This window comes from Pseudophryne corroboree, chromosome 4 (genome assembly GCF_028390025.1).
Source record: "Pseudophryne corroboree isolate aPseCor3 chromosome 4, aPseCor3.hap2, whole genome shotgun sequence".
In the NCBI taxonomy this organism is placed as follows: Eukaryota; Metazoa; Chordata; class Amphibia; order Anura; family Myobatrachidae; genus Pseudophryne; species Pseudophryne corroboree.
Genome location: NC_086447.1, coordinates 234,478,787 through 235,055,502, shown reverse-complemented (window position 1 = coordinate 235,055,502; position 576,716 = coordinate 234,478,787). Strand labels below are relative to the sequence as shown.

Here is a 576,716-nt window from a genome sequence, read left to right as displayed (position 1 = left end):
CAAATCACTGGAAGAAAATGACAAAATCACAGGAATTATTCGTTCTAATCAATGGTATTATTGGTCCAAATCACTGGAAGAAAATGACAAAATCACTGGAATCATTTGGCAAGATCACTGTAATTAGTAATTAATTATAAATCACTGATATTAATTGGTAAAATCTCGATATCGCCTGTCTAGTGAAGTGGAATCTAGAGGGGATTTTGTACCGGGGACACAATAACTTCATCAATTGTCTAAATCCCAATGCACTAATGGCGGAAACCGGGTGCACGTCTAACAGCGCACTGATTATACTGAGAACTGATTATACCGATCAATCACTGATTATACTGAGCACTGATTTTACTGAGCACTGATGGTACTACGGAGAACTGACACTGAGCAGCGAGAACAGCACTGGACTATTGTACTGTAGTATACTGGTCACCACAATGCTGCACTGTACTACTATATACTGCTCACAACAATGTAGCACAGATATGGATACTTGAAGTGACACGGAGCTGCAAGATACAGCAATGGCCTACTGTACTGTACAACTATATACTGTTGGTCACCAAAATGCTGCACTGTACTACTATATATACTGCTCACAAAAATGCAGCACAGATATGGAATGGATACTTGCAGTGACACTGAGCTGCAAGATACAGCAATGGCCTACTGTACTGTACAACTGTTGGTCACCAAAATGCAGCACACTGAGCACAGATATTTGCAGCTGTGAATGCCAAATTGCTTTATCACAAATATTTAATGCCCACTCTAATATATACTGCAGACGCCAGGCGCATCTTATTACCATATACAATAAAAGTGCGCTGTACATCGCAAAACACTGCATCCCATAAGAGAAAACAATACACCCACACATTATCTGAGTTCCAAAGCTTATTGATGTATATATTTGTTATAAAAAAGGATATGGATTCAATATATTACAATGTACAGTATACACATAATTACATGGTTACAGCTCACACAGTAAGCAGTTAAAACATACAGTTACAGTTACAGTTACATACAGTTACACGCCAGCATACAATACCATTATCCTTAAGTTATATAAATTCGTCTTTCCATATCACTCTCTATCTCTGTAAATAAATGCAGGAACTGGTCTGCCAGCAACTCCTTCATCCTCTGGTACCAAACAGCAACTGACTTCCTGTGTGATCAGCAATGTGTTATCTAGTTTTGGGGAGGGAACTTACTCATTCATGATGAGTCACTAGTCTCTTTGTATATGTTAAACAGGTTCAGCCTTGGGGACATCCAAAGGGGTTGGCCTGAGCTTCCTGTCCACTACCTGTTTGGAATATCTATTGTTCTAATAAAAGTGATTTTAGCTTTTATACATTTAATCATAATTCCTTGTTGCAATGTCCTACAACTTAATAACAAGTATCAAATGAATCTACACATTAATCTGGTTGCTTTAATAGTAAATATGACAGGTCTATCTTGCTTCGTTAAAATAATACACATACATGACATTACTTCATTATATAATTTTAAATCATCATGATGTCTGGCGCTTGATATTATTATAATTATGTACTGCATGAAATAAATGTTGAATCCATCTCTGTGGCATGTCCGTGTAAATGTGTGTGTTACCATATATTGCTGTGCTCGCTGCGTGTATTTGCAGGTATAGCGAGTTATAAGTGTGTAGTTTGTATGTTCTTTTTATGTAATATTTTTGACTTCGACACAGCACACTTAGCACAGATATGGAGCTTTTCAGGTAGGGAACGTAGATATTTGCAGCCCACTGAGCACAGATATTTGCAGCACACTGAGCACAGATATTTGCAGCACACTGAGCACAGATATGGAGCTTTTCAGGCAGAGAACGTAGCCACGTCCTCTCCATTCAATCTCCAATGCACGAGTGAAAATGGCGGCGACGCGCGGCTCTTCATATAGAATACGAATCTCGCGAGAATCCGACAGCGGGATGATGACGTTCGGCTGTGTTCGGGTTAACCGAGCAAGGCGGGAAGATGCGAGGCTGCCTCGGAACCGTGTAAAATAGGTGAAGTTCGGGGGGGGTTCGGATCTCGACGAACCGAAACCTCTCATCTCTAATGTAAAGTAATTACATTTCTGTTTAACAAGCATGTTATATACAGCAGAGTATAAAATACAAATTGAGTCTCCCATATCCAAAACGGTTGGGAGTGGGACCAGAAGTATTTTGGATTTTTCTGTATTTTGGAATACTTACACACCATAAACAGATATTTTGGGGATAGGACCTAAGTCTAAACACTAACCTTGCACTCACACAAATGATCATAAATAGCTTACGGAGGCACCAAGTGGTCTATGTACTAGGCCTTGAAGAAGGATAAAGTGGATGGAGATAAAGTACCAACCAACCAATTTTTTTCATTTTTCAAACACAGCCTATAACATGATAGTTAGGATCTGGTTGCCTGGTAATGTATCTCCATCACCTTTATCTCTCTCCTAGGCCTAGTACATAGATCTAAGTACCTCGGTGTAGCTAAGGGAACCTCAGTAACTGACATTCTGCATTATCATAAAGCTTGGTGTAGCCCACAGTGTGTACTATGGGGGTCATTTCGAGTTGATCGTAACTGTGCAAAATTTAGCACAGCTACGATCAACTTTCCTGACATGCGGGGGACGCCCAGCATGGGGCTAGTCCGCCCCGCATGTCAGTCCGACCCCCCTCGCAGAAGTGCATAGGCATCGCACAGCGGTGCTGCCCAAACTTGCTGTTATGATCAGGTCTGAATTAGACCCTAAGTGAATAACTTGATTCTGCCTACATAATTTGTATGTGCTACATGTTAACTTTTATGAATATATTGTTCCATTATGTTTAGTTCACTAAATAAGATACATCTGCTTTTAAAGCCACATCTGCTTTTAATGTGCATTAATTTCTGTATTCACTTGGCACTTGGGGGGCCATTCATACTTCACTGCAAACTAATTTTATTTATGACTCTTCTTTAATAAGCCACATCACAGTCTTTGATTGAAGTTTTCTTTGATGATTATTATTATTATTATTATTATTATTATTATTATTGAAGTTTTATTTAATCAATGAGATCACACTACTGTAAACTACCAATCCATTACACTCCATCACCTTTTGTTTAGTATATTTAACAATATAAAAAAGCTACAATGATAGGCAACATTATGAACATGTTGCAGAGAATATTCTCCTTGGGGCTAATGCAGTTAAGCTGGCCATACACCAGACCAACTTTTATCCAGCCATCCAACTAGTAATGTATGAGAGTAAACGACAATCAGTCATTTGCTCTCAAACACCGTAAAACAGACACAATTGGGTGAATTCAAATGTTTGAAAAGTCAGTTGGGAGTCTGTTTTTTCCTATCTAATAGACAGGACAAAACAGACACCCAACCGACTTTTCAAACATTTGAATCTCCCCCAGTCTGTCATTCAGACAAGTTCTTTATATCTGATTTAACCAGCTTGATTGAACAAACGTTTTTGTTCAGTTCAGTTGGAAAAAGTTTGATCCAGCTTATGCAGAAGACTTGTGCTTGCATAGGTGGAACAGGTGTAGAGATGGGTAGACAAGTAAAGGGGTATGCAGTCAGTATAGCGACAATCACTATGGGCCTGATTCAAAGATGTACGTTAACTCAAATTTAGTGCACATCTATGATGGTGTGAGATCTTCCCATACATGAGTGTTGCCCTGTACATGTGCAGATCTCATTCTGCAGCATTGCCCGCAGGGTCCTGGACACCGCAGTCTGGTTGGCAGACTTTGATGTTTGGGGGTGGGGGCAGCGATAGGGAGTGTTTGTCAAAACAGGCATATAACATTACTACTTCATAACTAGACTCACAGCTACTGTAGATTGCACATGATTGCATGAAAATAATCTTGATAACTAATCTGTGCACAAGGGAAACAAACAGCACAAAACGCCTCTTGTGGTTTCACCTCATCCAATTTCAACATTAGAAAAATGTAAAGGTAGAGGATTTCATATAGGTATTCCCATATATGTACTGTACAAACTTCTTCTGTCCGTATGTCTCTCAAGTTGGTAAGTTCAACTACTCCCAGTATTCAGTCTGGTGTCATAGTCTATGATTTATAAAGTCAAAATGAATAAATAAATACTTGTGTGTAGTAGTTCTTAAATTTCTGAAGATATTGGACGTTCTCTGTAGTTGTGTCTCAATCACATTTTCTCCTCGTCGTCCTTTTATGTCTTTCAATCCTCTTTGTCCTTAGAGAGTGTCACTGTGAAGATGCCTTTTCCCTTAATAACATGAAATATCCAAGGTGGATGATACGGGTTGACAGTGAGGGATCTGAAGGATACTTCTCTGTAAAAAGAAAATGTGGAACAGTAGCCCCGCCCATAGGAGTTAGCTTCACATTCCAGTTCTAGAAAAATGTCACAATTTAGTAGCCCCCATAGAAACCTTTGGGGACTGCTTCTGCTGTGGTCACCCATTCATACTTAGTGGGGATATTTAATTTTTACCAGTATCCCCAAAAAACAGCATTTTCCTGAAAAATGACTTTGATAAACTTGCCCCTTAATCACTAGAGCAGCTACCAGCACTGCTACCTTCACAAAAGAACTAATATGTGAAAATGGACATCAAATCTCACACCTGTTTTGCTTTCAATTACAAGTATGTTTGACGAGTGTCCTTGTTCTAGAGACAATAAAGTACTGGCTGCTTTTGCAGGTTGCCCACAAATGTTGGATAGGTTTATATTTCACTGCAATTTAGATCCATGGGGTAGATGTATTAAGCCTGAAGAAGTGATAAAGACGTGATAAGTGGAATGTGATTACACACCAGGGAATCAGCTCCTGTCATTTTTCAAACGCATAATGATTGGCTGGTGCGTTATAACCTTCCACTTATCACTTCATCGCTGCTTTATTACTTCTCCAGGCCTAATACATCTGCCCCTAATTTGGATGCGTCCCTCTCACATCTAATCTCTCTGCACATTTTAAATATCCCCTTCCCCACAGTGCAATATGTTTTAGCAAGGTACACTTGCTTTATTTGCTTTGAAGCCCCAATGCCCGTATTATCCGGACAATCAGCAATCTCATAGGACAAAAAGGACTCTCAATTTCTCTGAGATTTTGTTTTAAATTATCTTTCTTATTTTATAAATATATGCGGATGGGAATCCTGACACTGGAAACCTGATGGTGAGAATGCAGACAGATCCCCGAGGTGGGGATTTGGGGTAGGCTTAGGCTCTAGGAGGAGGTACGGGTTAGGCTGCCGGGGGGTGGATAGGGGTAAAATACTTACACCTAACCGGCAATCTGGTGTATTAGGATTTCATACCCAACCCGTTTTTATGTAGGTGATTGCAACAAATTAATTTCTTATTATATGTTTATTGTACCTTGTCACATTAAACTACTGTTACATTTGAATGCAGTATTGAGAGGAACTGTTTCTATATTCCACTGTGTGCTGGTTTGTTTTATTCCTTTCTATTATAAAACCCTGTGCATTAGAAATGGTCGAGCTGGTTTGGGGACATAAGCAGTTAAAAAAAAAAATCTGTAATCAGCTTCCCCATCACATGATGTGATATGTTCTAGAACAGTTTATATTTATTTTAACATTTTGAATTGGGTAATGGAGGAATTGGCAGCCTTGGGAGGCTGATTCAGAGGTGGACATTAACGGCATTGTACACAGTGGCTGTGATCTGTTGCTGGCATCCAAAGGCGCAGTATCGGATCCACTGCATGAACATCGGTCATCTGAGTGACTGTCAGGTAACCCAGGCTGTCGGCAAAATAATGCTGCTGGGGCTACTGGCTTGGGCAGCCCAGAAATTGGTCCGACCCCCCCACCCATTTTATGTAACACCACTGCCGTCAAATGCCAGCACCAGGTCAATCATGGGGCACTGCGACTTACGTTGCCGGACAAGATTTGCACATGCACAGTGTGGCTTCTGCGCATACGCAGATCATTAAACATCAGAGATTTATGAAAATATTGGATTTACTTAAATCTCTGAATCAGGCCCTTGATATAGACAGCTCTCAGTGTAGATACTTTTGTTTGTTCGCTATGTGCTAGCTGACGCCATCAAAAGGGAATTCTCATTTTGGGAGCCCTTGGACACTGCAGAAGTTGTTGACATTTTGGCAATGGTAAAAAGTTTCCTTTTTTGCCAAACAAAATTTGGACTGGAAACACTCCCGTTTCACAGATGGAACTCCTGCGGTGCTTGACAATACATCTGGTTTGCAAATGTAATGAAAAAGAAGCATCTGATGTTGTTGTCACTCATTACATCTTACACAGACAAGCACTGGCAGCAAAGACTCTTCCAACAACCCTGAGAGTAGTTTTTTCAACAGCCATATAAGTCATCAGTGTTATCAGAATCAGTTCTCTGAATCATTGCGTATTTAAAATTCGATTTGCTTCTCTACCAAGCAGAAGTTTGCTGACTGTCTTGAAGAATAAGTTTGAACTTAAGACAGAGGCTTCATTTATTCTGAAAGAAAAAGAAAACTAAGACTAGGAAGAAAGGGTTTTGTATCTGGCAGATATTTTTTTTAGTTTAAAGTCCCAAAGTCACCGTTATGAACACTGTTGAAAAATGAAAGGCTTTCTTGGCTAAGCTGCCAACACGAAAGAAGAGATTAGAGGATGATATTACTGTAAATTCTTAAAAGCTGGAAGAATTGCTTTACCACGATGAACTTATGATATAAACTGTCTGTCAATTTCTTTGGGATGAGAGATCCTGCTATAGCTGGAAATAGACAGGATTTCTTTCAAAACGTATTTCAATCTTGATGGCATTGAAACTGAAACAAGGATTTGCAATCCTTTTCTTTTGGATCAAAACAGCATAAAAACTGTTGACCTAGCCAAAGATGATCTTGTAACTTCTTGTTTGAAATTAAAAATCTTCAGACAAATAATAAATTATGGGTGGAACTCAAATGTTTGAAAAGTCGGTTGGGTGTCTATTTTTTCCTGTCTATTAGATAGGAAAAAACAGACCCCAACTGACTTTTCAAACATTTATCTCCCCCTATGAGTCTGATATTTTACTTTAATCACCTGCCTGACATGGTCGCATCAGATTAAACCACACCAGCAAGTGCTTTATCTTAGAGATGAGCGGGTTCGGTTCCTCTGAATCCGAACCCGCCCGAACTTCAGGTTTTTTACACGGGTCCGAGCAGGCTCGGATCTTCCCGCCTTGCTCGGCTAACCCGAGCGCGCCCGAACGTCATCATCACGCTGTCGGATTCTCGCGAGGCTCGGATTCTATCGCGAGACTCGGATTCTATACAAGGAGCCGCGCGTCGCCGCCATTTTCACACGTGCATTGAGAGTCATAGGGAGAGGACGTGGCTGGCGTCCTCTCCGTTTAGAGAAGAGAGAGACACAGTATTTTGGGGAGCATTATTAGGAGGAGTACTACTATACTGTATACTACTATACTACTTGCTGAAGTGATATTTATAGATTAGATAGTGTGACTGTAAGTGTATTATCTGACTTGTGGGGGAGACACTGACAGTGGGGAGCAGTTAGAGTCTGAGAGCAGGACTCAGGAGTACATATAACGTACAGTGCACACTTTTGCTGCCAGAGTCAGTGCCACACTGCCATTGTTGTGACCACACTGACCACCAGTATAATAATAATATATTTTGTGATTGTCTGCTTAGGCCTCGGAGTACTAGTTGCAAGTTGCAACGTGACCTGAAGTGACCACCAGTTTAATAATCAATCACCACCAGTTTAATATATATATATATATATATATATATATATATAATTGTATATAATATATATATATATATATAATATTGTATACCACCTACCCGTGTTTTTTTTTTTTTTCATTCTTCTTTATACATACTACTATAGTAGCTTAGGGTGCATACACACGGTGAGATTCGGACTTATCCGATTCTCACCGTGCGACAGGGGGCCGGGTCGGCACTTAGCCAGTATCGCAAGCACATAATAACTGTGCTTGCGATGCTGGCTATGTGCGATTTCAATCCTGACTATCTCTTCTATAGAGATAGTCAGGATTGACTTGCCTGCACAGCCTATTTTTTCTTCCGATGCCGACCGCGCGGGGCCGCGCATCGGCATCGGATCGGGATCGCAAGGTGACTGTCACCTTGCGATCTGCACTATATTTTCTTCCGATTCTGACTATATAGTCAGAATCGGAAGAAAATATCTTACCGTGTGTACACACCTTTACTGTAGCAGTCTGCGGTGCTGTGCTGACCTGACAGTGTCCAGCAGGTCCATCATCAGTCATTACATAATAAATATATATAGTACCTGTCCGGCTGCAGTACTAGTGATATTATATTGATTTCATCTCATTATCAATAATTTATCATCCAGTCTAGACTCTATATTAGCAGCAGACACAGTACGTTAGTCCACGGCTGTAGCTACCTCTGTGTCGGCACTCGGCAGTCCATCCATAATTGTATACCACCTACCCGTGGTTTTTTTTTTTCTTTCTTCTTTGTACATACTACTATAGAGTATAGTAGCTTACTGTAGCAGTCTGCGGTGCTGCTGAGCTGACAGTGTCCAGCAGGTCCGTCATCAGTCATCATTACCTAATAAATATATTATCTACCTGTCCGGCTGCAGTACTAGTGATATTATATATACATACATATATATATATTGATTTCATCTCATTATCAATCATCCAGTCTATATTAGCAGCAGACACAGTACGTTAGTCCACGGCTGTAGCTACCTCTGTGTCGGCACTCGGCAGTCCATCCATAATTGTATACCACCTACCCGTGTTTTTTTTTTTTTCTTTCTTCTTTGTACATACTACTATAGTATAGTAGCTTACTGTAGCAGTCTGCGGTGCTGCTGAGCTGACAGTGTCCAGCAGGTCCGTCATCAGTCATCATTACCTAATAAATATATTATCTACCTGTCCGGCTGCAGTACTAGTGATATTATATATACATACATATTAGTGATGAGCGGATTCGGTTTTACTCGGTTTTACTCGGTTTTACTCGGTTCTCAAAACGGCATCTTATTGGCTCACGGATGTCACGTGTTTTGGATAGCCAATAAGATGCCGTTTTGAGAACCGAGTAAAACCGAGTAAAACCGAACCTCGCTCATCACTAATACATATATATATTGATTTCATCTCATTATCAATCATCCAGTCTATATTAGCAGCAGACACAGTACGTTAGTCCATGGCTGTAGCTACCTCTGTGTCGGCACTCGGCAGTCCATCCATAATTGTATACCACCTACCCGTGGTTTTTTTCTTTTCTTTCTTCTTTGTACATACTACTATAGAGTATAGTAGCTTACTGTAGCAGTCTGCGGTGCTGCTGAGCTGACAGTGTCCAGCAGGTCCGTCATCAGTCATCATTACCTAATAAATATATTATCTACCTGTCCGGCTGCAGTACTAGTGATATTATATATACATACATATATATATTGATTTCATCTCATTATCAATCATCCAGTCTATATTAGCAGCAGACACAGTACGTTAGTCCACGGCTGTAGCTACCTCTGTGTCGGCACTCAGCAGTCCATCCATAATTGTATACCACCTACCCGTGGTTTTTTTTTTTTCTTTCTTCTTTGTACATACTACTATAGTATAGTAGCTTACTGTAGCAGTCTGCGGTGCTGCTGAGCTGACAGTGTCCAGCAGGTCCGTCATCAGTCATCATTACCTAATAAATATATTATCTACCTGTCCGGCTGCAGTACTAGTGATATTATATATACATACATATATATATTGATTTCATCTCATTATCAATCATCCAGTCTATATTAGCAGCAGACACAGTACGTTAGTCCACGGCTGTAGCTACCTCTGTGTCGGCACTCGGCAGTTCATCCATAATTGTATACCACCTACCCGTGGTTTTTTTTTCTTTTTTCTTCTTTGTACATACTACTATAGAGTATAGTAGCTTACTGTAGCAGTCTGCGGTGCTGCTGAGCTGACAGTGTCCAGCAGGTCCGTCATCAGTCATCATTACCTAATAAATATATTATCTACCTGTCCGGCTGCAGTACTAGTGATATTATATATACATACATATATATATATATTGATTTCATCTCATTATCATCCAGTCTATATTAGCAGCAGACACAGTACGGTAGTCCACGGCTGTAGCTACCTCTGTGTCGGCACTCGGCAGTCCATCCATAAGTATACTAGTATCCATCCATCTCCATTGTTTACCTGAGGTGCCTTTTAGTTGTGCCTATTAAAATATGGAGAACAAAAATGTTGAGGTTCCAAAATTAGGGAAAGATCAAGATCCACTTCCACCTCGTGCTGAAGCTGCTGCCACTAGTCATGGCCGAGACGATGAAATGCCAGCAACGTCGTCTGCCAAGGCCGATGCCCAATGTCATAGTACAGAGCATGTAAAATCCAAAACACCAAATATCAGTAAAAAAAGGACTCCAAAATCTAAAATCAAATTGTCGGAGGAGAAGCGTAAACTTGCCAATATGCCATTTACCACACGGAGTGGCAAGGAACGGCTGAGGCCCTGGCCTATGTTCATGGCTAGTGGTTCAGCTTCACATGAGGATGGAAGCACTCAGCCTCTCGCTAGAAAAATGAAAAGACTCAAGCTGGCAAAAGCACCGCAAAGAACTGTGCGTTCTTCGAAATCCCAAATCCACAAGGAGAGTCCGACTCCAATTGTGTCGGTTGCGATGCCTGACCTTCCCAACACTGGACGTGAAGAGCATGCGCCTTCCACCATTTGCACGCCCCCTGCAAGTGCTGGAAGGAGCACCCGCAGTCCAGTTCCTGATAGTCAGATTGAAGATGTCAGTGTTGAAGTACACCAGGATGAGGAGGATATGGGTGTTGCTGGCGCTGGGGAGGAAATTGACCAGGAGGATTCTGATGGTGAGGTGGTTTGTTTAAGTCAGGCACCCGGGGAGACACCTGTTGTCCGTGGGAGGAATATGGCCGTTGACATGCCTGGTGAAAATACCAAAAAAATCAGCTCTTCAGTGTGGAGGTATTTCAACAGAAAAGCGGACAACAGGTGTCAAGCCGTGTGTTGCCTTTGTCAAGCTGTAATAAGTAGGGGTAAGGACGTTAACCACCTCGGAACATCCTCCCTTATACGTCACCTGCAGCGCATTCATAATAAGTCAGTGACAAGTTCAAAAACTTTGGGTGACAGCGGAAGCAGTCCACTGACCAGTAAATCCCTTCCTCTTGTAACCAAGCTCACGCAAACCACCCCACCAACTACCTCAGTGTCAATTTCCTCCTTCCCCAGGAATGCCAATAGTCCTGCAGGCCATGTCACTGGCAATTCTGACGATTCCTCTCCTGCCTGGGATTCCTCCGATGCATCCTTGCGTGTAACGCCTACTGCTGCTGGCGCTGCTGTTGTTGCTGCTGGGAGTCGATCGTCATCCCAGAGGGGAAGTCGGAAGACCACTTGTACTACTTCCAGTAAGCAATTGACTGTCCAACAGTCCTTTGCGAGGAAGATGAAATATCACAGCAGTCATCCTGCTGCAAAGCGGATAACTGAGGCCTTGACAACTATGTTGGTGTTAGACGTGCGTCCGGTATCCGCCGTTAGTTCACAGGGAACTACACAATTTCTTGAGGTAGTGTGCCCCCGTTACCAAATACCATCTAGGTTCCACTTCTCTAGGCAGGCGATACCGAAAATGTACACAGACCTCAGAAAAAGACTCACCAGTGTCCTAAAAAATGCAGCTGTACCCAATGTCCACTTAACCACGGACATGTGGACAAGTGGAGCAGGGCAGGGTCAGGACTATATGACTGTGACAGCCCACTGGGTAGATGTATGGACTCCCGCCGCAAGAACAGCAGCGGCGGCACCAGTAGCAGCATCTCGCAAACGCCAACTCTTTCCTAGGCAGGCTACGCTTTGTATCACCGCTTTCCAGAATACGCACACAGCTGAAAACCTCTTACGGCAACTGAGGAAGATCATCGCGGAATGGCTTACCCCAATTGGACTCTCCTGTGGATTTGTGGCATCGGACAACGCCAGCAATATTGTGTGTGCATTAAATATGGGCAAATTCCAGCACGTCCCATGTTTTGCACATACCTTGAATTTGGTGGTGCAGAATTTTTTTAAAAACGACAGGGGCATGCAAGAGATGCTGTCGGTGGCCAGAAGAATTGCGGGACACTTTCGGCGTACAGGCACCACGTACAGAAGACTGGAGCACCACCAAAAACTACTGAACCTGCCCTGCCATCATCTGAAGCAAGAAGTGGTAACGAGGTGGAATTCAACCCTCTATATGCTTCAGAGGTTGGAGGAGCAGCAAAAGGCCATTCAAGCCTATACAATTGAGCACGATATAGGAGGTGGAATGCACCTGTCTCAAGCGCAGTGGAGAATGATTTCAACGTTGTGCAAGGTTCTGATGCCCTTTGAACTTGCCACACGTGAAGTCAGTTCAGACACTGCCAGCCTGAGTCAGGTCATTCCCCTCATCAGGCTTTTGCAGAAGAAGCTGGAGACATTGAAGGAGGAGCTAACACGGAGCGATTCCGCTAGGCATGTGGGACTTGTGGATGGAGCCCTTAATTCGCTTAACAAGGATTCACGGGTGGTCAATCTGTTGAAATCAGAGCACTACATTTTGGCCACCGTGCTCGATCCTAGATTTAAAGCCTACCTTGGATCTCTCTTTCCGGCAGACACAAGTCTGCTGGGGTTGAAAGACCTGCTGGTGAGAAAATTGTCAAGTCAAGCGGAACGCGACCTGTCAACATCTCCTCCTTCACATTCTCCCGCAACTGGGGGTGCGAGGAAAAGGCTCAGAATTCCGAGCCCACCCGCTGGCGGTGATGCAGGGCAGTCTGGAGCGACTGCTGATGCTGACATCTGGTCCGGACTGAAGGACCTGACAACGATTACGGACATGTCGTCTACTGTCACTGCATATGATTCTCTCACCATTGAAAGAATGGTGGAGGATTATATGAGTGACCGCATCCAAGTAGGCACGTCACACAGTCCGTACTTATACTGGCAGGAAAAAGAGGCAATTTGGAGGCCCTTGCACAAACTGGCTTTATTCTACCTAAGTTGCCCTCCCACAAGTGTGTACTCCGAAAGAGTGTCTAGTGCCGCCGCTCACCTTGTCAGCAATCGGCGTACGAGGTTACATCCAGAAAATGTGGAGAAGATGATGTTCATTAAAATGAATTATAATCAATTCCTCCGTGGAGACATTGACCAGCAGCAATTGCCTCCACAAAGTACACAGGGAGCTGAGATGGTGGATTCCAGTGGGGACGAATTGATAATCTGTGAGGAGGGGGATGTACACGGTGATATATCGGAGGATGATGATGAGGTGGACATCTTGCCTCTGTAGAGCCAGTTTGTGCAAGGAGAGATTAATTGCTTCTTTTTTGGTGGGGGTCCAAACCAACCCGTCATTTCAGTCACAGTCGTGTGGCAGACCCTGTCACTGAAATGATGGGTTGGTTAAAGTGTGCATGTCCTGTTTATACAACATAAGGGTGGGTGGGAGGGCCCAAGGACAATTCCATCTTGCACCTCTTTTTTCTTTAATTTTTCTTTGCGTCATGTGCTGTTTGGGGAGGGTTTTTTGGAAGGGACATCCTGCGTGACACTGCAGTGCCACTCCTAGATGGGCCCGGTGTTTGTGTCGGCCACTAGGGTCGCTTATCTTACTCACACAGCTACCTCATTGCGCCTCTTTTTTTCTTTGCGTCATGTGCTGTTTGGGGAGGGTTTTTTGGAAGGGACATCCTGCGTGACACTGCAGTGACACTCCTAGATGGGCCCGGTGTTTGTGTCGGCCACTAGGGTCGCTTATCTTACTCACACAGCTACCTCATTGCGCCTCTTTTTTTCTTTGCGTCATGTGCTGTTTGGGGAGGGTTTTTTGGAAGGGACATCCTGCGTGACACTGCAGTGACACTCCTAGATGGGCCCGGTGTTTGTGTCGGCCACTAGGGTCGCTTATCTTACTCACACAGCTACCTCATTGCGCCTCTTTTTTTCTTTGCGTCATGTGCTGTTTGGGGAGGGTTTTTTGGAAGGGACATCCTGCGTGACACTGCAGTGACACTCCTAGATGGGCCCGGTGTTTGTGTCGGCCACTAGGGTCGCTTATCTTACTCACACAGCTACCTCATTGCGCCTCTTTTTTTCTTTGCGTCATGTGCTGTTTGGGGAGGGTTTTTTGGAAGGGACATCCTGCGTGACACTGCAGTGACACTCCTAGATGGGCCCGGTGTTTGTGTCGGCCACTAGGGTCGCTTATCTTACTCACACAGCTACCTCATTGCGCCTCTTTTTTTCTTTGCATCATGTGCTGTTTGGGGAGGGTTTTTTGGAAGGGACATCCTGCGTGACACTGCAGTGACACTCCTAGATGGGCCCGGTGTTTGTGTCGGCCACTAGGGTCGCTTATCTTACTCACACAGCTACCTCATTGCGCCTCTTTTTTTCTTTGCGTCATGTGCTGTTTGGGGAGGGTTTTTTGGAAGGGACATCCTGCGTGACACTGCAGTGACACTCCTAGATGGGCCCGGTGTTTGTGTCGGCCACTAGGGTCGCTTAGCTTAGTCATCCAGCGACCTAGGTGCAAATTTTAGGACTAAAAATAATATTGTGAGGTGTGAGGTATTCAGAATAGACTGAAAATGAGTGTAAATTATGGTTTTTGAGGTTAACAATACTTTGGGATCAAAATGACCCCCAAATTCTATGATTTAAGCTGTTTTTTAGTGGTTTTTGAAAAAAACACCCGAATCCAAAACACACCCGAATCCGACAAAAAAAATTCGGTGAGGTTTTGCCAAAACGCGGTCGAACCCAAAACACGGCCGCGGAACCGAACCCAAAACCAAAACACAAAACCCGAAAAATTTCCGGCGCTCATCTCTACTTTATCTGACAGCTTGTGCATCTGCGGGGAAGGGAAACTTCCTGCCTTTCCGTACCCTCCCCCAGTGTATGCCATGCTGCCGATCACTGCAAGACCACCAAGTATGAAAATATGTACCGATTTGAACACAGTGCCTCCAACAAAGAGTGCAAGTAGCAGGGTGCATTCTGTGAAGTCTGTACAGAATCAGATACCACCTAGTATAAATTTTAAAAGCATTTTCCTTGACAGCAAAACTTATTGAGCAGTGGTCTCCAACCTTAATTGGGGTGTGAGCTACTTTTGGAAAATAAAACCTCTGAAGGAGCTCCCTGCTCCCCCCAATGTGCGTGCGTTCCTGTGAAAGTGGGTGTGGCCTCACAACTACAAGTAATGCTCCCCGTAGTGCCAGATACACAAATAATGCTCCTCAGCAGTGCCAGATACGCAAATAATGCCCCTCAGCAGTGCCAGATATTCAAATCATGCCTCCCAGCAGTGCCAGATACACAAATAATGCCCCACAGCAGTGCCAGATACAATGCCCCAACAGTGCCAGTGTTACGGTGTTTAATGGGTTAATGCTGGAGTTGCAGGCTACAGATGATGGGATGATGGTTACACAGATAAATACAGAAGTTACACAGATGACAGGTGATGATGGTTTAAAATAAAACTGTATTGAAGCATAATTCCTAATAAGGCATACAGGATAACTGAAGAAACTTGACACAAGCATACAGAATCAGGTTAACTTCACCTGAACACATGGATGCGAAGGAAAACAGTCACTGAAATTAGGTGCAGACAAGGTTTAAGACTTCGGCTACGGCAGGGATTCCGGCACTGGACCAAGCAAACAAGGACTTCAAAACTGTGACAAATAAACTGGCTAGGAACAGACTAGGATCAACATAAGTTAACATGAGCTGTAACAAAACTATAGCTGGCCCTGACTCTCAGAGCTAGCTCATACTTAACACAGGTCAGGGCCAATCACTAGAGCACACACAAATACACACAATGTGCTGCAGCTGGAAAAGGTAATCAGGAGAGAGCATGTTCCACCTGATTACCCCAGCTGGGACTGCTCTTCCAATAGCAGCAGCCCTTGCTGCTCAGAGGTAATGCAGGTGAGAGACATAACAGCAGCACCCCTGGCCGCCCAAAGGTACTGCACTCCAGAACATCAAAGATAGCAGCGTCGTAGCAGCCAGCTACAATTCCACCCTTGCTGGCTTCTTCTACTGCCGCCGGTGCTGCTCCTCCTGTATGAGGGATGGAAGGGGAGGAGAGTGCAGCGCGCGCCTCTCCTGTGAAGTCTGGAGAGCGGCTGCGGTGAGGGTGACAGAGTCTCCGGCGGCGGCGTGCATTTAAAATATGGTGCCGGTAAGTGAGCAAATCAAAACTCGCGGTCCGACAGCCAATCAGGTGGCGCCACTGCCAGTCCACGAGCTCTGATTGGCTGACGACCTGCACTATATTAAAAATGAAGGGAGGAGGAGTGCCAGTGACTGCCCAAGCCCGTGCACTCTGTGAGCTACCAAAAATACTACGGCGAGCTACCAGTAGCTCACGAGCTACGGGTTGGAGATCACTGTTATAGAGCATTTAGAGATATTACACCGAATTGTGTACAACATCTCAAGTCCTAAAGACTGTCCCATATCAGACTCCCAGGGAAGCTTATGTGCAAGTAGTGGTGGGGATTCTGATATTAGCATTGAGTGATAAGTAAAGGAAATACAACCCCTATCTTTAGGGTGGCACATACAATATCGTTCAAGAGATCACAGCTGTCTGTGTAGGGAGGAATAAAATCTGCTTATACTGCTAAAAAAAATAGCATGCAGGATCTGGAGCTGTTCTTGTATATCAGTGATAGCCTGAGCTGCAAATCTGCCAACCATATGGTGGAATTGGATGACACCTGCTGCATGCCAGGGAGATGATATGGAAGCACTTAGATCTGGTGGTAAGAGGTGAGAGTTGTACTCTGTTATATACAGTGCATCCAGAAGTATTCACAGCACTTCACTTTTTCCACTTTTTGTTAGGTTACAGCCTTATTCAATTAATTTTATCCCTCAAATTTCTACACACAATACCCCATAATGACAATGTGAAAAAAGATTTTTTTTTTTTAGATTTTTGCATATTTATTAAAAATAAAAAAAACTAAGAAATCACATATACATAAGTATTTACAGCCTTTGCCATGAAGTTCAAAGTTTAGCTCAGGTGCATCCTGTTTTCACTGATCATCCTTTAGATGTTTCTACAGCTTAATTGAAGTCCACCTCTGGTACATTCAGTTGATTGGACATGATTTGGAAAGGCACACACTTTTCTATATAAGGTCTCACACTTGACAGTGCATGTCTGAGCACAAAACAAGCATGAAGTCAAAGGAATTGTCTGTAGACCTCCGAGACAGGATTGTCTCGAGGCACAAATCTGGGAAAGGGTACAAAAAATATCTGCTGCTTTGAAGGTCCCAATGAGCACAGTGGCCTCCATCATCCATAAATGGAAGAAGTTAAGAACCACCAGGACTCTTCCTAGAGCTGCCGGACATCTAAACTGAGCAATCGGGGGAGAGAGGCCTTAGTCAGGGAGGTGACCAAGAACCCGATGGTCACTCTGTCAGAAGTACAGCATTACTCTGTGGAGAGAGGAGAACCTTCCAGAAGGACAACCATCTCTGCAGCAATCCACCAATCAGGCCTGTATGGTAGAGTGTTCAGAGGGAAGCCACTCCTTAGTAAAAAGCACATGGCAGCCCGCCTGGAGTTTGCAAAAATGTGCCTGAAGGACTCTTAAGGGGGGTACTCACGGAGCGATCGCTGCTTAAAATTTAAGCAAGCTGACTAGATTGCTTAGATTTTAAGCAGTGATCTCTCCGTGTGTACCCCTCACAGCGATAGTGATGCGCAGCCCCGCGCATCGCTATCGCTGGTGCTAGATTGGCCAATCTAGCGGGTCGCTCACTTCACCCGCTGGGTGAAATGAGCGCCTTTCCCTCTCCCCGCATGCTCAGCACACATTGCGCTGTGCTGAGCGGGGGGAGAGATGTGTGCTGAGCGGTTCGCTCAGCACACATCTCTCCCCAGATCTGCCAGTGAGTACTGGCCTTTAGACCATGAGAAACAAAATTCTCTGGTCTGATGAGACAAAGATTGAACTCTTTGGCGTGAGTGCCAGGCATCATGTTTGGAGGAAACCAGACACCGCTCATCACCAGGCCAATGCCATCCCTATAGTGAAGCATGGTGGTGGCAGCATCATGCTGTGGGGATGTTTTTCAGTGGCAAGAACTGGGAGACTAGTCAGGATAAAGGGAAAGATGAATGCAGCAATGTATAGAGACATCCTGGATGAAAACCTGCTCCAGAGCGCTCTTGACCTCAGACTGGGGAGACGGTTCATCTTTCAGCAGAACAACGACCCTAAGCACACAGCCAAAATATCAAAGGAGTGGCTTCAGGACAACTCTGTGTATGTCCTTGCATGGCCCAGCCAGAGCACAGACTCTAATCTGATCGACTCCTCCCCTTCATTCACTGAGCTGACCACACGTCCTCTCCATCGGATACAGCAGCGGGCGACATACGTCCTAAGAAAGGAATCGTTCGGTTACGGGATCCATGCGGCTGTAACAAGCCAGCCACTTATTATCAGCCTCTTTCCCTCTGATCATCAACGGATGACACACATCCAGGGAGAGCAGGAGGAGACCCACACATAGTGGGACCCTTGCGGCTGAACTCAGCCGGTCAGCCGCACACCTGCTTCTCTCCCGTGATTCTGCAGTGGGTGGTGCATGCCCAGGGAAATTGAGGAGACCATCGGCAGCGGGATCCCTGTGGCCACTCACGGGCACATAAGCTACACTCTCCAGCATCACATTAGATTGGGCACACGTTGGACTCAGCCCTTTTGGAGAGGTAAATAATCACTCTAACTGCTGTATACACACCGGCTCTTTGAACACTGAGGTTCTCTCATAACGGCTAACATCATATACAAGAGCCTGTGCACTTGCCATCAGCAACTATTATATGCAAAGTAACTGTGTTTATTACAACTGGAAACATTATTCCACAGCAGTTTTTGTTACAGTGATTCACGATTGTTAATTGTTGTAATTGTTAGCCCATTACATTTGGACTGTAATCAGTCATTTAGTCAACTTTACGGCCCTAACTGGTTATTTAATTATTATAAACCGTACTCATGTGAATTTTTTTATACCTATATATCGTGGCTTCTCAGTGAAAATAGGGATAGCACATTGTGCTTTATATATGAGCGATTTTTAAAGAAACTGCTTCTGTTATTGATTTTTTTTCTGAAAAATAAATATATTTGAAATTTTCTATTGACTCCTTGGTTGTAAAACTATTCAGGGTATTACAATGTTATGATGACATGAGCGCTTCTATTACCCCCCCCCCCCCCCCAACCCTCCTCTTGAATCTGATCGAACATCTCTGGAGAGATCTGAAAATGGCTGTGCACCGACGCTTCCCATCCAATTGATGGAGTTTGAGAGGTGCTGCAAAGAGGAATGGGTGAAACTGCCCAAAGATAGGTGTGCCAAGCTTGTGGCATCATATTCGAAAACACTTGAGGCTGTAATTGCTGCCAAAGGTGCATCAACAAAGTATTGAGCAAAGGCTGTGAATACTTATGTACATGTGATTTCTTATTTTTTTATTTTGAATAAATTTGCAAAAATCTCAACAAAACTTTTTTCACATTGTCATTATGGGGTATTGTATTTAGAATTTTGAGGGAAAATGTATTTATTTCATTTTGGAATAAGGCTGTAACATAACAAAATGTGGAAAAAGTGAAGTGCTGTGAATACTTTCTGGATGCACTGTATAACGACCAAATATGTCTGCTCCAGGAGTAGAGGGTGAGTATGACCATTGGAATCAGGTTGACATATAAGCAGGGACTTCTTAACAGCATTGTAGGTCCTGGGCAAAGCAATGTTTTGGGCCCCTACACACCCATTCACTGGACCCAATAAAAAACAATTATAACATGCCCCTCCTGGGGTCCTGCGCTATCTCTCCACATGCTTCCATATAGTGAATGGCTGCCAAACTCCAACCATCCACCAATCAGCATGCTGACAGCCATTCTCTCTCTTGTTGTGTGCTGGTAGGTGCCTGGCCGTTCTGATTGCAGGCCCAGAGTAGCTGCTCACTGTATATGTTTAGATGGTGCTGCTTATAAGCAGGTGTGCTAACAACTTTGGCGGGCCCCTGTACAGGGAGGGGGAATGGCCAATGCAGGGGATGCTCGGCCACACCCCATCCTTAAATAATATGAAAAATTATATATAAAGTGTGTCCACGAAGCCCAGGGGAGCGCCAGTGTCTGATCTGGTTGGTGGCGTGTTTGCTTCTCCATGCAGGGAGAGAGAGGACTGGCTGCTGCTGCCTCTCTCCCCAGCCCAGCACACGGCAGCGGAGAGAGGCTGAGGAGAGAGGCTGTTCCCAAAGTGTGGCTCTATGCAACAGGAGAGGGGGGGGGGGGGCAGCCTCCTTCCCCCCTCTCACCGCCACTCGCCACTGCATATAAGGCCTGTGTGAGTGTTTGAGGCAGGGCAAGTAAGATAGCGGCTCAACCTGTACTAATCCATGTTCTAAATCTACCTATCTCTTGACATTTGGTGGAGAGTGCCTAACTATTATCTGGCTTAGACAGACAGCATCAAAGTATCTTGTAACCATGGGCATATCCAGACCTTCTCTCATGGAACTTCTTGATAGAGTGTCTTTATGAATGCATAGTTTTCTGTTATCCCAAATAAACTTACTGCACAAGGAATGGAACAAGCAAAGAGTCCAGAAAGGAACAGCCACCGGGAGGGTCTGACCCAAATATAATTGATGTGAAATAATGTTTATCTTAATATTGATATGTCCAATCCTAGATATATGCTTACGCCAATGTATAATATCAAGTTCCGTTTGCTTAGTAAGGTTAATAATTAGCATTAAAGTAATGGTCTGATCCAGTCAAATCAATCCATAAATAATGCAGGAAGTGAGGAGGAAAGGGATCTAGGAGTTCATGGACGTGCGGTGACCTAAATGGCTCAAGAGGCACTAGTTGGCCCCAGAGCCAGATTTACACACAATATATGAGTCAAAGAGTACATCTGGGCATTATACACAGGTGCAGCAGTATATACTCCCGGAAATTTGGTGAGTTTTAATCAGAGATGAGCGGAAAAGATAGGTAGGTGAGGCACTGCCTCACCCCACCGCACGTCACTGTAGGAGTCACTGTTTCAGATGACTTAAAGGCAATTATTCAAGGCAACAAAGTAATAAGGAAGGCAAGTCAGATGCTTGGCTGCATTAGGAGAGGAATCAGTAGCAGAAAGGAAAAAGTAATAACGCCACAGCATACGTCATTGATATGGCCTCATCTAGAATACTGTGGTCAGATCTGCAGGCTCTATCTTCAGAAGGATATAAATACATTAGAGAGCTTACAAAGAATGGCAACTAAAATAGTGCAAAACATACCAGGAAAAACTAAAAGATCTTAATATGTATAGTTTGGAGCAGTGAAGAGAAAGGGGGGACATGATAGAAACTTTCACAGACTAGATGGATTAAGTCAGAGGCGTCACTTACATGTGTGACACCCGGTGCAGCTACTGCTCAAAAATGGGCATGGCTTCGCGTGTGCCGTCAGAAGGGGTGTGGCTTTGCCAGATGGGGGTGTGGTTTTGATGCACATGGGCGTAGCTACACTTCCCAATCCCCGTGTCGGTCACTAAGAGGGTGTGGGAGGTGCTGCCTGACCCCGGAGACTGCAGTGTCGGCTTCTTCACGTTGACAGAAGCCAGGCACTGCACGTAATGTTACAGTGCAGTACCCGGCTCCTGTCATTGAGCAGGAGTCGACACTTTGGTGACACCCCTCGGTGGGTGACACCCGGCTGTGGGCCGCACCCCTGCACCCCCATTGTGGGTAAAGTGATTCCTTTCTGCCATCAAATTCTATGGGCTGGATGTAATGAAGTCCGAGTTTGTGTGTTTGCTGTGGGGGATGGTGGCCAAACTCTGACTAAAGGGTCAATCCTGTACAAGGCATGGTTTAACCTTGTACAAGATTGCCCCTTTTAAAAAAAAGTCAGATTTTGTCCCACATCCAGCACGGCCACCTAACCCGGATTTCATTACATCCCGCCCTATGTTTCTATGTGTGCGCCACTGATAGGGAGATGGAGAGAGTGGGCTTCATATTTGTTGTTATTGATTTCATATTTGGACAAATGTAATAATTTCTGGAACACAATGGGGAGGGATGTGAGAGGAGCAGTAGAATAGATTTATCAATTGAAAGTGCAGTGGGTGTGAGAGAATTATCAACTATGGTGCAGTAGGCCAGGGACAACAGATGCAGGAGACACAGGGAATCCTACTAGTAGTTGTGACCACAAACTTGTATTACAGGTTGAGTATCCCATATCCAAATATCCGAAATACAGAATATTCAGAAATACTGACTTTTTTGAGCGAGAGTGAGATAGTGAAACGTTTGTTTTCTGATGGCTCAATGTACACAAACTTTGTTTAATACACAGTTATTAAAAATATTGTATTAAATGACCTTCAGACTGCGTATATAAGGTGTATATGAAACATAAATGAATTGTGTGAATGTAGACACACTTTGTTTAATGCACAAAGTTATAAAAAGTATTGGCTAAAATTACCTTCAGGCTGTGTGTATAAGGTGTATATGTAACATAAATGCATTATGTGCTTAGACTTAGGTCCCATCACCATGATATCTCATTATGGTATGCAATTATTCCAAAATACGGAAAAATCCCATATCCAAAATACCTCTGGTCCCAAGCATTTTGGATAAGGGATACTCAACCTCTATACAGTATTTGCAGTAATAACCATAATGGCAGTGATGGTTGAAAGCATATAAATTACAGTTTTCACAGTACGAGGCCGATTAGCAAAAAGCAGTCAATTAATGTAAAATGCAAAATGGTAATTAGTAGAGATGAGCGGGTTCGGTTCCTCGGAATCCGAACCCGCCCGAACTTCAGGTTTTTTTACACGGGGCCGAGCGACTCGGATCTTCCCGCCTTGCTCGGTTAACCCGAGCGCGCCCGAACGTCATCATCCCGCTGTCGGATTCTCGCGAGGCTCGTATTCTATCGCGAGACTCGGATTCTATATAAGGAGCCGCGCGTCGCCGCCATTTTCACACGTGCATTGAGATTGATAGGGAGAGGACGTGGCTGGCGTCCTCTCCGTTTAGACTAGAGTACTAGAGAGAGACACAAATTTTGGGGAGCATATTATTAGGAGGAGTACTACTTGCTGCTGATAGTGTGACCAGTGACCAGTGACCACCAGTTTAATTAATCCGTTCTCTGCCTGAAAAAAAACGATACACAGTGTGACACAGTCACATACCATATCTGTGCTCAGCCCAGTGTGCTGCATCATATGTAATACTGTATATCATTATCTGACTGTGCTGAGTGCTCACTGCTCACACAGCTTAATTGTGGGGGAGACTGGGGAGCAGTTATAGCAGGAGTACATATTTTAAGTACAGTGCACACTTTTGCTGCCAGAGTGCCACTGCCAGTGTGACTGTCCAGTGACCACTGACCACCAGTATTGTGATTGTCTGCTGACCAGTGACCACCAGTATATTGTGATTGTCTGCCTGAAAAAGTTAAACACTCGTCGTGTGGTGTTTTTATAAACGCACTCTGCAGACAGTGTCCAGCAGGTCTGTCATTACATAATATATACCTGTCCGGCTGCAGTACTAGTGTGATATATATATATTTTAATTTTATCTCATTATCATCCAGTCTATATTAGCAGCAGACACAGTACGGTAGTCCACGGCTGTAGCTACCTCTGTGTCGGCAGTCGCTCGTCCATCCATAATTGTATACCACCTACCCGTGGTTTTTTTTTTTTCTATCTTCTTGATACTAGTAGCTTACTTTAGGAGTCTGCAGTGCTGACAGACAGTGTCCAGCAGGTCCGTCATTACATAATATATACCTGTCCGGCTGCAGTACTAGTGTGATATATATATATATTTTAATTTTATCTCATTATCATCCAGTCTATATTAGCAGCAGACACAGTACGGTAGTCCACGGCTGTAGCTACCTCTGTGTCGGCAGTCGCTCGTCCATCCATAATTGTATACCACCTACCCGTGTTTTTTTTTTCTATCTTCTTGATACTAGTAGCTTACTTTAGGAGTCTGCAGTGCTGACAGACAGTGTCCAGCAGGTCCGTCATTACATAATATATACCTGTCCGGCTGCAGTACTAGTGTGATATATATATATATATTTTAATTTTATCTCATTATCATCCAGTCTATATTAGCAGCAGACACAGTACGGTAGTCCACGGCTGTAGCTACCTCTGTGTCGGCAGTCGCTCGTCCATCCATAATTGTATACCACCTACCCGTGGTTTTTTTTTTTTCTATCTTCTTGATACTAGTAGCTTACTTTAGGAGTCTGCAGTGCTGAGTCTGACAGACAGTGTCCAGCAGGTCCGTCATTACATAATATGTACCTGTCCGGCTGCAGTACTAGTGTGATATATATATATATTTTAAATTTTATCTCATTATCATCCAGTCTATATTAGCAGCAGACACAGTACGGTAGTCCACGGCTGTAGCTACCTCTGTGTCGGCAGTCGCTCGTCATCCATAAGTATACTAGTATCCATCCATCTCCATTGTTTACCTGAGGTGCCTTTTAGTTGTGCCTATTAAAATATGGAGAACAAAAATGTTGAGGTTCCAAAAATAGGGAAAGATCAAGATCGACTTCCACCTCGTGCTGAAGCTGCTGCCACTAGTCATGGCCGAGACGATGAAATGCCAGCAACGTCGTCTGCCAAGGCCGATGCCCAATGTCATAGTACAGAGCATGTAAAATCCAAAACACCAAATATCAGTAAAAAAAGGACTAAAAAATCTAAAATAAAATTGTCGTCGGAGAAGCGTAAACTTGCCAATATGCCATTTACCACACGGAGTGGCAAGGAACGGCTGAGGCCCTGGCCTATGTTCATGGCTAGTGGTTCAGCTTCACATGAGGATGGAAGCACTCAGCCTCTCGCTAGAAAAATGAAAAGACTCAAGCTGGCAAAAGCACAGCAAAGAACTGTGCGTTCTTCGAAATCCCAAATCCACAAGGAGAGTCCAATTGTGTCGGTTGCGATGCCTGACCTTCCCAACACTGGACGTGAAGAACATGCGCCTTCCACCATTTGCACGCCCCCTGCAAGTGCTGGAAGGAGCACCCGCAGTCCAGTTCCTGATAGTCAGATTGAAGATGTCAGTGTTGAAGTACACCAGGATGAGGAGGATATGGGTGTTGCTGGCGCTGGGGAGGAAATTGACAAGGAGGATTCTGATGGTGAGGTGGTTTGTTTAAGTCAGGCACCCGGGGAGACACCTGTTGTCCGTGGGAGGAATATGGCCATTGACATGCCTGGTGAAAATACCAAAAAAATCAGCTCTTCGGTGTGGAAGTATTTCAACAGAAATGCGGACAACATTTGTCAAGCCGTGTGTTGCCTTTGTCAAGCTGTAATAAGTAGGGGTAAGGATGTTAACCACCTCGGAACATCCTCCCTTATACGTCACCTGCAGCGCATTCATAATAAGTCAGTGACAAGTTCAAAAACTTTGGGCGACAGCGGAAGCAGTCCACTGACCAGTAAATCCCTTCCTCTTGTAACCAAGCTCACGCAAACCACCCCACCAACTACCTCAGTGTCAATTTCCTCCTTCCCCAGGAATGCCAATAGTCCTGCAGGCCATGTCACTGGCAATTCTGACGAGTCCTCTCCTGCCTGGGATTCCTCCGATGCATCCTTGCGTGTAACGCCTACTGCTGCTGGCGCTGCTGTTGTTGCTGCTGGGAGTCGATGGTCATCCCAGAGGGGAAGTCGGAAGCCCACTTTTACTACTTCCACCAAGCAATTGACTGTCCAACAGTCCTTTGCGAGGAAGATGAAATATCACAGCAGTCATCCTGCTGCAAAGCGGATAACTGAGGCCTTGGCATCCTGGGTGGTGAGAAACGTGGTTCCGGTATCCATCATTACTGCAGAGGCAACTAGAGACTTGTTGGAGGTACTGTGTCCCCGGTACCGAATACCATCTAGGTTCCATTTCTCTAGGCAGGCGATACCGAAAATGTACACAGACCTCAGAAAAAGAGTCACCAGTGTCCTAAAAAATGCAGCTGTACCCAATGTCCACTTAACCACGGACATGTGGACAAGTGGAGCAGGGCAGGGTCAGGACTATATGACTGTGACAGCCCACTGGGTAGATGTATGGACTCCCGCCGCAAGAACAGCAGCGGCGGCACCAGTAGCAGCATCTCGCAAACGCCAACTCTTTCCTAGGCAGGCTACGCTTTGTATCACCAGTTTCCAGAACACGCACACAGCTGAAAACCTCTTACGGCAACTGAGGAAGATCATCGCGGAATGGCTTACCCCAATTGGACTCTCCTGTGGATTTGTGGCATCGGACAACGCCAGCAATATTGTGTGTGCATTAAATATGGGCAAATTCCAGCACGTCCCATGTTTTGCACATACGTTGAATTTGGTGGTGCAGAATTATTTAAAAAACGAGAGGGGCGTGCAAGAGATGCTGTCGGTGGCCAGAAGAATTGCGGGACACTTTCGGCGTACAGGCACCACGTACAGAAGACTGGAGCACCACCAAAAACGCCTGAACCTGCCCTGCCATCATCTGAAGCAAGAAGTGGTAACGAGGTGGAATTCAACCCTCTATATGCTTCAGAGGTTGGAGGAGCAGCAAAAGGCCATTCAAGCCTATACAATTGAGCACGATATAGGAGGTGGAATGCACCTGTCTCAAGCGCAGTGGAGAATGATTTCAACGTTGTGCAAGGTTCTGCAACCTTTGAACTTGCCACACGTGAAGTCAGTTCAGACACTGCCAGCCTGAGTCAGGTCATTCCCCTCATCAGGCTTTTGCAGAAGAAGCTGGAGACATTGAAGGAGGAGCTAACACAGAGCGATTCCGCTAGGCATGTGGGACTTGTGGATGGAGCCCTTAATTCGCTTAACAAGGATTCACGGGTGGTCAATCTGTTGAAATCAGAGCACTACATTTTGGCCACCGTGCTCGATCCTAGATTTAAAACCTACCTTGGATCTCTCTTTCCGGCACACACAAGTCTGCTGGGGTTCAAAGACTTGCTGGTGAGAAAATTGTCAAGTCAAGCGGAACGCGACCTGTCAACATCTCCTCCTTCACATTCTCCCGCAACTGGGGGTGCGAGGAAAAGGCTCAGAATTCCGAGCCCACCCGCTGGCGGTGATGCAGGGCAGTCTGGAGCGACTGCTGATGCTGACATCTGGTCCGGACTGAAGGACCTGCCAACGATTACGGACATGTCGTCTACTGGCACTGCATATGATTCTCTCACCATTGAAAGAATGGTGGAGGATTATATGAGTGACCGCATCCAAGTAGGCACGTCACACAGTCCGTACTTATACTGGCAGGAAAAAGAGGCAATTTGGAGGCCCTTGCACAAACTGGCTTTATTCTACCTAAGTTGCCCTCCCACAAGTGTGTACTCCGAAAGAGTGTTTAGTGCCGCCGCTCACCTTGTCAGCAATCGGCGTACGAGTTTACTTCCAGAAAATGTGGAGAAGATGATGTTCATTAAAATGAATTATAATCAATTCCTCCGTGGAGACATTGACCAGCAGCAATTGCCTCCACAAAGTACACAGGGAGCTGAGATGGTGGATTCCAGTGGGGACGAATTGATAATCTGTGAGGAGGGGGATGTACACGGTGATATATCGGAGGATGATGATGAGGTGGACATCTTGCCTCTGTAGAGCCAGTTTGTGCAAGGAGAGATTAATTGCTTCTTTTTTGGTGGGGGTCCAAACCAACCCGTCATTTCAGTCACAGTCGTGTGGCAGACCCTGTCACTGAAATGATGGGTTGGTTAAAGTGTGCATGTCCTGTTTATACAACATAAGGGTGGGTGGGAGGGCCCAAGGACAATTCCATCTTGCACCTCTTTTTTCTTTAATTTTTCTTTGCATCATGTGCTGTTTGGGGAGTATTTTTTTGAAGGGCCATCCTGCGTGACACTGCAGTGCCACTCCTAGATGGGCCAGGTGTTTGTGTCGGCCACTAGGGTCGCTTATCTTACTCACACAGCTACCTCATTGCGCCTCTTTTTTTCTTTGCGTCATGTGCTGTTTGGGGAGTGTTTTTTGGAAGGGCCATCCTGCGTGACACTGCAGTGCCACTCCTAGATGGGCCAGGTGTTTGTGTCGGCCACTAGGGTCGCTTAGCTTACTCACACAGCTACCTCATTGCGCCTCTTTTTTTCTTTGCGTCATGTGCTGTTTGGGGAGTGTTTTTTGGAAGGGCCATCCTGCAGTGCCACTCCTAGATGGGCCAGGTGTTTGTGTCGGCCACTAGGGTCGCTTAGCTTACTCACACAGCTACCTCATTGCGCCTCTTTTTTTCTTTGCGTCATGTGCTGTTTGGGGAGTGTTTTTTGGAAGGGCCATCCTGCGTGACACTGCAGTGCCACTCCTAGATGGGCCAGGTGTTTGTGTCGGCCACTAGGGTCGCTTAGCTTACTCACACAGCTACCTCATTGCGCCTCTTTTTTTCTTTGCGTCATGTGCTGTTTGGGGAGTGTTTTTTGGAAGGGCCATCCTGCGTGACACTGCAGTGCCACTCCTAGATGGGCCAGGTGTTTGTGTCGGCCACTAGGGTTGCTTAGCTTAGTCATCCAGCGACCTCGGTGCAAATTTTAGGACTAAAAATAATATTGTGAGGTGTGAGGTGTTCAGAATAGACTGAAAATGAGTGGAAATTATGGTTTTTGAGGTTAATAATACTTTGGGATCAAAATGACCCCCAAATTCTATGATTTAAGCTGTTTTTTAGGGTTTTTTGAAAAAAACACCCGAATCCAAAACACACCCGAATCCGACAAAAAAAATTCGGTGAGGTTTTGCCAAAACGCGGTCGAACCCAAAACACGGCAGCGGAACCGAACCCAAAACCAAAACACAAAACCCGAAAAATTTCAAGTGCACATCTCTAGTAATTAGATGAATGTAACAGGACTGCAGTATCCAAGCAGAGAGTACAATAAGGAGAAGTGTGCTGAATGTAGTTCTCCTGTGGCAGTGAATTTGGGTACAATGTTCTCCTTCTGTTCACCTCCTGTAGAACTGCGTTATATGACCAACATTTTGGGTGAGTTCTTCTCTGGCTCTTACTCTCTGGCATTGGCAGTGTATGCTGTTGGCCCTTACTCTCTGACTTTGGCAGTGTATGCTGTTGGCCCTTACTCTCTGACTTTGGCTGACTTCTCCCCTGGCTCACTGTACTCACTGGATGCTGTCTGACTACCTCTCAGACTCCTATTTCCTGGCTAACAACTGTGCCCATTCTAGGTATACATCTCTGGCCCTCAGACAATGGAATTCATTTCAGTCCAATCTTGTTCCCAGTGTGTAATGACTATTATACTTTTCATGCCAGTCTTAAATATACTCCTTTGTCAAGTAGGTCAGTTCTTTATTATATATGTGTGTGTGTATATCTAGTGTATACTATTACTAAAATTGTTCTTTTTAGTAATAGTATACTATAAACTTGAGAACCGATTTTGGTTCTGACCGGCACAGAAGCTGCAAGATGGCCGCCACCCTCCAGAGGCAGCAGAATTGCAGTCAGGGACATGCAGGCGATGGGCAAACAGTATTAGTTCTGCCAGTGCACTGCACCCCATGTTATTGACTGGTACAACCTTGCCCACCCCCCATACACCATCGGTCAACCACGACTGTTTAGCTATAGAACTCGGTTATTTACAAAGAAAATTTTGTCCGTGATTCGTGAATCCCTGCCGTGAAAAAAATACAAATCGTAAAAAAACACGCCAAAAAAAAAGAACTGCTTTTGAAAAGCGTATTTTGATAGTCATGCATGGATCCGTGAGATCCGTGCATGCATATCTGTGCGAAAGGGTCTGTTAACATTAAAAGTGTTTTTAAAAATATGCGTGGGGTCCCCCCTCCTATGAATAACCAACCTCGGGCTCTTTGAGCCGATGCTGGTTGTTAAAATAAGGGTGAAAAAATTAATAGGGTTCCCCCATATTTCACCAACCAGCATCGGGCTCTGTGCCTGGTCCTGGTGCAAAAAATACGGGGGACAAAAAACATAGGGGTCCCCCATATTTTTAACACCAGCACCGGGCTCCACTAGTCAGAGAGATAATGCCACAGCCGGGGGACACTTTTATATTGGTCCCTGCGGCCCTGGCATTAAATCACCAACTAGTCACCCCTGGCCGGGTACCCTGGAGGAGTGGGGACCCCTTAAATCAAGGGGTCCCCCCCTCCAGCCACCCAAGGAACAGGGGTGAAGCCCGAGGCTGTCCCCCCATCTGTGGGCGGTGGATGGGAGGCTGATAGCCTTTTGTGTAAAAAAAGATTATTGTTTTTTGTAGCAGAACTACAAGTCCCAGCAAGGCACCCCAGCAAGCTGGTACTTGGAGAACCACAAGTACCAGCATGCAGGGGAAAACCGTGCCCGCTGGTACCTGTAGTTCTACTACAAAAAAATACCCAAATAAAAACAATACACACACACCATGAAAGTATAAGTTTATTAAACATACATACACACCAACATACATACATACTTACCTATGTTGACACGAAGCACACAAAAATCCAGTGATGATCGGTCCTCTTCTTAAAGTTATAATCCAGGGACTTGGCAAAAAAACAAACCGCTCACCCGACCCACGTACTGAAAGGGGATCCATGTTTACACATGTATCACCTTTCCCCGAATGTCGGGACCCCTCGTGACTGCTCGTGACTACTGTCAAAAAGGGTCCCAACCTCCAATCGGGGAGCGCCACGTTTGGCACTCTCCTGATTGGCTGCGCTGGCTTGGACTGTCAGTCAGGCGGCAGCACAGAGGAGAGAACGTAGATGATCGCAGCTACATTATAAGCAATGTCCTCTGTATTTTTTGCACCAGGACCAGGCGCAGATCCCGATGCTGGTTGTTGAAATATAGGGGAACCCTATTCATTTTTTCACCCATATTTTAACAACTCAAAGAGCCCGAGGCTGGTTATTCATAGGAGGGGGGACCCCACGCAAATTTTTAAAAACACTTTTAATGTTAACAGACCCTTTCCCACAGATATGCATGCACAGATCTCACGGATCCGTGAATTAATATTGCAACACTAATCTTCAAAATCTCAAATACTCCTAAAAAAAGTCTTGCACGCTGCTTATTTTAATTTACAAACCTTTGTCAGTCATCTAAATAAAGCCCATAACTTAGCTTATATTTAAATTTAGGATATCCTTATTGGAACATAGAATTACATCCATCAGAAAGTGCAGAATGTGTGACATGTGTGTGCACAACCAGCAAAAATTTAAAACACAACCAATTTGTGTACATGGACTACCCATGTTTGTTGCACACAAATAACTACTTTGCTAGTGAAACAAAATCCTTTATTGAAGGTTAGAACTGTAACCTCAAATGAAAATTTACAACATACATGTTTGAATATTCCAAAAATATGTGTTGATAAATGAATTTCAAATTAACACAAAAGACATAAATGTCAATAACTAGCTTAATAAACCCGATTGAGTAATACAAATAATCAACATTTTTGCCGGAAGCTTCAGGTGTCATTTTTGGTGTGGCTTTTTGGAAGAGGATGATCCCTGTCCAGCAACATTACTTCAGGTTCTCTGGGATCTCCGTACTGGGGAGGTAACTGGGGTGATGTTGGGTGTGGTGGTTGTGGAGCTTGCTGTTTGGGATTGTGGTGGAATAGTTAAAATGTTCTGGCTAAGATTGTTTATACTGGCGGACAGTTGAGTATTGGCATCCGAATTTTGCTCAATTGTTCTTGCTAAACTTTGCATTAGAAGCAGATTGTTTTGCATGATGTTGATGAACTGCTGTTGGTGTCTAAGCTGATCATCCATTACTCTGATAATGGCATGGTTGTTTTGCACATTGCACGTATTTGCTCAAGTGTATTAGCAATTCGGGTCATTTGGAGGTTCAGTCTGCTGCTATTTCTTAATATACGTGGGAGGTGATGTGACAGACTTGCCTGAAATTGGGTTTGGCGTTGGACATAGTCACCAAGGATGGTTTGCTGGTGTGACCACCTGTCCCAGAATTCGGATTCGCGGTTTTCCGCCTGTGGTGTTTGTGTTCTCAGTTGTGCAGTTGGTGGTGTATGTGTCGGTGTTGTCCTCATTGTGGGAGAGCTTGTTCTGGTTGGTGAAGGAGGCTGCTGTTGCTGCAGAGAATTGTCTTCACTAAATGTCTCCTGCTGTGTTTCCTGGGGCATGTTGTATTCTGTATGGGTTGAAATTAAGGTTAGAATAATTTTGAATAAGGTTTTTATAGTGTCGGTTTTTAAATAACACATTCAGCAACCCATGCCTGATCTAGGTCATATTGGCTGGGTAAATGTTCCATACAATTCCTAACAAAAATGAGGCACATAACATTATGTTTTTTAATTGTTTTAGGATTTTACTTTGTCAATAAGATGATTAGATACTCCTAGCCAAAGATTTAAAAAAAAAAATCCGAAAAAATACAAAAAAAATAATACCACAATAATCCAAACTTATAAACAATAAAAAATGTGGAATGCATTTAAAACACATGAGCTGAATCTATGCCTTTCATTTGCTACTATGGAAGCACCATTTAAGATGGCATGCTTAGCAACACAACACATTAAGTTAAGAAATTAATTAATCTAGCACCTTCTACAACATTGATGGGTAACCTTGACACTACAGCTGTTGTTGACATACACAGCCCAGCATAGCCTGCTTAAGTTTACAATAGTCCAAATGTCAAAAATGACGCAGCACATGCTGGGATGATAAGTTCAACAACAGCTGGAGTGGGAAGGTTAGCCATCAAAATTACAGAATATAATACCTGCAATCTGCTTGGTTGCTATGGGCAACATCAATGCTAAAAAAAACAACACACATCTATTGACATTGGCACAGATGTTGCCATATATCAATTATTAATGCCACAATTCTGGTGAACCATGCTATGTGGACAGTTCCGCTTGCACTTTTTTAACAAAATTAAAATATGCACAAGTGACGACACATATCTGTTTAACATACACAATTTTATGTGATAAACAATATCCTTTACTTGGCACTTCTTTACCTGGCACATTTCTGTGTGACATATTGACAGGGATGGATTGACACACAGGGTTAGCATGCAAACCACCGGTACACACCACTGCATGAGCGGCCACTACTTCCTCTAGTCAGCGGGATCAAGACTGTGCACTTGTCTTATACATGGAATTTATGTATCATTACACTGTAGTACATTATTTATTGTGTTTTGCACGCCTCTGTGTAGACTGCCAACACCACCTTTGTTGGCTTTGACAAGTCCAAAGTATGGGTCCCTAACAATAGTTGTCCCCGGTGTGCCCTTCATGTCCCAGTACGACACTGCAGGCTGACGATGTGTCTTAAAAGTAATTTTTAGTTTTTACACAAAAAATATGAATGATAATCACTGTCTAAGTCTTGTTAATGTGATTATGTGTATACTTACCAGGAAGATGATGAGAGTGTGGCTCATGTCTTGGAGGAGTCGCCAAAAGCTCTTCTGGAGGCTGTGGGGCCACAAGAGAAATGTGCCGTTGTTGCTGAGACGCGGGAATGATTGCATCGGTTCTCTCCGTGGCCTCTTGTGTGACATACTTTTGGCTTGGCGAGACCCGTGTCTATGTTGACTTTGTGGAGTTACGTGCAATGTGGCTGGGCCTATGTGGATATTTTAAAATTATTTTGTGTAGATTTTGTTTAATAAAAGGTTAAGTCTACTTTAAAAAATAATGTACCTGCTTCTCCTGTATCCGCAGCTTGGGCCCTTGAGGTGGCAGTCATGGTTGTTGTTTTTCTTTGTGGAACTATACACAAATTAGACAAATGATGAAAAACATATTAGGCATGTTTTTTATTTTTAGCATCATCTGTATAAAAATAATAGAGTAATCATTTATAATACATAAATTATATTGTGTGTGGCTAAGCCATGTTATGTAATAACTAAGAAAAAATAGTCCAAGGACATTAGGATACAATGACATTATGATGGAGCATGATATTACTGTTTGTAGTGAAATAATAAAACACCTAAGTCATTCTGGATAAAAACACATTTAAAACATCTTGCTTGACAAACATGAATCAGGACAAAAAGCCCGCAGGAGTTGGTCCAAAAACATATGATAATTTAATTAATTTTAATACAAATTTGTAAAGCATTAAAGTTTCAAAATTGAAGAACATATACCAAACCACAAAAACACGCTGGGAAAAGGATTAAATAATAGTATGCAAAATGACAACAGGTTACACTTCATCTGCTAATGTTAAAATGAAAACACTCACCAGCCTGTTTTCGGCGATCAGAATCACATACGAAAGTGGCCCCGACAACCTCAGCAGGAATCAAACTCCGTACAGGCTCCGCCCCCTATAAGTTGCACGAAAGACAGGTCTGCCCCAGTTTTCCATGCAGAGTTTGCCTCCTTTGCCATCTTGGCCTTCACGCGGTGTTTAATATCGTAGAAGCGTTTTCTACATGTGTCCTCCGTACAATTCAACATGCCCTCGCAGTTCACTGCCGCAACCACTTTGGCCCACAGTTGAGACTTGCGACGAGATAAGACCTTGGAGGCATGTTGGCCAAACAGCTGACGGTGATATTGCATGAGCACACGCACCAACGCCATATTTCATCATAGCTGAACTTCACATTCCTGCCGGTTTTGGTGGTAGTCCATGGCTGCGGAGTAGCAGCACCATCACTCTCTGAATCACTGGAGGACGAAGCAGCAACCTCACCCTCCACCTCACTCACCTCCTCCCTATCACTAACCTCCTCCACCTCACTCACCTCCACCCTCTCACTCACCTCCTCCACCTCACTCACCTCCTCCACTTCACTCACCTCCTCCACTTCACTCACCTGGGACATGGACATATTACAGACGTAAAAAAATGACACTGAGAAAAAAAACAAAAAACACAATCCTCCTCTTCCACTACACACCGCACAACAAACACAAACACACACACACACACACACACACACACACACACACACACACAAACAAACAAGCACAAGAGACTTCACACAAAAAATGACTTACAATAAAAAAGGCACAAACTGTAAAAATACACCACAACAATAAACACAAGACTACTTACACACAAAACAACACTCACCAATCGATCCCAAAACACCTAAATCAATCTCCAACTCGCCAACAACACAGACCTCTAACTCTCACCTCTCCACTAGCTAAACCCACGAGGTTCGGATGGTTTGGGGCAGTTTTATACTCCTGGGCACACACACACCTCCTTCAGGAACACAACCAATCAGGTTTGAGTAGAAAAAAAACGGAAGCTCAGCTAAAACACGTACGTGATTACATAAAAGGCCGCCGCGTAATAAAATTACGAATTCGTATAAAACCCCACAAAAATACGGCCGAAAATCAACATCGGCCACAAACCACACCAAAATATTACGAACTACATCGATATCGGAAAACACGAAATTTTAAAATACGGCAGAATAGTAAATAACAGGATATCGAATCAAAAAGTTGCACAAATACACTTTCGATGTCAGCTGTGATTTTTTACACTCCAAATCGCATGAAATACGAATAGTTAGTAAATATACCCCCAGGTATTTACATATTGAAGGAACTGGTAAATAATAAGAAAATAATCTACGTTTTCACTACAGAAGATAATAAGACAGACAAGTGAACTAACAAAAGGGAAAGAAAAAATAATTGAATACAATTAGTAATCACTCAGCAAAGATGAGTAAGCACTGCTAGTGTATATGTATATATATATATATATATATATACAGGCAGAGGGTCCGCACTCACGTTAGAGCATTATTTATGCTGGGGTGACATCCAATGAGGGGAAAAAAATCCAACTCCAATATAATTCCAAATAAGGGGAGCACTCACCAGTCTTCAAGCAGGCACAAGTTTTATTTAAGTCATCAATGACAAGCAGATTAGATCGACGTTTCGGTCATGTTTCTGACCTTTGTCAGGATACCAGTACAGTGAACTGATGCTACCTAAATACCCCTGTAAGTCCCACCCCCCAATTAATCTCAGCAACTCCCCCACACCCCATAGCAAAAACAATAACAATAGTTTATATTCTATCAAACAATTCAACATACATATAATAAAAACAAGGGATCATCATGTCAATGTCAGGCATTAATGATGTTGTACTAACCCCCTCATGTAGTAAGGAGCATGTAGTCACACATTGTAGGTATCGCGTGTGGCGTGCGTTCCACTGCGGCCCGCACTTCCGGTCCGTGGAACGCACATCCTACAATCCCGGGACGTAGGTCTCGGGGGGTGCATAGGTGTTGCCCGGCAACCGTGTAGTGAGGCGTCATCATGTGCCGCTAGAGCACTTCCTGTGCACGTGATGCGCTGAGGTATTCTGTGTCAAGGCATTCCGGTTGCTCAGCAACCGTTATTATCCAGGGTAAAACATGTACGGACTTTTGTAAAATGACTCACAGGTCATTGTATCGAACAAGGGCAACATATATCAATATAAATAAGGCTCCTTCACTATGATCAGTTGTATGGGGTCAGGCGAGGGCATCACATGTATATACATAAATATACATGAAAAGCGATACCCCAGTGGTCAATTCATAGGAGCAGTTATACATCATGAGTGCCCCATTCCAAGGTTATAGGGCATAAGACACATATCTGTGCTTGTGGGTATACTTTGGACCACTGGTAATAAATGTTAGGTTCTATGACACCCATGGTCATTCTGTTGGGGCACTAGTGAATGTGTGTGACAACAAGTAATGACTACAGAGGGAGTGAGTAGGTTGGTGGAAAATAGAAAGTTCAGGGTATCATTCCATATAAGTACAGATTCCAAAAGTGAATATCAATTACATACATAGGGGAACAGTCTGGTACCCTCCATGTATGTATTGGGTTCTTATATCCCATTAACAATTTGGTTTCAAGGATTGTATAGAAAAAATCAAAAATTTAAAAAACCGACGATAGGAACAAAAATATGAAAAATAAAAAAGAAGAAAAAAAATGAAGAAAAAAAAATATATATAAAGGAAAAAAATAAAAAGCTTTTGAAGAGTCTCACGTGAAGAGTTGGTGTAAGGTAAACCATCACGGAGTATCCTTTATTAAAAGATACTATAGTGTATTCCATCATTAAGGCCTCGTGGTCTTATTGTGTCCAATCTATGTATCCATGCGGCTTCTCGCTTCAATAACAATTTTGCTCGATCACCGCCTCTTCTTGGTGCCTCCACTCTGTCTATTACCATACTCCTTAAAGATGCCAGAGGGTGTTTTGCCTCGCAAAAGTGTCTACCAACAGGTTTGTCCGAGGTGCCACTTGATATGGCATTCCTGATAGAGAGTCGGTGGTTGGCCATCCTCTCACGGAATGGACGAACCGTCTTCCCCACATATACTAGGGAGCATGGACATGTCAGGGTGTATATCACATAGTCAGAGGTACATGTCAATCTATGACAAATGGATATTTTTTCTCCCGTATGTGGATGATGGAAAAATTGGCCCGTGGTCATGCTTCTGCATGTGGTGCAGTTGATACATTTGAAGCACCCAAATTTTTGGGGTATTTGCCACATATTGGATGTTTGCGGTACCATCCTGTCAGGCTGCATCAATATGTCTTTCAGATTATGTGCACGTCTGAAGCTGAGTAGTGGTTTATCAGGTAGTTTCTTCCTGAGTGCAGGGTCCGTTTTGACCACTGGCCATAGGTTTCTGACTGCTTTCCGGATGGCGGGACCAGCTGTGTTAAAGGTTGTGGAAATGACAAACGGGTTGTCCTCCTTACATTTTCTGTGTGAGGCTCCCCTATAGATGTTTTTGGCCTTGTGTAGGCATCTCGTGATGGTCTTTTTGTCATACCCCCTTGTTTCAAATCTCTTTTTCATCTCCTCTAGTTGTTTAGCGGCCACTTCTTCATCTGAGTTGTTTCTGAGGACCCTTAAAAATTGAGATATTGGTAGATTCTGCTTCAATGGTCCAGGGTGGTGACTGTCAAAAGACAGTAGGGTGTTCCTGTCAGTCGGTTTTCTATACAATTTGAAACCATAGCCATCATTGGTGGTGTAAATACTGACATCTAGAAAGTCGACAGTCTCAGCACTAGAGTGCATAGTAAACCTAATTGTGGAATCAAGGTCATTAAGATGTTCAACCATGTTCACTAGGGCTTCCTGGGTACCTACCCATACCAGAAAAATATCATCTATAAATCTTCGATAGAAGGCGATACTATCTCCAAACGGCGGTATGATGTTAGTGGTCTCATATGCATCCATAAAGAGATTTGCATACGACGGGGCTATATTACTCCCCATCGCTGTCCCAGCCGTTTGAAGATAGTATCGCCCCCCGTATGTAAAATAGTTGCAGTTTAGGATCAATTCCAACAGGTCCATCAGAAAATCTACCGGGGGTTGGCCTTTATGTGATGCTATCAGTGCTCGTTTGGTCATGGATAGACCTTGGTTGTGAGGGATCACTGTATATAATGAGACCACATCCATAGTGACCAGAATCCTCTGGCCAGTATGGGTCTGTAGATTCAATAATCTTAGGAAGTCTTCAGTGTCTCTTAGATAGCTGTTGGTCTTCTTAACACAGACTTGTAAAAAACTATCTACATATTGTGCTACTTTAGAAAAAAGTGAATTGCGCGCAGAAATGATCGGACGGCCAGGAGGTCTGTCCAAAGTCTTATGTATTTTAGGTATCACGTATAGAATAGGGGTAATAGGAAAGTCTGTTTTAAGAAAGCCAACTGTGTCTTCATCTATCCAGCCCTGGGAGAGTGCCATGTCTAGGACATTGTCCAGCCTTTTCTTGAAGGCCAAACCAGGATCCCCAGGTAGTAGTCTATAAGTCCCTGTATCAGCAAGTTGTCTCTGTACTTCAGCATCATAATCTGCGGTGTTCAATATTACAACAGCTCCCCCCTTGTCTGCGGGTCTCACAGTGATATTGGAGTTGTTCCTAATCTCATATAATGCTTTCCTCTCAATGGCCGAGAGATTATGTCTAATCATCTTTTGTTTAGTTAGGGATTTTTTGACATCTGAGTCAAGCATTCTAGTGAAGGTTTTTATGCTAGGGTTATAAGATATTGGATCATATGTGCTTTTATTTTTGAATGGGTTGACTGCCTCAGCCCTCGGTTTTTCATTGGCAAATTTTTCTGCTAATCTCAGTTTTCTACCGATCTTAAATCTATCGATTGACCAATCAAAGTCATCAAATCTGGGGGTGGGGATAAAGCTTAAACCCCTAGAGAGGACACTCATTTCCGCTGATGTAAGTTTGTGTGAGGATAGATTAATTACTGATTCTTCTGGGCTTTGGTCGTTTTTTTCTTTTCTTTTGTATTTGCCCCGCCGGAGGTGGGGCCTTCTGCGTTTAAATTTTGTTCACCAAACCGTGAGCGTGTATTAGCTCTTGGTAACGGAGGTTTTTTATATGTCTGAGTGTCAGAAGAATCCCTCTCAGAGGAGGAGTAACTATCAAACTGTGAGCGATCCTGTCTAAACCGATTGCCTCTATATCTAGAGGTAGAGTTGTCATTACCCACCAACCACCTATATACTCTGTGGTCTTTATAATCTCTATCCACTTTTTCTAGTTTAGCTCTCTTAAAGGTGATCAAATCCTTACGATGTTTGTCAATCTGTTGTTTAAGTTTGGTCAACCACTGTTGTGTGTTATCTTTCTGTAAGGTCTCAATGGCTATTGGTTTGAAATCAACGATTTCTGTTCTCAGTTTTTTTAGTTCGCTACCCACCTCCTCAATAACTAGTAGAAGCAAATCAAAGGAGCATTTGTTTAAAATGGAGCACCATTTGCTGCAAAAGGCTGGGTTACCTCTCCCAATTGTAGGGGTGTTGTTGAGACGAAAGCCTCTAGGTATCTGTTTTTTACGGAAATAGTCCGAGAGGAACTGCCCATGTAGCAAAAGGTCAATCTCTCGTTTCTCAAGGTTTAATAGTTTATGATATATATCTACAACACTCCCAGCAGGTATTTGTTCAAAATCATTGAATTCAGACAGTACCCTTTCCGCATCATCATCTGTAAATACTAGTACATCACGTTCTGCAGCCAATAGTAATTCTGTTGAAACAATCCCTTCCATAGAGATAATTTACACCACCAATTAGGCTCCAAAAAAGAATTTTACTTTACAAAGAGAAGGTCAGATGACCTCTTTTTTAAAAAAAGGAAAAATTAGAAAAAATTAAAAAAAGGAAAAAGGAAAAAAGAAAAAGAAAAAGAAAAACAAGGAAAAAAGTCCACTATCGTCAAAGTTCCTTAGAAGCCACCAGTACAATCCACTGGAAATTCAAAGATCATCTCAGTTTAATCCATCAATATTAATGTTCCATTTCAATGAGGGTATATAATCACTGGTGCAGGACCAGATTTGAAAACAAGTTGCAAATCATTACATACAGGCAGAGGGTCCGCACTCACGTTAGAGCATTATTTATGCTGGGGTGACATCCAATGAGGGGAAAAAAATCCAACTCCAATATAATTCCAAATAAGGGGAGAACTCACCAGTCTTCAAGCAGGCACAAGTTTTATTTAAGTCATCAATGACAAGCAGATTAGATCGACGTTTCGGTCATGTTTCTGACCTTTGTCAGGATACCAGTACAGTGAACTGATGCTACCTAAATACCCCTGTAAGTCCCACCCCCCAATTAATCTCAGCAACTCCCCCACACCCCATAGCAAAAACAATAACAATAGTTTATATTCTATCAAACAATTCAACATACATATAATAAAAACAAGGGATCATCATGTCAATGTCAGGCATTAATGATGTTGTACTAACCCCCTCATGTAGTAAGGAGCATGTAGTCACACATTGTAGGTATCGCGTGTGGCGTGCGTTCCACTGCGGCCCGCACTTCCGGTCCGTGGAACGCACATCCTACAATCCCGGGACGTAGGTCTCGGGGGGTGCATAGGTGTTGCCCGGCAACCGTGTAGTGAGGCGTCATCATGTGCCGCTAGAGCACTTCCTGTGCACGTGATGCGCTGAGGTATTCTGTGTCAAGGCATTCCGGTTGCTCAGCAACCGTTATTATCCAGGGTAAAACATGTACGGACTTTTGTAAAATGACTCACAGGTCATTGTATCGAACAAGGGCAACATATATCAATATAAATAAGGCTCCTTCACTATGATCAGTTGTATGGGGTCAGGCGAGGGCATCACATGTATATACATAAATATACATGAAAAGCGATACCCCAGTGGTCAATTCATAGGAGCAGTTATACATCATGAGTGCCCCATTCCAAGGTTATAGGGCATAAGACACATATCTGTGCTTGTGGGTATACTTTGGACCACTGGTAATAAATGTTAGGTTCTATGACACCCATGGTCATTCTGTTGGGGCACTAGTGAATGTGTGTGACAACAAGTAATGACTACAGAGGGAGTGAGTAGGTTGGTGGAAAATAGAAAGTTCAGGGTATCATTCCATATAAGTACAGATTCCAAAAGTGAATATCAATTACATACATAGGGGAACAGTCTGGTACCCTCCATGTATGTATTGGGTTCTTATATCCCATTAACAATTTGGTTTCAAGGATTGTATAGAAAAAATCAAAAATTTAAAAAACCGACGATAGGAACAAAAATATGAAAAATAAAAAAGAAGAAAAAAATGAAGAAAAAAAAATATATATAAAGGAAAAAAATAAAAAGCTTTTGAAGAGTCTCACGTGAAGAGTTGGTGTAAGGTAAACCATCACGGAGTATCCTTTATTAAAAGATACTATAGTGTATTCCATCATTAAGGCCTCGTGGTCTTATTGTGTCCAATCTATGTATCCATGCGGCTTCTCGCTTCAATAACAATTTTGCTCGATCACCGCCTCTTCTTGGTGCCTCCACTCTGTCTATTACCATACTCCTTAAAGATGCCAGAGGGTGTTTTGCCTCGCAAAAGTGTCTACCAACAGGTTTGTCCGAGGTGCCACTTGATATGGCATTCCTGATAGAGAGTCGGTGGTTGGCCATCCTCTCACGGAATGGACGAACCGTCTTCCCCACATATACTAGGGAGCATGGACATGTCAGGGTGTATAGCACATAGTCAGAGGTACATGTCAATCTATGACAAATGGATATTTTTTCTCCCGTATGTGGATGATGGAAAAATTGGCCCGTGGTCATGCTTCTGCATGTGGTGCAGTTGATACATTTGAAGCACCCAAATTTTTGGGGTATTTGCCACATATTGGATGTTTGCGGTACCATCCTGTCAGGCTGCATCAATATGTCTTTCAGATTATGTGCACGTCTGAAGCTGAGTAGTGGTTTATCAGGTAGTTTCTTCCTGAGTGCAGGGTCCGTTTTGACCACTGGCCATAGGTTTCTGACTGCTTTCCGGATGGCGGGACCAGCTGTGTTAAAGGTTGTGGAAATGACAAACGGGTTGTCCTCCTTACATTTTCTGTGTGAGGCTCCCCTATAGATGTTTTTGGCCTTGTGTAGGCATCTCGTGATGGTCTTTTTGTCATACCCCCTTGTTTCAAATCTCTTTTTCATCTCCTCTAGTTGTTTAGCGGCCACTTCTTCATCTGAGTTGTTTCTGAGGACCCTTAAAAATTGAGATATTGGTAGATTCTGCTTCAATGGTCCAGGGTGGTGACTGTCAAAAGACAGTAGGGTGTTCCTGTCAGTCGGTTTTCTATACAATTTGAAACCATAGCCATCATTGGTGGTGTAAATACTGACATCTAGAAAGTCGACAGTCTCAGCACTAGAGTGCATAGTAAACCTAATTGTGGAATCAAGGTCATTAAGATGTTCAACCATGTTCACTAGGGCTTCCTGGGTACCTACCCATACCAGAAAAATATCATCTATAAATCTTCGATAGAAGGCGATACTATCTCCAAACGGCGGTATGATGTTAGTGGTCTCATATGCATCCATAAAGAGATTTGCATACGACGGGGCTATATTACTCCCCATCGCTGTCCCAGCCGTTTGAAGATAGTATCGCCCCCCGTATGTAAAATAGTTGCAGTTTAGGATCAATTCCAACAGGTCCATCAGAAAATCTACCGGGGGTTGGCCTTTATGTGATGCTATCAGTGCTCGTTTGGTCATGGATAGACCTTGGTTGTGAGGGATCACTGTATATAATGAGACCACATCCATAGTGACCAGAATCCTCTGGCCAGTATGGGTCTGTAGATTCAATAATCTTAGGAAGTCTTCAGTGTCTCTTAGATACCTGATAAACCACTACTCAGCTTCAGACGTGCACATAATCTGAAAGACATATTGATGCAGCCTGACTGGATGGTACCGCAAACATCCAATATGTGGCAAATACCCAAAAAATTTGGGTGCTTCAAATGTCTTTTGACAGTCACCACCCTGGGCCATTGAAGCAGAATCTACCAATATCTCAATTTTTAAGGGTCCTCAGAAACAACTCAGATGAAGAAGTGGCCGCTAAACAACTAGAGGAGATGAAAAAGAGATTTGAAATAAGGGGGTATGACAAAAAGACCATCACGAGATGCCTACACAAGGCCAAAAACATCTATAGGGGAGCCTCACACAGAACATGTAAGGAGGACAACCCGTTTGTCATTTCCACAACCTTTAACACAGCTGGTCCCGCCATCCGGAAAGCAGTCAGAAACCTATGGCCAGTGGTCAAAACGGACCCTGCACTCAGGAAGAAACTACCTGATAAACCACTACTCAGCTTCAGACGTGCACATAATCTGAAAGACATATTGATGCAGCCTGACAGGATGGTACCGCAAACATCCAATATGTGGCAAATACCCAAAAAATTTGGGTGCTTCAAATGTATCAACTGCACCACATGCAGAAGCATGACCACGGGCCAATTTTTCCATCATCCACATACGGGAGAAAAAATATCCATTTGTCATAGATTGACATGTACCTCTGACTATGTGATATACACCCTGACATGTCCATGCTCCCTAGTATATGTGGGGAAGACGGTTCGTCCATTCCGTGAGAGGATGGCCAACCACCGACTCTCTATCAGGAATGCCATATCAAGTGGCACCTCGGACAAACCTGTTGGTAGACACTTTTGCGAGGCAAAACACCCTCTGGCATCTTTAAGGAGTATGGTAATAGACAGAGTGGAGGCACCAAGAAGAGGCGGTGATCGAGCAAAATTGTTATTGAAGCGAGAAGCCGCATGGATACATAGATTGGACACAATAAGACCACGAGGCCTTAATGATGGAATACACTATAGTATCTTTTTATAAAGGATACTCCGTGATGGTTTACCTTACACCAACTCTTCACGTGAGACTCTTCAAAAGCTTTTTATTTTTTTCCTTTATATATATATTTTTTTCTTCATTTTTTTCTTCTTTTTTATTTTTCATATTTTTGTTCCTATCGTCGGTTTTTTAAATTTTTGATTTTTTCTATACAATCCTTGAAACCAAATTGTTAATGGGATATAAGAACCCAATACATACATGGAGGGTACCAGACTGTTCCCCTATGTATGTAATTGATATTCACTTTTGGAATCTGTACTTATATGGAGTGATACCCTGAACTTTCTATTTTCCACCAACCTACTCACTCCCTCTGTAGTCATTACTTGTTGTCACACACATTCACTAGTGCCCCAACAGAATGACCATGGGTGTCATAGAACCTAACATTTATTACCAGTGGTCCAAAGTATACCCACAAGCACAGATATGTGTCTTATGCCCTATAACCTTGGAATGGGGCACTCATGATGTATAACTGCTCCTATGAATTGACCACTGGGGTATCGCTTTTCATGTATATTTATGTATATACATGTGATGCCCTCGCCTGACCCCATACAACTGATCATAGTTAAGGAGCCTTATTTATATTGATATATGTTGCCCTTGTTCGATACAATGACCTGTGAGTCATTTTACAAAAGTCCGTACATGTTTTACCCTGGATAATAACGGTTGCTGAGCAACCGGAATGCCTTGACACAGAATACCTCAGCGCATCACGTGCACAGGAAGTGCTCTAGCGGCACATGATGACGCCTCACTACACGGTTGCCGGGCAACACCTATGCACCCCCCGAGACCTACGTCCCGGGATTGTAGGATGTGCGTTCCACGGACCGGAAGTGCGGGCCGCAGTGGAACGCACGCCACACGCGATACCTACAATGTGTGACTACATGCTCCTTACTACATGAGGGGGTTAGTACAACATCATTAATGCCTGACATTGACATGATGATCCCTTGTTTTTATTATATGTATGTTGAATTGTTTGATAGAATATAAACTATTGTTATTGTTTTTGCTATGGGGTGTGGGGGAGTTGCTGAGATTAATTGGGGGGTGGGACTTACAGGGGTATTTAGGTAGCATCAGTTCACTGTACTGGTATCCTGACAAAGGTCAGAAACATGACCGAAACGTCGATCTAATCTGCTTGTCATTGATGACTTAAATAAAACTTGTGCCTGCTTGAAGACTGGTGAGTGCTCCCCTTATTTGGAATTATATATATATATATATATATATATATACATAAAGAGATACACACATCAGACTCATGCACAAGTCTTGAGAAAGTATCATTAAGCAAAAGTTTGCTAAATGTATGAGTTTCCCTGCACAACTTCCTTTGTCATTTGGCTTTCATGGACACTTGATGATGGGCATCTCTATATTGCATTGGGACTGTCCTGATTCTCCAGGGTGCATAAATTAACCTATGAATTTCAGAAGTGGGTGAATCAGTTCACCATTTTCAGTTATTACTAGAGACAGGAGAGGCATTCTAATGGATCTGGGACTAGACAGTGTCTAGGTCGACACACATTAGGTTGACACCTTTTGGTCAATATTGAGTATGTCGACACTGGAAATATGTCGCCACGGCAATTAGGTCGACATGAACAAGGCCGACATGAAAAAAAAGGGTGACATGAGTTTTTCATGTTTTTTGGGTGCCATTTTCATCATAAAGTGACCAGGAACCGCAATTAGTGCACGGTGTCCTGGAGAGGAAGGTCTTCCCTCTGCCTGCACTTGGAGATGACATCATCTGCAAGTGCTGGTGAGCCGCCTCTCCATAGGCTTTTAGTGTGACCGGGTCTCCCATTTATACCACATAATTTCCTATTATTTTTCAGAGAGCCTTTTACACCAAACATTGACCCAGATTGCCCCAGCAATAACCCAGATTATTTGCTTTAGTGTAAACAGTGTTTTACAAACATTGCACACCTACAGCAATTTTTGTTGATGAGGTGGCTATGGCTCCTATCAGATCACCCCAGTTCCACACCACTCAAGCTCTGAGAGAACAAATTCTATTTCTTCATTAGCTGTCTAATAAAACCCCAATTGGTGCCGTAGTTATTTATCTGTAACCATGAGATTTCAATGTGTTACTATTAGAGATGAGCGGGTTCGGTTCTCAGAGAACCGAACCCTACTGAAGTTCACTACCCGAGTCCGGATCCGAATCAGGCTTGGGTTTTCCCGCCTGACTCGGAAACCAGAACGAGGCAAAACGTCATCATCCCGCTGTCGAATTATCATGGGGTTTGGATACCATATAAGGAGCCACGCATCGCCGCCATTTTCACTCCAGTCCTGGAGAATGCAGTGAGAGGACGTGTCTCCGTCCTAAGTGTCTGTGTGGGCAGGAAAGTGGGGTGGCGATTATAGTGCTGTCTTGTGCTGCTCAGTCCAGTGTAGTGTCCAGTGACCAGTCACAGTGGTGGTGTCCTCTGCTGCCATATGTCCAGTGCTGCTTTATAATAAGTCCCTTATAGTGTTGCTGTGTTGTCCTGCATCAGACCAGTGGTAGTGTCCTGTGCATCAGTCAGTCCAGTGATCAGTTACAGTGGTGGTGTCCTCTGCTGCCATATGTCCAGTGCTGCTTTATAATAAGTCCCTTATAGTGTTGCTGTGTTGTCCTGCATCAGACCAGTGGTAGTGTCCTGTGCATCAGTCAGTCCATTGACTAGTCACAGTAGTGGTGTCCTCTGCTGCAATATATCCAGTGCCGCTGTATAAGTCAAGTCCAATGGTGCTGTGTTGTGCTGCATCAGTCCAGTAGTGGTGTCTTGTGCTGCGTCAGTCCAGTCACAGTAGTGGTGTCCTCTGCTGCCATATGTCCAGTGCTGCTGTATAATAAGTCCCTTACAGTGTCGCTGTGTTGTCCTGCATCCATACACGCACGCAGGGGGGTTTCCAAGTACCTGGAAACCCCCCTGCCCGCAGAGCCATCACGGAGCACACTTGTTTCTTTTTAACATTCTTTTGGGGCACGGGGAGAGATGGTGTAGAGCGCAGGCAGCTTTGTCAGTAACGCGGCAGCTGCCTGTTCTCCACACCGACAGGGACTGAGGCTGGTTGACTGTAAAGGGAGCTGCAGCGTCAGCGCGCAGCCCCTCTAAGACCTGTAGCCGAGAGTCGCTGCCGCTGGTGTTTCCAAGAGTCGGAGCCAGACTGGTGTGTGTCTTGGAGCGCGCGCGTGGGGTGTGATTTTAAATAAATAATGCGTACTAGATTTATTTTGTGTGTGTGCAATGTGTATGTGGTGTACTATGTGTGTGTGCAATGTTCATGGTGAGCATATGTGTATGCTGTGCTATTTATATGCGTGTACATTGTGTATGAGTGTGTGGTGTGCAATGTATGTGTAGTGTGCTGTGTGTGTGGTGTGCTGTATACATGAGTGTATCCAATGTGTATGTGTGTATGGTGTGTTATGTTTGTGTGTGTTGTATGCTGTGTGCCAATCCAGAGGAAGGCTTCCTTCCTCTGGATTGGCATGCCTCCCATTCACCCTCAGGTGTTTAAATTAGCTGGGTTCCTGCATTTCAGATCACACATTGATAAGGCCCTATTTAGAGGTATTCTCCCAGATGATTTTAGCAGATGTTCTCATGCTGCAGTACTCTGGGGATGATTCATTTTTTACATGCTAAACCCTACGACAGAGGAATTGTGAGGGAAGTATCATTTGCATATTGTTATCTGATCAGCACACCTCATCTGGTCTAACTTTCTGTATTGTGTGCAATGTGTATGTGCGGTGTACTATGTATGTGTGTGTGTATGCTGTGTTATTTATGTGTGTGGTCGGCTGTGTGTGTATGTGTGTGGTGGGCTGTATGTGTGTTGTATACTATGTATGTGTATAGTGTGCTATGTCTGTGTGTGCGCGCAGTGTGTATGGTATGCTATGTACAGTATCTGTGAGTATGGGGACAGCTAGAAAGTATAAGTAAGCTGTGCTATGTATGCGTGTGCAATGTGTATGTGTGTGTGCAATGTATGTGTCTGCAATGTGCATATGTGTGCAATATGGAATCCCCCCAGTAAATCTTGTGTTTGCCCCTGACATCAGACCAGTTGTAGTGTCCTGTGCATCAGTCAGTCCAGTGACCAGTCACAATGGTGGTGTCCTCTGCTGCCATATGTCCAGTGCTGCTGTATAATAAGTCCCTTACAGTGTTGCTGTGTTGTCCTGCATCAGACCAGTGGTAGTGTCCTGTGCATCAGCCAGTCCAGTGACCAGTCACAGTAGTGGTGTCTTTTGCTGCCATATGTCCAGTGCTGCTGTATAATAAGTCCCTTACAGTGTTGCTGTGTTGTCCTGCATCAGACCAGTGGTAGTGTCCGGTGCATCAGTCAGTCCAGTAACCAGTCAGAGTGGTGGTGTCTTCTGCTGCCATATGTCCAGTACTGCTGTATAACTCCAGTCCAGTGGTGCTGTTTTGTGCTGCATCAGTCCAGTCACATTGGTGGTGTCCTTTACTGCCATATGTCCAGTGCTGCTGTATAAGTCCAGTCCAGTGGTGCTGTTTTGTGATGCATCAGTCCAGTGGTGGTGTCTTCTGCTGCATCAGTTCAGTGGTGGTGTATTTGTGCTGCATCAGTCCAGTCACAGTGGTGGTGTCCTCTGCTGCCATATGTCAAGTGCTGCTGTATAATAATAAGTCCCTTACAGTGTCGCTGTGTTGTCCTGCATTAGACCAGTAGTGGTGTCCTGTGCTGTATATTATTTACTCCACATAACGGGGTTATTAACATTTAATCCAAATATAATTTTTACAGGGTTTGTCCTGTGTAGTGTAGGGGTACGCTCTCCTGTGCCGCATATTGTGTTATATCATTACAGAAAAATAATGGAGAACAAAAATTTGGAGGATAAAGTAGGGAAAGGTCAAGAACAACTTTCTCCTAGTGCTGAAGCTGCTGACACTAGTCATGACATAGACGATGAAATGCCATCAACGTCGTCTGCAAAGGCGATGCCCAATGTAATAGTAGAGGGCATGTCAAATCCAAAAAGCAAAAGTTCAGTAAAATGACCCAAAAATGTTTTTTCAAATGGTCTGAGGAGAAACGTAAACTTGCCAATATGCCATTTACGACACGTAGTGGCAAGGAACGTCTAAGGCCCTGGCTTATGTTCATGACTAGTGGTTCAGCTTCACATGACAAAGGAAACCATCATCCGCCCACTAGAAAAATTATAAGTCAAGCTGGCAAAAGCACAGCAAAGAACTGTTCGTTCTAAGAAGGTATCACAAATCCGCAAGGAGAATCCAAGTGTGTCGGTGGTTGCAATGTCTGACCTTCCCAACACTGGATGGGAAGAGGTGGCTCCTTCCACCATTTGCACGCCCTCTGCAAGTGCTGGAAGGAGCACCCACAGTCAGGGGCTTGCTGGCAACTTTCAGCCTGGGGGGCAGACTCAAGCAAGCGGCCCAGTTTTTCTCAGGGAATATGCAGTCATATGGCCCTGGAACACCTAAATTGCACTGGCCCAGCCAGCCCTGCCCACAGTCCAGTTTCTTATATTCAAATGGAAGATGTCACTGTTGAAGTACACCAGGATGAGGATATGGGTGTTGCTGGCACTGAGGAGGAAGATGACGATGAGGATTCTAATGGTGATGTGGTTTGTTTAAAACAGGCACCGGAGGATACACCTGTTGTCCGTGGGATGAATAAGCCCATTGTGATGCCTGGGCAAAATATCAAAAAAGCCACCTCTTTGGTGTAGAATTATTTCTCCACAAATCGGGACAACAGGTGTCAAGCCGTGGAATATCCTTTCTTATACATCACCTGCTGCGCATTCATCAGAAGTCAGTGTCAAGTTGTTAAACTTTGGGTAAGAGCGTAAGCAGTCCACTGACACCTAAATTCCTTCTTCCTCTTGTACCCAAGCTCCTTCAAGCCACACCACCAACTCCCTCAATGTCAACTTCCTCCTCAGTCAGGAACATCAGTAGTCTGGCAGGCCATGCCACTGGCAAGACTGAGGAGTCCTCTACTAAACGGGATTCCTCGGGAGGATCCTTGAGTGGTACGCCTACTGCTGCTGATGCTGCCACTGCTGTTGTTGCTGCTGGGAGTCGAATGTCATCCCAGAGGGGAAGTCAAAAGACCACTTGTACTAATTCCAGTAAGCAATTGACTGTCCAACAGTCATTTGTGAGGAAGACGAAATATGATAGCAGTCATCCTGTTGCAAAGTGGTTAACTGAGGCCTTGACAGCTATGTTGGTGTTAGACGTGCATCCAGTATCCGCCATTAGTTCAGTGGGACTTAGAGAATTGAAGGAGGTAGTGTCCCCCTGGTACCAAATCCCATCTAGGTTCCACTTCACTAGGCAGGCGATACCGAGACATCAGAAAAAGTGTCCTCAGTGTCCGAAAAAATGCAGTTGTACTCACTGTCCATCTAACCAGGGACCACTTAACCATGGACATGTGGACAAGTGGAACAGGGCAGACTAAGTACTATATGACTGTGACAGCCCGCTGGGTAGATGTATTGCTTCCCGCAGCAACAACAGCAGCGGCACCAGCAACAGCATCTCACAAATGCCAACTCGTTCCTAGGCAGGCTACGCTATGTATCACCGCTTTCCATAAGAGGCACACCGCTGACAACCTCTTACGGAAAAAGAGGGACATCATCGCAGAATGGCTTACCCCAATTAGATTCTCCTGGGGAATTGTGATATCGGACAATGCCACCAATATTGTGCGTGCATTACATCTGGGCAAATTCCAGCATGTCCCATGTTTTGCACACAAAATTAATTTGGTGGTGCATAATTTTTTTTTAAATGACAGGGGCGTGCAGGAGATGCTGTTGGTGGCCCAAAAAATTGCGGGCCACTTTCGGCATTCAGCCACCGCGTGCCGAAGACTGGAGCGCCAACAAACACTACTGAACCTGCCCTACCATCAACTGAAGCAAGAGGTGGTAAAGAGGTGGAATTCAACCCTCTATATGCTTCAGAGAATGGAGGATCAGCAAAAGGCCATTCAAGCCTATACATCTGCCTACGATATAGGGAAAGGAGGGGGAATGCACCTGACTCAAGCACAGGGGAGTATGATTTCCGTCTTGTGCAAGGTTCTCCAACCCTTCGAACTTGCCACATGTGAAGTCAGTTCAGACACTGCCAGCTTGAGTCAGGTCATTCCCCTCATCAGGCTTTTGCAGAAGCAGCTGGAGAAATTGAAGGAGGAGCTAAGAAGGAGTGATTCCACAAAGTATGTGGGACTTGTGGATGGAGCCCTTCATTCACTTTGCCAGGATTCAAGGGTGGTCAATCTGTTGAAATCAGAGCACTACATTTTGGTCACCGTGCTCGATCCTAGGTTTAAAGCCTACGTTGTATCTCTCTTTCGGGCAGACACAAGTGTGCAGAGGTTCAAAGACCTGCTGGTGAGAAAATTGTCAACTCAAGCGGAACGTGACCCATCAACAGCTCCTCCTTCATTTTGGGTCTGTGAGGAAAAGGATAATATTTCCTAGCCCACCTGCTGGCGGTGATGCAGGGCAGTCAGGAGCAAGTGCTGACTGAAGGACCTGCCAATGATTACTGACATGTCTACTGTCACTGCATATGATTCTGTCACCATTGAAAGAATGGTGGACGATTATATGAGTGACAGCATCCAAGTAGGCATGTCAGACAGTCCGTACGTATACTGGCAGGAAAAAGAGGCAATTTGGATGCCCATGCACAAACTGGCTTTATTTTACCTAAGTTGCCCACCCTCCAGTGTGCGTAGGAGGTTACTTCCACAAAAAGTGGAGAAGATGATGTTCATCAAAATGAATTATAAATTCCTCCGGGAAGACCTTTACCAGTAATTGCCTCCAGAAAGTACACAGGGACCTGTGAGGGTGGATTCCACTGGGGACGAATTAATACTCTGTGAGGAGGAGGATGTACACAGTGAAAGGTGTGAGGAATCGGAGGATGAGGTTGAGGTCGACATCTTGCCTCTGTAGAGCCAGTTTGTTCAAGAAGAGACTGATTGCTTCTTTTTTGGTGGGTGCCCAAACAAACCAGTCATTGCAGCCACAATCGTGTGGCAGACCCTGTCGCTGAAATGACTGGTTTGATAAAGTGTTCATGTCCTGTTTATACAACATAAGGGTGGGTGGGAGGGACCATGGACAATTCCATCTTGCACCTCTTTTTCTTCTTTGCATCATGTGCTGTTTGGGGACTAGTTTTTTACAGTGCCATCCTGTCTGACACTGCCGTATAAGTCCAGGGGTACTGGCAAATAAGTACAGTCCAGTGGTGCTGTCTTGTGCTACATCAGTCCAGTGGTGGTGTCTTGTGCTGCCATAAGTCCAGTGATGGTGTCCTGTGCTGTATATTATTTACTCCAAATAAAAGGGTTATATACATTACTTATATTTTTATCCAAATAATTTTTACAGGGTTTGCCATGTGTGGTGTAGGGGTACACTCACCTGTGCTGCATATTATTATAATAGCTCCAAATAAAAGTTTTATTATTATCTAAATTAATTTTACAGGCTTTGCCATATGTGTGTGTGGTTTAGGGGTACGCTCTCCTGTGCCACCAATATTTTCCTTGTATGACATCTGGGCAAATTCCAGTACATCCCATGTTGTTTGTGCCGGATACTTGTGTCGCTTAGCTTAGTCATACAGCTACCTCATTGCACCTCTTTTACTTCATTGCATGATATGCTGTTTGGGGACTAGTTTTTTTAAGTGCCATCCTGTCTGCAACTGCAGTGCCACTCCTAGATACGCAAGGTGTTTGTGCCGCACACTTGTGTTGCTTAGCTTAGTCATCCAGCTACCTCATTGCACCTATTTTTCTTCTTTGCATCATATGCTGTTTGGGGCCTATTTTTTAAATCTGCCATCCTGTCATCCACTGCAGTGCCACTCCTAGATGGGCCAGGTGTTTGTGCCGCACACTTGTGTCGCTTAGCTTAGTCATACAGCTACCTCGGTGCAACTTTTAGGCCTAAAAACAATATTGTGAGGTGCAGAGGCGGAACTACCGGCAGTGCAGGCAGTGCACTGCACTGGGGCCCGCCTCTGTCCAGGGGCCCAAGCATGTAATGAGTCAAACTGACTCATTACATGCCGCTGTGCGCTGCGGGCAACCGCTGCCCGCAGCGCACAGCCGCCCGGCGAAGAGAGGAGAGGAGAGGAGCAGCGGTACTACAGACGGGGGAAGGAGGAGGAGGGAGGCTGAGAAGGGAGCCGCAGCAGCGCTTTGTTACTGGTGGAGGCGCTGCTGCTGCTGCCCCTCTGCTTCCCTATAGGCTGTCTTCCGAGAACAGCCTATAGGGAAGCAGAGGGGCAGCAGCAGCAGCGCCTCCACCAGTAACACAGCGCTGCTGCGGCTCCCTTCTCAGCCTCCCTCCTCCTCCTTCTCTCCAGCCCGGGAATCGTCTCTGACGCTGCACCGAGGAGCCTGAGCCAGCGGAGAGGGTAAGTATAATTCTTCTTTCTTTCTTTCTTTCTTTCTTTCTTTCTTTCTTTCTTTCCTTCTTTCTTTCCTTCTTTCTTGTGCCTGCCTGCCGCAATGTGTAAAAATGGGGGACTACCTGCCGCACTGTGTAAAAATGGGGGACTACCTGCTGCACTGTGTAAAAAGGGGGGACTACATGCCGCAATGTGTAAAAAGGGGGGCATACCTGCCGCAATGTGTAAAAAGGGGGGACTGCCTGCAGCAATGTGTAAAAAGGGGGGACTGCCTGCAGCAATGTGTAAAAAGGGGGGATTGCCTGCCGCAATGTGTAAAAAGGGGGGACTGCCTGCCGCAATGTGTAAAAAGGGGGGACTGCCTGCCGCAATGTGTAAAAAGGGGGAATCAGCCTGCCGCAATGTGTAAAAATGGGGGACTGCCTGCCGCTATGTGTAAAAAGGGGTAATCTGCCCGACGCAATGTGTAAAAAGGGGAATCTGCCTGCCGTAATGTGTAAAAAAGGGGGACTGCCTGACGCTATGTGTAAAACAGGGGGACTGCCTGACGCTATGTGTAAAAATGGGGAATCTGCCTGCTGCTATGTGTAAAAATGGGGAATCTGCCTGCCGTAATGTGTAAAAATGGGGACGCTGTCTGCCGTAATGTGTAACAAGGGCACGCTGTCTGCCGTAATGTGTAACAAGGGCACGCGGTCTGCCGTAATGTGTAACAAGGGCACGCTGTCTGCCGTAATGTGTAAAAAGGGCACGCTGTCTGCCGCTATGTGTAACAAGGGCACGCTGTCTGCTGTAATGTGTAAAAAGGGCACGCTGTCTGCCGTAATGTGTAACAAGGGCACGCGGTCTGCCGTTATGTGTAAAAAGGGCACGCTGTCTGCTGTAATGTGTAAAAAGAGGAATCTGTTCGCTGTAAGGTGTAAAAGGGTCTCTACCTGGTGTAGTGGTGCTACTGTGCGGCGTAATTTGAATAATGGAGACTACTGTGTTGGTATTATTTTGTGGCCACACCCCTTCCCCACGAAGCCACGCCACTATGTATTTTTGCGCGCGCCTACGGCGCGCACTGCCCCTGGGGTGGACTTGGATGGGGGGGGGGGCCCAAAGCATTTTGTCGCACCTGGGCCCACCGCTTGCTTGTTCCGCCACTGGTGAGGTGTGAGGTGTTCAGAATCGTCTGGAAATGAGTAGAAATGAATGTTATTGAGGTTAATAATACCATAGGATCAAAATTGCCCCCAAATTCTGTGATTTTAGCTGTTTTTAGAAAAAATCATCCAGATCCAAAACCAAACCCAAAACCAAATCACGAAAAGGTTGGTTTTGGCAAAACCAATCCATATCCAAAATATGAGGATGGAACCAGAACCATAACACGAAAAGTGCCCGCCGCACATCTCTAGTTACTATTGGTTCATCTAGGGCTATGTTTTGAAAAGCAGTAAGATTGCAAGACAGTGATTCCAAATCATCCCAAACCTCAAACTCTCAATCCGCCTACACCCACCTTATCTTCCATCTGCTCATTTCTCATAACATTCTCACTCCACAATGCCCTCTTTCTTTACATTTCTCACAATGTTCCTTTGTTAACCTTTATTCATTTTTTTCAATTCAACTCCTAAAGTGCACTCCACTATTTTCCACCTTATCACGATGTGTAAAATGTATTCCTGTGTCCAAATTATTTTTAGTTAAATTTTTCTAATACAGCAAAGTAGCAGCGTAACAGCAATGTACCCTGCGCTGTCCCAGCTTTTTACACCCATGATGACATGTCTAGGGAACAGGTACACTTGCTCTGGGAACTAGGGCTCTGTCCGGAGCATCCTATGAGCATTCTGGGAAGCTGCACAGGGTGCCTGCCTGGCAGTTCAAGTCACTCTGCAGTGGTGCTACTAGTACTGACTGCAGGTTCTCTGGCCGGACAGTGCAATTGGCTCTGTAGTAGCGCTACTGGCTGCCTGTCTGTACAATGCAGGGGACTCTTCAGTAGCCCTACTGACGGGTGTAGTATGGCTGACCGGCGGTCTCCTGACCGCCGGTCAGCTTACCGACGCCGGGATCCCGGCAGCATACCGGGGCGAGTGCAGCAAGCCCCTTGCGGGCTCGGTGGCGACCTGCGGTCACCACGGGTTCTGTTCCCACTCTATGGGTGTCGTGGACACCCACGAGTGGAAATAGTCCCTGTTGGTCGGCATGCCGACCATCGGGATAGTGAGCCGTCGGGCTCACGGAGGAGGTCATGTGACTGTCGGTCAGCTGACCGGCGGTCACATGAATACCACCCCTACTGACAGGGCATCTCTAGAGAGGAGGGGACCTGTGTGCAGACTCCGTGTGTGGGCCCCCTCCTCACCCATAGCCGTCGCGCCCCTGCTAGCGCTCTCAGCACTGTAGACTCTGGCACAGTGCCAGAGTCTACAGCGCATGCGCAAGACCCTGAAAAATGGCTGCCGCGCCATTTTTTCAGAGTCCTGCGCATGCGCTGTAGACTCTGGCACTGTGCCAGAGTCTCTAGTGGTCAGTGCTCTAGCAGCGGCGCGACGGCTACGGGAGAGGAGTGGGCCCACACACGGTCAGCGATGGACTCCGGAAAGGTAAGTATAGGAGAAATGGGTGCAGTGTGTGCGGTGTGGGCCCCCCCTGTACTCTGGGGCTCATGTGCACCACACACACTGCACCCATTATAGAAACGCCAATGCCTACTGACTGCAGGCTGCCTGCCCGGACAGTGCATGTGGCTCTGCAATAGTGCTACTTTTTTAAAGAAAATTCCCAGATGTCCTGCTGCGCATGCGCCGCCCCCGCCGACATTGCCGCTGCCACCTCCGCCCGGTTGACCCCCCCTGTAGCGACTACCCCTGCGTGCCGCGGACACCCCCCCCCCAGCAGGATAATATACTCACCTGTCCAGGGAGCCGGTCTGCACTGCTTCAGGAGGCTGCCAGGCACCGGGTCCTTCTCCTGCGCTGTGACCCCCAGTGCTGTAAAGTGCGCTGCTGCTTTGCAGCATCACTTTACTGCACCGGGGTCACAGCACAGCATATGGGGGACCCTGTGCCCGGCAGCGCTCACCGGAGCCTCGGACACCGGCTCCCTGGACAGGTGAGTATGTTTTTTTTGCTTTGTTTTTACACTGTGATCAGCTTGTGTGTCCAGGGGCAGAGAAAGCTGGGCAAAAGGGTGCACATCGCAGTGCTGCCATGTGAACTCGCCAGACTGAGCCGGCGAGATTATCACAAGGCACACTGCGGTATTTTTTCACATTTTTTTTTTCCGTAAATTTGGCCACATCACATTTCCCATTATAAGTATGGGGAATGCGATGTGGGTTACTAAAAAAAAGTGAATTAATGGGTTTGGAGCAGTTTTACATGAAAACTGCTCCAAATGCCCTTTAATACATTCAGCTGATACTAAAAGAATGTGTTTAGAGTGTGAAAACACGCTTTTTCACATTATTATAGAAAAAATAATGTTAATAAATAGACCCCTTAGTCTTTTACTGAGATCTGTAATCAACATAATAGATGCTATATTCATACTTGCCTAGCTGACCCTCTCCATGAGGGAGAAAATGCTCTGTTCCTGGACTTTCCTGGTAATGTATGATTGCCATCACCTGTAGTGAAACACCTTTCTTATCAATTAACTAGCTCACCACAGGTGATGGCAATCATACATTACCAGGAAAGTCCAGGAACAGAGCATTTTCTCCCTCATGCAGAGGGTCAGGTAGGCAAGTATGGCTATATTTAGGTCATAATCATACCTCCCAACATGACCCTCTCCAGGAGGGACACAATGCTCTGCTCCTGGACTTCCCTCTTAATGTATGAGTGCCAACATGTTGGGAGGTATGGTCATAATTGTTTCATCATTTAAAGGATTACAACCTGCTAATTCTGAATCTCAAAAAAGTTTTGAGAGACGAAACAAAAGCAAAACAAAACTGATTCCATTAAGCACTTTATGCAATTTACTGTAACACAGTATACTCAGTAGCCCAGAAATTCCCAACCTTGGTCCTTAAGGCACCCTAGCATTCCAGGTTTTAGTGATATCCAGGCTTTAGCACAGATGGTTAACTCAAAATAACTGAGGTACTAAGTAAGTCACCTGTGCTGGATTTCAATTGTACCTGCTATTTTTTCTACATTTAAAACAGGACTTTACCACAATTTTTTAACACAATGTTTACGCATTTTTTTAAACCCCCCACCACCACCATTACCACCATTTTTACCCCATGAAAAATTTCCTGTTTTCAGTTGAAAGCACATAGGATCTATTCATTTCATACTTGCCTACCTGACCCTCTCCATGAGGGAGAAAATGCTCTGTTCCTGGACTTTCCTGGTAATGTATGATTGCCATCACCTGTGGTGAGCTAGTTAATTGCTAAGAAAGGTGTTTCACCACAGGTGATGGCAATCATACATTACCAGGAAAGTCCAGGAACAGAGCATTTTCTCCCTCATGGAGAGGGTCAGGTAGGCAAGTATGATTCATTCTCAGGATGCAGCTACTAAAAAACTGCACTACATCAACAATTTTGTTTCACCTGCCTCCTGACAGGTGAAAATAAAATCCTCTATAGTGCTGGCTTTCGAGGGCAACTGAATATCCCCTGGGGGTTCAATTAGTTGTGGTAATTTACTGTGGCTAATTAAATTCCCCCTTAGTGTGCTTTGAGGTTGGGAATACCTGCAGTCTCCTATACTAACATAAGGGGGCTGATTCATTGGTGGACGCTAAAGGCAGCAGCTGTGTGATATTCTGAAAAAGCTACCTCCTGTCTTAAGTAAAAACTCCCACTACCGACTTCACTGATCCACTTCTGCTCCCAAATATGCAGGATACTATCAACTGCTTGAACAACAGGCCAGGGGCGTATCTACCCATTGGCCAGGGGCGCCAGCCAATCAGAGGGTGCCGCTCGACGGTGCCACCCTCGGCCAATGGGTGGAATCCCTTAAGCCGTAGTGTCTGGCAATACCTGCTGCGGTATCCGGCACCACAATGCACTACAGGGAAGAAACTGAAAATAAACTACAACTCCCAGTAATCCTTGCTGTCCTTGCTGCCGGGAGCCCCCAGCATCAAGGGCTGCTGGGAGCTGTAGTTTATTTTTTGTTTCTTCACGTAGTTTGGTGCGGTGCCGGACACCTGCCTGCAGAGTGATCCTCCACCCTCCATCCCAGGCTCACAGACCAGCACCACAATCTGAGTTACAGGACGACGACGCAGGAGGAGACCGGACTGAGGGCAGGAGAGGCACGTGCTCCACTCTCTTCTCCCCAACAGCAGCAGCAGACAGTGCCAGCCCCAGGCAGCAGCAGCATCAACAATGGTGAGTTGCGCTGCTGGGGGCATATCTGGCACTGTGGGGCATGTGTATCTGGCAATGTAAGGGCATATCTGGCAATATGGGGGCATATCTGGCAACGTGGGGGAATATGCGTATCTGGCACTTTGGGGGCATATCTAGGACTGTGGGGGCCTGTGTATCTGGCAATATGGGGGCATATCTGGCACTGTGGGGGCATATGTATGTCTGGCACTGTGGGGGCATATCTAGCACCGTGAGGGCATATCTGGCACTGTGGGGGCATATGTGTATCTGGCACTGTGGGGGCATATGTGTATCAGGCACCAATGGGGGCAAATGTGTATCACACCCCCATTTTCACTGGCCACACCCCATGTGGCATGTGGACACACCCAGTTTTTTGGTATGAGCACGCTGAAGGCACACGCACACAGTGCCACCAATAATTTTTTTCTACTTGCACCACTGGGTAGTGCGCTGCACTGCACTTCTTTGCACTACTATTTGATTATACTACCTGGCCTTGGGTGGCATTGCATCCTCAGCCAGGCCAGGTACTGCTGATGTCTCCTTAGTGTTATAAGAATTACTGTGTGGGCATAATGTGTAAAGGGAACTGCTACTGTGTGGACATGATGTGTATAAGGGTTACTACTGTGTAGCGTAATTTGAATTGGGGGAACTATTGTATGGTCATGCCCCTTTCCCACAAGATCATGTCCCTTTTTTTGCACATGCACCTTCCCTATTTCAAATATGGGGGGAAGCCAGTCCCTTACTTTTCCAGAGGCGCCCGGACCCCTAGATACACCTCTGCAACAGGCATCTGAGTACCCCTCAGATGTTCTGTTTACAAATTATAAGGCACAAGCCTATATCTAAGTACAAATTTTCCAGTATGTGTTAATTTTTTCCCTAGAAATAACCCCCAAAAAAACAACAATTATATATATATATATATATATATATATATATATATATATATAGATATATAGATATATATATATAGTACAGATAACTTCAGGGGCGCCTATTGTACATGCAAATTTTGATTTTGTTGGTAAACTGATTGGCTTCAATACAAATGGTATCTTCATACGACCACTGACCTTGCAAACAATTTATTTAATACATGATCTTAAAACATTAAAACATTAAAAATAGCTTTTATATATATATATATATATATATATATATATATATATATATATATATATACTAAAGCTAAGTGCAAAATGTGTACATTTCATTTGGGTAGACTACATACTAATTGAAAAAATATTTAAAATGTTATTCTTACATCAAAGTCAGTATCTAATATTTCTCCAAAAACACAGTGCTGAGTTAGCTCTTCTACACTGCATATGTCGGCATATACAAAGATTTCTCATGCCTCATCACCTCTATGATACAGAAGGCTAAGATTTACCACATGTATAGAGTAACAAATTATTCAAATATCCATTGTGGGATGGAAACTTAGATATTTATCTCTGATTGTTTCCAGATGCTTTTTTTAAAGGAACATATTGCATTTTAGCTATACTTTCCATTTACCAGGGAACTTGACTCAGAGAATAGTTAATCTAGAAGTAAAAAAATATGATATTAATCCAGCAGCAGAGTTTATATGGAAACTACATTAGAGAGCATTTACAGTCATTCCTCAAATTGTCTGATGAGTCATTCTAATGCTTTTCTCCAGCCACCATTTAATTAGCCAGCAGGGCTGCTAGACACATTTATCTCATGTAAATTTAACTTAAAGCCAAGAAACATCTTATTTTAAAATAAATTCCTACACAACACACAGAAAAGAAGAAAAGCTGTCATGAGCCCATACTAGGAACATGAAAATAGTACTCAATAAAACAGAAGACTATTATTGTATGGTAAATCTTTGGATGCGCTGCTACCGCCATTTCTTACATTTCATAGTGCCTGTGTTGGTAATATTTAACAATAATAGGGTAAATTTACTAACATGCATGTTGCAGATGATTGCAGCAGAGATCAATATCGGCTGAGATTGCAAGTTTAAAAAAAAAAAGAAAAAAAAAAAAGGTAATTTACTGAACTACCGTGTTTTTTCAATTAGAGTTCAACGATGTCGATGTACAGTATTACGTATTATCGGGCAGTGTTTTACGGGAGAGATTAGTAGAACGCAGGGTAAATTGAGGTCTCTCAGATTCCCACGATAGGCGATAATGGGATTACTTTCACCATTACTGCCTATGCGCTCCGCTTGATTAGCAGGCCAGGAGTGCACAGCCAATCAGGAGAGCGCTATGATGTGGCGCTCCCTGATTGGCTGAAAGGAGTCACGAGAGGTCCCGTCGTTTGGGGAAAGGGGATCCATGTGTACATGTCTACACTAGATTAGGTGAGTATAACTTTTTTATTTACAGGTACCCCGTGGATTCTACTTGACAAGGGGACCGAGGGGCTCTGTGGGACACTAGATAAGTATATGTGAGTGTGTAAGTGTGCATGTATGTTTACATAAAATTTGACTTTCATGGTGTGTGTGTACTGTGTTTTTTTTATATCTGTTTTACTGTAGAACAACAGGTACCAGCAGGCCCTCTTGTGGTTCTCCAAGTACCAGCATGAGGGGAGGTTTGCTGGGACTTGTCGTTCCACAGCAAAAGACAATATTTTTTCTATTTTTACGCAAAAGCTATGAAGTCGCCACCCACAGCCCAGAGGTGGTGGCCATAGCCCAGGGCTTTATCCCTGGCCCTTGGGTGGCTTTATCCCTGGCCCTTTATCCGTGGGTTCCTAGTCACCCCAGCCAGGGGTGACTAGTTGAGTTGGTAATGCCCATATAAATGTGTCCCCCGGCTGTGGAATTATCTCCATGACTAGTGGAGCCTGGTGCTTGTTTCAAAATGTTTCAAAAATATGGAGGACCCTTAAGTCCTTTTCCCCCCATATTTTTTCAATCAGGACCAGTGCAAGAGCCCAGTGCTGTTTGTTAAAATACTGGGAACCCTACGCATTTCCCCCCTGGTATTTTAACAACCGGGATTGGTTATGCATAGGAGGGGGGACCCCCGGCAATTTTATTTTTAACTCTTAACTACATTTTTAAATAGAGAAGCATGCACGGATCTCACTGATCCGTGATTGATTCTCCAAACACGTGCATGATTCTCCAAACATACACACAGCAGTGGTTGCTGATCCCTGGGTAAGGCAGACAGCACATGTATTACATACAACATCACATGTATGTTTATATGTGCTGACCTACTCCCCCCAGCAATGTGTGGTCGGAGCTACAGCCCAGGGGCAGCAGCCGCCATTGTTTCTGATCAAAACCTGGAATACACAATACTGTCAACACGGTACAATAAGTGCAGAAAATAATTCATTTTTCACATTTTTGTTAAAGAAAACCTCTCAAAATGTTTGAAACAGCAATCAGCAGGTTCCCAGAATAAAATGGTACCCCATCAGTTTACTTAGATTGAAGGGTGCACAAAATGTAAATATACAAACACTTTTAAAACAGTGTGTTGTGCATGGTTGATTTCTACAAAGCCACAAAGGTGTTTTTATGAGTAGAATATTTATTTTCAGTGGCAAATAAGCAGTAGTTTGAGAAATGAGGTGGTGGGTGAGAGTGATGTTGTTCCACTGCAAAGTGTTTGACATTATACCTGGAAGAAACGAATACTTTGGACAGTATAGTAGAAGTTCAGTGTTTGTATTATTAAATTTCCTGCCAATGGGTAGACTTACAGTATGCCTTAAAAATGTCAACCCTTTGTCACGTTTTCCAGGTAGTAGAAATGGTAATGTAGACTCTTGGTTGGTACGGGTTGGATTCTTGAGAATAATGACTGTTCTTCAAGATATAAAATGTATAGGATTCAACAACAGATTTTCACACCTCATACGATTACACAGAGTGCAGAGTACAAAACATTTTTACCAGATTATCTTGGGGATTTTGTGTTCTGTATGTTACTTTCAAAGAAAACAAATAAAGGACGGCATGGTAAGTTTATTTCTGAGACTTTTCAGAATCAAAATTTTGTGGATTTGTCTTTTGGAAAGACAGCAATCACACGATTCACTTTTACGAATGTTCAGCACTGATCCTGTGATTTATTGGGTGTATTACTTAATCCTTTTTGGGATGTCACAGTTCTATGGAACTGGCACTTTTACATTAATGTACTTTCACTTGCTATCATCCCTTTAAGCATATGTCCCGACATTTGGTTGGGTGCAGTCGGGACCTCGGATGCGCACCTTTGGTGCACACATGAAAAGAAGGCATGTCTTTGTGATACGCAGAGCAGCTGGTAAGAGGAACCCCCAACCTTTTTCGCACACTGCCTGATGAAGCTGTCCGTTGTACCAATAAACGCGTTGCAGAGACACAAGCACTTTCTTTCATGTGAGAAATGAATTTAGATTTTTTAACTTTTTCCATTTTTTGATTTGTCAATATTTTTTATTGCCTTGTTTTAAAATATAGATTTTTTTTTTGTACTGTTATATATATTTTATTGGTTCAGAAGCATTTTAAAAACACCTGTTATTCATTTATGCACTGCGAGTGGGACCAATAATATAAATACAATCTGCTATATATCATTGTATACTATTAGTAAGTATCTGTGCTTTTATCATTGAATTTAATGAAAGTAATTTATTTTATTAACCCACTGATTTTTTTCTATACATACTGTACATTGTTCATTATAATATGAATGAGAGTTTTCAACTCCACTATATGGGAATAACTCTGACCACAACTAGAACCGACAAAATATACTTTTTTTTTTTATCAGGGCTTGCACAGTGTTGTTCTAACTATTTTTGGCCAACTAAGTTGTGTGGGCCCCCTCCAATATGATCCCCTGTCCTGCCCCACCCACAATATGGCCACAGTGCACCTATCCCCCCCCCCCCCCCCCCTCATTTCCACCTGGGCACTCACTGCCCCTGGCAGGGCAGAGCAGCTCCCAAGATCCCTATGTCCACTGATCGAAGAGGGTAGCTCGCCAAGCTCATTTCTCTGGGTAAGTATTCAGCAATGCAGTCTCTGGGCCTAATTCAGCATGGATTGCAAAAGCAAAATCTTTCCCTAATGGGCAAAACCATGTGCACTACTTGCGGTGCAAGTGTAACATGTGCAGAGAGTTGGGTGGGTTATTTTGTTTCTGTGCATGGTAAATACTGGCTGTTTTATTTTTACACTGCAATTTGGATTTCAGTTTGAACACACCCAACCTAAATCTAACTCTAACTGCACATGTTACATCTGCCCCACCTGCAGTGCACATGGTTTTTTCCCATTAGAGAAAGATTTTGTTTTGCAATCCATGCTGAATTAGGCCCTCTGTGTGGCTGGTTCATCTAATGTAGCTACTAGTGTAAGGTGCCCACAGTATTTAGCCTGCACTACTGTGGCAGTTATGGGGCAAAATAATTTGTGTTTCCAGCTCCTGTGGCTCGTGTGTGGCTGCAGCACAATAGTGCTTTGGGTGGAGAGCTACAAGGAAAGCTTATGGTTGGGTGTAATGGCCTTACAGCGCCTAAAAAATTGGGACTGTACAGCCCAAATCTGGTTGTTTGGTGTACTTTACAGTCACTTTGCTGTCACCTGCCTTTTTTCAGTGGTAAATGCTCCACAGTGTCCGTGGGCAGGGCCACATTATTCATGCAGCAGGGGTTAAAGTGGGCTAGAATGGGGCGGAACTGCATTCCAGCAGTTCAAATTGGACCAGTTCCGCCTCCACCCACCCACTTTAACTACAAACAGAGCATTCTACTCAGCGGCAAGTGGCAGCCAGTGTCAATAACACAGCAGCACCAGCCTATTTAGTGCTTGCGCTGCTGTTCCACAGCTCTACAGATGCTGTGGCAGCGGATCCACCTCCATTGCATGTAATGTGCAGCACCGCAAAGTACAAGATACTCAAACTGTGCTGGGGCAGGGGCTGGATGGCGGGACACCGCGCTGTGGATGGACTTACTTTGAGGAGACACAGACACGCCCACACACGCCTCCCCTTCTCCCAGCAGCTGAACAACAGACGGCAGACGGCACTGGATTCTGGATTTTAGAATGTGCACCTATTTTGTGAGTGCAAGGCAAAAATAAAATTGTTGAAAATTCAGGGCCGGCGCTACCACTAGGCAGCTTTAGGCAGCTGCCTATGGGCGGCGACCACTGGAGGGCGGCACTGCACACTGAATGAATCAGAGAACGCTATCTTTATCACCCTGCCCAGTGCCGGCGCTACCCGCTCAGCAAGGTCTGCAAAGCAGGGAGGCGCTGGTCCAGAGAGGCGCTCTCCCCGCTCTGCAGACTTGCTGATGCGCAGTGTTGTCACACTGACAGGCAGCAGCAGCGCCGGCAGCCGCTCTTCAGTGTGGAGATTTGCTGTGTCAGGACCCTTCCCTCTCCTCCTTGCTCCTCCCATTGCACGTCGAGCTGGAGACAGACAGCAGCGTCCCTATCCTCCCCTGTTCCCGCCCCCTGACTCTGAAGACACAGACAGCAGTCTTCAGACCCACCCCCTCTCCCCTCCGTGGATTCATTCACCAAAACACAGGAAGTCACGTGGTGCACTTTCCTGTGTGCACTGTGCAGTGGTGGAGGAGCCTGCACAAGAGTACGAGGAGCAGCCACACACCACAGGGCTGCACACAGAGGAGGCTCAGGTACAATTTGCTGCAGATGAGAGGTGGGGAGGGGAAGAAAAACTGTCAAGTTAATGTGTGCTGGCTGGAGAGGGGGGGTTTCATATTAATATGTGCTGGCTGGAGAGGGGGGGTTTCATATTAATTTCTCTGACGTCCTAAGTGGATGCTGGGGACTCCGTCAGGACCATGGGGATTAGCGGCTCCGAAGGAGACAGGGCACAAAAGTAAAAGCTTTAGGATCAGGTGGTGTGCACTGGCTCCTCCCCCTATGACCCTCCTCCAAGCCTCAGTTAGATTTTTGTGCCCGGCCGAGAAGGGTGCAATCTAGGTGGCTCTCCTAAAGAGCTGCTTAGAGTAAAAGTTTGCTAGGTTTTTTATTTTCAGTGAGTCCTGCTGGCAACAGGCTCACTGCTACGAGGGACTTAGGGGAGAGAAGTGAACTCACCTGCGTGCAGGATGGATTGGCTTCTTAGGCTACTGGACACCATTAGCTCCAGAGGGAGTCGGAACACAGGTCTCACCCTGGGGTTCGTCCCGGAGCCGCGCCGCCGACCTCCCTTGCAGATGCCGAAAAGTGAAGGTCCAGAAACGGCGGCAGAAGACTCTTCAGTCTTCATAAGGTAGCGCACAGCACTGCAGCTGTGCGCCATTGTTGTCAGCACACTTCATAGCAGCGGTCACTGAGGGTGCAGGGCGCTGGGGGGGGGCGCCCTGGGCAGCAATGATAGTACCTTATTCTGGCTAAAAATACATCACATATAGCCCCTGCGGGCTATATGGATGTATTTAACCCCTGCCAGGTCTCAGAAAAACGGGAGAAGAAGCCCGCTGAAAAGGGGGCGGGGCCTATTCTCCTCAGCACACAGCGCCATTTTCCCTCACAGAAATGCTGGTGGGAAGGCTCCCAGGCTCTCCCCTGCACTGCACTACAGAAACAGGGTTAAAACAGAGAGGGGGGGCACTTATTTGGCGATATGTATATATATATTAAAATGCTATAAGGGAAAAACACTTATATAAAGGTTGTCCCTGTATAATTATAGCGTTTTTGGTGTGTGCTGGCAAACTCTCCCTCTGTCTCCCCAAAGGGCTAGTGGGGTCCTGTCCTCTATCAGAGCATTCCCTGTGTGTGTGCTGTGTGTCGGTACGTGTGTGTCGACATGTATGAGGACGATGTTGGTGAGGAGGCGGAGCAATTGCCTGAAATGGTGATGTCACTCTCTAGGGAGTCGACACCGGAATGGATGGCTTATTTAAGGAATTACGTGATAATGTCAACACGCTGCAAGGTCGGTTGACGACATGAGACGGCCGGCAAACAAATTAGTACCTGTCCAGGCGTCTCAAACACCGTCAGGGGCTGTAAAACGCTCATTTACCGGACACTGACTTCAGTGTCGACGGTGAAGAAACAAACGTATTTTCCTTTAGGGCCACACGTTACATGTTAAGGGCAATGAAGGAGGTGTTACATATTTCTGATACTACAAGTACCACAAGAAGGGTATTATGTGGGGTGTGAAAAAACTACCTGTAGTTTTTCCTGAATCAGATAAATTAAATGAAGTGTGTGATGATGCGTGGGTTTCCCCCGATAGAAAATTATTGGCGGTATACCCTTTCCCGCCAAGGGCGCGTTGGGAAACACCCTTTAGGGTGGATAAGGCGCTCACACGCTTATCAAAACAAGTGGCGGTACCGTCTCCAGATAGGGCCGCCCTCAAGGAGCCAGCTGAGAGGCTGGAAAATATCCTAAAAAGGTATATACACACATACTGGTGTTATACTGCGACCAGCGATCGCCTCAGCCTGGATGTGCAGCGCTGGGGTGGCTTGGTCGGATTCCCTGACTGAAAATATTGATACCCTTGACAGGGACAGTATTTTATTGACTATAGAGCATTTAAAGGATGCATTTCTATATATGCGAGAAGTGCGATGTCCATATCTGCCAGAAGATGTTTATGGACACGACAGTGGTCAGGTGATGCAGATTCCAAACGGCACATGGAAGTATTGCCGTATAAAGGGGAGGAGTTATTTGGGGTCGGTCCATCGGACCTGGTGGCCTCGGCAACAGCTGGAAAATCCACCTTTTTTACCCCAAATCACATCTCCGCAGAAAAAGACACCGTCTTTTCAGCCTCAGTCCTTTCGTCCCCATAAGGGCAAGCGGGCAAAAGGCCAGCCATATCTGCCCAGGGATAGAGGAAAGGGAAGAAGACTGCAGCAGGCAGCCCATTCCCAGGAACAGAAGCCCTCCACAGCTTCTGCCAAGTCCTCAGCATGACGCTGGGGCCGTACAAGCGGACTCAAGTGCGGTGGGGGGTCGTCTCAAGAGTTTCAGCGCGTAGTGGGCTCACTCGCAAGTGGACCCCTGGATCCTACAAGTAGTATCCCAGGGGTACAGACTGGAGATTCGAGACGTCTCCCCCTCGCAGGCTCCTGATGTCTGCTTTACCAACGTCTTCCTCCGACAGGGAGGCAGTATTGGAAACAATTCACAAGCTGTATTCCCAGCAGGTGATAATCAAAGTACCCCTCCTACAACAAGGAAAGGGGTATTATTCCACACTATATTGTGGTACTGAAGCCAGACGGCTCGGTGAGACCTATTCTAAATGGGAAATCTTTGAACACTTACATACAAAGGTTCAAATCAAGATGGAGTCACTCAGAGCAGTGATAGCGAACCAGGAAGAAGGGGACTATATGGTGTCCCTGGACATCAAGGATGCTTACCTCCATGTCCCAAATTGCCCTTCTCACCAAGGGTACCTCAGGTTCGTGGTACGGAACTGTCACTATCAGTTTCAGACGCTGCCGTTTGGATTGTCCACGGCACCCCGGGTCTTTACCAAAGTAATGGCCGAAATGATGATTCTTCTTCAAAGAAAAGGCGTCTTAATTATCCCTTACTTGGACGATCTCCTGATAAGGGCAAGGTCCAGAGAACAGTTGGAAGTCGGAGTAGCACTATCTCAAGTAGTTCTACGACAGCACGGGTGGATTCTAAATATCCAAAATCGCAGCCGTTTCCGACGACACGTCTGCTGTTCCTAGGGATGGTTCTGGACACAGTCCAGAAAAAGGTGTTTCTCTATCGTCCTAAGTGGATGCTGGGGTTCCTGAAAGGACCATGGGGAATAGCGGCTCCGCAGGAGACAGGGCACAAAAAAGTAAAGCTTTACTAGGTCAGGTGGTGTGCACTGGCTCCTCCCCCTATGACCCTCCTCCAGACTCCAGTTAGATTTTGTGCCCGAACGAGAAGGGTGCAATCTAGGTGGCTCTCCTAAAGAGCTGCTTAGAGAAAGTTTAGTTTAGGTTTTTTTTCTTTACAGTGAGTCCTGCTGGCAACAGGATCACTGCAACGTGGGACTTAGGGGGAAAGTAGTAAACTCACCTGCATGCAGAGTGGATTTGCTGCTTGGCTACTGGACACCATTAGCTCCAGAGGGATCGAACACAGGCCCAGCCGTGGAGTCCGGTCCCGGAGCCGCGCCGCCGACCCCCTTGCAGATGCTGAAGCGTGAAGAGGTCCGGAAACCGGCGGCTGAAGACTCCTCAGTCTTCATAAGGTAGCGCACAGCACTGCAGCTGTGCGCCATTTTCCTCTCAGCACACTTCACTGGGCAGTCACTGAGGGTGCAGAGCGCTGGGGGGGGGCGCTCTGAGAGGCAAATATAAACCTTATACAAGGCTAAAAATACCTCACATATAGCCCATAGGGGCTATATGGAGATATTTAACCCCTGCCTGACTGGAAAAATAGCGGGAGAAGAACCCGCCGAAAAAGGGGCGGGGCCTATCTCCTCAGCACACGGCGCCATTTTCTGTCACAGCTCCGCTGGTCAGGACGGCTCCCAGGTCTCTCCCCTGCACTGCACTACAGAAACAGGGTAAAACAGAGAGGGGGGGCACATTAATGGCTATATATATATATATTATATATTAAAGCAGCTATAAGGGAGCACTTAATATAAGGATATCCCTTGTATATATAGCGCTTTGTGGTGTGTGCTGGCAGACTCTCCCTCTGTCTCCCCAAAAGGGCTAGTGGGTCCTGTCTTCATTAGAGCATTCCCTGTGAGTTTGCGGTGTGTGTCGGTACGGGGTGTCGACATGTATGAGGACGATATTGGTGTGGAGGCGGAGCAATTGCCAAATATGCAGATGTCACCCCCCAGGGGGTCGACACCAGAATGGATGCCTTTATTTGTGGAATTACGTGATGGTTTATCTTCCCTTAAACAGTCAGTTGAGGACATGAGGCGGCCGGACAATCAATTAATGCCTGTCCAGGCGCCTCAAACACCGTCAGGGGCTGTAAAACGCCCTTTGCCTCAGTCGGTCGACACAGACCCAGACACAGGCACTGACTCCAGTGACGACGGTAGAAATTCAAACGTATTTTCCAGTAGGGCCACACGTTATATGATTTTGGCAATGAAGGAGACGTTACATTTAGCTGATACTACAGATACCGTAAAACAGGGTATTATGTATGGTGTGAAAAAACTACAAACAGTTTTTCCTGAATCAGAAGAATTAAATGACGTGTGTGATGAAGCGTGGGTTGCTCCTGATAAAAAGTTGATAATTTCAAAAAAGTTATTGGCATTATACCCTTTCCCGCCAGAGGTTAGGGCGCGCTGGGAAACACCCCCTAAGGTGGACAAGGCGCTCACACGCTTATCTAAACAAGTGGCGTTACCCTCTCCTGAGACGGCCGCACTTAAGGATCCATCAGATAGAAAGATGGAAGTTATTCAAAAGAATATATACACACATGCAGGTGTTATACTACGACCAGCTATAGCAACTGCCTGGATGTGCAGTGCTGGAGTAGTTTGGTCAGAATCCCTGATTGAAAATATTGATACCCTAGATAGGGACAATGTTTTACTGTCGTTAGAACAAATAAAGGATGCATTTATCTATATGCGTGATGCACAGAGGGATATTTGCACACTGGCATCTCGGGTGAGTGCTATGTCCATTTCAGCCAGAAGAGCCTTATGGACACGACAGTGGACAGGCGATGCGGATTCAAAACGTCACATGGAGGTTTTGCCGTATAAAGGGGAGGAGTTATTTGGAGTTGGTCTATCAGACTTGGTGGCCACGGCTACTGCCGGGAAATCCACTTTTTTACCTCAAGTCACTCCCCAACAGAGAAAGGCACCGACCTTTCAACCGCAGCCTTTTCGCTCCTACAAAAATAAGAGAGCAAAGGGTTTGTCGTACCTGCCACGAGGCAGAGGAAGAGGGAAGAGACACCAACAGGCAGCTCCTTCCCAGGAACAGAAGCCCTCCCCGGCTCCTGCAAAAACCTCAGCATGACGCTGGGGCCTCTCAAGCGGACTCGGGGACAGTGGGCGGCCGTCTCAAAAATTACAGCGCGCAGTGGGCTCACTCGCAGGTAGACCCCTGGATCCTGCAGATAATATCTCAGGGGTACAGGTTGGAATTAGAGACGGATCCTCCTCATCGTTTCCTGAAGTCTGCTTTACCAACCGTCTCTTCCGAAAGGGAGAGGGTGTTGGAAGCCATTCACAAGCTGTACGCTCAGCAGGTGATAGTCAAAGTACCCCTATTACAACAAGGAAAGGGGTATTATTCCACTCTATTTGTGGTACCGAAGCCGGATGGCTCGGTAAGGCCTATTCTAAATCTGAAGTCCTTGAACCTCTACATAAAAAAGTTCAAGTTCAAGATGGAGTCACTCAGAGCAGTGATAGCGAACCTGGAAGAAGGGGACTTTATGGTATCCTTGGACATCAAGGATGCGTATCTACACGTTCCGATTTACCCCGCACACCAGGGGTACCTCAGGTTCATTGTTCAAAACTGTCACTATCAGTTTCAGACGCTGCCGTTCGGATTGTCCACGGCGCCTCGGGTCTTTACCAAGGTAATGGCCGAGATGATGATTCTTCTTCGAAGAAAAGGCGTATTAGTTATCCCATACTTGGACGATCTCCTAATAAGGGCAAGGTCCAGAGAACAGCTGGAGACAGCTTTAGCACTATCTCAAGAGGTGCTAAGACAACACGGGTGGATTCTGAATATTCCAAAATCCCATTTAATCCCGACAACTCGTCTGCTGTTCCTAGGAATGATTCTGGACACGGTTCAGAAAAAGGTTTTCCTTCCAGAGGAAAAAGCCAAGGAGTTATCCGATCTGGTCAGGAACCTCCTAAAACCAGGAAAGGTGTCAGTACATCAATGCACAAGAGTCCTGGGAAAAATGGTGGCTTCTTACGAAGCAATTCCATTCGGCAGATTCCATGCAAGAATATTCCAAAGGGATCTGTTGGACAAATGGTCAGGGTCGCATCTGCAGATGCACCTGCGAATAACCCTGTCACCAAAGACAAGGGGGTCACTTCTGTGGTGGTTGCAGAAGGCTCACCTATTAGAAGGCCGCAGATTCGGCATTCAGGATTGGATCCTGGTGACCACGGACGCCAGCCTGAGAGGCTGGGGAGCAGTCACACAAGGAAGAAACTTCCAGGGAGTATGGACGAGTCTGGAAAAGTCTCTTCACATAAACATTCTGGAACTAAGAGCAATCTACAATGCTCTAAGCCAGGCGGAACTTCTCCTGAAAGGAAAGCCGGTGTTGATTCAGTCGGACAACATCACGGCGGTCGCCCATGTAAACAGGCAGGGCGGCACAAGAAGCAGGAGTACAATGGCAGAAGCTGCCAAGATTCTTCGCTGGGCGGAGAATCACGTGATAGCACTGTCAGCAGTGTTCATCCCGGGCGTGGACAACTGGGAAGCAGACTTCCTCAGCAGACACGATCTTCATCCGGGAGAGTGGGGTCTACATCCAGAAGTCTTCAACATGTTAATAGACCGTTGGGAAAGACCAATTGTAGACATGATGGCGTCTCGCCTCAACAAGAAACTGGACAAATATTGCGCCAGGTCAAGAGATCCACAGGCAATAGCTGTGGACGCACTGGTAACTCTTTGGGTGTACCAGTCAGTGTATGTGTTTCCTCCTCTGCCGCTCATACCAAAGGTATTGAAGATCATACGGCAAAGAAGAGTAAGAACAATACTAGTGGTTCCGGATTGGCCAAGAAGGACTTGGTATCCGGAACTTCAAGAGATGCTCACGGACGAACCGTGGCCTCTACCTCTGAGAAGGGACCTGCTACAGCAGGGTCCCTGTCTTTTTCAAGACTTACCGCGGCTGCGTTTGACGGCATGGCGGTTGAACGCCAGATCCTAAAAGGGAAAGGCATTCCAGAAGAAGTCATTCCTACCTTGATTAAGGCACGGAAGGAAGTCACCGTGAAACATTATCACCGCATTTGGCGAAAATATGTAGCGTGGTGCGAGGATCGGAGTGTTCCGACGGAGGAATTCCAACTGGGTCGTTTCCTACATTTCCTGCAATCAGGATTATCTATGGGTCTCAAATTGGGATCCATTAAGGTTCAAATTTCGGCCCTGTCAATATTCTTCCAAAAAGAATTGGCCTCTGTCCCTGAGGTCCAGACTTTTGTCAAGGGAGTACTGCATATACAGCCTCCTGTGGTGCCTCCGGTGGCACCGTGGGATCTAAATGTAGTTTTAGATTTCCTCAAATCCCATTGGTTTGAACCATTGAAAAAGGTGGATTTGAAATATCTCACATTGAAAGTGACTATGTTACTAGCCCTGGCCTCTGCCAGGAGAGTATCTGAATTGGCGGCTTTATCTTATAAAAGTCCTTATCTAATCTTCCATTCGGATAGGGCAGAACTGCGGACTCGTCCGCATTTTCTCCCTAAAGTGGTATCAGCATTTCATCTGAACCAACCTATTGTGGTGCCTGCGGCCACTAGCGACTTGGAGGACTCCAAGTTGTTGGACGTTGTCAGAGCCTTAAAAATATACATTTCAAGGACGGCTGGAGTCAGAAAATCTGACTCGCTGTTTATATTGTATGCACCCAACAAGTTGGGCGCACCTGCTTCTAAGCAGTCGATTGCTCGTTGGATTTGTAACACAATTCAACTTGCACATTCTGTGGCAGGCCTGCCACAGCCTAAAACTGTAAAAGCCCACTCCACAAGGAAGGTGGGCTCATCTTGGGCGGCTGCCCGAGGGGTCTCGGCATTACAACTCTGCCGAGCAGCTACGTGGTCGGGGGAGAACACGTTTGTAAAATTTTACAAATTTGATACCCTGGCAAAGGAGGACCTGGAGTTCTCTCATTCGGTGCTGCAGAGTCATCCGCACTCTCCCGCCCGTTTGGGAGCTTTGGTATAATCCCCATGGTCCTTTCAGGAACCCCAGCATCCACTTAGGACGATAGAGAAAATAAGAATTTACTTACCGATAATTCTATTTCTCGGAGTCCGTAGTGGATGCTGGGCGCCCATCCCAAGTGCGGATTATCTGCAATACTTGTACATAGTTATTGTTAACTAATTCGGGTTATTGTTAAGGAGCCATCTTTAAGAGGCCCTTTCTGTTATCATACTGTTAACTGGGTTTAGATCACAAGTTGTACGGTGTGATTGGTGTGGCTGGTATGAGTCTTACCCGGGATTCAAAATGCCTCCCTTATTGTGTATGCTCGTCCGGGCACAGTACCTAACTGGAGTCTGGAGGAGGGTCATAGGGGGAGGAGCCAGTGCACACCACCTGACCTAGTAAAGCTTTACTTTTTTGTGCCCTGTCTCCTGCGGAGCCGCTATTCCCCATGGTCCTTTCAGGAACCCCAGCATCCACTACGGACTCCGAGAAATAGAATTATCGGTAAGTAAATTCTTATTTTCTCCCGGAGGAGAAAGCCAGGGAGTTATCCGAGCTAGTCAGGAACCTCCTAAAACCAGGAAAAGTGTCAGTGCATCATTGCACAAGAGTCCTGGGAAAAATGGTGGCTTATTACGAAGCGATTCCATTCGGCAGATTCCACGCAAGAACTTTTCAGTGGGATCTGCTGGACAAATGGTCCGGATCGCATTTTCAGATGCATCAGCGGATAACCCTATCTCCAAGGACAAGGGTGTCTCTCCTGTGGTGGTTACAGAGTGCTCATCTTCTAGAGGGCCGCAGATTCGGCATTCAGGATTGGATGCTGGTGACCACGGAGGCCAGCCTGAGAGGCTGGGGAGCAGTCACACAGGGAAAAAATTTCCAGGGAGTGTGATCAAGTCTGGAGATTTTTCTCCACATAAATATACTGGAGCTAAGAGCAATTTACAATGCTCTAAGCTTAGCAAGACCTCTGCTTCAAGGTCAGCCGGTATTGATCCAGTGGGACAACATCACGGCAGTCGCCCACGTAAACAGACAGGGCGGCACAAGAAGCAGGAGGGCAATGGCAGAAACTGCAAGGATTTTTCGCTGGGCGGAAAATCATGTGATAGCACTGTCAGCAGTGTTCATTCCGGGAGTGGACAACTGGGAAGCAGACTTCCTCAGCAGGCACAACCTCCACCCAGGAGAGTGGGGACTTCATCGGGAAGTCTTCCACATGATTGTGCACCGTTGGAAAAGACCAAAGGTGGACATGATGGCGTCCCGCCTGAACAGAAAACTGGACAAGTATTGCGCCAGGTCAAAAGACCCTCAGGCAATAGCTGTGGACGTTCTGGTAACACCGTGGGTGTACCAGTCGGTGTATGTCTTCCCTCCTCTGCTTCTCATACCCAAGGTTTTGAGAATTACAAGACGTAGAGGAGTAAGAACTATACTCGTGGCTCCGGATTGGCCAAGAAGGACTTGGTACCCGGAACTTCAAGAGATGCTCACAGAGGACTCATGGCCTCTGCCGCTAAGAAGGGACTTGCTTCAGCAAGTACCATGTCTGTTCCAAGACTTACCGCGGCTGCGTTTGACGGCATGGCGGTTGAACGCCGGATCCTAAGGGAAAAAGGCATTCCGGAAGAGGTCATTCCTACCCTGGTCAAAGCCAGGAAGGAGGTGACCGCACAACATTATCACCACATGTGGCGAAAATATGTTGCATGGTGTGAGGCCAGGAAGGCCCCATGAAGAAATTTCAACTCGGTCGTTTCCTGCTTTTCCTGCAAACAGGAGTGTCTATGGGCCTCAAATTGGGGTCCATTAAGGTTAAAATTTCGGCCCTGTCGATTTTCTTCCAGAAAGAATTGGATTCAGTTCCTGAAGTCCAGAAGTTTGTCAAGGGAGTACTGCATATACAACCCCCTTTTGTGCCTCCAGTGGCACTGTGGGATCTCAACGTAGTTCTGGGATTCCTAAAATCACATTGGTTTAAACCGCTCAAATCTGTGGATTTGAAATATCTCACAGGGAAAGTGACCATGCTGTTGGCCCTGGCCTCGGCCAGGCGAGTGTCAGAATTGGCGGCGTTTGTCTCAAAAAAGCCCATATCTGATTGTCCATTCGGACAGGGCAGAGCTGCGGACTCATCCCCAGTTTCTCCCTAAGGTGGTGTCAGTGTTTCACCCGAACCAGCTTATTGTGGTACCTGCGGCTACTAGGGACTTGGAGGACTCCAAGTTGCTAGATGTTGTCAGGGCCCTGAAAATATAGTTTCCAGGACGGCTGGAGTCAGGAAAACTGACTTGCTGTTATCCTGTATGCACCCAACAAACTGGGTGCTCTTGCTTCTAAGCAGACGATTGCTAGTTGGATGTGTAGTACAATTCAGCTTGCACATTCTGTGGCAGGCCTGCCACAGCCAAAATATGTAAATGCCCATTCCACAAGGAAGGTGGGCTCATCTTGGGCGGCTGCCCGAGGGTCTCGGCTTTACAACTTTGCCGAGCTGATACTTGGTCAGGGGCACACCCTGACTGAGGAGGACCTGGAGTTCTCTCATTCGGTGCTGCAGAGTCATCCGCACTCTCCCGCCCGTTTGGGAGCTTTGGTATAATCCCCATGGTCCTGACGGAGTCCCCAGCATCCACTTAGGACGTCAGAGAAAATAAGAATTTACTTACCGATAATTCTATTTCTCGTAGTCCGTAGTGGATGCTGGGCGCCCATCCCAAGTGCGGATTGTCTGCAATACTTGTACATAGTTATTGTTACAAAAATCGGGTTATTATTGTTGTGAGCCATCTTTTCAGATGCTCCGCTGTTATCATGCTGTTAACTGGGTTCAGATCACAGGTTGTACAGTGTGATTGGTGTGGCTGGTATGAGTCTTACCCGGGATTCAAAATCCTTCCTTATTGTGTACGCTCGTCCGGGCACAGTATCCTAACTGAGGCTTGGAGGAGGGTCATAGGGGGAGGAGCCAGTGCACACCACCTGATCCTAAAGCTTTTACTTTTGTGCCCGGTCTCCTGCGGAGCCGCTAATCCCCATGGTCCTGACGGAGTCCCCAGCATCCACTACGGACTACGAGAAATAGAATTATCGGTAAGTAAATTCTTATTATGTGCTGGCTGGGGAGGGGGGGTCATATTAATGTGTGCTGGCTGGGGAGGGGGGGGGGGGTCATATTAATGTGTGCTGGCTGGGGAGGGGGGGGGGTCATATTAATGTGTGCTGGCTGGGGAGGGGGGGGTCATATTAATGTGTGCTGGCTGGGGGGGTCATATTAATGCGTGCTGGCTGGGGAGGGGGGGTCATATTAATGTGTGCTGGCTGGGGGGGTCATATTAATGTGTGCTGGCTGGGGAGGGGGGGGGTCATATTAATGTGTGCTGGCTGGGGAGGGGGGTGGTCATATTAATGTGTGCTGGCTGGGGACGGGGGGGTCATATTAATGTGTGCTGGCTGGGGAGGGGGGCGGTCATATTAATGTGTGCTGGCTTGGGAGGGGGGCGGTCATAATGTGTGCTGGCTGGGGACGGGGGGGTCATATTAATGTGTGCTGGCTGGGGAGGGGGGCCATATTAATGTGTGCTGGGTGGGGGGGGGTTCATATTAATGTGTGCTGACTGGGGAGGAGGGTCATAGTAATGTGTGCTGGAGAGGGGGGACATGTCTGTTATGGGGAGGGGGGGGTGTCATTTTAATGTGCGCTGAGGAAGGGGGGGAAGTGTCATATTAATGTGTGCTGAGGAGGGGTGAAAGTGGCATATAAACAAGGTGTACTGGGGAGGGAGGGTACGTGGCATATATTAAAAATATGTTCTGCACGCTGGCTATTCTGCTTTGAAAACCCAGTGGTGCAAGCACAAAAAAATATAAAAGGGAATACTCACCTGCTCCGGTGGTCTGCTGTTATCTGTTCCCGGCTGCTGCATCCTCTGACCGTTGGTCCACCTCCTGCGTGAAGAAAGAAGCCAGCCAGAGAAGGGAAAGAAGCCAGCCAGAGAAGGCAAGTGTATTATAGTGTAGTTTGTGTAGGGAGAGAGGTGGAGGGTAGCGGCAATGTAGTGTGTGGGGTGCAGGGTAGCGGCGGTAGTGTAGTGTGTGGGGAGGGATCATCAGGGCAATGGGGGTAGGGGGTGCAGGGGTAGTATGTACCTGTCCTGTGCCCAGTCGGTCCCTGGAAGATCTCTCTGTGACGCTGTAGAAGAAAAATAGAATCGGAGGAGAGGCAGCACTGCGGAAGGTAAGTCATTAAAGACTAAGCTATTGGAACATTGCCTATCACCTGCTGCCTCTCCCTGGCCATCACCTCTCTCTCTGGTCACCCACTCACTCTCATACTCTCTTGTCACTCTCTCCCTGTCACCAGGGCCGTCCCGACGCATACCCGGGTTATGCAGCCGCATAGAGCGCCAGACAGTAGAGGACGCTGCTGCAGACAGTGAGTCATTGTGACTCACTCTCTATAACGCCGTGGACGCCCGCCCTTTCTGTACACGGTTCTCCATGCACCGCAGCCCTCTCCCGGCACCCAGCCCTCCCCTGATGCCCGGAAACAGGGAGATGGAACAGTGCATCATGTGGTGACAGCAGGGAGCTGTAGCAGCCCCATGACAGAGGTGAAAAGGTATGTGTCTCTGCATGGCTGCCAGCTGTCCCTGCACAATGTGTGTGTATGTGTGTGTCAGTGTGCCCCTGCTCCCTGTCAATATCTCCCTGTCACCCCTGCCTCAGTTACCCACTATCTTCCTGTCACCTCTGCCTCAGTCACACGCTATCTCCCTGTCACCCATGCCTCAGTCACCCGCTATCTCCCTGTAACCCGCTATCTCCCTGTCGACCCTGCCTCAGTCACCCGCTATCTCCTTGTCACCCGCTATCTCCCTGTCGACCCTGCCTCAGTCATCCGCTATATCCCTGTCACCCCTGCCTCAGTCACCCGTTATGTCCATGTCAACCCTGCCTCAGTCACTCGCTATTTCCCTGTCACCCCTGCCTCAGTCATACCCATCTCCCTGTCACCCCGGCCCTGTACCCCTGGGGGTACAATTGTGTAGCCACACCCCTTCTTGTAAGACCACACCCATTTTGTGGTGTGCGCCACCATCAAGAGGCACCAAAATTGATTTTTGCTTACCAAAAAAATAAGCTAGGTCCGGCCCTGCCTGTTACCCACTTCTCTCCCCATCACCTCTCTCTCCTGCCACCCTCTCCCTGTCACCCACCTCTCTCCCCATCACCTCTCCCTGTCACCCACTCCTCTCCCCATCACCTCTCTCTCCTGCCACCCTTCCCTGTCACCCACCATTCCATACAATTGCATGGTGTGTACACTCCCGCGAACTGGCCACAGCTAGTCATAAACGCGATGCGGTCACTTGCGGGTAGGATGAGATCGGCCACATCTGTGTTTGTAGAAAGGCTCAAAATGTATAGTTTGCAGGAGGGCGCCGAACACCCTAGCCCTGACCCTGCCTCACCTCGCCTCAGCTCAGCTCAGCCAAGCTCCTTCTCTTCTTTAAGAGACGAGGAGCAGCCATGGATATCGTGGGTGCCCAATTGCTGACAATTGTTCAACATTAGTTCAACGTGAGTGGGTCATCATCCCCCCGCCCCCCTCCCCCCCCGAATGTTACCTCCAGTGTTCGCAAATACGCGCTAGGGTGGTTGGGTCCCCTGGCACAGATATTGGTTTGTTTTAATGATTGATGTCCCCCTCGCCCGGCTGCAGAAGTGGAGGTGGAGCCAGCCTGCGAGGGGGACAGCAATCATTAAAATAAACCAATATCAGTGCCGCGCGTCCCAGGGGAGTTTGTACAGCCCTCCCTCCCTCTCTCTTCCTTCCTCCCCCGGAACTAAGGAACAACAGCGCCGACGTTTTTCACATCACCCTCCAACAGTGGTTACCTACGATACTGTTCCAGTACAGCACACAGAGGAAATGTGCAGTGCAGAACGATGTAAGGTAACTCACACTGGCTCTGTCTGTTCTGTTGTGACATACACATTCAGGCTGAAGCACCAGGCACTGCAGCGCTCTGTCTCCAGCTCCGGCTGACCGGTCACTGCTCCCTGCTGCACGTGCACAGAAACACTGACTGAAGCAATACATACACACTAGTGTCTGCCACAGCTTCTTGGAATGTGCTACACTGCCCCCCCACCCCTACATGGGAATCTGTGACTGTTAACTCCTTATCCCCCAGGACAATCTCAATTTGCAGAGAAACTTCAGCCATGTAGTTCTGGTTTCTGCTATTGGCTTAGAAAGGTTCAATCACAATACACAGAAAGTTCTCTTCAGGAGCATCATGCACAGAAGGTATAGGTGCGGTATATAGGGATGGTGTAGGTGCGGTATATAGGGATGGTGCAGATGCGGTATATAGAGAAGGTGTAGGTGCGGTATATAGAGATGGTGTAGGTGCGGTATATAGAGAAGGTGTAGGTGCGGTATATAGAGAAGGTGTAGGTGCGGTATATAGGGATGGTGTAGGTGCGGTATATAGGGATGGTGTAGGTGCGGTATATAGAGAAGGTGTAGGTGCGGTATATAGAGAAGGTATAGGTGCGGTATATAGGGATGGTGTAGGTGCGGTATATAGAGAAGGTGTAGGTGCGGTATATAGAGATGGTGTAGGTGCGGTATATAGAGAAGGTGTACGTGCGGTATATAGAGAAGGTGTACGTGCGGTATATAGAGATGGTGTAGGTGCGGTATATAGGGATGGTGTAGGTGCGGTATATAGAGAAGGTATAGGTGTGGTATATAGAGATGGTGTAGGTGCTGTATATAGAGAAGGTGTAGGTGCGGTATATAGAGAAGGTGTAGGTGCGGTATATAGGGATGGTGTAGGTGCGGTATATAGAGAAGGTGTAGGTGCGGTATATAGAGATGGTGTAGGAGCGGTATATAGAGAAGGTGTAGGTGCGGTACATAGGGATGGTGTAGGAGCGGTATATAGAGAAGGTGTAGGTGCGGTATATAGAGAAGGTGTAGGTGCGGTACATAGGGATGGTGTAGGAGCGGTATATAGAGAAGGTGTAGGTGCGGTATATAGAGATGGTGTAGGTGCGGTATATAGAGATGGTGTAGGTGCGGTATATAGGGATGGTGTAGGTGCGGTATATAGGGATGGTGTAGGTGCGGTATATAGGGATGGTGTAGGTGCAGTATATAGAGATGGTGTAGGTGCGGCATATTGAGATGGTGTAGGTGCGGTATATAGAGAAGGTGTAGGTGCGGTCAGGGCCGGCGCTACCACTAGGCAGCTTTAGGCAGCTGCCTATGGGCGGCGACCACTGGAGGGCGGCACTGCACACTGAATGAATCAGAGAACGCTATCTTTATCACCCTGCCCAGTGCCGGCGCTACCCGCTCAGCAAGGTCTGCAAAGCAGGGAGGCGCTGGTCCAGAGAGGCGCTCTCCCCGCTCTGCAGACTTGCTGATGCGCAGTGTTGTCACACTGACAGGCAGCAGCAGCGCCGGCAGCCGCTCTTCAGTGTGGAGATTTGCTGTGTCAGGACCCTTCCCTCTCCTCCTTGCTCCTCCCATTGCACGTCGAGCTGGAGACAGACAGCAGCGTCCCTATCCTCCCCTGTTCCCGCCCCCTGACTCTGAAGACACAGACAGCAGTCTTCAGACCCACCCCCTCTCCCCTCCGTGGATTCATTCACCAAAACACAGGAAGTCACGTGGTGCACTTTCCTGTGTGCACTGTGCAGTGGTGGAGGAGCCTGCACAAGAGTACGAGGAGCAGCCACACACCACAGGGCTGCACACAGAGGAGGCTCAGGTACAATTTGCTGCAGATGAGAGGTGGGGAGGGGAAGAAAAACTGTCATGTTAATGTGTGCTGGCTGGAGAGGGGGGGTTTCATATTAATATGTGCTGGCTGGAGAGGGGGGGTTTCATATTAATTTCTCTGACGTCCTAAGTGGATGCTGGGGACTCCGTCAGGACCATGGGGATTAGCGGCTCCGAAGGAGACAGGGCACAAAAGTAAAAGCTTTAGGATCAGGTGGTGTGCACTGGCTCCTCCCCCTATGACCCTCCTCCAAGCCTCAGTTAGATTTTTGTGCCCGGCCGAGAAGGGTGCAATCTAGGTGGCTCTCCTAAAGAGCTGCTTAGAGTAAAAGTTTGTTAGGTTTTTTATTTTCAGTGAGTCCTGCTGGCAACAGGCTCACTGCTACGAGGGACTTAGGGGAGAGAAGTGAACTCACCTGCGTGCAGGATGGATTGGCTTCTTAGGCTACTGGACACCATTAGCTCCAGAGGGAGTCGGAACACAGGTCTCACCCTGGGGTTCGTCCCGGAGCCGCGCCGCCGACCTCCCTTGCAGATGCCGAAAAGTGAAGGTCCAGAAACGGCGGCAGAAGACTCTTCAGTCTTCATAAGGTAGCGCACAGCACTGCAGCTGTGCGCCATTGTTGTCAGCACACTTCATAGCAGCGGTCACTGAGGGTGCAGGGCGCTGGGGGGGGGCGCCCTGGGCAGCAATGATAGTACCTTATTCTGGCTAAAAATACATCACATATAGCCCCTGCGGGCTATATGGATGTATTTAACCCCTGCCAGGTCTCAGAAAAACGGGAGAAGAAGCCCGCTGAAAAGGGGGCGGGGCCTATTCTCCTCAGCACACAGCGCCATTTTCCCTCACAGAAATGCTGGTGGGAAGGCTCCCAGGCTCTCCCCTGCACTGCACTACAGAAACAGGGTTAAAACAGAGAGGGGGGGCACTTATTTGGCGATATGTATATATATATTAAAATGCTATAAGGGAAAAACACTTATATAAAGGTTGTCCCTGTATAATTATAGCGTTTTTGGTGTGTGCTGGCAAACTCTCCCTCTGTCTCCCCAAAGGGCTAGTGGGGTCCTGTCCTCTATCAGAGCATTCCCTGTGTGTGTGCTGTGTGTCGGTACGTGTGTGTCGACATGTATGAGGACGATGTTGGTGAGGAGGCGGAGCAATTGCCTGAAATGGTGATGTCACTCTCTAGGGAGTCGACACCGGAATGGATGGCTTATTTAAGGAATTACGTGATAATGTCAACACGCTGCAAGGTCGGTTGACGACATGAGACGGCCGGCAAACAAATTAGTACCTGTCCAGGCGTCTCAAACACCGTCAGGGGCTGTAAAACGCTCATTTACCGGACACTGACTTCAGTGTCGACGGTGAAGAAACAAACGTATTTTCCTTTAGGGCCACACGTTACATGTTAAGGGCAATGAAGGAGGTGTTACATATTTCTGATACTACAAGTACCACAAGAAGGGTATTATGTGGGGTGTGAAAAAACTACCTGTAGTTTTTCCTGAATCAGATAAATTAAATGAAGTGTGTGATGATGCGTGGGTTTCCCCCGATAGAAAATTATTGGCGGTATACCCTTTCCCGCCAAGGGCGCGTTGGGAAACACCCTTTAGGGTGGATAAGGCGCTCACACGCTTATCAAAACAAGTGGCGGTACCGTCTCCAGATAGGGCCGCCCTCAAGGAGCCAGCTGAGAGGCTGGAAAATATCCTAAAAAGGTATATACACACATACTGGTGTTATACTGCGACCAGCGATCGCCTCAGCCTGGATGTGCAGCGCTGGGGTGGCTTGGTCGGATTCCCTGACTGAAAATATTGATACCCTTGACAGGGACAGTATTTTATTGACTATAGAGCATTTAAAGGATGCATTTCTATATATGCGAGAAGTGCGATGTCCATATCTGCCAGAAGATGTTTATGGACACGACAGTGGTCAGGTGATGCAGATTCCAAACGGCACATGGAAGTATTGCCGTATAAAGGGGAGGAGTTATTTGGGGTCGGTCCATCGGACCTGGTGGCCTCGGCAACAGCTGGAAAATCCACCTTTTTTACCCCAAATCACATCTCAGCAGAAAAAGACACCGTCTTTTCAGCCTCAGTCCTTTCGTCCCCATAAGGGCAAGCGGGCAAAAGGCCAGCCATATCTGCCCAGGGATAGAGGAAAGGGAAGAAGACTGCAGCAGGCAGCCCATTCCCAGGAACAGAAGCCCTCCACAGCTTCTGCCAAGTCCTCAGCATGACGCTGGGGCCGTACAAGCGGACTCAAGTGCGGTGGGGGGTCGTCTCAAGAGTTTCAGCGCGTAGTGGGCTCACTCGCAAGTGGACCCCTGGATCCTACAAGTAGTATCCCAGGGGTACAGACTGGAGATTCGAGACGTCTCCCCCTCGCAGGCTCCTGATGTCTGCTTTACCAACGTCTTCCTCCGACAGGGAGGCAGTATTGGAAACAATTCACAAGCTGTATTCCCAGCAGGTGATAATCAAAGTACCCCTCCTACAACAAGGAAAGGGGTATTATTCCACACTATATTGTGGTACTGAAGCCAGACGGCTCGGTGAGACCTATTCTAAATGGGAAATCTTTGAACACTTACATACAAAGGTTCAAATCAAGATGGAGTCACTCAGAGCAGTGATAGCGAACCAGGAAGAAGGGGACTATATGGTGTCCCTGGACATCAAGGATGCTTACCTCCATGTCCCAAATTGCCCTTCTCACCAAGGGTACCTCAGGTTCGTGGTACGGAACTGTCACTATCAGTTTCAGACGCTGCCGTTTGGATTGTCCACGGCACCCCGGGTCTTTACCAAAGTAATGGCCGAAATGATGATTCTTCTTCAAAGAAAAGGCGTCTTAATTATCCCTTACTTGGACGATCTCCTGATAAGGGCAAGGTCCAGAGAACAGTTGGAAGTCGGAGTAGCACTATCTCAAGTAGTTCTACGACAGCACGGGTGGATTCTAAATATCCAAAATCGCAGCCGTTTCCGACGACACGTCTGCTGTTCCTAGGGATGGTTCTGGACACAGTCCAGAAAAAGGTGTTTCTCCCGGAGGAGAAAGCCAGGGAGTTATCCGAGCTAGTCAGGAACCTCCTAAAACCAGGAAAAGTGTCAGTGCATCATTGCACAAGAGTCCTGGGAAAAATGGTGGCTTATTACGAAGCGATTCCATTCGGCAGATTCCACGCAAGAACTTTTCAGTGGGATCTGCTGGACAAATGGTCCGGATCGCATTTTCAGATGCATCAGCGGATAACCCTATCTCCAAGGACAAGGGTGTCTCTCCTGTGGTGGTTACAGAGTGCTCATCTTCTAGAGGGCCGCAGATTCGGCATTCAGGATTGGATGCTGGTGACCACGGAGGCCAGCCTGAGAGGCTGGGGAGCAGTCACACAGGGAAAAAATTTCCAGGGAGTGTGATCAAGTCTGGAGATTTTTCTCCACATAAATATACTGGAGCTAAGAGCAATTTACAATGCTCTAAGCTTAGCAAGACCTCTGCTTCAAGGTCAGCCGGTATTGATCCAGTGGGACAACATCACGGCAGTCGCCCACGTAAACAGACAGGGCGGCACAAGAAGCAGGAGGGCAATGGCAGAAACTGCAAGGATTTTTCGCTGGGCGGAAAATCATGTGATAGCACTGTCAGCAGTGTTCATTCCGGGAGTGGACAACTGGGAAGCAGACTTCCTCAGCAGGCACAACCTCCACCCGGGAGAGTGGGGACTTCATCGGGAAGTCTTCCACATGATTGTGCACCGTTGGAAAAGACCAAAGGTGGACATGATGGCGTCCCGCCTGAACAGAAAACTGGACAAGTATTGCGCCAGGTCAAAAGACCCTCAGGCAATAGCTGTGGACGTTCTGGTAACACCGTGGGTGTACCAGTCGGTGTATGTCTTCCCTCCTCTGCTTCTCATACCCAAGGTTTTGAGAATTACAAGACGTAGAGGAGTAAGAACTATACTCGTGGCTCCGGATTGGCCAAGAAGGACTTGGTACCCGGAACTTCAAGAGATGCTCACAGAGGACTCATGGCCTCTGCCGCTAAGAAGGGACTTGCTTCAGCAAGTACCATGTCTGTTCCAAGACTTACCGCGGCTGCGTTTGACGGCATGGCGGTTGAACGCCGGATCCTAAGGGAAAAAGGCATTCCGGAAGAGGTCATTCCTACCCTGGTCAAAGCCAGGAAGGAGGTGACCGCACAACATTATCACCACATGTGGCGAAAATATGTTGCGTGGTGTGAGGCCAGGAAGGCCCCATGAAGAAATTTCAACTCGGTCGTTTCCTGCTTTTCCTGCAAACAGGAGTGTCTATGGGCCTCAAATTGGGGTCCATTAAGGTTCAAATTTCGGCCGTCGATTTTCTTCCAGAAAGAATTGGATTCAGTTCCTGAAGTCCAGAAGTTTGTCAAGGGAGTACTGCATATACAACCCCCTTTTGTGCCTCCAGTGGCACTGTGGGATCTCAACGTAGTTCTGGGATTCCTAAAATCACATTGGTTTAAACCGCTCAAATCTGTGGATTTGAAATATCTCACAGGGAAAGTGACCATGCTGTTGGCCCTGGCCTCGGCCAGGCGAGTGTCAGAATTGGCGGCGTTTGTCTCAAAAAAGCCCATATCTGATTGTCCATTCGGACAGGGCAGAGCTGCGGACTCATCCCCAGTTTCTCCCTAAGGTGGTGTCAGTGTTTCACCCGAACCAGCTTATTGTGGTACCTGCGGCTACTAGGGACTTGGAGGACTCCAAGTTGCTAGATGTTGTCAGGGCCCTGAAAATATAGTTTCCAGGACGGCTGGAGTCAGGAAAACTGACTTGCTGTTATCCTGTATGCACCCAACAAACTGGGTGCTCTTGCTTCTAAGCAGACGATTGCTAGTTGGATGTGTAGTACATTTCAGCTTGCACATTCTGTGGCAGGCCTGCCACAGCCAAAATATGTAAATGCCCATTCCACAAGGAAGGTGGGCTCATCTTGGGCGGCTGCCCGAGGGTCTCGGCTTTACAACTTTGCCGAGCTGATACTTGGTCAGGGGCACACCCTGACTGAGGAGGACCTGGAGTTCTCTCATTCGGTGCTGCAGAGTCATCCGCACTCTCCCGCCCGTTTGGGAGCTTTGGTATAATCCCCATGGTCCTGACGGAGTCCCCAGCATCCACTTAGGACGTCAGAGAAAATAAGAATTTACTTACCGATAATTCTATTTCTCGTAGTCCGTAGTGGATGCTGGGCGCCCATCCCAAGTGCGGATTGTCTGCAATACTTGTACATAGTTATTGTTACAAAAATCGGGTTATTATTGTTGTGAGCCATCTTTTCAGATGCTCCGCTGTTATCATGCTGTTAACTGGGTTCAGATCACAGGTTGTACAGTGTGATTGGTGTGGCTGGTATGAGTCTTACCCGGGATTCAAAATCCTTCCTTATTGTGTACGCTCGTCCGGGCACAGTATCCTAACTGAGGCTTGGAGGAGGGTCATAGGGGGAGGAGCCAGTGCACACCACCTGATCCTAAAGCTTTTACTTTTGTGCCCTGTCTCCTGCGGAGCCGCTAATCCCCATGGTCCTGACGGAGTCCCCAGCATCCACTACGGACTACGAGAAATAGAATTATCGGTAAGTAAATTCTTATTATGTGCTGGCTGGGGAGGGGGGGTCATATTAATGTATGCTGGCTGGGGAGGGGGGGGGGGTCATATTAATGTGTGCTGGCTGGGGAGGGGGGGGTCATATTAATGTGTGCTGGCTGGGGAGGGGGGGTCATATTAATGTGTGCTGGCTGGGGGGGTCATATTAATGCGTGCTGGCTGGGGAGGGGGGGTCATATTAATGTGTGCTGGCTGGGGGGGTCATATTAATGCGTGCTGGCTGGGGAGGGGGGGGTCATATTAATGTGTGCTGGCTGGGGAGGGGGGTGGTCATATTAATGTGTGCTGGCTGGGGACGGGGGGGTCATATTAATGTGTGCTGGCTGGGGAGGGGGGCGGTCATATTAATGTGTGCTGGCTTGGGAGGGGGGCGGTCATATTAATGTGTGCTGGCTGGGGACGGGGGGGTCATATTAATGTGTGCTGGCTGGGGAGGGGGGCCATATTAATGTGTGCTGGGTGGGGGGGGGGTTCATATTAATGTGTGCTGACTGGGGAGGAGGGTCATAGTAATGTGTGCTGGAGAGGGGGGACATGTCTGTTATGGGGAGGGGGGGTGTCATTTTAATGTGCGCTGAGGAAGGGGGGGAAGTGTCATATTAATGTGTGCTGAGGAGGGGTGAAAGTGGCATATAAACAAGGTGTACTGGGGAGGGAGGGTACGTGGCATATATTAAAAATATGTTCTGCACGCTGGCTATTCTGCTTTGAAAACCCAGTGGTGCAAGCACAAAAAAATATAAAAGGGAATACTCACCTGCTCCGGTGGTCTGCTGTTATCTGTTCCCGGCTGCTGCATCCTCTGACCGTTGGTCCACCTCCTGCGTGAAGAAAGAAGCCAGCCAGAGAAGGGAAAGAAGCCAGCCAGAGAAGGCAAGTGTATTATAGTGTAGTTTGTGTAGGGAGAGAGGTGGAGGGTAGCGGCAATGTAGTGTGTGGGGTGCAGGGTAGCGGCGGTAGTGTAGTGTGTGGGGAGGGATCATCAGGGCAATGGGGGTAGGGGGTGCAGGGGTAGTATGTACCTGTCCTGTGCCCAGTCGGTCCCTGGAAGATCTCTCTGTGACGCTGTAGAAGAAAAATAGAATCGGAGGAGAGGCAGCACTGCGGAAGGTAAGTCATTAAAGACTAAGCTATTGGAACATTGCCTATCACCTGCTGCCTCTCCCTGGCCATCACCTCTCTCTCTGGTCACCCACTCACTCTCATACTCTCTTGTCACTCTCTCCCTGTCACCAGGGCCGTCCCGACGCATACCCGGGTTATGCAGCCGCATAGAGCGCCAGACAGTAGAGGACGCTGCTGCAGACAGTGAGTCATTGTGACTCACTCTCTATAACGCCGTGGACGCCCGCCCTTTCTGTACACGGTTCTCCATGCACCGCAGCCCTCTCCCGGCACCCAGCCCTCCCCTGATGCCCGGAAACAGGGAGATGGAACAGTGCATCATGTGGTGACAGCAGGGAGCTGTAGCAGCCCCATGACAGAGGTGAAAAGGTATGTGTCTCTGCATGGCTGCCAGCTGTCCCTGCACAATGTGTGTGTATGTGTGTGTCAGTGTGCCCCTGCTCCCTGTCAATATCTCCCTGTCACCCCTGCCTCAGTTACCCACTATCTTCCTGTCACCTCTGCCTCAGTCACACGCTATCTCCCTGTCACCCATGCCTCAGTCACCCGCTATCTCCCTGTAACCCGCTATCTCCCTGTCGACCCTGCCTCAGTCACCCGCTATCTCCTTGTCACCCGCTATCTCCCTGTCGACCCTGCCTCAGTCATCCGCTATATCCCTGTCACCCCTGCCTCAGTCACCCGTTATGTCCATGTCAACCCTGCCTCAGTCACTCGCTATTTCCCTGTCACCCCTGCCTCAGTCATACCCATCTCCCTGTCACCCCGGCCCTGTACCCCTGGGGGTACAATTGTGTAGCCACACCCCTTCTTGTAAGACCACACCCATTTTGTGGTGTGCGCCACCATCAAGAGGCACCAAAATTGATTTTTGCTTACCAAAAAAATAAGCTAGGTCCGGCCCTGCCTGTTACCCACTTCTCTCCCCATCACCTCTCTCTCCTGCCACCCTCTCCCTGTCACCCACCTCTCTCCCCATCACCTCTCCCTGTCACCCACTCCTCTCCCCATCACCTCTCTCTCCTGCCACCCTTCCCTGTCACCCACCATTCCATACAATTGCATGGTGTGTACGCTCCCGCGAACTGGCCACAGCTAGTCATAAACGCGATGCGGTCACTTGCGGGTAGGATGAGATCGGCCACATCTGTGTTTGTAGAAAGGCTCAAAATGTATAGTTTGCAGGAGGGCGCCGAACACCCTAGCCCTGACCCTGCCTCACCTCGCCTCAGCTCAGCTCAGCCAAGCTCCTTCTCTTCTTTAAGAGACGAGGAGCAGCCAGGGATATCGTGGGTGCCCAATTGCTGACAATTGTTCAACATTAGTTCAACGTGAGTGGGTCATCATCCCCCCGCCCCCCTCCCCCCCCGAATGTTACCTCCAGTGTTCGCAAATACGCGCTAGGATGGTTGGGTCCCCTGGCACAGATATTGGTTTGTTTTAATGATTGATGTCCCCCTCGCCCGGCTGCAGAAGTGGAGGTGGAGCCAGCCTGCGAGGGGGACAGCAATCATTAAAATAAACCAATATCAGTGCCGCGCGTCCCAGGGGAGTTTGTACAGCCCTCCCTCTCTCTTCCTTCCTCCCCCGGAACTAAGGAACAACAGCGCCGACGTTTTTCACATCACCCTCCAACAGTGGTTACCTACGATACTGTTCCAGTACAGCACACAGAGGAAATGTGCAGTGCAGAACGATGTAAGGTAACTCACACTGGCTCTGTCTGTTCTGTTGTGACATACACATTCAGGCTGAAGCACCAGGCACTGCAGCGCTCTGTCTCCAGCTCCGGCTGACCGGTCACTGCTCCCTGCTGCACGTGCACAGAAACACTGACTGAAGCAATACATACACACTAGTGTCTGCCACAGCTTCTTGGAATGTGCTACACTGCCCCCCCACCCCTACATGGGAATCTGTGACTGTTAACTCCTTATCCCCCAGGACAATCTCAATTTGCAGAGAAACTTCAGCCATGTAGTTCTGGTTTCTGCTATTGGTTTAGAAAGGTTCAATCACAATACACAGAAAGTTCTCTTCAGGAGCATCATGCACAGAAGGTATAGGTGCGGTATATAGGGATGGTGTAGGTGCGGTATATAGGGATGGTGTAGGTGCGGTATATAGAGAAGGTGTAGGTGCGGTATATAGAGATGGTGTAGGTGCGGTATATAGAGAAGGTGTAGGTGCGGTATATAGAGAAGGTGTAGGTGCGGTATATAGGGATGGTGTAGGTGCGGTATATAGGGATGGTGTAGGTGCAGTATATAGAGAAGGTGTAGGTGCGGTATATAGAGAAGGTATAGGTGCGGTATATAGGGATGGTGTAGGTGCGGTATATAGAGAAGGTGTAGGTGCGGTATATAGAGATGGTGTAGGTGCGGTATATAGAGAAGGTGTACGTACGGTATATAGAGAAGGTGTACGTGCGGTATATAGAGATGGTGTAGGTGCGGTATATAGGGATGGTGTAGGTGCGGTATATAGAGAAGGTATAGGTGTGGTATATAGAGATGGTGTAGGTGCTGTATATAGAGAAGGTGTAGGTGCGGTATATAGAGAAGGTGTAGGTGCGGTATATAGGGATGGTGTAGGTGCGGTATATAGAGAAGGTGTAGGTGCGGTATATAGAGATGGTGTAGGAGCGGTATATAGAGAAGGTGTAGGTGCGGTACATAGGGATGGTGTAGGAGCGGTATATAGAGAAGGTGTAGGTGCGGTATATAGAGAAGGTGTAGGTGCGGTACATAGGGATGGTGTAGGAGCGGTATATAGAGAAGGTGTAGGTGCGGTATATAGAGATGGTGTAGGTGCGGTATATAGAGAAGGTGTAGGTGCGGTACATAGGGATGGTGTAGGAGCGGTATATAGAGAAGGTGTAGGTGCGGTACATAGGGATGGTGTAGGAGCGGTATATAGAGAAGGTGTAGGTGCGGTATATAGAGAAGGTGTAGGTGCGGTACATAGGGATGGTGTAGGAGCGGTATATAGAGAAGGTGTAGGTGCGGTATATAGAGATGGTGTAGGTGCGGTATATAGGGATGGTGTAGGTGCGGTATATAGGGATGGTGTAGGTGCGGTATATAGGGATGGTGTAGGTGTAGTATATCGAGATGGTGTAGGTGCGGCATATCGAGATGGTGTAGGTGCGGTATATAGAGAAGGTGTAGGTGCGGTACATAGGGATGGTGTAGGAGCGGTATATAGAGATGGTGTAGGTGCGGTATATAGAGATGGTGTAGGTGCGGTATATAGAGAAGGTGTAGGTGCGGTATATAGAGAAGGTGTAGGTGCGGCATATAGAGAAGGTGTAGGAGCGGTATATAGGGATGGTGAAGGTGCGGTATATAGAGATGGTGAAGGTGCGGTATATAGAGATGGTGTAGGTGCGGTATATAGAGAAGGTGTAGGTGCGGTATATAGAGAAGGTGTAGGTGCGGCATATAGAGATGGTGTAGGTGCGGCATATAGAGATGGTGTAGGAGCGGTATATAGAGAAGGTGTAGGTGCGGTATATAGAGAAGGTGTAGGTGCGGTACATAGGGATGGTGTAGGAGCGGTATATAGAGAAGGTGTAGGTGCGGTATATAGAGATGGTGTAGGTGCGGTATATAGGGATGGTGTAGGTGCGGTATATAGGGATGGTGTAGGTGCGGTATATAGGGATGGTGTAGGTGTAGTATATCGAGATGGTGTAGGTGCGGCATATCGAGATGGTGTAGGTGCGGTATATAGAGAAGGTGTAGGTGCGGTACATAGGGATGGTGTAGGAGCGGTATATAGAGATGGTGTAGGTGCGGTATATAGAGATGGTGTAGGTGCGGTATATAGAGAAGGTGTAGGTGCGGTATATAGAGAAGGTGTAGGTGCGGCATATAGAGAAGGTGTAGGAGCGGTATATAGGGATGGTGAAGGTGCGGTATATAGAGATGGTGAAGGTGCGGTATATAGAGATGGTGTAGGTGCGGTATATAGAGAAGGTGTAGGTGCGGTATATAGAGAAGGTGTAGGTGCGGTATATAGAGAAGGTGTAGGTGCGGCATATAGAGATGGTGTAGGTGCGGTATATAGGGATGGTGTAGGTGTAGTATATCGAGATGGTGTAGGTGCGGCATATCGAGATGGTGTAGGTGCGGTATATAGAGAAGGTGTAGGTGCGGTACATAGGGATGGTGTAGGAGCGGTATATAGAGATGGTGTAGGTGCGGTATATAGAGATGGTGTAGGTGCGGTATATAGAGAAGGTGTAGGTGCGGTATATAGAGAAGGTGTAGGTGCGGCATATAGAGAAGGTGTAGGAGCGGTATATAGGGATGGTGAAGGTGCGGTATATAGAGATGGTGAAGGTGCGGTATATAGAGATGGTGTAGGTGCGGTATATAGAGAAGGTGTAGGTGCGGTATATAGAGAAGGTGTAGGTGCGGTATATAGAGAAGGTGTAGGTGCGGCATATAGAGATGGTGTAGGTGCGGCATATAGAGATGGTGTAGGTGTGGTATATAGAGATGGTGTAGGTGCAATGGGCCTAATTCAGACCCGATCGCTGCTACAACAGCGATCGCAGCCTGAAGCCCTTTTGATTGTGCGCACGCGCAGCGTACGCACCCAGTGAGGTTCGAAAACATCTCACTGGTGCGTTCGCCTCTGCCTGATTGACAGGGAGATGCGGTCACAGAGCAGGAGGGGGCGTACCAATGGCGTTAGAATGCAGTTGGTGGGGCACAGTCCGGACAACACAGGCGTGTCCGTACCGTTGCAGGGGCGGGACGTGGCAACTGCGTGACGTCACACGCAGCCACTGTGACCCACAACGCACTGGCTGCGCAGGTAGGGAGCTACTTGGCTGGTGCAAAAGCATTGCCGCCATACGATGCTTTTGTACCCGTGCGAGGGGGAACCTGACATGCGGGGAGGACTAGCCCTGCGCTGGGCGTCCCCCCGCATGTCAGAGAAACTGTGCTACCAAAGAGGAAGGGGCCCACACAGAGCATGCTTACGGACCCTCTCCTCTCTTAAACTACCCCTGCTTAAACTGTGTGACGTGTAGGCTGCACACACACACAGCGATGTACCAATACTAAAATGTGGTAAAAATAAGATTAGAGCGCATGGACTCAGGAACAGGGAGTGATTGGGGACAGGAGCAGGGAGTGATTGGGGACAGGAGCAGGGAGTGATTGGGGACAGGAGCAGGGAGTGATTGGGGACAGGATCAGGGAGTGATTGGGGACAGGAACAAACAGGAAGTGATTGGGGACAGGATCAGGGAGTGATTGGGGACAGGATCAGGGAGTGATTGGGGACAGGATCAGGGTGTGCTGCTGCGTGTGCTCACACTGCTCAGTGCTGCATGCTTACTCTGTGCACAGTGTGCCGGGATCCCTGCTGCCTCTTGTTAATGTGCTGCATACTGTGCTTGCGGCGGGTGTCGGTGGCGCTGGTCTGGTGGTCAGTGGAGTGCGTTAGGACAATCCAAGTTGTCTGTTACCCACTAAGTGCTATGATGGTGTTACACATAACATTCATTCCCCGTCACGTCACTATGTAGGCTGCCCCTCATTTGTACAGCTTTGTGCTGTTATAGTATGGCTACCTACCCTTTCCTCTTCCTTACCCCCAAGTACTGCCCCAGCTGCTACCCACCCTTGCCCCCCCTTACTCCTAGTACTGCCTGCCCCTAACCCCCTCCTTACACCCCAGTACTATCCCAACTATCTACCCTTAGCCACTCACTACCCCCAGCACTGCCTGCCTTTACCCCCTTCCTCCCCTCTCAGCACAATCCCAACTGCTGTCTACACTTACCCCCTTCCCTACCCCTAGTTCTGCCCCAACTGTTGTCTGCACTTACCCACTCCCACCCCAGCACTGTCTGTCCTTAGCCCCTCTACCTCCAGCTCTAACCAACTTCCTCCTGCCTCACCCCCTATAATGTGTGATGGGACCCAGAAACAGTGGAATAGGACCCCATTTTTTTTAAGTAATGGGTCCCTGGGACCCACAAGTTTTTTCGCTCACCGCGATCTCCCCCCCCCCCCCCCCGCGCAATTGTGCTCCTGAATGTTACTTGCTCCTCTCCGCATCATTACCAGCCCCCCCCCCCCCCCCTCCCGCGATTGTGCTCCCAAATGTTACCCGCTGCCTCCCCACCTCCTGCATCTTGTTACCATCCAGGGCTGCCAGGCTGAGGAGGGTCAAGACCTCCCCTTTGCACTAAAAACACAACAGCATTAGGACCCGGTACATTCTCAATGACCATGCGCCCTTCCTGTTGCTGCTGTGTGGCTGATCCTGACATTGGGGGTAATTCCAAGTTGATCGCAGCAGGATTTTTGTTAGCAATTGGGCAAAACCATGTGCACTGCAGGGGAGGCAGATATAACATGTGCAGAGAGAGTTAGATTTGGGTGGGGTGTATTCAATCTGCAATCTAATTTGCAGTGTAAAAATAAAGCAGCCAGTATTTACCCTGCACAGAAATAAAATAACCCACCCAAATCTAACTCTCTCTGCACATGTTATATCTGCCTCCCCTGCAGTGCACATGGTTTTGCCCAATTGCTATCAAAAATCCTGCTGCGATCAACTTGGAATTACCCACATTGAGCGGAGCTGAGCTGCCCTGAGCCGCTGAACAGCTGTCACACCAGCTGCAGCTACTGTACCACACTTTTCCAGTTATCTGGCTAAACACATAGCGGCTGCGGATGACAGCTGCCTCCCGGGCTCCTCCCAGCCAGCTGCGCAGTGCAAGGTGGCACTAGGTGAGCACTACTGGGTGCATTGTTTGTGTGTGGGTGACATTGTGGGTTACATTGAGTGAATGCTGTATATGGGTGCCAGTGAATGACTGCTGTGTGTGGGTGACATTGTGTGACTGCTGTGTGTGGGTGACATTGGGTGACTGCTGTGTGTGAATGTGTGCGACAGTGGGCGACTCCTGTGTGAGTGACTGTGCTAAGTTTAAATTGCCACCATATCTGCCGTGGTGCTCCTGATTTGAGATGTCTATGTTGGGAAAGGAGCTGCATTGGATGAGAAATCGCATTGGGGAGAGGGGCTAGGGGTTAAAGAAAAGAAAGCTAGTGAGAGGTGTGGGGCTGAGAGAAGGAATCAGGTAGGCAGTGGGGCAAGGATGCAGGCAGGGAGTGAAACAAGCAATGAAAGGTGCGGGGAATGAGGGGGGGAGGGGGGAGCAGGGGTTGAGAGGGAAGAAGGAGCCGAATGGGTAGCAGGCAAAATGCGAGGAGTAAGTAAAGGTGAGAGACACAGGCATTCAGACACCAAGGAGAGCAAATGTTTTGTGTTTTTTTTCGTGGGGGGGGTTAGGCTGAAGTTTTGCCTAGGGTGCCGAGATACCTTGCACCGGCCGTGCATACTGGTACTTTACTTTTCAGGAGTCTGTCAGCGCCGCTATCCTACACTCTCTCCTTGCGGCTTAGCGGCTCTTAGGTGTCCTGGGCGGCGTGCGGCGGCTCTGGGTCACGTGATATCTGCGACCCAGGCCAGAGCACACAGCAGCAGAGAGCACAGACAGGAGGAGGAGCGAGCGCCACTGATGCTAATAGGCGCTGCGCTCGTTCGTCCGTCGGCTGCTCCTCTAGCAGCTCCTGCTGCACTACGGAAATGTCCTGTGGGAACGGAGCGGGGGTCGGGGGACAACGGAGCAGCTGTTGCTGTAGGTGCCGTGCCCCCTTCATGGCCAGGAGCCCGGCGGCAACGGACTCCGCTGCCTCCGAGAGTTCCGCCCCTGGATAACCATATGAATATCCTCACAAAGAACTAGGGATCAGAAAGGGTTGAGATTACCTAAACTTTAAAGTATAAAAAAGGGGCAGACTAGATGGGCTAAGTTGTTCTTATTTGCCGTCAAATTCTATGTTCAGTACACAGACAAGCTCCAAAAACTTTCATTTTTTTGAAGCTTGTTGAAGTGGTGCTGTCCTTTAAAGTAAGTTTAATTAAAAACACATGTAGACTGCACTGCATTTATGCAATTAGATGCATTTACAAGTTTGTCTGTGTTTATTTAAACATGTGTCTATCATAAAAAAGAAAATTATCTCTACAAGTAAAACACATATGGAAATGAATATATAAACGCTTTTGTACCACATGTTTTACCGGGAAGCGGTTACCATACCGCTAGTCAGGATCCCGGACGTCACAATGCCGACGCCGGAATCCCGAATAGTGCTGAAATACCACCGCCAGAATCCCAGTGCCACAGGCGCCACGACACCCATAGAGGGAGAATAAATCCTGTGGTTAACGCAGTGAGCCCGCAAGGGCCTTGCTAGTGCTTCCCCGCTGCCAGCTTAGCAGAGGCCGGGATCCCGCTGCCAGCATACTAACGGCCGGGATCCTATCCACCGGTTTTACATACTGATCCCGTTTTACCTACTTTGCTCCTTATAATGGTTGTTTACAAATAATTTTGCAAAGGAAAAAAGTCATTATAATGGATATGTATTGCTCCCACTAAATGAAAAGGAATAACACTTATACCCCTTCCACACATACATCCCTGGAATATTCCTGCTTAGACCCGGGTTTTTCACCTCTGAAAAATCCCTGGTTTGTGCTGGAGAGATAGTTCATCAATGCAGCTCTCATGTAAGAGTGGACTGCAAATCTCTATTAAGTCAGTATACAGGAAAATACGGGTATGGGTCGTTGGGTCGACACAACTTAGGTTAACAGTCATAAGGTCGACCACTGAAGGTCAACATGGGCATTAGGTAGACATGTACTAGGTCAACAGGTGGAAAGGTCGACATGAGATTTTGGACTTTTTTTGGTGTCGTTTTCTTCGTAAAGTGACGGGGAACCCCAATTAGTGCACCGTGTCCCCTCGCATGGCTCGCTTCACTTGCCATGCTTTGGGCAAGGTGCCTCACTCCGCTACTGCTGCGCTCGGCACAGGTTACCATTCCGAATTGTAGTCCATGTGGACCGTAAAGTATGAAAAAGTCAAAAAAGTTAATTTTTTTTAAATAAAACCTCATGTCGACCTTTTGACCTGCCGACCTAGTACATGTCGACCTAATGAATGTCGACCTAAGTTGTGTCGACCTAACGACCGTATCCTTTAGTTTACATTTCTTTGTGGGTAGAGCATTCAGATACAGTAAATATCATGGTACAAGTGTAAGGATTCTGCGTCTGGTCTCCATAGCTCAGGAATGCTGACTGTAGACTGACCTTCTATCTGTCCTTGTACCTCCTGAGGGACAGAACTCTTTCCATTTTTACCAGTGAACATATGTAACTTGAAACCCTCATTTCCTCTAGAGATGATACTTGAGAAATAGGATTAGTGGGAATAGGTTTCTGTAACAATTTCACTGTTTTGGCACCCAAAAGGAAACAGCTGGTGACTATAATTAACGTAACCTTATTTGTGTAGCTTGGTTTCCAGGTTTTCTGTGTAAAATCTTATGGAAACCCTTACTTAGGGGTTCATTCTGACCCGTTAGCTCGCTGCTTTTTAACGCAGCAGAGCGAACAGGTCCCTACTGCGCATGCGCCGGCGCCGTAGTGCGCCAGCGCATGCCAGACGGCCGAAGGCCATAGCAGGGATGCGATCGCCTCTGCCTGATTGACAGGTAGAGGCGAACGCTGAGCGGGAGGCGCCATTTAGTTGGTGCAGTCCGGCCAACGCAGGTGTGGCCGGACCAAACGGGGGGCGGGCCACAGCGGCTGCGTGATGTCACACACAGCTTCTGTGGGCCGGGGAGCAATGAGTAGCTCCCGGCCAACACGCTAAATCTGCGCTGGTTGGGAGCTACTCTTGAAGTGCAAAGGCAACGCCGCTGTGCGATGCCTTTGCACTTCTGCGGGAGGGGGGCCGGACTGACATGCGGGGCGGATTACAGATATAAAAAAGATGAGAAGTGTTATTTGGCACAACTGCAGAAATATTGTATTTGGTTATAAAGTTAGTGAAAGTACACCAAATTAAAGCCTAAGAATACAACACGGAGCTGCACGGTATCCGTTCAGATGGTCGACAATGTTAAGGTCGACACTCATTAGGTCGACCACTATTGGTCGACACTGACATGGTCGATATGGACAAATGTTCAGAACATGCAAATGGTCGTCACGTGAAATGTCGATACATCAAAAGGTCGACATGAATTTAAAAAAAAAATTTCTTTTATGGAACTTTTTCATACTTTACGATCCACACAGACTACGATTGGGAACGGTAACCTGTGCCAAGCGCAGCGAGGCATCTTGCCCGAAGCATGGCGAGCAACAGTCATGTCGACCTTTTCGTGTGTCGACCATTTTCACGTGTCGATCATTTGTCCATATCGACCATGTCAATGTCGACCAATAGTGGTCAACCTAATGTGTGTCGACCTTAACATTGTCGACCATTCATACCAGAACCGAGCTGCACAGCACTGGGTTTTATGTTGTACATTTTGAGAAAACGTACAACACCGTAAAACATGTAATTTTTGCCTAAGTTGTATTGGCATGCCCACCAATGTTGCGGTGTGTGCAGTCCACACAGGCCCATGGATGGGTTAAGGAAGCACTACACCAACCCTTTCATTTGGGGGCTAAACCTGCACCCATGGTTATACTTAGCCATGTGGTTAGAGAACTTTGCTCGTGGTCCTCAGTGTTCGAGAGCTGGGTCTTTCCTATAGTTGTTGACAATATGGTCTTCTTGGCACCTGGCCCAACCCCAGGAAACAATGACATTATTAAATGTCTTGCTGCTTACTGCAGGGTTTTTTTCAGCTTGGAAATGTTGGAGGGTATGAGGCTCTGCAGAGCAGATGAGTGTGGTGATAGTGAGGTATACATAGAAGGTAGAAGGGGGTTATTAATGTAATGTGTTTCAGGAGTATGTAATAAGAAAATATGTGTGTGGTGATGATTTAATGTTATATATTGGAGTATTTAATGTAATGTGGGAATTGTAGGAACTAATAATGTGTGGTCTGTTAATGTAATGTGTGTGGCGGGATGGTATTATTGTACTGTGTGGGGATAAATAGGTTCAATAGTGGGGAATGAATGTGGGTTTACTAGGGATATTGATGTACAGTGGAGATTGATACTGTCATTTGTAAACTGGTAGAGTGTATTAATGTAATGTGAGGTGTACTCGTGGGGAAGGATAATTATTTATTACCGGTAATGCTATTGATTTAAGGTTGATGGTGTTTAATGCTATTGATTTAATGCTGGGGCTGTTTGGCGAGTGGAGGATGACTAGAGTTGCTACTCGGCTTTCCAAAAAATTTATAAAACATCTTTTTTCCAAAGGAAGCTACAACATTCCAAGATCCAGCAAGCGGTAACAGACCTTAAGGTAACAGACATTGGGGGTCATTCCGAGTTTTTCGCTCGTTCTTTTTCATCGAATCGCAGCTATTTTCCGCAAACTGCGCATGCGCAATGTTCGCACTGCGACTGCACCAAGTAAATTTGCTAAGAAGTTTGGTAATTTACTCACGGCATTACGAGGTTTTTTCTTCGTTCTGGTGATCGTAATGTGATTGACAGGAAGTGGGTGTTTCTGGGCGGAAACTGGCCGTTTTATGGGTGTGTGTGAAAAATTGCTGCCGTTTCTGGGAAAAACGCGGGAGTGGCTGGAGAAACAGGGGAGTGTCTGGCCGAACGCTGGGTGTGTTTGTGACGTCAAACCAGGAACGAAACTGACTGAACTGATCGCAGTGGCAGAGTAAGTCTCGAGCTACTCAGAAACTGCAAAGAAATTTCTATTCGCAATTTTAAGAACCTTTCGTTCACAATTTTGATAAGCTAAGATTCACTCCCAGTGTGCAATGCTGCTAAAAGCAGCTTGCGAGCGAACAACTCGGAATGAGGGCCATTATTAACCAAACTGCAAGAACAGGTAGACGAAAGCACAAAGGCTGCCAGCTGTACTGCATTGCGCAATTATTGTAATATGGCGGCTGGTTGTGAGCATTCATTTAATGTGGGCTTAAAGGGTTTATTAATATATTGTAGAGGCTAATATTGGGTCTCTATATAACATGCAAAGGCTGGTAGCTCTAAATTATGTCCAAAATGCATTGTAAAAAATTAGAGATGTGCGCCGGTCCATATCTTTTTTTGGGGGGTTGCTTTGGATCTGTATCTTTATTGAATTTGCGAAAACCGCCATTGTGGGTTTTGGTTTTGGATCTGTATTTTCTTTTCGAAAAAAATCATAAAAATTGTTTAAGAAAATATGAAACCAAAATCAGACCTGATCGTAGATTTATTATCAAAATCTTTAGGCATGCGGGGCAGGCACCTACCCGCCATGTTTTTGGCTGCAGCAGCTGCATGTGATGTCATGCAGCCGCCATGGCCCGTTCCGCAAGCGGTCTGGACAAGCCTGCATAGTCCGGACCGAGCCCCCCCAATGCCACCGCAACGCTGTCCCAACGTCGACCAATCAGGCAGAGGCGATTACAAATGAGATCTAGGCACAGGGCTTCCACCTGCGACCACTGCCGCTGCAGCTACCAGGTCTGAATTAGGTTGAGTATGTATGTAGTGGAAGGAAGGATTGATTAGTAATTTAATTTCATTTGTTTGATTTTAAAAATGTATAATAATTATTGGGGGCATTGGTGATGGTCTTTATTGCATAGACAATATTTATTGGTTATATGATTGCACTAATCTGACCTTTACTAATCCGACTTAAACTTTTTCTTTGATTTTACGTGCCCTGACTTAAACTGTCTATGCCTCTCCTCTCAATTGTTCATCCTCCATATCTATCAACAAACAAGAACCTAGTGGGGACAAGCACACACAACAATTTGTACAAAATATGTACCACCTACAGTATGACAATACGTATATGAGTATGAAATAATAATACACTGCGGTCTGACTGGCAGTGTCGCAGTACTTATGAAAATAAAAATTGTATAGTACACTGGGGTACAGCACAAACCAACAAAAAACATTTTTTTTTATAATTATATTTTTAGGCTTTTTGTTTTTAGCTTTTATTATTTGAATTTTACACTGGGGCGGAGCTCCTGGATGGATGGACAGATCACCCCTTTCAGATACAGCAGACAGAGCACCTCTGTCTGTACTGATACTGATAGGACACACCAGCCCCTGGATGTTACTGGGTTAATTTAATTAACACTGGGTCAGAGCCCCCTGAATGTATGGACAGAGCACCCCTTTCAGATACAGCAAACAGAGCACCTCTGTACTGATACTGATAATAGGACAAACCAGCCCATGAATGTTATAATGGGTTAATTTAATTAACACTGGGGCATAGCCCCCTGGATGTATGGACAGAGCACCCCTTTCAGATACATCAGAGAGAGCACCCCTGGACCGATACTGATAATAGGACACAGCAACCCCAGTATGTATACCTGGGTTAATTTAATTAACACTGGGGCAGAACCCCTGGATGTATGGACTTCTTTCAGATACAGCAGACAGAGCACCCCTGGACTGATACAGCAAACAAAGCACCCCCTTCAGATACAGCAGACAGAGGACCCCCTCACCCACCCATCTCGTCAATGTGCGTGCGATCCTGGGAATGTGGGCATGGCCTTGCAACTTTGTATTATGTTATCATACTGTACTACAAATATATATATATTATCACACCCCCTCTACACAAACACGCACACACACACAATTGTCAGCCTTACACATAATGCCCACAGTAGTGCTCCTTACACATAATGTCCCAGTATAGTGCCAGCTACACATAATGCCCGCAGTTTAGAGCCAGTTACACATAATGCCCCAGTATAATGCCAGGTACACAAAATGCCCCCTGTATAGTGCCAGATACACATAATGCCCCCCAGTATAGTGCCAGGTACACATAATGCCCCCAGTATAGTGCCAGATACACATAATGCCCCCAGTATAGTGCCAGATACACATAATGCCCCCAGTATAGTGCCAGATACACATAATGCCCTGAGTATATTGCCAGGTACACATAATGCCCCTAGTAGTGCCAGGTACACATAATGTCCCTAACAGTGCAGGATACACATACTGCCCCAATAGTGCCAGATACACATAATGCCCCTAGTAGTGCCAGGTACACATAATGTCCCTAACAGTGCAGGATACACATACTGCCCCAATAGTGCCAGATACACATAATGCCCCTAATCATGCCAAATACACATACTGCCCCAATGGTGCCAGATACACATAATACACCTAACAGTGCCAGATACACATACTGCCCCAATAATGCCAGATACACATAATACCCCTAACTGTGCCAGATATACATAATGCCTTAATAGAGCCAGATACACATACTGCCCCCAATCATGAGAGATACACATACTGCCCCAATAGTGGCAGATACACATAATGCCCCTAATAGTGCCTGATACACATAATGCCCCCAGTAGTTCCAAATACACATAATGCACCCAGTAGTGCCAGGTACACATAATGCCCCAGTATAGTGCCATGTACACATAATGCCCCCAATAGTGTCAGGTACACATAATACCCCCAATAGTGTCAGGTACACATACTGCCCCAATATTGGCAGATACACATACTGCCCCCAATAGTGCCAGATACACATAATGCCACCAATAGTGCCAAATATACATAATGCCACCAAAAGTGCCAGATATACATACTGTCCCAGTAGTGCTGCTTATACAAACGTTTCCCCAGTACTCCCCGCCACTGCTGCTGGGCTTGACTAGGCTTTGCTACTGGGCTCAGTTGCTGCTGCTGCTGGGCTGGGCTCTGATGCTGCTGGCCTTCATGTCTGAGGGAAGGAGAGAAGGAAAACATGCCAGGCTGCCTGTCTCTATAATCCCAGGACCAGAAGTGCAAGGACTGCTGTGCTGCCTGTCACTGTGATCCAAGGACCAGCAGTGCAGTGAGCGGGTTCCATGACATTATTGCTGGGCTGCCTGTCCTTGTAATCCCAGGAACAGCAGCGATGGTGAACTGGAGCTGGGAGCAGGGCAGCAGCAGGCATCTCAAATATGGCGCTGGTTTGTGAGCCAATCAAAGCTTGTGATCGGGCAGCCAATCAGGAGCTACCGGTCCGTGAGCTCTGTTTGGTTGATGGCTGGCTCCACATTTAAAATTGCCATGCTTCCTTAAAAACCCGGCACCTCGCATGGCCACTCCAGCCGAGCATCCCTGTGATCCAGCCTTGCCTTTTCAGCTCTGCAGGTCCATCATTGGTGGCAATACCTGTGGTATTTTCGCTGCTTGATAAATTTAGCAAGCTATGGGAATGCAGAAACCAACAATAATAGAGGCACCCCAAAAGAATCAGTAATTCCTCTGCGTTATCTGTCTTGTTAAATAGCAGCGATGAACCCTTTCCCTGCAAAAACCTGGTGAAAGGTGATATCACTACTGGATAAATAGTTATCAGCTGTTTGTATGTCAACACATAGGGGCATATTCAACTGTGTGCAGGATTTTGCTTGCAAAAACATTTTTGGATCTCGTGATCAATTCTTAATTAGCTCGGGCATACTCGCTCCCGATATTGGTGGTAATCAATTTTTAAAAAGTGGTCACAAAGCTTTTCGTTGAAAACCTCCAATTGCTTAATGAGTGATGGGGGGAGAACTGTATGGTCCTAGGAGTTACTTGAATAGGAAACCATGTGCCATTGGATTTTTCTATATTTCACCCCCAATTGAATATGCCCCATAGTGCACTGGAGCCTGAGGATGCTAGATTTTTCTTCTGATTGTTTTAACTGGGGTTTGATCAGCTACAGCGAGACACAAGCAACAGGGAAGTTCTCACTCCGTTGTAAACAACAGGTGTGTCTAGGTGCAGCCTGGGCCGGGTTTAGGGCCACAATGGCCTGGAGCTGAAAATGATCAAGATCCTATTTGAGAAGCACAGGAGCTGTGACAAGTGCTGTGTTGGTGTGGCCAGTGCCACTTGATCGTGTGCACCCCTTACACTGTCAGCCCCTGTGTCTCCCAAATTATGTAAAAGTAAAAAAACAAAAAAACATAATTGTACAATTGTAATGTTTATGATTTATTGGCAACTGTATGTCTAGTAGGTGGTTGGTTATCATCATGCTGTCATGATGACTGGCTTATTTATGTGGAGGCCTGGGGCTGTAGTCCCATTATCCCATTGTTATTCTTACACTAGGTAAGTTATTCGGTCAGCATCCCGACGGTAGGGATATACCGAATATATACCGAATATACCGAATATACCGAAGCTGGATCTCGACACTACTCGGACTGCCGGCACTGAAATTCTGAAAAGAGATCTCAATGCCAGGATCCTGATCAAGTATTTGCCATGCTTCCTGGTTAGGTTTTGGCACCACCAAGAAGGGTTAGGCTGTTAAGGGGGAGGGTTAGGGTTAGGCGGTAGTAATGGAAGGTTAAGGGGACAGGAATAGCATGCTTACCCAACCTTGTCGGAATTCTAAACATCGGTATGCTGCAGTCTGTATTCTGACAGACAGCATTTCAGCCCCAACCCCTAGGTACAGCTATACATGATCACCCTACAGTATTTTCTAAGCTGTTTTCTCATGTCTCATTCCAAACAAAAGCAACAAGATACTTTAAAGTACTCTTCTGAACCAGCTCGATGGTGGGAATTCAAATCCCGACATTGTGTTGTGTTTTTCCAGAACAGCACATTGTGTCCTGCTAGCATTGCAGGTGGCATCACAGGAACCTCTATGGGGTACAAAGGAAAAATACTTATGTATAAAATTCCAGAACCGCCCACATAACTTTCATAAACTTTCCTATCATATTGCATCCACTCTGCACAGTCCACGCATATCCTCACATGTCTTCTCATTCTTCACTTTCTTTTCCTCCCGACCCTGGTTCATTACTGCTATGTGACCATATCATAGAGCCCACCGAGAACCGTTGCAATCTGGTGGACAACTATGCAATAGATAGCACCTATCCTTGTGTATCCATGCCTATTTCCCTATAGATTGTAAGCTTGCGAGCAGGGCCTTCCTACTAGAGATGAGCGCCTGAAATTTTTCGGGTTTTGTGTTTTGGTTTTGGGTTCGGTTCCGCGGCCGTGTTTTGGGTTCGAACGCGTTTTGGCAAAACCTCACCGAATTTTTTTTGTCGGATTCGGGTGTGTTTTGGATTCGGGTGTTTTTTTCAAAAAACACTAAAAAACAGCTTAAATCATAGAATTTGGGGGTCATTTTGATCCCAAAGTATTATTAACCTCAAAAACCATAATTTACACTCATTTTCAGTCTATTCTGAATACCTCACACCTCACAATATTATTTTTAGTCCTAAAATTTGCACCGAGGTCGCTGTGTGAGTAAGATAAGCGACCCTAGTGGCCGACACAAACACCGGGCCCATCTAGGAGTGGCACTGCAGTGTCACGCAGGATGTCCCTTCCAAAAAACCCTCCCCAAACAGCACATGACGCAAAGAAAAAAAGAGGCGCAATGAGGTAGCTGTGTGAGTAAGATTAGCGACCCTAGTGGCCGACACAAACACCGGGCCCATCTAGGAGTGGCACTGCAGTGTCACGCAGGATGGCCCTTCCAAAAAACCCTCCCCAAACAGCACATGACGCAAAGAAAAAAAGAGGCGCAATGAGGTAGCTGTGTGAGTAAGATTAGCGACCCTAGTGGCCGACACAAACACCGGGCCCATCTATGAGTGGCACTGCAGTGTCACGCAGGATGTCCCTTCCAAAAAACCCTCCCCAAACAGCACATGACGCAAAGAAAAAAAGAGGCGCAATGAGGTAGCTGTGTGAGTAAGATTAGCGACCCTAGTGGCCGACACAAACACCGGGCCCATCTAGGAGTGGCACTGCAGTGTCACGCAGGATGTCCCTTCCAAAAAACCCTCCCCAAACAGCACATGACGCAAAGAAAAAAAGAGGCGCAATGAGGTAGCTGACTGTGTGAGTAAGATTAGCGACCCTAGTGGCCGACACAAACACCGGGCCCATTTAGGAGTGGCACTGCAGTGTCACGCAGGATGTCCCTTCCAAAAAACCCTCCCCAATCAGCACATGATGCAAAGAAAAAGAAAAGAAAAAAGAGGTGCAAGATGGAATTGTCCTTGGGCCCTCCCACCCACCCTTATGTTGTATAAACAAAACAGGACATGCACACTTTAACCAACCCATCATTTCAGTGACAGGGTCTGCCACACGACTGTGACTGATATGACGGGTTGGTTTGGACCCCCCCCCAAAAAAGAAGCAATTAATCTCTCCTTGCACAAACTGGCTCTACAGAGGCAAGATGTCCACCTCATCATCACCCTCCGATATATCACCGTGTACATCCCCCTCCTCACAGATTATCAATTCGTCCCCACTGGAATCCACCATCTCAGCTCCCTGTGTACTTTGTGGAGGCAATTGCTGCTGGTCAATGTCTCCGCGGAGGAATTGATTATAATTCATTTTAATGAACATCATCTTCTCCACATTTTCTGGATGTAACCTCGTACGCCGATTGCTGACAAGGTGAGCGGCGGCACTAAACACTCTTTCGGAGTACACACTTGTGGGAGGGCAACTTAGGTAGAATAAAGCCAGTTTGTGCAAGGGCCTCCAAATTGCCTCTTTTTCCTGCCAGTATAAGTACGGACTGTGTGACGTGCCTACTTGGATGCGGTCACTCATATAATCCTCCACCATTCTATCAATGTTGAGAGAATCATATGCAGTGACAGTAGACGACATGTCCGTAATCGTTGTCAGGTCCTTCAGTCCGGACCAGATGTCAGCATCAGCAGTCGCTCCAGACTGCCCTGCATCACCGCCAGCGGGTGGGCTCGGAATTCTGAGCCTTTTCCTCGCACCCCCAGTTGCGGGAGAATGTGAAGGAGGAGATGTTGACAGGTCGCGTTCCGCTTGACTTGACAATTTTGTCACCAGCAGGTCTTTCAACCCCAGCAGACTTGTGTCTGCCGGAAAGAGAGATCCAAGGTAGGCTTTAAATCTAGGATCGAGCACGGTGGCCAAAATGTAGTGCTCTGATTTCAACAGATTGACCACCCGTGAATCCTTGTTAAGCGAATTAAGGGCTCCATCCACAAGTCCCACATGCCTAGCGGAATCGCTCCGTGTTAGCTCCTCCTTCAATGTCTCCAGCTTCTTCTGCAAAAGCCTGATGAGGGGAATGACCTGACTCAGGCTGGCAGTGTCTGAACTGACTTCACGTGTGGCAAGTTCAAAGGGCATCAGAACCTTGCACAACGTTGAAATCATTCTCCACTGCGCTTGAGACAGGTGCATTCCACCTACTATATCGTGCTCAATTGTATAGGCTTGAATGGCCTTTTGCTGCTCCTCCAACCTCTGAAGCATATAGAGGGTTGAATTCCACCTCGTTACCACTTCTTGCTTCAGATGATGGCAGGGCAGGTTCAGTAGTTTTTGGTGGTGCTCCAGTCTTCTGTACGTGGTGCCTGTACGCCGAAAGTGTCCCGCAATTCTTCTGGCCACCGACAGCATCTCTTGCACGCCCCTGTCGTTTTTAAAAAAATTCTGCACCACCAAATTCAAGGTATGTGCAAAACATGGGACGTGCTGGAATTTGCCCATATTTAATGCACACACAATATTGCTGGCGTTGTCCGATGCCACAAATCCACAGGAGAGTCCAATTGGGGTAAGCCATTCCGCGATGATCTTCCTCAGTTGCCGTAAGAGGTTTTCAGCTGTGTGCGTATTCTGGAAAGCGGTGATACAAAGCGTAGCCTGCCTAGGAAAGAGTTGGCGTTTGCGAGATGCTGCTACTGGTGCCGCCGCTGCTGTTCTTGCGGCGGGAGTCCATACATCTACCCAGTGGGCTGTCACAGTCATATAGTCCTGACCCTGCCCTGCTCCACTTGTCCACATGTCCGTGGTTAAGTGGACATTGGGTACAGCTGCATTTTTTAGGACACTGGTGACTCTTTTTCAGAGGTCTGTGTACATTTTCGGTATCGCCTGCCTAGAGAAATGGAACCTAGATGGTATTTGGTACCGGGGACACAGTACCTCCAACAAGTCTCTAGTTGGCTCTGCAGTAATGATGGATACCGGAACCACGTTTCTCACCACCCAGGATGCCAAGGCCTCAGTTATCCGCTTTGCAGTAGGATGACTGCTGTGATATTTCATCTTCCTCGCAAAGGACTGTTGGACAGTCAATTGCTTGGTGGAAGTAGTAAAAGTGGTCTTACGACTTCCCCTCTGGGATGACCATCGACTCCCAGCAGCAACAACAGCAGCGCCAGCAGCAGTAGGCGTTACACGCAAGGATGCATCGGAGGAATCCCAGGCAGGAGAGGACTCGTCAGAATTGCCAGTGACATGGCCTGCAGGACTATTGGCATTCCTGGGGAAGGAGGAAATTGACACTGAGGGAGTTGGTGGGGTGGTTTGCGTGAGCTTGGTTACAAGAGGAAGGGATTTACTGGTCAGTGGACTGCTTCCGCTGTCACCCAAAGTTTTTGAACTTGTCACTGACTTATTATGAATGCGCTGCAGGTGACGTATAAGGGAGGATGTTCCGAGGTGGTTAACGTCCTTACCCCTACTTATTACAGCTTGACAAAGGGAACACACGGCTTGACACCTGTTGTCCGCATTTCTGGTGAAATACCTCCACACCGAAGAGCTGATTTTTTTGGTATTTTCACCTGGCATGTCAACGGCCATATTCCTCCCACGGACAACAGGTGTCTCCCCGGGTGCCTGACTTAAACAAACCACCTCACCATCAGAATCCTCCTGGTCAATTTCCTCCCCAGCGCCAGCAACACCCATATCCTCCTCATCCTGGTGTACTTCAACACTGACATCTTCAATCTGACTATCAGGAACTGGACTGCGGGTGCTCCTTCCAGCACTTGCAGGGGGCGTGCAAATGGTGGAAGGCGCATGCTCTTCACGTCCAGTGTTGGGAAGGTCAGGCATCGCAACCGACACAATTGGACTCTCCTTGTGGATTTGGGATTTCGAAGAATGCACAGTTCTTTGCTGTGCTGCTTTTGCCAGCTTGAGTCTTTTCATTTTTCTAGCGAGAGGCTGAGTGCTTCCATCCTCATGTGAAGCTGAACCACTAGCCATGAACATAGGCCAGGGCCTCAGCCGTTCCTTGCCACTCCGTGTCGTAAATGGCATATTGGCAAGTTTACGCTTCTCCTCCGACAATTTTATTTTAGGTTTTGGAGTCCTTTTTTTTCTGATATTTGGTGTTTTGGATTTGACATGCTCTGTACTATGACATTGGGCATCGGCCTTGGCAGACGACGTTGCTGGCATTTCATCGTCTCGGCCATGACTAGTGGCAGCAGCTTCAGCACGAGGTGGAAGTGGATCTTGATCTTTCCCTAATTTTGGAACCTCAACATTTTTGTTCTCCATATTTTAATAGGCACAACTAAAAGGCACCTCAGGTAAACAATGGAGATGGATACTAGTATACAATTATGGACTGCCTGCCGAGTGCAGACACAGAGGTAGCCACAGCCGTGAACTACCGTACTGTACTGTGTCTGCTGCTAATATAGACTGGTTGATAAAGAGATGTCTATGTAACTATGTATGTATAAAGAAGAAAGAAAAAAAAACCACGGTTAGGTGGTATACAATTATGGACTGACTGCCTGCCGAGTGCAGACACAGAGGTAGCCACAGCCGTGAACTACCGTACTGTACTGTGTCTGCTGCTAATAATATAGACTGGTTGATAAAGAGATGTCGTAGTAGTATGTATGTATAAAGAAGAAAGAAAAAAAAACCACGGTTAGGTGGTATTGAAATTATGGACGGACTGCCTGCCGAGTGCAGACACAGAGGTAGCCACAGCCGTGAACTACCGTACTGTACTGTGTCTGCTGCTAATATAGACTGGTTGATAAAGAGATGTCTATGTAACTATGTATGTATAAAGAAGAAAGAAAAAAAAAACACGGTTAGGTGGTATACAATTATGGACGGACTGCCTGCCGAGTGCAGACACAGAGGTAGCCACAGCCGTGAACTACCGTACTGTACTGTGTCTGCTGCTAATATAGACTGGTTGATAAAGAGATGTCTATGTAACTATGTATGTATAAAGAAGAAAGAAAAAAAAACCACGGTTAGGTGGTATACAATTATGGACGGACTGCCTGCCGAGTGCAGACACAGAGGTAGCCACAGCCGTGAACTACCGTACTGTACTGTGTCTGCTGCTAATATAGACTGGTTGATAAAGAGATGTCTATGTAACTATGTATGTATAAAGAAGAAAGAAAAAAAAACCACGGTTAGGTGGTATACAATTATGGACGGACTGCCTGCCGAGTGCAGACACAGAGGTAGCCACAGCCGTGAACTACCGTACTGTACTGTGTCTGCTGCTAATATAGACTGGTTGATAAAGAGATGTCTATGTAACTATGTATGTATAAAGAAGAAAGAAAAAAAAAACACGGTTAGGTGGTATACAATTATGGACGGACTGCCTGCCGAGTGCAGACACAGAGGTAGCCACAGCCGTGAACTACCGTACTGTACTGTGTCTGCTGCTAATATAGACTGGTTGATAAAGAGATGTCTATGTAACTATGTATGTATAAAGAAGAAAGAAAAAAAAACCACGGTTAGGTGGTATACAATTATGGACGGACTGCCTGCCGAGTGCAGACACAGAGGTAGCCACAGCCGTGAACTACCGTACTGTACTGTGTCTGCTGCTAATATAGACTGGTTGATAAAGAGATGTCTATGTAACTATGTATGTATAAAGAAGAAAGAAAAAAAAACCACGGTTAGGTGGTATACAATTATGGACGGACTGCCTGCCGAGTGCAGACACAGAGGTAGCCACAGCCGTGAACTACCGTACTGTACTGTGTCTGCTGCTAATATAGACTGGTTGATAAAGAGATGTCGTAGTAGTATGTATGTATAAAGAAGAAAAAAAAACCACGGTTAGGTGGTATACAATTATGGACGGACTGCCTGCCGAGTGCAGACACAGAGGTAGCCACAGCCGTGAACTACCGTACTGTGTCTGCTGCGACTGGATGATAAATGATATAAAAAATATATATATATCACTACTGCAGCCGGACAGGTATATATTATATATTATATAATGACGGACCTGCTGGACACTGTCTGTCAGCAGAATGAGTTTTATTTTTATAGAATAAAAAAAACAACAACACACAAGTGAAGTCACACGACGAGTGTTTAACTTTTTCAGGCAATCACAATATAAGTATACTACTAACTATACTGGTGGTCAGTGTGGTCAGGTCACTGGTCAGTCACACTGGCAGTGGCACTCCTGCAGCAAAAGTGTGCACTGTTTAATTTTAATATAATATTATGTACTCCTGGCTCCTGCTATAACCTATAACTGGCACTGCAGTGCTCCCCAGTCTCCCCCACAATTATAAGCTGTGTGAGCTGAGCAGTCAGACAGATATATAATATATATAGATGATGCAGCACACTGGGCTGAGCCTGAGCAGTGCACACAGATATGGTATGTGACTGAGTCACTGTGTGTATCGCTTTTTTCAGGCAGAGAACGGATATATTAAATAAACTGCACTGTCTGGTGGTCACTCACTATATAATATTATGTACTCCTGGCTCCTGCTATAACCTATAACTGGCACTGCAGTGCTCCCCAGTCTCCCCCACAATTATAAGCTGTGTGAGCTGAGCAGTCAGACAGATATATAATATATATAGATGATGCAGCACACTGGGCTGAGCCTGAGCAGGGCACACAGATATGGTATGTGACTGAGTCACTGTGTGTATCGCTTTTTTCAGGCAGAGAACGGATATATTAAATAAACTGCACTGTCTGGTGGTCACTCACTAGTAAACTCTCTGCACTCTCTACACTTCTACAGTACTCCTCCTAGTCCTAAGCTCCAGTAAATCTCTCTCTCTTATAATCTAAATGGAGAGGACGCCAGCCACATCCTCTCCCTATCAATCTCAATGCACGTGTGAAAATGGCGGCGACGCGCAGCTCCTTATATAGAATCCGAGTCTCGCGATAGAATCCGAGCCTCGCGAGAATCCGACAGCGTCATGATGACGTTCGGGCGCGCTCGGGTTAACCGAGCAAGGCGGGAAGATCCGAGTCGCTCGGATCCGTGTAAAAAAAGCTGAAGTTCGGGCGGGTTCGGATTCCGAGGAACCGAACCCGCTCATCTCTACTTCCTACCTCTATGAATGTTTATTACCCAATTTTGTTATATTATTGTTATTTCCAATTGTAAAGCTCAATGGAATTTGCTGCACTGTATAAGAAACTGTTAATAAATACATAAAATAAATATGTCGGCACTACCATAATTGGCTGATATGTGTGCAGCCAGGTATCACAGTAATGCCCAATGGCACTTCCCACAGAATGGAATTCCTCCCTAAGGGGCAGATTCAATTAGCTGCAAGCTGACATTTATCAACCTACTGTATCACGTTAGGCAGATATTTCTTCCATCTCCATAGGCTGCAAGCAGAAAATGTCTTCTGAACTTAGCTCAGGAACTCAGAAGCTGCTGAGACTCATGCTGGCAGCTTTCACAACTACTTGGATCTGCACTAAAGAGTATCCTTTGTGTTGTCTTGTTTCTACATTGGGGATTATTTACAGCAATGAAACTTTCCCAACAAAGGTGACCCATGCCATTTATTATAGGTCCTCAAAGTACATATATTGTATTAATAACTAATAAACAAATCAAAATAAATAAATAACAAGGATATAGGTGTGTGCACACTGTGAGATCCCATCTATGTTCTATTTTGACTATGAGATGTCCCTTGAACTCCCCCAGAGCCTACATAGCCCAGATAGCACAGATTTTGACTATCTGTGCTTGAGATTTTGTCTATGTACGATTTTGACTAAGTGCCAATTTTGACTATACTTTGTACTAGATAGTACACTAGATAGTCAAGATTGACTTGCCTGCACAGTCTATCTAGCCTTACGATACCGACCCCACAGGAGCGCGCATCGGGATCGAGTCTGTATCGCAAGCTGCCTAACACCTTGAGATATGCACTAACTTTTCATACGATTTTGACTATATAGTCAAAATCTTACAGATTTATTTCACCGTGTGTATACACCTTATTACAATTTTTGTCAACAGTAAAGCAAATAAAAGAACAATATATCGCTCATCCAAAACACTGAAATATGGTCTTTGAGCTGACCTCCAAAGTCAAACTGTGTTGCATATACTTAACTGTACTGTATAATGGTATTCCCTATATGGTTTATTGATAAAATGGATTGACTTGGTCAAAGCCAGAGACATAACTAGGCATTTTGGTGCCTTGTGTCAGAAAGATAATTGGTGCCCCCATACTTAAAATAGGGATATAGCACGCTGAAAGCGCATGTCAAAAATATAGGTGCGTGGCCACAGAATAGTACCAGTTCACATTACACCACACAGTAGTACCCCTTATAAACATTACACAAGGTAGAGCATCTTATACACATTACGCCAGGTAGAGCACCTTATACTCATTATGCCAGGTAGAGCACTTTATACACATTACACCAGGTAGAGCCCATTATACACATTATGCCAGGAAGAGCACCTTATACACATTATGCCAGATAGAGCACCTTATACGCATTATGCCATATAGAGCCTCTCATACACATAACACCAGGTAGAGCACCTTATACACATTACGCCAGGTAGAGCACTTATACACTTTAAGCCAGGTAGAGCCTTATACACATTATGCCAGGTAGAGCATCTTATACCCTTTATGCCAGCTAGAGCACTCATACACTTTACACCAGGTAGAGCCCTTTATCACATTACGCCAGCTAGAGCATCTTATACACTTTACGCTAGGTAGAGCATTTATACACATTATGCAAGGTAGAGCACCTTATACACTTTACGCCAGGTAGAGCATCTTATACACCTGATGCCAAGTAGAGCATCTTGTAGACATTATGCCAGGTACAGCATCTTATACACTTTACACCAGGTAGAGCCCTTATACACACTACACCAAGTAGAGAAACTTATACACATTATGCCAGGTAGAGCCCTTTTACACATTATGCAAGGTAGAACACGTTATACACATTACACCAGGTAAAGCACTTGTACACTTTATGCCAGGTAGAACACTTATACACATAACACCAGGTAAAGCACTTTTACACATTACAGCAGGTAGAGCATCTTATACACATTGCATCAGGTAGAGCACTTGCACGCTTTACGCCAGTTAGAACATTTATACACATTATGCCAGGTAAAGCCCATTATACACATAACGCCAGATAGAGCCAGAGACCCCTCGTTTTCCCCTTCATGAGACTGTGACTGAGGGCACTGAGCTGCATGGTGGGGATACAGACACTGTCCGGTGCACATGCACTATACTACAGTGCTGCACCTGCTGCTGGGGGCTGGGGTGGGCTATCCATCTGCATGGCTGCTGCCTGTTATGCGTCAGTTAAACAGATGCTCCACTTATGTGCTCTCCCTCCCACTGGAACACAATGCCGCAGCTCCGCGCAGGGCACTGTGGGTGTGTGCTGGGGCAGGCTGAGAAAGACGTTATGACGTCTCTCTCGAGTCTCAGGAGATGCTGCGGACTGAGGAAGGCAGAGGAGATTGTGGGCGGGTGGCTGCAGCACTGCCCAGCTACAAGTATTAACAGTGAGAGAAGGAGCCGGGTGCTCCCCTCCACAGGCAGCACTGCAGCTAGCTGGTGGCAATGGCAGGCGGGCAGTAGGGTGGTGTGGCCCTGCGGGTTCTGACAGAGTTTTTCCTCCCCACAGTGCATTGCATTGTGGGAAAAGCACCTCCTGCCCATACCTAGTTATGGCCCTGGTCAAAGCAATTATGTGCTGGTCTTATTTATTATTTGGAAGGCAGAGGGAGAGCTGGAAAGGTATTTGAGAGGTATTTAAGGGGCTTTATAAGTGTGTTTCAGTTTCTTGGCGTGATGTGTGCCACTGTGCATCAATGTGATCAAACCGAGAAGTGGAGTTCCAGGATATATAGATATAAAAAAAGGTAATACACTTAGCTAACAGCTTCAGGAAATAATTATAGGAAAAAGCAGCAAGTCAGAGTTTACAGCCATTCAACATTGTATAGTGTGTGTTTAAACACATTTAAAGAGCTGTTAGATCACGCAATGTACAAGTGTACTGTATGGCTAAAAGAGAGATATTTATTTAAAATTATTGGTATCAGAGGTCAAATTATTAAGTTGTAAACTAAAGTGGACATGTCATTGTATCTTTAAGCTAAACTGATTTATGCTCCTTACAACAATGTTATACAGTTTATTAGAAGTGACCTCAAATTTCTAATAGTAAACTTTATTGGGTTTTGCATTTTGTAACACTGTTTATTGCAGATCATATACAATGTAAGAGCATTACTAATATTGCCAGTGCACAGGCTGTTAATAACATCAGTTCAGTTAGAACATCTGGTACATTTGTATATACAACTGTGCAAATACTGAATACCATGTAAGACAATTACAAGTACAATTACTGATGTTTGGGCATTCAGAGAGATCTGTGTAAGCTAAGGGAGATCCTGCAGTTCAAAAGGTTATTAGGTTTTCTGAGTTTTTAAACAAATAGAAGAAGAGGATGTGGCTATATTTCATCTTGTCACTTTTATTACATCACTGTCTGAGGTTTATGAGTTCCAATCACACATTTAGTTTTTAGCAATATGAGAACATGAACCATGTTTTTCTTATATAATACATGAATACATACAGTAAACACATAACAGATTTGATTATGTTGTAGAATATAACTTTATAAAACGCCCTGTAAAGATCCCTAGTCTTCCCAATCGTCACAATATAACTGTTATAGTAAATGTGACTTATTTGCATACGTTTCATGTGTTTCCTGTTGCTGTCTTTTGTGAACATTTGATTTGCAGTTGTATACTCAGGTGTTATTGCCCCAATGCGTGATTGCCCCAATGTGTTGTTTAAACAGCTGCATGCTGTAATAGGAGATCTCAACACTTCAAGACGTCTTGTGTGCTGCTATCAGCTGCTATGCTGGCACGTTGTAAATGACAGTGCTACCCTGCACAAGAATGAATGGTGTGGTGGTTATGTTCCATCAGATCATGGAAACTATTGCTAAAGAAAAAGATCTGAAAGGGTACATGAGGCTGAAACCACCATAGAGGGGGGGTTAGGTTGTGCTGTGGCATGGTCATGTGATCGGGCTATGGGGGGTCAATCCTTCCTGTTCGCATGCAGCGGTTTGTCGCTGCGGTGCGAGTAGGTCCGGAATGCACATGCATTGCGGACGCACTGCGCATGCTCGATGTTGCCCGGCGTCAGGTGTCGCCAGGTTACGTCCAGAAGAACGAAGAAAGCGGTTGCAGAGCCGTCCGCAAAAAGATTGACAGGAAGAAGGCGGACCTGGGCGTCACCGAAGCGTTTCCCGCCGTTTTCGGGGAGTGGATTTGAAAAAGCAGACGTGTCCAGGAGAACGGAGGGCGGATGTCTGACGTCAAAGTCGGCTCAGCATCGCAGAGATCGTCGCACAGGGTAAGTATGTCCAGGGCTGGTCTTGTTTTACTTGACATTTTTTTAGCTTAGCAGGGCTGCACAAGCGATCGCATTCCTGCTAAGCTAAAATACACTCCCCCATAGGCGTGGACTAGTTGATCGCAGCAGCAGCAAAAAGTTGCTGGCTGCGATCAACTCGGAATGACCATCTATAGTAGCTGAGAGCTTGTGTCTAATCAGATATCTCTTCGGATGGGGGACAGCAGAGTATTCAGCACCAGTTAGTGCACCAGATTCACTGCTGCTCTCTTCTGTGCCACAGATACAGATGTGTTCTCATACACCTTATCTAATATGCCATGCTGGAAATACATCTTATTCGCTAGGCAAATAGGACGCACAAGCAGACTCTGCTGATTAAAATTCTATGCGGCATGCCTATTTTCTGCAGCTGTATCTGCATACGAAATGTGGCATTTCATATGCTGATACATCAACGGTCGCATACAGAATATAGGTATGCTACATATCATTTTAATCAGCATAAGCTGCTTATGCGTCTTATTTGCAATGTGATGCAAATAAGATGTATTTTAAGTAGAGATGAGCGGGTCCGGTTCTCAGAGAACTGAACCCTACCGGACTTTGCCTTCCGAGTTTGGTTCCGAGCCAGGCTCGGGTTTTCCCGCCTGACTCGGAAACCCGAACGCGGCAAAACGTCATCATCCCGCTGCCGGATTCTCACAGGATTTGGATTCCATATAAGGAGCCGCGCATCGCGGCCATTTTCACTCCAGTCTCGGAGAGTGTATTGAGAGGACGTGTCCTCAGTGTTCAGTGTCTGTGTGGGGGCGGGAAAGTGGGGTGGCGAGTCTTGTGCTGTGTTGTGCTTTCCAGTCCAGTATAGTCAGTGTATTGTGCTGCATCAGTCCAGCCAGTCACAGTGTTGGTGTCCTCTGCTGCCATATATCCAGTGTAGCTGTATAAAGTGGTGTTGTGTTATGCTGCATCAGATCAGTGGTAGTGTCCTGTCCATCAGTCATTCCAGTGACGATATACGCTGCTGCTATATGTCCATTGCTGCCGTATAATAATTCTAACAACAACCACAAGTCCCTTACAGTGTTGTTGTGTTGTGCTGCATCAGACCAGTGGGTGTGTCCTGTCCATCAGTTATTCCAGTGACGATATACACTGCTGCTATATGTCCACTGCTATCGTATGATAATTATAACAAACACAAGTCCCTTACAGTGTTATTGTGTTGTGCTGCATCAGACCAGTGGTAGTGTCCTGTCCATCAGTCATTCCAGTGACGATATACGCTGCTGCTATATGTCTACTGCTGCCGTATAATAATTCTAACAACAACCACAAGTCCCTTACAGTGTTGTTGTGTTCTGCTGCATCAGACCAGTGGTAGTGTCCTGTTCATCAGTCATTACAGTGACGAGGCAGTCACAGTGGTATACGCTGCTGCTATATGTCCACTGCTGCCATATAATAATAATAATAATAATTCTAACAACAACCACAAGTCCCTTACAGTGTTGTTGTGTTGTGCTGCATCAGACCAGTGGTAGTGTCCCGTCCATCAGTCATTCCAGTGACGAGGCAGTCACAGTGGTATACACTGCTGCTATATGTACACTGCTGCGGTATAATAATAATAATAACAACAACAAGTCCCTTACAGTGTTGCTGTGTTGTGCTGCATCAGACCAGTGGCAGTGTCCTGTCCATCAGTCATTCCAGTCATTCCTGTGCCGCATATTGTCTTATATAACTCCCAAAAAATAATGGAGAACAAACATTTGGAGGATAAAATAGGGAAAGATCAAGAACCACTTCCTCCTAGTGCTGAAGCTGCTGCCACTAGCCATGACATAGACGATGAAATGCCATCAACGTCGTCTGCCAAGGCCGATGCCCAATGTGATAGTAGAGGGCATGTAAAATCCAAAAAGCCAAAGTTCAGTAAAAAGAAATTGAAATGGTCTGAGGAGAAACGTAAACTTGCCAATATGCCATTTACGACACGGAGTGGCAAGGAACGGCTGAGGCCCTGGCCTATGTTCATGACTAGTGGTTCAGCTTCACATGATGATGGAAGCCCTCATAACTGAGGCCTTGACACTTATGTTGGTGTTAGACTTGTGCCCGGTATCCGCCATTAGTGCAGTGGGATTTAGACAATTGATGTAGGTATTGTCTCCCCGATACCAAATCCCATCTAGATTCCACTTCACTAGGCAGGCGATAGCGTGATTTTATAAATTTGGATGGAGGCTGCGCTCACAAGAGGAAAGGATGCTAACGAGTGCTGCTGAACCTGGAGGCGTCCTACTTCCTTTACTGGAATATATAACTTGGAATGGTCAGCGCGCTCATTAGGGGAAAAAGGGAGTGTTGCGGGATGGGATATGGCTATAGATATGTAGATATGTTAAACTGTTTGCGTATGAATGTGGGTTTGCAGCAATGATCAATCTAATGGTGGTTTCTAGTCATTCACTTTATTGTGGTATTTGAATATATCTTACAGGTCAGCAACCTCCTTGTAATGATATAATGGTTCCTTATCCCACCGTTCCTTCACCACTGTCAGGTGTGTCCTGCAGACTACCCTTTGCAAGGTATACCTTACTAATGGTATACAAAAATGAACCCTAGCTCAGGTAAATGTCAGGTGTACCCTGCGGGTCACCTTTACCATAGGTGTGGTGGGTGCCTATGTGCCCTCTGAAGCTGTGTCCTGATTGAATGTTTGGGGGGTATGACCAGTGCGGCGTCCCGCCTGTCAGTCCCCTCTCATGTGCGGCGCTGAGTTGTGGGGTCGTGGGCTGTGTATCACACACTTACCGCCGGGGGCAGGTCTCTGCCTGCCGCCGGTGACCGCGTCTCTTCCTTCCACAACCTCAGGCCTCGGTCCTCTTTGTCAGTGTCCTCCGTCTCCTTTGGTCCGCGCGCTTCTCCAGCAGCCGCCGGTCTCCTCCATCCACGGGTCCCGTTCTGCTACTTCCTGGTTCGCGCGTCACGTGCGATGTCACGTGAGCGCTCTGTCTGTAGTGAATACCGCTGTGTTCCCTTCTCCGGCCGGGGAAGGGGAGCTGTGAATGATTGTGGTGTGAATTAGCAAGTTACCAACGCAATTCAGCACGGATGCCTTTGTCAAGGATTGATAGCGTGATTTTGCCATTTAATTCCAGTGATTTGGACGTATAATTACAGTGATTTTGCCAATTAATTCCAGTTATTTGGATGTATAATTAATTATTAATTACAGTGACCTTGTCAATTAATTCCAGTGATTTGGACATATAATTCCAGTGATTTTGTCAATTAATTCCAGTGATTTATAATTATTAATTACAGTGATCTTGCCAGTTAATTCCAGTGATTTGGACGTTTAATTCCAGTGATTTGGATGTATAATTCCAGTTGGAATTGTTTGTGTCGCTTGGCTTAGTCATACAGCTACCTCATTGACATCTTTGCATGAGGTGCTATTTGGGGCCTAGTTTTTGAAAAGTGCCATCCTGTGTGACACTGCCGTATGAGTCCAGGGGTACTGCTGTATTAGTCCTGGGGTACTGCCGTATAAGTCCACCAATTGCAGAATATTTTAAAAGTTACTGGAGCATGCTGGAGATGCTGTCAGTGGATCGAACAATTGCGTCCCAATCTTGACATTCAGACACTGCGTGAAACTACTAGATGGGCCAGGTGGTTGTGTCGCTTAGCTTAGTCATACAGCAACCTCTGTGCACCTTTTTTTATTCTTTGCATCATGTGCTGTTAGGGGCCTTTTTTTTTATATCTGCCCTCCTGTCTGACACTGCAGTGCCACGCTTAGATGGGCCAATTGTTTGTGTCGCTTGGCTTAGTCATACAACTACCTCATTGCAATTCTTTTTCTTCTTTGCATGATGTGCTGTTTGGGGCCTTTTTTTTTTTTATATCTGCCCTCCTGTCTGACACTGCAGTGCCACTCCTAGATGGGCCAGGTGTTTGTGCCGCACACTTGTGTCACTTTGCTTAGTCATACAGCCATTTCGGTGCAACTTTTATGCCTAAAAACAATATTGTGAGGTGTGAGGTGTTCAGAATAGACTGGAAATGAGTGGAAATGATTGTTATTGAGGTTAATAATACTGTAGGAGCAAAATTACCCCCAAATTCTGTGATTTTTGCTGTTTTTATGTGTTTTTTTTTTAAATCATCCAGATCCAAAACCAAAACACGAAAGGGTGGTTTTGGCAAAACCAAACCTAAACCAAAACACGAAAGTGGAATTAGAACCAAAACCAAAACACAAAACACGAAAAGTGCCAGCCGCACATCTCTAATTTTAAGGGAAAAAGACACAAATAAGACATTCGGCTCTACCTAGTCATGCCACGGCATGGCGTGACTAGAAGGGCTGTTTAACATGCAAGGAGGCTAATTATAAATGGACACATCTGTAATAGTGTTCTGCAAATAATTATTATAAAGTAACACAAAGTCTTAAACATAGAAACATAGTATTTGACGGCAGATAAGAACCACTTGGCCCATCTAGTCTGCCCCGTTTTTTTATCCTTTAGGTAATCTCAACCCTTTTTGAACCTTAATTCTTTGTAAAGATATTCATATGCCTATCCCAAGCATGTTTAAATTGCTCTACAGTCTTAGTCTCTACCACCTCTGATGGGAGGCTATTCCACTTCAGAGGTGGTAGAGGCTAAGACTTTAGAGCAATTTAAACATGCTTGCAGTGTTATACCCCTTTTCCACTGAACAAAAAACCCAGGTTATTGCAAAGTCTACCCATATCACAGTTTAGCGTGAAAGGTTCTTAAAAAATATAACCCAGGTCAACTTATCCGGGAATTTGACCCTGGTAGGCACCAGGGTCAGACCAGGGATAGACCCAAAAAACAATACTGTGTAAATGGTGCAAGCCGTGTTATCCGCCTCCAGGGGACTGTCCTGGAACTCTTCCAAATCTGGGGTTGGACCTGGGACTTAAGTGGAAAAGGATATTAGTAACATTCAAATGTACTTTCACATCAACATGCCCTCTGGCTGTAATAAAACAGAAGCCTTGCACTGCACTGTTGTTATATGCAAGCACAAGGTATATTAGCATTTCTAAATATGTAAATAGCATTCAGCATATTCTTATTTTTGCACATAGAACAGCAGCCAGTGACTTTATTTTATTCACATTTGGAGGGGCTCCTCCAGGAACATCTCTGTTCCTTTCAGTAGACGGTAAACTTACACAGTTGAAGCAACATCAGCCACATTTCATCATGGAAAAGCTTGTCCGCAGTGAATTATCTGCTTGTTCTAAGAAAATAAATTAGACTGGAAAGGGTGGAGGGATAAATGAAAAATAAACAGAGAACAAAAAAAGATAGATAAACCCTTTAACAGTTGGTGCATGGGCTCCCTATGTTTAAATGTAAACGTAAAATGATACAGAGAGGATATTTGTGTCTTGTGGGCGGTCAGACATTAATAAAGTATTTGGATTGAGGTTCAAGACTTAGAGCACTATATATAAATCATGGTAGTTTTGATACTTAATACATTAACAATAACGATATCATAATAATTAACAGTTTTATCACACTGGGAAAGGCCATCACGATCATAGTAGAAAGTGACATCATTTAAGACACTTAAACAGAAGACGTACTAAAGCAGGCTTAATGTTGCCCCATCAGGGTCAGCTGGACTTAGGGCCTAATTCAGACCTGATTGCTGTGCTGCAAATATTCAGAGGCCTGCGATCAGATAGTCGCTGCCCAGGGAGAGTGAAAACCTGCCCCGTGCAAGTGTGCAAATGCATGCATACACCATGTGAAAACTTCGCCAGACAGCGGACAGCTGCAAATCCATTCGCAACTCACTCACCATCAAATGTTTTTTCCAGTCTGTGCTTAACCCAGGACTTACTTCTCCAGTGCGATAGAATCAGGCTGATCAGGGCCGAACCTGCGTCATACACCTACCCTAAAAACACTTAGGAGTGCCTGCGTTTTTCCTGACACTCCCAGAAAACGGCCAGTTACCACCCACAAACATCCGCTTCCTGTGAACCACCTTGCGTACGTCGTGCAATCAAAATTTTTGAACCACTCTGTCACCATTTAGGTTTGCGCCTGCGCATTGTGGTGCATACGCTATCAATTGATAATCGGCCGCTGTGTGATCAAGTCTGAATTAGGCCTTTACTCCACACACCACCTACCTCATGCTAGATAGATAGATAGATAGATAGATAGATAGATAGATAGATACATAGATATATCCATACACATACATTTATGTTAAAAACAGCATAAAGGACACTAGGGGTTACTGCAATGAGGGGGGAGTGGGAAAGGACAAAAGGGAAGCTGATAGGGAAGAAGAGAGGAACATATGAAGTGGGAGGTGAGAAATGCGCTTGGCTGGTTCCACAGTAACTAGTCACACACTGTAAGGGCTGGACCTGGTCCTCTTCCTATATCTCCTCTCGCTCATCTCTTCCTATTTCTGCTGTCTCTCATTTCCTATTACCTCTCTGTCTTTCATTTTCTCCTTTCCCCCCTCTCTCTCTCCCTCATCTCCTCCTATTCCTCCTCTCTCTTGTTCATCTTCTCCTATTCCTCATCTCTCTCTCATCTCTTCCTATTCCTCCTCTCACTTTCTTGTTCATCTCCTTCTATTTCCCCTCTCTTTTCATCATATCTTAGTATTCCTCCTCTCTCTTATCTCCTCCTATTCTTCCTCTCTCCCTCATATCCTCCTATTCTTCTCTCTCATCTCCTCCTATTCCTCCTCTCTCTATATATATCTCATCTCTTATTCCACCTGTCTCTGTCATCCTCTTTTCCTCTCTCTCATTTCCTCCTATCCCTCTTCTTTCGTCTCCTCCAGTTCTTCCTCTTTCATTCTCTCATCTCCTCCTATTCTTCCCTTCTCTTTCTCTCATTTCCTCCTATTCCTCCTCTCTCATCTCATAATCCTCCTTCTCTCTCATCTCCCCCTATTCCTCCTTTCTCTCATCTCCTCATATTCCTCCCTTCTGTCATTTGCTCCTATTACTAATCTGTCTCTTTCTCTCTCATCTCTTTTTCTTCTCTCACATGTATTCCTATTACTCATCTCCGTTTCCTTCTCTCCCTCTCATCTACTCATATTCCTCCTTTCTCTCTATCTCTCATCTCTTCATATTACTCCTGTCTCTCTCTATTTCAAATATAATATTCCTCTTCTCTGTCATCTCTATCATCTCCTCCTATGCCAGCTCTGTCTTATCTTCTATTCACCCTCTCTCATCTCCTCCTATTCCTCCTCTCTCTCATCTTCTCCTATTACTCTCTTTCTCTCTCTCTCTCTCTCTCTCTCTCTCTCTCTCTCTCTCTCTCTCTCTCTCTCTCTCTCTCCCTCCTATTCCTCCTCTCTCTCTATTTCTGTCCCCTCCACCTATTCCTCCTCTGTCATATCTCCTATTCATCCTCTGTCTCTTATCTCCTCCTATTCATCTGCTATCTCTTTCTCCCTCTCAACTCCATCTATTTCTCCTCCCTTTCCCTCATCTCCTCCTATTCCTCCTTTCACTTTTTTTATTCTTGTATAAAATGTTTTTATTAAAACCGGTTCAATAAAGAATAATCATATTACAATAATAAAATCTACATTTGACATTAAACCAAATCTGTGTAAATTTTTTGTTTCAGAATAGTAGAAAACGGTAATAGTAAGAATGGTAGAAAGAAAAGAATATACTGGAACGAGGTCCAGTATGGGAGAATGAAGAATGAACGAGGATAACGAGAAGGGAAAGTAAGGGGGCCTGAGAACTGGGGAGTCTGAAAGACCAATAAAACAGAATCAAGAATGATCAGCCATATTAGCATCAGCCGACTGGGTCGCATAGCAATTATAAGATCAACTACCAGATGGAGCAGAAGAGCGACCACCAGCAATATAATGCTGGCATAACAATGTACTTTTGAATTCCAGCCAAGGGGACCATAGTGCTGAAAATTCAGAGACATTGCCCTTTGTAAACTTAATAATATCCTCCATCTCCATATTGTAGTCGATCCTCTTAAACCAATCCCTCATTGAAGGGGCCATTGTAGATTTCCATAGTGTAGGTATGACTGCTTTAGCTGCATTGTTGGGATGCTTGAGTGTTGAGTGTTTATACGTCTTAGCGTCTGCTGTGGTAATATCTAGTAACCAGAATCCTGGATCTTTAGGTATATCGCCTTTCAATATTGCTTCAGTACATTTAAATATTTCAGCCCAGAAGATAGTGAGCGCCGGGTATTCCAACCATATATGTAGAAAGCTTCCTACATTTGACCTGCATCTCCAGCAAGTATTGGGTATTGTAGGGAACATTTTGTGCAATATCACTGGAATACTATACCATCGATATATAATCCTATAGAGAGTCTCTAGCATAGCCAAACACATAGAGCTAGCTTGGGCATTACGAAATATCGCCCCCCAATCTAGATCAGAAATCAGACCTTGTAGGTCCCTTTCCCAGGCCGCCTCAAACGGGGGAGGATTGGTAAAAAGACCCTCGATGAGGTTAGCATAGAGCTGTGAAATAACATGTGAAGGAGGTTTAGGGTCCACACATAATTGTTCGAAATGTGTGAGATTTCTTGAAAATTTGGAATTTTTACCAGTTGAGACCAGAAAATGACGTAGTTGCAAAAACTTCCAAAATTCAGAGTGTGGAAGAGGCCATAGTGATTGGATGTCAGAAAATGAGCGTAGGTCTCCTGAACTAATCATTTGGCCTACTCTAAAAATCCCTGCCTCCGCCCATAATTTAATCAAAGCAGTGTGAAGACCTGGGAGGAAGTCAGGGTTATAAAGGCAGGAAGTTAGGGGTGATAATTTGGAGGAAATGTGCTGAAGTAACTGCAGTTTCTTTCACATAGCAAGAGTAGGGGTGATAGTGGGATGGTCAATTCTTGGTAGGTTAGGTAGCCATGGAACTATCTCGATATAGTGGGTAAAGCTTTTTTCCTCTAAGGAGACCCATAGTTTGGTGTCTTTTGCACGAGTCCCGTCTAGAACTCAGTTTAGAAGTATGGCCTGATAATAACCGGGGATATGAGGGAGTTGCATGCCACCAATGTGTTTCAGCCTGAAAAGAATATCATGTTTGAATCTAGTGTGAGATCATCCTCAAACAAATTTACGTATAAGACTTTGAATTGCTTGGAGCCATGTAGTGGGGATGTGAATAGGAAGTGTCTGAAGAAAATATAGAATTTTTGGAAGGGAATTCATATTAACCACATTTATCCTACCGAACCAGGATAGGTGTACAGAACACCATTTTTGATAGTCTGATCATAAAGAATTTAACAATGGGGAATAGTTTAAGGAAAATAATTGGGAAATTTGTATTCCTAAATATTTTAATTTGGTGTTGTTCCAAGAAAAGGGAAATGAATGCTTCAGATTGTCAACCATAGGTATCGGGGTATTAAGATTCATGATGACCGATTAGGAATAGTTAATTATAAAATTGGAGAGTTCTCCGAATTTATGAAATTCTGCAACCAAATTTGGAAGGGAGAGAACAGGCTCAGAGATCAACGCTAGTAGATCATCTGTGAATAAGGCAAGTTTGTATTCGTGGTCATCCATCTTTATGCCTGAGATGTTTGGGTTCAATCGTATCGCTCTAGCCAGAGCTTCCATACATAATACGAATAGTAGGGGAGAAAGGGGGCAACCCTGCCTAGTGCCATTGGAAATTCCAAATCAGTCAGAAAGTGAACCGTTAACCTTGACCCTCGCTGTTGGGGAGTCATATAGGGCCATTGGATTGAAAAAAGAACTCAGCTGCGCAAAGAAATTGGAAACATGAATAAAAGCTGACGTATGCTGAGATAAATTATAAAGAAAAATTTAATATGACAATAAAAGAAATTTCATATAATAAAACATATAGTCTGGACTTAAACCTTATAAGGAAAATAGTAAAATACCCTGTTCTGGATATCAGATAAAACAAGCACTTGTGGTGTGAGCGGTAACAATATGCAACATTTGTATCCAACATGTAGAAACAGTATCGTATCCTGAATATGAATGAATTGTTAGAATGTGGAGTAATTCAAAAGTTTTAAACTGGTAACTGCAGTCCCATGAATGTATTAATGGAGCTCCTTTATGTAGAAATACTCCGATGTCAGATAAAGTCAAAATTACCTCTCTCGTGGGCTGGTTTCTAACTGAGCGTCCTCGGTTAGATTATCCTGCGTTGCCCACCACGTAGCTGTCACTGGGAGGGAGAGTGCAAAGCTTGCACCGGGCGGAGTCCTACACGGAGACACTGCTGGAGCTATGAAGGAGCCGCTATGGAGACTGAGTTGCCAATGCCGCTCGGCAGGCCGCGATGTCAGCTGCGGCGTGCAGAGAATAATATGCCGCTGCAGGGGCTGCAAGGCCAATATCGGTCTGTTAGTATAGATGAAAGTGCTTGTCATGCAAAATGCTTGTTAGGCAGAGTGTAGAAGTCCAGTAGGTGAAAAAGAATTGAGGAGCCCTAGCCGGTTTCGTCATGCTCCACGTGACTTTCTCAAAGGTATCATATAGGGCCATGATTCTATGGAGACAGGCATGACCAAGTCCCAGGTGACGTAGGATGACAGCCATAAATTCCCAATCAACCCTATCGAAAGCTTTTTCAGCATCTGTGGAAATCAATATTGAGGGTATTGTAGTGCATAATGTATCATATTTATGACTTTAGTAGGGTTATCTTTGGCTTCCCTCCCCAAGACGAAGCCGACCTGATCTCTATGAATCAGTGTTGGAAGGAATAATTTTAAGTGGTTAGAAATCAATTTGGTGAACAGTTTCAGATCAACATTCAATAATGAAATGGGTCGGTAGCTGGGACACAAACTTGGGTCTTTGCCGGCTTTGGGAAGAACTGTGATATGGGCTTCTAATGTAGATGTTGAAAAATGTGTTTTATCAGAAATGGAATTGAAAGCGCGTGTAAGAAGAGGGGCAAGTTTATCTTTAAACGATTTATAATACGCTGTGGTAAATCCATCGGGGTCTGGCCTCTTGCCCGTAGGGGAAGATTCAATAGCCTTTACCACTTCCTCAACAAGGACAGGCTCATCAAGAAATTCTGTCTCACCTGGTGCCAGAGTGGGATAGTCTATCGATTCTAAATAATTTGAGATCGACATCCTGGAAGATTCCAAGTTTAAAATGTCCAAACCACTGGAAAGGTTGTAAAATTTGTAGTAGTATGATTTGAATGTCTCGGCTATCGATGCAGTGTCACTATGAGTCTGACTAAGGTCATCTTTGATAAGAGTGTATGAATGTAGTGGCCCTCTGTTCACGAAGAGTCTTTGCCAAAAGTCTCCCGGCTTTGTTGCCCCATTGGTAAAAACGACTCCGGCATTTACTATAAGAGAGCTTAAGTTGATCTCGAAGAAGACTATTAAGGGAGGCACATGCTTCTTCATGCTCAATACAGTAAGTGGGGGATCCGGATTGTTTGTGAGTCGTTTCTAGCGATTTAATTTTGGCAAATAGGGCTGCTTTCTTCTGAGTGTTTTGCTTTTTCAATAAAGAACCCAATTGAATGTAAGTACCCCTTAGAACACATTTGTGAGCTTCCCACACAGATAATTTAGAAATATCCTCAAGATCATTAGTAGCAATGTATGTATCGATAGCTGAGTCTAGTTGGGTTTTACAGTAGGGGTCTTGTAGGAGAGTGTCATTAAAATGCCAATTCCATTGTTTCTTTGTGGGCTGAGGGAGTGAGAGTTGTAGAAAAACTGGGGCATGGTCGGACCAAGTTATTGATCCTATAGAAACATCAGATAAGAGATGTAGATAATGGTGATTCAGGAGCAGATAGTCTATCCTAGAATAGGTTTGATGTGCGTAGGAAAAAAAAGTGTAGTCTAAGTCAGTTGGGTGGGACAGTCTCCATACATCCATTAGCTGATGATCTAACAGGGTGCATCTCAACAGTCTGTATTCCTTCCCAGGTCTATGTGAAGATTTATTGGAGGTATCTTTTGTCGGACCTAGATGCCAATTCAGATAATCTCCCATTACCACTTTTAAGAGGGGTTCTGCAGATACAAGTATAGAAGAGATAAAGGACGGCTGTTTGGTATTAGGGACATAAATGTTTAGAAAGGAATAATGCTGGTTGTAGATCTGACACGTGACCAATAAGCCCCTCCCCTCCGCCAATTTGTGAGAAGCAATATCTGTAATAGGGAGATGTCTAGCTATTAAGATTGCCACTCCCAAAGTTTTCCTAGAAGAGTTGTTTGATGTAAAAATATGTGGGTAGTAGTGACATTTAAGTGAAGGGGAATTTCCAGATTTAAAATGTGTTTCTTGGATAAGGGCAATATCTACCCTACCCTATCCAGAGATATTTAAGCATTTTCGATCTTTTCTCAGGGATGTTTAGCCCTTTAACATTAAAAGTGGCAATCTTCAGATTATTTTGTCCCGCCATAGGTGGACGTCAATACGGTGAGGTATGTAGGAGTGAGTCAGCTCACTGGTTCCCAGGAAGAAAAAAGAAAAGGGGGAAAGAGGAATAGAGACAGCGGTAAAAACATAATACAACTAAAAATACAATTCAAAAAACAGAAAATTGAAAGCACAGAATTCAAAGAATTCCGGGGATTACACTGCAATTAGGCCAAAGGCAGTATCCAGCCAGCTCCTGGTCCAATAAACTTGGACATGCAGCGAACAGAGGGGTAAAAGGGGGCCAGTGACCCCGATGACAAATTATTATAACATGAACAATACAAGAAATAAACCTGAACATAGTTGGCTATATGTTATGATGAAACTCTCAACAAAATCAGTGGTAAAAAGAATAAACCTGAAAAATGTATAAACTGTGAAGAACCTATAACCTCCAAGCAAACATTAAATCTTGAAGTAGAAATATAATGAGCATTGATAACCAACTATTAATTTAAATGTGATGGATAGGAAAACGTATACGAGTCATGCTAGCAAGTGAGAATAAGTAATGTTACAGTGTCCTTCAAAACTGGCATAAAGGTTCAGGTCGCTTCCGCACCCTGAGATTGGAGTGGGGACTTGTGCCTTCTTCTCGAGGTAGAGGATTGCTTCCAAAGGTCATCCTTGGAAGGAAGCGGTGGAGGCTCTAATTGACCATGGAAGGCTACCCAATCTGAAAGCTCTAATGGCTGTAGGCCAATCGAGGACAAGAAGGTAGGCAATTCCGCTGGTTTTTGAAGAATAAAGTTTCTACCGTTGTGAGTGATTTGTAGTGAAAAAGGAAATCCCCAATGATATTTCAAGTCTGACTTGTGCAAGATATCAGTTAGTGACCTTAAAGCCCGGCGTTGTTGAAGGGTGGACCATGCCAGATCTGGAAATATCTGAATCTTGACCCCATTAAAGGCCACACCATCGAGCTGGCAAGTTTTCCGCAAAATGTCCTCCTTTTGTGTATAATAATAGAGTCTGCATATTACATCTCAAGGTTTATCTGTGGGTAGACCTTTGGGTCAGAGCGCACGATGGGATCTGTTGAAATGGATCCCTGAAGCAGGGCTCTAGACCCAACAGGTCACCGAAGATTTTAGTAAGAACGTCAACCAGATTAGATGATTGGATATCTTCAGGGAGACCTCTGATCCTGATATTGTTCCGTCTTCCATGATTATCCAGATCTTCGAGGTGGGATTTAAGACTATTAATTTCCGACATCTGATGGGAGATGACATCTCTAAAGCGAGAAAGAGTGTCAATCGTCGCAGATTCGTGTTCTTCCAGGGAGTCTGTCCGATCAGCTAAGTGAGCCATATCAGTTTGAATAGTGACAACTTCTTGTCTGATAGTTGTCAGTAATCGGTTCTCCAGAGGATGGAAGTTTTGCTTTGTAGGCAGCGACTTAATGTGTAGAAGTATCTCGCTAATCTCCTTGTTAGGAGATGAATCCTGTGCGGAAGGGGAGCCTCCAGAACTAGACATATTTCTTGGAGAGTTGGATGGGGTTGAAATATCAGGCGTCGGATGGCTGGAGGGGGGATCCGTCGCTGTAGGGGATTTTAGAAACTGGCGAAGGTCAGAAGTTGGTCCCTTTGGATGTAACGGTGTCCCTTCCGGCTTAGTTTTTTATTTTCTATTTCTCACCATAGTACTGGTAAAGGCAGTGCTGTGTCAACGGACCAATTCAAGAGTAGAGATTGTGCATGTATATATAATATCATATGAGGAAAGGAAGTCGTGAGTGTACACTGGCTCCCTTGTGGCTCAGGTCGCCACCATCAGTGAAGGTGGAGCATGATGGCAGACAGAGTAAGGATCATCACATAAGGAGAGGAATAATAACCTCACACAGAAATGATGCCTCCAGTCAGGGGCAGTGCAGCAGGGAGACTATACAGATGGTGTCTGCAATATACAGTATTGGTAACTAGTTGCATGGATCCGGAGGAAAAGAGCTTCGTCTCCTGATAATAGTGTGGGTTGCTTAACAAGACGTGATATATAAGGGAGGAGAGAGAGACGCCCCTTCAGCAGTTTAAGTCCCAGCCGTGGAGATATCCCTGTGGGTAGATTAAGTGTAATATTCAGCGCTGTGTCCGCAATCAGATGGTGGGGTAACTCCTTTAGCTAAAATCAATAAGAGCAGCCAGGGTGTTATTATAATGGTAGAGATGCCTCTCAGTAGCCTCTACAGCCAGAAATAAAAGAAAAAACAGGGCTGCACCACCTCCTGGGTCAGTAACATGTAATATGGGCGTGCTGCCCTTAATCAAAATGGCGCCTCCGGCCATCAAGTCAAGGCCTATGCAGCCTTGGTACCTGGAGCCCCAGAATACAGGCTGATGCGTTGATGGAAGTGATGAGTGCCTCCACATCCGTGGAGACAGCCTGCGGCAGGAGGGAAGAGCGCAGAGCCAAGTGCGCAGCATCTTCGGTCCCAGATGCACTGTCGTCCCGGCCACGCCACACAGCCGATCCCCACTTCGAGCACCACAGTCAAGGGGGGGCTCTCCAATCGAGTAAGCCAGGTGGGTGACAGGCGCAGGGCGGTAGAGAGAAGGAGGGAGCTCCGTCGCCGCCCGCGGTCCATGAGCGCCTCACTTCCAGTCCGGGATTGAAGGGAAATCGAGGCCCCTGCTCCAGTCAAGGAAGCAGGCCGCAACCCGCACAGGTGCAGGAGGCACCCGCCGGCTCCGCAGACCACTCCGCCCGACACAGGATCAATGTGGGGGTTTGAAGCAGGTCCTCTTGTGCAATATGCAGCACAAAACCAGCAGTTTAAGTATACCTCAGGCAGGAGCTCTAGCACTGCACGACTGCCTGGATCCGCTGCTAAGCCACGCCCCTCCTTTCACTTTCTCATCTTCTCCTATTCCTCTGTTCTCTCATCCCCTCCTATTCATCCTATATCGCTCTCTATTTTTCATCTACAATTCCTCTTCTCTCTCATCTCCTATTTCTCCTCTCTCATCTCCTCCTTTTCCTCCTCTGTCTCATTTCCTTTTAATCCTCTCTCATCTCCTCATTTTCCTCCTCTCTATCATCTCCTCCTATTACTCTCTCTCATCTCCTCCTAATCCTCATCTCTCTCTCTCTCATCTCCTTCTTTCGCTCTCTCTTTCTCTCATCTCCTCATATTCCTCATTTCTCTCATTATTTCCTATTCCCCCACTCTCATTTTTCTTATTCCTACTCTCTCTTTTCTCTCATCTCCTCCTATTCCTCCTCTCTCTTATCTCCTATTCCTTCTGTCTCTCTTCTCCTATTTCTCCTCTCTCTCTCTTTCTCTCTCTCTCTCTCTCTCTCTCTCTCTCTCTCTCTCTCTCTCACTCACTCTCATCTCCTCCTATTCCTCCTCTCTCTCTATTTCTGTCATCTCCTATTTCTCTGTCTGTGTCATCTCCTTTTCATCCTCTTTATTGACTCCTATTTTTCTCTCTCTCATCTCATCCTATTCCTCTATCTGTTTTATCTCATCCTAATCCTCCTCTCTCTCATCTCCTCCTAATCTTCCTCTCTCTCAACTCCTCCTATTCCTCCACTCTCTCTTCCTCCTCTCCTCTTATTCCACCTCGCTCTCTCATTTCCATCTCCTCCTCTCTCTTCCCCATTCCTCCTCTCTCTTTCCTATTTCCCACTATTCCTTCTCCCTTTCTCCCATTTCCACCTATTTCTCCTCTATCTCTGCATATTCCTCCTACCTCTATCTATTGCAAATCTACTATACCTCTTTTCTCTCATCTCCAATTCCTCCTCTCTCTCATCTCCTGTTTCTCCTCTCTCATCTCCTCCTTTTCCTCCTCGGTCTCATCCCCTTTTTATCCTCTCTAATCTCCTCCTTTTCCTTCTCTCTATCATCCCCTCCTATTACTCTCTCTCATCTCCTCCTAATCCTCATCTCTCTCTCTCTCATCTCCTTCTTTCGCTCTCTCTTTCTCTCATCTCCTCATATTCCTCATCTCTCTCATTTTTTCCTATTCCCACACTCTCATTTTTCTTATTCCAACTCTCTCTTTTCTCTCATCTCCTCCTATTCCTCCTCTCTCTTATCTCCTATTCCTCCTCTGTCTCTCTTCTTCTATCTCTCTCTCTCTCTCTCTCTCTCTCACTCTCATCTCCTCCTATTTCTCCTCTCTCTCTATTTCTGCCATCTCCTATTTCTATCTCTGTGTCATCTCCTTTTCATCCTCTTTATCAACTCCTATTTTTCTCTCTCTCATCTCATCCTATTCCTCTATCTGTTTTATCTCATCCTAATCCTCCTCTCTCTCATCTCCTCCTAATCTTCCTCTCTCTCAACTCCTCCTATTCCTCCACTCTCTCTTCCTCATCTCCTCTTATTCCACCTCGCTCTCTCATTTCCATCTCCTCCTCTCTCTCTCACCCCCCCATTCCTCCTCTCTCTTTCCCATTTCCCCCTATTTCTTCTCCCTTTCTCCCATTTCCACCTATTTCTCCTCTATCTCTTCATATTCCTCCTACCTCTATCTATTTCAAATCTACTATACCTCTTTTCTCTCATCTCCAATTCCTCCTCTCTCTCATCTCCTCCTATGCCTCCCCTGTCTTATCTTCTTTTCATCCTCTTATCTCCTCCTATTATTTATTCTCTGATTCTCTCATCTCCTCATAAGCCTCCCCTCTCTCTCTCTCTCTTCTACTACTCTTCCTCCTCTCTCCCTCATCTCCTTTTCCTCCTCCTCTCTCTTTCTCTCTTTTCCTCCTATTCCTCCTCTCTCTGTATTTCTGTCACCTCCTCCTATTCCTCCTCTTTCATTTCCTCCTATTCCTCCTCTCTCATATCTCCTTTTCCTTCTCTCTATCATCCCCTCCTATTTTTCTCTCTCTCTCTCTCTCTCTCTCATCTCATCCTAATCCACTCTCTATTTTCTCATCTACTATTGCTCTTCTCTCTCATATCCTATTTCTCCTCTCTCATCTCCTCCTTTTCCTCTTCTCTGTCATTCCCTCCTATTTCTCTCTCTCTCTCATCTCCTCCTAATCCTCATATCTCTCTCTCTCTCTCTCTCTCTCTCTCTCTCTCATTTTCTCATTTCCCTCTCTTTCTCTCATCTCCTCCTATTCCTCATCTCTCTCATTTTTTCCTATTTCTCCCCACTCTAATTTTTCTTATTCCTACTCTCTATTTTCTCCCATCTCCTCCTATTCCTGCTCTCTATCTCTTATTCCTCCTCGGTCTCACTTCTCCTCCTATTTCTCCTCTCTCTCTCTCTCTCACATTCTCATCTCCTCCTTTTCCTCCTCTCTCTCTATTTCTGTCATCTACTATTTCTCTCTCTGTGTCATTTCCTTTTCATCCTCTTTCTCATCAACATCTATTTTTCTTTCTCTCATCTCATCCTATTACTCTATCCATCTTATCTCGTCCTAATCCTTCTCTCTCTCAACTCCTCCTATTCCTCCACTCTCTCTTCCCCATCTCCTCTTATTCCACCTCTCTCTCTCATTTCCATTTTCTCCTCTCTCTCTCTCTCTCTTCCCCATTCCTCCTCTCTCTTTCCCATTTCCCCTATTCCTTCTCCTTTTCTCTCATTTCCACCTATTTCTCATCTATCTCTTCATATTCCTCCTACCTCTCTCTATTTCAAATCTACTGTTCCTTTTTTCTGTCATCTCCTATTTCTCCTCTCTCTCATCTCCTCCTATGCCTCCCCTGTCTTATCTTCTTTTCATCCTCTTATCTCCTCCTATTACTCACTCTCTCATTCTCTCATCTCCTCATAAGCCTCCTCTCTCTCTCTTCTACTACTCTTCCTCCTCTCCCCTCCTCTCCTTTTCCTCCTTCTCTCTTTTCCTCCTATTCCTGCTCTCTCTGTATTTCTGTCACCTCCTCCTATTCCTCCCCTTTCATTTCCTCCTATTCCTCCTCTCTCATATCTCCTTTTCCTTCCTCCTCTCTATCGTCCCCTCCTATTTCTCTCTCTCTCTCTCTCTCTCTTATCTCCTCCTAATCTGCTCTCTATTTCTCATCTACTATTCCTCTTCTCTCTCATATCCTATTTCTCCTCTCTCATCTCCTCCTATTCCTCCTCTCTCTGCCTCATCTCCTTTTTATCCTCTCTAATCTCCTCATTTTCCTCCTCTCTGTCATCCCCTCCTATTTCTCTCTCTGTCTCTCTCATCTCCTCCTGATACTCATCTCTCGCTCTCTCTCTTTCTCATCTTCTCCTTTCCCTCTCTTTCTCTCATCTCCTCCTATTCCTCATCTCTCTCATTTTTTCCTATTCCTCCCCACTCTCATTTTTCTTATTCCTACTCTCTCTTTTCTCTCATCTCCTCCTATTCCTCCTCTGTCTGTCTCTCTTCTCCTCCTATTTCTCCCCTCTCTCTCTCTCTCTCTCTCTCTCTCTCTCTCTCTCTCTCATCTCCTCCTATTCCTCCTCTCTCTCTATTTCTCTCATCTCCTATATCTCTCTCTCTCTGTCATCTCCTTTTCATCCTCTTTCTCATCTCCTATTTTTGCTCTCTCTCTCTCTCTCTCTCTCTCTCTCTCTCATTCTATTCCTCTATCTGTCTTATCTCATCCTAATCCTTATCTCTCTCATCTCCTCCTATTCCTCCTATTTCTTTTCTCTTCTTATTCCTCCACGCTCTCTTCCTTATCTCCTCTTATTCCATCTCTCTCATTCCCTTTTCCTCCTCTCTCTCTCTTCCCCTATTCCTCCTCTGTCTTTCCCATTTCCCCTATTCCACCTCCCTTTCTCCCATTTCCACCTATTTCTCCTCTATCTCCCTGTCAGGACCGACTGATTTTGTGGATCCGTTACCCTTGGATCAACCGAAGGTGTAGGTGCTGTAGTATGATGAAAATAGGGAGGACAAAGATAGTTCCGTTTCATATATTTATTAATAGACAACAGTTCCAATAAGGAGTTAGATGATGATCATTAGTCACCATAAATAAACTGACTTATTGTAATGAATGGCATAAAGATAAGCAGGATCAGCATTGAAAATGCATTGAAGAAATGTCCATATGAATAAAATAAAACGTGACTGTAGACAAGGCTTTCCCAGCCACGGTCCTCAAGGCACACTAACAATGCAGGTTTTAGTGATATCCAGGCTACAGCACAGATGGTTAAATCAAAATAACTGAGGTGCTTATTAAGTCACCTGTGCTCAAGCCTGGAAATCACTAAAACAAGCACTGTTAGTGTGCCTTAAGGACCGTGGTTGGGAATGCCTGCTGTAGACTAATGAAGAATTGTCCAGGATAAAGCAATGATTGGTGCCAAACTGTAGTATTTACTGGATATTGTAGACATAGATGAATAGCTGAAGACTTGTTACCAATGCTTAAAGGCTGAACTGAAGAACTGTATAGAGTTGTCTTTAAGGATGCAAAATGGAAAGGAATACTTGCAGACCTGTCTTGCTGTATAGAACTAGGGTGTGTGAGATTGCTCAATACATTCTGCGCTCACTGTTGCCCAGAACAGGCTTATACTTTAATGCAGCAAAACAAACAACACTTTTATGTCTCAATAGTAAATAATTTATTGTTCTTATAGTATTTTCATCAGGTATTAATACATAATCATAAATATAGGTATAATATCAAGAAACTACATCAATATCTTACCGAATATTGTAGCGTCACTTGAGCACTCTGGATCGGGGAATCTCAAGACGATCGTCTCAAGGGGAAATTCGGTATTCACACGCAGCACGTCTGCTAGCGTCTCAGGTGGATTCTGAAATTCCCCTAACATTCCCCGTCCTTTATACAAAACTAAAAACATGATCTATCCATATATGGGTACATTCCGGGGGTTCTGAAACATCTTATCTAACTGAAAATAACAACATGAGTCCTTGTCTAAACTGAAAATAACAACATGAGTCCTTGTCTATAACAACATGAGTCCTTGTCTATTCTAAGAATCCTTCTTCTAGAACATCTTGTTTCATGAGACAAACACCCTTGTTATTCTCTTGTCATTATGTGGCATAGTTACTGCGGCACAAAATGGAAGTCAGTCAGAAAACCCCACTCTCACCCTTTCATATCACACTCGTATCACAAACGGCCCTTGACTGATTCCAATTATAACGCATAACTTGCCATTACAACCTTTTGTCGTTTACAACATATGCGGTAAAATACCACACAGTTCTAAATAGATAAAATTTTTATTATTATACACAGTATGAGAACAGGATGTACCAGAAAATTTAGCATATTGGATGCAGACAGAGAATATCCAGTAAACAAGTCCCACCAATGATGAGAAGTTGCATCCTGGACATCAGAACCAATTTTCTGTAATTGATCAGCAATTATTGTTGTTGTCACTTGATGAGTTACAATAGATTGATTTAGATATTTGATATGATCTTCAATAACTTTGGATTGTTTCATAATTTTATATAGTTTATCTAACTTCAAATCCCATTGGGGAATACTTAAATTTTGTGGACTCCAATATTTTGTAACATGTTCTTCACGGTCAGCATACAATATAAATGTCTCATTTTCCCAGGTTAAGGAACTAACATTACTAATACATCCGGAAAATGGAACTACCATTCCAGGTATGACTGGTGTATCAGTTACCAAACATACTTCCTGTGGGGCTACCTCTATCATCATTGTATATGACAAAGGTAAAACTATCCATTTACATAAATTTACCCCATTCTCTAATAAGCAAGGATCATAAACTGCAGATTGTACTCTACATATCTTGCCTTGTACAAATACTCAAATCATGAGTTCTATTATTCTCATCTATATATTCTCCTTTCATAGTGGGGAACCAGTACCATTCTCCACCAGATGGTCCTAACAACAAAGGCATTACAATATATTTACACATTTGAATAACTTTGGTTACATTATACATAGTTAAAATACCTTGGCATACGGTGTCATTACAAATCATTTTAGCAGCTTCCAAGTGTATCCAAGCATCCCTGGACACACTTGTATTAAAAATTGTTCTCCATACTTGTTCATTTCCGGTCATTAGCATAGTTTGCATAACACCTTTTTGTTGTTGCTCATACATAGTCTGTAGTGTACAGACGGTCCAATTTATAAATTTAGTAATGTTGGTGTCAAATCCAACAGCAAAATCATTACTAGCATTAATTAGCTGGTTCATTAAAGTATCTATTCCAGCCGATATTTTGGCTGGCTCAAAAATAGTAGGCATCCATTTTGCTTGTAATGTAAGTCCGTCATTTAATTTACTACCGGCGCTATGCATCCTATTGGCTAATGTTTCAATATCTATTCCATTTAATACTCCTGTTAGAGTCCCATATCCTCCCAACAATGTATCATACCAGGCACGTCATTGCCGGGATATACATTGTCTATTATTGGGAGGGAAAACAACTTTTGTGACTAACACAGTCTTTTGAGCTTGTGTACCTACATTTTCACATGTAGATGGTAATCTTTTAACATGTCCAATATCGATTCGTGATGCATTGATATCAATAAACATTAAATCTTGTGCCCACCACGTTCGATTTTTTATTTCAGTAGCATTATGACATACCAAAATTAAAACGTCTTTTACAGCTAACCGAAATGTGGTTGCTGCTTGTTTAGAACAATTCTTATATTCTTTATTCTTCTCTTCTTTAGGGAGAAATCGGAACCTATAAGGTTTGGAGCAGCAACTTATATTTACTGCAGCAGTAATTGTGATATTGCCTTCTGACTGATGTAAGGCAAATGTAGGTCGATATCTGTTTCTTTGTGGATCAGGCGGTCCAGCCCACATCGTTCCTAGAAATGTTATATTTACTATATTAGTACAGCGCTGATTGGCCTGACAAGTGAAATTATCTTGGGTTCTTGGTTTGGTGGCATTGTTCCATCCCCACCGTACAGTATGCAACTCTCGTTTCTCTATCTTCAATCCAGGTGTCCATGTACTAGAGGGGACGACCAATAATACAATTCCAAGGATTCCAAGACTGAGCCTCACGACAATCTATAGGTACAAAATCAGTGTAAGTTACTCTCGCAAATAACATTTTTCTTGAGGTACATATTCCCATTTCTCTTGTCCTGGTTTCATTATTAAGAGTACTCTGTCTTTTCCCACAGCTATAACCTCAGCCGGTTCAGGCGGCCCTTGAGGCTTCTGTACCCAGATTTTTGCTCCTACATTCACAGTGTTAGATGAACGAAAACCTTTGTCTCCTCGAACAGTAAGTTCGGTTGGAGCTTCTCCCAATTGGATAGGCTCTATCAAAATGGGTATTATTAACAATTGTGCCACTCGGTCCCCTTCACAGATTACGCAGGGGTCTGGGCTCAAATTCATCACAACTATTTTAATTTCTCCTTGATAGTCGGGGTCAATTACTCCTCCTATCACTATTATTCCGTTCTTTGCCATACTAGAACGGGTTGACAACTGTCCATAATGATTAGAAGGCATTTTGCAACCTATCCCAGTAGATATAACCTTAATCCCATAAGGAACAATAACATCAGGGTTTATAGCATACATGTCCAACCCTGCCGACATGGGCGTAGCTCTGTACGATTCTATCGCCTTTTCGAGAATTTTCCAATAAATAAGGCTTTCTACTTTATGTGCTGCCTTGATTGATAAATTGGGGGTCAGCATCCTCATCAGAGGAGTTGTGGATTCTGTCAATGGTCGGTTATTTATTATCTGTAAAGCTTCTGAGATATTATCTCTCCATTGCCCAAACTTATCAGATCCATTAACCTTTTTCAGAGTGGATTTTAATAATCCATTCATTCTTTCTATTAACCCTGCCGCTTTCGGGTAATAAGGTATGTGGTACAACCACTCAATATTATGCTCAAGAGCATAATTTTTTTTGTAAAAAATGGCTACCATTGTCTGTTTGAATCTGTAAGGGCATACCATAATATATACCATAATATTGTACTATAATCTCAAGTGTCCTAATAGTACTCCATTGTGTAGCAGTCTTACAGGGGAAAGCTACCATTAATCCTGTGTATGTATCTACTGCTATACATGCAAATTTACACCCTCGACTTTCTGGCAGGGGTCCAATAAAGTCCATCTGCCAGATTTGTCCAGGTAACTTACCTCTTCCAATATGGCCTATTACAGTATGGGGCACTTCCCTCTTTTGGGAGTGTTGACACAAGGGACACCGTAAAATCACAGATTTCACAATGTCCAATGTGAGGGGAATACCCCTTTCTTGCGCCCACCTGTAAGTTGCCTTTTCTCCCAGATGTCCACTCTTTTGGTGTGCCCAAAGGGCTGTACCCTGCAACCATGATTCCAATTCCTTCGTCTCTCCTGCCACTGGCTCATGAGATGACTTAGCAATGGCGGCTTGTGCATCTGCTTGTGAATTAAACAAACGTTCAAGTGAGTCTAATGGTACATGTGCATCAACATGGAATACAGTTACTTTTGTTTGTTTAGTGATAACTTCAATGTCCTCCCAGACTTCCTTTCCCCATAACTCTTTCCCATGAATTTTCCAATCATGTTTCTTCCAGCTCATCATCCATGTGGCTAATCCATTGGATACTGACCATGAATCAGTATAAATATTACATTCTCCTCCAATTTCCTGTCTAAGGGCCAAATATACTGCAAATAATTCGGCATATTGGCTACTCTTTCCTTCCCCTTCTATTTCTAATGTCTTAGACATGCGGGGATTAAACGCAACTGATCTCCACTTTCTTCTTCCCGCAACATAACGTGCAGATCCATCTGTAAACCATGTGTGACATTGAGATTTGTCGCTTAACTCAGAATAAGGTTTACCCCCTTTTACTGGTGATTATTCCAGCTGTTCTTGAGGAGAAGCTGTACTCACTCCATCTACTGGAATATCTGCAATTTTTTCATGTAAGGATGCCACACCTCCATCTCCCTGTTTTGCCCTTTCTGAAATATACCATTTCCATTTTATAATACTCTGTTCTTGGGCATGCCCTATCCTATTTGACTTTGGATTAGACATTATCCATTGCATAATTGGTATGCGTGGTCTCATCAATACAGAGTGTCCTATTGTTAACTGTTCAGTATCCACTAATGCCCAATAGCAAGCTAGTAACTGTTGCTCCAAAGGAGTGTACTTCTCTCCTGCATCGGGGAAATTTTCTGTTCCAAAATCCTAGTGGCACTCTCTTGCCACTTTGCTTTTGCCACAGTGACCAAGTAGCATATTGCTCTTGTGCTGATACATGTAATTCTACCTCTCCATCTTCCATGGGCCACAAATCTACTGCTTGTTGAATTGCTTGCTTGGCATCTTCAAATGCCTGTTGCTGTTCCTCCCCCCAAGTAAATGCATATTTCTTGCGTGTTACCTTTCGCAAGGGGGAAAGTAACTGTCCTAAATGACGAATATGCTGCCTCCAAAAGCCAAACAGCCCAATATAAGATTGGGTATCTTGTTTGTTTTTGGGGGTAGGGAAATCTAGGATCTTCTGCCTGGCTTTAGGGAGGATTTCCCTATGTCCTTTATTCCACTGTATCCCCAAAAACTTCACCGCTTGTGCAGGTCCCTGCACCTTGGCGGGATTAATCTCCCACCCTTTATTTTTCATGTGTTCTATTAACAAGTCTAATTGTTCTTTGACCTGTTCTTCAGTATCTCCTTGAATCATTATATCATCTATATAATGTGATATCTGCATATTAGCTGGTAACTTAAATTAATCTAAATGTTCCCCTACTACTCTCTGGCAGATTGTGGGACTGTGTATCCATCCCTGCGGTAATCGGCAAAAAGTGTACTGCCTACCCATCCAAGAGAAGGCAAACTGGTCTTGTGCCCTCTCTTCTATAGGTATAGTAAAGAACGCATTGGCAAGATCTATTACGGCATACCAGGTCCCTGGATGCACCTGTATTTGTTCTATAATAGTTATTGTGTACGGTACCGTGGCAGTCAATGGGGGTGTATATTTATTCAGTTCTCTATAATCCACAGTCATGCGCCAGGAGCCATCGCTCTTTTTCACTGGCCATACCGGATTATTCCAAGCAGTAGTGGTATATCGTACCACTCCTGTATCCATTAATTCTTTAATGGTTTCGCTTATTTCTTGATGGCCCCCCGGTATACGATATTGTTTCATTGCAATTAATTTAGTTGCAGGTGGGACATGTACTGGGGGCATTTTTACTTTTCCCACCACAATAGGTCTAGCTTGAATACAATTACTTCTGACTCCAAAACTAAATTTTCCTGTATCTAAATAAAGGGTCAGTCCTTTTAAAACATCAATGCCTATAATATATTCTCTAATGGGTACTATTAGTACTCGGCATTTTTTAATAGGTAAATTTCCTATTTTTAGAGGTATTTCCACCTGTACCCCTTCAGTTACTCGACCCCCCAACCCTGCAATTTTAGTTTGGGGTCCTTTAAATCTATTGGGATTTCCATATATTAAGGTAGCCTCCGCCCCTGTGTCAATTAACGCGGGGACCTCTTGTACATTGCCCCGTGACCAATGGATTCCTAATTTGACATAAGGTCTCTCATCATGACGAATCCATACAGGGGCTTGGCTGGCTGCATCACCCTCTGAATCTTCCTGTTCCTCGGGAGGAGCAGTAGGCTTCAAACGTGTTGCTACTTTAGCGGCAATATCCTCCCAGGGATATAATTTTTCAAACATCTCCCAGTCAGGCAATTTTCCTCCCTTAATTGCTTTTTCTTGATCCCTAAATTCTTTTACCTTTTTCTCACTGGTATTCCTTGCAAAAGCAATTTTCTTGCCTGACAAAATTTGTTGCTTGTACAATTTCCATAAATAGGGAGTATCTTTCCCGTCTATGGTTTCTTTATCTATTCCCGCTTTCAAAAGAGCTTGGAACATTTCCCGTCTGGATACTCTATTATCTGCGTTGCCGGTTTGTCTGTATCCCTGTTCTTGTTAGGGTCTCCTGCCCTGTGCTGCCACGTCGTCATGGCAACCGGGAGACAAGTGCTAGTGGAGTAACCTTAGCGCAGCTGATACTCCGGTTCGGGTCTTTTGCTGTGCAGTGGTTATAGGCTCTGTGCACGGCAGGGGATCCGGTGCTGGTTTTTGTGCTCACAGTCTGTGAGGTCTGAGTGGGGCGTGGACAGCACCTGCTTTATAAGTCCTCTTTTCAGGGTAAGCAGATGCTGCTGAATCTTTGTTGGTTAGTCAGTTCATGAAAGTTAGCCAGTACTGTGTAGCTTTGTATTTGTTTGTTGCTTACTGCAAATAGGCCTGGGGATTTGGTATTACACTCTGCCAATCCAGACCTAGCAGTAAGACTGGAGTCAGTCGTTTAGCTTGCTGGGGTTCTGTTACTACTCTGTGAACTTAGCAAGTTTGCGGCTGTATTCTAAGACTTGCCTGTCTAATCCTGTCTCACTGTGCTAGGTGTCAGGGGTCAGTTTAGTGGCAGTAAGCTAAAACCTGTGCACTGCAAGTGAGAAATAGGATTGTGGAGACTCTCCTTGTGTCTATCATTCCATCTCTGACCAAGGAGTTTACTGCCACACCCGTTGGTAACCCTTTAGGGTTTTGCTGTTGCCCTTAGCAACAGCATTTCGGGTTCTCTATGTATTAAAACACAACATCTTGCTTTTTCCATCTGTGCAGTTCTAATACAAGGGAGATACCCAGTTCCTTAGCCTCTGGGCTTCTCTGTTCACTTTGTGTGTATTTTGTTACCCTATTACCTTCTGTGTACGTTATGTCATATTCCCCAGTTTGTCTGTGAGTCCATTTGTTTTGCATAACAGTTCAAACACCAGTACATTCCTGCAGACACTGGAGTGCATAACAGTTCTGACACCAGTACTTTCCTGCAGGCACTGGTGTGCATAACAGTTCTCCACTCCCTCCTCTAGTGTTTGACTCCGCTCTATCCCTATTCCATTCTCCCATGTCCTGTAATTCCCGCATCTTATCGATTACATCTTCCCATCTTTGATCTGTCATAGAAATTAATAATGTCAGAACCACTGGCTTATATGCAGGGGGAGCTGTCTTCACGAGCCTAGCCCGAGCTGCTACTGAAACCCTTCCTTGTAAATATTCAGCGGCTTCTTCTAAAAGCACAGCGGCTTTCATAGCCTCTTCCTTACATCGTTGAATACACTCTCTGAGGGTTGTCCATGGTTTGTCAGAGGTAGGTATCTCATCAGTGTACCGGGAATTTACCCCATATGCAACCACAGTTAAGAGATTAGTTTGTACTTGAGCATTACCCTCTCTGGCGAACCATAACTGTGCGTCCCTCATAATTGTCCTATCTTTGGATAGAGTTCCAAATTTTGCAACATCTTGTCTATCTACATCAACCCCTCCAGCGCCATCCTCTACCAAATGGACCAGCCAGGTAAGGACGCCTTCCCCGGGGCTTTGTGAAAGTTTGGTCAATAGTTCCATGACTTCATTTTGAGTGAAATCTTGCAGTATCATTTTCTCTTTGAGGACTGCCTGCCCTCCACCTTCTGCAACCTTAGTTAATTGCCTGCGCGAGACAGGACAAGCATTTGCCCCAGGAGGGTCAATGACAGGATTGGGAGGATCCCATCCCCCCTTGTCCTCTCCCTCCTCCTCACTACTACTATCCCATACATCACCATCCCATGTATCGGGATCCCATTGAAGATCGGCAGAAGCAATAATTGCTCGTACTTTTCGGGTGTTTACCCTTCCCTTTCTTTTTTTATATTTGTTCTGGGCTACTTTGACAGCAGCCTTCTCGGCAACAATCTGATATTTCTGGGCTTTTTCTGATAACATTTGATTGCTGCACTGTAACAATCCTATCTTTCCTTGTTGTTCAATTACTGTTTGTTCTATATCTAAATAACGTGATTGTAACTGCTCATATCTTTGGTGCATTTTACGGTATGCGGATACTAGTATCCAGCACTGTCTTCCCAGCGCCATTACATCACCTGCCTTGGCAGGGACCCCCTCAAGTACATATACAACATCGAGGGGTTCTGCATTCTTGAGTTTACCATCCCATGATTCTGCTAAACCTGACGTTAATAACTCCTGTGCTATAATATTATAGGGACTTTCAGTCCACCCTGGGACGGTGATTTGCTCCACTCCAGCCTTTTTCTTGCGAAACATCCTTACCGTGCTATGTTGTTATATATCGGCGAAAACTTGGCAACCTGCCAATTGACAAAACTTTGAACAGAGGTAAGTCTGGCCAGGACCCACCACTGTACAAAAGCGTTTTACACTATAAGTATCCTACACCGAGATATAAGAAAACATAGATCCTGACGACTACGCCAAAAATGTCTTGCTGTATAGAACTAGGGTGTGTGAGATTGCTCAATACATTCTGCACTCACTGTTGCCCAGAACAGGCTTGTACTTTAATGCAGCAAAACAAACAACACTTTTATGTCTCAATAGTAAATAATTTATTAGTTCTTATAGTATTTTCGTCAGGTATTAATTAGAGATGAGCGAGGTTCGGTTTTACTCGGTTTTACTCGGTTTTACTCGGTTCTCAAAACGGCATCTTATTGGCTATCCAAAACACGTGACATCCGTGAGCCAATAAGATGCCATTTTGAGAACCGAGTAAAACCGAGTAAAACCGAATCCGCTCATCACTAGTATTAATACATATTCATAAATATAGGTATAATATCAAGAAACTACATCAATATCTTACCGAATATTGTAGCGTCACTTGAGCACTCTGGATCGGGGAATCTCAAGACGATCGTCTCAAGGGGAAATTCGGTATTCACACGCAGCTCGTCTGCTAGCGTCTCAGGTGGATTCTGAAATTCCCCTAACATTCCCCATCCTTTATACAAAACTAAAAACATGATCTATCCATATATGGGTACATTCCGGGGGTTCTGAAACATCTTATCTAACTGAAAATAACAACATGAGTCCTTGTCTATAACAACATGAGTGTCACGATCCGGGTATCTGGACGCCATTTCTTACCCATCAGATGCCTCCTAAGGCTGGCTCAGCGCTCCAGGACCGGATCCCATCTGTTATCCTAATGTTCACATTCCTGCATCCTCTCCTGTCTCTCTGAGACGCTGTCACAGTAACGCCTTATTACATCTGGCATGGCGTCTCCCGCGGCCTCCGCCGCCGTCCCTGAGCTTCTGCATGCAGAGTGTCAGAGTGGCGATTACGTCAGCCGCGGCCTCCGCTGTGTCCGCGTGGTTGGATGTGCACTTGTCAGCCTGGCGTCTCCTGTCTCCAGTGGCCGGCGCCGCCATTACTGTTTTCATTACCACATGGATTACAAACCAAACTTCCCTCCAAGTGTCTGCATGGGCGCAGCCATCTTGGATTCTGTCTGCTGATCATTTCCTCCAATCTGTTGTCAGTATTGTTAATCTGCATAATTGCCTAGCCAATCCCTTCCTTGCTGCAGGTATAAATACACTGTGCCTGAGCAAGGAAGGCGTCAGTGCTTGGTTGTCAAACCTAGTTCCTGTTTGTCTCTCTCCTGTGATTGTCTTCCAGGTTCCAGCTCCTGTCTCAAGACTTCCACCATAGAGACCCGCACCAGCATTCCACCTGCGGTGTAGCCTGACTCTCCAATCCATTGTGGATTCATCTGTTTCCAGCTACAACATTACCTGCTTCCAGCTCAGCTTCCAGCAGAGTACAGCTTCCCTTAAAGGGCCGGTGTCCTTTCTACACTTTACCACTCTCCACCGGTATTATTATTTCTCCGCTCTCAAGTTCTACATTTCAGTTCATATTTCATCGCTCCCAAGTTCATTTATTATTTAACTGGTTCCAGCCAGTATCCACTCCGTGCTAACAACAGTCTGGTTCCAGCCAGTATCCACAGCAGCTGTTTTACCTTCAGCAACCCAGCTTTTCCTGGAACACCAGCTGGCACAATCCTGGGTTATCTCCATTGCTACAGTCGGGCCTGGTAAGGACTTTCCATCTAGAAGATCATAAGAACTATCTCACACTACCAGTGCCCTGTGGCTCCTGCCATCCTGTAGTACCCAGGAACTGTATTTATTATTTGCTGACTTTTACGTTTTCTTTTACTGCTGCTGTGTTGCGGAGTTGTCATAATAAACATCATTGACTTTTATCCAAGTTGTCGTGGTCACGCCTTCGGGCAGTTATTATTCATGTTACTTACATGTCCAGGGGTCTGATACAACCTCCCAGGTTCCGGTACATCTCAGCCCCTACAACTGAGGCTGCCTCCCGTCAGCTCAGGCCCTCAGTTGTGACAATGAGTCCTTGTCTATTCTAAGAATCCTTCTTCTAGAACATCTTGTTTCATGAGACAAACACCCTTGTTATTCTCTTGTCATTATGTGGCATAGTTACTGCGGCACAAAATGGAAGTCAGTCAGAAAACCCCACACTCACCCTTTCATATCACACTCGTATCACAAGACCTGCAGCAGATGACACTGGTGAAGAATGGGTTAAGCTGAGAGTTGATTAAACGAGCACCTGGATTAAGTAGAACCATCCAAAGGCTGATTGAAGCAAGCAGACTGGAAAACCTCTCATAGGACTCTGGAAATCCACTTGTTGCCACTTGGAGAGCGATTGACTGACAGCACAGCAGGGAGATTGTGGATCTTTTGCGGTGAAAGCTGCAGGCAGACCTCTGGGAGCTGAGGCAATATCTGGACCACTGGAATCACACAGAAAACCACGGAGAGAGCACATAGCTAGGGTACAGAGTAGCTACAACAAAGCACTGGCCAAGTGTGAAATAATCCCGGCCTACTTATAGGCAGCACAAGCACAGGATTGGCTAACACTTACCCACAGGTGCTCACAGGTGCTGCATTTGGTCTCCAACATGGTAGCCTCCTATACTGCAGACACACAGAGGCACCTCTGGCCATTCGGTCCCCGCACTCCCAGCTCCCAGAACCTGCGTTACCTCTGCCGCTGACCACGCCGCATCCCCACATGGCCGCACAGCACCGCGAGCAACCGCGGACCCCGGAACCCATAGCGGTTCATGACCAGTTTGTGACACTCTCTTCTCCCCTTATTACTCCTATCTCCTGTCAACTCATAGCCCTCCTTTTTCTTGACGGTCTCCCCATATTCCTCTTCTCTCTCTCTCTCTCTCTCTCTCTCTCTGATCTCCCACTATTCATCTCTCTATCTCACCTATTCCTTCTGTTTCTCTCTACCGTTTACCTCTATTTCTCATCTTTCTTTCTGTCACTCTTGCTCTCTCTCTCATCTCCTCCTATTCCTTGTCTCTTCCTCATATGCTCATATTGATCTTCTCTCTCTCATCTCCTATTCCTTCTGTCTCTCATCTCCTCCTAGTCCTCCTCTCATCTCATTTTCCTCCTCTCTCTCTCTCTCTCTCTCTCTCTCTCTCTCTCTCATCTATTCCTCCTCTCTCTTACTCTCATCTCTTCCTATTCCTCCTATCTCATCACCTCCTATTCGTATTCTCTCTCTGTCTCTCATCTCCTCCTAATCCTCCTCTCTCTCTCCTTCTCATCCTTTCTCTTTACTTCTCATCTCTTCCTATTCCTTCTCTTTCATCTCCTTTTCTTCTCCCTCTCATCTCCTCTTATTCCTCCTCTCATCTCTTCCTATTTCTCTTTCATGCTAATATTTCTCTCTTATATCCTCCTATTCCTCAAACCTTTCATCTCCTCCTATTCCTCCTCTCTCTCCCTCATCTCCAACTATTTGTACTCTCTCCTATTTCCCCCTATTCCTCCTCTCTCGTTCTCATTAACCCCCTATTCTTCCTCTGTGTCTTTCATGTCCCCCTATTTTTCATCTATCTGTCCGTCTCCTATTTCTCCTATCTCCTGTCACCTCATATCCCTCCTCTATGTCTCCTATTTCCCATTATTCTTCCCCTCTCTCGCTAATCTACCCATATTCCTCCTCTGTCTTTCTCTCTGACCTCCCCATATTCCCCCTTTCTCTCCCGCCTATTTCTTCTGTTTCTCTCTATCATTCATCTTCATTCCTCTTACCCCCATGTGAATCATGACAGGGCAAGGAGGGGATAGCGGGTGGTCCTGCTTATTTTTCTGTCATGGGCCCCTCTCTTTCTGATGGCATCCCTGATTCCATCTATGGGTCAGTATATGGTAAAGATAAGTTTCAATCTTCCTACACTATCCACCAAACATCTTCCTCCATTGCTGCATGTGGTAGAATTAAAAATTGGTTTGTCTTCTTATATAAACAGTTATACAGTAAATAGCATCACTATTAAACTCCAGGGTGGTTGTTTTAATCATATGCCTTTTTACAGGTTGGCTTGTAACTCCAAAGAATATGTGTGAAGCCCCATCTTCAGCTGTGTTGTGTGGTGTATACATCTGTCCTTAAAGGAGAATATGCATGTGACCCGGAGAAACAAGTGTCAGCCATTGAATGAGGTTCATAGATGTACAACCATGTAGCTCTTGTGACTACAGTATAGCAAATTGAAGATCAGATCAAGAAGAGACAGAGGGTTACCTATTATACATTAATTAAAGTTATCTACTGTGTGTGATGAGATGAGAAGTTGTCATCATGCTATTAGTTATTGCATTACATCTTATCTATCGGAATGACACAGACACTATACTTTTGTAGGCTTCCTTGCTCCATAGATCCTTTCCCCTACAGTAAAGTACTGAAGTATTGTTGAATAGTGGAAAATGGGGGATTTCTAGGGACCTGGGCTCCCCTGGAAAAGTGAAGGAATTGACACCCCCTCCATCATCCATATAATAACTTTTTTCTTAGAATTTGCCTATCTGTGCTTCATAGGGCATATAATTCAAGACTTTGCCAGTAAAATTTTAAAATGTAGGCATTGTAATATACATTAGGCAAGGCGTCGGACACTGGACTTTGTGGTCCATAAAGGAAACCGAGGAGGATAACATTGTGCAGTAACTGTGGCAGGAGGGTAAAGTTGTTGGGCAGGAAGGATAGGTAAGTGTTGAGGCAGTGGCAGTAGAGATGTAGTAGGATAGTGGTAAGAATAGGGGGGGAGACTGAGGGGCAAGATAAGTGCCCTTGTCTGATATATGCAAACATGGGGTAAATTATAGAGAACGCAAGGAGGGCATGAACTGAATTAGAGTGTAGAGAGGGGGCCATGACCTGAAGTACAATCAATAACAAGGATGCATTACTTTGTGGAGTACATCAGCCTCAACAACATGTTGGCAGTGTCGCACCAAGCAGTCCTATGCACAGTATTGCTTTGAAAGGAAATGGGATCTTCTAAAATACTAGTCATAGTCCTCTATCACTTGGTCATGCCAGGCCTCCTAGGGGTTGGCAGGCTAAGCCAGGTGGGCTCCCGCAAAGCAATGCTCCAGGCGAGTGCCATCCGCCCATCTCCTAGTTATGGTCCTAGTTGAATAACATGTATATACTTATAAGTTCCTTATTAAGTTACTGGAGAAGGTTAAATGATATAACAACTGTATATAATGAGTGTGTATGGCAATTAGGATATCCTGTATGTTGCCCTGCTAAAATGTTGTGTGACAGAATGTGTTCACCTGCCAGCTAAACATGCAGCCCTTTACACTTAGAATCCACTGAATAGATAGAACTGATGTACTCTTGAAGGCATTATTTGCATAATGGGCAAGGTATTGTTCTTTGGGATGATGTCATCAGACTTTATAGTACCTTTAACCCCAGCAGGGGTATCCTCACAATCGAAGAGGCGGACCTGAGAAGCTGGTAGTGGTTATCACAATACAAATCCCAGAGGCTGCAGCATATGGATGTCTTCCCAGATCACCTACATCTAAAAACACCACAGCGACAGTATTGAATCAGGCCATAAGAATCAGGTATTGAATCAGGCCTCTGAATCAGGCCATAAGAATCAGGTATTGAATCAGGCCTCTGAATCAGGCCATAAGAATCAGGTATTGAATCAGGCCTCTGAATCAGGCCATAAGAGTGAGGCCTTCTGTGAGCTAACTTATAGAATTGTATCTGCCACCTCCACGCCTTTCTGATCTTGCCACTTTCCCAACGCTGTATAACGCTTCTCTTAACTATATAACTTCTTCTTTACACCACCTCACCATATGTTTTGAGAGAAGATTATCACAAATCATTCAATTAATAGGAAAGATGAAGAGATACTGGCAAAAAAGGAAGTATACTAAATTGCTACCTGTAGCTCTGTAATGAAAGTTACTAGCACCTCTTAGAAACTGGTGTACTATGATATACGAAGAGAGTATTGACTGCATAGGAGAGGAAAGAGTTAAACATCTGGGGAGGGGTGGACCTAGCTGTGAGGAAAGTACAGCCTTCTTTAAGGGGAGGGCTTGATATATATAGGGAAGGTGAAGCCATTTTAAGTCTCTTGGTGATCTGGTTTGGTGAGTGCTGCAGTGCCAGCAGAAATTTGTTTATTAGGTATTCCTGCTGTCACCGAGATAGACTGTCCCCTCTATTTATACTCTCCTCTCCAGTAGCCCAGGGTGTCCCTTACTGTTTTTCATTAAAAGGCTGCTGATATGTCCGCTCGCCCCCAGCGCATGCTAAGGGCCCCGGCTCGGTTCCGTGGGTCGGACGGCCGAGCGGGCCCTGAGGCGGCGGCGGGCGGTGGGGGGGACGGGGCTCCATCCCCTAGGGCCTCATCAGATGCCCCCACAGGCAGCGATGGCGGGGCCCGGGCGGACTCGCCGCCGGGTGCCGAGTCGGACACTCCGGCCAGACGAGGGCGGCGTGGGGGACCAGGGGTCCCTGCAGGCCGCTCGAGTGTCGGCGGGCGGCGGCCGTCCCCGCCGGGAGCCGCCGAGCCCGGGTTCATGGCGGGCGCCCGCGGGCGCGCGCGTGCGCGCCGCGGGGGGCGCCAGTGTGCAGCAGAGGCAGTCTCTCCTTCCCCGCCGCGGTCGGCTGTTCGGGCCGAGCGGGGGGTGAGGAGGTTTCAGGGAGCTGGCGGTCGCCGCGCGGGGACTAGTCAGGAGCCTCGCGCGGCGGCCGAGCAAGAGGAGCAGGCCGGGAGGCAGTTGGCGGGTGGACGTGGGGCGCGCGCTCGAGGTGCGCGCGCCCCCACGCTCGCTCCGGGCGCCGCTTGCAGCGCACGTGCGCGCGCAGCGGCGCCAGCAGTACACGCAGCAACCTCTTCTTCTCCCCGGATGCCGGAGTTCGGCAGGGGGAGAGGCAGGTTGAGGGGGGTGCAGCGTGTGCCTCAGGGAGGCAGCGCTGGGAGCATGTTTAGAAATATAAATGAAGGGGACACAGCAGGACCAACAAGGGGTGGCCGCCAACATCATCCGGGTGCACCCTCCGCTGGTCAGGTGACACGCGGGGGAGCACGCGCGGGGGGGCAGCAGGTCCCTGTCACCGTTGCAGGACGCGGCGGGGCCCGCGGCAGGAGGGGTGACAGGGAATCGGTCAGCGGCCGCAGGGCCGCGGCCCGGGCAGCTGTGCGCGTCAGCAGGTCCTCCCCAGGATCAGGGGATTCTTCTCCTTCCCTGGATAGGGAAGGGGAAGGATCGGAGAGGGAGAGCCACTGGGCCGGCCGGGGGGCTCTTGCCTTCGGGTTGGAACATGAGGGGCGGGACCCCCGGGGCGCGTCGGGCGGTCAGGGGGCGCGGGCTCGCGCCCAACCAAGGACCGGTCGTCCTTTGGGCGGCGTTTCCGGGGGTCGTGCCGCATGGGATCCTCCTGGGGCCATAGCGTCGGCGCTGGCCACGGTGGTGCAGGCTCTTGGGCCATTAGCTGCAGTGGCCTCCCCCAGGGCAACGGCGGATTCCGGCCAAGCTGCGGGGCGCAGGGGGTCAGACAAGGTCAGGTCATCAGCGGCGCAGCGAGTGGCAAGAGCCTGCCGAGAGCTGGGGGCTGCCGCGGCGGAGCTGGAGCTAGGGTCAGAGCGCGAGCGGCAGGGAGGCTCGGGCCCTGCGCATTCCACACGGGGTGCCCGGCGTGCGCCGCATGCGCGGGCCGGGCCCTCTTTTGTTTTGTCTTCCACAGAGGACCAAGGTGAAAGGGACTCGGCAGACTTCGCGGTGGACGAGGATTGGAATGAAGACGACGAACAATCTGAGTCGGAGAGGTCGACGGCATCCGGTGAGTTGGTGCAGTCTTTTTCAAATTCCACCGCGAGCTCGAGTTCGCGTAGCTCTTCGTCCTCCTCCTCATCCTCCTCTTTGGCGTCGCAAGCGTCCGAAGCTGATAGTACTGCTAGGGCAAGGAAGGAGGCCGAGAAACTTGCCAAAAGAGCGGCTAAGCAACAGAAGAGGCGTAAGCGGCGCAGGCGAATTAGTGAAGAGGAGCGTAGGGCTAAGAAGAGGCGAGATCTGCCGGGGGTAGTGCGCTGTGAGTACACCGCAGTTATGCGGGGCCTGCGAGATAGCTGCCGCAAAAAGATACGTAGGGGTGACTTTGTGGACTTATTTGGTTTGACTAAGGCCATGAAGAAGGATTACAAGGCGGCGGCCGCTACGAAGGGCATGGGGGCAGAAGCTTTCAGGTCGTTTGATAACTGGCTGGCCGGATTTTGGGTGTTTGCGGCTTGCTATTTGGAGGACAGGCCGGAAGAGCACATGAATATCATCCGGTACCTTCATCTCGTGCACGACATGCAGCGCACATCCTCGGGTTCGGAATGGCGGCGTTATGACCAAGAGTTTCGGGAGAAGCAGGACGGGTTACGGGTCATGGACTTTGGGTTCAAAGACGTGGAGGTCTGGCTCAAAGTGACCCGGGCATCCCAGCGGGAGGATGAGACCCAGAAACAGGGAACGGGGGGGCGCCGCGGGGGGTCGTCAGCGCAGGGAACGGGCGCGGACGGGAGATTTGCCAAGACAGGCGGATTGGCCGTTCGCACGGGCGGGCGGTCTGCCCCTCGGGGAAAATGCTTCGCTTTTAACAGCGGAGCATGTTCATTTGGCAAACAGTGCCGTTTTCGCCACTCTTGCCAGCAGTGCGGTGGAACCCACCCAGCCTCCTCTTGTTTCAAAGGGGGACGACAGGGCAATCGGGGGAAACAACCCTACCCTAAGCAGGCCGCGAGCGGGACCGCTCAGCAGAGCACCAACGCCAGTTAAGTTGTAAACTATGGGTAAATGGTTGGGTCTTTATCCTAATAAAAGGGATGCAAAGTTTTTGTTAGACGGTTTTAAGTTCGGTTTTCGCTTGCCTGTTGCAAGCGAAGTGTTCGTGCGTGCGCACAGGAACCTTCAATCCGCCCGAGCCTTGCCGACTGTGTTACGGGAAAAAGTGGATAAGGAGGTCAGGTTGGGCAGGATGGAGGGGCCGTTTAGGTCACCCCCGGTGGATGACTTGGTCATCTCCCCGGTGGGGGTGGTACCAAAGAAGACTCCGGGCGCCTTCCGGCTCATTCAGCATCTTTCTTACCCGCCAGGGGCATCGGTCAACGACGCAATACCACCGGCTCATTGCTCGGTGGTGTATCAGTCGTTTGACGAGGCGCTAGGGATGGTCCGCAGCTACGGGAGCGGGGCCCTCATGGCTAAGATTGATGTTGAGTCAGCTTTTAGATTGCTGCCATTGCATCCGGACTCATTTCGTTTTATGGGTTTCCGGATTGGGGCGGAGTATTTCATCGGCAAATGTCTGCCGATGGGATGTTCCGTTTCATGCTCGTTTTTCGAGCGCTTTAGCACTTTTCTTCATTGGTGCGTGGAGTCTGCGTCAGGCGGTCACGGGGTTGCACATTACCTCGATGATTTCCTTTGCGCGGGGCCGGCTACTGGCACAAGATGCGGCGACTTGCTGTTTAGCACACGAGCCCTTTTTTACCACTTCGGTGTTCCGGTAGCCAGGGATAAAACGGAGGGTCCGGCCTCCTGTCTATCATTTTTGGGGATTGAAATTGACACCGTGGCGGGAGAATGTCGCCTACCCCAGGACAAGGTGTCAAAGCTCCGCGAAATTATTTGCCATTTCAACGGCTCGCGTAAAGTCACGCTGCGGCAAGCTCAGTCCTTGCTGGGCATGCTGAACTTTGCTTGTCGGGTGATACCGATGGGCAGGGTTTTCTGCCGGAAGCTCGAAAGGGCTACAGCGGGGTGTGCCAGGCCGCATCATTTCGTTCGATTGTCCTCTGAGTTAAAAAGGGATTTGGCCGTCTGGGCTTCATTCCTGGAGGATTTCAACGGGGTGAGCATATGGCAAGCGCCAGCCGTTGACAGCGAGAGTTTGCAGCTTTTTACCGATGCTGCAGGTTCCTCTGGATTCGGCTGTTTTCTGGAGGGATCGTGGTGTGCGGCATCTTGGCCGGCGAATTGGCATAGCGAAGGTCTTACAAGGGATCTGGTGCTGCTGGAGCTTTTTCCCATTATGGTAGCGCTGGAAGTTTGGGGCGATCGGTTGGCTAACCGCAGCATAGTGTTCAGGTGCGATAATCTGGGCGTGGTGCATGCGATTAATAACCAAAGGGCGAAATCGCTGGTTGTACTACGGGTTCTTGGGCAATTGCTTTTGACTTGCTTGCGCAGGAACCTATGGTTCCGGCCGCAGCACGTGCCCGGGTTGGAAAACGAAATCGCAGACGCGTTGTCGCGTGGACAGTGGGAGAGATTTTGGGGTTTGGCACCTGAGGCCAAAGAACAAGGTTTTCACTGTCCCGGTTATGTTTGGCAGGTGATCGGACCGGACTGGAGGGTTTAGCGTTGCGATCAATCGCGCTGGCCACGCTCAAGGCGTACGGACAAGCTTGGAGTGAATGGGAGGAGTTTGTCCGGGGGCGTCAGCATCAAGGTAAGAGCAGGCATCGGCTGATGCTTTCTTTTATGTGGCAGCTCTACGTCTCCGGTAGGTCACGAGCAGTGGTTTCTCGGTATTTGGCAGGCATTTCGTTTTTCTGCAAGCTGCGAGGTGTCCCTGACGTAACAAAAAGCGAAGTTCTGCGGAAGGCAATGAAAGGGTGGGCGCGAGTTGCGCCGTCGCCACCAGATAGGAGGCGGCCCATCGATGCGGCATTGTTGCCGGCCATAATCAAGGCGGTAGGGCGAGTTGCGTCGTCCAGGTTTGAGACGCTTTTGTTTAGTTTGGCGTTCTCAATGGCTTTCCACGGAGCCTTTCGAGTTTCTGAGTTGGTAGCGCCTTCCAAGAGAGCAGATTCGCGTATGCTGGTCGAGGACGTGGTAGTGGGTGAGAGGTCCTTGCTGTGCAGGTTACGACGCTCCAAAACGGATCAAGTGGGGAGAGGGCGCTGGGTTACAATGGTTACAGCGCAGGAGGAGAGCGTTTGCCCGGTGAGGCTGGCAATGCAATACGTGGGGGTGCGACCCGTTAAGGAGGGGTCTTGGCTGTTGCATTATGATGGGCTGCCAGTCACGAAATACCAGTTTCGATGGATGCTGAGTCGCTGTTTGGCGGGCCTGGGCCTCCCACCCACTGCTTTCGGTACCCACTCCTTTCGCATAGGCGCAGCGACGTCGGCTGCTGCGGCGGGTTACTCCAGAACGGAAATACAGGCGGTGGGGCGATGGAAATCATCAAGTTATAGACGATATATTCGCCCCGTCACATGAGAGGTCGGTTTGCGCTTGGTGCTTTGTGTAGATTGCAATGTATTATGTTGTTACAGTTCTGTGAATTTATGGTGTTGTGCGTCTGTTGGTGTTACCCCCTTTTTTTCTCCTACTCAGGGATTAGCTACTCGCCGTTGCTGGCATGAGCCGGCAGCGGGGGTCTGGAGTTATTTGCGATTTTTTGCCTGACTTGACGGACTGAATTCTAATCCATAATTCGGCTAATTTGGTCTAATCAGAGTCCCTCAGCAGGTCTTTACGTTTCATCTCCAGCTGAGTTATTACATGTGTTTCCCATTTTATACCCCCCCCCCCACCCTGTTTTTATTTTGTTTAATTTTATTTGATCTTCCCCCTTTGTGTCTTTAATTGCACTTCTAAATTGGCAACGAAACACGGTGCAGTCGGCTAGGCCGTGACTGCTGCAATAGCGAGTCCTAAAGTTTTCTTTTTTGGCAGATCCTTCAGTATAAACAATGAATAAGCCTCTTAGTAATCAATTCTACCCCTCTTTTTCCCTTCAGGATGGTTTGAAGACAATTTGACCATTTGGGTGGTTGGCCACTCTTACATTTACTGGGCGGCCAGGTTTGTGGCCTCAGAAGGGTCTCAGGCATTGTTTGGAATACAGGGTGTCAGATGGCTTGGCTGGCGCGGGATGATGTGGGGTGAGCTGAGGAGTAGGTTAGTGAGTCAGGCCAGCAAGCATGGAGTCCCTAAGGTTTTGGTTGTCCATCTAGGTGGCAACGACTTGGGGAAGAGGACATCCTTGGAGCTGCGGTGGGCCATGATACAGGATCTGGCAAGTGTGACCGCGCAATGGACCAATTGTGTGTTGGTTTTTTTCCATGATGGTGCCAAGGTTGTGTTGGAGGGGTGTGGCGGATGGTCGCCAGATTGATGAGGCCCGGAAAAAGGTGAACGGAGCGGTGGCAAAGTGGGTGCTGTCCCACGGTTGGAGGGTGGTTCGCCACCCGAGGATACGGTTCAGAGACAGCCACCTTTTCCGGCGCGATGGAGTACATCTATCCGATGAGGGGATGATGTTTTTTCTGGAGGATCTAGGTTTCGCTTTGCAGGAGTTAGGGTAGGTTTATGGTGGCGGTGCGAAAGACTGTGGGGATGAGTCTTTCGCTGTTGGCGGAAAAGAACGGCAGTTTCGTATTGTAGAGAAAACTGTAGTGTTTTACAGTTGGTTGTGGTTTAGGTGCACTCACCTCCATCGACTTATGGCCGCTTGACCACCCGTCCGGGAAGGCAGCGGCAGGGCACCCAGGAGCGGTGGGTAGTCACTGTGGGGGTTGAGATGTCACCTATTACCGGTTTATGGTAAGTTTTAGTAAATTTATAGGGTTGAGTTATTTAAGTTTAATTTAGATTAAGTGAGCCGTTCTTTTGGGCCGCCACCATATGCCAGCTGGAGCGGCATATTAAATTAATCTCTTTATTACAGGTTTCCTAATGGTTAGGGACAAATAAATAGCTAGCAATTTTCTGCCAAAATTCAAGTCTCAGTGTCGTTATTTCTGGTTATGGTTATGAATGCTTTACTTTCAAAGAAAGGGGTCCACCAAATATCACTAAGATGTTTAGAAGAGAGTATTGACTGCATAGGAGAGGAAAGAGTTAAACATCTGGGGAGGGGTGGACCTAGCTGTGAGGAAAGTACAGCCTTCTTTAAGGGGAGGGCTTAATATATATAGGGAAGGTGAAGCCATTTTAAGTCTCTTGGTGATCTGGTTTCCCACCCTCCCGCCCTGGTAGTTGGAAATTGTGGCACGTGGTGCTTTGGCTCTAAGTTGTTGGCTGTTTTCGTTGGCTATTTATTGGCGGAAAAGAACGGCAGTTTCGTATTGTAGAGAAAACTGTAGTGTTTTACAGTTGGTTGTGGTTTAGGTGCACTCACCTCCATCGACTTATGGCCGCTTGACCACCCGTCCGGGAAGGCAGCGGCAGGGCACCCAGGAGCGGTGGGTAGTCACTGTGGGGGTTGAGTTGTCACCTATTACCGGTTTATGGTAAGTTTTAGTAAATTTATAGGGTTGAGTTATTTAAGTTTAATTTAGATTAAGTGAGCCGTTCTTTTGGGCCGCCACCATATGCCAGCTGGAGCGGCATATTAAATTAATCTCTTTATTACAGGTTTCCTAATGGTTAGGGACAAATAAATAGCTAGCAATTTTCTGCCAAAATTCAAGTCTCAGTGTCGTTATTTCTGGTTATGGTTATGAATGCTTTACTTTCAAAGAAAGGGGTCCACCAAATATCACTAAGATGTTTATGGCATCAGGATCCTGATCGACGAAATGCAGGCAGCGGGGCGAACGCAAAAGAGCCCCTTGCGGTCTCGCTACGCTTGCCACTCTGCAGGCACGGTGGAGCTATTTATTCTCCCACCAGGGGTGCTGTGGACACCCCATAAGGGAGAATAGTTGTCGGTATCCCGGCGGACGGGATACCGGCGCCGGTATGCAGAGCTCCGGGATCCCGACAGCCGCGATATCGAGTGCCTCCCCCTAGAAACAAGGCTTTTGGCACTCATGTATGTCTATTTGGGTTTTCCTGAGCTGCACCCCCTTTCCAGCCTATCACAATAAATAAAACAGGTGCTGCTGAAAGAACCTGCTTACTTAGTAAAAGACATGGCTGCTACAAAAGACGCAGGTGCAGCCAGGTCTGCATCCAACTGACAATCAGCGCATAAGTGTCCTTACTTTTATTTAAAACACACATGGCATGAAGCAGTCTCTCTACAATCAACTATAGGTGCAAATGGAATAGCTCATGGGTTGTGTGAGCTGCAGGATTCCAGTGAGATAGCAAATTACAGGCTATTATATTTGGCGCTAAGGGAAAAATTTTATAGGCAGCTCACTCATTCATTATACAAAGAGACAACCTGGTATAAGATGACTTTTCACTCACGGTGACAGATTCAATTCATTCTATGGGCCTAATTCAGACTTGATCGTAGCAGCAAATTTGTTAGCAGATGGGCAAAACCAAGGGGGTCATTTCGAGTTGATAGCTCGCTAGCAGTTTTTAGCAGCCGTGCAAATGCTATGCCGCCGCCCACTGGGAGTGTATTTTAGCTTAGCAGAAGTGCGAACGTTTTTATCGCAGAGCGCCTGCAAAAAATTTTTGTGCAGTTTCAGAGTAGCTCAAAACCTACTCAGCACTTGCTATCACTTCAGACTATTCAGTTCCGGATTTGACGTCGCAAACACGCCCTGCATTCGCCCAGCCATGCCTGCGGATTTCCTGGCATGCCTGCGTTTTTCTGAACACTCCCTGAAAACGGTCAGATGACACCCAGAAACGCCCACTTCATGTCAATCACTCTGCAGCCAGCAGTGCGACTGAAAAGCTTTGCTAGACCCTGTGTGAAACTACATCATTCGTTGTAATAGTACAACGCGCGTGCGCATTGTGCCACAAACGCATGCACAGAAGTGACTTTTTTTTGCCTCATTACTGCACAGCGAACGAATGCAGCTAGCGATCAACTCGGAATGACCCCCATGGTTTTGCCCATCTGCTAACAAATTTGCTGCTGCAATCAACTATGAATTACCCCCTATGTCCCACTAGTAAGCCTTGCTTACTTTCGGGTATTATGGACTCTAACCCTATTTTTTATTTTCCATTGGTATTTTTTTAATAGAAATAGTAGGGGATGACTGCATAAAAATATTTGTGTTTTTAGACATATTTCTAGGTTGGTGCACTGCACTGCTTTCTCCACACAACCCCCCTCATGGAGTCTCTTATCTACCCTAAGTGTTCTGTTAAGTATCAATTAAATGAGGTGTGATAAGATCAAAAAAGTCCAGAATTTGCGATAGAGAGCAGACATAGAGGAGACAGACAGAGCAGTCTAGTTATCCAGCCCCATGGACCTAAAGGTTAATCGGAAACGTGATTTACTGTACAGTAGATATCAGAGCTAGAAATGATGAAGAAAAGCTTTTTTTGGGCTTGAGACTTCTCTGATCTCACAGATCCCCTTCTCTGCACTTTGAGATGGATCGCTAAGATGATGGTTTAAATACAAATCTGATGTTTGGGGGTCTGCGCAGGTGCAGAACGGATTTTATGGAACAAAAAGTGAGTGAAATCAATATGTGGCGCTCCTTAAGGTATCTATGCCAGTGCAGCAAACTATAGCATGTATCAAATAATAACAGGATTGTTATCAGCAGTATACATTCCTGAATTCCACTTGTGTTTTCAGCATATCTGAGATAGATTCCTCTGTTTTTTCAAGCGGACTCCTTCTCCTAATCAATTTCCTCTCCAAACGACCATAGAATAGAGGAAATGAAGGCAGGATAGTGCAAAAACGTTTTTTTAATGCAACAAGACAACACATAAAAACTCCATAAAATCCAATTCCATAGAAAATGACACACGGGCAACAAAGAGAACCCCAGCAGGTATGGGTGATGTAATTACCAGACGTTATGGGAACCTTGCGAGTCCCCAAAATCGCATAGATGTCACAATAGTCCAGGAAGTCTCCCGGGTTTAAGGCTCCCTGGATGCGGCAATTCCTTCCTCCAAATACCGTTTGGATGATCTCCCATGCCCCACCAACGCGTTTCAGGTCTGTTCCAGACCCTTTTTCAAGGTAAGTGTGTCAAACATTAAAAATCCCCACTATTTATTCAAACATCCACCAATAACACGTCCGTCAATAAATTCCTTCACCTGTGTGAAGATGGCTGCCTCAATATTGTTGTCGCGGTTGTCCTGGCAACCGCACCTCCCATCTAGTCACATGACCCTAAATGGGATTGTCCCGTACAAATTCCTTCACCTGTGTGAAGATGGCTGCCTCTATATTGTTATAGCGGTTGTCCTGGCAACCGCACCTCCCATCTAGTCACATGACCCTAAAAGGGATTGTCCCGTACATCGTCCCCTATGATGTTACCAGCGGTTGTCTTAGCAACCGCTCCTGCCGTCCGGTCACATGTCGTGAGGTGCAAATCTAACGCACGTCATCCCGCGAGAGGATCTTCTCTTGATGTCCCATTCTGTATGCGAGCGGCACTTCCGCCCTCGCCCGCTCGTGCAGTGTACATCACTTCCGCCCTCATCCGATCACCATAATTGTCATATCCGGCCCGAATGGAGTAACCCGGCAACCATAGCGTCCATAGCCCAATTCATAATACAACAATGTCCCGTTTCGAATCCATCATAGTTCATAAGATGGGCAGACTCAATTATTCATAGGACGGACGATCTTCATCATTATATAGTGTCACTGCCAAAGAAACAATGACACTTAAAACACTTATTAAAAAAGTGACCATAATCATCACATAAAAAGCTTAAAAAATATATATTGAATCATGCAAAATAGAAATTCTTTATATAAGAATACAGATAATCTCAAAAGACATATATATAAAAAATGCATAAAAATAAATATATATATATAGAAAAAATTATTAAATATAAAATTATGCATAAAAATTTTTATACATAAAAAAAGGAGGGGGGGGGGGGGAGAGGAGGAACCCCCATAGAGAAGAAAGGGGAGAACTACAAAAACCACTTGAGTTCGAAATCTAAGTTCAACCCACTTGGCTGCAATGTATTATACTTGTAAATGAGTTCCATCTCTGCTTTAACCAAACGTTTAGAAATATCTTTATGTCGTCGACCACATTCTATTTTCTTAATACCTACAAATCTAATAATGCATTTGGGGTCACAACTATGGTGTTTCTTAAAATGGCTAGATAATGCATGGGTGGCCAGCCCCTTTCTAATGTTTCTGAGGTGTTCGCTCACCCTTATTTTTAACTGCCTAGAAGTGCGTCCAATATAAAATAGATGACATGAACATTCAATGGCATAAACTACATTTTTAACATTGCAAGTTATAAAATCTCGTATATCGTGGGTTAACCCATTCATAGTGAGATTCTCCAATTTTTTTCCACGATATACGAGATTTTATAACTTGCAATGTTAAAAATGTGGTTTATGCCATTGAATGTTCATGTCATCTATTTTATATTGGACGCACTTCTAGGCAGTTAAAAATAAGGGTGAGCGAACACCTCAGAAACATTAGAAAGGGGCTTGCCACCCATGCATTATCTAGCCATTTTAAGAAACACCATAGTTGTGACCCCAAATGCATTATTAGATTTGTAGGTATTAAGAAAATAGAATGTGGTCGACGACATAAAGATATTTCTAAACGTTTGGCTAAAGCAGAGATGGAACTCATTTACCAGTATAATACATTGCAACCAAGTGGGTTGAACTTAGATTTCGAACTCAAGTGGTTTTTGTAGTTCTCCCCTAGGACAACCGCTGGTAACATCATAGGGGACGATGTACGGGACAATCCCTTTTAGGGTCATGTGACTAGATGGGAGGTGCGGTTGCCAGGACAACCGCTATAACAATATGGAGGCAGCCATCTTCACACAGGTGAAGGAATTTGTACGGGACAATCCCATTTAGGGTCATGTGACTAGATGGGAGGTGCGGTTGCCAGGACAACCGCGACAACAATATTGAGGCAGCCATCTTCACACAGGTGAAGGAATTTATTGACGGACGTGTTATTGGTGGATGTTTGAATAAATAGTGGGGATTTTTAATGTTTGACACACTTACCTTGAAAAAGGGTCTGGAACAGACCTGAAACGCGTTGGTGGGGCATGGGAGATCATCCAAACGGTATTTGGAGGAAGGAATTGCCGCATCCAGGGAGCCTTAAACCCGGGAGACTTCCTGGACTATTGTGACATCTATGCGATTTTGGGGACTCGCAAGGTTCCCATAACGTCTGGTAATTACATCACCCATACCTGCTGGGGTTCTCTTTGTTGCCCGTGTGTCATTTTCTATGGAATTGGATTTTATGGAGTTTTTATGTGTTGTCTTGTTACATTAAAAAACGTTTTTGCACTATCCTGCCTTCATTTCCTCTACTCTATGGTCGTTTGGAGAGGAAATTGATTAGGAGAAGGAGTCCGCTTGAAAAAACAGAGGAATCTATCTCAGATATGCTGAAAACACAAGTGGAATTCAGGAATGTATACTGCTGATAACAATCCTGTTATTATTTGATACATGCTATAGTTTGTTGCACTGGCATAGATACCTTAAGGAGCGCCACATATTGATTTCACTCACTTTTTGTTCCATATTGTTACTGTTCTGTGGGGGAGAGGGAGACGCCCACATTGTGTGATTTCTATTGAGGCTGCACCTTTCCATTTGCGCACCAGATAGATACCAGTTCCTTTTTTTGCAGAATGGATTTTGCAGTATTGATCGGAGCCCCCTCTTAGCTGGACTGTTGCCAAATTGCCCATTTTGTAGGTGTGCTGGGCCCATGATTTGCGTCATCGGACGCAGACTTGCTGGACCAGGCTATGCAGAGCCTACGCCCAGTCTGAGTAATCTTTAGCTGACCGTGGTCTTCTATCATCACCAATGGTCGCAATGGTGATCTGCGGCTATTTAAGAAACATTTGCATACCAAATGTAAAGAAGCGGGCAGAGGGCCTATGAAACATGTAACTAGTTTATGCTATTCTTCCACATACTTTATGCAAGACGTTTTCTCTGCCACCTCTGCAGTGTCTCAAGTTCTCAACCAACTGCAATGAACTCTTAAATTTGTAGCCATTTAGAAGTAGTATTGATTTTTTCTATTATTAGAACCTGCACCATTAATGAACCTTCCATATGTAAAAAAAAGAGCCTAATGCAGGAGATATATGAGATCTATATATACATGAGACACATACAGTACATGAGATGTCTTGTATTAGGCTACGTTATGATGCAGACTGCATTCTAATCTTCTGAATGGGGATTGCATCTGACCAGGGCCGTCTTTTCGTATGGGCTCAATGGGCTCTTGCCCAAGGGCCCCAAGTGTATAAGGGCCCTATCCTGATAGCTGAGGGTCCCCTCTTTCCAGGGGTACCAGATTTTTGAAAATCGGCACTGGGGAACCGGAGATATCCGACTTGAAAGCAGTGGTCCCCATCCAAGCCTGTTAATTGCTCCTCCCAGCCATATATCTCAAGTTCTGTCTAATATAGAGTTTTACTGAAGCTATATTCCAAAAGCTGTGACTCTCCTCTTTCAGTGGACACTGGCAGATTGTCTCTACTATGCCCAGAACCATAGATATCAGCCTTCAAGCAGCTGGTCCCTGCTCCAGCTCCACACGCCTAATATGCAGTTTTAGATTTTCATTGGTGAATTGCTCTGGCTCCTGAACTCTGATCCCCAAGTCCCTAGAACCTTCTGAAAGGTGGGACTCCCTAGTTTTTTTATCCATTTCAAAGCTAAGAAATATATCTTCAGGAACTTGAGATATCTGCAGTCAAGCAAGCTGCCCTCCCACTAGAAAATGATAACTATTAAGCCCACTCCACTATCCACCCCTCCCCTACGTATTAAACACCCCGAACCACCCTAGAAGTAATGTACCAGGGCTTCTTCATTCAGCCCAATGCCCCCTTCTACAGTTTAGTCCCATCTGTGCAGTAAAGGAGCAATTAGCAGAAATTACTGTTCCAGGTCCTACATGCTGAGCGGAAGATAGAACACCCCCTACCGCCCGCGGGACATCAAAGCTGCCGCTGATAGCAACCCCTACCGCTGGAGGATGGGTACGGGGCCCAGTACATTGCTGTGCCCAGGGGCCTACTCTGTTGTTAAGATGGCCCAGCATCTGACCCTGCAATATTTACCAAGTTCTGAAAAAGCTGCCATAGTCTATAGAACACATCTTTAGATTGTGTGCATACATGCAGAGGCTTATACTAGAGGGACGTCAGAGACTCAGGAAACCACTGTTTGGCAAATTTCTTCAATGGGGTTCTAAGAGAAACCCCATATTGATAAATAGGTGACATAAAACATTCCAACTGTATGTAGCAATACTGTATGAAATGTTAATTTTATAGAGGGGAGAATGACCATGCTAATAAATAGTGAGCATTTAGCCTCCACAGAGAAGTGTCACCAGAGATTCTAGAAGAGTAGACAAGTATGATCCTAATCAGTAGCGGAGCTTGCTACGGGCACACAGGATTTTTGCCCGGGGTGCCACCTTCCGGAGGGCGGCGCCGCCATCCGGAGGGCGCTGCCGCCATCTGGAGGGCGCCGCCGCCATGGCAAGGACCGCTACTGCTGGTCAGTGCCCCCCTGTGCTGTGCTGTGCGGTGCTGTGAAGGAAACTACGTCTCTCCCATAGATCCGAGGAGCGTCGCCAGCGGAGGTCAGCAGCGGACGAGAATCAGGAGCGGGGATAGTAAGTATTAATTATTATTATTTTTTTTTTCAAGCGGTGTGTCAAAGTCGAAAAATATCGTAATGCATATGCCTTGTACTAACCCCATGCACATGCCCGCTGCTCGTGCACTCAGTCCGCCGTGCGTGCACATATCCGCAATTTGCGTAGGATCGCTTCGGCGAACATGCGCGTGATATGGGTATTTACGGCGGAGTTTGTGAGCGCGTAGAGGGTTATTAGAACATTACATATTTATCCCAAATAGTGCATTTTGTACCCATAGTTCCCTTGCATCACATCAGCGAGTATTAAAAGTTTAAACAGTTCCTGGACTAAGAGATTTGCCTTTGCATGATAGGAAGGGTCAGATAAAGGTTGGAAGGTGATGTCTAGTATCCAGCTGTAGGGTATTTTGAGGGTAACATTCCGGTGTTGGTTAGAGAAAGATCGCATGTTCCTGCGTATAGTTATGTGCAAAAGTAGAATATGAACATTAACTGCATTTACTGTATTTTATGTATGCGGCTGGCATCCAGAGGATACCACCCACAAGAGCAGTTGGGGAAAGACATCGCCCACCTATTCAAATCCACCTATGACCTCTTCTGTAATGTAAAGACACATCCCTGTGTCCAATGGACAATGAGATTACAGTGACCATTGTATTGTGTATGCATGTTGTGTATAAAAAGCCCATTGTTGCCTGGCCGGTCAGAAGACTCTGAACGCTATCTGTATGACCAGCGGAGGACCGGCCGGGTTGCGCTTGCGAACATTCTCACGTATGTACATTCTCTGTAGCCATTATTCTGTTTAGACTTATCTTGTTAGCCTGTAGTGTATAAATTGTACTGTTTACCTTTTTGAATAATCCACTGTGGCCTTAGAAACCCTGTGGTTCAACTACAAAACTGTGCTGTGTCTTCATTTTCCTGCAAGGGTTTTAAAGTGTATTTATCTGTATAAGGTGTATAGGCATTGATAAGGTGTACGCACTGCGGGTACTTTATACCGTCAGCGCTACTTAAGGTTTAAGGTATAACATCGTTGCAGTACTTTGCTGCTAAGGGTTTAAAGTGTAATCATATAATTGCATTATATCATTAACAAGGTTTAAAGGTTATCAATTGTGTGTGCGCACGCTGTGTGTACTCTGTACACTCAGCGCGGCATGTGTACGCCAAGTACGTACCACGTGCGGGACTCTGTACGCAAATAGCGTACAAAGTGCGCAGCACGTGTATTCAGTCTAGCGGCCATAGCGGCTCCACGGTAATAGTGTATCTAGAGGTATAGCTTTACGGTCTAAGATAATAACTGACATTATCAGGCGCTACTCAACTGGGGGCACAACTCAACAGGGGGCACACATGGGGGCACAACTCTACAGGGGGCATAACTGACCACGCCCCTGTATGAAGCCACGCCCCTATTTTTGCCCGGGGCGCCACAAGGGCTAGAACCGGCCCTGATCCTAATACTATATATTACCAGCTAACGCAATCCCAATAATGCCACATCTGGGCCTGCATGCCAAATGGGCTCCCAGAATCTGTTTTTAGGGATCCAAAATAAAATAAAAAATGGTTTACCATTACTGCTCTGAGTTAAAGGCTTTGGGGGTCATTCCGAGTTGATCGTAGCCCTGCATAATTTGCAGGGCTACGACCAGGAACTCAGACATGCGGGGGGACGCCCAGCACAAGGCTAGTCCGCCTCGCATGTCAGTCTCGACCCCCCCCCCCATCCCCCGCTGTGCGATGCTTTTGCACTTCAGCAGTAGCTCCCGCCAAGCGCAGCTTTTGCGTGCTGGTAGGGAGCTACTCATCGCTACCCGGCTCGTAGCGGCTGCATGTGATGTCACGCAGCCGCCGTGGGCCGCCCCTCCGCACAGTCCCGCTACGCCTGCGTTAGAGGGACCGCGCCCACGAAACGGTGGCCAAATGCCGCTGTTTCACCCCCTCCCGCCCAGCGACCACCTCTGCCTGTCAGTCAGGCAGAGGCGATCGCTATGGAACGACAGTCTTCGCACTTGCCCTGTTCACTGCACTGCGATGAACAGCAGCGAGCGAACAGGTCAGAATCAACCCCTTTGTCCGTGAAATTGTGTGCAATCTCTAACGAGTCCTGGACACACTCCAGCATGTACATTTAACCCTCTGCCTTCCTGTGTATTTGACAGTTCAGGCCATTTGGGGGCGGGCGGGGCAGGCAACCAAGCGTTGCCTGGCTGGGCCACACAAAACAGGGGTGGGGCGGGACCATTTTTGGGGCGGCTGCGTGACATCACACACAGTCGCTTCAAAAAATATGTCCGCCGACCGCCTGACAGCACAGACAGGCTACGCTGCCAGGGGTCAATTCTAGATCCGATGCGTCCGCAATTAGATTGCAGACATATCGGGAGGTGGCCCCACACATGGTGGGCAGCTTTGCCCTTTGCAGGGCAGCCCTCAGCATGTGCAGAGATGAACACAGACCCGGCTGTATACGCATCGACCTGCGTTCATCTCTGAATAACACCCATTATTCTTCTTATTATTATTATTATTACTACTATTACTGGAGAGAACTAAGACATATTGGGGGGGAGTGCAACAATGGGTGGGGCAGCCGCAACGGGCGGTGTGAGCCCGGCTGCAGGAGTAGCAACAGCGATAAAAATAACAGAGTCAGAGATTTCTTTCAAGGTCTGCCACTGCATACGATAATTGATATATCCATGCAGTGTAATCAATTATCGCATTGCGGATTGGCCCGATTTTAACACATTACATAATAAATTTATTAAATACTCTGGTTTTTCCTTCTAAATTTATGAATGTGCTTTAAACCACTAGAGTTACGTGTCTTGCGTGTCTTACGTGTCTTGCTGGCTAAGTCTTCTGATATCTGGCAGGTTTCCAGAATTCCTGAAGGTAATGAAGCACAGACAAACACTGACATTATATGCCCTCGCCCACTGCTCTGTAAAAACAGCTAGTAGTCGCATAGAGCCAGCGCATCTGGCTGGCTGCTAGGCAATAATCAAAACATACATGAAGTAAAGGATTGAAGTTTGTTTGGGGCGAAAACTCGCACTTTATAAATAAAACGCATGAAAAGCTCAGCGAAGCCTGTTTGACAGCTTATACTGACAAGTTAGAGAAATATTACAGCATTATGCAAGATTAACAAATATCAAGCACAACTACAGCATCTGAACAAAGGAAAAAGATAGTTAAATGAAACAGAAGCAGACATCCTAATCTACTGTACATAGGAGAGATTACTCTACCATAGCTCCTGACAAAATTATTCATGGGAAAGGCCAGGCCTAGGGCACTAAAGTTGGAAGGGTGAGGGGCGTCCCTTATTTTATTATTTTACATGGAAAAAACAAACTTAAATGTTCTTTTGTCATTACAGGTACAATAAATGTATTTATTTTATTCACATAAGATGGCATTGTGATGGGGGAAGAAAGGTACAATGGCAAATCTGCATAGTTTGATAGCTTGCATCTATAATGACCTTTCTGATGCTTTACCTGCATGGCGCCAGCACAAGCACGCCTGTCTGGGTGCCAAGCAGTGGCTGCAGATGAATACAGCTATTGAAGAGCAGCAGTGTGAGGGGGGAGACCAGTGAAGGGTTACGCACCTATAAATGGCTGCCTGAGGCGAGCTGCTCACTTCAGTTGGCACAATCCTGCATGTTGAAGATATTGAAGACTGAAAGCTTCCCTTGCCCAACTAGTCCTTGGCTTCTACACAACATATTCCCTCTGTTTTTCAGCACCAGACTAGGCTGGGATGCACAGGACTGGTTATTGTTTTGGGGGGACCCCAGGCATTATTATAATTTTTTTTTAGCTAACCATTTCTTCTTTTTTACACATACTGATCTGTGCAGTGCTTTCAGCCTGCCCATAAAGACAGAGCTGCTTCAGAAAGGAAATAGAAGATAGGCATCGAGGGACTTCACGCCCAATTTTGGATTACCACAGATATGTGCGCTCCCGAAAGAGGTTGCAGGGTTTTCAGTGCTGAAAACCCTGAGGCGCATTAAATAAAGATATACTACTCACCTGTCTGGAGCTCCTGGTGGTCTCCCCTCCATCTTCCGACTAAGGGGAGGGGAGGGAACTGCTGGGAGTCCCGAGTGCTGGTGTGAGGCTTCAGGGTGCTGGGAGACGGAAGCGCTGCTGGGAGATTTAGTTCTCCCAGTGGCCGGTTACGGGAAGGGGGGGGGGGGTCGCACACACACACAGAGGGGTCACACACACATGCACACACAAACATACTTGCACACATTCGCAGACACTTATACATACTCCACAGCATACTCACCACCGCTGCAAAGGACCCAGTGCCCGCAGCTGGATGAAGTAGACAGTGCTTCGGAAGGTGAGTTATTACTGACTAATTAAGCTGCAGGTTTTTTTTTAAGTTTCCCGCCCACAATTGGATTCCCCGTTGAGATCCAACATCTGTGACATATAAAATACTAACAGCATATTAGTGACCTTTATGCAGCACAAATTCTAGTGACCTTCAATTAATAAAGAGCGTATTTTTGTGACAAAATACAATACAAGAAGCATCCTAATTGCTATATCTATCTATCTATATCTATATATATATAAATATATATATGGCAAAAAAAAGAGATTGACTCACTGATTGACTCATCACAAAAACTACAAGGCCTACAATCTTGAAACTTGGCAGGTAGATTCTCCTTAGGCCCCAGGTGCTTGCTAAGAACCAGTTTTACAAATGTCACTGCCCATCCACGGAAATCGCCAAAAATGTATGTGTGTATGTATGTATGTATGTATGTATGTATGTATGTATGTATGTTCCAGCATAACTCCGGAATGCCTGCAGCAATTTACACCAAACTTGGTACACATATGACTTATAATCTGGGAACAAACACTGTTAGACAACTCTAGCACCCCTAGGGGTGGGCCAGTAGCACAGACTATATCAGGACATGCATGATATCATACCTCCCAACTGTCCCGATTTTGGCGGGACAGTCCTGTTTTTCACGGTCTGTCTCGCTGTCCCACCCGCGGGTCGCAGTGTCCCGTGGGTGGGGGGGGCAGTTGGGAGATCCCCCATGTCAATCGCTGCTCTGTGGGGATCAGCGATGAATAGATGCTGTGCGCATGCGCACAGCGTCTATTCACGGCAGAGAGGGACAGGGGGCATGACCAGCAGCTCTCACAACGCTGTTCATGCCCCCTTAATGCCGAAAACGGGGGCTTGGCTTGCGATCGCGGCACTTGCCGTGAGGCCACGCCCCTTTCTGTTAGGTCACGCCCCCTAAAAGCGCGCGATGCTGTTCCTCCTCCAATCACATCAAAGTTGGGAGGTATGTGATATGTCAGTGACGACAGGGCTTCATGTGACAGTGGCAGTGACATGATGTGAGGAGGGGAATGGAGGTAGCAGGAAGCCACATGCTGAGAGTTATATAGGGGGAGGAGCAGGGTCCCCAGCAGCACAGAGAATATTAGGAGATGCATGATATGTCAGACAGGACAGGGCTGCATGTGACAGGGGCAGTGACATGATGTCAGGAGGGGAATGGAGGTAGCACGAACCCACACACTGAGAGTTATAGAGTGGAAGTAACAGGGTCCAGCAGCACAGAGTATATCAGGAGATACATAGTGTGCTGCGCTATATAAGACACTGTAAATAAATCGATCATTTCATAGGGGCACTGACATGATGTGAGGAGGGGAATAGAGGCAGCAAGAAGTCACAAACTGAGAGTTGTATAGTGGGAAGAGCAGGGTTCCTTGGGGAACCAAAAAGGGGGTCTGGCCACTACACAAAGTGGGTCAGGGAAGCAAGATGTGCCTATATACAAGATCTCCAACCAACATAAATTAACAAACAATGATCATTTTAATTTACCATCCTCATCCTGTAGCGAAGCACAGGTATTCATATACTAATATATATAAGAAGCATTTTTTGTGGCTACCATACAATATCATCTTTTAATTAACCCTCTTTATACACAAAAATTCCATTACGGCACAGTATGCAATTGCATGCATTATTATGCTATACAGCATATGTTTATATATCTAAGAATATTTTTTAATATTGTTATCGTGGAATATCCAGTATCACTATCCTCCAAACAAAATATAGGATTTTACCATATGTTGTTGGGCACAACTGATTATTGTATATTTTCTCAGAACCGTTGAATACTACTGCATACAGGGGGTAATTCCAAGTTGATCGCAGCAGGATTTTGGTTAGCAGTTGGGCAAAACCATGTGCACTGCAGGGGAGGCAGATATAACATGTGCAGAGAGAGTTAGATTTGGGTGGGGTGTGTTCAATCTGCAATCTAATTTGCAGCGTAACAATAAAGCAGCCAGTATTTACCCTGCACAGAAACAAAATAACCCACCCAACTCTAACTCTCTCTGCACATGTTATATCTGCCTCCCCTGCAGTGCACATGGTTTTGCCCAACTGCTAACCAAAATCCTGCTGCGATCAACTTGGAATTACCCCCTGTACAGGGCCTGATTCAGGTTTGTAAGCAATGCAAAAGAGCACACAAGTGGGCAAACCCATATTGCACTGCAGGTGGGGCAGATGTAACACGTGCAGAGAGATTTAGATTTGGGTGGGGTGTGTTCAAACTGAAATCTAAATTGCAGTGTAAAAGTAAAGCTATCTAACATGTGTGGGCTACATGCAAAGGCAGCCAGTATTTACCCTGCACAGAAACAATATAATCTACCCAAATATAAATCTTTCTGCTCATGTTACATCTGCCCCACCTGTAGTGTAACATGGTTTTGCCCAATTGTGTGCTTAGTTTTATTTTTTAGCGAAGATGTAGAGTCACATTTTCAAGTTCTGCCTTGAACGACAATATTTTGTGACTACAAAAGAGAAGTGTATAAAGTGATAAAATATTTTCTTAAGATAATTCATACAGTGCCTTGCTAAAGTATTCACCCCCTTGGCTTTTTACCTATTTTGTTACATTAAAACCTGTAATTTAATTTTTTTGTTTAATCTGAATTTTATCTGATGGATATGCACATGTGACCACAATAAGCCGTACACTCCCTAGAGCTGGGCTTTATGGAAGAAGGGGCAGAAAAAAGCTATTACATAGTAACATAGTAACATAGTATCGAAGGTTGAAAAAAGACAATTGTCCATCGGGTTCAACCTATTTGTGGTCTCCTATGCATGATTATTTTGTATAAAATTTTGACTGAAGTTGCTGAATGTTGTTTCCGATTTACCCCTCTTTTTTATAATAACCATAGTACGTGACTATGCCCCGTAACCCTGGATATCCTTATCCATTAGGAATTTATCTAACCCATTCTTAAAGGTGTTGACTGAGTTGGCCATTACAACTCCCTCAGGCAGGGAATTCCAAACACGTATCGTCCTTACCGTAAAAAAGCTTTTACGCCGTATTGTGTGGAATCTCCTCTCCTCTAACCTGAGCGAGTGTCCACGAGTTCTCTGTGTTGATCTAACCAAAAACAGGTCCTGCGCAAGATCTGTATATTGTCCCCTTATATATTTGTAAATGTTGATCATGTCCCCTCTTAATCTCATCTTTTCTCCCCTCTTAATCTCCTCTTTTCCAGTGTAAACATGCTTACTTAGTGCAACTTTCCAAATGTATGGAGGAAGGTGCTCTAGTCAGATGAGACTAAAATTGAACTATTCGGCCACCAAGGAAAACGCTATGTCTGGTGCAAACCCAACACATCCCAGTACCCCAAGAACACCATCCCCACAGTGAAACATGGTGGTGGCAGCATCATGCTGGGGGGATGCTTTTCAGCAGCAGGGACTGTGAAACTGTTTCGAGTCGAGGGAAAGATGGTTGGTGCTAAATACAGGGATATTCTTGATTAAAACCTGTTTCAGTCTGCCTGTGATTTGAGACTGGGACAGAGGTTCACTTTCCAGCAGGACAATGACCCGAAGCATACTGCTAAAGCAACACTCAAGTGGTTTAAGGGGAAACATTTAAATGTGTTGGAATGGCCTAGTCAAAGCCCAGATCTCAATCCAATTGATAATCTGTGGTCAGACCAGTGGCATAACTAGAAATGTTTCTCCCCCAAGTCAAAACATTCTCTGGCACCCCACCCCATAATTGCCACTAGAAAAGTGATGAATCTGCGCGCGCCACAGAAAAAGGGGCATGGCTTTGCTAAAATGGGTGTGGCTTTGCTGAAAGGGGCATGGCATTTCAGGAAAAGACTACCTTACACCCCAGTTTTGCAACCTGCACACCCAGATGTTGGCCACAACAGGGAAAAAAACAGGATTTTAATACCTACCGGTAAATCCTTTTCTCCTAGTCCGTAGAGGATGCTGGGGTCCACTTCATGACCATGGAGTAAAGACAGTTCCGCAGGAGCCATGGGCACTCTTAAGACTTTTCAATGGGTGTGAACTGGCTCCTCCCTCTATGCCCCTCCTCCAGACCTCAGTTATAGGAACTGTGCCCAGGGAGATGGACATTTCAAGGAAAGGATTTACTTTAAACTAGTGGTGAGTCACATACCAGCTCACACCTCAACCATGCCGCACAACATGGCATTCAACATAACACATGCCAACAGGCATGAACTAATTACAGCAACATGCTGAAACTTATATAATACAACTTGTGTACTCTAATAACAAAACTGCAGGTAAAGTACGCACTGGAACGGGAGCCAAGCATCCTCTACGGACTAGGAGAAAAAGATTTACTGGTAGGTATTAAAATCCTGTTTTCTCATATGTCCTAGAGGATACTGGGGTCCACTTCGTGGCCATGGGGTTTATACCAAAGCTCCAGTACGGGCGGGAGAGTGCGGATGTCTTCATCGGCCAAGGTGTTAAACTTGTAGAATTTTGCAAATGTGTTTGACCCCGACCAAGTAGCTGCTCGGCAAAGTTGCGATGCCTGGACCCCCCGGGCAGCCGCCCAGGATGAGCCCACCTTCCTAGTGGAATGGGCCTTCACCGACGTCGGTAACGGCAATCCAGCCGTAGTTTGAGCGTTCTGAATCGTACTTCTGATCCAACTCGCAATAGTATGCTTGGAAGCAGGACACCCAATCTTGTTGGGAGCATACAGGACAAACAAAAACTCTGTTTTCCGTATTCGAACTGTTATAGCGACATAAATCTTCAAAGCCCTAACCACATCTAGAGACTTTGACTCAGTGACCGTGTCAGTAACTACTGGCACTACAATAGGATGGTTTATGTGGAAAGATGAAACCACCTTCGGAAGAAAATGTTGACGAGTCCTCAACTCTGCCCTGTCTTCATGGAAGATCAGGTAAGGGCTCTTGTGAGATGAGCAGGGCCATTTCCGGGGCTTCTGGCGCCCCGGGCAGCATTAGGGGTCATGGCTTCATACAGGGGGGCGTGGTCAGTTACGCCCCCTGTACTGTTGTAGGATGTGCTGTGCGCGATGACGTCATCGCGCACCGCACAGCAAAGGTCCTCTCCACGAAGGTAAACTAGACGCTAAGCGTCTAGTTCCCTTCGTGGAGAGGACCTTTGCTGTGCGGTGCGCGATGACATCAACGCGCACCGCACATCATTACAGCGAAGGTCCTCTCCAGGAAGGGAAACTAGACGTGTAGCGTCTAGTTTCCCTTCACAGCGGGCAGCCCACGAAGGGAAACTAGACGCATAGCGTCTAGTTTCCCTTCACAGCGGACAGCGGGCCGCGGCAGCAGGGGGCACCACAGCAGCAGCGGATCTTGCCATGGTGCGGCGCCCTCCGGACGGCGCCGGCGCCCTCCGGAAGGCGGCGCCCCGGGCAAAAGTCCTGCTTGCCCGTGGCAAGATCCGCTACTGGAGACAAGGCCCCCAATTCAGACACCCGCCGTGCGGATGCCAATGCCAAAAGTATCACCACTTTCCAAGTGAGAAACTTCAACTCTATCTCTTGTAGAGGCTCAAACCAATCTGATTGAAGGAACTGCAACACAACGTTAAGGTCCCATGGTGCCACTGGAGGCACAATGGAGGCTGGATGTGCAGAACCCCTTACACGAAGTTCTGAACCTCTGGGAGTGGCCAATTGTTTTTGGAAGAACACAGACAAGGCCGAAATCTGGACCTTAATTGATCCCAATCGGAGGCCCGCCTCCTCACCAGCCTGCAGAAAATGGAGAAAACGTCCCAACTCAAACTCCTCCATAGGAGCCTTCTTGGATTCACACCAAGACACATATTTTCTCCAAATACGGTGGTAATGTTTCAACGTTACTCCTTTCCTTGCCTGAATAAGGGTGGGGATGACTTCCTTGGGAATACCCTTACGGGCTAGGATCCGGCGCTCAACAGCCATGCCGTCAAACGTAGCTAAATCTTGATACATGCATGGCCCCTGCTGCAGCAGGTCATCGCGAAGAGGAAGAGGCCGAGGATCTTTTATGAGCAACTCCTGAAGATCTGGGTACCAAGCCCTCCTTGGCCAGTCTGGGGCAATGAAGATTGCTCAAACTCTTGGTCTTCTTATGATCCTGAGCACTTTTGGGATCAGCGGAAGTGGAGGGAAGACATACACCGACCGATACACCCACTGGGCCACCAGCGCATCCACTGTTATTGCTTGAGGGTCTCTCGACCTGGAACAATATTTCTGAAGCTTCTTGTTGAGACGAGATGCCATCATGTCTACTTGAGGAACTCCCCGAAGACTCGTCACCTCTGTGAAGACTTCTTGTTGTGGGCCCCACTCTCCTGGATGGAGATCGTGTCTGCTGAGGAAGTCTGCTTCCTGTTACATTGTCTGACTGGATCTGCACGGGATGATCTTGAAGAAGATGTACCGCTTGTTGAAGGCCGTTGTAAATGGCTCTCAATTCCGGCACGTTAATGTGAAGGCAGGCTTCCTGACTTGACCATTTTCCCTGGAAGCTTTCTCCCTGAGTGACAGCTCCCCAGCCTCGGAGACTTGCATCCATAGTTATTAGGACCCAGTCGTGAATCCCAAACCTGCGTCCCTCTAGTAAGTGAGAACTGTGTAGCCACCACAGGAGCAAAATCCTGGCTTTTGATGACAGGATTATCTTCCGGTGCATGTGAAGGTGGGATCCCGACCAATTGTCCAACAGGTCCCACTGGAATACTCTGGCATGGAACCTGCCAAACTGTATGGCCTCATAGGCCGCCACCATCTTCCCCAACAACCAAATTCACTGATGGATCGACACACTTGATGGTTTCAATATTTGTTTTACCATTTTCTGGATTTCCAGAGCCTTTTCTACCAGAAGAAAAACTCTCTGAACTTCTGTGTCCAGAATCCTCCCGAGAAAAGACAATCTTGTCGTCGGTTCCAACTGTGACTTCGGATAATTTATGATCTAACCGTGTTGTTGGAGTATGAACAGGGAGAGTGTGATGTTCTGTAGCAACTGTTCCCTGGATCTCGCCTTTATCACGAGATCGTCTAGATAAGGAATTATATTGACTCCTTTTTGACACAGGAGAACCATCATCTCCGCCATCACCTTGGTGAATACCCTCGGCGCCGTGGAGAGACCGAAAGGTAACGTTTGGAATTGGTAATGGCAATCCTGAACCGCAAATCTCACATAAGCCTGGTGAAGAGGATAAATGGGAACATGCAGGTCAGCATCCTTTATGTCTACAGACACCATGTAGTCCCCCCCCTCCAGACTGGAAATCACTGCCCTTAGTGATTCCATTTTGAACTTGAATCGTTTCAATTAGAGATTCAGATTTTTTAGGTTTAGGATCGGTCTGACCAAGCCGTCCGGCTTCGGAACTACAAAAAAGCTTGAATAAAAACCTTTCTCCTTGTTGTGACAAAGGTACCAGGACTATGACCTGATCCTGGCATAATTTTCGGATTGCCGCTGTAACTGCTTCCCTTTCTGGAAGAGAAGCTGGCAAGGTCGAGTTGAAAAATCGGCATGGGGAAACGTCTTGAAACTCCAGCTTGTATCCCTGGGACACTATTTGCAACACCCAGGGATCCAGGCCAGACAGAATCCAACCTTGGCTGAACAGTTTGAGACGTGCCCCCACCCGAGCGGCCTCTCGCAAAGGAGCCCCAGGGTCATGCTGAAGATTTGGCAGAAGTAGGGGTAGACGTCTGCTCCTGGGAACCTGAAGTTGCTGTGGACTTCTTTCCCTTTCCCCTTCCCCTTCCTGCAAAGAAGGGGGAACCTTGCTTTTTTGTATTTATTGGGCCGAAAGGACTGCATGTGTGGGTGATATGTCTTTGTTGCCGGTGCAGGTGCAGAGGGCAAAAATGTCGACTTACCTGCGGTAGCCGCCGAGACTAACGCATCCAGTCCATCGCCAAATAAGGCCTCACCTTTATATGGGAGAGCCTCCATATTTCTTTTGGAAACTGCATCCGCGTTCCATTGGCGAATCCACAATGCCCGCCGAGCCGATACTGCCATGGTAGCAGCTTGTGAACTCAAGAGTCCAATATCTTTCATCGCTTCTAGCATGTATGCGGCAGCGTCTTTGATATTCCCTAACTTAAGGAGTATCTCATCTTTATCAATTGTGTCAATTTCTGATGACACGCTTTCTGACCATTTTTCAATAGCGCGACTCACCCACGCGCAAGCAATTGTTGGCCTGAGCAGCGTACCATTGGCAACATAAATGGATTTCAATGTAGTTTCCATCTTTCGGTCTGCCGGCTCTTTTAGTGAAGCCGTGCCAGGTGCAGGGAGAATTACCTTCTTTGTTAACCTGGACAGTGCACTGTCTAACACAGGGGGTGTCTACCATTTTTTCCTGTCCTCCACCGGGAAAGGATAAGCTATCTGATGGGAAGGAGGGAAGGTGACCTTGGATTTCTTTTCTTTACAGAAATAAGCCTTCTCCTGAGGTACAGGGGTGGCTTTCGTGAGTTACAACACTACCCTTATAGCTACAATCATATATTGTATATTTTTTGCCAATTTATGATCTATTTCTCTGGAGTCACTATCGTCGACACAAGGATCAGTGTCCGTGTCGGTATCAGTATTCACAATATTCGCAAATGGTCTCTTATGTGACCCAGAGGGGTCGCCTGCGGATGAAGGAACAGAGCCCTGAAAAATCACATCTTCCACAGATTTTCTCCAGCACTCAGCATGAGATTCAGAATTATCTAATCTCCTATTGATATGATGCATACTATCACGTATTTCTTTCACCCATGCAGGCTCTTGGTGTGCCAGCAGCGCCACCACATTACAACTCTGTGTCTCTAAAATGCCTTCCTCCGGGGAGGAAGTCCCTGCCTCAGACATGTCACCCACGTGTACAACACACTCTCACAGACACACTGGGACTTATAGGGGACAGACCCACAGTAAAATCTGTCAGTTTGGGAGCAGCCAGTTCACAACCCAGCGCCAAAGAAAAAATCCCTGTGCCTGCGTACTTTGTACACAGAGACAAAATCCCTGTGTTGCGTACTCCGCACACAGAAACCTTTAAGCGCTATTATTATTATGAACAATATGATTTAGCACCCAGGCCCCCCCTTTTGTCACCCTGATACTTGTTCAGAAGTGGAGGAGGACCAGCATCTTCTCAGCAGTCTATGAATGAGAGAAAATGGCGCTGAACAGTGTGCTGGCTGCCTGAGGAGGAAGCTCCACCCCCACAATGGCGCGTTTCTCCTCAGATTTTTCACATAATATTTATACTGGTGGGGGTAGGGCTGTGCCTTGGCATCTTATGCCCACTTTTATCCAGTTTACGAGGTTACTTGCTGCCCAGGTTTCCCCCCCCAGCGCCCTGCACCCTGCAGTGCCTGTGTATGTGTGGGCAGCAGTGGCGCGCTGCGCTCCCGCCAGCCGCGCTGCACCTCAGCTGTCACTTTGCTTGATTGAAGATCTAACTCCTTACACTCACCTGTCTTCTGACTTCTGGCTCTGTGAGTGGGGTGACGGCGTGCTGTGGGAGTGAGCATCTAGACACGGCTAGCGTTCAGTTCCCTTCAGGAACTACTGGTGTCCTGTCAGCCAGAAGCAGAGCCATGAAACTCTTCAGGAAGTTGGTTCCTACGTCTGCCCCCTCAGTCCCACGAAGCAGGGAGACTGTTGCCAGCAGTTCTCCCTGAAAATAAAAAACCTAACATAAGTCTTTTCAGAGAAACTCAGTAGAGCTCCTCAGAGTGCATCCAGTCTGCCTGGGCACATTTCTAAAACTGAGGTCTGGAGGAGGGGCATAGAGGAGCCAGTTCACACCCATTGAAAAGTCTTAAGAGTGCCCATGGCTCCTGTGGAACCGTCTATACCCCATGGTCATGAAGTGGACCCCAGCATCCTCTAGGACGTATGAGAAAATAATCCTGATTCATGCCCCTTACATTATTTGTCATTTTTCCTCCTTATAGTAATGCCCAGTATACACTATGCCACATACTGCAATGGCCCTTAGACATTCTGCCACACACCATAATGTCCATTACACAATATGCCACACACCGTAATGCCCCTGACACATTATGCCACACATCGTAATGCCTGTGATACATTATGCCATGATTCGCAATGCCTGTTATATATTATGCTACACACTGCAATTCCCCCGAGACATTATAGCACATACAATGCCTGTGATACAGTACTCCACATACTGTCATGCCTGTGACACATTATGCCACACATTGCAATGCCCGTTATACATTATGCCATACACTGCAATGCCCCTGAGACATTATACCACATGCCTATGTTATAGTATACCACACACCGTAATGCCTGTGACACATTATGACACACACCGCAATGTCCATGATACATTATGCCACACACCGCAATGCCCAGAGCCGGCCCTAGCCAATTTGATGCCCTAGGCAAAATTTTGTCTGGTGCCCCCTAGCTCCGCCGCTAGTTCTGCATCTGTACCTGCAACGCTCAGGTAGTGGGGCCCACCGGGGGGTTACCCTGTGGGCCAGTTCAACTCTGCACAATGCCACACAGTAATGACCATAATACATATAATTCCACACAGTAAAGGAACCTTACACATATGCCCCACATTAGTAATGCCCATAATACACATATACTGCCACAGATACTGCCACACTTGCTGGTTATACAAAAAGATCAGTATCAAACATGTAGAAACTGTCCATTCTCTTCACTATTCAGTGTGTTTGCTGGTGTCTGTTACTCCCGTTAACTGCATGCACTTTACTTTATACTGTGGGAGCTAAATGCTCTGCCCTCCAGTCTGATGTGTCCAAAAGTCACGCTGCACTGATGTTTCATATAGAAATAGCACAACGCAACTTACTGACCACGTTACAGTGCTAGATGGCAGGGGAATTTTACGGTATGGACTGACTAGGAAATAAAGTGTGGGGAGAACACTGCCCATGTTATGTCCCTGCAGACACCTGGGGTTTGCACAGGGATAAGGGACACACACAGGATGGCAGGGTCCCCCTCCCCCATGTGCACAAGCAGTATAGGTGATGTCAGGTTTCTGTGAAGCAGTCTTCCAAAATACACATGTGTTATCATAAGAAGCCATCCAGTAATAACCTTATATAGTCAGTAAAAATGTCACAGGTCCAGGAATTGCATTTACTGGGCTTCTGCTGTCTGTCTGAGGTCTCACAAGTCAGGGGCATTCAAGCATGTCAGAGGAAGTTTAAGGCACAGTGTGCATTTTTTTTGACAAATGTAAACAGCAGTGTATACAAGTACTGATTGAATACATTTGGAAAGTAACAGTTAGTTTGCGGACTGTCCCTCTCAGCATGAGATGCTGCAGGGACATGCTTGGATGCCCCTAGACATGCTTGAATGCCCTAGGCAAATGCCTAGCCTGCCTATAGCTAAGGCCGGCTCTGGCAATGCCCATTACACATTAAGCCTTACAGTAAGGCTTCTAATTACTTTTAAATTACCTGCTCGTTGCCAGGGGTTTCATGCTCTTGGTTCCATGCATGGTGCCAGGCAGTGTCGGACTGGGGCATGAAGGGCCCACCGGGGGGATGCAGTGGTAGGGGCCCATGTTTAGGAGGGTTGCCAGTCTCTAGTTGGGGTGCATGGTCTGGGCCTCATGATAAATATATATTGTAAATACTGCTGGTGCATGCATGATAATGTAGCAGATTAATACCCGAAATCTAATGTAGAAAATACACCATAGTCCTGTGCAGTTTAAGGTAACATATGTATAATGTATAATTCAAGTGTACAGTCTGGAACCTGATCCCTAAAGGAGGTGGTGGGCCCCCAGGCATTAGGGCCCATTGATGGTTTACCCTGTACCACTGTGGGCCAGTCCAACCCTGGTGTCAGGGGTTTTCATGCTCAGGGTGTCATGCTCGTTGCCAGGGGTTTCATGCACTGGGTGTTATGATTGTTGCCAGGGGTTTCATGTGCTGGGTGTCATGCTCGTTGTTAGCGGGTAATGCTTTTTGCGAGGGATTTCATGAGCTGGGTGTCGTGTTTGTTACCAGTCAGTAATGCTTGTTGCTAGGGGTGTGCCCCCAGTGCCACATATGACCCCAGTGCCAGATATTCCCCCACAGTGCCAGATAGAAATATGCCCCCATAGTGCCAGAAACACATATGCCCCCAGTGCCACATATGACCCCCCAGTGCCAGATACACATATGCCCCACAGCACCAGATACACATATTCCCCGATTGCCACAAATGCCCCCCCAATGCCAGCTACATATATGCCCCCAGTGCCAAATATGCCCCCCCAGTGCCAGATACACATATGCCCCAATTGCCACTAATGCCCCCCAAGTGCCAGCTCCACATATGCCCCACGTGCCAAATATGCCCTCCCAGTGCCAGATACACATATGCCCAGTGCCAAATATGCCCCCCAGTGCCAGATACACATATGTCCCCAATACCACATATGCCTCCATAGTACCAGATACACATATGACCAGTTTGCCACATATGCCCACCAAGTGCCAGCTACAAATATGCCCGCAGTGCCAAATAAACCCCCTCAGTGCCAGATACACATATGCCTCAGTGCCAAATATGCCCCCCCAGTGCCAGGTACAGATATATGCCCCCAGTGCCAGCTACACACCCTCCCGCTGCTGTGCTGCCTGCAGTGGCGTCGGGACGGGGGGCAAGGAGGCAGAATGCCCCCCAAACATGTAAGAGGCACAGCCACTGAGGAGGGGGGAACACTTACCTCTGGTTCCCCACTGAGAGACTCCTACTTTAAATCTGCCAACAGTGCCGCTGTGTGCTTCCCCATGTCCTATCCGGTTCTTCACTGATGCACTACTGGGAGGAGGAAGGGATGTCCTAGCAGGCCCAGCATGGCCACGCCTCCTCCCAGTAATGCATCCCTGAAGAGTGAACTAAATAACCGGCCAGGACACAGGACAGGGCAGCACGCTGCAGCGCCCCGGCGTCAGCCTTTTTAAAGTAGAAGTCTCCATGGAGATCGATCCGGAGGTAATCGCTCCCCGCACGTGGGGTGGAGTGGGGGTGGCAAATCGAGGGTGGGAGCGGCAAAAAATTTTTTTTACTATGCCCCCCCAACCACAAACCATTCCGGCGCCCATGGCTGCCTGTGTGTGAGTCCGGGAAGGTGGGCGCGGTGCATGCCTCTCCTGTGTCAGTCTGTGTCTCCGGCGCCGGTGTTTCTGTCAAATGAAGAGCCGTTTTGAAAGCCAATCAGAGTTCGTGGACCAGCAGCTGCGGCTCCTGATTGGCTTCCTGTCCACGAGCTCTGATTGGCTCACGGACCAGCGTTTCATTTGACAGAAACGCCGCCAGAGACACAGGAGAGGTGTGCGCTGCACCCTCCTTCCCGGCCTCACAGGCAGCACTATTTGGTGGCACCCCCGCAGCCCTGCGCCTCCAAGCCTCCGCAGTGGCTGCGGGGGTGGAAGTTACGCCAGTGAGTCAGACTTGAAAATTGCTGTTCACAAGCGGAAACCATCCAACATGAAGGAGCTGGAGCAGTTTTGCCTTGAGGAATGGGCAAAAATCCCAGTGGCAAGATGTAGCAAGCTCATAGAGACTTATCTAAAATGACTTGCAGCTTTAATTTCCGCAAAAGGTGGCTCTACAAAGTACTACCTTTAGGGGTGATAATGCTGATATTATCTTAAACCATAAAGCTATACCTTTAAACACACTTTCACCGTGGAGCCGCTGCGGCCGCTATACTTAATATACACGCTACGCACTTTGTACACTATTTGCGTAGAGTCCTGCACGTGGTACGTACTTGGCGTACACACGCCGCGCTCAGTGTACAGAGTACACACAGCGTGCGCACACACAATTGTTAACCTTTAAACCTTGTTAATGATACAATGTAATGATATGATCACACTTTAAACCCTTAACAGCAAAGTACTGCAACGATGTTATACCTTAAACCTTAAGTAGCGCTGACGGTATAAAGTATCCGCAGTGCGTACACCTTATCAATACTTATACACCTTATACAGATAAATACACTCTAAAAACCTTTCCAGGAAAGTGAAGACACAACACTGATTTGTAGTTGAAACCACAGGGTTCTAAGGCCACAGTGGATTCATTCCAAAAGGTAAACAGTACAAATCATACACTACAGGCTAACAAGATAAATCTAAACAGAATAATGGCTACAGAGAATGTACATACGTGAGAATGTTCGCAAGCACAACCCGGCCGGTCCTCCGCTGGTCATACAGATAGCGTTCAGAGTCTTCTGACCAGCCAGGCAGCAACAGGCTTTTTTTATACACTACTTCCATATACAATACAATGGTCACTGTAATCCCTTTGTCTATTGGACACAGAGATGTATCTTTACATTACAGGAGAAGTCATAGGTTGATTTGAAAAGGTGGGCTATGTCTTTCTCAACTGCTCTTGTGGGTGGTCTCCTCTGGATTCCCCCCGCATACATAATATACAGTAAATACAGTTTAAACCTATATTCTGCTTCAGCATCTAACTATCCTCAGGAACATGCGATCTTCCTCAAACCAACACCAGAATGTTTCCCTTAAAATACCCTACAGCTGGATACCAAACACCACCTTGTAACCTTGTTCTGTCCCCTCCTATCCTGTAAAGGTGAATCCCTTTGTTCTGTTACCATTTTAAACAGCTATTTCTTTCTGATGTGGTGCAGGGGGCTATGTGTACAATGCGCACTATTTGGGTTAAATATGTAATGTTCTAATAACCCTCTACGCGCTCACAAACTTCACCGTAAATACCCATATCACGCGCAAGATCGCCGGAGAGATCCTACGCAAATTGCGGATATGTGCACTCACGGAGGACTGAGTGCACGAGCAGCGGGCATGTGCATGGGGTTAGTACAAGGCATATGTATTACAATATTTTTCGACTTTGACAGTCCACCCTTTGGCAGTCAACAACAACTGCCACTATCTAAATATTAAACAGAAAAATATACAATACAATATCTACAGATGGTTGGATAAAAATATACAATACATTATCCATAAAATAATTGGATGGCAGGAGGAGAGGTGTAGGCGGGAAATGTATGACCTAGTGGGATAGTAAAAGCATGTATGTATGAAATCCATGTCTGAGGGGCATGTATCATCGTGCCAAATATGTTCTAGATAAGCTTCGAGGTATTGCGAAGTATACATTAAATCCTTCTCATCCCGTATTAAGGGTCTGTAAGTGGGCCAACAAACACTACCGAGCTCTTTTCAGCTTCTTGTTCCAACAAATGGGGTGCACATTTAGTTGATGATACATGGAGGGGGAACATATGTGAGTGCTAATATATATGGATATCACCTGTCGACTATGTGTGTCACTAACTGAAGGTTATAGAGATGAAGATGAGACACATATGTACAATACATTCACATAACATTTGTGCAATCGTTCTTGGGTGTTGGTTGAAGTCTTGTCCGGATGGGTGTATCTTTGCTGAAAGTGTTAATCAAAGTCTTTTCTGGATGGATGTATTGTTCATCAAAAGTCTTTTCCGAATGGGTATTGTTCATCAATGTCTTTTCCGAATGGATGTATTTTTGCTTGAGGGAAAACAAAGGAGAAACGGGTGAAAGAAACGGACCGTGGATTCACGTCTTATCACAACATTGTCTCTATTGATGGGTCATAAATTAAATCAGTTGTTGTAACAATGCCCCCGCTCCTCAAACTCATCACAATGGTACCGCGCTTGCGCCTCGTTAAAATTCGAACACATCTAAATATCAAGCCAATCATTATGTCAACTCCCAGGATACAAAGGAGAAACTTTCCTACACTCACGATAACATTTTGAGCCCATTCTCCTAAACCTGAGAACCAATTGCGTGGGTTCAACCATGAGACCCAGCCGGTCAGTTCATTACTCACAGCAGTAAGGGTAAGGTTGTGTCTCCTCCGGAACTCCCACTTCAATTGCAAGATATCGTCCATCTTTTGATCTATGACAACGGTTGGGTCATCAGTGCTGTTTGTGATGTACGTGCAACACTTCACACCATACTGAGTTGCCAAGGTGACACAGTAACCACCTGTCACTGCTGTGATATAATTTAAAACCATCCTGTGCTGGATCAGTTCCGTTTTTTAAGCTTGCAACTCCCTCCCTGTATACCTGAAGGTGTCATCATACATCTCGGTGATATTATCTATCAGGTTCGCTAGCGCATGAATATACCTATAATTTATAATTCCTCTGGCGGTACTGGTGATGTCTAACGCGAGTAGGAATTGAATCCCGGTGGATTCGTGGATCAAATCAGAGGCTGCGTGCTCTGTCCTATTTATAAGGTGTCTCTTAACGATGTGTTCATAGTGAGTATGAGTGTAAGGAGCTTGAGCATAACTTCTGGCAACACTCTTCCAATGTAACACAATCCCTCTGAGTTTGGGGCAAGCCACTTATACGCCTTCCTCCCGCATATGAAATATGCATCATCGGGGAGAACATATGGGACAGAATATGACATAACCATATTGCAAACCTTCCAAGTGAAAAATCCTATCCCTAACTCTCTCATCTGTTCAGTACACGTATCAGGCTGTATGATATGCGCACAGTACCCTGGTGATACTTCTCCAACCCGCATGGTCCTACTTCCTAGAGTGTACCTATACCGAAAATACCTTCCACTGTCGGCTATTTGGCGTATAAGTTCAGAGTCTACGGGTATTCTGTCGGCTCTGTGTGAAAATGCCATGGTTTGGTTATTCCATGTCACTTCCCAATTTCCCGGCTTTCGGGAATTGGAAATGTTGAAACATACTAAGGATCTATCCACATGATATTGGTGGAGCTTCAAACTAGGGGGCCTAGAAATATTACATTTCTTGTCCACCGGTCTCCCACCCCTTAATTCAAGTACCTCATCTATTGTTAAAGGATACGGTACTAGTCCTGACTTGCTCTGACCTTGAGGTACTTGTGAGCACACCCAGCATTCTGTTTGGTTTAAAACCTTACCCACTAATGAGTGATAATCACTCAATGGATGACGGTCCATGTTGATATTAAGGCTGGACTGACATCTCTGGATGCACCCGTCCTCAACTATGTTTTCACTGTTTCTACAAATACAATTTTCCTCAGCCAATAACCCTTCACAGTGCCTCCTAGTTTCTTAACTACTAGATCGTTTTCTGATACTTACCTTTGCTCGGTGGATGTGTTGCTCTTGGAATTCTATCAATCCGTCCTTGCCATCAGAACCCATTCCAGATCCTTTCTCGACCTCTCTGGTACTCTCACCGAAACAGACTGCTCTGGTCAACAACAGGGTCAACAGGAAAACCCGGAATGCAGTCTCTTGGGGTAAGTCCATCTTGTTAAGGGGAGAGAAAAAGGAGCAAGGAAGGGGGGAAAGGAGGGTAATGGGAGATGGAGAAAATAATAAAAAAGAAAAAGAAATCTGGTACGACAACCGCCTCTAGTCTTGTTGTTCTCCGTGCTCAGGTGCCGCCTCAACAGTGCTGCCTCTCAGTCTTCCCGGAACAGACACTCCAGTGATACGCTATTCTTTCCGAGTCAGTGACCTTTCTGTAGGGAACATAAATCCTGTATTACAATGTGTTTAACTGCTGTGTGAAATAAACCATCCGTAGAAAATGAAAAAAGAGAGAGAGAATAATAAAAAGAAAATTTGTCAGATTTGCGTTCACCATCAGGCTGTCACACCGTCATGTCTATCGGTATCTCTGCACAGTCTCCCTTCACCAGTATTTCCACTCTCCACCCTCTCTGCATGGCCAGGCACAATGATGCTGGTGAAATATACTGGGGTTGGGCAGACCTCTGAAAAGACCGAGTAGATATGTGACGTTTGAGCTGTAAATCTGTCGGTGAACGTCAGAGATGAAGAGGAAACTTTAAAGATAAATCACAGAGTTTACCTGGCCGCCCATGTATCTACAAGGAATGATCTACCAGCTACATCAACTGTGACCTCAGGTTTACTACCAAGGCTAACAATCAACTTCACTGGCTGCAGACTACAGGTGCGGCCCAAAATTTTTCCTATGTGATCCCTGATCCCAATTACGTGTATCATGCTGTGAGTCATGTTCTGGTCTAGGGGGTCGATATACGTTGCTTTTATAATTACAATTCCGTGCGTAATGTCCTTCTCTCTGACAATTATAACATTTCACTACATACGACTTACCATCAGGGGTCTGGGGTTTTGGCTGATGTGGCTTCGTTGTCAGGGCTTTGATACTTATGGTCATCAGCTTATCCCCCTGTGACTCCCTGTGCTTAATGATGTTCCGATCGTGCTCGATAGCGGACTCTCTTAATGCAGCCACCGAAATACCTCTCCAGTTAGGTTGAGTGGTTTGTACCCTTGTTCTCAACGTTTCTTTTAAGCCGTCCATTAATACGGACACAGCTACCTCTCTATGATGTACATTTTCCTTAATGTCCTCGACCCCAGTGTATCTAGCCATTTCCTGCAGTGCTCGATGGAAATATTCAGAAGCAGTTTCACCTTCTTTTTGTCTTATGGAAAAGATTTTATTCCACTTGACAACAGTAGGGAAATATACCCCTAACTGCAGATTGATCTGTTTTACATTCTCCTGAGTGTACTCATCAGTGAGAGGTACTTCTGCGTCTAATTTACAATCAGCAATGAATTTCACAGGGTCAATATTGGAGGGCAAACATGCCGGTAGCACTGTCCGCCAATCTTTGTTTGTGGGTTCGGTGGCATTACCTAGTTCTCTAATAAACCTCTGACATGCGGCTAGGTCCTTTCTGGGATCGGGAAATTCAGACATAATTGTTCTCAATTCTGTCCGGGACCAAGGACAATGCATAGCAATGTTCCTGACGGGAGTGATTCCCTGAGCGTCAGTCTTCCCATTGGGGACCGCGATCACCCTGACAGGATTTAGTTCAATTACATAATTCTGGGTTGCTTCTACAATGTGAGGTGCAATTGTCTCTGCATAATGTACTGTACCGTACTTACCTGTGGACACGACCTCACTTATTCCTCTGCTAGGGGGCTTTACTACTGCTCTTACCGGTTGGGCTGTGCCCACCTGGGTGTCCTGTATGGTGGCTGCTGGAGAAAGTGCCAATATCGTGCTGGGTTCATCTTCTTGCTCGTATTCCTGAGGGAAGTTTAAGATGGGATACAACTTGCACGGGTTAGCATTAATACATTTATTAAGTTCATTCTTATTATCGTTACTACATTTATCAATTTTACTCTTAGCATATATCAGTATGTCATTGTCTGTAGACACTTTCTCCCCTGTAATATACGGTGGTGGTGGTGGTGGTGGTGCAGTTGCAATCAGTTTCCTGCCAGGGTTGGAACCAGCTGCGTGAGCTAGATCCCTTTGCATATCACTCTCTCGTTGCCATAAATGTAAACAGTTTGATTGTCTGATCCTTTCTTTTCGGGATTTTAACAGACATATCCTAATCCTTAAATTCTGCAACACCTCTGTACTAAAACTGCCTACCTTAGGGAATGGTTCCCTATCTTCCGCAGTCATACGTTCCCATTCATTGCATAAAACCTCTGCGTGTGATCCATATTTCTCACACATTATGTACCTCGCCGACCCCTTGGGCCGCGGAAAATCAACCTGAACCCTGGTTGATCGTCCCTTACTTGAGCAACTGGCCCCCATCTTTTGCAGGTATTGCCTTCTCAGCTAATTCGTACAAAAAACCAAAATACTAAGTGAAAAGGCAACGGTGAAAGTTCAACGAGTGCTCTCACCCACTCACGCCCACGTTGGCCAATACACCTAAACACTGTCGTCAGCGCCGGTCGTACCCAACCTAGGGCCCCTGTGTAACCTCTATTTACTGGAAATGTGTGGGAGTGACTTACCCTAACCAGTAAATATTGGTCATTGGAGATTTCCTGAGTGACCAGCGAAACTCCCTTAAAACAAAAAAATTGTTACGCAAATCACGTTGCGTGTGCTACACCTAGCGCCAATGAGCCCGCGATTTTATGCAAAACGCATAAAAGGGTATCGCGGTGACCTAAGTATTGCACCCATGAACGCGTGGTACAATCGCACAGCGTATAGGTAACTGTTACTTATCCACTGTACGACCAATGGAATCGTTTTTCAGGCTGCGAAACCTCAGCCGGAGCGTATATCTGAACGGGCCTATATGGGTACTACGCCAACCCCCTGGGCTGCGCTCTCTACACAAAAACCTCGCTGACCTTTTAGGCCGCGGTATTCAGAGCTTCGCTTGACTTTGTCAGCGGTTTTCTGACTTCGCTGACCTCTTGGTCTGCTGTTATCTACTACTTCCTCCTTTGTACCTTAATCAATGTTAACGTGAGCAAGCCACTCTCACGCCACCAAGTGTCCACTCACCTGGTGTGGTCTCCTACGGGATCCCGAAGTACCTGGGTCCACAAAACCTTTATTGTTTGCACACTCACGCTCGTTCACTCATATACACTTTGGTTTTTCTGTACAGAAAATTAACTTTCATTCAGATAAAACAGTCTTAGTTCCAGAGGTGATACAGTAAAGAAGGTATTTAAACTAAATATTGGAAACTGATCAATTTGTGCTATTATCGCGTGGCTACCGTCTCGCGCCTAAACTAAAACAATGCTATTGTGTGATTTGTACATAGTGGGCGTACCTTTTACGCATGTTGCGTAAACACGCCACGTGCGTAGGCCTTTACGTAGCATACGCAGTCCCATACTTTGTCTGAGACACGTGTACAAATGCCGTACATCCGCAGTACTACAAATCCCACACTTCTATAAATGTAAGCGATATTAACTATAATCGCTCACTTAACACCACACAGTTTCTTCTGTATAAACCTTTACAACTAGGCCAGACTGTGTATGTGTCATACACTTACTTCATTAAATATTAACTCTATATTTTAACTAATTAGCAACAAATTTCTCCGTACAGGTCTAAATGAATCTAGCAATAATCAATAATTCCAATGGTATGATTCATATTGGATAGCTATCCTTGCAGAACATACATTGATATAAACACACACATAATTATAATATTATATATATGTACCATTCACTGGTCTCCTGAGACTCATTTACCCATTAAGTGCTTCTAATTTGCATATGAATGCTATGTGCTATTGGTTGCCTGTAATGGTGTTTTTTTTTTTTTTCACTGTTAGGAAAAAGCAGTTACACAGGTTAATTTGCATTTCAATGGCTATCTTACAGCAAGCAGAGTTAACTGAATCCTAGAGGTAGAAGGAAAAAAAACACTTTGTTTTTATCTGTGTGTACTTCTTACATCAAGTATCCATCTCACTATTAACTTTCACTAGGCCCCATCTGAAACTATTTGTAATTGACTATGGCATGGGTTAAATAAATGCATTGGTAACTCATAAATGGTGATTGATTGTGACCAAGAAAGCTGATTATTCTTGAGCAGACTGAAAATCAGCCATTTAGAAAAATGACCTTCCCAACATGGCCGCTGCTCCTCCCCCTTCCACATCCATGAGGGTTCCACAAAATGGAGGACAGACCATGCGGCTTCCTTTATCACAAAGAAATCACACACCATGCAAGCCCCTGAAGTTATTTTAGGCCTGAGTTAAAAAAAACACTATATCAAGGCTATTGCAGCAACTTTTAAATGTACTTTTACCCTACTTAACAGATAAGCAATCCAATCTGAATCAAACACAATATGACTCATTTGAACCTTGTTTTGCAACAATATGATCAGATATGCAGAGTACAGGTGTATGCTTGTATTGTGTGCGCATTTGGCGCCAAACAGAAATTCACAGACTTTTTTAATAGCTTTGTATATTTACCTTATGGATCCCACCAGCATCCCTACAAACCATGCAGAGCAGACACCATCTTATCAGCAATGAAATAGGGTTTACCAGTGTATTCTACAGCCACAAAAAGGCTTACGTAGGATACCTGTCCGCCCTTTTGCTGATAGATAGAGTCTGCTTTAACCTGCTAGGCTGTGGGTATGAGGAAAAACCGGACGTTGCCCCCAATTGATAATGCTGATATTATCTTAAACCATAAAGCTATACCTTTAAACACACTTTCACCGTGGAGCCGCTGCAGCCGCTATACTTAATATACACGCTACGCACTTTGTATGCTATTTGCGTACAGAGTCCTGCACGTGGTACGTACTTGGCGTACACACGCTGCGCTCAGTGTACAGAGTACACACAGCGTGCGCACACACAATTGTTAACCTTTAATCCTTGTTAATGATACAATGTAATGATATGATCACACTTTAAACCCTTAACAGCAAAGTACTGCAACGATGTTATACCTTAAACCTTAAGTAGCGCTGACGGTATAAAGTATCCGCAGTGCGTACACCTTATCAATACTTATACACCTTATACAGATAAATACACTCTAAAAACCCTTCCAGGAAAGTGAAGACACAACACTGATTTGTAGTTGAAACCACAGGGTTCTAAGGCCACAGTGGATTCATTCCAAAAGGTAAACAGTACAAATCATACACTACAGGCTAACAAGATAAATCTAAACAGAATAATGGCTACGGAGAATGTACATACGTGAGAATGTTTGCAAGCACAACCCGGCCGGTCCTCCGCTGGTCATACAGATAGCGTTCAGAGTCTTCTGACCAGCCAGGCAGCAACAGGCTTTTTTTATACACTACTTCCATATACAATACAATGGTCACTGTAATCCCTTTGTCTATTGGACACAGAGATGCATCTTTACATTACAGGAGAAGTCATAGGTTGATTTGAAAAGGTGGGCTATGTCTTTCTCAACTGCTCTTGTGGGTGGTCTCCTCTGGATTCCCCCCGCATACATAATATACAGTAAATACAGTTTAAACCTATATTCTGCTTCTGCATCTAACTATCCTCAGGAACATACGATCTTCCTCAAACCAACACCAGAATGTTTCCCTTAAAATACCCTACAGCTGGATACCAAACACCACCTTGTAACCTTGTTCTGTCCCCTCCTATCCTGTAAAGGTGAATCCCTTTGTTCTGTTACCATTTTAAACAGCTATTTCTTTCTGATGTGGTGCAGGGGGCTATGTGTACAATGCGCACTATTTGGGTTAAATATGTAATGTTCTAATAACCCTCTACGCACTCACAAACTCCGCCGTAAATACCCATATCACGCACATGATCGCCGGAGAGATCCTACGCAAATTGCGGATATGTGCACTCACGGAGGACTGAGTGCACGAGCAGCGGGCATGTGCATGGGGTTAGTACAAGGCATATGTATTACAATATTTTTTGACTTTGACGGGGGTGAATAGTTATGCACGCTGAAGTTTTCTGCTATATTGTCCTATTTGTTGTTTGCTTCACAATAATAATATTTAAAAAATCTTCAAAGTTGTAGACATGTTCTGTGAATGAAATGATGCAAACCTTCAAACAATCCATTTTAATTCCAGGTTGTGAGGCAACAAAACATGAAAAATGCAAAGGGGGTGAATACTTTAGCAAGGCACTGTACAAGAGTCAGTGGTAGGACCCTGGGAGTAGGTGTTTCCAGGTGCAGGTGCAGGAGACTGGGAGGAGCAAGCGGTTCCTGGTGCTTGTGTAGGAGCCTGGTGCTGATAGTGAGTTACCCACCCTTGATACAGTGGGAGGAGTCAGTAACAGTAGTAGCTGTCATTCTATGTCAATAAAGTTAGTGATGAAATAAAAGTTAGTGTAATCCACAGTTGTAATGAGAGCATGTGACCATTGGCAAGAGTGCAGCTTGCCCACTACCCCGATGGCAGCACATCACACTGTGTTTCCTTGTGGGATGCCTGAAAAGTCGCCCTGCTATGGCATTGATGAATTCAATTCTAGTTACAAGGTAGCAATATTTATTAACTGTTTACAGTATAGGCCTGATTTTTAAATTCATTTTTCAGCTACCATATTATATATGTGGTAAGTAGCAGATGCCAAGTAATTACTATGTCAAATGTGGTTATTCACTCTGTTCATGCCAAAATAAAAATTTTAACATAAAAGAATTTGTTTAAAGCATGAGTATAAGTGAAACGTATGTGCATGTGACATGTGTGTCTGGAGTGAACCAGACACACATGTATCAGCGTCACAGAGTTTGGAGACACCCAGTGTGCCGCAAAAACACCCTGTGTGCCCCTGAAAAGGGACATGACATCAGGGGAAGAAGCATGACCACAAGTGGGATGGGCTTGGTGGGACATTCTTTTTTCATCACTTTAGGGGTGTGCTCAGCATTCCTGAAGAACCCAATCTTCTAAACTAACACTAGCCCCCTAACCCAAACCCCTAAACTAACTCAAATACTATAAACACTAACCAGGGGCATTTTAATAGAAGAGGGGGCTCCTGTGCAGACTCCCGCCACTGCGCCATGCAGATCCTCATCTGCATGGCGCAGTAGTCTCCGACATCGTGCCGGAGTCTACTGTGCATGCGCCTATTTCTGGAAACATGGCACCTGCCATGTTCCAGAGACCAAATTCACTACTGCGTATACGCGGTGGCCATTTGGGTTGCAATTTTCACCGCGGCTGCAGCGCCCAATGCTGGACTCTGGAGAGGTAAGTCTTAAATAATGGGTGGAATGTGTGCTGTGTGGGCACCCCCCTGGACCCAGGGGCCCGTATGCACTGCACACATTGCACCCATTATAGAAATGGGTGCACTAACCTTAATAACCTTACCCTAAAGGGCAGACTGTGGTTCTTATCTGCCGTCAAATTCTGTGTTTCTATGTATGCTCGGCAGACTAAGGAGACTAAGCCTGCACTGCCGGCCCCTGCTCAGTGACAGGAACCAGGTGCTGCTCCATAATTTGTAGAGTGCAGCACCTGGCTCTGTCATTAAGAATGAGTAGACATTTTAGTGTCACCCCTGGAAGGATGACACCTGAGTGTGGACTACACCCTCCTAGTGACACCAGTGTATATATGCTAATGTTGCTGTCTGGTTAGCATCTTAGGATAGTTGCCGTCTAGAATATGGTCACAAATGGGGCTTTTTTTAGTGAATGCAATTTGCTCCTGTGACTTAGGATGCAATTATAGGTAATTCTTCATCACTAAATTGGCAGCAAGTTTTCAGCTATCCACTTTTATAACATAATTGTCAATGCATCTAATATAACTTTTCGAAGTGCAATGAAATTAAACCCCACAAAAAAACAAGTATCCCATTTCCTCATTTGTCGGCATTCCATTCAGCCCAGCTGTTTTATTATTCTTACATTGCTTAGTAACTAAATGTCTTTATATTGCTTAGGGATAGAACACTGGTCACGCAGCCATATTAGCTCAGAAGCATATCTCGTACTGTCTGCTGCACATGTGTAGGTTATAGTCACTGTGTGATTGTCCCTTAGTGGGGCTTACACAGGGGCTGGCTGGCAACTTTCAGCAAGGGGGGCAGACACAAGCAAGTGGCCCTGCTTTGCACAGGGAAAGCAATGCAAAAATGTGTGTGACAATAATGTTGAGGGTGTGGTTTGTGTAATGTGGGTGTGGTTTTAATAGCTAATATAATAATGGTTAGTACGCAGTGCCCTGCTAAAAGTACCTAGATAGATAGATAGATAGATAGATAGATAGATAGATACACATATACATACACACACACACATACACACACATAGAGACGTGATTGGGGGCATATTCAATTAGGTGCCAGTGTAACAGGATAGTACGGTGATTGTGTCTGTGCAGGTGCAGGTGTCGGTGGACGTACCTATATCCCTTGCCCAGGATCACCTCGGGAACCAGATCTCACTACTGGAACCCTAGGCAAAGTAACGAGGAACCCCAACGCCAGAGGACCCAACACAATAGTCACCACACATTAGGACGGTGACGTAAGGATTTATTAAACTGCTATTAGATGTTCACCTCCATAGGTATAATTAGGTTAAGCCTTTATTATAATGCATGAAAATGGTTACGTTTTTCAACAGCTTATACACTCACGTTAAATGACAGTTATAACATTTTCGTAACCAGATGTACATGGTAGAATGATCACAAAACAAAGAATCTAAATACAGTTTGAAAGAACTTGTACTTCCAGATAGGACAGTAATATCAGTACTGTCCACCAGGTGGCGGTGTAAAAAAATGGTTCCTATGGCTCAGTCTCTATACTGGGAGCCCTATTCTGTACTAGAAAGTCAATGTCCCCAAGAGGGAAGGTTCCTTTACTATTAAATAGCCATAAATGCAGTAATTCTCCCTCCACAATAGGTGACCTAAGCAACTAACATGAGGTGGTTTGTGGCAAGCAGGAGTCAATGATGCAGTTTCCTCAGTTAGCTAAGTAATCAAATGTGCGTGGCCTCTATAGCAATACACAGTACTTTAGTCCAATGAGGGGAGGAGTGAGGGGAGGAGTGAGTGACGTCGTATGACGCGATATCACGTGATCGCAAATGCAGCGGAGGTGGGAGAGCGCTGTGCTCAAGACGTGCATCGCGATTGGGGTTGCTAGGAAACTCTTGTGGTAGTGAGGGGTGGTCCTAGCGCACATGTCCAAGGACTGATAGATAAATTATGTATAAGGATCAGCTGCGCTGGGACCAATAGGAGTGAAGTAGTAGGGATTTAAGTAGAGGGACAGCACTTGTAAGACATCCACATCTGAGCTGACCTTGAGAAAGACCGGAGGAGGGTCGTAACGCGTAGGTGCTCATTGGACTGACCTCCTGAATGTGAACGACGAGTGTGGACTGAGCCGGTGTATGAAGGAGTCCTGGGACTGGGGAATCCCTTGCTGCAGCCTGGTGATATACTCTGTGTTACTCATGCTTTTAGATCTGACGTGAGCCTGTTCTTACTTCCAGCTGGTAATCAGCCATTTCTATTGTTGTTGCCCAGGGTGTCAGCCCTACCAGTGAATGTCTGTACCACTATCGTGTGGTTTTTGTATTTTAAGATTGTTTTTAATTGTCATATTGTTTTGTGTGATGTATTAAATTTTTAAACAGTATCACACTATGGTTGCCCATTATCTCTCTTTCCGGTAAAATTCCTGTGATCCACACTGAGAGTCTGTTCCTGTATAATACGTCTGAAGGATGTTATGGATCTGAGAGCCGGGCGTGATTAAAGCTCTACTGACGTAGAGTGAGGCGCTGGTCGAGCGGTATTCCATATATCTTTTTTTCATTGCATTTTGTATTGGAGCTGGGAAAAGCCTCTGGTGGTACACTGTATGACTAGCAGCCTTAATTGCGCACTGCCTGACACTCCAAAATTCTTTTGTTACACAGTACTTTAGTTCGGCTTTATAAGCATGAAGAAGCAGGTTTGAGTTCAGAAACAAGCAGAGGACAGTGAAGAATTCAACTCAGTCACTAGGTATGAAGCACGGAGTTAGCGGTAGACTAATAAACAGTGCATGTATGAATTTCCATGCAGTTACTTAGAGGCCATGCAGGGGAGAAAAAAAAGAAACACTGTGCAAGCAGTAGATGGGGAAGTTAGTCAGCTCCTTAGTTTTATTTATGTGACAGCGGGTAACAGGCTCCCTGTGAGTTAGATTGGCAATAGGACTCTCTCCCTCTCTCTCTCTCTCTCTCTCTCTCTCTCACCCTCCCTCTTGTTGAGGCGTTCTATTCTCCCTGGTTGTACAGAAGCAGATCACTCAGGGCTAGGAGCACTGATACCCAGTCTCCTCCTTCCAACTTTATGGAAACACACAGGCTGACACTGACTATAATGTACTGGCTACAGTCACAGGGGTTCAAGCTGCATAGATGATTACTTTAACTGGGGCCCTCTGAGGTATTCACTGTGAAGTGTGAGGTGGGAAAACAAGTGCTGTAATTACCTGACGATTTCAGACACACCCCGGCTGCAGTCTATCTGACATTCTCCTCAAAGAGTTCACGAGCGTCCGGTCCCAGGGCTCTGCGTCTCCCGCTCCTCTGATCTTTCCACAGCAGTGGCTCAGCTCCCCTCAATCTCTGACACCTCGCGGCTGAGACTTCACTGTAGCCGAGACGGCTGCCCCCTCACTGCTGGCTCTTCACCACGCTGCCTGTCCTGCTCCGTCTCCTCAGTCAAACACTGGATGGTCCCCTCTGTTCTGTCCAGGCGCTGACAGAACTCTGGGTGCATGGTCTCTCCTCCGGTCCCTTCAGTGGTGGCTCGGCTCTGCTCAGTGCTGTGGGCGATGGGCGGCTGGCGTCTCTCCTCAGAGCAGGCTCACGATAGCACAGTGCTCAACCTCCGGCGGACTCGCTCTCCACGGCGGCCATCCGTTCTCCTACAGCGCGTCCCTTCAGCGGCGGACTCTTCTACACTGCGGCTCCTAGCGACAATGGGCAATCAATGAATCCATTGATTGTTTGAGGCTAATTACTTGAATAAGATGTACCCCTGATGAAGTCTCTGTGAGAGACGAAACGCGTTGGCTTATCGACTTTGTTGTGATCTGACCTCCAATTTACAATCCTTGAAGGAGGAGTTCGCAAAATAAATATTTGCTCTTATGTGGACCACCACTGGATGCTAGTGGTGGTTGAAATGTTTTATGGACAGTTATATCAATACAGTATCAGGTGATCCTTTATAAATGTTAATAAATTTTGTGTATTGGAACATATTGTTTGTTATTCCTAAACAAGATTTTACTTGACATTAGGTCATTCTGTCACAGAAATAGGGGTGTTATATCAACCCCAAGGCGCCAATTACACTAATACTACATATATATATATATATATATATATATAACCCCCATACCACAGGTGTATGTTTCAGAGTGTCAGACGAGTGTACCAAAAATTCTGCACATGGAGGGCTGCTAACCTAGCACCTGCTCCCCGTACATACTACATTACCCCTAACCCTGGACCCGCTCCCCGCACACCCTATTGACCTCCTCAGAAAAAAAACACAACACATTGGTCCCAACAAGAAAAAAATAAAACACATTGGCATCCACAAGAAAAAAAACCACACACATTGACCTCCTCAGGAAAAAAACACAACACATTGATCCCGGCAAGAAAAAAATAAAACACATTGGCATCCACAAGAAAAAACACACACACATTGACCTCCTCAGAAAAAAAACACAACACATTGGTCCCAACAAGAAAAAAATAAAGCACAATGACACCCACAGGAAAAAACACATTGGCACCCGATAGGACAAAAAAGCAAACACATTGGTCACCACAGGGGAAAAATAAAACACATTCATTGTCCCAGCCCCCATAGAAGATTGATTTAACCTGCCAGTAGCAGAACAGAAAATAAAGAGGAGTTCACAATCTTCCTTGCTCTCATGCACCAGCAATGGCTGCATCCTGTGTCTGCGGGGACAAGTCTAGTGTTTGGCAGGCTGAGAGAGTCTGTGGGACAGGTGTGGTGGGTGACAGGCTGAGAAAGTTTGTGTGGGGACAGGTGTGGTGAATGACAAGGTGAGAAAGTCTGCATGGACAGGTGTGGTGGATTACAGGGTGAGAGTCTGCAGAGACAGGTGTGGTGAGTGACAGGGTGAGAGAGTCTGCAGGGACTGATGTGGTTTTTGACAGGGTGAAAATCTGCAGAGATTCGTGTGGTAAGTGAAAGGTGAGAGAGTCTGCAGTGCAGACGTGTTGGGTGATAGGGCAAGAGAGTTTGCGGCAAAAGGTGTGGTGGGTGAGAAAGATTGCCGGGACAGGTGTGGTGGGTGATAGGGTGAAAGAGTATGCTTTGGAATTGCTATTTATTTCGGGGACCACAATGAGGCCTGTGGATCATAGGGTGTTGAGGCTTCCAGAGCCTGCTGTGGGACTACAGCATGCCCTGCACAGATGCAGCAGACATATTTGAGCTCCTCACAGCCTCCTCATAGAATTACTTGTAATGTGCCCACTGTGGTTTGCAAAAACTCTTTCCCTTTTTGAAAAGTCAATGCAGCAAAGATGTGTACTGGTCTCCAGCTCCAAAGTAAATGTTACAAGTACACAGGGGTGGTCTTCCGTTTGCCGGCTGTCGGGATCCCAGCGCACAGTATACCGGCACTGGAATCCAGACAGCCGGCATACAGACATCTTTTCTCCCTCTTGGGGTCCACGACCCCCCTGGAGGGTGAATAGATAGCGTGGCGCGCATGGCACACGTAGCACGCCACCGTGCCCGCAGCGTGGCGAGCGCAGCAAGCCCGCGAGGGGCTCATTTGCGCTTGCCCAGCTATCGGTATGCCGGCGGTCGGGATTCCGGTGCTGGTATGCTAGCCGGCAGGAGCCTGGCCACCGGCATACCCTACTACACCCAGTACTCATCTTTGCTGCATTCATCCAGGAAAAGGGCCAGCAGGCTTTTTTAGAGATGTGCACCAGAAATATTTCAGGTTTTGTGTTTTGGTTTCGGTTCAGTGGCCGTGTTTTGGATTCGGACGCGTTTTGGGAAAACCTCCCTGAAATTTTTTTGTCGGATTCGGGTGTGTTTTGGATTCGGGTGGGGGTTTTTTTAAAAAAACCCTCAAAAACAGCTTAAATCATAGAATTTGGTGGTAATTTTGATCCCATAGTATTATTAACCTCAATAACCATAATTTCCACTCATTTCCAGTCTATTCTGAACACCTCACAATATTATTTTTAGTCCTAAAATTTGCTCTGAGGTCGCTGGATGACTAAGCTAAGCGACCCAAGTGGGCGGCACAAACACCTGGCCCATCTAGAAGTGGCACTGCAGTGTCAGACAGGATGGCACTTAAAAAAATTAGCCCCAAACATCACATGATGCAGAGATAAATAAAAATAAAAAAGAGGTGCAAGATGGAGTTGTCCTTGGGCCCTCCCACCCACCCTTATGTTGTATAAACAGGACATGCACACTTTAACAAACCCATCATTTCAGCTACAGGGTCTGCCACACGACTGTGGCTGAAATGACTGGTTGGTTTGGGCCCCCACCAAAAAAGAAGCAATCAATCTCTCCTTGCACAAACTGGCTCCACAGAGGCAAGATGTCCACCTCCTCCTCATCGTCCGAATCATCACCCCTTTCACTGTTTACATCCTCCTCCTCACAGAGTATTAATTCAATAGCAATGGCCTACTGTACTGTACTATATGTATACTGCTGGTCACCAAAATGCTGCACTGTCCTACTATATACTGCTCACAATAATGCAGCACAGAGATAGTATACTTGACACAGAGCTGCAAGATACAACAATGGCCTACTGTACTGTACTATATGTATACTGCTGGTCACCAAAATGCTGCACTGTCCTACTATAGATACAGCAATGGCCTACTGTACTGTACTACTATAATTATATCCTGGTGGTCACCAGTCCCCACAATGCAGCACACTGAGCACAGATATTTGCAGCACACTGAGCACAGATATGGAGCGTTTTCAGGCAGAGAACGTAGATATTTTCAGCACACTGAGCACAGATATTTGCAGCACACTGATCACAGATATTTGCAGCACATTGAGCACAGATACGGAGCTTTTCAGGGAGAGAACGCAGCCACGTCCTCTCCGTTCAATCTCCAATGCACGAGTGAAAATGGCGGCGACGTGCGGCTCTTTATATAGAATACGAATCTCGCCAGAATCCAACAGCGGGTTGATGACGTTCGGGCGCGTTCGGGTTAACCGAGCAAGGCGGGAAGATCCAAGGCTTCCTCGGAACCGTGTAAAATAGGTGAAGTTCGTGGGGGGTTCGGATCTCAGAGAACCGAACCCGCTCATCTCTAGTCTTTTTGAGGTCATTTGAGGGTTCCACTTCAATTATACTTACAGAGAAAGCCATTATAGGATAATCCTTATTTCCTGTATATCTGAGCTAAATGGAGTTTAAAAAAAGACAAATTTCACCCCTAAATGCTTCAATCGCTGGATATAGTGTTTTTTGGACAAAAACACTTGTCTCCTATAGCCAGTATTTTTCTATTTATTCTGATTTTATACCTTTGAAGACCTAAATCCATCTGTCGGACAAAGCGATATGTCCTTCGATACTTACCCCTGAAGAAGTCCTCAGGACGAAATACGTAGGGTTAAATGTCCATTGTCCAATTCAGTGAGGATTCTTCCCTGAGCTCACACCTGCATAAAACACTGTAGCATAGTGTTTCCAAAACTTTTTTGAAACACTGCGCCCTAGAGTATCAGAATTTTTTTTTTACGTCACCCCTAGACCCAAACTTTCTTATTGAGAAATTTAGAAAGAAATATTAAATTAATAGTACATTGTGTTTATATGTCATCCTTAGGTTCAGTTGTGTGGTGAGGGATAAGATTTGCTTCTATTTTTCCACATATTTTATGACTGGCAGCCACTAGAACTGGTTTTGCCTATTACATTGACCATAAATAATTATAATTGGTCCTGGACTACCAATCCAAGGCAACACCTGCAAGTGCCACGGCACACAGTTTGAGAACCACAGCTGTAGGATAACACTGTATATGAAAAAAACAGTCGCAATCACACACAGAAAATAGGCATGTTGCATATCATTTTAGTCAGCAGAAAAATAATCATAAAATAGACGCTTGACACTAGCGAGTCACAGAGCACTCACACGTTATGTGTAACGCGTCTTACAGCATACAGAGAAAAGATGAAGGAAGACACATCTGTATATATATACTGTATATTTTTAAAGCGTCACAAAAACCTGTAGTGCAGTGTTGGCAGTGTTGAAATTTCAGCCTATCCCATACATAAATTACATACAAAGTAGGGAGGTTTTTTTATAAAACATACACATACATACAACACATGAGGAAGAGCTTATAATTACATGTCAATGAGGAGAAATATAATGTTAGAGAATAGTTTGTACTAGGGAATGGACAGAATTTGTGTGCTAAATAAAGCAGCAGGTTGGTGTGTGGTTAAGTACTGAGGGACATGTGAAGGGTATGAAATAGAAGATGCTTATTCTGTTCCACAGAAGAGAGTTATGTTTCATACCGGATCTGAAGCATGTATAATTTGTGACCACTGGCCACTTTGTCTCCATTTTTAACTCTAGTCATAGGATTTTAGATTAGAATGCTCGAGCACGCTTGCTCCAACCTCTTATTACAAAGAGAGCAAACATTACCCAGCTCCACCAGTTGCAAGCCTATTAATTGACAACAGGGAGAGTACTTAAAAAAACCCTCTACATTATGAACAGGCAAGCAATTCAGCACATAACTATCCAAGTAAGGGGTATATTCAATAAGAGTTGGATCCATTCCGACATGCATTTGTCGGAATGGATCAGACTACCCCTATTCAATAGAGTGGCCAAATCCAACTGTCGGATTTGGCCAGTGTCCGTACGGCTGTCAGCAGCTCCCCGTGTGTGAGAACACAGGGAGCTGCTGGAGCCGCACATCACGGACGCCCAGTGCTGCAGGGAGAGAGGTGCCTGGCCAGGGGACGGCCATCAAGGTACCTGCCAGCCCCGCTCCCCGTAGCCTGCCGCACCGCTCCCCATAGCCTACCGCACTGCTCCCCGTCTCCTTGCCTCAATCTGACAATTGTTGGAAAGGGGGCCAAAACCTGTCGGATTTGGCTCCGTTTCCGACAGAAGCACTCGGATCAATGGCTATTCCGCCGATCCATGTGTTTTCCGGCAAGTCGGGAATTCCCGACTTGTAAGAAAAAAACTGCCCGTATTGAATAGGTCGGAACCCCTTTCCGACCGGAGTCTGTCGGAAGCTGCCGTCTTTCCGACAAGACGGCAGCTTCTGACAGCTATTGAATACACCCCAAAGGTGGTGATTCATATCTGATCGTAGATGTGCTAAATCTAGCACATCTACGATCAGTTACTCAGATATGTGGGGAGACGCTCAGAACAGGGCTAGTCTGCCCCGCATGTCTGGCCCTACCCAGAGCCGGATTTAGACCTCATGGGGCCCTAGGCAATATACTAGTTTGGGTCCCCTCTCCCTCATATAATCCATAGCACTATATTTTTCCTAGTACACTAACCCTAAACTAACCCTTATACCCTATCTCTAATAAGGTTCACCCTAGGCTGTATTAGCAGGGAGTCGCACCCTGCACGATTTTTAAACAGTAAAATGCGCCCTGCCCTTTTAGCAGCCCCTGCTAAGACAGCCTGCTCTGTGCCATGCTGCCGCCTTGTGAATAGATGCTGTACACATTAAGGGGAATGCTTGTGGGAATCCCAGCACCTCCGTAAGTGCTGGGTATGCCCCCAAGATGTGACGCCGATGGCTGAACCACACCACCAATAGTGACACCAGTGGGGCAATATTGTACCTACATTCTCAGTGCCCTGCCAGCATCTAACCCTAGTAACCTAACCCAAACATCTACGCCAACCTCTAAACTAACCCTAATACCCAAACCCCTAAACTAACCCCTAACCCAAACCGCTACACCAACCTAAATACCCTAACCCTAATACCCTAAGCCTATGTTATGCCACACAGTAATGCTCCTTATACACATTACGCCACACAGCAGTGCTCCTTATACACGTTATGCCACACAGCAGTGCTCCTTATACACAATCCATCACACAGTACAGCTACTTATACACGTTACGTCACATTACGCCACACAGTAGTGCTCCTTAAACACTTTACGCCATGCAACAGTGTTCCTTATACATGTTACGTCACACAGCAGTGCTCCTTATACACGTTACACCACACATTAGAGCTTCTTATACACGTTACGCCACACAGTAGTGCTACTTACACACATCACATCACACAGCTGCGCTCCTTAAACACTTTACGCCATGCAGCAGTGCTCCTTATACACATTCCGCCACACAGCAGTGCTCCTTATTCATGTTACGTCACAGAGTAGAAGTCCTTATACACGTCCACACAGTAGAGCTGCTTATACACATTGCATCACATTATGCCACACAGCAGTACTCCTTACACACGTTACACCAGTCACAGATCAGCTCCTTATACACATTATGCCACAAAGCAGCGCTGCTTATACACATTACGCCACACAGCAGCACACATTATACACATTACACCACACAGCAGCACTCATTATGCACATTACGCCACACAGCAGCACTCATTATACACATTACGCCACACAACAGCGCTCCTTATACACGTTGTGCCACACAGCAGTGCTCCTTATACACGTTACGTCACACAGCAGCGCTCCTTATACATGGTACACCACACAGCATTGCTCCTTATACATGTTACGCACACAGCAGCGCTCATTATACACCTTACTCCACACAGCAGCACTCCTTATACACGTTATGCCACACAGCAGTGCTCATTATACACCTTACTCCACACAGCAGCACTCCTTATACACGTTATGCCACACAGCAGCGATCATTATACACGTTACATTACACAACAGCGCTCTTTATACACGTTACGCCAAACAACAGTGCTCATTATACATATTATGTCACACAGCAGCGCTCCTCATACACCTTACTCCACACAGCAGCGCTCCTTATACACGTTATGCCACACAGCAGCGATCATTATACACGTTACGTCACACAACAGCACAACTTATACACGTTACGCCAAACAGCAGCGCTCATTATACATGTTATGTCAGACAGCAGCGCTCATAATATACACGTTACGTCACACAGCAGTGCTCATTATACATGTTATGTCACACAGCAGTGCTCATTATACATGTTACGTCACACAGCAGTGCTCATTATACATGTTACGTCACACAGCAGTGCTCATTATACATGTTACGTCACACAGCAGTGCTCATTATACATGTTATGTCACACAGCAGTGCTCATTATACATGTTACGTCACACAGCAGTGCTCATTATACATGTTACGTCACACAGCAGTGCTCATTATACATGTTACGTCACACAGCAGTGCTCATTATACATGTTATGTCACACAGCAGTGCTCATTATACACATTACATCACACAGCAGTGTTCCTTTACAACATGTACTGTAGGCTTGCACTGAAGAATCTGGCATGCAACTTTAACTGGTGACTATCAGTAATCTATATTAGCAGATTCCAACCCATAATACAAACTACCCTAAGCCACCATTGCTCACTCATATGCTATCTGGGTAAGAGTGGGGTCAATGCTGATTATACTGGCAGCACCATGGCAGGTTACTTCCAGAGTCGCTCAGTATCAGCAACAGGAATAATAACTACATGGCTACATGGCAAGCTCATGATTATGCAGGGGCCAGAGCTGACAGCCAAGGTCAGCACCAGCATCAGATGGGGTGATTGCCTCTCCCACAGATCAGTGCTTGAATTATAATAGGATTTTAATTACCTACCAGTAAATCCTTTTCTCGTAGTCCGTAGGGGATACTGGGAACCCATTTAGTACCATGGATTATAGACGGGGCCGCTAGGAGCCATGGGCACTTAAAAAAAATTAATAGTGTGCGCTGGCTCCTCCCTTTATGCCCCTCCTATTACACTCAGTCTAAAAAACTGCCCGAGGAGACGGACATACTTTGAGAGAAGGATAGATAAGGAAAATGGTGAGATTACGAACCAGCACTCACAGAACATGAGGAAAGCCATGCTAACCAAACTTGAAACAGGAACAGCAACAGCTGAACAAACCAGAATACTTAACCAAGTAACAGTGCAGGAAGAACGAAGCACCGGGCGGGTGCCCAGTATCCCCTACGGACTACGAGAAAAGTATTTACCGGTAGGTAATTAAAATCCTATTTTCTCTTACGTCCTAGGGGATACTGGAAATCCATTTAGTACCATGGGGAAGTACCAAAGCTCCCAAACCAGGGTGGGAGAGTGCTGAGGTTCCTGCAGAACTGATTGACCAAACTGAAGGTTTGAACCTGACCAAGTAGCTGCTTGGCAGAGCTGTGAAGACGAGACACCCCGGGCAGCTGCCCAAGAAGAACCCACCGACCTAGTAGAGTGGGCATGTACAGATTTTGGAACCGGCAAGCCTGTCGTGGAATAAGCATGCTGGATAGTGAGCCTGATCCAGCGAGCAATGGACTGCTTTAAAGTCGGACACCCAATTTAATTGGGATCATAGAGAACGAACAGCGAGCCCGATTTCCTGTGATGAGCTGTTCTCTTTCAAAGCCCTCACAACATCCAAGGACTTTGAACTAGCAGAGGTGTCCGTAACAACCGGAACCACAACAGGTTGGTTTATGTGAAACACGGACATCACCTTAGGAAGAAATTGCTGACGAGTCCTGAGTTCAGCTCTGTACTCATGGAAAACTAGATAAGAGCTCTTGTAAGATAACACCAACAATTTCTACACACGTCTTGCTGAAGCCAAGGCCAACAGTTTTACGGTCTTCCGCGTAAGGTACTTTATGTCTACCCCCTGCAACGGTTCAAATAAGTCCGATTGGAGGAACTGCAGCACCAAATTGAGATCCCAAGGTGCCGTGGGAGGCACAAAGGGAGGTTGGATGTGTAGAACACCTTTCAAGAACATCTGGACATCAGGGAGAGAAGCAAATTGTTTCTGAAAGAAAACAGACAAGGCCGAAATCCGGACTTTTATAGAGCCTAGACGTAGGCCCACATCCACTACCGACTGAAGAAAAAGCAGGAAACGTCCCAGATGGAATTCTACCACAGAATATTGTCTGCTCTCACACCAAGAGACATATTTCTTCCAGATACGGTGGTAATGTATAGACGTTACCCCCATCCTGGCTTAAATCATAGTTGGGATGACTTTGTCAGGAATCCCCCTCCTGGCTAGAATCAGCTGTTCAACTTTCATGCCGTTAAACGTAGCCACAGTAAGTCAGAAAATTCTCGTGAAGAGGTAGAGGCCAAGGATCTTCGGTCAGCATCTCGAGAAGATCCGCGTACCAGGTCCTTTGAGGCCAGTACGGAGCAATGAGGATTGCTTGAACCTTTTCCCTTTTCTTTTTAGAATTCTTGGGATCAGAGGAAGTGGAGGAAACACGTACACCAACTGGTAGACCCACTTAGTTGTCAGAGCATCTACCGCCGCGGCTTGTGGGTCTCTCGACCTGGATCAATACCGCTTGAGCTTCTTGTTGAGTCGAGAGGCCATCTTGTCAATCTGTGGATATCCCCACCGATGTGTCAACCACCGGAACACCTCCAGGTAAAGGCCCCACTTCCCTTGGAGCAGGTCATGTCTGCTGAGGAAGACTGCTTCCCAGTTGTCTATTCCCAGAATGAAGACCGTCGACAATGTCATGGCGTGTTTTTCTGCCCAGAGGAGAATTCTTGACATCTCTGACATTGCTGCTCTGCTTTTCGTTCCACCCTGTCGATTTATGCACGTTACCACCGACACATTGTCCGACTGGACTTGAATGGCCTGATTTCGAAGCCTGCAGAAGGGCGTTGTAGATAGCTCTGAATTCCAGGATGTTTATTGGAAGGACGACTTCCTGACTTGACCATCTTCCCTGAAACTGCACCCCCTGGGCGACTGCTCCCCAACCTCTGAGGCTTGCGTCGGTGGTTAGCAGAATCCAATTCTGAATCCTGAACCTCCAGCCCTCGACGAGGTGAGAAGTCTGTAGCCACCATAGAAGGGAGATCCTGGCTCTTGGTGACAGACGGATCCTCTGGTGCATGTGAAGATACGATCCGGAACATTTGGCAATAGATCACATGAAACCTTCTGTACTGAAGCGCCTCATAAGAGGCCACAATTTTCCCCAGAAGGCGAATGACAGATGCACCGAGGTCTGGGTTGACATCAGGACAGCCAAAACCATCGACTGGATTACCATAGCCTTTTCCAAGAGAAGGAAAACTCTCTGAGACTCTGTGTCCAGTATCATTCCCAGGAAAGGAAGCCTCTGCATCGGTTCCAGGTGAGATTTTGGTAGGTTCAGAATCCACCCATGATCCAGGAGTAGTCTGGTTGAGAGGCCAATGCTGTCCAACAACCGCTCCCTGGACGGTGCCTTTTTCAGAAGATCGTCCAGGTATGGAATTATTTTCCCTCCCTGTTTGCAGAGTAGAAACATCATCTCTGCCATTACTTTGGTGAACACTCTCAGTGCCGTGAAGAGACCAAAGGGCAGGGCCTGGAACTGGTAGTGACAGTCTTGCAGTGCAAACTGTAGATAAGCCTGATGAGGCGGCCAGATCGGAATGTGAAGGTATGCATCCTTGATATCCAAAGACACTAGGAATTCCCCCTCCTCCAGACCTGAGATCACCGCTCTCAGAGACTCCATCTTGAATTTGAACACTAGTAAGTACGGGTTTAACGACTTGAGGTTCAGAATCGGCCTCACCGAACCGTCTAGTTTCGGTACTACAAACAAGTTGGAATAGTACCCCTTTATTTGCAGATGAGGTGGAACTGGAACAATGACCTGGGTCTGTACCAGTTTTTGAATGGCGTCCTGTAAAGTTATACTTGCCTCTTGTGAAACTGGTAAGCCTGGCTTGAAGAATACGTGAGGTGGGAGCTCTTGGAACTCCAGTCTGTAGCCCTGTGAAATAAGATCTATGACTCAGGGATCCTGGCACGATGTTGTCCATATGTGACTGAAGAATTTTAGCTGGGCTGCCACCTGCCAGTCTTCCAGTCCTGTTCCTGTGAACCGGCAGTTGCTGGTTTGCGTGGTTTACCTCTAGTGCCTTTGGCGGTGGTAGAAGAACCTCTGGGCTTGCTCCTAAACTTGGCAGTCCGAAAGGACTGTAAATCGAGTCCTAAGTAGGCCCTCCTAGATGGGGGAGCTGCAGAAGGATGGTATGTGGACTTACCCGCAGTAGCTTTGGAGATCCATTTGTCTAGTTCATCTCCAAAATAGGGCTCGCCTGTGAAAGGTATGCCTTCCAAGCCTTTCTTGGAGTCCGCATCCGCAGTCCACTGGCGTAGCCATATACCCCTGCGTGCAGACACTGCCATAGCTGTAGTACGTACTTTAAGCAAGACTATTTATTTTATGGCTTCCACCATAAAGTTTGCAGAATCCTGTATATGTTGCAGGAGCAAAACACTCTCCCCCCTTGAGGTAAGGTATCTAACCCCTCCATTAAGTTACCTGACCATTTAGCAATGGCTCGCGTAATCCACCCGCATGCTATAGTGGTTCTCTGGGCCACCTCCGCAGCTGTACATAAAGATTTGAGCGTAGTCTCAATTTTGCAATCAGTCGCGTCTTTCAGGGAGGCTGCACCAGGACAGGCAATACAATTTTCTGTGAGAGCCTGGATACTGATGCATCCACTATTGGTGGATTTTCCCATTTTTTCCTATCCTCAGGAGGAAAAAGAAAAGGATAATGACAACCATTTAGGGATTTTAAATTTCCTATCAGGATTAACCCATGGTTCTTCAAACAAGGTATTTAATTCCTTTGACACAGGAAAAGTGGCTAAGGATTTATTTTTAATATTAAAATAAGATTCCTCACTCTCCTCTGTCACCGTATCAGGGATATTCAGAACTTCTCTGATAGCTTCTATAAGATTCTCTATTCCCTGCGGCAGAGTGCCCTCCCCCACCTCTGAGTCCACCTCACCCTCCTCCCTGTCTGACCCTTCATCATCCGAGTCAGACTGCAGGATATGGGCCAAAGTGCCTTTTTGCGGACATATGGCAGGGGACTGAGACGCTGGTTTGGGTACTGAGTCTCTTTTCATAAACTCAGTCATAGATTGCCTTCAGTATTGTGTCTCTTTCTCATTCCGAGATAACTTAGTAGAGATTGTGGAAATCATTCCCCTAATGGAGTCCTGCCATGTTGGTTCTGCCCCACTAGCCTGGGAAGGGACACTACATTGAGTACACAATAGTGAACCCCCTGGGGAAGAGGAACACTGTGCTTTACATGAAACACACTCTTTGCCTGACATACTGTAACAGTGACAGCACACACACACAGGAAAAGGTTAAATGCACAATTAACCCACAAAGAGCCCTTCCATGGAGACACAGAGGGAGTATAGGACCAGCACACGGCGCCCTTAATGCTAATGCCAAGCTTAGCCAGGTTGCAGGCTAAGTACCTAGATTAGGGATTTAGTACACTAATAATCGCTCCCCCCCGCTATGACCCCCCGGTACCGCTGAGATAATCTGGAGTCTCTCCAGAGGAGCAGCGCTTCCCTGTCAGTCAGCGTCTGTGTCAGCTGCAGATGGAAAATGGCACTGGTGAGCTGCTGGATCAGCTCATAGTGAAGCCCCGCCCCTTCAATGGCACACGGTCTTCCCGCTCTTTTTTATACTGGCTGTATGTGTCTTGTACATAAAATGGAGACAGACTCCTTTTATGGCTATGTTCGCTATGTCCGCTGTTCAGCGTCTGTGTCCGTACACAGCGGGAGACGTAGTCCACCTCATTTAGAAGCTGTGCGTCTCTGTACCCTCATGCCGCCATAATGGCCGGCGACCCGCTAACTGGGACGTCGGCTTAGTAGTCACCAGTCTACATTCTTCTGGCTCTGATAGGGGTGGCAGCATGCTGCGGGAATGTATGCTCGCCGTGGTGGGGCTTACATATAGTTTTCTCAGGAGCTAGTGTCCTGTCAGCGGGGAACAGGACCATTAACCCTGAGAGAGGTTGGACCGTTTCCCCCCTAAGTGCCACAAAGCAGGCAGGCTGGTGTCATCCAGTCCTGCCTGAAAATAACAAACACAGAAAATAAATGCAGAAAACTCTTCAGGAGCTTCCAGAGACGTGACCGGCTCCTCCGGGCACATTTTCTAAACTGAGTCTGGTAGGAGGGGCATAGAGGGAGGAGACAGCGCTCCTAGTGGACCTGTCTATATCCCATGGTACTCATCAGATTCCCAGTATCCCCTGGGACGTAAGAGAAATTTTGTTATACAGTATATCTGGCCTGTTCTTACCTCTCCCATAGATCGGTGTCTGAATTAATGTTATATCTCTGGCCTCCGACGAGTGCAGGTCCTCAGGAGCCCAGTCGGCGGGTGTATGTTAGATGCTTGCTTGCTGTGGATGTGAGAGTGTACATAGTCAGCAGCAGCATGGCAGGCTCTGCCTCCCGGGAGCTGCTGCTGTTCTCACAGACTCGGACAGGGAGAAAGCTGCAGCAGCAAGTAATTAACAGCATCCTGGAGCTGGGCTGCATGAAAGCCAACTCAGCCTGTGGAGGACAGCTTCTCTTTTGACTCCAGAAGCGGAGAGCTCCTCTGAGGTCACGGGCCACCAACAGGTGCCTGCTGCCAGTGCCTGCCATGACGTATGTTGAGTGACACTCTACTGAGGCGGGGTGGCAACATGCGACCCCGTAGTCTGGCCGGCCTCTTGGTGAACTGCCCAACCACTTTAACGGGCAATCCACCCCTGGCCCAGCCTGTCACTGGCCTTCCACGGGCCCCTGGGAGCCGCCGGGCCCTAGGCGCACGCCTATGTTGCCTTGTGGTAAATCCGCTTCTGGCCCTACAACCCCTACCACCACCACCACCACCACCACCACCCCCCCATCCCCCACCCGCACGGCAGCGATGCTTTTGCACCCACCGAGTAGCTCCCTGCCTGTGCAGCCTAGCTGCGCTGGCAGATGGCTACCCGCCACGTCCTGGGTCGCAGTGGCTGTCACGCAGCCACTGCAGCCCACCCTGCAACCAGATACGCCTGCGTTGTCCAGACCGTGCCCCAGCAATGGCATTCCCGGGGTGCACACAAGCACTCCACAAAGGGCTTCAGACTGCGATCGCTGCCGCTGCCGTGATCTAGTCAGAATTAGGCCCGAAGTCTTGCAGTTATGTTGTATATAGACCCTTATAGTTGCCAACTCTGCTCTGTTTCATTCTTTCCCCACACCCACACATCTGCCCCATGTAAAAACTCTGCTCATATATCTATTAAAGGGGAAGTGATGTGAGATAAACTATTGTGTTATATGCTTTCATATAGTCACAAAAACACTATGGGGCCTATTTATTAATTACTTAGGTTTTGCCATCTGTAGCCCATAGGCTATCTTTAGATGTTGTTAACTTTCTGGGGCCAAGTGTCACATTCTGGAGCTTGGTAAATTATCCAAGAAAGAAACCCCTATAGGTTTCTGTGGGGGTTTGCTTTTGTGGTAGAAAAATCGGAAATGCATCCAAGTGATAAATAATATTTACAGATGTTTTAGGGGATATTCCACAAATATTGGCCCAAATTTGTCAAGCCTTGGAGAGTGATAAATTGCACAGTGATAAAGTACCAGCCAATCAGCTCCTAACTGTCATTTTTTGAACACAGCCTGTAACATGGCAGTTAGTAGCTGATTAATTAGCGCATCGGGGTGTGGTAGGGGGCGCCAGTAGTGATGGTGAGTGAATGGCTGCAAAGCTACTCCCTCACCTATCTGTGATTGACCGGTGGACTCCAGTGAAATCATGACGCCGACCAATGCTATGTCATCACTACAGGGTCGAAATATTCCGGTTTTCTAATATTTCAGCTTTCGGGTATTCTGACCAGTAATTTTTTCAAAATGTTAACCACATTTTGGGTGTGCAATTAAAAACTGTGAACTGACCATTTGCATCCAAGCAAATACCACAGGTTCTGTAATTAAATAGCTATTGTTTGGCGCACATTTAACTTGTACAAGGAAGAATAAATGTAATATCTGCTTATTATTGAATTGCTCATCGTCTGGATCACAAAACTGAAATTTATAGGCCCTGGTGCTAAGTTTCAGTGAATGAAACAGTAATGTCCATCAATGGAACTAAAAGCATAAATAATATTTTAGGCAACAGAAGAAAGCTGGGAATATGCTGCATGATTTGCCAGAATAAGTGGGGTTACCACCATTCTTCATTTTGCAATATGTAAGTGTGTAATACAGTTTGGTAGATTTATCCATTTACATAGATGGCAATAGAAATGCATATGGGACTCCATGCATTCTAGCAAATAAATATGAGAGACCACTAGCTCACCACACAAGCAGTATAGGATTAGTATTAAACACATATAAAGTCATAGATGAGGCACAACAGAACTTGGCATGAGAAAAACCTGCCACCGCTCGTATCGGATGCCTTTGTACACAGACTCAGTCGCACACAGATATACAAATGTCACTCATCACACTGATCAGTGCAATCTAGTAATGTACGGTAGCTTTGTCTCTTCCAGTTGTTTTATTTATGAGAATAAGGTGAATAAGTGAGTAGGAGGCAAACAAATCCTTCCTGACACTATGCTGTACAGTATATAGAAAATGAAGCTGTCCCATATAGGGAGCTGCACTGATTGGACAGAAAAAATATGACTGTCACTAACTGACTTTATTGATCTAAAGAGCGTTGACCAATATTCACAGTTATTGTTGGGAGAGAATGGGGTCTATGTACTAAGCCTCAGAGAGAGATAACGTGGATCGAGATAAAGCATCAGCCAATAAGCTCCTAACTGCTATGTTACAGGCTGTGTTTGAAATGGGTGTGGTATAAAAGATAGACAGTGTCTAGTTAGACAGTCACTAGCTAGACACCATATGTTAGACAGACATTAGGTCGACAGGGTCAAAAGGTCGACATTCATGTCGACCTTTTGACCCTGTCGATCTTTTGACCTTGTTGACCTTTTGTACTGTCTACCCTTTTCATGTCGACCTTTTGACCCTGTCGACCTAATGTCTGTCTAACATATGGTGTATATCTATTGACTGTCTATATAGTAGTGATGAGCGGGTTCGGTTTTTTGGAAACTGAACCCCCCCGAACTTCACCTTTTTTACACGCGTCCGAGGCAGGTTAGAACCTTCCCGCCTTGCTCGGCTAACCCGAGCGCGCCCGAACGTCATCATCCCGCTGTCGGATTCTCGCGAGATTCGGATTCTATATAAGCAGCCGCGCGTCGCCGCCATTTTCACTCGTGCATTGGAGATGATAGGGAGAGGACGTGGCTGGCGTCCTCTCCGTTTATTGTAGAAGGTGATTGGTTTATTGCTTAATTGTGGGGAGGATTGGGGAGCAGCTGTTAGGAGGAGTACAGTGCAGAGTTTTGCTGATAAGTGACCACCAGTTTTTATCCGTTCTCTGCCTGAAAAAAACGCTCCATACCATATCTGTGCTCAGTGTGCTGCATAATATATCTGTGCTGAGTGCTCACACTGCTTAATTGTGGGGACTGGGGAGCAGCTATAGCAGGAGTACAGTGCAGAGTTTTGCTGACAGTGACCACCAGTATACGTTGTCTGCCTGAAGAAAAACGCTCCATATCTGTGCTCAGTGTGCTGCTTTATTGTGGGGACTGGGGACCACCAGTATAATTAATATTATATAGGAGGAGTACAGTGCAGAGTGCACTGCTGTACCTACCTCTGTGTCGTCATCCATTAAGTATACTATCCATCTACATTCTATACCTGTGGTGCATTTTAGTTTTGCAGTTTGCTGACACAGTGTCCACCAGTATACTATATATAGCAGTACGGTAGGCCACTGCTGTACCTACCTCTGTGTCGTCACTCGTCATCCATTAAGTATACTATCCATCTACATTCTATACCTGTGGTGCATTTTAGTTTTGCAGTTTGCTGACAGTGTCAACCAGTATACTATATATACTTATAGCAGTACGGTAGGCCACTGCTGTACCTACCTCTGTGTCGTCATCCATTAAGTATACTATCCATCTACATTCTATACCTGTGGTGCATTTTAGTTTTGCAGTTTGCGGACAGTGTCCACCAGTATACTATATATAGCAGTACGGTAGGCCACTGCTGTACCTACCTCTGTGTCGTCACTCGTCATCCATTAAGTATACTATTATCCATCTACATTCTATACCTGTGGTGCATTTTAGTTTTGCAGTTTGCTGACATAGTGTCCACCAGTATACTATATATAGCAGTACGGTAGGCCACTGCTGTACCTACCTCTGTGTCGTCACTCGTCATCCATTAAGTATACTATTATCCATCTACATTATATACCTGTGGTGCATTTTAGTTTTGCAGTTTGCTGACAGTGTCCACCAGTATACTATGTATACTTATAGCAGTATGGTAGGCCACTGCTGTACCTACCTCTGTGTCGTCATTCATTAAGTATACTATCCATCTACATTCTATACCTGTGGTGCATTTTAGTTTTGCAGTTTGCTGACACAGTGTCCACCAGTATACTATATATAGCAGTACGGTAGGCCACTGCTGTACCTACCTCTGTGTCGTCACTCGTCATCCATTAAGTATACTATCCATCTACATTCTATACCTGTGGTGCATTTTAGTTTTGCAGTTTGCTGACAGTGTCCACCAGTATACTATATATAGCAGTACGGTAGGCCACTGCTGTACCTACCTCTGTGTCGTCATCCATTAAGTATACTATCCATCTACATTCTATACCTGTGGTGCATTTTAGTTTTGCAGTTTGCTGACAGTGTCCACCAGTATACTATATATAGCAGTACGGTAGGCCACTGCTGTACCTACCTCTGTGTCGTCACTCGTCATCCATTAAGTATACTATCCATCTACATTCTATACCTGTGGTGCATTTTAGTTTTGCAGTTTACTGACAGGTTCCACCAGTATACTATATATAGCAGTACGGTAGGCAACTGCTGTACCTACCTCTGTGTCGTCACTCGTCATCCATTAAGTATACTATTATCCATCTACATTCTATACCTGTGGTGCATTTTAGACATGCAGTTTGCTGACACAGTGTCCACCAGTATACTATATATAGCAGTACGGTAGGCCACTGCTGTACCTACCTCTGTGTCGTCACTCGTCATCCATTAAGTATACTATTATCCATCTACATTCTATACCTGTGGTGCATTTTAGTTTTGCAGTTTGCTGACACAGTGTCCACCAGTATACTTTATATAGCAGTACGGTAGGCCACTGCTGTACGTACCTCTGTGTCGTCACTCGTCATCCATTAAGTATACTATCCATCTACATTCTATACCTGTGGTGCATTTTAATTTTGCAGTTTGCTGACAGTGTCCACCAGTATACTATATATAGCAGTACGGTAGGCCACTGCTGTACCTACCTCTGTGTCGTCATCCATTAAGTATACTATCCATCTACATTCTATACCTGTGGTGCATTTTAGTTTTGCAGTTTGCTGACAGTGTCCACCAGTATACTATATATAGCAGTACGGTAGGCCACTGCTGTACCTACCTCTGTGTCGTCACTCGTCATCCATTAAGTATACTATTATCCCTATACATTCTATACCTGTGGTGCATTTTAGTTTTGCAGTTTGCTGACACAGTGTCCACCAGTATACTATATATACAGTAGCAGTACGGTAGGCCACTGCTGTACCTACCTCTCTGTCGTCACTCGTCATCCATTAAGTATACTATCCATCTACATTCTATACCTGTGGTGAATTTTAGTTTTGCAGTTTGCTGACAGTGTCCACCAGTATACTATGTATACTTATAGCAGTATGGTAGGCCACTGCTGTACCTACCTCTGTGTCGTCATTCATTAAGTATACTATACATCTACATTCTATACCTGTGGTGCATTTTAGTTTTGCAGTTTGCTGACACAGTGTCCACCAGTATATTATATATAGCAGTACGGTAGGCCACTGCTGTACCTACCTCTGTATCGTCACTCGTCATCCATTAAGTATACTATCCATCTACATTCTATACCTGTGGTGCATTTTAGTTTTGCAGTTTGCTGACAGTGTCCACCAGTATACTATATATAGCAGTACGGTAGGCCACTGCTGTACCTACCTCTGTGTCGTCACTCGTCATCCATTAAGTATACTATTATCCATCTACATTCTATACCTGTGGTGCATTTTAGTTTTGCAGTTTGCTGACACAGTGTCCACCAGTATACTTTATATAGCAGTACGGTAGGCCACTGCTGTACCTACCTCTGTGTCGTCATCCATTAAGTATACTATCCATCTACATTCTATACCTGTGGTGCATTTTAGTTTTGCAGTTTGCTGACACAGTGTCCACCAGTATACTATATATAGCAGTACGGTAGGCCACTGCTGTACCTACCTCTGTGTCGTCACTCGTCATCCATTAAGTATACTATCCATCTACATTCTATACCTGTGGTGCATTTTAATTTTGCAGTTTGCTGACAGTGTCCACCAGTATACTATATAAACTTATAGCAGTACGGTAGGCCACTGCTGTACCTACCTCTGTGTCGTCATCCATTAAGTATACTATCCATCTACATTCTATACCTGTGGTGCATTTTAGTTTTGCAGTTTGCTGACAGTGTCCACCAGTATACTATATATAGCAGTACGGTAGGCCACTGCTGTACCTACCTCTGTGTCGTCACGCGTCATCCATTAAGTATACTATTATCCATCTACATTCTATACCTGTGGTGCATTTTAGTTTTGCAGTTTGCTGACAGTGTCCACCAGTATACTATATATAGCAGTACGGTAGGCCACTGCTGTACCTACCTCTGTGTCGTCACTCGTCATCCATTAAGTATACTATCCATCTACATTCTATACCTGTGGTGAATTTTAGTTTTGCAGTTTGCTGACAGTGTCCACCAGTATACTATGTATACTTACAGCAGTATGGTAGGCCACTGCTGTACCTACCTCTGTGTCGTCATTCATTAAGTATACTATCCATCTACATTCTATACCTGTGGTGCATTTTAGTTTTGCAGTTTGCTGACACAGTGTCCACCAGTATACTATATATAGCAGAACGGTAGGCCACTGCTGTACCTACCTCTGTGTCGTTACTCGTCATCCATTAAGTATACTATCCATCTACATTCTATACCTGTGGTGCATTTTAGTTTTGCAGTTTGCTGACAGTGTCCACCAGTATACTATATATATCAGTACGGTAGGCCACTGCTGTACCTACCTCTGTGTCGTCACTCGTCATCCATTAAGTATACTATCCATCTACATTCTATACCTGTGGTGCATTTTAGTTTTGCAGTTTGCTGACAGTGTCCACCAGTATACTATATATACTTATAGCAGTACGGTAGGCCACTGCTGTACCTACCTCTGTGTCGTCATCCATTAAGTATACTATCCATCTACATTCTATACCTGTGGTGCATTTTAGTTTTGCAGTTTGCTGACAGTGTCCACCAGTATACTATATATAGCAGTACGGTAGGCCACTGCTGTACCTACCTCTGTGTCGTCACTCGTCATCCATTAAGTATACTATTATCCATCTACATTCTATACCTGTGGTGCATTTTAGTTTTGCAGTTTGCTGACACAGTGTCCACCAGTATACTATATATAGCAGTATGGTAGGCCACTGCTGTACCTACCTCTGTGTCGTCACTCGTCATCCATTAAGTATACAATCCATCTACATTCTATACCTGTGGTGCATTTTAGTTTTGCAGTTTACTGACAGGTTCCACCAGTATACTATATATAGCAGTACGGTAGGCCACTGCTGTACCTACCTCTGTGTCGTCACTCGTCATCCATTAAGAATACTATTATCCATCTACATTCTATACCTGTGGTGCATTTTAGACATGCAGTTTGCTGACACAGTGTCCACCAGTATACTATATATAGCAGTACGGTAGGCCACTGCTGTACCTACCTCTGTGTCATCACTCGTCATCCATTAAGTATACTATCCATCTACATTCTATACCTGTGGTGCATTTTAGTTTTGCAGTTTGCTGACAGTGTCCACCAGTATACTATATATAGCAGTATGGTAGGCCACTGCTGTACCTACCTCTGTGTCGTCACTCGTCATCCATTAAGTATACTATTATCCATCTACATTCTATACCTGTAGTGCATTTTAGTTTTGCAGTTTGCTGACACAGTGTCCACCAGTATACTTTATATAGCAGTACGGTAGGCCACTGCTGTACCTACCTCTGTGTCGTCATCCATTAAGTATACTATCCATCTACATTCTATACCTGTGGTGCATTTTAGTTTTGCAGTTTGCTGACAGTGTCCACCAGTATACTATATATACTTATAGCAGTACGGTAGGCCACTGCTGTACCTGCCTCTGTGTCGTCATCCATTAAGTATACTATCCATCTACATTCTATACCTGTGGTGCATTTTAGTTTTGCAGTTTGCTGACAGTGTCCACCAGTATACTATATATACTTATAGCAGTACGGTAGACCACTGCTGTACCTACCTCTGTGTCGTCATCCATTAAGTATACTATCCATCTACATTCTATACCTGTGTTGCATTTTAGTTTTGCAGTTTGCTGACAGTGTCCACCAGTATACTATATATAGCAGTACGGTAGGCCACTGCTGTACCTACCTCTGTGTCGTCACTCGTCATCCATTAAGTATACTATTATCCATCTACATTCTATACCTGTGGTGCATTTTAGTTTTGCAGTTTGCTGACACAGTGTCCACCAGTATACTATATATAGCAGTATGGTAGGCCACTGCTGTACCTACCTCTGTGTCGTCACTCGTCATCCATTAAGTATACAATCCATCTACATTCTATACCTGTGGTGCATTTTAGTTTTGCAGTTTACTGACAGGTTCCACCAGTATACTATATATAGCAGTACGGTAGGCCACTGCTGTACCTACCTCTGTGTCGTCACTCGTCATCCATTAAGAATACTATTATCCATCTACATTCTATACCTGTGGTGCATTTTAGACATGCAGTTTGCTGACACAGTGTCCACCAGTATACTATATATAGCAGTACGGTAGGCCACTGCTGTACCTACCTCTGTGTCATCACTCGTCATCCATTAAGTATACTATCCATCTACATTCTATACCTGTGGTGCATTTTAGTTTTGCAGTTTGCTGACAGTGTCCACCAGTATACTATATATAGCAGTATGGTAGGCCACTGCTGTACCTACCTCTGTGTCGTCACTCGTCATCCATTAAGTATACTATTATCCATCTACATTCTATACCTGTGGTGCATTTTAGTTTTGCAGTTTGCTGACACAGTGTCCACCAGTATACTATATATAGCAGTACGGTAGGCCACTGCTGTACCTACCTCTGTGTCGTCATCCATTAAGTATACTATCCATCTACATTCTATACCTGTGGTGCATTTTAGTTTTGCAGTTTGCTGACAGTGTCCACCAGTATACTATATATACTTATAGCAGTACGGTAGGCCACTGCTGTACCTGCCTCTGTGTCGTCATCCATTAAGTATACTATCCATCTACATTCTATACCTGTGGTGCATTTTAGTCTTGCAGTTTGCTGACAGTGTCCACCAGTATACTATATATAGCAGTACGGTAGGCCACTGCTGTACCTACCTCTGTGTCGTCACTCGTCATCCATTAAGTATACTATCCATCTACATTCTATACCTGTGGTGCATTTTAGTTTTGCAGTTTGCTGACACAGTGTCCACCAGTATACTATATATAGCAGTACGGTAGGCCACTGCTGTACCTACCTCTATGTCATCACTCGTCATCCATTAAGTATACTATCCATCTACATTCTATACCTGTGGTGCATTTTAGTTTTGCAGTTTGCTGACAGTGTCCACCAGTATACTATATATAGCAGTATGGTAGGCCACTGCTGTACCTACCTCTGTGTCGTCACTCGTCATCCATTAAGTATACTATTATCCATCTACATTCTATACCTGTGGTGCATTTTAGTTTTGCAGTTTGCTGACACAGTGTCCACCAGTATACTTTATATAGCAGTACGGTAGGCCACTGCTGTACCTACCTCTGTGTCGTCATCCATTAAGTATACTATCCATCTACATTCTATACCTGTGGTGCATTTTAGTTTTGCAGTTTGCTGACAGTATCCACCAGTATACTATATATACTTATAGCAGTACGGTAGGCCACTGCTGTACCTGCCTCTGTGTCGTCATCCATTAAGTATACTATCCATCTACATTCTATACCTGTGGTTCATTTTAGTTTTGCAGTTTGCTGACAGTGTCCACCAGTATACTATATATAGCAGTACGGTAGGCCACTGCTGTACCTACCTCTGTGTCGTCACTCGTCATCCATTAAGTATACTATCCATCTACATTCTATACCTGTGGTGCATTTTAGTTTTGCAGTTTGCTGACACAGTGACCACTAGTATACTATATATAGCAGTACGGTACGGAAGGCCACTGCTGTACCTACCTCTGTGTCGTCATTAAGTATACTATCCATCTACATTCTATACCTGTGGTGCATTTTAGTTTTGCAGTTTGCTGACACAGTGTCCACCAGTATACTATATATAGCAGTACTGTAGGCCACTGCTGTACCTACCTCTGTGTCGTCACGCGTCATCCATTAAGTATACTATTGTCACGATCCAGGTATCTGGACGCCATTACCTGCCGTTTAGGTGTCTTCTGAGACTGGCCAAGCGTTCCAAATCCGGATCTCATCTGTGTCAACACTCTGCACATCCCACCTGTCATTCTGAGACACTACCACAGCGGCGCCATGTTTGAATCCAAAATGGCAACTCCCGTCCTCCGCGGCCTCCGCCGCCGTTACTGTGTTATTGCTGCTGGTTCTCAGAATCATGTATCATGCCTGCCGCGGCCTCTGCTGCCCTCCAGGTGTCTCAGCATGTAGCTGTCGTCTGGCGTCTCCTGTCCTCCGCGGCCGGCGCCGCCATTGTCATTGTGTTTGCACATTTCATTTCAAACCAGTTTTCCCTCCAGGTTCCAGCATGGGCGCAGCCATGTTGGATTTGATCACATGCTCCAATTCCTCCAATCCACCGTCTCTGGAATCTGCATAATTGCCCAGCCAATGCCTGCATAGCAGCAGGTATAAGTATCCTGTGTCTGGGCCAGATAGATGTCAGTGCTTTGAATGTCATACCTTGTTCCAGTCTCTCTCTCCTGTGGTTTGTTTCTCCAGGTTCCAGCTCCTGTCTCCAGCATCCACAAAGAGACCCGCACCTGCTTTCCATCCTGCGGTGCAGCCTGACTTTGCAATCCTCTGTGACTGATCCAGCTTTCAGCTATTACCTCGTTTGCTTCCAGCTTCCAAGCTTGCAGCTATTAACCCATCTGTTTCCAGCAACCTGCTTCCAACAGAATTCAGCCTCCTTAAAGAGCCGGTGTTCTCCCAGCGGATTTCTACTTACCAGCAGTATCCACTACCACCGGTAACCACTCTTCATTTCATCTGTTTCCACGCACCCTAGCATCTTTCAGTTTTAACTCCGTGTCTCCACCATCTGGCTGGTTCCGTCCAGTGACTCCTACAGTGCATTCCAGTTACCAGCATCATCTCATACACCTACTGGCGTGTTCCTCGGTTGTCTCCACTACTACAGCCTGGCCTGGTAAGGTTATTCTACCCAAGGACTATAACATCCGTTCTGCAACCTACCAGTGCCCTGTTATACCTTTTTATGGTTTAGTGATCCAGGAACTGTATTATCTGCCACTGCTAATACTGACTGTGAACGCTGTTGTGATTATACGGAGTCTGTTTAATAAACTTTCATTTGACTTTTAACCTGCTTGTCATGGTCACACCTTCGGGTTTCCTTCCACACTTACATGTCCAGGGGTCTGATTAAACCATCTAAGTTTAACTTCATTCCAGCCTCTACAACTGAGGCTTCCTCCCGTCAGCCTAAACCCTCAGTTGTGACAACTATTATCCATCTACATTCTATACCTGTGGTGCATTTTAGTTTTGCAGTTTGCTGACACAGTGTCCACCAGTATACTATATATAGCAGTACGGTAGGCCACTGCTGTACCTACCTCTGTGTCGTCACTTGTCATCCATTAAGTATACTATCCATCTACATTCTATACCTGTGGTGCATTTTAGTTTTGCAGTTTGCTGACACAGTGTCCACCAGTATACTATATATAGCAGTATGGTAGGCCACTGCTGTACCTACCTCTATGTCGTCACGCGTCATCCATTAAGTATACTATTATCCATCTACATTCTATACTTGTGGTGCATTTTAGTTTTGCAGTTTGCTGACACAGTGTCCACCAGTATACTATATATAGCAGTATGGTAGGCCACTGCTGTACCTACCTCTGTGTCGTCACTCATCATCCATTAAGTATACAATCCATCTACATTCTATACCTGTGGTGCATTTTAGTTTTGCAGTTTACTGACAGGTTCCACCAGTATACTATATATAGCAGTACTGTAGGCCACTGCTGTACCTACCTCTGTGTCGTCACCCGTCATCCATTAAGTATACTATTATCCATCTACATTCTATACCTGTGGTGCATTTTAGACATGCAGTTTGCTGACACAGTGTCCACCAGTATACTATATATAGCAGTATGGTAGGCCACTGCTGTACCTACCTCTGTGTCGTCACTCGTCATCCATTAGGTATACTATCCATCTACATTCTATACATGTGGTGCATTTTAGTTTTGCAGTTTGCTGACAGGTTCCACCAGTATACTATATATAGCAGTACGGTAGGCAACTGCTGTACCTACCTCTGTGTCGTCACTCGTCATCCATTAAGTATACTATTATCCATCTACATTCTATACCTGTGGTGCATTTTAGTTTTGCAGTTTGCTGACACAGTGTCCACTAGTATACTTTATATAGCAGTACGGTAGGCCACTGCTGTACCTACCTCTGTGTCGTCATCCATTAAGTATACTATCCATCTACATTCTATACCTGTGGTGCATTTTAGTTTTGCAGTTTGCTGACAGTGTCCACCAGAATACTATATATACTTATAGCAGTACGGTAGGCCACTGCTGTACCTGCCTCTGTGTCGTCATCCATTAAGTATACTATCCATCTACATTCTATACCTGTGGTGCATTTTAGTTTTGCCGTTTGCTGACAGTGTCCACCAGTATACTATATATAGCAGTACGGTAAGCCACTGCTGTACCTACCTCTGTGTCGTCACTCGTCATCCATTAAGTATACTATCCATTTACATTCTATAACTGTGGTGCATTTTAGTTTTGCAGTTTGCTGACACAGTGTCCACCAGTATACTATATATAGCAGTACGGTAGGCCACTGCTGTACCTACCTCTGTGTCGTCACTCGTCATCCATTAAGTATACTATCCATCTACATTCTATACCTGTGGTGCATTTTAGTTTTGCAGTTTGCTGACAGTGTCCATCAGTATACTATATATAGCAGTACGGTAGGCCACTGCTGTACCTACCTCTGTGTCGTCACTCGTCATCCATTAAGTATACTATCCATCTACATTCTATACCTGTGGTGCATTTTAGTTTTGCAGTTTGCTGATAGTGTCCACCAGTATACTATATATAGGAGTACGGTAGGCCACTGCTGTACCTACCTCTGTGTCGTCACTCGTCATCCATTAAGTATACTATTATCCATCTACATTCTATACCTGTTGTGCATTTTAGTTTTGCAGTTTGCCGACACAGTGTCCACCAGTATACTATATATAGCAGTACGGTAGGCCACTGCTGTATCTACCTCTGTGTCGTCATCCATTAAGTATACTATCCATCTACATTCTATACCTGTGGTGCATTTTAGTTTTGCAGTTTGCTGACAGTGTCCACCAGTATACTATATATAGCAGTACTGTAGGCCACTGCTGTACCTACCTCTGTGTCGTCACTCGTCATCCATTAAGTATACTATCCATCTACATTCTATACCTGTGGTGCATTTTAGTTTTGCAGTTTGCTGACAGTGTCCACCAGTATACTATATATACTTATAGCAGTACGGTAGGCCACTGCTGTACCTACCTCTGTGTCATCATCCATTAAGCATACTATCCATCTACATTCTATACCTGTGGTGCATTTTTAGGTTTGCTGACAGTGTCCACCAGTATACTATATATAGCAGTACGGTAGGCCACTGCTGTACCTACCTCTGTGTCGTCACTCATCATCCATTAAGTATACTATCCATCTACATTCTATACCTGTGGTGCATTTTAGTTTTGCAGTTTGCTGACACAGTGTCCACCAGTATACTATATATAGCAGTACGGTAGGCCACAGCTGTACCTACCTCTGTGTCGTCACTCATCATCCATTAAGTATACTATCCATCTACATTCTATACCTGTGGTGTATTTTAGTTTTGCAGTTTGCTGACACAGTGTCCACCAGTATACTATATATAGCAGAATGGTAAGCCACTGCTGTACCTACCTCTGTGTCGTCACTCGTCATCCATTAAGTATACTATCCATCTACATTCTACACCTGTGGTGCATTTTAGTTTTGCGCAGTAAATGTAGTAGTAGGCCATTGCTATTGATACTGGCATATAATTCCACACATTAAAAAATGGAGAACAAAAATGTGGAGGTTAAAGGGAAAGATCAAGATCCACTTCCACCTCGTGCTGAAGCTGCTGCCACTAGTCATGGCCGAGATAATGAAATGCCATCAACGTCGTCTGCCAAGGCCGATGCCCAATGTCATAGTAGAGAGCATGTAAAATCCAAAACACAAAAGTTCAGTGAAATGACCCAAAAATCACAATTAAAAGCGTCTGAGGAGAAGCGTAAACTTGCCAATATGCCATTTACGACACGGAGTGGCAAGGAACGGCTGAGGCCCTGGCCTATGTTCATGGCTAGTGGTTCAGCTTCACATGAGGATGGAAGCACTCATCATCTCGCTAGAAAAAAAGAAAAGACTTAAGCTGGCAAAAGCACAGCAAAGAACTGTGCGTTCTTCTAAATCACAAATCCCCAAGGAGAGTCCAATTGTGTCGGTTGCGATGCCTGACCTTCCCAACACTGGACGGGAAGAGTTTGCGCCTTCCACCATTTGCACGCCCCCTGCAAGTTCTGGAAGGAGCACCCGCAGTCCAGTTCCTGATAGTCAAATTGAAGATGTCACTGTTGAAGTACACCAGGATGAGGATATGGGTGTTGCTGGCGCTGGGGAGGAAATTGACAAGGAGGATTCTGATGGTGAGGTGGTTTGTTTAAGTCAGGCACCCGGGGAGACACCTGTTGTCCGTGGGAGGAATAAGGCCATTGACATGCCTGGTCAAAATACAAAAAAAATCAGCTCTTCGGTGTGGAATTATTTCAACACAAATGCGGACAACAGGTGTCAAGCCGTGTGTTGCCTTTGTCAAGCTGTAATAAGAAGGTGTAAGGACGTTAACCACCTCGGAACATCCTCCCTTATACGTCACCTGCAGCGCATTCATCATAAGTCAGTGACAAGTTCAAAAACTTTGGGTGACAGCGGAAGCAGTCCACTGACCACTAAATCCCTTCCTCTTGTAACCAAGCTCCTGCAAACCACACCACCAACTCCCTCAGTGTCAATTTCCTCCTTACCCAGGAAAGCCAATAGTCCTGCAGGCCATGTCACTGTCAAGTCTGACGAGTCCTCTCCTGCCTGGGATTCCTCCGATGCATCCTTGAGTGTAACGCCTACTGCTGCTGGCGCTGCTGTTGTTGCTGCTGGGAGTCGATCGTCATCCAAGAGGGGAAGTCGGAAGACCACTTGTACTACTTCCAGTAAGCAATTGACTGTCCAACAGTCCTTTGCGAGGAAGATGATATATCACAGCAGTCATCTTGCTGCAAAGCAGATAACTCAGGCCTTGGCAGCTTGGGCGGAGAGAAACGTGGTTCCGGTATCCATCGTTAATTCAGAGGCAACTATAGACTTGATTGAGGTACTGTGTCCCCGGTACCAAATACCATCTAGGTTCCATTTGTCTAGGCAGGCGATACCGAAAATGTACACAGACCTCAGAAAAAGACTCACCAGTGTCCTAAAAAATGCAGTTGTACCCAATGTCCACTTAACCACGGACATGTGGACAAGTGGAGCAGGGCAGACTCAGGACTATATGACTGTGACAGCCCACTGGGTAGATGTATTGCCTCCCGCAGCAAGAACAGCAGCAGCGGCACCAGTAGCAGCATCTCACAAACACCAACTCGTTCCTAAGCAGGCTACGCTTTGTATCACCGCTTTCCAGAATAGGCACACAGCTGACAACCTCTTACGGCAACTGAGGAAGATCATCGCAGAATGGCTTACCCCAATTGGACTCTCCTGGGGATTTGTGACATCGGACAACGTCAGCAATATTGTGCGTGCATTATATCTGGGCAAATTCCAGCACGTCCCATGTTTTGCACATACATTGAATTTGGTGGTGCAGAATTATTTAAAAAACGACAGGGGCGTGCAAGAGATGCTGTCGGTGGCCCGAAGAATTGCGGGCCACTTTCGGCATTCAGGCACCGCATACAGAAGACTGGAGCACCACCAAACATTCCTGAACCTGCCCTGCCATCATCTGAAGCAAGAGGTGGTAACGAGGTGGAATTCAACCCTCTATATGCTTCAGAGGATGGAGGAGCAGCAAAAGGCCATTCAAGCCTATACATCTGCCCACGATATAGGCAAAGGAGGGGGAATGCACCTGACTCAAGCGCAGTGGAGAATGATTTCAACGTTGTGCAAGGTTCTGCAACCCTTTGAACTTGCCACACGTGAAGTCAGTTCAGACTCTGCCAGCCTGAGTCAGGTCATTCCCCTCATCAGGCTTTTGCAGAAGAAGCTGGAGACATTGTAGGAGGAGCTAAAACAGAGCGATTCCGCTAGGCATGTGGGACTTGTGGATGGAGCCCTTAATTCGCTTAACCAGGATTCACGGGTGGTCAATCTGTTGAAATCAGAGCACTACATTTTGGCCACCGTGCTCAATCCTAGATTTAAAACCTACGTTGTATCTCTCTTTCCGGCAGACACAAGTCTGCAGAGGTTCAAAGACCTGCTGGTGAGAAAATTGTCAAGTCAAGCGGAACGTGACCCGTCAACATCTCCTCCTTCACATTCTCCCGCAACTGGGGGTGCGAGGAAAAGGCTAAGAATTCCTAGCCCACCCGCTGGCGGTGATGCAGGGTAGTCTGGAGCGAGTGCCACTGCTGACATCTGGTCCGGACTGAAGGACCTGCCAATGATTACTGACATGTCGTCTACTGTCACTGCATATGATTCTCTCACCATGGAAAGAATGGTGGAGGATTATATGAGTGACCGCATCCAAGTAGGCACGTCAGACAGTCCGTACGTATACTGGCAGGAAAAAGAGGCAATTTGGAGGCCCTTGCACAAACTGGCTTTATTCTACCTAAGTTGCCCTCCCTCCAGTGTGTACTCCGAAAGAGTGTTTAGTGCAGCCGCTCACCTTGTCAGCAATCGGCGTACGAGGTTACCTCCAGAAAATGTGGAGAAGATGATGTTCATCAAAATGAATTATAATCAATTCCTCCGTGGAGACATTCACCAGCAGCAATTGCCTCCAGAAAGTACACGGGGACCTGAGATGGTGGATTCCAGTGGGGACGAATTAATAATCTGTGAGGAGGGGGATGTACACAGTGAAAGGGGTGAGGAATCGGAGGATGATGATGAGGGGGACATCTTGCCTCTGTAGAGCCAGTTTGTGCAAGGAGAGATTGATTGCTTCTTTTTTGGTGGGGGCCCAAACCAACCAGTCATTTCAGTCACAGTCGTGTGGCAGACCCTGTCGCTGAAATGATGGGTTCGTTAAAGTGTGCATGTCCTGTTTATACAACATAAAGGTGGGTGGGAGGGCCCAAGGACAATTCCATCTTGCACCTCTTTTTTCTTTCATTTTTCTTTGCATCATGTGCTGTTTGGGCACAATTTTTTGGAAGTTTTAGACAATGTACAAAATGCAGATATGCGCACCCTGGGGTGTTATAGGATAATTATATATTTTGTGGAGAACGTTCAATATTCAGATGTTCAAATCCGTCCCTTTTGAATAAGAACAGAATTCCTCCTTTTTCCTGCAGCTCAGTACGCAGTAGAACGTTGATGGTCTAAACTTCAGTTATTCGGATATCCGAATAACTGAAGTTTAGACAATCAACGTTCTACTGCGTACTGAACTGCAGGAAAAAGGAGGAATTCTGTTCTTATTCAAAAGGGACGGATTTGAACATCTGAATATTGAACGTTCTCCACAAAATATATAATTATCCTATAACACCCCAGGGTGCGCATATCTGCATTTTGTACATTGTCTAAAAGTTCTCTTGGAAGTGGGGGTGACCACTTCAGCGGAGATTGCAGCACTGCTGTGTTGGAGCGCTGGTTCGAAAACGTTTTTTAACAAGAATTTTTTGGAAGTGCCATCCTGTCTTGATTGACACTGCAGTGCCACTCCTAGATGGGCCAGGTGTTTGTGTCGGCCACTTGTGTCGCTTAGCTTAGTCAAACAGCCACCTTGGTGCGCCTCTTTTTTTCTTTGCATCATGTGCTGTTTGGGGACTATTTTTTAAATCGGCCATCCTGCCTGACACTGCAGTGCCACTCCTAGATGGGCCAGGTGTTTGTGTCGGCCACTTGGGTCGCTTAGCTTAGCCATCCAGCGACCTCGGTGCAAATTGTAGGACTAAAAATAATATTGTGAGGTGTGAGGTGTTCAGAATAGACTGGAAATGAGTGGAAATTATGGTAATTGAGGTTAATAATACTATCGGATCAAAATGACCCCCGAATTCTATGATTTAAGCTGTTTTTTAGGGGTTTTTGAAAAAAACAACCGAACCCAAAACACACCCGAATCAGACAAAAAAATTTCGGTGAGGTTTTGCCAAAACGCGTCCGAATCCAAAACACGGCCGCGGAACTGAATCCAAAACCAAAACACAAAACCCGAAAAATGTCCGGTGCACATCACTACTATATAGACACTGTCTATCAACCGGATACCATTTGAAATATGGCAGTTAGGACCTGGTTGGTTGGTACTTTATTTCAGTTCACTTTATCTCCCTCCAACTCTCCAAGGCTTAGTAAATAGACTCTAGTATTCTGCTGTCCATCATTTTACTCTTTTACTAATCAGTGAAAAACAATGAGGTTTGGTAGTAGGAAACCAGCAAAACTTATGAGCCACCTTTACAGCATACCTCCCAACTGTCCCGATTTTCGCAGTACAGTCCCGTTTTTGGGGGACTGTCCCATTGTCCCACCCACGGGCCGCAGTGTCCCGCGGTGGGGGGCAGTTGGGAGGCTTAGTTTCTCGCTGCCCTGCTTAGCAGAGCAGCGGTGAATAGACGGCGACGCATGCACACAGCGTCTATTCACTGGAGTCAGAGGGAGAGGGCGCATGCCAGTGGCTCACAGAGAGCTGGGCATGCCCCCTCAGTGACGAAAATGGGGGCGTGGCTCGCGATCGCGGGTCCTCCCGCGAAGCCATGCCCCCTTTTCATAGGCCACGCCCCTATTTCGGGAGCCCCTTCATGCCAGGACAAAGTTGGGAGATATGTTTACAGGGTGAATTTTTTGTGAACTCATCGAAAGATTTGACACTAGTTATAAACGCACCCTTTCATTTAATGCATGGGAAAATGGCTTTTTTTTTTCTTTAGTGCAATGAGATGAATAAATCAGTTTTTACCCAGATGTCAAAACATATCTTAATAAGCGGACTGAACTGAAATTGACATCTTCAACCCCAGACAATAATTTGCCTGTTTATTACACTTGGTTCATCTGCACACAAGTTGTATTTAGTCTTTTTAAGTACATGTAAAAGCTATATGATCCACATACAGAAATGAAAGGTTTCCTAACATACTGTAGCTTCAGAAGACATACTGTATTGTACAGCAGTAAGCTAGGCATACTTGCATTGAGGCCCCATTCCCCTGTCTGGCTTACCTCATGTGAACCTGACTCGCAGAACTGGAGGATATTTAAAAAGTCATCTGATATATATGTTTTAGCAGGAAATATACTCAGATGTGCATTGTGGTTTAGTATCATTGTTTTCTAACAAAAAATAAGCCAAGTAAAAGTTTGTAATGAAAACACTGAACCACTGCTCAGTAGCAGGCACTGCCTAGTAGCAGGCATTTCATATATCACTCACTGATGCCTCGATAAGCCAGGATTCAACTGTGTCAATTATTTAAAATGAACATGTAGACATTTGGGGCCATATGCAATTGCGGTCGAATTGCTGCAAATGTTGAAAAACGGGGCATTTTCGACACAAAAAAATGATTCGACAATGCAATACAGTATTTTTCGACAAAAAAACGTCCGTTTCAGATTCGACTTTTTGCAATTCGACAGTTGTCAAATTCGACATGTCTGCAATGGTAAAAATGCGGCTTTTCGACAAAAGTATATTCAATTGAAGAATGTCGATTCGACAACAGTGCTTTTCGACAGTAATTTCGTCAATTTCAGTCCGCCTCATTTTGCTGGCGGGATCTAATAAAAAAATTTAAAAACATGGGTTTTTGTGTATTTTTTTTATTGCTAATAGCATATCTATTTATATTAGAAGGGATTATCTACTTGGGTTTGTCTATTAGGAGCCACAAGTATTATTTAATATATTTTTTTAAAGAATATTTTTTTTTTTTACTGACTAAAATAATATGGAGAGATCAGAGCATGTTTTTCAGTGGGAACAGGTGGGAATGGGTTAAAAATCCTGAAAAAAATGCGTGGGGTCCCCCCTCCTAAGCATAACCATCCTCGGGCTCTTTGAGCCGGTCCTGGTTGTAAAAATATGGGGGGGAAATTGACAGGGGATCCCCCATATTTTAACAACATGCACCGGGCTCTGCGTCCGGTCCTGGTGCATTAAATACGGGGGACAAAAGACGTAGGGGTCCCACGTATTTTTCACACCAGCACCGGGCTCCACTAGCTGGAGAGATAATGCCACAGCCAGGGGACACTTTTATACCGGTCCCTGCGGCCGTGGCATTAAATCACCAACTAGTCACCCCTGGCCGGGTTACCCTGGAGGAGTGGGGACCCCTTAAATCAAGGGGTCCCCCCCTCCAGCCACCCAAGGGCCAGGGGTGAAGCCCGAGGCTTTCCCCCCCATCCAAGGGCGGCGGATGGGAGGCTGATAGCCAAGTGACAAAATAAAGAATATTGTTTTTTGTAGCAGAACTATAAGTCCCAGCAAGCCTCCTCCGCAAGCTGGTACTTGGAGAACCACAAGTACCAGCATGCAGGGAGAAACGGGCTCGCTGGTACCTGTAGTTCTACTGCAAAACAAATACCCAAATAAAAACAGTACACACACCGTGATAGTAAAACTTTATTACATACATGCACACCGACACACACATACTTACCTATGTTGACACGACGACTCAGTCCCCTTCTCCACGTAGAATCCATGGGGTACCTGTAAATAAAATTATACTCACAAAAATCCTGTGTAGATCTGTCCTCTTCTTGATTGTAATCCACGTACTTGGCAAAATAATAAAACGCAAAACCCAATACATGCACTGAAAGGGGTCCCATGTTTACACATGGGACCCCTTTCCCCGAATGCCGGGACCCCCATGACTCCTGTCACAGAGGGTCCCTTCAGCCAATCAAGGAGCGCCACGTCATGGCACTCTCCTGATTGGCTGTGCACGTCTAAGCTGTCAGGCGGCGCATAGCACTATGCCGCTCCATTATATTCAATGGTGGGAACTTTGCATCAGCGGTTGAGGTTACTCGCGGTCAACCCCACGCATTTTTTTTCAGGATTTTTTAAACACTTTTGTGCCGTCCATGAAGTCGAATCCAGGACGCACACTATCATCAATTGGTCCGTTTTTCGACAGCGGGACTGTCGAATCCATTTTTTATTGAATATATCGAATTCGGGTCCCAGCGGGAGGGTGTCTGACTGTCGAATTGTGTTGAATTTAAAAACGGTCGAATTCCATCGCAATTGCATATACCCCTTGGAGGCATCCTTTTGCAGGCTGAACCAAATTCACTAGGAATTACCGGAATAAGAGACACGAGGCACTTCAATTAAACTGCAGTGAAATCATATACTGTATACAGGTTGAGTATCCCTTATCCAAAATGCTTGGGACCAGAGGTATTTTGGATATCGGATTTTTCCGTATTTTGGAATAGTTGCATACCATAATGAGATATCATGGCGATGGGACCCAAGTATAAGCACAGAATGCATTTATGTTTCATATACACCTTATACACACAGCCCGAGGGTAATTTTAGAAAATATTTTTAATAACTTTGTGTATTAAACAAAGTGTGTGTACATTGAGCCATCAGAAAATAAAGTTTTCACTATCTCACTCTCACTCAAAAAATTCCTTATTTCGGAATATTCTGATATGGGATACTCAATCTGTACTTATATATACCAGGGACCTGCCTCACCCCACCGCACGTCACTGATATATACCTACTTACAGCAGACATAGTCTTTCCCTATAGAGCATTGGAGTACTCATTGTGGCCAGCTGGTGCACGGTAGTCGTTTGGTAGCATAAAAGTAAGACTATGCGGTCTATTTACTAAGCTTTGGATGGAGGTAAAGTGGATGGAGAAAAAGTACCAGCCAATCAGCTGGCAGTTAGGAGCTGATTGGCTTGTACTTTAGCTCCGTCGACTTTATCTTCATCCAAGGCTTAGTAAATAGACCCCTAAAGCTTAAAGTGCTTCACAGTAACAAGGACAGTTGCAATACTGTCTGAAATAAAGGTGCAAAGCGGATTCAGTATTAAGTCCTCTTGGTTGAAGGGTTCTCATGCAGAGGCGGCTTAACAGAGGAAGGGGCCAGCGTGCAGACTCCATGTGGGCCTCCTTCTTTCTATGGTGCAGTAGAGGTCTCCAGGAACATGGCACCCGCTATGTTCCAGCGACTAATCACTACTAGACATGCGCAGCGGACATTTTCCTGGTGATTTTTGCTGCGGCTGCAGCACTGACTCCAAAATGCTAAGTAATTAAGCATGGGTATAGTGGGTGTGGTGTGGGTCCCCCTGGACACAGAGGCCCATGTGCACCGCACTCACTTCACATATATATATATATATATATATATATGCCAATGTGCAATTAGTATCTCAATGCACTGTCAGAGGCCCCCTGCGATACCTGATGATCCAGAGGAGAGGGTGTGTGGTGTTCTCCTGGGATCTCTGTCCCCTCCCAGCTCCGGGAGGTGGTGTCTGCAGTCAGTCCTGTGCTCCTCCTCCTCATCCCTGCAGCCGGAAGTACAGCTGTCTGTGTTGTGCTGGGGGAGGAGGAGGCTAGCATCCAGGACTGCAATGGGGAGGCTGCCTGCAGCCAGGTATGGGGGGTGCGGCATGAGCGGAGCGCAACGACGGAGGTGGTGGGATGCGGTAATAAGCCAATAGGCTTCTATAGGATATCGGCATAAAAAGCTGCCGATACCCTCCGAATCAAAAAGTGAGCGACTCAGGGTTAGTATATAAAAAAAAACTGGATTTACAGTTAATGTAGATGACTGTGTGGAGGTTGGACACATGTAACAAGAACATGCCACTCATCTGTCCTCACTCTGTCAGTGTTTTGGCACCCCAAAAGGAGTATGGGAACTGTAGTCTTCTGTAGCTCACAATTGCAGGGTACATTAACATTATACATATCTCTGGGTAAATTGGGCCAGTGCCACTTTCTTTGGGATTTCTGCAGTGTGACGAACAGGTCAGTATAGTCTATATCCAGGGCCGGTGCAAGGTTTCTCAGCAACCTAGGCAAATCTTCAGCCCCCCCACCCCATACTCAACCCACTTGATAAATGTGTGTGCTACACCAAATACATTTTCTACACATAGAATATGACGGCAGATAAGAACCGAATAGGGTCATCCAGTCTGGGTTAGGATGTTAGGGATAGGGTATTAGGGTTGTTTAGCGATTTGGGTTAGGGTTTTAGGGATAGGATGGATATTAGGGTTGGCTTATCAGTTTGGGTTAAGGTACTGTATTGAGGTTGTGATTAGGGAGAGGTTTAGTTGTGTGTATATATATATATATATATATATATATATATAGAAGAAATCCTCCACGGCACTCAGTAAATAACACGCAAAGAGGCAGAAATACAGCAACGTTTCGAAGGATTTATTCCCTCATCGTCAGGCACAAAATACAGTGTACAAACAGCTCACCTTATACCCCAGGTAACCCACGTGTTGGCGGCGGCGGCCGGAAGTCAGGGGGACGGCATCCACAAAGGACGTCATCAACCACTGCCCGTTGCCATAGCCACCAAATAAAACATACATTTAAAATAAACGGGATACAGTGGAGTTACGGGCAGATGCATAACTATAAATTCTCAAAAGACATAATTATACAATATGCAAAAAATATATGTAATTCAAGGAGATACAACAAACACAAATAACAGAGGAGATAAAGCAGGTCCCTAATAAGATGATCTCTGACTTTTTGTGTAGGGGCTATAATTATGACATGCTCATTAAAGCAAAACACAGAGCTCTCAATACACCCCGATCTACTTTACTGAAACGTAAGGATAAGTTGGGTACGGTCTCCAAAATGCCTTGGGTGACACACTTTAATACATCCAGTCAAATCATTAATCAAACGAGTAAAAAACTTTGGCCAATAGTTAAGTCCGATAAAACTCTTAATTTGTCTGATACCAATTTAATGAACTGTTACACTAGAGGTCGGAACATTCGTGACTTTGTGGTCAAGACTGACATCACCTCTCAGCGGGCCAATGCGTTTGATTCTGGATTTTTGGGTCGTAAACCAGGTTGTTATAAATGCTTAAACTGCACGACTTGCCGCTCCCTTGTTGCTAGCACTACATTCAACCACCCTCATAGTGGCCAGAAATTTGTTATAAGACATAAAGTCACTTGTACCACACGTTTCATAATTTATTTATTAACATGTCCGTGTGGCTTAAGTTATGTTGGCAAAACGGAACGTACCTTACGTGAAAGAATGGCAGCTCATAGGTATGCCATACGCAATGCCATTGAGAAGAAACAGAGTGACCAGCCTGTTGCCAGACACTTCATGGAAGCTGGACACAGTCTGGCCACTTTGCGATATATTATTATCGATCACATCCCCCTTGATGTGAGAGGGGGTGATCGGTCTTTGAAATTACTTAGGTGCGAGGCGAGATGGATTCATAGGTTACAGACCATATCTCCTAAGGGTCTGAATGAGCAGACAGGGATTTATGCGTGCATCTGATTAGGGACCTGCTTTATCTCCTCTGTTATTTGTGTTTGTTGTATCTCCTTGAATTACATATATTTTTTGCATATTGTATAATTATGTCTTTTGAGAATTTATAGTTATGCATCTGCCCGTAACTCCACTGTATCCCGTTTATTTTAAATGTATGTTTTATTTGGTGGCTATGGCAACGGGCAGTGGTTGATGACGTCCTTTGTGGATGCCGTCCCCCTGACTTCCGGCCGCCGCCGCCAACACGTGGGTTACCTGGGGTATAAGGTGAGCTGTTTGTACACTGTATTTTGTGCCTGACGATGAGGGAATAAATCCTTCGAAACGTTGCTGTATTTCTGCCTCTTTGCGTGTTATTTACTGAGTGCCGTGGAGGATTTCTTCTGTTATATGGTGTACTGCCCGTGCACCTACCGCTGGCACCAGGACTTTCCATTTTGTTTTACAACAGGTGTGCTGTCCGTTTTTACGAATATATATATATATATATATATATATATATATATATAAGTCCCAGAATGCGCCACTCTAAGAGTATAAGAACACGTCAATGGCAGCACTGATGTGTTCTTCTTATATGCTTGGAGTGCCGCACCCTGCGACTTATATATATAGTTCTACTGTGAAGGCAACCAGTTAAGAACTTCCCTAAGCATACAGTATATAGGGCATGCCGGCTTTTGTGTATTGCCCACCGCAGCAGATGATAGTACAAAAAGACAAGAAGACAGCGGCACTCTGGATTTTGATAAAACAACAACAACTTCTGTATTAGTGCAAAAGATGGTCACATCTGGCCAACGTTGTGAAGGCGTGAACGATATACATACATTTATATATATATATATATATATATATATATTATATATATACTGTTTATAGACTGTGTGCCAGCCCAGCCGCTAGTGACCCAGGATAGATGGGTGTATACTGCTGCTGCTGTGTAATATACAGTGGAAGGTATGGGAGGACTATAGCCACCTGCTACAGATGTGTCACTTTAAATCTTGTCTTGGCGCTGCCATGATAAATATGCATCGCGCCACAGCGTAGCACTCACATTACAATAGCCCGCTGACTCCGACGGATCCGGCATTTATATCTACTGGTAGTGGGCGCATACCCTCCTGCTACCCACATGATTATGCTCCTGCAGGCTTCCCCTTCTGTGTACGGGTAGCGGGAGCATCGCTCCCCGGTATCCGCGGCTGGTGTGCGCCTCCATAAAATTTGTGAAGCAGGTGTGTGCCCGCTACAGTACACTATGCCAGGACTCATAGCCTGGTATACGTAACACATACGTCGGTTTTACAATCGCCCTGCTGTCTGTGTATGAAGCCGTGCACCACCATAGACTGTGCACAGGAGGAGATGACAATGGGCAACCTCCAGGGAAGGGATTTAGGGCAACAGAACATGTGGCTGTAACCGATATCAACCACCACTCAACCACTGATTTTTACAACAGCGTCTTGATTTTACATAATAAGTAATACTGTGGTGTACGTAGAAAAAATGTCTTAGAGGTACTGTGTGCGCGCGCTGGAAAAATGGGTGTGGTCAAATGCCACATGGGCGTGGCCAATGAAAATGGGGGCGTGATACACATATGGGGAGGCCAGATACACTTATGACACCAATAGTGCCAGATACATATATGCCCCCACAGTGCCAGATACGCCCCCACCGTGCCAGATATGCACCTACAGTGCCAGATGCACAAATGCCCCATGGTGCTAGATACACAAATGCCCCCAGTAGTGCCATATATGCCCCCACAGTGCCAGATACACATTGCCCCAGAGTGTCAGATACACATATGCCCCCACAGTGCCAGATATGCCCCCACTGCGCCAGATACACATATGCCCCCACTGCGCCAGATACACATATGCACCCACAGTGCCAGATACACATGCCCCCACAGTGCCAGATACATATATGCCCCCACAGTGCCAGATATACATGCCCCAACAGTGCCAGATATACATGCCCCCACAGTGCCAGATACACATATGCACCCACAGTGCCAGATACACATGCCCCCACACTGCCAGATACATATATGCCCCCACAGTGCCAGATATACATGCCCCCACAGTGCCAGATATGTCCCCACAGTGCCAGATATGCCCCCACAGTGCCAGATATACATGCCCCCACAGTGCCAGATATACATGCCCCCACAGTGCCAGATATACATGCCTCCAGAGAGCCAGATATGTCCCCACAGTGCCAGATATGCACCCACAGTGCCAGATATACATGCCCCCACAGTGCAAGATATACATGCCTCCAGAGAGCCAGATATGTCCCCACAGTGCCAGATATGCCCCCACAGTGCCAGATACACATGCCCCCAGAGTGCCAGATATGCCCCCACTGCGCCAGATACACATATGCCCCCACTGCGCCAGATACACATATGCACCGACAGTGCCAGATACACATGCCCCCACAGTGCCAGATACATATATGCCCCCACAGTGCCAGATATACATGCCCCAACAGTGCCAGATATACATGCCAGATGCACAAATGCCCCATGGTGCTAGATACACAAATGCCCCCAGTAGTGCCATATATCACCCACAGTGCCAGATACACATTGCCCCAGAGTGTCAGATACACATATGCCCCCCTAGTGTCAGATATGCCCCCACTGCGCCAGATACACATATGCCCCCACTGCGCCAGATACACATATGCACCCACAGTGCCAGATACACATGCCCCCACAGTGCCAGATACATATATGCCCCCACAGTGCCAGATATACATGCCCCAACAGTGCCAGATATACATGCCCCACAGTGCCAGATATGCCCCCACAGTGCCAGATATGCCCCCACAGTGCCAGATATATATGCCCCCACAGTGCCAGATACACATGCCCCCACAGTGCCAGATATACACCCACAGTGCCAGATATGCCCCCACAGTGCCAGATATACATGCTACCACAGTGCCAGATATACATGCCCACACAGTGCCAGATATACATGCCTCCAGAGAGCCAGATATGTCCCCACAGTGCCAGATATGCACCCACAGTGCCAGATATACATACCCCCACAGTGCAAGATATACATGCCTCCAGAGAGCCAGATATGTCCCCACAGTGCCAGATATGCCGCCACAGTGCCTTATACACATGCCCCCAGAGTGCCAGATATGCCCCAGCAGTGCAACTTACCGTTGTTGCTGCTGCCTGGGACTGGCACTATCCTCTGCTGGGGAGAGGAGAGCGCAGCACGCGCTCCTCCTGTCCCACTCCTGCCCTCAGTCCGGTCTGGTGAACTGGCGCCGGTCCGCGAGCCAATCAGGGCTTGCGGTCCGGCAGCAGTGGCTCCTGATTGGCTGCCGGTCCGCGAGCTCTGATTGGCTCACGAACCGGCTCAGTGCACGCCGCCGCTGCCGGACTCGGGACTTGCAGGCAGGAGAGGAGAGGCGCATGCTGCGCTCTCCTCTCTCCAAGGCCCAGTGTGTCTGCAAGGTGGCGGCCCGGCGGTACGGCGTACCTGCTGGGATTTTCTTACAGGTATGCCATACCGCCATACTTGCAGCACTGGGTAAATTAGGGCATGCAGCTATGCACAAGAACAGACGGAGGGAGCGAATCTTAGTCGCCAGGGCAGGGAAGCGAACGATGCATGAGGAGGAGGCAGGGGAAGGCCCCAGACATAGTGAGTCAAAGAGAGAGAGGGAGAGAGAGAGAGAGAGAGAGAGAGTGCCAGGAAGAGAGTGAGGGAGAGAGAGTGCCAGGAAGAGAGTGCCAGGAAGAGAGTGAGGGAGAGAGAGTGCCAGGAAGAGAGAGTGAGGGAGAGAGAGAGTGCCGGGAAGAGAGTGAGGGAGAGACAGTGCCAGAAAGAGAGTGCTCGGAAGAGAGTGAGGGAGAGAGAGTGCCCGGAAGAGAGTGAGGGAGAGAGAGAGTGCCCGGAAGAGAGTGAGGGAGAGAGAGAGTGCCCGGAAGAGAGTGAGGGAGAGTGCCAGGAAGAGAGTGAGGGAGAGTGCCAGGAAGAGAGTGAGGGGGAGAGAGAGAGTGCCAGGAAGAGAGTGAGGGAGAGACAGTGCTAGAAAGAGAGTGAGGGAGAGAGAGTGCCCGGAAGAGAGTGAGGGAGAGAGAGTGACCGGAAGAGAGTGAGGGAGAGAGAGTGCCCGGAAGAGAGTGAGGGAGAGTGCCAGGAAGAGAGTGAGGGAGAGACAGTGCCAGAAAGAGAGTGAGGGAGAGAGAGTGCCCGGAAGAGAGTGAGGGAGAGAGTGCCCGGAAGAGAGTGAGGGAGAGTGCCAGGAAGAGAGTGAGGGAGAGACAGTGCCAGGAAGAGACAGTGCCAGGAAGAGAGTGAGGGAGAGAGAGAGTGCCCGGAAGAGAGTGAGGGAGAGTGCCCGTAAGAGAGTGAGGGAGAGACCGTGCCAGGAAGAGAGTGAGGGAGAGACAGTGCCAGGAAGAGAGGGAGAGACAGCGCCAGGAAAAGAGTGAGGGAGAGAGTGTGCTAGGAAGAGGCTGAGGGAGAGACAGTGCCAGGAAGAGACTGAGGGAGAGAGTGTGCACGGAAGAGAGTGAGGGAGTTTGCCAGGAAGAGAGTGAGGGAGAGACAGTGCCAGGAAAAGAGTGATTTAGGGAGAGAGAGTGCCAGGAAAAGGGTGAGGGAGAGAGAGCGCCAGGAAAAGAGTGAGGGAGAGAGAGTGTCAGGGAGAGGGAGTGCCAGGAAGAGAGAGTGAGGGAGAGAGAGTCCGGAAGAGAGTGAGGGAGAGAGAGAGTCAGGGAGAGAGAGATAAGAGTGTCAGAGAGAGACTGAGTTACACTACCTGATTACTACAGTAGCACAGCAGCACAGGTCTCCGATCATCTGATGGGGCAGGCACTTCACGACATTAGGCTCCGCCCCCTAAACCCCCGCGAATCACGGCACTGCACTGTCCTCTGGGCGGGAGCTGGGCAGAGCAGGCCGGGCCAGGCTTGGTCCTCCCCACCCTCCCCCGTTACATCGGTACAGCTACATCCTCTGTGCCTGCAGGCTGCAGCTGTCATGTTACACAGCACTGCAGCCTGAGAGACTCCAAAGTTCACACAAAAAAAAAACCCAACTACACCGAGTGAACAGGTGCCGCACATCCTGTCAAATAATTTAATTTTTTTTGCTTAACACAGCGCCGCCCTCCAAGTGCCGACGCCCATAGGCAGCTGCCTAAAGCTGCTTAATGGTGGCGTCGGCCCTGTCTATATCACTGTTTTTCAAACCCTGTCCTCAGAACTCCTAACAGTTCACATTTTCCAGCCTACCAGCAGGTGTATAGGTGTATTACTGTCACAGATCCACAGATGACCTGTGATGAAGTAAAAAAAATATATATTTCATAAAGAGAACATACAAACTACACACATATAAGTCGCTATACTTGCAAATGCATGCAGCGAGCACAGCAATGTATGGTAACACACGCATTTACACGTACATGCCACAGAGATGGATTCGACACTTATCTCATATAGTACATAATTATAATAATATCAATCGCCAGACATCATGATGGTTTAGAATTGTATATGATGGAGTGGTGTCATGTATGTGTATTATTTGAACAAAACAAGATAGACCGGTCATGTTTACTATTGAAACGACCAGATTAATGTGTGGATTCATTTGATACTTGTTATTAAGTTGTAGGACATTGCAACACGGAATTACGATTAAATGTATAAAAGCTAAAATCACTTTTAAGAGAACAATAGATATTCCAAACAGGACAGTGGACAGGAAGCTCAGGCCAGCCCCTTTGGATGTCCCCAAGGCTGAACCTGATCAGCATATACAAAGGAACTGGTGACTCATCATGAATCCCTCCCCCAGAAACTAGATAACACATTGATCACACAGGAAGGTAGTTCCTGTTTTGGTCTCAGAGTTGCTGTAAGGTCTGAGACGATGATGGAGTTATTGCCAGCTCAGTTCCTGTTTTGGTCTCAGCGTAAGATGGAGTCCCGGCATGATTTTACAGAAAGAGAGAGACATAAGCATTGAGGGAATGGTATTGTATCGCTGGCCTGTAACTGCATGTAACTGTATGTAACTGTATGTAATTGTATGTTTTAACTGCTTACTGTGTGAGTGTAACCATGTAACTATAGGTATACTGTACTTTGTAATATATATTGAATCCATATCCTTTTTAATAGCAAATATATACATCAATGAGCTTTGGAACTCAGATAAGGTGTGGGTGTATTGTTTTCTCTTATGGGATGCAGTGTTTTGCAATGTATAGCGCACATTCATAGGATATGGTAATAAGAGATGCAGGCATTTACAATATATATTAGAGCAGGCATTTTAAATATTTGTGAGAAATCAATTTGGCATTCTTAGATGGGAGCTCGTCCGGGATATCACGTTCTTAATGATGCACTGTACATTATAAACGCGACACTGTGGTCAATCAGCTTGTGATGGATGCATCCTAAAGCTCAGAAAATCATCATATCCGTGTGTATTGTTGTGTTATTAGTAAGACGCTGATATGAAATTCAAGGGACAATGCGTTTCTCATAATATTTAAGATGCTAAAATGTATTTTTATTATTGCAAAACAAGGTTCAAATAAGTCATATTGTGTTTGATTCAGATTGGATTGCTTATCTGTTAAGTAGGGTTAAAAGTACATTTAAAAGTTGCTGCATAGCCTTGATATAGTTTTTATTTTTAACTCAGGCCTAAAATAACTTCTGGTGCTTGTATGATGTGTGATTTCTTTGTGACAAAGGAAGCCGCATGGTCTGTCCTCCATTTTGGACTAACCACATGGCCTGTCCACCATTTTGTGTAACCCTCATGGATGTGGAAGGGGGAGGAGCAGCGGCCATTTTGGGAAGGTCATTTTCTAAATGGCTGATTTTCACTGCTCAGAATAATCAGCTTTCCTTGGTCACATCAAACACCATTTATGAGTTACCAATGCATTTATTTAACCCATGCCATAGTCAATTACAAATAGTTTCAGCTGGGCCTAGTGAGAGTTAAGAGATGAATACTTGATGTAAGAATTACACACAGATATAACAAAAGCAGTTTTTTTCTTTTACCTCTAGGATTTAGTAACTCTGCTTGCTAGTTTAGGATAGCCATTGAAATGTTAATTAACCTGTCCCACTACCCTCTTGAACAGGCATATGAACCTCTGTTGATATGCAAATTAGAGACTTTAAAGGAAATGCATTCATTCAGTAGGTGTGTACTGTGTGGGGGATCTATGAGAGTCAAGTGATATATATTATATAAATATATATTATATATAATAATATTATTATAATTATGTGTATATTTATATCAGTGTATGTTCTGCAAGATAGCTATCCAATCTGAATCATATCATTAAAATTATTGATTATTGCTAGATTCATTATAGATCTGTGTGAAATAGGATACATTTGTTGCTATATAGTTAAAACTGAAATAACAGTATTTTAAGGAAGTAAGCATAAAGACACAAACGCAGGTCTGCATAAAAGTTTATACAGAACAAGTTGTGTCTAGTGGGCAATAGTAGTTAGTATTGCTCACATTTATAGAAGCTGTGTGATTTGTTTTATTGCAGACGCAGGGTTTTGTACACGTGTCTCGGACAAAGTAAAGGACTACGCACGCAGCGTAAGAGACACGCACGGTCGCGTGTTTGCGCAAAGTGCGTAAGAATGCGCGCGCTGAGTACAAATTATACAATAGTGTCATTTAGTTCAAAGGTGGGATAGTAGACATTTAATACAATAGCACATAACTATCAGATTTCAAAAGCAGGTTACTCTAAATTTAGTTTAAAAACTGTATTGCCTCTGGGGTAAAGCTGCCTGTCTGAATGAATCCAAATTTTCTGTACAGAAAAGACAAAGTGTACTCGAGTGAGTGAACGTAGGAGTGAGTGAAATTCGAACCCCGGAATTCGGGATCCCATCGTTTGGTACATCAAGTGAGTGGAGGCTTGGTGGAGTAAGAAGGCTGACTCACGTTAGTATAAGGTTTAATACGCAAATAGTGAGGTGATTTGTAGAGGAGCGTGTTGTATTGCGAAGTATTGAAGTAAAAAGGTTTTTTTGGTATTACGCTCCGGACTGAGGGTCCCAGTTTGTACAACGACCCGTGGTCGTATGGCAGATAAGTAACAAGTACCTATATGCTGTGCGATTGGACCGCGCGTTTGTGGGTGCGATACATAGCGCAACGTGATATCCTTCTACGAGCTTTTGCGTAAAATCATGGTATCATTAGCGCTATATAGAGCATACGCAAGCGTGATTTGTATATAATAAAGTGCACAGGGAGTTTTCGTTGGTCTCTCTCAGGAAAATCTCCAACGACCGATACTTTACTGGAAAGGGTAAGTTATTCTTAAAAACTTCCAGTAAATATAGGTCAGATAGGGCCCTAGGTTGGGTACATTGCCTTCGCTATCGACAGTGTATGGTAGTACTGGCCAACGTGGGCGTGAGTGGGTGAAAGCGCTCTGAGAACTTTCACCATCTATTCGTATTGTGCATTGGGGATTGCGTAAAAGGAAAAAGTCAGTGATGGGATCCAATTGCACAAGCGGTGGATGTTTTGTAACCAGGGTTCTGGTTGAAGAGCCGTGGCCCAGGGGGTCAGCGAAGTTTAAAGGAAAAAGTATTATGTGTGGGAAATATGGTCCACACGCTGAAGTCTTTTTGTCTGAATGGGAACGTATGACTGACAAAGATAGGGAACCATTCCCTAAGGTGAGCAGCTTTGAACCAGAGGTATTGCAGAACTTAAGGATAAGAATATGTCTGATAAAATCCCCAAAACAAAGGGTCAGACATACAAATTGTTTAAACCTGTGACAGCAAGAGGGGTTGGTGAGTTTGATCCTGAGGTATTGCAGGTGGTATGTCTAACCAAAGTCATATAAGACAAGAATGGAAATATAAGAACTGTTTGAACTTGTAGCAACAATAAATAAGTAGGACGAGAAAAAAAAAGAGAATGCAAGTACACCGCCATATTAGATGTGGAAGCAGTTACGGCCAGCATACAAACTATAGAAAATAATAAAAATATGAAAAATATGACTGTAACCTATATATGTACTAATGAATGTTGAAGTTTTATTTAGGAGGAGAAGGTGACCTGATCGTTTTCAGCCATTTCTCATGCACCCAGAGGAGTATCCAACCGGTAAAAGAAGAGCAGTAGCCTGTAGGGGAAGTGGCTGAGACCAGTGGAACAGGTAAGTATGGTATCATTCGTGTACATATATAGTAAAACCCAAAAATAAAACAAAAAAATCAAGAAAGTGACGTCAGAAATGGAGAAAAAAACCTGTCCGCACATTAGTATTTGCCAGTAGGAAAGCGGACAGAGACAAAGTAACCCCAGGGTATTTCTTTCAGTTACCATATAAGAAGTATTCATTCCTAGTAATGCCCCTAGTAAAGATGAGCTTGGAAATGTTTGTTGTACCATGTACAGACCCTTAATACGGGATGAGAAGGATTGAATGAAATACTTTGCATGACCTAGAAGCTTGTTAAAAAAAATTTTTTTTTTGTTTTTTGTCTCTTGCAGAAATAGAAAACTCTCCATCTGGATGAGATCACTGGTAAACACTAATTCGGCAAATCGGAGGTGGCTGTCTCTGTGCAAATGGACGGGCTCAATAAGGCATTGAGTGTCAGGGTGCAGACTTCCTTGCAAAATTGGAGAAGGGTCACAGTAGCTAATCTTAGACAGTGTGCTATTGAACATCACAAGAATAGTGCTAGGCACAGAGAACAACAGGTGGAGAGGTTGAGGACGGTAAGTATACTGGCACATACAGGAAAGACCCATCAGTCCAAACCCCAGATCCCAAATGGTCAATAATATGTTACACTTGTAGGAAGGAAGGGCATTTTGCCAGAGATTGTAGGAGTAGTAGGACACATAGTCAATATAGATCCCCTAGACAGAAAACACAAGCCACATTATTAAACACATAGACGGGACCAAGGGACATATAGTAAGGAATCATAAGCCATATAGAAAACACAGATTCGGCTAATGGGAAGAACAAAATAAATGCAACATTACCCTTTGACAAAACTTGAAGACTAATGTCGCATTCTGCTGTTCTAGATGCATGTCCATCAAGGTAGAGGAAATTATCTCACAGATACTGGGTTCCCTATGAACTTAGGATGGACAGGACACTGGATTGATGGCTGGGATAGTCCCAGTAGAGATAAGACACACAGAATTTTTTTTTTTAAGGGGAATAGACCAAGTAGAGAATCACTTCCCCATAGTGCCCAATCCAGTTGTCAAATTTTTATAAAATCTTCTCCTCCTCTACAAACTCATCTGTCACCAACCTCTATTCTGTTTCGCTACAGTTTTCCTCTTCATCTTTTGCGTTCACACAGGGTGGTACAATAACAATACATGGACCCAATTACAGTTCAAACTCCACATGCCTAGGTCCTTCAGAGTTCTGCCCAAACCCAGTATATCTCAACAGCACGATGACACCAGTATTACTGCAGTGTGCCTTGTCATGCACAAAGGGTGGAGAATGGGAATACTGGTGAAGGGAAATTTTGTATAGACACTGATATGCTTGTTGGTGAATGGCAAACCTGACATTTTCTTTTTCATTTTCTTCTTCTTTCTCTCCTCTAGAGATGTTTCTTTTCTTTCTCTCCTCTAGAGATGTTTCTTTTTTTTTTTTTTTTGAGTTATGCTCATGGTACTTTACATTGCAAACGCACGATAGTAAATTAAGATACAAAAAAAAAATTGTGTTCCCTGCAGGAAGAGGCAGTCTGGAGGACAAAGGGGTATGGCCGGGAGTCCTCAGGACTGTGGGCAGGTGGACACGGTAAGCCAGTAGCCCCCAGAGCATACCATCCAAGTCTAGCTGAGGTGGCACACGGTCTGACTCATCTAGGCAAAGAGGGTAGGTGCAGGCTGATGAGAGCCTACTGGTGTGCGCCAGGATTCTATTCTCATGCAGGTAAGAGAGCAATGACCTGTCTTACTTGCTTGAGGAAGAATATTGGTAAAGCAATACCAACAGAGCCATCCCATATCCCTCCTGCAGATGGATCTTTTCAGGAAATACAAATCGACTTCGTACAGTTAACACCCTTTAGGAATTATTGTTATGTATTGGTGTGCACTGATGTTTTCTCAAACTGGGTAGAGGCATTTCCTGCCACCACGGATGCTGCTGTGTTTACCGCAAAGAAAAATTGCACAGAAATTTGTGTGTAGATAATGGTACCCCTAGAAGTAGGAGCAAAGCTTGAAATTGTACTATTGTGATCATAGATATTGCCACTAGTATTATGTAGCTTCGGAACCACTCCCAGATCTTCACTCGACGGATCACCCTCTTCGAAATTTGTTTTTGTTTTGGTATTTGTGTCTTTTTGGGTTGTTTTTGGAAGACAACCTCATGTCATGATTGATCCGCACAATGATCAGAAATACACCAATGAGGTGACAGTACAGTACTTTATTGAGATGAGCCAGCATTTGAGAACTTGACAAAAGAACTTGAAACTGTTGATTGCTGGTATGCCAAATGCTAACTGTCTTGATTGTGAACCAAGAGACTGTGTGATTGTTCTTACGCTCAGGTTGCCTAATAGACAGGTGGGAAGGACCATACCAAGATTTGTTGACAGCACAAAAGGTCGCCGAAAGAGAGATTTGGGTCCACTCATCCCACTGCAAGAAGGTTGCTGACCCGGAGAGAACTCGTGACAAAGTAGTTTATTGCTCACATTCATCGAGTTTGTGTGTTCAAAGTGAACTGTGTGTCCAAAGAGCAAGGCAAAGAGAACCTCGTATCACCAGAGACTCTGTTCCGTGAAGACTGAGAGGCGGCACTGTTGAACACTACCTGAGCGTACTAAAGGACTGCAGAAAGACCAGTCATTGTAATTGATTTGTTATGAACAAGAGTTGTTTTGTTCTATTTCTCTTTTCTCTCTTTCCCGCTGACAAACATTTTCTTTCAGTATATTCTATTTTTGCGAGGTTTTTTTTTATGAGGAGTCGAATGTGGGACTGGAACTGGTTCTGTAGGAAGTAGTGATTTCCTTATAGGATCCCAGGATTAGCCGATCAGTTTGTTAAAATCAGAGAAAAATCAAAGGTCTTTTAGTTATGGAGTTCAGAGGTAATCAGGAACAGTCAGACAATTGCTATTCACACATTGCAGATTAAGAGCTCATTAAATATATGTGGAAGAAAGGTTTATGAGTGGCTCTCCCTGAATTCCGAATGTTTATGTTATTTAGGAAGGACACTACTTATAACCCTTGTTCAATGATTAAACAGACCTAGCATACGTTCCAGAAATGGAAACAATGTTCAGAAAATGATAGGAATATGTAGATCACGAAAATTTTATATGTCACTGTCACGATTTGTTTGTGTCTTCATCTACCCAGCAGAACCTCAATCGAATCCAAACATCAGTGTACAAAGACGTAGGTATATGTATGTGTGAAATGTTCATCGCAAATCAGACATTACAAATCAGACATTACAGACAAGTGTAAGGTAATGCACTGTTGTAACAAGAACAAAAATTACACCTACCTACTAAATGGGGTAAAATTAGGGGATTCTGTACTGGAAAAGGACTTGGGTATCCTCATAGATAGCAAGCTAAGCAGTAGTACCCAAAGTAGGACTGCAGCAAAGAAGGCTAATAAGATATTAGCATGCATAAAACGGGGTATTGATGCTAGGGACGAGAGTATTATACTCCCGTTATATAAATCACTAGTGAGGCCACACCTTGAATACTGTGTACAGTTCTGGGCACCGTACTACAAAAAGGATATCCTGGAGCTTGAAAAGGTACAGAGGAGGGCGACCAAACTAATTAAGGGCATGGAGACGATGGAATACAAGGAAAGGCTTGAAAGACTAGGCATGTTTACATTGGAAAAGCGGAGACTAAGAGGGGATATGATCAACATCTACAAATATATAAGGGGACAATACACAGAGCTTGCGCGGGACCTGTTTTGGTTAGATCAACACAGAGGACTCGTGGACACTCGCTCAGGTTAGAGGAGAGGAGATTCCGCACAATACGGCGTAAAGGCTTTTTCACGGTAAGGACAATACGTGTTTGGAATTCCCTGCCCGAGGGAGTTGTAATGGCGGAATCTGTCAACACCTTTAAGAATGGGTTAGATAAATTCCTATTGGATAAGGATATCCAGGGGTATGGTGCATAGTCATGCATCATAGTTACTATAAATAGGGATAAAATGCAATGGCTGACAGCAGCATCAGTCAGAAATTTTAGTCAAATCATCATGCATAGGACACCACAAATAGGTTGAACTCGATGGACAATTGTCTTTTTTCAACCTCAGATACTATGTTATTATAGGCCAAAGCACTGTCCCAGCATACTCTATAGGATGAATGTTGTCCCACACCCGACCAGTGGTCCCGTGACCGCCGAGTGCATATAGAGGATGTCTCGTCCTCCTCCGTGTCTTCCCCAAATATAGTCAAGTGTCTGATTTGCGAAATGCATACATACTTGTGTCTAGGTCACCGATTATGGTCTGAAATATATTTTTTTATGTTAATAATTGATGGCAGTTATTGTTTGCTGCCAAAGGGTGGACTGTCGAAGTTAAAAACAAATATTACATAAAGAGAACATACAAACTACACACATATAAGTCGCTATACTTGCAAATGCGCGCAGCGAGCACAGCAATGTATGGTAACACACGCATTTACATGGACATACCACAGAGATGGATTCGACACTTATCTCATACAGTACATAATTATAATAATATCAAGCGCCAGACATCATGGGGTATATTTACAAAGATTCGTGTTTTGGCCGTTTTAAAGGGTGTTTGAACTCGAATGGTATCGGGTGCATTTTACTGCAACTTTTTGAATCCTGATACGATCATTCACTAAGCTGCCGAGTTTTGCACAATCGTTTTTTCCGATGTCAATGTGATTCGTAATATCAGGCAGTGTTTTACGGGAGTGATGAGTAAAACACTGCCTGACAAAACACAAGGAATCCCGGCCGGATCTGTGAGATCCGTGCAGGGCTTCATTGTGTACCTTAAAAAGTTGATTAAAGTCTTAAAAAATCTGAAATAAATTGCGTGGGGTCCCCCCTCCTAAGCACAACCAGCCTCGGGCTCTTTGAGCCGGTCCTGGTTGGAAAAAATATGGGGGGGGGAAATGACAGTGGTTCCCCCATATATAATCAACCAGCATACGGGGGACAAAAAGCGTAGGGGTCCCCCGTATTTTTTAAACCAGCACCGGGCTCCACTAGCCAGGTACATAATGCCACAGCCGGGGGACACTTTTATACTGGTCCCTGCGGCCCTGGCATTACATACCCAACTAGTCACCCCTGGCCGGGGTACCCTGGAGGAGTGGGAACCCCTTAAATCAAGGAGTCCCCCCCTCCAGCCACCCAAGGGCCAGGGGTGAAGCCCGAGGCTGTCCCTCCCATCCAAGGGCGGTGGATGGGGGGCTGATAGCCTTTTGAAAAAATGTGAATATTGTTTTTAGTAGCAGTACTACAAGTCCCAGCAAGCCTCCCTCGCAAGCTGGTACTTGGAGAACTACAAGTACCAGCATGCGGTGGAAAACCGGGCCCGCTGGTACCTGTAGTACTACTACTAAGAAAATACCCCCCAAAAAACAGGACACACACACTGTGAAAGTATAAGTTTATTACATACATGCACACCTCCATACATACATACTTACCTATGTTCCCACGAGGCTCGGTCCTCTTCTCCATGTAGAATCCTTGGGGTACCTGTGAAAAAAATTATACTCACATAATCCAGTATAGAATCAGACCTTTGTATAATCCACGTACTTGGCAAAATAATAAAACGGAAACCCGACCACGCACTGAAAGGGGTCCCATGTTTACAGTTTTTACACTAAACAGACCCTTTCCCATAGATAACCATGCACAGATCTCACTGATCCGTGCATGGTTATCCAAACTCGACTGGAAAAATCAGGTCTATTTTTTTTGCTGCTTTTTTTAATGAATCTAAAAAAAACAGACCCGCACTTGAGCACTCAGAAACTAACACCCAAATGCGAATGAATAGTGAATGCCCGTATTGTATGAAATAACAGCCGTGTTTGACCGATGGTCTATTCATATGCATGCGCAGAACTGCCGTATTTTAGCCTGATCGCTGCGCTGCGAGCAAATGCAGCTAGCGATCAACTCAGAATGACCACCTATGTGTACAAGATGATCAATATGGGCCACCCTTGGTCGAGGAGTCCATGTGCACCACACACCTTTCACCCAGTATAGATGCACCCCTGATACATAGAACATGACACCTTCATGTCTCAAGCTAGACATACATCTGGGCCTATAACATCACTTTTACAAGGGGAGGATCCCAAGCTCTGAGGCATGAACAGGTAACAAACTGGTACCAAGCCAATGCAATTTCAGATGAGGTAAGGTAGTCTAACTCGACTGTAAATGGGTGTTCTTACAAAGGAAATGATCAGTGAGGGAGTGTCAAACAAAATACAGATTGGTCAGAAGTATAAATTCCATGTTTTCAGGTGTATCATTTGCACCAAGAGCCTGATTCAGAGGTGGATGGAGCTGCTATCGCTTACATGGAAGCAGCAGTGACAGCACTAATATGGTAATGCAGCTGGAGGCGTCACACCATCTGCATGCACTAGTGACACAGCATAGGATCATCTGAGACACCATCAGTTCGCAGTGTGACCCATGAGGCCATGCAAGCCGGCTGCCGCAGCTCCTCGTCACTCCCCCCCAAATAGCGACAACACACCTTCTTTTGGGAAACAGAGGGCGTCGCCACCCCCTCCCCATCCATAAAGGAAGCAGCAAATGCCACATGCACAGTACAGGTTCAGCGCATGCACAAAGTTCCAAACATTGGTACTTTGCAGCATACACCGCACATCTGTCAGGATCTGAATCAGGCCCCAAGTGTGGTGCAAATGTTCACTAATGATGACTGAAATCAAACCAAGTGTACATATAGGGAAACACTCTACAGGCATATGAGTAAATGTGGTCATTTTGTTCTGTGCACTCAATGTAGGAGCATAGGGGGTCATTCCGAGTTGTTCGCTCGTTATTTTTTGTCGCAACGGAGCGAATAGTCGCTAATGCGCATGCGCAATGTCCGCAGTGCGACTGCGCCAAGTAAATTTGCTATGCAGTTAGGTATTTTACTCACGGCATTACAAGGTTTTTTCTTCGTTCTGGTGATCGTAATGTGATTGACAGGAAGTGGGTGTTTCTGGGCGGAAACTGGCCGTTTTATGGGTGTGTGCGAAAAAACGCTACCGTTTCTGGGAAAAACGCGGGAGTGGCTGAAGAAACGGAGGAGTGTCTGGGCGAACGCTGGGTGTGTTTGTGACGTCAAACCAGGAACGACAAGCACTGAACTGATCGCAGATGCCGGGATAAGTATGGAGCTACTCAGAAACTGCTAAGAAGTGTCTATTCGCAATTCTGCTAATCTTTCGTTCGCAATTTTAATATGCTAAGATTCACTCCCAGTAGGCGGCGGCTTAGCGTGTGCAAAGCTGCTAAAAGCAGCTTGCGAGCGAACAACTTGGAATGAGGGCCATAGAGCAGAACCTGCATTCAACTCTTCATAAGCCTCATTAACTCTATTACTAATATCATCTAAATGTATTCATCAGTGGTCTCAATTTCACGTGGACAGTCCTGAATTATGGACCCCAAAAGTGTGAAACTTGAACAAAAGTGGGCTTTTGAGGGACTTGTTGTGCCATTGAGCAGGTGCATTATATAGACATACGATTATAATATTACACAATTACTTTTCGCTTCTTCCAAGTTCACCTCTCAGTAAACAATTTCCTTCCATAGATAGATAGATAGATAGATAGATAGATAGATAGATAGATAGATAGATAGACAGCATAATAAGACAATTGCACACTCTTCCTGGTGCTAGATTGGCCAATCTAGCAGGTCGCTCACTTCACTACCCCCCCCCCCCCCCCCGCACGCTCAGCACACATCGCGCCGTGCTGAGCGGGGGTTCGCTCAGCACACATCTCACATCATTAGAAATGCCCGTGAATACGGGCCCTTGCAGTCTGTTCCACTTGGTCCAGGTATGATAAAGATTTTAATGATTAAGGGCACTCCATCTCCATAATAAAAGTAATTACTTTATTGTCATCACCACTCAGTTAGGTACTCCCAGTCACAGAAAGAATGGCTCATATAAAAAAATCTTATTAATAATAGCAATAAGCAAACCCTGTGCTCTTCATGTCAGCATGAACAGAATTGCAATATACTTATGGTCTCCAAATGTCCATTTGGACATTTTTTATATGAACCATTCTTTCTGTAACTGTGAATACCTAACTGGGTGGTGATGACAATAAAGTAATTATTTTTATTATGGAGACAGAGTGCCCTTAATCAGTAGATAGATAGATAGATAGATAGATAGATAGATAGATAGATAGATAGATAGATAGATAGTACAATAATTGCCTATCCTGGCACTGAAAAGGAATACCTCCACCCAAGTTTGGAATGCAAAGCATCCTTATGCCCCATGGGTATAACATTTTATATTACATAACAAACATTTTTCATATTTCTTCAATGTAAAGTCTCCACAAATGCCCTTGACTATGGAATGTACCGAGCCTAGCAAATGAGTACTTTCAAGCAGAAGTATATATATGCTTTTAGGAAGTGGGTGCGGTATGATAATGTTTAATAAAAACAGGAGTAAAACAAAGTGGGCGATGTAGCTGGTTTCAACTGTTCAAAGGCAAAGGTTTGCTGGGAAGAACATTTTACCCCTTTTCACCCCCTGAAGAGTCGAATTTGAAAAAATACCTGCTTAGACGGGTGGCTGAAAACAACTGTCCCAAGGCCATATGTATCAAAGAGTGATAAAGTAGAGAGAGATAAAATACCAACCAATCAGCTCATGACTGTCATGTCACAGGCTGTGTTTGAAAAATACCAGCTAAGATCTGACTGGTTGGTACTTTATTTCTCTCCACGTTTGGGGTTCTGAAGTCCAAGTTTGAGAACCGCAGTTTTAGAAGATTAAGGGTATGATTTAGAGGCGGACAAAGACACGGTTGCTTCTATTGGCGGTTGCCCATCTGAGACTTTATGCAAATGCCACTACAAAGTCCTTCCCTGGTTTGCCTACATGTGTATGAATGAGCAAGGATTGAGACGCCCACTGAGTGTCTGTAGACCCTGTAATATAGCCTGGTGCATCCTTAGACACCACCATCAATAGCACCAGGTGCATATATTTACTATTGGTAATAAGGGTGGCAAATTATCAATAGCCATCCCTGCCACAGAGGTTGAGAGAGGTAGATTTGTAAGAAACACAATGAGAAAGAAACAGTTTGTGTGACAGAGATAGGCTGAGACGGAGGAGAGGAAGAGAGCAGCAAGTGAGAAGGGCTGATTTAGGTATGAGAGAGACATGATGAAAGCAGAGGGATAAACAGTCTTAAAGAGTACAGGTGGTTAAAGACAAGCAAAGAAGTGAGAGGAAAAGCCAGAAGCCAGGCTAAGGACTGAGAGACAGAAAAGCTAAGAGCTGTGAACAAGGCTAAAACTATACTTTTCGTCACCCAAGGCAAGGCAGTAACATACCTTCCAACATTTGACAAACGGTGAGCGGGATGTCAGCGGACGAAAAGGGGGCATGGCCTATGTGAAAGTGGGCATGGATTCGCTGAAGTGCCATTTCCGTCACTGAGGGGGCATGCCCAGTGCTCTGTGACCTGCTGGCATGCCTTGTCTTCCTCCGTCTCCTGTGAATAGATGATGTGCACATGCGCACAGCCAGGCCCGGTGACAGGGGGGGGGGGATCAAAGTGGACACCCGTATGGAGCCCCGAGGATCAGGGGGGCCCCAAGCATCAGGGGCACAAAAAATGTTTAAGCAGCACCTAAGAATGCTGTGGGCTCTATGCAGTGGGTAGGGCAGCAGCACAGCTGCTGGACACTGCTGGATCCAGTGGAGACACGTGGCGGAGGTGCAATGTGATGAAGCGATAGGCAGATGGCATTGTCAGCAGTACTGATAATAAGTCAAATTGACTCATTACAGTCAGGGCCGGCAACAGAAATCTTGGGGCCCCATACAATGATATCTCTGGGGGCCCCCTACACCCTCAACTCTCCCCCTCAATATGTACCATATATATATGTTTGTGTTGAAAATCAATTACAGGTTGAGTATTCCATATCCAAATATTCCAAAATACGGAATATTCTGAAATACAGACTTTTTTGAGTGAGAGTGAGATAGTGAAACCTTTGTTTTTTGATGGCTCAATGTACCCAAACTTTGTTTAATAGACAAAGTTATTAAAAATATTGTATTAAATGACCTTCAGGCTGTGTGTATAAGGTGTATATGAAACATTAATAAATTGTGTGAATGTAGACACACTTTGTTTAATGCACAAAGTTAAAAAAATATTGGCTAAAATTGACTTCAGGCTGTGTGTATAAGTTGTATATGAGACATAAATGCATTCTGTGCTTAGACTTGGGTCCCATCACCATGATATCTCATTATGGTATGCAATTATTCCAAAATACGGAAAAATCCGATATCCAAAATACCTCTGGTCCCAAGCATTTTGGATAAGGGATACTCAACCTGTACCTTTTAATTAATTTGTGGGCGGCCCGGAGTGCATGGAGCCAGAGCCAGCCCTAGCCAATTTGATGCCCTAGGCAAGATTTTGTCTGCTGCCCCCTAGAACCAGAGCCGGCCTTAACCAATATGATGCCCTAGGCAAGATTTTGGCTGGTGCCCCCTAGCACCGCCGCTAGTTCTGCAGGAGATGCCTGGCATGAGTCAGCTGGCAACTCTGCTAACTTTGGGCGTCTTTCGTTTATGAAAATGCATCTTATTTGCATTACTATGTGGCTAGGTTGCACAAGCAGCTTCTGCTGATTAAAATGATATGCGGCATGCCTATATTCTGAGTGCGACTGTGTCTTTATCTGCATACGAAATGCTACATTACAGTGATTACCAGGAATTAACTGCAATATAGCATTTCGTAAGCAGATACAGCCGCAGTCACACACACAATATAGGCATGCTGCATATCATTTTAATCAGCAGAAGCTGCTGGTGCCCCCAAGCATACCAAATGCCCTAGGCATTTGCCTAGTTTGCCTATGCCTAAGGCCGGCTCTGCCTAGAACCACCGCTAGTTCCACCTCTGACCCAGCACTCCTCTCCCAGCACATCACCCATCACCCAGCAGCACAGATCAACAGCCAGAAACACCCACACCCCTCACCCATAGCAATCCTCATTTATTGCCCTGTGCCAGCAAGAGCATGGGTGACCCACCCTATTTTAAAGAAGGACATGGCGAGCTGCAAATGCGCACCCAAAAAAGGGTGTGTTCTTGCTGGGGTAGTACCGCCAATTCAAATTACATCACACAATAGTGCAACCTTATTCACCTTATCACACGATGTTGTCTCTTATTGACATTACATCACACAGTAGTGTCTTTTATTCACATTACACCATAGCGTATTGCTCCTCATTCACATTACACCACACTTTGTTGTGCAGAGGGAGGGAGGAGAGAGAGAGGAAGAGAGGGGATGAAGAAAGAAAGAAAGAAAGAAAGAAAGAAAGAAAGAAAGAAAGAAAGAAAGAAAGAAAGAAAGAAAGAAAGAAAGAAAGAAAGAAAGAAAGAAATAGAGAAAGAAATAGAGAAAGAGGTGGGAGAGAAATAGAGAGATATGAGAGAGTCAAAGAAAGAAAAAGAGATGTGAGAGAGGGAGAGAGAGTGGTAAAAGAGAGGGAGAGTGGGTTGAGAGATAGAGAAGAGGAGAGAAATAGAGAGATGAGAGGGGGGTGACAGAGAGAGAGGGGGTGAGAGAGAAGGGGAAGGGAGAGAGAGAAAAAAAGAGAGGTTAAAGAGGGAGAGAAAAACAGAGCGGGGGGAGAGAGAGAGAGATAAAGAGAAAGAAAAGTTAGGGACGGGGGAGGGAGGGTTGAGAAAAAGAAAGAGGGGGAGAAAGAAAAATAGAAGAGAAACAAATAGAGGTGTGTGTGAGAGAGAGAGAGAGAGAGAGAGAGAGAGCTAGAAAGGCTAAGAGAGCTAGGTGAGAGAAGGGGAAAGAGAAAGACAGGGAAAGAAAGAGAGAGAGACAGATGTGTGTGAGAGATAGTGGGGGAGAAAGAAACAGAGAGAGGTGGGAGGGAGTGAAAAAGAGTGAGAGAGAGGTGAGGGGGGAGAGAGACAAATAAAAATAGAGAGGGGAAAGAGTGGAGGTGAGGGTTGAGAGAGAGATGGAGAGAGAGAGGCATCTATGAGAGGGAGAGAGAGGGTGGACGGACGGTTGAGACATGCACCAGTGTACCTCCTAATCCCCCCCCTCCCCGCTAGTACAAGTGGAACTGTGTACTTTGCTCTGTCCCCCTACCCCAGTACATGCATCACTGTCTCCCTACACCCCTCCTTCAGTACAGGCAGCAGAGCAGAAAAGGTTTGGAACCAGTTTGGATGTTTAAGGAATACCATATATCCTCTTATTGTGTCAGCCAGCCATGAATCTATATAGAATACATACAATGAGGAATTGCCAATGTAAGCACTGCTACATACTTTTACAAAATATTAGAGATGAGCGGGTTCGGTTCTCAGAGAACCGAACTCTACCAAACTTCACGTCTCGAGCCCGGATCCGAGTCAGGCTCGGGTTTTCCCGCCTGACTCAGAAACCCAAACACGGCAAAACGTCATCATTCCGCTGTCGGATTCTCGCGGGATTTGGATTCCATATAAGGAACCACGCGTCGCGGCCATTTTCACTCCAGTCTCAGAGAGTGTATAGAGAAGACGTGTCCTCAGTGTCTGTGTGTTGGGGCAGGAAAGTGGGGTGGCGAATCTTGTGCTGTGTTGTGCTGTCCAGTCCAGTGTAGTCACTCAGTGTATTGTGCTGCATCAGTCCAGGCAGTCACAGCGTTGGTGTTCTCTGCTGCCATATATCCAGTGTAGCTGTATAAGTGGTGCTGTGTTGTGCAGACCAGTCCAGTGTAGTCAGTGTATTGTGCTGCATCAGTCCAGCCATTCACAGTGTTGGTGTTCTCTACTGCCATATATCCAGTGTAGCTGTATAAAGTGGTGCTGTGTTGTGCAGACCAGTGGTAGTGTCCTGTGTCATCAGTAATTCTAGTGACAATATATACTGCTGCTATATGTCCACTGCTGCAGTATAACAATTATAACAACAACCTGTTGTGCTGCATCAGACCAGCGGTAGTGTCCTGTGTCATCAGTAATTCCAGTGACGATATACGCTGCTGCTATATGTCTACTGCTGCCGTATAATAATTCTAACAACAACCACAAGTCCCTTACAGTGTTGTTGTGTTGTGCTGCATCAGACCAGTGGTAGTGTCCTGTGTCATCAGTAATTCCAGTGACGATATACGCTGCTGCTATATGTCCACTGCTGCAGTATAATAATAATTATAACAACAACCTGTCGTGCTGCATCAGACCAGTGGTAGTGTCCTGTGTCATCAGTAATTCCAGTGACGATATACGCTGCTGCTATATGTCCACTGCTGCAGTATAATAATTATAACAACAACCTGTCATGCTGCATTAGACCAGTGGTAGTGTCCTGTCCATCGGTCATTCCAGTCATTCCTGTGCCGCATATTGGGGGTAATTCTGAGTTGATCGCAGCAGCAAGTTTGTTAGCAATTGGGCAAAACCATGTGCACTGCAGGTGGGGCAGATGTAACATGTGCAGATAGAGAGTTAGATTTGGGTAGGTTATTTTGTTTCTGTGCAGGGTAAATACTGGCTGCTTTATTTTTACACTGCAATTTAGATTTCAGTTTGAACATACCCCACCCAAATCTACCTCTCTCTGCACATGTTACACCCCCCCCCCCCTGCAGTGCACATGGTTTTGCCCAACTCCTAATAAATTTGCTGCTGCGATCAACTCAGAATTAGGCCCTTTGTCTCATATAACTCCCAAAAAATAATGGAGAACAAAAATTTTGAGGAGAAAATAGGGAAAGATCAAGAAGAACCACTTCCTCCTAGTGCTGAAGCTGCTGCCACTAGCCATGACATAGACGATGAAATGCCATCAACGTTGTCTGCCAAGGCCGATGCCCAATGTGATATTTGAGGGCATGTAAAATCCAAAGAGCCAATGTTCAGTAAAAAGACACAATTTTTTTTTTTAAATGGTCTGAGGAGAAACGTATACTTGCCAATATGCCATTTACGACACGGAGTGGCAAGGAACTGCTGAGGCCCTGGCATATGTTCATGACTAGTGGTTCAGCTTCATATGACGATGGAAGCCCTCATAACTGAGGCCTTGACACTTATGTTGGTGTTAGACGTGCGCCCGGTATCCGCCATTAGTGCAGTGGTATTTAGACAATTGATGGAGGTATTGTGTCCCCGATACGAAATCCCATCTAGATTCCACTTCACTAGGCAGGCGATAGCGAGATTTTGCCATTTAATTCCAGTGATTTGGACGTATAATTACAGTGATTTTGCCAATTAATGTCAGTGATTTATAATTATTAATTACAGTGATCTTGACAATTAATTCCAGTGATTTGGACGTATAATTACAGTGATTTTGCCAATTAATGTCAGTGATTTATAATTATTAATTACAGTGATCTTGCCATTTAATTCTAGTGATTTGGACGTATCATTCCAGTTGGAATTGTTTGTGTCACTTGGCTTAGTCATACAGCTAGCTCATTGCACCTCTTCGACATCTTTGCATGAGGTGCTGTTTGGGGCCTAGTTTTTGAAAAGTGCCATCCTGTGTGACACTGCCGTATGAGTCCAGGGGTACTGCTGTATTAGTCCTGGGGTGCTGCCGTATAAGTCCACCAATTGCAGATTTTTTTAAACAATTGCAGCCCACTCTCGACATTCAGCCACTGCGTGACACTACTAGATGGGCCAGGTGGTTGTGTCGCTTAGCTTAATCATACAGCAACCTCGGTGCGCCTTATTTTCTTCTTTGCATCATATGCTGTTTGGGGTCTTTTTTTTATATCTGCCCTCCTGTCTTCCACTGCAGTGCCACGCCTAGATGGGCCAATTGTTTGTGTCGCTTGGCTTAGTCATACAACTACCTCATTGCAATTATTTTTCTTCTTTGCATCATGTGCTGTTTGGGGCCTTTTTTTTATATCTGGCCTGCTGTCTGACACTGTAGTGCCACTCCTAGATGGGCCAGGTGTTTGAGTTGTCCACTTGTGTCGCTTAGCTTAGTCATCCAGCAACCTCTGTGCAACCTTTTGCCCTAAAAACAATATTGTGAGGTGTTCAGAATAGACTGGAAATGAGTGGAATCGTGGCTGGCTGTGGGCCGAAACAGGGCAGGACGTGGTCCATCTGGTCCAGCTCCTCCCCTTATACTTTCTCCCCCTCCGCACCTCCTTGCATGTGATGATGCTGTTGCCGGGGCTCAATGTCATGCTTTAGTGGTTGTCCCCGGTGCGAACACTAGAAAGGGTTGGATCTGGTCTGCTCTGCTGCTGATGCTGACACTGATGACAGTGGGACCCGCTGCTGATGGATGTATGCAGTTCTGCCTGCACACTCTCACACACCCTGCCAGTTGTAGTAACTTGAAGTCATTGGCCAGTATTTACTAAGAATCCGAGTTTGTCCGATTTGTGTTTTTTTTTCTAAGTCCCAATCCGGGAATTCACTAAGCACAAATCTCGGCAGTGTTTGGACTATTCGTAATGGTTTGAATGACAACGTTCACAAATATGAATGAATAGCCCATCGGCCAAACGCGGCTGTTATTACATAGAATACGGGAATTCACTATTCATTTGTATTTGGGTGTTAGTCTCTGAGTGCTCAAATGCGGTCGTATTTTTTTGCGATTCGTTAAAAAAAGCGGCAAAAAAATAGACCTGCTTTTTTCAGTCGTGTTTACATGTGTTGCAAATAAAAAATTACTCACACCTGAATTAGGATGCCTATAAAAGGATGTTAGGCCCATTTCAATACACCTACACTCAGAAATGGCAGCAGGACTGTGGGCCACTGATCTTTTGTGTGCTGTGGGATTCCTCAGACTCAGACATCAGCCTGTAAGTAACCAGGGCCAAGAAACTGAACATGGTGAGCAGGTTGTACAGGTTCCGCGGAGGCTGCGCAGGCCTCATTTTTTAGGGGGCGTTTAAACTTGAACGCATTGTCCGATGATAAGGTCATACAGATGTTCCATCTAAATCGTAACATTTTCCGTCTGTATGACCTTGTCAAACTGGGCCTAGACCCTGAGACAGCACGCTCTCGCTCTGTCTCAGGCCTGCACAAACTCCTGGCTGTGTTGCACTTTCTGGCTACTGGCAGCTTTCAGGCTGTGTCTGGGGATGTCATAGGAATCTCACAGTCCTCATTTTCTAGAATCTTAACACAGGTGATGTATACCTAACTACCTCTTCTGTTTTGTGTTTGTTTTAATTTCTCGGTGGCCAGTTCTGTCCTAAAATCTCATGTTTATTGTTCTTTAAAATATACACACAGGTGTTGGCTGTTTTGCAGCCCCACATCGAGGCCTCAATCTGCTTCCCTACCCAGGAGTCTCAGTGGCATGCCGTCAGGGTAGATTTCTATGAGCTGGCTGGCATGCCCAATGTGCTTGGAGCCATAGATTGCACACACATTCAGCTGAGACCACCTAGGGGCAGGCAGCACATATATACAAACCACCATTTCGAACACTCCACAAATGTGCAGGTGGTTTGTGATGCAAATCTCAAAATAATGAGTGTTGTTGCTGGTTACCCTGGGGGCTGCCATGACTCCTTCATCCTCAGTCAGTCATCCCTCTTTGATAAGTTTGAGGACGGACAAATGCCAGATGGATGGCTGCTGGGTATGTAATTTGATATGTGTAGGCCGGCGTATACTTTGTCCAAATACAGGTGCAGATGTATTAACCTGTAGAAGGCATAAGGAAGTGAGAAACCAGTGATCTGTGCAATGTGAGAAAGGCACCAGCCAATCAGCTCCAATATGTAAATGAACATTTAGGAACAGATTGTCTGCTGCCTTTATTACCTTGCACATATCACTGGTTTTTCACTTCCTTATGCCTTCTACAGGTTAATACATCTGACCCACAGTGTGTTACTTATGTGTTGCTGTATCTTAACATGAATCACGTTACTATATCTGTCTTTTAGGTGATGGAGGATATGGCTGTTTCTCTTGGCTTCTAACTCCATTGTCCCGACCTGATACCCCTGCTGAACACAATTACAATCATGCACATAAGTCCACGCGGAATGTGATAGAAAGATGTTTTGGTGTGCTGAAATCTAGGTTTCGGTGTCTGGATAAGTCTGGTGGCCTTTTGTTGTATAGTCCCTCCAAGGTGACTCAAATTGTGTTCTGCTGCTGCTTTCTTCATAACATGTGTTTGCAACAACATCTGCCACATGTTGAGGAGGAGGAGGAGGAAAAAAGCAGCCAGCAAGCAGAGGAATTAGAGACATCTGGTGATACTTGGAGTACAGATGTAGATAGGCAGGTTAGGCAAGAGATCATCAATCGCTATTACTAAGGTAAGTTTGGTTTGCTTATTTCATTTGTTGTGTAATCATAAATAGATGTTTTGCTTTTTTTTCCCAAAACCATTACTCAGAATGTGTCTGTCTCCTTGACACATACAAACATACCCTCGCTTTGTGAAAAACAAATGTTGCATGTGTATTGTGTGTATTTTTATTCTCAAAACAACAGATTATGAGTGGCATGCATTAAGTCTGGATAAGTGATCGTAAACTTGCAGTGCTAATTTCTTACAAGCCCACATAATCCATTTAGTATTTCACTTTATCATTGTGTGTAACGTCCTAATGCACAGGTTCCCAAACTTGGCCCTCAGGACCACACACAGTGCATGCGTTTCACGTAACCCAGTAGAAGCACAGGTGTATAAATTACTCACAGACATATGTCAAAAGGTTCACAGGTGGAGCTAATTATGTCACTTGTGATTCTGTGAGTAGACCTGCAAAACATGCACTGTGTGGGTTCCTGAGGGCCGAGTTTGAGAACCTGTGTTCCCAAAAAACACTCCTGAACATATAATATGTTAGCCTTGAGGAATACACGTGTCCCTATGTGTGATGCACCATCAAATTTAAGACACACAAACTTACTGTAATCAGGAATAATTTATTTCCTAATGTTTGATGCTGTAAACTTGATGATGTGTAAGTAAATACACAGTTTGCCACACATATACATTATTATACACATTCTTTGTTTTTTGATGTAAAAGTACATATTTGTTTGTTTCAGCATCATGTGTAAAAACATTCTTACTAATTTTTAACACACACAAACATGGCCCACCAATACTGACATTCATTTTGACAATGTTTTTAAAACAAAACAAAGGCAACATATTACAAGTTTTTTACGCAACTCAATTGTGTTCTTCTTGTAATGTTGTATAGAGAAGAAAGCTAAAATATGTATCAATAACATTGTAATTTGGATTGTCTGCAGGAAAAGAGAATGATTGGAATCTAGAAAGAGTAATGATTAGAAAAAAATCAAGTGGTCAGTTTACTTCCTGCTAAAGACATTCTGCCTGGCTGCCAATTATTGTGTCTGCAGGAAAAGAGAATGATTGGAATCTAGAAAGAGTAATGATTAGAAAAAGATCAAGTGGTCAGTTTACTTCCTGCTAACATGTATGTGTGGCTCCATCAACATTTCCCTCCTCCAATAACCAAAAAAAATGGTAAAGAATAAATGTGCGTACAAATTTTATGTTTTTGTTTGTACCACTTATAATTAATGATGTTGAAAAAAGTGTCAAGGAGCTAAGTGTTATATATTTTTTGTCAAAAATACACTTACTAACTATTTTGAGTTACTTATCACAAATGTCTAACTTGTATTTTTTTCACGTTTTTTTGGTGGCTGCTTGTCCTGCCCTTTGCCTTTAGCACTGTCATGTTGTTGTGCTCTGGTGGAGCGTCTTGGTGGTGATGAGACTGGCGTGATATTTGGAGTAGTCGTACCAGAACTGCTGCTTGTTTGCTGTTGGTGCATGCATCTGAGTGTTTCATTCAGGTTAGTGAGGGTGGCATTGAGTTCACGTGTAGCAGCATTTTTCCATGGTATTGCCTATTCTGGCTGTTTGTTCATTTTGTCTACTCAGATTTCTTGATATTCTTCTGAGGTGAGATGGTAGGCTTGCAAACATTTGTGTCTGCTTACGCAGGCAATCTTCATTAATGGCCTGCTGTCTAGCCCAAATGGACCAAAACACCTGATCAGGGCCTTGTGTTCCTGGTGTTGTTGGGCTGTGTTGTTGTGGTGGTGGTGGTGGTGGTGTGCTTTGCTGTGGTGGTGTACTCACATGTGCTGGGGGGCTCATTCCTTGCATTAATGGCTGCATTTCTAAGATGTTTGTCTCCTCCATGTCACTGTGTTGCTGTTGTTGCGGAGGGATGCTGTTCCCAGGACTAGAAGCTGAAATGTTAAACAAATCTCCGTTAGCTATCCATATGTTTGAGAAATGTAAACAAATCACTACACATGGAACACATGTCATTCACTGTTGCTTTCAACTATTCTGCCTAGCAACATCATCACTCATAGCTTAAATACATTAATATGCCTGTTTGTGGCAAATGTGTCTGGTTACTTAATTGTGAAAGCAAACACTTTAGTTTTATTGTAGCTCACACATACTCCACCATAAAAACACATTGGAATACATAATGTGTTACCTTATAGCTTTGTTCAAACAAACATAGTAATGTTTTAATATGTATTTTGCAATGTTACCTCAAACACACATGTGAAATTTGGAAAAACAACCTTACTTTTTGCAATAAAACCAACATGCTTTTTTGTTGCAGCATCTTACACCCAATGTCATACTGTATGGCTCAAGTGGACATACATATCTTTACTGGATGTGGACAAGGCCATTTAGCTTGGATTCCATTTCAGGTTTTACTTACTGCGGTAAGTATTTAAGTTTTTGTTGTGTTTTGACTTAATGCGGTTATGAAATATTTTGATTACGTTCTGAATTTTTTTATATTTATTTCAGTTTGATACTCACAATCAAGATGAGGGGAGTGTGGGTGACATCTTGGAGGTGTGTTCAAAATTTGGAGTGGGGGGACAGAACATACGGACGATAATCTTCGTGGCGGGGTAGCCTGCTGTGTTTGGGCCGGGACATACGACCTTGCTTTCTTTTTTCGGCCACAGGTTTTTTGTGGTGATGTCTTACAGAAGTGCCACTTCTGCTGCTCCATACCTCTTTTGATGGACCTTTTAATGAAAGTGCAATTTTGTTATGGCCATTCCTTTACAAGCATACCCTATACTACAATGGACACTTTACCTGCTTCCGCAGCGTCATCATCATCAGATGTTATAGGAGTTACTGGCCGACGAGTAGTACTGCTTTTTTCTAACACTGTATAAAATAAATACAAAAAAAAATGTTCATGCTATTGTGTATAAATCCACCCATTATGCTTATAAACATTTATTATTTTAGAAATGCTTGGTTTTTATTTATAAAAAACATAAGGACCGGAAATACAAAAAAAAAAAACTAAATTATTGACCAAAACACATATGCACTATGGCAACATTAACACAGGAAAACATGTACAGGACACTAACATAGGCCACAAGTTAAAGAAGAAAAAAAACACACAACTTCATTTTGTATTGAAAGGATAAATATTATAAGATGCAATATATAAATTGCTCTATGATGTGGCACTCCAAAGACACATTACCACTATATGAGGCAAAACAAAATGTAGCAATTTAAAAAAAAATTACACTGCAGTGCGGTGTCACGGTACAAATACAAGCAAAAACATAACAAAAAATAGTGTTATTTTAAGTAAATAATGAACATTATCTAATAATGACATTACACATGTAAGTGGTTTCCAAACCACTTTCCAGTACTCCAGCCTCTAACATGACAACCACTGTTTTTAAAACATTGCGCATGGATCACTTAAATAGAAAACATAGTCACAATTTTTAATTTAAAAACGGCCAAAAGGAAAACATTATTGCAGGACAATTCAGAGACACACCAAGTCCAAACTACACATGCAAAATATCTGTCAGAAAAACACATGACATACAATAAAGTAAGATGTTACATTGGCTTTTGTATAAAACATTAACCAAAACAATGTATTTGCTGACACACACTTGAAGATGGGAGTAATATGCAACGTCACATGACACACATTTAAAAAAAAAATCATAGAATGTAAATGCAAATACACATGCTCACCATTCTTCCTGGGCCTATCTGAATCCCGGACATGGGTTGCAGAGACAACTTCTAGAGGTATTACACTCCGCATGGGCTCCTCATACTCCAGATATCTTGCAATATAGGGCTGCCGACCACCGGTTTTCCGAGCCGACTTGGCCTCCTTGGCCATTTTGGACTTGATACGTCGCTTTATGTCAAAGTACCATTTGCGGCACGTGTCCTCCGTCCGCTTGACCACCCCCTCACTATTGACAGCAGCAACAACTTTCGCCCACAACACCGTCTTCCTCCGTGTTGGCCCCTTGGCAGACTCAGGGCCAAATAGCTGCCTCTGATACTTCATCAGCTCACGCACCAATGCCACATTTTCAGCAAAACTAAACTTTACATTCCGCCCAGTCTTAGTAGTGGTGCGTGGCTGCGGAGCACTCTGACTGTCACTATCACTTGAGGCTGCTGCAGCAACCTCACCCACCTCCTCCACCTCACTAACCTCACTAACACTCACCTCCTCCACCTGACCAACCTCCTCCCCCTCACTCACACCCTCCACCTCACCCACCTCTGAGTCACACATAATTGTGTGTCTAAACAGTTAACACAGAAAAAAAAAAGACAAACAACACACTCCTCCACTACCACTACACAACTCACACACACACACACACACACACACACACACACACACAAACACTGACAAGGGACTATAAAGAAAAATAACTTGGACTAAAAATGAGACAAAACCACAAAATACAAGACTACAAGAATGACAAGACGACTTTCAAACACAATACCACACTCAGAAATCGCTACCAACACTCCTCACCAAACCACAAATTCACCTACCTCCACAGCACAACCTCCCTCCTCCTCACCACTAACTAAACCCACGAGGTGCGGACGGTTTGGGGCATATTTATATGGTTGCGCACAGACACTCCTACCATCTGAAACACAACCAATCACGAACGGGGATGAAAATCGAAGCTGAAAATGAAAATGCGGCCGCTGGAAAAAAAAAACCCTGCCGCTTTTAACTTAGGAAAAAAAACAGCAAATACAACAAAAACACGTACGCAAATGACAATGACGGCCGTAAATGTGTGTTATGCACACCAGTGCCAGCAGGAATGTACTGGTGTCTGAACGGCGAGGGATGCAAAACAAATGAACTCACAGACAGACTGGGGATGATGACATTACATACACAGAAGGTGATAGGGTAACAAAATAAACACAAAGTGAACAGAGAAGCCCAAAGGCTAAGAAACTGGGTGTCTCCCTAGTATTAGGAATGCTCAGATAGAAAGAAGCGAGATGTAGTGATTTAATACGTAGAGAACCCGAAATGCTGTTGCTAAGGGCAACAGCAAAACCCTAAAGGGTTACCAACGGGTGTGGCAGTAAACTCCTTGGTCAGAGATGGAATAATAGACACAAGGAGAGTCTCCACAATCCTAGTCCTCACTTGCAGTGCACTGGTTCAGCTTACACCTGAACACCTTGCACAGTGAGAAAGGATTTTGGCAGGCAAGTCTGAGAATACAGCCGCAAACTTGCTAGGTTCACAGAGTAGCAAAAGAACCCCAGCAGGTTAAACGACTGACTCCAGTCTTACTGCTAGGTCTGGATTGGCAGAGTGTAATACCAAATCCCAAGGCCTATTTGCAGTAAGCAACAAACAAATACAAAGTTTACACAGTACTAGCTAGCTTTCAGGAACTGACTAACCAACAAAGATTCAGCAGCATCTGCCTAACCTGAGAAGAGGGTTTATATAGCAGGTGCTGTCCACGCCCCACTCAGACCTCACAGACTGTGAGCACAAAAACCAGCACCGGATCCCCTGCCGTGCACAGAGCCTGTAACCACTGCACAGCAAAAGACCCGAACCGGAGTATCAGCTACGCTCAGGTTACTCAGCTAGCACTTGTCGCCCGGTTGCCATGACGACGTGGCAGCACAGAGCAGGAGACCCTAACAGTACCCCCCCCTCTGACGAGGGGTCAAAGAACCCCTACCACCGGGTTTATCGGGGAACTGCGAGAAGAAAGAGCGTAACAGTCTGGGGGCATGAAGATCACAACTGCGCACCCTCGACCGCTCCTCCGGGCCATACCCCTTCCAGTGCACCAAAAATTACAGCCGACCCCGAACCATCTTATAGTCAAGAATCCTTTCAACAACAAACTCCCTCTGGCCACGTATCAGAAGAGGGGAAGGTATTCCACTGGAAGAAGGATTACTAATCGCCCGTTTTAAAAGGGAACAATGAAATGTTTTATTGATACCCAAAGAACGGGGTAGATCTAACTGAAATGCCACCGGATTGATAACCCTAGTGATCTTATAAGGACCGATGAACCGGGGGCCTAACTTATGAGATGGCTGTCTCAACTTCAAATTCTTGGTAGACAACCAGACGAAGTCTCCTAATTTGAAGCTGCAGGGTCTTTTCCGCTTATCAAAAACCCTTTTGGTCACTAATGACACAGACACAAGGGCTTTCTTCACTTTCCTCCAAATACCTCTAAGGACCGAAACCACAGAGGAACCACCAGGCATGGAGTCCAGGGGGTCAAAAGAATTGGCCTTAGGATGATGCCCATACACAAAGGAAGGGAGAGATCCCTGTAGCAGAGTGAGCCGCGTTGTTATAGGCAAACTCCGCCATGGACAGATGAGCCACCCAGTCAGTCTGACACTTGGAGACATAACACCTGAGGAACTGCTCCAAGGACTGGTTCACCCTTTCAGTCTACCCATTAGACTGCGGATGGTAGCCTGACGACAAGCTGACAGAAATCTGGAGATCGGAACAAAATGCCCTCCAGAATTTGGCCACAAACTGGGATCCGCGGTCAGAGACCACATCAAGTGGCAACCCGTGGAGGCGGACAACATGCAGCATAAATAATTCAGACAGGCGTCTGGCCGATGGCAGCCCAACCAATGGAACGAAGTGCGGCATCTTCGAAAAATCTGTCAACGACAACCCAGATGGCTGTCATCCCCGAGGATTTGGGCAAGTCCACCACAAAATCCATTGAAATGTGGGTCCATGGCTTAGATGGAATAGAGAGTGGATGTAATGGGCCAACAGGAACCCCTCTAGGAGTTTTATTTCGGGCACAGATGTCACATGCCCGAACCCACTGATCCACATCCCTAGCCACCGAGGGCCACCACACCGCCCTAGATAGCAACTCCCGAGTTCTGGCAATACCCAGGTGACCTGCCGACTTCTTGGCATGGAATTCCAGGAACACTCGCTGTCTTAACCTAGGAGGCACAAACAAAAGACCTACCGGAAGGTCTGGAGGAGCCTGCTCCTGTGCTCTAAGTACTAATGACAAGAGGTCCTGGGAAATGCCCACTTTAATACATGATGGGGACACAATGGGCAATGGCTCCTCGGTGGTCTCCTGGATTGGAGCAAAACTCTGCGAGAGCGCATCAGCCTTGATGTTTTTTGACCCAGGGCGATATGTTCTCAAAAAATTAAAGCGAGCGAAAAACAAAGCCCATCGTGCCTGCCTGGCATTGAGGCGCTTCGCTGACTCTAAATATGCCAAATTCTTATGGTCGGTGAGAATTGAGACCACAAACTTAGCCCCCTCAAGCCAGTGTCTCCACTCCTCGAGTGCATCCTTAATAGCCAACAATTACCGGTTACCCACGTCATAATTCATCTCGGCAGGCGAAAATTTACTGGAAAAGTAAGCACAGGGATGAAGGCGATTATCAGACACCCCCATCTGAGAGAGCACTGCCCCAATACCCATCTCAGAGGCATCCACCTCCACCACAAAAGGACGCTCTGGATCTGGGTGTCGCAGCACCTTGGCCAAGACAAATGCCCTTTTGAGACGGGCAAAAGCCGCTTTGGCCTCAAAAGACCAGTGAGCAACATCCGCCCCTTTCTTAGTGAGTGCCACCAAGGGCGCCACTATAGACGAAAATCCAGCGATAAATCGTCTATAAAAATTCGCAAAGCCCAGAAAATGCTGAAGCGCCTTCAAACTAGTGGGCTGCACCCAATCCAGGACTGCCTGTACCTTGGAACCCTCCATTTGGAAACCTTCTGGGGAGATAATATATCCTAGAAATGCGATTTGCTGAACTTCAAATTCGCACTTCTCCAGATTCGCCCCAAGCCAGTGGTCTCTGAGTTTCTGGAGGACTAAGCGTACATGCTTCCGATGTTCCTCCAGGGAATGGGAGAAGATTAGGATGTCATCTAAGTATACAACTAAGAATCTATCCAAATATTCCCTGAGCACATCGTTCATGAAGTCCTGGAAGACTGCCGGGGCATTACAGAGCCCAAAAGGCATCACCAAATATTCATAATGCCCTGAGTGGGTATTAAAGGCAGTCTTCCATTCATCCCCCTCTCTTATTCGGATTAGATTGTACGCACCGCGTAGGTCAATCTTAGAAAAAATGGTGGCAGTACGAAGCTGGTCAAACAAGACGGAAATGAGAGGCAGTGGGTATGAGTTTTTAATCGTGATACGGTTCAATTCCCTGAAGTCGATGCAGGGTCGCAACGAACCGTCCTTTTTACCCACGAAGAAGAACCCCGACCCAACTGGAGACTGTGAAGGTCTGATAAATCCATTAGCCAAGTTCTCCTGAATGTACTCTGCCATAGCCTGAGTCTCAGGATGTGACAGGGAGTACAACCTGCTCTTGGGAAGCTTAGCATTCGGCAACTAATCAATGGCACAGTCATAGGGGCGATGGGGAGGTAGTACCTCTGCAACTCTTTTGGAGAACACGTCCGCAAAATCTGCATAACATCCTGGCAATCCTGGCAAACTTAGCTGCGAAAGCCTGACTGGAAAGCTCAAGCAACTCCTGAAACAATCAGTACCCCAACTAAGAATCTCCCCAGAGACCCAGTCAAATTGAGGATTGTGGGCCCTTAACCAGGGTAACCCCAACACCAATGGGGCAAAAGTACAGACAGTCACATAAAAGGACAATTTTTCAGAGTGTGTGGCTCCAATAAACAAAGAAATCTGGCTAGTGCAAGAGGTAATTTTACCCTTGGATAATGGTTCCCCGTTTAACCCACAAATCTCAATTTCCGATGCCAAGGGTACTAAGGGAACAGAGTGTTTCAGGGCGAATTGGCGGTCCATAAAAACCCCGTCGGCCCCACTGTCCACAAAGGCCTCAGTCTTGACAGTTTGACCGAGGATCTTCAAGGTCACCGGAATGATAAAAGTCTTCTTGGGAAATTCCGACTTCTGACCTGACAGGATATTTCCCATCACCCTCAGGCCCTGAAGTTTTCCGGCTTTTCTGGGCATGATACTACCACATGACCTTTATTCCCACAGTACAAACATAACCCCTGCTGTCTCCTCCGTGTCTTCTCACGCGAGGAGAGGCGGGTAGCCCCAATCTGCATAGGCTCCTCGGAAAATTCCTCAGAGTCTGAGGTTCCCTTGGGAAAGAAGGAAACCTCTGTCTCCCTTTCAAGCCTTCGCTCTCTCAGCCGTCTATCCACCCGAATGGATAACTGCATGAGCTGATCCAAGCTATCAGGCAAGAGATATTGTACCAGTTGGTCTTTTAACTGGTTAGAAAGACCTCTTCGGTACTGGTGTCTCAGGGCTGGGTCATTCCACTGGGTATCATGGGCCAACCTCCGAAACTCCGTACAATAAACCTCAACTGGCCTTCGCCCTTGCTTAAGGATCGAAATCTGAGCCTCGGCTGAGGCCGTCTTGTCAGGGTCATCATACAACATGCCCAGTGCCGTAAAAAAAGCATCAACACTTTTAAGCGACGGACAGTCAGGCTGCAACCCATATGCCCAGACCTGTGGGTCTCCTTGTAGCAAGGAAATCACTATGCCCACCCGCTGAATCTCCGACCCAGAAGACTGAGGCCTAAGCTGGAAATATAGCTTGCAGCTCTCCTTGAAACAAAAGAACTGCGAGCGATCTCCAGAAAAACGATCCGGGAGATTTACTTTCGGCTCCTTAACCCCTGAAGGTACTGCTGCTGCGGGAGCTCCACCAGCGGCCTGCGAGGTATGCATTTTAATGGACAAATCATTAAATTGTCGAGTCAGGACCTGCACCTGATCGACCACCTGTTGCAAAGTATTTTGAGGGGTATGCTCCATATTTCCACAAAATTTCAACAGGAGTATTGGGCTGCTGAATATGTTATGCACACCAGTGCCAGCAGAAATGTACTGGTGTCTGAACGGTGAGGGATGCAAAACAAATGAACTCACAGACAGACTGGGGAATATGACATTACATACACAGAAGGTGATAGGGTAACAAAATAAACACAAAGTGAACAGAGAAGCCCAAAGGCTAAGAAACTGGGTGTCTCCCTAGTATTAGGAATGCTCAGATGGAAAGAAGCGAAATGTAGTGATTTAATACGTAGAGAACCCGAAATGCTGTTGCTAAGGGCCAACAGCAAAACCCTAAAGGGTTACCAACGGGTGTGGCAGTAAACTCCTTGGTCAGAGATGGAATAATAGACACAAGGAGAGTCTCCACAATCCTAGTCCTCACTTGCAGTGCACTGGTTCAGCTTACTGCCACTAAACTGACACCTGAACACCTTGCACAGTGAGAAAGGATTTTGGCAGGCAAGTCTGAGAATACAGCTGCAAACTTGCTAGGTTCACAGAGTAGCAAAAGAACCCCAGCAGGTTAAACGACTGACTCCAGTCTTACTGCTAGGTCTGGATTGGCAGAGTGTAATACCAAATCCCAAGGCCTATTTGCAGTAAGCAACAAACAAATACAAAGTTTACACAGTACTAGCTAGCTTTCGGGAACTGACTAACCAACAAAGATTCAGCAGCATCTGCCTAACCTGAGAAGAGGGTTTATATAGCAGGTGCTGTCCACGCCCCACTCAGACCTCACAGACTGTGAGCACAAAAACCAGCACCGGATCCCCTGCCGTGCACAGAGCCTGTAACCACTGCACAGCAAAAGAACCGAACCGGAGTATCAGCTACGCTCAGGTTACTCCGCTAGCACTTGTCGCCCGTTTGCCATGATGACATGGCAGCACAGAGCAGGAGACCCTAACAATGTGCCAAAAAAAAACGACTGCCATCGACATCGGAAAACACGACAACCATAAAGTCGACTGCTTCGTAACTTTGCGTATATGGATTAAAAAAGTTGCATGAAAATGCACCCGATACAAAACGAGTTTAAACACTACACAAACCGACTCAAACACGAATATTAGTAAATATTGCACATTGTGAGGTGTGTGCAACTGGAGGGGCATTTCTTTCCTGTGATGGTGACTTCTTCAGGTTTTTTTCACCCCTGTCAAAGTACGTAGATGTTAAGGCTGCTTGAATATCACCACTGAGAATTACACACAATGTAGGTATAGTCACAGTTGTTCAAGACTTAAATATGGTTCCATATTTTGTAAAAGTATGTAGCAGTGCTTATATTGACAATTCCTCATTGTATGTATTCTATACAGATTCATGGCTGGCTGACACAATAAGAGGATGCATGGTATTCCTCAAACATCCAAACTGGTTCCAAACCTGGTCTGCTCTGCTGCCTGTACTGAAGGAGGGGTGTAGGGAGACAGTGATGAATGTACTGGGGTAGGGGGACAGAGCAAAGTTCACAGTTCCACTTGTACTGGCACGAGGAGGGATTAGAAGGTACACTGGTGCTGTCTCAACCGTCTGTCCACCCTCTCTCTCCCTCTCATAGATGCCTCTCTCTCTCTCAACCCTCACCTCCACTCTCTCCCCTTTCTCTTTTTATTTGTCTCTCTCCCCCCCACCCCTCACCTCTCTCTCACTCTTTTTCACTCCCTCCCACCTTTCTCTGTTTCTTGTTTCTTTCTCCCCCACTATCTCCCACACACAACCTCTCTCTCTCTTTCTCTCTCTCTCTCTCTTTTTCTCTCTTTTTCTCTCTCTTTCTTTCTTTCTCTTTCTTTCTTTCTTTCCCTGTCCTTCTTTCCCATTCTCTCACCTAGCTCTCTTAGCCTTTCTATCTCTCCTCTTTCTCTCTCTCTCTCTCTCTCTCTCTCACACACACACACACACACCTCTATATGTTTCTCTTCTATTTTTCCTTTTCCCCCTCTTTCTTTTTCTCAACCCTCCCTCCCCTGTCCCTCACTTTTCTTTCTCTTTATCTATCTCTCTCTCCCCCCGCTTTCTGTTTTTCTCTCCATCTCTAACCTCTCTTTTTCTTTCACTCTCCCTTCCCCCTTTCTCTCACCCCTTCTCTCTCTAAAACACCCCTCTCTCACCTCTCTATTATTATGACGATCGACTCCCAGCAGCAACAACAGCAGCGCCAGCAGCAGTAGGCGTTACACTCAAGGATGCATCGGAGGAATACCAGGCAGGAGAGGACTCGTCAGACTTGCCAGTGACATGGCCTGCAGGACTATTGGCTTTCCTGGGTAAGGAGGAAATTGACACTGAGGGAGTTGGTGGTGTGGTTTGCGCGAGCTTGGTTACAAGAGGAAGGGATTTACTGGTCAGTGGACTGCTTCCGCTGTCGCACAAAGTTTTTGAACTTGTCACTGACTTATTATGAATGCGCTGCAGGTGACGTATAAGGGAGGATGTTCCGAGGTGGTTAACGTCCTTACCCCTACTTATTACAGCTTGACAAAGGCAACACACGGCTTGACACCTGTTGTCCGCATTTCTGTTGAAATAATTCCACACCGAAGAGCTGATTTTTTTGGTATTCTGACCAGGCATGTCAATGGCTATATTCCTCCCACGGACAACAGGTGTCTCCCCGGGTGCCTGACTTAAACAAACCACCTCACCATCAGAATCCTCCTTGTCAATTTCCTCCCCAGCACCAGCAACACCCATATCCTCATCCTGGTGTACTTCAACACTGACATCTTCAATTTCACTAACAGGAACTGGACTGCGGGTGCTCCTTCCAGCACTTGCAGGGGGCGTGCAAATGGTGGAAGGCGCATGCTCTTCACGTCCAGTGTTGGGAAGGTCAGGCATCGCAACCGACACAATTGGACTCTCCTTTGGGATTTGGGATTTCGAAGAACGCACAGTTCTTTGCTGTGCTTTTGCCACAAGTCTTTTCTTTTTTCTAGCGAGAGGATGAGTGCTTCCATCCTCATGTGAAGCTGAACCACTAGCCATGAACTTAGGCCAGGGCCTCAGCCGTTCCTTGCCACTCCGTGTCGTAAATGGCATATTGGCAAGTTTACGCTTCTCCTCAGACGCTTTTAATTTTGATTTTTGGGTCATTTTTTTACTGATCTTTTGTGTTTTGGATTTTACATGCTCTGTACTATGACATTGGGCATCGGCCTTGGCAGACGACGTTGATGGCATTTCATCGTCTCGGCCATGACTAGTGGCAGCAGCTTCAGCACGAGGTGGAAGTGGATCTTGATCTTTCCCTATTTTTTTAACCTCCACATTTTTGTTCTCCATATTTTGCGCACAACTAAAAGCCACCACAGGTATACAATGTAGATGGGTGGATAGTATACTATTATTACTTATACTTATGGACGACGAGTGACGATGCAGAGGTAGGTACAGCCGTGGCCTACCGTACTGCTGCTTATATATATAATATACTGTATAACGGACCTGGTGGACACTTTCAGCAGACTGCTAAACTAGTATGAAGAAAAAAAAAACACCACAGGTATACAATGTAGATGGATGGATAGTATAGTATTATATTACTTATGGACGACGAGTGCACTGACGACACAGAGGTAGGTACAGCCGTGGTCTACCGTACTGCTGCTTATATATATAATATACTGTATAACGGACCTGGTGGACACTGTCAGCAGACTGCTAAACTAGTATGAAGAAAAGAAAAAAAAACACCACAGGTATACAATGTAGATGGATGGATAGTATAGTATTATATTACTTATGGACGACGAGTGCACTGACGACACAGAGGTAGGTACAGCCGTGGCCTACCGTACTGCTGCTTATATATATAATATACTGTATAACGGACCTGGTGGACACTGTCAGCAGACTGCTAAACTAGTATGAAGAAAAAAGAAAAAAAAACACCACAGGTATACAATGTAGATGGATGGATAGTATAGTATTATATTACTTATGGACGACGAGTGCACTGACGACACAGAGGTAGGTACAGCCGTGGTCTACCGTACTGCTGCTTATATATATAATATACTGTATAACGGACCTGGTGGACACTGTCAGCAGACTGCTAAACTAGTATGAAGAAAAGAAAAAAAAACACCACAGGTATACAATGTAGATGGATGGATAGTATAGTATTATATTACTTATGGACGACGAGTGCACTGACAACACAGAGGTAGGTACAGCCGTGGCCTACCGTACTGCTGCTTATATATATAATATACTGTATAACGGACCTGGTGGACACTATCAGCAGACTGCTAAACTAGTATGAAGAAGAAAAAAAACACCACAGGTATACAATGTAGATGGATGGATAGTATAGTATTATATTACTTATGGACGACGAGTGCACTGATGACACAGAGGTAGGTACAGCCGTGGCCTACCGTACTGCTGCTTATATATATAATATACTGTATAACGGACCTGGTGGACACTGTCAGCAGACTGCTAAACTAGTATGAAGAAAAAAAAAAACACCACAGGTATACAATGTAGATGGATGGATAGTATAGTATTATATTACTTATGGACGACGAGTGCACTGACAACACAGAGGTAGGTACAGCCGTGGCCTACCGTACTGCTGCTTATATATATAATATACTGTATAACGGACCTGGTGGACACTGTCAGCAGACTGCTAAACTAGTATGAAGAAGAAAAAAGACACCACAGGTATACAATGTAGATGGATGGATAGTATAGTATTATATTACTTATGGACGATGAGTGCACTGATGACACTGAGGTAGGTACAGCCGTGGCCTACCGTACTGCTGCTTATATATATAATATACTGTATAACGGACCTGGTGGACACTGTCAGCAGACTGCTAAACTAGTATGAAGAAAAAAAAAACAACAACACCACAGGTATACAATGTAGATGGATGGATAGTATAGTATTATATTACTTATGGACGACGAGTGCACTGACGACACAGAGGTAGGTACAGCCGTGGCCTACCGTATTGCTGCTTATATATATAATATACTGTATAACGGACCTGGTGGACACTGTCAGCAGACTGCTAAACTAGTATGAAGAAAAAAAAAAAACACCACAGGTATACAATGTAGATGGATGGATAGTATAGTATTATATTACTTATGGACGACGAGTGCACTGACAACACAGAGGTAGGTACAGCCGTGGCCTACCGTACTGCTGCTTATATATATAATATACTGTATAACGGACCTGGTGGACACTGTCAGCAGACTGCTAAACTAGTATGAAGAAAAAAAAAAAAAAAACACCACAGGTATACAATGTAGATGGATGGATAGTATAGTATTATATTACTTATGGACGACGAGTGCACTGATGACACAGAGGTAGGTACAGCCGTGGCCTACCGTACTGCTGCTTATATATATAATATACTGTACAACGGACCTGGTGGACACTGTCAGCAGACTGCTAAACTAGTATGAAGAAAAAAAAAAACACCACAGGTATACAATGTAGATGGATGGATAGTATAGTATTATATCACTTATGGACGACAAGTGCACTGACAACACAGAGGTAGGTACAGCCGTGGCCTACCGTACTGCTGCTTATATATATAATATACTGTATAACGGACCTGGTGGACACTGTCAGCAGACTGCTAAACTAGTATGAAGAAGAAAAAAAACACCACAGGTATACAATGTAGATGGATGGATAGTATAGTATTATATTACTTATAGACGACGAGTGCACTGATGACACAGAGGTAGGTACAGCCGTGGCCTACCGTACTGCTGCTTATATATATAATATACTGTATAACGGACCTGGTGGACACTGTCAGCAGACTGCTAAACTAGTATGAAGAAGAAAAAAAAACACCACAGGTATACAATGTAGATGGATGGATAGTATAGTATTATATTACTTATGGACGACGAGTGCACTGACAACACAGAGGTAGGTACAGCCGTGGCCTACCGTACTGCTGCTTATATATATAATATACTGTATAACGGACCTGGTGGACACTGTCAGCAGACTGCTAAACTAGTATGAAGAAGAAAAAAAACACCACAGGTATACAATGTAGATGGATGGATAGTATAGTATTATATTACGTATGGACGACGAGTGCACTGATGACACAGAGGTAGGTACAGCCGTGGCCTACCGTACTGCTGCTTATATATATAATATACTGTATAACGGACCTGGTGGACACTGTCAGCAGACTGCTAAACTAGTATGAAGAAAAAAAAAAAACACCACAGGTATACAATGTAGATGGATGGATAGTATAGTATTATATTACTTATGGACGACGAGTGCAATGACGACACAGAGGTAGGTACAGCCGTGGCCTACCGTACTGCTGCTTATATATATAATATACTGTATAACGGACCTGGTGGAAACTGTCAGCAGACTGCTAAACTAGTATGAAGAAGAAAAAAAACACAGGAGTGTTTTTCAGGCAGACAAACGTATACTGGACTGGTGGTCACTGTCAGCAAAACTGTGCACTGTACTCCTGCTATAACTGCTCCCCAGTCCCCACAATTAGGCAGTGTGAGCAGAGCAGTGCACTCAGCACAGATATATCATGCAGCAGTGCAGCACACTGAGTGAGCACAGATATGGTGGAGCGTTTTTTTCAGGCAGAGAAACAAAGGATTAAACTCACTGGTGTGGTATAATCAAAACCCTGCACTGTACTCCCTAATAGCTGCTCCCCGTCCCCAATCCTCCCCACAATTATAACTAAGTCACTCTGTGTTCTACTATAACGGAGAGGACGCCAGCCACGTCCTCTCCCTATCAATCTCAATGCACGTGTGAAAATGGCGGCGACGCTCGGCTCCTAATATAGAATCCGAGTCTCGCGAGAATCCGACAGCGGGATGATGACGTTCGGGCGCGCTTGGGTTAACCGAGCAAGGCGGGAGGATCCGAGTCGCTCGGACCCGTGTAAAAAAAAGGTGAAGTTCGGGCGGGTCGGATCCCGAGGATCCGAACCCGCTCATCACTAGTGATTATTGGCTAATTTAGCCATGAGAGAGTTCATATTCCACAGTTCAAGAGGAAAAGAGATTGAATATCGTGCAATTCCAAATAATTATCTCATAGACGTCACCGTGTAAATGGTTGTGAGCATATAATACCTCTTCCGAATGGGCTGGTGTAGAGTAGCCGAGCGTCCGCGGCTAAACAGTCCTGCGTTGCCCAGTGTACTGCACAGCGGAGAGGGAATCTGGATGCCTGTTGATAGACACTCGCCACAATGGAGAGGTGAATGGCAGCCTCCTGCAGCGGTAAAAGTTGTTCCACGGTTGTCACCTAATGGCAGCGGTGAAGTAAGCAGCAGTTTGCTAAGACGGTGAGCCGGTCAGTGTTGGTAAAGGCGAGACCGGTATGGATTGCACGAGAGTGTATCATCTGGACCAGGTGTGCATAGGAGCAGAGTCCTGACGCGTTTCGCCACGATCACGTGACTTTGATAAAGTCACGTGATCGTGACGAAACGCGTCAGGACTTATGACGCGTATAACGAAACGCGTTATAAATCCTGAACATTGGCTCAGTCTCATTGCCTTGAACAACGCGTCACATCCAGTGTACATCGTCTCCTGGCTCCAGTCTCCTGTGATTTCCTTTCTCCAGTGTTTCCGTGGAACTACAGGCTCCAGCCATCCAGCTCTGCTACAATTCCTTCCACAGTCAGCTTCCACCACTGCATGCAGTAAAAGACTCTCTCCAGGTGCTACTTACCATTCTCACCTGTGTGTTGTTTATCTGCGTTCAGCACTGTGCTATTCCAGCTGGCACTTAAAACAACCAGCTTGCAATTTACAAACTGTATCCTGCTTTGCCCTTTCTTGGCTTTGTGGACTTGTGCTTATATACAGACTATGTGAATTAATTGCTGTTGGTTTCAAGACCAATCAACGGAGTTACTATTGCCTGTGTTCACTGTCATCAGTTGCATTACCATCTTCTGCATATTTTGATCCTGTTACTATCGACTTCCAAGTCGACCATCAATGTTTGCCATTGGCTTCCAAGCCGGTCATCGCTGTTGTTTATCTAACTGGTTTACAGATCATCACATGTGACTGTTGTTATACCTCTGTCAGCTTCCTTGCTCAAACATCAGTATTGTTATTGTGCTTCAGTGACTGTCATACCTCTGTGTGCTAAATAAATATCATTGCGCACATGTACAGGAATCTTCTACAGACTCCTTGTTTTCTCCACCGCACCACCACTGACCCACTAGTGCCCCCTCCGGGAACAGACACAGTTACAGACCTGACAGTTTGTTCAAGGCCCATGGACCCGGACGGCGGTCAGAGTGTGGGGGCAGGGGCACGCCAAAGTTTAGTGTCACGACTCGATGGTCAAGAGGCTGCACAACAGCAGATTATACAGTTGCTGCAAGGGATGTTTTCCAGACTGTACACTTTACAACAGTCTCTTCCAAGTTCTGTTACTCCAGCTTCAGCTCCAGTTTCCAGTTCCGCAGCTTCAGGTCCTCCAGTTGCTCCAGGGTCTCGTCTCCATCTTCCTACACCTAGTAAGTTGGATGGCAATCCCAAAATGTGTCGTGGATTCCTGAATCAGTGTGAAGTCCACTTTGAATTGCTGCCACACAACTTCCCGACACCCAGAGGCGTATCTAGCACGGGGCGAGCAGGGCACGTGCCCTGGGCGCCATGGCAGCCCCAACAGAGGGGGGCGCCACCGGCACGGCCCACTCGCCCCATGCGTCAGGGATTCCGCCGGCGCTACCCGCGGCGGTTTCCCTGTCTCCCCGGCTGCTGTGCCTGTTACAATAGACAGGCAGCGGCAGCCAGGAGCCTCCCCCTACTTCCCCCTGCAAAGTGTACGCGATCGCGTGCGCGATCGCGACCGCGGAGGTACGCGCATGCGCGTGCGCGACCTCGGGGGGCGCGCGGCCCCTGAACAGCAGTGAGCGGGGTAATCTTCTTTATACTTCCCTGTCGGGACAGGGGGTGCGGGACATTTTGTGTGTGTGTGTTAAGTGTGTGTGTGGGACAGTGTTCTTGTGGGACAGTGTGTGTGTGTTAATTGTGTGTGTGTCGGACAGTGTGCGTGTGTGTTGTGTGTGGGACAGTGCGTGTTTGTTAATTGTGTGTGTGGGACAGTGTGAGTGTGTTAATTGTGTGTGTGGGACAGTTTGAGTGTGTGTAAATTGTGTGTGTGTGGGACAGTGTGAGTGTGTATTAATTGTGTGCGTGTGTTAATTGTGTGTGTGTGGGACAGTGTGAGTGTGTTAATTGTGTGTGTGTGTGTGTGTGTGTGTGTGTGTGGGACAGTGTGAGTGTGTTAATTGTGTGTGTGGGACAGTTTTGCGTGTTTGTTAATTGTGTGTGTGTGGGACAGTGTGAGTGTGTTAATTGTGTGTGTGGGACAGTTTTGAGTGCGTGTTAATTGTGCATGTGTTAATTGTGTGTGTGTGTGTGTGTGTGTGTGGGGGGGGACAGTTTGAGTGTGTAATTGTGTGTGTGTGTGTGTGGGACAGTTTGAGTGTGTGTTAATTGTGTGTGTGGGACAGTTTGAGTGTGTGTTAATTGTGTGTGCGTGTGTATTAATTGTGTGTGGGACAGTGTGCGTGTGTGTTAATTGTGTGTGTGTGGGACAGTGTGCGTGTGTTAATTGTGTGTGTGTGTGTGTGTGTGTGTGTGGGACAGTGTGAGTGTGTTAATTGTGTGTGTGGGACAGTGCGTGTTTGTTAATTGTGTGTGGGACAGTGTGCGTGTGTGTTATTTGTGTGTGTGGGACAGTGTGCGTGTGTTAATTGTGTGTGCGTTAATTGTCCCGGCGGTTATTGGCGTCTGTAGTGTGCGCCCCGTCCTCCTCCGCTGCCGCTGACAGGAGCGGCGGTGTGCGGCTCTCCCCCTCCCTCGCCGGCTCCGTCCTCCTGTCGTGGCCCTGCAGTGTGTGCCGGTCTCCCCAGCAGCAGCAGCAGGTTAGTCTCTCCCCCCCACCCCCCCACTCCTCCTCCTCCCCCCCCCCCTCTCTCTCACTCTCTCTCTCTCTCTCTCTCTCTCCTCCTGTGGATTGAAGTTTGTAAGTATCATTTTCATTTTTACAGGTACCCCTATTGGATTCTACTGGACAAGTGGACGTGATCGGCGTGGGATGTAGGTAAGTAATCTGTCTCTCATTTTTACAGATTCCCCTACTGGATTCTACTGACAAGTGGACGTGATCGGCGTGGGATGTTGGTAAGTAATCTGTCTCTCATTTTTACAGGTACCCCTATTGAATTCTACTGGACAAGTGGACGTGACTAGCGTGGGATGTAGGTAAGTAATCTGTCTCTCATTTTTACAGATTCCCCTACTGAATTCTACTGACAAGTGGACGTGACCGGCGTGGGATGTAGGTAAGTAATCTGTCTCTCATTTTTACAGATTCCCCTACTGAATTCTACTGACAAGTGGACGTGATCGGCGTGGGATGTAGGTAAGTAATCTGTCTCTCATTTTTACAGGTACCCCTATTGGATTCTACTGGACAAGTGGACGTGACCGGCGTGGGATGTAGGTAAGTAATCTGTCTCTCATTTTTACAGGTACCCCTATTGGATTCTACTGGACAAGTGGACGTGACCGGCGTGGGATGTAGGTAAGTAATCTGTCTCTCATTTTTACAGATTCCCCTACTGGATTCTACTGGACAAGTGGACGTGACCGGCGTGGGATGTAGGTAAGTAATGTGTCTCTCATTTTTACAGCTACCCCTATTGGATTCTACTGGACAAGTGGACGTGACCGGCGTGGGATACAGGTAAGTATGTGTGAGTGTGTCAGTGTGCTTTAATAAATTTTTACTGTCACGGTGTGTGAGTTGTGTTTTTATTTGGGTATTTTTTCTGTTGTAGAACTACAGGTACCGGCGGGCCCGTTATTTCCCTGCATGTTGGTACTTGAGGTTCTCCAAGTACCAGTAAGCGGGGGAGGCTTTCTGGGCCTTGTAGTTCCACAACAAAAAACAATATTCTTTTTTTACTTACATGGTTATCAGCCTCCCATCCACAGCCCACGGATGGGGGGGACAGCCTCGGGCTTCACCCCTGGCCCTTGGTTGCCTGGAGGGGGGGTGACCCCTTGATTTAAGGGGTCCCCACTCCTCCAGGGTACCCCGGCCAGTGGTGACTAGTTGGGGGGGTAATGCCACGGCCGCAGGGACCTACATAAATGTGTCCCCCGGCTGTGGCATTATGTCCCTGGCTAGTGAAGCCCGGTGCTGGTTTTAAAAATATGGGGGGACCCCTACATCTTTTGTCCCCCGTATTTTTGGAACCAGGACCGGACTAAGAGCCCGATGCTGGTTGTCTAAATACGGGGAACCCCTGTCCAATTTTTTCCCAGTATTTAAACAACCAGGACCGGCTCAAAGAGCCCGAGGCTGGTTATACTTAGGAGGGGGACCTCACGCAGTTTTTTTTTTACATTTTTAACCCATTCAGACCCTTCTTCATTAAGTTAATGGAAACCCTGGACAACAAAATTGCATTCATGTCCTCCTCCCACTCCCTTCCCAGTCCCAAACACTAATTATTAATTTTTTCTATAAAAATGTACAATATATCACAAGTACGATGAGCAGGCATGCAGCGGGCATTGGCGGCTTTGGACTGAGTTGCAAATTAGTGGCGGAGGGCTGGGTCAGTTGATGGTGGGCGAGTTTGTAAGCCATTGGTGGTGGCAGCGGGCATCGGCTCAGAGGCAGTGGCGGGCATTGGCTCGGTGGCGGTAGGGGTCATCGGCAGGATTCGGCGGACATTATGGCTGTAGTGCCTCACTGCACGCCACTGACCTCACCGCATGCCACTGGTGTGTGGGACAGTGGCCCTCATTCCGAGTTGTTCGCTCGGTATTTTTCATCGCATCGCAGTGAAAATCCGCTTAGTACGCATGCGCAATGTTCGCACTGCGACTGCGCCAAGTAACTTTACTATGAAGAAAGTATTTTTACTCACGGCTTTTTCTTCGCTCCGGCGATCGTAATGTGATTGACAGGAAATGGGTGTTACTGGGCGGAAACACGGCGTTTCAGGGGCGTGTGGCTGAAAACGCTACCGTTTCCGGAAAAAACGCAGGAGTGGCCGGAGAAACGGTGGGAGTGCCTGGGCGAATGCTGGGTGTGTTTGTGACGTCAACCAGGAACGACAAGCACTGAACTGATCGCACAGGCAGAGTAAGTCTGGAGCTACTCAGAAACTGCTAAGTAGTTAGTAATCGCAATATTGCGAATACATCGGTCGCAATTTTAAGAAGCTAAGATTCACTCCCAGTAGGCGGCGGCTTAGCGTGTGTAACTCTGCTAAATTCGCCTTGCGACCGATCAACTCGGAATGAGGGCCAGTGTGCGTGTGTGTTAATTGTGTGTGTGGGACAGTGTGAGTGTGTGTTAATTGTGTGTGTGTGGAACAGTGTCAGTGTGTGTAAATTTTTGCAGTCCAGTGTGTGTGTGGGGGAGAGGAAAGTATGAGAATGTGTGTGTGTAGTCTGAGTGGGTGTGTGTAGGATTTGGGGGTGGCAAGTCTGTGTGTGTGTAATCAGTGTGTGTGGGATGTACTAATGGCCATTTACCGAAGACAGATATGTATTAAACCACGGGCACTGAGATGCCCTTCTCACTCACCATCCAGCTGGGTGGGCGAGCCGGGCGGGTGGAAAGCCAGCAGCAGGGGCAGCATGCCGGATATCAGCAGCCGAGGGTGGGGGCTGTAATGCACGTGCGGAGCCCAAAGCCGGAGATCAGCAGCATGCTGACCGGCAATAAGCAGCTTCTGCTTCCGCGTTCAACATGCTGCTGATCTCCGGCTTTGGGCTACGCAGGGTTCGGGGGATGGGTGTCCTCTGCCGGTGTACTGCAGCTCCGGGGGTGCGGGCTCCGGAGGCTTTCAGCACTGTTGAATATCCAGCTGCCTCAAGTATGTACAGCCCGCACCCTCTGCTGCTGATATCCGGCATGCTGCTGCTGGCTGTCCCCCCGCCCGGCTCGGCCACACAGCTATATGGTGAGAAGGGCATCTCAGTTCCTGAGGTTTAACACATATGCCTCAGAAAATGGCCTCTGCGGTAAACGATACTAATGCTTACCATGACAGTAACAGCGGGGAGGAAGGCGCACATCGGGATCCTGCAGCATGAAACAAGAACCCCTTCGGAGCGCAGCAGACCACACTGAAAAGGGTGCATACCCGGTGCGGTGCTCTGCATCCCGGGTGGTGCCGAAGATGTGGAGTGTCGGAGGTGGCAGAAGCGCCGCAGCTTGGGGTGAGAAACCGCTGCAGCCCTTCCGCTGCTAAACTCTGCAATTAGTCTATTAAGGGGGTGGGCTCCCCTCATCATAGTGCCCCACAGGCCATGTTAATTCTGGGGGTAGGATCCCCTAACTCTATAATGGGAATTTTGGCTCATATCATGTGCTGTAACGTGAATTTTGGCTCATACCGTGTGCTATAATGTGAATTTCGGCTCATACTATGTGGGGTAATGTGAATTTTGGCTCATTCCGTGTGCTGTAATGTGAATTTCGGCTCATACCGTGTGCTGTAATGTGAATTTCGGCTCATACCATGTGGGGTAATGTGAATTTTGGCTCATACCATGTGGAGTAATGTGAATTTTGGCTCATACCGTGTGCTCTAATGTGAATTTCGGCTCATACCGTGTGCTATAATGTGAATTTTGGCTCATACCATGTGGGGTAATGTGAATTTCGGCTCATACTGTGTGCTATAATGTGAATTTCGGCTCATGCCGTGTGGGGCAATGTGAATTTCGGCTCATACTGTGTGCTATAATGTGAATTTCGGCTCATACCGTGTGCTATAATGTCAAAGGGGCACCAGTACTAGATAGTATAAGGGGTCCTACTACACTGAAGGACACGCCCCTTTTGAGTGACTACGCCCCTTTTCCGGAGCGCGCGCGCGCACCTTCGGCGCGCGCATAATTGCTATCTGCACTCTTTCATTCCACCTTCAAAAATTCAACTTCGACCACTGCACCTACATACACATACATACACACCATGACATCTTTATATGCAGTGACACCGGTGGCGTCTGCACATACTTTCCTTTTGTATTTTTTTTTATTATCATTTTATTAATTTATTATTTTTATTAAAAAAAAAATATTATTTTTTTTTTTTTGGGGGGGGGGGCGCCATTATTGATCTTGCCCTGGGCTCCAAAAACCCTAGTAACGCCTCTGCCGACACCTAGGACAAAGGTCACATACATTGTATCCCTCCTGACTGGTCCTGCTTTGAATTGGGTCTTCCCATTATGGGAGCGAGCAGATTCTCTCCTGAACATCTATACAGAATTTGTTGCTGCATTCTGACGCATCTTTGATGAACCTGGGTGTACAATATCTGCTTCTTCAGACATCCTCCAGATTCACCAGGGAACACGCACCGTGGAACAATATGTCATCCAGTTCCAGGCATCAGAAGTTAAATGGAATAATCAAGCGTTGGTTGCTGCGTTCTGGCATGGACTGTCTGACCGTATAAAAGATGAGTTGGCAACCCGAGATTTCCCAAAGCTTTAATCTCCCTATGTGTGAAATTGGACCTGCGTTTACGCGAAAGAACCAGTGAACGTTCTCGAAGTTACCCTCGCACGCATCGGGCTATGCCTGAAGTACAGTCTCCACCCACTACTTCTGATGAGCCTATGCAAGTGAATAGGTCCTGCTTAACCCCCTGAGGAGCGGTCACGAAGGTTACGAGAGAGACTGTGTCTATATTGTGCTGCTGCTGGTCACATGATTGGTTCCTGTCCTTCTTGTTTGGGAAACGCCAGATCCTAACTTGTAAAGGAGGAGTCAAGTTAGAAATTTCAGCCAAAGCTCCTTCTTTTCGAGACCTCATCCTCCCTGTAACGTTGGAAACACAAAGTGGATTACATACCTTTTCTACTTTAGTAGATTGTGGTGCTGCTGGGAACTTTATTATACAGGCTACAGTTGATAAAATCCATCTTCCTGTTCTAAAGTTGTCTTGCGCAGTCTACTCACTGCCGCCGTGGATGATAGTCATATTGCCTAGGGTTCCATCAACCAGCAGACTAAGCCAGTGGTCCTGGGAGTGAACAGGACCACTGTTGGTCATCCCTAAAGCCATTCATGACATAATACTGGGCATTCTCTGGCTTCATATACACAACCCACAAATCAACTGTTCCCAATTACAGCTCACAGCATGGAGTCCTTCCTGTTTCCCTTCCTCTTTGGCTCAATTCTGTCCCGTGAAATCTTCAGGGTTAAATCCCCAGTCTGGATATCCTGAGGCCTACAAGGATTTTGCTGACGTATTCAGTGAAAAGGCCGCTGAGGTTCTGCCTCCACATCGTGAATGGGATAGTTCCATTGATCTACTCCCAGGTAAAAACCCACCCAAAGGACGACTCTCGCCATGAGTGAATACATAAGATAAAATCTGCAGAAAGGGTTCATCTGTCCTTCCTCATCTCCAACAGTAGCAGGGTTTTTCTTTGTCAAGAAAAAAGATGGAGGATTACGCCCCTACATCGATTACCGAGGTTTAAATGATATCGCTATTAAGAACAGCTACCCTCTGCCATTAATCATGGAACTATTCGACAGAGTCAAAGGTGCCAGTATCTTCACCAAGCTAGATCTCCATGGGGCTTATAATCTCATCAGGATCCGAAGTGGCGATGAGTGGAAAACCACCTTCAACACTCACGATGGCCACTACGAATATCTAGTGATGCCCTCCGGCCTAAGTAATGCCTCTGCGGTATTCCAGAACTTTGTCAATGAAATACTGGGAGACATCTTATACAAGTATGTGGTAGTCTACCTCGATGACATCCTGATCTTCTCCCATGACTTGGCCTCCCATCGCCAACAAGTGAAAGAGGTTCTTCAACGTCTTCGACAGAATCGTCTTTATGGTAAACTGTCCAAGTGTACTTTTAAAACTTTTTCAATGCCCTTCCTTGGGTACATAATTTCCAGTTCCGATCTTCAAATGGATCCAGCCAAGTTGGAAACCATAGAGAACTGGGGCAATATTTACTAATATTCGTGTTTGAGTCGGTTTGTCTAGTGTTTAAACTCGTTTTGTATCTGGTGCATTTTCATGCAACTTTTTGAATCCATATACGCAAAGTTACGAAGCAGTCGACTTTATGGTTGTCGTGTTTTCCGATGTCGATGCCAGTCGTTTTTTTTTGGCACATTTACGGCCGTCATTGTCGTTTGCGTACGTGTTTTTGTTGTATTTTCTGGGTTTTTTCCTAAGTTAAACGCAGCAGGGTTTTTTTTTCCTGCGGCCGCATTTTCACTTTCAGTTTCGATTTTCATCCCCGTTCGTGATTGGTTGTGTTTCAGATGGTAGGAGTGTCTGTGCGCAACCATATAAATACGCCCCAAACCGTCCGCACCTCGTGGGTTTAGTTAGTGGTGAGGAGGAGGGAGGTTGTGCTGTAGAGGTAGGTGAATTTGTGGTTTGGTGAGGAGTGTTGGTAGCGATTTCTGAGTGTGGTATTGTGTTTGAAAGTCGTCTTGTCATTCTTGTTGTCTTGTATTTTGTGGTTTTGTCTAATTTTTAGTCCAAATTATTTTTCTTTATAGTCCCTTGTCAGTGTTTGTGTGTGTGTGTGTGTGTGTGTGTGTGTGTGTGTGTGTGTGTGAGTTGTGTAGTGGTAGTGGAGGAGTGTGTTGTTTGTCTTTTTTTTCCCTGTGTTAACTGTTTAGACACACAATTATGTGTGACTCAGAGGTGGAGGGTGTGAGTGAGGGGGAGGAGGTTGGTCAAGTGGAGGAGGTGAGTGTTAGTGAGGTGGAGGAGGTGGGTGAGGTTGCTGCAGCAGCCTCAAGTGATAGTGACAGTCAGAGTGCTCCGCAGCCACGCACCACTACTAAGACTGGGCGGAATGTAAAGTTTAGTTTTGCTGAAAATGTGGCATTGGTGCGTGAGCTGATGAAGTATCAGAGGCAGCTATTTGGCCCTGAGTCTGCCAAGGGGCCAACACGGAGGAAGACGGTGTTGTGGGCGAAAGTTGTTGCTGCTGTCAATAGTGAGGGGGTGGTCAAGCGGACGGAGGACACGTGCCGCAAACGGTACTATGACATAAAGCGCCGTGTCAAGTCCAAAATGGCCAAGGAGGCCAAGTCGGCTCGGAAAACCGGTGGTGGGCAGCCCTATATTGCAAGTTATCTGGAGTATGAGGAGCCCATGCGGAGTGTAATCCCTCCAGAAGTTGTCTCTGCAACCCATGTCCGGGATTCAGATAGGCCCAGGAAGAATGGTGAGCATGTGTATTTGCATTTACATTCTATGGGGTTTTTTAAATGTGTGTCATGTGACGTTGCATATTACTCCCATCTTCAAGTGTGTGTCAGCAAATACATTGTTTTGGGTAATGTTTTATACAAAAGCCAATGTAACATCTTACTTTATTGTATGTCATGTGTTTTTCTGTCAGATATTTTGCATGTGTAGTTTGGACTTGGTGTGTCTCTGAATTGTCCTGCAATAATGTTTTCCTTTTGGCCGTTTTTTCATTTAAAATTGTGACTATGTTTTATATTTAAGTGATCCATGTGCAATGTTTTAAAAACAGTGGTTGTCATGTTAGAGGCTGGAGTACTGGAAAGTGGTTTGGAAACCACTTACATGTGTAATGTCATTTTTAGATAATGTTAATTATTTAATTAAAAAAAAAATATTTTTTTGTTTTTTATTTGCTTGTATTTGTACCGTGACACCGCACTGCAGTGTAATTTTTATATAAATTGCTGCATTTTGTTTTTGCTCATATAGTGGTAATGTGTCTTTGGAGTGCCACATCACAGAGCAATTTATATATTGCATCTGTAATATTTATCCTTTCAATACAAAATGAAGTTGTGTGTTTTTATTTTTTTATTTAACTTGTGGCCTATGTCAGTGTCCTGTACATGTTTTCCTGTGTTGATGTTGCCATAGTGCATATGTGTTTTGGTCAATGTTTTTAGTTTTTTGTTTTTTATTTTTGTATTTCCGGTCCTTATGGTTTTTTTTAAATAAAAACCAAGCATTTCTTCAAGAATAAATGTTTATAAGCATAATGAGTGGATGTATACACAATAGTATGACTACATTTTTTATTTTTTTTATTTTATACAGTGTTAGAAAAAAGCAGTACTACTCGTCGGCCAGTAACTCCTATCACATCTGATGATGATGACGCTGCGGAAGCAGGTAAAGTGTCCATTGTAGTATAGGGTATGCTTGTAAAGGAATGGCCATAACAAAATTGCACTTTCATTAAAAGGTCCATCAAAAGAAGTATGGAGCAGCAGAAGTGGCACTTCTGAAAGACATCACCACAAAAAACCTGTGGCCGAAAAGAAAGCAAGGTCGTATGTCCCGGCCTAAACACAGCAGGCTACCCCGCCACGAAGATTATCGTCCGTATGTTCTGTCCCCACACTCCAAATTTTGGACACACCTCCAAGACGTCATCCACACTCCCCTCATCTTGATTGTGAGTATCATACTGAAAAAAATGTGTCAAATTTCAGTACGTAATCAAAATATTTAATAACCGCATTAAGTCAAAACACATCAAAAACGTAAATACTGACCGCAGTAAGTAAAAGCTGAAATGTAATCCAAGCTAAATGTCCTTGTCCACATCCAGTAAAGATATGTATGTCCACTTGAGCCATACAGTATGACATTGTGTGTAAGATGCTGCAACAAAAAAGCATGTTTGTTTTATTGCAAAAAGTAAGGTTGTTTTTCAACATTTCACATGTGTGTTTGAGGTAACATTGCAAAATACATATAAAAACATTACTATGTTTGTTTGAACAAAGCTATAAGGTAACACATTATGTATTCCAATGTGTTTTTATGGTGGAGTATGTGTGAGCTACAATAAAACTAAAGTGTTTGCTTTCACAATTAAGTAACCAGACACATTTGCCACAAACAGGCATATGTATGTATTTAAGCTATGAGTGATGATGTTGCTAGGTAGAATAGTTGTAAGCAACAGTGAATGACATGTGTTCCATGTGTAGTGATTTGTTTACATTTCTCAAACATATGGATAGCTAACGGAGATTTGTTTAACATTTCAGCTTCTAGTCCTGGGAACAGCATCCCTCCGCAACAACATTAATACAGTGACATGGAGGAGACAAACATCTTAGAAATGCAGCCATTAATGCAAGGAATGAGCCCCCCAGCACCTGTGAGTACACCACCACAGCAAAGCACACCACTACCACAACACAGCCCAACAACACCAGGAACACAAGGCCCTGATCAGGTGTTTTGGACCATTTGGGCTAGACAGCAGGCCACTAATGAAGATTGCCTGCGTAAGCAGACACAAATGTTTGCAAGCCTACCATCTCACCTTAGAAGAATATCAAGAAATCTGAGTAGACAAAATGAACAAACAACCAGAATAGGCAATACCATGGAACTCGTGCGTACAGACAATCCAGAGGTCATGGGCAACTTACAGCGCATAATGGAAGAACAGCACAGACAACAGCAAAGTTATATGAGCATTTTTCAAAACAATCAAAAGATTAATGAAAGTTTATTCCGAATAGTAGACAATCAAAATGCTGCTACACGTGAACTCAATGCCACCCTCACTAACCTGAATGAAACACTCAGATGCATGCACCAACAGCAAACAAGCAGCAGTTCTGGTACGACTACTCCAAATATCACGCCAGTCTCATCACCACCAAGACGCTCCACCAGTGCACGACAACATGACAGTGCTAAAGGCAAAGGGCAGGACAAGCAGCCACCAAAAAAAACGTGAAAAAAATACAAGTTAGACATTTGGGATAAGTAACTCAAAATAGTTAGTAAGTGTATTTTTGGCAAAAAATATATAACACTTAGCTCCTTGACACATTTTTCAATATCATTAATTATAAGTGCTACAAACAGAAACAAAAAATTTGTACGCACATTTATTCTTTACCATTTTTGGGGGGAATTGGAGGAGGGAAATGTTGATGGAGCCACACAGACATGTTAGCCGGAAGTAAACTGACCACTTGATTTTTTTCTAATCATTACTCTTTCTAGATTCTAATCATGTTCTTTTCCTGCAGACACAATAATTGGCAGCCAGGCAGAATGTCTTTAGCAGGAAGTAAACTGACCACTTGATTTTTTTTCTAATCATTACTCTTTCTAGATTCCAATCATATTCTTTTCCTGCAGACAATCAAAATTACAATGTTATTGATACATATTTTAGCTTTCTTCTCTATACAACATTACAAGAACACAATTGAGTTGCGTAAAAAACTTGTAATATGTTGCCTTTGTTTTGTTTTAAAAACATTGTCAAAATGAATGTCAGTATTGTTGGGCCATGTTTGTGTGTGTTAAAAATTATTAAGAATGCTTTTACACATGATGCTGAAACAAACAAATATGTACTTTTACATAAAAAAACAAAGAATGTGTATAATAATGTATATGTGTGGCAAACTGTGTATTTACTTACACATCATCAAGTTTACAGCATCAAACATTAGGAAATAAATTATTCCTGATTACAGTAAGTTTGTGTGTCTTAAATATGATGGTGCATCACACATAGGGACTAGAGATGTGCACTTGAAATTTTTCGGGTTTTGTGTTTTGGGTTCGGTTCCGCGGCCGTGTTTTGGGTTCGACCGCGTTTTGGCAAAACCTCACCGAATTTTTTTTGTCGGATTCGGGTGTGTTTTGGATTCAGGTGTTTTTTTCAAAAAACACTAAAAAACAGCTTAAATCATAGAATTTGGGGGTCATTTTGATCCCAAAGTATTATTAACCTCAAAAACCATAATTTCCACTCATTTTCAGTCTATTCTGAATACCTCACACCTCACAATATTATTTTTAGTCCTAAAATTTGCACCGAGGTCGCTGGATGACTAAGCTAAGCGACCCTAGTGGCCGACACAAACACCGGGCCCATCTAGGAGTGGCACTGCAGTGTCACGCAGGATGGCCCTTCCAAAAAACCTTCCACAAACAGCACATGACGCAAAGAAAAAAAGAGGCGCAATGAGGTAGCTGTGTGAGTAAGATAAGCGACCCTAGTGGCCGACACAAACACCGGGCCCATCTAGGAGTGGCACTGCAGTGTCACGCAGGATGGCCCTTCCAAAAAACACTCCCCAAACAGCACATGACGCAAAGAAAAAAAGAGGCGCAATGAGGTAGCTGTGTGAGTAAGATAAGCGACCCTAGTGGCCGACACAAACACCTGGCCCATCTAGGAGTGGCACTGCAGTGTCACGCAGGATGGCCCTTCCAAAAAACACTCCCCAAACAGCACATGACGCAAAGAAAAAAAGAGGCGCAATGAGGTAGCTGTGTGAGTAAGATAAGCGACCCTAGTGGCCGACACAAACACCTGGCCCATCTAGGAGTGGCACTGCAGTGTCACGCAGGATGGCCCTTCCAAAAAACACTCCCCAAACAGCACATGACGCAAAGAAAAAAAGAGGCGCAATGAGGTAGCTGTGTGAGTAAGATAAGCGACCCTAGTGGCCGACACAAACACCTGGCCCATCTAGGAGTGGCACTGCAGTGTCACGCAGGATGGCCCTTCCAAAAAACACTCCCCAAACAGCACATGACGCAAAGAAAAAAAGAGGCGCAATGAGGTAGCTGTGTGAGTAAGATAAGCGACCCTAGTGGCCGACACAAACACCTGGCCCATCTAGGAGTGGCACTGCAGTGTCACGCAGGATGGCCCTTCCAAAAAACACTCCCCAAACAGCACATGACGCAAAGAAAAAAAGAGGCGCAATGAGGTAGCTGTGTGAGTAAGATAAGCGACCCTAGTGGCCGACACAAACACCGGGCCCATCTAGGAGTGGCACTGCAGTGTCACGCAGGATGGCCCTTCCAAAAAACACTCCCCAAACAGCACATGACGCAAAGAAAAAAATAGGCGCAATGAGGTAGCTGTGTGAGTAAGATAAGCGACCCTAGTGGCCGACACAAACACCTGGCCCATCTAGGAGTGGCACTGCAGTGTCACGCAGGATGGCCCTTCCAAAAAACACTCCCCAAACAGCACATGACGCAAAGAAAAAAAGAGGCGCAATGAGGTAGCTGTGTGAGTAAGATAAGCGACCCTAGTGGCCGACACAAACACCTGGCCCATCTAGGAGTGGCACTGCAGTGTCACGCAGGATGGCCCTTCCAAAAAACACTCCCCAAACAGCACATGACGCAAAGAAAAATGAAAGAAAAAAGAGGTGCAAGATGGAATTGTCCTTGGGCCCTCCCACCCACCCTTATGTTGTATAAACAGGACATGCACACTTTAACCAACCCATCATTTCAGTGACAGGGTCTGCCACACGACTGTGACTGAAATGACGGGTTGGTTTGGACCCCCACCAAAAAAGAAGCAATTAATCTCTCCTTGCACAAACTGGCTCTACAGAGGCAAGATGTCCACCTCATCATCATCCTCCGATATATCACCGTGTACATCCCCCTCCTCACAGATTATCAATTCGTCCCCACTGGAATCCACCATCTCAGCTCCCTGTGTACTTTGTGGAGGCAATTGCTGCTGGTCAATGTCTCCACGGAGGAATTGATTATAATTCATTTTAATGAACATCATCTTCTCCACATTTTCTGGAAGTAACCTCGTACGCCGATTGCTGACAAGGTGAGCGGCGGCACTAAACACTCTTTCGGAGTACACACTTGTGGAAGGGCAACTTAGGTAGAATAAAGCCAGTTTGTGCAAGGGCCTCCAAATTGCCTCTTTTTCCTGCCAGTATAAGTACGGACTGTGTGACGTGCCTACTTGGATGCGGTCACTCATATAATCCTCCACCATTCTTTCAATGGGGAGAGAATCATATGCAGTGACAGTAGACGACATGTCCGTAATCGTTGTCAGGTCCTTCAGTCCGGACCAGATGTCAGCATCAGCAGTCGCTCCAGACTGCCCTGCATCACCGCCAGCGGGTGGGCTCGGAATTCTGAGCCTTTTCCTCGCACCCCCAGTTGCGGGAGAATGTGAAGGAGGAGATGTTGACAGGTCGCGTTCCGCTTGACTTGACAATTTTCTCACCAGCAGGTCTTTGAACCCCAGCAGACTTGTGTCTGCCGGAAAGAGAGATCCAAGGTAGGTTTTAAATCTAGGATCGAGCACGGTGGCCAAAATGTAGTGCTCTGATTTCAACAGATTGACCACCCGTGAATCCTTGTTAAGCGAATTAAGGGCTCCATCCACAAGTCCCACATGCCTAGCGGAATCGCTCCGTGTTAGCTCCTCCTTCAATGTCTCCAGCTTCTTCTGCAAAAGCCTGATGAGGGGAATGACCTGACTCAGGCTGGCAGTGTCTGAACTGACTTCACGTGTGGCAAGTTCAAAGGGCAGCAGAACCTTGCACAACGTTGAAATCATTCTCCACTGCGCTTGAGACAGGTGCATTCCACCTCCTATATCGTGCTGAATTGTATAGGCTTGAATGGCCTTTTGCTGCTCCTCCAACCTCTGAAGCATATATAGGGTTGAATTCCACCTCGTTACCACTTCTTGCTTCAGATGATGGCAGGGCAGGTTCAGGCGTTTTTGGTGTTGCTCCAGTCTTCTGTACGTGGTGCCTGTACGCCGAAAGTGTCCCGCAATTCTTCTGGCCACCGACAGCATCTCTTGCACGCCCCTGTCGTTTTTTTAAAAATTCTGCACCACCAAATTCAAGGTATGTGCAAAACATGGGACGTGCTGGAATTTGCCCATATTTAATGCACACACAATATTGCTGGCGTTGTCCGATGCCACAAATCCACAGGAGAGTCCAATTGGGGTAAGCCATTCCGCGATGATCTTCCTCAGTTGCCGTAAGAGGTTTTCAGCTGTGTGCGTATTCTGGAAACCGGTGATACAAAGCGTAGCCTGCCTAGGAAAGAGTTGGCGTTTGCGAGATGCTGCTACTGGTGCCGCCGCTGCTGTTCTTGCGGCGGGAGTCCATACATCTACCCAGTGGGCTGTTACAGTCATATAGTACTGACCCTGCCCTGCTCCACTTGTCCACATGTCCGTGGTTAAGTGGACCTTGGGTACAACTGCATTTTTTAGGACACTGGTGAGTCTTTTTCTGACGTCCGTGTACATTCTCGGTATCGCCTGCCTAGAGAAGTGGAACCTAGATGGTATTTGGTAACGGGGGCACACTACCTCAAGAAATTGTCTAGTTCCCTGTGAACTAACGGCGGATACCGGACGCACGTCTAACACCAACATAGTTGTCAAGGCCTCAGTTATCCGCTTTGCAACAGGATGACTGCTGTGATATTTCATCTTCCTCGCAAAGGACTGTTGGACAGTCAATTGCTTACTGGAAGTAGTACAAGTGGGCTTACGACTTCCCCTCTGGGATGACCATCGACTCCCAGCAGCAACAACAGCAGCGCCAGCAGCAGTAGGCGTTACACGCAAGGATGCATCGGAGGAATCCCAGGCAGGAGAGGAATCGTCAGAATTGCCAGTGACATGGCCTGCAGGACTATTGGCATTCCTGGGGAAGGAGGAAATTGACACTGAGGGAGTTGGTGGGGTGGTTTGCGTGAGCTTGGTTACAAGAGGAAGGGATTTACTGGTCAGTGGACTGCTTCCGCTGTCACCCAAAGTTTTTGAACTTGTCACTGACTTATTATGAATGCGCTGCAGGTGACGTATAAGGGAGGATGTTCCGAGGTGGTTAACGTCCTTACCCCTACTTATTACAGCTTGACAAAGGCAACACACGGCTTGACACCTGTTGTCCGCATTTCTGTTGAAATACTTCCACACCGAAGAGCTGATTTTTTTGGTATTTTCACCAGGCATGTCAACGGCCCTATTCCTCCCACGGACAACAGGTGTCTCCCCGGGTGCCTGACTTAAACAAACCACCTCACCATCAGAATCCTCCTGGTCAATTTCCTCCCCAGCGCCAGCAACACCCATATCCTCCTCATCCTGGTGTACTTCAACACTGACATCTTCAATCTGACTATCAGGAACTGGACTGCGGGTGCTCCTTCCAGCACTTGCAGGGGGCGTGCAAATGGTGGAAGGCGCATGCTCTTCACGTCCAGTGTTGGGAAGGTCAGGCATCGCAACCGACACAATTGGACTCTCCTTGTGGATTTGGGATTTCGAAGAACGCACAGTTCTTTGCGGTGCTACTGCTTTTGCCAGCTTGAGTCTTTTCATTTTTCTAGCGAGAGGCTGAGTGCTTCCATCCTCATGTGAAGCTGAACCACTAGCCATGAACATAGGCCAGGGCCTCAGCCGTTCCTTGCCACTCCGTGTGGTAAATGGCATATTGGCAAGTTTACGCTTCTCCTCCGACAATTTTATTTTAGATTTTGGAGTCCTTTTTTTACTGATATTTGGTGTTTTGGATTTTACATGCTCTGTACTATGACATTGGGCATCGGCCTTGGCAGACGACGTTGCTGGCATTTCATCGTCTCGGCCATGACTAGTGGCAGCAGCTTCAGCACGAGGTGGAAGTGGATCTTGATCTTTCCCTAATTTTGGAACCTCAACATTTTTGTTCTCCATATTTTAATAGGCACAACTAAAAGGCACCTCAGGTAAACAATGGAGATGGATGGATACTAGTATACTTATGGATGGACGAGCGACTGCCGACACAGAGGTAGCTACAGCCGTGGACTACCGTACTGTGTCTGCTGCTAATATAGACTGGATGATAATGAGATGAAATCAATATATATATATATATAATATCACTAGTACTGCAGCCGGACAGGTATATATATTTATTATGTAATGACTGATGACGGACCTGTTGGACACTGTCAGCTCAGCAGCACCGCAGACTGCTACAGTAAGCTACTATAGTAGTATGTATAAAGAAGAATGGAAAAAAAAAACCCACGGGTAGGTGGTATACAATTATGGATGGACGAGCGACTGCCGACACAGAGGTAGCTACAGCCGTGGACTACCGTACTGTGTCTGCTGCTAATATAGACTGGATGATAATGAGATGAAATCAATATATATATATATATATAATATCACTAGAACTGCAGCCGGACAGGTATATGTATTTATTATGTAATGACTGATGACGGACCTGCTGGACACTGTCAGCTCAGCAGCACCGCAGACTGCTACAGTAAGCTACTATAGTAGTACGTATAAAGAAGAAAGAAAAAAAAAACCACGGGTAGGTGGTATACAATTATGGATGGACGAGCGACTGCCGACACAGAGGTAGCTACAGCCGTGGACTACCGTACTGTGTCTGCTGCTAATATAGACTGGATGATAATGAGATGAAATCAATATATATATATATATAATATCACTAGTACTGCAGCCGGACAGGTATATATATTTATTATGTAATGACTGATGACGGACCTGCTGGACACTGTCAGCTCAGCAGCACCGCAGACTGCTACAGTAAGCTACTATAGTAGTATGTATAAAGAAGAAAGAAAAAAAAAAACCACGGATAGGTGGTATACAATTATGGATGGACGAGCGACTGCCGACACAGAGGTAGCTACAGCCGTGGACTACCGTACTGTGTCTGCTGCTAATATAGACTGGATGATAATGAGATGAAATCAATATATATATATATATATATATAATATCACTAGTACTGCAGCCGGACAGGTATATATATTTATTATGTAATGACTGATGACGGACCTGCTGGACACTGTCAGCTCAGCAGCACCGCAGACTGCTACAGTAAGCTACTATAGTAGTATGTATAAAGAAGAAAGGAAAAAAAAAACCACGGGTAGGTGGTATACAATTATGGATGGACGAGCGACTGCCGACACAGAGGTAGCTACAGCCGTGGACTACCGTACTGTGTCTGCTGCTAATATAGACTGGATGATAATGAGATGAAATCAATATATATATATATAATCTCACTAGTACTGCAGCCGGACAGGTATATATATTTATTATGTAATGACTGATGACGGACCTGCTGGACATTGTCAGCTCAGCAGCACCGCAGACTGCTACAGTAAGCTACTATAGTAGTATGTATAAAGAAGAAAGAAAAAAAAAAACCACGGGTAGGTGGTATACAATTATGGATGGACGAGCGACTGCCGACACAGAGGTAGCTACAGCCGTGGACTACCGTACTGTGTCTGCTGCTAATATAGACTGGATGATAATGAGATGAAATCAATATATATATATATATATATATAATATCACTAGTACTGCAGCCGGACAGGTATATATATTTATTATGTAATGACTGATGACGGACCTGCTGGACACTGTCAGCTCAGCAGCACCGCAGACTGCTACAGTAAGCTACTATAGTAGTATGTATAAAGAAGAAGAAAGAAAAAAAAAACCGGGTAGGTGGTATACAATATTATATATATATTATATACAATTATATATATATATATTATATATATTAAACTGGTGGTGATTATTAAACTGGTGGTCAGGCCACTGGTCACACTATCAGCAACTTGCAAGTAGTACTCCTAAGCAGACAATCACAATATATATTATACTGGTGGTCAGTGTGGTCACAATGGCAGTGTGGCACTCTGGCAGCAAAAGTGTGCACTGTACGTTATATGTACTCCTGAGTCCTGCTCTCAGACTCTAACTGCTCCCCACTGTCAGTGTCTCCCCCACAAGTCAGATATACATTATACAGTCACACTATCTATCTATCTATCACTTCAGCAAGTAGTAGTAGTACTCCTCCTAATGCTCCCCAAAATTACTACTGTGTCTCTCTCTACTCTAGTCTCACTCTCTTCTCTTTAAACGGAGAGGACGCCAGCCACGTCCTCTCCCTATGAATCTCAATGCACGTGTGAAAATGGCGGCGACGCGCGGCTCCTTATATAGAATCCGAGTCTCGCGATAGAATCCGAGCCTCGCGAGAATCCGACAGCGGGATGATGACGTTCGGGCGCGCTCGGGTTAACCGAGCAAGGCGGGAAGATCCGAGTCGCTCGGACCCGTGTAAAAAAACATGAAGTTCGGGCGGGTTCGGATTCCGAGGAACCGAACCCGCTCATCTCTAATAGGGACACATGTATTCCTCAAGGCTAACATATTATATGTTGAGGAGTGTTTTTTTGGGAACACAGGTTCTCAAACTCGGCCCCCAGGAACCCACACAGTGCATGTTTTGCAGGTCTACTCACAGAATCACAAGTGACATAATTAGCTCCACCTGTGAACCTTTTAACATATGTCTGTGAGTAATTCATACACCTGTGCTTCTACTGGGTAACGTGAAAAACATGCACTGTGTGTGGTCCTGAGGGCCAAGTTTGGGAACCTGTGCATTAGGACGTTACACACAATGATAAAGTGAAATACTAAATGGATTATGTGGGCTTGTAAGAAATTACCACTGCAAGTTTACGATCACTTATCCAGACTTAATGCATGCCACTCATAATCTGTTGTTTTGAGAATAAAAATACACACAATACACATGCGACATTTTGTTTTTCATAAAGCGAGAGTATGTTTGTGTGTGTCAAGGAGACAGACACATTCTGAGTAATGGTTTTGGGAAATAAAAGGCAAAACATCAATTTATGATTACACAACAAATGAAATAAGCAAACCAAGCTTACCTTAGAAATAGCGATTGATGATCTCTTGCCTAACCTGCCTCCCTACATCTGTACTCCAAGTATCACCAGATGTCTCTAATTCCTCTGCTTGCTGGCTGCTTTTTTCCTCCTCCTCCTCCTCAACATGTGGCAGATGTTGTTGCAAACACATGTTAGGAAGAAAGCAGCAGCAGAACACAATTTGAGTCACCTTGGAGGGACTATACAACAAAAGGCCACCAGACTTATCCAGACACCGAAACCTAGATTTCAGCACACCAAAACATCTTTCTATCACATTCCGCGTAGACTTATGTGCATGATTGTAATTGTGTTCAGCAGGGGTATCAGGTCGGGACAATGGAGTTAGAAGCCAAGAGAAACAGCCATATCCTCCATCACCTAAAAGACAGATATAGTAACGTGATTCATGTTAACATACAGCAACACATAATTAACACACGGTGGGGCAGATGTATTAACCTGTAGAAGGCATAAGGAAGTGAAAAACCAGTGATATGTGCAAGGTAATAAAGGCAGCAGACAATCTGTTCCTAAATGTTCATTTACATATTGGAGCTGATTGCCTGGTGCCTTTCTCACCTTGCACAGATCACTGGTTTCTCACTTCCTTATGCCTTCTACAGGTTAATACATCTGCACCTGTATTTGGACAAAGTATACGCTGGCCTACACATATCAAATTACATACCCAGCAGCCATCCATCTGGCATTTGTCCGTCCTCAAACTTGTCAAAGAGGGATGACTGACTGAGGATGAAGGAGTCATGGCAGCCCCCAGGGTAACCAGCAACAACACTCATTATTTTGAGATTTGCATCACAAACCACCTGCACATTTGTGGAGTGTTCGAAATGGCGGTTTGTATATATGTGCTGCCTGCCCCTAGGTGGTCTCAGCTGAATGTGCGTACAATCTATGGCTCCAAGCACATTGGGCATGCCAGCCAGCTCATAGAAATCTACCCTGACGGCATGCCACTGAGACTCCTGGGTAGGGAAGCAGATTGAGGCCTCGATGTGGGGCTGCAAAACACCCAACACCTGTGTGTATATTTAAAAGAACAATAAACATGAGATTTTAGGACAGAACTGGCCACCGAGAAATTAAAACAAACACAAAACAGAAGAGGTAGTTAGGTATATATCACCTGTGTTAAGATTCTGGAAAATGAGGGCTGTGAGATTCCTATGACATCCCCAGACACAGCCTGAAAGCTGCCAGTAGCCAGAAAGTGCAACACAGCCAGGAGTTTGTGCAGGCCTGAGACAGAGCGAGAGCATGCTGTCTCAGGGTCTAGGCCCAGTTTGACAAGGTCATACAGACGGAAATGTTACGATTTAGACGGAACATCTGTATGACCTTATCATCGGACAATGCGTTCAAGTTTAAACGCCCCCTAAAAAACCGAGGCCTGCGCAGCCTCCGCGGAACCTGTACAACCTGCTGACCATGTTCAGTTTCTTGGCCCTGGTTACTTACAGGCTGATGTCTGAGTCTGAGGAATCCCACAGCACACAAAAGATCACTGGCCCACAGTCCTGCTGCCATTTCTGAGTGTAGGTGTATTGAAATGGGCCTAACATCCTTTTATAGGCATCCTAATTCAGGTGTGAGTGATTTTTTATTTGCAACACATGTAAACACGACTGAAAAAAGCAGGTCTATTTTTTTGCCGCTTTTTTTAACGAATCGCAAAAAAAAATACGACCGCATTTGAGCACTCAGAGACTAACACCCAAATACAAATGAATAGTGAATTCCCGTATTCTATGTAATAACAGCCGCGTCTGACCGATGGTCTATTCATTCGTATTTGTGAACGTTGTCATTCAAACCATTACGAATAGTCCAAACACTGCCGAGATTTGTGCTTAGTGAATTCCCGGATTGGGACTTAGAAAAAAAAACACAAATCGGACAAACTCGGATTCTTAGTAAATACTTGCCCTGGTCTTTTCCCACTACACTCAAGTTGATTCAGCATTTCATTGGCTTCCCCAACTATTAACGGGCTCTCAAGACCCACTTCTTCACCAAACCCAGCCAAAACTCATCCTAACCCTCTGTTCTACGCTCTCTATGTACCCCTTCTGTGTCACCCCTGTCTGTCTACCCCTCCCCTTTAGAATGTAAGCTCTCACGAGCAGGGCCCTCTTCCCTCATGTGCTTATCCTTCCTTACTTTAATAATCTTCAACTGCACCAAATCCAGCAGTCTTCTGCCACCTGATACTTATTCCAGTGTCATCTGCTGATGTAACTATGTTTATTTACCCTGTACTTGTCCTATACTTTCATCAACTGTAAGTTGCTGTTTTCCTGTTTGATTATTTGTTTATGTACTCTGTAATTGGGCGCTGCGGAACCCTTGTGGCGCCATATAAATAAAGGATAATAATAATAATAATAATAATTATAGACATTTTATCAAAGGATTCTCCACACTGATAGCTCCCATTACTTGTCTCACTCGGAAAGGGGCGAGTCCTTCCCAGTGGTCTGAAAAAGCACTGTCTTCCTTTCAAAAAATTAAACAAGCTTTTGTTTCAGCTCCTGTGTTACAGCAGCCAGATGTCAACAAGGCTTTCGCGTTAGATGTGGATGCCTCGATGGTTGGCGTTGGCGCAGTCTTGTCCCAAGCAGGCGCCGATGGTAAGACTCAACCTCGTGGGTTCTTTTCCCATAGATTCTCACCCGCCGAGATGAACTACTCCATCAGAGACCAGGAGCTACTAACAATTACACTGGCCCTCGAAGAGTGGAGGTATCTGTTGAAGGGCGCCAAGTTTACCATCACCATCTATACCAATCACAAAAACCTCCTTTACCTAAAGGCAGCACAGCGTCTGAATCCTTGACAAGCAAGGTGAGCCTTATTCTTTTCTCGTTTTAATTTCAAGTTGCAGTTTTGTCCTTGCTCTCAGAATGTTAAAGTGGACGCTTTATCACGCTCCATGAGTGCTAATGAAGAGTCTTCAGAACAAATCTCTCGTCCAGTTCTCAATCCTGTGATTTTTGCTTCCACAAATATGTCTCCAGCTCCGCCTCCTGGTAAGATGTTCGTTTCACCTGAGTTTCATCCAAAAATCCTGTCTTGGGCTCACACTTCCAAGTTCACTGGTCATCCTGGAATCCTTAAAACTTATAAGTTCTTGTCACAATCCTATTAGTGGCCGCATATGAAAGCCGATATCCAAGAATTTGTAGCTTCATATCCCAAATGCGCACAGAATAAAGTTCCTTATCAAGCTCCTGCTGGTCAACGGTTGCCAAATTTCATACCAAGTCATTCCTGTTCTCATCTGTTGATGGATTTTATTTCAGCTCTACCTCCCTCCAAAGAGTACAATACCATCTGGGTAGTGGTCGACAGGTTCTCTAAGATGGCCCACTTTGTTCCTCTCATTGGCTTGCCCTCTGCTCCAAAGCTTGCACATTTATTTCTATGTGAAATCTTTAGATTACATGGACTGCCAACTGAGATTATTTCCGACCGTGGAGTTACATTTGTGCAAGATTCTGGAGGGCCTTATGTTCTGCCTTGCAAGTCAAACTCAAGTTTTCTACAGCATACTATCCGCTAACGAATGGGCAGATGGAGAGAGTAAACCAGGAGCTTGAAACCTTTCTAAGACTCTACATCTCTTCTTCGCAAGACGACTGGGTGGATTTGTTACCCTGGGCCAAATTTGCTCACAACTTCCGTTATCATTCAGCCACTGATACTACTCCTTTCTTTGCAGTTTATGCTCAACATCTGAGTTCCAGATTTCCAAGATCTTCCTGTTGTTGATGTACCCCCTGCTTCTTCAGCTCTTTATCAGTTCTCTCAGATAACAAAGCTCTCGCCCACCCCTCTCCCATTTACATCTCTGACCTTATCTCCCTTTACACTCCCACCCGTCCTCTTCGCTCTGCTAATGCACGTCGACTCTCCTGTCGTCTGATTTCTTCCTCCCACTCCTACAGTACCTCCAAGATTTTTCACGTGCTGCTCACTTTCTCTGGAATTCCCTACCTCTTCCCCTCAGATTCTCCACCTCTCTACAACACTTCAAACGGGCTCTCAAGACCCACTTCTTCACCAAATCTAGCCAAATGTCATACTAACCCTCTGTTCGATGCTCTCTATGTACCCCATCTGTGTCACCCCTGTCTGTCTACCCAACCCCTTTAGAATGTAAGCTCTCACAAGTAGGGCCCTCTTCCCTCATGTGCTTATCCTTTTTCTCACTTTAATAATCTTCAACTGCACCAAATCCAGCAGTCTTCTGCCACCTGATACTTATTCCAGTGTCATCTCCTGACGTAACTATGTTTATTTACCCTGTACTTGTCCTATATTGTCTTCAACTGTAAGTTGCTGTTTTCCTCTTTTGATTATTTGTTTATGTACTCTGTAATTGGGTGCTGCGGAACCCTTGTGGTGCCATATAAATAAAGGATAATAATAAAATACAGAAACAATTTTTCATAGGATGGCGCAAACACGAATACAAATATAATAAAATCCTTACATTAGTTAGAACCAAAGTTTGTTGGTCTCAATCAGTAAAAAGGTATCCAAATGATATAGCTACATTGTCCAATTGTGCTGTACTCCTAACGATCCACTTAATTTTTATTAGTGAATGGGTGTGGATATAAACCCAGATTGTGGACAGAATCACCGCAAAATGGTCTCCAGCCCTTCGGTTACAACACACTTCCAGCAATCCACATATTTATCATCTCAAGAAAAAAGAAAAGAAAAAACATGGTGCAATATGGCCATGTACAAAAAGACAAAATGTATTAATCCAAAACACTCACAAGGTTTAAAATAATAAAAGCATATAAACCACAATTATGGATAGGGTCTAAACAAAGTGTTCACCAGTTGTCTAGTTACCCTCATAGATGTAGTTAGGGAAAAAGGGATCCCGAGTTCTGGAACTCATGCACCTCCTCTAGGTAATCCACAGGCTAGCACACAACCCCCAATCAGTCAGTGATCCCGATATTCATAAAAAACAAAAGCAAAGGAAAGATGTGTAGAACAGTTTTACACCAATTGGGTTATTTCCACAGCTCAGGAAATAAAAGGGCGTACCCCACTCACACAGAAACAAGTGAGTGGAAACCCATAAAGGTGTCTTTCAATCAAATAAATTTCTTTAAAGTGTTGAAGTCTAGATTTCAGGAGCGTACCCAAGACTCACAATGGTGAAATGATGATAAATCACATAAAGGTATCTTTAAAATCTTTAGGTCTGTCAGATGCGTGCCCCAACTTACACAATTTGCAGTTGGAACATATACATAAAGGTATCTTTTGAGTTTTCTACCACCAAGAAAAATGCGTACCACAACTCACTGGATATGGAGATATTTAACTCCTATCATGGTATCTTTATCCACGGTCACAGGAAATTATTCCACACAGGATACACGAAGAAAACAGGATAGGATTCCTCTTTGTTTAATTAAAACGGAGGATTTATTTCCCAAATACATCCAAAAATCAAAACATTTTTCTTAAAAAAAAATAGGTAGCAGAATAAAAATAGCAAAATAAAAATGGATCCAATTCTGGTCGTCCAAGGCTACTCACAGTACTGTTTGAACAAACAGTACTGTGAGTAGCCTTGGACGACCAGAATTGGATCCATTTTTATTTTGCTATTTTTATTCTGCTACCTATTTTTTTAAGAAAAATGTTTGGATTTTTGGATGTATTTGGGAAATAAATCCTCCGTTTTAATTAAACAAAGAGGAATCCTTTCCTGTTTTCTTCGTGTATCCTGTGTGGAATAATTTCCTGTGACCGTGGATAAAGATACCATGATAGGAGTTAAATATCTCCATATCCAGTGAGTTGTGGTACGCATTTTTCTTGGTGGTAGAAAACTCAAAAGATACCTTTATGTATATGTTCCAACTGCAAATTGTGTAAGTTGGGGTACGCATCTGCCAGACCTAAAGATTTTAAAGATACCTTTATGTGATTTATCATCATTTCACCATTGTGAGTCTTGGGTACGCTCCTGAAATCTAGACTTCAACACTTTAAAGAAATGTATTTGATTTGATTGAAAGACACCTTTATGGGTTTCCACTCACTTGTTTCTGTGTGAGTGGGGTACGCCCTTTTATTTCCTGAGCTGTGGAAATAACCCAATTGGTGTAAAACTATTCTACACATCTTTCCTTTACTTTTGTTTTTTATGAACATCGGGATCACTGTATGGTTCTACGAGAGGAGGAAGAACAAATCAGAGAAACCCCTAAGTTGTCATATGAAGGACACATTGTCTCCTCAGTAACAAAAGGGATGTATTCTATGTAATAAATACCTCATATGCGCCCTGTACATAGACAGATACCACCCCATATTTTGTATTGTATACTGCCCTTGTAAAATTGGTGATTTTTACTTTGGCATTTGTAGTGGACGGGCTGCATTGCGCCACACGGGCGAACGGTTCAGAACAAACCTTCTCCCCAATCAGTCAGTCTCCACGCTTGAGGCCTTTCGGACCAGTGTCCTTGCCAGAGGTGTAGCAAGGTGTCATGGTGCCTGGAGCAAGGTATGTTTCGGCGCCCCCCTCCCCAGTACTGAATTGGGGGCGTGGCCACCTGGGCCGGTTCTAGACCTTGTGGCACCCAAGGCGAAAGTTTCCTTTGGCAACCCCCCCGTCGCCACACACACACACACGCCCCTGGGTGAAACATAGTGCGCGCCAAAGGCACGCGGCAAAAAAAAGGAGCATGGCTTCATAGGGAAGGGGCATGGCCACAGTTATGGACCCAGTAGTTGTGCCCCCTGTAGCTGTTCCCGGAGTAGTTGTGCCCCCAGTAGTATGCAAGCTGTAGATTTGCACCCTGTAGTTGTACCCTCAGTAGATTTGCCCCCTGTAGTTGTGCCCCTGTAGATTTGCCCCCAGTAGTTGTGCCCCTGTAGCTGAGCCCCCTGTAGATTTGCCCCCAGTAGTTGTGCCCCTTGTAGTTGTGATCCCTGGTTTGTGCCGCTTACACACAGTAAAAAAAAACAACAAAACAATACTCACCTGCCCCGCTCCTGCTGCTGCTCCATCTCCGCAGTCCTGTGGAGTCTGGCCACTTCTCCACCCCTCTTCCCCGGAATAAAACAGGATGTGGCACTGTCTCGTCTGCACTCTGCAGCAGCAGCAAGGTTCTCTCCTCCTCCTCCCGAGTCCCGTCCTGAGTCCGAGTCCCGATGCCTGCTTCCATTGACAGTAAGTATAGCACTGCTGCGCGGGCATGGCTGAAGGGGCGGGTCAGCTTGGGGATGTGCTGCGTGACCTCTGACGTCATGCGGCGCATCGCACAGGGGCAGCGTCTGAGCTGAGTGCTTTGCTGCTCAGTGCTGCCAGCTCACTCCCAGGATACAGATGTATGTGGGGGCCCAGGGACAACTGCCCCTGTCGCCCCTGCTTTAATCCGGCTCTGCTCGCAGCTGTCAGTGACTGACAGCTGCGAGCTCCGTGTGGCCAGGCGGAGGTTCCGGCGGAGTCGAGCTGTGGCGCCCTGTACTGTCTTAGGCGCCTGGAGCTCGAGCTCCACCGGAACCACCCTCCCTACGCCTCTGGTTTTTACTCAGACACTCTCCGGTATCAGTCACATGACTGCTGGCATCCTGACCGCTGGAATGCAGAATTCATCCCCTGTTATGGTACCTTTAGCTCTGCATCAGGGCCAGATTTGGGGGGGGGCGAAGGGGGCGACCTCCGCCCCTAACACAGTCATACCCACGCCCACTTGTGAGCAGAAGAGAGCTCTCCAGGGAGAGCCTGAGGCAGAACGATGTGCTGAAGCTTATACCACAGCAGCATAGAGGATCCAGGAGATCAAGGGTTACAGAGCATTTTCCCCTCACTTGCTGGTGTGTGGGTACTAGGGCTAATAAATACAATTACCCCATAGCACAGTTACATGTACATAGAACAATCACAAAGCTCTACAGTATCTCAGTCTCACTCAAAAAGTTCAGTCAGAATTGAGAGAGGAGGAGTAAGGATTGCAGATGGGAGGAGTTGGGACTGTAGAGGGAGGAGTCAAGATTAAACCGCCCCCCCTAAAGAAAAGTCTAGATCCGTCCCTGCTCTGCATATTGTACAAATTGTGTATTTTTAAGAAGCGCATTTCACACCTTTGATGTAAATTGTCAACTGTACACTATATCAGCCTGATAAACAGCATAGCTGCTTATGTATTCTGATCATACTTCAGGTTGGAAAATTGTTAGCATCTCAAAGCATTAGATTTAATTGGACAATTATTTTTAGTGAATTAAATAAATTTGGTCAATAATGTGCTATTAAATAAAACAGCAATAACTGAAAATATATAGTTTAGGAAATTGCAGCATAGGTTTCCTAATATAAAGTAAATCACAGATAAAGCAGGAACACAATGGATCACAGTCCAAAGTATTACAAGGCTGCAGAGGGCCTGCCTGGAGGGTTCTTTGGACATTCTTGGTGGCACTGCAGCAGCAATACTGGCTGATGGGTGCTGTTCCAGGCACCCTGCTAGAAAGAAGTAAGGGCAGTGGGGCAGAAGCAGTTCCTCTGTGTAATGGCATTGCTCGTACACCCCTAGTTATGGCCCCACTTCCAGATTCAGACTGGGTGTTCTTACGGTTGTGTCTATGTTCTCTTTGTGATCCGGACCAGGAAGTGACAGCAAAAATGGTCAACACACGTTTTTTGGGTATAATTTTGTATGTTTCGCTATATCTGAGCCAAATTAGTGGAAACGCGTACCCGGTCCCTCACAGGCTTGCTTCACTCGACATGCTTCGAGCAAGGTGCCTCGCTGTGCTCGATACAGGTTACTATTCCTAATCATAGTCCATGTGGATGGTAAATAATGAAAAGTGTAAAAAAATGTAAAAGTTTTGTGTCAACCATATGTGTGTCAGCCACTGGGGGCTCCAGATGTGGTGCTGCAGCACAGTCCAAAATATATATAGGGGAGCCACACCAACTGCCAGTCATTCCCAGGCTGGAAATCTTTGCCAGTGTTTGGGGTGGCTGTTGGTGTGGGTCCCCTATTTGAATTTTGGACAGCCTCACCTCTGGAGCCACCACTGTGTCAACCATTGTTATGTTGACTTTTTAAACCTGTCGACCTTTGAACCTGTCGACCTTAAGCACTTTTTGCCTTTTACCTGTCGATCTTTTGACACTGCAAACCTTTTAACCATGCCGACCTATTGCATGTCATTGTCAACCATCTGTGGTCGACCGATTGACTGCCTACTTTTTTACTGTAGCTCTATCAACTGGATACCAATATAAACTCTCAGGGTGCACTTCCACATGAGATACCATTATCCCATTCCCAATGAGGTTCACTCCATTCACATATTGTTTTATTTTTATGCACACAGGTAAAATTCTATAATCCCAATGTTAACTAGTGCTCAAGATTTCCCTTTTCCCCTTCCCCTGAATCATGATACCCAATTGTTGCCCGAATCATCTGAAAATGAAGTTTTCCCACTAAATACTGTTAATAAGTACATCCCTTAGTGTGGTCGCACAGATTCTGTCCCTTACATTACTTTGGGGGCTATTGATGTCATTGAGCGCTGAATAGTCTTTTAGAGCATGTCTTAAATGCTTTTAAATAACACCTCTATGTTGCAGCATACATGTACCTTTACAGTACGGTATGTAAAGTAAGGATCGGACTGGCCCACAGGGGTACCAGGGAAACCACCGGTAGGCCCAGAGGCGGATTGGCCATAGGGCTCACAGGGAAGATTCCCTGTGGGCCGACGCACCCGCGGGGCCTGTTTTGTTTGAGGACATGTGGTCCTATTTATAGACATAATGAATAAGATGCAAAACAATTTGTATTTATTAAAATTATTTTGCCACTTAGCCTGTGATTGCAGATGATCTAGTGTATGCTCTGTCTGCCTACTTGGCTGACATATAAGATTGAGTGAATAGTGATTGGGATACGGTTGGTGCAATAAGCAAGAAAATATATCTTTCTAAAGAATTATATAGTTTCCTAAATTCCATAGGTGTATCATATAATGTGCTCATAATATTTAATTTGATTTCCTTTTAACTTCCCCCTTGATGCTGTACATGCCCACTATCTGGAAAGTTTTGGGGGGAGGGTGCTGCTGCCATGGCCCATGGCTAGACCTTACACCTCTGGTGCTGCCCATGTGGGGCCACTAGTACAAATTTTTCCAGGGCCGCTTTTTGTTCCCAATCCGCCCCTGGGTATGCCACACTGCCTGAGGGCCCACTCCTTCCTCTAAAGGCCAGTACTCACTGGCAGATGTGGGGAGAGATGTGTGCTGAGCGAACCGCTCAGCACACATCTCTTCCCCCGCTCAGCACAGCGCGATGTGTGCTGAGCGTGCGGGGAGTGCAGGGGGGGCCGCTCATTTCACCCAGCGGGTGAAGTGAGCGACCCGCTAGATTGGCCTGCATGCAGGCCAATCTAGCACCAGCGATAGCGATGCGCGGGGCTGTGCATCGCTATCGCTGTAGTGGGTACACACACGGAGAGATCACTGCTTAAAATCTAAGCAATCTAGTCAGATTGCTTAGATTTTAGCAACAATCGCTCCGTGAGTACCCCCCTTAAGGATCAGATTCCAGACTGTGCACTTGTATTATACATGGTAGATATGTTGCATTACACTGCACTAAACTATTGTGTATTTCAAGCCTCTGCGGAGGCTGGCCACACCCCCTTTGTAGGCTGGCCACACCCCTAAGTATGGGCCCCTATAACTGTATTCCCCTGGTGAGCCCTTCATGCCCCAGTCCGACACTCTATAAAGTTATTTTCTTTGCTATACATTATTGTTTCATACTTTTAGCCTACACAGTGCAATGTTTTATTGAAGTTGCCCCTATAAGCTGTTTTGTCTGCACCTTTCACATCATTTAAAACTTTAAAAGAAAAAATATTTACATTCATACCAAGGTAAAAACAAAGCATTTATCAGGAGAAGAGAGAAGTAGATGAAGAACTGAAGGCAGCCCCAGTGCTGTGTAATAAAAGCTCTGCATTATGCGGGTGAGTCCTGCCCATGTTTCCAGCTGGGTTACTTTCTCTTTTCCCAGTGTGTACACAATGGTGTTGGTTCCCAGACAGCAAAGGGGTTGGTGGTCTATGATTACTTAGCACCCCCTTCTTTCCCAGGTCAGGTCCGATGGATGGATGGAGGGGAGGAGCCGACTCTGTGCTCTGCGCTGCTGCCTATTTATCTGATTAGAGGACACTTCAGTCATGTCTCAGCTGCTGCTGCTACTCCACCAGAGGAAAATGCCTGGGGGCTATGTGCAGTTCCATCTCTGGTTATTATCCGCTTTTATCATTGTGCCATCTCTGCGTGCCACAGCTACTGGTACAGAACTGTCTCCTATCCCCCCAGGTAAGACACGCATCCTTGTAAACCTGGTACTGTGTATCCATTGGGTTCTATTTAGAACGTTAAGGTCACATGCAGTGAGCGGTGATTTGATCCCAGGGAGACGGAAGATTCTAATCCTAATTGGAGTTTTTGTAGCAGCAAAAAAAATCTATCCCCTTAATGGATGGTTAAAATGTTATGTTTGATGTAACTTCTCATTTCTTTTATGTATGTGATTGCTTATATCGCGATATAGGGGCGATGGCTATGTATCTTTTATCAGTACACATGGAAAAGTCTGATCTCAGCTGTTCTGTATCTAGTAAGACGTAGGAGTTCTCGGGAACTGGACATAAAACGTGTTTGATTTCTTTGTAAGGTGTGAGACAGTGATTCATTGAGAGTTCAGCCCTGATGGTCCCAGATACAGGCTAGTATTTGTTTTACACATTCCCCTGCACGTCCGCACATACGGCTGCAGCTCCGATGCTCTTGAGCTAGGAGGACTTTGCAAATGTAATATTAGGATTTTCTGCCAGACTCCATTTCTGTCTGTCCTCAGAAGCCTGGAATGTGTAATGAATGATGATCTTGTTTTTCTGTTGGTTATTAAAAACACTTTATAAATTATGTTAATTTAAAAGGGAAATGTAGCTATTGTACGTGGAAATGTAAGAGAGTACAAGTACAGCATGACTGGGTTTCGGGTTTTTATATAGAAACTAGTTGTTCTGAAATAGTCACACCCTGCCATGGTTGCTGTATCACAGTTTGTTAGGGATATTAAAAAATAAATTGAGCTGCACTGTAATGTATTGTATCTTCCCTCCAATATGGCTGTTTACAGTGACTTTATGCCAATTGTACATGTCACACCTACTTCTAATTATTAATAATGATGTAACTGTTACTAAATGAAGTCTCGCAGATATTCTTATTCCACTGGTGGACAGAAAAAAATAGGTTGGCTCCCTATAATCTCACACACATCTAACACATATATATATATGTGTATATTTTGTTCAAGTCTTCAGTTTTCCGATATATTTTTATGACATTTTAACTGTTAGTTATGACTGTGTCCATTGATGTAACGCACATTTTTCCTTTGCCAAACTTGTGTGAAGTAACATTCCATTGTGTAATGGCGGTGGTCAAGTAGGGGTTAATCAAGCATTACTTTCCATTCACATACTGGTGTTAGTGAAACTAGAGTTTACATTACAGAGCAAACTTCAGTGTTACAGATCTTCAAAGTTTTATCTCTTCATGGGGAACTTTCCCCAGCTATGGGGTCCACTGTGTGGCTTGCTTTCCCTGCAGGATTATTATTGGGCATAATTGGTTGCTGTGATGTTAGGAAGCTGACAATCATCAACTGTATTTATTAATGTCTGGCTGATGTTGCCAGGGGAGCGGGTTGTAATTGAGACATTCCAAAACACTATGTTCTAGAAGTAAGAAAATTCTTTCAGTTATTCTGTAACCTAGCATGGGTCCATGTTCAACTGAGTAGGCTTGTAAAAGATATCTATGGATATGGGAATCGAACCGATCTCTAGAATGACTACCCATGGATTTTGAGCATATGAGTTCCAACGTTTTTTCTGATGTTCGGTGCTCCATTTACTTGTATTAACTGCAATAGAGTTCTTGTTGACTGATACATTAAACACAAGGCAACCACTTGTAATAAAATGTCAGATATATATAAAATGAAGTAAGTCAGTATGTTTGCAGCCATTTGTCCCTCAGTACAGTGCGTTACTGGATTCTTGGGGAATAAAACAGCAGCCTTTCTGTAATGGTTTTTAAGCAGTTAAATTGATTTCTGAATAAGATCCTTGTGGCAACATGCACTGTAAATTGCAGGAAATGCATAAAAAGCTGGATTGGCCATTACACCCTGCTCCTTCATACAGTATTTGCTTTGTTAGTGTTCAAAACTGCTGCCACAATCTTTCTAGTGCATAGGTGTAGTGTGTACAGTATATCTGACTTTACCCTGTATGTAATAGAACCAGCATTTCACTAAGTGTTTCAGGAGCATGTGTAACTGAAATTACAAAGATTGCAGACTGAGCAGGTAAAATCTCAGTATAAGCTATTACAGTGTTATGTCTTAACTATATATAAAATACACTGCTCAAAAAAATAAAGGGAACACTAAAATAATACATCCTAGATCCGAATGAATGAAATATTCTTATTAAATACTTTGTTCTTTACATAGTTGAATGTGCTGACAACAAAATCACACAAAAATTATCAATGGAAATCAAATTTATTAACCGATGGAGGTCTGGATTTGGAGTCACCCTCAAAGTTAAAGTGGAAAAACACACTACAGGCTGATCCAACTTTGATGTAATGTCCTTAAAACAAGTCAAAATGAGGCTCAGTAGTGTGTGTGGCCTCCACGTGCCTGTATGACCTCTCTACAACCCACACAAGTGGCTCAGGTAGTGCAGCTCATCCAGGATGGCACATCAATGCGAGCTGTGGCAAGAAGGTTTGCTGTGTCTGTCAGCGTAGTGTCCAGAGCATGGAGGCGCTACCCGGAGACAGGCCAGTACATCAGGAGACGTGGAGGAGGCCGTAGGAGGGCAACATCCCAGCAGCAGGACCGCTACTTCCGCCTTTGTGCAAGGAGGAACAGGAGGAGCACTGCCAGAGCCCTGCAAAATGACCTCCAGCAAGCCACAAATGTGCATGTGTCTACTCAAACGATCAGAAACAGACTCCATGAGGGTGGTATGAGGGCCCGACGTCCACAGGTGGGGGTTGTGCTTACAGCCCAACACCGTGCAGGACATTTGGCATTTGCCAGAGAACACCAAGATTGGCAAATTCGCCACTGGCGCCCTGTGCTCTTCACAGATGAAAGCAGGTTCTCACTGAGCACATGTGACGGACGTGACAGTCTGGAGACGCCAAGAAGAATGTTCTGCTGCCTGCAACATCCTCCAGCATGACCGGTTTGGCAGTGGGTCAGTAATGGTGTGGGGTGGCATTTCTTTGGGGGGCCGCACAGCCCTCCATGTGCCCGCCAGAGGTAGCCTGACTGCCATTAGGTACTGAGATGAGATCCTCAGACTCCTTGTGAGACCATATGCTGGTGCGGTTGGCCCTGGGTTCCTCCTAATGCAAGACAATGCTAGACCTCATGTGGCTGGAGTGTGTCAGCAGTTCCTGCAAGACGAAGGCATTGATGCTATGGACTGGCCCGCCCGTTCCCCAGACCTGAATCCAATTGAGCACATCTGGGACATCATGTCTCGCTCCATCCACCAACGCTACGTTGCACCACAGACTGTTCAGGAGTGGGCGGATGCTTTAGTCCAGGTCTGGGAGGAGATCCCTCAGGAGCAGAGGCGTAACTAGCATGGGGCGAGCAGGGCACGTACCCTGGGCGCTGTGTCAGCCCCAGCAGAGGGGGGCGCCACCGGCACCTGCACGGCCCGCTCGCCCCATGCAACAAGGTTCGGCGCCGCCAGCGCTAACCGCAGCACTCTCCCTGTCTCCCCTAGCTGCTGTGCCAGTCGCACTGTACAGGCAGCGGCAGCTAGGAACCTCCCCCCTACTCCCCTCCCCCCCTCCTGCAGTCCATATCTCTTGCGTGCGTGTGTAATCTAGTGACCTCACCTGTCTGCAGCAGCATGTCCGCCAGGCTGGGGCGCCTGTGTGTGCCGGCTGTGATGGCAGTGTGGGCCCGCCGCGCTGTGTGTGGAGCCGGGGATGGCTGCACAGGAGCCTGGCTGGCGCCGCACCAGGGTGAGATGATGATCTCCTGGCGCTATATGCGGCGGCACTCAGCTCCGCGCTCACCCTCTCCACCTGCCGTAGAGCTATGTCGGTAGGTTACGCTTCCCCTGGCTCTGTCCGTGCAGCCCGGCACTCTCGCTTACTACCCTTCTGCTTCTGACCCTGTGCAGGACAGCTGATAGAAGCTGCTGATTCTATCACCTCCCCTCACATATCAACACAAGCGGCCGGTGAGTGTAGGGGGGGGAGGCGGGGGGCGGCACAGTGGGGCATGTATCTGGCACCAAATGGGGCATGTAACTGGCATTGAGTGGGGCCTGGCACTGTGGGGCAATGTAACTGGCACTGGGTGGGGCAATGTATCCGGCACTGTGGGGCATGTTTCCGGCACTGTGGAGCATGTTTCCGGCACTGGGGCAATGTATCTGGCACTGAGTGGGGCAATGTATCTGGCACTGAGTGGGGCAATGTATCTGGCACTGAGTGGGGCAATGTATCTGGCACTGAGTGGGGCAATGTAACTGGCACATGTATCTGGCAGTGAGTGGGGCAATGTTTCCGGCACTGTGGGGCAATGTTTCCGGCACTGAGTGGGGCAATGTTTCCGGCACTGAGTGGGGCAATGTTTCCGGCACTGAGTGGGGCAATGTTTCCGGCACTGAGTGGGGCAATGTTTCCGGCACTGAGTGGGGCAATGTAACTGGCACTGAGTGGGGCAATGTAACTGGCACTGAGTGGGGCATTTTCAGTGGCCACACCCCTTCTGGAGCATGGCCACACCCTTCTGGTGTGTGGCCACGCCCATTTTTTTTCGGCGCGCACATTCTTCTTTTTGTGTGGGGTTGTTTTTTTTTTTTGGGGGGGGCGCCATTTTCCATCTTGCCCTGGGCTCCGAAAACCCTAGCTACGCCTCTGCTCAGGAGACCATCCGCCACCTCATCAGGAGCATGCCCAGGCATTGTAGGGAGGTCATACAGGCACGAGGAGGCCACAGACACTACTGAGCCTCATTTTGACTTGTTTTAAAGGACATTACATCAAAGTTGGATCAGCCTGTAGTGTGTTTTTCCACTTTAATTTTGAGGGTGACTCCAAATCCAGGCCTCCATGGGTTAATACATTTGATTTCTATTGATAATTTTTGTGTGATTTTGTTGTCAGCACATTCAACTATGTAAAGAACAAAGTATTTAATAAGAATATTTCATTCATTCAGATCTAGGATGTGTTATTTTAGTGTTCCCTTTATTTTTTTGAGCAGTGTACATTTTCTGTGAGCTATCTATCTATCTATCTATCTATTACAAGAGAGAAGTTTAATTAGTGGATTATTTAAGTGTATAATGGATCTATGTACCAGTGGTGGTAGAGGCCCCTCAGGAACTATCATTATGTATTGCAGCGATTTATTATGAGCAATCCCAGTGAAAGCGCTGTTCCTCTGCTGGTGACAGGGAGGAAACCCCTCTCAACCTAATGCTGCCCGTGAAAAGTGAAGTATCATGTGCATGCACAGCTAATGTCCCCGCCTATACATACCTGTAGTGAGAATACAGCTAAGCAAGGGCGTAGCTACCATAGGTGCAGGCAGTGCAGCTGCTATGGGGCCCAGAGCTGAGAGGGGCCCACCTTCCCTGTCACAGTTAAATGTGTTATATACATTTTTCACCATTGGTAGATACATAAGAGCCCTTACAAACTTTTTGCTTTGAGGCCTACAATGTACTAGAGTGGACCTGCTCATTGTAATTTGGTATAAAATGAACTGGAGGGCATTAGAATATTAAATAATATGAACTTGGGGCACTGTAATGTGGCACAATATGAAGTGGAGGCACTATAGTGTGGCATAATATGAACTGGGGGCACTGTATGTCATAATGTGAATTGGGGATAGTATATTACATAATATGTATTGGCTACCCTACAATGTAACATCATGTGAACTAGGACACTATTATGGTTCATAAAATAAACTACTATGGTGCATAATATTAACTAAGGCACTACTATGGTACAGAAAATTAACTAGGGCACTACTATATGGCATAAAATTAACAATTCCTGCAGAGATGTGTCTTTCTAGAAGCATTGGGACAGGGGCCCCTTCAAAATGTTGCTATGGGGCCCACAAAGTTCTGGCTCTGCCACTGCAGCTAAGCCTCTCCAGCCTCGCTGGTGCCCATTGACAAGTAGAACTAATGCCATTGTGAGATGATGTTTGCAGTGAAAGGCTTTGTAAAGTGACTGAAGCCTCCATCCCTACTGTGACTATGGAAACGGGGGTAAACAGTAGAGAAAGTGTATCACCAGGAAATCTGTGATTTCTCCGATTGTGGTATAAAGGGTCGACCTAGTTTAAGGTCAGCAGTCATTAGGTCGACCACTGCTGGTCGACATTAACATGGTTGACATGGGGAATGGTCGACATGTGGTAATGGTCGACATGGAATTTCTTTTACTGTTTTAGGTGTTGGTTTTTCTGTAACATGACCAGGAACCCCAATTAATGCACCACGTCCCCTTGCATGGCAATCAAAGGGTAAGGTGCATTGCACAGGTTACTGTTCCCATAGTCCCTTGTGGATGGAAAATATGAAAAAGTAAAAAAATCTAATAAAAAAAAAAAAGCCACGACAACCTTTTTTTATGTATCGACCTGTCAAGTGTCAACCATTTTAAAATGTCAACCATTTCCGTATGTCGACCATGTCAATTTCTACCAATAGTGGTCGATCTGTTGACCTAAGTAGTGTCAACCTACCATCTGGATACTGATTTCTCCAGGGTTAACCCCTTGATAAGTGCTGTGATGCAGTGACTGCCTTTATCTGTCAAAACAAAACATGCATATAACCAGTGGCGGTACTGCTGTGTTTCACTGACCGGCTACCGCAGAATGGGACACAGCACTCAGCTTATTTATCTTCTATAAGGCTGCTCCCTGACTCATGTAAAACTAGCCAATAGGATTCGGGGGGGCAAGCTGATAGACGAGATGAGTGCTGTATCCCATTCTGCTGCAGCCGGTCACGGAGTATGGTCTGAGGCAGATTTAGGGGTGGGAGCGCCCCTAGGCACAACAGTAAAGGCTGCCCCCCACCTGCTTAATTTTATTATTTTTATTGATTGATTATAAGCCCTCATTTGATAGCTAATGTTTCTGATAGTCAATTTAATAGAATAATAGAGAAAAAGCCATTTACTATGATTTATTTTTAATTATGTGTACATATTTACTAAGTAGGACAACTTAAAGGGGCCGTATGTGACTGTCCTACCCATTTACATTCCATTCAAGATGGCATATTGGTACAATACAGGGGAAATATTTTGCAGCATCCAAGTACAGCCCCCAAAAACGTGCCGCCCCTAGGTAGGTGCCTCAGGTGCATAATGAGAAATGCACCACTGGGTAAGGCAGCCTCCACATATATTACATACAACATTGCATATATGTTTATATGTGCTGGCCATCTCCACCCTGCAATGTGTAGTCAGTGCCACAGCCGATAAATCTCATCTTTGTATTATCATATCATCTTTGTGTTATTCTGATCATTTTTATATTCATAAATCGCTACCAAATCATATATGTGTGTATAAATGTGGCTCTGATTCTAGCCACTGACCTCACCGCACCTCACTGCTCTGAAACGTTCAGCATGAGTATGTAATGCGTAGACAATGGTTATACTAGCGATATTTATTGTGATTCATCCATGCACTTGCAGACAAACTGATCTGTAATTTACAGACTCCTTTGGGGCCAGTTCTATATGCAACTAGTGCAGGGGTGGGCAATTATTTCAGCTGGGGGGCCGCTTAACACTTCCAGCGATAATTCGAGGGCCACACACAAAATACTCAAAAAGAGTCCCCTTTTTACACATTACGGCAGACAGTGCCCCCTTTTTACACATTACGGCAGACATCGTCCCCCTTTTTACACTTTACAGCAGACAGTGCCCCCGTTTTTATACATTACGGCAGACATCGTCCACTTTTTTACATATTATGGCAATTTTACACATTAAGGCAGACAGTCCCTACCCCCCTTTCCCCCCCCTCCCCTAAACCCATATTGCAGTTTTTAACTCCGCTGCCTCCCCACCCCTAAACCTATATGGCAGCTTAAGCGCTGATCCAGGGGCTGGCTGGACAGGGGGTTTACCTGTTTGTCACAGTGGCAGACGATCCCCACTGCCCGATGATCTGCGCTGCTGCCGCCTGGAGTCACTTCTGATGTGCCCTCTCCTGCTCCCGCTCGCTGGCCGCTGCTTCTTCTCCTCACTCAGCTGCCGCTCCTGCTCACTGCAGTGCCCGCCCCCCGTGCCGCCCAGCGCGCGCATGGTAACAGAGGAAATCCCGGTCAGCTGACCCTGTGACGTGACCGGGATTTCCTCAGCGGCGCCGCGTCTGAGAGCAGTGCAATGACAAGCGGCCTGTCGGGCCGCTTGTCATTGCACTCTGGTGGGGCACAGTGGGCCAGGCACGATCGGGCCGCATCCGGCCCGCGGGCCGCATGTTGCCCACCCCTAAACTAGTGGCTTGTGTAGCTGGTACCATTAAGTTACATTGGTATAGACCATTCAGTTTGTCTCATGCAGTTTGTCATATAAAATTGCACAAGTAAAAATCACTAGATGATCCCGTGGCATAGTTCTTAACTCTTTCCACTAGAACCTCCTGCCATTTCTCTCAGTGTTACAACTCTTGAAAGCTAAACCTTAAATTGATTGAGAATGCTAACTGACCACATTCAAAATGTGCTTAAACGCTAACAATAACTTCCATTGACATGTGAAGATGGTTGTGTGCACATGTTTTGTTTATTTTGTAGCATCACCTCAGGGCTTGTTCACACATCTTACCTTGCCCTTAGGGGACTGGCGGCTTCTGAAACCCAAGCGTACACTGAGAGCCCTGTTCATTAACAAGCGGCAGTAACTTTTCTTTTTTTTTTATCGCAGTGGTAAGAAAAAATCTGTTGCAAAATGAATCTATAAAATTTCATCACATCAGTGTAGCGATACTCTTTACGCTGCCTTGGTGATACTGGCCCAGAGTGCGAAGAGTTAACTTATTGCTTTTTGGACAAGAGCCCAGACTCCAATTCCAATGAAGTGGAAAACAAAATGTAATATGATATAGTTTCAAACCTTTCATAAGTAAAAAAAAAAAACATTACTAATTAAAACATACTTTATTATATGAATGAAGCATTTTAACAAATTATTTTCATGTTTTGTAACAGAACAGATACTGCAAAACTTGTAAAATAGGCTTCCCCAAGCAAATCTGACCTCTGGTAGGGCCATCTTTTTTCTACTTTTTATTTTTTATTTTATAAAATTTGTATATTTGAAGTTCTAGAAAATATTTTTTACCAAAGTTCATTCCATTTTTTAAAATGAATACAGATACTGTTGAGTTTTTTTTTTTTTTGTTCTGCATCTCATGTATCAAGCAAATTGCTTAGAAGGTGTAAATCAGTTGTACTGAAGATTTAGAATTGGACAATGGGTTGATTCTGAGTGGCACGCTACTGCGACTGTTTAAGCATCTATTGCCGCAGTCACTTTGGCCACATGCAGCTCGAAAACTAGGTGGCAGCGTGCCCTCTGCAGCTACCACCCATCCCCCCTGAGTGCATAAGGATGCGCCCATTAGGGTGCGCAATACCGTCATTACCGACACCCCACTGCTGCACTGATCTCAGCTGTGCATGGCATGTATGTCCTAAGGACACACCGGTCAGCCCTGCCGCAGAGAAACTCTGCTAGTCCGATCCAGAGGCAGCGTGTGTGCCGCTACCAGGGTACTACACCCTGTGTGGTGGCACCAGCCACACCGCCCTCCATGCGGCCCTGACTATATGCTAGCACTAGTAAAAGCTGTTCCCCTGGTATGTAAGCATGGATCTGCACGTGCAAGCTGTAATACCGATTGGTAAGGCTTTAAACATAACCATCGTTTGCAGTGGCGGAACTAGCGAGCGGTGGGCCCAGGTGCAACAAAATGCTTTGGGCCCCTCATCCCGTACAAGTCCACCCCCTCACCCCTGGAGAGGATCTGGTGTGGGGGACTTGCTCAGGGCCAGGGAAATGGACACCTAGCAACAGTGCCGTAACTAGATATTTTAGCTCTGCGTGCAAGAAACTGCATCGGAGACCCCCCTCTATGTAAAACAGGGACAGTGCGCGCGCACAAACAATATAGGGGTGTGGCTTCATGGGTAAAGGGTGTGGCCACAAAATAATACCAACTCATAACGGTGCACAGTAGTCTCCATTATTCAAATTACGCTGCACACATTCCCCTTTTTACACATTACGGCAGACAGCCTCCCCTTTTTTACACATTACGGCAGACAGCGTCCCCTTTTTTACACATTACGGCAGACAGCGTCCCCTTTTTTACACATTACGGCAGACAGCGTCCCCTTTTTTACACATTACGGCAGACAGCGTCCCCTTTTTTACACATTAAGACAGACAGAAAGGATAGATAGATAGATAGATAGACAGAAAGAATAGATTATACTTACTGTCTCCGCGGTGCAGCAGCTTCTGGTAGATGATGATCCCAAGCAAGGGAGAAGGAGGAGGGAGGGGAATAATGGAGCCGCAGCAGCATAATGTAATTGGTGGTGGCACCGCTGCAGCTGTCCCTCTACTTTCACATAGGCTGCCCGCCACTGCTGTGATGAGGAAAGCGCATCCCAGCATTCACAGCGGCGGAGGACAGCCTATGTGGAAGATTGAGGGACAGCTGCAGCAGCGCCTCCAGCAATTACAGTGCGCTGCTGCGGCTCCCTCCTCATCCTTCCCCAGCCCCCCCCTTTCCCCGTGGCCGCTGCGTCCCTGCTGCTCCTCTCCTCGGCGGGCAGCGGTGGTCCGCAGCACACAGCAGCATGTAATGAGTCAGTTTGACTCATTACATGCCACGCTGGCTTTGGGCCCATTGACAATGGCGGGCGCCAGTGCAAGGCACCGCTTGCACTGGCGGTAGTTCCGCCACTGTCCAGGAATGTCCAATACATTTTCAAGTTATTTCTGAGAGCATGCATCTTAATTGCAACTGCGACTCTGTGCGCACGGGCTTTATTTGGCATCCATACACTATCCTGCATGTTTAGAAATTCTCAGAGCCTTAGATGTGCTGTGTGTGATTTCATTTTTTGTTTGTGTATTTTTTGGTCATCAGTCTGCCCCATTTGCTTTATCTGTAGGTAGGTCAGATTTCCCACTGATTTTGACATAGAACTGGTCCAGTTTCAATATGATGAGGTCCGATCTGCTGTTTAGCCTTTCTCTTGGTGTCCTGTCCATTACCCTACCTGCTGTGCCTGTACTGTCTGCATCGTTACCCTCCCAGCCAGTTTTGTCCAATGTGTTGTCCTCCGATTCAGAAACAAATGCTTCATATGTTCTAGCTGTAGCCATTCCCTTTAGAATGTAAGCTCTCATGAGTAGGGCCCTCTTCCCTCATGTGCTTATCCTTTTCTTAAGTTAATAATCCTCAACTGCCCAATTACTGCAGTTTTTTGGCCACCTTGGAACTTATCTCTATGTTGTTTACTGGTGTAGTAATGCTTAGTTACACTGTACTTGTCCTATATTGTCTTCAACTGTAAGTCACTGTTTTCCTGTTTTGATTATGTGCATATGTACTCTGTAATTGGGCGCTGCGGAACCCTTGTGCCCCCATATAAATAAAGGATAATAATAATAATTCCAGTGACTGTTACTTAAGTTGCCATGATTACTTACTGAAAAAATAAAATTCAGTGTGTGTGTGTGTGTGTGTGTGTGTGTGTGTGTGTGTGTGTGTGTGTGTGTGTGTGTGTGTGTGTGTGTGTGTGTGCGCATATATCTATTATACTTGCCAACTCTCCCAGAAGGTCTAGGAAAGTCCTGAACTTAGGGGGTCTCTCCTGGTTTCCCGATAGAGTTGGTCAGTCTCCCACTACTGCCCAGCCAGAGGTTGGATGATCTGTTTCTCATTGATTTGCCTCAACCTAGCCTTGCCCCCAACTGTAAAATACTTGTGGCTTTGAACAGCAGGGGTGGGGCTACGAAGAAGTGTAGCCCCACCCCCTCTATTAAATGCAGCAGTGGTCACATCACAATGATGCAAATTCAGTACCATCACCCCCCACCCCCCCCCCATCTCATCAGAAAGGGTTAACCCTCTGGAACTCTCTCCTATAAACTTATCTTGGTTCTGGTATGAATGGTCGACCATGTTATGGTCGACAGTCATTAGGTCGACCACTATTGGTCGACATTGACATGGTCAACATGGACACATGGTCGACACATGAAAAGGTCGACATGAGTTTTTTTTTAACCTTTTTTTTGTGTCGTTTTTTGCGTAAAGTGACTGGGAACCCCAATTAGTGCACCGCGTCACCTCGCATGGCTCGCTTCGCTCGCCATGCTTTGGGCATGGTGCCTTCGCTCTGCTACCGCTTCGCTCGGCACAGATTACCATTCCAATCATAGTCCACGTGGATCGTAAAGTATGGAAAAGTTCCCCAAAAGAAAAAAAAGTTAAACTCATGTCGACCTTTTCATGTGTCGACCATTTTCATGTGTCGACCATGTGTCCATGTCGACCATGTCAATGTCGACCAATAGTGGTCGACCTAATGACTGTCGACCATAACATGGTCGACCATGTGAATGGAAACCACTTATCTTTACCCCAACAACACCACAGAGCGGAGTAAATTCACAGTGCACCAGCTCTATTACATATACATTTTAAACCCTATGAATTTACAGATACTGTACTGAATGGTGAGGGAAGAGCGGAACTTGAGTAATATTTCATCGGTACATCACACCTATTTGATACATTATTTACTCCTGCTAAACTCTATTTGTGATAAACTTTGGCATGTGGGGAATGCCAGCACACATAGCCCAGCCATGAAAGAATGATCAGCAGACCATGTCATCCAAATCCTATTTTTTTTCCGACCCTTCTAAACACGTATCTCCCTTTATCAAGGCAGGGTGGATTATACTGTGAAATCTAAACAGAAATCTGTCTCCATTATGCTCCTGTCTAAACAAGAGTGTGGAGACCTAACTACTGCAAGTAATGTCTGCAATTTAGAAAATTGCTTCTTCCTGCATCTTTTGGTGATTAGGACTGCAAACATTGACAGAAGAGCTTACACACCATGCATGGTAGTCCAGCTTAAATCAAAATACAGGACTTATAAGAAAAACTAAATTAAGTCTTTGTGGTGCACAAATACATATGTTGTAACACTGTGTGTTGACTCTGAATCTTGCTGTATCGTATTGCTGGAGTAATTCCCTGTGTCTGATGTCATTTCTGGTGTCACATTTTGTCCATGATTTGTTGGAGAATATTTTCCCTCGCTGACCACAATCCCAACCTGGTTCCTATTTGAAATTTTATTCTGAATTTTATACTGTAGGCATTTTACCCTAATAGAGTTGGTCGCTTTGAATGAATTGGCCCTCAATAACCTTACACTTACACTGCTTCAGATTTTGGATACCGTTACCATGGAGATGGGATTGTTAGGTACTTGAAGACGTTTTGGCAGCAAAAATGTTAAATGATGTATAAACTTTATATTGAAAAAGCGACTGCATTACAGTATTGACATCAGTGTTTTTAATAAATATAATGTATATATTACAACTATCACAAAACAGCAATATTCTTTCTAGTTGAATGTCATATACTATAAAATAGTGTATTATATATATATATATTTATTTTATAATAAAAATGCTTGCCTCTATAATTAGATTAGTATTTAGCAGAGGAATCCATTCAAATCAGACCATAACTAATTGCATTGCTTTTTTTTGTACTTTTCCTTCTGCGTTTGTAGGAGTTATATGACCCCACCCACCCATTGCCCAAGTGCCTAGTATAGTACTGTATATTGGATAACCACCACTGTCCCAATGTAGTAGCCCCACATACTGTACTAGAGTTGGGTGTAGTATATGGTATGCTGGGCTCCCGGCTACCAGCATACCGACGCTACACGCGCCACACTATTTATTCTCCCTCCAGGGGGGTCGTGGACCCCCACGAGGGAGAAAAACTATCAGTATGCCGGCTGTCTGGATTCCGGTGCGCCGGGATCCCGACAGTCGGCAACCTGAAGACCACCCCTAGAGTTTACTGCTCAGTAAGAATGGGTAACACTGCTGGGTATCTTGTAGACACAATGAATGGAGCATAGCAACCTCCAGATCTCCTGATTGAATACAGTGGTATTTCCATGAGTTAAACCTTGGATGCCTGATCTACTAGCGCTTCAGTGGGTATGCCTAGTACACATTGTATATCCCTAGGGGAGGGGTTCAGTATGATATTCTGGCTGGCAGGATCCCAGCAGTCCGTAATACAGGTGGCATGTCCAGCTGTCCCTTTGCGAGAACGCTACGCTCACCATGCTTTTGAGTCAAGTGGTGACCTTGAGTGCTGGTGTGGACCCCCACCCGAGTGGGGATTTCGGGTGGCAGTCGGGACATTATGACAAAAATGAAACTCTGGCAGAAGCAAATTATTAGAAGACAGCAGTAAAAAAAATAATACACTGCTCAAAAAAATAAAGGGAACACTTAAACAACACAATGTAACTCCAAGTCAATCACACTTCTGTGAAATCAAACTGTCCACTTAGGAAGCAACATTGATTGACAATCAATTTCACATGCTGTTGTGCAAATGGAATAGACAACAGGTGGAAATTTATAGGCAATTAGCAAGACACTCCCAATAAAGGAGTTGTTCTGCAGGTGGTGACCACAGACCACTTCACTTCTCAGCTCCTATGATTTCTGGCTGATGTTTTGGTCACTTTTGAAAGCTGGCGGTGCTTTCACTCTAGTGGTAGCATGAGACTGAGTCTACAACCCACACAAGTGGCTCAGGTAGTGCAGCTCATCCAGGATGGCACATCAATGCGAGCTGTGGCAAGAAGGTTTGCTGTGTCTGTCAGCGTAGTGTCTAGAGCATGGAGACGCTATCAGGAGACAGGCCAGTACATCAGAAGACGTGGAGGAGGCCGTAGGAGGGCAACAACCCAGCACCAGGACCTCTACCTTTGCCTTTGTGCAAGGAGGAACAGGAGGAGCACTGCCAGAGCCCTGCAAAATGACCTCCAACAAGCCACAAATGTGCATGTGTCTACTCAAACGATCAGAAACTGACCCCATGAGGGTGGTATGAGGGCTCGACGTCCACAGGTGGGGGTTGCGCTTACAGCCCAACACCGTGCAGGACGTTTGGCATTTGCCAGAGAACACCAAGATTGGCAAATTCACCACTGGCGCCCTGTGCTCTTCACAGATGAAAGCAGGTTCTCACTGAGCACATGTGACAGAGTCTGGAGACGCCAAGGAGAACGTTCTGCTGCCTGCAACATCCTCCAGCATGACCGGTTTGGCAGTGGGTCAGTAATGGTGTGGGTTGGCATTTCTTTGGGGGGGCCGCACAGCCATTAGGTACCAAGATGAGATCCTCAGACCCCTTGTGAGACTATATGCTGGTGCGGTTAGCCCTGGGTTCCTCCTAATGCAAGACAGTGCTAGACCTCATGTGGCTGGAGTGTGTCAGCAGTTCCTGCAAGACGAAGGCATTGATGCTATGGACTGGCCCGCCCGTTCCCCAGACCTGGATCCAATTGAGCACATCTGGGACATCATGTCTCGCTCCATCCACCAATGCCACGTTGCAAGACAGACTGTCCAGGAGTTGGCGGATGCTATAGTCCAGGTCTGGGAGGAGATCCCTCAGGAGACCATCCGCCACCTCATCAGGAGCATGCCCAGGCATTGTAGGGAGGTCATACAGGCACGTGGAGGCCACAGACACTACGGAGTCTCATTTTGACTTGTTTTAAGGACAGTACATCAAAGTTGGATCAGCCTGTAGTGTGTTTTTCCACTTTAATTTTGAGGGTGACTCCAAATCCAGACCCCCATGGGTTAATAAATTTAATTTCCATTAATTTTTGTGTGATTTTGTTGTCAGCACATTCAACTATGTAAAGAACAAAGTATTTAATAAGAATATTTAATTCATTCAGATCTAGGATGTGTTATTTTAGTGTTCCCTTTATTTTTTTGAGCAGTGTATATACGAAAAAAGGAGAAATAGTTGTTTCATCTCAGTACATTAAGAAGAGTCCATTCACAATAGACATATCGGCCATCCTGAAAAGAAAAGGCACTTAGGCAGGGTACACACTACAACCATCTGGGATCGTGTCAAACATCATGACCGTCGGGACGAGATGTCTGTCGGCAGTACACACTGAACGACATAGTGCTATATCAATCATGGCCGCATTCAGCAGCATAATGTCGGCCACTGGGTTATCCCATCTGCCTTGTAGCACAGCAGATGGGATGACAGATATGTCGGCAGGCGGGAGTGGGTGGTAGAGGGTACACACTACCCGATGTGTATGACATGTCAACATTTCACTTAGTGTGTACCCAGCTGTAGAGGTGTGATATCAACCATTCTGTGACTATTATTCTGCTCTGATGTTGTCAACATCAATTCCCATATCTCTCTATATGTACTGCAGTTATTTCTCCTCAGGGGGAGATGTATCAAGCTTTGGAGAGTGATAAAGTGGAGAAGTTTCCTAAAATAACCAGTGTCTGCCAATTTAAAGACTGTGCCAGATAAATGACAGAAGTTAATTATTGCTTTGGGCAACTCTCTCTCTCTCTCTCTCTCTCTCTCTCTCTCTCTCTCTCTCTCTCTCTCTCTCTCTCTCTCTCTCTCTCTCTCTCTCTCTCTCTCTCTCTCTCTCTCTCTCTCTCTCTCTCTCTCTCTCCTTTTATCTCTCTCCAAGGCTTGATTCATCTCCAATCCTCTCTTGGACTTTGTCCTTTCTCCTGTTTGGTATACAATGAAACATCTGCATCAGGGAAAGCAAAATATGATTGTACTCAGTTGTTATTGTGGCATTGCCGAGGTTATTGGTTTTATGCATTTTTAAATGTATGAGGCTAATGTGACTGCAGAGCGTTCTCCATAGAGTGTTGTCTGTGGGCTCAAAGGAGTTTTCGGGCACAATGCCCAACTAGAGGAACTGTGTTTGTTTCCGCACTTCCTGCCTGGGCAGCGTAGGAGCAGAAAGCGCAGGGGAACGTTACAGAATGGCCTGTCAGATGGTAAGGGTGGTGGAGGGGGCAGAGAGAATAGCTGTGAGGGAGACGAGGGTGGGAGATGAGTGAGGTGATGAAGATAAACAGTGGTAGTGCCTATTAGTGGCTGGTGAAATATTTCTATTGAGCAATGCTGGTTTAATGATTCGGGAAAACCTCTACTTTTACTGCTGAGGTGAAAAGGGCAGGTTTTTGTACATTGTGTCTCTCTCTTGTCTGATTTGCTGGGCTGGTTCTCTTTTCTTTCACAGCTCTATAAAAGGACACCATTCACAAAGCTACTTTTTTAAACACTGTGAAAGTTATTAGAGCATCAGTCAGTGTGGGAAGATGAGTCACTGCTTTCACAGGTTTCTGCATATGCAGTCTGTACGTCTACATTCCCACTGTATGGCACTGTGAATTGTTTGTGGTGCCATATAGCTAAATAAATGCTGACAATGAATCATGGCTCCTAATATTGGGGTGACACTGAATTAGATACAATTGGGCCCCAAAATGCAAGTGTACAATGCATATACAGAGGATGTGTGCAGAGGTAGCACGTGCCAGACGGGTTGGTATCTATATACCGGCTCCCGTCATCCCAATGGTCAGAATCCCGACTGCGGGATGCTGGCAGCGTGGCGAGTTCATAAGAGCCCCTTGCGGGCTCACTGCGCTCACCATGCTGTGGGCATGGTATTTATTCTCCCTCCATGGGAGAATAGGTGTCGGTATCCCGGCGCCGGTATGCTGAGCACCAGGATCCCGACAGCCGGGATATTGAATGCATCCCGTGTCAGACATACATGGCTTCAATACAACTTAAAATCAAAACACCTGTATGGGGAAAATTGTGCTAAATCGGCAAGGATCCAGTTAGTCATGGTAATTTACCGTGACTAATTGATTAGCCGGGGGTCTATACAGTTAGCGCCAAAAGCTGGCACTTATCGGGGAAAATGCTTCACGTGTCTCAGGCATGCGAAGCATAATTCCCATTCACCAGCCCTCATAGCCATGATAACACATCCCAGATCCAGGGCCAGACTGCCCAACTTGGCCGCTCCCCCGCCTCCCCTCCCTCCCCTCCCTGTCTCCATAGAAATGGAGGCATGCCTGTCAGTCCATGCCCCACTGTCTCGCGACATGCCCCCGTCTTTAGTGCCTGCGCGCCCCTGTTCACGCCGCATGCGCCCCTGGCATGCCGGCAATGATTTCAGCCCCTAGTCCATCCCTTCCAGGACCCCATGTGTTATCGGATGAAAATGGGCCATTTTTTGGCTGACAAACACAGGCTAGCCCGATAATGGCCATCTAAGCATGGTGTCGGCTAGCAGGGCTAAGCTTTAAAGATCTTAGCAAATTAGACTTTTATATAAATAAATATTGGATTACAGCTGTGTCCTCAAACACTGGTGCTTCAGTCAAGCCAAACAACCCATCCCCAGGTCCCGGGTGATTTGGCATATTTCTCATTCAAAATGTGCGTCTTATTCGCAAATAAAACAATTGGAAGTGACAAAACTAGTCTTCTAGATTACACTGATCAATTAGAGAGTGGAGAAATGGACACGTGGAGAAGTTTCCATAGCAACCAATCATGTTCTAGCTAGTTTTTATCATGTACATTCTAGAAAATGCTAGCTAGGAGCGGATTTGTTTCTATGGATAACTCTTTAGGAGGTTTGATACATTTCCCCCTTAGCATCTGAGATGACCCCGCAGTGTGATGTTGGTCACTGTAACAATTATGCAGGAAATTGGCTTTGCTGCTCTTGCTGTGTTCTGAAGAAAAATGTAGGGAAAAAATAATATTTCACAGTTTGAAAAGTATCACTTGTCAGTCTGTGTTTTTAAGTTAAATATTATGATTTGCTTTTCTAAAAACATTGAGGGTTGTTTGGTACAAAGGGAGCATTTTACCATGGTGAGTTGGATATATAATATATATATATATATATATATATATATATATATATATATATATATATATATATAAAAAATTTTTAAACATACTGTGTTGTATGAAATCATGACAGCTTGCCATAGTGCAGATGACTAATATGTAGCGCGGCATCCACTTCTGTTATAAACTGCAAAACATGCTTTTATGTACAATTGCATCTAATTGTCTCACTAGTGTGTTTAAAGGCGAATACTACCTGGTCTTTCGAAACTTTTTCTACACCAGTGGTTCCCAAACTTTTTTGAATCACTGTGCCCTGGAGTATCAGAATTTTTTTATGTGGCACCCCTAGGCCAAAAGTTTTTTTATTGTGAAATTCAGAAAAGCATATTAAATTACATAAATTGTGTTTATTATATGTCATATTTAGGCTCATTTATGTGGTGAAAAACAGGATTTGCTTCTGTTTGACTACATATTTTATGATGAGAATCCACAAGCACTGGTTTCGCCTATTGCACTCGGGCGTCTGGCCCATTATGTCGGCTACACAGCCGCATACGATGATAAATCGAAAGGGCACAATCTACCAGCGTCATTATGTCACCTTCACCAGCGGCCTTCTGCCCGCTCACGGTAACACCTGTCCCACCTCCCAGACCAAGTGCCTCCTCTCTCACTGGCGGGTGGCAGCGTTGTAGCAAAAAAAGGGGGTTTGGGGAAGGCCACACAGGAACTAATTAGACAAAATATAACTACCTCAGAATTAACTGACACTCTTGGGATATTATTTCCCTTGATTGATCAAATGTGGCAGCGTTGACCAGTTGAGTCTTTCTCCCCTCCAGGCTCCTTTCCTGTGCAGACAAAAAGAACGCTGAGATGCGTCCCAAAGGACTCTCATAAAGTGGGGCACTCAGATACACCTTCAACCAAAATTCTGGATGATTAGGTTAGACACAAGTACTATTTAACTTCACTTTATTAATTGGATACATAATAAAAATGGAGTACCAAAATCCTCCCAAAAAAATTCTAAAAGGGCGAAATATTGACTCATAACATATAAAAACAAGACAAAATTAAAAATGTATACAGGTACAATATACTCGTATTGGCCTCGGCCAATTGTTCATGCATATATATACAGTTGTCTGTGTGTATATAGAAAGGATAGACAGGTAAGGCTATTGTGTTGTTTTCTGGATTCTGCTGCCCCGTATTTGCCTCCGCATTGGATGCAGAGTGAGAGATCCCTATTTACTTCATCCTATGGAAGAACAGGAGAGTATCCGGGCTTGGAAAGTGACTTTGTTTCTGCTTTTGGCTGATGGCTGAAAGGCCAGCGCAGCCGATGAGAGAGCTACTAGCACCCTGGAAAACCAGATATGGAAATAGAGAGAGGCATAAGTACTGGACACTGAGTGTGTGTCTTGGATAGCAGCAGATTTCATAATTGCTGCCTAATACACTCCTGAGAAAACAATAAAGCAATGCATAATCCTTCTGAGAGACATATATAGTCAACTGTGTAAATTAGGAAACAATGTTGCCTTCAAAAATAGATTAAGCATCTCTATTACACATGTAACACTGCAAATTGTATCCTTTTAGTTCAGCAATCTGTAACATCCAGCAGCTATTGTATGTGGAGTTGCCATTCAGTGCAGTATATCACCTATCTTTATTTACACATGCAACACCACAGAATGTATCAATTCTACTAATGGCCTATCACATCTGGGCACAAATAGCCCGGCCACTCAGGAGGGTTATATGACAAATAAAATAACCTCACATACGTTGCGATTTAAACAACTTCTGATCTGAATAATTAAACACAATCTGTGTAATGTTGTACCACGATCTGGAGCTCAGTATACCTCACACCTGTAACATGGCATGAACAGATACATATTATGTATCCAATTAATAAAAGTTAAGTTTTAAATAGTACTTGTATCCATCCTAATCCAGAATTTTGATTGGGCCACTCAGATATACCTTCAATCTATGAGAGGCCTTTGGGACGTATCTCAGCGTCCTTTTTGTCCTTACAATATATCTTAGGGGGGGTATTCACAGAGCGATCGCTGCTTAAAATCTAAGCAATCTGACTCAGGTTGCAGTAAGAGGACGTTGGGCATCCCACGTGGAAGCTGCAAGTGTCGGTGGGGAGCAGCCGTGAGGGTCTTTGCTGGAATGGGCGTCGGAGGAGAGAGACATGAGCCGGGCATGTCAGGAGAGCCCCTCTGGCTACAAGGGTCTTTTCACTGCGCTCCATCCTCCTGCAGCAAAGGAAATTTGGTGCCAGTTTGGGACACAAAGACCGCTGCAAGCTGTGGCCACAAGGCACATCTCTGACCCAACAAAGCTCCAGTAACAACACAGTCCCCCCTACCTACAGCAATAGCACTGTCTCCCCTGCCGGCACCCACACCTCTGTCCACCCGAATGCACACACCCCGTAGAATAGTGACACAACCGGCCAGCAACCCTCCCTCCCATCTATCTATCTATCTATCTCTCTTTTATTATTTATATATATATATATATATATATATATATATATATATATATATATAATATATTGAGAAACTGAACTACCGACTTGCCGACCTACCTTTGCCGACATTCATGTCATTTAAGCTAAGCTATATATATTTTTATATTTTTTTTTGTATACTTAAATAAATTTGAACTTTTGTTATATGAAATACTGATTGGAGCATTGCTATATTATCCAAAGGTTTCCATATGACTACCACCCTCTGATGAGGACCAGGATACAAGTATTTATACTGACATGCACAAATTAATACTTTATCTGATTTCGACAGAGACGTGGACAAAAAAGACCAGGGGATCGATGAGCATTGAGTCAAGCCGTAATCCGGTATGCAGTATTATTCTTGCGTGTGACAAAAACTAATTTAAAGGATACTACACTATAGGCGCTCTGTTGTTTCTTCCTCTATTTCCAGATTCCCCTTTGGGCTACGCATACCTAGTGGCACTTTTTGAAGAACTGAGCAGCCACCCGTTAAAACGGGGAAAGTGTGGACTGTTTGGCAATTAAACCAAACACAAATTTTGGAAGAAATCATTTATTGGATTGGTCATTTGACCGAATTTATTTGTGACTGTAGATTGCACTTTTACAGTAAGGAACTTTGCATAATTTGGACAAGCGCACTGATTTACTCATTGACTATATATATATATATATATATATATATATATATATATATATATATACACACAGGTTGAGTATCCCTTATCCAAAATGCTTGGGACCAGACGTATTTTGGATATCGGATTTTTCTGTATTTTGGATTAATTGCATACTATAATGAGATATCATGGTGATGGGACCTAAATCTAAGCGCAGAATGCATTTGTTTCATATACACCTTATGCACACAGCCTGATGGTCATTTTAGAGAATATTTTTTATAACTTTGTGCATTAAACAAAGTGTGTACATTCACACAATTCATTTATGTTTAATATACACCGTATACACACAGCCTGAAGGTCATTTAATACAAGGCTGGGATGAGCTACTCGACAATAGGCAAGCAATTTGGTGAGAAGAGATAAACTGTTGGCGCAATTATTTAAAAAATGGAAGAAATACAAGATCACTGACAATCTTCCTCGACCTGGGGCTTCATGCAAGATTTCTCCTCACCGTTCTCAAGATCATTGATACCCCACGAGGTATCAGCCCAGATCTACACGGGGGGTGGGGACCTGGACAATGACCTCAAGAGAGCTGGGACCACAGTCCCAAAGGTTACCATTAGTAACACACTAGGTCATCATGTATTGAAATCCTGCAGCGCCCATAAGGTCCCCCTGCTTAAGCCAGCACATGTCCAGGCCCATCTAAAGTTTGCCAGTGACCATCTGGATGATCCAGAGGAGGATTGGGGGAATGTAATGTGGTCAGATGGGAGCAAAATTTAACTTTTTGGTATAAACTCCACTCGCCGTGTTTTTGGAGGGAGAAGAATGATGAATGGCATCCCAAGAACACCATACTCACTGTGAAGCATGGGGGTGGAAACAACATGCTTTGGGGCTGCTTTTCTGCAAAGGGGACAGGACGATTGATCCGTATTAAGGAGAGGATGAATGGGGCCATGTACCGTGAGATTTTGGGCAAAATCCTCCTTACCTCAATAAGAGCATTGAAGATGGAACGTTGCTGGGTCTTCCAGCATGACAATGACCCCAAACACACTGCCCGGGCAACTAAGGAGTGGCTCCGTAAGAAGTATTTCAACGTCCTGGAGTGGCCTAGCCAGTCTCCAGACCTCAACCCAATAGAAAAATCTGTGGAGTGAGTTGAAAGTCCGTGTTGCCCGGCGACAGCCCCAAAACATGATAGATCTAGAGAAGATCTGCATGGAAGAGTGGGCCAAAATACCTGCTAGAGTGTGTGCAAACCTGGTCAAGGACTACAGGAAACATTTGACCTCTGTAATTGCCAACCGAGGTTATATTACAAAGTATTGAGTTAAACTTTTTGATTGTCCAAATACTTATTTTTCGCAAGAATATACAAATACATTGCTTAAAGATCATACAATGTGATTTCCTAGGGTTTTTTTTTCAGATTCTCTCTGTCACAGTTGAAGTGTACTTATGATGGAAATTACAGATCTCTCTCCTCTTTTTAAGTGGGTCAACGTGTGTATGTGTATGTATGTATGTATGTATGTATGTATCTATGTATGTGTGTATAATATATATATATATATATATATATATATATATATATATATATATTATACACATATATATATATACACATATATATATACACACTGTGAAATCACACTGTCCAGTTAGGAAGCAACACTGATTGACAAACAATTTCACATGCTGTTGTGCACATGGAATAGACAACAGGTGGAAATTATAGGCAATTAGCAAGACACCCCCAATAAAGGAGTTGTTCTGCAGGTGGTGACCACAGACCACTTCTCAGCTCCTATGCCTTCTGGCTGATGTTTTGTTCTCTTTTGAAAGCTGGCGGTGCTTTCACTCTAGTGGTAGCATGAGACGGAGTCTACAACCCACACAAGTGGCTCAGGTAGTGCAGCTCATCCAGGATGTCACATCAATGCGAGCTGTGGCAAGAAGGTTTGCTGTGTCTGTCAGCATAGTGTCCAGAGCATGGAGGCGCTACCAGGAGACAGGCCAGTACATCAGGAGACGTGGAGGAGGCCGTAGGAGGGCAACAATCCAGCAGCAGGACCGCTACCTCCGCCTTCGTGCAAGGAGGAACAGGAGGAGCACTGCCAGAGCCCTACAAAATGACCTCCAGCAAGCCACATGTGCATGTGTCTACTCAAATGATCAGAAACAGACTCCATGAGGGTGGTATGAGGGCCCGACGTCCACAGGTGGGGGTTGTGCTTACAGCCCAACACCGTACAGGACATTTGGCATTTGCCAGAGAACACCAAGATTGGCAAATTCGCCACTGGCGCCCTGTGCTCTTCACAGATGAAAGCAGGTTCTCACTGAGCACATGTGACAGACGTGACAGAGTCTGGAGACGCCAAGGAGAACGTCCTGCTGCCTGCAACATCCTCCAGCATGACCGGTTTGGCAGTGGGTCAGTAATGGTGTGGGGTGGCATTTCTTGGGGGGGCCGCACAGCCCTCCATGTGCTCGCCAGAGGTAGCCTGACTGCCATTAGGTACCGAGATGAGATCCTCAGACTCCTTGTGAGACCTTATGCTGGTGCGGTTGGCCCTGGGTTCCTCCTAATGCAAGACAGTGCTAGACCTCATGTGGCTGGAGTGTGTCAGCAGTTCCTGCAAGACGAAGGCATTGATGCTATAGACTGGCCCGCCCGTTCCCCAGACCTGAATCCAATTGAGCACATCTGGGACATCATGTCTTGCTCCATACACCAACGCCACGTTGCACCACAGACTGTCCAGGAGTTGGCGGATGCTTTAGTCCAGGTCTGGGAGGAGATCCCTCAGGAGACCATCCGCCACCTCATCAGGAGCATGCCCAGGCATTGTAGGGAGGTCATACAGACACGTGGAGGCCACACACACTACTGAGCCTCATTTTGACTTGTTTTAAGGACATTACATCAAAGTTGGATCAGCCTGTAGTGTGTTTTTCCACTTTAATTTTGAGTGTGACTCCAAATCCAGACCTCCATGGGTTAATAAATTTGATTTCCACTGATCATTTTTGTGTGATTTTGTTGTCCGCACATTCAACTATGTAAAGAACAAAGTATTTAATAAGAATATTTCATTCATTCAAATCTAGGATGTGTTAATTTAGTGTTCCCTTTATTTTTCTGAGCTGTGTGTGTGTGTATGTATGTATAAATGTGTGTGTGTGTGTGTGTGTGTGTGTGTAATATATATATATAATTATAATGTGTGTGTACAATATAATTAGATATATATAAGTGATCGCGCTGAGCCAAAAAAAAAGTGGGTCCCCTCACTTTTAAAAATTGGGGTCCTACCGGTCTTTTTCTGGGTCCCATCAGAATGAAGGTTCTTTTTAATCTTTATCTTGTTTGGACACTACAAAAGTGTTGCAAGGTGGGGGATGGGGTGACAGTGCTGCTGGGCTGTGTAGCATGCAGGACACCCTGCACCAGAGGTATAACTAGACATTTTGGTGCCCTTATGCAGAAAGTGAATTGATGTTCCACCACCCAGATCGTAAAGTATAGGCAATGTGCGCCGAAGGCACGTTGCAAAATTTTAGGGGCGTGGCTTCATGGGGAAGGGGCGTGGCCACATAATAGTGCCAGTTCACATTACACCACACAGTAGTGCCGCTTATACACATTGCACCAGGTAGAACCTCCTATGCACACTGCGCCAGGTAGAGCACTTTATACATATTGCTCCTGGTACAGCACGTTATACACTTTGCACCAGGTACAGGACGTTATACATTTTGCACCAGGTACAGCACGTTATACAATTTGCTTCTGGTACAGCACATTATACACATTGCGCCAGGCAGAGCACATTATACACTTTGCTCCAGGTACAGCACGTTATACACTTTGCTCCAGGTACAGCACGTTATACACTTTGCTCCAGGTACAGTACGTTATACACTTTGCTCCAGGTACAGTACGTTATACACTTTGCTCCAGGTAGAGGACTTATACACTTTGCTCCAGGTAGAGCACATTACACACATTGCACCAGGTAGAGGACTTATACAAATTGCACCAGGTAGAACACGTTATACACATTGCACCAGGTAGAGCACGTTATACACACTGCGCCAGGTAGAGCACGTTATACACACTGCGCCAGGTAGAGCACGTTATACACACTGCGCCAGGTAGAGCACGTTATACACACTGCGCCAGGTAGAGCACGTTATACACACTGCGCCAGGTAGAGCACGTTATACACACTGCGCCAGGTAGAGCACGTTATACACACTGCGCCAGGTAGAGCACGTTATACACACTGCGCCAGGTAGAGCACGTTATACACACTGCGCCAGGTAGAGCACGTTATACACACTGCGCCAGGTAGAGCACGTTATACACACTGCGCCAGGTAGAGCACGTTATACACACTGCGCCAGGTAGAGCACGTTATACACACTGCGCCAGGTAGAGCACGTTATACACACTGCGCCAGGTAGAGCACGTTATACACACTGCGCCAGGTAGAGCACGTTATACACACTGCGCCAGGTAGAGCACATTATACACACTGCGCCAGTAGAGCACGTTATACACATTGCACCAGGTAGAGTAGCAAGGCACACTGCACCAAGTAGAGCACTGAGGCACACTGCACCAGGTTGAGCACTGAGGCACACTGCACCAGGTTGAGCACTGAGACACACTGCACCAGGTTGAGCACTGAGACACACTGCACCAGGTTGAGCACTGAGACACACTGCACCAGGTAGAGCACTGAGGCACACTGCACCAGGTAGAGCACTGAGGCACATTGCAGTAACCAACTCCCCACCCCCTCTCCACGGGAAACCTTCAGCAAGACCATCCACCACCACACTGGCAGCCAGGGGCAGATGCAGGGGGCAGATGAGGAGCTGTACTCACCGTTGCGGCGGAGGGCGCTGTGCCTGGTGAGCGTGGCCAGTCTCTTGGTGCTGGAGGCGGCGGCGAAGCGGGGAGGAGGTGGAGATGAGCAGGTCCAGTCTCGGTGCTGGAGGCGGCGGAGCGGTCAGCGGGGAGGAGGTGGAGATGAGCGGGGGCAGTCTCTTGGTGCTGGAGGCGGCGGCGGAGCGTGCAGCGGGGAGGAGGTGGAGATGAGCGTGGCTCAGTGCTGCAGCACAGATTCATGTGCTGGCGGCAGAGCCCAGGACAGCGGGGAGAGGATTCAAAGTGGGCGGACTGGCAGGAGACGCTGCAGGGAAGATTGGCTGGAGACTACAGGAGGTGATTGGTTGAGGAAACAGCCAGTCACCTCCTGCATGCCGCTGACTGGCTGGCGCGATCACAGATGAGCGCATCCAGCTATTCTGCTAAATGGGAGTCTCTGAGTATTTGCTGCTGCGGAGCGCGTCCCCGGGGACCCTCCCATTTTAGATAAGTGAGTCCCCAGACATCAAAAGCGGGTAAAATACGCGCTATAGCGGGTTTTTGCGATCAGTGTGTGTGTGTGTGTGTGTGTGTGTGTGTGTGTGTGTGTGTGTGTATATATATATATATATATATATATATATATATATATATATATATATATATATATATACGCAACATCTAGCTCCTTCCCTGCCCCAAAAATAGCAGCACAGAATCACCTGTCCACACCCCCCTTCCCCAGCAGTATAGTCTCCCATGGCTGCATCCCCAAGAACAATCCAGTGGTTCTCGACCTCGGCCCTCAAGTACCCCCAACAGTTCATGTTTTCCAGGTCACCTAGCAGTTGAACAGGTGTATTCATTACTCGCTGACACATTTTAAAAGACCCACAGGTGAAGTAAATTATTTCACTTGTGAGGAGACCTGGAAAACATGAACTGTTGGGGGTACTTGAGGGCCGAGGTTGAGAACCACTGACCTAATCTATTAAAAATTAACTATTTCTTTAAAGACAAATATCAAAGGCATCATAGTTTTGGACCAGTAACAAAATGAAACATCGTGTTTATTTATATCTGTTACTCTGTAACCTGATGAGGGAAATAGAAAACTGTATGCTTAGATCTTTTTTTATTATTATTAAAATATCTAAAGACCTCCAATATTCTATTTTTAAATAAACTATTGTAAACATGCAGAAGTAGGCAGGCACTGTCTGCCTACTTCTGTGACATCACAAGTTGGAGAGAAGTTGACTGGTCTGCTGAGAAGTTGGTTAGATGTGTGGAGCACTGTTTTAGTTGGACAGACAAGTTGGAGGTTGGGAGAGTTGGAGGAAAGTTGGTCTGATGTATGGCTAGCATAAGTAGTACAGAGACTGCTGCTATTTTTGCATGTGACAAGATAAGTTATAGATTTTATTTTACTGTGTGTATTTTAAGGTTGTTTAAGTTGTCTTTGTTCCACTACAAGAACATTTTCTTATATAGTTGTCTTTCAATTAGATGGAGCTATAAACAGTACCCAGACATTATTACACTATAAGTTTAAATGTAATATACACCATTGGGCTAAATGTAATACACACAATCTATACCTCCCAATGGGATGTAGTTATGTCATGAGACCACGGTCACAACACCTCCCCCTACATCCCGCCCCCTGAGAATCCCGGCAGTCGGCATGTCAATTAGCAGGGACTATTCCCACACATTGGGGTGGCGAGTGCAGCGAGCCCACAAGGGGCTTGTAGCGCTCCCCCCCCCCCCCCCCCCCACTCCGCCCCTGCCAGCATTCCACTGCCGGTCTCTAGATGGCCTGTCACGCATACCCAACCCCTCCCAACATGACCCATTCCAGGAGGGAAACATGCTCTCTACCTGGACTTCCTACTTAATTTATGATTGCAATCACCTGGGTTGAAACAACTTTCTTATCAATTAACTAGTTCAACAAAGGTGATGCCAATCATATATTAAGAGGGAAGTCCAGATAGTATTTTGTCCCTCCTGGAATGGATCATGTTCGGAGGTGTGCGCACTCTCATATACAGCCCCCACCTTCCATTGTGCCCCCTCCCACCCCCCCCCCCCGTCTAAATTGCCCCGGGCCCCCCCAAGGCTTAATCCGGCCCTGCCGTCCAGACAGGTAAGCGGCCGCTGCTGATGATATGCCTTAATTTTGCACAGTAGATTGCAGGTGCACATTCTCACTTTTGTCGCTCTCTCACTTAACAAGCCACTGGCAGCTGTATGGAATAGAAAATGACCTGGAGCTATTACTGGTTTTTCCTTTCCCTAAATGTAAATGGAGACGAATTATTGAAGTAATTTTTTTTTTTTTTTTTCATTCTTCCTTGGCCAAAGGGGATTACAGCAAGAAATCCTTGGCTCTCTTCTTTGGACCAGCTACCTACAAAATCTATGACATTTTAGGTACTATAGCATTTGAAATACTGCTATGGGTACTTTGGACAATCGATTGCCAACATCATGAATGTTGGTCTGTCATTTCGTGTAAGGATAAAGCAATAAATATTTGTATGATGAGTTTTCTGGTAATATGTTTGATGCATTGGTTTCATACCAGGTATTATTTTCAGCCTCACTGTGTGTCCTTTCTTTGTATTCCAGCTCCTGGGAGTTGGAACATATCACTATGTAGTCTGTACTTCAGTGAATGGTTTCCTACTTCTACTTTCCATCACTGAGATCCTTTTAATTTTGTAATAGGAAATGGCATACATTTCTTCATTATCTAGCTATGTCTATCTGCTACTAGCTGATGTACTTCACAGATCTTTTGGGGCTTGGAGGTCATTGGCCATCATTGCTATTCAGACGGCTAAGACAGCAGGTGCATATTACTGGGACAGCCAGTTGTCTTGTCCAGCTGGCAGCCATTATTCCCTACACCATAAAAGTGTAGTCTCTTGTGCCAACAGGTTTCCATTTCTCCTTCTGTTAAGCTATTTAACAGTATTGGAACTTTCTTATAATGCACTAATTTAAATTTGAACATGAACAAGTTGCTTGTGTGATGTACAACTTTATAGTGTATATAGCTGTGTTTCACCTTCTCTTGAGTATTTCTTTTTTTTTTTTTTTTGTCTTTTTTATTTTTTTAATTTAAGCATGCACTAATAATTTTTCTTTACTGTCCTACGGTACTAATCTAAACATTCTCCTTTTCAAAATGTTTTATATGTGTATAAAATACAGCTGCCAGTTACAACACAGACTTCCAGCATGTCATGTTAAGACAGAAAAGGGGGATGGAAGGATTAGATGTTCCAAGCCTTTCTACTCACTGCATCATGTAACTGTGGTTGCCATGGTAGTACATAACACTGTGCAGAATTATACAGTACATCATTAACAGCAGCCTGAAGAAGCAAACTAATGATACATAGTCAATAATACCAACATTTTTCTTATAGCTTACTTTTTATTTTTTTAACATAGCTTTTCTTTCTTTATTTTTGCATCCACTTAACTGTACGTATAGGTTGATTAGCGTCAGTGGAATGCATGCACATACTAATACATGGGGGAGGGGGATCTTGGACTGCACACCCTAGATACATATATATATATAGATATATAGCAGGAGGTGCTACCATGCTGGGACTTGTAGTTCCACAAAGAAAGAAAGTATAGCGCTGGTGCACACTCCACGAGGTTCTAAGTATACTTTTTGTCCAAAAAATACTAGCCCACCAACCAGCGTCTAGGAGACCTCGTCTCTGTTGGGTCCATAACTAAGTTTGAATCCAGGGTGTGGGACCCCTACTAGACGGCAAGAGAAATCACCCCAGGGCAGCACACAAGTGAAAAAGTAAGGTGTTAGTAAGAGAAAGCAGAAAGCTGTGTATTAAAAAGTGTTATACAAGTGAAAGGTGTTAAATAATTAAATAAATAAGAATAAATAAATAAAAAGTAGTATTAATAGTAAAACATTTAAAAAACTTACTCAGTGTTAAAAAGTGCTAAGTTAGATGTAATAGTGTGCCACCCTAAGGCAACCCAGCTCCACCATCCCAGGGGGGCCTGTGTCCTGAACCCACACCCCAAAACTGGCAAATTTGTAGGACTTACCGTCATTCTGCCTTTAGTTTCAATGTGTAATCTGTGAGTACCAGAGACCCGTTCTTGTTAAAATCAATCAGGACAGTTCAGAGGTCTCTGGTACTCACAGACTGCATATTAAAACTAAAGGCACAGTGAAGGTAATCCCTACAAATTTGCACAATTTGCCAGTTTGGGGTGTGGGTTCGGGCCGTGGGCCCCCTAGGATGGTTGTACTGGGTTGCAGAGGCAGAACTCTGGGAGGCAACGGAGTCATCTGCCGCCGGGCTCCTGCTCTGAAGGGGGGGCACCTATCCTCCCATTCTGTGACACCATTGAATTAAGTTAATTGATAGCTGTCGCTGTCTTTTCAGTGGCCGACTTCCTCACTGGTCCCTGCACCTCATAAATCACACCCTCTTTATTATACTGAATATACACATTTTACAAGTATCACACCTAGGATTAGAAACCACAACCTATTACACTGGAAGCAGTCACCTTACTGATGAAGCTGTTTGCTCCTGTATAGGAAATATGAGAATTTTAACTATATGAAGTTACTTCTCTGACAATTACACGTAACTTAATATAGTTAGAATTCTCATTCTTCCTCTACAGGAGCAAATAACTCCATCAGTAAAGTGTCTGCTGTTAGTGTAACAGGTCATGGGTTCTAATCCTGGGCATGACTGCTAAGAAATGTGTGATTTAAAATAAGACAATTAAATGTATAAATACAGTATATAAAAATGTTTTCACAATAAATATATATATATATATATATATATATATATATATATATATATATATATATATATATATATATATTATATATATATTTATATTGTGACAAGAACACTGGGATAGTGTTTGAGGGCAGGTATATTTGTCCCAGGTTCTTGTCTTACATGTTTTAGAAAATGTTAACTTCTAGGAAAAATGCTTTTTGTTTTGTCTGAATCTTTTCAGTTTGCTGTAAAAGCTGGGTAAAGGCTCTGAGAGAGAGATAAGGCGAGTTCTAGACATTGGGCCCAGTTCGGGTCTTTGGCCTCACAGAGGGCTAATCAGGGTTTCAGCTGTGTAAGAGTGTTATAGTGCTTCTAACCTGATTAGTAGGGGCAGACTGCCTGGGAAGGCTGCAGGATCTGTGTGTGAGAGACACGCTTTCTGATGCAAGTAAGCTATACAGTATGTACTGAAGAACTCTGTGTTTTGTTTAGTGACAGTTAGGAATATCTTATGTTTAGTTAGTGCCGGACAGGCAAGGTATTTTTATTTTGGGGTTTGTTTTATTTTCTGTTTCAATAAAACTGGCCGGGGTCAGTTGTACCAGAAACTGGACTTGTGTTGTTCCTCAGCTGCTGCGTGCGGCCATATTCCCCAGGAAAAGGCGCCTTGCACCCCTACAGTGTTACAACTTGGTGGAGAATGCGAGCACACCGTTCTGCGCATAAGTGAAAGCAGCAGCTTTGTGAGGCCTGCAGAAAACGGTGGTTTATGCAGATACAGCCCAGTGTGAAGTTACTGAGACTCACCCTTGAGGGTTTGATATATGTCCTGGGTGAAAGCAGCTACAAAGCCGCCTGAAAAATCTGTCGACATGGAGGATCTGCTTAAAGCCTTGCTGCAAGCTACAGCGGCTCAGCAGGAGGCCAACCGACAGCAGCAGGTGGCAATGGAGGAAAATAGGAGACAACAGCAGGTGGCAATGGAGGAAAATTGGAGACTACAGCAGGAGGCCAACAGACAGCAGCAGGTGGCAATGGAGGAAAATAAGAGACAACAGCAGGCAGTTGTTGATGAACTTTACAGGCAACAGCGTCAGGATAGAGAGGCCTTAGCAGAAGTGGTGCAGAGACTTGCAGCTCGGGTTGGAGATGTGGCCGTCAGTGCTCCAACCAGCTCTAGTTCTATACGGGCCAGTCACTTCCTGCAGAAAATGACAGAGGCTGATGATGTGGAGGCCTATCTGACCACGTTTGAAAGGACTGCCGAGCGTGAGAACTGGCCGAAAGCACAGTGGGCCAGTCTGATGGCACCTTTCCTGTCAGGTGAGCCCCAAAAAGCTTACTTTGATTTAAGCCCTGCTGAGGCTCGGGACTATGATAAACTAAAGACTGAGATCCTGACCCGCCTGGGAGTCACGCTGTCAGTACGAGCACAACGGGTGCACCGTTGGCTGTACGCCATGGAGAAGCCTCCGCGCTCCCAGATGCACGACCTTATTCAGCTAACAAAAATATGGCTACAGCCAGAGACATTAACTGGTCCCCAGATGGTGGAAAGAGTCGTCATGGACCGCTACTTGAGATCTTTGCCCATGGTCCTGCGCAAGTGGGTGAGCCATGGAAACCCGGGTACTGCTGACCAATTAGTGGACATGGTAGAGAGGTATTTGGCAGCAGAGGAACTACTGATGACCACCCAGCAACCCATAGATCCTCGACAGCGCCCTTCAGTAAAGACTGGTAAGACTGTTCCGTGGGAAAACGTTGCTGGGCGGTTAAGAGAACGCAAGGCTGGAGAGACTGTAAACACTGGCCCTGGAAACAGGCCAATGGGGCTAGAACGGTCTATGCTGCCCAAACGGGTTGATAATCGTGTGATTAAATGTTTTAGGTGTGGTATGCCAGGTCATGTTATTGCCAATTGCCCAGTCACGCAAGAACCCATGCAATGTGATGCTGCCTTTGAATGTCGCAGAATGTCTTTCTTTGCTAGGTTAGCCTGTACTGTGGTACCTTCACCTGAGCTGGAAAAACAAATGTGTGATGTGTTCTTAGAGGGTAACCGGGTAGAGGCCTTGCTAGATTCAGGAAGTTTAGTTACCCTCGTGAAAGCTGGGTTAGTGAACCCCTTAAAGGTCCAGCAAATACCTATTGGGGTAACTTGCATACATGGGGATACCCAACATTATGCCACTGCTGAGGTGAATATAGAAACTTGTTGTGGGTCAGCAATAGTTAAAGTGGGACTGGTCCCTACCTTGGTGCATGAGGCCATAATAGGGAGGGATTTTCCTCATTTTTGGAAACTGTGGGAATCACGGTTATCTACAGATGTGAGAAGTAAAAAGCCAGTTGATAATACCGGTGATTTTATGGATGTACGTGGGTCTTCGGAACTTTCTGGCCCTTTGCCTTTTGCTAGTTTGGCTGGGGAAGTGACAGATGGGGAGTCCAGTGAGGACCCTCTTGCTGGGAACAGAGACATAGTAGTTAGAACTGAAAGCGTGCCTGACCTGGAGGTAAAGAAGGATCTGTTTGCGTCTGAACAGTTAAAGGATCCTACCTTAATAAAGGCTAGAGAGAATGTTAAGATTGTTAATGGGGAACCTGTGGTACCAGGTGACAGGGTTACGTATCCCCACATGGCCATCTGTAATGAGCTCTTGTACCACATTGTCAAAAGGGGTGCGGATGTGGTGGAACAGTTGGTAGTTCCCCAGCCTTATCGGAGAACGGTACTAGATTTAGCTCATAGTCACGTTACCGCAGGACATTTAGGGGCAGAAAAAACCACTGAAAGAGTTTTACAAAGGTTCTTTTGGCCAGGGGTTTATAAAGAAGTGTCTGAATATTGTTCTTCCTGTCCTGAATGCCAGTATCATGCCCCTAGACCCCATTTCAGGAGCCCACTAGTTCCCATGCCTATTATAGAGGTCCCGTTTGACAGAATAGCCATGGATCTCGTGGGGCCCTTGTTAAAGTCTGCTCGGGGCCATCAGTATATCCTGGTAATTATGGACTATGCCACTCGATATCCTGAGGCTGTCCCTTTACGCACTATCACAACCAAGGCGATAGCTAGGGAGCTGGTGCAGGTATTTAGTAGAGTGGGAATACCAAAAGAAATTTTGACTGACCAAGGTACTCCATTTATGTCAAGGATCATGAAAGAATTGTGCAAGTTATTTAAGGTCACTCACCTCAGGACGTCCATCTACCATCCCCAAACTGACGGGTTGGTGGAAAGGTTTAATAAAACATTAAAAAGTATGTTAAAAAAGGTTGTTGAGAGAGATGGGAAAAACTGGGATTGTTTGTTGCCCTACTTGTTAATGGCCATCAGAGAAGTTCCTCAGTCCTCTACGGGGTTTTCTCCATTTGATTTGTTGTATGGTAGACACCCCAGAGGGCTGTTGGATATTGCCAAACAGACGTGGGAAGGACAGCCCACTCCTTATAGAAGCGTTATTGAGCATGTAACACAAATGCAGGATAGGATTGCAGCCGTGGTACCTGTTGTCAGAGAGCACATGGAACAGGCCCAAAGTGCTCAACAGAGGGTCTATAACCGGAGTGCCAAGATACGGGAATTTGCTCCTGGAGATAGAGTTCTTGTTTTGGTACCCACTGTGGAAAGCAAATTCCTAGCTAAATGGCAGGGTCCATTTGAGATTAGGGAAAAAGTGAATGAGGTTAATTACAAAGTATACTAGCCGGGAAAGAGAAAACCCGAACAGATCTACCATGTTAACTTAATCAAACCCTGGAAAGATAGGTTGTCTCTGTCAGCGGAGCCTTGCCCTTCGGTGTCTTCACCCCGGTTGCTTCCCGCAGTGAAGGTGTCAGAGACATTATCAGCTGATCAGAACAATCAGGTTAAAGAATTTCTCATCCAAAATAGGGAGGTATTTTCAGAGCTGCCTGGCCGAACGACCATAATAAAACATGACATTGTCACAGAACCAGGGGTCAGGGTTCATTTAAAGCCATATAGGATTCCTGAAGCTCAGCGAGAAGCTATTTCTAAAGAAGTTAAAACCATGTTAGAACTTGGAGTCATAGAGGAGTCTAACAGTGAGTGGTCCAGTCCCATAGTGCTCATCCCGAAGCCCGACGGTAGCATACGCTTCTGTAATGACTTTCGTAAGTTAAATGAGGTGTCCAAGTTTGACGCATACCCCATGCCCCGTGTGGATGAGCTTGTAGAAAGGCTGGGAACAGCCAGGTTTCTCACCACATTGGACCTGACCAAAGGTTACTGGCAAATACCTTTATCTGATAGCGCCAAAGAAAAAACAGCCTTTTCGGTTCCGGAGGGGCTGTACCAGTATAAGATGTTACCCTTTGGGTTGCATGGGGCTCCAGCAACCTTTCAACGGGCGATGGATACAATTTTGAGGCCCCATAGAAAATATGCAGCTGCCTATTTGGATGATGTGGTAATTCACAGTAAAGACTGGGGGTCCCATTTGGTTAAAGTACAAGCAGTACTGGACTCAGAGAGGCAGGGTTAACTGCTAACCCAAAGAAGTGCTGCCTCGCAATGGAGGAGGTCAAATACTTGGGCTTCACCATAGGCAGAGGTCTGATTAGGCCCCAATTGAATAAAGTTGATGCTATTCAAAACTGGCCTCGTCCAGTGAATAAAAAACAGGTAAGGGCTTTTTTGGGAATTACTGGGTACTATAGACGGTTTATTCCCAATTTTGCGACCACAGCGGTGCCGTTGTCGGACCTTACCAAAGGGAAGCAGTCAAATGTGGTGAAATGGAACCCTGATGCAGAAAAGGCGTTCCAAGCGTTAAAAGTGGCTTTGTGTTCACAACCGGTGTTGATAACACCAGATTTTTCAAAAGAATTTGTGGTACAGACAGATGCCTCAGAGGTAGGGATAGGTGCTGTGCTGTCCCAAACCAGAGATGGGGACGAACACCCTATCATTTATTTGAGTAGGAAACTCAATGAGCATGAAAAAAGGTATGCCATTGTGGAAAAGGAGGCTTTGGCCATTAAGTGGGCACTAGATACCTTGAGATATTACCTCTTGGGTAGACAATTCAGACTAGTGACGGATCATGCCCCTTTAAAATGGATGTATGTAAATAGAGGCAAGAATGCTCGGGTAACTAGATGGTTTCTAGCGTTGCAGGATTTTAAGTTTACTGTTGAACATAGACCGGGAACACAATTGGCCAACGCAGATGCATTGTCTCGCATCTTCTGTTTGGGGGCTACAAGTGTTCCGGCCCCTATGTCGAAACAGGGGAGGGGGATATGTGACAAGAACACTGGGATAGTGTTTGAGGGCAGGTATATTTGTCCCAGGTTCTTGTCTTACATGTTTTAGAAAATGTTAACTTCTAGGAAAAATGCTTTTTGTTTTGTCTGAACCTTTTCAGTTTGCTGTAAAAGCTGGGTAAAGGCTCTGAGAGAGAGAGATAAGGCGAGTTCTAGACATTGGGCCCAGTTCGGGTCTTTGGCCTCACAGAGGGCTAATCAGGGTTTCAGCTGTGTAAGAGTGTTATAGTGCTTCTAACCTGATTAGTAGGGGCAGACTGCCTGGGAAGGCTGCAGGATCTGTGTGTGAGAGACACGCTTTCTGATGCAAGTAAGCTATACAGTATGTACTGAAGAACTCTGTGTTTTGTTTAGTGACAGTTAGGAATATCTTATGTTTAGTTAGTGCCGGACAGGCAAGGTATTTTTATTTTGGGGTTTGTTTTATTTTCTGTTTCAATAAAACTGGCCGGGGTCAGTTGTACCAGAAACTGGACTTGTGTTGTTCCTCAGCTGCTGCGTGCGGCCATATTCCCCAGGAAAAGGCGCCTTGCACCCCTACAGTGTTACACACACACACACACACACACACACACACACTGTATATTTATCTTAATACAGGAAATGGGGGGGCACAAATATTTATCTTGCCTCCGGGCAACTGTGACGAACTTACGCCACTGCTGTGTTGCCTTGGGTTGGCGCACTATTAATTCTAACTTAGCACTTTTTAACACTCAGAATAATTTTTTTCACCTTTTTTTTAATTAACACTACACTTTTTTTATATTTTTTATTTTCTTTTTTCCCACCTTCCACTTGTATAACACTTTTTTTAATACATAGCTTTCTGTTTCCTTCTTATTAACACTCACTAACACTTTACTCTTTCATTTGTGTGCTGCCCTGGGGTGACTGGCCCTCGCTCTCTTGTTGGGGTCCTGTGTCCCATAGTCAAATTTAGTGTTAGACGCTTTTTGGTGGGCTAGTATTTTTTGGCCAAAAGGTATACTAAGAACCTCGTGGAGTGTTCACCAGCACTATACTTTCTTTCTTTGTGAACATACTTTTATTTGCAAACTGGTAGAAAAAGTTAGTGATGGTATGGCCTGTGACAGCTTATGATCCATAAGGGAGATGTAAAACATGAGCCATGTTTGGGGCAATTGGGGTAGGAGAGGTTGAATAATTATAATAAAAAATAAATCACTGCTGCAGGCTATAAGAAGAATGTTTGGTATTTATCCTTGCTTTGGTTTTCCAGACTGCTATTAATTATTCATAATTCTGCACAGTACATGAACCACTGTGACAAAAACAGTCACATAAACTAGAGAAGTTTTAGCACACCCCTCTGAGCTTTGTGTACTGTAAAAGCCACGGTTTCATTCTCTCCCATCAATGTTCAGATGACATGCTTGGAGGGAGCCTGTGGGTAACTGGCAGCCAGGTTTTTATTTTTATATTTTGCACCCTCCAGAGATATTTTGCAAAAGAAGATAAATGATTTATTGAAGAGCAGCTAGAACGAAAAATTATTGAATGCATGCGTCTTCTACCCCAGTTGCACCATACATTTCTTGTCTAATATTATGCTTCCTAATGTGTCTCAGGCTGGGCCCTAACAACCTTTTTGTTTTAGTTTGGAAATGTAAGTCCGTATGTTTATGCATGCCACTGGCCAGGGCCGGTGCTAAGGTGTTAGGCGCCCTCCTGCAAACAATTAATTTGCGCCCTCCCCCGCATAGTGCACAAAGGGACAGATGCGCGCCGAAGGCGCGCTGCAAAAATATAGGGGTGTGGCTTCATAGGGAAGGGGCGTGACCACAGAATAGTACCAAACGCACAATAGTGTTCGTCATTCACATTACACCACACAATAGTGTCCCTTATTCCACAGAAAGTGCCCCTAACACACATAATGCCCACCGCAGTAGTAGCTTCGCTTACACACAATGCTCACCACAGTAATAGCACCGCTTACACACATAATGCCCACCACTCCCTGCGTGCTGCCCTCTCACCCCCCACGCTCATTTACAGGAGTCAGGAGGAAACACCATATTACCGGGCCGGCCAGCTACTGTAGTTCTCAAAACCCCATGGGGACTGCCAGGGTGGAGCTGCACGTGGCTGGGTACTTGGTGGATCCCTCCTGCAGCTACGGGGATGGGGGTGTTTGGGCACTACTGCCAGCGGTTGCACAACGTGTCAGGTCTCCCTTTTACCTGCTCCAGCTGCCTGGTACTGCATGCTGTCCTCAGGAGAGCCTGGGCGCTGATGCTCCGCACCCGCAGCAAGCCGCACCGGAAGAGAAGAGATGGCCCGGCTGTTAGGTTTTGCGCCGGAGCTAGATGGTGACGATGGTTCTGGCAACAGCAGTGTGGAGGAGAGGAGCCAGGAGGAGAGGGGAGGGAGGCAGAGAGCATGGGACCACGCCTCTCCTGAGGCCGGACCTCCTCCTTCGGCAACCGCAGGCAACAGCGTAATGTCAGTGGGTCTCAGTGAAGTTCCGCCACTGATGGTGCCGCTGCCTGTCACACAGAGTGACAGCATGTAGCGGCAAAGGGCAGCAATATCGCACATCAGCAAGGTCCTAATGCATGGAGAGCGCCTATCCTGCACAGCGCCTCCCTGCATTGCAGACCTTGCTGAGCGGGTAGCGCCGGCACTGCCACTGGCTGTAATCCACCCATTTGTACGGTTCTATGGATGATTTATGAAAGGGAAAAAAACAAAGTAGACAGAAAAAAAAAATCTGCTTTCTTTCTGCGTTCATAACTGGATTGACAATGTTTTGGATAAAAGTGAAAACACTAGTATCACGGCACCATAATTTAGAATAGTTATTATGTTTCAATGTAAAAGTATGTAATGATTTCACATATTTACTTACATTTCTTTATTAAATTTCAGTCTTTTTTTTTTTTTTTTTTTAAAGACTTTGGCAACTCCACTTTTTTCAAGATGTTCATCTGGTAAATTATTTTCACAGGACTCTAAAAATATCAAAAGTAAAATAAATTGAGCAATATTGGTAATTTGAGCTGCTATTATTTCATCTTTATTTTAGTGTTATTGGCACAAACTCAATTGCAATTGTACAGTAGTTACTTTATTACCATATATTAAATAATACAAGCACTGACTAGATTACTTTATGGATTGTGAACTTCAGATTTGTTTAATATAGTCGCCTACATTCTTTTGTTTTAGAAAGTTGCATTAGAGTTTATTATGGTATTTAATAAAGGCTTTTTAACATTCTCATTGAAGTGAAGTAAATAAACTTCATTACTTATGTAAGAAGTGGTGGTTACCCTTTGGACCTGCGCATTCTGAGTATGGATAAGGGATTGTAACTACAAATAAACTTTGAACAGCTTGTGTTATATAAGAAAACAGGTACTGTATATGTCATTATATACTATAGCATGGAAAGTAAGTGGCCAATTAAGGTTAGAACCTATTACATTCAGGGGCATATTTACTAATTATCGGATCCTAGAACGGATAATGATAATTTCTTATCGTCGCTATAAGAAAATAAATACTGCCAGCATGTAACATTGAATACTTGCAGGGACTCAATGCTTTGTGTAAAAATAAAGTGATTGCATTTTTTTTGTAATTTGCAGGCAATTGTTGCTCTGGTGAGCACGTGTGTGAGTGCTGAGTGATGGGGATGGTATCACAGTACTTTTTATGGAGTGTAGCCTATAGGCTAGAATAGATAACTCGATCTTCAGGTGGTATTAGCTATCTAGGCCAAGCTCTGAATGCGTAGCGCTCCGGAGCTTGGTAAATTCGGCAAGAAAGCAGCTCCCATATGTTGGCTGCTTTTGTGATTTGGAGGTATACTTATTATCTGTAAGTACCCTCCGGAATTGGGTGTATTTGGGGGATATCCCACAAATTATATTTAATAGGCCCCTAAACCCTTCTCCTTCACCAAGCTACATTAATATACTGAAGAAAATGGTTAAAAATAAAAATGATCCATACTTACAGGATCTCCGACACAATGCTTTGTAAATTAAAGAACTCATTATTACTTTAGCAACTATGACAGCCTAAAAAAGGGGGAGAAAAACACAAGTGGGCACATGGTCTGTAAAATCCACACAAAACAGTGAGCAAGGGATGTATGACTGATACAGTTTAATTGCACAAAATAATGATGTGGTGGAAGGGTGAGCGCTTCTCTCCAGCAGATGTTTACACACTCTGTAATTATGTTCAAGAATGGCGGATGCATGCCAGATCCGACGTACACATCTTCCCCAGATTTCCTAAGATCTTTCTTTTGTAATATAAGGTTTTGTTATAATGATTGATACTCCTACCAGAAATGCAATGAAGCAGTGCTTAAATGAAAACAATATAATTAGCCTAAAATAGACTCGGCACATGTCGTCTTAGTCATTGGATTTTGCAGTATACATTTTGTGGATGCCCTGTGTGTGTGTGTGTGTGTGTGTGTGTGTGTGTGTGTATAATAACCTTGGTGCCCTGGAGTGACTGGTATGTCCCTCAAACAGGAAAAAGGCAGCATGGCACCTTGATAAAAACACCCTGTGTGGTGTTGAAACATTGGTTTCACCATGTTTACTAATATATTTTGAAGTTTTTGAACAAATCTGTGGAGCAGTGCAGTAACTAGACATTTTAGCACTGTGTGCAAGAAACAGCATTGGCGCCCCCCCTTATGTAAAACAGGGGCAGTGCGCGGCGTAGGCGCGTGCAAAAAATATAGGGGAGTGGCTTCATGGGGAAGGGGTGTGGCCACAGAATATCAATTCATATTACAGTGCACAGTAGTCTCCATTATTCAAATTACGCAGCACAGTAGCGCTACTACACCAGGTAGAGCCCCTTTTACACATTATGGCGGACAGATTCCCTTTTTTACTTTACAATTTATGGCGGACAGATTCCCCTTTTTACACATTACGGCAGACAGCATCCCCCTTTTACACATTACGGCAGCCAGCCCCCCTTTTTGCACATTACAGCAGACAGCGTCACCTTTTTACACATTATGGCAGACAGCGTCCCCTTTTTACACATTACGGCAGACAGCGTCCCCCTTTTTACACATTACGGCAGCCAGTCCCTCTTTTTACACATTATGGCAGCCAGTCCCCCTTTTTACACATTAAGGCAGACCGCGTCCCCTTTTTACACATTATGGCAGACAGCGTCCCCTTTTTACACATTATGGCAGACAGCGTCCCCTTTTTACACATTATGGCAGACAGCGTCCCCTTTTTACACATTATGGCAGACAGCGTCCCCTTTTTACACATTATGGCAGACAGCGTTCCCTTTTTACACATTATGGCAGACAGCGTCCCCTTTTTACACATTACTGCAGCCAGTCCCCCTTTTCGCAGTGCTGCCGTGTGATCTCTCCTACATGAGCTGGCAAGATTATCACATGGCACACTGCGATATTTTTTCACTTTTTTTTTTCTTCGTAAATTTGGCCACATCGCATTTCCCATTATAAGTATGGGCTGTTTTTGGATAGCTGACAAAGGAAGTTAAATATTGTTTATTTAGGAAAACTATAATTACTGCCTAATAAAGACTGGAATACTACTCACTATTCATGAAAGGTAGCTGATCATAGATTCATTTCTAAGAGCTTACTATTTCCTCCTCATACAATTACACCACAGTCTTGTCACTTAGACTGACTTAAATAAGTGCACCATCCTTTCCTTTTAGACCAAGCTAATGCCAGTTGTCTGTTATTCTCCTTTCCATTACCTCGCCCATTATGCTCACACACATGTTGCTGCAGGTAGATTTAAAGAATAACGAATATACAGATGTTCAGCGACTCTGCGTATGATGTGGTGGAAAACATTTGGTGAAACCGTTATATAATGACATCAACTACTTGAATTCATTACATACCGTATATAAGTATGCCAAGCTCCTGTGGAATTGTTGCACTGTACATCTAATGCTGTTGGAATTACCAGAAGAGAAGCATTACAAAAATGCTTTATGTTTTTATTAATGTATTAAAAAAAGAACTTGATACATAGTAAGGATGTCTGAGTGATATATGAGAGGGACACTGGGCTAGATTGGGGTCAGATTATACGCAATGCTCACAGGGGTATCCGGTCTCTAGGTCGACAATGTTTAGGTCGACCACTATTGGTCGACAGTAACTAGGTCAACAGGGTTTCTAGGTCGACAGGTCAAAAGGTCGACATGAGCTTTTCACTTTTTTCTTTTTTTGAACTTTTTCATACTTAACGATCCACGTGGACTACGATTGGGAATAGTAAACTGTGCCGAGCGCAACGGTAGCGGAGAAAGGCACCTTGCCCGAAGCCACCATGCGAGGGGACACAGTGCACTAACTGGGTTTCCTGGTCACTGTATGGAGAAAACACCAAAAAATAGAGAAAGATGAGAGACATGAGACCGAACAATGCAGAAGAGCTGGGCCACTATTGAAGCATCCTGGTCTTCCATAACACATCAGCAGTGCCACAGGCTGATAGAATCCATGCCACGCCGCATTGAGGCAGTAATTCATGCAAAAGGGGCCCAGACCAAGTACTGAGTACATATGCATGATTATACTTTTCAGAGGGCTGAAATTTCTGTATTTAAAATCCTTTTTTTTTATCGATTTTATGTAATATTCTAATTTTATGAGATTTTGGATTTGGGGTTTTCTTAAGCTGTATGCCACAGTCATAAAAATGATCACAAATAAAGGCTTCAAATATCTCACTTTGCATGTAATGAGTCTATATAATATATTAGTTTCACCTTTTTAGTTGAATTACTGAAATTAACTTTTGCACGATATTCTAATTTTCTGAATTTCACCTGTAGCTGATCTTTCTAATTCCCAATTCTTGCCTCCATATCTTTATTCATTAAGTTTATTTCTAGGTGAACACACACAAGACACACCTCAGCCTGGCCGTTCTTAGGTTTATGCAATTTGAAACTTAAGAAGAACATTTTTCACTTTGTCCATATGAACAAATATTGTAGAATCAGCAGCATTTATTGCTTTTTTTCTGGCAGTAGTTTAAAAGTTGGTTAATAAAGCTAGGTAAAAACAGGCATTTCTATTGATTTGTTTTAAATAACCATTTAAAATACAATTACAATGATATATATATACACTGAATTATGTTTTCTAAACGTGTTTAGATCAGGTTATAGGGGTGATACATTTGGGTGAGTGTCTTTGCCTCATATGACATATGACAGTCTGAAGGAGATTTGTTTACTTGGTAGGAATCTATTACACCATGCATAAGCATTTGCAAGAGTGCACACACGTGTAATATGTTGCTAAACCACTAAATAAAATACAGTTACTAAACAACTAATAATGTACCTGTAAGACAGTGGTTCTCAAACTGTGTGCCGTGGCACTGTGTGGTGTCGTGAGACACTTGAAGGGGTGCAGGACCAATTCAAACTACCGTATATACTCGAGTATAAGTCGACCCGAATATAAGCCGAGGCACCTAATTCTACCACAAAAACCTGGGAAAACTTATTGACTCGAGTATAAGCCTAGGGTGGGAAATGCAGCTCTAGCCGTACACAGCCCTCATAGTGCCAGATATGCCCTCATACTGCCAGATATGCCCCCACAGTGCCAGATATGCCCCCACACTGCCAGATATGCCCTCATACTGCCAGATATGCCCTCATACTGCCAGATATGCCCTCATACTGCCAGATATGCCCCACAGTGCCTGATGTGCCAGATATGCCCTCATGCTGCCAAATATGCCCCACAGTGCCCGATGTGCCAGATATGCCCTCATGCTGCCAAATATGCCCTCATGCTGCCAGATATGCCCTCATGCTGCCAGATATGCCCTCATGCTGCCAGATATGCCCCTCATGCTGCCACATATGCCCCCTCCCCCAGTGCCTGTTACTTACCCCTCCGTCGATCCCGCGCTGTCTTCTGAAGGAGGGACACGGAGCGCACAGCGCGCGCCTCTCCTGTGTCCCTCCTGCATCTCCGGCGGCCGTGGCGGGTCTATTAAAGGAAGTGCCGGTTCGTGATCAGAGGTCACGAACGGGTACTTCCTTTAATAGACCCGCTGGAGATGCAGGAGGGACACAGGAGAGGCGCGCGTGTCCCTCCTTCACACTGCTCTGCCTGTCACACTGCACTGCCACTGACTCGAGTATAAGCCGAGGTGGCTTTTTCAGCACAAAAAAAAATGTGCTGAAAAAGTCGGCTTATATTCGAGTATATACGGTATTTATTGTCCATGTAATAGGCAAAACTAGTGCTTGTGGCTGCCAATCATAAAATATGTGGACAAACAGAAGCAAATCTTGTTCATCACCACATAATTGAACCGAAGGATGACCTATAAACATAATTTACTTAATTACATTTTTCTTTCTAAATTTCTCAATAAGAAACTTTTGGCCCTTGTGTGCCATGAAAAAAATTCTGATGCGCTAGAGCGCCGTGATTCAAAAAAGTTTGGGAACCACTGCTGTAAGATGTACATGTTTACGATGCTGGTTCATACTATTGACAGGATAAAGTAGCCTTCACCATTATAGTGTTGCAGGGTTCTCTGCTCTCTTGGGGGAAGATATACTAAGAGTGAAAAGAGTGGAGAAGTGAGCCAGTGAAAAGGTTACCCATGGCCATACTTGCCTACTCTCCCGGAATGGTCGGGAGGCTCCTAAAAATCAGGTGGTGCTCCCGGACCCCGGAAGAGTGGGCAAGTCTCCCGGCCCACCGCACCTGCCCGCAAACCGCCGCATCGTCTGACAACCTCCTGCAGCCGAGGGGGACCGATGACGTGCTTCATCACGGCCTCGCCCCCTGCCTCACAATGCCTGTAATCTCGGCATTGTGTGGAGGGGATGGGTCAGCTTACCGACGCCGGGATCCCGGCAACATACCGACGCCGGGATCCCGGCGGGGAGGGGCGAGTGCAGCAAGCCCCTTGCGGGCTCGGTGGCGACCTGCGGTCGCCACGAGTTCTATTCCCACTCTATGGGTGTCGTGGACACCCACGAATGGAAATAGTCTCTGTTGGTCGGCATGCCGACCATCGGGATACTGAGCCAGAGGGATGGTTGAGGAGGTCATGTGACTGTCGTTCAGCAGACCGCCGGTCACATGAATACCACCCGTTAGAACCGTTGGTGTGGAGGGAAGGGGAGGGATTTGTCCATCTCGGATATATCATTTTAATGTGCTGTAGTGCCAGCAATAGCACAGAGTTAAACATAGAATATTTGTGATGTATATCAGTCCTTTTGGAGCCAAGTGGAGCTCAAAATCTAAGAATGAGATCTATCAAACCTTCAAAATAGTTTATGATGAGAATTTCCCCATAGTAACTAGTCAGCTTCTCTCTCATCTATGGGGTACATTCTTTAAAACGTTAGACTCTAATTGGTTCCCCACCTGTCCTCTTTAAACTGTTTATGCATCTACTCATTGATTCCTTAAAACGCAAGTACACAAACACTAGGGTACTGTACATTTTATTCAGCAGCCAATGAACCTATCAGTATATTTTTAGAATATATGTATAAATCGCATAAAGGATTTTCATTTATGATACAGCAGAGCTAACTTTTGATTTTTTTTTTAATGTTGAACAATCTTTTTTTCTTTTTTGTTTTCTTTTTTAGATAAATTGTTGGTTTTAACTGTTGCAACACGAGAAACAGATGGCTTTCACAGATTTATGCAGTCTGCAACGCACTTTAACTATACTGTGAAGGTATGTATTTTCCTCAAATATTATTCTGTCTGACAATTTCAGTTTTAAATGTAAAATAATTATACTGCAGTCTAGAGTTGTGGGGGTACAGTTTTACTCGGTTCTTAGCGACAAAATTAGTGCGAGTTCGGATTTATCAGTATTTTTCTTATTGGCTATCTAAAATACATGGCATCCGAGAGCCAATAAGATGCTGTTTTGAGATCCGGGTAAATCCAAACCTGTACATCTCTACTGCAATAATAGGATTACTCAGTTATACATTTACATGATTCATATACTTCTCAAAAGTTTTTCCAAAAATTATGGACCTTAAATATATGTTGTAGAAGTTATTGAGAGTTACTCGTATCAGCTGCACCAGCAGTGCTGAAAGCTGTATCAGTCACAAACCACCAAATATCTCAGTTTAATTGCTACTTTACTAATTCATTTGAGTGTGCTGATGTGGCAGTACTCTACAAATGGAATTATGTTTTACACTGTTGTATTATTTTGTGCCTGTGATAATAATATGCATGTTTACATACTATAATTATGCAGATGTTTTGGATTGAACAGACGTACTTTCAAGCTCTGTGTTCTAGAAGACTGGGTCAAAAATGTTATCCAAGAATAGACAGCTGGTCCTAGTCTGCCTTATGAAATATGATTCAAGGAAACATGCTAAAATGTCCCAAATGTCTTCAAACCATAAAATGTGTATATGTTAGGTCAATATGCATATAAAACATAAAGGAGGACTTAAAAGAATAAAACAAATGATAGTGAACTATGGATCGCAAATCTCCAGATCAAATAGATGCCATTAAAGGCTTATAAAATCTGACATTTAAAAATATTACATAACTAATAGGCAACTTGACACCCTCTTTTCGCTAGGTTTTGTTCTATAATAATTTTTTGCATTTTAATATACTGTACCACTTTCTACTAGAGATGTGTACCGGAAATTTTTCGGGTTTTGGATTCGGTTCCGCGGCCGTGTTTTGGATTCGGACGCGTTTTGGCAAAACCTCCCTGAAAATGTTTTGTCGGAATTGGGTGTTTTTTTTTTTTTTCTTTTAAACCCTCAAAAACAGCTTAAATCATAGAATTTGAGGGTCATTTTGATCCCATAGTATTATTAACCTCAATAACCATAATTTCCACTCATTTCCATTCTATTCTGAACACCTCACAATATTATTTTTAGTCCTAAAATTTGCACCGAGGTAGCTGGATGACTAAGCTAAGCGACCCAAGTGGGCGGCACAAACACCTGGCCCATCTAGGATTGGCACTGCAGTGTCCGACAGGATGGCACTTAAAAAAATTAGCCCCAAACATCACATGATGCAGAGATAAATTAAAAAAAAAAAATATAGGTGCAAGATGGAATTGTCCTTGGGCCCTCCCACCCACCCTTATGTTGTATAAACAGGACATGCACACTTTAACAAACCCATCATTTCAGCCACAGGGTCTGCCACACGACTGTGGCTGAAATGACTGGTTGGTTTGGGCCCCCATCAAAAAAGAAGCAATCAATCTCTCCTTGCACAAACTGAGGCAAGATGTCCACCTCCTCTTCATTGTCCGATTCATCACCCCTTTCACGGTGTACATCCCCCTCCTCACAGAGTATTAATTTGTCCCCACTGGAATCCACCATCTCAGGTCCCTGTGTACTTTCTGAAGGCAATTGCTGGTGAATGTCTCCACGGAGGAATTGATTATAATTAATTTTGATGAACATCATCATCTTCTCCACATTTTCTGGAAGTAACCTCATACGCCGATTGCTGACAAGGTGACCGGCTGCACTTAAACACTCTTTCGGAGTACACACTGGAGGGGGGGCAACTTAGGTAAAATAAAGCCAGTTTGTGCAAGGGCCTCCAAATTGCCTCTTTTTCCTGCCAGTATACGACATGTCCGTAATCTTTGGCAGGTCCTTCAGTCCGGACCAGATGTCAGCACTCGCTCCAGACTGCCCTGCATCACCGCCAGCGGGTGGGCTCGGAATTCTTAGCCTTTTCCTTGCAGCCCCAGTTGCGGGAGAATGTGAAGGAGGAGCTGTTGACTGGTCACGTTCCGCTTGACTTGACAAGTGTCTCACCAGCTGGTCTTTGAACATCTGCAGACTTGTGTCTGCCGGAAAGAGAGATACAACGTAGGCTTTAAACCTAGGATCGAGCACGGTGGCCAAAATGTAGTGCTCCGATTTCAACAGATTGACCACCCGTGAATCCTGGTTAAGCGAATGAAGGGCTCCATCCATAAGTCCCACATGCCTAGCGGAATCGCTCCATTTTAGCTCCTCCTTCAATGTTTCCAGCTGCTTCTGCAAAAGCCTGATGAGGGGAATGACCTGACTCAGGCTGGCAATGTCTGAACTGACTTCACGTGTGGCAAGTTCAAAGGGTTGCAGAACCTTGCACAACGTTAAAATCATTCTCCACTGTGCTTGAGTCAGGTGCATTCCCCCTCCTTTGCCTATATCGTAGGCAGATGTATAGGCTTGAATGGCCTTTTGCTGCTCCTCCATCCTCTGAAGCATATAGAGGGTTGAATTCCACCTCGTTACCACTTCTTGCTTCAGATGATGGCGGGGCAGGTTCTGGAGTGTTTGCTGGTGCTCCAGTCTTCGGCACGCGGTGGCTGAATGCCGAAAGTGGCCCTCAATTCTTCGGGCCACCGACAGCATCTCTTGCACGACCCTGTCGTTTTTTAAATAATTCTGCACTACCAAATTCAATGTATGTGCAAAACATGGGACGTGCTGGAATTTGCCCACATGTAATGCACGCACAATATTGGTGGCGTTGTCCGATGTCACAAATCCCCAAGAGAGTCCAATTGGGGTAAGCCATTCTGCGATGATGTTCCTCAGTTTCCGTAAGAGGTTGTCAGCTGTGTGCCTCTTCTGGAAAGCGGTGATACAAAGCATAGCCTGCCTAGGAACGAGTTGGCGTTTGCGAGATGCTGCTGCGGTTCTTGCTGCGGGAGGCAATACATCTACCCAGTGGGCTGTCACAGTCATATAGTCCTGAGTCTGTCCTGCTCCACTTGCCCACGTGTCCGTGGTTAAGTGGACATTGGGTACAACTGCATTTTTTAGGACACTAGGGACTCTTTTTCTGACGTCTGTGTACATTCTCGGTATCGCCTGCCTAGAGAAGTGGAACCTAGATGGTATTTGGTACCGGGGACACACTACCTCAAGAAATTCTGTAATTCCCTGTGAATTAACGGTGGATACCGGACACAAGTTTAACACCAACACCCAAAAAATCCTCAATCAAAAACGACGTTTTTAGGCGCTCCTAAACATTAATTAAACTCAAATTATCTCGTACACCTGTATTTTTAGTAGCAGATGCTCTCATAAGGTGTTCTGAACACCAAAAAACACAAAACAATACTGTCTATAAAGATAAACAATTCAGAGAGCGCATGGATGCAAAGAAAAAGAATAACAATTTAATATAAAATGAATCAATTAAAATGCAATATTGCTATATATTAGAAACATGTATCATAAAAACCGCACTAGTGGAGACCTCTGAACTAATAGTAGGAAATGTTTATAATTCCAGATAAATCCGATGAGGGAAGAAGTCCTCAATTGAAATAGTGAAGCAAAGTTCAATGTCCCACCAATCAGGTGATGATACTTAAATGACACAATAGAACCATAGCAGGTCCACTTAATTCCTCTTAAACGGAGATGGTGAAGTTCTTTAATTTAAACATGCAGAATAGAACTGATGCTTCCCACAGCCAGTGGTTAGGCTGCAAACCCCCCACCGCTATCCGACAAAGATGGTATCTCACCGGAGCAGATGTATTGCCCTGCCGCTTCCAGAACCCCATGGCAAATGCGGCTGTGTAGATGAGGCAGTCAGAAGCGGAGAGTCCCGATGGATAGGGAAAAAGGAGGGGGGAACCTTGAACCACGGCCAGGTGCTGAGTGCTCCGTGTTTAAAAACCAGCGCTGTGGCTGTTTGCTATAGTTGTCTGGGCTCCAACAAGTGCGGTTAAAATCCCTGAACCCTAACGCGTTTCTCTGACATAGGGCAAGTCGGTTTCATCAGAAGGTAGGTAACAAGCTCAAAAGTTGCACTATTTAAAGTGATTGGTAACCAATCAACATTCTCCACATCATACTTGTAATTAAAATAACAGGTGTATAGGTGCACAGCACTTTCAAATTACTCCAAAGACACAAAAAATATTTACCACTAAAACAGCTCAATTAAAGTCTCTGGCTATCCTATTAAATAGTCACTTGCAGGCCTATTAAATAGTCCTACTAAATAGTCACCTGCAAGACTATTGGCGTTCCTGTCTAAGGAGGAAATTGACACTGAGGGAGCTGGTGGTGTGGTTTGCAGGAGCTTGGGTACAAGAGGAAGGGATTTAGTTGTCAGTGGACTGCTTCCGCTGTCACCCAAAGTTTTTGAACTTGTCAGTGACTTCTGATGAATGCGCTCCAGGTGACATATAAGGAGGATGTTCCTAAGTGGTTAATGTCCTTATCCCTACTTATTACAGCTTGACAAAGGCAACACACGGCTTGACACCTGTTGTCCGCATTTCTGTTAAAATAATTCCACACTGAAGAGGTGATTTTTTTTTTTTTTTTGTAATTTGACCAGGCATGTCAATGGCCATATTCATCTCACGAACAACAGGTGTCTCCCCGGGTGCCTGACTTAAACAAACCTCCTCACCATCAGAATCCTCCTTGTCAATTTCCTCCTCGGCACCAGCAACACCCATATCCTCATCCTGGTGTACTTCAACAGTGACATCTTCAATTTGACTATCAGTAACTGGACTGTGGGTGCTCCTTCCAGCACTTGCAGGGGGCGTGCAAATGGTGGAAGGCGCCACCTCTTCCCGTCCAGTGTTGGGAAGGTCAGGCCTCGCAACCGACACAATTGGACTCTCCTTGGGGATTTGTGATTTAGAAGAACGCACAGTTCTTTGCTGTGCTTTTGCCAGCTTAAGTCTTTTCATTTTTCTAGCGGGAGGATGAGTGCTTCCATCCTCATGTGAAGCTGAACCACTAGCCATGAACATAGACCAGGGCCTCAGCCGTTCCTTGCCACTCCATGTCGTAAATGGCATATTGGTAAGTTTACGCTTCTCCTCAGACGCTTTTAATTTAGATTTTTGGGTCATTTTACTGAACTTTTGCTTTTTGGATTTTACATGCTCTCTACTATGACATTGGGCATCGGCCTTGGCAGGCGACGTTGATGGCATTTCATCGTCTCGGCCATGACTAGTAGCAGCAACTTCAGCACGAGGTGGAAGTGGATCTTGATCTTTCCCTATTTTACCCTCCATATTTTTGTTCTCCATTTTTTTATGTGTGGAATTATATGCCAGTAATCTATCAATAGCAATGGCCTACTGTACTGCACTATATATGTATACTGCTGGTCACCAAAATGCTGCACTGTCCTACTATATACTGCTCACAGTAATGCAGCACAGAGATAGTATACTTGACACAGAGCTGCAAGATACAGCAATGGCCTACTGTACTGTACTATATGTATACTGCTGGTCACCAAAATGCTGCACTGTCCTACTATATACTGCTCACAATAATGCAGCACAGAGATAGTATACTTGACACAGAGCTGCAAGATACAGCAATGGCCTACTGTACTGTATTACTATAATTATATACTGGTGGTCCCCAGTCCCCACAATGCAGCACACTGAGCACAGATATGGAGCGTTTTCAGGCAGAGAACGTAGATATTTTCAGCACACTGAGGACAGATATTTGCAGCACACGGAGCACAGATATTTGCAGCACACCGAGCACAGATACGGAGCTTTTCAGGGAGAGAACGCAGCCACGTTCTCTTTGTTCAATCTCCAATGCACGAGTGAAAATGGCGGCGACGCGCGGCTCTTTATATAGAATACGAATCTCACGAGAATCTGACTGCGGGACGATGACGTTCGGGTTAACCGAGCAAGGCGGAAAGATCCGAGGCTGCCTCGGAACCGTGTAAAATAGGTGAAGTTCGGGGGGGTTCGGATTTCGGGGAACCGAACCCGCTCATCTCTACTTTCTACAGAGCGGTTGTACCACATTAATCCTCTTAATAGTCCACAATAGGCATTATGCTAGTTTTGCATTCATGTAGTTCAAGTTCTACTGACAAAGAAAGAGTACAGACCTATTCAGCTACATGTTCAACACGTGTCCTTAAAGCCTATTAAACATGCTTTAATGATGATTGTGGAAAAAAATGATGTAAGTAAATGGATGTGCACGTAGATGCACTCTGAAAGGGTTTCATAAATTTTAACTTCCCTCCCTGATATTAGATAATAGAGTTCTAAGAGTATTTTTAGTAATTACTTGGTATAGTAATTAGCTTTGGAAACACAATTTGATCACTCTTTTTTAAGTCTCGATAAAGACTAGGTTTTTATACAATGCAAATGTTTGTACAATGTTTACGCTTTCTTTCAGCGCCCGTGTGTACGACGTTAGCTTAAAAAAAAAAAAAAAAAAAAATAGCATTTAAAAAATATATAAGTTAACATAACAATTGTTTGTAACTGTTTTAGATAAAGAAACAAGGGCATAATTATGGACTGTCAAAAGATGGAGGTACAGGGTCTCCACAAATATATTTAATTAATACAAAAACATAGATATACTATAAACCAGTGGTTCCCAAACTCAGTCCTCAAGGACCCCCAACAGTTCATGTTTTCCAGGTTTTCTAACAGAATCGCAAGTGAAAAAATTAGCTCCACCTGTGGATCTTTTAAAATGTGAATAGTGAATACACCTGTGCACCTGCTAGGTGACCTAGAACAGTGGTTCCTAACCGCGGTCCTCAAGTACCCCAAACAGTTCATATTTTCCAGCTCTCCTCACAAGATTGCATGTGAAATAATTAGCTATACCTCTGGGTGTTTTAAAATGTGTCAGTGAGTAATGAATACACCTGTTCAACTTCTAGGTGACCTGGAAAACATGAACTGTTGGGGGTACTTGAGGACTGAGGTTGGGAACCACTGACCTAGAAAACATGAACTGCTGGGGGTCCTTGGGAACCACTGATATAAATGATAAATGCTGGGATTGAATGGTATGAATGGTATTTTTTAAATTTTTATAAAATTATGCTTGTTTGTGAGTTCGCCTTGGCACCATGAAAATCACCCCTGACCAATGTGAAAGCAGTTCATAACTAAAATATCTTGACTGTAGTCTGTCCAGTTCTCTCTTGTGTTCTATTTATTGAACAATGAAACTGGGAGACCTAGCAAGGATATGATTTGTTCTGCTTTAATTTAATTTCATTAAATTTGTGTACTATTTTTTTTTCAATAAAGATGTGTATACAGTATGTAACCTGTCTTTCATAGCGATCAGTGATTACTAGGTTTTGAAGATGGTTCTGTTTCCTGTCCATTCTGTAAAGTCAGCTGACCCCATGCCTTTACAATGAGATATCATTTTTGTTTAATAAAAAATATTTTATTGGAAACACATTCACTGTATTTTTATGATCTTTGTCCTTATTTAACACTACATTTTAAGCATTCTACATCCAAAATATGGTTTTAATTGTGCCTTGGCCTGGAACTTTGCAAAAATCCCCTATATTTGTATTTATCAAATGTCCTTACCGAATTATACATATGTTATTAATGATAATATTTCTTCTAGGTTCTGGGCAAAGGACTAGACTGGAAAGGTGGAGATGTGGCTTATTCGATAGGCGGCGGTCAGAAAGTGCGACTATTAAAAGAGGCTTTGGAAGGATTTACAGAGTATGAAGATCTAGTTGTTCTTTTCACAGACAGGTAATTTAATAGTTATTGTTTTATATCTGTTTTTTACATATAGGAAGAGTGCATTTTCCTAAACCACGTTCTTCCCTATTCTAAAAAGTCTACCGCTATAAGATATTTCCACCTAGAAGAGCCCATTTGAGTCACCCAGCAGGCATCACTGTGGGTGGTTTGCGGGGGGGGGGGGGGGGGGGTGTAACTTGCCAGACATGTGCCATGAAATCCCTTTTACTGCTGGGAAGCTGGAACATGTTTTCCAGGAAATATTGAGGGATTCTGAGTTACATGTGAGCCAAGCCGTGTGGCTGGTCAGTTGGGTTCGCTACAGCAGGCAGGGTGAAAAAAACATTGCCAGCTTGGAAAAGAAATGACCGTACGAGAAAGGGGGAGGAATAAAAGGTGCAAATAACATTGGTAGATTGAGATTTACTGGCAGTTTTTACTTTTATATATTCCTTTCTTTTCAAACAGTCGCATATTTGATACAAGGTTAATGTACTGTAATTTGTAATATGCCTCCCCTGAACAAAAAGTTGAGCCTTCCCCAGTCCCTAACTGTGTGGGTTTCGGGGATGGTGTGTGGGAATTAAAAAATACTTTGTGGATTTAAATGTCCTTATGCTAATGCATGCATGTCCAGCATAGACTTGGTAACTCTAGACTTGACATCCACAGCACATTCACAATAATGAAATAAGAAACAAGGTCACCTATACCTGTACCAGTACCTTGGTCAGTCCATAATATTTGTATGTAAAAAAAAATAAGGTAAAACTATTACAAACCAAATAGTTATAGAACATTTTGGGTCGGATGTAATGCAGTGAGAGACAGCAGGAGCTCTGAGATTACAGGTTGGATTTGATTGCCGCTTTAAAAAAACGTTATGAGTTCGGCCGGAATCTCTGAGCTGCGGCCGTCCTGCACTGCATTACATCCGGCCCATTGTATTCAAGCTTGTCCTGCTAACTTGACTTTATTATACTACGGGGAAAAATTAGCAAACCTTATTACTCATGATTTGTGAATTATATAGCCCTTTCACACCACACAAATAACCCGGCATAGAGACATGGGTCAGCGTGCGGTGTGAAATCCCAGGTCGTCTGACCCGGCAATTCAACCCTGGAATAAAGCCGTGTTATTCCCGGGTTGAATACCGGGTCAATGGCAGCGTAAACGGGCTTGCGGGTCGACAGGACCTGGGACCCATTCACTACAACAGGGAGAGGCGGCGCGGAGATGATCTCATCTCCCAGGTCCACCTCTGCCCCCGCCCCCTGTTGCTATGGCAACCCGCCCGGCATATTGCCTAGTCGGGGAAGCCAGCAGCAGCGTCCATTGCCGGATCCCACCCGGGAATGGACATCCCAGCTGATAATAAGGGGATGATTGCGACTTCCAAGCGAACACCACTGGTAATATCAATTTAAGGCCTGCTGACCTGGACCATTTTTATCTGAATTTTTTTTGTGACTTTCCATAATTATAAGGGTAATTTTCCTTGCCGGAACAAATTTATTACTGGGCAACAAGTGGCTGACCTCTTTTGGCACAATACTTATTTCATATGTGATCTAACTGTTTTTGACAATAGTATTACTCTTTAATCTGTGATAAAAAAAAATATTTGTTAATTAAATACTTGTGTATTAACCTATACAGCCAGCGCTGGTATATCCCCCTTTTTTCACATACTCTTTAATAATTTGGGGTTTAGACCACCCCTTTACCAGCCTCTGCTGACAGCGCACTTGTACACTTTTTTCTCTTTGTTTTTTTAAAGCATGCCTTGTAAATGATTTCCGCTTTAATAAAAATGTCCAAGTTTGGCAGGCACACCACACCTCTGGCCAACTCGGAAGCTTTACATCCGGCCCTAGGTTTTTCTTAACGCCATGAAGGTCATTTATTAAGCAACCGGTTTACAAAACTGTTGGGATATTCTGCGATTTCCTGACAGTTTTGCTTTCCAGTGATTTGCTGAAGTTCCAATTGTTCCTCCTCAAAAGTATACCCAACAACAGTTTTCTAGGCTGCGGTTTGGAAAACAGATACAAAATATGCTTTAAAATCCCCACCAAAAAGATGGCTTCCGGGGCTCTTGTTTTGTGACAAGGCTGCATTGATACCTTCAACTATACCTTGTAGGCTAAACTGCCACTTTTTACGGCGGGATTGGCGTTTTAAAAATCTGAGGACGATCAGTGTTGGGTTCTTTTTAGAATGTCAAAACAACGTTTAGTAAATGGTGTGATTTGGCTATGAACCTACTGTATATCGGTTTCACTGTTTAGTGAATATAGCTCCAAGTTATCAACAGCATGTCACACTACAGTCAAGGGTGTGTGATTAACTTTTTTTTATATAAAAACTTATATATAAAAAACATTGCTATTGCGAATTTTTTATTAATTCTTATTTATATTCCTTGATGCCCCCCCACACTTTATCATTATTCAGTTTTGCGTGTATGATGTACCATGTATTTGAATAGTACTGTGACAGTCATGGAATGGTAAACGATTAACAGCGGGGACGTGCCCATTTCTCCAAACTCCTTTTGGCTCCTCAATTAGCTGCTGAGGTTAAAGCTGCTGTGTGTAGATCAGCAGAGAGTTCCCTTCGCCAACAGCCAAGGACATGCTGGATACTTGTAACTGGCTGAAGGAATTCTTGTGTTACCAAGGATCTTAACACCTTTTAGAGCATAGAAGCTGCATAGCGGAGCAACTTAGTGGTAGCAGTACCCACTGCTCTTACAGCACTTATATAATTTCCAGGGCAGATGTTTCCCTGGTACCTGCCCAATCGACACCTACAGTATTCTAATCTGTCACTTTGCTTGAAACCATTACTGAGTTTTAGGTGTGGAGATAATAAAAAATAATCTCAATTTGCTCTTATCCTCTTACCTGTTAATGTTTTTTCTCTATTTCCACCTTCCCCCGAAAGATAATATTTCTATAGAAATGTACGGATGGTGTAATGGTTAGCATTACTGCCTCACAGCACTGAGGTTATGGGTTCAATTCCCACCATGGCCCTAACTGTGTGGAGTTTGTATATTCTCCCCATACTTGCGTGGGTTTCCTCCGGGTACTCTGGTTTCCTCCCACAATCCAAAAATATACTGGTAGGTTAATTGGCTCCCAACAAAATTAACCCTAGCATGAATGTGTGTGCGTCTACTTGTGATAGGGAATATAGATTGTAAGCTCCACTGGTGCAGGGACTGATGTGAATGGCTAAATATTCTCTGTAAAGCGCTGCGGAATATGTGTGCGCTATATAAATAACTGGAAATAATAATAAAAAATAATAATATAGAATATATATCTAATAATCACAGGTAAAACATACCACCAGTAGTAGAAGGAATTCTGTTTCATATTAATGCTGTTCTCTTCTAGTTTCTATAGCTCCCAACATCAGTGATCCTGATGATTATCCAAGTAACCTTATTACTTCTATTTGATGGAAACAGATGTAAAGGTGACTTGCAACGGCAGTCAAATTATTATACTTCTTTTATCCATTGGCATATATACAGTGGAAGCTTGAGTGTACACGGCAAAAGTGTGGAACCTGTTACTTACCGGTACTGTATCTGAATAGAGGATTTTAGTATATTTATCAAAACACAAACAGAAAAGCTGTAATGTACATTATAACTATACAAAACATAATAAACATAGACCAGATTTGATGTGGCATGTCTCTGATTTCTGAACACAGAGCATATTACATAATGTTTATTTATTACAAACACATGGCAGTATGCCCAATGAATCCCTGCGGAGGTTTCCATCCAGACAATGCTCTTTTCTTCCCGTTTTGGATTAGTAAATCTGTAAACTAAGTAAAGATTACCTCTCTTTCTAAATTGCATTATGGTTCTATTTGTTATAGGAAGACAAATTCTAGATCTGGCAAATGCACCGATCTGGGCTTCTCCCTATTTAACAAGCTCTGCTACAGGCGATACCATTTTTTCCATTTTTCAGTTATATTAAAGAAATACTTTAAATTATTAAATTTTATTTTTACATTATTAATTATTATTATTATTATGTTATTTATTATTTGAAAGTGCTACTGGATGCCAGGGTCTGAGCTTCCAGTGTAGTGCACAAGTGCCCAGGGATAGCTGGTTAGGCTTGTGCAAAAGGGCCCTGTACTTGGCATCAAAACATTAAGGGGCATATTTACTAGTGTGGGTTTATAGAAGTGGAGATGTTGCCCATAGCAACCAATCAGAATCTACTTGCTTATCTACCACCTTCTAGGAGATAATAGAATCTGGTTGCTATGGGCAATATCATCACTTCTAAAAACCTGCACCTTAGTAAATATACCCCTAAATATCTATTACTGCCAGTCAGTATCACCAGGGGTAGCACAACAGAAGATTTACCTTTTATTTAGCTGCATAATGATAAATGGTCCCTAAAACTGAAAAATCTGGCAAAAAAAAATGCTTTCATCTGGAAAATCCAGCAACATATAACTATATAAATATGTATTTAACCTTAATTAAGTACAGCACTATTACATTCTCCTTGAGCAGCCTTTATTTTATTGCAGGTTCAATTTATATATTCATGGATAGAGTGGTATATTATGTCAACATTCACCATTCCAACATTCATAACATTAACATGGTCTCAATACCAATATGATAATATTTGCATGTTCATCGCATCAGCATTCACCATGTCAGCATTGATGAAATGTCAACATGATCAGACTGTCAACCAGTGGCGGATCCAGCAGGGGGCGATAAGGGCGATCGCCCCCTCTACGTTAACTGCTTAATGCGACATCAGCAGCCGCTCTCCATGCCTGCTCCCTATTCACCTAGTGCCGGATCTGGTGAGCTGGAGCAGGGTAGTGTGTCCATAGCCTGTCCCTCTCCTGCGTTGCTTGCTTCCCCGCACGGTGACAGATGGAAGATCCGCTCCCCCTGCCAGGACCACAAGCAGTCCAAGGAGTTGCTGGAGCCCGGGGAGGAGGCGGTGGGCGATACCTTCACCGGCCGGGGAAGCAATAAGAAGAGCTGCACTGGCTTCAACAAACCGCCAGCTGATCTGACCTCGCTCCCAGCCGGCCCTGACCAGCGGCAGTGACCCCATGCACCGTCAAGGGAGGGCGGCATCCACCTGCTGTCCTCCCTCATATGGAGCCACAGCATCAGCCAGAAGTGCCCCGCACCTCATCTGTTTGTCATGTGACCAAGAGGATGAGGTTCTGCAGCAGCTTCACCTCCCTACTGTCTGAGAGGTGTCAGCTGCCTGTAGATGGCCATAATAATATGTCAATAATGTGTTTTGGGGCAAAGTGTGGCATATAATGTGTTTTGGGGCAAAGTGTGGCATATAATGTGTTTTGGGTCATATAATGTGTTTTGGGGCAAAGTGTGGCATATAATGTGTTTGGGGCACAGTGTGGCATGTAATGTGTTTTGGGTCATATAATGTGTTTGGGGGCAAAGTGTGGCATATAATGTGTTTGGGGGCAAAGTGTGGCATATAATGTGTTTAGGGGGCACTGTGTGGCATATAATGTGTTTAGGGGGCACTGTGTGGCATATGTGTTTAGGGGGCACTGTGTGGCATATAATGTGTTTAGGGGGCACTGTGTGGCATATACTGACCGGAAATGGGAGGGGCAGGACTGTAACTGAGAGGATCAATGAGTAGAGAGGGGAGGAGTCGGTATTAATTCTTAAACCCCCCCCCCCCCCCCCTAGAAGTAAAGTCTAGATCCGCCACTGTTGTCAACAATGAGCTGCAGTGATAAGTCTATCCCTAATGCTGGCCCTAACCCCTAAAGCTAAGCCTAACATTTACCATATGTTTACAATGTCAACATTGCATATGTTAACATTCTATCCATTTTAACATTTTCCAAGTGTCGAAATGTATTATGTAGTCATTTAACCACGTCGACTTGTGAATGTTGACTTAATGACTGCAATGCATTCATTTAGCATGGAATAAAATATATATTTGCACAATTAGTTAAAAGTCATTCAGTTGCAAATCCACCTTTGTCATGTTACATGTTTGGATTATACAGTATAAATTAGCTCCATGGGAGGTGAGGGCACATTTGTAGAGGCATTTCGTGTGTACTAGTGCACAGCAGAAGATTTGTCTTCACAACACGTCTGTAATGCAAGTTGTCTGACACTGGGCCTGATTCAGACATAAGCACAGGGCTATGTCTGCACGCAGATTCACGATTATTGAGAGTCTGTGGCTGCGCAAGGTCTGTTCTGCACATGTCTGTGAAGGGCTATGGGGTGCAAGCACTACTATGACAGTACTGCTGTGACTGTCAGACTGAAGGGTTGTAAGCTGCAGCAATGCTGTGGCACTACTGTTGTGGGTGTATCAGAATAAAGGGCTGTGGGTTGCAGCACTGTGTTGTTCAGTGCAGTCATCGTGTTAAAACAGTAAAACAAAACTCAAAAAATAACCTTCACTAGGTGCCAGTGAGCCACAACTACTATAAGCGCTGAATCACAGCAGTGTGCAAAAATAAAAAACAAAATGTGTGGTGTTCGGGCATTGTGCTGTAAAAAATAAAAATAACGTTCATTGTAAAACATAAAAATATAGAGATAGATCAGTCGAAAAGCAGAAGCAGCAAGTCAGTACTAGTGCTGCGGCTGCTGCCAGTCATGATAGTACTACAGTTACTAAAGGTGGTCCAGGGGACACAAAGTTTTGAGGTGGCCATACACTAGTGCGACTTCAAGGGGAGAAGTTGCATACGTTTCCCTTGAACTGCCCGGCAGCTTTCCGGGTGGCAGCATCGGATATGATATAATTGTATGCAGTCTTTTTGCATATGATGTATTGCATGCAATCCCAGCCAAGGCTGCCAGAGCCCACCACCTCTGAGAAATCTATAGTGCAGCCTCTGCGAGCCACAGACTCCGATCCAATGAGCACGGGACCGCGCATTGGATCGGATTCACCTGCGATTTGCCACTTTTCATCTGATTTCTAGGCCCGATGTATTGAACTCAGATGAAATTGGCAAAATCGCACTAGTGTATGGGCACCTTAAGAGAGAGCACCTGAAAGCTAAATTTTTCACATTTAAAAAAAACAAAACATTACCTCTAATAATAAAAAGAACATTTACTGCTAAAACACGTAAAATTGGCAACATGTCATACACCACACGCAGTGGCAAGGAAAGGCTCAGACCATGTCCTTTGTTTGCTAGTCATGGTCCTACTAGTGCCACTGCTGCTTCACGCACAAGAAGAATGCCTATTTCGGAAGTCAGGGACAAACGCAGTCATGCATCTTCTGTAACATCATATGATGATGATGATGATGCAACACCTTCTTGCTAGTCTAATAGGAGGTGTCACCTTTAAAACAGACAAATCTGTACCCAAAAATAAATTAAAACTAACACTGAAGAACAAACCGTGTGTTCCCAAATCCCTGAACAGTTTAGGGGTGCATGTTAGCTATGTGTGAGAGACATTTCAGACACCATTTTTGTTTAACCATTTCTGCACCCTCTGTAAAATTGGTGACATAGAAATTGAGGATGCTAGTATGGTACTGCAACAGGATGACGGGGATATTTGTGTATTTGACTTTAGTTATGTTGATAATGAGGAGTGGTTTGTGTCAAAGACTTAAGTCTGATAGCGAGTTACAGAAGTTCATACCAGTGATAAAAAGAAGTCCATTGTCATGACTGAGCAAAAGACCAAAAAAGCCTCCTCTTGTGAAGGCATCTGTACCATTTGTGAGGCTAATGTTAGTAGTGGTTGGGATATTAAGGTATATCCTCCTTTTTATGTCATTTGCAGCGAGTTCATGCAACTTATTTATCAAAATCTGAAAAAATCCTGTCAAATAATAACAACCAGTCCAGTATCAGCTACCAGCAGTTTGGACCAGTACATGCAATCTCCACTGTCAACACCCTCATCATCAGCCTCCTCGTTAATGATTGGGGGTAGTCCTGCCAAAAAATTGGTTTGTGGGGGCTAAATAAACCGAGAACTCCAGCCACAAAAGTGTCGCTGAAGTGCTTGGTTTGTCAAACTGTGCATTTCCTTTTTAATATCCAACATAAGGGTGAGTGGGATGGCCCAAGGACAATTCCATCTTGCACCACTTATCTTTTCATTATGGGCTGTATTTTTTGGGTGCATTGGTGATGGTCTTATCTGCATAGACAAACATTTTTGATGATTATTGCTCTAATACACTACTAGTTTGCAGCACATTTTTTTAACAGAAATAACTGCAGGGGGTATGTGCCGCTGCTTTGTTTCTTAATTTAGCTAGCCAGCCTTTAGCCAATATTGGTGAACAATGGGGGTCATTCTGAGTTGATCGCTAGCTGCCGTTGTTCGCAGAGCAACAATCAGGCTGAAAATCGGCATTTCTGCGCATGCGTATGCACCACAATATGCACACGCGTTGTACGGGTACAAAGCCCGTTGGGGTTGGTCACAGGTTCTAGCAAAGTTTTCAGTCGCACTGACGGCCGCAAGAAGATTGACAGGAAGGGGGCGTTTCTGGGTGTCAACTGACCATTTTCAGGGAGTGTTTGTAAAAACGCAGGCGAGTCTGAAAAAACGCAGGCGTCGCTGGGCGGGTGTATGACGTCAAATCCGGACACGAATAGGCAGAAGTGATCACAAGCGCTAAGTAGGTTCAGATCTACTCAGGAACTGCACAAACTGTTTTTGCAGAGCTCGGCTGCACATGCGTTCACACTTCTAAGCTAAAATACACTCCCCAGTGGGCGGCAGCATAGCGTTTGTACGGATGCTAAAACTAGCCAGCGAGCGATCATCTCGGAATGAGGGCCAATATTGTAAGCAGTGAGGTGGTCAGAATTTACTGGAAATTAATGTAATTGAGGTTAATAATACAGTAGGAGCAAAAACAGCCCCAAATTATATGATTTGAGCTGTTTTCAGCAATTTAAAAAAAAAAAAAAATCCATATCCAAAACCAAAACACGTGAGGGTGGTTTCGCCAAATTAGAAAACAAAAACAAAACACTGAAAGCAATTTTGGCAAAACCAAAATGCAGGATCCGCGCACACCTCTAGTCATTTATACAATACTATTAATTATTCACGTTTGGTATGTATATTTACATGTCTACAAGTGTTCGCAATTTCACAAGAAACAGATGTCGGCTTCAGTTTAAATTGGCAAGTCTTATAATTCATACAATGACTTCTGTTGTATGCGATACTGGTTCACATCACATGCCATTTCATATGTGGCCCTAGTGCCCTTTCCTTCTGTACAGCTTCCTGTGTGATGGTAATGTAGTAAGCCTACTGGAAGGGTCCTGTTCATTCAGAAAAATGCACATAATTAGATATACAGTGCCTTGCTAAAGTATTCACCTCCCTTTGCATTTTTCGTGTTTTATTGCCTCAAAACCTGGAATTGAAATGAAGGTTTGCATCATTTCATTCACAGAACATGGCTACAACTTTGAAGATTTTCTTTTGTTATTATGAAGCAAACAACAAATAGGACAAAATAACAGAAAACTTCAGCGTGCATAACTATTCACCTCCCTAAAGTCAGTACTTTGTAGAGCCGCCTTTTGTGGAAATTACAGCTGCAAGTCGCTTTGGATACTTCTTTATGAGCTTGCCACATCTTGCCACTGGGATTTTTGCCCATTCCTCAAGGCAAAACTGCTCCAGCTCCTTCATGTTGGATGGTTTCCGCTTGTGAACAGCAATCTTCAAGTCTGACCACAGATTCTCAATTGGATTGAGACCTGGGCTTTGACTAGGCCATTCCAACACATGTAAATGTTTCCCCTTAGACCACTTGAGTGTTGCTTTAGCAGTATGCTTCAGGTCATTGTCCTGCTGGAAGGTGAACCTCCATCCCAGTCTCAAATCACTGGCAGACTGAAACAGGTTTGGCTGAATAATATCTCTGTATTTAGCACCATCCATCTTTCCCTCGACTCGAAACAGTTTCCAAGTCCCCACTACTGAAAAACATCCCCACAACATGATGTTGCCACCACCATGCTTCACTGTGGGGCTGGTGTTCTTTGGGTGATGGGATGTGTTGGGTTTGCGCCAGACATAGCATTTTCCTTGGTGGCCGAAAAGTTAAATTTTAATCTCATCTGACCAGAGCACCTTCTTCCATACATCTGGGGAGTCGTCCACATGCCTTTTGGCAAACTCAAAATGTAATAAACAAAGACCGGCAGTGGCCGGAGAAAGACAGGGATTGCCTTTTTTGGAGCACTCTTTTAAATAATTTATGTTCAAATTGATATGATTAGTATTTTAAAACGTAACTTTTAATATTATTCTCTAAAATAAATGGGGTAGGAATTAATTCATAACTATCATAAATAATATCAGTTATCCCCCTAATATTATTTCAATAAATCAATATGTGACTGTCCTAACAGATCATAACATTATGTAACTATCTTAACAATTCATATGATTATTGTTATGGTGAAAAAAGTTGTTTTAATAAAGTGTGAAAAGAAATATTAATTCTGCAATTTAATAAAATACATATATTGGATAATTACCTTGTCTTGATTGTCTCAGTCAACAGCCTAGCATGACATAATCAAATTGTGCAAAGCTCATTAATGCCACTGTTTTTTATATAATTCACACTGCTTCCCCATAGGACTCAATGTGTACAATTCTTTACTGAATCAACTAGTGCTGCATAAAATACTACTCCATTAAACTTGTCTGTATTGAAGAAGACCACGATATCATTAGCCACAATTCATTACACAGACGTGTCAATTGATATCACACAGTAAAACAATAAATATATTAGAGTTTCCCAGGCATTCAATTGGTCACTACAATACCAGACATTTTAACTTATGTCTCTGAATTCATATTAGTGAACAGCAAAGTTGCTTACTAATTGTTTGATACTATATTTATAGTTACAAATAAAGCAACTGTTTTCTCTCCTAACTGTCTGTGAATATAACAACTTGTACATCTGATACAGTATCTGTATACAGATTAACTGAATATTGATGTTGTTACTAGCCTGTTATATGGTTTAAATTTTGAATGGTATAATACTGTTTGTATATATTACAGTTCATTGAAGCAATGCTGTCTATATTTATATGATATAATCAAATGCTTTTCTTTCTGTGTAAAGATCCAAGACTACTGGATTCAAAAGTTCATAAAAATACTGCTGCTAATATATGCACGGTATAATTAGCCGTGGATTTAATAAAGCAGCGGACAAATGTTTGTTTTTTTCTATCTTAGAATTAGAAGTTAATCAATACGCCTGTAATTAAAGAAGGTAATTTATGTATTTGTGGTCTGCTATGAGTCTAAACTGTTTTACGGCGCTGCGCCAATTATCTAAGCGCCAGTGATACTCTAATATATCTTGCTACTTACGGAATTAAAGTTGGATGAAGCTTATAGTAGCGGTTAAGAAAGAATACATTTCCTCTCTTTCTGCTGATTTGAATTCAGAAAACGAGGGTCTTAATTACACGGCGCTGTGCTGATTGTCTACGTGCCTGTGATACTTCAATATATGTTTCTATTTCACTGATTTGTCCGGCGCCGCGCTGATTATCAGGGTATTTGTGAAACGTTAATAGACTTATAAGCTTAGCACGATAAGGACTGACAATTATGCATAGTGCCGCATTTATAATCAGTTTAAATAGACTGCTTTCTGTGCTACAAGATTGGTAACATTTAATGCTGGTCATTTGAGTGTATGTGAAACTCTGGTGCACCTACTGGCTTGACACGACGAGGATTGACAACTGTACACAGTGTCGTGTCTATAATCAGCAAGAACTGACGGCATTTATGTTATCTACTATAAACACTACATGATTGGCAACTTTTGTATCAGATGTACAAGTTGTTATATTCACAGACAGTTAGGAGAGAAAACAGTTGCTTTATTTGTAACTATAAATATAGTATCAAACAACTAGTAAGCAACTTTGCTGTTCACTGATATGAATTCAGAGACATAAGTTAAAATGTCTGGTATTGTAGTGACCAATTGAATGCCTGGGAAACTCTAATATATTTATTGTTTTACTGTGTGATATCAATTGACAGGTCTGTGTAATGAATTGTGGCTAATGATATCGTGGTCTTCAATACAGACAAGTTTAATGGAGTAGTATTTTATGCAGCACTAGTTGATTCAGTAAAGAATTGTACACATTGAGTCCTATGGGGAAGCAGTGTGAATTATATAAAAACAGTGGCATTAATGAGCTTTGCACAATTTGATTATGTCATGATAGGCTGTTGACTGAGACAATCAAGACAAGGTAATTATCCAATATATGTATTTTATTAAATTGCAGAATTTATTTCTTTTCACACTTTATTAAAACAACTTTTTTCACCATAACAATAATCATATGAATTGTTAAGATAGTTACATAATGTTATGATCTGTTAGGACAGTCACATATTGATTTATTGAAATAATATTAGGGGGATAACTGATATTATTTATGATAGTTATGAATTAATTCCTACCCCATTTATTTTAAAGAATATTAAAAGTTACATTTTAAAATACTAATCATATCAATTTGAACATAAATTATTTAAAAGAGTGCTCCAAAAAAGGCAATCCCTGTCTTTCTCCGGCCACTGCCGGTCTTTGTTTGTTTATTAGGTTTAAACATGATTGTTGGAGCACCTCCAGCCGAATAATCCCAAATTATTAAAGGGAAAATTATTGGATAGCTGGTTTCAACATATTTTAAAAAATTGTTTGGTTTCGGTGCAGGGTGCATCACATTACTACAAACTCAAAACGTGCCTTCTTATTTTTAACACTAAGTAATTGCTTTTTTATGGCCACTATTAAATAAAGCTCATCTCTATCGAGTGAATGGCTTATTGTGGTCACATGCGCAGATACACCAGTCTCTGCTGTGGAACTCTGCAGCTCCTTCAGGGTTACCTTTGGTCTCTGTGCTGCCTCTCTGATTAATGCCCTCCTTGCCCGGTCTGAGAGTTTTGGTGGCCGGCCCTTTCTTGGCAGGTTTGTTGTGGTACCATGTTCTTTCCATTTGAAGATGATGGATTTGATGGTGCTCCGGGGGATCATCAAAGATTTGGATATTTTTTTTATAACCCAACCCTGACTTGTACTTCTCAACAACTTTGTCCCTGACTTGTTTGGAGAGCTCCTTGGTCTTCATGGTGTGATACCTCTTGCTTAGTGGTGTTGCAGCCTCTGGGGCCTTTCAGAAAAGGTGTGTTTATGCTGACAGATCATGTGACACTTAGACTGCACACAGGTGGACTTCATTTCACTAATTATGTGACTTCTGAACGTAATTGGTTGCACCAGAAGTTTTGAGGCGCTTCATAGCAAAGGGGGTGAATACATATGCACATGCCAATTTTCAAATTTGTATTTATAAAAAAAAAAACTTTTTTACATTTTTCTCATTTCACTTCACCAATTTAGACTAATTTGCGCATATCCATCACATAAAGTTCAGATTAAAAAAATCAATAAATTACAGATTGTAATGTAACAAAATAGGTATAAAGCCAATGGGGGTGAATACTTAAGCAAGGCACTGTATCATTACCTAATAATTGGCAAATGTGAAGAGTATACACAGCTGCTTAGAATGGAAAAATATATTTAAATGTGTGTGTTTGTGTGTGCCTAGACCACTCTAGTTAACAGGGGAGATGCAGTGGAACCCCTCTTATTTCAGATTAGCACCTACTGGAAAAAAATATTTAAATATATATATGTGTGTGTTTGTTTGTGCTCAGCTGTTCCTCCCTATTTAACAAGGATGCAGTGCAACTCCTTTTATCTCAGATTTTACAGCAGTCCCCATAGCCCGCTATGGGGACTGCAAAGCCCTGGAATTTATCAAACTGCAAAAAGTTCAGGCTTCTGTAGTCTGAAGAGAAAATATAATGTCATCTCAGGATGGCTTTATGTATACTTAAGTACATCTGGACGTGTCTTGTGCATATGCCCCTTTACACATAGCCACTGATCTTGGGACAAGTCCATATAGTATAGACAACTATTGTGGTTTCAAGTTTTTCCCATTAGGTTTATAGAGGCAGTGCTGACTAAACATATTATAGGTGACAGTAATTTATAAAAGGGATAATGGCAGAAGTATTCATATTCTGTGTAGTAATAAACAATGTTGTAGAAATTGCTCTTTACCGTAATGCACATAAAAGTGGAAAACAAATAGTGCATTTTAATTAGAGATGAGCGGGTTTGGTACCCTGAGAACCGAACCCCCCCCCCCCCCGAACTTCACCATCCAATCCCGGCTCGGATTTTCCGGCCTGACTCGGAAGCCAGAATGAGGCAAAACTTCATGATCCCGCTGTCGGATTCTCGCTGGGTTTGGATTCCATATAAGGAGCCGCGCGTCGCCGTCATTTTCACTCCGGCATTGGAGAGTGTAGAAAGAGGACGTGTCTCCATCCTCCATGTCCTGCATCAGTTCAGTGGTGGTGTCTTGAGCTGCATCAGTCCAGTCACAGTGGTGGTGTCCTCTGCTGCCATATGTCCAGTGCTGCTGTATAAGTCCAGTCCAGTGGTGCTGTGTTGTGCTGCATCAGTCCAGTGGTGGTGTATTGTGCTTCATCAGTCCAGTCACAGTGGTGGTGTCCTCTGCTGCCATATGTCCAGTGCTGCTGTATAAGTCCAGTCCATTGCAGTGGTGCTGTGTTGTCCTGCATCAGTCCAGTGGTAGTGTCCCTGTGCTGCCGTATATGTCCAGTGGTACTGCCGTATATGTCCAGTGGTACTGCCGTATATGTCCAGTGATACTGACGTACTTGTGCAGCGGTACTGCCATATAAAAATCCAGTGGCACTGCCATATAATTCCAGTGATACTGCCGTATAATTCCAGTGATTCTGCCGTATAAATCCAGTCCATTGGTGGTGTCTTGTGCTGCCATAAGTCCAGTGGTGGTGTTCTGTGCTGTATATTATTTACTCCAAATAAAAGGGTTATATACATTACTTATATTATTAACCAAATTATTTTTTACAGGGTTTACCCTGTGTGGTGTAGGGGTACGCTCACCTGTGCTGCATATTATTATAATAGCTCCATATAAAAGGGTTATTATTAGCCAAATTAATTGTACAGGCTTTACCATGTGTGCGCGTGGGTGGGGGGGTGGAGTTTAGGGGTACGCTCTCCTATGCCACCAATTTTGTGCATGTATTACATTTGGGCAAATTCCAGCACATCCCATGTTTTTTGTGCCGCACACTTGTGTCGCTTAGCTTAGTCATACAACTACCTCATTGCACCTCTTTTTCTTTGCATGATGTGCTGTTTAGGGCCTAGTTTTTTTTAAGTGCCATCCTGTCTGCAACTGCAGTGCTACTCCTAAATGGGCCAGGTGTTTGTGCCGCACACTTGTGTCGCTTAGCTTAGTCATCCAGCGACCTCTGTGCAACCTTTTGGCCTAAAAACAATATTGTGAGGTGTTCAGAATAGACTGAAAAATGAATGTTATTGAGGTTAATAATACCATGGAATCAAAATTACCCCCAAATTCTGTGATTTTAGCTGTTTTTTATGTTTTTTTTCAAAAATCATCCAGATCCAAAACCAAAACACGAAAGGGTGGTTTCGGCAAAACCAATCCAGATCCAAAACACAAGCATGGAACCAGAACCAAAACTCAAAACACGAAAAGTGCCCACCGCACATCTCTAGTTTTAATTGACTCGTACATGGTTGACTTTCAGAGGAGAAAAATAATCATGGGTGATAAGGCAGAGTATGGTTAAAAATAGGTGGAAGAGTGTTCAAGCACAAGGTAGTATAAACCCGAATGCTTTGTACCGGAGTCAACTCTGGTATGTAAGCCCGAGAATTTTTATAAATCGTTGAAATGAAATATATATCAGTAATATTTGTAATGTGAATGATTTGTAGATAGTAGTGTCTGCTTCTCTTGTGAGCTATAGGTGTGATAAGACTCATTAATGTTTAGGATTGTTAATGATTTTATGAGGATATTATTTTTCATTAAATTAATTATAGACTTACAGCTTAATGATAAAATACTGTTACTTTATGCTACATGATGGTAGAAAATCCTGAAAGTTATTCCTCTGCTAATTTTCTTGTATAACTTTACATTCCTAAAATATTTCAGCCATTCCTTGATACCGCGAACTGGTAAGGGAAGTTTAAGTAAATAAAATATCAGTGGAAATAGTGCAGAGAGTAACAGAAGAATTATCTGCCTTTGCTACTTCAGCATGTGATAAGGGAATTTTCTGTTCTGTACATAAAAATGACCGTGAGATCTATGTGAGTGTGAGTGAGCGGACAAATAGAAAGATGAAGGGGTGCTGTAAATTTATTAAGAATCTTGTTTGCCCGAGATTTAACACGCTGGCGACAGGTTGTATGTCGGTGAATTTTTCTGAATCAAGCACAGAAATGTATTATGAATCGCGTTTTGAAATGGTGTTTGTAGTTGTGTTTGTCAGCTGTATTTGCTGTGTCTGCCCACAGCCAAACACAGATGTAACATGTACAGAGAGAGTTAGATTTGGGTGGGGTGTGTCCAAACTGAAATCGAAATTGCAGTGTAAAAATAAAGCTCTCTAACATTTGTGGGCTACATTCAAAAGCAGCTAGTATTTACCCTTCACAGAAAAAATATAAATGTATTTACTCCCCTTGCAGATAGGTGTATTGCAGGTATTCCCAACCGCGGTCCTCAAGGCACACCAACAGTGCAGGTTTTAGTGATATCCAGGCTTCAGCACAGATGGTTAAATCAAAATAACTGAGGTACTAATTAAGTCACCTGTGTTCAAGGCTGGATATCACTAACACCAGGACTGTTCGTGTGCCTTGAGGACCGAGGTTGGGAAACACAGGTGTATTGTGATACATTATGAGGTTTCCTGTAAAAAGGTCAGTTTTCCTAGAGACCCTATTTACCTCAATGTCATTTGCAGCTCTCCTAACCTACTACATTCCAGATACAAACTTACTTGCATCTTCTGCCTTGCTTCTAAATCCAAATCAGGCCCAGTGTTTAGCTCAGATATTGGAGCCTTCAATTTGGCAAAAAATTGCCCTGGTTGTCGGGATGACCTAGAACATCTGACAATGTGTACCTAGCTTTACACTTAACCACTTGTCTGGCTTGGTCGCCAGACCCGGCCCTAACCAATATGATGCCCTAGGCAAGATTTTGGCTTGGTGCCCCCTAGCACCACCACTTGTTCCACCTCTGACCCTGCACCCCTTTCCCAGCACCATCACCCCTCACACATAGCAGTACTCATTTTGGTGCTCCCACCCCCTATATTTTAAATAGGAACAGTGCGCACATTCGGTGCTTAGCCCAAAAATCGGTGGGTTCTTGATGGGAAGGAATATGGCCACTCAATAGTACTCTCAATTCAAATTACACCAAACAGTAGTGCAACTTTATTCACTTTATATACTGAGATGAAACAACTATTTCTACTTTTTTCGTATATACACTGCTCAAAAAAATAAAGGGAACACTAAAATAACACATCCTAGATCTGAATGAATGAAATATTCTTGTTAAATACTTTGTTCTTTACATAGTTGAATGTGCCGACAACAAAATCACACAAAAATTATCAATGGAAATCAAATTTATTAACCCATGGAGGTCTGGATTTGGAGTCACACTCAACACTAAAGTGGAAAAACACACTACAGGCTGATTCAACTTTGATGTAATGTCCTTAAAACAAGTCAAAATGAGGCTCAGTAGTGTGTGTGGCCTCCACGTGCCTGTATGACCTCCCTACAACGCCTGGGCATGCTCCTGATGAGGCGGCGGATGGTCTCCTGAGGGATCTCCTCCCAGACCTGGACTAAAGCATCCGCCAACTCCTGGACAGTTGGTGGATGGAGCGAGACATGATGTCCCAGATGTGCTCAATTGGATTCAGGTCTGGGGAACGGGTGGACCAGTCGATAGCATCAATGCCTTCGTCTTGCAGGAACTGCTGACACACTCCAGCCACATGAGGTCTAGCATTGTCTTGCATTAGGAGGAACCCAGGGCCAACCGCACCAGCATATGGTCTCACAAGGGGTCTGAGGATCTCATCTCGGTACCTAATGGCAGTCAGGCCACCTCTGGCAAGCACAAGGAGGGCTGTGCTGCCCCCCAAAGAAATGCCACCCCACACCATTACTGACCCACTGCCAAACCGGTCATGCTGGCGGATGTTGCAGACAGCAGAACGTTCTCCTTGGCGTCTCCAGACTCTGTCACGTCTGTCACATGTGCTCAGTGAGAACCTGCATTAATCTGTGAAGAGCACAGGGGGCGCCAGTGGCGAATTTGCCAATCTTGGTGTTCTCTGGCAAATGCCAAACGTCCTGCACGGTGTTGGGCTGTAAGCACAACCCCCACCTGTGGACGTCGGGCCCTCATACCACCCTCATGGAGTCTGTTTCTGATCGTTTGAGTAGACACATGCACATTTGTGGCTTGCTGGAGGTCATTTTGCAGGGCTCTGGCAGTGCTCCTCCTGTTCCTCCTTGCACAAAGGCGGAGGAAGCGGTGCTGCTGCTAGGTTGTTGCCCTCCTCCATATCTCCTGATGTACTGGCCTGTCTCCTGGTAGCGCCTCCATGCTCTGGACACTACGCTGACAGACACAGCAAACCTTCTTGCCACAGCTTGCATTGAAGTGCCATCCTGGATGAGCTGCACTACCTGAGCCATTTGTGTGGGTTGTAGACTCTGTCTCATGCTACCACTAGAGTGAAAGCACCGCCAGCTTTCAAAAGAGAACAAAACATCAGCCAGAAAGAATAGGAGCTGAGAAGTGGTCTGTGGTCACCACCTGCAGAACAACTCCTTTATTGGGGGTGTCTTGCTAATTGCCTATAATTTCCACCTGTTGTCTATTCCATTTGCACAACAGCATGTGAAATTGATTGTCAATCAGTGTTGCTTCCAAAGTGGACAGCTTGATTTCACAGAAGTGTGATTGACTTGGAGTTACATTGTGTTGTTTAAGTGCTCCCTTTATTTTTTTGAGCAGTGTATGTGTGTGTGTATATATATATATATATATATATATATATATATATATATATATATATATATATATATATATATATATATATATATATATATATATTACTCCTCACAGTAGTGCCCCTTATTCACATTACGTCACACTACACCATATTGCTCTTTATTCACATTAGACCATACAGTAGTGCCCTTTCTATACGTTACGCCACACAGTAGAGCACCTTATTCACATAATGACACACGTTAGTAATGCATTTATACACATATTACCTCACAATAATGCTCCTTACACATTATTAATGTCCTTATAAACATAATGCACCTTACACATTATGCCAAGCTTTATTAATGCCCTAATACACAATGCCCCTTACACATATGGCACACATTATTAATGCCCTTATACACATAATGACACACATAGTGCACCTTACACATATGCCACACATTATTAATGCATTTGTACACATGACACACACACGGATGTATTCAATTAGAGTCGGAAACTGCCTTCCTGTCGGAAAGACGTCAGTTTCCGACTGGAATAGGTCAGAAGGGATACTATTCAATGCGGGCTCAGTTTTTCTGACAAGTCAGGAAATCCGACTTGTCGGGAAGCTGACGGAAAGCACATAGATCGGCGAAACAGCCGCCGATCCGCATGCAGCTGTCAGAAACAGGGCCAAATCCGACAGGTTTTGGTCTCCTTTCCGACAATCTCAATCCGACTTTAATAAAAGTCAGATTGAGATGAGGGAGCTGAGAGGAGACGGGAGAACAGGAACCCAGTGGCTGCAGCAGCGGATCAGGAGGATGGGGCACCGCCACCGCTCATGCCAGCGTCCACCCAGCTCCAGCAAGTCTCGCCACCACAACGGGGGACAGCAGGAACTCAGCAGCAGCAGCAACTGATCAGGAGGATGGGGCACCGCCGCCGCGAGGGTTGCTGGAGCCGGGTGGATGGCGGTGCCCCATTCTCCTGATACGCTGCTGCAGCCGTTGGATTCCTGCTCTCCCCCATCTACTCCTCTCAATTCCCTCATCTCAATCTGACTTTTTTTTGAGATTCTTGGGAACGGCCAAATCCTGTTGGATTTGGCCATTCATTGGATAGGTCCTGTCTGATCCATTCTGACAAATGCATGTCGGAAATGGATCCGACTCTAATTGAATATACCCCATAATGCTCCTTACACATGTGCCGAACACTATTGCACAGCCAACCCATCCATACACACCACTCACACGATCACTAACACTGTGTCCTCGTACATCTTGCCTCAATACGCCATGTAGCAGGAGATGCCTGGCGTGACTCAGCTGGCAGTTCTGCTAATGTTGGTCGCCTTTTTTGATGAAAATGCATCTTAGTTGCGTTACTATGTGGCTTGGATGCACAAGCAGTTTATGCTGATTAAAATGATATGCGGCATGCCTATATTGTGTGCGACTGTGGCTGTATGTGCATATGAAATGTTGTGTTACAGTGATCTCCAGGAATACACTGTAACATAGCAGTTCATATGCAGCTACAGCTGCAGTCACACACCCAATATAGGCATGCTGCATATCATTTTAATCAGCAGAAGCTGCTTGTGCCCCTAGACATACCAAATGCTCTAGACATTTGCTTAGTTTGCCTATGTCTAGAGTCTGCTCTGTTGGTCACATCAGATGTGACCACACCAGGGGGTAAATTTACTAAGGTGGGAGATTTTTAGAACTGGTGATGTTGCCCATGGCAACCAATCAGATTCTACTTACCATTTATCTAGCTGCTTCTAGCAGATAAGATATAATCTGATTGGTTGCTATGGGCAACATCACCAGTTCTAAAAATCTCCCACCTTAGTAAATTTACCCCCAGGCCGGGCTTTCCCTGACATGGTTGCATCTGATGTGACCGGTCAAAAAAATAGGGCAACTAAACGTTATTTTATTGTTCTTTTCATCTATTTTCATAATTCTTTATTTGTAGCCTATACACATTGTGATATACTTGTTTTATGTCTCACCAATTTGATTGCCTTTTAAAAATTCTCTAAGCAGATGTATTATTATTCTCTCACACAAGTTTTGTGTAAACTAATTCCAGCTGATGCTTGTTAGGATTAGAAGAAATGTAAACATGTATCTTGGACTTTGAGATGAACTGGAAAATTGCATTTTATTTCCTTGTGCTGATTAATGTTTTTTCCCTATTTATTAAACAATGCTGTTCTTGATTTCCAGAATCCATTTTTCATTAGAAATCTAGCACAATATATCTGTTAAGACAGCTCGGATTGAGATATTGGTGTTTAACATTTCTTTCATTACCCTTGTAATAATTTGTGTCTTACTCTTTACAGAAGCAATAATTCCTGAGTTTTAACAAATAGTGCAATGCTTTACAGTTACCCAGAGCTGAGTTTTAGTGCTCAAAGTGGCAGCTGTAAAACTTCCTCCACAGTTTCCTGAGTTTACTACTTGTCCGATAGCAGGATTGACACTTGACAGATCAATTTTACCCATTCAAGGGCCAAACAAGTCTAGTTTCTTTGTGGTGAAATTGAAACTTATAATTTTTTGGAATAAAAAGCTTTTTCCCCTGTAGCCAGTCAACCATTTTGTCAGTAAGGACTCTGAGTGAATGAACATTTCCAACTGTAACCTGCACTAGTTCTGGGATACATTTAGTGAAACAAAGGGTCACCTGTTTAGTGTGTATTCACACCTACAGTATGTGTGCTTGTTGAACACAGGGGCATTTTAAGAGAGGAGAGAGACAGAGTGCAGGTTCCTTGCAGGTCCCCTCCTCTCTGGCAGCAAGTAGACTCTGGCTTTATGCCAGGGTCTACTGTGCATGCACAGGTCTACGGAAACATGGCGTCCGTGCCTTGTTCCTGAGGACATTTCTATTATGCATGTGCAAATCACAGGGGGAAATGGACATGGGACTCCGGATGGGTAAATATAATTATATTGGTGCAGAGTGTGCAGTGTGGGCTCCCCTCGATCCAAGGGCCTGTGTGCACTGCACACCTTGCACCGAATAAAGATACTGTACGCCTATGGTTGCACACCTCATTCCAAAACTACTGCATTGAAAAAGGATTTTGTCTCTCCCCATGCTGCTATAACAGCCTCTACTCTAAAAGGAAGATTCTCCTGTAGATTGTGGGGATTCCATACCTCCCAACATGACCCTTTCCAGGAGGGACACAATGCTCTGCTCCTGGACTTCCCTCTTAATCTATGATTGCCATCACTTCTAATCCAGTAACCGGTTCAACACAGGTTCCGGCAATCATAAATTAAGAGAAAAGTCCAGAAGCAGAGCATTGTGTCCCTCCTGGAGAGGATCATGTTGGGAGGTATGGGATTCACATACATTCAGTCACAGGAGCATCAGTGAGGTTGGGTTCTGATGTTGGGAGATAAGTATTAGTTTGCAGTGAGCATTCCAGTATATCCCAGACATGTTCGCTAAGGCTTAGGTCAGGGCTCCATGCAGGCCATTGTGCTACCGTTCTTTTAAAATAAATATGTTAATAACTTCCGTCACCTGCTTTATTACATGAATAGTCCAATATTGCCCTATATTGGGATAATATTATTATTATTTTTTATGTATCGTTTATCAGTTGCCTATTGCCAGGACAGTGGTTCCAATGAGAGCCTGTCCCGGAGAAGCGTAAACAGTAAAGTGATATCTAAGGCCATCACTTTTTGCAAGGATTAGACCCGTCTTGTTTATGAGTAAACAAGTTTGTTAAAAAACAGCGCCCCAACTCAAAAGTGCAGCAGTAGTGGTCCAGGTGATCCCACTCACCCAAAAACGTTCAAGACAATAACAAGTGTTGACCACCTTGCGCACCCTCTTGGTAATCGGGTAAAACAGGGTTAACAGATATAAATAAATAACCTCAATGTTCCACTCTCCCCTTTTTCTACTGGGATATCTTAGTGTTGTAGTCCAAATGCAATTTCAACGAGCGGACTCCAACATCAAATGTCCAATTTTTCGATCTTTGAATTTCTCCTTTCTCCAAATGGGAAACCAATTTCATATGGACCACAAAAATAGAAAAGAAAGGAGAATATAGAGCAATATTGTTTTTATTCAAAAAATTATTTTAAAATGGTGTGTATATATATATATATATATATATATATATATATATATATATATATATATATATATATATATTATACACACCATTTTAAAATAATTTTTTGAATAAAAACAATATTGCTCTATATTCTCCTTTCTTTTCTATTTTTGTGGTCCATATGAAATTGGTTTCCCATTTGGAGAAAGGAGAAATTCAAAGATCGAAAAATTGGACATTTGATGTTGGAGTCCGCTCGTTGAAATTGCATTTGGACTACAACACTAAGATATCCCAGTAGAAAAAGGGGAGAGTGGAACATTGAGGTTATTTATTTATATCTGTTAACCCTGTTTTACCCGATTACCAAGAGGGTGCGCAAGGTGGTCAACACTTGTTATTGTTTATGAGTATACTTGGTTGTCAAGCAGTGCATGTACAAGTATAGGCCATGGGGATATATTTTTTAAAAGCTTGGAGAGCGATACAATACTAACCAGTCAGCTAATATAATAAATAAATATTTTGCAGTCTGTAAAGTGAGTTAGGAGCTGATTAGTTGGTACTTTATCTCTCTCCACTTTCTCTCTTTCCAAACTTTGATAAATCTGCCCGAGTCTGCTAGAGAGGGATCCTGCTGCTGGGAAACTATTTACCCTATTCACACTCTTCTATCCCATGTCTCTTGGGAAGTGGGAGAGGCAATCCTTATCCAATCCCTTCTGAGCGATGATATGAATCATATTATTGTGGCGTAGGGAGCGGCACAGTGACATAACTCACAGAGGAGAGGAACCAACAGTAGGCACAAATACATGCCTCTATTGCCCTCTTTATGGATCTATTCTAAGAATGGGTAAAGCCACAGGGTGTGGATCATTAGATCGACAGTGTCTAGGTCGACCACTATAGGTCGACAGGGTTGGAAGGTCGACGGGATTTTAAGTCACCATGTGCTAGGTCGACAGCTCAAAAGGTCGACGTGAGTTTTTTTTGTTGAATTTTTTTGTATAGTTTTCTTCGTAGAGTGACCGGGTGCACCGTGTCCCCACGCATGGCTCGCTTCACTCGCCATGCTTCGGGCAAGGTGCCTCGCTCTACTACCGCTTCGCTTGGCACAGATTACGGTTCCAATCGTAGTCCACGTGGATCCTTAAGTATGAAAAAAAAAGTGAAACTCATGTCGACCTTTCAACCTAGCACATGTCAACCTAGAAACCCTGTCGACCTTCCAATCCTGTCGACCTAAACATTGTCGACCTAGACAGTGTCGATCTTTAGACCGCATCCCAAAGCCACGATGTAATGCTCGCAGGTCAAGGTTCCCTTATGTTTCATGTGTCTGTTATTGGAGGAATAGTTGTGCAGGGTGTTCTAGATAGTCAGAGGCAGAGTTATTGTAAATCTCTCAGTGGTAAAAGCTTACAGCCCACGTGTCTGTGGACTGAAGAACAATGCTATGTGCTCATGTCTTATAACGACAAGCAGCTGAAGGCTGGTGCAGCAGCATTTCTTGACCGTGACATAACGAATTATGTCCTCTTTATTATTTGCTGTCTGAAAGGTGAAACGATCCTCTCCCTGTTTATATACATTTCCATGGGGCTGACAGCGAGGAAAAGTCAAAGTCTATAAGTGGAAATAATCATCTGCGGTGAGCTGTGCATCCTACAGACGTCTGATCACAGACAGATGATGCAGTCTGCTGCTGTACTTATTCAGTATTCACATCATGGACAAGATGAACTCTGAAAGCACCCTGTAGTATTTATATCATCAAGACCAATAAAGGGTTTTCTGCCTTTTTTGTGTGATTGAACATTTTTTCATTTTTAGTACAAACTATATATCCTACATATAATATAAAAAGGACTACTTTTATTGTTTGTATGATGCCTTCTGTATACAACTTGAAGGCCATCTCCCCACAGAGAGAACAATATAGCATCACCTCGGCCCCCCAGAAAGCAGAATCTTGCAGATGTAATGTCTAAGACTCTCCCCAGTTGCTAGATGTGGGGGTACAGTAATTAGCACTCACATTCTACTCCAGGAAAAATGTCCAAGGAAAACAATCAATCTGCAAACATCCCATACTATAATGGGTATGGGTTACTGGGATTGGTGGTTCTATAGGCCTAATTCAGATCTGAACACAGCAGCAAATTTGTTAGCTAATGGGCAAAACCATGTGCACTGCAGGGGGGGGGGGGACAGATATAACATGTGCAGGGAGAGTTCGAGTTGGGTGGGGTGTGTTCAAACTGAAATCTAAATTGCAGTGTAAAAATAAAGCAGCCAGTATTTACCCTGCACAGAAACAAAATATCCCACCCAAATCTAAGGGTGTGTACACACAGTGAGAGATTTTCTTTCGATTTTGACTATATAGCCAAAACCGCAAGAAAAGTTAGTGCAGATAGCAAGGTGAAAGTCACCTTGCGATCCCGATTCGATCCAGGCCGGCATCGCAAGAAAAGATGGACTGTGCAGGCAAGTCAATCCTTGCTAGATCAGTGTACTATCTAGTTAATCTCACATGTCAATGACATCTCACATAAAAAAATACAATATGAGAGTGCGCTTATCAAATCCGATGTAGATTTTATTTTTTTATTTTTTTATAATAATAAAAAACTTTTTATTGTATCCATACAATTCTATATAATCTAATATCAGCCGGCCGGCTATATACAAAACTTATTTCCAATAAAAAATACTGACATAATTTTAAAACACAATTCCTTAAGTATTCATTATACAGAGTTCTTATCCACAACTCCAATCTATCTGCACAAGTCCATATATACGAAGATTATTTAGCAGCTTATTGCACCAATTGTATTAATTAGCAAACTCTTGAGCAGTTTCTGATGCCAAGTGAGTAGTTTAGTAATAATCTAAAACAACGCCTTCCTCACAGCTGAACAGTCCATTTAGGCAGTTCATATATATTTTGTTACAACTGTAACTATTGGAATTACTTTGTATCAAGTTGTTTGTATACCGTACAGAGTGCTTCTATTCTCCAGCTTGCAAGCATACATACGGCGTCCCTCCTGGTTAGTGTCTCTCGTCACTGTCCGTTAAACTTTGGAGGGGAATCACTTCATATGTCGCTCACCGTTTCTTATTCTCCCGGCGGCTAGCCGTGCGGCTGGAATATTTCCTCGTCAGCCTAACTGGAGATTTGTCGGACTTGTCAGCAGAGAAGGCATACACAGCCCCGCGCCTTCGGGGTATTTGCAATCACCGGCCAGTAGATATAAGATTGCTGCTGTCTGTATGAGAGTGTCTGACAGACGCGTTTCCCCGCCTACTCGAGAGCATCGGCGGCTTCCTCAGTGTCAATCTCTTTACTCTCTCTTGCTTCCTTTAAATAGCCATATGGATGATATACACATGTGCAACAAGACCATTTCACTGATTTTCTTTGCTTATTAACCCTATACCACCCCATTGATATATATTCATTTATCGCAAGATATGTATACCTGCAGCAAAATAATTATTTATTTAATTAATCATTTGATTTTTTTATTATTATTAGGGATCACAATTTAAATCGTAATACTGGAGTTATGTTCATATAAAAGAGCCACTATATATAATAATAATAATGATAATAATAATATTATAAAGTAAAAATTAATGAATAATAATACAAAATAATGATATAAATTAAACTAACCTAAGGCATGATGATTAATGACTAAAATTAATAAAAATAAATATAAATATAAATAAATATAAAAATAGAGACACGCATACATATAACCGGGATAACTACCTCTACCGAATCTTATGTGTTATGTATATTAATTTCATATATCGTTAACCAATCATACATATCACTATCACCCCAATACCTCTATTAAGGGACCGATATATTCACATAATAACCACTCAAAAAATAGTTATATTTTACTCATTACAAACATCATCATATTTTTCTGATATTCCTCCAAAAAAAGTACATTTTAAAGCACAGAGATACATAGTATTCTTCTTCCAATTTATGGTGAATATAATGAATTACTATATCGATGTGAACATGTAAATAATGTTTATTACATATTTAATTCAAAATTATATATCATGATTTTATAGATAATTTTGGATATCAATGGGCCATTAGGACTTTATATACAATGAAAAGAGAACCACATATAATGTATGTCCCTCTATATCTCATTTAGTTCTACAGTATCATTGAGGCCCAATGGGACCATGGTGTCCATTCTAAAGATCCAATAGGCCTCTCGCCTACGAAGCCTATTGAATCGGTCTCCTCCTCTATTAGTCATTTTTGTTTGTTCAATACCTATCATAGTTATATTTTCCCATCTCCCTTTTTGGCATTGTATAACATGGTCTGATAGGGGGTGTTTTGCTCCTTTCATTATATTCCTCCTGTGCTCCATATATCTTACATGCAATGTTCTTGTAGTTCGTCCGATATATTGTTTTCCACATTGACATGAAATTAAATAAATAACATATGTGGACATGCAATTAATGAAATCTTTAATGGCAAAGGACTCACTTGTTGTAAAAGACTTAAAATTACTACTTTTTCTGGGTATATTGTTACACGACTGACAGTTACTTTTTCCACACTTGTGGTATCCAGGTGGCCTCACAGGAAGCCAGGTATTGGATATATCCGAAATGGACTTTCTACCTTTCTCAAAATGACTTGGCACTAAAATCTTGTGCAGATTATCTGCTTTTCTAAAGATGGTACCCCCTGTTGGGTTGATGTATGGTTTTAATACATCATCCAAAAGTAATAATGAAGTGTTTTTCTTGATGACCTGACTAATTCTATGTGCACTGCTGTTATATTGTGTAATGAAGGATAAACTTCTATCTTTCTTATTATCACTACTTTCTTCTACCTATTTTGGTCTGAGTAATGTAGCTCTTTCTATTTTTTCTACCTCTGAATAGGCTTTATCCAACAATATTTGTGGGTAACCCTGTTCGGAGAATGATTCCATAAGTTTTTTTGCTTGAACCTGATATGAAAGAACAGACGTGCAATTTCGTCTTAATCTGACAAACTGACCCCTGGGGATGTTGTCCTTCCAACACTGCTTATGGGAGCTTTTATAGTTTAAATATCTATTTTGATCAACTTCCTTGATATGAGTTTTTGTGACTAAAGTGTCGTTCTCAATAGATAGCTCTATATCCAAAAAACTGATATTTGTAGTGCTATAGTGAGATGTGAATTTGAGACCATATTCATTATTATTCAAACTACTAGTAAAACTGTGAAGTGTTTCTAACGTGCCACCCCAAACAATAAATAAGTCATCTATAAAGCGGCCATAGTAGACCAAACTCGCCCCGAGCCCCCCCCCCCACACATGTTCGTCCTCAAAGGCTCCCATGTAGAGGTTAGCGAAGCTCGGAGCGAATCTGGCCCCCATCGCCGCACCCCGTGTCTGTAAATAATACTGATTGTCAAACATAAAATAATTGTGTGATTTAATATAAATTTTATCGCTTCCACAACAAAGACACGTAGAGAGTCTGTAAGATTGCCTTGCTTCAAATAATCATCTACCACAGAAACCCCTTTTGGGTGTGGTATATTGGAATATAGTGCTTCTACGTCGCACGTAACTAGATAATAATGTTTTTTCCATGTAATTTTATTTATAAGATTTAAAAAATGTTGTGTGTCTTTTATATGCGACCTTAGACTCTCCACGTGTCCATGTAAGTGATGATCGACAAAAAATGATAAGTTATTTGTTAATGACCCAACACCAGAAATTATAGGTCGCCCCGGTGGATTAATAAGTGACTTGTGAATTTTTGGTAAAACATAAAATGTGGGTGTGATAGGATGTGCACAAAGTAAAAAATCAAATATTTCTTTGGATATAGAGCCATCTTCCATAGCCTGATCAAGCAATCCCATATATTGTTTTTGGAATAGGGCGGTGGGATTTGTATCCATTTTAACATAGAATTTCATATCCATCAATTGTCTAGAACATTCTGAGACATAATTTTCCGTATCTAGGATTACAATCCCACCGCCCTTATCCGCTGATTTTATTATAATTGATGTATCTTCCCGCAGTGATTTCATGGCCATACGCTCCCCAGGGGTCAGGTTATCCCAATATCTCCCATCATCTGCCTTTTCACAGATAACCCTAAATTTGGCAAGTGTGGATTTGTAAAAACTATCCACAAAAGGACCTTTATAAAATAAAGGGTAAAAATCTGTTTTCTTTTTAAACTTATTTGTCCTTACATCAAATATTGGGATTGTTGTCTCTGAATCATCTCCATCTATGGCCCCCTCCTGTCCCAAGCACTCGAGGATCTCCCTTACATGATCATCATCCACATCAAGTACTATAGGTATTTCATCACTTCGGTTCTTTTTTAGACCTTTAAGTGCAAAGTATCTTTTTCTGCTAAGTGTGCGGGTATAACGATTTAGATCAACGAATAATTGGAACAGGTTTGGCCTTGCCGCAGGTGCATAATTAAGGCCCTTTTCAAGTAATACTATTTCCTCCTTTGTTAAGATTCTTTTAGATAAATTAAATATGCCTTTCCTTTTTCCACCTTTAGTTACCTTCTGCACGGTGTTTTTAGTCTGTTTTCTTCCTCTCCCTCCTCTACTTCTCTGTTTCTTCCTCTCTTTTTCTGGTAATTGGTTGTGTGCCACATGTTTGATCCCTGGCGTCTGTCTAAAAAACCATAATTACCTGGTGTAGATTCTTGTTCATCTTCAGTTTCAGAGGGCCTGACTTTCCTACTGGTAGGATTTTCCCTTTTAGATTCATCCAATACCTGGTACCTATTTTTGTGTGTATAGTCTGTTCTTTTATTATAATATGGGGCTCTGGATCCTGATCTTCCTTCTCCATTATTTCTATTCCATTGTTGAATTCTATTCTGTCGTCTATAGGGTGTGTTCTTCCTATATCCTTCTTTAGGTGTAAATTGGTTAAATTGTTTATATTGACCATATGTATTTGTTTTTCTGTAATCACGGGACACACCCTTCTCGTAGTCTGTAACATCTCTTTCCATTTTGTGTTCCTTTCTATCCACTAATGTTTGTTCAAATTCTAATAATTTTTTATTTACTTTGGAGTCTCTCTCCTTAAATTCATCTAATTTTTCATATCCCTTTAATGTCGAATGTACTTTTTCAATTTCCGCTTGTAACTCATGTACTTTTTGTTCCCTATATTTAATAAGTAGTAACATAAGTTGTTTAGAACAATTATCTAATGTGGTATTCCATTGATCCGTAAAGGTCCTATCTTCCTTGAAGGTAGATTCCTTCAGGATTCTAAGACCCCTAGGGATAAGGCCCCCATCTACATATTTTTGTAGTGATATTTGGTCCCACCAGTGCTTGGTTTCAGAGACACATAGGTTCTCCAATTTATTGAACCACCCATGCATCTCTGCAACCGCCCCAGTGCTTTCTTCTCTATTAATGGTAATTTTACCTTTCAAATATAGATCTCTTCTTTCAAGTCTATTGGTTATGCACGTTAATTGTGCCATGATTACTATAACCAAATATAATTAACCCTTAACAATTGTATGCGTGTCTCTATAAAACCACAACTAAATATATTCACAATACTTTGGCTCTTAAATTGTGATCTATAATCCACAATCAATTGCAGCTGCCTGGATGACCAAAACTAGGAGACAACAGCACAGTGTTCCTGGCGCTGCAATTGTCGGATTCGGCAGCAGCTCTCTCAGGGGTACTAGGTCATTTACCCCAATATAGACAAAAAAATACAATATGAGAGTGCGCTTATCAAATCCGACATCTCACATAAACCAAAATCTCACATAAGCCAAAATCGTAAGCACACAGTTCATATCTCAAGAAAAGTTAGTCAAAATCTGTGCTATCTGGGCTCCAGGGAGTTCAAGGGAAATAGCAAGTGAAAATCGGGCATAGCAAGGATCTCACCGTGTGTACACACCCTTACTCTCTCTGCACATGTTATATCTGCCTCCCCTGCAGTGCACATGGTTTTGCCCAACTGCTAACAACAAAGTTCCCTCTGCGATCAACTCAGAATTACCTCCTATGTGCGTACATTTACTAGCGTCAAGTTGCAAGCATGCTAGTAAAAGCATGATTTTCAATGCCAGTGGATAAGGGACATTCCCTCTTATTCAGAAATACTTTAAGATTGTATATGTATAGAATGTAGCATTCTGTTGTAGAGTTTATATGCTGTCATTTTATTGCATCTTCTCTGGGGTTCATATATCACAGCATCCTTGCCAACATTTTAAATGCCCCTTCCAGAAGTTCCCCGGTGGAAGGTGCATGGAGTGTAGTGCAGCGGCTCACGGCTTTGTAGCCCTACCACTGCTCTACATTGCTGTGATTCACGGCACTGGGCAGCTGGGAGGGAACATTAACAATTACTTCAGCAGATACAACAAAGCTCTTTTGCAATTATTTTTATTATTTCTTGTATTGTTTATTTTGTTATAAGATGATTAATTTCATATAATTTTTCCACAATGTTTTACTATGTGTTGTATGTACTAAGCATTGGAGAGAGAAAAAGTGGACAGAGATAAACTACCAGCCAGTCGGCTTCTAACTACCATGTTCCATACCTCCCAAATTGTGCGCTGAGGAAAGCGGGACTATCGCGCGGCAAAGGGGCACGGCCTCAATTGTGATGGGCGTGGCCTCAGCCAAACGGACCATTTTCCTGCCTTTTGGGGGCGTGCCCAGCGCTCCCCGAGCAGCCTCCGCTCCCCTACTAGCACTGAATACATGCCGTGCGCGTGTGCACAGCGTGTATTCAGTGATCACCGGCTGCTTTGCAGAGCAGCGGGTGATCAAAGGCTCCACCCGCGGGACACTGCTGCCCGAGGGAGGTATAGCGGGACAGTGTCCGAATAGCGGGACAGTTGGGAGGTATGATGTTACAGGCTATGCTTGAAATAGGACAGGAGCTGGTTGGTTGGTACTTTATCTCTGTCCACTTTATCTCTCTCCAAGGCTTAGTACATAAACCCCTATATCTCAGTCATCCTTTTGCAATATACTGTAAGTCTGGAATATAGTTATTTGGCTGACTCGGCAAGATACTAGATCTCAGCTAAAACAATTGATTCAGTAAAGATGCTTATGAAGACATATTTGCCTAATCTATGATTCAAGGCCAGTCAGTTGATAAAGATGGCAGAGGCAGGAGGATGGCAGTGGGTTTGTGCAATGAACCAGCACGTAGAGAAAAGGGTTATTCCAAAGCCTTCCTTCACACATGGAAAACTGCAACTCATTAATAGCAGCATGAAAAGAAAATGAAATGAAAAGTTCTAACAGAGTGATCAAGCTATGATATGGGATTGTGAGGCAGATGTTCTCAGCCTTGGAGGGAGATAAAGTACCAGCCAGTTAGCTTGTCACAGCCTGTTACATGGTACATAGAAGCTGATTAGCTGGTACTTTTATCTCTCTCCACTTTACCACTCTCCAGGGCTTAGTACATCTCACTTTGTGCAACATTAAGCTTTGGTGCACTCTTTTGTTCGGGATCGGTATGGTATCCCACCGCATGGGATGCCAAACGTCAGTATACCGACATTGGCATGCCGAGCGCTGGAATGCAAGAGGGGGAGCGCTACAAAGCCCCTTGTGCGCTCGATGCGCTTGCCACGCTGCGGGCTCGGTGTACGCTCGCCACAGGTTGTATTCTCCCTCTATGGGTGTCATGGACATCCACAGAGGGGGAATTACTTACCTCGCCGATATACCTGCGGCGATATGGTGTCCCAGTCGGGATCCCAGCATCGGTATTGTAACAGCCGGGATCCCAACGAGCGGTATGCTGACCGCATACCTTTTGTTCAATGTAAGGATTAAAAAAACATCCGTGTATAATTCTGCATTATTGGTTCATTTAGACTGTGTTCAGTTGATTGATTGATTGTTGGCAATACCTATGTGACTGTGTAAACCTGCTTTCTGTTTTAGCTATGATGTCATCTTTGCTGGGGGCCCAGAAGAAGTCCTCAAAGAGTTCCAGCAAACAAACCACAGGGTTGTATTTACTGCCGATGGTTTATTATGGCCGGACAAAAGACTAGCTGAGAAGTACCCTGTTGTACGCAGTGGCAAGCGATTTCTTAGCTCTGGAGGTAATTGGTTTCTGTATATAAGATATATACATGTCTAAGGGACCCACTCTTACATTCTGCATCAAGGCCTTTAGCTACACTGCATCCTGTTGTACTTTACTGAATAATATAGTATTGCTATGCAATAGAAAAATACTTTCCCTACACAGCAACAGTGGCAAACGCAGGATTTTTAGAGGAGGGTTTCCAAATGCAATCCACAAACTCCCACTCTGCAGAACATTGGAGCAAGTGCAGGACTCTGGGGGATCGGTAGAACCTAGAACCAACCTTGGACATTAATGTACACATTGATCTTTTTTTATTGGATACTGTATGGAATACAGTATTAATATAACACTATAGTCAATAGTATAGCCTACAGTATATCAAAATATTTAACCAATATAAATAAATTAAATGGTCAGGAAAATATTAAACATCCCATAAGGAATAAATATACAAACATAACAGAACCAGTAGGTGACAGAACTGCATTTTGTAAGCACACATTCTTCCACTTCATGGTAAAGCGCCTGTCTCTTCTTCCTGGCAGCTACTCTCTGGTCCAGTGCACTGATTGGAGTGGACTCTGATCCACACACACACACACAGCAAACTTCATAGAAGAAGCTGCTACCACTTGCTGTTGCTGTCATAATTTGAACTGCTGTCCAAGAGGAAGGGGTTTCTGGGCAACCGGAAACCCCCCTTGCATTTGCCTGTGAGCAATATGTTCCGTTCCGATGTGGTACTAACATTTCTTATCTTGTCGTGAATATTGCAAATATATTTCTGTTGTAGTTTAGATGTCCTTTTACATCGGTGCATAACTCTCACATGTACAGGACATGAAGGGATTGTGTCCCAACACCTGGAAAATGTTGACATAGACAGAATGTTGACATAGTGAAAATGTCAACATGAGCATTAAGATTAGGGATAGATTTAGGGGTTGGGGTTACAGCTAGGATTAGTGATAGATTTACTGCAGACACACATTTTGCAACATACTGACCATGTCTACATTAGATCAGTATTGATATGTTAAATGTTGACATGATGAATATTCTCATGACGCCCTTATGAAATAGGCAGTATATGTGATAGCAGTCCCAGTGGTAACAGTCACTTTAACATACCTGGCGGGGACCAAGCATTGGGGCAGATGTATTAAGCCTGGAGAAGTGATAAACCAGTGATAAGTGGAAGGTGATAACGCACCAGCCAATCAGATCCTAACTGTCAATTTTCATATTGGAGGTGATTGGCTGGTGCGTTATCGGGTGTAGTATGGTATACCGGCGGCCGGGCTCCCGGCTACCAGCATACCGGCGCCGGGAGCCCGACCACCGGCATACCGACAGCATGGCGAGCGCAAAGGAGCCCCTTTCGGGCACGGTGGCGCGTGCGCCACGCTATTTATTCTTCCTCCAGGGGGTTCGTGGACCCCCACGAGGGAGAATATCTGTCGGTATGCCGGGTGTCGGGATTCCTGCGCCGGTATACTGTGCGCCGGGATCCCGACATTCGGCATACTGAAGACCACCCGCGTTATCACCTTGCACTTACTGTATCACTGCTTTATCACTTCTCCAGGCTTAATACGTCTGCCCCATAGGTAGTTGTCAATCCATTTTGCACCCCACCCCACCCCATCCCCTCCTTTGTTTGGCCATGTCCATTCAATACTCCGGATATTCTATAGCTGCATTGTCAGAGTTCCCACAGCCCCGAGAATGACTTACCCTGGCAGATCATTTGTATTATGAATATGTGTGTATGTGTTATACAGTACTGCAAAACATGCTGCGACGTGTAGAGGTCAAAGGCTGGGGATAAATATCTTCTTTGTATTATCTTATCATTTTTATTGACAAAACTCAATACCCTGCCTACAAATCACTGGAGCAGTAAGAAGATTAGCTGTTCAAGCTACATTTTCCATAACTGCATGATGCCAATAGCTCAGCAGCCAACAATCGTTTGGAGACCACGAAAGAGCAGTTTCCACACATTAAATTTATATTCATAGAGACTTTAAAAATATATTTTAATTATCTTTGTTTGCTTTGCATGTATCGGTAACATTTTACTTAGCGTTAGTACATCTGTAATATTTGCACATTTTATTTCTGTTTTCACATAATGCTTTTTGTTATGGTCCATAAGGTGCCATAACATCATGGAAGACAAGGATCTTGTAAAATTACAATTGTTTGTGTTGGTTAACCTAGCACTTACTCTTTCTGGCTATCCTTACATTTAGTTAGAGGCACAGTAGAACTAGAGTTTAAAATTCTCCTTAAATTACCACATTTGCAAAATGCTAGGCAGGAAGAGCTTAAACTGGGTTTGGAACGCTGTCAAGTGTAAACCAAGTGCTGGTACTGTGAATGCACAGAAGGCCTAACTGCACAGCCTGCAATCAGTCTGGCCTGACCTTTCCTCTGGACAGAGACTGGAGGTTTTCATAGCTGACTTGTGTTATTTATAAATGCAGGGTTCCACTCTACTGTGAAACTACTCAGAGATTAACCCTGTATTCCCTTGAGCAGCATCGTTTTCAACATTGTAAGACTCAAATAAAGCAGTTTATTTAGTCTACTACTGTAAAAGTTTGGTGTATAAACTTTGTAAGACTTTATAGAATAGTTATTTTTGTCACTAAACAGGATTGCACATACATATGATTTGTGAATCATAGCTTTCACATACCTCCGAACTGTCCCCATTTTAGCGGGACAGTCTCGTTTTTTTGAGACTGTCCCTCTGTCCCACCCGCGGGCTGCAGTGTCCCGCGTGGGGCAGTTGGGAGGCTCCTGCACAGAGCAGCGGTGAATAGTCGCTCTGCACATGCGCACAGCAGCTATTCAGTGGAGACAGGAGGAGAGGGGGCATACCAGCAGCTCACAGAGCGCTGGGCATGCCCCCTCACTGACGAAAATGGGGGGCGTGGCTCGCGAGCGTGGGCCCCACGAAGCCACGCCCCCTTTTCACAGACCACACCCCATTTCTGGCACATGCGCGTGTCCCTCTTTCATAAAGAGGAAAGTTGGGAGGTATGGTTTCATTCTGTAGCCAGACAACCTGTAAAATCATTGTGCCCTACACTAGCGTAACTGTGTGCATCAGTGGCGTAGCCAGAACTTTGTGGGCCCCATAGAAACATTTTGCAGGGGCCCCCGTCCCAATGCTTCTAGAGAGACACTTCACTGCAGCAGTTGTTAATTTTGTGGCCTAGTTCATTTTCTGAACCGTAGTAGAGCCTTATTTAATGTTTTGCCCCCATAGTAGTGCCCTAGTTTCTTTTATGAATCGCAGTAGTGCTTAAGTTCACTCTGTCACATTTCAGAGCTGCCAATACACATTATGCCGCACAGTATCCCAACATTCACATTATGATAGAGAGTGCTCCCTATTCATATTGTGCCTCATTACAGAACCCCGGTTCATATTATATAATATTAAAAATGCCCTCCAGTTAATTTTATACACCACACTACAATAATCAGGCCCAGGGGCATACCTAGATATATTGCAGGCCCCAAAGAAAAAGTTTGAAAGGACCCCTACGTACCATCCAATGGCAAGAAATGTATATAACACATGTAACTTTGACAGGGAAGGTGGGCCCCTCTCAGCTCTGGGCCCCATAGCAGCTGCACTGCCCGCACCTATGGTAGCTACGCCCTTGATGTGCATCCAGCAGAAACTGAGTACATGGAGAACAGATCCTGCTAACAAGGGTTCTGTTCAGGGGCGTAGCCAGAACTTTGTGGGCCCCATAGCAACATTTTGAAGGGGCCTCATCCAATGCTTCTAGAGAGACACATCTCTGCAGCAGTTGTTATGCCCTATAATAGTGCCCTAGTTCATTTTCTGATCCATAGTAAAGCCTTATTTAATGTTATGCCCCCATAGTAGTGCCCTAGTTTCTGTTATGAATCGCAGTAGTGCTAGAGTTCACTCTGTCACATTTCAGAGCTGCCAGTACACATTATGTCGCACAGTATCCCCAATTCACATTATGATATATAGTGCTCCCCGTTCATATTGTTCCTCATTACAGTGCCCCGGTTCATATTATGTAACATTTCAATGCCCTCCAGTTCATTTTATACCACACTACAATGAGCAGGTCCAGGGACATACCTAGATATATTGCAGGCCCCAAGGGGAAAGTTTGAAAGGACCCCTATGTACCACCCAATGGCAAAAAATGTATATAACACATGTAACTGTGACTAAATTTAGCACAGCTACGATCATCTTCCCAGACATGCGGGGGAACGCCCAGCACAGGGCTAGTCCACCCCGCATGTCAGTCCGCCCCCCCCCCCCCTTGCACAAGTACAAAAGCATTGCACAGCGGCAATGCTTTTGTACTTGAAGAGTAACTCCCAGCCAGCGCAACTCCTGCGGCTGGCCGGGAGTTACTCGTCGCTGCCCCGAGTCGCAGCAGCTGCGTGTGACATCACGCAGCCGCTGCAGCCCGCCCCCCTGCGCGGTCCGGCCACGCCTGCGTTGGCCGGACCGCGCCCCAAGAACGGTGGCTAAATGCCGCCATCTCCCGCCCAGCGAACGCCTCTGCCTGTCAATCAGGCAGAGGCGATCACTAGGTAATGACTGCCTTCGGCCACTGCGCTGCGAACTGCAGCGTGCGATCGGGTCGGAATGACCCCCTGTGCCCCATAGCAGCTGCACTGCCTGCACCTATGGTAGCTACGCCCTTGGTTCTGTCTACACTCATACACTATCACACGCACACTGTTTATACAGCTTGTAGGAGAGAAGTAGATGCGATTTGGAACTAATGACCTAATTCAGCATAAGTTGTAGTTTTGCTAAAATAGCAAAACTGCAATTGCATGCTGGGGGCCGCCCAGCACAGGGCAAGGTTTCCCAGCATGCTAATGGCGGGCAGTGATGCAATCGCAATTCAATTGTGATCGCATCACTAAATAGGGGAAGCCCCCCTGCCTCTGCAGTCTGGCTGAAGAAGCAGTTGGACCACTGTCATGATTCCCGTCACAGTGGCCATGTGTGACGTCACGCGGGCTGCCCTGAACCCGCCCATGTTTCTGACACCACGCCCCCGCAATGCCCTGACTGACAGGCAGAGGCATTCACATCAATGCTATCGCCGTGACCGGCTCGCACACAAGCAGATCGGGGCGTGTACACTGGTCCTGAAGACGACATATTGCGATTGCATCACTGATACGTTGCATGCTCAAATTAGGCCCAATGGCCCAAACGTATTAAGCTTTAAAAAGTGATAAAGTGTAGACTCATGAAGAGCGATAAAGTACCAACCAACCAGCTCCTGTCATTTTTCAAACACATCCTATAACATGACAGCAAGCTGATTGGCTGGTACGTTATCACTCTTTATCAGTCTCCACTTTATCACTTTTTAAGGCTTAAGTTATTACATTCGGCCTGTAACCTTTCCTAACCTTTCTTCACTCCCTGTAAGTGGAATTCTTTATTTAGCTCTGCATTACATTCTGAATGTCCAGTGGGAAAAGCATTCATACAAAAGACCACCATGCAAGTCCTATACACAGAAGTTGGTGCGTTTTATTCTACAGCTAAGCGGCTGTGAGTTTTATGATGATCTGGCTACTGAGAGCTGTGCCAAATTGAGGGTTACAGATGGGTAACTATACAGTGTATCACTCGTTCTACTTTATGTACTTATTCAGTAAAATAGTCATTTGTAGATGTGTTACTTTGTGCTACAGTGCTAAAGTGACATGTTTTACATTTGAATTTCAGGATTTATTGGATATACATCAAATATAAAGCAGATTGTACAGCAATGGACATTGCAAGATAATGATGATGACCAACTGTTCTACACTAAAATTTACATTGATGAACTTCAAAGGGTAAGGAATAAAACAAGCTGTAATTGTGAATTATTTAGTAACATCTCATATAACATTTGTGTTGATTATTTTGCTTACAGTGATCGCTCCCTAGTAGCTGTTCGGTACTATTAGCAAAGTTAAGGGGACCACACTAGCCGATTTTCTGCATAAAAAAACAATAACAACATGTCGTTATCATTTATTTTTAGCTTGAAATCGGCCAGTGTGTATGGGGCTCAGATCGATGAACGATGAGCGCTCCCACACGTCGCTCAGCGTAGATCAATATTGATTTGTAGCTGTACGACATCTCCAACAGATTCATCAGTACTAATGTTTTCAGACATTAAGACAACTGCTCCCTATAACATGCTTGCATTGTACCAATATGAAGCACATCTGCAAATTACATTTTTTAAATATTACACCATTTTCTTTTTGGTGGGAAATGAAGCATTATTATAATATAATATGTGCTTTTTGTCCAGGTTCAGCAGGGTGATTGGGAATTAAGTAAAGTGTGCAAAAGAAATGAGCTGTCTGCTTTTGTGCTGCTGCCAAATCCTGACTCTATGTTATGCCCTGAAACCTACCATATGCTGGTCTTTACTTGCCTCATTTCACTTTCACATATGAACATTATGACATTATGCCCACATTGGCTTTTATTTTCCATTTTCTTTTGTATAATTTCATAGCATTTGGAAGTGGGGATAATTCATAAATTATAAACTTTCCACTTTTCTGTCCAGGGAACGGTGTATCTAAAAACCTTGGCTATATGATCCTGAGCTTGAGTAACACAGGGAATGGAGCACTGGCTCTCAAATGGTTTCATTACAAAAGCCCAGCATCCTCTGCCTGCAACTTGATATGTAGTTAAGACAAACATGCCAAGCCACTGGTTCCCCATTTTGTTTTGCGACCTTCCGTCGCTGGCAGCACCAAGATAACAGTCATTTAAGAAAACAGCAATGGATGGATTTCAGCACAATGGAAAATGTGAGACAGCAATTACTGTACTTGTTTAAAGAGAATGTTTTTTTAATCCCCTCTCTCTTCTGCTTTCTACAGAAACGTATAAACATCACATTGGATCACAAATGTAGAATTTTCCAAAATCTGAATGGAGCTATAGGTAAGACTGTTTTCCTTCCGGTACAGTCAAATGTTAATTGCTTGGTTACTGTGCAAAAATATCTTTACTACACACTAAACTGGTTCTGTAATGAGCTAGTTAATGTTATACATTTGTATAATGGTGTGTAAATACAGCATATTCTGTTGGCTATACTGGGAGACTGGCCCAAACTGGCTTACATCAATGACATTGGGGGTAATTCTGAGTTGATCGCAGCAGCAAGTTTGTTAGCAATTGGGCAAAACCATGGCCCTCATTCCGAGTCTTTCGCTCGGTAATTTTCTTCGCATCGCAGCGATTTTCCGCTAATTGCGCATGCGCAATGTTCGCACTGCGACTGCGCCAAGTAAATTTGCTAAGAAGTTTGGTATTTTACTCACGGCATTACGAGGGTTTTTCTTCGTTCTGGTGATCGTAATGTGATTGACAGGGAGTGGGTGTTTCTGGGCGGAAACTGGCCGTTTTATGGGAGTGTGTGAAAAAACGCTGCCGTTTCTGGGAAAAACGCGGGAGTGGCTGAAGAAACAGAGGAGTGTCTGGGCGAACGCTGGGTGTGTTTGTGACGTCAAACCAGGAACGAAACCGACTGAACTGATCGCAGTGGCAGAGTAAGTGTCGAGCTACTCAAACTGCAAAGAAATTTCTATTCGTAATTTTGAGAATCTTTCGTTCGCAATTTTGCCAAGCTAAGATTCACTCCCAGTAGGCGGCGGCTTAGCGTGTGCAATGCTGCTAAAAGCAGCTTGCGAGCAAACAACTCGGAATGAGGGCCCATGTGCACTGCAGGTGTGGCAGATATAACATTTGCAGAGAGTTAGATGTGGGTGGGTTTTTTGTTTCTGTGCAGGGTAAATACTGGCTGCTTTATTTTTACACTGCAATCTAGATTCCAGTTTGAACACACCCCACCCAAATCTAACTCTCTCTGCACATGTTATATCTGCCCCTCCTGCAGTGCACATGGTTTTGCCCAACTGCTAACAAAATTGTTGCTGCGATCAACTCAGAATTAGGCCCATTATCCAGGACAATGAAATTTAAGGCTTTGGTGGGCATCTTGCCTGTCCGTTAGAGTGACCCAAATGTTTGTGAAGTGTATCTTGGCCAGACTTTTAGAAAATCATCGGAATATATATATATATATATATATATATATATATATATATATATATATAATGTGACCCTATGCCATATCACATCAGCCCTTCCACACATCAGCCCTGTACTCTCTACTGTGCCCAACGCTGCAAGACTTTCCTCTCTTCTAGTCTGCCCTGTCTCTGTCACTGCAGTGAGAGCCGTTGGCGGGAAGGGGGGTGCTGGGGGTGGGATTCGGTTGGTCGCCTCTGCTCCCGCTGCACATCCCTCTCAATGCATGCTTTAACAGATTATTATATAGTTATCTGTTTTTTTTTTTACCTTGTGAATGTCTTTCTAGACAGCATTTTCTGTATAATAGGAAAGAAAGAGGTACGTATAATTACTCTGAGGCAGAGGTCAAATTATGTGTTAAAAAATTCCTTCAGCCACAAAAGTGAATTGTGTATAAAAACTGTAGCTTAACACAGGGGTGGCCAACCAGTCCTAGGCAAAGAGCTAGAAAAGATCTGTAGACAAGGGGAAGAGCCACTATCATGCGCGTGCCAAAGGAGCGTGCATAAAAATAGGGGCGTGGCCTAGTTGTCACAAATCCTCACCCCATTTTTGTGCGCGCACCTTTCGGTATGACGTTTGTAGGAGTATGATCTTGTGTCATAAACCTGTTTTTAGTCATGTTGTACAGTGCCACATACATATAATGCCCCAGTACAGTGCCACATACATATAAAAACGCCAAACGGGTGCCCCCACAGTGCCAGATACACATATGCCAGGTACACATGTGCCCCCACAGTGCCAGGTACACATGTGCCCCCACAGGGCCAGGTACATATATGCCCACAGTGCCATATACATATGTCCCCGCAGTGCCAGCCAGATATACCTCCAGTGCCAGATCCCCCAGTGCGCTCCCCCCCCCCCCCCACCCAGAGCTGCTCACCACGCTGCTGCTTGCTGTTGCGTATGAGGGGAGGAGAGCGCAGCATGCGCCTCTCCTGTCCCTCAGTCTCACTCTCCAGCAGTAGTGACTATCTTCAATTTGGCGCCGGGCCGTGAGCCAATCAGAGCTCATTGTCCGGCAGCCAATCAGGACCCTTAGCTGCCGGTCCGTGAGCACTGATGGCTCACGGTTCGGCGCTGAATTGAAGATAATCACCGCTGCTGGAGACCTTATAGAAGTCTGTGTGTGCTGGGCTGTGTGTCGGGCAGCGGTGGCCGGGAGCGGATCGAGCCGCATGCGGAGGATAAAAGAGCCCTGAGTTGGCCACTGCTGGCTTAACATGACCTGTCTTACCTACAGTGTAATGTTCTGGGTATTTTATTTATTTTTGTTTGCCGGGGATGTAATAAATGGTCAATTAGGAAACCATGTGTAGCAGATTGTTTCCATGAAATGTAAAAAAAAATTAAAACCTAGTTTTGCTTTTTTTTTTAAAAATAGCCATGTGTAAAACCAATCTGCCTCTAAAAATTGCTGCTTTATTTCCTATGGCAAAAATCACCAAACCTCTGTGATTTTGTTAAATTGCTGTTTATTACATTTCCTTCTTAGTTTTTTGTTTCATGTAATTACTGACATTTTTATGTAGATTTAAAATAATCCCTTATTTTTGTGCATTTGCAGATGAAGTTGTGTTACACTTTGAAAATGGAAAAGCCAGAGCAAAGAATAGCCAATATGACACTTTGCCAATCCTAGTACATGGAAACGGTCCAACCAAGGTACTAAAATATATACTTATACAGGATATAAAGAACACTTGGTTTGTGCATATTACAGTACTTTTTATTTTAAAGCAAATAATATTTGGATTTATTTTATGCTAGCTAACAAAACGTCTTTGGTAGGTAAGAAAGGTAGTATGTAACATGCAAGGGAGGTTTACAAAGACTGGAATAATCTTCTACCGACAACATAGCAGGTATAGATTATAAAACATATGTGCTGTGGAGATTTGATCATAAATGACCCTTGTTCAGTAATTCATGAATCTAACATGGCAGGTTTTTTTTTTTGTCTAAAATCCATTTAATGTTTAGATTTGTTTTACACTGTGCAACTCTATAGTACAAGAGATGATTTGAAAACCCTGGGAAATAGAAATTTATGTAACAAAACATATAATTCAGCCTAAAAATGGGTCATTTAATGAATATTCTGCTTTTGGAAACATTTTGTGTTGCTCATTATCGCAGCGATAAAAGATTCTGTTGCTGCAATTTGACAAGTTCCCCAGGACAGCTGATTGATGCTCATCTCCCCGGTGTTACTGCCTGGCAGCAGAAAGAGGACTTCCCCAGCCAGCCTTGAGGCTTTCTACACATGCTTGCCCAGGCAATGAGCATGCATAGTGTAATACTTCTTTCATACTGAAATCCTGGGTCCAGTCCAGGATATTGAACATAGTTTCAAGCTATGTCAGTCACTCACAACCCTTTCATACTTCAACCTTGGAGCCGGGTTATTCCTGGGTTGCGCCTATTCACACTGCACCCGTATCAGGCCAGGAGGATGCACGGCCTGCACCCCAGGACTTTGTTCAGCACCCCACTCACTTGCCAGCACCAGCATTACTCCGCATACCACCGCCTGCCAGTGCAGCAGCATCTCCCCACATACCACTGCAGTGTAGGGAGGCAGGCGGCAGTGTGGTCCAGGGTGAAATACCATTTCAGTGTGTGTGTGTGTGTGTGGGGGGGGGGGGCAGTAGCTATTGCAGGAAAGCTTAGGTGTACCACTGCTGTACTTGTTAATTGTTTCCCCATGCTTTTCATGGGAGACCTACAGTATCAGAGTTCCCCAGCGACGGTTACTGCTGACGATACGCTGCAAATGCCCCTAAAAATCCTACTGCGACCGTGATTTCATGTTACTGTTATTTAATTTTGCTTATCACTTAAGAACAATAATTCTAATCTAGGGTTGCTGTATTTAAAAAAATAAAATAAAAATCTGGGACTGGGGGTCGTGACCAAATCCAGGGACATAGCCAAATCTGGTCGCATTGCAATGCCCTCTCCACAATTTAGTATTCTTTTTAAATACTGTGCAGCTCCGGAGGGGGGTGGGGTGGGGGCCGGGGGGGGGGGGGGGAGGTGCCAACCTGGGATCAAAGTGCAGTGGGTGTAGCCTGGCCGCATTATGATGCTCTAAGTGTCCTCAGCTCCCACGGAAGGTAACAGCTCAGCTGGGAACCAGTTACATACAGCTTGGCGCAGCTGCAGCTCTTGGCTCTCTGTAGCCGCCACTTTGAGTTACATTAACTGGTAGCCTGTCCGCACTCCGTCTTTCCTGTCCCCCTAGCACCTGCCTCCTCCCCGCGTCCTTCTGGTAGCCGCCACTATATTAGTATAGCGGCAGGCCACTGTTTTAACATAGCAATAGGTTGCTACCCAGTCCCAGCTCTTCAGTTAAATAAAGAGTGGGAGTAATAAGGTGGAGATAGATAAAGGGGTTTATTTACTAAGCCTTGGAGAGAGATAAAGTACCAACCAGCCAGCTCCTAACTATCATTTTTCAAACACAGCCTTTAACATGACAGGAGCTGATTGGCTGGTACTTTATCTCTAACCACTTTATCTCTCTCCAAGGCTTAGTAAATAGACCCCTATGTTTAAAAAAAAAAAAAAAAGGCAGTTAGGAGCTGACTGATTTGTTGTTTACCTTTCTCCAAGTTATCAATCTCTAAAGCTTAAAACATCTGCACTAGGTAGAGGCAGTGGGTGACAAGCAGAGAGTGACAGAGAGGCAGTGGTTGGCACTTAGAGGCATTGGGTGATAGGAATCGGCAGTGGCTGACAGGGAGATGCAGAGTTGACAGGGAGAAGCAGTGGGTAACAGGGAGGCAGTGGATGACAGCTGTGAGGTGGCTGAAGGCAGACATACGTTAACTTACTGCTGGGTCCATAGCAGAGCAATGTGGCTGATTTGGCTGGCTCAGTCTTGAGAAGTGCACAGACACAGGAACTGCAAGCAGGGACAGGGCAACTCCTATACACCCTGCCAAGAATGTGCCATCATCCAGGAAGCACCGCCTCACCCTCAGCACCCAATCATTCCCAGCCACTCGGGATGCAGAGAGAAAGAGTTAGGGAGAGATGAGGGGAGGCCTCCCTGCCCTTTCCCCATGTTCTCTTCGTCCAGATGGACTGTGTCCTATTTGTCACAGTCCATGGAGTGGTGTTGCAGCAGCATACTAATGAGTCGGTTTGATTATATAGTCGCTGGCCATGGGCCCCTTAATACTGGCAGGCCAAAGCACCTGTGCAGTGCCCCTAGTTCCACCCACCTCTCCCCCTCCTGTTCCAGTAACCGGGACATTTTTGTGTCCCGAAGGCAGTAATTGGGATGCTGGGACAGGAGGCCAAACGCTGGGACAGTCCCAGGAATAGCGGGATTTATAGCATCCCTATGCTAAGCACATTTCACTTCAGAGAGAACATGAGCTCTCTACAGTTTCCTGTGCAATGAACCATAGTCTTGGTCTGGTCACTTACTGTACTGTTGACCTTCTCCACAAGATCTGTAGGAGTATAAATATTAATTGTGGGGGAAATTGAGAGGTTGCTAGAGGAATAAAGAAAACATTAGTGGGTAAAACAGTCGAGTTAAGCTGGTAGCTAACTGAAATGTGTGTTATAGGAGAAGGTTAAAATAAACATTTTACTATAAATCTGTTCCTTCCTGTTTCAGCTACAATACCAAACAATGAAATAAGCCGCTTTAGAGGTTAATGGACCTTTTAATCTACCCATTAAACCCTCACATACCCTCTGTTTCATTGTGGCGAAGATGTTAATAAAATTAATGCTTTTCCTAATCCACATGGCATGTACACAAAGTCTCTGCACAATTTTATGGTACATTTTAATATTTCCGTCAAACGCAGCCAGGAGAGAAGTCCTGGACAACTAATGTGTTTGCTGTATGCCAAACATAGGGACCAGATGTAGTGCTCGAGAAAGATGTGTTCTTGAAGGGGGATGGCATGAAAAGGTCTGAAAATAATTGGATCTTGAGAGGGAAATAGTATTAGTTGCCAAAATGTATTTTTCAAATATTGTAGAGTAGGTGTCATTGTGGAATACATCACTTTCCCATATCTTTTTTTTATTGTTTTATAGACTCTGTTAGTGCTTTGAAACTTGCCCAGGAAACAGAAATATTGGCATATTACATTGTGTTTGCGATCCAAAAAAACAGATTTATGCTGTTTGTATTTCTTTTTTTTGTCTTGTTCAGTAATGCGACTGTCTGAAATTAAATCCCTGAAAGAACAGTTTGAACCATCGTGTACCTTGTCCTTGTTAAAATGAAAGACAAGACCTAGCTAGATGTATTTTTCATTTGGAAACTGTCATAAATACCTTATTTTTCTTAGTGACTCACCAGTTATTTTAACTTTCGCCTTCCGCTGAGGTTACATGCACGAAGGGAGTCTGTGACTTCACCTAAGTAATTCACTGTTCGCCTCTGTGCAGTTCAGGCCTCGCCGGTATTTGCCAGGTTAAGCGTCTGTTCGTATGGTTTTTTTATTCCACCATGAGTCAGTTTAGTCAAGTAACACTGAAAGACTCTGTATGAAAGAGGAAAAAGTGTCTTAGAAGAGACGGGCCAGACTGTGATAGACTGATGTAATCCGGAAAGCATTTGCTGTTTTTCTTCCTAACATTACTTTGTGGTTTCGGTCTCATCAGACTTAAGTCATTTCTTTTATAGTCCCTGGATATAAGCTAATATGGTATTCTTGTCATGGTCTGGGTAAATGTGATGCTTTGAAAAGGTTCCGCTAATGGACTACCTGTACTGTTCCTGGCTGTATCACCTTTGTTTTAGCAAAGCTACAAAAGATTCCTTCATGTAAAAATATCTGAATAAAGTAAAATTATGTAAAATGCATAAAATAAGGCCTGGTGAACCAGAGGAGAACAGTTTAAGGCTAGAAGATACAACAGGAAATGTTTGTCCTCCACTGATAGAACATCAGTGGACCCTATTGTAAACTTATTAAAATGCACCTTTATCTTTCATTGGTGCAAAAATACAAAGAAAAGCATGCTAAATACTATTGAAACTCTGAATTAAAATTCTTCTAGTGTTCACTGAAGCAAATGCTACGCTAATAGCCAGTAAAAATGATGTCCATACTGTGGTTAGTGGTGCACAACACAATGAAGATTACATAATTTCAAATGCCTATGCAAGCTTTCCCTAATATGGCTCCAGCCCTTGTCTGCCTTTCTAGTTTAGAAATACTGTATTCTGGAAGGGCTGGGGCACCCTGACTTTAGAGGTAACGGCAGGCAGTGAGTACAATGGTGGCTGTATCCAAAAATGCCCCACTCTTTAAGCAGGGTATAGGAACTGTATATATCAACAACACACTATCATATACATAATGTTTGCAGGGTGTACAGAGCACATAGGCCCCTGAGCCAAGGGAATCACACATTGCAAACCCTGCACACATTGAGCCTACTTACCTTGCAGTGGTCGCTTAAGAAATCTCCAGGAAAATAGTATCTGTGCCATTTTTCCCAAGTATATACATATGTGCAGTAGAGAACTCACTGGGAAAATGGCACCCACACGGCCCATACTGGGGAGGATAGGTGGGTCCTGTTTTTGCCTGCGAGAATGAGAGGATACCAGAGCGGAAGCAGTTGGCCATGCACATCCCCTACATAGTACATTCTGCTAGAGGCTGTACAGTTGGCAGCACCATTCGTACATCATGGATGCTCTAGCTGGCTTTGGCAGATTTAGACACTAGGGCCTGTGGCTCTCAACTCTAATTGTGACACTGCAAGCCGAAATCTAAGAGCTGGAAACACTGTACTGCTGCTAAGAGCTCCAAAGTTAAAATAGAGTGCAGGAGAGATTAAGGAAGGTTGAAGATTAAGGTGGTGCACAACTTTTATACTTTTTATTTTAAAAACTGAAAATTGCTTTCTTAGGCTTGCCATGGTCCATGTGGCATTTAATATGGTGGCATCTGTATCCCAGACGAGTCGTGCATGCTGTGAAAATGGGTTTTACCAGACTTTATGAAAAATCATAAACACTTTAAAGTGGTCTGTGTGCAAATCACCACATCATTCTGGAGGGCCACAGAAGTGTGTCTTTACTAGCTGCATAACAAGCGGATGGCAATGATGCAACTTCCACCATCCACATACAGCATGCTTTTACAAACACTCCAGCTTATTCAGCTGCATGTACATGATGTGCGCCCCTTGCTTTGCACAGTGGAGTTTACAGATATATGTGGCTTTAGTCTCCCTTGTAATCCCGAGTGAATGAGCCTTAATTATCACCACATTAAGGTAGGAAATCTTGGACAGCGGTTAAGTGATTGCTTCCAGATGAGACACGCACATAGACTGTGTAGGATGTGTGCTTTCCTAATTATCAGTTGCCTGATGCCCACAAATTAGATCCTACCCCAACTAGATGCAGAGCAGAGACAGCAATGTTTTTTTCTCTAATACATTTTTTAAATGACACATCTGGTCATATGAAGTTTTTTTTGAAGTGGGATAGAACTTTTTTTTTTTTTTTTTTGCTTTGTTCCTATTTACTGACAGCGTCTAGTCAATTAAAGACCTTAAAATCCTTCAGTGACTTGACCATCGCTGTAATATGTTTACATTACATCATAGAACAGGTGGCCTGCCAGGCCCTATACACTATTTTCACAGTAGTATAGAATATATTTTAACAAGTAGCTTTTTACGGACGTCCCTCCTTCTGTGTGTAAATCAAAATTTACAAGCTGACTCAGATGGAGGTCGTTTCCTTGTGGCAGCTCCAGAAGACCACCTGCTTTACAATGTTCATCGCCTCCATAAAGTAGCTTGTAAATCTCTGTATAGTTCATATGACACAGTTCCTACCTGCTGTTCTCAGACTACAATACAGTATAGTGCATCTGGTCTTTATGGCCTACTGTTTCTCTGGCTAGTTCATTTATATTTATGAAGTTTGGTATCCTGAGAATCATTGTCATGTAGCTTGAATAGAGTTCTTGCTTGTATAATGTATCATCCTTTTAAAGCAGGTGTTTTTAATCTGGCGTTCATTTTTATTTTTAGCTGCAACTAAACTATTTTGGAAATTATATACCTAATATCTGGACCCCTGAAACTGGATGTGGAACTTGCGACTTAGACACTATAGATTTGTCCACAACTAATGTAAGTACGTTATATTATATGTATGATACATGTATATGAAATCCAGTATTAGTTGCACAGATTGACATACTGTAGAATATGTTTATGCTAAAATTTAAATTTCTATTATTGTAAATACCAAGAGATTGCATTGTTGCTGTATGCTCTTATAACACATTGACATGCTCCAACTAATATACAGTACTGTATTCTCTTAATGGGGCCAGATGAAATGAAGTCCAAGTTGGCCAGTGGTGCGGGTTCCTGGTCGAACTTGGACGTTTTTTTTCAAGCTGCAGTCATGTATTAGTTAAAACCATACCTTGTAAATGATTTTTTTTTTTTAAATGGCAAAGTCAGAAGGAACCCGCACCTCCGTCCAACTCGGACTTTATTACATCTGGCCGATAATCTAACTTTTCTTTGGTGTCCCAGAGAATGACCGTTCCAACTAACTAATGGTCACATCATCATGCTGTTAGATGCTCTAAAAACATGTTTCAATATCTATGTCTGTGCAGTTTTATTGGTTAGAAAGTAAGAATTGCTCAGCAAACATATTTCTGAGCTTGTGAATAGCTACAGGTAGTACATGTAGCTGATAACCAGCCACACACACACACACACACACACACACACACACACACACACACTTTATCCACCAGTAGCAGGCAATTGTTATTCTGTTAACTTTTTTATCATTTGTTCTCCACACCGCTTCAGCAACAGAATGGTGCGGCAAATGATAGAGTGTGCATGCCACAGGCGTGACGTGAGTCATAGGAGCATTTATTGCGGAACAGCCCATCTCTATGCGTGCATTTTGGCATGTCAAAGAAGTGCCAGATGGCCAGTCCAGCCCTGCACCTCTTAGATTGTAAGCTCACTTGGGCAGGGTCATCTGCTGTTCCACTGTAATTAGTTTGTGTCAAGGGCTAGGCCACCTCAGCGTACTGGACTGCATAATGTATCAGTGCTTTAAAATCAAATATATTAAATTCAGTTTTCCTTAGAAGCAAAACTCCAGAGTGAAAGTATATAACACTGTCGGTAACTTGCATAATAACTATGACCAGTATATTGGTTAGCTATGCTGTATCATATAATATCACTGTAGGGAAGGCCTGTGTGCCAAGAAAGAGGTGTGGCCACTCAGTAGTACCCCAACTCAAATTACGCAGCACAGTAATGTACATTATTCACGTTATGCTAAACTGTAGTACCCCTTATACACATTATGATAGAGATAGAGGCGCGTGCGCTCCTGGGAAAGTGGGTGTGCCTCATAATTTTATATTATGATGTCAAACTATAAATATATAGTCACACAGCCCCTACACATGCGCGCACACACAATTACAGCCTTACACACAATACCCAAAGTAGTGCTCCTTACACATAATGTCCTCAGTATAGTGCCAGTTACACATAATGACCCCAGTAGTGCAGTGCCAGATTTGTGCCAGACACGTATGCCCCCACAGTGCCAGACACGTATGCCCCCACAGTGCCAGACACACACACGTATGCCCCCACAGTGCCAGACACACACACACACGTATGCCCCCACAGTGCCAGACACACACACACACACACACACGTATGCCCCCACAGTGCCAGACACACACACACGTATGCCCCCACAGTGCCAGACACACACACACACACACACGTATGCCCCCACAGTGCCAGACACACACACACACACACACGTATGCCCCCACAGTGCCAGACACACACACACACGTATGCCCCCACAGTGCCAGACACACACACACACGTATGCCCCCACAGTGCCAGACACACACACACGTATGCCCCCACAGTGCCAGACACACACACACACGTATGCCCCCACAGTGCCAGACACACACACACACACGTATGCCCCCACAGTGCCAGACACACACACACACACGTATGCCCCCAGTGCCAGACACACACACGTATGCCCCCACAGTGCCAGACACACACACGTATGCCCCCACAGTGCCAGACACACACACGTATGCCCCCACAGTGCCAGACACACACACACACGTATGCCCCCACAGTGCCAGACACACACACACACACACGTATGCCCCCACAGTGCCAGACACACACACGTATGCCCCCACAGTGCCAGACACACACACGTATGCCCCCACAGTGCCAGACACACACGCCCCCACAGTGCCAGACACACACACACACACACACACACACACACACACACACACACGTATGCCCCCACAGTGCCAGACACACACACGTATGCCCCCACAGTGGCAGACACACACGTATGCCCCCACAGTGCCAGACACACACACACACACACACGTATGCCCCCACAGTGCCAGAAACACACACACGTATGCCCCCACAATGCCAGACACACACACACGTATGCCCCCACAGTGCCAGACACACACACGTATGCCCCCACAGTGCCAGACACACACACGTATGCCCCCACAGTGCCAGACACACACACGTATGCCCCCACAGTGCCAGACACACACACGTATGCCCCCACAGTGACAAATACTCATATACACACACAGTGCCAAACACACATATTCCCCCACAGCGCCAGATGCACATATACCCCCATATTGATTTTCCTATTAGAGGCAGCACTTTTCGGTAGAGTCACTTTTAGAGGAAGCAGCTATCACCCCCATGTAGTTCCTCAACAGCAGGGATGCCCAGTAACGATCACAGCAGCTGCCACTGTAATTGGCGCGGGGTCCAGCACTGCACCACACTACAGTCAAGAAACTCTACATTAATTACACCTCCCAGCAGCCCTTAAAACATAACCTTTATTAATATTACACAATTAAAAGAGAAAATCCCCAAAACACATGAGCCCTAAAATGGCGAAATATGATAAGAAAAGTAGGAAATTTATAGTGTTAAAATAAGTGACAGGGGCTATCTGGTATGCCCAAATAGGAGGTTAAGGGTAAAGCTGTTATTAACAGTACTAATAGGATCACTCAGTTCTTATGTAAGATTCATTTATTATACTGTCCTGTATATATTTAATAAGTGATTGTCAGACATCAGCCTCTAAAAATATCTGTACTCCGATTGAGTTAATATGAAATCTTAATGGTACGGGGTTATAGTCTTTATTCCCTGTAGAAGTTCACAAAATAATATTAATTGCAAGATTGAGAAACAACTGACTACATGGGTGTATGTACAAATGTCAATAAGTTATTATTACTGATAAAGCATATCTTGCTGAGTTTGATAGGATAGTTTAGTCTGAGGGGACTGTACCACAATGATTACTGATAAAGCATATCTTGCTGAGTTTGATAGGATAGTCTAGTCTGAGGGGACTGTACCACAATGATTACTGATAAAGCATATCTTGCTGAGTTTGATAGGATAGTCTAGTCTGAGGGGACTGTACCACAATTAGCACATTTGACCTGACTCGTGGGAAGTAACCAGTTATAGCCCAGCATTTCATGGTGAAGGTGCCTGGAGCACATGACAGTTCAAGGGTGTTTTGAGGCATGGATAGTTGTGGGGCAACCTAATGATCCAGAAGTGTTATATACCGCATAAGGAGCATAAGCAAACCAACTGTGACACAGATACATCTTCCTTGGTCTGCTTTAAAAGTTTTAAAGGTTGGTGGGTATGCTAAAGTCAACTGTGCTGTTGACATCAGAGTGTGTTCATTCTAAAGTATTACATAACCTGAGTGTTGTCACTGGAATAAACACCATGAACTCAGTTTCCGGATTAGGAGTCTTGTGTTGCAGCAGAAAATAAAATTAGATTTTCCAATTTATACAAATCCGCCCTTAATAAAACCAACAGTCTTTCAGCTAGGACATAAAAAAGGGTTGTAAATTTCTGATTAGTAATACGTGGAACGTCAGAAGGGGAAATTTGTGGTAACAATTTTTCATTAAAATTATTATGTCTAGAACAATGATGGTTTATAGATTATAAATGTGGAAAAGTATGATCCGTGGGAAATGGAACTTCACAGATGTTCTCCTTTAATATCCAATAATCATTTTTTTGGGATTATAATATACAAGTGAAGTTGCATGTTGTACTTTTTAATGTTGTTTATCATTCTCATTGAGTTCATGGTTTCCTGTCACAAGTTACTAGAGTGGAGACCTAACAGATCTGTATTATTGTTGTGCGTCGTTAATTGCAGACTTTGTAAAATAACATAAAATCCATATAAACTGATATTATAGCAAAACATGAGCAATTCTAACATGTAATAGAATAGAAATCCCTTCTGGCACACACATGAATGTTTTTGGAGCATGAAGGCTCCAGGACTTTTTGTTTAGAGACTGTTTATATGTGTGAGAGATGGTTTACTTTATGTGTGTTCACAAACGCATTTTTGTAAACAAAGGGAAAAAACTTGCTACCTTATGTGCGATTATCTTTGGATGACTGACAAACAGTGGCCAGTAAGTAAGACCACAGCCTTGGAACAAATGCAACTGGACACAAATAAAATCTTACATTGTGTAAACTCGCATCAGGGAGATTATAAAGTAGAACCAAACTCCAAATATTGATCAGTTCTCTTCTTCACTGTTACAAAAGGTCTTTTTTACTCTGAAAATCAGTAAATCCTTACTGAATCCCGACAATAATTAGTTATGTCACCCAACAGTCTAAGTCACTGACTTGGACATCTAATAAGCAGATGCCACACTTTACTGCCACCATGATATTTGGAAAGTATGAGCCTGGGTCACATGCTATTCCAATTGCAGCGGCATCTTCAATTGTTAGCATACTGTGCATGCGACGCAGCCAACATAAATTACAGCAGCATATTAGTTTTTTCTCATCTATGGATGGATGGCATTGTTGGGTACCAATGGAGGATTCGCGCATATTGTGACACATTCTGAGATGTGTATGCAAAGTGCGTGCCATTATTTAATTTGCATCTTCTGTACATAGCAAGGGGTATGTCAGTGTTAATGCCATTATTAGTGATGACAGTTGCTCTTGTGGCCAGAGGGCCAGTGGTGGTGCAGTGGCATAGGTGCCTATACAGATAGTCACATAGGTCTTATAGCCGCTGTAAGCATCCATAACTGTCACTGATTTATGGGCCTGATTCCGATTTGTACGCAATGTCGGTATTTCCGCAGCGCCAGTCACAGCCACACTGCACACATGCCAATATACTTTTGCTTTCCCATTTGGACTGAGGATTTGCAGAGTGATTGATATGAAGGGACCATCTGGGGGAGGTAACTGGGTGTGGGCAGGAAAAACGCAGGTATGTCACAACCATTTTTGAGGTGAGTCTCAGTGTGCGATTGGGATCCCATAAGCAGAAAACATGGTGCCAGCTCCTGAAGCCAGTCTGAGACTGTAGTCTTACTCAGAGAGAAAAGCTGCCGAGTGGTAGTGCTGGACCTAGGTATTGGAGAAGGGTGGCACTCGATATACCGGCTGTCCACGACACCCCTGGAGGGAGAACAAACAGCGTGGTGCGCCACCGTGCCTGTAGCGTGGCAAGCACAGCGAGCCCGCAAGGGGCTTTATTGCACTCGCCCAGCATATCGGCGCTGGTATCCCGAGCGCCGGCCAAATGTAATGCACCCATTGGAGAATGCTAGTGTAATACATGACCTTATTCTGAGTCACAAGCTGGTGAGACTGCTTTACATCTTTTTGCTGTTGTTGAGTCAGTGACTATATGGTAATTCTAGAACTAGAGCTTCCCATGGTGTACAAGCACGAGTCTGAATGTGCAAGGACTAAGAGGCCCACTTTGAGCATCTTCAGATGCCATAATACTGCTTGGTACATCTTTAGATGCCACCATCAGTTGCACCATAGAAACACGCACCAGCCCTTTGGCGGGAGCAGATTTTTACTCTAAATATGGCCTCCAATTTGAGTGATTAAGCATTTTTGTACGCAAACACTTCAGCGACATGCATGTGACGCACCCATCAGGTCCATAAAACGGACGATCTCTCTGCATCCGAATGCCCAGCTCATTTCCAATACATTTTTTATTGTGTGCGTGTCAATCGCAACTGGACCTCTGTGCATTATACAGCGTAACGCAAAAGAAAAAGCTAAATCAAGAGGCAAAATGTTTGGTAAATATCCCAAACAGCAAGAGAATTGCAACAGGGGTTCAGGTGGAAGGGGCGGTAATGCCCCTGTAATTAACAGATAAGTAAAACATTTTCCAGCAAAATGTCACTGCAGCAAAATATTCTTAAATCTTTTTTGCATAAAAGGTATAGTAACTGGTAAGCTGTTTTTTTTGTTTTTTTTAAGCAGATCTATTTACAAATAGTTTGAGAAATATACCTCTAGGGACTGTTTATGAACTTGCTATAGAAAAATCAGAATTTTTGTTTGTCTGTTTGTTCCGGCACTCAAAAACTACTGGATGAATCTGGATCACATTTTCATTTTTGTATAGCTTAGTAACCTAGAAATAAACGGGTATGGATGATCTCGATGTGACATCAGGGAGAGGAGAAATAAGGTAAACACCAGACTCTTGACTTCGCCCAAGTTACGCAATGGAACCCGACTTAGGGGGTAATTCAGACCTGATCGCTAGGCTGCGTTTTCTCAGCCTGCGATCAGGTCTGAACTGCGTATGCACCGCAATGCGAAGGCGCAACGGACCGCAGCAACGTTGATCGATGCATAGCAACGGGATGGTGCGGAAAAAGCGATCGCACGGGCGACCGCATGGTGACTGACAGGAAGAGGGCGTTTCTAGGTGGCAACTGACCATATTCAGGGAGTGTCTGGAAAAACGCAGGCGTGTCCAAGCGTTGGAAGGGAGGGTGCCTGATGTCAGTTCCGGTCCCAGGCAAGCTGAAGTGATCGCATCAGCTAAGTAAGTCCTGGGCTGCGCAGAGACTGCACAAAATCAGTTTGTGCGGCTCTGCTACACATTTGTTTGCACACTTGCACAACTAAAATACACTCCCCCAGTGGGCGGTGACTTTCTGATCACAGGGCTGCAAAAATTGCTGCCCAGCGATCTGGTCTGAATTAGGCCCTAAGAGTGACTGCTCTGCAGAGATTCTAACGGGATGTGGCGCAGGTGTTACTGTGTTTATACCACGTATACCCCTTGTCCCCAACAAGGATGGGGCTAAGATACAGGTTGCCAGAATCCCGACACCAGTCAGAATGCAGACATCAAAATCCCAACAGGGTCTGGAGACTGACGTCGGAGCCCGACCGTAAGTATAGCGGGCAGGTTGGGGTTAGAGGTGGGTAGGGAGGGGGGAGTTTAGTTGCCACATAGAGTGGTTAGGGTTTCGGGGGTGTGTGTGTGTGGGGGTGGGGGTGTTAGGCTGCTTTTAAGCACCTCTGGGGGGGGGGGGGTTAGGTTTAGGCACTAAGGGGGGAGGGTTAAGGTGGCCAAACATCAAACAACTCGCAAACGATGATATATTGTTAGCGTTTTCCCTTGAACTCTTCGACAGCTCCCCGGCAGTCCTGGACTCACGATATTGTGCACAAATGTTCATTTTGACAAACAATCTACTTACAACCTAATGCTAACGCGAATGACAATTCTTGCCTGCAGTAAGTAAAATGTAAAAATACAATATCGGATTGTTATTCTAGGAAACTGCATGATTTTGAACCATTTATCGTTCCAATGTGATGAAATTGTTCAATCGTGCATAAAATCGTTCTAATGTGTAGGGGCTTTTATGGTTAGACTGTGTGGGGGGGGGGGGGGGTTTAGGTACCACCGGGGGGGGGGGGGGGGGGGTGTTAGGGTTAGGCACTAAGGGGGAGGAGAGGTTTAGGCTACAGGAAGAGAGGACTAAAGTTAGGGGGTAGGCAGAGGGGATAGCATACTTACCCCTCCCGTGGGGTTTTAAACATTGGGATACCAGCATTGGTATTGTGACCTTTGGCATCGCGTTTGCTGTTCAAACATACCACACCACCCCCAACAATATTCCTTTTCAGTTCAAGCGCCTGCAATTTCCTGTAAGTGTCTGCTTCGCTATGAACAACAACAAGTCGCAAGGACAAACACTCAGGGTTGCAGGCATAGAGCTCAGGGCCAGCTGCTTCTCCCATGGGCAGCTTTACATGGCTTGCTCATGAGTTAGTAATCCAAAGCATCTTTTTGTGTTTATATTACATACCTCCCAACTTTGCTGCGAGTCGAGGAGGGACACAACCACGCGCCAAATTTAGGGGGCGTGGCGTAATGGAAAAGGGGGTATGGCCTCACAGCAACTGCCACAATCGCAAGCCACGCCCCATTTTTGTCATTGTGGGGACATGGACAGCAATGAGAGAGCTGCTGACCATGTCCCCTGTCCCTCTCTGCCAGGAATAGACGCTGTGTGCATGCGCACAGCATCTATTCACCGCTGCTGTGATCAGCGCAGCGAGTGACAGGGGGAAGATCTCCCAATTGCCCCCCCCCACCCCCACCCGCGGGACACTGCGACCCGCGGGCGGGACAGATTGTGAAAAATGGGACTGTCGCACCTAAATTGGGACAGTTGGGAGGTATTAGATAGCACTACTGTAAAATTAGTTCAGCTGAGCAATAACAGACATCCACGCGAGCAAAGATGTGGGCAAACACTGATATTAAAATAACATTTTAAGACCATAAAATCTAAAAAAAATAACACTTACATTTTTAAATAACATACCTTGAATGATACATGGGGAGACCAATGTACCAGCATTGTAGAGTAAGATGCAAGCAAATACATTTAATAGCTAATCTGTATGATCACACTTTACAGCTGGATGCTTCACTGAGTTGGCAAAGTGTCTCATCCGACATTCCACAGACTCCTGAGAGTTTCGCCTGGTTGTTATTTCTATATCCAATAGAACATCCCCCTCCCTACTGGACTAGTAGCTGTTCTTAATTTAGAGATAGAGAATATATATATATATTCTCTATCTATATCACATATACACACAAAATATTTTAACATGACTGCTCAGAAAAATAACATTTGTTAACAAAAATTAATATACAAACGTTATTTTGTAATGAGTTTTGTCGCTATTTTTATATGGTAAATGAATTGGGTACTAGGGGGGGTCATTCAGAGTTGATCGCTAGCTGCCGTTGTTCGCAGCACAGCAATCAGGTTAAAAATCGGCATTTCTGTGCATGCGTATGGGCCGCAGTGCGCACGCGCGATGTACTTTCACACAAGGCCGAGCAACGCTTTTCAGTCGCTCTGCTGATCGTAGAGTGATTGACAGGAAGTGGGTGGTAACTGGGCGTTTTCTGGGAGTGTGCTAAAAAACGCAGGCGTGTCAGGTAAAAACGCAGGCGTGCCTGGGGAAACGGGGGAGTGGCTGGCCGAACGCAGGGTGTGTTTGTGATGTCAAAGCAGGAACCAAACAGTCCGAAGTGATGTATTCTGGTAACATTTCGTTCACACTTCTGCTAAGATACACTCCCAGAGGGTGGCGGCTTAGCGTTTGCACTGCTGCTAAAAGCAGCTAGCTAGCGATCAACTCGGAATGAGGGCCTAGGATAGATGGAAACGAATAGAACATTGGAAAGGAGAGGAAAGGAATGGAAAGTAGTATTTTTCCACGTTAGAGACCAGTCAGCACTAAAATATGAGCCCAGTGGGAGAAATGAGGGTTTTGGTTAGCAACTATCACATTTCTGAGCAGCTGTTGATCTCAGAAAAAGCAACAAGGGGTTTCATGTAGAATATCATTTATTCCCTTTGTGAAGAGGTTGTTGAGTGATTCCAAACACCCCCCCCCCCCCCTCCCATAAAAGCAATAAACCAAAGTGTATTTATAACATTTTCATGGGGAAGAGAAGAAGAAGAAGACACCTTGCAATGTTTAGCTAACAAATCTAGCTGTGTAAAAATCCAGCTTGTCTGAAGTTTCCTTATAATTGGCAACATGCATTCAAAACTGACTATAAATGTCATGTTTTAGATATTTCTTCCATGCATTCCATGGGTTAAAAGTTTTAAAACCATACATTTATCACAAAAATATATTTTCCCTGATTCTATAGTGTTTTGATTCCAGTTAGTAAAACCCCGGACAATTATGCCGCTAATGAATTGCCTATAAAGATTCCAAATATCTATGCTATGTTCAGAAAAATGGGAACGGACGATTATTCTGCACAGGAAAGGAATTTAATATAACAAACCAATTTTGTTAGTAATTTAGGGATTCTAATTCCCTAACAATGAATGTAGTTGGAGGTGCTCCCAGAAACTAAAAACTCAGTTTGTACATTTTTTAATAAAAAAAAACAAAAGAGACCTTTTTTCCCTTCCATAAAAACTTTGTGCAAATATGAATGTTATACAAGGTACGATGGTGGTAATGGATCTAGGAGTCCATTTTTTATTTAGTACCGTCACTGATAGATTCACAGTAAACTGTAAAGCAGCTGTCTTTCACTATTAAATCCAACATACACTGGATCTTTCAGTGCTGACAGAGAGGAGATCAAAGACTGATTCCCTTTCACATCTATGGGCTTCATTAACATAATGAAATACTCAGTGGGGTGGGGGGTGGGGGGATCCAATTAGCCACAAAAACGCGGTTTCTCAAAAGGTTATCACATTTGCGATAACTTGGTATTCAATTAGCTGCAAAAAGTTATCGCGATAAGTGTCCATAAGGTTTATCGTAAATTTCTCTTCACCATCTCTGAGCAGGTGATAAGTAGTGCAAAATCCCTATTTTAAAAGGTAAAAATGTCGGGATTCGGTTCAGAACCCCTGGGGTCAAAAAATGCAAAGTAATGGAAATTGGGGTACAAGGTATGGAACAGGTATACTGGGGTGCGTTTGAGTGGGACAAGTGTTTTTAGACTTGCAGGGGAGAGTAATCGATCCATTTCCACTTTTTTAAATATTTCTCTAAAACGACCCGAATATAAACTTATACCCATTTTTATGTACCTCAAATTTAACGAGAGCACTTATTTTGCTAAAAAAAAAAAAAAATAGGGTTCTATCATTTTTTCACATTTAAAAAAAAAAAAGTGCATATAAGAGCCACTTGACCCAATTTAATTACACCAAATACTTCTATTCTGGCCACTAATAGACTTTTATAATGTTTTCCTATATTAGTTTGGCTTTGTAGGGTGTACAGGCAGATTTCCCCATTTTCTACTATTTTTATCTCTGGTTTTGCCGGCTAGAATTATTGCGCAAATCATGTTATCACCATTTTGGAGTAGGATAGGTGCGATAAATGGGAGCGTGCAAGCTGCGAAAAGCCGATTTTTCGGGAGATAGGTGCAATAACCTAAGTCATGACCGCGGTTTGCATTATCGCGGCTAATTGCATACCCCCCGTTGTATAATTAGAGGTTTGTAGCCACATCCCTGGAACACAAGTCTAGCTTACTTTGAGTTCAAATGCACTGATGTTGTGAAAATAGGATTTTAATTACCTACCGGTAAATCCTTTTCTCGTAGACCGTAGAGGATGCTGGGGTCCACATTAGTACCATGGGGTATAGACTGGTCCCTTGGGAACCATGGGCACTTTAAGAGTTTAATAGTGTGGGCTGGCTCCTCTATCTATGCCCCTCCTACCAGACTCCATATAGAAACTGTGCCTGAGGAGACGGACAACTTCGAGAGAAGGAATTTACACAGATAATGGTGAGATTCACACCAGCTCACACATACAAGGCAAACCAAGCTAACTAGCTTGAATACTCGGCAACGGCTGAACAGCATTACTTAACCAAGTAACAATACAGTACTAAACCAAAAACAAAGCAGTACTGAAGTAACCACTGCAGGATAACGAAGCACTGGGCGGGCGCCCAACATTCTCTTCGGACTACGAAAAAAGGATTTACTGGTAGGTAATTAAAATCCTATTTTCTCTTACATCCTAGAGGATGCTGGGGTCCACATTAGTACCATGGGGATGTACCAAAGCTCCCAGAATGGGAGGGAGAGCGCAGAGGCTCCTGCAGAACTGATTGGCCTCTGAGGACCCAAAGTTTGGTCAAAGTATCGAACTTGTACAACTCAGCAAACGTGTTCGACCCAGACCAAGTAGTTGCTCGGCAAAGCTGTAAAGCCGAGACACCACGGGCAGCCACCCAGGAAGAACCCACTTTCCGAGTAGAGTGGGCCTTAACAGATTTTGGACACGGCAATCTTGCCGTAGAATACGCATGGTGGATAGTGAACCTGATCCAGCGAGAAATAGTCTGCTTAGAAACAGGACACCCAACCTTGTTGGGATCATAAAGGACAAACTGAGAGTTTGACTCTGTGACGAGCAGTCCTCTTCACATAGATCTTCAAAGCCCTCAACATCCAAGGACTAAAAGGGAATTGAGAAATCAGTAGCCACTGGGACCACAATAGGTTGGTTGATATGAAAAGCAGACAAAACCTTTGGAAGGAACTGCTGATGAGTCCTGAGCTCAGCTCTATAATCATGGAAAAGCAAGTAGGGGCTTTTACAGGACAAAGCCCCCAATTCCAACACAAGTCTAGCAGATGCTAACGCCAACAGTGTGACAGCCTTCCAAGTGATAAACTTGACCCCAACCTCCTTTAAAGGCATGAACCAATCCGATTGCAGGAACTGCAACACCACGGTAAGATCCCAGGGTGCCGTAGGAGGCACAAAGGGAGGCTGGATGAGCAGAACCCCTTTCAAGAAAGTCTGAACCTGAGGGAGGGCAGCCAATTGTTTCTGGAAGAAAAATGGATAAGGCCAATATTTGGACCTTTATGGATCCCAAACGTAGGCCCACATCCACCTCTGCTTGCCGGAAGAGTATAAACCGTCCAAGTTGAAACTCCACTGTAGGAAATTTCTTGGGTTCACACCAAAACACATTTTTTCCAAATCCGATGGTAATGCTTAGCCCTTCCGAGCTAATATCTGACGTTCAACCTCTATGTCGACAAACGTAGTGTTAAGTCTTGATAAGCGAACGGCCCCAGTTGCAGAAGGTCCTCACGAAGAAGCTTCAGATCTTCCAGCAGGAACTCTAGAAGATCCGCATACCAAGCCCTTCTTGGCCAGTCCGGAGCAATGAGGATTGCCTGAATTCTTGTCTTTTTGATGAGTTTGAAAATCCTTGGGAAGAGCAGAAGTGGAGGGAACACATACACTGACTTGAACACCCACGGAGTGACCAGGGTGTCCACTGCCTGTGGATCCCTTGATACCTCCGAAGCTTCTTGTTGAAGCGTGAGGCCATCATGTCTATATGAGGTACGCCCCAAAGACTTGTCACTTATGCGACCACCTCTGGGTGGAGGCCCCACTCTCCCGGATGGAGATCGTGTCAACTGAGGAGGTCCACTCCCCAGTTGTCTACTCCCGGAATGAAGATTGCCAACAGCGCCACCGTATGCTTTTCCGCTCAGAGGAAGATTCTTGTTACCTCTGACATTGCGGCTCGGCTCTTCGTTCCGCCCTGTCTGTTTATGTAGGCCACTGTCGTTACATTGTCCGACTGCACCTGAATGGCCTGATCTTGCAGAAGATGTGCCACTTGTAGAAAACCGTTGTACACGGCTCTTAGTTCCAGAATGTTTATCAGAAGGATGGATTCCAGACTTGACCACCTTTCTTGGAAGGTTTCCCCTTGGGTGACAGCGCCCTAACCTCTGAGACTTGCATCCGTGGTTAGAAGGATCCAGTTCTGAATCCCGAACCTGCGGCCCTCGAGAAGCTGAGGCATTTGCAGCCACCATAGGAGTGAAATCCTGGTTTTCGGCGACAGACGTATTCTCAGGTGCTTGTGCAGGTGAGATCCCGACCACTTGTCCAGGAGATCCAGTTGGAAGGACCGTGCATGAAATCTTCCATACTGTAGAGCCTCGTAGGAGGCAACCATCTCCCCCAAAAGGCGAATGCACTGATGAACAGATACCCGGGCTGGCCTCAGGACATCCCGGACCATTGTTTGTATCACAGTTTTCTCCACAGGCAAAAAATACCCTCAGCATTACTGTGTCGAGGATCATCCCTAGGAAAGACAATCTCCTTGTCGGCTCCAAATGTGATTTTGGAAGATTCAGGATCCATCCATGATCCCTGAGCAGTCGAGTCGTGAGAGCAATGGACTGTAACAACCTCTCCCTGGATGATGCCATTTATCAGCAGATCGTCCAGATATGGAATTATGTTCACTCCCCGCTTGCGGAGGAGTACCATCATCTCTGCCATCACCTTGGTGAACACCCTCGAATGGCAGTGCCTGGAACTGATAGTGACAGTCCAACAGCGCAATCTGAGATAAGCCTGGCGTGGCGGCCAAACAAGAATGTGGAGGTACGCATCACTGATATCTAGGGATACTAGGACCTCCCCCTCCTCCAGACCTGAGATCACCACTCTCAGCGACTCCATTTTGAACATGAATTCCCTCAAATAAGGGTTGAACAACTTCAGGTTCAAATTTGGGCTGACCAAACCATCCGGTTTAGGTACCACAAAAGTTTTGAATAGTAACACTTACTTTCCAGATGAGGTGGAACTGGAACAATGACATTTGCCTTTTCCAATTTTTGAATGCCTTCCTGTAGGATAACCCTTTTCGTCAGCAAAGCTAGTAAGCCTGATTTGAAGAATCTGTGAGGTGGGAGCTCTTGACTCTCCAGTCTGTACCCCTGGGACACAATATCCTGTACTCAGGGTTCCAGGCCAGAAGACACCCAGACGTGACTAAAATGTCTGAATCTCGTTCCAACCCGCCCACTCTCCAGGCTGGGAGGTACACCGTGCTGAGGATTTTGGGGAAACAAAGCCAGGCTTCTGTTCCTGGGAACCTGCATGTGCAGGTTTTCTAGATTTTCCTCGACCACCTCTGAAGAAAGTGGTAGGAGGGCTTGGACTTCTTAACCTTTGCGGTCCGAAAGTACTGCATTGTAAACGTAGAAAAGGATTTCTTCAGTGTCCGAGTGGCTGAGGGAAGAAAGGTTGACTTACCCACGGATGCCATGGAGCTCCACGCATCCAATGCTTCCCCAAATAGAGCCTGACCTGTGAAGAGTAGGTTCTCCACACTATTCTTGGATTTCACGTCTGCAGACCATTGGCACAGCCAGAGTCCCCTGCGTGCCAAGACAGCCATGGGAGACGCCCTTGCATTCAGATGACCCCAGTCCTTCATGGACTCCACCATGAAACCCGCAGAATTCTGTATGTGATGTAAAAACATTTCAATGTCACTTCTATCCAGAGAATATAATTCCTCTAGTAATGTGCCTGACCACTTTACTAAGGCTTTAGAAATCCATGCACAGGCAATGGTGGGCCTTAACTCCACGTCCGAAGCAGTGTATATGGATTTGAGCGTAATCTCAATCTTGCGGTCTGCCGGTTCTTTCAAAGCAGCAGACCCAGGGACAGATAAAACCACCTTTTTTGACAGCCTAGATACAGAAGAGTCTACACTTTTTCCTATCCTCCCCTGGAAAAGTAAAAGCAACGAGAACCCTTTTGGGATCTGCACTCTTTCTCCGGGTATTCCCAGGATTTTTCAAATACATTTAATTCCTTAGACGCAGGGAAGATCAGGGATGCTTTCTTATTACCTGTAAAGTAAAGTAAGCCTCCTCGACCTACTCAGGTGCTTTGTCATTAATGTGTAATACATCCCTAATGGCCTTAATCATGAGCTGCACTCCCTTTGCAAGGGATGCCTCACCCCACCCCCACATATCCCCATCACCATCTCAGAGTCGGTATCTGTGTCGACTTGCATAATTTGGGCAAGAGCACGCTGCTTTGGTCATATACCAGGGGAGTTTGAGGAGGCTGTGGGAACAGAACCAGAAAAAAACCCCACCACAGATGTTTACAAAACCTGTGTTTCAGTCTCATTATGAGCTATCCGAGATAAGATCTGGGATATCATTCCCTTAATTGAAGCCACCCTCAAAGGTTCGGATTCAGCAGGCTGAGACATTACATGACATTCCAGAGTACATGGAATGGATTCCTCTGGAGAAGATACATACTCAGCACAATACACAGAGTCCCTGGACATGGTAATGTGAGAATTATGTACACACACGAAAATGTCAGACACAGTTTCCCCCATGTACCTTCAGAGAAACAGTTAACGGAGCCAGCCCCCACACAGTGCCCCAGTAGACAGTTATAAAATAATTGCGTGGCACTGACTGTGCAACCTTATCAATTATACAGTGCCAATAGTGAATAAACACTCTCCACCTTCCCCCCCTCCCTTCTATAACCCCCTGGTACCGTACAGGCTAGCTGGAGTTATGTGGAGGGCAGCGCTCCTTGTCAGCTTCTCTTGTGATCTGCAGGGAGAAAATGGCGCTGGTGAGCTGCTGGATCCGCTCTGAGGAAAAGCTCCGCCCCCTGTAATGGCACGTCTTCCCGCACTTTAGATTAGACTGGTCGGAGGTAAATTATCATGCTAGCAGCAGAAAAGCCTTCTCCGATAGCCCAGTGACCAGTTCTTTAAGGGTATTGCGCTGGCCCAGGGTGCCCCTCACAGCGCCACAACCGAGTACCGCTGAGCCTTCCGGAGCGCAGCTTCAGTTCTGCGCTCCCACCCTGTTGCGGCCATTCACACCAGCTCCCCGCTTGTCGGGTCACCGGTGACGCACTCACCACCGCGATCTTCTGGCTCTGTTAGGGGGTGTCGGCATGCTGCGGGAGTGAGCAGTCGCCTCAGGGGCTAACTTTTCACCCTCAGGAGCTTAATGTCCTATCAGCGGAGATAGTGGCCATTAGGAGGGGCATAGAGAGAGGAGCCAGCCCACACTAAAACTCTTAAAGTGCCCATGGCTCCCAAAGGACCCATCTATACCCCATGGTACTAATGTGGACCCCAGCATCCTCTAGGACGTAAGAGAAATAAGTATCATGGCTAGGTGGATTAATCTATTTAACTAAGTAAGTGAATGGACAGCTAATAAAACACATGAACGTAAAGCATTTTATTGCTGCTATCTGCATTTGTAGGACAAGGTTGCCCCATATTTTTTTAAAAAGTAAAGGCCCGTAATTGGAATATCAAGTTACAAATGAATCCTGATATTACCGAACTCAGTATAATGTATGATTACATAGGTCTTCAGAAAAAGATTTATGGTAAGACTTACCATTGTTAAAATCTTTCTGCGAGGTACACTGGATTCCACAGGGAACAACATCGAGGGGGGAGGGGTGTGTAGAGTTGGATATTGATCCAAGGCACCAACATGCTAAAGCTTTGACAGTTCCCAAGATGCACTACACCGCCTCCTCTATATCCCAGCCTCCAGGCACTGGAGCTCATTTTTGTTAACCAGTCCAATGCAGTAACAGGTAAAAGACGACCGTAGTGAGTAGCCACATATACCCACATTCTGACGACAGGAGAACGTACCAGTGGCTAATGCCATACAAACCCAATGAAGCCAAGTGTGTCAGGGTGGGCGCCCTGTGGAATCCAGTGTACCTCGCAGAAAGAGATTTAACAATGGTAGGTCTTACCATAAATCTCCTTTTCTGCAGCGGGGTACACTGGTATTCCACAGGGAATAACATCGGTGATGTCCTAAAGCAGTTCGTCATGGGAGGGGACGCACTGTAGCGGGCACAATAACCCGGCGTCCAAAGGAAGCGTCCTGGGAGACGGAAGTATCAAAGGCATAGAACCTGATGAATGTGTTCACCGAGGACCATGCAGCCGCCTTGCACAATTGTTTTAGGGACGCACCACCCAAGAAGGTCCAACAGACCGAATAGAATGGGCCTTGATAATAGCAGGAGCTGGAAGTCCAGCCTGTACATAAGCTTATGCAATCACCATTCTAATCCATCTGGCCAAGGGCTGCTCATTTGTAGGCCAGCCACGTTTGTGAAAACCAAAAAGGACAAAGAGAATCAGATCTCCTAAGAGAGGCGGTCCTCTTCACATATTCACGGAGAGCTCGTACCATATCCAAAGACCGTTCTTTGGAGGACAAATCAGGAGAGATAAAGGCCGGAACCACAATCTCTTGGTTAAGGTGGAAAGATAACACCACCTTAGGCAGATAACCAGGGCGAGTTCTAAGAACCGCATGGTCACGGTGAAAAATCAGAAAGGGTGACCGACAGGATAAGGCACCCAAGTCTGAAACCCTTCTAGCAGAGGCAATAGCCAGCAAAAAAACCTTCAGCGTAAGCCATTTAAGGTCCACAGACTCAAGACGTTCAAACGGAGACACTTGTAGGGCATCCAGAACAACCGGCAAATCCCAAGGAGCCACAAAGGAATATAGGGAGGTTGAATCCGTAAAACACCCCGAGTGAAAGTATGAACGTCAGGCAAAGTCGCAATTTTTCCCTGAAACCATACCGACAAGGCTGAAATATGAACCTTGAGAGAGGCCAGACGAAATCCTAAGTTCAGGCCCTGTTGCAGAAAAGTAAAAAAGTTTGGCAGTACTGAACTTGTATGTATCATAATTCTTAGCCGCACACCAGGTGAAGTAAGAATTCCAGACCCTATAATAAATCTGAGCTGAAGCCGGTTATATGGGCTTTCAACATAGTTTGAATGACCGCCTCAGAAAAACCTTTGGCCCTCAGAACTGAAGCTTCAAGAGCCACACCGTCAAAGCCAGTCGGGCCAGATCCTGGTAGACACAAGGGCCCTGAACGAGGAGGTCTGGGCATTGCGGAAGTAGAAGAGGATGCTCTATCGAGAGACCCTGCAGGTCTGAGAACCAATGCCATCTGGGCCACGAGTGATTAGAAGTAGTAATCCTCCTTCTTGCTTGAACTTCCTTATTACCCTGGGCAGGAGTGACACGGGAGGGAACACGTATGTCAGCCGAAAGTTCCATGGAATTGCCTGTGCATCCACGAATGCTGCTCCGAAGACCGGAACCTTGTGATTGTGTCAAGATGCCATCAGGTCTACATCTGGTAGGCCCCACTTGTTCACTAGGAGTTGAAAGACTTCCGGATGAAGGATCCACTCTCTGGCCTGTACGTCCTGACGACTGAGGAAGTCTGCTTCCCAGTTGAGGACCCCCTGGAATGAACACTGCCGATATGGCAGGCAGATAGAGTTCTGTCAATAGAAGAATCTTTGACACTTCCATCATTGCCATGCGGCTTCGAGTGCCGCCTTGATGATTTATGTATGTCACCGTGGTGGCGTTGTCCGACTGTAATTGAACAGGCCTGTTCTGTACCAGAGGAAGGGCCAGTTTCAGAGCATTGAACACTGCCCGCAACTCCAGAATGTTTATCGGAAGGAGAGATTCCTCCCTGGTCCACCAACCCTGAAGAGAGTGTTGCTCCAACACCGCGCCCCAAACCCGCAGACTGGCATCTGTCATTAGGAGGACCCAGTTGGAGATCCAGAAGGGACGACCCCTGCTCAATTGTTGGTCCCGAAGCCACCAGCTCAGAGACGGATGAAATTCCGGAGTCCAGGAAATCATGCGAGATCTGATCCGGTGAGGCAGGGAATCTCACTTGGAAATGGATTAACCTCTTCAGAGGGCGAGAATGAAATTGAGCGTACTCTACCATGTCGAAAGCCAACACCATGAGGACTAGTACTTGCATCGCCGAGTGTATCGATACACGAGGACGAGAGAGGGAGCATCGTATCCTGTCCTGAAGTTTCGGGACCTTCTCCGGAGATGAGGACAACCGTTGGTTGTGTGTGTACAGTAATGCCCCCAGGTGTTCCATGCTCTGAGTAGGAACCAGCGAGGTGAGCCACCCGTGGGCTTGCAGGAATTGGACCGTCAGTTCCAGATGATGTAGAATAACCTCTGTGGAGTTTGCCAGGATCAACAAGTTGTCCAGACACGGCAGGATCCTGATACCCTGACGGTGTAGAAGGGCCGTCATGACCGCCATGACCTTGGTGAAGATTCGCAGAGCTGTGATCAGTCCAAAAGGCAAGGCATGAAATTGATAAAGTAGGTTGCAATAGCAAACCACAGATACTGCTGATACGACATGGCAATAGGTATATATTAGGTAAGCATCCTGAATGTCCAGGGATACCATATTGTCCTTGGGCTCCAAGGCCAGAATAGAGCGAAGAGTTTCCATACAGAATTTGGAAACCTTCACAAATTTGTTCAAAAGAGCCGTGAGGTTCCATTCAGTATCAGAACTAGGAACAGCGTTTGATAGTAACCCCTGCCTCTGTGAGCCAGAGGCACCGGCACTATCACCCCTGTTTCCAGGAGGGATTGTACCACCAAAAGTAGAATTTTTGCTTCAATCGGATCCGAAGGGATATTTGTTGAACAAAACTGGTGAGGGGGACGTTTCTTGAAAGAGATGGCGTATCCGTGAGTGACTACGTCCTTCACCCAGGCGTCTGAAGTGGTCTGTAACCATACCTGGGCGAACCGCAGAAGTCTGCCTCCCACCCTGGGGTCCCCCCCAGGGGGAGGCCCGCCCCGTCATGCAGCAGGTTTAACTGGTTTGGAAGCAGGCCGACGAGCAGCCCAGGCACGTTTAGGTTTGGGCTTAGAGGTTTTGGAAGTGCGAGCCTGTTTCGGGTACGCCTGATCCTTTGCTTTACTTGGAAATCGAAAAAAATGAAAGGTGGTACTTTTAGCCTTCTGAGCCGAAGGATTAGTACTAGGCAGACATGCAGTTTTAGCAGACCAGGACCGCAACCACAGAATCCGGTGAGCCAGAATGGACGTAGTAGACGCTTTGGCTGACAGCACACCGCCATCAGAGGCCGCCGCCTGTATGCAATGAGAGGCTCTGGTAATATATGAAAGACACTGTCTGGCATTATCAGAAAAATTAGAAGGTAGCTCCGCTTCAACTTCATGAACCCAGGATTCAATAGCTTTTGCAGCACAAGAAGCCGCTATGGTAGGTCTATGCACAACACCCGCAAGAGTGTAAATAGACTTCAAGCAACCCTCCACACGCTTATCCGTCGGTTCCTTCAGAGAGGTGACGGTAGTGATAGGCAGAGTAGAAAACACCACCAAACGTGCAACATGTGAGTCCACCAGAGGTGGTGTTTCCCAATTTTTACTTAACTCTGCAGCGAGGGGATAACGAGCTAGCATCTTTTTCGACAGGGAGATTCCTGACGTATGTCAACTAAATGGTCAGAATGTGGCAAAACGAATTTAGTAACCTTCTGACGTTTGAACTTATCAGGTTTCTTAGACGTATCTGGAGGTTCAGTTTCATCATCGATCTGAAGAATCCGTTTGATAGTCAGGAACATCCGCTTGTGTTGTAGATTCCCCATCAGAAGCATCTGCATCGGTGTCTCATGGATCAGTATATACGCCATCTTCATCGGATGAAGTATCCTAAACATAAGTGGATTGTGAGGTAGAAATGGCCCGCTTAGATGACCCTTTGGTCCTAGTGGGGCAAGGGTCAGGCTTTTGTTTAACTGTTTAAGGACAGATTTAACTGCTGTAACAGAGAATCCACCGATGGTGGATTTACAACAGGGACAATATGTGATTGTACAGGCACAGGAGGTCCCACAGGGGGCGCAAGTCTTGTTACTAGCATAGTCAGTAAATTAGAAAAAGCAGCACAAGGTGGGTCTTGGTGTTCCACCGGTGCTGCAGGCTGACCGAGAGGTACAAAACCCCCAATACCTGGACCCTCAGCTGGAATATTTTCCTCAGATAAATCCACGGCATCAGCACTGCATGACGCAGGATCAACCACGGATCTCCCGCCCTGTGACGCAGTCATTGGAGAATGTAGCTCTAGGGCGTAATAGTACAATATAGCCAGACACAGTACCTGACAAAATCCCCCTGTGAAGTGTGATTGCAAATGCAGATAACAGAGGATTTAATGGTGACTGAAATACACAGAGAAAAATACTAAACAGTATATCCTGTGAATACATACATACATACATACATACATACACAATGCACTTAGCCCCCGTCAGGGTACAGAATATAGGGATAGCAATATGTGTGAGATACACTGAATAAGAACCACACAGCAGTTATTGGCACACACAGTCACATATATAATGCAGAAATTATTACAGTCAACAATAAAACTGTACTGGACTAGCAATACTAAGGAAAGCTATGTACTGTATGTATACAGATATAACAATGCACAGTAAATACTGGATGTATATCACAGGATACTTGTACTAAATATCCCTGTAGTTATGCACTTGTTCTTAACTAATGCTGTCTAAACGATATGTAGAATACTTAAGTATCCTGTAAATGCACAGCGATGAGGCAGGCGGCTTTACAGAGGAGACAGTGCGCAGTAGTCCCAGAATCAGCGCAGCTCTGTGTAATGGTGCCCAAACGCTGACAGGGAGTGAGGGAGAGAAAGATGTAGCTCCAGGGTGGGAACATCTGCTGTATATCAGTGGCACATGCAGGGGGGGCAGGGTCCCGAGCACCCAGAAACCCCCCTCCACCAAAAAAATAAATATAAATATATATATATATTTTTTTTTTTGCTGCATGAGTATTATTAATGGCTGCCTAGCGTCCTCTGCAGCTTGCTGTCTTCCTGGTGGCACTTGTAAGTGCTTAATAAAAAAGTTTACTTTATTTTAATTATAGTACATATATATCCATGTGCATACATATATACATACATGGTATATATACACATGTGCATATATATATATATATATATGTGTAGTGTGTGTGTGTGTGTGTGTGTGTGTGTGTGTGTGTGTGTCTCAACCAAATACTCTCCTTCTGCGCTGTTCTAAGGCTAAACAGATACAATAAGATACAGTGCTCCTTGGGAGGGGCTGCCTATTTCACGAAGTCCCTTGTTAGGAGGGACTGGATACAGAAAATATAAAAAGGAAATTGGCACCCAAAGGTTATTTTAACCTATAAATACAGGGAACCCAGTGGGTTTCACAATTAACATCGATTTTAAAACATAAACATGAACTGTTCTTTTATTAAAAAAAATTATTAAAATGTACAGAAGCATGTCCATCATATTACACAGACAAAATGATGTAATTTCTCTTCGAATACTCCATCTTTGAAGTTGATAGAGGAATATCGGTAACTTAGTGCAATATGTTTAATCTTCCTCATATGCTATTCAGAGATATCAAATATAACAACCCAACGCGTTTTGTCTAGTAACTAGACTTCATCAGGGGTATGTCTAAAAATTATAAGAGCCAATCAATATTTATACAATACAGTAAAATCATATAACAATAGTATGGTACAAAGAACAGTCAATGAACAATAGGATGTGCAAGACATGGTGAAACAGAGCGAAGAGACAATAATTGGGCTATTGACAACAAAATAAACTCAATTAGGTGGGGATTATAAAACATATATTATCTATTATCATTGGGTATTTTACATACCTTTTGGTATTAACATTTATCAAAATGTGATCAATCAGAATGGACACTCAGAATTTTTCAAAGAATAACATCAAAGAGGAGACTGCCGAAGCTTCAAGCCAGTCTAATTAAAAGGTAATTGATTCATATTACTATCAAAAAAATTGATCTATCAACCATTGTATGGTTCATAAAGTAAAAGCGTCACATACAGGTTGAGTCTCCCTTATCCAAAATGCTTGGGACCAGAGGTATTTTGGATATCGGATTTTTCCGTATTTTGGAATAATTGCATACCATAATGAGGTATCATGGTGATGGGACCTAAATCTAAGCACAGAATGCATTTATGTTTCATATACACCTTATAAACACAGCCTGAAGGTAATTTAATACAATGTTTTTAATAACTTTGTGTATTAAACAAAGTTTGTGTACATTGAGTCATCAAAAAACAAAGGTTTCACTATCTCACTCAAAAAGTCCGTATTTCGGAATATTTGGATATGGGATACTCAACCTGTACCTCATATTCGATTGATCAGAATTCAGCTATTTCCTATGTTTCTAACTTTCAAAAGGAAGGTGAAAACAGCAAGATCCTGCCAAAAATTGACCTAACAAATCAATTGATTTTAATTACTGTATATCTAAGCCAATCAAAACCGAGAAAAAGAAAAAAGAAAAAAGAAAAAAAAAAAAGAAAAAAAAAGAGGGAAAGCTTGATTATCCACCCCCTCGCTATTATCCTCTATTAGGAAAACACACACACACACACACACACACACACACACACACACACACACACACACACACACACACACATCTAATACATGGATCACAATATAATTGTCTAAATGGTCAGTGTAAGCTGACTCTTATGCACACGAGTCTGCTGATAGAAATACACTATGAATAACCCTAATGATAGCAAGAAACTGCGTTAATCAAGCTCTACAATTATATAGATATTTAAATATTTATAAGGTTATTACAGATGAAATTCTTAAAGCATCATGACATACCTCATGTGTCAAACACAAACGTGAAATACAGATACGGGTAAGCTGTCCATACAGATTCACACAGGAAAAAACCTAAGGGTCAATTGGATAATAACCAATGATTTTAAGTATGGTAGCAGTACTGAACTACAAACTGCATCACCTGCCCTCTGTGAAAGTTTAAAAATTGTGACATCATTTGTTGCTCACATACTAACAGGCTTATAGTGAATCCAATACATACTGATTAGAACTCATAAATGAGGCACAATGTGTGTTCAAAAATCACCCTTAAATGTCACACTCTTTGTACATAACACTTGGCACTATATAAGTCTAAATTAAAGACTGAGAAGTTGAAACATTAAAGGATTAAGTGCCTATCAGTCTGACCAAAAAAATATACATATCATAGATTAAATGAAGCCCTCTTCTAAAAGGTATAAAGAAAATCCTTACTTTCCAAACAAACAGCCAGTGATATTCCAGTGTCCTTGCAATGGAGCATGGGAGCTAAATTCAAACTTTTATAGGGGAAGTCATCTGACATAATTTCCCCAATTAAATTAATGTGCATAAGGCCTGTGTCAATCTCCTCCACACACCAGCCAATCAATCAATTAATTGATCAATAAACATGTGAAACTGAATTAGTATTTGAGTCATTTTTACTGCAGTGAGATATATGAACCATAAATGATCTGTGTGCCACTAGTGCAGTAATAATATAGTATACACCTGAATAGTTCAGAATGACTTTGTGCCCGACTGCTGGGAGTGATGAAATGCGGGTCAAAGACCTTACAAAAAACTACATACAACCATGGGCTAATTAGCCGAACTTCTTACCTAATCTAATTAAGTTGTGAACGAGCGTTTCTCTGCTCGTCATTAGTGCCACAATCCCTGCTATATATCCATGTGCATACATATATACACGTATATACATACATTATAAACACACACACACACACACACACACACACACACATATGATATATATACATGTGCATATATATGTGTACTGTATGTGTATATATAATGTGTATGTATGCATGTTTAATATGCTATGTATGTGTGTGTGTGTATATATATATATATATATATATATATATATACATACACACACACACACACACACAGATACACTAGTTTTACAGACCCAGCATATATATACTGGGTCACCTCAGTCTCCACCCCCGTGATTTACTCCACCTAGTTCTGGAAACCCCCCCCATGCAAATCCTGCGTTTGCCACTGTATATGGTGCCTAGGGCTGGGGGAGGGTCTACAGGTCAGAGCCTCATCCCTACTGCTGGACTTCACCACCGGATACTATGAAGCTTATATTAAACAGATTTTAGTAAATCCGACCTGTGCTCCTTGCCCTGGTGGATATAGGGGGGGTCCCTGCACGGCCACAGTGTCCACGCCAGTGGCGCGGGCCGTTTCCGGAGACCGTGACCGGATCGCGATTTTAGCGAGTCTCACCTGGGGGACCCTCTTACCTCCTACCTATCGTGCGTCCACACAATCCTGGAGAGCAGCGGCAGTATGTGTGCCTGATGAGACTGGGGCGCCTCCGCTGTAAGTACCCGGCAACCAGGGCGCAGGAGTATACAGCGCCGCTGGGGGAGGTGAGGGAGCTGCAGCACAATGTCAGTATGACATATAGCACCAAATGCCTATGCTGCGGCCCATGAAGTCTTATTTCTTGTCAGAAAAGCTCTTTTCAGGGCTGCCGAGCACAGCCCTCCCTGTTAGCTGCCTGCACCAACTTACAAACTGAGCTCCAGTGCCTGGAGGCGGGGATATAGAGGAGGCGTGCAGTGCATCTTGGGAACAGTCAAAGCTTTAGCCTGTTGGTGCCTCGGGTCAAGATCCAACTCTACACCCTAATGTTATTTCCTGTGGAATACCAGTGTACCCCGCTGCAGAAACAAATATTTCTATAATTTAGAATCCATTGTGTCAGTAATTGGTATACTGCCTTCCACGTAACTGATGCTGGAATACCGACAGCTGGAATCCTGAACGGAAGTATGTAAGGAGGGTTAGGGTCAGGTTGTGGGTGGAGGGTTAAGCTGTGGAAGGAGTGGGTTAGGATTAGGCTGTGGGGTGGGGTGGGGGTGGGGGGTGTTTAGGCTGTGGGATGGGAGGCCAGGGGTAGGGCTAGGGTTAGTTGAGCACCCCAGTCAGGATTTAGTCAGTCGGGGTGCCAGTATTCTGACTGCCAGCATCTTTACTGCTGGTATCCCATATCCAACCCCTTGAAATTGTCTTTCCTTGTCTACATACTGTACTTTACTACAGTATGAATTAATTTGATGGGTATGCGGTTATCATATCGCCCATCAGGATCCCGTCTGTCTCAATACCGCCGCTGGGATCCCGATGGGGGTACTATACCGCCGCTGGAATAACGACGATGATTCCTCCTCTATAGAGAATAGAACCTGTGATGAGCCTGCAAGGGTCTTCATTGCGCTCGCCTCCCTGCCGGCATTCTGGTGTCGGCGGGGTCACATACCGATCCCATTTGATGGTGGTAAAGTCACTTGGAAGCCTTCATATTTACATCAGAATGTAATCATTTGTAAGCTCTTGAGAGTACTTGGGTCTTTAAACATCCTAGTGACATTTGGTGGACCCGTTCATTCCAAGTAAAGCATTCGTTACCTCTAAACCCAATAAATAAAGACACAGAGACTTGAATTTGGCAGAAAAATTGCTAGCTATTTATTTGACCCTAACCATAGCAAACCTGTAAATGAAAACTTTGTTAAGATGCCGATACAGCCGGCATATGGTGGCAGCAAAAAGAACGGCTCTACTAACCTACATTAACCGTAAAATACTAAAAATTCGAGACCATCCTAATTTTACTACAACTATCAAAAACCGGTAATAGGTGACAACTCCACCCCCACAGTGACTACCCACCGCTCCTGGGTGCCCTGCCGCTGCCTTCCCGGACGGGTGGTCAAGCGGCCAATAAGTCGATGGAGGTGAGTGCACCTAAACCAAATCAAACTGTAAATCACTACAGCTTACCATACAACCACCAACTGCCGTTCTTTTCCGCCAACAGCGAAAGACTCCTTCCCAGAGTCTTCGCACCGCCACCATAACCTCACCCTAACTCCAGCAACACTAGGAACAGATCCTCTAGGAAAAAACATCATCCCCTCATTGGATAGATGCACACCATCAGGCCGAAAAAGGTGACTTTGTCTCTGAAACGCATCCTAGGGTGGCGAACCACTTGGCCTCCGTGGGACAACCCACTTCGCCACCGCCCCATTCACCTTCTGCCTGGCCTCCTCAATTTCGCGACCGTCCGTCACACCTTGCCAACTCAACCTTGGCACCATCAAGAAGAACACCAATATATACAAGTGGTCCATTCCCCTTCTGCGTGGCCTCCTCAATTTCGCGACCGTCCGCCACACCTTGCCAACTCAACCTTGGCACCATCAAGGAGAACACCAATATACAACTGGTCCACTGCTGCGGCCAAAATTGCCAGATCCTGTATCATGGCCCACCGCATCTCCAAAGAAGTCCTCTTCCCCAGGTCGTTGCCACCTAAATGGACAACCAACACCCTAGGGCTAACATGCTTGCTGGCCTGACTCACTAGTCTACTTCTCCACTCCGTCCACATCATCCCTTGCCAACCAAGCCAACTAACTTCTCGAGCCCTAGGAAACATCTGTGCCCCCTGCGAGGCCAAAACTGTGCTGCCCAATACACATAATGGTGGCCAACCACCAAAATAGGCAAGTCATCTTCCAACCAACCTGAAGAGGAGGAAATAGGGGGTAAAAGTGGTTACTAATCATCTATACCATTGTTTAATTTACTGTATTAACCTGAAGGATCTGCCAAAAAGAAAAATTTTGCTGTCGTATATTGCAGCAGTCTCGGCCTAGCCGATCTGCACGAGCAATCAGCCGATTTGAAGCCTAACATGAACACACAAATGGGAAAGATGAAAATAACAAACAAAAAGGGGGGGGGGGGGGAGGGAAGGGGTAAAACATGTAATAACTCAGCTGGAGGTGAAAGCATAAAGACCTGCTGAGGGACTCTGATTAAAAACAGATTAGCCGAATTGTGGATTAGAATTCAGTCCGTCAAGTCAGGCAAAAAATTGCAAAATAACTCCAGACCCCCGCTGCCGGCTCATGCCAGCAACGGCGAGTAGCTAATCCCTGAGTAGGATAAAAAGGGGAAGACAAACAAACGCACAACACCATAACGTACTGAACTGTAATAACATGATTAAACGACTGGAATTGACACACAAGTACGCGCGAGCTAACATCTCATGCAACGGGGCGCATATACTGACTGTAACTTGACGACTTCCATCACCCCACCGCCTGGATCTCAGACTAACCCCCATGTAAAATCCCGTCGCCGCAGCCGACGTCGCAGCCCCTATGCGGAAGGAATGCGTCCCGAACGCAGCGGGTGGAAGGCCCAAGCTTGCAAGACAGCGACCCAGCATCCCATGAAATAGATACTTCGTCACCGGCAGCCCGTCATATTGCAGCGGCTATGACCCCCGACCGTCGGGTCGAACTGCCTCATATTGCACTGCCAACCTCACTGGGCAAATGCTCTCCTCAAGAGCCGGAACCAAGGTGACCCATTGACCTCTCCCCACTTGGTCCGTCTAAGAGCGCCGCAATCTGCAAAGCAAGGACTTCTCACCCACCACCACGTTCCCGACCAGCATGCGCGAATCTGCTCGCTTAGAAGGCGCTACCAGTTCCGAAACCCTAAAAGCCCCGTGGTAAGCCATTGAGCACGCCAAAATGAAGAACAACCGCAATTCGAAACATGGACGACGCGACACCTGTAACCGCCTTGATGACATCCAGCAACAAGGCCGCCTCAATGGGCATCCTCCTGTCAGGCGGCGTCTGCGCGACTCGCGCCCATCCTTTCATCGCCTTCAACAGAATCCCGCTCTTAGCCACGTCGGGGACGCCCTTTATTCTGCTGAAAACGAAATCCTGGCTAAGTACCGGGATACCACCGCTCTGGACCTACCCGAAACATACAGCTGCCAAATAAAAGAAAGCATCCTCCGATGCCCGCTCTTACCTTGCTGAATTCGTCCTTAAACAAACTCCTCCTACTTCCTCCAAGCTTACGGCTTAAGCGTGGCTGGCGCGACTGACCGCAAAGCAAGACCCTCCAATCCTTCCCGATCACCTCCCTACATAACCGGGAAACTGAACACCGTGTTCTTCGGCCTCTGGTGCCAACAAACAAACACTTTCCCACTGCCCTCGTGACAGAGCGTTGGAAATTCCGTTATCCAGCCCAGGCACATGCTGCGCGCGGAACCACACGTTCCGACGTAGGCCTGCCAACGGCAAATGCCCCAGCACCCGCAGAAACTACCAGCGACTTCGCCTCTGATTATTTATCGCATGCGCCACTGCCGGATTGTCACATCTAACCAAGATGCTGCGATGAGCCAGCCGATCGCCCCATACCTCCAGCGCCACGATAATGGGGAAAAGCTCCAGCAGCAAAAGATCCGTCGTTAAACCTTCTCGATGCCATTCCGCCGGCCACGGAGGCCGCGCACCAAAATCCCTCCAGATAGCAATCGAATCCAGAGGCCCCCGTTGCATTGGTGAACAGCTGCAACCTAGCGCTGCCTACTATAGGGGCCTGCCATATACACGCCCCGTTGAAGTCCTCCAGGAACGAGGCCCATACGGCCAAATCCCTCTTAATCTCTGAGGACAATTGCACGAAACAGGTGGTCTGGCACACCCCGCAGTAGCCTTTTCTAGCTTCCGGCAGAAAACCCTCGCCCATCGGGATTACGCGACAAGCAAAGTTCACCATGCCCAGCAAGGACTGCACCTGCCGCAGTGTGACCTTACGCTACCCCTCAAACCAGCAACTAGCGTCGCGGAGCTTCACCCCTTGCTCCGAGGCTACCGACACGATCCTGCCACTGTCAATCTCCATCTCCAAAAAGGACAAACAGGAGGCCGGGCCCACTGTTTTGTCCTCGGTCACAGGAACGCCGAAGTTGACAAACCGCGCTCGGATGCTGAAGAGCAAGTCACCGCACTGTAAGATATGCCGGACCCGCGCACCGTAAGTCATAGAGGTAATGGGCGACCCCTTGACCCCCCGACGACGACTGCACGCACCAATGTAAAACGTACTAAACCGCTCGAAAATTGAGCATGAAACGAAACAACCATCGGCAGACCTTTGTCAATGAAATACTCCGCCCCAATCCGGCAACCCATAAAACGGAGGTTCCACTGGGCCCGCACCGCACCTCGCTCGCAACAGGCAAGCGAAAACAAACGAACACCGGAAACAAAAATCTTGCATCCGCCCTATTTGGATAACAATCCAACCACCGGCCCATCGTCTCCAAATTAATTTGCGTTGGAGCTCTGCGGAGTGCTCCCGCCCTAGGCCTGTCTCGGGTAAGTTTGCTTACCCCGGGCCCCCTGACGACTGCCCTTGAAACAAGAGGAGGCTGGGTGTGATCCGCCACATTGCAAGCATGAGTGGCGAAAAACTACGCTGCTTGCCGAAGGAATAGGCCGCGTTGTTAAACGCGAAACATTTCCTTGATGCGGCGGCTTGCCCCCCTGCACGGCGGCCGACCTCCCTGGCTTGGCCGATCCGCCGTCTGCGCCGGACCCCAGGGCAGGCGACCCTGTGCGGTGCCCGTCCGCCTCCGCGTTCCGTGGCTCCTTAGCCTGTTGCGAAACCCGAGTAACCTTGAGCCAGACTTCCACGTCCTTACACCCAAAGTCCATGACTTGCAACCCGTCCTGCAACTCCCTGAAATCCTGGACATATCGACGCCACTCGGAGCCCGAAGATGTGCGCTGCATGCCATGTATGAGATGCAGGTACCGAACTATGTTCATGCATTCGTCCGGTCTATCCTACAGGTAACAAGCCGCGAAGACCCCGCTGCCCTTCTTTGCTGCCGCCGCCCTATACTCCCTCTTCGCATCCTTTGCCAAAACAAACACAAACAACAAAATCCCCGTAAATCTTCCTACGGCAGCTATCCCTCAGCCCACGCATAACTGCCGTGTAGTCGCAGCGAACAAACCCCGGGGAAATCACGGCGTTTCTTAGCCCTGCGAGCTTCCTCGCTCAGCCGTCTGCGCATCCTCCGCCTCTTCTGCCGTCCCGCCGCCCTCTTGGCGAATTTCGTCGCCCGCTTCTTCGCCCCAGTCATACTGCTAACGTCAGACGCCGGCGACGACAGAGAAGCCGAAGAGGAGGAAGGAGCAGAACTACGAGGGCTGGAGCTCGTGGAGGAGTCCGATACCGACCGTACCACCTCACCTGATATCGCCGACTGCCCCGACACGGTATCCTTCGGCGTGGCAAAACCGACGTCGTCTTCTTCGGACTCCGACATCTCCACTTCACCGCGATCCCCTGCAGCGGAGAAAGGAGCGAAGGACCCAGAAGGCACTCGCGGCGTATGCCGAGCAACTCGTGAGGAGGGCGTCTCTGCCGCGCATCCCTGCCCGACCCGTCCGGGACAATGATCCAGGTCCGCGTCGCCCGCCCAGAGCTCCCTGCAGGCGCAGGCAACCTGCTGCGCCGCCCGCACACCGGACGCACCTGCCACTGCCGGCGTGCTAGAGCTTGCAGCTACCCCCGGGGAGGCAGCCGCGGCCAGCGGCCCCAAGGCCGCCACCACCGTGGCCAATGCCGACGCCAGCGCTCCGGAGGGTCCTGACCGCCCCAAAAACCCGGCGCCGGATACCGAGGGAACCCCAGCCGGGGCCCGCGCGCGCCTACCCGCAGGACGCCCGACAAACGGAACCTGGGACCCCGACGCCTGCCGTCCCGTCTGCCTTGGCGGGGAAAAGGGTGCACCCCTGAACGACGGCGAACCCATCCCCCCCCCAAACTTCGCCTCTATCGGAGGGCTGGCAGTAGGTGCCCTCGCTTCCTGAAGCTACACTCGCCCCCTCCCCCCGCAAACCGGAGCCACTCCGCCCGCTGGGAGGGAGCTGCGGCGAGACCGGTTAGCGGCCGCAGCAGCCCTGCGGCCACTAACCATACCCTGTCCCCCCACCTCCCCCACAAGCCCCTGGATTCCTGCTCTAGGGGAGTGACCTGAGGGGACAGAGAGACGTGCGGCGCTGCTGCGCGCGCACGAGAGCAAATGGCGCCACCGTCGTGAGCACGGGCTCGCGCGCACCTCATGTGCGCGCCCAGACTCCTTGCCCCGCTAAAACCTCCTTGAAATACTCCGCCCCCCCACTTATATCTGCCGTACCGCGGCACACAGCCCTCTTGGGTACTACCTATTGCCAACATGCGGGGGGGGGGCTGCCTCCCCTCCCTCCCCCGCCCCCCGCCGGACTCCGGCTGCAGGGAGCGAGTTGGGGAGAAAGGGAGGCTGGCGGCGCCGCTGCGCGCACTCGTGCGCGAACGGTGCCGCCGGAAGCGAGCGTGGGTGCGCGCGCGACCCGCCGCTTCACCGCCCGCGAGCTCCCGGCTGCATACACTGTTGAACCGCCGCGCGAGGCCCAGTGACAGACCTCGCGCGGCTCTCAGCCGTCTCCCGCCTGGCCCCTCCACACTGCGAAGGGGACATACAGGGAGCCGAGAGCGGCTCCACCGACGGGCGCATGCGCGCGCCAGCGAACGCCCGACACCCACACCTCATATGCCGCGCTCGGAGGTGAGGGCTGTTCCCTCCCACCTCCGGGCGGCCTGCCCGAACCTCCAGCCTACCACCCGAGCCTGTGGAGGCCCCAGGGGACGGGGCCCCGTCCCCCAGGCCATCCACCCCATCCCCGGGCCCAGCCCCACCGCCAGGTGAGCGGTGCCGGGCTGGGAACCCGGCGGAAACGACGAGGGCGGGCTGTATGGTAAAGAGAAGGCTGAGGTGATCTAAACGAGAATCACCTTGAATGCAGGGGAGAGCTCGCAGTATAATTTAAATGGGAAAATCAATCACAATTGGGAAGCCTGCTATGCAGCACTCACCCAACCCAATAAGGCAATTTCACCAACAAGAGAGACAAGATGTCTGTCCTTCCCTATATATACTAACCCTCCCCTTTTCCCAAAGGGCTGTACTTTCCTTCCAGCTAGGTCCACCTCTCACAAGATGTTTAACTCATTCCTTTCCTATGCTGTCAATTCTCTCTCCTTTTCCCCCCAAGCATACTATAATCTAGAATGCTGTTTACCAAACCAAAAGTCATAAAATATATTGTAAAATAGCTCAGTATACATCTGAGGAAAAAACTATAGTATTGCAGTCTATGCTGGATTAACTAAACATTTCAGTTCTAAGCCTTTGTATACAGAGGACATTCATTCAGTGGATGTATAAATTTGCACTGTATTTTTCGAGAGCAAAGCAAAACGTCTCTTGGTAGAACTCTTCTGCTGGACAGAGTTTAAGCTAAACAATTCACTGTTGCTAACATAAACTCAGTCTCCAGATGTTCTCTCTTACATTGTAACAGGCAGATGTAGAAAGTCATGCGTTTACATGGAAAATTAATAATAAATCAGTTTCTGTCATTGGTTTATTTAGTGTTGCGGATGAATTTAGCAGTTGTTTCAAAATAAATTGTGCTTCTAATTGAAACTGATTTCTAAAAGAATAATTACTAAAGTACCTTTTTTATACATCCAGTACTTGCCCAATTTAGCGGTACTTGTGCTTCCAGAGCTAATGCAGCTGTATACGGTATGTGTTGTTTTGCCAAGATCTGCTGATAGGCTTCCTCGCGAGAGAGAGAGAGAGCAATTTATTTCTGTACAGTCCTGTAATGGGTATTATGTACTCAATATTAAAATATATGGTGCTGCTTCTTTTACACTGCAAGAAAAAGAGAAATAGAAATAGGAGAACATAAAACAGGATTCCCCACTTCAGTACCATGGGGTATAGACGGTTCCGCAGGAGCCATGGGCACTTTAAGACTTTTCAAGGGTGTGAACTGGCTCCTCCCTCTATGCCCCTCCTCCAGACCTCAGTATAGGAACTGTGCCCAGGGAGACGGACATTTCGAGGAAAGGATTTACTTTTAATTTAACAGTGAGATTCATACCAGCTCATACCTCAACCATGCCGCACAACATGGCATTCAACATAACACATGCCAACGGGCATGAACAATTTGCAGCAACATGCTGAAAAATAACCGTAACACAACACTTGTGAAACTACAACTGCAGGTAAAGTACGCACTGGGTCGGGCGCCCAGCATCCTATATGAACTAGGAGAAAAGGATTTACCGGTAGGTATTAAAATCCTGTTTTCTCATACGTCCTAGAGGATGCTGGGGTCCACTTCAGTACCATGGGGTTATACCAAAGCTCCAGTACGGGGGGGAGAGTGCGGATGACCCTGCAGCACCGATTGACCAAACTTGAGGTCCTCATTGGCCAAGGTGTCAAACTTGTAAAACTTTGCAAACGTATTTGCCCCTGACCAAGTAGCTGCTCGGCAAAGTTGTAATGCCAAGACCCCCCCGGGCAGCCGCCCAGGATGAGCCCACCTTTCTAGTAGAATGGGCATTTACCGACTTCGGTATCGGCAATCCTGCTGTGGAATGAGCGTTCTGAATCGTCCCTCTGATCCAGCGCGCAATGGTCTGCTTAGAAGCAAGACACCCAATCTTGTTGGGAGCATACAGGACAAACAGAGCCTCTGTTTTCCGTATCCGAGCTGTTCTCGCCACATAAATTTTCAACGCTCTAACCACATCAAGAAACTTTGATGCAGTGAAGGTGTCAGTAGCCACTGGCACCACAATAGCTTGGTTTATATGGAAAGACAAAACCCCCTTTGGAAGAAATTGTTGGTGAGTTCTCAACTCTGCCCTATCTTCATGGAAGATCAGGCAAGGGCTCTTGTGAGACAAGGCCCCCAATTCAGACACCCGCCTTGCGGATGCCAAGAGCATCACCACTTTCCAAGTGAGAAACTTCAATTCTATCTCCTGCAGAGGTTCAAACCAATCTGATTGAAGGAACTGCAACACCACATTAAGGTCCCAAGGTGCCACTGAAGGCACAAATGGAGGTTGGATGTGCGGCACCCCTTTCACGAACGTCTGAACTTCTGGAAGGGACGCCAATTGTTTTTGAAAGAAAACTGACAAGGCCGAAATCTGGACCTTGATTGAACCCAATCTTAGACCCGCATCCACACCTGCCTGCAGAAAATGGAGAAAACGTCCTAACTGAAACTCTTCCGTAGGAGCCTTCTTGGATTCACACCAAGACACATATTTTCTCCAAATATCGTGGTAATGTTTAGACGTTACTCCTTTCCTGGCCTGAATAAGAGTGGGAATGACTTCCTTGGGAATAACCTTTCGGGTTAGGATCCGGCGCTCAACAGCCATGCCATCAAGCGTAGCCGCGGTAAGTCTTGATACACGCACGGCCCCTGCTGCAGCATGTCCTCGCGAGGAGGAAGAGGCCGATGATCTTCTATGAGCAACTCCTGAAGATCTGGATACCAAGCCCTCCTTTGCCAGTCTGGTGCAGTGAGGATTGCTCGAACCCTTGTTCTTCTTATTATTTTGAGAACTTTTGGTATTAGTGGAAGTGGAGGGAAGACATATACCGACCGAAACACCCACTGGGTAACCAGTGCATCCACTGCTATTGCTTGAGGGTCTCTCGCCCTGGAACAATATCTCTGAAGCTTCTTGCTGAGATGAGACGAGATGCCATCATGTCTACTTGAGAAACTCCCCAAAGACTTGTCACCTCTGCGAAGACTTCTTGGTGGAGGCCCCACTCTCCTGGATGGAGATCGTGTCTGCTGAGGAAGTCTGCTTCCCAGTTGTCCACTCCCGGAATGAAAATTGCTGACAGAGCTCTTACATGTCTTTCTGCCCAGAGGAGGATCTTTGTCACCTCTACCATTGCCGCTCTGCTTTTCGTTCTGCCTTGACGGTTTATATACGCGACTGCTGTTACATTGTCCTTCTGGATCTGCATGGGTTGATCTTGAAGATGCACCGCTTGTAGAAGGCCATTGTAAATGGCTCTCAATTCCAGAACGTTTATGTGAAGACAGGTTTCCTGACTTGACCATTTTCCTTGGAAGCTTTTTTCCTGTGTGACTGCTCCCCAGCCTCGGAGACTTGCATCCGTGGTTACTAGGACCCAGTCCTGAATCCCGAACCTGCGTCCCTCTAACAGGTGAGAACTGTGCAGCCACCACAGGAGCGAAATCCTGGTTTTGGAGGACAGGATTATCTTCTGGTGCATGTGTAGGTGGGTTCCGGACCACTTGTCCAACAGGTCCCACTGGAACACTCTGGCATGGAATCGGCCAAACTGTATGGCCTCGTAGGCCGCTACCATCTTTCCCAACAACCGAATGCATTGATGGATCGACACTCTTGTTGGTTTCAAAATTTGCTTGACCATTCTCTGGATTTCCAGTGCCTTTTCCACTAGAAGAAATAACCTCTGTACTTCCGTGTCCAGTATCATCCCCAGAAAGGACAATCTTGTTGTCTGTTCCAACTGTGACTTTGGATAATTCATGATCCAACCGTGTTGTTGGAGTACTGACAGGGAGAGTGCAATGTTCTGCACCAACCGTTCCCTGGATCTCGCTTTTATCAGGAGATCGTCCAGGTAAGGAATTATATTGACTCCTTGTTGTCGAAGGGGGACCATCATCTCTGCCATCATCTTGGTGAATACCCCCGGTGCCGTGGAGAGCCCAAACGGCAACGTCTGGAACTGGTAATGGCAATCCTGTACTGCGAATCTCAGATACGCTTGATGAGGAGGATAAATGGGAACATGTAAGTAAGCATCTTTTATGTCTACTGATACCATGAAGTCCCCTTCCTCCAGACTGGAAATCACTGTTCTCAGAGATTCCATCTTGAACCTGAACCTTTTTTAGGTAAAGATTCAGAGATTTCAGGTTTAAAATCGGTCTGACCGAGCCGTCCGGCTTCGGAACCACGAAGAGGCTTGAATAAAACCCTTCTCCCTGTTGTGACAAGGGTACCAGTACAATGACTTGAGCCTGACATAATTTTTGAATTGCAGCTGTTACTACCTCTCTGTCCGGAAGAGAAGCTGGCAAGGTCGATTTGAAAAATCGGCATGGGGGGACGTCTTGAAACTCCAGTTTGTATCCATGGGACACTATTTGCAAGACCCATGGGTCCAGGCCCGATTGAACCCAGAGCTGACTGAAAAGTTTCAGACGTGCTCCTACCCGAGCGGACTCCCGCAAGAGAGCCCCGGCGTCATGATGCAGATTTGGCAGAAGCAGGGGTTGATTTCTGCTCCTGCGATCCTGGAGACGCTGCAGACTTCTTTCCTCTTCCCCTCCCTCTACCTGCAAAGAAAGGTGAACCTTTACCCTTTTTGTATCTGTTGGGCCGAAAGGACTGCATCTGAGAGTGATGTGACTTTTTCGCCGGCGCAGGAGCATAAGGCAATAATGTCGACTTACCTGCGGTAGCCGCAGAGACTAAAGCATCCAGCCCATCTCCAAACAAGGCCTCACCTTTATACGGGAGAGCCTCCATATTTCTTTTGGAATCTGCGTCAGCATTCCATTGGCGAATCCACAACGCCCTTCAAGCTGAGACTGCCATGGTAGCGGCCTTTGAACCCAAGAGCCCATTATCTTTCATGGCTTCTAGCATGTATGCAGCAGCGTCTTTGATATGACCTAACGTTAGGAGTATCTCGTCTCTATCTATTGTGTCAATTTCAGATGACAAATTGTCCGACCATTTCTCGATAGCACTACTCACCCACGCACAAGCAATGGTGGGCCTGAGTAGCGTACCATTGGCCACATAAATAGATTTTAACGTAGTCTCTAACTTGCGGTCTGCCGGTTCCTTTAGTGAAGCCGTCCCAGGTGCAGGAAGAATCACCTTTTTAGTTAATCGTGACAGAGCACTGTCTAAAACGGGGGGTGACTCCCATCTTTTCCTGTCCTCTGCTGGGAAAGGATAAGCAACCTGAATTCTTTTGGGAATCTGAAACTTCTTTTCAGGGTTTGCCCAAACTCCCTCAAAGAGAGTATTTAGTTCATGAGGAGGGAAGTTACATTTAATTTCTTTTCCTTATAAAAATAATCCTGAGGTAAATGAGGAGCTTCCGTAACTTCCAAGACCTCCTTTATAGCAACAATCATGTATTGAATGCTTTTTGCCAATTTAGGATCTATTCCCCTGGAATCACTAGTGTCGACACAGGAATCCGAGTTCGTGCCGGTATCAGTTTGTACTATTTGTGCAAATGGTCTCTTATGTGACCCAGAGGGGTCTCCTGTGGATGAAAAGGCAAAACTATGAAAAATCACATCTTCCACTGATTTTCTCCAGTTTTCTGCATGAGACTCAGACTTATCCAATCTCTTACTGATATGATTCACACTATCACGTAATTCTTTCTCCCATTCAGGCTTGTGGTGTGCCGGTAGCGCCACCACATTACAACTCTGTGTCCCTAACATGGCTCCCTCAGGGGTAGAGCTCCCTGCCTCAGACATGTCACACACGTGCACAACCACACCACAGACACTCTGGGACTTATAGGGGACAGACCCACAGTAAAATCTGTCAGAAGGACACAGATAGGATTTGCCAGTTCACAACCCAGTGCCAATTATAAAAATCCTGTGAAACACAAAATGCCCCCAGACCTATAGCGCTTTTAAATTTATAAATTCTCAATATAGCACCAAATTTCACTGTGCCCCCCGTTTTGCACCCTGATACTTGGTTCAGAAGTCGAGGAGGACCAGCGTTCTTCTCTGCAGCTTGCTAGGAGAGAAAATGGCTCTGAGCAGTGTGCTGGCTGCCTGAGAAGGAAGCCCCGCCCCCGTAATGGTGCGTTTCCTGTCAGATTTTTTAATACTAATTTTTATACTGGTGGGGGTAGGACTGTGCCTCAGCATCTTATGTCCCCTTATCTGCCAGTTTTGAGTAAGTTACATGCTGCCCAGGGTGCCCCCCCCCCCCGAGCCCTGCTGTGCCTGTGTTACTGGGTAGCATGGCACGCAGCGTTCTCGCCCGCCGCGCGGTACCTTTTAGCCGTCACGATGAAGATCCTTCTTCTTGTACACTCACCTGTCTTCTGACTTCTGGCTTTGTAAGGGGGGTGACGGCGCTCTGTGGGAGTGAGCACATAGCCGCAGCTAGCATTCAGTACCCTTCAGGAGCTAATGGTGTCCTGTCAGCCAGAAGCAGAGCCATGAAACTATTCAGGAAGTTGGTTTCTACTTCTGTCCCCTAAGTCCCAAGAAGCAGGAAGACTGTTGCCAGCAGTCCTCCCTGAAAATAAAAAACCTAACATAAAGTCTTTCAGAGAAACTCAGTAGAGCTCCCCTGGAGTGCATCCAGTCTGCCTGGGCACATTTTCTAAACTGAGGTCTGGAGGAGGGGCATAGAAGGAGGAGCCAGTTCACACCCTTGAAAAGTCTTAAAGTGCCCATGGCTCCTGCGGAACAGTCTATACCCCATGGTACTGAAGTGGACCCCAGCATCCTCTAGGACGTATGAGAAATTAGTTTAATATTATCGTGACTATCTGGAAGTAACCTCAATAATCTTCCTTAAATCTAGCTTTTCCTCCCCTGCAATAACTACCATGGGTATATTTACTAAATTGCAGGTTTTATAGAAGTGGAGATGTTGCCCACAGCAACCAATCAGATTCTAGCTAATTTCTTCTAGAAGGTGCTAGATAAATGATAAGTAGACTCTGATTGGGTACTATGGGTAACATCTCCACTTCTATGTACCCAATCTTTAGTAAATATCCCCATTAGACTAAATTGGGCAGGTGTATATGCCACCAAGGGGTCTATTCTGCCGGTATCCGGTCAGATGGTCGACAATGTTAAGGTCGACCACTATTGGTCGACATGGACACATTGTCGACACATGAACGGTCGAAACATTAAAAGGCTGACATGAGTTTTTCACTTTTTTTCTTTTTTTGAACTTTTTCATACTTTACGATCCATGTGGACTACGATTGGGAACGGTAACCTGTGCCGAGCGCAGCGCTAGCAGAGCGAGGCACCTTGCCCAAAGCAATGCGAAGGGACGCGGTGCACTAATTGGGGTTCCCGGTCACTTTACGCAGAAAACGACACAAAAAAAAGTTAAAAAAAACCCTCATGTCGACCTTCCATGTGTCGACCATTCTCATGTGTCAACCATTTATCCATTTCGACCATGTAAATGTCGACCAATAGTGGTCGACCTAATGAGTGTCGACCTTAACATTGTCGACCATTCATACCGGAACCTATTCAGACTGCTGGGGGTCTGCGCACGTGCGGTGTCTATAGTGCGCATGCATGAACCTTCACCATGTGACCGCATCCCGGAAGGATACGGCCGCAAGGTGATTAACAGTGGCGGGCGACGGGGGGCGTCAATGTGGCATTTAGTGAGCGCAGCACGGACAACGCAGGCATCTCCTCCTGTTTTCGGGGGGCTGCGTGACTTCACATACAGCCTCTCTGAGAAAAAAAATGGTGCCGGACTGCAGGCAGGGTCAACCTCTAATCAATGCGTTCACAATGAAATTGCAAATGCATCGTGGGGCGGCGACACACACATGCAGGGCGGCCTTGCCCTGTGTGGGGTGTGAGTAGATGGACACAGATCTTGCTGTGGGAAGCAAGATCTGCGTCCATCTCTGAATAACCCCCCAAATTGTTTTAATAAGAAATTCCTTATTATAACAGTACAAAAAGCATTGTATTGCATTGTGGTCCTAGAGAAACACAAAGGTCTAAGGGGTTTAATTACGAAGTGTCGGGTTGTAAAACCTGGCACTTCTGAGTGTGTTTATGTCTGATATTTAGAAGGGCAATGCTTTCACTCGCCGTGTCTTGCTAGTAGAAACATTGCCCTTTTAAATATCAGGCATAAACCCGCTCAGCTTTGTTAATAAATCACTAAGACCTTTTAATTAGAGATGAGCGGGTTCGGTTTCTTTGAATCCGAACCCGCACGAACTTCACTTTTTTTTCCACGGGTCCGAGCGACTCGGATCTTCCCGCCTTGCTCGGTTAACCCGAGCGCGCCCGAACGTCATCATGACGCTGTCGGATTCTCGCGAGGCTCGGATTCTATCGCGAGACTCGGATTCTATATAAGGAGCCGCGCGTCGCCGCCATTTTCACTCGTGCATTGAGATTGATAGGGAGAGGACGTGTCTGGCGTCCTCTCCATTAGAATAGAGATAGATAGATTAGATAGAGAGAGATTGTGCAGAGTCGCAGACAGAGTTAGTTTACCACAGTCAGTGACCAGTGCAGTTGCTAGTTAACTTTTATTTAATATAATATATCCGTTCACTTCTCTCTGCTATATCCGTTCTCTGCCTGAAAAAAAAAACGATACACAGCACAGTCAGTCACACAGTGTGACTCAGTCTGTGTGCACTCAGCTCAGCCCAGTGTGCTGCACAGTCATCAATGTATAAATTAAAAGCTTATAATTAATTGTGGGGGAGACTGGGGAGCACTGCAGGTTGTTAGCAGGAGCCAGGAGTACAATTATATTAATTAACAGTGCACACTTTTGCTGCAGGAGTGGTGACCAGTGCCTGACCACCAGTATAGTATTGTTGTATACTACTAATATCTCTTTAAATATCAACCAGTCTATATTAGCAGCAGACACAGTACAGTGCGGTAGTTCACGGCTGTGGCTACCTCTGTGTCGGCACACGGCAGGCAGTCCGTCCGACCAGAATTGTATTATTTATTATTATATACCTACCACCTAACCGTGGTTTTTTTTTCATTCTTTATACCGTCATAGTGTCATCCTAATTGTTACGAGTATACTACTATCTCTTTATCAACCAGTGTACAGTGCGGTAGTTCACGGCTGTGGCTACCTCTGTGTCGGCACACGGCAGGCAGTCCGTCCGACCAGAATTGTATTATTTATTATTATATACCTACCACCTAACCGTGGTTTTTTTTTCATTCTTTATACCGTCATAGTGTCATCCTAATTGTTACGAGTATACTACTATCTCTTTATCAACCAGTGTACAGTGCGGTAGTTCACGGCTGTGGCTACCTCTGTGTCGGCACACGGCAGGCAGTCCGTCCGACCAGAATTGTATTATTTATTATTATATACCTACCACCTAACCGTGGTTTTTTTTTCATTCTTTATACCGTCATAGTGTCATCCTAATTGTTACGAGTATACTACTATCTCTTTATCAACCAGTGTACAGTGCGGTAGTTCACGGCTGTGGCTACCTCTGTGTCGGCACACGGCAGGCAGTCCGTCCGACCAGAATTGTATTATTTATTATTATATACCTACCACCTAACCGTGTTTTTTTTTCCATTCTTTATACCGTCATAGTGTCATCCTAATTGTTACGAGTATACTACTATCTCTTTATCAACCAGTGTACAGTGCGGTAGTTCACGGCTGTGGCTACCTCTGTGTCGGCACACGGCAGGCAGTCCGTCCGACCAGAATTGTATTATTTATTATTATATACCTACCACCTAACCGTGGTTTTTTTTTCATTCTTTATACCGTCATAGTGTCATCCTAATTGTTACGAGTATACTACTATCTCTTTATCAACCAGTGTACAGTGCGGTAGTTCACGGCTGTGGCTACCTCTGTGTCGGCAGTCGGCAGGCAGTCCGTCCATCCATAATTGTATTATTATTATAATATATACCACCTAACCGTGGTTTTTTTTTTCATTCTTTATACCGTCATAGTGTCATACTAGTTGTTACGAGTATACTACTATCTCTTTATCAACCAGTGTACAGTGCGGTAGTTCACGGCTGTGGCTACCTCTGTGTCGGCAGTCGGCAGGCAGTCCGTCCATCCATAATTGTATTATTATTATAATATATACCACCTAACTGTGGTTTTTTTTGCATTCTTTATACCGTCGTCATAGTGTCATACTAGTTGTTACGAGTATACTACTATCTCTTTATCAACCAGTGTACAGTGCGGTAGTTCACGGCTGTGGCTACCTCTGTGTCGGCAGTCGGCAGGCAGTCCGTCCATCCATAATTGTATTATTATTATAATATATACCACCTAACCGTGGTTTTTTTTTCATTCTTTATACCGTCGTCATAGTGTCATACTAGTTGTTACGAGTATACTACTATCTCTTTATCAACCAGTGTACAGTGCGGTAGTTCACGGCTGTGGCTACCTCTGTGTCGGCAGTCGGCAGGCAGTCCGTCCATCCATAATTGTATTATTATTATAATATATACCACCTAACCGTGGTTTTTTTTTCATTCTTTATACCGTCGTCATAGTGTCATACTAGTTGTTACGAGTATACTACTATCTCTTTATCAACCAGTGTACAGTGCGGTAGTTCACGGCTGTGGCTACCTCTGTGTCGGCAGTCGGCAGGCAGTCCGTCCATCCATAATTGTATTATTATTATAATATATACCACCTAACCGTGGTTTTTTTATACCACCTAACCGTGGCAGTCCGTCCATAATTGTATACTAGTATCCAATCCATCCATCTCCATTGTTTACCTGAGGTGCCTTTTAGTTCTGCCTATAAAATATGGAGAACAAAAAAGTTGAGGTTCCAAAATTAGGGAAAGATCAAGATCCACTTCCACCTCGTGCTGAAGCTGCTGCCACTAGTCATGGCCGAGACGATGAAATGCCAGCAACGTCGTCTGCCAAGGCCGATGCCCAATGTCATAGTACAGAGCATGTCAAATCCAAAACACCAAATATCAGAAAAAAAAGGACTCCAAAACCTAAAATAAAATTGTCGGAGGAGAAGCGTAAACTTGCCAATATGCCATTTACCACACGGAGTGGCAAGGAACGGCTGAGGCCCTGGCCTATGTTCATGGCTAGTGGTTCAGCTTCACATGAGGATGGAAGCACTCAGCCTCTCGCTAGAAAACTGAAAAGACTCAAGCTGGCAAAAGCACCGCAAAGAACTGTGCGTTCTTTGAAATCCCAAATCCACAAGGAGAGTCCAATTGTGTCGTTTGCGATGCCTGACCTTCCCAACACTGGACGTGAAGAGCATGCGCCTTCCACTATTTGCATGCCCCCTGCAAGTGCTGGAAGGAGCACCCGCAGTCCAGTTCCTGATAGTCAGATTGAAGATGTCAGTGTTGAAGTACACCAGGATGAGGAGGATATGGGTGTTGCTGGCGCTGGGGAGGAAATTGACCAGGAGGATTCTGATGGTGAGGTGGTTTGTTTAAGTCAGGCACCCGGGGAGACACCTGTTGTCCGTGGGAGGAATATGGCCGTTGACATGCCAGGTGAAAATACCAAAAAAATCAGCTCTTCGGTGTGGAGGTATTTCACCAGAAATGCGGACAACAGGTGTCAAGCCGTGTGTTCCCTTTGTCAAGCTGTAATAAGTAGGGGTAAGGACGTTAACCACCTCGGAACATCCTCCCTTATACGTCACCTGCAGCGCATTCATAATAAGTCAGTGACAAGTTCAAAAACTTTGGGTGACAGCGGAAGCAGTCCACTGACCAGTAAATCCCTTCCTCTTGTAACCAAGCTCACGCAAACCACCCCACCAACTCCCTCAGTGTCAATTTCCTCCTTCCCCAGGAATGCCAATAGTCCTGCAGGCCATGTCACTGGCAAGTCTGACGAGTCCTCTCCTGCCTGGGATTCCTCCGATGCATCCTTGCGTGTAACGCCTACTGCTGCTGGCGCTGCTGTTGTTGCCGCTGGGAGTCGATGGTCATCCCAGAGGGGAAGTCGTAAGCCCACTTGTACTACTTCCAGTAAGCAATTGACTGTTCAACAGTCCTTTGCGAGGAAGATGAAATATCACAGCAGTCATCCTACTGCAAAGCGGATAACTGAGTCCTTGACAACTATGTTGGTGTTAGACGTGCGTCCGGTATCCGCCGTTAGTTCACAGGGAACTAGACAATTTATTGAGGCAGTGTGCCCCCGTTACCAAATACCATCTAGGTTCCACTTCTCTAGGCAGGCGATACCGAGAATGTACACGGACGTCAGAAAAAGACTCACCAGTCTCCTAAAAAATGCAGTTGTACCCAATGTCCACTTAACCACGGACATGTGGACAAGTGGAGCAGGGCAGGGTCAGGACTATATGACTGTGACAGCCCACTGGGTAGATGTATGGACTCCCGCCGCAAGAACAGCAGCGGCGGCACCAGTAGCAGCATCTCGCAAACGCCAACTCTTTCCTAGGCAGGCTACGCTTTGTATCACCGCTTTCCAGAATACGCACACAGCTGAAAACCTCTTACGGCAACTGAGGAAGATCATCGCGGAATGGCTTACCCCAATTGGACTCTCCTGTGGATTTGTGGCATCGGACAACGCCAGCAATATTGTGTGTGCATTAAATATGGGCAAATTCCAGCACGTCCCATGTTTTGCACATACCTTGAATTTGGTGGTGCAGAATTTTTTAAAAAACGACAGGGGCGTGCAAGAGATGCTGTCGGTGGCCAGAAAAATTGCGGGACACTTTCGGCGTACAGGCACCACGTACAGAAGACTGGAGCACCACCAAAAACTACTGAACCTGCCCTGCCATCATCTGAAGCAAGAAGTGGTAACGAGGTGGAATTCAACCCTCTATATGCTTCAGAGGTTGGAGGAGCAGCAAAAGGCCATTCAAGCCTATACAATTGAGCACGATATAGGAGATGGAATGCACCTGTCTCAAGTGCAGTGGAGAATGATTTCAACGTTGTGCAAGGTTCTGATGCCCTTTGAACTTGCCACACGTGAAGTCAGTTCAGACACTGCCAGCCTGAGTCAGGTCATTCCCCTCATCAGGCTTTTGCAGAAGAAGCTGGAGGCATTGAAGAAGGAGCTAACACGGAGCGATTCCGCTAGGCATGTGGGACTTGTGGATGCAGCCCTTAATTCGCTTAACAAGGATTCACGGGTGGTCAATCTGTTGAAATCAGAGCACTACATTTTGGCCACCGTGCTCGATCCTAGATTTAAAGCCTACCTTGGATCTCTCTTTCCGGCAGACACAGGTCTGCTGGGGTTGAAAGACCTGCTGGTGACAAAATTGTCAAGTCAAGCGGAACGCGACCTGTCAACATCTCCTCCTTCACATTCTCCCGCAACTGGGGGTGCGAGGAAAAGGCTCAGAATTCCGAGCCCACCCGCTGGCGGTGATGCAGGGCAGTCTGGAGCGACTGCTGATGCTGACATCTGGTCCGGACTGAAGGACCTGACAACGATTACGGACATGTCGTCTACTGTCACTGCATATGATTCTCTCAACATTGATAGAATGGTGGAGGATTATATGAGTGACCGCATCCAAGTAGGCACGTCACACAGTCCGTACTTATACTGGCAGGAAAAAGAGGCAATTTGGAGGCCCTTGCACAAACTGGCTTTATTCCACCTAAGTTGCCCTCCCACAAGTGTGTACTCCGAAAGAGTGTTTAGTGCCGCCGCTCACCTTGTCAGCAATCGGCGTACGAGGTTACATCCAGAAAATGTGGAGAAGATGATGTTCATTAAAATGAATTATAATCAATTCCTCCGCGGAGACATTGACCAGCAGCAATTGCCTCCACAAAGTACACAGGGAGCTGAGATGGTGGATTCCAGTGGGGACGAATTGATAATCTGTGAGGAGGGGGATGTACACGGTGATATATCGGAGGGTGAAGATGAGGTGGACATCTTGCCTCTGTAGAGCCAGTTTGTGCAAGGAGAGATTAATTGCTTCTTTTTTGGGGGGGGTCCAAACCAACCCGTCATATCAGTCACAGTCGTGTGGCAGACCCTGTCACTGAAATGATGGGTTGGTTAAAGTGTGCATGTCCTGTTTTGTTTATACAACATAAGGGTGGGTGGGAGGGCCCAAGGATAATTCCATCTTGCACCTCTTTTTTCTTTTCTTTTTCTTTGCATCATGTGCTGATTGGGGAGGGTTTTTTGGAAGGGACATCCTGCGTGACACTGCAGTGCCACTCCTAGATGGGCCCGGTGTTTGTGTCGGCCACTAGGGTCGCTAATCTTACTCACACAGCTACCTCATTGCGCCTCTTTTTTTCTTTGCGTCATGTGCTGTTTGGGGAGGGTTTTTTGGAAGGGACATCCTGCGTGACACTGCAGTGCCACTCCTAGATGTGCCCGGTGTTTGTGTCGGCCACTAGGGTCGCTAATCTTACTCACACAGTCAGCTACCTCATTGCGCCTCTTTTTTTCTTTGCGTCATGTGCTGTTTGGGGAGGGTTTTTTTGGAAGGGCCATCCTGCGTGACACTGCAGTGCCACTCCTAGATGGGCCCGGTGTTTGTGTCGGCCACTAGGGTCGCTTATCTTACTCACACAGCGACCTCGGTGCAAATTTTAGGACTAAAAATAATATTGTGAGGTGTGATGTGTTCAGAATAGGCTGAAAATGAGTGTAAATTATGTTTTTTGAGGTTAATAATACTTTGGGATCAAAATTACCCCCAAATTCTATGATTTAAGCTGTTTTTTAGGGTTTTTTTAAAAAAACACCCGAATCCAAAACACACCCGAATCCGACAAAAAAAATTCGGTGAGGTTTTGCCAAAACGCGGTCGAACCCAAAACACGGCCGCGGAACCGAACCCAAAACCAAAACACAAAACCCGAAAAATTTCCGGCGCTCATCTCTACTTTTAATATGAATCACTAAGTTCTTAAGCTAATCATTTCCTATGCAAACAAATCTTGTAATGCTTTGATATTTTAAAGTAATCTTCTTAGAAGTTTTTTTTGTAATAAATAAAACACCATGGCCCTCATTCCGAGTTGTTCGCTCGTTGCCGAGTTTCGCTATATTGCGATTAGTCGCTTACTGCGCATGCGCAAGGTTTGCAGAGCGCATGCGGGTAGTTATTTTACTCAAAAGTTAGGTATTTTACTCACGGCATAACGAGGATTTTTCATCGTTCTGGTGATCGGAGTGTGATTGACAGGAAGTGAGTGTTTCTGGGCGGAAACTGGCCATTTTATGGGTGTGTGCGAAAAACGCTGCCGTTTCTGGGAAAAATGCGGGAGTGGCTGGAGAAACGGGGGAGTGTCTGGGCGAACGCTGGGTGTGTTTGGGACGTCAAACCAGGAACGAAACTAACTGAACTGATCGCACTGGCAGAGTAAGTCCCAAGCTACTCAGAAACTGCAAAGAAATTTCTATTCGCAATTATGCGAATCTTTCGTTCGCAATTCTGCAAAGCTAAGATTCACTCCCAGTAGGCGGCGGCTTAGCGTGTGCAATGCTGCTAACAGCAGCTAGCGAGCGAACAACTCGGAATGAGGGCCAATGTTACTATCTATAATATTGGAAGTAGTCAGGATTCTGACGGTCAGAATTCCGGCAGCGGAATACCGATGGCGACATTGCCAATGGAACCCGATTTAATATTAGGTTTAGGTGTAGTTGTAGGATTGCTTCTAATCGAAGGGGTATCGCACCCAATTCTATAATATAAGCTATTGTTATCAGCAATTGTGCGTTTGTGTGTGTGTATGTGTGTGTTGAAGGGGGGAGAGCCAGGGGGGTGGTTATCTGTAGTTTTATCTACCTGTTAGCACACTTTTACATTCCTTGCCTAATATTGTAGTGCATAGTCTCCTTTAAAAAATAATGCTTGCCCGAGCACCTGTAGATTTCAGGCGGAAAAGGAATATGATTGATAATATCAATGTTTTATGAGTTTAACTCCTGTTTGCAAACACACAAACAACTATGTGACACAAAGACTAATAGTAACAGGTCCTCTTATGTGGAGATAATATTTAAGACCCAGATTCCACTGGTGACCAGCAACCTACAAAAAAAAAAAAAAAAAAGATCAAATGAAACCTTTTAAGACCGTGACAAAAATATTTATTCTGCTTTTATTTAAATGTAAATGTATTCCTGCTTATTTTTAGGACTATCCAATGGTAACAGTCGGAGTCTTTATTGAACAGCCAACTCCTTTCTTGCCAGAGTTCTTCAATAGATTGTTGGACTTGGATTATCCCAAAGAAAAACTGTCTATCTTTATTCATAATAGCGTAAGTACTGCAAGATGCATCACTTTTTTCAGATCGTCTTACAAGCACGTTGTCTCAATAACTTTTATCGCTGTCTATAGGCTGTGCGAATATTTGGATTTACAAGCTTTAAGCCCTGGGAGATTTTCATGCAGTTGCTTATAGTTTGTTGTAAGTTCTAAAACTAATACAAATTATTGTATAATGGACATATGTATCTTGGCCTCTCATTAAGCAGATTTACCGATTGGTAGTTATACTTGACTTGTTCTTGGAAGTCCCAGCAGAACACTTTCTGTGCCAGATTCCGCAGCATAAAGCAATGTGCTGATAATATAATTGGGGATTTAACTTGCAAATAGAAATAATGAGTATTTCCCGTTCCATTGTACAGAAAATTAATTCACTTCAACCTTTTTTTTATATAGAACGAAAGAATTGTTCTCATATGGCTCTCATATGGAATGCAATCATTTTGTAGAACTGCAAAGCCTTGTAATGTAAATATACTTAGAGATTAATCTAAGCCTAATAAAAATGTTTATATGCCAGGCGTAAATTTTACGATCATATGTTTCACTGAATATTGGACCATCACAGTCTGTTTTGCATTGTTTTTAATGCTACATTAGCTTTTACTATTCATCTTTTCTTCTTGTAAATGTTCATGTTAAAAGGATAAAGAAACCAGAAGAAACAAATGATGCAGAACAATTGTTGTTATCAAGGATTTTTCCTCTCTCCTGCCAGCTTAGAGCGGCATTATTATTGCAGTCCACATTCTGTGAAGTCTTAAGGGCCCTACACACTGGCCGATTGGCCGCCGCCGACCTGGCGGGGGAAAGGGGGGGGGGTGGAGGGTACACATTTATGGGCCCTACACATTTACCGATTACACTGAAAGATATAAACGGTCTCGTTCATTAATGAACGAAATATTGTTCAAATCTTTCAGTGTGTATGCACCAACGATGAACGATGCGCGGTGGCTGCTCGTTTATGCCTGCAAGCCAATATGGACAATATCGTCCATATTAGCATGCAGGGCTATGAGGCCGGGTGACGGGGGGGAAATTCACTCACCCTCTCGCCGCCGGGCCGTCTGTCAGCTGTATTGTGTCAGGTCCGGGTGTTTTTGTGAATCCGTTAACCCGGGACCAACCACAGGTGTAGGTGCTGGGGTATGAAGAAAGCAGGGAGGACGAAGAAAGTTCCATTCCATATATTTATTGAAATTAACAATTCCAGTAAAGAGTTAAATGACAAATTGTTAATCATCATATCATACTGAAGTATTGCAGGAATGGCAGAAATAATATGCAGGATAAATCTCAAAGACAAATAAAAGAAATGTTCATGGTACTGTATATAAAACAAGCTGATGAATAAATGTTGAATTGTCCAAATATAAACAAGCTTTGATGCTGAACTGCAGAATGTGATTAACTGGATAATGCAGACATGAAGAAATAACTGTAAGGATTTGCAATGGAGTTTTGAGAGTTAACTGAGAGACTGTGAAGAATTATCCTTGTTATGACAACATAGCAAATGTAAAGTACTGAATAGGGTTACTTGCGGGTTCCGGAGATCACTGTGAAACTGTAGTAGATGACAAGGTGATGAATGGGTTAAATGCAGAGTTGAACAAACGAACAGCTGAGGGAAATGGAATCCTCCAAACTTTGAATGGTAGGCCGACAAGGTAACCTCATGCAAGACTCTGGGAATTCAACTGTTTCCAGTAGGTGAGCAATTAACTGACAGCATAGCGGAGAGCCGGTGGATCTTTCAGCAGTGAAGGCTGCAGACGGACCTCTGGGAACGGAGGCGATATCTGGACCACGGGAATCACACAGGAATGCACGGAGAGAGCTCAGAGCTAGAGCACAGCGTTGATACAACAAAGCACTGGCCCAGAGTAACATAATCCCAGCCTACTTAAAGGCAGCACAAGCACGGGATTGGCTTACACCTGCCCACAGGTGTTTTCACAAGTGCTCTGTATTACCTATTTGGTCTCCAACATGGCCACCTCCTATACAGCAGACACACCGCAGTGCCTTAGGCCATTTGGTCCCCGCACTCACAGTTCCCAGATTCTGCATTACCTGTGCCACCAATCACGCCGCGTCCCCACACGGGCGCACAGCACCGCGAGCAACCGCACTGGCAACGGATGAACCCCAGAACCCGCAAAGGTAAGAGACCGGTTCGTGACAGTACCCCCTCTTCTACGGGTGGTCTCCGAACACCTTTGAACCTTATCAGGATTTTTGGAGAAGTATTTCTGTACCAGTCTTGGAGCATGAACATCTTCAGAGAAAACCCAGGATCTCTCCTCCGGACCGTAACCCCTCCAGTCGACCAGAAACTGTAAACGTCCATATCGGGAACGTGAGTCCACAATCTCTTTAACTTCAAATTCCTCATTCTGCAAAGAGTGAACTTCAGGAGATTTGGACTGGGTAGTACGGAACTTATTGAGAATCAAAGGCTTCAGTAAAGATGTATGAAAGGCGTTAGGAATTCTCAAAGACGGTGGCAACTTGACTTTGTATGACACAGGGTTGAGTACTTTTACAATGGGAAATGGACCAATAAACTTGGGAGCAAATTTCTTAGAAGGAACTTTGAACCTGAGATTGCGCGTAGAAATCCAAACTTGGTCTCCCACCTTGTAATTCGATACAGCTTTACGTTTTCTATCTGCAAAAGATTTATAACGAGCGGAAGTTTTGACCAACGACTTACGCACACAACTCCAGATTCTGGATAGACGTTGAAGCTCTTGATCTGCTGCTGGAACCTCTAGAGCTTGCAATGGATGGAACTCTGGCACACGAGGATGAAAGCCGAAGTTAATATAAAAGGGCGTAGATTCTGAAGACGAATGGAAGAGATTATTATGAGCAAATTCTGCCAATGGAAGGTAGTCAACCCAGTCATCCTGTGAGGACGATATATATAGCCGGAGAAATGTTTCAAGGTCTTGGTTTACTCTCTCAGTTTGTCCATCTGTCTGAGGATGATATGCAGAAGAAAAGTTCAACTTGACATTTAAAGATGAACAAAGCGACCTCCAAAACTTGGCCACAAACTGTGTTCCCCGATCAGAGATGATCTCTCGAGGAAGGCCATGTAACTTGAAGATTTCAGAGATGAACAATCTGGCTAATAAAGGGGCTGATGGTAACCCAGTTAATGGAATGAAATGTGCCATTTTCGAAAATCGATCCACTATCACCCAAATGGTATTTCGCCCTTTTGATGGAGGTAGATCGGTCACGAAATCCATTGAGATATGAGTCCATGGTTGTTTGGGTATGGATAATGGATGTAATAAACCTGGTGGAGAACTTCTTGGACTCTTATGTTGGGCACATTTAGGACATGCTGCAATAAACTCTTGGACATCGGCTTTGAGACGTGGCCACCAATAAGACTGTTGAATAAACTTGAGAGTCTTTTGAACCCCAGGATGACCCATGAAGGCAGAGGAGTGAGCCCAGGTAAGCAGCCGTTTTCGAAGACTTGTGGCGACAAAGGTCTTGCCAGGCGGAGGAACTGGAGAGGTTCGAGTCATTAAAAAGGACGTAGGATTCACAATGGCTTGATTCGTGGTAGCATCATTTAATTCAGAAGAAGCAAAGGACCGGGAAAGGGCATCTGCCTTTTTGTTCTGAGACCCTGGACGATAGGTGAGCTTGAAATCAAATCATGTGAAGAAGAGCGCCCATCGAGCTTGTCGTGGATTCAAACACTGAGCTGACTGCAGATACAGAAGATTCTTATGATCAGTATAAACTGTAATGCGATGTTGTGCTCCTTCTAGAAGGTATCTCCACTCCTCAAATGCCAACTTGATGGCAAGTAATTCTTGCTCACCGATTGCATAATTACGTTCGGCCGGGAGGAACTTACGGGAGAAATATCCGCAGGGATGGACCTTTTTATCTTCAAAGACTTGTGATAACACAGCTCCTACTGCTTCTGTAGATGCATCCACCTCTAGTAGAAAGGGACGATTCAAATCAGGCTGTTGAAGAATGGGGGCTGACACAAAGGCTTGCTTTAAATCAGAGAAGGCTTTGATTGCTTCTGAAGACCAGTTCGTAGGATTTGCTCCCTTGCGAGTTAGGGCTGTGATGGGAGCAGCTAACGTAGAATAATTCTTAATGAATCTCCTATAGAAATTAGCAAAGCTGAGAAATCGCTGAATCCCCTTGAGAGTTGTAGGAGTGGACCAATCTCGGATAGCTTGTACCTTACCGGGATCCATACATAGCTCTGATCCAGAAATGATGTAACCAAGGAACGGTATGGAAGATACTTCAAAGGTGCACTTCTCTAACTTACAATAAAGTTGATTTTTCCTCAGACGTGTCAGTACCTCTTTAACTTGGTGACGGTGAGACTTTATATCCCTAGAGAATATTAGGATATCATCCAGGTACACTACTAGACACTTGTAGAGAAGATCACGAAAAAGTTCATTCACATAGCTTTGAAAAACTGCAGGTGCATTACAAAGACCAAAAGGCATTACAAGGTATTCGTAATGCCCATCCCGGGTATTAAAAGCAGTCTTCCACTCGTCCCCTGCCCGGATGCGGATTAAATTGTAGGCCCCTCGGAGATCCAGTTTTGTAAACACAGTAGCTCCTTTTACCCGATCAAATAATTCTGGAATTAAGGGTAATGGATACTTGTTTTTCACAGTGATCTCATTGAGTCCACGGTAATCTATGCATGGTCGTAACCCACCGTCCTTCTTCTTAACGAAAAAGAATCCGGCTCCTGCAGGTGAAGAAGATGGTCTGATAAATCCTTTGGTTAGATTTTCCTGTATATAATCAGACATAGCTTGCGTCTCTGGGATGGATAGCGGATAAATTCGTCCCCTAGGAGGTGTTTTACCCGGAACCAGGACAATTGGGCAGTCCCATTCGCGATGAGGAGGTAGAGAGTCTGCTGCTTGTTTACTGAAAACATCCGCAAAGGATTGATACACCGGAGGTAGGTCGGGCAGGCTAATTGACCGGAGAGGTACAATTGAGGCTAAACAGTCCTTGGTACAAGATTTACCCCATGAAAGGACTTCCATGGTTTGCCAATTAAGTTGAGGATTATGTTTCTGCAGCCAAGGTAAACCAAGTATCACATCTTGAGAGGCTTTGGGAATCACGTAGAAGGAGAGGTATTCGGAATGGAGCACACCAACTTTCATCTTGAGACATACGGTTCGATGAGTAATAATTATACCATCTGGAATTCGACTTCTATCCACTGCTGTAACGGCAACTGCTGCTTCCAGAGGCATGGTTTGAACTTTAGACCGTATGACAAAGGCTGAGGAGATGAAGTTCTCGGCTGCCCCGGAATCTAGGAGAGCTGAAACTTTCACTGTAGAACTTGGAACCTCTAATTGAATAGACAAGGTCGGCTCATTCCCAGAACGTGATTCTAAAGTAACTCCTAGCTTAACCTCCCTTGAATAAGCTAGGAGCGAGAGTTTTCCAGGCCGGAGTTTGCAGGATTTAACCAAATGTTCGGAGGACCCACAGTACATGCAGAGGTTACCCTGTCGACGACGAAGTCGTTCTTCCTCTGTGAGGCGAGAGCGCCCAATCTGCATAGGTTCTTCTGTTGTTACCGGCGACTGTGATGAAGAATCTTGTCGAGGCCTAGGATGATAACGTGGACTGGATCGCTCTGTCCTGGATTTCTCTAAACATCGCTCTCTGTAGCGTAGGTCAAGTTTGTTACAGAGAGAAATCAATTCATCCAGTTTAGTAGGCACATCCCGGATGGTTAAATCATCCTTGATTTTCTCTGAAAGTCCATTCCAAAACGCGGCGATCAGGGCTTCCTCATTCCAATTTAACTCTGAAGACAACGTGCGAAACTGAATAATATATTGACTGACAGGACGTAAACCTTGACGTATACGGAGAATCTCCAAAGATGCTGAGGTGGTTCTGCCTGGTTCGTCAAAGATTCTCCGGAAGGATGATACGAACTCCTTGTAATTAGAGAGGATAGGATCACCTCTTTCCCATAATGGTGATGCCCACTCCAGAGCCTGACCGGAGAGGAGGGCAATAATATATGCAACCTTAGCACGAGCTGATGGGAAACTGGCGGACAACAGTTCGAACTGGATCTCGCATTGATTCAGGAATCCTCTGCAAAGTTTTGGAGTTCTGTCAAACTTACTCGGAGAGGGTAACTGCAAGCGGGACGTAGGCAACGTCACAGGAAAAACTGTAGTGGTAACTGGGACAACTGGAGTTGGAATCTGGACTTGAGACATTTTAATAGCCGTATGAAGAGTCTCTAAACGGTCTGCCATAGTTTGCATAAACTGCACTATTTGTGTCTGTATAGACTCCTGGTTTTCCAGACGGGAAAGGATATCTGACGTAGCACCGCCTCCTGCGAATTGGTCACTTGACGGATCCATGTGGCCATGCTTACTGTCGGGTCCGGGTGTTTTTGTGAATCCGTTAACCCGGGACCAACCACAGGTGTAGGTGCTGGGGTATGAAGAAAGCAGGGAGAACGAAGAAAGTTCCATTCCATATATTTATTGAAATTAACAATTCCAGTAAAGAGTTAAATGACAAGTTGTTAATCATCATATCATACTGAAGTATTGCAGGAATGGCAGAAATAATATGCAGGATAAATCTCAAAGACAAATAAAAGAAATGTTCATGGTACTGTATATAAAACAAGCTGATGAATAAATGTTGAATTGTCCAAATATAAACAAGCTTTGATGCTGAACTGCAGAATGTGATTAACTGGATAATGCAGACATGAAGAAATAACTGTAAGGATTTGCAATGGAGTTTTGAGAGTTAACTGAGAGACTGTGAAGAATTATCCTTGTTATGACAACATAGCAAATATAAAGTACTGAATAGGGTTACTTGCGGGTTCCGGAGATCACTGTGAAACTGTAGTAGATGACAAGGTGATGAATGGGTTAAATGCAGAGTTGAACAAACGAACAGCTGAGGGAAATGGAATCCTCCAAACTTTGAATGGTAGGCCGACAAGGTAACCTCATGCAAGACTCTGGGAATTCAACTGTTTCCAGTAGGTGAGCAATTAACTGACAGCACAGCGGAGAGCCGGTGGATCTTTCAGCAGTGAAGGCTGCAGACGGACCTCTGGGAACGGAGGCGATATCTGGACCACGGGAATCACACAGGAATGCACGGAGAGAGCTCAGAGCTAGAGCACAGCGTTGATACAACAAAGCACTGGCCCAGAGTAACATAATCCCATCCTACTTAAAGGCAGCACAAGCACGGGATTGGCTTACACCTGCCCACAGGTGTTTTCACAAGTGCTCTGTATTACCTATTTGGTCTCCAACATGGCCACCTCCTATACAGCAGACACACCGCAGTGCCTTAGGCCATTTGGTCCCCGCACTCACAGTTCCCAGATTCTGCATTACCTGTGCCACCGATCACGCCGCGTCCCCACACGGGCGCACAGCACCGCGAGCAACCGCACTGGCAACGGATGAACCCCAGAACCCGCAAAGGTAAGAGACCGGTTCGTGACATATTGGCCATCGGGTAGTGTGTAGGGCCCTTAAGAATGTAGATGGAATGAACTGTACACCAATAGGTAGCTCATTTAAACCTTATAAATGCATTTATATATTTCTCTTTCGGGAAAATATATTATTTATTTGTACATTTTTATGTCTATTTTGCTATTATCACATATATAAATTCCATTGTAGAGCAATGTTAGTGTTTTTGCTTCTAAACAAAAAGGTTGTAACAATTTTTTAGCGCTCCTAAACAGATTTTGGTGACAGCCTCCAATGACAAGAAAAAGAATACCACCGTTCTTTCAAATACAAATTTCCAAAGGCAAGAGTGTCAAAGGGAAATGGCACTCCTTTCTGTTCTTTATGTTCCTCAAAAGAAAAAATTGACAAAACAAATCATAGCGCAGTATGTTCCTAATAAATAATTCCACCCTGTGTGATAGAGGAAATTTTCAATATCTTTCCGGAAACCCGTGGAGCGCGGAATTGTCTGTAAATTAGGAGCCATTTAGGAACCATTTATAAAGGGACACTTTTTGGGACTTGACAGACACCGGAAGCCTGAGGAAGGGAAACCGAAACGCGTAGCTGACGGTGGGGACCTCCTGTGAACTGTGCGGACCTACCACTCGGTGAGCATCACTGGATTGCCACGAAGAGTAACCGGAACTCTGAAGGGACTTTCAGTCTGTTTTTCTGCACTGAGTTATTGACATCTGGTAGGAGTTCTGACCCACTGGGATCCCCTTTTCTTTGTTTTTAAAAAAAAATTGTCTGTTTTATGTGGATACTTTAATTAAAACAATATTATGCTATGTTGAGTATCCCTTTTTTACATGCTCTATTTTATCGAGTACAATAAAAGAGCCTGCTTTTAATGAAGATCCATGTGTCCTGCATTTGCCATATGAAATATCTACATGCATAGACCTCATTGGTTTGAGGGATATTTATGGGTAATTTTATTACCATAAGGTGTTTACCACGGGTGTGAAGAGTTCCTATTATTCACGTATTATTCATCTGCCTTTCTGGGATACTTGTATGCATAGACCTCATTCGTTTGGGGGATTGTTGGAGGTAATTTTATTACCAAAAGGTGCTTTCCACTGATTATGAGGATCATTTGGAATAATTCCTAAGCTGTTATTACCTCATTTATTTTTGGGGTAACTCATAAGGTAACCTCAAACCTGGCAGGAAGGTGCCTTCTTTTTAAAATCAGTCTGTGGAAGGGCATTCTTTATTCTCTATATATCACGATATTGAAAATTTCCTCTATCACACAGGGTGGAATTATTTATTAGGAACATACTACGCTATGATTTGTTTTGTCAATTTTTTTCTTTTGAGGAACCTAAAGAATAGAAAAGAGTGTTTTTGCTTCACCAAAATGATGAAGTGGCTAATACAATGAAAAGCAAAGCCCGCTGTATTATGTTGGAACAGTGTGGTACCGCTGGGAATGGCAGCAAATTACAGACACACGTCGCTCTATTTTTAACTTGCACTTCCCGTTTAAAGGAGCAGTGTTGCTGTGCCAGTGCCTTATTAATCTGTTATGTGCTCCGTGCCCACACATTGCAGTTAATTGAATCATCTCCATAGACTCCATGGAGACATGCCACAGTGTTCACCTACAGTGCTCACATATTTGCCCATTGTGGTACCCGCAACAATCCTGCACACTTCTAAGGCTGCATGGAAGAACTGGAGATGTTGCTAGCTGCAATGTGCTGTTCCAATGTGCGACCCCCTCCAATTACACTTACCAGCGCCAGAAATCGGTGATCAGTGATCCCGTGAGGGCAGCTGGTCATTGGACCCTGTTCTCTGCTGAGACCCCTGGTACTGTAAAGTGAGCTGCCGCATCACAACAGGTGCACAGCATTCTGATGACTGGCTGTCCACCCCAGAGCACCGATCACCGGTCCCTGGAAAATGGTACTACTTTTTTATCACACATGGCTGATCACACTGGTCAGATCTGAGCACAGCTTTCACTGCCAGCTGAATTTTGCTAATTTTCATCCATTTGCCCTTTAGTACATTCTGATACTAAAATAATGATAAACGTGTGTGAAAACACCCTTTTTCACATTATTCAAGTAAAAATAATTGTAATAAATATGCCTATGAGTCCGCTATTTCTCTACCAGTAGAAAATGATTTTGGAGCATTCTGTATCATTTTGAGATCTGCCGTTGTTCGCAGCGCAGCGATCAGGCTAAAAATCGGCATTTCTGCGCATGCGTATGCACCGCAATGCGCAGGCGCGACATACGGGTACAATGAGCATCGTGGGTTTGTACAGAGTCTAACGAACATTCCAGTCACACGGCCGAATGCAGGAAGATTGACATGAAGTGGGCGTTTCTGGGTGTCAACTGACCGTTTTCAGGGAGTGCTTATCAAAATGCAGGCGTGGCAGAAAAAATGCAGGCGTGGCTGGGCGTTCGCTGGGCGGGTGTGTGACGTCAAAAACCGTCCCTCCATCGTTAGAATCAACGGGGGTGTTTTGACAGTCCCCAAAAGTAAGCTTGCTCCTCATAAAGTGGGGACAGTTGAGGGGTATGCTTTTGGCAGGAGATGATGGCATTATACCTCTGTTGTGTTCTGCTAAATAGAGGTGCGTCTCTGATCTGATAATATCTTTATCTTATGATTGTATAATAATTATTTCATGTGTCTAATAAGCCCAATGCAGCACAATCCTGCAAATCCTGAGAACACATAGAGGAGATAGGCCAAAATGATGCAATTCTCAGAGAATTGGTTGTGTGATTGCAGCCTCCGTCCCACCCATTTCACAAGAAATTCAGTAACATTTGGGAGAGTAGCCTACTCCCCTGGGAGTCCCCGTGATGTTTTGGAAGAGTAGTCAAGTATGTATCAAATGCATAAACCTGCTTCTATGTCAGACTTCTTTCTGAAAGCCAACTTTGCTTGAGAAACAAGCACTCTCTTACATAAAAGGCTCCTTTTAGATACCCCCACCTATACCATTGTTTGATTCCAGATTAGCCTCATGCATGAGTCCTACTAGGTGCAAAAGATACCAAACACATGTAACAAATATAAATATATGGTACTGTGTATACATTACTCACCCTTGCCGAGTATTTATTTTCGTTCAAAATGTGCATCTTATTTGCATAACAAAAAAACATTTGTGAGCAGCAAAAATACTTTTCTAGATTCCACTGTTCAATTTGATGTGTGACATTTGTACATCTATGTGCCACTGAGTCTGAATCTGTATTTGAAGTTCTGCAATGCATCAGCTGTGGCTTTTCTCACTCCAAGTTCTGTTGTGCATCATCTGCGACTTTGTACCTGTTTAAAACTAATTCCTGTGCAGTTAATGTTGTAGGCCAGAGTCTGTAGTACACTTTGAGTGGTGTTTTGTTGCATATGCAATGTGAATAAGCAAAATAAGAAAAAGTGACACTGCTACACTGCTTGGAGCGTTTCAGTCTTGCCGGCCATCTCGCACCTTATGGCGTATTGAGGCATCTGTAAATCTTTCTTACAGAATTTTTTTATACATTTATAGATGTGCCCTCATACACTATTGCTGCAGTCACGCCTAACAGCCACTGTCTGTGCGCCAACTACTAGTGTCTGGCATCTTTTTCATGTCTTTTTACCTGAAAATGCTCCTCAGTCTTGGCTTTTATCTGTGCCAAGTTCTGTTGCGCTCCAATTAGGGGTAGTATACTTACCAAGTAGGTGTTGGGATCCTCAGCATCTAGATACTGCTGTCGGTATTCAGACTGCCAGCTTCCCAAGCACCGGGATCCCTATACCATCCCTTAAGGATCCAGTTGAAGTGGCGATAACTTAGTATTTTTAAATCTTTGAGTAACTATTGCATCCTTCTAAGGTGCAGATAGGGATTGCATTTCCATTCTTGTTTTTTACTTTATGTTCTCCAATGTGTTCAATGAGATATTGATGTTGCCTGAAAATATCAGAGTGTCAGGAATTGTATCTTTGTTGCAGGAGGTATATCATGAAAAACATGTTCAGAAGTTTTGGGAAAAAGCCAAAGGAGTCATGGGAAATCTAAAAGTGGTTGGACCAGAAGAAATAATAACCCAAGCAGAAGCAAGGAATATGGGAATGTATGTAATATTATCGTTTAAGTTTAAGAACTATGGGGCAAATTCTGTAGCCACATATTAAACCTTTCAAATTATGAGTGGTATATACTTAGGGGCTGATACAAAGTGGGGGCTGTATCGCAAGTACGGTTCAGCATCATACAGATGTGTCCTCCCTCATCGTTGCTGCAGTCACGTTACCAGACCTTCTAGTTGTACCTAGTCCCGACTGCGTTCACTAAGGCTTTGTGTCTTTTTGTGCTTCTTTTTCTCCGAAAATGTTTCTTATTCACATTGCTACAGTGACTTCTGCTGACGCTGTAACGTAGCATTTCGTATGCAGATACAGCAACATTCGCTCACAGAATATACGCATGCTGCATATAATTTTAATCATCATAGTCTGCTTGTGTCTTATTCGCATAGCGATGCAAATAAGATGCATTCGGAGGGGAAGAAGACGCTTGGTGCTGGCCGAGTCACACAGGAGCTGCTGACTCATGTACCCGGTGTGATGTGACTCATTACGTACAGAGGCTAGATGAGGAAGGATGCATCTGTACACAACTCAATTGCATCTCCAATTATGACTGAGATAATGATACTACATAGTATGCGGACTTAGGTCTGTATAAAGACATAAAAACGAATGAAGCGCTGTCATACCAGAATCCTTTTATAACAATCTTGTTTTTTATTCCCACAATATCACATAAAACAATAAAAACAAAACACACACATGGCCGGTGTCAGTTGAAATACAATAAAAATAATTGAAAAACACCACAATGAACTATTGGTCACCAAATGGTTGTCACACAGAGCACCTCATACATAGGGGCCAATTGATGATAAATTATAGAAAATACATTTTCCACGTATTTATTGTGTAGCTTATCCAGGTGACCAATAACCATTTGAACTATTTATAATAAATATCAATTACTCATTTATCCCAAAAACCACAATTATATGTCAGACTATTCCACCAGGTTACTTAATCACATCGGTAAATACTCCATATAATGCAAATATTGCAAACCACAAGGGCGTGCAAGGGTTAAGGGGGCATAGCCCCTTACGTCGGTGTGAAGAGCGCCCGTAGGGCACGATGAATCACCTAGTAGCACATAACCAGCTGGAACCGATGATTTTAGTATGCAGTCCTTGTAATTGCTTTATATTTATAGAGATTAGCAAGTTAGTATAGGCACAGTCTCATATGTCCAGCAGGGATTAGTTGGTTATTAAGATGTCAATGCAATAGCTTTGTCTCCCTGTTTGTGAATTGGGCTTATTTATATAAAAGATCACAGTATTCACTGAATCTATGTGGATCCACATTAAAACACAGTCACATAAAACCCCCTCTAATGCAGGGTATAGAAAGCAGCCGCTCTATTGAGAGACAATGATCCTTTGCTGTTGCATTTAGGGTCTCCCAATGGAACTGGATAGTCTCACCATACAGTGTTCCCTCCTTGGAATTTCCTTTACAGCACCGCAAGTCAGTCATGCAGAAGTCTCTCAGAGCCTGAAGCTGCAAAATGCGGATCCGTGTGAGCACTCAACTCGCTTCCCCGCTCTCTTGTACCAAGTATAGTAAAGTGTACAACTCTGCATTTGTGGAAATATTTGCATTTAGGGGGAGATTTATCAAAGATTGGAAAAAGATAAAGTACTGGCAAATCAGCTTCTGTCGCTTAACAGACAGGAGCTGATTAATTAGCACTATAACTCTCTCCAAGATTTGCTAAAGCTCCCTATTAGTGCCGTACATACAATACTAGTGTAATTACAGGATACTTATGTTCATCTCTACATCGGCCCTCTAAAGTATTTGCTAACGTTGTGTGTACTATCAGTGCACCACAACCTGTGTGTATGTATGTATGTATGTATGTATGTATGTATGTATGTATATATATATATATATATATATATATATATATATATATATATATATATATATATATATTATTGTGACAAGGATCACACACATGGGAACTCAGATGAACATTTTCGGTGTTTATTTGGAACAGCAGGTCAGCACACAGCACGTTACATCCATATGCAGTTGGTGTTACAGGCAGTAGCATACAGGCACTTTCAGCATAGCAGACTCTTGATAGGCTCCAGTGGTCCCTAGTCTAACCCACACAGCCCGGCCTATCACCTGGACACTAACTGCCATCAGGAACAAGGTGACTCTGCCCTGGAAACCCTTATATCAGGAAATCCCAGGTGCTGCTGATCACACACCTGGGATTCTGCTACTGCTTCCAAAACCTGGTCTGGATCCTCCACATTACTTTCACATGGAAACATGCTGTCTCTGCCACACTCCTCCCCCCTTAGCTTCAACCACCCTGGTGAAGCTACACTATTTTCAGGCAAGCTCTCTGCCTCGCCCACCCCCACCTGTGTCTTCCGCCCAGGTACACAGCCTTCCACCACCTTCCAGAGGTCACCCACCTCGCCTTTTTCCTCCCCTAGCTTCACCATAGGGTTGCTTGGAGGAACAGAACCTACAAACCTCCTGGAAAGGGCATCGGCATTGAGGTGCTGTTTCCCCGGACAATGCCTCACCTCAAACTTAAATGGCTGCAAAGCCAAAAACTAACGGGTCACACGAGCATTTACCTCTTTGTTTGTATGCATCCACTGTAAGGGTGCATGGTCTGTGACCAACAAAAACTCTTGTCCCAATAAATAATACCTTAATGACTCAACTGCCCATTTAATGGGCAAGCACTCCTGCTCTACAGTTGAGTACCTGCGCTCCCTGGGCAATAATTTACAGCTCAGGTAGAGGATGGGCTTTTCCTCTCTATCTACCTCTTGGGATAGGACTGCTCCTAATCGTGTTCCCGAGGCATCCGTTTGTAACACAAATTGCTTTTTAAAGCCAAGAGCTTGCAAGACAGGCTCAGTACACAAAGCTTGTTTTAGATCCTGACAATCAGTTTTCACTGGTCTAGACCACGTTATCTTGTCTGGGAACTGTTTTTTAAGACATTCTGTTAGTGGAGCCGCTCTAGCGGCAAAATCTCGAATGAACCTGCGATAATATCCGACCAAACCGAGAAATGTCCTAAGTTGTGATTTACATTTAGGTCTAGACCAGGTGAGGACTGCTTCTACTTTACTAGGCTGAGGTTTAACCTGTCCTTTGCCCACAATGTACCCCAAATACTTGGCCTCAATCATACCAATGGCACATTTCTCAGGGTTGGCGGTAAACCCGTGTGCCCGTAGAGATTGTAAAACGGCTTCTACCTTTGGTACGTGTGACTCCCAGTCAGAGCTGAAAATAACAATATCATCTAAATAAGCAGTTGCATATTCCCTGTGGGGCCGCAGCAACTTATTCATAGCTCTCTGGAAGGTTGCTGGGGCACCATGTAAACCAAATGGGATCATTTTATATTGAAATAAGCCTTCTGGGGTAGAGAAGGCTGTTTTCGCCTTAGCAGCTTCTGTTAACGGAAGCTGCCAATAACCTTTTGTCAAATCAAGTGTAGTGAGATATTGACTATTGGCTACATTTTCTACCAACTCATCAACCCGGGGCATAGGGTAAGAATCAAACCGGGACAGTTGATTTAATTTACGGAAGTCATTGCAGAACCGCAAGGTACCTGAAGGCTTCGGTACCAGGACAATTGGATTATTCCACTCACTGGTGGATTCCTCTATAACCCCTAGGCGTAACATCTCTTCCACCTCCTGATTTACCGCTGCCTGCTTCGCTTTGGGTATGCGATATGGCCTCTGTTTAATGACCACCCCGGGTGAAGTCACAACATCATGTTGGATGATCTGTGTCTTTCCCGGAAATGGCAGAAAACACATCTTGGTAGCGTTTCGTCAAGTTCACCACTTCCCGTTTCTGTTCAGGAGTAAGCGTGACTTCCATGGGTACCTGGCATTCTAAAATCTTCTTAGCTACCAAAGTGGGCCGATTGGCAGTTTCCGTCCAGGGTTTTAACAGGTTTACATGGTAGACTTGTACCTCCCTCCTTCTACCCTCCTGTCGGACCCTGTAATTGACCGGTCCCACTGCCTCTATGATCTCATAGGGGCCCCGCCATTGTGCATACATCTTGCTTTCTGTGGTGGGCATCAGCACTAACACTTTATCTCCCGGATTAAAGGACCGGTTAACTGAGGTAACGTCATACCTCTGTTTCTGACGTTGTTGGGCCCTTTCCATGATACCCGGATCGTGACAGCACCCCCCCCTTTAGGAGTGGCCCCAGGACACTTCTTTGGCTTTTGAGGAAACTTGGAATGGAATCTCCGGACCAAGGCAGGAGCATGGACATCAGAAGCATTGGTCCATGAACGTTCCTCAGGGCCGTAACCCTTCCAGTCAATAAGATACTGTAGTTGACCGTAACGGTGACGTGAGTCCAGGATCTTGGCCACTTCATACTCAACGCCTCGTTGAGTTTGGACTTTCGGAGTTGGAGGAAGTGAGGAATGAAACCGATTCAAGATCAGCGGTTTCAACAGGGAAACATGGAATGTCCTGGGTATTTTTAAGAAGGGAGGCAACTGAAGTCTGTAAGCAACAGGATTGATGACTTGTTCAATCTTGAAAGGACCGATATAGCGAGGTGCAAACTTCATACTGGGAACTCTTAACCTCAAATTCTTCGTGGATAACCATACCCGATCACCCACCTTGAGAGCGGGAACTGCTCAACGCTTCTTATCCGCAAACTTCTTGTACCTGAACGATGCCTTGAGCAGAGCTGATCGTACGCTCTTCCAGATATTGGCAAACTGATGCAAGGTGATATCCACTGCGGGAACAGAAGTTGCTGGAAGCGGTTGGAACTCAGGGACTTTAGGGTGGAATCCAAAGTTAGTGAAGAATGGTGTTGAAGCAGATGAAGAATGATACTGGTTGTTATGACAGAACTCGGCCCAGGGAAGTAATTGAACCCAGTCATCTTGAGAGGAGGACACATAGATGCGGAGGAAGGCCTCCAAGTCCTGATTCACCCTCTCGGTTTGACCATTGGTCTGAGGATAGTAAGCCGTGGAAAACTTTAGCTTGACTTGAAGGACTTGACATAAACTTCGCCAGAATTTGGCTGTGAATTGAACTCCTCGATCTGAGATAATTTCTTCAGGAAGACCGTGGAGTCGGAAGATCTCTTGTATGAATACTTGAGCCAACTTGGAAGCTGACGGAAGACCGGTGAGAGGAATGAAGTGTGCCATCTTGGTGAACCGGTCAACTACCACCCAGATGGTATTGAACTTGTTGCACATGGGTAAATCTGTAATAAAATCCATCGACAAATGGGTCCAAGGTCGACGGGGAACAGATAGTGGAACCAGTTGCCCCGCAGGCGACTGGCGGGATACCTTATGTTGAGCACACTTTGGGCAAGATGCAATAAACTCCAAGACGTCCTTTTTCAGAGTTGGCCACCAATAGGACCTAGAGATAAACTCCAGGGTTTTTTGGATACCTGTATGTCCGGCAAAACGGGAAGCATGGGCCCAATGCATGAGCTTCTTCCTTAGCATCGGTTTCACAAAACTTTTCCCTGATGGGGGCGTAGAGTCCATCCCTACCGTGGAGAATGCCAACGGATTTATAATAGGATGCTTGTCTGAAGACTCTGACTCATTTTCTTGCTCCCATGAGCGGGAAAGGGCATCGGCCTTGCGATTCTGAGAGCCCGGACTGAACTGGAGTTTAAAGTCGAACCTGGAAAAGAAAAGTGCCCATCTGGCCTGACGAGGGTTGAGACATTGTGCGCCTTTCAGATATAAAAGGTTCTTGTGGTCTGTAAGTATGGTGATTGAATGAGAAGCTCCCTCCAACAGATACCTCCACTCTTCTAGAGCGAGCTTGATGGCTAGCAACTCCTGGTCGCCAATGGCATAGTTGCGCTCAGCTGGGGAGAACTTCCGGGAGAAGAAACTGCAAGGGTGTAAATGGCCATCTTTAGCCCTCTGAGATAACACCGCTCCTACTCCAACGGAGGAGGCATCCACCTCTAAGATGAAAGGAGAGTCGATGTCAGGCTGTTTCAGAACAGGCGCAGAGATGAACCTTTGTTTTAAAAGATGAAATGCTTGCATGGCTTCTTCAGACCACTTGGACGGGTTAGCACCCTTCTTAGTGAAAGCAGTAATAGGCGCCACAATGGTGGAAAAGTCTTGTATAAACTTTCGGTAATAGTTGGCGAACCCTAAGAACCTCTGGACCCCTTTGAGGGTTAAGGGTACCGGCCAATTTTGGATTGCTTGTAGTTTCTCAGGATCCATCTCTAGTCCAGAACCGGACACAATGTACCCTAGAAACGCAATGGACTTGACTTCAAAGACGCATTTTTCTAATTTGCAATAGAGATGATTGACACGGAGACGGGACAGAACCTCTTTAACCCAAAAACGATGTTCCTCTAAATCGTTGGCAAAAATGAGGATATCGTCTAGATAGACCACGACATGATGGTATAGAATGTCTCTGAAGATCTCATTGACAAAATGCTGGAAGACAGCTGGAGCATTGCTCAATCCGAAGGGCATGACGAGGTACTCATAATGTCCGTCACGGGTGTTAAAGGCGGTCTTCCACTCGTCACCCTCACGGATCCGGATGAGATTGTATGCACCTCTGAAGTCCAGCTTTGTAAAGATGGTAGCTCCGCTAACTCTGTCAAAGAGCTCAGTAATCAGGGGTAAAGGATAACGGTTCTTGATGGTAATGTCGTTCAAACCTCTGTAGTCGATGCACGGCCGCAGACCACCATCTTTCTTTTTTACAAAAAAGAAGCCTGCGCCGGCTGGGGAAGAAGGTCGAATGAACCCCTTTGCTAGGTTCTCTTTAATGTATTCCTCCATAGAATGCGTCTCAGGCAGAGACAACGGATAAGTTCGGCCTCGAGGTGGAACCTTCCCTGGAACGAGATCAATCGGGCAGTCCCATTCTCTATGAGGAGGAAGGATATCAGCAGAAGCTTTACTGAACACATCCGTGAAATCTTGATATGGAGGAGGTGGAACATCAGACGACCTGGGGGAGGAAGAACAGACAGGCAATACTTTAAACAAACATGTCTCAGCACAGGAGGAACCCCATGCCAGGATTTGCGTAGTCGTCCAATCAATTGTAGGATTGTGAAGACGGAGCCATGGAAGGCCCAGGACCACAGGATGTGTGGCTCTTGGAATCACTAAAAAAGAAATAAGTTCGGAATGAAGAACTCCCACTCTCAGACGAACTGGTAGAGTCCTTAAAGAAATAACTGCATCAAAAATTTTGCTGCCATCCACGGCAGTTAAAGAAATGGACGAAGGAAGTCTCTCGGTGGGTAGGGACCACCGTTTAACATAGGCTTCGGTAATAAAGTTCCCAGCTGCTCCGGAATCAAGGAGGGCAATGACGTTCCGATAACGTTGAGCAACTTGAAGCGAGACTGGGAGATTACAATCTTGAGGAGATGGAGAGGAGATCATTACTCCTAGCCGGCCCTCTCCTTGGCGAGCTAGGATTTGGAGTTTCCCGGACGTTTGGGACAGGCATTAATGGTGTGAGACGGAGCTGCACAATAGAGACAGAGAAACTCGGAGAGACGTCTTCAGCGCTCAGCAGGAGTTAAACGGGAACGGCCAAGTTGCATGGGCTCATCTTTAGATGGTGACAGTTGACGAGGAGGAGGAGCAGAAGATTTTGGAGCAGATGATCTTCCACGCTCAGTTGCTCTCTCTCTGAAACGTAAATCAACTTTCGTGCAGAGTGAGATTAGCTCATCTAACTTAGAAGGTAAGTCTCTGGTAGCTAACTCATCTTTAATACGCTCAGATAAGCCATGCCAGAATGCAGCATACAGGGCCTCGTCGTTCCATGCCAGTTCGGATGCCGGGATCTGGAACTGTATCAGATATTGTCCTACAGTACGTGACCCCTGGCGTAAACGGAGAATCTCGGATGAAGCTGAGGTTACCCGGCCTGGCTCGTCGAAGATGCGCCTGAATGTTGACACGAAGGCAGTGTAGGAAGATAGCAGGGTGTCGGACCTCTCCCATAACGGTGATGCCCAATCAAGGGCTGAGCCACTGAGAAGAGAAATAATGTAGGCAATTTTTGTACGGTCACTGGGAAAATTGCCAGGTTGTAGCTCAAACTGAATCTCACACTGGTTGAGAAATCCCCTGCAGAATCTTGGAGATCCGTCAAATTTTGCTGGCGTTGGAAGATGAAGACGTGGAGCAGAAATGGGTAAGGTGGGTGGGGTTATAGCTGGAGTCACTGTGGTTGACGCACCAGACGCGCCTGATCCACGGAGAGTTGTCTGAATCCCATCCAGCCGAGTAGAGAGATCCTGGAGACAGCGGATGATGTGGCCCTGTGCAGCCTCCTGATGTTCTAGTCGGGCTGCCAGTTCTTGCATCGGCCTGGCCGCTTGATCCTGGTCTCCGGCTGGATTCATTAGGTCAGTGCTTACTGTCACAACTGAGGGCCTGAGCTGACGGGAGGCAGCCTCAGTTGTAGGGGCTGAGATGTACCGGAACCTGGGAGGTTGTATCAGACCCCTGGACATGTAAGTAACATGAATAATAACTGCCCGAAGGCGTGACCACGACAACTTGGATAAAAGTCAATGATGTTTATTATGACAACTCCGCAACACAGCAGCAGTAAAAGAAAACGTAAAAGTCAGCAAAGAATAAATACAGTTCCTGGGTACTACAGGATGGCAGGAGCCACAGGGCACTGGTAGTGTGAGATAGTTCTTATGATCTTCTAGATGGAAAGTCCTTACCAGGCCCGACTGTAGCAATGGAGATAACCCAGGATTGTGCCAGTTGGTGTTCCAGGAAAAGCTGGGTTGCTGAAGATAAAACAGCTGCTGTGGATACTGGCTGGAACCAGACTGTTGTTAGCACGGAGTGGATACTGGCTGGAACCAGTTAAATAATAAATGAACTTGGGAGCGATGAAATATGAACTGAAATGTAGAACTTGAGAGCGGAGAAATAATAATACCGGTGGAGAGTGGTAAAGTGTAGAAAGGCCACCGGCCCTTTAAGGGAAGCTGTACTCTGCTGGAAGCTGAGCTGGAAGCAGGTAATGTTGTAGCTGGAAACAGATGAATCCACAATGGATTGGAGAGTCAGGCTACACCGCAGGTGGAATGCTGGTGCGGGTCTCTATGGTGGAAGTCTTGAGACAGGAGCTGGAACCTGGAAGACAATCACAGGAGAGAGACAAACAGGAACTAGGTTTGACAACCAAAGCACTGACGCCTTCCTTGCTCAGGCACAGTGTATTTATACCTGCAGCAAGGAAGGGATTGGCTTGGCAATTATGCAGATTAAAAATACTGACAACAGATTGGAGGAAATGATCAGCTGACAGAATCCAAGATGGCTGCGCCCATGCAGACACTTGGAGGGAAGTTTGGTTTGTAATCCATGTGGTAATGAAAACAGTAATGGCGGCGCCGGCCACTGGAGACAGGAGACGCCAGGCTGACAAGTGCACATCCAACCACGTGGACACAGCGGAGGCCGCGGCTGACGTAATCGCCACTCTGACACTCTGCATGCAGAAGCTCAGGGACGGCGGCGGAGGCCGCGGGAGACGCCATGCCAGATGTAATAAGGCGTTACTGTGACAGCGTCTCAGAGGGACAGGAGAGGATGCAGGAATGTGAACATTAGGATAACAGATGGGACCCGGTCCTGGAGCGCTGAGCCAGCCTTAGGAGGCATCTGATGGGTAAGAAATGGCGTCCAGATACCCGGATCGTGACACTGGGTACCTGGTGGCATAATTAACTACCACCAATATGTATTGGTGCCCTCGAGCAGATATTTCCACTGGCCTTATCAGATCCATACCAATCCACTCAAAAGGTACGGAAATGATAGGGAGGGGTACCAGTGGAGCTCTAAACTCTGTCCGTGGGGCTGTTCTCTGGCAGACTGTGCATTCCTGACAATACCTCTTAACGGAAGCATAGATGCTGGGCCAAAAGAACCTTAACTGGATGCGTTGGAGTGTTTTCTCCTCCCCTAGATGGCCACCCCACAAATGTGTATGGGCAGCTTCTAACACCAATCGCTTCAGTTTTCGGGGGAACCAAGAGCTGATCTACCCTTTTCCCTTGTAAAGTAGCGACACAATATAGCAAGTCATTTTTCAAAACAAAATATGGTACATCCCCTGATGGTAAAGCATTAACTACCCTGCCGTTAACAGTCTCAAAGGCGTGTACCAAATTGCTGTCATCGCGTTGATCTCTCCCAAAGTCCTGCAGTGATATCTTCTCACCAATTGGGATCCAATGGGCCTCGGACTCACTGCCGGTATCTACCAGGGCCCAAATCTCCCGATTTTCCACCTGTACCTGCACCCGGAATAGGGAGGACTCTGCTTGGGAAACCCCAGCCGCCACCATGCTGACCAACGGCCGAGCCGTTTTCCCCACACTGCAATCCATTGGCTCACCCTGTTTTGGGCAGTCCCGCCGCACATGACCAGGCTCGCTGCACTCAAAGCACACCGAGGGTGGTTGAGCCTTCGGTTTAACTACTGGGACCTGAGTTCTGGATTTGGATGTTGGCCCGTATCCTGACATGGCTTTATTCAGCTTTCCCAGCATCAGGTGCCGCTCAATCACCACTGCCAACTCCTCAAATGTCTGGCGGTCAGCTTGAAGGGCCCACTGCTGCACCGAGCGGTCTAACACCCGCATAGCCTGGTCCAGTGCGCTTACTTCCACAATCCTTACTGCAGAGTTCTTATCTGGCTGTAACCAGGCCCTTGCCAGTCGGGCTAGTTTGGTCAGCTGAATCCTGGGAGGCCCAGAGCCCTCGAGCCGCCAGTCATGGAATTCTTGAGCTTTGCTGGGCCCCGTCACTCCAATCCTATCCAGTATAGCCTTTTTCAGGCCAGGATAGGAGCGTGCCTCAGCCACAGTCATGTCCACATATGCCCGCTGTGCCTCCCCTGTTAAACAGGGAGCAAGCCTGTCAGACCATTCCTCTGCAGGCTATCCCAACCACGTGGTCGTGCGCTCAAACGTGCAAAGGAATGCCTCTATATCATCCGCTGGGGTGAGCTTCAGTAGCCTTTCCCGCTCTGGCTCAGATTTTTTTAGCGCTTTTAACTCATCACACAACATTTGAATTTGAGTTTGCTGTCTTTCAGCCTTGGTTCGTTGGGCCTCATGTAACATTTGAATCTGGGTTTGTTGCCCAGCTGCAAGTTCAGCAAATTGTTTTAGCAATTCCTCCATATTGCCTTTTAAGGACAAATCTAGGAGGTTTCATATAATGTGCCAGGCTTATAAAACAGTCCAAGCCGACACCCGCCTGCTTTGCTGGCTATTTAACACATAACAGCAAATGCTATGGCCCTTTAAGGCTGCCACTTGCACTGCATAACCAGAGAAAAAGAAAAGGAAAAAACTTGCAGTTTAAACACAGGTATGCTTACCCACATTTTCTGCTGTACACCGTGTCCTTGCTCGCATTCTCCACCACTTGTGACAAGGATCACACACACGGGAACTCAGATGAACATTTTCGGTGTTTATTTGGAACAGCAGGTCAGCACACAGCAAGTTACATCCATATGCAGTTGGTGTTACAGGCAGTAGCATACAGGCACTTTCAGCATAGCAGACTCTTGATAGGCTCCAGTGGCCCCTAGTCTAACCCACACACCCCGGCCTATCACCTGGACACTAACTGCCATCAGGAACAAGGTGACGCTGCCCTGGAAACTCTTACATCAGGAAATCCCAGGTGCTGCTGATCACACACCTGGGATTCTGCTACTGCTTCCAAAATCTGGTCTGGATCCTCCACATTACTTTAAGATGGAAACATGCTGTCTGCCACAAAATATATATATGTGTGTAAACTCCAATGGCGGCACTCAGGATGATGATGAAAAATACACAATACAAAAGCTTTGCAGGCTGCAAAGCTGTTGTATTGTTTTTTTCATCATCATCCTGAGTGCCGCTGTTGGAGTAATATATATTACATGCAGCACCACCAGCTGTCTTGTGGAAGACACCAGGAGCAGTATTTATCAAGAACCCTTTGAGTGCCAAAGCTGAGAGCTATATGTATATATAGTGTATATACAGTTCTGTGCAAAAGTTTTAGGCAGTTGTGGAAAAAATGCTGCAAAGTGAGAATGCTTTCAAAAATACAGTAAGTGTTAAAAATTTGTTTTTATCAAATAACAAAATGAAAAGTGAAAGAATCAGTATTTAGAGTGACCACCCTTTGCCTTCACAACAGCATCAATACTTCTAGGTACACTTGCATACAGTTTTTGAAGGTACTCAGCAGGGAGGTTGTTCCAAACATCTTGGAGAACTAACCACAGATATTCTCTGGATGTAGGCTTGCAGACATTTTTGTGTCTCTTCATGTAATCCAAGACAGACTCGATGATGTTGAGATCAGGCTCTGTAGGGGCCATATCATCACTTGTTCTTCTTTACGCTGAAGTTAGTTCTTAACGACATTGGCTGTATATTTAGGGTTGTTGTCCTGCCGCAGAATAAATTTAAATCCAATCAGACACCCTTCCTGATGGTATTGCATGATGGATAAGTCAAATTGGAGTTGGACATTTCTTCTCTTCTCTTAAATTTTTGATGATGGTTAAGTCTCCTGCCTGAGAAATACAGGCATGTTTTTATTCATCATTTAATACCATCAGGGAGGCGTCTTATTAGCTCCAAATTTATTCTGCAGCAGGACAACATACCCGAACATACAGCCAATGTCATTAAGAACTATCTTCAGCGCAAAGAAAAACACTGAGTCCTGGCAGTGATAATATGGCCCCACAAAGCCCTCATCTCAACTTCATTGAGTCTGTCTAGGATTACATAAAGAGACAGAAGGATCTGAACAAGCCTACAGCCAAGGAAGATCTGTGGTTAGTTCTCCAAGATGTTTAAAATAACCTCCCTGCCAATCTCCTTCAAAAACTGTGTGCAACAGCGCCGTAATTACGTGTGTGCCAGGTGCCCCTGGCACACAGCCCAGTCGCCCTGAGGGTGCAACAGGCAGCGGCTTGTAATGAGTCAAATTGATTCATTACAAGCCGCCTCTGCTGTGTTGGTTACACCGCGCTGGAGAAGCCAGAGGCAGGGAAGGAGAGTAGCAGCGCCGGAGGCAGGGGAGGAGGAGGAGGAGGAGGGAGGGGGACTGGAGCCGCAGCAGCACTATGTAATTGGTAGTGGTGCCGCTGCAGCTGTCCCTCTCCTTCCGCATTGGCTGCCCACCGCCGCTGTGAATGCTGGGATGCGCTTCGCTTCGCTCATCGCAGCATTCACAGCAGCGCCAGGCAGCCAATGCGGAAAGAGAGGGACAGCTGCAGCGGCGCCTCTTCCAATTACATAGCGCTGCTGCGGGTCCAGTCCCCCTCCCTCCTCCTCCTTCCCCCCTGTCCGGGATCTGCCAGCACAGAGGAGCCTGACTGCCGGCGGGGAGAGATTGTAAGTATCTATCGATCTATCGATCTTTCGATCTATCTGTTATGTCTGCCGCAATGTGTAAAAAGGGGGATGCTGTCTGCCGTAATGTGTAAAAAGGGGACTCTGCAGTAATGTGTAAAAAGGGGGACGCTGTCTGCCGTAATGTGTAAAAAGGGGGACGCTGTCTGCCGTAATGTGTAAAAAGGGGGATGCTGTCTGCCGTAATGTGTAAAAAGGGGGACGCTGTCTGCCGTAATGTTTAAAAAGGAGGTGTTGTCTGCCGTAATGTGTAAAAAGGGGGGCGCTGTCTGCCGTAATGTCTAAAAAGGGTACGCTGTCTACCGTAATGTGTAAAAAGGGCACGTTGTCTGACGTAATGTGTAAAAAAGGGGACGCTGTCTGCCGTAATGTATAAAAAGGGGGACGCTGTCTGCCGTAATGTGTAAAAAGGGCACGCTGTCTGCCGTAATGTGTAAAAAGGGGGACTGTCTGACGTAAAGTGTGAAAAGGGGATGCTGTTTGCCGAAATGTGTAAAAGGGGCTCTACCTGGTGTAGTGGCGCTACTGTGCATCGTAATTTGAATAATGGAGACCACTGTGCACCGTAGTATGAATTGGTAATATTTTGTGGCCACGCCCCTTCCCCATGAAGCAATACCCCTATATATTTTTTGCGCGCCTATGGCACGCACGGCCCCTATCTTGCATAGAGGGGGGGTCGCCAATGCCATTTCTTGCACACAGCGCTAAAATGCCTAGTTACGGCACTTGTGTGCAAGTGTACCTAAAAGAATCATTGCTGTTTTAAGGCAAAGGGTAGTCACACTAAATATTGATCTGATTTAGATTTCTCTCCAGTTTACACACTGTGCATTTTGTTCATTGATAAAAAGAAACTATTAACACTTCAATTTTTTTAAAGCATTCTTACTTTGCAGCATTTTTTCCACACCTGCCTAAAACTATTGCACAGTACTGTGTGTGTGTGTATATATATATATATATATATATATATATATATCTATCTGTAAAAAGATCAGAAGTAGTGCCTCCTAGTGTAGTATATTCTAATAGTAATTCAATATCAACACCAAATGATAGCACCCTAATAATGAAGGTGTACCAAATGCGGTGGATAAAACCACTTTAGATGCGCAGGTGAGACTGCTCTCATCACCTACTGTATAAATGGTATTGTGACACCATGGATAAATTCCTTAAGGGTTCTCCCCACAGCTCCTCCACTTTAGATAAACAATCTTAAACATGAGGAGGAATAAGAACGGGCACAATAGTGTAACTCATTTACACCATATAATAAGATAAAAACAACAATATATAAGCAATACAATATTTGAAAACAAATGAGACCTATCTGGCAGAGAACTCCCCAAGTCCTCAATGTCCCATTAGCCAAGAGGGTAGCGGTACAGTTATCAACGTGTTTCATCCTTTTGCCAACTGCTGGACTTTATCAGGAGAATTATATATACAGTGCATCTAGAAAGTATTCACAGCGCTTCACTTTTTCCACATTTTGTTATGTTACAGCCTTATTCCAAAATGGGATAAATTAATTTTTCCCTTCAAAATTCTACACACAATTCTCCATAATGACAACGTGAAAAAAAAGTTAATGCAAATTTATTACAAATAAAAAACCTAAGAAATCACATGTACATAAGTATTCACAGCCTTGTACAGTGTGTACAATTTTGAGAGAAAAAAAATAATTTATTCCATTTTGGAATAAGGCTGTAATATAACAAAATGTGCAATGTCAGTAGACATTTCTACACCGCAATCTAGTTTTGTTCAGGTTTGCTGTAATGTACTGGTAGCATTAGGTTAGGCTGCATTGAGTAGGAGTCAGTGCTTTGCCAAACCAATTAAAATCACTGTTTGAGAGCTGTACAGTCCTGTGCCAGTGCTGCCTCATGTAAGGAAAATAGCTAAACATTCCCGAGATGTGATGTCAGAGCAGCAAAAGCAAATAGGAATTGCTTGTCTACAAGAGCAAGGCAGAGATTTTTTTTTTTTTTTTAAATGAATAAGTTACATTATACTGTACTTGGGAAAATATCCCTGTAAGAAAAACGACCCACACACTCCTCACGAACAACAACCACTAAATGATCAAAGCCAGGATTAACCCTGACTACCTTTCACCACCCGTCAATTACTGGGAAAAATACACTTTATTATGAAAACCACTTACTAATACTATATGTAAGTTCTGCTACATAATCTCTCTTATGATTTCCATATGTCCTGATTTTCCCAGGAAATGTTTTCCTTCCACAGCTTTACCCGTAATTGTGATTTATAATGCTTGTTCTCCCATAATTAACATCCCAGATGACCCACACTCACAATATAAGCAATTGCATATAAGCATTAGTTTCTGTTTAATATTATGTGGAAATCACTACTTTTGTAGCCTGAAGCAAATGGTCACGTGTGTTCTGATTTATGTCCTGATTTTTTTAAATCTTAAAATGAGAAGAACAATACATATGTGTACAAGAACCACTGTAAACTAGTTCAGTCGCGTAAAAGTGCTGTGACCAACTTCTAGTTAACCTTATTAATTCACGAAGAGCATTTTGCACAAACACTATAGAGATTTATGCTGGAATAGGCCTTTTGCAGAAGTGAGAAGTGCAAGTTTCCAATTTTGCCATTTGGCATCTGTGCTGTGTAATATACATAAATATTCTTTGTGCCCTGCCCGCACCCCTTTCCCCCCAATATTTCAATCAGCCTCAGAGCTGGACACTGTGGGATGTTTCCTGTATAATAAGTAGACAACAAGCATAATTCCCCCTACTATAGGGAAAAACAACCATTTGCATTAAAATCGGTAGGCTGCATATAGGTACAGCCCTAAAAACTAGAGATGAGCGCCTGAAATTTTTCGGGTTTTGGGTTTGGTTCCGCGGCCGTGTTTTGGGTTCGACCGCGTTTTGACAAAACCTCACCAAATTTTTTTTGTCGGATTCGGGTGTGTTTTGGATTCGGGTGTTTTTTTCAAAAAACCCTAAAAAAACAGCTTAAATCATAGAATTTGGGGGTCATTTTGATCCCATATTATTATTAACCTCAAAAACCATAATTTCCACTCATTTTCAGTCTATTCTGAATACCTCACACCTCACAATATTATTTTTAGTCCTAAAATTTGCACCGAGGTCGCTGGATGACTAAGCTAAGCGACCCTAGTGGCCGACACAAACACCTGGCCCATCTAGGAGTGGCACTGCAGTGTCACGCAGGATGTCCCTTCCAAAAAACCCTCCCCAAACAGCACATGACGCAAAGAAAAAAAGAGGCGCAATGAGGTAGCTGACTGTGTGAGTAAGATAAGCGACCCTAGTGGCCGACACAAACACCGGGCCCATTTAGGAGTGGCACTGCAGTGTCACGCAGGATGTCCCTTCCAAAAAACCCTCCCCAAACAGCACATGACGCAAAGAAAAAAAGAGGCGCAATGAGGTAGCTGACTGTGTGAGTAAGATAAGCGACCCTAGTGGCCAACACAAACACCGGGCCCATTTAGGAGTGGCACTGCAGTGTCACGCAGGATGTCCCTTCCAAAAAACCCTCCCCAAACAGCACATGACGCAAAGAAAAAAAGAGGCGCAATGAGGTAGCTGACTGTGTGAGTAAGATAAGCGACCCTAGTGGCCGACACAAACACCGGGCCCATTTAGGAGTGGCACTGCAGTGTCACGCAGGATGTCCCTTCCAAAAAACCCTCCCCAATCAGCACATGACGCAAAGAAAAAAAGAGGCGCAATGAGGTAGCTGTGTGAGTAAGATTAGCGACCCTAGTGGCCGACACAAACACCGGGCCCATTTAGGAGTGGCACTGCAGTGTCACGCAGGATGTCCCTTCCAAAAAACCCTCCCCAATCAGCACATGACGCAAAGAAAAAAAGAGGCGCAATGAGGTAGCTGTGTGAGTAAGATTAGCGACCCTAGTGGCCGACACAAACACCGGGCCCATTTAGGAGTGGCACTGCAGTGTCACGCAGGATGTCCCTTCCAAAAAACCCTCCCCAATCAGCACATGACGCAAAGAAAAAAAGAGGCGCAATGAGGTAGCTGTGTGAGTAAGATTAGCGACCCTAGTGGCCGACACAAACACCGGGCCCATTTAGGAGTGGCACTGCAGTGTTACGCAGGATGTCCCTTCCAAAAAACCCTCCCCAATCAGCACATGACGCAAAGAAAAAAAGAGGCGCAATGAGGTAGCTGTGTGAGTAAGATTAGCGACCCTAGTGGCCGACACAAACACCGGGCCCATTTAGGAGTGGCACTGCAGTGTCACGCAGGATGTCCCTTCCAAAAAACCCTCCCCAATCAGCACATGACGCAAAGAAAAAAAGAGGCGCAATGAGGTAGCTGTGTGAGTAAGATTAGCGACCCTAGTGGCCGACACAAACACCGGGCCCATTTAGGAGTGGCACTGCAGTGTCACGCAGGATGTCCCTTCCAAAAAACCCTCCCCAATCAGCACATGACGCAAAGAAAAAAAGAGGCGCAATGAGGTAGCTGTGTGAGTAAGATTAGCGACCCTAGTGGCCGTCACAAACACCGGGCCCATTTAGGAGTGGCACTGCAGTGTCACGCAGGATGTCCCTTCCAAAAAACCCTCCCCAATCAGCACATGACGCAAAGAAAAAAAGAGGCGCAATGAGGTAGCTGTGTGAGTAAGATTAGCGACCCTAGTGGCCGACACAAACACCGGGCCCATTTAGGAGTGGCACTGCAGTGTCACGCAGGATGTCCCTTCCAAAAAACCCTCCCCAATCAGCACATGACGCAAAGAAAAAAAGAGGCGCAATGAGGTAGCTGTGTGAGTAAGATTAGCGACCCTAGTGGCCGACACAAACACCGGGCCCATTTAGGAGTGGCACTGCAGTGTCACGCAGGATGTCCCTTCCAAAAAACCCTCCCCAATCAGCACATGACGCAAAGAAAAAAAGAGGCGCAATGAGGTAGCTGTGTGAGTAAGATTAGCGACCCTAGTGGCCGACACAAACACCGGGCCCATTTAGGAGTGGCACTGCAGTGTCACGCAGGATGTCCCTTCCAAAAAACCCTCCCCAATCAGCACATGACGCAAAGAAAAAAAGAGGCGCAATGAGGTAGCTGTGTGAGTAAGATTAGCGACCCTAGTGGCCGACACAAACAACGGGCCCATTTAGGAGTGGCACTGCAGTGTCACGCAGGATGTCCCTTCCAAAAAACCCTCCCCAATCAGCACATGACGCAAAGAAAAAAAGAGGCGCAATGAGGTAGCTGTGTGAGTAAGATTAGCGACCCTAGTGGCCGACACAAACACCGGGCCCATTTAGGAGTGGCACTGCAGTGTCACGCAGGATGTCCCTTCCAAAAAACCCTCCCCAAACAGCACATGACGCAAAGAAAAATAAAAGAAAAAAGAGGTGCAAGATGGAATTGTCCTTGGGCCCTCCCACCCACCCTTATGTTGTATAAACAGGACATGCACACTTTAACCAACCCATCATTTCAGTGACAGGGTCTGCCACACGACTGTGACTGAAATGACGGGATGGTTTGGACCCCCACCAAAAAAGAAGCAATTAATCTCTCCTTGCACAAACTGGCTCTACAGAGGCAAGATGTCCACCTCATCATCATCCTCCGATATATCACCGTGTACATCCCCCTCCTCACAGATTATCAATTCGTCCCCACTGGAATCCACCATCTCAGCTCCCTGTGTACTTTGTGGAGGCAATTGCTGCTGGTCAATGTCTCCGCGGAGGAATTGATTATAATTCATTTTAATGAACATCATCTTCTCCACATTTTCTGGATGTAACCTCGTACGCCGATTGCTGACAAGGTGAGCGGCGGCACTAAACACTCTTTCGGAGTACACACTTGTGGGAGGGCAACTTAGGTAGAATAAAGCCAGTTTGTGCAAGGGCCTCCAAATTGCCTCTTTTTCCTGCCAGTATAAGTACGGACTGTGTGACGTGCCTACTTGGATGCGGTCACTCATATAATCCTCCACCATTCTTTCAATGGGGAGAGAATCATATGCAGTGCCAGTAGACGACATGTCCGTATCCGTAATCATTGTCAGGTCCTTCAGTCCGGACCAGATGTCAGCATCAGCAGTCGCTCCAGACTGCCCTGCATCACCGCCAGCGGGTGGGCTCGGAATTCTGAGCCTTTTCCTCGCACCCCCAGTTGCGGGAGAATGTGAAGGAGGAGATGTTGACAGGTCGCGTTCCGCTTGACTTGACAATTTTCTCACCAGCAGGTCTTTCAACCCCAGCAGACTTGTGTCTGCCGGAAAGAGAGATCCAAGGTAGGCTTTAAATCTAGGATCGAGCACGGTGGCCAAAATGTAGTGCTCTGATTTCAACAGATTGACCACCCGTGAATCCTTGTTAAGCGAATTAAGGGCTCCATCCACAAGTCCCACATGCCTAGCGGAATCGCTCCGTGTTAGCTCCTCCTTCAATGTCTCCAGCTTCTTCTGCAAAAGCCTGATGAGGGGAATGACCTGACTCAGGCTGGCAGTGTCTGAACTGACTTCACGTGTGGCAAGTTCAAAGGGCATCAGAACCTTGCACAACGTTGAAATCATTCTCCACTGCGCTTGAGACAGGTGCATTCCACCTCCTATATCGTGCTCAATTGTATAGGCTTGAATGGCCTTTTACTGCTCCTCCAACCTCTGAAGCATATAGAGGGTTGAATTCCACCTCGTTACCACTTCTTGCTTCAGATGATGGCAGGGCAGGTTCAGTAGTTTTTGGTGGTGCTCCAGTCTTCTGTACGTGGTGCCTGTACGCCGAAAGTGTCCCGCAATTCTTCTGGCCACCGACAGCATCTCTTGCACGCCCCTGTCGTTTTTTAAATAATTCTGCACCACCAAATTCAAGGTATGTGCAAAACATGGGACGTGCTGGAATTTGCCCATATTTAATGCACACACAATATTGCTGGCGTTGTCCGATGCCACAAATCCACAGGAGAGTCCAATTGGGGTAAGCCATTCCGCGATGATCTTCCTCAGTTGCCGTAAGAGGTTTTCAGCTGTGTGCGTATTCTGGAAACCAGTGATACAAAGCGTAGCCTGCCTAGGAAAGAGTTGGCGTTTGCAAGATGCTGCTACTGGTGCCGCCGCTGCTGTTCTTGCGGCGGGAGTCCATACATCTACCCAGTGGGCTGTCACAGTCATATAGTCCTGACCCTGCCCTGCTCCACTTGTCCTCATGTCCGTGGTTAAGTGGACATTGGGTACAGCTGCATTTTTTAGGACACTGGTGACTCTTTTTCTGAGGTCTGTGTAAATTTTCGGTATCGCCTGCCTAGAGAAATGGAACCTAGATGGTATTTGGTACCGGGGACACAGTACCTCCAACAAGTCTCTAGTTGGCTCTGCAGTAATGATGGATACCGGAACCACGGTTCTCACCACACAGGATGCCAAGGCCTCAGTTATCCGCTTTGCAGTAGGATGACTGCTGTGATATTTCATCTTCCTCGCAAAGGACTGTTGGACAGTCAATTGCTTGGTGGAAGTAGTAAAAGTGGTCTTACGACTTCCCCTCTGGGATGACCATCGACTCCCAGCAGCAACAACAGCAGCGCCAGCAGCAGTAGGCGTTACACGCAAGGATGCATCGGAGGAATCCCAGGCAGGAGAGGAATCGTCAGAATTGCCAGTGACATGGCCTGCAGGACTATTGGCATTCCTGGGGAAGGAGGAAATTGACACTGAGGGAGTTGGTGGGGTGGTTTGCGTGAGCTTGGTTACAAGAGGAAGGGATTTACTGGTCAGTGGACTGCTTCCGCTGTCACCCAAAGTTTTTGAACTTGTCACTGACTTATTATGAATGCGCTGCAGGTGACGTATAAGGGAGGATGTTCCGAGGTGGTTAACGTCCTTACCCCTACTTATTACAGCTTGACAAAGGGAACACACGGCTTGACACCTGTTGTCCGCATTTCTGGTGAAATACCTCCACACCGAAGAGCTGATTTTTTTGGTATTTTCACCAGGCATGTCAACGGCCCTATTCCTCCCACGGACAACAGGTGTCTCCCCGGGTGCCTGACTTAAACAAACCACCTCACCATCAGAATCCTCCTGGTCAATTTCCTCCCCAGCGCCAGCAACACCCATATCCTCCTCATCCTGGTGTACTTCAACACTGACATCTTCAATCTGACTATCAGGAACTGGACTGCGGGTGCTCCTTCCAGCACTTGCAGGGGGCGTGCAAATGGTGGAAGGCGCATGCTCTTCACGTCCAGTGTTGGGAAGGTCAGGCATCGCAACCGACACACTTGGACTCTCCTTGTGGATTTGGGATTTCGAAGAATGCACAGTTCTTTGCTGTGCTTTTGCCAGCTTGAGTCTTTTCATTTTTCTAGCGAGAGGCTGATTGCTTCCATCCTCATGTGAAGCTGAACCACTAGCCATGAACATAGGCCAGGGCCTCAGCCGTTCCTTGCCACTCCGTGTGGTAAATGGCATATTGGCAAGTTTACGCTTCTCCTCCGACAATTTTATTTTAGGTTTTGGAGTCCTTTTTTTACTGATATTTGGTGTTTTGGATTTGACATGCTCTGTACTATGACATTGGGCATCGGCCTTGGCAGACGACGTTGCTGGCATTTCATCGTCTCGGCCATGACTAGTGGCAGCAGCTTCAGCACGAGGTGGAAGTGGATCTTGATCTTTCCCTAATTTTGGAACCTCAACATTTTTGTTCTCCATATTTTAATAGGCACAACTAAAAGGCACCTCAGGTAAACAATGGAGATGGATGGATACTAGTATACAATTATGGACCGAGTGCCGACACAGAGGTAGCCACAGCCGTGAACTACCGTACTGTACTGTGTCTGCTGCTAATATAGACTGGTTGATAAAGAGATGTCGTAGTATGTATGTATAAAGAAGAAAAAAAAAAAAACCACGGTTAGGTGGTATACAATTATGGACGGACTGCCGAGTGCCGACACAGAGGTAGCCACAGCCGTGAACTACCGTACTGTACTGTGTCTGCTGCTAATATAGACTGGTTGATAAAGAGATGTCGTAGTATGTACGTATAAAGAAGAAAGAAAAAAAAAACCACGGTTAGGTGGTATACAATTATGGACGGACTGCCGAGTGCCGACACAGAGGTAGCCACAGCCGTGAACTACCGTACTGTACTGTGTCTGCTGCTAATATAGACTGGTTGATAAAGAGATGTCGTAGTATGTATGTATAAAGAAGAAAAAAAAAACCACGGTTAGGTGGTATACAATTATGGACGGACTGCCGAGTGCCGACACAGAGGTAGCCACAGCCGTGAACTACCGTACTGTACTGTGTCTGCTGCTAATATAGACTGGTTGATAAAGAGATGTCGTAGTATGTACGTATAAAGAAGAAAGAAAAAAAAACCACGGTTAGGTGGTATACAATTATGGACGGACTGCCGAGTGCCGACACAGAGGTAGCCACAGCCATGAACTACCGTACTGTACTGTGTCTGCTGCTAATATAGACTGGTTGATAAAGAGATGTCGTAGTATGTATGTATAAAGAAGAAAGAAAAAAAAACCACGGTTAGGTGGTATACAATTATGGACGGACTGCCGAGTGCCGACACAGAGGTAGCCACAGCCGTGAACTACCGTACTGTACTGTGTCTGCTGCTAATATAGACTGGTTGATAAAGAGATGTCGTAGTATGTATGTATAAAGAAGAAAGAAAAAAAACCACGGTTAGGTGGTATACAATTATGGACGGACTGCCGAGTGCCGACACAGAGGTAGCTACAGCCGTGAACTACCGTACTGTGTCTGCTGCGACTGGATGATAAATAATGATATAAAAAATATATATATATCACTACTGCAGCCGGACAGGTATATATATTATATAATGACGGACCTGCTGGACACTGTCTGTCAGCAGAATGAGTTTTTTATAGAATAAAAAAAAAAACACCACACAAGTGAAGTCACACGACGAGTGTTTAACTTTTTCAGGCAATCACAATATAGTATACTACTAACTATACTGGTGGTCAGTGTGGTCAGGTCACTGGTCAGTCACACTGGCAGTGGCACTCCTGCAGCAAAAGTGTGCACTGTTTAATTTTAATATAATATGTACTCCTGGCTCCTGCTATAACCTATAACTGGCACTGCAGTGCTCCCCAGTCTCCCCCACAATTATAAGCTGTGTGAGCTGAGCACAGTCAGATATATAATATATACATAGATGATGCAGCACACTGGGCTGAGCAGTGCACACAGATATGGTATGTGACTGTCTTGTACTCCTGGCTCCTGCTATAACCTATAACTGGCACTGCAGTGCTCCCCAGTCTCCCCCACAATTATAAGCTGTGTGAGCTGAGCACAGTCAGATATATAATATATACATAGATGATGCAGCACACTGGGCTGAGCAGTGCACACATATATGGTATGTGACTGAGTCACTGTGTGTATCGTTTTTTTCAGGCAGAGAACGGATATATTAAATAAAACTGCACTGTCTGGTGGTCACTGTGGTCAGTCACTAGTAAACTCTGCACTCTCTTCTACAGTACTCCTAAGCTCCAGTAAATCAGGTCAATCTCTCTCTCTCTCTCTCTCTCCTAATCTAAATCACTGTACTCCCTAACAGCTGCTCCCCGTCCCCAATCCTCCCCACAATTATAACTAAGTCACTCAGTCTTTACTCTTTTCTACTATAACGGAGAGGACGCCAGCCACGTCCTCTCCCTATCAATCTCAATGCACGTGTGAAAATGGCGGCGACGCGCGGCTCCTTATATAGAATCCGAGTCTCGCGAGAATCCGACAGCGTCATGATGACGTTCGGGCGCGCTCGGGTTAACCGAGCAAGGCGGGAAGATCCGAGTCGCTCGGACCCGTGAAAAAAAACATGAAGTTCGTGCGGGTTCGGATTCAGAGAAACCGAACCCGCTCATCTCTACTAAAAACAGAACTTTTATTTGTAGGTTGAAGGGTCACTGTTAACGATTCATTATCCATTAACACTTGATTTTAAACCAGTCTCAAGGCTCTGCCAAATCTAAAGACACCTCTTGATTTCTTTTCACCTGTTTCAGTAAGTTAGAAAATAAGAGTATAGAAGGAAATAGTTTATTTAAGTGTCCACAGCTGTAATTATGTGCGTTCTTTGGTTTTATGTGCTCAAATTGTTCTTCCCTTTTTCTGTCCAGGGACATCTGTCGTCAAGACGAACAGTGTGACTATTACTTTAGCATTGATGCCGATGTGGTGGTGATAAACCCAAAGATTTTAAAATTGCTTATTGAACAAAACAGGTTAGTAATTTTGTATATTTCAAGCACTGCAGTGTATATAGGTATAGTCATCTTTTGCAACCCTTTTTTTCTTCTGGTGCTCATTTACCTGTGTTTGCCGACAGCGAATGCTTTGGGGAAGCCTGCCAACATTCAATAACTTCATGACTCTATAACAACCCAAATAACAACCATGTTTGACATGTAGGGATTAATTAAACTGTGGGTGAATGGTGCAAATTGCCGTTTAAATAGAGGCAATGGCAGCCCATCTCACACCCTTCGCCCGGCCGATTTGCACCCTGATTCACTCAAAAGTGCTCTCTACCCTATGGGGTAGCAAACACTTTTCAGCAAGATCCTGCTGCCATAAAGCAGCATATTCGGCAAGGAGAGTCCGCTTGCCATAAGTTGAATTCCCCCCGTATTTTCACTGGCATCCATGCTTTAGTTTCTTAAAAAAAAAAAAAAAAGCCTAGTAGAGGGTAAAATATTACCTTCCAGGTGTATTACTGTCAGAAGAATATCCTCTCACATACTCAGGGCTGGCTTAATAATGGGGTGGATGGAGCTGCAGCTGCAGGCCTCCCCATTAAAAAAGGCCCACGGGATCCCCTGCTGCTGTAGACAGGATAACATTTTTTCCTGCTACAGCAGTCTGCCACCAGCTGCCCGAGTCGCCGCCGCTTACACACGCCCCCCAGCCAGCAGCCGCAGCCTCCCTTCTCCCCCCTCACTGGTGGATGAAATGCCGCGGCCATCAACTGTATGTGGCGGCGCAATGAAAGGGCTCACTAGCTCTGTTCTCTCTGCTGCGCTGCATATGCAAAATGTCAGGACCTACCCCGCCACCACCGCGCCCTGAAAGAAGCAGGAGGCACCGTGAGAGCTCCCCGAAGGCCTGAGACTGGCAGGATGATTGATCGTCCTGCTGAGTTGAGGTGAGGCGTCAATTCCAGCTCCCAGCCTGGCTGCTGCGCTGCTGACATTAATAATAATTGTGGCACTGACTTTCAATAATAGGATTTTGATAATCTACCGGTAAATCCTTTTCTCCTAGTCCGTAGAGGATGCTGGGGACGACATCAAGACCATGGGGTATAGACGGGATCCGCAGGAGACATGGGCACGCTAAAGAATTTTCATAGGGTGTGAACTGGCTCCTCCCTCTATGCCCCTCCTCCAGACCTCAGTTGTAGGAACTGTGCCCTGGGAGACTGACATTTCGAGGAAAGGAATTACTTAACTAGTGGCGAGATATCTACCAACTCACACCCTCAACCATGCCGCACACATGGCATTCAACATAACACACGCCAACAGGCATTAACCAATTGCAGCAACATATTGAAACCAAGATAACACAACTTGTGTAACTCTAATAACTAAACTGCAGGTAAAGTACGCACTGGGACGGGCGCCCAGCATCCTCTACGGACTAGGAGAAAAGGATTTAGCGGTAGGTTATCAAAATCCTATTTTCTCATACGTCCTAGAGGATGCTGGGGACGACATCAAGACCATGGGGTCTATACCAAAGCTCCAGTACGGGCGGGAGAGTGCGGATGACCCTGCAGCACCGATTGACCAAACTTTAAGTCCTCATCGGCCAAGGTGTCAAACTTGTAGAACTTAGCAAATGTGTTTGACCCTGACCAAGTAGCTGCTCGGCAAAGTTGTAATGCCGAGACCCCTCGGGCAGCCGCCCAGGATGAGCCCACCTTCCTAGTGGAGTGGGCCTTTACCGACGTCGGCAATGGCAATCCAGCCGTAGTATGAGCTTGCTGAATCGTATTTCTACTCCAACGTGCAATAGTCTGCTTGGACGCAGGACAGCCAATCTTGTTGTGATCATACAGGACAAACAGAGCCTCTGTTTTCCGTATACGAGCCGTTCTAGCAACATAGATTTTCAAAGCTCTAACCACATCTAGAGACTTTAGGGTAAATTTTATAAAATGGAAGTTCTATTTTAGATGGGATGTTGCCCATAGCAACCAATCAGATTCTACTTCTCATTTATAGCACCCTCTAGAAGATAATACCTGGAATCTGATTGGTTGCTATGGGCAACATCCCATCTCAAATAGAACTCTCATCTTAGTATATCTACCCCTTTGAATCAGTGAACGTGTCAGTAACTACTGGCACTACAATAGGTTGGTTTATGTGGAAAGAAGAAACCACCTTTGGAAGAAAATGTTGGCGAGTTCGCAACTCTGCCCTATCTTCTTGGAAAATCAGGTAAGGGCTCATGTGAGACAAGGCCCCCAATTCAGACACCCGCCTTGCGGATGCCAGTGCCAAAAGCATCACCACTTTCCAAGTGAGAAACTTCAACTCTATCTTTTGTAGAGGCTCAAACCAATCAGATTGAAGGAACTGCAATACCACGTTAAGGTCCTATCACTGACCTGGTCGAAGGGTGTTGTGGACTCGGGGCTTCTTCCGGTGACTGGGAAGAGGAACCGCTACTGGGTCACAATAGAGATGGCCGGATGTAGGTCTTCTTCATACAGGATGAAGACGGTAAGCAGGAAGCACGGAGGAATGCTTGAAGGTCTCCTGAAAAACAAGACTAGTAAAAGTGCTAAGTGCTGAGGTACAGAGGTGCTGGTGTTATTGAGGTACTGAAGGCACTGAGATGCTGGAGGTGCTGAGGCACCGAGGTACTGAGGTTCTGTGGTACTGAGGTGCTGAGTTTCTGTGGTGTTGAGGCACCGAGGTGCTGAGGTTCTGTGGCACTGAGGTGCTGATGGCGCTCAGGCGCCTTGGTGGCACGGAGGTGCGTGATGGCGCTCGGGCGCTTGGAGGCACGGAGGTGCTTGATGGCGCTTGGAGGCACGGAGGTGCGTGATGGAGCTCGGGCGCTTGGAGGCACTGAGGTGCTTGATGGCGCTCGGGCGCTTGGAGGCACGGAGGTGCTTGATGGCGCTCGGGCGCTTGGAGGCACGGAGGTGCATGATGGCGCTCGGGCGCTTGGAGGCACGGAGGTGCATGATGGCGCTCGGGCGCTTGGAGGCACGGAGGTGCGTGATGGCGCTCGGGTGCTTGGAGGCACGGAGGTGCTTGATGGCACTCGGGCGCTTGGAGGCACGGAGGTGCTTGATGGCGCTCGGGCGCTTGGAGGCACGGAGGTGCGTGATGGTGCTTGGGCGCTTGGAGGCACGGAGGTGCGTGATGGTGCTCGGGCGCTTGGAGGCACGAAGGTGCTTGGAAACACTGAGACACTGGAGACACAGGTATACTGGAAGGCACAGCGGAAACAGGAACAAGGGAGCTCTGGAGATCACGGCTTCTGACAGGCAGAATGATGATACACAGGCGCCGGCTCCCTGCTCGGCGTCTGGCTTTGAACCTCCCGCCTTAGTCTGATTGGCGGAGCGGGCAGATGACGTCAGCCCCGCTCCGCCTACCTAATCCAGAACAGCATGGCGGCGCCCTTGCTCTGGGAGCCGCCGGAGAGACCCGACGCCGGACCCCCGAGGCCGCCGGAGGAGAGAGACGCCAGGCCATCCAGGACACCCGCAGAGGTAAGCGCGGCCGCCGCTGCCCGCGGGGTGTGACAGTACCCCCTCCTCCAGGAGTGGCCCCTGGACACTTTCCGGGTTTAGTTGGATGTCTGGAATGGAAGATCCGAACCAGTCGGGGAGCCATTACCTCAGTAGCATTGATCCAACTTCTCTCTTCAGGACCATAACCTTTCCACTCTACCAAGTACTGTAGTTTTTTATGAAAATAACGAGAGTCAAGAATAGCTTTGATTTCAAATTCTGTCCCAGCTTCAGACACTGTAGTAGTTGGCCTAGGAGATGCTGAGTGGAACCGATTTAGAATGAGGGGGCGGAGGAGAGAGACGTGGAAGGAGTTTGGAATTCGAAGGTGGGAAGGCAACTCCAATTTGCAAACGACCGGGTTCAAGATTTGCCGCACTGAGAAAGGACCAATGAACATTGGGGCAAATTTCATGGTGGGTACTTTCAAACGAAGATTGCGGGTAGAGAGCCATACCTTGTCACCAACCTTATATTGAGGAGCTGCTCGTCGTTTCCTATCCGCAAAGAATTTATAGCGACCGGAAACCCTCTTAAGATTGGCATGAACTCGGCTCCAAATTTGAGTGAAATGTCGGAGAGTTGAAGCTGCAGCAGGAACTTCTTCTGGAGGACAAATGGGCAACTCCGGAACTTGGGGATGAAATCCATAATTAATAAAGAATGGAGACTCACCAGTAGAAGAATGATAAAGATGGTTGTGGGCAAACTCAACCCACGGCAACAACTCCACCCAGTTATCTTGAGAAGGGGAAAGGTAAATACGGAGAAAAGTCTCTAGATCCTGATTGACGCGTTCAGTTTGCCCATTAGTCTGTGGATGGTAAGCAGAAGAGAATTTGAGCTTAATTTGTAGAGTTGAACAGAGGGCTCTCCAGAATCTTGCTGTAAACTGTACTCCCCGATCTGAGACTATTTCCAGAGGTAACCCGTGCAGGCGGAAATGCTCTTGGATAAATAACAGGGCCAACTTGGAAGCGGAGGGTAATCCGGTCAACGGAACAAAATGTGCCATCTTAGAGAATCGGTCAATGATCACCCAAATGGTGTTATGACCCTTAGAGAGCGGTAATTCAGTAACAAAGTCCATCGAGATATGAGTCCAAGGCCTTTTAGGAATGGATAAAGGATGCAACAAACCCGCAGGCGGCAGACGTGGAGTTTTGTGCTGAGCACATTGAGGACACGAATTGACATACTCTTGAACATCTTTTTTCATAGTGTCCCACCAGTATGATCTTCGCAGAAATTCCCACATTTTCTGAACTCCCGGATGACCAGAAAACTTAGAAGTATGTGCCCACTGCAACAGTTTCGGTCGAAATTTAACTGGTACCGACATTCTTCCAGGAGGAGGACCCAACCTAGTGGGAGCTGCAGAAATAGAGATGGGACTGAGGATTAATGCCTTCCCCATTGTATTCTCCTCATCAGAAGCCATCACTGAACGGGATAGGGCATCCGCCTTGGTATTTAGAGTTCCAGCCCGATACTTGATGATAAAGGAAAATCTGGTAAAGAAGAGCGCCCATCTTGCCTGACGGGGGTTCAAACATTGGGCCGTCTTTAGATACAGTAAATTCTTGTGGTCCGTAAAAATTGTAATTAAGTGTTTAGCACCCTCCAGAAGATACCTCCATTCTTCCAACGCAGATTTAATTGCCAGTAGCTCTTTGTCTCCGATGGTGTAATTTAGTTCAGCAGGGGAGAACTTGCGAGAATGAAACCCACACGGATGCAACTTCCCATCTGAGGCGTACTGCGAGAGTACAGCACCTATGCCTACCGTGGAAGCATCAACCTCCAAAAAGAATGGTTTTAGGAAATCTGGCTGCTGAAGTACGGGAGCAGATATAAAGGCGGTCTTCAACTGTTTGAACGCTGCTACTGCTTCAGAAGGCCAATTGCTTGGGTCAGCCCCTTTCTTAGTCAGAGCCGTAATAGGTGCCACGATGGTAGAGAAACCTCTTATAAATTTCCGATAATAATTTGCGAATCCTAGAAATCGTTGCACTGCTTTTAAGGAAAGAGGTTGAGTCCAATCCCGGATGGCCGAGAGTTTCTCCGGATCCATACGCAATTCAGTTCCAGAAATAATGTAGCCCAAAAATGAAATAGAAGGAACCTCAAAGGTGCACTTGGAGATCTTGCCATAAAGATGATTCTTGCGCAACCGATGGAGTACTTCTTTAACCTGTAGTCGGTGTTCAGAAAGATTCTTTGAAAAAATCAGAATGTCATCCAAATAGACTACTACATTCAGATACAACATATCCCGAAAGACTTCATTAATGAATCCTTGAAAGACAGCGGGGGCGTTGCTGAGGCCAAATGGCATTACCAGGTACTCATAATGCCCGTCTCTAGTATTGAAAGCCGTCTTCCACTCATCTCCTTGTCGAATACGTATCAAGTTGTATGCTCCTCTTAAGTCAAGCTTAGTAAATACTCGAGCTCCACGCACTCTATCAAAAAGCTCTGTGATGAGCGGCAGAGGATACTTGTTTTTAATGGTGACTTCATTTAAACCACGATAGTCAATGCATGGTCTCAGCCTTCCATCTTTTTTCTTTACAAAGAAGAAGCCAGCTCCCGCTGGAGAAGTGGAGGGATGGTTGAACCCCTTCTGCAAATTCGACTTAATGTACTCTGACATAGCTTGTGTCTCTGGAACCGACAAAGGATAAGTGCGACCTCGGGGCGGCATTTTCCCAGGAATGAGCTCAATGGGACAGTCCCAAGCCCTATGCGGAGGTAATTTATCAGCCGCCTGTTCCGAGAAGACATCTAAAAATTCTCGATAAGCCTCAGGAACTAACTCCACGTCCAACTTGGCCGATGCACGGAGTGGAACGACAGGAGTAAGACAATTCAATCGGCAGAAAGGACTCCAAGAAATTATTTGTGTCGACACCCAGTCGACATGAGGGTTGTGTAGCCTGAGCCAGGGAAGACCCAAAACGAGATCATGAGACATTTCCTGAATAACTAGAAACTTCAGTTGTTCACGATGTAAAGCTCCCACTTGTAGCTGAATTGACTCAGACTGACTCGTAATCAAGGCGTTAGGAATTTGAACACCGTTAATGGCTGTAATAGTAATAGGTCGCTCGACCAACTGTAATTTCAAACCCAAACTCTGGGCGCAGGGGAGAGAAATAAAATTCCCCGCAGCACCTGAATCCAAAAGAGCCATAACGGTTTTGACTTCTGTTTTAGTAGACAAAGATACTGAGAGTAAACAGTCCACTTCTGGAGAAGATTGAGAAACCACACCCAGCTTGACTTCCCCGGAACAGGCTAGGATTGCCCGTTTCCCGGGCGAGCTTTGCAAGACTTGAGGAAGTGATCCGCGGCTCCACAGTAGAGGCAAAGTCTGTTCTCACGCTGACGCTGTCGCTCTTCTGGAGACAGTCGAGACCGATTAATCTGCATGGGTTCGTCTGGAGCTGTCGTAACCGATGGTTTAGACGGAGGAGCCCGGAATCTGCACCGATCAGACCGAGAACGTTCGCCAACTCGTTCCTGCATGCGGAGATCCACTTTCACACAGAGCGAGATCAACTGCTCCAAAGAATCTGGCAAATCTCTTGTAATCAATTAGTCTTTAAGACGGTCGGACAGCCCGTTCCAGAAAGCGGCTCGTAAGGCATCATTATCCCAGCGTAATTCGGAAGCTATGGTCTGAAAATGAATCACATACTGACCCACTGAACGAGAGCCTTGTCGAACTCTGAGAAGATCTGAAGAGGCAGCGGCCGTTCTGCCAGGCTCATCAAAGATCCTGCGGAAAGATGAGATGAAATTAGTGTAGCTGGAAACCAAAGGATCAGATTGCTCCCATAAAGGAGACACCCATTCCAGCGCTGAACCCTCAAGCAAGGAAATAATGTATGCTACTTTGGATCGATCCGTGGGAAAGTTGTGTGCGAGGAGTTCAAACTGCACCTCGCACTGGTTAAGAAAACCACGGCAATTCTTCGGGTTGCCGTTGTAGCGAGAGGGAGTGGGAAGCTGAAGGCGTGACCTGGTACCGGACACTGCGTGAGCATTATCAGGAATGACTACCGGAGTGGGTACTGGAGCTGGAACCGGAACTACTGAAGCCAGGGAAACCTGAATTTGATCCAACCTGCCGGATAGTTCTTGGAGATACCGCATCACCTGGTTTTGCGCCGCTTCCTGACTCTGAACACGGGAAACCAGATCTTGGATGGCACTTGCTTCTGGGTTCCGATTCCCCGGGTCCATGTGGCCTGTGTATACTATCACTGACCTGGTCGAAGGGTGTTGTGGACTCGGGGCTTCTTCCGGTGACTGGGAAGAGGAACCGCTACTGGGTCGCAATAGAGATGGCCAGATGTAGGTCTTCTTCATACAGGATGAAGACGGTAAGCAGGAAGCACGGAGGAATGCTTGAAGGTCTCCTGAAAAACAAGACTAGTAAAAGTGCTAAGTGCTGAGGTACAGAGGTGCTGGTTTTATTGAGGTACTGAAGGCACTGAGATGCTGGAGGTGCTGAGGCACCGAGGTACTGAGGTTCTGTGGTACTGAGGTGCCGAGGCACTGAGGTGCTGAGTTTCTGTGGTGTTGAGGCACTGAGGTGCTGAGGTTCTGTGGTACTGAGGTGCTGAGGCACCGAGGTGCTGAGGTTCTGTGGCACTGAGGTGCTGAGGGCGCTCAGGCGCCTTGGTGGCACGGAGGTGCGTGATGGCGCTCGGGCGCTTGGAGGCACGGAGGTGCTTGATGGCGCTCGGGCGCTTGGAGGCACGGAGGTGCGTGATGGCGCTCGGGCGCTTGGAGGCACGGAGGTGCTTGATGGCGCTCTGGCGCTTGGAGGCACGGAGGTGCTTGATGGCGCTCGGGCGCTTGGAGGCACGGAGGTGCTTGATGGCGCTCGGGCGCTTGGAGGCACGGAGGTGCTTGATGGCGCTCGGGCGCTTGGAGGCACGGAGGTGCGTGATGGCGCTCGGGCGCTTGGAGGCACGGAGGTGCGTGATGGCGCTCGGGCGCTTGGAGGCACGGAGGTGCTTGATGGCGCTCGGGCACTTGGAGGCACGGAGGTGCTTGATGGCGCTCGGGCGCTTGGAGGCACGGAGGTGCGTGATGGCGCTCGGGCGCTTGGAGGCACGGAGGTGCGTGATGGCGCTCGGGCGCTTGGAGGCACGAAGGTGCTTGGAAACACAGACACTGGAGACACAGGTATACTGGAAGGCACAGCGGAAACAGGAACAAGGGAGCTCTGGAGATCACGGCTTCTGACAGGCAGAATGATGATACACAGGCGCCGGCTCCCTGCTCGGCGTCTGGCTTTGAACCTCCCGCCTTAGTCTGATTGGCGGAGCGGGCAGATGACGTCAGCCCCGCTCCGCCTACCTAATCCAGAACAGCATGGCGGCGCCCTTGCTCCGGGAGCCGCCGGAGAGACCCGCCGACCCGACGCCGGACCCCCGAGGCCGCCGGAGGAGAGAGACGCCAGGCCATCCAGGACACCCGCAGAGGTAAGCGCGGCCGCCGCTGCCCGCGGGCTGTGACAGGTCCCATGGTGCCCCTGGAGGCACGAATGGAGGCTGGATGTGCAGAACCCCTTTCACGAAGGTCTGAACCTCTGGAAGAGAGGCCAATTGTTTTTGGAAGAACACGGACAAGGCCGAAATCTGAACCTTGATTGATCCCAATTGTAGGCCCGCCTCCACACCATCCTGCAAAAAATGGAGAAAACGTACTAAGGGAAACTCTTCCGTAGGAGCTTTCTTGGATTCACACCAAGACACATATTTTCTCCAAATACGGTGGTAATGTTTCGACGTTACTCCCTTTCTGGCCTGAATAAGGGTGGGGATGACCTCCTTAGGAATACCCTTCCTGGCTAGGATACGGCGCTCAACAGCCATGCCGTCAAACGTAGCCGCGGTAAGTCCTGGTACACGCATGGCCCCTGCTGCAGCAGGTCCTTCCGAGGAGGAAGAGGCCGAGGATCTTCTATGAGCAACTGCTGAAGATCTGGGTACCAAGCCCTCCTTGGCCAGTCTGGGGCAATGAAGATCGCTCGAACCCTTGTTTTTCTTATGATCCTGAGTACTTTTGGGATCAGCGGAAGTGGAGGGAAGACATACACTGACGGAAAAACCCACTGGGTCACCAGTGCATCCACTGCTACTGCTTGAGGGTCTCTTGACCTGGAACAGTATCTCTGAAGCTTCTTGTTGAGATGGGACGCCATCATGTCTATTTGAGGAACTCCCCAAAGACTTGTCACCTCTGCGAAGACTTCTTGGTGGAGGCCCCACTCTCCTGGGTGGAGATCGTGTCTGCTGAGGAAGTCTGCTTCCCAGTTGTCTACTCCCGGAATGAATATTGCCGACAGAGCTTGTAGATGTCTTTCTGCCCAGCTGAGGATTTTTGTCGCCTCTGCCATTGCCGCTCTGCTTTTCGTTCCGCCCTGCCTGTTTATGTATGCGACTGCTGTTACATTGCCCGCCTGGATTTGCACGGGACGGTCTTGAAGAAGATGTACCGCATGTTGAAGGCCGTTGTAAATGGCTCTTAGCTCCAGTACGTTTATGTGAAGGCAGGCTTCCTGATGTGACCAACATCTCTGAGAGACTGCTCCCCAGCCTCGGAGACTTGCATCCGTGGTTACCAGGACCCAGTCCTGAATGCCGAACCTGCGTCCCTCTAGCAGGTGAGAGCTGTGCAACCACCACAGGAGCGAAATCCTGGTTTTTGACGACAGGATTATCTTTCTGTGCATGTGTAGGTGTGACCCCGACCACTTGTCCAACAGGTCCTACTGGAATACTCTGGCATGTTACCTGCCAAACTGTATGGCCTCGTAGGCCGCCACCATTTTCCCCAACAACCGAATGCGCTGATGGATCGACACACTTGATTTTCAATATCTGTTTTACCATTTTCTGGATTTCCAGAGCCTTTTGCAGCGGAAGAAATACTCTCTGAACTTCTGTGTCTAGAATCATCCTGAGGAAAGACAACCTTGTCGTCGGTTCCAACTGGGACTTTGGGTAATTTATGATCCACCCGTGTTGTTGGAGTATTGACAGGGAGAGGGATATGTTTTGTAACAACTGCTCCCTGGATCTCGTCTTTATCTGGAGGTCGTCCAGATAAGGGATTATATTGATTCCTTTCTGACGAAGGAGGACCATCATCTCCGCCATCACCTTGGTGAATACCGTCGGCGCCGTGGAGAGACCGAAAGGTAACGTCTGGAATTGGTAATGGCAATCCTGAACGGCGAATCTCAGATAAGCCTGGTGAGAAGGATAAATGGGAACATGCAGGTAAACATCCTTTAGGTCCACCGACACCAAGTAGTCCCCCTCCTCCAGACTGGCAATCAACGCCCGAAGTGATTCTATCTTGAACTTGAACCTTTTCAGGAAGAAATTCAGATCTTTTAGATTTAGGATCGGTCTGACCAAGGCGTCCGGCTTCGGAACAACAAAGAGGCTTGAATAAAAACCCCGCCCTTGTTGTGACAACGGTACCAGGACTATAACCTGGTCTTGACATAATTTTTGGATTGCCGCTGTTACTGCTTCTCTCTCTGGCGGAGAAGCTGGCAAGGTCGATTTGAAAAATTGGCATGGGGGAATGTCTTGAAACTCTAGTTTGTATCCCTGGGATACTATTTGCAACACCCAGGGATCCAGGCCAGACAGAATCCAATCCTGGCTGAAGAGTTTGAGACATGCCCCCACCCGAGCGGCCTCCCGCAAGGGAGTTCCAGTGTCATGCTGGGGATTTGGCAGAATTAGGGGTAGACTTCTGCTCTTGGGAACCTGGAGCCGGTGTGGGCTTCTTTCCCCTTGCCCTACCTGCAAAGAAGAGGGAACCTCTCGTCTTTTTGTATTTATTGGGCCGAAAGGACTGCATTTGCAGGTGATAGGTCTTTTTTTGCCAGTGCAGGTGCATAGGGCAAAAATGTTGACTTACCTGCGGTAGCCGCCGAGACTAACGCATCCAGGCCATTGCCAAATAAGGCCTCACCTTTATATGGGAGAGCCTCCATGTTTCTTTTGGAATCTGCATCCGCGTTCCAGTGGCGAATCCACAACGCCCGCCTAGCCGATACTGCCTTGGTAGCGGCTTGTGAACTCAAGAGTCCAATATCCTTCATTGCTTCCAGCATGTAGGCGGCAGCGTCCTTGATATTCCCTAACTTCAGGAGTGTCTCATCTTTATCAATCGTTTCAATTTCTGATGACACGCTTTGTGACCATTTTTCAATAGCGCGACTCACCCATGCGCAGGCAGTAGTGGGCCTGAGCAGTGTACCATTGGTAACATAAATGGATTTCAATGTCGTTTCCATTTTGCGGTCTGCCGGCTCTTTAAGAGAAGCCGTGCCAGGAGCAGGGAGAATTACCTTCTTTGTCAACTTGGAAAGTGCACTGTCTAACACAGGGGGTGACTCCCATTTTTTCCTTTCTTCAGCCGGGAAAGGATAAGCTATGTGAATACTTTTGGGAATATGGAATTTTTTATCAGGATTCACCCACATCCCTTCAAACAGAGCATTTAGTTCGCGTGAAGGAGGGAACGTGACTTTGGATTTCTTTTCCTTACATAAATAAGCCTTCTCCTGAGGTACAGGAGTTCTTTCTGTAACCTCCAACACGTCCCTTATAGCCACAATCCTATATTGTATACTTTTTGCCAATTTATGATCTATCTTTCTGGATTCACTATAGTCGACACAAGAATCAGAATCCGTGTCGGTGTCTGTGTTTACAACATTTGCAAATGGTCTCTTATGTGACCCAGAGGGGCCGCCCGCATAAGGAATAACAGCATCCTGAAAAATCACATCTTCCACAGATTTTCTCCAGCATGCAGCCTTAGATTCAGACTTATCCAATCTACGGTTAATCAGATGCATACTGTCACGTAGCTCTTTCACCCATGCAGGCTCTTGGTGTGCCGGTAGCGCCACCACATTACAAGTCTGTGTCCCTAAAATGGCTTCCTCCGGGGAGGAACTCCCTGTCTCAGACATGCCTCTGGGACTTATTTTGGGGACAGACCCACAGTAAAATCTGTCAGAGGGACACAGGATAGGAGCAGCCAGTTCACAAACCCAGCTCCAGTATTGCCTGTGAACACAGTATGTCCACAGCCCAAAAGCGCTTTTAAATAGTAATATATACTATCAAATGTACCACAATCGCTTTGTGCCCTCCCCCTTTATAGCACCCTGTACTTGTCAGAAGTGGAGGAGAGGACCAGCATGTTCTCTGCAGCCTGAGGAGAGAGAGAAAATGGCGCTGAGTAGTGTGCTGGCTGCCTGAGGAAGAAGCTCCGCCCCCACAATGGCGTGTCCTTACACTCAGTATATGACATATTATTTATACTGGCGGGGGTAGGGCTGTTCCAGTGGCATCTTATGCCCCCTTTTAGCCAGTTTAAGGTATTTTTCTTGCTGCCAAGGGCGCCACCCCCCGCGCCCTGCACCCTGAAGTGCCTGTGTGTGTGGGCAGCAATGGCGCGCTGCGCTCCCGCCAGCCGCGCCGCAGCTCAGCCGTCACTTACTTGATTGAAGATCATTCTTCTCATACTCACCTGTCTTCTGGCTCTGTGAGGGGGGTGACGGCGTGCTGTGGGAGTGAGCATCTAGACACTGCTAGTGTTCAGTACCCTTCAGGAGCTAATGGTGTCCTGTCAGCCAGAAGCAGAGCCATGAAACTCTTTAGGAAGTTGGTTCTGCTTCTGCCCCATCAGTCCCATGAAGCAGGGAGTCTGATGCCAGCAAATCTCCCTGAAAATAAAAAACCTAACATAAGTCTTTTCAGAGAAACTCAGTAGAGCTCCTCAGAGTGCATCCAGTTGACCTTGGCACATTTCTAAAACTGAGGTCTGGAGGAGGGGCATAGAGGGAGGAGCCAGTTCACACCCAATGAAAAGTCTATAGAGTGCCCATGTCTCCTGCGGATCCCATCTATACCCCATGATCTTGATGTCGTCCCCAGCATCCTCTAGGACGTATGAGAAATATGTTTTTATATATATATATATATATATATATATATATATATATATATATATATATATATAAAAATAAATAAAATATAGATATTTAAAACCCATATATATCTATATATACACATACAGACACATTTTTAAATATATATTGTAACCGGAGTCTTGCTAGAATGTGCTCTGCTAGAAAAATTCTACCAGCGACCGACTCCAGGCTTGTGCAAAAACAACAAATACCTTTTGTTCAGGTTGCTCAAAACAAAGATACGCATAAAACAAAACATCACTGTCTTTAGTATAAACAACCAGGGAAAAGCATCTACCTGATAAGCGACCCAGCCTTGGACTGTGACGGTGGATTGCTGTTCCAGGGAGGTACCACAGATAGTTGACAAAACGAGATTTGGTGTGTACTATACACCTTCACCTGAGGTACGCTGCCAGCCATATGTTTTAATTTTCCTTGTTCCAAAATTAAAATTGAGTTACACTATTGGTTCCTCCTATTTTCTTTACATATATCTGAGATGAAGAATCACCATTTTCTGAATTAAATTTGAAGAAAAATTTGGAGAACCTAATAACTCAAACGGATTTGAGAGAATAAGGAAAAGCGTGTTCTTTGTGCTTTTGTTGGAACTATATACTGTTGATTCAGAGGAACTGATTCAGAGGAACTAATAAGACTTATCCTACCCCACCATAAGACGTGGAAAGATTAGCTACTTCACCGTGACTGCATTATACCACAATAGGAGATTGCACAAAATCTATACTTTTTTTATTTCATATAACCAGGGAGGTTAGGCCCTGCCTCACTCCCTCTTACTATATAAGGAACCCTTCAGGTCCTGGCATCCTGACACTAGTGCCCCAGTCTTCCGGATCCCACTGTCCCTAGCAGGCCTATCACCTGGACATTAACTGCCTTCAGGAGCCCTGACTCATGGGAGAGACTCTGCTTTAAACCCAGCAGCCAGGTGCTGGCTGATGAAGCAGCTTCTTGGGCTAAGAAGCCTATAAACCTGGTCTGGGCCAAATGGATGGGAATCCGGTCCATCCACACTTCCCACCTACCCCCAGGACCCTGTGAGTAGCTTCCAGGTGGCAAAGTACCTCTCCTGCCTCATACCCTTTCCCTCAGCTTTTCCTGGCTCAGAAAAGCGGCATTTGACATTGGCAAGGTTTCACATTTGCCAATTATTTTGGGCTGACAAATCTTTGGGACATAACTTGGGCCCATACAGCTGGATCTGAAGTTCCTCTCCCAAGTACACTTCCGAGACCCTTTTAACTGGCCTTGGAATCTATTTCCATTAAAGGTTGGTGGCACCGACTCCACTGTGTCACCTTCCCTATCCCTCCACTTTGGCATAGTGGCCAAAGTGGTCGTTTTATTGGACAACTTCCCGTTGCCCACTAAACTTCCCCTCCTCTTCACCTTTCCATCTTTAGGGATGTTTCCCTTTTCAGGCTCGGATTTACTGGCTACTGAGGAAGTCGCTTCATTCTTATCTGGGTGTTTGTGACACCTGACCTTAACCAACTCTGGACTGGAGAAGGTTTTTAAGTTCACTCTATGCCTAGTAGTCACAGCGGCCCTCGCTGGTCTTGGCCTATATGGACAATTCCACCTTTTATGGCCAAGCTCTTGGCACCGGTAACACCTAGTCTCTGCCCCGACTTAAATTGTTCTGAGGTTATGGTCCAACTTCGCCCCCACCCTTTCCCTTAGAGTGAGGCATTGGTGCTGAGTCTCAGAATGTCCTTTCATTTGTTGAACTTTTAGTGCTTCCTTCAGTCTTTCCAGCTTTGGTAATATTTTCTTCATTAACGTTACTGCTTCATCCTCCGATCTCCCATCTTTGACCCTAGTCACTGTCTCCTGCTGTTCTATGACCGGCACATAACCCATTTTGAATCTCTTGTCCAGGTCTCTTATTCAACTCCGTAGTTTAGGAATCTCCTTCACTGTTTCTTTTAGCTGGCTATTACTTAGGGCCAGCTTTTGGAACTCTCCCCTCAAGTTTTCCAGCTCTTGTGTCTCATATAGAGAACTCTCCCTGGGTAGAGTAACCCCAGAAATGGGACTCTGCACCGATTCCTCTGAGACAGGTTCATGCTCCTTACTTAGTGTGTCCTTTATGAACTGTCCCAGTTCAGCAATTGGATCTTGAGCCTCTCGTGGTGGATCATGCCGGGGTGCAACAACCCCAAGATCAAAATCTTGCACCTTATCTTCCTCATACACGAGGGGAACCCCTTCAGAAGCAGGTTCCTGGATGACTTCGGAAGTGGACTCCTGTATTGCAACTAGCTTAGCCATAACTAGCTCACGTAGGTGAGACACCTCCAAATGTACGGTCTTTGTCTGTGATTCGTCAGAGAAAGTCTCACATGTGCACTGGATGTCCAGGACCGGGGGCTTCTGAACCTGTGATGTCTCATCAGGGATTAACTTCTGAACGTACATCGCGTCAACAGGAGAAGGATCCTGGGTTTCCAACATCTCAACAGAAGCAATCTCCAGCTCAGATAAGTCTTCCTGTTCTAGGATGGACTCTTGAGTAGTCATCAAATTGCCATCTGTCCAGGTAGATTTCTGGGGTTCATCATTCTGCCACAGATCCAGCAGATTAGAGGATTCTTGTTTTGGAGGTGGATGATCACTTGACATCAAGTCAGCCTCTCCCAGCTCCATTACCGCTTCCTCCTCACTCCCTGTCAACTGAGGAGCAGCCGGGAATTCCACATTCTCATCTCGTGTCTCCATAAACACATCTTCTGTGAGCCCCTGTGGCTGCCATGCTCCATCTTGAACAGGTTCTACTGAACTCAGGGCTTTGTTCCACTCTTCACCCAAGCTACTACGATGTTCTTTTTCCGGAGAATGAGGTGGTGCTGCTGCGGAGGAACTTCTCACTTCCGTCCTAGGGGTTAACAACAAAACACTGCCATCTGATGTGGCTCTCTCTTGCTGCTTGAAAAATCCCTGTGGATTTTCTGTGCGCTGCGCAATAATGGCTGCAGCTTCCTCCATGCTCTGGAACGGCAATACCAACTGAATGGACATTAGTGCCTGTAAATGTTCTACCTCTGAGGAGGGGCCCTCATTTCCACTTTCCAGGCAGATGGCCTTACTAGTGGCATAGCAGAGAGCCTTCCGGGCCTTAGGCACTGGCAGCTCTGGCTCAACTTTCCTGTTCCTTCTGGCTGGAACAGGGAATCCAGTATAGCCGGGTTCCACTATAGTATGGTACCATTCTTCCGCAGCATTTACCACCGTTGGCGTCATTTCCCCCGAAGATGGCATCTCCATTTCGGCTGATAATGTCTCTGACCCAACCTTCGGCATAACGTCCTCAGCAACTGGTGTAGCTACACTTGTCTCTGAACTGAAACTAGGCATAGCCAATGGTTTTAGCTGAGAAACCTCCTCCTGAACCTTTTTTTTTTTTTTTTGCACAGCTTAAGCTTTTAGCAAAGCACTGAAAGGTAGCATGTACATAATGGTCACAAATACCTTACACTGGTAGTGCAAATAAACAACTTCTCCCTTCAGGCTCTTAAAACTAGAACTCAGAGATTGCTGGGACACATAGGGGGTAATTCCAAGTTGATCGCAGCAGGACATTTTTTAGCAGTTGGGCAAAACCATGTGCACTGCAGGGGGCGCAGATATAACATTTGCAGAGAGAGTTAGATTTGGGTGGGTTATTATGTTTCTGTGCAGGGTAAATACTGGCTGCTTTATTTTTTACACTGCAATTTAGAATGCAGATTGAACTCACCACACCCAAATCTAACTCTCTGTGCAAATGTTATATCTGCCCCCCCCCCCCCCCCTCCCCCGCAGTGCACATGGTTTTGCCCAATTGCTAACAAACTTGGTGCTGCGATCAACTCAGATTTAGGCCCATAGTGCAACAAAGTTTCTCTATTTAAACAGATCCACCTTTATAAAAGGTTTCAACTTTGCTTGATTGGTCTTAATGAGCTAATTAACAGGGGCACCAGACTCCCACCAGACTAGATTTTGCAGGCACAGATAAAAATAAGCTTGGAAAAGAAATTCAGTCATAAATTATCAGATGCTTGCAACCCCTTAGAACAAGTCAACACAGCTACTTTCAATGAATGCTGCGAAGCAGGAAAGAGAACAGTCCATGCACCCTGTTTAACCTCTTTGCTGCCAATGCAAACCTTTGCAACAAAATCAAACACATTCAGTTTAAACAAAACATATAATTATTTTTACCCCGTGGGGTTGATTTTAACAACTACTCACAACACCCTCGGTCTGGTACTGATGCCCACGAGTTCAGCTTGGTCTGGAGTTCGCTGGTATGTGTGCCGCTAACTTGAGGCTGTTGGGTCCTCTGCCACGTGTGACACGACTAGCAGAAGGGTCCCTGTTCAGGTGCCATTTGTAACAGAAGTCTTGCTAGAATGTGCTCTGCTACAAAAATTCCACCAGCGACCGACTCCAGGCTTGTGCAAAAACAACAAATACCTTTTATTCAGGTTGCTCAAAACAAAGATACACATAAAACAAAAGATCACTGTCTTTAGTATAAACAACCAGGGAGGTTAGGCCCTGCCTCACTCCCTCTTACTAAAGAAGGAACCCTTCAGGTCCCGGCATCCTGACACTAGTGCCCCAGTCTTCCGGATCCCACTGTCCCTAGCAGGCCTATCACCTGGACACTAACTGCCTTCAGGAGCCCTGACTCATGGGAGAGACTCTGCTTTAAACCCAGCACCTAGGTGCTGGCTGATGAAGCAGCTTCTTGGGCTAAGAAGCCTATAAGACCTGGTCTGGGCCAAATGGATGGGAACCCGGTCCATCCAAACTTCCCATCCCCCCCCCTGGACCCTGTGTGTAGCTTACAGGTGGCAAAGTACCTCTCCTGCCACAACAAATAAATATATATATATATATATATATATATATACTCAGTGGCGCAGAGAGGGGCATGGGAGCAGAGGTACTCTTTATCTGAGTCTATTGGAGAGTCCCACTGTCCTCCCCCTTCCCCGTTGCTGTCAGTCACACGTTGGGTGGGGAGAGAGGACTGGCCACCCCCGCAGCAGCCTCTATTCCAGTGCACACAGGCCTGTGTTGGGGAGGAAGGCAGCCCACTGATTCTGACACTGTGTGTGTGTGTGTGTGTGTGTGTGTGTGTGTGTGTGTGTGTGTGTATATATATACTTGTACCCAAGGGTGCCGGAACTTGCTATTCCTTATGTATATATATATAGGACCAAGCTCCACTCAAACATAGGTCCAAAATAGGACCTAAATGTCAGACCTGAATATACACTTCAAGTTATTTGTTGAAGTCCATGTGAGTTCACTCTGTTGCTATACGCCATCCTTCCAGCGTCAGATTCTCACGGGAGTTGGATTCTATATAAGGCGCCGCAGCCAGGACTCGTCTGCATTTCACAGTAACGCACACTGCAGTATGCTGCACTGTCTCTGCTGTATTGGCTGTGTGATGTGTCCAGACTCACAAGTGTCCACTGGCGTTTCTATCATGGGTGCAATGTGTGCGGTGCACACGGGCCCCTGGGTCCAGGGGGGGGGCCCACACCGCATACATTGCACCCATATTTTCATACTCGCCTGTCCGGAGTACACCGCAGGGCGCTGCAGCGGCAGCCGTCGCGGCCAAAAAATACATAAAAAATGGCCGCCGCGCATGCGCAGTTCAATTTTTGTCTCCAAAACATGGCGGCCGAGGCTGTCCCCCCCCCCCCCATCCAAGGGCTGCGGATGGGGGGCTGATAGCCTTGAGAAAATGTCAAGAATATTGTTTTTCCCTGTAGTACTACAAGTCCCAGCAAGCCTCCCCGCAAGCTGGTACTTGGAGAACCACAAGTACCAGCATGCGGGAGAAAAACGGGCCCGCTGGTACCTGTAGTACTACTGGGAAAAAAATACCAAAATAAAAACAGGAGACACACACCTTGAAAGTAAAACTTTATTGCACACCTGCCGACACACATAGTTACCTATGTTGACACACCGACTGCTACGTCTCGTCTCCGACGATCCGGGGTACCTGTGAAAAAGACTATACTCACCTGATCCAGTGTCCAGAGATAAATCCACGTACTTGGCAAAAAAACAACACGAACACCCGGACCAGCGGACTGAAAGGGGTCCCATGTTTACACATGGGACCCCTTTCCCCGAATGCAGAGAGACCACCCCGTGACTGCTGTCACAGAAAGGTCTCTTAAGCCAATCAGCGAGCGCAACGTCCTTGCACTGTGCTGATTGGCTGCGCGTCTGAGCTGTCAAACAGCGCATCGCAAAGCCTCTCCATTATATTCAATGGTGGGAACTTTGCGGTTAGTGGTGAGGTCACCCGTGGTCAGCGGCTGACCGCGGGTAACCCCATCGCTGACTGCAAAGTTCCCACCATTGAATATAATGGAGGGAGCTGTGCGATGCGCTGTCTGACAGCTCAGACGCACAAAGCCAATCAGGTGAGCGCCACGAAGTAGCGGTTCCTGATTGGCTGAAGGGACCTCAGTGACAGGAGTCATGTGGGGTCTCGGCACATTCGGGGAAAGGGGTCCCATGTGTAAACATGGGACCCCTTTCAGTCCGGCTTGGTCGGGTGTTCGTGTTGTTTTTTTGCCAAGTACGTGGATTTATCTCTGGACACTGAATCAGGTGAGTCTAATTTTTTTTCACAGGTACCCCGGATCGTCGGAGACGAGACGTGGCAGTCGGCGTGTCAACATAGGTAAGTATGTGTGTGTCGGTAGGTGTGCAATAAAGTTTTACTTTCAAGGTGTGTGTCTCCTGTTTTTATTTGGGTATTTTTCCCCCAGTAGTACTACAGGTACCAGCGGGCCCATTTTTCTCCCGCATGCTGGTACTTGTGGTTCTCCAAGTACCAGCTTGCGGGGGAGGCATGCTGGGACTTGTAGTACTACAGGAAAAAACAATATTCTTGTCATTTTCTCAAGGCTATCAGCCTCCCATCCGCAGCCCTTGGATGGGGGGGACAGCCTCGGGCTTCACCCCTGGCCCTTGGGTGGCTGGGGGGGACCCCTTGATTGAAGGGGTCCCCACTCCCCCAGGGTACCCCGGCCAGGGGTGACTAGTTGGATATTTAATGCCACGGCCGCAGGGTGCTGTATAAAAGTGACCCCCGGCTGTGGCATTATCTGTCCAGCTAGTGGAGCCCGATGCTGGTGTAAAAAATACGGGGGACCCCTACTCTTTTTGTCCCCCCCGTATTTTTTGCACCAGCACCAGGCGCTGAGCCCGGTGCTGGTTTTATAAATACGGGGGATCCCCTGTCCATTTTTTCCCTGGATTTTTAGAACCAGGACCAGCTCGAAGAGCCCGAGGCTGGTTATGCTTTGGAGGGGGGGACCCCACGCAATTTTTTTTCTGTTTTTTCCCCGTTTTTTAAAAATCTGAAAAATCAGTCAAATCGGCCGTTTTTCGTCCGCGGGACTGTCGAATCCGTTTTTTATTGAATATGGTCAATTTCGGCACCCACTTGCCGAAATTACACGGTCGAATTGTGTCGAATTAAAAAACGGCCGAAAAATTGCCGCGATTCGCCGCTAATTGCATATACCCCTTTGTTTTTATTTCTCCTAGAAAAATCATTTCTCCCCTTGTGACACGCCATGGAAAATTGTGGTCAAACTTTTGGGGTGCTCTAAGCCCTGATGGATACTATGCAAGATCTGAAGATTATATAAATATTGTACAAGGCAACCGAGTGTAAGTCAGTTTTTTTCAAACAACTATTTACCATTGTATCCTTGTGTTTTAGTACTTTTCCCATAAGTACTGTTCTTTATTCACCGTTTCACGCTTTAATCCCCATTCCATCTCTGTTACCTTCATCTTCTTTCTTTTAATGTATCCGCCTTCTCCACCTCTGCCTCCCAAAGCTACCATCACTCTTAGCGTAACCTTGAGGCTATTAACACTGTCTCCATATCCTCCCTACTCAACTCGCCTATTGTCTCTCACTCTTGCCTTGACCAGGCTGTTTCCCTGTGGTTCCTCTACTTATGCTCTAAAACTTGCTGCTTCAGCAGTAACTGCTCACAGAATCACACCTCAACCTTGACACTCAAAATGCATCAGATATCTGCAGTAGAGTGCATGAACCGCTTAGTGACGGTGGAGAAAATCACTCTCCAATGCAAACTTCCATTTCAATTATGCTCTCAACTACAGTGCTGCCCTTTCCCCTCTAAACAGTTCTATTTCATGACCCTTGTCCCTTCAGTCCTCCAATTTGTGTCAACTCTTCACCACTTTCAACTTCTTCCTCTACCCCATCTCATCTCCCATCCTTATTCTATGCCCTTGACTTCACCTAAAATTGAATCTATACATCAGGACATCACATCCCACTAGGCCTTCGTTTCCTACCCCCTTCTTTCCCAGCCTGTCTCTCATCATCCATTTTACCAACTCTGACTTCATTCTCTCCAGTATCTGCAAATTATGTCATGGCCTTCTCCCCTTGATAGTATCCTCTCATGCCTCCTCCGCTCCCTCTGTCCTTTTGCCTATCCCATCTTGCCCATCTCTTCAATCTCTCTCTCATCAGGCAATGTCCCCTCTGCATTCAAGCATGTGTGTGCTTATCTTCCCCTTTCTTAAATAACCTACCCTTTATCCTGACACTCTCTGTAATTACTGCTCCATCTCTCTCCTCCCCTTTGCCACTAAACTCCTTTAGCAGATTGTATACAACTGCCTTACCACCTTTCTTTCCTCCCACTTCCTGCTTGACCCATTTCATTCTGGCCTTCGTCCTCTCTACACCACATAAACTGCCCTCACTGAAGTCTGCAATTACCTATTTGCTGCCAAATTCAAATGCCTCTACTCTCTGCTCAATCTTGTTGACCTCTCTGCTTCTTCTGATTATATGGACAACCCTCTCCTCCTGAAAATCCTTCACTCCCTCAGTCTGCATGGTACTTCTCTCTCCTGGCTTCCTACCTCTCTAACCATATTTTGGTATTATGCTGTCTACCCTATCTCTGTTACCCTTGTCTGTCTGCCCCTTCCATTTAGAATGTTAACTTCTTCCCTCATGTGGTTTTCCTTCTCTTAAACCATCTTCTGCTCCATACTACCTTTGACAGCACCAAATCCCTCGGTTTTCTGCCACCCTGATACTTATTTCAGTGTCGTCTGCTGATGCAACTGTTAATATTCCCTGTACTTGTCCTATATTGTCTTCAACTGTAAGTCACTGTTTTCCTGTTTTTCTTATATGTTTTTGTAGTCTATAATTGGGAGCTGCGGATCCGTTGTGACACCATATAAACATAGGCGTGCGCAGGGGGGGTGCCTGGTGCGCACAGGCACCCCCTAATGTCCAGGACCCCGATCTCACATGCCTGATGCAGTGATCACTGAGCAGGCTGATTACTGTCCCCTCTGCGCTGCACCCTGTCAGGACTGCACTACTGACTGGACGGCTGGGTTAATCAAGGGTGCCACTGCCACCGGCTTTCAAACTCCCGGCTCCACCTCCATGTACCATACCCTCCATCATTTTACACATAAAAATTGGTACAAATTAGAAAAGGGGGCGTGGTCATGGGTAAAGGGGGCGTGGTTACATACCTTTTCCTATACTTTCAATGGAAGTTTGGAGAGCCAAAAGTCGGTACAGACCTTTAAAAAAAGGTACTGTACCTGCTAAAAAGGTACAGCTGGAGGGTATGATGTACAAAAACAGCGTGATGTGACGTGATGATGTCATGCTGCTCGCAAGCCCACCCATCACACGCCCACCTCTCTCCTTCTATTCTATGCCAACATGAGCCACTGATGAGCAGCATGCAGCCAATGTTCAATACTGGTAGGCGGTCGGTAGCAGCATTAACACGTCACACGTTTTCCCAGCAGCAGCAGTACTAGTGTGCGACTGTCAGTGTCAGCTTGCAGGGGAAAGAGAGGGGGAGCCAGATCAGGCTGAGGAGGAGCAATGTAATTGCAGTGAGTGCCATCAGTGGTGTTTGTTTAGTGCACATCACAACATCTGACAATGCATCTGCATTATTAGGACTGGTACAAGGGTGGATATTTTATATTGTGTTGACCGTCAATAGATGATGCTAGACACGACCAAAAGGCGGTGCTAGACACACCCCTCCAACAGTGCACCCCCTAATAAAATGTGCTGCGCACGCCTATGCATATAAATATAGGTTATTTATAATAATAATAATGGGGGTAATTCAGAGTTGATCGCAGCAAATTTTTTAGCAGTTGGGCAAAACCATGTGCATTACAGGGGGAGCAGATATAACATGTACAGAGAGTTAGATTTTGGTGTGGTGTGTTCAAACTGAAATCTAAATTGCAGTGTAAAAATAAAGCAGCCAGTATTTACCCTGCACAGAAACAAAATAACCCACCCAAATCTAACTCTCTCTGCAAATGTTATATCTACCACACCTGCAGTGCACATGGTTTTGCCCAACTGCTAACAAATGTTCTGCTGTGATCAACTCTGAATTACCCCCATTAAGAATAATAATAATAAAAAATTATTACTGGTGAGGTAGCAATGTTTACAAACCGTATCCATGGCTTGCGATATTCTGTACTGTAAGTCACTTTTTTTCTTGTTTTGTTCACACTGTTTCTGTTTATGAACTTTGTAAGGCACTGCTCACCCCTTTTGTTGCCCTATAAAGGATATTATTAATAATAATAATATACGGCAGTATGGGTGGTGTAATGGTTAGCATTACTGCCTCACAGCACTGAGGTCATGGGTTCAATTCCCACAATGGCCCAACTGTGAGGAATCTGTATACTCCGGTTTCCTCCCACAATCCAAAAATATACTGGTAGGTTAATTGGATGCAAACAAAAATTAACCCTAGCGTGAGCGTGTACATGTGATAGGGAATATGGATTGTAAGCTTCACTGGGGAGACTGATGTGAATGGCCAAATATTCTCTGGAAAGCGCTGTGGAATACGTGTGCGCTATATAAATAACTGGTAATAAATAATTATTTATAATAATAATAATTTATAGTCTTGAATGAACAATAAAATGATGAATTATATCATAATAGGCTAATACATTTTTTATCTTATGTTTTCATGTAGAGGTGTATGGAACATTCCATATATGGCCAATGTGTATCTGATTAAAGGGCAAACTCTGAGGTCAGAATTAAAGGAGAGAAACCATTTTGTTTTGGATAGAATGGATCCTGACATGGCACTATGCAGAAATGCTAGGGAAATGGTAAGGTTGTAACCAGGTTTGGTAAATAAGAATATATCCATTGTGTTTAGTCATTTTCTTGTTTTTCTGCTTATCTGTTACTATGTGTCTTCTCCTAAGTACTGGCTAAGTTTTACCACTTGTTTGCAGAAAATGAAAAAGAATTTCACAGCAAACATCTGTTTTTTCACCTGTTATGACACTGCTGGGAAACTGTATCCAGATCCCACATATCATCAGTAAACTAGTCCCTTGTGTAAACTGCACAAGGAGTAGAATAACGTAGCAGACAGGATAATCTATACATTCTACATAGCCCAGCTACACACTTCCTTCCTGACAATGATCACTAATTTACTAGTGTATACAGTACATACATTGGTACGTCTGAATGCAAATATAGATTTACATAAATAATTATAAACACATTATGAAAATGTTTAGAGCATTTTTACTACTGTTTGACATCACAATTTTTTAGCAAGATATGTTGCAAATGTTCTAGGTGCAATGAACGTACACATGTATGTGGTGGTCAGAAAAGAGAAGCCATTTGTTATATTTCAGAAAATACTTTATTATAATGTACAGCAAAAGTTGGCAAGTATTAATCCTTCGTATGTCTTCTGACTGGCATCACTAATGTTACCCCTCTTTCTGTCCGCTCTTTGCATCCATTGTGTCTACCATTGCTAACAGCTTGGATATACTATGCAGAGCCCATGGTTGAGCTAAAAGTTACATTTCCTCATTCACTCTTTACGTCATTAATTTTTTTCCAAGAGCTTTTTTGCTGAGCAGCTGTTCAGTCAGCACTGCAGCCATGTTTTATGTCAGACATTAGCTTTGCTTCAAGCTGCATGCGTTTCATGCAAATTCAGTACAGCTCTCCGGCCTTCCCTTGTCAGCTGTTATTTCTTTTTCATCCACTAGGGGTCACTGGAGTACTCTTGGGATATGGACGGTGTTAGCAAGGACTGGGCACTGAATATTCAAATTTCAGTAACTCTCCTCCCCTCCATACTCCCAGAATACCCCAGTGTTTTTTCGGTGCTCACATGGACAGGAAGCACAAGTGTGGACCTCCAGAGGGGGACATACATTTTTTACTTTTAAATATTTTTGTTTTTATTTTTTATACATTACAATCCTTTCCCAGTTTACACAAAATCTCTGGGTACGGGATTATAGAAGCTGCTGCGTGCAGCTCTTGGCGTGTCGGGCCTCACAAAGGAGCCCCCTCACAGCCACAAGCAGCTCAGCTAACAACAGCTGAGACTGCAGAAAGGACTGGACGGCGCTTGCTGGAAGAAGCCCCATCAGAGCCCAAGTACATCAGCTACCTTCAGCTGAGGCTGCAGAACGGAGCTTGCTGTAGAAGCCCGTCAGAGCACAGGAACCCAGGTATTTATGACCGGGGCGGTCAGCTCACGCTGCCGCCCCGCCGTGTGCTCCCTACCGCCGCTCCCCTATTCCCGGCCGCCACTCAGAGGGACGCGCTGGACGGCCGCTGCAAGCGCCTTTCTCAGCGCTCCCTGCCTGTAATGCAATCAGACCGCGGACAGCGTTCAGTGCTGCCGCGGTCTGTCCCTGTAACGGCCGGAGGCTCCGTCGCTTAGGGGAAGGTAACTGCTGCCGCGGTCTGTCTCAATAACGGCCAGCAGCTCAGCACTGCCAGCGCTCCCTGCACACGCTAAGGGGGTAGCAGGGGTGGGGGGGGGGGGTTGCCGGCACCTCCAATCACTCAGACCGCGGACAGTGCACACTGCTGCGCGGTCTGTCCCTGTAAAACAGCCCTCTAGTAACTAGTGGGCTCATGCTGGGCAGTCAGGAGTTTCCCTGTCCCTGTTACTTGCAGCGCAGCTGCAGGGGGGGGGGGGAGAGATTATGCCACAGCAGCAGCAATAGACAGCCTATGCTAAAGAAGGGGCTGCATTGTGTTATATATGCATTCGTGTAGCACTTGTTATACCATAGACAATGTTATACCATAGAAAATGTATATAAAATACTGTATGTATATATGGTCATGTAAGGAAATATGCTATATGTTCTTTGACTATAAGCACATGGCTGGAGGCCATTTTAATCATACTTTCTGTTTATTTTCCAGAACGTTCCTGTCCTACAACACTGCTCCACCGGATGGCGCAGGAGTGTTGGTAGGAATTTTTGGATCAGGTTTCTTATGGTCTGGCCACGTGCACTGCACTTTGACCATATACACATTTTCGCAATTTTACTGAGGTGGAATTGGTCTGTCTTTGTCTATTTATTTGTCTGGTTACATAATAAGTAAGTCACCAGCAAAGACGGAAAAGTTGTTTCACTGCAATGTCTGTACCAGTGGGTTCCCGGTGAGTTCTACCACATGCACAGTATATTTTATACTCCCATTTCATCTCCTATTTTGCAAAGATAGTTCTCATTTGCCTTATAAATTCCCAGTTTCTGCTATGTTGCATTCCTGACGATTCTATGCCAGGCCTAACGGCGCAAGATGAATGTGAGAAGGGTGAATAGACCAGCAGTCAGATAGTGTGTGTGCATCAGTCTCTGAAGTTTACAGGGACTGAAGAGGCTCTGACAATTTATAAGGTGGTCTTTACTAGGCCACAGATCTCCAGCGTGTTTCTTATTTTTTTTTCGGAATCTCTAAATAAGATGTTAATAGGATCCTGATACACAGGTTTCTAAACCTCGCCGATTTCAGTCTAGTTACCCGTTTCCAAAGTCAGTGACATCTCCATGGGAGCTATGCTAGAGTCGCTGTATACAGCAGCAGGGGTGTTGCTTCGACCGTGTTTGGTTGGCATTTGGGTAACTACGGCGTTGCTTGTCTGGATAACAGGACTCAGGTCCGCCCTACAAAACGTCCACCTTATGCTTCTCGCTGATCAAATCTGCGAAGTTGCTGATTATCTATGTACAGCTTCTACGGACGTCTGCCTAGTCAGTTCTCGCCTTTCAGCGTCACTCGTTGTGGCACGACAAGCGCTCTGGCTGCGTCCTTAGCAGGCGGAGGCAAAGGTCGAGAGAAGAATAGAAGCATTACCTTATGCGAAGGTTGTTTGGTCCTGATTTGGACAAAGGTATTTTTCACGGAATACTCTGGACCAGCGTTCGAATCCTTTAGACCTCAGCCCTTTCGAGGCCGTGGTAGACAAACAGCCACGCCTGGTAGGCGAGGTCGAGGACGTGGTTTTTAACAAACCAACACCAGTCGTCCAGACGCTAAGGTCACCGGCAAGCCAGTGGCATGACGGGCTCCCAGCCCATCTCGGTTCTCCAGTTGTTGGAGCACGCCTTCAGACGTTTCATTTGGCGAGTTTCCAGACATCCACAGATGGGTGGATCCGCAATTTGGTGTTAAAAGATAAGAGTTCGACTGTCTACCGCCTCTGCGGTTTTTCAAGACAGGACTGCCTGTGTCGGACGCCAAGAGGGCGGTTCGGTAAATTGCCATTCACTCTCTGCTGGATTCAGCAGTTTTGATTCCGGTCCCTGTACACCAACAAGGTCAGGGTTATTATTCCAGTCTGTTTGTGGCCAAAGCCGGATGGCTCGGTCAGGCCAATATTGCATACTTACTACAGATTCAAGATGGAATCGCTGCGGACAGTACTTACAGGTACACATTCCGATTTGGCCACCTCATCAGAGGTTCTTGCGTTTTGCGATACGGCAGATCCATTATCAGTTTCAGGCTCTACCGTTTGCCCTCTCGTCAGCGCTTAGGGTATTCACCAAAGTGATGTCTGTTATGATGGCTCATCTCATATCCCTGGAAGTGATAATAGTTCCGTACTTAGACGATTTGCTCATCAAAGCTCCGTCTCACCAAATGCGCCTTCAGCATGCGTTGCTAACGTACAATGTGCTGGTTCATCACGGTTGGATTGTCATCTTCAAGAACTCACATCGGATTCCGTCTCAACGACTTCAATTCCTAGGGATGATTCTCGATACGGTAGATCGAAGAATTTGCCTACCGGAACAGAAAGTACAGACTATTCGTCATCTGGTACGATTAGTGCTCAAGCCTCGGTACGTTTGTGCATTCGCCTGTTAGGCACAATGGTGGCGGCTTTTACAGCGCTTCTGTTCTGAAGATTTCACTCACGTCCTTTTCAACTGCATGTGCTCGCACAGTGGTCGGCCTCGCATCTGCAGATTCACTAGAGGGTGAGGTTGTCTCCACGGGCCAGAGTTTCTGTACTCTGGTGGCTCCAAGTACACAATCTAACCGCAGGAAATCGGTTCGGCGTCTGGAATTGGATAGTTCTACCCACAGACGCGAGTCTCAGAGATTGGGGAGCTGTAGTTCAAAATTGTCAGCTCCAGGGTCTCTGGGCGGATCACGAAAGATTGCTGTCTATAAATGTTCTAGAACTCCGGCCAATTTACAATGCGCTACGACAAGTAGTGCACATGCTTCGGTCTCAGACTGTCCAAGTGCAGTCAGACAACGCAACGGCGGTCGCGTACATCAACAAACCAGGAGGAACGAGAAGCCGCATGGCATGCGGGAAGTAGCTCAAATCCTCAATTGGGCCGGCCATCACCAAGTGATATTGGCGGTAGTGTTCATTCCGAGAATGGACAACTGGGAGGCGGATTATCTCAGCCATCGGGATTTTCATCCAGGAGAATGGGCATTAAATCTAGAAGTGTTTCACATGTTGGTCCAGAGGTGGGGTTACCCTCAAGTGGACCTGATGGCATCTCGCCACAATCCCCAGTATGTGTCCAGAACGCAAGATCCAAAGGCAGTGGCAGGGGATGCTCTCACGATTGCGTGGCCGTACAGCCTAGTGTATCTGTTTCCACCGTTTCCGCTGCTCCCTCTGTTGCTAAAACGGATTTCCGCTGCTCCCTCTGTTGCTAAAATGGATCAAACGAGAGTCCGCCACAGTCATACTAGTGGCGCCTCATTGGCCTCGGAGAGCTTGGTTCTCGGATCTTCACGGACTACTCGCAGACGATCCTTGCCCGCTTCCGCTACGTCCAGACTTGTTACAACAGGGTCCATTCCTTTACCCCGATTTAGCGCGGATGCGTTTGACGGGGTGGCTGTTGAGACCGCCCTCTTAAGAAGAGAGGGCATTCCACTATCGGTTATAGTAACCATGTTACGTGCTAGAAATCCAGTTACGACAGCTCATTATTACAGGATTTGGCGTGCCTATATAGGTTGGTGTTAAGCTCGGAAGTTTCCGACATCATCTTTCAAGTTATCCCGTCTTTTGTTATTTCTACAGATGGGCTTAGATGGAGGACTGCGTTTATCTACACTAAAGGTGCAGGTCTCTGCTTTGTCAATTTGCTTTCAAAGACGATTGGCTCTATTGCCGCCTGTACACACTTTTCTGCAAGGTGTCCTCAGAGTACAGCCTCCATTCATTCCACCTACAGCGCCATGGGACTTGAATCTGGTTTTAGATTTTGTACAGTCTTCATACTTTGAACCCTTACATCAAGTGGATATTAAGTTTCTCACTTGGAAAACGATTTTTCTCCTAGTCTTAGCTTCGGCAAGGCGTGTTTCAGATTTGGGTGCATTGGCATGCAAGCCACTGTTTTTAGTGTTTCATGATGACAGAGCGGAGCTTCGGACGAATCCCGCTTTCTGGCCAAAGGTAGTGTCATCTTTTCACATCAATCAACCAATAGTAGTTCCTGTGTTACCAGGACATTCTGGAACTTTGGATGTGGTACGCGCATTACGCGTTTATGTATCCCGAACGTCTACAGTTTGTAAAACGGATACGTTGTTTGTTCTCTATGATGCTGCCAAAATGGGTTGGCCAGCTTCTAAGCAGACCTTATCCAGATGGATTATACTGACCATACGTCAGGCTTACCTTCATGCTAGGTTACAGCCGCCTACATCAGTAACAGCTCTTTCCACACGTTCTGTGGAAACTTCATGGGCAGCTGGTCGTGGGGCTTCTATGACGCAGCATTGCCGTGCGGCTGCATAGTCATCAGTGCACACGTTTGTGCGCTTTTACAATTTTGATACGTTTGCGGCATCAGCATCTAGCTTTGGCCGCCTAGTGTTACAGGTGCCAAACAGCTCTCCCGCCCACGAGGGAAGCTTTGGTACGTCCCAAGAGTACTCCAGTGACCCCTAGTGGATGAAAAAGAAAATAGGATTTTGGTACTTACCAGGTAAATCCTTTTCTTTGAATCCATAGGGGGCACTGGACGCCCACCCAGAGCAGTTTTACCTGGTTGTGGTAAGTTCAGGGGATCTTATGGTAACACATTCTCACCGATTTATCGGTTATGGTGTCAACTGGTTAGTTGTCAGTTACGTTGTGTCAACTTTATTATCCGTTATGTTATAATGTTATAGGTAATTCTCCATTGTTCATCCTCTCTATCCTGTTCGCCTCAGGAAAAAACACTGAGGTATTCTGGGAGTATGGAGGGGAGGAGAGTTACTGAAATTTTAATATTCAGTGCCCAGTCCTTGCTAACACCGTCCATATCCCAAGAGTACTCCAGTGCCCCCTATGGATTCAAAGAAAAGGATTTACCTGGTAAGTACCAAAATCCTATTTTTTGAACCTGTATTTTCATGTCTCCACAGTCAATCTAGACAAAATATATAAAGAAAAAAAGGATATGCACGTCAACTTACTTGATGCTTCTTCATTTTAGAGTTTACAAAGAGAAAAAGACTCCCCATCTGCGGAAAATTTCCATATGTTCAGACCCCCAAAGGTTTTTTATTTGACATTTTATTACCTCTCCTAAATTTCAATCTATCTTCTGTTTTTCTTTTTTGTGTATATTGAAGTAAAACGTTTTTCATTAGAATTCTGCTTGCAGTAATTCTTACCAGAACAAACGGAAAGTACACAGATTCCCCTTTGTGGATATTTTTTTGTCATTTGAATTGAGTAATACAACAATATGGTCATTTTTGACAATATTATTACATATAAGATGTATGAGAAATAAAACTATGCAGTGTTCTTAGCGCTGTCAGAAAAACATCTTATTTTATATAGAAACATTATTTCTCATATGTGCTTTAGGAGTGTATAAAGGGTGAACTCCATCAGTGTTTCTAGCTGCTTAAGTGTTTGGTAGCGCAGGTGAAGCACATTGTACATATAAGATGTAGTTTTATGTACTATCTCACATACTGAAGTTGGTTCAGAATCGTACGCGCATCGTCTGCCGTTGCAGCCACATCGCATGCTCTGAAATAATTTTGGATATCCGCCTGCATTCTGTGTTGGCCACTGCTCCTATTCATCCACTTATACAAGTAGCCATTATCACTATCAGAGTGTACAGTATGTGCACCAGCCCTTTCTTTGGTGCAAGAGATTTATCTGAAGTCAGACTGATATCTATATACGCCTATCTCTGAATACCCTGTATTTGTGCCTACACATGCATGGAAAAGTTATGTGTTCATGCCCACTTAAGCCACCCAGTCACAAGTGGAGATGCTGCTGAGAGGAGTACAACCCCATACTTGCTCCAGTTGCGTATGTTCACCTATGGCGTATGCATAGTGCAAAGAATTGACTTGTGTGCAACTCTACACAACCCCATAGTATCTAACAGGGGATGCGGTTATGTGACCTACTGCCTGTCACTATACTGGCGCCGAGATCCCGAATGTTGAATAGCCCGACGGTCGTATGTCCACAACACCCATAGAGTGGGAATAGAAGCTGTGGCAAGAGCAGCAAGCCACCGAGCACACTGCGTGGCTAGTGGATCGAGCCTGCAAGGGGCTTCGTTGCACCCCCCCCCCCCCCCTCACCACCGATCTAAAAGCCGGGATCCCGCCGTCAGTAGGGTGACCCGAACCCATCCCCCTAACAGTACACAAAATGCAAAGTTTGGGGAGCATTCCGTTTTCATGGGTATAGCATAGCTTGTAGCCCTGCATACACACGTGTTCCCACTGTCAAGTTATCTTTCAGACATAAGCTGTATTAAACACCCTGCTTGAACAATTATTTGCATTGGTAATTTCATTGGCAAATATTATTGCTAGGAATATATGCAGAAGACTACTGATCGGAGAAAAATATTACACTGCATTTAGATTCAGATATTGTTAAACACAGCGCTTATTGAGCCAATGATGCCACACCTGCAATAATGTGTATTGGCAAAATAGACTTCATTGGGGGATTCCCATTATTGGCTAGTTACGATAATGCTGGCATCATAGGTTTCCCTGCACACATCTATGTGGAGTGAGGTAAAACTTGCAATGGAGTGAGGTAAAACTTGCAATGTAGATGGAATCGAGTTGCTGTTCCGGAGCATCAAATTGTGCTCATCACGCTGAACTGATTTCCTCCATGTACTGTAGGTCTTGTTACATATATATCGGAGAGCAAAAATATATCCACAAAGGTCTGCTACAGTACAGTACAGTCATTTTTAAATATGTATATGTACATATACCTTAAATCCTTCAGTTTTCAAGGTACATTGGGATTCTTTTTCCAATATAAAATGAACCCCTTGCCAGATTCCCATCCCCCACCAAATTTAAAGGACTACCCCTAACAACTAGAACATTGAAAAAGACCCACTGACACTTACATTTATATTAACTTTGTATATAGCTGGGCAGGGGACATGTTAGAGACAAGTTTATTTTGTGATTATCCATCAAAAACTGTCACCTTTGGATTGAAATGTAGTAAAATCAGGCCCATTCTCCCATTTAAGAAATCATGTCACTGTTGACTCGATTTTTGCTATCTAGTCAAACCTATCCTGTTTAGTTTGTACTACTGTATTTTAGGTGGCAATTTTTTATTTTTTATTTATTAGGTTTATATTTTTTTCAAAATGTTTTTGGCTTAATATATTAGGGAGGAAAGTGTTCATCCCGCTCCAATTTCCATATGTGGGAAACAGTAATGCCAGCTACAAAAGATAAAAGTAATAATACATACTGTATATACCATGCCCGGTTGCATCTTTGCAAACTATGTAATTCACTGCTGCATTCTTCTCATTATTTGGCTTTAAATGTAAGCAAATTTATAATCTGTGCTGGCCATGAAACACTCATCTGTTTAGTTTAAAGGAAATAATATATATTTTTTTTTAAACAGAGATTTTTTTTTATCTCTGCTCCACTGAGGATAGGGTGTGGGCTTGCTGGTAAGATCCAAAAACTTTTTCCTCCTTTTTCCAGTTAATGCCTTAATCCCATTTTTTTCCAGACCTTTCATAGATAATTGTGTACTTATTGAATAAATAAATAAATAAATGAAAATGTTAAAAATACCACTTCAAATCAAAACCATTTGGTCTGAGAAAAAATGGCTCAAAGATTTTATTTCTTGCTAATTTTACTTTAGATAATATAGCAATAAATTAACATTTAGTAGTCATTATTTCCATTACAATTTATTTGGCTTTGTAGTACAAAAAAACTATTTACTAAAGTTTCTGAACTTCATGTCAGTTCAATAACACCATTCCAATAATATTACATTTTGAGGCAAAGTACTTTTGTAACAAATTTATTTCATTTCTTATATAGGCCTTTAAACACTTGGATTATATGTATAATGGACAATAATATAGTCTTGCAAAGATTTTCTTCGTCTGATTCTCTAATGTTCCTTTTACCTCTGACAAACAGACTTCATGGGCGAGATGTAATAGGGTCTAAGATAGCGGGAGATGTGGACATGGGCTGGCTGGGCAGGGTGCCATCTGCCCCCCTGGGCCAGGGCAATTTAAGTGTTCCAGGGCCATTTTCTCACTGCATTCCCTGTGAAAAGCTGGGACACTTGCTTGAGTCTGCCCCCCAGGCTGAAAGTTGCCAGCCAGCCCCTGGGTGTGGAATGCCATCTGGTCTCAGACTTTTTTTTTAAAGGGGCAATCACTTGCAAGGCAAAACCGACCTGATTTTGCCTTGTGACTGCCCCTTTAAAAAAAGACTGAGATCGTTCGGCATCACACACCTCCAGCCATCTCGGACTTCATTTCATCCCACCGCATATTCTATTATATCATAAAATGAATCTTCACAAAAGCTCATACTGTATGTTGCTGCCAGATTAATGTCTTCACTAATAGATTTCTAATCATTTGCCTTAGGGTGTTTTCATGTACATAACAAATCGGCATGAATTTGGAAGAATTATTTCAACAGCGAATTACAATTTGACTCACTATAACAACGACCTCTGGCAAATATTTGAAAATCCTGTGGTATGTATTTAAGAGAGCTTTTTGAGTGCACACATGGCATATTGCCATTTTAATGATTCTGTTAATCCTTTACATGTTGCCACTTTAAAGTCCGACAGACCCACTGAAGATGCTAGCCCCACACTGGTAAATTAAGTTAGAAATTTGTGTGTCTTTATTTATTACTGTTCTAATCTGATTTTGAATAAGACAGATCTCTCCTCATGGATGCAAATTGTGATTTTTACCATACAGAGCATGTACAGAAGGGAGTTTACACATTTTGGCATACCTAATATTGATTCTCAGTCAGTTGGATCTCTGCCAGAGCTTGCTTTGCATGAAATGGGCTAAAATTGGGCTGCAACATGCAAATGAACGGTCTCTTGTGGAGTCATGGGAGTGCCATGGGTATTTAGCTGAAGCTCTGTTCAATTCTGATTTCATATACATCATGTGCAGCATCTGTAGCAGAGGTGATATTAAATCATTTACAGTTTTAAATGATTAATCCACGTTTTTGTGTTTTAGTCCTGCAGTTGATTGACCGTTACCTCCACTAAGGGGGAATTCAAGTAGCCGCGATTGCAGCCCACCGACAGCCCTTACCTGGGATTTTTTTTCCTGGGCCTCAGCAGGTTCCGACAAAAAAAAAATCTGTTAAGTACAGTTGCCTGTTTTCACGAATTGTGTTAACGCACAAATAAGAAAATGTAATGGCCGCAAAAAATGGGCTGCAATTGAATAGCCCAAAGTTAAAAAGTGTGAATAAGCTTGAGGTTACATCCATTTTTCACAACTGTTAAATTATTGAGACTAATTGAATTCCCTCCATGGGGGTAAATTTACTAAGATTCGTAAGTCTCCCGATTTGGTGGGAGAATAATCAAGAATGACATCGAAAGTGTAAAACTGCAACTTTTTGAATTTGTTACGATGGATTTACTAAGCTGCCGTATTTTGCCTTTTCGGGTTTTCCGATGTCGATGTCATTCGTTTTTTTTTTCAGTTTTTTACGGCAGTGATTAGCAAAACACTGCCGACTTTTTTACAATGAATCTCGGCCGGATCTGTGTGATCCGTGCTGGGGTTCATTTTTTTTTTTTTTTTTTTTTTTAATTAAACACTGTAAAATCCTTAAAAAAAATTGCGTGGGGTCCCCCATCCTAAGCATAACCAGCCTCGGGCTCTTTGAGCCGATCCTGGTTGCAGAAATATGGGTAAAAAAATGACAGGGGTTCCCCCATATTTAAGCAACCAGCATCGGGCTCTGCGCTTGGTCCTGGTTCCAAAAATACGGGGGACAAAAAGAGTAGGGGTCCCCCGTATTTTTAAAACCAGCACCGGGCTCCACTAGCTGGACAGATAATGCCACAGCCGGGGGTCACTTTGATATAGTGCCCTGCGGCCGTGGCATCAAAAATCCAACTAGTCACCCCTGGCCGGGGTACCCTGGGGGAGTGGGGACCCCTTCAATCAAGGGGTCCCCCCCCCCCAGCCACCCAAGGGCCAGGGGTGAAGCCCGAGGCTGTCCCCCCCCATCCATTGGGCTGCGGATGGGGAGGCTGATAGCCTTTTGTGATAATGAAAAGATATTGTTTTTAGTAGCAGTACTACAAGGCCCAGCAAGCCTCCCCCGCATGCTGGTACTTGGAGAACCACAAGTACCAGCATGCGACGGAAAAACGGGCCCGCTGGTACCTGTAGTACTACTACTAAAAAAATACCCAAAAAAAGACAAGACACACACACCGTGAAAGTAAAGATTTATTACATACATGCACACAAACATACATACATACTTACCTTATGTTCACACGCAGGTCGGTCCTCTTCTCCAGTAGAATCCAAGGGGTACCTGTTGAATAAATTCTACTCACCAGATCGCGGGTCCCAGGGTCCTCGGGGCATCCATTTGTAATCCACGTACTTGCATAAAATAAGAAAACGGAAAGCCGAGCCACGAACTGAAAGGGGCCCCATGTTTTCACATGGGCCCCCTTTCCCCGAATGCCAGAAACCCACTCTGACTGATGTCTAAGTGGGTTTCTTCAGCCAATCAGGGAGCGCCACGTTGTAGCACTCTCCTGATCGGCTGTGTGCTCCTGTACTGTCTGACAGGCGGCACACGGCAGTGTTACAATGTAGCGCCTATGCGCTCCATTGTAACCAATGGTGGGAACTTTCTGCCCTGCGGTTGACCTAAAGTGACGTCACCGCTGAGCAGAAAGTTCCCACCATTGGTTACAATGGAGCGCATAGGCGCTACATTGTAACACTGCCGTGTGCCGCCTGTCAGACAGTACAGGAGCACACAGCCGATCAGGAGAGTGCTACAACGTGGCGCTCCCTGATTGGCTGAAGAAACCCACTTAGACATCAGTCAGAGTGGGTTTCTGGCATTCGGGGAAAGGGGGCCCATGTGAAAACATGGGGCCCCTTTCAGTTCGTGGCTCGGCTTTCCGTTTTCTTATTTTATGCAAGTACGTGGATTACAAATGGATGCCCCGAGGACCCTGGGACCCGCGATCTGGTGAGTAGAATTTATTCAACAGGTACCCCTTGGATTCTACTGGAGAAGAGGACCGACCTGCGTGTGAACATAAGGTAAGTATGTATGTATGATTGTGTGCATGTATGTAATAAATCTTTACTTTCACGGTGTGTGTGTCTTGTCTTTTTTGGGGTATTTTTTTAGTAGTAGTACTACAGGTACCAGCGGGCCCGTTTTTCCGTCGCATGCTGGTACTTGTGGTTCTCCAAGTACCAGCATGCGGGGGAGGCTTGCTGGGCCTTGTAGTACTGCTACTAAAAACAATATCTTTTCATTATCACAAAAGGCTATCAGCCTCCCCATCCGCAGCCCATTGGATGGGGGGGGACAGCCTCGGGCTTCACCCCTGGCCCTTGGGTGGCTGGGGGGGGGGGACCCCTTGATTGAAGGGGTCCCCACTCCCCCAGGGTACCCCGGCCAGGGGTGACTAGTTGGATTTTTGATGCCACGGCCGCAGGGCACTATATAAAAGTGACCCCCGGCTGTGGCATTATCTGTCCAGCTAGTGGAGCCCGGTGCTGGTTTTAAAAATACGGGGGACCCCTACTCTTTTTGTCCCCCGTATTTTTGGAGCCAGGACCAGGCGCAGAGCCCGATGCTGGTTGCTTAAATATGGGGGAACCCCTGTCAATTTTTTCCCCATATTTCTGCAACCAGGATCGGCTCAAAGAGCCCGAGGCTGGTTATGCTTAGGAGGGGGGACCCCACGCAATTTTTTTTAATAAAATAACAACTTTCCCACCCCTTCCCACTGATATACATGCACGGATCTCATGGATCCGTGCATGCCTATCCAATCACGGAAAAAAAAAAGCAGGTCTGTTTTTTTTTAGCACTTTTTTACGAGTTGTAATTTTTCACGGCAGTGTTTGTTTTTTTTTTGCTGTGCACTTCTTAGTAAATTACCGAGATTCATACTTAAACAGCCGCGTTTTGACCGATGGTGTATTCATTCGTAATTTTTTTCTTGGACTTGCAAAAAATTACGAATGCCCTCATCACTGCCGTGATTATTGCTTAGTAAATTACCGAGATGACACTTTGATGAAAAAACGGCATCTCGGTCAAAATCGGGACCTTAGTAAATTTACCCCTTAGTCTGCAAATTGTTTCAAAATTAAATACAATTTCTTGAATTCGTTATTATGGGCATTTACCAGTCATTGTACTGCAACTTCATTTATTTACAGTGGTTATCCATTTAATGGAAGAAATAAAGCAAATCAATGGGTTGAGTATCGTTATCATTATGTATGAAAAAATGATCTTGCATGAGCTATGCAATGGCATCAGTTTTAATTTTAAGTGTATTGCATAGGACGTTTAATGTTTTAATACTTTACATGAACATTCTAAAGCAATTTGTACTGAAGAAAATACTTGTAAAACAAGTATAACATATAATTTGGGTTTTATTTGTAAATTGTATATTATAGTTTTTAACACGTGTCTCATTAAATGCTTTTTGTCCTGTACTATTAATAAGGTGAGGTTTACTTAAATATTTCTTTTAGAGTAAAATATGTTTTCATTTTTTTCAGGATTGGAAACTGAAGTATATAAATGCCAACTACTCAAGGATCTTTACTGATAACATCGTTTTAGAGGTAATAAAGCTGTATTTCAAAAGCATTTGGTAACATTATCTTTGTTGGCCAAATAAGCAATGAATCACAAGCATTTGACACAAACAAAACAGCTTTATGTAGAGTGTTTTGCAACAATATGCACAAAAATAAATCTGTTATGTTGTATTGATAGAGCAGAAAGTAATCACATTACCATGTATATGACTTGACCACAGTATAAGCAATGTTCTGTATGTGTGAGATCTTGCGATAAATGATGGTGTATTCAGTGCCAGGAATAAATGGATTCATCTATATTAGTATGCAAGGTAGATTGCTGGTTTAAGACTTGGCAATTATAGTCAACACACTGTGGTGTTCATGCAGATTCGTTTGCAAAATAGGCATAAATGACATTAAAAAATAATGCAAAGGAAAATAGTGTATTTTCTCACATATGTTATCACTTATGCCTCTGCATAAGCACTTAGTTTACATTGAGTCAACTCCTTCAGTGTGTATTTGAAACTGCTCTGTAGAAGGTGCAACCGACAAAACTGCTGAGAGCACGGGCAGGTCTCAATACTGAGTAGGGAGGGTATGGTCGGGGGCATGACCATGCACTGCCAGGTGCCGTTTGAAGAAGCTCTGTTGAATACTGAGTGATGACGTGGCTAAGCCATCTTGGAGGTATGAATTCTCCTACAGTACAGACAGAGGGTATCTGTCCATCTAGAAGCCCCTGGCAACAGATACACCCACTCTACTAACATGGGTGTGATGGTTGTAGAATGTTTGAGATGCATTTCAGGACCCCTGTGGCCCAGCTGAGGTAGGAGCGTGTGTAAAGCTAGGAGGTCTGATGAGGTGTAGGCTCATGGAGTGGAGAGTGCAGGAGCTTGAGTTGCTGAAGGTGTCCGAGGCAGTCCTGGCAATGCTGAGACAGTAGAAAACAGGACCAGAATGCTAGTTCTGAATACTTGGAACTGGTGAAGGAACTCAGGAGCTGTATACAGTATTATTGAACCTGGAGTCAGAACACAGAACTCAAGAAGGAACCAGATTCTTACGTATCCAGGTCTCATGACTGCTGCAGCCAGCAGCCTGGGACTACTCTGGTCCAGAGCTAGAATTGTATTCAGGATCCAAGACTCAGAGAGGAAGCAGAGACACACTACCCAGGACCACCAGCTAACCAGCCAGAAGGATCTGGAACGTGAACACTACACCACCCTGGAATCAGACCCTTGACCCACAGTACAACCCTTAGTAAGTAACATAGGATAGGGGAGCCAAATGTAACACCAGCATGTGGAGTAGCCAGAAGGACAGAATGGAAGTCTCTGTAAGCACTAGCTGTAGAAGACACTGCCAAGGACATCCACAGTAAATGTTGTTCAGTGGATGGTAAACAGCTATAGATGATAAACTGCGGATGCAGCTCCATGCAGTAGGAACCCAGACGAGTGACCCAAGCTGTATAGGTTCATTGATGTAGGCAGGGAGTAGTTGACAAGTATCAGGCTCTTGGGCTGGCTATGGTGAGCTGGTGCAGAGCAGGTTTGGAAGCTGAATGGAATACAGCAGCGCTGGTCAATGGACAACAGCAGGAAATGGCTTGACGGATACTATCAGCAGCTATCTGGAACATGTACAGGAGTACCTAGGCCTGGGCACCAGAAACTATCCCAGAATGAAGAATTCCTCTGACAATGTGCAGCAGTCCAGAGCAGGTTTAAATAGGAAGTACTGAAAGTTCTTCGGCTGCTTGAATATTGTGAGCACGGCTGTAGTGCTGGAATCAGTTAAGAGACCCATGGGGAAATCCAATATGGCCATGCCAATGCAGCCAACTGCTTTGTTTACAAATGTATTTGAGCAGCATGGCAATGCTGCAATGGACCAAATGCTTTGTGGAGAATGATCATGTGACAGTGCTGGGTATGGTATGTAGTGCGAAGACCCCAGTTTGTGCATACAGATGGGTCCAGGGTTATCTTGACTAGTTTTCTGCGCCTAGGCACAACATGACTTATTAGCCTAAACCCTTCATCTATTGTTCTCAGCTGCAATACAATACAGAGGACAATACAGCAGGGGATTAAGTCCGACTGTCCAGTCTCAGTTAATCCTATTAAAGATCAAGATAAACGTGGACCCATCTGTATATGCGTGTAATTGTTTACATTTGTGTGAACATGCACTTACAGAACTTTGCATTCACACACAGGTAGCTTTATCAATTATAAGGTTTGATATGTACAAAATGCATGTGGTCTGCAGTCGTGGATAAGCGTGTGCTTGCTTTCTGATAATGTGCAGAGCTAAATCCATTAATATACACTACAAAGCTGTCACAGTACTCACTCTGTATCAGCATGTTGTCTGTGAGAAATGGAACTTGTGAAATACAGGCAGACAGATATGCTGAGTGAGGGAGTATGACCTACCCGAGCCTGGAATGTTTGGAAAGGCCTAGGTTCAGGTCGGAGCTCTCAATGGCCCTACAGGCAGGATGTAATGTGTGGGGAAAGCTAAGATGTGAACCTCCATATAGACTGTGGGCTGCATTGCATGATTGTAATGTATAGAGAAGGTGTAATAAAATAGGATTTTAATAACCTACTGGTAAATCCTTTTCTCGTAGTCCATAGAGGATGCTGGGGTCCATTTTAGTACCATGGGGTATAGACGGTTCCCTCTATGCCCCTCCTCCAAACCTCAGTATAGGAACTGTGCCCGAGGAGACATACATATTCGAGAGAGGATTTACTAATAAACTTATGGCGAGATTCACACCAGCTCACACCATATACAAGAAAACATGTCGGTTAACATGGCCTTTAACATAACTCATGCCAACCAGCATGTATAACGTAACCGCAACAGCTGTCAACATCTAAACATAAGTTAATCAGCAGAAAAAATGGAGCACTGGGCGGGCACCCAGCATCCTCTACGGACTACGAGAAAAGGATTTACCGGTAGGTTATTAAAATCCTATTTTCTCTTGCGTCCTAGAGGATGCTGAGGTCCATTTTAGTACCATGGGGATATACCAAAGCTCCCAGTACGGGCGGGAAAGTGCTAATGTTCCTGCAGAACTGACTGACCAAATTTTAGGTCGTCAACAGCCAAGGTGTCAAACTTATAAAACTTAACAAACGTGTTTGCACCTGACCAAGTAGCAGCTCGGCAGATTTGCAATGCCGAGACACCCCGGGCAGCCGCCCAGGACGAACCCAGTTTCCTTGTAGAGTGGGCTTTTACCGAAGTCGGTAACGGCAATCCTGCCGTGGAATGAGCGTGCTGAATGGTACCTCTGATCCAGCGCGCAATAGTCTGCTTAGAAGCAGGACCCCCAATCTTGTTGGGATCATAGAGGACAAAGATTCTTTTTTCCTTATACTAAATGTTCTTGCGACATAAGTCCTCAACACTCTGATGACATCCAAGGACTTTGGGACGGCTGAGGTGTCAGAAGCCACTGGCACCACCACTGGTCGGTTGATATGAAAAGAAGACACAACCTTCGGAAGAAAGTGCTGACGTGTTCTCAGTTCAGCCTTATCTTCATGAAATATTAAGTAAGGACTCTTGTGTGACAGAGCTCCTAACTCAGAAACTCGTCTGCCTGAGGCCAAGGCCAACAGCATGACCACTTTTTAAGTGAGAAACTTCAACTCTACCTCTTGTAGAGGCTCAAACCAGTCCGATTTAAGGAACTGCAACACCACATTAAGATCCGATGGCGACGCAGGAGGCACAAAGGGAGGTTGGATGCGCAGAACCCCTTTCACGAAGGTCTGGACCTCAGGAAGAGAAGCCAATTGTTTCTGAAAGAAAACTGACAGGGCCGAAATCTGAACCTTGATAGATCCTAATCTCAATCCAGCATCCACACCCGCCTGTAGAAATGGGAGAAGTCGTCCTAATTGAAACTCCACCGCAGGAGAATTCTTGGATTCACACCAAGATACATATTTTCTCCAAATCTGATGGTAATGTTTGGACGTTACCCCTTTCTTGGCCAGAATAAGTGTGGGAAATACTTCATTGGGAATACCCTTACAGGCTAGGATTTGGCGCTCAACAGCCATGCCGTCAAACGCAGCCGCGGTAAGTCCTGATAAACTAACGGCCCCTACTGAAGCAGGTCCTCGCGATGAGGAAGAGGCCGAGGATCTTCCAGTAATAACTCTTGAAGATCTGGATACCAATCCCTCCTTGGCCAATCTGGAGCAATGAGTATTGCTCGAACTCTTGTTCATCTGATGATCTTGAGAACTTTTGGAATAAGTGGAAGTGGAGGGAACAGATACACAGACTGAAACACCCACTGGGTCACCAGTGCATCTATCGTTATTGCTTGTGGGTCTCTGGACCTGGAACAATATTTCTGAAGCTTCTTGTTGAGGCGTGATGCCATCATATCCACTTGAGGAACGCCCCAACGACTTGCCACCTCCGCAAAGACTTCTGGGTGGAGGCCCCATTCTCCTGGATGGAGATCGTGTCTGCTGAAAGAGAATCCCGGATCCACTCCCGGAATGAAAATTGCCGACAGAGCTTTGCATGTCTTTCTACCCAGAGGAGTATCTTTGTCACCTCTGCCATTGCCGCACTGCTTTTTGTTCCTCCTTGACGGTATATGTAAGCTACTGCCGTTACATTGTCTGACTGGATCTATATGGGATGACCTTGAAGAAGATGTGCCGCCTGATGAAGACTGTTGTACACAGCTCTCATTTCCAGAATGTTTATGTGAAGTCGAGTTTCTTGACATGACCACCTTCCTTGGAAGCTTTCGGCTTGCGTGACTGCTCCCCATCCTCGGAGACTTGCATCCGTGGTCACCAGGATCCATGTTTGAATCCCGAACCTGCGTCCCTCCAGGAGGTGAGACATTTGTAGCCACCACAGGAGCGAAATTCTGGCTTTTGCTGACAAGATTATCTTTTGATGCATGTTGATATGCGACCCGGACCACTTGTCCAGTAGGTCCCACTGGAAGACCCTGGCATGGAATCGTCCATATTGTAGCGCCTCGTAAGCTGATACCATTTTCCCCAACAGGCGAATGCACTGATGAATTGATACTGTTCTTGGTCTCAAAAGTTGTTTGACCATGCTCTGGATCTCCTGAGCCTTTTCCACCGGTAGAAATACTTTCTGTACCTCGGTGTCCAGTATCATTCCCAAAAATGATAACCTCATCGTCGGTTCCAACTGAGATTTTGGAAAGTTGATGATCCAACCATGCTGTTGAAGTACCATCAGGGATAACTCTTATGTTCTGGATTAGCTTGTCCCTGGATCTCACTTTTATGAGGAGATCATCCAGGTATAGAATTATGTTGACTCCTTGTTTGCGAAGGAGAACCATCATCTCCGCCATCACCTTGGTGAATATTCTCGGAGCCGTGGAGAGCCCGAACGGTAATGTCTGGAATTGGTAGTGGCAATCCTGAACTGCAAACCTCAGGTATGCTTGATGTGGCGGGTAAATGGGGACATGCAAGTAAGCATCCTTGATGTCCACTGACACCAGAAATTCCTTTTCTTCCAAGCTGGAAATCACCACTCTCAAGGATTCCATCTTGAATTTGAATTTTTTTAAATAAAGATTCAGAGATTTTAGGTTTAAAATCGGCTTGACCAAGCCATCCGGCTTCGGTACTACAAACAGGCTTGAATAAATCCTTGATTCCTTTGAACCAAGGCAATTACTTTGTCTGGACATAATTTGTGTATTGCATTCAGGACATTTGCGCTGTCCTGAGCAGAAACTGGTAAGGCTGATTTGAAAAATCGGCATGGGGGAAGGTCTTGAAATTCCAACTTGTAACCTTGGGATATTATCTGTAAAATCCAAGGATCCAGGTCTGAGCGGAGCCAGACCTGGTTGAAAAATAGTAGACGTGCCCCCACCCGATCGCACTCCCGCAGGGGAGCCCCAGTGTCATGCTGTGGTTTTTGCAGAAAGTAGTTGCTGACTTCTGCTCTTGGGAGCCTGAGGGTGTTGTAGGTTTTCTACCTTTTCCTCTCCCTTTTCCTGTGAAAAAAGGGGTACTTTTAGCCTTTCTGTACTTGTTGGGCCGAAAGGACTGCATAGTATGAGAATGATATACTTTTTTAGCCGGCGTAGCTGCCGACGGCAGATATGCTGACTTGTCAATGTAGTAGTTGATATCATGGCATCTAATTTCTCTCCAAAGAGGGCCTCACCATTGTATGGGAGCGCCTCAATATTTCTTTTGGATTCTGCGTCAGCATTCCATTGGCATATCCAGAGCGCCCTGCGGGTTGAAACCGCCATAGCAGAGGCACATGAGCCCAGTAAGCCTACGTCCTTCATAGCCTCAACCAAATAACCTGCAGAATCTTTGATATGACCTAGAATTTGCAGCATGTCATCTTTATCGACCGTGTCAATATTAACAATCAAGTTATCTGCCCACTTTTTGACTGCGTTACCTACCCACGCAGAAGCAATTGTGGGCCTGAGCAAAGTACCTGTAGCAACATAGATGGACTTTAAAGTCGTCTCTAATTTGCGGTCAGCAGGTTCTTTTAATGAAGCTGACCCTGGGGCAGGCAAAATTATGTTCTTTGAAAACCTAGAAACTGAGGTGTCTATCATTGGGGGTGACTCCCACTTACTCCTATCCTCTTCTGGGAAAGGGTACGCTACCCGCAACCTTTTAGGGATAGCAAATTTATTTTCCAGGTTAGCCCAGGATTCCTCAAAAAATGTATTTAAATCCTTAGACGGAGGAAAAGTCACCACCTGTTTTTTATTTAATTTAAAATAATCTTTTTCCTCAGGTGGAGGTGTTGTGTCAGGAAATTCCAACACCTCTTTTATAGTAACTGTTATACATTGAATACTCTTAGCTAGTTTGGAGTCTACCCCCCTCAAATCCCCAGTGTCGGAATCTGTGTCAGTGTCCATTTGCATAATTTGGGCCAGGGACCTTTTCTGGGAACTGGAGGGGTCCCGAGTGGATGATGTGGAACAATCAGCAAATAAAGCATTTTCTACAGACTGTCTCCAATGCTTTGTCTGTTCCTCAGACTCAGAGAATTTCTTCGCTAGTTTAGCCATATTACTCTGCAGCTTTCTCACCCACACAGGCTCAGAACACTCTTGTGCCTCTAACATGAGTTCCTCTGGGGAAGAGCTTTCTTTAGACATGTTACACGTGTGTATAGTCACACCACTCACACATGGGAGCTAATGGGGACAGACCTACACTAATGTCTGTCAGAGGGACCCAGAGGGAATTGCCAGTCCACACCACGCGCCCTATATGTAATACATACAATGAATATACATATATACCAAAACAGCGCTTTTTATCCAATGTGAAGCCCGCAGACTTCAATAAATGATGTGCTCCCCTCCCCTTTTATAACACCCTGGTACTTGTATCAGCGATGTGTGAGGAGAAGCAGGATCGGCGCTCCGGCGTCTCTGTGAGGAGAAAATGGCACCAATTCAGTGTTACAAGCAATTCTGAGGTGAAGCCCCGCTCCCTGTAATGGCGCGGTTCAGCCACAGTAATATTTATACTGGCGGGGGTAGTGAATATCAGCGGCTCCCATGTATGTATATTTTGCCAGTGAGAGTAAGGATTTATCATGTCCCTCAGAGCGCCCCCCCCCCCTCGCGCTCTGCACCCTGTGCTGAGAGACATATTGCTGCGCAGCGTCCCGTGCTGCGCTGGTACCTTTATGCCGCCATGATGACCGGAGGGCCCCTCTCTACAGGTCTCCGGTAAATACTCACCAGCCTTCTGACTTCTGGCTCTGTTAGGGGGTGGCGGCAGTGCTGTGGGAGTGAGCAGCAGCCAGGCAAGGGCTGTGTTCAGTACCTTTCAGGAGCTAATGGTGTCCTGTCAGCGGAAGCAGAGCCATTAAACTGAGAAGTTGGTTCCTACTTCCACCCCTAAGTCCCACGAAGTAGGGAAGCTGTTGCCAGCAGCTTCCCTGTAAAATAAAAAACCTAACAAAGTATTTTCCAGCAGAACTCTGTAGAGCTCCACTGGTGTGCATCCAGTCTCCCGGGCACATTTTCTAAACTGAGGTCTGGAGGAGGGGCATTGAGGGAGGAGCCAGTTCACACTGTTGAAAAGTCTTAAAGTGCCGAAGGCTCCTGCGGAACCGTCTATACCCCATGGTACTAAAATGGACCCCAGCATCCTCTAGGACATAAGAGAAAATGGAATATTTTAGCTTGGCATTGTCATTGTATATCGCAGTCTTACATTTATTGTTTTGTTTTGACCTTTACAGCCATGCCCAGATGTGTTTTGGTTTCCAGTTTTTTCTGAACAGGCCTGTGATGAAATTGTAGAGGAAATGGAGCACTTTGGACAATGGTCCGGCTCAAAGAACAGTGTAAGTAACAGGGTTGCCTCATGCTGGTAAGGGCCAGAGATGTACTTTCTCAGTGTTCCTCTGCACTGAAACTAAGTGACATTGTATTATCTTAATGGGAAATGGTCTATTTTCTTATGTTTGTCATTAGGATATACGAATAGCTGGAGGATATGAGAATGTTCCAACAGATGATATTCACATGAGCCAGATTGGGATGGAGAATGAGTGGCTTCACTTCATTAGAGAATACATTGCTCCTGTAACACTGAAAGTATTTGCTGGCTATTACACCAAAGTAAGAACTTCTTAAACTTATCATTAACTTGTTTTATATTAAAAGTATCACAATGAAACACAATAAATGTGTATTTATGAGATCTTTGCTATTAAGTTTGATTAGAAGTTGAATTCTAAGTTTACTACGTATAGTATTAACTGATATACAAAGAGAAAAGATAACTCCTTTTTATGGGGCACTCTTACTACTAATCTAAAACTTAACTTTTATTGAAATTGGACTCACATTGACATACTACATAAAACATATAATCAAATGAGACAATTAGTGGTGTGACTAGCTATGCCTCCAGAAATATCTCCCTGTGACATCCTTCTCACTGTATCAATTATAATATCCTAATTGTTACAAATTGTCCATAATTATTATTAAGTTCTACTGCTGTAGATGATTATTTGTAGGGAAACTGTTCTATGGTCTGCTACCAGAAACAAAGTTTCAAAGTACAAATGTAGCCATTTATCCTATGTAACACAGGTGATTAGTATCATAGAGCTGATGATAATCCCTAAAGATAACTGTTAGTTCAAGCAGCTATCACGGTACACATGTAAATGAACATACGCTAGGGCTGAGTTTTTTAGTCAGTTGATAGTATACAAATAATATGCAGGTAAACTAAATTGGACAATTGTAAAGATAGAAAAAGAAAAAAGAGAAAGGGAAAATGTCAGAAGGAAGACGGGGAGGAATAGGTGACTAAATTGCCCGGTTTCTGCTTTCGGAAATCTGCTAAAAAGCATCGAATTTCCAATGAGAGAACCACATGGAGCATATGCACCACTCCCAAGACCTGTATCTGCTGTTAACTTTTTCTGCCCAGTTGAGGGCAAAGTTAATGAGAGTGCAGGGGAGAGGTCCCTAGTCAGTATATAACACCTGTATTGCTGACTGCTTGTAATACAGGTGTTATATACTGACTAGGGACCTCTCCCCTGCACTCTCATTAACTTTGCCCTCAACTGGGCAGAAAAAGTTAACAGCAGATACAGGTCTTGGGAGTGGTGCATATGCTCCAGGTGGTTCTCTCATTGGAAATTCGATGCTTTTTAGCAGATTTCCGAAAGCAGAAACCAGGCATTTAGTCACCTATTCTTCCCCGTCTTCCTTCTGACATTTTCCCTTTCTCTTTTTCTATCTTTACAATTGTCCAATTTAGTTTACCTGCATATTATTTGTATACTATCAACTGACTAAAAAACTCAGCCATAGCGTATGTTCATTTACATGTGTACCGTGATAGCTGCTTGAACTAAGTTATCTTTGGGGATTATCATCAGCTCTATGATACTAATCACCTGTGTTACATAGGATAAATGGCTACATTTGTACTTGGAAACTTTGTTTCTGGTAGCAGACCATAGAACAGTTTCCCTACAAATAATCATCTACAGCAGTAGAACTTAATAATAATTATGGACAATTTGTAACAATTAGGATATTATAATTGATACAGTGAGAAGGATGTCACAGGGAGATATTTCTGGAGGCATAGCTAGTCACACCACTAATTGTCTCATTTGATTATATGTTTTATGTAGTATGTCAATGTGAGTCCAATTTCAATAAAAGTTAAGTTTTAGATTAGTAGTAAGAGTGCCCCATAAAAAGGAGTTGTCTTTTTTCTTTGTATATCAGTCGATTTGTTCTTTACAACTCAAGGGAGCACCGCCGTTTTTTCTATTTGTTAATTTAGAATTCTATTTCCCCCATAAGTAGTGGGCATCATTGTGTAATAAGATATTGTTATTTCTGTATTCCGGCTCATATGTATACTATACCTATATAAGGGTAGCTCAGTGCGCTATTTCCCCCACAACCAATCCAGTGTCGTACGTATAGTATTACCTAAGCCCAGACAGCTAGAAACCTTTTTAGTGGGAAACAAAGGGTTGTTCCAGCCTACAGACTACAGCATCTGCTCCGTAACCGCAACACCAGGTAGCACAGAGGGATATTTACTTCTCTAATTTGGCATAAGTTTCTCCATCCGAGCACATGTGATGAAAGAACTAGATGAATTATTTTATAGATAACTGTAATGTGGAAGAACATTTAGTGAGGAACACACCTTTGGCAAGTGTTAAATGTCACGTTGTCTGATGCAGATAAGAGGTGTGAGCCCCACAGTGTACTTAGTATTCAGCCTGTTAAATATCTATTGTTAGTTTAGACTTGGTGGACTCTAATCTAAAAATGTTGGCAAAGTTTAATTTACTTTTTTTTCCCATTATTTTGACCAGCCCGTTTAGATTACATACAAACATGGCCACAGAGAGCTGTGTCGGGCCTGGGTAATGTGTGGGGTGTATCCTAATCATGGAGGCGTGGCCACACACCTCTAAAAAAAAATGTGCAAAAAAGCATTTGTTGCGCTGTGAAGGGCAGATTTGGGGGGTAAGGGGGCGACTATCAGTACAATCGTGTCCCCCCCCCCCCCACACACACACACACACATCAGGTACAAGCAAAGGAGATTGCTGTTGCTCTCAGCTCACCTTTTACCCACTGCTGCCAGTGACAGGTAAGAGAGGATGATGGGGAAGAGAACCTATGCCCATTTAATTAGTACCCGCTTCACTCCCTTTCTGGATACAAATCGTGTAGCTGCCATTTAAACAAATGGTGCAAATGCTTATAGCCTTATGTTTCACACAAACACACCTTCCTTTCATGGCTCCTGGTCTCATCCATTTGCCTCGCAGCTTTTCAGGACACCAATGTCACAAGGAAATGAGCAGGGTTTGAGGTATGGCAGTAAAAGGAATACTATACCCCTACTGTATTTTTTCTGAGCTCATTGTCTAGCATAACTATACCTGGTCTTCCAGTCCATGCCTTTATACTGGTCAGAGAACTTCATCATGCTGAAAGACCTTTATTATGGTGAAGGTACACTATATATATATATATATATATATATATATATATATATAGCTAATTTATCGTAACTACTTGCCATTTCAATTAAAGACATAACAAATAATTTGATATTCTTTTCCAAAGGGCCGTGCATTTCTTAATTTTGTGGTAAAATATACTCCAGAGCGACAAGCATACCTGAGGCCACACCATGATGCTTCAACGTTTACCATAAACATAGCTCTCAACACCAAAGACACAGATTTTCAGGTAATTTTCTTACATTTACGGAAGCCATCTCCCCGTTAATCATGGCATTTTTCCATGATGGGGCGGGGCTAAATGACGTGAGAGCCCGGCTCTGTCCCCCGAAGTGGCCAGCAGCGTCTACTCTCCGGGCTTCTCCCAAATAGAAGACCCAAATATTTGGCAAGTATGGTGGACAGCTACACCTACAAATGTGTCCACTGACATCTAGCCTCCCAGCATGTTAAACAGTCCTTATAGTCACGCCATAAGTGTATTTTCATATGACTTTTTCCATTAGATTGAAAGATGATGCAAATATGACGCACAAGCAGGTTTTGCGGATTCAAATGATATGCAGCATGCCTGTATTCTGTGTGCGACTGTGGCTGTATCTGCATAAGAAATGCTACACTACAGTGTTTTCTGAGGAAAAACTGTAACATTGCATTTTCGAATGCAGATACAGGTGTGGTTACACACAGAATAGAGGCATGCTGCATATCATTTTAATCAGGTTTTAATGATATCCAGGCTTCAGAACAGATGGTTACATCAAAATAACTGAGGTACTAATTAAGTCTCCCGTGCTCAAGCTTGGATATCAATAAACCTGGACTGTTAGTGTGCCTCGAGGACCAATGTTGGGAAAACCTAGATTGAAGATATCCACAAAACATGACCTGTTGGTGATACTTGTGGATTGGAGTTGAGAACCACTGCTCTAATGGAATATTTGTTTGACCTAATATTGTGTTATAGAATATAGGGAGCCCTGACATTATTAAAAGGGAGCTTACACTGTGGTTTTTGCAACTGGAGTACTCGTTCTATACATTACTCTGTAGTATAATAAGTATAATTCTGTTTATGAGCTATTGGCCGCAGGGTAAAAGAGTATTAGGTAGATCTAAAAACAAAGGTGGAGACAGCAACCACATTTTAGCTACAAATGATGTGTATAAAATGACAGTTTTTATTAAATGTATACCTATGCAAGTGAGATACTAGCTACAAGTAACAGGCAGGTAGAGATTGTGGGGGATATATGGGAAGGGGCCCCAGAGATTGTGGGGGAAAAGGTAAACATAATTTGCTATGCGCGGGATACATTTTTGTTGATAAAATCTATATATAGTTATCCTGTTAAATTCATGAACGGGAAGAACATTGGGTCTGTATCTGAGTTAGTGTGGCTACTTTCAACCTTATGCTTATATCTGCCCATCTTATCCGCCCATCTTTATGCAGAAGGGTGCGCCACCCGCTGTTTTTCCGTCCACAGCTGCCATCATTTATATAAAAGGCCTGTCTGAAACAGGCATCCTATCCCATCTCCAGTCTGAAACAGGCATCCCATTTCCATCCTCCAAATGAGCACAGAAGTTATCGTAGACTCCCATGAGACCAGCCTTTCCTATGCGGCTGCACAGTAACCGCTCAGTTGGCGCCCAGAAATGACCATTTCATGCAGAGAGGTCAGTCAAAGGATGGATAAGTCCATCTGTGCTTTCAGTCTCTGTCTGTGGGCATATGCATGGCACAGTGTGTACACAGTTGTTAATTTCTTTCTATTGCGCATGCGCCATTTGCAGATATCTGTGAGATCCATCTGCATTTGGACCAATTCAGAATAAGGCTCTTTGTGTATTTTGTGCTCAGGTGTTCAAAGTAACCCTCCATAATAAGTTAGAAAGTATGCAGTCATTATATGACGTGTGGCATAGATGGAACCCGAGACCACATACTAATGCTGAAGTAGTAAAACTAGCATAAGAAATGATGCATCACATTTCCTGCACTATAAACATATGTAACATGTAAGATTTCTCCTTAATTGTGTGTATAACTATCGATCTATCTATCTAAATAACTAATGACTCAAAAAACTAAAAATATGTTTTTTTAAAAATGTATTTCTATCTTCCTGCAGGGCGGAGGTTGCAGATTTTTTAGATACAACTGCTCCATAGATGCCCCAATTAAAGGGTGGAGCTTTATGCACCCGGGCCGACTCACACACTTACATGAAGGGCTTCCTGTTACCAATGGCACCAGATATATTGCAGTGTCCTTTATTGATCCCTAGACTTTGGCAGACTCCTGGACCCAGCGGCAAATACTTGGCATTTTTAAAGAATAGGTTTTTATTTATAGAAGTTTTTTTCCAAATCAAAGTATTTACTACTGTTAATAAAATAACAGAAAAGAAAATGGTGTATTGGCAACTGTAAAAATGTGCAGTGTTTCATGGTCTGTAGGTTAAATCACTCGCTATAACTGTATTTTAGAACTACAAATCCAAGAATTCTCAGATAGCTAGTGTAAATCTAATATGATAGTGACACATGCTTCTCAATTGCTATGGTTTTAAAATTTTTACTAGTGTTACTGGCCTGAAGTCATGAGCATTCAATTTTCCGCTTATCGGTTCAGCAAGAACTAGTGACAGTGCCTCGTACATCACTGATGTCACTATTTCACAGCGATGTCACTAATTTGTGGGGTAACGCAATAAGCGGTGAGGTGTTCTATTAGTGACCGGTACACTGTAAATTATAACCATTTCTTTTCAGTTATACAGTTTATACAGAGTGCAGGGAATAACCCTGCTATAAATTTACATTTTAAATGATTTTTTTTTATTAAATTATCTAATGTTCACATTTTTATTTGCACTACAGTCCTTTTTTTTCATTGCTTTTAGTATTTGAGATGTCACAAAAATTGAGTCTGCAATCAAAACTGATTTTGCCACAAAAGAGCTGTCAAAGTAGATATATTTATTGTGGCAAACTTTCTTTGTATTAAAAAAACAAAATGACTATGATTAGGTATTTTTGCACAGTGATTTACTTTACAGATGGTGTTACTTTTTTAGTCAAATTGGTTCAATCAAATTATCTGCGAAAACATTGCGGGTGCGAGTTATTGCAGCTGTATGCCGCACTTACGGTACCGCCGACTTGTGGTACTGGGGCACTAAAAGGGGGCCGCAAGTGGTGCGAGTCTGTGTAGCATTGCCGGCATTTCAACGCCATGGCAACAGCAACTTGCACCCTTTACGGGTAATTAGATTGACCCCAATGAATCTCTGTGCATTGCATTACAAGTCATCAGCAGGAACAGATTATTTTGCAAATCTGTACACCCAGAAACATTGTTGTAACTCCAGTGTTGTTTTTTCTTATTCTAACAGAGAACTGCTTACAGTCAGATAAAGCAATTTTTTTTAAAATTTTTTTTATTTTTCGTTCAAAAACAGCTGGGGCGCCACATAGGTCATACCTCTGGTGTAGGCTGTATTTAGAAAAGCTGATGTGCTACATTCTCAACTTTTTATATATATTTTTTAATTAAAACAAAATAAAAAATTGCAATTTGCTATAGTACAGCTGTTTAAGGACATCTTTGTTATTCTAGGTAAAGGAAGCAAATGAAAATTTTGTAAATTAATGAAGTTGTCCAAAAATATTTGTACATTTTTTTTATTGTTTGTGTGTATGTGTAGGGGCTTAGATGGGTGACAGCTTGTGCCTTAAATACAACAACTGTTTATTGTCGCATGGTGAGATTCATTTTAGAAGTTCATAGCTTATTTTTTTACTTTTTTATTTACAGCCCTCTACACTTGGTAAAATAGCATGGTCTTTTGAAACCAACCTCTTAGCTTTGTTTAGAATATACATGTGAATTTTACCTTAATAGACGTAATCCTGTTTGGCCTTTCTTTTAGTGTTTAGACACAGAACATAGCACGTGTCAGCAAGCTAATCCATGATTAGGTGATAAGGTCTTCCAGCACATGACCAACATGATAAATTACCGAATGCCCTTTCTATTCATATACCGTAAGAGATTTAGGTGCTGATGCAAAGTTGAATGTAAGCCTATTTATGGAGCATACCTCACATGCTTTCACTCTGCATATCCTCTGAAACTGAGAATATACAAGTATGGGAGATGTGGCATTGTAAACCTTTCAGTGGTGTCTGTACTTACAACTAAATATATGTACCCGAGTTGTAACCAATGGCGGCTCCAGATAAGGGAGCCATACCAACTGTCTCCCCAAACATTGGCAAATGCCGCCAGCGGTGATTCACTGACAGTTGGTGTGGCTCCCCTATTTGAAATTTGGGCTGTGCTGTAGCCCCACCTCTAGAGCCGCCAATTGTTGTAATGGAGTATTCTCAAGTAGTCAATTTCTGTGAGGAAGTGCCAATGCAACTGCATCCAATGCAGAGTTTGACACACAGAAGGACGTATATTTTGCATCGATTTTCAGCTGCAAACAGCTACTGATGATAATAATGACTTAGCAAACTAAGCATTCATATAGGGCAATGGGTGCATCGCAAGATGCATACAGCTCTGTATCCGGGCGATTATACACATTTTCAATGCACGCAATTTGGGAATAACATATGCCCAATTTACTTCCAACTCTGCATCAGGGCCTTGGGGGTAGATTTATCAAACCTTCTAAAGAGGACATGTAGCGAAGTTGCCCCTAGCAAACCAATCCGTTTCTATCTAGATTAGACTGTAATTGATAAATGATAGCTTTAAAAGGTTTGGTTGCTAGACGCATATACGTCACTTGTCCTCTTTTGAAGGTTTGATACACCCATTCCCCCTCACAGAATAGGCAGTTACACTGAGACTAGTCAAACCAATATTATGCTTCAGTTTTTGAGCAACTAAGGTGCCTGAAATATGTCTATAGAGTCCGTGTAACCGACGGCTTTCTCTGCAATGTTTTGTATTCTTCAACTGCAAAGTGCCTGTTTCTTACCTTCCCACGGGACTTACTAGTCACCTTTCCATCTGATATGTATTCATTGTAAGAAGGACAATCAGATTTTAGAAACATTTGTACATTTGAAAAATATGCGGCATAACTGAATAAGTTTTATGAATCTTTCAGTCTACTTGAATTGTATGTGGAGCCTGCTGTTAAGTGTTCATGTTTGTCATATAAGGTGCTCTTCTTTTTTATTTTTTTTTAAAGCAAAACAAAACCAAATCACACATGGTGCAAATCTAACAAATTGTATTTATGTGCAGTACTTGAAGAGAACAACCTTAATGTCAGTGATGTCAAGAATTTGTGATAAATAAATGTTAATTTAAAATGTCTTCTTGTTGTTTTTTGTCTCTCATTAGTGACCATTAAAGCAAGGCTAGTATAATTTTCAAACTACAGTGAGAATTGCAAGTGTGTAATATATGTGCACTTGTTATCACCTGTCATGGCTCTCCAAATATTATTAGTAAGGATTACAATTGGTTTTAATTGAAGATAAATGTTTGAGGTAAGTCTTCGAACTGTTTCATACAGTAATGGGCCCTACACACTGCCAGATAACAGTGAACGATATGAACGTTCTCGTTCATTAATGAACGAGAACATGTTCATATCGTTCAGTGTGTAGGCACCAAGGATGAACGATGTGCGGCCCCGCACTCGTTCATCGTTGGTGCCCCGTCGCTTATGCATGCAGGCCAATATGAACAATCTTGTACATATTAGCATGCACTGCTATGGAGCCGGGTAGAGTGAAGAAACTTCACTCCCCCCTGCTGCCGGGTCACCCGTCTGCCGTATCGGCCGTCGGGCAGCTCGGCAGTAACAGTGAATAAACGTGAATTCTTGAATTAGATTGGGTGCCTGGTCATATATATTAGGATATCAAAATAACACCAAAAAAACTAGCACACCAACTTGCATTGTAGGAAATGAGATTTATGGTAAGAAACTTACCCTTGTTAAATCTCTTTCTGCGAGGTACACTGGATTCCACAGGGAATAACATCGGGGTGTAGAGTAGGATTTTGATCCGAGGCACCAACAGGCTAAAAGCTTTGACTGTTCCCAGGATGCACAGCGCCGCCTCCTCTATATCCAGGCACTGGAGCTCAGTTTTGTTAACCAGTCCAATGCAGTAGCAGGTAAAAGAGATGACAACAGTTAGTAGCCACAGACCTCACATTCTCTCAACAGGAGAAGGTATCTGCGGCTAATGCCATACCAACCCAAAGAAGCTAAGTGCGTCAGGGCAGGCGCCCTGTGGAATCCAGTGTACCTCGCAGAAAGATTTAACAAGGGTAAGTTCTTACCATAAATCTCCTTTTCTGCAGCAGGGTACACTGGTATTCCACAGGAAATAACATCGGAGATGTGTATAAGTAGTTCCTCATGGGAGGGGATGCACTGTAGCAGGCACAATAACCCGGCGTCCAAAGGAAGCATCCTAGGAGGCGGAAGTATCAAAGGCATAGAACCTTATGAACGTGTTCACTGAGGACCACGCAGCCGCCTTGCACAATTGCTCAAGGGTTGCACCACGGCGGGCCGCCCAAGAAGATCCAACAGACCTAGTAGAATGGGCTTTGATGGTAGCAGGAACTGGAAAACCAGCCTGTACATAAGCTTGTGCAATCACCATTCTAATCCATCTGGCCAGGGTCTGCTTATTCGTAGGCTTATTCGTAGGCCAGCCACGTTTGTGAAAACCAAAAAGTACAAAGAGAGAATCAGACTTCTAATGGAGGCTGTCCTCTTCACAAAGATACGGAGAGCCCGTACCATATCCAAAGACCGCTCTTTGGAGGACAAATCACGAGAGATAAGGGCCGGAACCACAATCTCTTGGTTAAGGTGGAAAGAAGACACCACCTTAGGTAGATAACCAGGGAGCGTTCTAAGAACTGCCTGGTCACGGTGAAAAATCAGAAGGGGAGACCTACAGGATCAGGCACCCAAGTCTGAAACCCGTCTAGCAGAGGCAATAGCCAGTAAAAAAAAGACCTTAAGCGTAAGCCATTTGAGGTCCACAGACTCAAGAGGTTCAAACGGAGACTCTTGTAGGGCATTCAGAACAACCGACAAATCCCAAGGAGCCACAGGGAGGTTGAATCCGAAGAACACCCTGAGTGAATGTGTGAACATCAGGAAGAGTCGCAATTTTTCTCTGAAACCAAACCGACAAGGCAGAAACATGAACCTTGGAGGAGGCCAGACTGGAAGGCCTAAGTCCAGGCCCTGTTGCAGAAAGCCAAAAGATTGGCAGTACTGAACTTGAAAGCGGCACACCAGGTGAAGTAAGAATTCCAGACCCTATGATAAATCTGGGAAGAAGCCGGCTTACGGGCCTTCAACATAGTTTGAATGACCGCCTCAGAAAAACCTTTGGCTTTCAGGACTGACGCTTCAAGAGCCACGCCGTCAAAGCCAGCCGGGTCAAATCCTGGTAGACACAGGGGCCCTGAACAAGGAGGTCTGGTCATTGCGGAAGCAGAAGAGGACGCTCTAACGAGAGACCCTGTAGGTCTGAGAACCAATGCCATCTGGGCCATGCTGGAGCGATCAGAAGTAGGATTCCTTCCTCTTGCTTGAATTTCCTTATAACTCTGGGCAAGAGTGACACCGGCGGGAACACGTACGGCAGCCGAAAGTTCCATGGAAGTGCCAGTGCGTCCAGGATCCCTTGTCCTTGCTCCGAAGACCGGAACCTTGTGATTGTGTCGAGACGCCATCAGGTCTACATCTGGTAGGCCCCACTTGTCCATTATGAGTTGAAATACTTCCGGATGAAGGCTCCACTCTCTGGCGTGTACGTGCTGACGACTGAGGAAGTCCGATTCCCAGTTGAGTACTCCCGGAATGAACACTGCCGATATGGCTGGTAGATGGCGTTTCGCCCAGCAAAGAATCTTTGACACTTCCAACATTGCCATGCGGCTTCGAGTGCCGCCTTGATGATTTATGTACGCCACCGTGGTGGCGCTGTCTGACTGTACTTGAACAGGCCTGTTCCATACCAGAGGCAGGGCTAGTGTCAGCACATTGAACACTGCCCGTAATTCCAGAACGTTTATCGGGAGGTGAGACTCCTCCCAGGTCCACCGACACTGCTCCCCAACCCCTCAGTCTGGCATCCGTTGTCAGAAGGACCAAGCTGGAGATCCACAAGGGATGGCCCCTGCTCAACTGCTAGTCCTGTAGCCACCACGTTAGCGACAGATGGACCACCAGAGACAATGAGATCATGTGAGACCTGATCAGGTGAGGCAAGCCATCACACTTAGCCAGAATTAGTTTCTGGAGAGGGCAGGAATGAAAGTGAGAGTACTCTACCATGTCGAAAGCCGACACCATGAGGCCTAGTACTTGCATCGCCGAGTTTATCGACACATGCGGGTGAGACAGGAAGCATCTTATTCTGTCCTGAAGGTTCAGGACATTCTCCTGGGACAAGAACAACCGCTGGTTGTGAGTGTCCAACAGTGCCCCCAGGTGCACCATGCTCTGAGCAGGGACCAGGGATTATTTCTTCCAGTTGATGAGCCACCCGTGGATTTGCAGAAACTGGACTGTCAGAACCAGATGACAGAGGAGAACTTCTGGTGAATTGGCCAGGATCAGCAAGTCATCCAGATATGGCAGGATCCTCATACCCCGACGGCGGAGTAGAGCAGTCATCAACGCCATCACTTTGGTGAAGATTCGCGGAGCTGTTGTCAGTCCAAAAGGCAAGGCCTGGAATTGATAATGTAGGTTGCCAATAGCAAACCGCAGGTACTGCTGGTATGACATGGCAATAGGAATATGTAGGTAAGCATCCTGCATGTCCAGGAATACCATATAGTCCCCGGGCTCCAAAGCCAGAACAATAGAGTGAAGAGTCTCCATACAGAACTTGGAAACTCGCACAAATTTGTTCAAAGAGTTGAGGTTGAGAATGGGCCGTGAGGACCCATTCGGTTTCGGGACTAGGAACAGTGTTGAATAGTACCCCCTGCATCTCTGTGTCCAGGACGGATCGTACCATCACCTGAAGAGCGTTTGCTTTCACCAGATCCAAAGGTATGTTTGTTGAGTAAAACTGACGAGGGGGGCGCTTCCGTGAGTGACGACTTCCCGTACCCAGGCGTCCGAAGTGGTCCGTAACCATGCCTGAGCAAACCCTAGAAGTTGGCCTCCCACCCTGGGATCCCCCAGAGGGAGGCCTGCTCCGTCATGCAGCAGGCTTGTCAGATTTGGAAGCAGGCTGACGGCGGGCCAGGCTCTTTTAGGCTTGGGCTTACTGGACTTGGAAGTGCGTGACTGTTTCGGGTATGCCTGACCCCTGGAGGTCGAAAGGAACGAAAGGAAGTACTCTTAGCCTTCGGAGCTGAAGGAGCAGTACTAGGCAGACATGCAGTCTTAGCAGAGGCAAGATCAGCAACAATTTTGTTGCGGTCTTCCCCAAAAAGAATATTCCCCTTAAAAAGGAGTTTTCTTGGATTCCAGATCCACAGACCAGAATGGACGTGGAAGCCCCTTTGGCCGCCAGAACACCAGCACCAGAAGCCGCCTCCTGAATGTATTGAGAAGCCGTAACAATGGTGGTCGTTCCGAGTTGTTCGCTCGCTAGCTGCTTTTAGCAGCATTGCAAACGCTAGGCCGCCGCCCTCTGGCAGTGTATCTTAGCTTAGCAGAATTGCGAACGAAAGATTAGCAGAATTGCTACTAAAAATTTTCAAGCAGTTTCTGAGTAGCTCCAGACCTACTCCTAGACTGCGATCACCTCAGTCCGTTTAGTTCCTGCTTTGATGTCACAAACACGCCCTGCGTTCGGCCAGCCACTCCCCCGTTTCTCCAGCCACTCCTGCGTTTTTACCTGGCACACCTGTGTTTTTTAGCACACTCCCGGAAAACGGCCAGTAACCACCCAGAAACACCCACTTCCTGTCAATCACACTACGATCACTTGAGCGATGAAAAAACGTTGCTCGAGCTTGTGCAAATCTCCAAAGTTTTGTGTTAAATTACTGAACGCATGCGCGCTGCGTACCATGCGCATGCGCATTTTCCACCTAATCGCTCCATTGCGAAAAACTGCAATGAGCGAACAACTCTGAATGACCACCATTTTACGAGAGACATTGTTTAGCATTATCAGGAAAGTTAGACGGCAGTTCCGCTTCCACCTCCTGAACCCAAGCCGTGATGGCTTCAGCAGTCCAAGAGGCCGCAATAGTAGGTCTATGCACAGCTCCACCGAGAGTATAAATAGACTTCAAGCAACCCTCCACACGCTTATCCGTCGATTCTTTCAGAGAAGTGACGGTAGTGACAGGCAGAGCAGAAGAAACCAGCAGCAGTGCGACTTGTGAGTCCACTGGAGGCGGTGTTTCCCAATTTTTACTTCGCTCTGAGGCAAGAGGATAGCAAGCTAGCATCTTCTTATGAGGTGTAAACTTTTTCCCAGGATACTCCCAGGATTCCTGATGTATGTCAACCAAATGGTCAGAATGAGGTAAAACAAGTTTAGCGACCTTCTGATGTTTGAACCTATCAGGTTTCTTAGAGGCCTCTTGATGTTCTGTGTCATCATCGATTTGGAGAATCAGTCTGATGGCCTCCAAGAGATCAGGAACATCTACCTGTGAAACAGATTCCCCATCAGAAGCATCTGCATCAGTGTCTGAGGGGTCAGTATACACACCCACTTCATCAGAAGAGGTATCAAGAACATGAGTGGATTGTGGGGAAGTAAGGGCTCGCTTAGAGGGCCCCTTGGCCTTAGGCAGGTGAGAGCCAGGTATCTGCTTAGCCATTGTCTGATGGAATTCCTGTAACTGAGTGGACAGAGTATCTGCCCATGGTGGATTAACTGCAGGGACAAATTGTGGCTGTAAAGGCACAGGTGGTCCCATAGGGGGCGTGAGTCTAGTTACAAGCATATTCAGCAATGTAGAGAAAGTAGCCTAAGGTGGGTCTGAATGTGCCCCCGTTGCTACAACCTGACTGGGAGGTAAAGAGCCCCCAGCACTTGAGCCCTCAGCTGCAATGTTATCCTCTAAGGGGTCCATGATGTCACCACCACGACTGGAGGGATCAGCCACGGAACCGTCGCCTCTTGTAGCCGACATGATAGGAAGGCTAATCCAAGGGCAACGCAGAACAATAATTGCAGAAAATTTACCCCAACAAGAACCCCCTGTACAGTGTAATGCACAAACAGAGGATTCAAGTGGCAATTGGTGACTGAAAAGCACAGGGAAAAATACTATACAAGTATATCCTGTGAAAAACACCTATATTAACCAAAAGCCCTGACGCACTGAGCCCCCCTCAGGGTAGAGAATATAGGGTTAGCACTTATGAGATAGATACACGGAGTAGATATCACACAGCAGCTATATGCACACACACAGTCACATATACAATGCAGAAGTTATGACAAGCAATAAAGCTGGACTAGCAATACTAAGTAAAGCTGTATATGTCACTAGATATAACAATGCACAGTAAAGACTGGATGTATATCACAGGGAACTTGTACCAGATTACCCTGTCAAAATGCACTATTTCTTAACTAACACTGCCAAAAGACATGTAGAATACTTAAGTGTCCTGCAAATGCACAGCGCTGACTACAGAGGCGGCTTTGCAGAGGTTTTGCCCATGCAGACCCAGAGCAGTGTGATGGCGCCAAACACTGCCACAGGGAATGAGGGAGAAGATATATGCAGCTCCAGGGCGGGAACATTTATATAAAATGGTGCCTGGGGCTACAGGCTGGAGCCATATCCCCTAGCTGGACTTCCTCACCGGGGACTGCGGGCCCTTGTAAAACGGGTTAAAACCCGACCTGTGCCATTGCCCTGGTGGTCTAGTGGGGTCCCTGTACAAACAGTGTCCACGCCAGCGCGCGCGGACCGCCTCCCACAGGCCGCGCTGGATCGCGGTTTGCGGCGGGTCCTGCCTGGGGGACCGTCTTATCTCCTCCCTGATGCAGCCATGCGATCCTGGAGAGCAGCGGTGGATGTGTGTGCTACGCACCGGGAACCGGAGCCCTCCGCTGTAAGTATCCGGCAACCAAGGACACGGGAGTATACAGTGCCGCCAGGGGAGGTGATGGAGCCGCAGCATTTAATGTCAGACTGACATCCATCACTTGTCAGTGCTATGCTGTGACCCTTGAAGTCTTCAATCTTCAGAAAAAAAGCTCTTTTCAGGGCTGCTTGGAGCAGCCCACCTGTTAGTGATCCTGCCTGCAGAGCACCAACTTTCAAACTGAGCTCCAGTGCCTGGAGGCAGGGATATAGAGGAGGCGGTGCTATGCATCCTGGGAACAGTCAAAGCTTTTAGCCTGTTGGTGCCTCGGATCAAGATCCTACTCTACACCCCAATGTTATTCCCTGTGGAATACCAGTGTACCCCGCAGCAGAAAGCTTTATAAATCATCAAGCAGCGTCACAAATTGTCATCATTACCATCAGTCACAAAAATTGAACATGCATTAAAAAGCCCAACATTCAAATGGCCCAATACTCAAATGCCATAAGAGTAATTCAGTAACATCTGCGGCGTCTGGTTATTGACCTAATAGCCATTTCAGTGCTTGAGTCCTTTAGTATCTTCATCATGGGACAACAAAGTAAGCAGATGCTTCATAAGAATGGCCTTACATACTTATATGATAGGGAACACCCGACACAGCTACCCACCCCAAACTGTACACTCACCTTTGTCAAATCAAAAAACAACCAGCTCCTGGAGCTTCTCTCTGCCAGAAATGACACGTGTTCCAGCAGTGTTTGCGTTCCACTGACAGGAGTGATGATCCGTCCGTGGAACACAACTAAAATGTAGCACATAATTATAGTCAAGGTACTGTATCTCATTGTATCCAAATTGTCTTCATATTCATTTCTATATGTATGGAACATAGGTACTACAACAAAATAATGAATAATGCCACTTTATTATCTGATTCTACTAAGATCATCTGATTCAAAGTAAGAAGAAGGGATGCAGTACAGCAGGCCTGGCCAACCTGTGGCTCTCCAGCTGCTGTGAAACTACATGTCCCAGAATGCACTGCCATAGTTTCAGCATTCCCTAATAGCAGTGCTGTGGCAGGGCATGCTGGAACTTGTTTCACAACAGCTGGAGAGACACAGGTTGGCCAGGCCTGCCATACAGTATCATGTTAGGATTCAAAGCCAAATATAAATTAACACAAGCCCCAGAGAAAAACAAGACAATACATACATGCATGCAACACATAGAATACTGCTTGAGAGCACAATAATATATTGGAGAAGAAGATAAAATTTATTCTAAATAGTAAATAAAAAGTGGGAAGAACAGTGGTCATCCTTGATCCTGCTTTGAACCACACAGGTGCTGCTGTACATGCAGATGCCCCTTCAGGACTTGGAGCCCGGAGGCAGAGTTACGCTCCTGGTTGAAGGCAATAAAAACTTGATAATATCCCTCAACCTGCTTTAAATTTCTTTAAATGACCTGTGAAGGTTTGCATCTAACAGCAGATACTCAATGCAGCACTACAGGTTGGGCCTTTAACTCCATCTCTTCTTAGCACAGTGCTTTATTTTGAGGAATAACCGTCATCACCGGTTCTTTTGAGGAATTGTTTTCTTTGGAATGCTTTTTTCCCCCTTATAATAGATTGCATGCTACTTTTATTTACTTTGCTTAAGGTAGGAATTTGCAGTATTTTCTGTGGTATATTTGCAGGTTTAGGCTCCTATTTTATGTATACAGTATTTTGAATTCCAACTGTAGATGTTCAAAACTATTTGTGTACTCTTGAAACACGTTGGATTTTGTTGGTTACATAAGTCATCCACGGTAAAAAATCCTTATATTGTGGTCTGAGCTTCCCAGGCAGCACATCTCTACATTAATAAGGAAATTCCTTACAAAATTTGTGGTTTCTGGCTGAAATTTCTTTGGTGTGAAACAGAATTTTAAATAAAATGTAAATAAAACTTTTGAGCCATTGTTAACTGTTCAGAGGTTGCTGTGTTTCATAGCAACCAGTTAGCTACTTTATGGTTTTTAATGATTGCTATACAGAAAAATCTTAAAGCTGGGTACATACTTTATATACCTTATAGTAGAGATGAGCGGGTTCGGTTTCTCTGAATCCGAACCCGCCCGAACTTCATGTTTTTTTTCACGGGTCCGAGCGACTCGGATCTTCCCGCCTTGCTCGGTTAACCCGAGCGCGCCCGAACGTCATCATGACGCTGTCGGATTCTCGCGAGGCTCGGATTCTATCGCGAGACTCGGATTCTATATAAGGAGCCTCGCGTCGCCGCCATTTTCACACGTGCATTGAGATTGATAGGGAGAGGACGTGGCTGGCGTCCTCTCCATTTAGATTAGGGTTGAGAGAGAGAGAGAGAGATTGACCTGAGGCTGTGATACTGTAGAAGAGAGTGCAGAGTTTAGTGACTGACGACCACAGTGACCACCAGACAGTGCAGTTGTTTGTTTTATTTAATATATCCGTTCTCTGCCTGAAAAAAACGATACACACAGTGACTCAGTCACATACCATATCTGTGTGCACTGCTCAGCCCAGTGTGCTGCATCAATGTATATATATATCTGACTGTGCTCAGCTCACACAGCTTATAATTGTGGGGGAGACTGGGGAGCACTGCAGTGCCAGTTATAGGTTATAGCAGGAGCCAGGAGTACATAATATTATATTAAAATTAAACAGTGCACACTTTTGCTGCAGGAGTGCCACTGCCAGTGTGACTAGTGACCAGTGACCTGACCACCAGTATATATAATATTAGTAGTATACTATCTCTTTATCAACCAGTCTATATTAGCAGCAGACACAGTACAGTGCGGTAGTTCACGGCTGTGGCTACCTCTGTGTCGGCACTCGGCAGCCTGTCCATAATTGTATATACCACCTAACCGTGGTTTTTTTTTCTTTCTTTATAGTCATACTAGTTACGAGTATACTATCTCTTTATCAACCAGTCTATATTAGCAGCAGACACAGTACAGTGCGGTAGTTCACGGCTGTGGCTACCTCTGTGTCGGCACTCGGCAGCCCGTCCATAATTGTATATACCACCTAACCGTGGTTTTTTTTTCTTTCTTTATACATACATACATACTAGTTACGAGTATACTATCTCTTTATCAACCAGTCTATATTAGCAGCAGACACAGTACAGTGCGGTAGTTCACGGCTGTGGCTACCTCTGTGTCGGCACTCGGCAGCCCGTCCATAATTGTATATACCACCTAACCGTGGTTTTTTTTTCTTTCTTTATACATACATACTAGTTACGAGTATACTATCTCTTTATCAACCAGTCTATATATTAGCAGCAGACACAGTACAGTGCGGTAGTTCACGGCTGTGGCTACCTCTGTGTCGGCACTCGGCAGCCCGTCCATAATTGTATATACCACCTAACCGTGGTTTTTTTTTCTTTCTTTATACATACATACTAGTTACGAGTATACTATCTCTTTATCAACCAGTCTATATATTAGCAGCAGACACAGTACAGTGCGGTAGTTCACGGCTGTGGCTACCTCTGTGTCGGCACTCGGCAGCCCGTCCATAATTGTATATACCACCTAACCGTGGTTTTTTTTTCTTTCTTTATACATACATACTAGTTACGAGTATACTATCTCTTTATCAACCAGTCTATATATTAGCAGCAGACACAGTACAGTGCGGTAGTTCACGGCTGTGGCTACCTCTGTGTCGGCACTCGGCAGCCCGTCCATAATTGTATACTAGTATCCAATCCATCCATCTCCATTGTTTACCTGAGGTGCCTTTTAGTTGTGCCTATTAAAATATGGAGAACAAAAATGTTGAGGTTCCAAAATTAGGGAAAGATCAAGATCCACTTCCACCTCGTGCTGAAGCTGCTGCCACTAGTCATGGCCGAGACGATGAAATGCCAGCAACGTCGTCTGCCAAGGCCGATGCCCAATGTCATAGTACAGAGCATGTCAAATCCAAAACACCAAATATCAGTAAAAAAAGGACTCCAAAACCTAAAATAAAATTGTCGGAGGAGAAGCGTAAACTTGCCAATATGCCATTTACCACACGGAGTGGCAAGGAACGGCTGAGGCCCTGGCCTATGTTCATGGCTAGTGGTTCAGCTTCACATGAGGATGGAAGCACTCAGCCTCTCGCTAGAAAAATGAAAAGACTAAAGCTGGCAAAAGCAGTAGCACCGCAAAGAACTGTGCGTTCTTCGAAATCCCAAATCCACAAGGAGAGTCCGACTCCAATTGTGTCGGTTGCGATGCCTGACCTTCCCAACACTGGACGTGAAGAGCATGCGCCTTCCACCATTTGCACGCCCCCTGCAAGTGATGGAAGGAGCACCCGCAGTCCAGTTCCTGATAGTCAGATTGAAGATGTCAGTGTTGAAGTACACCAGGATGAGGAGGATATGGGTGTTGCTGGCGCTGGGGAGGAAATTGACCAGGAGGATTCTGATGGTGAGGTGGTTTGTTTAAGTCTGGCACCCGGGGAGACACCTGTTGTCCGTGGTAGGAATATGGCCGTTGACATGCCTGGTGAAAATACCAAAAAAATCAGCTCTTCGGTGTGGAAGTATTTCACCAGAAATGCGGACAACAGGTGTCAAGCCGTGTGTTCCCTTTGTCAAGCTGTAATAAGTAGGGGTAAGGACGTTAACCACCTCGGAACATCCTCCCTTATACGTCACCTGCAGCGCATTCATAATAAGTCAGTGACAAGTTCAAAAACTTTGGGTGACAGCGGAAGCAGTCCACTGACCAGTAAATCCCTTCCTCTTGTAACCAAGCTCACGCAAACCACCCCACCAACTCCCTCAGTGTCAATTTCCTCCTTCCCCAGGAATGCCAATAGTCCTGCAGGCAATGTCACTGGCAATTCTGACGAGTCCTCTCCTGCCTGGGATTCCTCCGATGCATCCTTGCGTGTAACGCCTACTGCTGCTGGCGCTGCTGTTGTTGCTGCTGGGAGTCGATGGTCATCCCAGAGGGGAAGTCGTAAGCCCACTTGTACTACTTCCAGTAAGCAATTGACTGTTCAACAGTCCTTTGCGAGGAAGATGAAATATCACAGCAGTCATCCTGCTGCAAAGCGGATAACTGAGGCCTTGACAACTATGTTGGTGTTAGACGTGCGTCCGGTATCCGCCGTTAGTTCACAGGGAACTAGACAATTTATTGAGGCAGTGTGCCCCCGTTACCAAATACCATCTAGGTTCCACTTCTCTAGGCAGGCGATACCGAGAATGTACACGGACGTCAGAAAAAGACTCACCAGTGTCCTAAAAAATGCAGTTGTACCCAATGTCCACTTAACCACGGACATGTGGACAAGTGGAGCAGGGCAGGGTCAGGACTATATGACTGTGACAGCCCACTGGGTAGATGTATGGACTCCCGCCGCAAGAACAGCAGCGGCGGCACCAGTAGCAGCATCTCGCAAACGCCAACTCTTTCCTAGGCAGGCTACGCTTTGTATCACCGCTTTCCAGAATACGCACACAGCTGAAAACCTCTTACGGCAACTGAGGAAGATCATCGCGGAATGGCTTACCCCAATTGGACTCTCCTGTGGATTTGTGGCATCGGACAACGCCAGCAATATTGTGTGTGCATTAAATATGGGCAAATTCCAGCACGTCCCATGTTTTGCACATACCTTGAATTTGGTGGTGCAGAATTTTTTAAAAAACGACAGGGGCGTGCAAGAGATGCTGTCGGTGGCCAGAAGAATTGCGGGACACTTTCGGCGTACAGGCACCACGTACAGAAGACTGGAGCACCACCAAAAACTACTGAACCTGCCCTGCCATCATCTGAAGCAAGAAGTGGTAACGAGGTGGAATTCAACCCTCTATATGCTTCAGAGGTTGGAGGAGCAGCAAAAGGCCATTCAAGCCTATACAATTGAGCACGATATAGTAGGTGGAATGCACCTGTCTCAAGCGCAGTGGAGAATGATTTCAACGTTGTGCAAGGTTCTGATGCCCTTTGAACTTGCCACACGTGAAGTCAGTTCAGACACTGCCAGCCTGAGTCAGGTCATTCCCCTCATCAGGCTTTTGCAGAAGAAGCTGGAGACATTGAAGGAGGAGCTAACACGGAGCGATTCCGCTAGGCATGTGGGACTTGTGGATGGAGCCCTTAATTCGCTTAACAAGGATTCACGGGTGGTCAATCTGTTGAAATCAGAGCACTACATTTTGGCCACCGTGCTCGATCCTAGATTTAAAGCCTACCTTGGATCTCTCTTTCCGGCAGACACAAGTCTGCTGGGGTTGAAAGACCTGCTGGTGACAAAATTGTCAAGTCAAGCGGAACGCGACCTGTCAACATCTCCTCCTTCACATTCTCCCGCAACTGGGGGTGCGAGGAAAAGGCTCAGAATTCTGAGCCCACCCGCTGGCGGTGATGCAGGGCAGTCTGGAGCGACTGCTGATGCTGACATCTGGTCCGGACTGAAGGACCTGACAACGATTACGGACATGTCGTCTACTGTCACTGCATATGATTCTCTCAACATTGATAGAATGGTGGAGGATTATATGAGTGACCGCATCCAAGTAGGCACGTCACACAGTCCGTACTTATACTGGCAGGAAAAAGAGGCAATTTGGAGGCCCTTGCACAAACTGGCTTTATTCTACCTAAGTTGCCCTCCCACAAGTGTGTACTCCGAAAGAGTGTTTAGTGCCGCCGCTCACCTTGTCAGCAGTCGGCGTACGAGGTTACATCCAGAAAATGTGGAGAAGATGATGTTCATTAAAATGAATTATAATCAATTCCTCCGCGGAGACATTGACCAGCAGCAATTGCCTCCACAAAGTACACAGGGAGCTGAGATGGTGGATTCCAGTGGGGACGAATTGATAATCTGTGAGGAGGGGGATGTACACGGTGATATATCGGAGGGTGATGATGAGGTGGACATCTTGCCTCTGTAGAGCCAGTTTGTGCAAGGAGAGATTAATTGCTTCTTTTTTGGGGGGGGTCCAAACCAACCCGTCATATCAGTCACAGTCGTGTGGCAGACCCTGTCACTGAAATGATGGGTTGGTTAAAGTGTGCATGTCCTGTTTTGTTTATACAACATAAGGGTGGGTGGGAGGGCCCAAGGACAATTCCATCTTGCACCTCTTTTTTCTTTTCTTTTTCTTTGCGTCATGTGCTGTTTGGGGAGGGTTTTTTGGAAGGGACATCCTGCGTGACACTGCAGTGCCACTCCTAGATGGGCCCGGTGTTTGTGTCGGCCACTAGGGTCGCTTATCTTACTCACACAGCTACCTCATTGCGCCTCTTTTTTTCTTTGCGTCATGTGCTGTTTGGGGAGGGTTTTTTGGAAGGGACATCCTGCGTGACACTGCAGTGCCACTCCTAGATGGGCCCGGTGTTTGTGTCGGCCACTAGGGTCGCTAATCTTACTCACACAGCTACCTCATTGCGCCTCTTTTTTTCTTTGCGTCATGTGCTGTTTGGGGAGGGTTTTTTGGAAGGGCCATCCTGCGTGACACTGCAGTGCCACTCCTAGATGGGCCCGGTGTTTGTGTCGGCCACTAGGGTCGCTTATCTTACTCACACAGCGACCTCGGTGCAAATTTTAGGACTAAAAATAATATTGTGAGGTGTGAGGTATTCAGAATAGACTGAAAATGAGTGGAAATTATGGTTTTTGAGGTTAATAATACTTTGGGATCAAAATGACCGCCAAATTCTATGATTTAAGCTGTTTTTTAGGTTTTTTGGAAAAAAACACCCGAATCCAAAACACACCCGAATCCGACAAAAAAAATTCGGTGAGGTTTTGCCAAAACGCGGTCGAACCCAAAACACGGCCGCGGAACCGAACCCAAAACCAAAACACAAAACCCGAAAAATTTCCGGCGCTCATCTCTACCTTATAGCACAGGTTCTCAAACTCGGTCCTCAGGACCCCACACAGTGCATGTTTTGCAGGTCTCCTCACAGAATCGCAAGTGAAATAATTAGCTTCACCTGTGGACCTTTTAAAATGTGCCAGTGAGTAATTAATACACCTGTGCACTTGCTGGGTTACCTGCAAAATATGCACTGTGGGACCTGAGGACCGAGTTTGAGAACCTCTGCCTTATAGAATTATCTGGCAGATTATCTGCCAGGTTGGAATAAAAATCTGGTAATGGATAACAGAAAATAGTATTTTAATACCTACCGGTAAATTCTTTTCTCTTAGTCCGTAGAGGATGCTGGGGTCACATCAAGAACCATGGGGTATAGACGGGATCCGCAGGAGACATGGGCACTTTAAGACTTTCAAAGGGGGTGTGAACTGGCTCCTCCCTCTATGCCCCTCCTCCAGACTCCAGTTATAGGAACTGTGCCCAGGGAGACGGACATTTCGAGGAAAAGGATTTATTGTTAAACTAAGGTGAGATACATACCAGCTCACACCTCAAGCACGCCGTACAACATGGCATTCAACATAACGCAAGTCAACGGCATGAACAACGTCAGCAACAGGCTGACTAAAAACGTAACACAACATGTGTTGAAAAGTAACAAAAAACTGCAGATACAGTACGCACTGGGACGGCCGCCCAGCATCCTCTACGGACTAAGAGAAAAGGATTTACCGGTAGGTATTAAAATCCTATTTTCTCATACGTCCTAGAGGATGCTGAGGTCACATCAAGAACCATGGGGTTATACCAAAGCTCTAGAATGGGTGGGAGAGTGCGGATGACTCTGCAGCACCGACTGACCAAACATGAGGTCCTCATCAGCCAGGGTATCAAACTTGTAGAACTTCGCAAAGGTGTTTGAACCCGACCAAGTAGCCGCTCTGCAAAGTTGTAATGCCGAGACCCCCAGGCAGCCGCCCAGGACGAGCCCACCTTTCTGGTAGAATGGGCCTTCACCGATTTCGGTAATGGCAATCCAGCCGTAGAATGAGCATGCTGACTCGTATGACAGATCCAGCGCGCAATAGTCTGCTT

The 576,716-nt window shown here is 45.2% G+C and overlaps 1 protein-coding gene and 1 long non-coding RNA gene across 4 annotated transcripts; one reads left to right on the top strand and one right to left on the bottom strand.

The window, feature by feature from the left end:
• The first annotated feature begins 314,642 nt into the window (after nucleotides 1–314,642).
• PLOD2 (procollagen-lysine,2-oxoglutarate 5-dioxygenase 2) lies at nucleotides 314,643–561,036 on the top strand. Of its 2 annotated transcripts, XM_063915968.1 has the most exons (20): nucleotides 314,643–314,863; nucleotides 361,523–361,614; nucleotides 369,317–369,453; nucleotides 402,654–402,817; nucleotides 408,581–408,693; nucleotides 409,750–409,813; nucleotides 412,542–412,639; nucleotides 419,012–419,113; nucleotides 468,363–468,488; nucleotides 480,052–480,173; nucleotides 504,887–504,991; nucleotides 526,160–526,285; nucleotides 529,663–529,804; nucleotides 536,453–536,515; nucleotides 539,891–540,004; nucleotides 544,079–544,144; nucleotides 552,404–552,508; nucleotides 552,639–552,785; nucleotides 555,795–555,920; nucleotides 557,830–561,036. In XM_063915968.1, the coding sequence occupies exons 1-20, from the start codon at nucleotides 314,719–314,721 to the stop codon at nucleotides 557,983–557,985; spliced, it is 2,313 nt and encodes a 770-aa protein (XP_063772038.1). In that variant the 5' UTR covers nucleotides 314,643–314,718; the 3' UTR covers nucleotides 557,986–561,036. The 2 variants fall into 2 exon arrangements, with proteins under 2 accessions (XP_063772038.1, XP_063772039.1); XM_063915969.1 differs by lacking the exon at nucleotides 536,453–536,515.
• LOC134909270 (uncharacterized) lies at nucleotides 354,782–443,898 on the bottom strand. Of its 2 annotated transcripts, none has more exons than XR_010175876.1 (3): nucleotides 443,864–443,898; nucleotides 416,307–416,493; nucleotides 354,782–354,846 (listed from the first exon to the last, which is right to left on the bottom strand). It is a non-coding gene; the product is annotated as an uncharacterized LOC134909270 (long non-coding RNA). The 2 variants fall into 2 exon arrangements; XR_010175877.1 differs by lacking the exon at nucleotides 354,782–354,846 and adding an exon at nucleotides 415,386–415,440.
• Nucleotides 561,037–576,716: the final 15,680 nt, after the last annotated feature.

Coding starts and splice junctions, on each gene's coding strand:
- PLOD2 (XM_063915968.1), top strand. CDS start 314,719: ATGTCTCAGCTGCTGCTGCTACTCCACCAGAGGAAAATGCCTGGGGGC. Junction 419,114..468,362: donor TAGATTTGTCCACAACTAAT/GTAAGTACGTTA, acceptor GCTTATTTTTAG/GACTATCCAATGGTAACAGT. Junction 540,005..544,078: donor AAATATTTGAAAATCCTGTG/GTATGTATTTAA, acceptor CATTTTTTTCAG/GATTGGAAACTGAAGTATAT.